Source organism: Carcharhinus amblyrhynchos, chromosome 9 (genome assembly GCF_965287045.1).
Source record: "Carcharhinus amblyrhynchos chromosome 9, sCarAmb.v2.hapA, whole genome shotgun sequence".
Lineage (NCBI taxonomy): Eukaryota > Metazoa > Chordata > Chondrichthyes > Carcharhiniformes > Carcharhinidae > Carcharhinus > Carcharhinus amblyrhynchos.
In genome coordinates, this window is record NC_137332.1 from 43625746 (window position 1) to 44202461 (window position 576716).

Here is a 576716-nt window from a genome sequence, read left to right on the forward strand (position 1 = left end):
AAAGAGGTGGATGGGGGTAAGGCAGTTGACGTGGTATATATGGACTTTAGTAAGGCGTTTGATAAGGTTCACCATGGAAGGCTTCTGCAGAAAATGCAGATGTATGGGATTGAGGGTGATTTAGGTAATTGGATCAGGAATTGGCTAGCGGATAGGAGACAGAGGGTGGTGGTTGATGGTAAGTATTCGTCATGGAGTTCAGTTACTAGCGGTGTGCCTCAAGGATCTGTTTTGGGGCCACTGCTGTTTGTAATTTTTATAAATGATCTGGATGAGGGTATAGTTGGGTGGATTAGTAAATTTGCTGATGACATCAAAGTCGGAGGTGTGGTAGATAGTGAGGAAGGGTGTCATAGTTTACAGAGAGACTTGGACAAGTTGCAGAGCTGGGCCGAGAGGTGGAGGATGGAGTTTAATGCGGAGAAGTGTGAGGTAATGCACTTTGGCAGAAATAACAGATGTGTAGAGTATAGGGCTAACGGTAGGACTCTGAATAGTGTGGATGAACAGAGGGATCTAGGTGTATGTGTACATAGATCCCTGAAAGTTGGGAATCAAGTAGATAAGGTTGTTAGGAAAGCATACAGTGTCTTGGCGTTTATTGGTAGGGGGATTGAATTTAGGAGCCGCAGCGTCATGTTGCAACTGTACAAAACTCTGGTGCGGCCGCACTTGGAGCATTGTGTGTAGTTCTGGTCCCCACATTATAGGAAGGATGTGGAGGCTTTGGAGAGGATGCAGAGGAGGTTTACGAGGATGTTGCCTGGTATGGAGGGGAGGTCCTATGAGGAGAGACTGAGGGATTTGGGGTTGTTTTCATTAGAAAGAAGGTGGCTAAGGGGGGACCTTATTGAAACATATAAGATGATTAGAGGTTTAGATAGGGTGGACAGTGATAGCCTTTTTCCTTGGATGGAGAAAGCTAGCACGAGGGGGCATAGCTTTAAATTAAGGGGTGGTAGTTATAGGACGGATGTCAGAGGTAGGTTCTTTACCCGGAGGGTGGTGAGGGATTGGAATGCCCTGCCTGCTGCAGTTGTAAATGTGCCTAGTTTGGGGGCGTTTAAGAGATCCGTGGATAGGTTTATGGATGGAAAGAACATAAGAACATAAGAAATAGGAGCAGGAGTAGGCCATCTAGCCCTTCGAGCCTGCCCCGCCATTCAATAAGATCATGGCTGATCTGTCGTGGCTCAGTTCCACTTTCCCGCCCTCTCCCCATAACCCTTAATCCCTTCTCTTATCAAAAACCCATCAACCCGCTTCTTAAAAATATTTAGCGAGGCAGCCTCCACCACTTCAACGGGCAGAGAATTCCAGAGATTCACCACCCTTTGAGTGAAGAAGTTCCTCCTCAACTCCGTTCTAAACCGCCTCCCCTTTATCTTGAGGCTGTGCCCCCTAGTCCTACTGTCTTTTTTGAGCGGGAAGAGTCTCTCCACCTCCATCCTATCCATCCCATTCATCATCTTATACGTCTCAATGAGATCTCCCCTCATTCTTCTAAACTCTAACGAGTACAAGCCTAGTTTATTCAGCCTCTCCTCATAGCTCAATCCCCTCAGCTCCGGTATCAGCCTAGTAAACCTCCTCTGCACTCCCTCCAGGGCCAAAATATCCTTGCGCAGGTGCGGCGCCCAAAACTGCACACAGTACTCCAGCTGCGGCCTCACCAATGCCCTATACAGCTGCAGCAAGACCTCCCTACTTTTATATTCAATCCCCCTCGCTATGAAGGCCAGCATGTAGATGCTTAAAGGGATTGGTTTAGGTTAGCAGGTCATTGCTTTTTAATTGGTCGGCGCAACATCGTGGGCCGAAGGGCCTGTTCTGCACTGTAATGTTCTATGTTCTACATCTATCATAACGGTCCTTTTCATAATTTTTAAGCATCTACATGACTAGTATGGAGATGTTATGGCACAGTGGGTAGCACACTGTGTACTCAATGTGACCACTACCTTTGAAAAGGACTTTGAACCTATGTGACTCACGTGATGAAGGAACCATTTTGTTTTTTTTTAAAACCACCAAGCAACTGCTTGCAGACGAAGAGTTCCACCAACAGCCATCAAATTAGCTGCAATCCATCAAGCAGCCAGGTTAATCAACAGCAGTACCTCATAAGCAGGGACACCCAAGAGAAGGACACCCCGTATCTGTTCCAACCACAGAACAGTTCAGAACCAACCTCCTAGAAATTCAATTACAAAAAACCTCACAGCCTGTTGAGAACATAAACCCTTTAAAAACCCTTCACTAATTTAAACATTGATTTTATCTAAGAAACCTCAGGGTATGCATGAAAGAAACTGAAATAATTTTAAGCTGTAACAGTATTACCTTCCTCTGTATCAAATTTTTGTTTGTACGAGGATGTGCACAAAATGTGTGAGTGAAACAGTGTGTCACTTGTGTGATAATAAATCATCTTTATTTTTAAATTCAAAAGTACTTGCTGCTAGAATTATTTGATTTGGACATGCTGAGGGTAAAAATTCATCTCTTATATTCCAACATACTGATTATGGGCAGAGAAAGGAAACATGTAAATTCTGTCTGTGACAATACCATAAAGATGTTTCTGCACATGTTACCACGGGGGTCTCAATACTTCTTAATTTTTCTTTAATGACAGTTATGTGACCCCCGACATCAGCAACTGATGAGGAAACATGCTGCCGAGAGTGGTCCCACCCTGCATGATTGCACATGGAACACATGACCCTCACACGCACTTACAATTTTCACTGTATTTGCACAACAGGTGACTCTTGATATCTAAGAGAACGTGGTGCCCACTTCTTGTCCTGCTGTTGGGATCCACAATCTTCTACATAAAGCCTGTCTGAGGTGTCCTTTGTAACAACAGATATCTAATGATGTCAATGAAAGCAATGCTGACACCTTCACAGTAATGAATATAGTGCCAGCTGGCACATGATCATGGCTGTCAGATACAAACAGGACTTTGAAGGACAATCCTTAGAGGTTTAATCTGAAATCTTTCAGAAATCCACAAAGCTTCATTTGAATAATTTTTTTCTCATCTGCCCCAATATACCAGTAATGCCTCATCCCTTTCCACCTCACATATTAAAATCTGTCTGTTGTGCTCCTTGACATTTGTATTCATGCACTTTGTCCTTCAAGAATATGAGCAACCCTCTGTCAAAACTGTGAGAATGAAAGAGATATTAACTCAAAGGGAAATGTTAACCCAAACTTGAGAAACTGGATGCAACATTGGTTTTATGTACTGATTTTAATTTTCAATGAAGTCACTTGCCATGCCAGAAACTCCAAGGTGTTTTATGACACTAGCTGAGACCTTAACTTTTTACCTTTGAATTTAATACAGGTAAGCATGAGGTGTTTCACTCCAGATATAATTCAAGTGATTCACTAGGAAGCTTTTATCAAACAAAGTTTATTGAAGAATATAATTAAAATATAATCAGAAAAATAGCATAACTTTTACCAGTTAAAAGAGAATAACCACAATATTGTGTGAATCCTAACAGCTATCTGTACTGTTTCAAATCAGACAAACCCCATAAACATCCATCCCTTTCTAGATTTGGCACATAAAGTACGAATTCTCATGTAATGCTGGATTTTGCAGCCTTTTAACACCTGCTATGAATTAGCCCTTCGGATGCTGAATTAGAATGCTGAGGCTTTCCGGTCCTGGAATGTTCAGCACACTTTAAGTGAGAGATACACTGCTTGCCTCTAGCTGCTAGCTAGCAATTCATGATAGCAGGATTTCCAACACCAGAGAGAAACGTTCTGTCTCAAGGCTTAACAGCTTCTGACAAAGGTGAAACTAAAACTCTGGACTTTATTATGGAAAAAGACTGTCCTTCAGGCATCACCTGCCCTGGCAATCATTCACCACCAGCAATTCAACAGGTCCTAAAAACTCAAGGACACTGCATTAGGCTAGATTAAACATAAACATTGCTTTAATTATCCTGCTTCAGCAAATAAAAGATACCAGCTACAGGCAAAACGGTGCCAACATAAACCCACCAGGGTCTGTTTGAAAAAAACTGCAGAGAAGCATGATTAAAATACATTTCTTGAAGGCACAGTATCATCACACAGCAAAGAGTCGTATCAGACTAGATGTAAAATCAGTGATCCATCTAATCCTGTGCGTTTTCCACTTGACAAAAAAGGTTAAAATTATTCTTCACTGCATTCCATTTTCTTATTGATATAGATGGAGGATATCTTGATAAGTGGTTTTGAAATTTGCATAGTATTTATGTGTATATGCAAGGTACAAGGGCAAAGCACATTACATCATTTATTGGGTGAAATAATGTGCATACCACCTGGACAGAAACAATATAAATGATTTAGCCTCGTTGCAGTTCCTGGTGGAGCTTTGATCTCATGCAGGAAGTGTTCAGCATGTTACATTTCTCCAATTGCTTTTAAGGGATGATTTTCCAAGTTAGCACCATAGAGGGGGACCTTGCCTGGCAGCTGCGCATGTTATAAAATCATTGGCAAAGTGTCCTGAATTTTGCAACATGCAATTCCAGCAGGCAAGGTTGCCCACTGGTGGCACAAATTCAGAAAATTCCATCTTTTGGCAAAGCATGTAGAAATGATAAAAACCCTGAAATGCTAATAAAATCTGGAGCCACAATTTCCAGTGGTTTGATATGTTTGTATTTTGCTGCAGGACATACACCATGAATTATTAAAATATTAATAAACAAAAAAAAGTCAAATCATTAATGTCATTTTAGCTCAAACATAAAACTTTCTTATTAGCTTCTCAAGCTTGCATGTACACATTTTAAAAGGCAAATCAGTTTACCTGTCTGAATTCTTTTAAAGTTTAAAGATTGAAGATTATCAGTTAATGTGTGTGTCCAGTGAGGTGCATTGAAAAAGGTAATGTGGGAAAATTATAACTGCCTTAGATGATGAAGATCCTTGAATTGCAAGTGGATAGTGAGGGGTAAGGTTATTGGTTAGTATAGTGACTGACTCTTGTGATGCCCCCAGTTAGCACCTGGAAGGAAATACAGGATAATAATGACCTTCACTGCCAATATAGCACAGGTAGCTGGTTCTCATTACAGCTCAGATTCCAGGTGATGACCTGGAATAGCATCTTGTTATAGCCATTTGCATACCTGTGTATATAAGCAAACCGGAATAAACCAATTTTGCTCAGTTATTAGAACATAAGAACATAAGAAATAGGAGCAGGAGTAGGCCATCTAGCCCTTCGAGCCTGCCCCGCCATTCAATAAGATCATGGCTGATCTGTCATGGCTCAGTTCCACATTCCCGCCCTCTCCCCATAACCCTTAATCCCCTCTCTTATCAAAAACCCATCAACCCACATCTTAAAAATATTTAGCGAGGTAGCCTCCACCACTTCAACGGGCAGAGAATTCCAGAGATTCACCACCCTTTGAGTGAAGAAGTTCCTCCTCAACTCACACCACGTGAAGATCAGATCTTTTGTCCTGTAATAATATCACAGTTTGGCGATAGGATTACAGATTCTCGAGCCAAATATATTCAGTTGCGAAGATGCCAACAAACCAGCAAAGAAACTGAGAGTGTTTTGAAAACTAAGGAATAGGTTTATAAATCCTGTTTTAGAGAAAAAAATAGTTTGAGCTTTGAAAATGGCTGCATCAATGGGTATTATTATGTGACTGGGTAGGTATAATCTGACAAAGTATTTTGGTGTGTATGCAGAGTGGCTTGAGAGGTTTTACTCTCCTAATAATAGTCAGAATTTTACTGGCTTGTCCCGTCCATTGATGGGTAGAGTGAGCTGGTAAAATCTTGACAGAGTAGAGAAATCAGGATCAAGCCCCATTTCTCGGCTCTCGTGATTTTACAAGAGACAGGTTTCTTCTGAGGCCAGCCTCTCATTGGAAATGGGTGAGTAGCTGAATAATTTATTCAGATTTATTTAAATTAAGATTAGCATCTGTTTAGCAAGTCCGGTACACAATCGTCTGGGTTCACTTGCCTCTGTGGCCTCGCCAGGAGAGATTCTCTATGGTGAGGAAAATACCTGCTCCTCAAAAAGGGGAACAGTCATGTTGGCTTTGCTAGTGGAACCAGTGGTCATCGAGGCCCCCAGGGAGGGTGACACTAAAAGGGGGTGCCCCTTGGACAGTGCCACCCTCACACCTTGACAGTATCAGCCTGGCACTTGGGTAATGCCCAGCAGGCAATGCTTGGAGGAGGCTAAAGGGGCAGGATAGGGGTGGAGCCTGAAGGAGACCGAGCCTGGAGAGGGCATAGCCCGAAGGGACGGCCCAATCAGGGAGGGGGGTGGTGGTCACTGCATACCCTTCAGAAGTAATTGCATTGAGGGAAGGGGGGGTGCTGTTGCTGCTCTGCAGATGTAAAATCTGATCCAGTGAGGGAAGGGTCTGCTGCTGCTCTGCAGATACAATTGGATCGGGGGAGGGGGGAGCAATTAGCCTGGGTACCGGGATGCAGCAAAGGCTAGATGTCCATCTGTTGTAGGGCTCCTGATCGGCTGTAGGTCCCCCCATTGTGGGGAAAGAGGTAACTGGTTAAGGCTGAGGCCTGACAGCTCTCTCTTTGTCTGTCTAACCCTTGAAACATCAGAGATTTGCACATGCACAGTAGTTCCCTTTACAGGCTGGCTGGCAAATTAAGATGTGGAGATGCCGGCATTGGACTGGGATAAACACAGTAAGAAGTCTCACAACACCAGGTTAAAGTCCAACAGGTTTATTTGACAGTAAGGCCACTACTTGTGAAGGGGCAAACCCCAAAAGCTTGTGGATTTACTATCATATAAACTGGTTGGACCTGCTGTTGTGAGACTTCTTACTGGCAAATTAAGCCCAGCTCATTGCTTTGCAGCAGCTACAAACAGTCTACGCAATTTTTTGAATGACTACATATGTTAGATTGGGCATGAAAACTTGCCAAAAATGGTTCAGGAATTCTCTCATAGCTAGACACTTAGAAGAATTCTCATAAAAATTCACTCGCTATCTTTGAAGTTCCAGCTGATATTCCACTTCCTATCAGTTAGTGGGAGAAAGAAAAAGATCAACCTTTCGATGGAGGCAGGTCCAGAAGTGTATGAAATGCTCAAGAATTCATTGACTCTTACTAAGTGAAAAGACATATTACTGTCAAATATTTTGTATAGCTTAAGTGGCGCTATAGTCCCAAACCATTGGAGATTGCTGAAAGCAATCAGTTGGAACATGGAATTACTTACCCAGTTAGGACATTGAAGAGTTTATTGTGGCTTTGAAAAGTCTGTCATTATAGTTTTGGGAATTTCAAGAGAAGGCATTGCTAGGCAGATTAGTGTGCAGTTTAAAAAGTGATCACATTCATGGTAAGTTGCTGACAATGCTGTTTCATATACTGGTGTTTTTTCAAAGCCAGCTGAATAAGCTGAAGGCCCCAACCAAGGCAGTTAGTAGTAGCAGTGGGATTAGGAAGTCCTGTTACTGGCTTAGGCCAACATTGGACACATAATTGTCCATTTCCAAAGACTGAGTGCTATAACTGCAAGAAGAAGAATCATTGAAGGCATGTTGAAAAAATATAAACAAAGAAAACTCTGACTGGATGGGATGGCAGTCACTGCATATGGTGTTAATCAACAGCAGGTCAATGTGGGGTCAATGAGAAAATCCCCATAATCTCCATGTACTGGTTCCAGTTGCACACAATTATCAATGTGTAAAATTGTCCATCATTGTCATGAAGGGTGAAAACCCAGCATAGCTAACAAGAGATACAAGTAAAACTGGAATGAGATGTTTCACATAGAAGCAAAGTTTACAATGTAGGACAATGTAATTGCCAAGTCTTGAGTGTCACCAGTAAACCTTCAAAGATGCAAAGCCAATGTACAGCTTCAAAGGAGCATTAGACCCATTTACTGCAGGCCCCATCCAGTACCTATTGCTCTAAGGTAAAAAGTAGAGGCAAGAGCTGAAAAAACTTGAGACTAAGAACACAATCTCTGAAGTAGAACAGTGTAATTGAACTACTCCCATCATAGTAGTATCAAAGCTGGATGGTAGTGTAAGATTATGCTGATATTATAAGGAATGTACTGAAACGTAATCAACCCGCTACTTTGCCAGCTGTGAAGCATCTGTTCACAATCTTGCTGGGAGGCCAAATTTGTTCAAAATTAGATCTAATAAATATTGACCTGCAACCTGAATCGGACCATGAATCTAAGTCTTATTTGACCATTAATATACACTTGGATCTGTTTCAGTTTCATAATTTAAGCTTAAGTTTATTTTTTAGTGCCAACAGTAGGCTTACATTTACACTGCAACAAAGTTACTGTGAAAATCGCCTAGTTGCCACACTCCATGTCTGTTTGGGTACATTGAGGGAAAATTTAGCATAGCTAATGCACCTAACCAGCACATCTTTCAGACTGTGCCAGGAAACTGGAGCACCTGGAGGAAATAGACTGCCATTGGTGTTTCTTCAGCCCTAAGAATTTTTCAAGGAGTAATGAAGCAGATTTTGCAAGGAATTCAGGGAGTAGTGTTCTCTTTGAAAGAAGTAATTTTTTCAGCTCTAAACAGGCAGACCCATAACAGGCTGAAAAAGGTGCTCCAATGCTTGGAAAAGCATCGAGTTTTGGCAAAAGCACAAATGATTCAAAATGCTATAGAGTATTTGGGTCACAGGGCAGACAAAGATGGATTACATTCTACCAGGACTAAGGTTCAAGCAATAAGAAAAGCACTGCACACTCAGAATATTTCTAAGCTTGGATATTTTTGGGCTTCTACAGTAAGTTTATACCAAATGTGCAATCGTATTGCATCCATTGAATGGGCTCTTGAGGGAGTTCCATGGAATTGGACAAGTGAGTGTAACAAGGCATTCCAGTTGTGTGAAACCAAATTAGTAGGTTATTCCTCTTGATAAAGATTTAACAGCCCATAACTTGTTTCTGAACTCATATTTGTAAACACATACAGAAGGAGTTCAAGATCTGAGTAATGAGATGAATGAGAAACAAAATCTCTACTGCCTTTCAACTGCTCTTGCTCACACATATACTCAAATCTACTTTTTGATAACTATTTGCTCTTACTGAGTCAAGAGACCACAGCACGTTTCCAAGGGTCCAAATCCTAATTTCGGTTGATGTTCAGATCTGCCAGTTAAGTATACAATAAAGTTGCATGTTTTTTTATATGTTCCGGGGATGTGGGCGTTACTGGCTGGGCCAGCATTTATCACCCATCACTGAGGAGATTTAAGAGTCAACTATATTGCAGTAGATCTGGAGTCACATTTAGACCAGACAAATCTCCTCCCCTTGAGGACAACTCGCTCGCCATGGCCCACTGCGATTCCATGGCAGGCAAGGTGAATATCGCAGGATATTCAGATAGGATTTACAACAATCAACAATGGATTCATGGCCATCATTAGACTTTTAATTCCAGATTTTGTTATTGAATTCAGATTTCACCATCTGCCATGGTGGGATTCAAACCTGGGTGTCCAGAGCATTGCCCTGGGTCTCTAGATTATTAGTCCAATGGTAAAACCACAATGCCACTGCCTTATTTTAGCTCTGCCAATCAAGTAGATAATTAAGATGGTACCAGGACACTGCCCAATGCATTCTTGATGCCGTCACTTCCTCTGCACACTTTTAGTGACTTTAAGGCCTCCCACTGCAGGCGATCTGGAGCCTCATTTATATCTTTCAGACTCCACTGTGATTTTAAGTGCTGATTGAGACAGTGATGACAAGTGCTGGAGCCAAATGTGAAAGTTTGCAGAGAGCAGAATTGTGATTAGAGTGATAAATTGATATGTTTTAAATTCTTTTAAGATTAATTATAGTTTAAAAGGAGTAAGAGTAATCTTTCAGGCCCCAGAAGGAAACTTTAAGAGTTCCCTGCTCATGTCTCCCAAACCGTGATTGTGCCTTTTACCATTGGTCTTAGTATCAGGATCTTTTAACTTGGGATCCCTGATAGCCTCCTGCTATCCAAAATCCCAATCCTACACCCACAGGCCTTCTCATCAGTTACTGGATACTGGTTTTTTGAATGGTTTTAAGACTTCTGAAGTTCACAATGAAGGAAACTGGACACCCACCTCAACCATTACATGTCACGCTTAAATCCCTGAATTAAAATCTAATCTGTGGAAATAAGTCTGGAGTGGAAACAGGAAATCTAGAATAATGGAAGAAATAGAAAAGTTGCCATGACCTTTCTTGTATGATGGCAGCCAAGTTTCCCCATCCCTGTTTCTCTACCTACTTCTGTTAATGTGATCAAATCGAGAAATGTGCCTTCCTTATATTGCTTAGAAGTCAGCAATGATTCTTATATTTTGACATGTAGGGCAAGATTTTACAGCCTTCCTCAAGTGAGGAGATTTCCATTGCCGAAACCTCGTCCGCTGTGATTCTATGGCAGGCCAGATGGTGGAGTTCTGGCGGTATAATTCAGCAATATCACAGGATATTCAACTCATTGGAAACATTTGCAATCAATTATGCATGTAAATGATACAATTTACTTCATGTTCAATTGTAATTTTTCATTTAATCCCTGTAAGTCAAATCAGGACTTAATTCAGGCCATAAGACAGGGCTTGAAGTGCACAAGATTATGAGAGGTATGGACAGAGTGGATAAAGATCAGCTGTTCTCCTTAATTGAAGGGTCACTTATGAGGGGTCGTAGGTTCAAGCTGAGGGACAGGAGGGTTGGAGGGTTGGAGGGTTGGAGGGTTGGGAGGGGGAGTGTGAGGAAAATCTTTTTTACCCAGAGGGAGGTGATGGTCTCGAATGCGCTGCCTGGCAGGGTGGTGGATGTGGTTTGTCTAATATCCTTTAAAAAGTACCTGGATGTGCAGTTGGCATGTTATAACATTCAAGACCGAGTGCTGGTAAATGGGATCAGGTAGGAGTTCAGATGTTTCTCACATGTTGGTGCAGAACCAATGGGTCGAAAGGCCTCTTCGGCACTGTGTGATTCACTTTCCCCCACTGTTTTCGAGCACAGCTTTATTTGTACCTTAAACTTAAGTCTGACAGCTCAATCAGCTCCCAATTCTACTGTCCAAACAACCTCCAATCCTACTTTCCAATTAGCTACAGCAGTTAAAAAAAGTTAATAAAAAATCTTCTTAAGTTTTTGATCAGACATAAAACAGCCACAAGTCACTGTCTCTGATAAACCTTCCATCCTGAGTTGACCAGATTTGAATTATGAAATTTTATAGGAGCAATCCTATCACAGAACTGTTACAACACAGAAGGGGGCCATTCAGCCCATCACTGCACTGGCTCTTACATTAATGTAATGTGTGTACCTTATCTCTGTACTGGCTCTCTCAATTGGAAATGAATGAAGAAATGCAAATAGCTGTTTACAAACGTTAGCCATTCCTTCAGCTGGTTGAAAAGGTTGGCATTGATCAAATTAAAATGGGAAAGATAAAGCTCCTCAAAATATAAATCCTGATTTCAATAACATCTAAAAAATAACTTTGTTTATGGGGAGTGGGAATGGAAAATTTTACCCTAAAATGACGAGAGAAACCGAGGATGCAGGATGAGAGAAATAGTAATGAAGAAAGCTGACCAGGCACTGCACCCCTCTCTGGCGGGAATGTTTCAGGATCTGGATGATGAATCAGATGATCACAGCCAGTCATTGCTGGGCCACTATGTGACCTCCAGGCTGAAGAGAGGAAAGATCAATTAGGGTTTGATTAATCATTGCTAATTGCTAGCCAATGACTGTGTGCGCATGCGCACGTATGTGTGTGCGCAAACACAGTAAAAAGTCTGACAACACCAGGTTTTAGTCCAACCGATTTATTTGATAATACTCACAGCTTTCGAGGGGACTGCCTCTTCGTTCACCTGACGAAGAGGCAGTCCCCTCGAAAGCTTGTGAGTATTATCAAATAAATCGGTTGTCAGACTTTTTACTGTGTTTACGCCAGTCCAACGCCGGCATTCCCACATCGTGCGCAAACATCCAGTGAGAACAGGTTGAGGTTGCACTGTCACGCACGCCTACTATGGTCAAGTAGACAAAACATACTGGCCAGGCTTATACATGAAAATTAACCATCTGGGCAACTTAGCGAAGGGTGTATTGTGAGTACACTAATCTGGGTCCCTCAATATGTCAGACGCTTAGCAGAGTTAGAAGAAAACTAGATGCTTTTTCTAAAAAAAGAGGACAATGATATTTAGAGTTGAAGTGGAACCCAGAAAGATGCTAGGGCTAAAATTGTCTCCACTGAAAAGATGGGTTAAATAAAAGGCATGCCGATTGCCACACAGTCTGTTCTCCGACCAAAGCTGAATCTTACACCCATCAGCTTAGTAAGCAGAGAATGTAGTGTGAGTGAATATTTCCAGAAGAGAAAAAAAAACACAGCAGGGAGAGTCAGGAAACAGGAATATTAAAAAGAATAATTGCAAGTTATAGTTTATGGCAGACCTGATCAATAACCTCCTGTATGGGTGACATGTTGGCACAGTGGTTAGCACTGCTGCCTCACAGCACCAGGGCCCCAGATTCACTGTCTGTGCAGAATCTGCATGTTCTCTGTGTCTGCCTGGGTTTCCTCCGGGTTCTCCAGTTTCCTCCCACAGTCTGAAAGATGCGCTGGTTGGGTGCATTGGCCATGCTAAGTTCTCCGTCAGTGTACCCAAAGTGTGTGACTAGTGGATTTTCACAGTAACTTCACTGCAGTGTTAATGTAAGCCTACTTGTGACACTAGTAAATAAACTTTTAACTTTAAACTGACTCTGCCTTGTGAGCACAAAGGAACAGCTATCTGATTAACCATGAAATTACCACACTGGCACTCATTTCATCAGGAAACCAAATGCTTGCTTATTTCAATCCATTCACTGTCGAAAATCCAACAGCACAATATCGCACAGGTTCACCGAACAAATCAGTGCATTCTACAACCTCAAAAGAATATCCAGTAAACAAGGGATGGTAGCAAAGGAAATAAAGAGCGATGGGTGGGGGGGGAACTCCAATAATTTCACGCTAAGGGGACTATATCTTTTTATATTTAATCGTAATGAAAATTAAGCCAACACAGCTGTGAGTAAATATGGCAGAGTGGCTCTGATTCCTAATAAGTTACTAGCTTTAACTGGATAATTTGTTACAGCTGGTGACCCCTGTGACCCACATGCAAAGAACAGCAGCATTTTGGAACGCATTCATGTAATAAGATGGAAACCAAGGATAAAAGACTCTATCCTGGTATCAAGTAATTAATGACGTCTACAGTGAGATGCGGCCAACAGCTGTGAAAGAGATGGAGGGGGTGGGCGAATCAATCTAGCAATTAGGAACAATAGCAAATCACTGAAACATATCATTTTTTTGAAATAGATTTCTAATAAACTTGTGTCTGATTCAGGCGCTTTAAAAACAAATGCCGATAATTATACATGCAACAGGATTATTGTCCTGCGCTTAATCGAGAATAACATTGGCGCTGGTGTTGGAAGCGGACTGCCAGGGACACAGGTGTCCTGTGGTTGTGCTCAGAATACTGGAATGTTCCTAACTTCCAGCCTATTAGCTTTACAGCACCTGCAATTCATTTGCCTTATTGTTCTGCCACCTGTATAGCATAGCATTAAATACTGCACACACTCAAGGGCAATCTCGAGCTTGTGTCAATGCTATAGGGGCAATATCAGCAAATTCACTGGACGGGAGGAGCTTTGGTTCGTAAACTTTGGACCCTTTTGGTGGAGGAGGAAAGAAATTTACACTTTGGGTGATAGTATAAATGAACTAAAATAAAAATTGTGATTTATTTATTACTATGTCCATGTCACAGGTAGGCTCACATTAACACCACAATTAAGTCACTGTGAAAATCCCCTAGTCACCACACTCCAGCGCGTGTTCGGGCACACCAAGGGAGAATTTAGCATGGCCAGTGAACTTAACCAGCATGTCCTTTGGACTGTGGGAGGAAACCCATACAGACACGGGGAGAATGTGCTGACTCCACACAGACAGTGACCCACGCCGGGAATCAAACCTGGATCCCTAGCGCTGTGCAGCAGCAGTGCTAACACTGCCACATTGTATATTGGCAACATGAGGCTATTTTCAAACACAATGCAAACGTCCATCGAATCCCTGCAGTGCAGAAGGAGGCCATCGAGGCTGCATCGACTCTCCGAAAGAGTGTCCCACCCAGACCCAGAAACGTTCATTGTACGAGTCAAAAATACTGAGTCAGTCCCACAGGCGTGGCGCGGGTGCAAAGAATGCCAGGGGTCAAACATGTCTACCCCTCTGCCCCACAACATATTGGGGCAAATGTTCCCATTCCGCCCGCCACGGGAATTGTAGTAGGCATAGAGTGGACCATGGAAAGGTCTGTTAACTCGGGCAGGATTTTCCAGTTTCGGAGCGAGAGCGGCTGGAAAATCCTGCCACTGACTTTAACACCGTCAATACTGCAAAACGTCCAAGGTGCTACACAGGATTGTTATCAAACAAAATAGGGTACTGAACCCTATAAGAAATAGCAGAACAAATGACCAATATCTTTGTAAAAGAGATAGGTTTCATGGAGCGTCTTCAAGAGGGAAAAAGAGATAGAGAGAAGGAATGGTTAAAGAGAGGGATTTCCAAAGCTAAGGGCCTAAGTAACTAAAGGGCAGTAACTAATAATGTAGCGATTAAAAGTGGGGATGCTGAAGTGCCAGAGTTGGAGGTACAGTTTTATCAGAGAGTCATTAATCTGGCAGAGAGTATAGGGAGGTGGGCGGGATGGGATCAAGGCCATGAAAGGATTTAAAATAAGGATGAATATTTTAAAAATTGAGATGTTACTGGACCAGAAGCCAATGTCAGTCAGTCAGTGAGCACAGGATAGATGACCTAGACTCGATATTCACTGCATTGGTAATTTGTTTGTTGCAGACTGTGAGCTGTCCCCTTGAGCAGCCTGAAGGGAACCTGCGATGAAAATGTTAAGGATTGTGGTGACATTCAGAGTCACTGGTGAAGCATAACCTCCTGATCCTGGGGATGCAAATCCAGCTGCAAGAGACTAGCCTAGTAAAGCATGGCCTTGTGACTCATCAACTTTTACAGATGCCTCCCACCCATTTACAGATTTCTCTAACAGAAATCTTTGTCTTTGTCTCTTCGCTAGACACGGATGAGGTCCCAGAGGATTGGAGGATAGCAAATGAGGTTCTGTAATTTAAGAAGGGTAGCAAGGATAACCTGAGTAATTATAGGCCGGTGAGCTTGACATCCGTGGTAGGGAAATTGTTGGAGAGGATTATTAGAGATAGGGATATATGCACCTTTAGAACTGAATAATCTCATTAGCAATAGACAGCATGGTTTTGTACGAGGGAAGTCATGCCTCACAAATTTGGTGGAGTTTTTTGAGGAGGTGACAAAAACGACTGACAAGGGAAGGATGGATGTCATCTATATAGATTTCTGTAAAGCAGTTGATAAGGTCCCTCATGGCAGGCTGATGCAAAAGGTTAAATCTCACGGGATAAAAGGAGAGCTCGCTAGATGGGTGGAGAACTGGCTTGGTCATAGAAGACAGACGGTAGCAGTGGAGGGGTCTTTTTCCGGCTGGAGGTCTGTGACTAGCGGTGTTCTACAGGGCTCTGTACTGGGACCTCTGTTGTTTGTGATATATATAAATGATTTGGAAGAAGATGTAAATGGTGTGATCAGTAAGTTTGCAGATGACACAAAGATGGGTGGACTTGTGGATAGTGATGAACATTGTCAGAGAATACAGCAGGATATAGATAGGTTGGAAAATTGGGCCGAGAAATGGCAGATGGAATTTAATCTAGATAAATGCGAAGTGATGCATTTTGGTAGAACTAATGTCGGGGGGAGCTATACAATAAATGGCAGAACCATCAGGAGTATAGACACACAGAGGGACCTGGGTGTGCAAGTCCACAGATCCTTAAAGGTGGCATCACAGGTGGAGAAGGTGGTGAAGAAGGCATATGGCATGCTTGCCTTTATAGGACAGGGCATAGAGTTTAAAAGTTCGCATATGATGTTTCAGCTATACAGAACGTTGGTTAGGCCACATTTGGAATACTGCATTCAGTTGCCACACTACCAGAAGGATGTGGAGGCTTTGGATAGAGTACAGAAAAGGTTTACCAGGATGTTGCCTGGTCTTAGCTATGAGGAGAGATTGGGTAAACTGGGGTTTTTCTCCCTGGAAAGGGGGATGAGGGGTGGCCTAATAGAGGTGTATAAAATTATGAAGGGCATAGATAGGGTGAACAGTGGGAAGCTTTTTCCCAGGCTGGAGGTGATGAACACAAGGGGTCACAAGTTCAAGGTTAAGGGGGCAAGGTTCAACACAGATGTCAGAGGGACGTATTTTATACAGAGGGTGGTGGGGGCCTGGAATGCACTGCCAAGCAAGGTGGCTGAGGCGGATGCACTGGGATCGTTTAAAGACTTATCTAGATAGCCACATGAACAGACTGGGAATAGAGGGATACAAACAAATGGTCCAGTTGGGCTCATGAGCGGCACAGGCTTGGAGTGCCGAAGGGCCTGTTCCTGTGCTGTATTGTACTTTGTTCACAAAGAAAACATTCTTTCTGGCAGTATCACAGGTTAGTAAGGCTCTGACCAAGGCCGCAAGGAACTACAAAGGGTCGTGAACAAAGCCCAGCCCATCACTTAAACCAGCCTCCCATCCATTGACTCTGTCTACATTTCCCGCTGTCTTAGAAAAGCAACCAGCATAATCAAGGATCCCACAGACACACCAGACACACACTCTTCCACCTTCTTCCATCAGGAAGAAGATACAAAAGTCTGAGGACACTTACCAACCAACTCAAGAACAGCTTCTTCCCTGCTGCCATCAGACTTTTGAATGGACCTACCTCGCATTAAGTTGATCTTTCACTACACCCTAGATATGACAGAAACACTGTATTCTGCACTCTCTCCTTTCCTTCTCTGTGATATAATCTAAGGCGATCCATCAAAAATGCCAAACGACAGTATCAGACCAAGCTAGAGTCCCAAGCTAGCCACACGGACCCCCACCAACTATGGCAAGGTCTGCAGCACATAACAAGCAACAAGATGAGGGCAAGTAAAATCACTGGCACCAATGCTCCCCTCCTCGATGAGCTCAGTGCATTCTATACTCATTTTGAACAACAGGTCAGCGAGAGCACGCACCCCACTCCGGAAACTTCAGATGAACCTGTATTGAGGTCACCATTCCAGATGTCAGAGCAACCTTCTCAAAAGGTCAATCCACGGAAAGTGAGTGGCCCAGATGGGCTACCCAAACGAGCACTCAGATCCTACCTGGCTCAGCTGGCAGGGATATTTGCAGGCATCTTCAACCTCTCTTTACAACAATCTGAGGTCCATCTCTGCTTCAAAACGATGACCATCATCCTGTTACCTAAGAAAAACCCAAGCAGTGTGTCTTAATAACTCTCGTGTGGTGATTCTGACATCCATCATTATGAAATGTTCTAAAGGTTAGTCATGGCACGAATCACTTATGGCCTCTCAAATTGCCTGGATCCACTACCACTGCAACAGGTCAACAGCAGATGCCATCTCCCTGGCCCTGTATTCAACTCTGGAACACATAGATTACAAAGAAACCTACATCAAATTCCTATTTATTGACTACAGCTCAGCCTTCAATATCATTATTCCTACGAAACTCATCTCCAAACTGTGTGACCTGGGGCTTGGTTCCTCCTCCTGCGACTGGATCCTGAACTTCCTAACTCACAAACTGCAATCAGTAAGGATAGGCAACAACACCTCCTCCGTGATCATCCTCAACACCACTGCCGCACAAGGCTGTGTTCTCAGCCCCGTACTATACTCCTTATAAACCTATGATTGCGCGGCCAAATTCCCCTCCAATTCAATTTTCAAGTTGGCTGATGACACCACCATTTTGGGTCAGATCTCAAACAATGACAAGATGGAGTACAGGAAAAAGTTCAAGAATCTAGTGAACTGGTGCGACAACAATAATCTCTCCCTCAATATCAACAAAACAAAGAAGATAGTCATCGATTTCAGGAAGCGTAATGGAGGACATGCTGCTGTCTACATCAATGGGGGCAAAGTAGAAATGAGGGAGCTTCAAGTTTTTAGGTGTCCAGATCACCAACAACCTGTCCTGGTCCCCCCATGCTGACACTATAGATAAGAAAGCTCATCAATGCCTCTATTTTCTTAGAAAACTAAGGAAATTTAGCATGTCCACTACAACTCTCACCAATTTTTACAGATGCACCACAGAAAGCACTCTTTCTGGTCGTATCATAGCTTGGTATGTCTCCTACTCTGCCCAAGACCACAAAGAACTACAAAGGGTTGTGAACAAAGCCTAGTCCTTCACTCAAACCAGCCTCCCACCCACTGACACATCCCGTTGCTTTGGCAAAGCAGCCATGCACTCCAGACATTCTCTCTTCCACCATTTTCCTTAGGGAAAAAGATACAAAAGTCTAAGGTCACAAACCAACCGATTCAAGACCAGCTTCTTCCCCGCTGCCGTCAGACCTTTGAATGGACCTACCTTGCACTAAGTTGATCTTTCTCTACACCTAGCTATGACTGTAGCACTCTCTCGTTTCTTTCTCTATGAATGGTATGCTTTGACTGTACAGCACGCAAAAATAATACTTTTCACTGTGTGTTAATAGATGTGACAATAATAAATCAAATCAAGTCAAAATCACTGCTTCTCAGGAATATCCAGGAAAGTGAGCCTAGGCCTATAGACCCTATGGGTTGAATAAAGCTTTTCCGTTCTTCAGCCCCTCACTAGCCATCATCCGACAAGCCCAGCTGTTGCTTGGCCTATTTCTGCAGCGTGGCCACAAAATTCCAGTCAAAATGTTTTAAATTCCAGACCAGGCAATTTTGAGAAACCCCTTTCCATTCATACATTAGAAGCACCATTTGTATGAAACCCATTTGCTAATCCTCCACTCCATGTCTCAAAACGTGACTCCAGATTTTAGTAGGAAAGTAAAATAGCTGACAGTGAGGAAGGAGTGCTGATTAACAGATCACTAACTGAGGTTGGAGGGGACAGGAAATCTGACAACTCACCGCAAAACTAAGCCCCGTGTCCAGCGTACCTCGTGTCCTTTCTCCTCCCAGAGTTTTCTAGTTTTGACTGATGCTGCTTTAAGGATAAAGACTTGTTTAGAGGTTTAAAATGGCCTCTTAGCAATGGGCACTAAACCAAAAGAAAATACGGCAGAAATCAGCAGCTAAAACAGAAAATTCTGGTAAAACTCAGCAGCTCTGGCAGCTTCTGGGGAGAGAACGAAGAGAACAAAGAATAAAGAAGAGTGCAACACAGCTACAGGCCCTTCAATCCTCCAAGCCCATACTGGTCATGATGCCCCAACTGAACTAAAAAAAAAACCTTCTGCCCTTACTCGGTCCGTATCCCTCTATTCCCTCCCTATTCATGTACCTTCTAGGCACCTCTTAAACGTTGCTAATGCGCCTACTTCCACCACCTCCTCCGGCAGCACCTTCCAGGCACCCAGTACTCTCTGCATGAAAAACAGAGAGAGAAACAGAGTGAACGTTTCCAATCCAATAAGAAGTCATATTCAGCTCAAAACATTAACTCTGTTTCTCTGTCCACAGTGGTTAGCAGAGCTGCTGAGCTTTTCCTGCATTTCCTATTTTTATCTCAGCAGCGGGCACTAGCTTTTGCTTGCACCCATTTCAGGGGGAGGCTGGGCAGCGGTTTTGAGTCCAGATGTGTTTCGTTACTTAGATCAGCACCGTGCCCTTGAATCTCTGTTGCCCAGGGTGACAGAGTTTTAAAAGGAGCCTGCCATTGAATCTGACAGAAGCATGTCCCCACTTGAGGAATCGTCACAATTCCTGTCATGATTTCCCTGAGAAGGTGGCAACAGTGCAATCAAACCCTCAGTGAGGCTGACACATTGACACCTCAAACTCTAGCATGTTAATCTTCGGTAAACTTCACCGGCTTGCTTGCCACACGGCAAATTGGAACATAATACAGGTTAGTGCAGTGAGGGTACAGTCCCCTCATATACTAACAATATCCTCGGGGTAAGCTGTCCTGCTGCAGGAGAGTCATGGCGCTCTGCCAATAGTGCAGGCTGAGATCAGTAGTAACAGCAGGTTATAAGAAGAGTTAAAGAACTGCTTACTTTATTCCCAGGACGGTGGCACAATGGTTGGCACAGCTGCCTCACAACGCCAGGGACGTGAGTTCGATTCTGGCATCGGGTCACTGTCTGCGTGGAGTTTGCATGCTCACCCTGTATCTGCATGGGTTTCTTCTGTTGCTCTGGTTTCCTCCCACAGTCCAAAGATGTGCAGTTAGGTAGATTGGCCATGCTAAATTGACCATATTGTCAGGGGGATTAGCAATGTAAATATGTGGGGTTACCAGAATAGGGCCTGGGCAGGATTGTGGTCGGTGCAGACTTGATGGGCCGAATGGCTTCGTTCTGCACTGTAGGAATTCTAAGATTTTATGATAACAATTGGCCTCAAGATTGTACCTGACAAGGGACACGTTGCATCTTTCCAACTTTCAGCTTTTCAAGCCACAGGTCAACAGAGTTCCAATGAAAGGAAATATCATAAATCATAGAATCCCTACACTGCAGAAGGAGGCCATTCAGCCCATCGAGTCTGTACTGACCACAATCCCACCCAGACCCTATCCCCACAACCCCATGCATTTACCCTAACCAGTCCCTCTGACACTAAGGGGCAGTGTAGCACGGCCAATCCATCTAACTTGCACATTTTTGTACTGTGGGAGGAAACTGGAGTACTCGGAGGAAACCCACACAGACAAGGGGAGAATGTGAAAACTACACAGACCAGGACTACCCAAAACTACCCAAGCCAGGAATCGAACTCGGGTCTCTGGCGCTGTGAGGCAGCAGTACTAACCATTGTGCCACAGTGCTGCACATGGCAGGGGGCACACTTCATCTTTCCAACCTTCAGTCTTCCCTTGCCAAATATCAACAGATGTCCAATGAAATGAAAGAGAAGCACAAAGGAGGGAGAAGTAGCAGAATGAGGATAAAGAGATACAGCAGCTCCAGGGGAATAATTACAAGAAGGTCTGGACCCACCGGGGTGAGAAAGTGGAGGAGACTGTTCCTCGCACCCCATGGGAGGGGGCAGCCCAACTGGCATAGTCCCCACCACTGCAGGAGCATCCCTCTTCCCCACTGCTGACATCACACGGGAACAACATCTGGGGAGCCAGTAAAACAGGCCGACCAGCCCTCCAACTGAGTCCAATAGCTGGGAGGACCAGGAAATACAGTGAGAGGGAGGCAAATTGTGCCTCAGTTCTCATTGAGGCAGGGTGATGGTGGGCAATTATTGAGGAGAGACCAGAGCAGGATCCATGTCTGAGAAGAAAGGTGGCGAGAAATGTAACAGGATCTGAAACGAGATCTCAAAATTAAGATCCGCACCTTGGCAATTACTTAAAAGTGACCTTTCTGCCTCCCCCACACTAAACTCTTTACCCTGAGATAACCAATTCATGGTAAAATCATGCCCTTTGTTCTGTGCTCAGATTTCCCTGAAAATTAAGTTATGCCTGAATGTTTGGTTTGAAAGGTTGATTTAATACTGGTACCAGCAGTGGAGGTGGAGTTGAGAGAATTTTCTGAACATCAGGCTGCGATATATCCCATGGCCACATGAGGGCAGCAGTGAGCAAGGATCACCAAGCGCCTCTGCGAACAGTGTATTGGTGAATGGGAAAGTCTTACAACATGCTCTAAATTACAATCAGCATAAATTGAGTGTAAAATAATAATTACTTAGGGGAAATCCGATAAAAACAAACAAGAATTTGTTTGCCTCATCTGGCCCAGTGACTAGCATTGCTGCCTCACAGCGCCCAGGCACCTGGGTTCAATTCCGGCCTCAGGTCACTGTCTGTGTGGAGTTTGCACACTCTCCCTGTGTCTGCATGAATTTCCTCTGTGTGCTTCGGTTTCCTCCCACAGTCCAAAGATATGCAGGTTAAATTGATTAGCCATGCTAAATTGACCCAAATCTCAGGAGATTAGCAGGGTAAACATATGGGATTATGGGAATAGGGCCAGGATGGGACTGTGTTCGATGCAGACTCGATGGGCTGAGTGGCCTCCTTCTGCACTGTAGGGAGTCTATGATCTGCTTCCCCACCATGGGAAACAGGCAGTCAAACGTTTGCAGTTGCTGGATCTATGATTCCCCCTCGTCTTCATCACTTTGCTCCCCCTCTCTGTCTCCCCCTGTTTCCTCTCCATATTGGTGTCAAATCTTCCTTTGTGCTTGAGGGTGGGAAAAAATATTGCCCACTGTGAATCTTTATCGGAATGGGGAGTGAGTTGTTGGCAATAATCCCATGTGAAGAATTTCTTCTCTGTTTTTAAGCACTGTTTCCTGATTTCTATAATTAGAGCTGCTGAACAAACTTAACTCCAGTTGAGGACTGAGTGATGTATGATCAGTTGTGTGGCAAAGGCAGAAGTCATTACTACATATGAATTAATCTCACCATATAGTGGAATCGAGTCATAAAGGTCTACAGCACAGAAAAGGACCTTCAGCCCATCTTGTCTGCATCAGTCAAAAACAACTACTTCATTGTTCTCATCCCATTTTCCAGCACTTGGCCCATAGCCTTGTATGCCTTGGCATCACAAATGCACACCTAAATTTTCCTGAAGCGTTATGAGAATCTCTGCCTCCACCACCTTTTTAGGCAGTGAGTTCCAGATTCTCAACACCCTGTGGGTAAAATAGTCGTTCCTCACATCCCATCTAAACCTTCTGCTCTTTACCTTAAATCTACGACCCCTGGTCACTGATCAATCCGCTAAGGGGAAAAGTTTCTCCCTGTCTACCTGTGTCCCTCATAATTTTATACACCTCAATCATGTCCCTCCTCAGTCTCCTAAGCTTTAAGAAAAGCAACACCAGTCTATCCAGTTAACTAAAACTCTCCAGCCCAGACAACATGCTGGTAAACCTCCTCTGCACCCTTTTCCAGCACTATCACATCCCACCTATAATGCACTCAATACTCTAGCTATGGTTTAGTCAATGGTTTATACAGTTCCAGTATAACTTCCCTCTAAAAGTGTATGCCTCAACTAATAAAAGCAAGTATATCATGATACCATTTCATCCACCTGTTCTGCTACATTAAAGGACCATTTTACATGCACACTAAGATCACTCTGATCCTCAGTGCTTTCCAGGGTCCTGCTGTTCATCATGTGTCCCCTTGCCTTGTTTGTCCTGCCCAAGTGCATTGAATTCCATTTGCCACTGATCAACCCATCTGACCAATCCGTCTATATCCTCCTGTAATCTAAGGCTATCCTCCTCACTATATATCACCCCACTAATTTTCTTATCATCCATCAACATCCTGATCAGCCACAAAAACACCCCTCGACCATCACCCTCTGCTTCCTGTCACTCAGATAATTCTTGATCCAATTTGTCAAATTTCCTTGGATGTCATAGGCTTTTACCTTTGCTATTAGTCTCCCACGTGGGACCTTACCAAAAGCTTTGCTGAAGTCCAGGTAGACTACGTCAAATTCATTACCCTCATCGAAACACTTGGTCACCTAGTCAAAAAATTCAATCAAGTTGGTCAGACATGATCTCCCCTTAACAAAACCATGCTGAATTGGTCTTGATTAATCCCTGCCTGTCCACACACAGCCCACCACTGAGTTTAGGCTGAATGCCTGTAGTTTTCTGTTTTACTCCTTCCTTCCTGCTTGAAGAAAGCTACCACATTGGCTGCCCTCCAGCCCTCCGACACCTCTCCAGTGGCCAGAGAGGAATTGAAAATTATTGCCAGTACCCCTGCTTTTTCTTCCCTTGCTTCACTCAATAGCCTGGGATACATTTCATCCAGCCCTGGAGATTTATCTACTTTTAAGCCTACCAGACCAATCAGAATTCCTGCTCTGTCTATGTTAATTTATTTCATTGTATCACAGTTGTTATGGTTCAGGTCAGAAATTCCAAAGTGTTTTATGGAGCCCACTTGGATCATAAGTTTTGCATCTTGAATTTGGCTGGAATAAGCATGATAGGTTTCATTTCAGGTATAATTCAAGTGACCTACTAGGGAGCTTTTATCAAACAAAGTTTGTTTAAGAATATAGTTAACATGTATAGTAAGAATATTAGCAATAACTTCTATCAGTTACAAACAACACCAAACCAACCACGATAATGTATAACCCTTAATGGATATAGGAGCTGTCCCAATCAAACCAATCCCATTGACAAAACCCTTCAAACAGGCTCAACACAGCAAAGTCTAATGCTCACTCGATACTGGAACTGAGTCCTTTGGATGAATTCTGCAGTTCTCTTGATAAACTCAGAACAGTTTGAAGTCAAGACAGTTTCCCAGAACCCCAGGGAGAGACTCTGATCAAGCCACCAACATCAGATTCTCCCCTTCAGAAGGGCAGGATCTTGTTTTCAGATAAACAACAGAATTTCCAAAACCAGGGAAACAGAAAGAGACTTTTTTTTCAGCTTGTTGTGCCTTCTAAAGCTAAACAGCGGTTCAATCTGAAAATAAAAGCGCTCCTGTCACGTGACCTGCCATCCAGTATTTCTCCTAACAATGCAGAGTCATAAACATCCCCGTAAAAAATAAACAAACCCCCGTTTAAGCAGCAATGAAAAGACTCCCCGAGACAAACCAGAGCCATTATGAGAAAACAACTGAAGCCAAAAACAGACTGCATACAACTGCAGAAAACATGGTTCAGAAAAAAACACCTCTTCAAGGTACATTAACGTCACACAGTCCTTGTCCCTGAATTCTATATCCACATCCTCCCTCTCATTAGTGAACACTGACCTACATCTTTTGGATCCATGCATAAATTACTATGTGGTCCTTAATGGACCCTACTCTTTCCCTAGTTACCCTTTTACTTTTAATGTACTTGTAAAACAATTTGGGATTTTCCTTTCCTCTACCTGTCAATGTCCTTTCATGTCCCCTTTTGCTCTCCTGATTATCTTTTTAAGTTCCCTCTTGCACATTCTGAATCCATACTCCACGAGGGCTCCTGCTATTTTGACTCCTTGACATCTGCCAAAAGCCTCCCTTTTTCTCTTTATCCAACGCTGTAAAGCTCTCGATATCCAGAGTTTACTGCTTGGCCGTGTACCTGCCCCACCCTCACAACATAACTGTCCCCCTTATCCACCCACCCCCCAGCTACCCAAACCAATCATGACCCCATGCCCACTTTCCCCCCCCACTGCTCACCCGCAGAGTGGCAGCAGTCATAGACGTTTTCAGCATGGAAACAGGCTCTTCGGCCCAACTTGTCCATGCCACCCTTTTCTTTAAACCCCTAAGCTAATCCCAATTGCCTGCATTTGGCCCATACCCCTCTGTACCCATCGTACCCATGTAACTAACTAAATGCTTTTTAAAAGACAAAATTGTACCCGCCTCTACTACTACCTCTGGCAGCTTGTTCCAGACACTCACCACCCTCTGTGAAAAAATTGCCCCTCTAGACATTTTTGTATCTCTCCCTTCTCACCTTAAACCTATGCTCTCTAGTTTTAGATTCCCCTACCTTTGGGAAAATATATTGATTATCTAGCTGATCTATACCCCTCATTATTTTATAGACCTCTATCAGATCATCCCTCAGCCTCCTATGCTTCAGAGAAAAGAGTCCCAGTCTAGGTTATAATTACTTTACCTGTTTCTCTGTCTCCATTTTCCTCTTAGTTTGCAAAGTTGTTGCGCCCGTTTCAGTTGCGGTTCCAATCACGGTTATCCAGCCTCTCCTTATAACTCAATGCATCAAGTCCCAGTAGCACCCTAGTAAATCTTTTCTGCACTCTTTCTAGTTTAGTAATATCCTTTCTATAATAGAATTGCACACAGTATTCCAAATGCGGCCTTACCAATGTCTTGTACAGCTTCAACAAGACATTCTAATTCCTGTATTCAATGTTCTGACCGATGAAACCAAGCATGCCGAATGCATTCTTCACCACTCTGTCCATTTGTGACTGCACTTTCAAGAAGCTATGAACATGCACCCTTAGATCTCTTTGTTCTGTAACTCTCCCCAACACCCTACCATTAACTGAGTAAGTTCTACCCTGGTTCAATCTACCAAAATGCATCACCTCACATTTGTCTAAATTAATCTCCATCTGCCATTCATCAGCTCAGTGATCCAATTGATCAAGATCCTGTTGCAATTGGAGATAACTTTCTTCACTGTCCATATGCCACCAATCTTAGCGTCATCTGCAGACTTACTAACCATGCCGCCTATATTCTCATCCAAATCATTAATATAAGTGACAAATAACAGTGGATCCAGCACTGATCCCTGAACAGGTACAGGAGTATGGCAGGTAGGGGATTTTCACAGTAACTTCATTGCAGTGTTAATGCAAGCCTACTTGTGACACAATGATAAGTAAACTCCTTTCAGTGCCTCTTGCCCAATAACCACCAGTTTTTAAAAATTTACCTGTGGTTTGGACAGCACCCATACCACCACTAGATGTCAGCAACAACCATACAGTCAACAGTGAAACTTGCAGATTGCAATCAAAATGTACAGCACACTTTCCAACAGCTTAATATAGTTGCCTCCTACTGAAGGAATGGGTGATATTTCCTGTTAGACTTCACCGGCAACTCTAGCACAGCACATACTGACCTACATAAGCACTGAACTAATTTGGTAGTTTCTCAGTTAATAAGGTTTTACTGTTGATTGGTACTCAAACAAGTTGTTATTCTTATTATGCAGTTATCAATTTAATACACGCATCATTTATAAGCTGAACAAAATGCGATCACAATATAGATACAGATGAGGTCATTTTGCCAACGGTGGATCTCACATTTATCTCATATATAATCCACACCTTCTGTTTTTATCACCTTATTCTCAGGATCATTCCATGTGTTGATCGTATTTTATATCTTGAACTTCCTGACACCAGCTCTAAATGTGTTTGTTGCTAATTTGAACTCTGGTCTCTTCTATCATTCTAACAGGCAAATTTAAAATAGTTTTCCAAATCTACATTTTAGATAGCATTTGGCCTCGTGTATATCTTCATGATCACATTTAAATTCACTTCTTGCAAGGCTGAAAATAAAAGTGAGTGCTCGACTTCACACCATGATTCTTACGCCCACAGGATGTCTGAAAATGCTCCATAGCCAATGAGTTACCTTGGGTAAATAGTCAGTGAGGTTTTACAGGCAAAGATCTTCCAGATATCTCCCACTTTTTTCTTGTAACTGAGGTTTTTGGGATATCAGGAGTATGATTTCAACCAAGCCCAATTTTAGTTCCCACTGATTACTTGGATAGTAAAATTAGGTTTGTTGTGGGAAAAATGACCACTTCGGAGTCAGACTAGAGGAACAGCAATACAGTTTTATTTAACGAAGCTTTGTGGAGAAAAGGCACTAGCACCCCACACTACTGGACAGCTACCTTCTCTCGCTGAAACAATAGAAGCAGTCCACCTTTATACCCTTTACACAATAGGTGGACCAGACACGATTATCACATCGTTATAGTCAAACGGGTACAACATTTCTTAGCTCATTATTATGGACAGGTACAGCTATTATCATTTCAATATCACATTGTTCCATGAATGGGTACATTTCCTCTTATCAATGACTTAATTTATTCTATTCTTGTGGTACATAGTTCCTTTGTGTTTATGCATTCCTGCTCTTAATCCCCATTATCCCAGGACTAGCTTTATCTCTTTTAAGGTGCCTGGCTTCCTGAAGCATTTGTTCCCTGTTTTAATTCAATTAACTGTCTGTCCTGTGGTTTAACTTTTAAGTGATTGTCTGTGTTTGAAAGTCAGTATAGGCTTAATGCCTTTTAACCCCTTATGTGCTGGACAGCTATTTTTATGCCAGATGCCCATCTTTATGGGGTTTTTTTTCCACCTTCAGGTTGATGTTTGTGTAATAAATCTTCAGAGGGAGAAGTCCCTTCACCAAAATCCCTTTATTTACAATTCCAACAGCAGTACACCTTCAGGAGTCCCAGAGAAACTGACATTCCTCTTTAAATACAAGGAAAAGACTGCCTGACTGGCCCATCAATTGACTCCTTGCTCAGGGAGTTCATATGCCAATAGGCCAACCTCAATGGCCTGATTGAAGTCAATACATTTGAAGTGGCTGATCCAATCACATCAGCATCTTCCAGCAGGTGGGTAAAGCTACTTCCCAGGTGTCAAAATTATGGCTCTTTCTGGTGAAGTTTCCAGATTTAAATGTCTTTCTTGTCATTTCATAGTCAAAACTGAACACAATGCTCAAGATTTTTTGCACAGTTTGCGTGTGAGCCTTCCCTTAAAGGTTTAGTTGGTAACTTGTTTTGTTTTCAGGGAGCACTGACCCGTGTTCTACTATTAAACATTCTGCATCTGACCTTCTTGCCACTACCAGTAGCTGTCTTTAACACTGTATCCACGACATCTTCACAAATCTCTAGTGAGCTTCCTCCTGCACTTCTATTCTGCTCCTTCCACAGTACAAAACCCACAACATCTTACTTCTCTTAGAGTCACAAAGACTTGAAACATTAACTCTGTGAAACAGCATCCACTGGCTACAATCGGCTCCTGAAATGAATCTGGATACAGAAGCCCATGGTTACCAGGGTGATGCTCCACCCTGCTCCCTGATTGGCTGCCCAGGTCATGTGACTGTTACTCTGCAGCTTGATAAAGGGACAATCACCACAATCTGGGGGGTGATTCACTGACCTTGTCATGCCTGGTGTTCCATACTGGCACGTGATTTGAATATTAAGTGGATTCTCCACAAATCCCAAGTTGCAGAATCATAGAATTGTTACAGCACAGAAGGAGGCTATTCGGCCCATTGTCATGCTTCACCTTTCCAAATGAATATTTCAGTGAGTGCCATTTTCCTGCTTTATCCTCATATCGCTACATATTCTTTCCTTTCAGATTAGTTTAATTCCCTTTTGATTATATGATCAAACCTGCCTGCACCACAATGCAGCCCAAACATTAATCACTTGCTGTGTGAAAATGTTTTTCTCATGAGCTGCCAGAGGTAGCAGTAGAGGCGGGTACAATTTTGTCTTTTGAAAAGCATTTAGACAGATACATGGGTAAGGTGGGATATGGGCCAAATGTGGGCAGTTTTAACAATGTACTATGTTAACAACATCTGCTAAGCAACCTGACTGGCTTTTATAGAGTGATTTATATTTGTTGAATTAGTTCTCTGTGATGATAAGAAGTTCTACATCCATGCTCAAATGAGATTGCAGCCCTTCACAGCAGTCCAGGAATTTGCCCTCTGAAAGGTTATTGAAGCACCTTCCTGGGGGTGCCCATTCCAAGGTGGTGCAGCATGAAGCCAGGTCCAAGGCCCAACACTGCAGTCACCCTACATGGTCTTCCATTAGCCATGCTTCAGTCACAGGGGTAGCACTGCCTGTGAGAACTAGTCATGATGTGGGTATGCCGGCGTTGGACTGGTGTAAACACAGTGAAAAGTCTGACAACACCAGGTTTTAGTCACCTGACGAAGGGGCTAACCCCGAAAGCTTGTGAGTATGTTATCAAATAAATAGGTTGGACTAAAACCTGGTGTTGTCAGACTTTTCACTGTGAGAACTAGAACAGGAAAAGGCACTTTGGAAATGTCTATGGTGAATATTTCATTTTTCTATGTATTGTTGAAGCATTTTTGATAAAGCTATTATGGAATTTTCTTTGCTGGTGGCTTTTATTTCAGGAGTTGAGACATGAGGATGCTTTAATAATCTTTAGCAGCTAGATTGGAAGGTGGCAAATTGTGGAATAACCATGGGATGACATCTCAGGGGAACCAGACTCCAAGTATCCACTCACGGACAGCCTGTCCAAGTTAAAGGTGTCCTGGATGCAGTATGACTGTGAGCTGGGTTTCAGAAAATGGCACAATTCAATCACTACCTTCTTAGTGAAATGCAGGAAGTGAACGTATTGCTCAGAGTAAGTAACAGTAGCTTCAATGCAGTGTTAATGTAAGCTTACTTGTGACACTAATAAATAAACTTTTAAAGAAACGAAACCTTAGATTAGATGGGCCTTATATGGAGAATTCTCATCCTTCCTCAGCTTCCCCTCTCCACTATCTCTATTCTATTTCCATATCGTGCTTCAATCCAATGGGGACTGTAATTATAGCCCCCACTCTCTTGAAGCAGGCTATCATCGCCTGCCGTCTGCAGTCTCCAGCAGTGCTGCAGCCACTGGGTTAGTAGTGCCCAGGAACACTAGCACAGGAAACAGCAAGACATGCACCAAGGGAATACCTGTTTTTCCATGCACTGTTTTCTATGTTTCTATTATTTCCCGGTCTTCTGACGCCTTGTCAAAATTCAGCACCACCCCTTTGTAAACCCAGAAGATTTGCAGAACTCCTTTGCGAACGCACTCTCTGAACACATGTTCAGCTGGGACTGCTTGAGATAGAATGTTAACTGGCCCAGCGTGATTCAAAATGGCAGATTGTTCATCAAGTTGGAATTAGAAGCTGTTTGATGTCAAGATCTGCTTACTCTACAGGCTTCCAGCGTACACATGACATGCCCTCCTGAGCACCCTTGCAATCATGGCACCACTGACATTTTGAGAGTTTTAGGTTGTTGTGGCAGCCAATGGTGCTACAGAACTAAATTCTGTACAAATGACATTACAGCTGCTACAAAAAAATGAACAACTAAAATACTTTTCCTTCTCTTCCACAAATGTATCACAAAGGTGCTTAATTTCTTCCAAAATCCTTTCTTCCATAGACTTCTGTCCAAAGTTTATTAATGCTGTTACTGCAAACTTACATTGCTCATTCCACACACATGCAGAGAACATACACCTGCGTTGAAAAAATACAGATAGTGTTTGTGATCAGCCCTTCCGGATCACGAAAGTGTAATCTGCCTGAAATTATAACATTTTAACTTTTGTGATTCAACACATGTCTAAATGATCATAATCCTGATGACACATAAATAGAAAACGCTGGAAAATCTCAGTAGGTCTGACAGCATTTGTGGAGAGAGAATAGAGTCAGTGTTTCGTATCTGGATGACACTTGTCAGAGAAGGGTCATCCATCAATGGTAACTCACTCACACTCTGTCTAAGTTTGAGATGTAGTCATTTGCACAAATGGTAGCTGGCATCCAGAGAATCATATCCTGGCAGTAGTGCGCACTCTCAGATAGCAAAGGAAAGAAAGCAATTAAAAACTGCGTAAATGTTCATTTAACACAGCTTATTTCACAAATGAAACTTTTTTTTAAAGTTTATTTATTAGTGTCATACATCAATGCTGCAATCCCCTAGTCGCCAGACTCTGGTACCTGTTCAGGTACAGTGAACAAGAATTCAGCATAGCCAATGTACGTAACCAGCACATCTTTCGGACTGTGAGAGGAAATTGGAGTACCCAGAGGAAACCCACGCAGGCACGGGGAGAACATGCAGACTCTGCACAGTGACCCAAGCTGAGAATCAAACCTGTCTTTGAACATGGTGTTGAGAGAGGAGATAAAATAGCCTGTTCGTATTACTGGATAGGTGCATTTTCCAATTTACGACTGCTGCCCATTCTTTCTGATCTCTTTCCAAAGAAGTGTCATATTGGAGTCAAAATGGCAGCACTGTTTCTCTCTGCACGGATGCTGCCAAAGCTGCTGAGTCTTTTCAACACTTTCTGTTTTTACTTTCATCAATTTCAATGACTACTCCTCAATAAATTACTATTTTTAATGTTATATTTTCTAAATGAATTTACTACTAATTCACTTTCGCACAGCTACATACATTTACACATTGCCTTGCGGAACTGAATGCGGAGCTCCTTTGTATCTGGCTGAATAATATTCCCAAGAAATGGCGAGGAAACCGAAGCAGGTGGAAAGTTCTTGGGAACGCCAGTATGGAGAGTGTTGGTCATCAACAAGAAAATGAACAGAATTGTTAGAAAAATTAGAATGCACATCCACCCTTGGTGTCTAAAAAAAGGAAAGGCTCTTTATTTTCAATTCAAGCAATCGCTCTTGTACTGTCCCTCCAACAAATGCAAATGTTCTTTGAAAAGAAGTAATTTTGGTCTGTAGAAAAGCTCTGATCAAAACTTGCCGCTGGCTCAACATCACTTACCTTTTTGGAAAACTAAACCCCAAGCTATCACATTTCACAGAGAAAGCAAACTAAATTGACAGCAGTAGAACAATGCAATAAATTAAACTATAAAACCCTGAGGTTAAGCTGGTAATAAACCTAACCCAGTAAATAGAGGTGCTTTTGTTGCAATCTTGTATGTTCTCTGACAGTTTGATGTGTGCCCAAAACTGAGAATGAGGTTGAAATGTCTTACTTCCTGATTCGGCCATTCAGCATTCTTGCAATGACTTGTCAATGACTAAATGCAGCTGGAATCCTGCCAGAAGTGCACTTCAGTTTAGTATTCCTTCGGCAATCAGTGAAAAGGCAGTGCAGGATAAAAAACATGAATTCACTACTGTTCGTATGTCTTGGTATATTTTTAATTTTGTAATATTTAAAAAAAGAAAGATAATCCTTCTTTTCATATTGGACTTGTATTGTTAATTCATTACTCTCCCCACAGATACTGCCAGACCTGTTGAGTCTTTTTTCCAGTCCATTTTTTATTTATTATTGACTGACTTACCTTTGGAGACAACAAGAGCCAGAATGACCAAACCCGAATAAAAAAAGAACTCAGGTAGTCAAATCTGGGACTGTACTATGTAATGTCTGTTTTAAGTTTGTATCAGTGTTATTGTTACATAATGTTTGTTCATATCAGTGTCATTAATGTTACATAATGATATCTGTTTTGAGACTTAGAGTGACACAGTGATTAGCACTGCTGCCTGACAGCTCCAGGAACTCGGCTTGAGTCACTGTGTGCAGTTTCCACATTCTCCCCTTGTCTGCATAAATTTCCTCCGGGTGCTCAGGTTTCTTCCTACAGAACAAAGATGTGTGGGTTAGGTTGATTGGCCATGCTAAATTACCACTTACTGTCCCAGGATGTGTAGATTAGAAGCATTAGCGGGGTAAATGTGTGGGGATGTGGGAATAGGGGCTGGGCTGGGATTGCTGTTGATGCAGACTCAGTTGGCCAAATGGCCTCATTCTTCATTGTAGGGTTTCTATGATTCTTTCTATGAATCATTATTATACAGCATTATAGTCGGCACACTAAGCATCCTCTGATTTGAATATATATACTGATATCTTGAGTAAGTGTGAACATGCACAAGTGACATTAGCAGCAGTGCAGCCTTATTGTAGTTACGAGGAACTTGGGCATGGCTGTCACTGGATTCTGTGTTCATGCTGTACTGTTTATATAATGTGTTTGTAAGTAGAGTAAGCATCAGAACGTGTTTGTGTAACTTGATCAAATTATCACATTTTTGGTGATGAGGGGAGAAGAAACGATAGAAAAGGAAAAGAACAAATTTCAGTTTCTGCATGGCGACATGCAGTTTTGCACAGTGAGTGGCTAGTTTGCCTCGTAAGTGGGGTTCAAAGGTTCTGAGTAGCATGTTCATGAGTTCACCAATGAAAGACAAATTCACAACACCGTGACTATATTCAGGACTATCAGTGTGGAAGAGAACAGGGGGTTGGACCAAACATGTGGAAAGTTTGGAACACTTTTTCTTGCAAATGGAATTGCAGATGAGGCTTAAAGAGCTCAATTCTCCTACACTACAGGCTTAGAAGCTAGTGAGGAATTTAGCAAAAGCATGGAAACTGGATGACATTCCATTTGTGGATGTAATTAAACCTGTTCAGAATCATCATGATCCTAAGCCCTCAGTGATTGTCCAGCGGTTCAAGTTCCATCGTCATTGTCATTAGGGGAGATAGTCTTTAGCTAACTTTGTTGCTGAATTAAAACAATTCTCTGAATAATGTAAGTTTGGGACGGTGTTGGAGTACGTGCTACAGGGTGGATAGGTCTGTGGCGTTAATGAGGGCAGCATACAGTATCGTCTATTGGGAGAAACCATAAGAACTTTCAAGAAGGCTTTAGAAATTTCTTACGGAATAGAAATGGCTGCCAACAATGCAAAATATATTCAAAAGGCCAATGGTGGTGCACAGGCCGGATGCAATACATCAAGTAAGAAAAGAGGCAGCAAACAAAAGGGTAAAAGCAGTGGAATGTTTCAGGTTTGTTGGGGGTTTGGGGGGGGTGGGGATGTGGGAGGAGACTGCGCAAAGTATTGCAAATTCATGGATGCTGTCACCGCTGCAACAAAAAAAAGGCATTTGGCTGAAAAGTGCAAGGCAAATCAAAGGCTGGGCAGGGAGATTTAAATTCAGTGGCACATCATCTGGAAAGCACAGAGCAGGAACAAGAATTCTCTGACAACATGTTCAGTATGAGTGAGGTGTGGGCAGAGTCTGTCTATATTACAATGGAGTCAATGAAAAAAGAGATGATGAGGGTGGACGTGGGAGCCTCTGCATCTGTAATTAGTGAGGAGACCTACAGGAAGGCACAGGGCTCTAAGGAGGTGACACTCCTAACTCAGACAGGGATTAAGCTTCAGAAATACACCAGAAAGGTTATACCATTGCTTGGGGTGTTAGAGATGGACATTGCATACAACAGCCAAGAAGCACAAACATGTCTCCTGCTGGTAAAAGGAAAAGGGCCTAGTTTACTAGGGCATGACTGGCTCAGTTTAATTCCATTGAACTAGGGTGAAATTAAGTCTCACAGGTGACAGAGGAAGTCATTCAGAAATATCCTGAGATAAGAACATAAGAACATAAGAAATAGGAGCAGGAGTAGGCCATCTAGCCCTTCGAGCCTGCCCCGCCATTCAATAATATCATGGCTGATCTGTCGTGGCTCAGGTCCACATTCCCGCCCTCTCCCCATAACCCTTAATCCCCTCTCTTATCAAGAACCCATCAACCCGCTTCTTAAAAATATTTAGCGAGGCAGCCTCCACCACTTCAACGGGCAGAGAATTCCAGAGATTCACCACCCTTTGAGTGAAGAAGTTCCTCCTCAACTCCGTTCTAAACCGCCTCCCCTTTATCTTGAGGCTGTGCCCCCTAGTCCTACTGTCTTTTTTGAGCGGGAAGAGTCTCTCCACCTCTATCCTATCCATCCCATTCATCATCTTATACGTCTCAATGAGATCTCCCCTCATTCTTCTAAACTCTAACGAGTACAAGCCTAGTTTATTCAGCCTCTCCTCATAGCTCAATCCCCTCAACTCCGGTATCAGCCTAGTAAACCTCCTCTGCACTCCCTCCAGGGCCAAAATATCTTTGCGCAGGTGCGGCGCCCAAAACTGCACACAGTACTCCAGCTGCGGCCTCACCAATGCCCTATACAGCTGCAGCAAGACCTCCCTACTTTTATATTCAATCCCCCTCGCTATGAAGGCCAGCATCCCATTCACCTTCCTGACCACCTGCTGCACCTGCAAGCTGGGTTTTTGTGACTCATGCACAAGGACCCCGAGGTCCCTCTGCACCGTCGCCTGCTGCAGTTTTTCGCCACGTAAATAATAGTCCTTCCTACCATTCTTCCTACCAAAGTGGACCACCTCACACTTGCCAACATTAAATTCCATTTGCCATTTCCTGGCCCATTCACCCAGCCTATCTAGATCCTTCTGCAGACTCTCCACACCCTCCGCACAATTTGCCTTTCCCCCAATCTTGGTGTCATCAGCAAATTTCGACACCCTGCACTTGGTTCCCTCCTCCAGATCATCTATATAAATGGTAAATAGCTGAGGCCCCAGCACCGACCCCTGGGGCACCCCACTAGTCACCAACCGCCAATCCGAATAGCACCCATTGACCCCCACTCTCTGCCTCCTATTTGACAACCAATCCTCTATCCACGCTAACACCCTACCCCCAACTCCATGTCCCCTGACCTTCTGCAATAACCTCTTGTGAGGTACCTTGTCAAACGCCTTCTGAAAATCCAGAAAGACCACATCCACCGGCTCTCCTCTATCCACTGCCCTAGACACATCCTCATAGAACTCCAGTAAATTTGTCAGACACGACTTCCCTTTAATGAAACCGTGTTGCATCTGCCCTATCAAGCAATTCCCTTCAAGATGCCTCGCAATTTCCTCCTTAATGACGGATTCTAACATTTTACCTACCACAGACGTTAAACTGGGTACATTGCTTGGCACTACAGTTAAGTTGTTCATAGATCCTCAGGCTATTCCTCACCACCCAGGGCACTGTCCTACGTCATGAAAGACAAAGTGGATGGGGAGTTGGAGCAGCTGCAGAGGTGAGGAATCATTCAGCTTATTTGGTTATCATTTTAGGCAGTTCCAATTGTTCCAGTTCTTAGCGGTGATGGTACTGTGTGCATATTCGGGGATTACAAATTTACCATTAATCAGGCCTCTAAGCTAGGTGCTTACCCATTGCTCAGGGCGGAAGATCTAATTTCAAACCTTGCAGGAGGCAAGGCGTTTTCAAAACTTGACATGAACTACACCTACTAGCAACTTTTTTTAGGGGATAACTCAAAACAGTATGTCACAGTCAACACTCACAAGGAGTTAAAGTTGGCCATCTGGTTTTTGGGCGTCCTCCAGTCTGGTGGTTTTTCAGAAGACAGAGGACAATCTATTGCAGGAGATTTCTCATGTAGCAGTTTATTTGGACAACATTCTGTCCACGGGAAACAAAGGAGGAGCACCTCAGCAATCTGGATCAAATATTGAAAAGATCTTCAGAGTCACGGCTGTGCCTGAATGCACCATCCAGGAACAGAGGGTGGAATATTTGGGTCAGAAAGTCACAGAGCATGGTTTATCCTCAGTGGAAGACAAAGTCAGAGCTATCAAGGAAGCTCCAAACCAGAAGTATGTCTGAGCTCAGGTCATTTCTGGGCATTGTAAATTACTACACGAAGTTTCTGCCAGATCTTTAAACAGTGTTGGTGCTACTGTACCTGTTGCTTCACAAAGAAACAAAATGGAAATGGGAACCGGCAAAAAAGAAAGCTTTTAAGGACATGAAAGTGCTGCTATCATCAGCCAATCTGGTGGTTCTCTTTGATCAAGATAGAGAATTTATCCCGTCATGTGATGCCTTGCCTGAGAGTGTTGGGGCAGTAATCTCTCATCTGATAGAGAACGGGTCAGAAAAACCCACTGGTTTTGCATCATGTAGGTTGACGACAGCAGAGAAGTGATATTCACAGTTGGACAAGGAAGGTCTAGTGATCATTTACGCTGTGAATTGGTTTAATCAGTACCTTTATGGTCATTTATTCATTATATATACTGATCATAAGCCATTAATTAGCCTTTATAGTGAAGCCTTGTTCATTCCTCCCATGTCCTTGGCGAGAATATAGTGCTGGGCTCTCACCTTATCAGCCTATTAGTATAATATCATGTACAAGTCAGAGAAGGACAATGCAAAGGCAAAAGCACTGAGTCATCTTCCTTTACCAGACACGCCCATCAAGACATTATATCCTTCAGAGATCATTTTCTTGCTTGAGCGACTTTCACATTCTCCAGTGAATGCTAAACATATTAAACAGTAGACGGACTTGGACCCTGTTCTATCCCAGGTGAAGAGATTCCTTATACAGCATTGGCCTACTGTTATGGGGAAAGATGAACTGAGACCACATGCAATACTGAAAGATGAGCTAAATGTGCAGATGGTTGCATTCTTTGGAGGTCTAGAGTGGTCATCCTATTCCCTGGTCCTTCACACGTCTTGGATGAAGTCCAGGAAGCTCACCTAAGTGCCTCCTGAATGAAAAGTTTAGCCAGGTCATGTGTTTAGTAGCCTAAAATGATCAGGTCATGGAAAACATGGTAAAATCCTGTTCTGTGTGTCAAATCAACCAAAAGATGATACCACTAGGGCCATTACATCCTTGGGAGTGACCTGACCATCCATGGTCCAGGCTTCATGTGGTCTTTGCACGGCTTTTATGGAATTTTCCCCAAAAAAATTCTAAAAAGTTCTGAACTGGATGGGGAGATTTTCTAGATCCATTCAGGAAGGTTTAGTTTGGCAGGGGGTGGGACCCAAAGCAGTAGGGAATCAGAAGAGAAGTTTGAGGACAGCTCGGAAGTTAAAGAGAGCACGCTAAATGGTAAAGGCAGTGTCAGTAATCCTAGTACTAGACAGGTCAGGCAACAGCAGGGCAGAGAGCAAGGGAAGTCTAAATTAAACTGCGTTTATTTCAAAGCAAGAGGCCTGATGGTCAAGGCAAATAAATCAGGGCATGGATGGGTACATGGGACTAGGATATTATAACTATTATGAAACATGGCTAAAGGAGGGACAGGACTGGCAGCTCAATGTTCCAGGTACAGATGCTATAAGAACGATAGAACAGGAGATCAGAGAGGAGGAGGAGTTGCATTTTTGATTAGGGAGAACATCACGGCAGTACTGTGAGGGAATGTATCTGAAGATTCGCCCACTGAGTCTATATGGGTAGAACTGAGAAATAAGAAGGGGGCAATCACTTTGATAGGATTGTACTTTAGGCCCCCAAATAGCCAGCAGGAAATTGAGGAGTAAATATGTAAGGAGATTACAGATAGCTCCGAGAAAAATAGGGTAGTATTAGTTGGGGACTTAAACTTTCCCAACATTGACTGGGACAACCATAGTATTAGAGGATTGGATGGAGAGAAATTTGTTGAATGTACTCAAGAGGAATTTCTCAGTATGTGAATGGCCTGTCTCGAGAGGGGGCAAAATTTGATGTCCTCTTGGGAAGTAAGGAAGAGCAGATGACGGAAGTGTTCATGAGGGATCACTTTGGGACCAATGACCATAATTCCATTAGTTTTAAGATAGTTATGGAGAATGACAGGCCTGGCCCAAAAGTTAAAATTCTACATTGGGGCAAGGTCAATTTTAATGGTATCGGGGAGGAACTCCCAAACATCGAGGTTTGGGCAGTCTTTAACAGTGTGCAGAGGACAACTAAAAAAGTAATAAGGAGGGAAAAGATGAAATATGAGTGTAAACTATCTAGTAATATAAAAGAAGACAGGAAGAGTGTTTTTCAATATATAAAAGGTAAGAGAAAGGCAAAAATAGCCATTGGACCACTGGAAAATGAGGCTGAAGAAGTAATAATAGGAAACAAAGAAATGGCAGAGGAACTGAATAGTTTCTTTGCATCGGTCTTCATGGTGGAAGACACCAGTCAAATGCCAGAGCTCCAGGAGATTCGGGAGCACGGGTGAGTGTAGTGGCCATCACTCAGGAGAAAGTTCTGGGGAAACTGAAAGGTCTGAAGTGGATAAGTCACCTGGACCGCATGGACTACACCCCAGGATTCTAAAAGAGATAGCTGAAGAAATTGAGGAGGCATTGGTGGTGATCTTTCAGGAATCACTGGGGGCAGGGAGGTTACCAGGGGACTGGAAAGTAGCAAATGTAACACCTATGTTTTAGAAGGGAGGGAGGGAGATGGGAAATTATAGGCTGATTAGCTTGACTTCGGTCATTGGCAAGATTTTAGAGTCCATCATTAAAGGTGAGATCGCAGAGTATTTGGAAGTGCATGATAAAGTAGGACTGAGTCATCACAGCTTTGTCAAGGGGGGGAAACATCATGTCTGAAAAATCTGTTAGAATTCTTTGAGGAGGTAACAAGGAAGTTAGATAAAGGAGAAGCAGTGGACTTGATTTATTTAAATTTCCAGAAAACCTTTGACAAGATCTTTGCATCATCGATGGAGACGGGAGAGGTTTTGGAGGATTGCAGATGTGGTTCCTATTTTTAAGAAAGGGAACACGGATAGCCTGGGAAATTACCAACCGGTGAGTCTGACCTCAGTGGTTGGTAAGTTGATGGAGATGATTCTGAGGGACAAGATTTATGAGCATTTGGAGAAGTTTAGAATGATCAGAAATAGTCAGCATGGCTTTGTCAAGGGCAGGTTGTGCCTTACGAGCCTAGTTGAGTTCTTTGAAAATGTGACTGAACACATTGACGAAGGAAGAGCGGTGGACATGGTTTACATGGACTTCAGCAAGGCGTTTGATAAGGTCCCCCATGCAAGACTTCTTGAGAAGTTGAGAGAGCATGAATCCAAGAGGCTTTGACCTTGTGGATCCAGAGCTGGCTTGCCTGCAGAAGGCAGAGAGTGGTTGTGGATGGGTCTTTTTCTGCGTGGAGGTTGGTCACCAGTGGAGTGCCCCAGGGATCTGTTCTAGGACTCTTGCTGTTTGTCATTTTCATAAATGACCTGGATGAGGAAGTGGAGGGATGGGTTAGTAAGTTCGCTGACGGTACGAAGGTTGGTGGTGTTGTGGATAGTCTGGAGGGATGTCAGAAGTTGCAGCGTGACATAGATAGGATGCAAGACTGGGCAGAGAAGTGGCAGATAGACTTCAACGTGGATAAATGTGTAGTGGTCCATTTTGACAGGACCAACAGGATGCAGGAGTACAATATCAAGGGTAGGAGTCTTAGCAGTGTAGAGGAGCAGAAGGATCTTGGGGTCCGGGTCCATAGGACTCTTAAATTGGCCTCGCAGGTGGAGGATGTGGTCAAGAAGGCATATGGTGTACTGGCCTTCATTAATCGAGGGATTGAGTTTAGGAGTCAGGAGGTAATGCTACAACTTTATAAGACCCTTGTCAGACCCCACTTGGAGTACTGTGTGCTGTTCTGGTCGCCTCACTACAGGAAGGATGTGGAAGCTATTGAGAGGGTGCAGAGGAGATTTACAAGGATGTTGCCTGGATTGGGAGGCATGCCTTAGGTTGAGGGAGCTAGGTCTCTTCGCCCTGGAGAGACGAAGGTTGAGAAGCGACCTGATAGAGGTTTATAAAATGTTGAGAGGAATAGATAGGGTGGATTCTCAGAGGCTATTTCCCAGGGCTGAAATGGTCGCTACGAGAGGACACAGGTTTAAGGTGCTGGGAAGCAAGTACAAAGGAGATGTTAGGGGAAAGTTTTTCACTCAGAGGGTGGTGAGTGAGTGGAATCGGCTGCCATCGGTGGTGGTAAAGGCGAACTCACTGGGGTCTTTTAAAAGACTTCTGGATGAGTATATGGGATCTAATGGCATTGGGAGTTACAGATAGTTCTATGGCTTGGTAGGTATAGATGTGATCGGCGCAACTTGTGGGCTGAAGGGCCTGTTTGTGCTGTAGTGTTTTATGTTCTATGTAAGATGCTACATAGGAGACTGTTAAATAAGTTAAGTGTCCGTGGTGTTAAGGGTAAGATCCTAGCATGGATTGGCTGACTGGCAGAAGGCAGAGAGTGGGGATAAAGGGGTCTTTCTCAGGATGGCAGCTGATGACTAGTGGTGTGCCTCAGGGGTCAGTGCTGGGATCACTACTTTTCACAATATACATTAACGATTTGGAGGAAGGAACTGAAGGCATTGTTGCTAAGTTTGCAGATGATACAAAGATATGTAGAGGGACAGGTAATATTGTGGAAGCGGGGGGCTGCAGTAGGTTTTATACAGGTTAGGAGAGTGGGCAAAGAAGTGGCAGTTGGAACACAATGTGGAAAAGTGTGAGGTTATGCACTTCGGAAGGTGAAAAGGAGATATAGACTATTTTCTAAATGGGGAAACGCTTAGGAAATCAGAAACACAAAGGGTCTTGGGAGCCATTGTTCAAGATTCTCTTAAGCTTAATGTGCAAGTTCAGTTGGCAGTTAAGAAGAAGGGCGAGAATACAAGAGCAGGGATGTACTTCTGAGGCTGTATATGGCTCTGGTCAGACCCCATTTGGAGAATTGTGAGCAGTTTTGGACCCCATATCTAAGAAAGGATACGCTGGCCTTGGAAAGGGTCCAGAGGATGTTCATGAGAATGATTCCTGGAATGAAGAGCTTGTTGTATGAGAAATGGTTGAGGACTCTGGGTCTGTACTCATTGGAGTTTAGAAGAATGAGGGGGGCTCTTATTGAAACTTACAGAATACTCTGGATAAAGTGGATGTGGAGAGAATGTTTGCACTAGTTGAAAAACTAGAACCAGAGGGTACAAACGTAGGCTAAAGGGATGATCCTTTAAAATAGAGATGAGGAGGAATTTCTTAAACCAGAGAGTGGTGAATCTATGGAACTCTTTGCCACAGAAGGATTTGGAGGCCAAGTCATGAACCTCGGGCCAGTGGTTTTAGCTGGGGGAAGGGTAATTATGAGGCTATTAGGAGAGAATTAGGAAGCATAGGTTGGACTAGGAGATTACAGGGACTGGGAACGTCCGAAATGTGGAGTTTTTTCAAGGAGCAGCTACTGCGAGTCCGTGATAGGTATGTCCCTGTCAGGCAAGGAGGAATTGGTAGGGCTAGGGAACCGTGGTGCACCAAAAAAGTTGATTCGTTGGTTAAAAGGAAAAAGGAGGCTTATGTTCGGATGAGACGTGAGGGCTCGGGTAGTGCACTAGAAAACTTTAGATTGGCTAGGAGGGAGTTGAAGAGTGAGCTAAGAAGGGCTAAAAGAGGACATGAGAAGACTTTGGCTGATAGGGTTAAGGAGAATCCTAAGGCGTTCTATAGGTATGTCAAGAACAGAAGGTTGGTTAGGGCAAGATTAGGGCCAGTTATAGACAGCAGAGGGAAGTTATGTGTGGAACCGGAGGAGATTGGAGAGGCATTGAACCAATATTTCTCTTCGGTGTTCACACAGGGGGACATGGATATAGCTGAGGAGGACACTGGGTTGCAGGGGAGTAGAATTGACAGTGTTACAGTTGATAAGGAGGATGTGCTGGATATTCTGGAGGGTCTGAAAATAGATAAGTCCCCTGGTCCAGATGGGATTTACCCCAGGATTCTCTGGGAGGCAAGAGAAGTGATTGCAGAGCCTCTGGCTCTGATCTTCAGGTCGTCGTTGGCCTCTGGTGTAGTACCGGAAGATTGGAGGTTAGCGAATGTTGTCCCATTGTTTAAGAAGGGGAACAGAGACTTCCCCGGGAATTATAGACCGGTGAGTCTCACTTCTGTTGTGGGCAAGGTTTTAGAAAAAATTATTAGGGATAGGATTTATAGTTATTTGGAGAGTAATGAATTGATTAGAGATAGTCAGCATGGTTTTGTGGCGGGTAGGTCGTGCCTTACTAACCTTATTGAGTTTTTTGAGAAAGTGACCAAAGAGGTGGATGGGGGTAAGGCAGTGGACGTGGTGTATATGGATTTTAGTAAGGCGTTTGATAAGGTTCACCATGGTAGGCTTCTGCAGAAAATGCAGATGTATGGGATTGGGGGTGATCTAGGGAATTGGATCAGGAATTGGCTAGCGGATAGGAGACAGAGGGTGGTGGTTGATGGTAAATATTCATCATGGAGTTCGGTTACGAGTGGTGTGCCTCAGGGATCTGTTTTGGGGCCACTGCTGTTTGTAATTTTTATTAATGATCTGGATGAGGGTATAGTTGGGTGGATTAGTAAATTTGCTGATGACACCAAAGTCGGAGGTGTGGTAGATAGTGAGGAAGGGTGTCATAGTTTGCAGGAAGACTTAGACAGGTTGCAGAGCTGGGCCGAGAGGTGGCGGATGGAGTTTAATGCGGAGAAGTGTGAGGTAATTCACTTTGGTAGGAATAACAGATGTGTCGAGTATAGGGCTAACGGGAGGACTTTGAATAGTGTGGATGAGCAGAGGGATCTAGGTGTATGTGTACATAGATCCCTGAAAGTTGGGAATCAAGTAGATAAGGTTGTTAAGAAGGCATACGGTGTCTTGGCGTTTATTGGTAGGGGGATTGAACTTAGGAGTCGCAGCGTTATGTTGCAACTGTACACAACTCTGGTGCGGCCGCACTTGGAGTACTGTGTGCAGTTCTGGTCCCCACATTACAGGAAGGATGTGGAGGCTTTGGAGAGGGTGCAGAGGAGGTTTACCAGGATGTTGCCTGGTATGGAGGGGAGGTCCTATGAGGAGAGGCTGAGGGATTTGGGGTTGTTTTCGCTGGAAAGAAGGCGGCTAAGAGGGGATCTTATTGAAACATATAAGATGATTAGAGGTTTAGATAGGGTGGATAGTGATAGCCTTTTTCCTCTGATGGAGAAATCTAGCACGAGGGGGCATGGCTTTAAATTAAGGGGGGGTAGTTATAGGAAGGATGTCAGGGGTAGGTTCTTTACCCAGAGGGTGGTGAGGGATTGGAATGCCCTGCCTGCTGCAGTTGTAAATGCGCCTAGTTTGGGGGTGTTTAAGAGATCCGTGGATAGGTTTATGGACGAGAAGGGATTGGTTTAGGTTAGTGGGTCATTGTTTTGTAACCGGTCGGCGCAACATCGTGGGCCGAAGGGCCTGTTCTGCGCTGTAATGTTCTATGTTCTATAAGTCATTGAATGTCTTTAAGACAGAGATAGATAGGTTCTTGATTAATAATGGGATCAAGGGTTATGTGGAAAAGGCAGGAGAATGGGGATGAGAAAAATATCAGCCATGATTGAATGGTGGAGCAGACTTGATGGGCCAAGTGGCCTAATTCTTTCTTAATTCTTATGGTCTTATGATTGAGGGAGTTTGTTGATGGGCAAAGGGACATCCAGTTTGTGGAGGGGCTTTCAAAAGTGTGTTGACCAGGATTCAGGGTAAGCACATTCCTTTTAGAGTGAAGGGCAAAGCTAGTAGAAGTAGGGAACCTTGGATGACTCGGGATATTGAAGCCCTGATCAAGAAGAAGAAGGAGACATATGACATGCATAGGTAACTAGGATCAAGCAGATCCCTTAAAGAGTATAGAAGATGTCAGAGAAAAGTTAAGAGAGAAATCAGCAGGGCAAAAAGGGGACATGAAATTGCTTTGGCAGATAAGGCAAAGGAGAATCTAAAGATCTTTTACAAATACGTGAAGGGAAAAAGAGTAACTAGAGATTGAATAGGCTCTCTTAAGGATCAAATGAATATTTCTCACTAGTATTTACTGTTGAGAAAGGCATGGATGTTAAGGAAGTTGGGGAAATAAATAGTGATGTCTTGAGGACTGTACATATTACAGAGAAGGAGTAAAGCGCATCAAGGTAGATAAATCCCCGGGACCTGATGAAGTGTATCCCAGGGCATTATGGGAGACTAGGGAGGAAATTGTGGGTGCCCTAGCAGGATATTTGAATCATTGACAGCCACAGGTGAGGTGCGTGAAGGTTGGAGGGTGGCAAATGTTGTGCCTTTGTTTAAGAGGGGCAGCAGAGAAAAGCCTGGGAACTACAGGCCAGTAAGCTTAACATCTGTAGTGGGTAAGTTGTTACAAGGTATTCTGAGTGATAGGAACTACAGGCATTTAGAGATACAAGGGTTGATTAGGGACAGTCAACATGGTTTTATGAGTGGAAAATCATGTCTCACAAATTTGACTGAGTTTTTTGAAGAGGTAACCATGAAAAGATGAGGGTAGTGCAGTTGACGTTGCTTATGTGAACTTTAGCAAGGCCTTTGACAAGGTACCTGATGGTAGGTTTTGATTTGATTTGATTTGTTATTGTCACACGTATTATAGTGAAAAGTATTGTTTCTTGCATGCTGTACAAGCAAAGAATGCTGTACATAAAGAAGGAGAGAGTGCGGAATGTAATGTGACAGTCATAACTAGGGTGCAGAGAAAGATCAACTTAATGCGAGGTAAGTCCATTCAAAAATCTGATGACAGCAGGGAAGAAGCTGTTCTTGATTGAGTTGTATGCATCCTCAGACTTTTGTTCCTTTTTACCAACAGAAGAAGGTGAAAGAGAGTATGTTCGAGGTGCATGGATCCGTGATTATGCTGGCTGCTTTTCCAAGGTAGCAGGAAGTGTAGACAGTGTCAGTGGACGGGAGGCTGGTTTGAGTGATGGACTAGGCTTTGTTGTAGTTTCTTGTGATCTTGGACAGAGCAGGAGACATACCAAGCTGTGATGCACCCAGAAAGAATGCTTTCTATAGAGCATCTGTAAAAATTGGTGAGAGTTGAAGTGGACATGCCAAATTTCCTTAGTCTTCTGAGAAAATAGAGGCATTAGTGGGCTTTCATAACTATTGTGTCAGCATGGAAGGACCAGGATAGGTTGTTCATGATTTGGACACCTATAAACTTGAAGCTCTCGACCATTTCTAATTCATCCCCATTGATGTAAACACAGGCATGTTCTCCTTTACTTTTCCTGATGTCGAAGACATTCTCCTTCATTTGTTGACATTGAGGGAGGGATTATTGTTGTTGCACCAGTTCACCAGATTCTCCTTACTGCACTTCATCTTGTCATTGTTTGAGAGCTGGCCCACTACAGTGGTGTTATCAGCAAACTTGAAAATCAAGTCAGAGCGGAATTTGGCCGCACAGTCATAGGTGTATAAGGAGTATAATAAGGGGCTGAGGACACAGCTTTGCTGGGCACCTGTGTTGAGGATGATCGTGGAGGAGGTGTGGTTGTCTGATTGCGGTCTGTTCAGGAAAGTTCAGTTGCAGATGGAGGAACTGAGCCGCAGGCCACAGAGTTTGAAGATGAGTTTTGTGGGAATAATGGTGTTGAAGGCTGAGCTGTGGTTGATAAATAGGAGTGTAACATGGGTGTCCTTATTATCTAGGTGTCCCAGGGTTGAGTGCAGGGCCAGGGAGATAGTGTCTGCTGTGGACCTGTGCAGCAGTAGGTGAACTGTAGTGGATTCAGGCAATCTGGGAGGCCGGAATCTTTTCATACCATGATTAACCTTTTGAAGTTCTTCATAATGACAGATGTCAGAGCTACTGGATGAAAACCATTAAGGCACGCTGCCTGGCTTTTCTTAGGGAGTAGGATGATGGTCATCTTCTTGAAGCAGATAGGGACCTCAGATTCTTGTAAAAAGAGGTTAAAGATGTCTGCAAATACCCCAGCCAGCTGGTTCACGCAGGAACTGAGTGTTTGTCCCCCAACTGGGCCGATTGCTTTCCATGAGATGACCTTCGAGGAGACAGCTTTGATGTCTGCAATGGTGATCTCGGATACATGTTCATCTGAGGCTTCCAGGGTGGTGTGTGCTCTCACTGACTTCTTGCTCAAAATGGGCATAGAATACATTGAGCTCATCAGGGAGAGGTGGGTTGGAGCCGACAATTTTACTTACCTTCATCTTGTAGCTTGTTATGTCTTGCAGAACTTGCCATAGTCGGCGGCGGTCTGTGTGGCCAGACGCTAGCTTGGTCTGGTACTGTCTTTTGGCACCTTTGATGGATCTCCTTAGACCGTATCTGGCTTTCTTGTATAGGTCAGGGTTGCCTGACTTGAACGCCACAGACCTGGACTTCCACAAGCAAGTGGATATCCCTGTCCATCCATGGTTTCTGGTTGGGAAACACGCAGATTTGTTTTTTTGGCACACAGTCCTCTACACACTTACTAATGAAGTCAGTTACTGTAGTGGTGTACTTGTGCAGGCTGCTTGTAGAGTTTTAAAATATTGACCAGGTTGTTGCATAAGGTTAAATCTCACAGGATCTAGGGTGAAGTAGCCAATTGGATACAAAATTGGGGCTTGATGATAGAAGGGAGAGGGTGATTGTAGAGGGTTGTTTTTCAAATTAGAGGCCTGTGACCAACAGCGTGCCTCAGGGATCGGTGTTGGGTCCACTGTTATTTGTCATTTATATTAACGATTTAGATCAGAATTTAGGAGGGATGGTTAGTAAGTTTACAGTTGACACCAAGATTGGTGGCATAGTGGATAGTGAAGAAGGTTACCTAGGACTGCAACGGCATTTTGATCAATTGGGTCAATGGGCTGATGAATGGCAGATGGAGCTTAATCTAGATAAGTGCGAGGTGATGCATTTGGTAGATCAAACCAAGGCATACTTAGTTAATGGTAGTGCGTTGGGAAGAGTTATAGAACAAAGAGATCTAGGAGTACAAGTTCATAACTCTTTGAAAATGGAGTCATAGGTGGACAGAGTGGTGAAGAAGTCATTCGGCATGCTTGGTTTCATTGGTCAGAACATTGAATACAGGAATTGGGATGTCTTGTTGAAGTTGTACAAGGCACTGGTAAGGCCACACTTGGAATACCATGTATAGTTCTGGTAACTATTATAAAAGATGTCCAAAGATGTGCAGATTACGTTGACTGGCTCTGCTAAATTGACCCTAGTTTTTGGGGGATAGCAGAGTAATTTGCAGGTAATTAGCAGGCCTTGGGACCACCCATCATTGAGTGTTCTTGATCGCTGGTCTCCGGGGTGCATCCAGGGCCAGCCCCGTTCACACCCCCTGTCCACCTTGATTCCACGCCCCCCCCCCCGCCCCCGCAAACTCGCCGCCACTGCAGCCGCAGTCCCGACTTACTCTCACAGTCTGACTCTACAGGCAGACCAACCTCCCCCCACCCAATGGCCAGCCCCAGTCAGCTCTTTCCTCTCTCTGTCACTGATTCCTCTGCAGAGTGGCAGCAGGGATTCCCCCACCCATATCTCCCTCTAAGGCATGTCCCGGTAAGCCCTGCCCCCTTTGGCTCCACCCATTGACACTGCTGGATGCCTGGTGGGACATGCCAAGATGCCTCCTGGGCAGTGCCAGAGGACCAGGCTGGCACTGCCAGTCTACCAATGCTCAGGAGGCACCTCCCCTTACCCCCGACCTCCTGGGAAGTCTCCATGGCTCCCATTCATTCCAACAGGTCAGGGCCACCTGCTCCCTGTTAATGGAGAACTGTTATAAACCCCGCTGGGAGTGAACCACTCCTGCTGGGGGAGGGTGAGGCGGGGGACGGTGGTGGTGTTGGAGAGGCTAGCTGGCCTGGAGACTTCAATCCCGGACCCTCTAATAAAATATAAATTCAAATTAAAATATTTTAATCAGCTTTGTGCCAGTGTTCAGCGCAGAGCTGACAACACTGGAATTCCAGCAGCTGGAGATGCACGGAGGCAGTGGCACCCAGTGGGCAGTCTGCTACACGACCTCTGCTTATGTCTCCCAGGCCCCTCCCGTGCTGTAGCAAAGCAGCTCAGTGGTCTGGGAAAATCACCCCACCCACCCAACCCCCTCCCTATCATAGGATCCCACAGTGCAGAAGGAGGTCATTCAGCCCATCCCACCCAAGTCCTATTCCCATAATCCCATGCATTCACCCTAGCTAATCCCCTTGACACTAGGGGCAATTTAGCATGGCCAATCAACCTAACAGACACATCTTTGGACTGTGGGAGGAAATCCACACAGACACGGGAAGAATGAGCTAACTCCATACAGTGACCCAAGCCAGGAATCGAACCTGGGTCCCTGGCACTGTGAGACAGTAGTGCTAACCACTGTAGCACCATGTCACCCATGTTTCAAGCTACTGTGGACCTGTATTCTAAGTGACTGGAAGTACGCATCATGAGCAGCATTATGATAATAAAAGCTGCATCAGGTGTTTTGAAACTCATGGTTTACTGGATTCTCTTGTTTCTGATAACAGTACAACATTTATGTGCGATTTATTCTGAGCGTTCATGCAGAGTTATGGGAATACGCTATGTGTGTAATACTCATTTTCATGCAGCTTCAAATGGTTTAGCAGAGCAAGCTGTTCAGACGTTGAAGGAAGGACTGAAGAGAGTGTTTACAAAAAATAGGGTATGTTCAAACATGGAAAAAAGAGTGGCAGTTGGGAGTTTCAACAAAATGGCTTAGTAGAGAGGTCCTTGGGGAGTTGGAAGTTACCATACAGACGCAAGATAATATGTAACTGTAATGCAGTGAATAACACATTGTCCCAGTACCTTGAAAGTCTGCCAGAAAACAGCCTCTGTTTGTAGAAGTTTGATAAACAAAAGAGTTATTGAAAATGCAGCTGTGTCTTTGCAACTTTCACACAGAAAGCTGGCACGTAAAGTAAAGACTACATGCAGAATGACCTGCGTTTTGTACCAATATGGAAATCACGGAAAACTACTGAGATCAAGTAGCAAAAGGAGACAATCAAAGAAGATGTTTTCAAACCTTATAAAGGGGGGAAAAGGTATAGAAGGAGACATTTTGTGCTTCAAGAATCAGTGAAATATGAGCATGCTGCTGCACTTTATCAGACGCTCATCCTGCTTGTAATTTGCGTTCTTTGCTGAAGGATAAAATAAAGGTATAGAATTTCTCAGAATTGAGCATTTTGCCATTACTCAAGTAAAATGAAAGCATCTAACTTTTTAACAGATCTCCATCAGGGCGAGGGCTAGCACAGCAGGAATGGTAAGCCCTTCCTTCCCTTTGATAGCAGCTTGCCTGCTCTCTTTTCACCCTTTCAACCAATGCCTGCTATGGGATCTGTTAGGCACCTGGCCAAATACCACAGGTTCCAGCACCCAGAAGTCACCAGCAAGACATCTTGTAGATGTAAGCAAGTTAGTAGATATTCTCTTTAAAAAGCCATTGTAGGTCGATACTTGTGCGAAAGATGATTTCAAGGCATTTTTTATGTTTGACATTAATCACCGTTACCACTTCAGTCTGAAATGTGGTTCAGAGTAGCTTTGAAGTCTGCATTGTCAGTATGCTATTGATATATACGTTGGCTGAATGGTTTTACATTATTCAAGCTAACTTGGATAAGTATTGCAAAAGCTGGAAATCTGAAATAGATGATCATAAGACCTAAAACATTAACATTTGTTTCTCTCTATACAAATACTGTCAAGCCTAGTGAGTATTTTCAGCATCTTCAGCTTAGTATAATTTTTCAGGAGAGTAGAATGACTCAGAGCACTACTCTATAAATGTTTCTCCTTTACTTATACCCAGTTCTTCCTCTTCTAAGATGTTCTTTCTGTTGTCTTGCCTCTTTCACATGTAATTCTCCCTATATATCCTGGTTATGTGAAATGCAGCACATATTGTAGAAAACTCTGTGATCTATCCAGTCCCCTGAATCTTTACTTCTATACCTCAGTTTCACATTTAATTCCTGGGGGGTTGGCTTTTCCAGGCCTAGAGAAATTTGGCAGCTATAGGTAGTAAAAATGTTGGGATCCATCTGTTACCTTTCCAGCATTGCTTGTGAGCAGGAATGTCCCCCAATCTAATGTACCAAGCACTTTAACTCACCTCTCCCCATCCCACCACAGTCCATCTTGGCATTTAAATTCTCCCATGTATTTTTGTTAATGATGCATTTCAGCCATAATTACTATTTCATTCTATTCCCAGCAAACCTGCTAATCACCTATCACACTTGATGTGTGACTTAACTCCCACTGATATCCAACTGCCTCCTCGATCATTGCAATATCCAAATTCTCGCCCACTCATACATACACCTCATCTCCACCCCAGTTCCAGTCTCTGCCTGCCCAACAACCAGCCTCTGGAAATCCGTTCACAAAATGTCAATATGACCCCGCTGTTAAATTTGGTAGGATCACTGGTAAACCACATATCTTGATTTCCAAGTCATTAAATCTCTTCCTCCACCCCCACAGTTAATATCAGGGCAATAACATTAAAAATGAAGACAACATACTGTTTCACATAATTGAATGAAATAAAGAATATACTGGAACACAAGTTTTATTGCACAATTATCTTCTTTGATTTCTTCAGAGGAAGTCTCTTCACAATTCGGTATACATGCATTAATCAGTTTCGCAACACTGTATTTGAATACATAAATTAAGATTGCATTAGAACAGCACAAATTATATCTTTTTCTTCTGGCATCTGAAAGATGAGAACTCACTGAAATTGAAGATGGACTTACTCAAATCACTTTTCAAACCTAGAGTGTGAGTGATGGGGCAGGAATATGATACATGTCCGTAACTTGCATCAGTCAGTCAAAAATTGTTGAAGTGGTTCATACAATTAGAAATCAAACAAAAGTAGACTGGATATAAGAAATTTGTGTTCATGTGTGCGCTCATATTATTCACATTGTTTCAGATTAGTATTTTAATAAGCTTAAGCAAAATTTGGGAAGGACCTTCCACAGCTGCATCACTTGCACTGCAAATATCATTTTAAGTCTTCTACTCAGTTAGAAACAAACAAGATAGAAAAGTTCAAAAAGTGAAGTTATGGACAACATGATTGATGTTGATCCCATCTTTCAAAGTTGATAGTTGTGACAATATATTTCAATAATGATCATGTGGAACAATGGTAATAGAGAAATTTCAGAATCCACTGAATGCAAACACAAAAGGAATCATTTTTATCTTAAAATCCTGACATCATTCCATTAAAAAAAACCTCATATATTGCGATCAACACTGGTAAAGCAAGAGTTTCAACAAAGTCTGGTTCATGCAGAAGCAATTTTTGGAAATCAAGCACAGCCTTCAACCAAAGTTGTATAATTTCATAATGACCATTTGTGAACAAAAAGGTCCAGTTTCTGAAGTGTAAGAAATAAAGTTTTTGATAAATGCATCCCTGGTTTAATAAAGGTCTAAGCAATCTAGGCACCCTATGTAATCATTCAGATTTATTAAAACCATTACAGTAACTATTGCAGTTATTTTAGAAAGAATGTAAATCCAAAGTTTTAATGTGATAATTGTATTAGTTCTTTCAGGCTAATTTAATAAAAATAAACCAATAGTGGCTCAACTTCAAAATTTATAAGCATTGAATTTAAAATTATAGTTTCATGAGTAAAGCACTTAGAAATATAGACTTCATGGAACTGTATAATAAAAGCCCTTAGGACATTTTCAAAGTTTCATTGTATAAAACAAGGTTTAGTTTAGAAATTACAATCAAGTTTTCTTCATGTAATCTAACGTAGCACATTTTACCTCCTCAATAAACAGAACCGATATTACTGTACATTGAAATTCAAGTTAAAACAAATCAAAATTGGGTTTTATTGCTGTGTTTACATGTTAGGATTTGTTCTGAAGGACATGAAGATTACAGTTGCATTTGATATTTTCCCAAATTTACAAAAGTGCTAGAATATGTGTTGTCATTACTGTAAATCCAGAAGTTAAGACAACAAAATACTACTGCAAGCAAAACATTGAATTTATTTACCACAGAGTGTGTATTTTCAAATTGATAAAATTAAAATCAGGAAATATATATAATTATATACAAATTTTAAATTTAATGCAAAAAAATTCCTAAATAATGTTTTTTTTCCATCCTTGGCCCTCACTATTCTGTACTATACAAAGCAATTTGGAGCTGTTGAAAAGGAACCCAATTAGAGTTAAAGGTAAGTTTTCCATTGAGACTAATTGAAAATAGAAATGTACTTAGTGTTATAAAATACTGATCCCAGTCATATTCCTTTCTGCTTCACCTTCTACCTTTAAAATATCTTAATATATTGCTTTTTTTCGAAAAGGGACGCCTGTACACATTGATTCCATTGGTTTTTCTATTTGGTGTCTTCTGCGTGTGTAGAAACTGTGAGAGTTTTCCGTGAACTGGTTACCTGTCGTTGCTTTGCTAAGAATGACCCATTCGCGTTTAGATCAAAACCTCCTAGTCGGGCTTCCGCGGCTATCTTCTGAAAAGCCAAGCTCTGAAAGCAGTCCACAATTACTTATCTCACATTGAAGAAAAAAAAGGCATAGAAAGCAGGTAGCAAACAAGTTACCCAAAACAGATATGAGAAATGCCTAACTTGCAGAAATGCCAACCAACACTTATAAAGCACTTCAAAAATCAGACTTTTAAAATGACACACGGAGAGGAGTTTAATCTTTATAATAACTGTGCACTATGACCAGCAGTACCAAGTTTAAAAAATAAACTTCAGCCTTTTTAATAGGTATTCTAAATGAGAAATTGGAAAAACACAATATATGACAGTCAACTCAAAAGTTGATTACCTTGAATGTAGTGCATTTGAAAGTGCACCTGGATTTTCAATAGGTATATGATAAAGTGCTACATAATTGATTTTTTAGCAAATGTAAAGCTCCTTGGAATAAAGGGACAGTATCAATATGGATAAATTGTTGCCGAGGACAGAAAGTAGAGAGTGGTGAAGGGTTATTTTTCAAACTGAAAGGAGTGTATAGTTGACCCTCAGGGCTTGGTATTTTATACTGTTGCTCCTTTTATATGTTAATCACTAAGACTTGGGTATCAATTTCGAAGTTTGGAGATGACAAAACTTAGAAATATAGCTAAACAGGGAGCAAATCTTAAGAAGACAGGCTACAATTTATACGCTAAAATAGGCAGACATATGGCAGGTGCAAATCAAAGTAGTGAATTGCATGAATGCAGAGATGCCATATAAATCACATAGCACAATTTTAAAGGGACTGAGGATAGAGAAACCTGAGAACGTATGGACACAAATCATTTAAAGGTGGCAGGTCAAAATGACAAACTGTCATAAAGATATATGTGATCCTTAGCTGTATTAGAAATGAAGAAATAATGTTAAAACTTGTTAAAAGACTAATTAAACCTCAGATGAAGAATTGCATTGTAATAGCACTGTCAAATAGGACTTAATAGTAATAGCACCTATATAGTTGTGTATCTCATAGTCAAAGTAAACTAGTTTTCTGTTTGTACTTTTAAACTCCATGTGCTGCACACTTTCTCTTTTCTGTCCTGCAAAGATATCACATGCCTCAAATTATGGGCACTGCACTTTAGGAAGGAGATCAAAGCTCTGGGGGGAAGGCAGAGTAGATTTATCAGAATGATTCTCATCTTTAGTTGTCCTGAAAGGCTAATGAAACAAGGATTATTTGATGTAGAGCAGGAAAGATACAGGAGAGATTTAATAGAGCTCTTCAAAAGCATGAGAGGTACTGATATAAGAAATAAGGAGAAATAGTTTCCGTGAATAGAATGTAGGTAGAAGATAAATAGCAAAATAACTAGAGGCACTACTTGAAAGAGCGGTGGAAACAGATAATTTTCAGATAATTAGCTGCATGCTTGAAAAGCAAACATTTGCAAGAGTTTTAGTGAAACAGCAGAAGTGACATATAAAATAGAAGCAGAATTCAGCCACCTGAGCCTGCTCTTCCGATTCAATAAGATCATGGCTGATCCTTTTGTCTTGAATTCCACATTCCTATCTACCACTGATAACCATTGATTCCCTAGCAAGAATATATCTACAGAAAATGCTGGAAAAACTCAATAGGTCTGATGGCATCTGTGGAGAGAGAATGGAGCTGATGTTTGGAGTCAGGATGACCCTTGGTCAGAGTTCTATATGTTGGCTTTATTCTCTCTCCACAGATGCCATCAGGTCTGCTGAGTTTTTCCAGCATTTTGTGTTTTCATTTTCAGATTCCAGCATCCACAGTATTTTGCCTTGATGAGAAGAATCTGTCGACCTCTGCCTTATAAACATTCAGTGACACCCCTTCTTTCTGAGGCAGAGAGTTCCAAAGTCACACAACACCCAAGAGAAAAAAATTCTCCTCATTCCTGTACTAAAAAGGCAACCCTTAAATTTTAAAATAGTGTCCTTTAGTTCTGGACTCACCCACAAGAGTTTCACATTGTCAAGACCATTCAGGATCTTATATCACCTCTCACTCTTCTAAATTTTAAAACAAGCCCAGTCTATCCAATCTATCCCCAAAACACCACACCTTCACTTCAGGTATCTATCAAGAAAACCTCTTCTGAACTTGAATGAGTATGTTCAGTGATGAGATTGGAAAATTTAGCAAGAATTCTCAAGGCAAGTTTCCTGTTGATATAAATCCAGGAATCGATTGCCCCCTCCCCAGTAAGACTCATGACATAATTTATCCAAAAAGCAGTCATGATTTATGATTGTACGATTCATAATTCTAAGATACGTTATCCATAGTTAATAATTTACCTTATTGTACCATGCTGTTACTATCAGCTCCTCTTCATATCCTCGAAGTTTTGCTTGCTCACATTCACGCTAGTATAAATACAGGGAAAGAGGACAAAAAAACTCAAGGATGATTTGTTAAAAAAACTATACATTTCCAATGCATTATAAAAAGACAGTTTTTTTTCCAAATTGAAGGTTTCTAATAAATAAACCAGAAAATGTGAACTCACTTATAATCATAACGCAAGAATACTAGCTATCTGTCTAATCTATATTTTTAAATAGTAGATACTGGCTTAATAAGATCAAGTGGGCTGTAAGAAAAAAAAGTCCCAAATGTCCTGACACGGAAATTATGCCAAAAATTAAATGATATCTGTGGTGATCTTATTGATGAGAATATCTCACCTAAAGGTTGTTCCAATCACACTTACCTAGGCCAGAATTTAAAAATTAAAATGAACACAATATAATGCCAAGCTAATGACTGGGCTACTGTCTTCTGCAATGTTGCCTTACTCTCAACACCTCTTGTTGCCACTGTGCTTCTTCTTCTGCCGTTATTATGCAGAGCTTCCCATTCAGTTGTTTAGTCTATCTGAGAGCATGCTGGAAGCAAGGGTCTGAAAAATGTTTGATGCCTCGAGGCTGACAGCACTTTAGTTAAGCGTAGAGCATTTATACTGCATAAAGCATTTACAATACTCTAGATCCTGTCGGTCTGAATCTTCACCCTCATTGTATAAAGAATGTTTACAACTACAGTGCACCATGAAACAAGTGGTTACCAGACCAGTATTCCCAGCAGGCCAGAGGATGAGGAACGAAACCCAGAATCAGGTGATCAAAAGAGGACTGAGAGTTGATCTTTATAAACCTTAGACTCCATCTGACAGGAGGCTTTCATTGCAAGATATGCCAGGTTGGAAGATTTGCCAGGTAGAGTTGTGAAGCCAGACCTCAAACTTCAGATTGCACAGCTTAATACAGCAAGGCCAGCATGGACCAAAATAGCCCACTCCTCAAAAGATAGAAAAGAACCAGGTTTTCTTGGAGGTGGAACCAACTGCAGCAGGGGCTTTTTTTTTATTCATCTGTGGGACATGAGCATCGCTGGCTTGCCAGCATTTATTGTCCATCCCTAGTTGCCTTTGGAGGGTAGTCAAGGGTCAACCTCATTGCTGTGGATCTGGAGTCACATGTAGGCCAGACCAAGTTAGGGCGGCAGATTTCCTTCCGTAAAGAACATTAGTGAACCAGATGGGTTTTTCAACAATCGGCAATGGTTTCATGGTCAATCAAGACTGAACTTTTAGCCACACTCTTTGTAAGGCAGATTTAATTAAGCTTTTGGTCAGTGGCGACCCTTATCAAGTTAATGATGGGGGAATTCACTGGTGGTAGGTAATACCATTAAATGTTAAGGGGGTATGGTTAGATTCTCTCTTGTTGGAGATGGTCACTACATGGCACTTAAGTGTCAAGTAACATTTGTGCCAGATCAGCCCAAGGCTGTATGTTGTTCAGGTCTTATTGCATGAGGGAATGGATTGCTTCAGTATTTGAGGAGATTTTTTAATTTATTTTTTATTGTATTTGTAAGTCGTACTGAATATTATGCAATCATTAGTGAACATTTCCACTTCAGATCTATGGTGGAAGGCCTGTCATTGATAGTAACGCAAAAGAAGGCTGAGCCTAGAATATAATTCTGACTCCTAAATCATTGCCCTGGGCTGAGGTGATTGGCCTCCAACTGGCAAACAATCTTCCTTTGTGCTAGGTATAACATCAGCCAGCAGAGAGGCTTCCCCCAATTCCCACTGACTTATATTTTGCGAAGTTCTTTGCTGGCTTGATCTCAAGGGCAACTCACTCTCACCTCACCTAAATTCAGTCTTTTTGTCTGTGTTGAGATCAAGGCTGCAATAAGATCTGAAGACTGGGCAGCACCCAAACTGAGCATCAGTGAGCAGGTCATTTCCCAGTAAATGCCACTTGATAGCGCTATTGACAACACCTTCCATCAGTGTGTCGATGATCGAGAGTGGACTGATGGAATGTTAATTGGTTGGATTGGATTTGTCCTGATTTTTCCGGACTGGACATACTTGGACAATTTTCCATGTAGATGCCAGTGCTGTCGTTGCACTGGGACAGCTTAGCCGAGACAGGCAAGTTAACTATAATTGAAGATGTTTGGTTAATGACAGCCTGGGGATTGATATCTCTGAATTATGGGGAAATTGGTCAATTTAGCACCTCTAGTTGTTTGAGTCATGAATCAGTGGAATATTTAATTGCCAAGCTAGTTATTATACAATAGTATATTAATTACTCAGAACATTGCAATATTATTGAGGAAAATATTTTAAACAGGATGAAGTGTAATAAGACAGTGACATACTTCCAGCATTTGTATCTTTTTGTCCTTTTCACTGATCTGGGTTTTCAGCATCTGGATTTCTGCACTTGCTGGGTTTTGTTTCGGATCCAGAGCTTTAATCACCTGTGCACATGATATAAAAATGTATTTTTTTTGTTAAGTCTCTTCATCCAAGCCTCTCCAAGATAGTATCACTTTAAGTGGGTTGGTGGATGTAGGGTGGGGGAAGAAGATAGTTAAGGAAATGGGATGAGAAGGTCAAAGTGCCTGCAGAGCTTATATTCAAATTTCTCAACTATGATTCATTGTAGGTAACTCTTCCAAGAAACACGGCATCTCTGAAGTTCTTGCCTTGACTTTGCAAACTCCATTATTGGGAAGTGAAGGAAGTGGGACCGACAAATTTGTTTTCTTGGGATTATTTTGTATGCTGAATCTATTATTTCCCTTTTTTTTGCTGAACTAAAATGGTAAAAAATAACATATATACAAGAATAGGAGGACGAATTGATGGAAGGGAATTTTGTCTGCTGGATATTGGAAAATTGCAGGAACGTTGCAACATTTTCTGAAATGTGCTGATGGCAGCTGAGGTCCCCAACTATCAAAATGTGCTCAGAAAATTACCCCTTTAAGGTTTGCACACTTTAAAAATTAATTTTCACTTGAGAGCATAAGACACATGCCTCTCCTCCCAACAAACCACATGGTTCCAGCCTCATGTATCCTTCCAGGTATTCCATTTTTTAAATCACTTCTGGCTTCAGATATTCTTCATTCTTTAATTTAAAAATTCCCATTTCAACCCTCAGACTTCCAGTATTAATATGTCACTCTGCAGAAACGCAGGAGTCAAGAGCTCTCAAGTCTTTTGTCCCATTGTGAAGGCTATTTCCAGTGTTGACCCTGATAAAGTTTGCAAGGTGTAACATCAGTTAATTCAGTAATGACAGCAGGAGCCTATGCTACAAAGTATACATTTCTAGTCTCCAATTGCTAAAGGAGGCCAGGGTTCCTGGCAAAGATTTCCAGTCCAATTAGGTTGGGTTGGTTGGGATTTGGGGGAAAAGTGGTGCTGGGTCGCACCAAACCAATCTCAACTTTGCTCACTGATTTTAATTTGATTTATTATTGTCACATGTAATTAGTATTAGGTGAAAAGTATTGTTTGTTGCGCACTATACAAACAAAACATACCATTCATAGATAAGGCATTTAGAAGAGTGATTGAAAGAGATTAAAAATGATCAAGCCATGAGGGGGCATGGTGAATAGTGGCAACATCCGACAACCTGAAAAAAATAATGAATTTCATATTCATCTTTGGATTAGTTGGCATGCCAGTCCTATTCAGCATTGTGACCCCACATAGGAAATGCTAACTTTGAAGAAGAGACCATGTAGGAATAAGGGGTTATAACAAATAAATGTTGAATAAAAAACAACCCAAAACACAGACATACTCACATTACGAGCTTTCTCCAGGTACATCTTGTATCTTTCTTCCATTGCTCTCATGTCTTCATCCTTTTTAGTCAGGGCACGTTGCAACTCCTCAATCTTTTGCACTAGGATGATAAGAATTGCACTTTAGAAATGTTTCAATTAGGAATCTAATATTTCTTCAGGTATATTTTATTAATTGCTTTTTAACTGATTATTGCAAATAAATTTGAATTGCTATTTCTATTGTATGAATGTTTTGAAATGTCATAAATATAGGCTGGAATTCTCCAATTATTCACACCCCACTACTGCTGCCAGCAAGAAAGGGGAATTTGGCACTCAGCCAAATCTCCATTCACTGCAGCGATATGTAAGCTTACAGGTGAAGTTGGAGAATCCGGCCCATAATGTCCAATTATTAACACAGGATTTGAATACTTTATGAAAATCCAATCTTAGGGTACCAGAACAGGTATGAACAGCTATTATTAGTAAAGATGTTTTCTGTTATACATTAGATTAAAATATATTTAACCACTTAACCAAACTTGGGTCAATGCTACTTGTCAAAATAGATTTCTAGAAGAAGAGTTTGCATTTATATGGCAACTTGCACCAACCACTTCAGGACAGGTAATGAAGTACTTCTGAAGTTTAAAGCCTATAATAGATTTTATTTTGTTAGTGTCACAAGTAGGTTTACATTAGCACTGCAACAAAGTTACTATGAAAATCCCCTAGTTGCCACACTCCAGCACCTATTTGGGTACATTGAGGGACAATTTAGCATAGCCAATGCACCTAAACAACAATTCTTTCAGGCTGTGGGAGGAAACCAGAGCACCCAAAGGAAACCCATGCAAACACGGGGAGAACATGCAGACTCTGTACAGTGACCCAAGGTGAGAATCGAACCTAGCTCCCTGATGCTGTGAGGCAGTAGTGCTAACCACTGTGCCACCCCAAGTTAATCCACGTAAGGGAATACTGTTGTCAGTGTCAGGATAGCAGGATCCCACAGCTATCAGATAATTTCCAGATAATCTGGATTTCATTTTGTGATTTATATCGTGTGATATATGTTGGCCAAGACGACTAAAGAATTCCTGTCCTTTGTCTAAAATACCATGAGATGGTTTACACCCACACAACAGGATAGACTAGGCCTAGGTTTAATGTCTCATTCAATAAAAGGCACCTATAACAACGAACCCTTCTCATACTGCACTGGAATGTCTACCTGCATGGATTATGTGCTCAAATATCTGGAGTGGGGCTGGAAGGACAGAAGTGTAGTGACGCTGCACCAAGACTCAATGAACAAGACAATTAAGCAAATAGTTTAGAATTCTCTATAATGCTATGAATATTCATGTATATCCCAATATTTAACAACTAAGTGCTTTATTTCAAAAGAAAGATCAGAGAATGATGTCCACAATTCCCAAAGTGAATGACACACCAGGAAACTGCAGGGCATGGAGGCCCTGCCAATCTTAATGATAGGAGCTCATTTAAATAACAATTTCAAGAGTCCTGCCTGACCCCAGACCAGATTCACTGTCTAATCTGCAGGCAGAGCAGGAATTCCCCAGCAGGAAGCCACAGCATAGGTTCTCTTGGAAGGTTCCAGTCAATCAATGGGTGCAAGGAATGTGAAGACAATTGAGAGGCGGGAATAGGTGTGGGGAATCAGTTCCACCATCTCCTGGTTCCCGATGATGGGTCACAGGCTAACCATGGGCTGTCTAATCTTTGGAGCGCCATTACAGCATTTACTGATTTAATTTCATAGTTACAGCATATGCAGTACTTTGGCCTTTCTTACAAACATTCAGATATTTGAAAGGTTGTGTTTATTGTATTTTTTGTTAAACTTACAGCTCTGTTGTATTTCAGGTTCTAAGTTTTCAATAAGTTCTCTCTTTTTCTGCAGTTCATCATTGGCCACATGAAGTTTCTCCCTAGAGATAACATGTGCAGCAAATTAAATGCAGAGAAAATTACTGTTTAACACTTACTTGACCTATTTACTTCACCACCAAGGCTCAGTTTTTAAAGTGTAAACTGTGTCTAGTTTGCCATTATGCCTGGCAATTTTAGTTTCTGTGTTGTGGTCAGCAGAAAGTTGGCAGGTAGCTGATATTACAATGCAGAGGTTGTCCCCCTTTTGAGACGTAATGCCAAGTTCCCAAAGAGGAATGCCTTGCATCATAATCGGTTAAAAGTATTTGGGAAGGTGAACTGTTCTTCAATAACATTCAATAGTTAACTAACAGAAATACCTGACACTCACTTTAAGATGAACATTTAATTTATTAACTTAACAACAGGGAACTTTAACTAAATGAGGAACATACCAAATAAAATAGGATTCTACTGAAATACTGTTCAAATAAGTACAATATCCATTCATTACCCAAACACAGTAATAATAGAATGTAGTTATTCTCAAAAAAAATACAACCAGGTTGTGTCTTTCGGAACTTTCTGGAGCTTCTTGGTTGATTTCTCTATCTGCAAATTCTTCTTGATTTGACACTTTTCACTGGTTGGATGGTGCATTTTCTTAAGACATAAATAAAACTGGTAGGATTGAGATTGAGACTGGTAGATTGGCATTTGTTCTCTCCCTCTCAAAACTTGAGAGGTGGCAGTCGCTATTCCTGTTCTCCCCCCTTGCACTCTCTTTTATACCTGTGATGACCTATCACTTTTCCTACAACAGAATTGATCTGATTTTGTCAACATCATCAAAATTCTGATCTTATAGGTTCTTGATAGCTGAGTACCTGCTTTAAATTGATTGGGCAAAATTCAAACAACAACAGGGTGTCTTTGTCAAGACTACTGCTTGACTTTTTGATACAAATGTTTCACTCAGACTTTGGATTACTTTGCATTTTAAACCTCCAAGCACTGAAATAAAACCAGCTTTTAAAGGGATCTCACAATGTCTTTTTTCCACTAGCATTTTTACAATTTTTTTACATCTTTATCAACATAACATTCCAACTTCACAAATTCAACTTCGCAACACTGACAAGGTTAGAATCGCCACCGACTAAACTGTTGGCAGAGGGAAATTTACTGTAATTATGCAAGAATTATTTTTGTTGCATTTTAAAAGGTACCACATTTTCTATACTTTTCAGAACAATTCCAAATATTAAAGATACAATTCTACCAAATCATTAATTTGCCTCTCTCAGACAATTATAAGAACCAGCATTATACAATCTTACAATACAGAGGGAGCTCATTTGACCTATCATGCCTGTGTTTGTTCTTTGGAAGAGCCTGCACATTTGCTCATCTGTATAACAAGTGGCACCTTTTTTTTAATCCTTGCAAACAAGTGCTGCCCTTTAAGAAGCTGCATCCATACAATCTATGCTCGGGTACTTACAATTTATTATAAGTAAGGAATATTACTGGATGGTTTTATTATCAGTTTAGGATCCTGCTCTATGATTCAGAAACACCTATTGGAAGAGTCTTCTGTTCCACATATAGGAGGAAACGTCACCAGGATTATATCAGTTCTTCAATTGGAGAGGAACAAATATAGATTTTTTTTTAAAAAATTCACCTTAGTATAATTTTTACTGACCAAAATGTGTAACGTATAGAAACATTACATTCAGTAATACATAAAAATGAATTATATTCTACTCAATGTATTGGCATAAGAAAAGCCTTCAATGAAGCATGAATGATCAATTCTCACAAGGTAACTCAGTTATTTTTATGATACTGTGCTTTTGATATATTTTATGTTTCTGTGGAATGTTTAAAATTCAGCTTTATTCTGTAGGTAGTCAGCGTATCTGGTAAACATTCAGCTCAGCTGCTGAGAAAGCAGGATAATTACTCATTTTAGCTATTTAGTGTTTACTAATATAAAGCTGATGGACTTTTGTTTACAAAAGAAAATGTCTCCTAAAGCTTTTTTTGATTAAAGGAATGGAATGTGGGTTTTTGATTAGGTTGATTGACAGGGTCATGTGATAATGTGGTTAATGGGAGAAGCTAAGTCTGTAGCAGAGAAATAGCTTTCAGTTTCTGGCTGGGATTGTTGAAAGACAGAATTCTGTAAGCTGCTCTGAAAATCAAAACCTCTGAAAGTTTTAAGACTGTTGACACAATTTGTCACAAGTGTGCCTGTGTTTACTAACTATATTTAAAGTGGAATTTGAGTCTAGGAGGAATGTTGCTTACTTGTAACTGGAATAGTGATAAATTGCAAGAAGCAATTGCATTGTATTTTGAGAGAAAGGGTATCAATAGAAAATGTTCTGAACTTAACATTGTTACTGAACAAACAAGTGAGTCACACTTAAATCTATTTTTTAAAAAGCATGACAGTGTGGATTTCAGAAACTTGCAAGGGGTTATATCTTTAAAAAGAAAAAAAACTAAGAAAAAATTACTCACAGGTGTGCATCTAATTTCTTCTTCAGGTCACTTGACTGCAAAATAAGACAATATATCAAAATGTTTAATACATGATATTGTAAGATTCGTATGATTCAAGCATATATTTGGTAACTAATATTGAATCAATCTGCATTGGATACTTCAGCAATATATGCTCATGAAGCAGTTAGAGTTGTTTTTATAATTACACAATCCTAAATATCCTACTGTCTGGAGCTACACTTTAAAACTACAAACATAAAGAAGAAAAAGTAGAAATGCATAAATATGACAGATGCAAATGGTGAAGGTATATTAGCTCCAGTTTGATTATGTTGACCACCTTTTTCTTGGCCTTCAGTCATAATATCAGTGGCAAAATAACTAACTACAAACATATAAGCTAATGGATGCCATAATCAAAATTAAGCACTTGCTATTTGAATAATATAAATCAAAAAAGTGTCTAGATAATCAAATATCTTCTTTTACGCCACCTTAAGAGTAATTTCTCATCTACTTTTCTATGTTTTATCCAGAAAAAAAATTGTTTCCTTCATCATGCAGTTCTGTATTTAAGAATGAACATGTCCAAAGGTACTGGAAGGTTATGGGCTATATTTTAACATTTGGAAGTGTTTGCAGCAGGTCAGGAAACTACAAGCGCATAGAAGGGTTTTTTTTCTCCCTGTAGCTCTCGAACTGAGTCACGGCATTAGTATCCTGCTTCTGGGTTTCCCGACCAATCAGAGACAGTGGGTATGATCACACCCTACACCTGACCCTTGCCAAATCTTGTTAAAAGGACTCTGGCAAGGGACAGAATGGAACCATTCTTCAACTGAAGATTCTGGTTTGCTCTTCTGGTTGGTCCTCCTGTCAAATCCCACCTCCCACAATCCCACCCACTCTGTCACCTGGCATTGATCTGGCAGGCAAGGGCATGGGAGAATTCCACCTGGCAACTTGTTCAGCAAGGCCAGGACAGCTGGGGAACGGCCCACCAGAAGTTCAAAACTTACTAGGCAATTCCTGCATTTGGTCCTCCACAGGGTCCCAATTTGTATCCTGGGTAACATGTCTCATCAGGAGATCGGAAGATCGGAGCCATTGTTTATAAGCCCCATAAAGATATGCAACCAATTACTTCTCTACTTCTTTACTTTATAAATCTAATAATAGCACCTTAAATTACTCTTAATCAATAACTTACTTCTTCCGACTTAGAGCCTTGTTCCTGCAAGGCTTTCTGGAGATCGTCAACTTGATGTTGTAGTTCTTGCACACGCTGGGTTTCAATTCTGTTTTAAAAGGTCATAAGAAATGGTTAAACCAATTATTATTTTACATTATTGTGCTATGCTGGTGGTAATTCTTCAACTGAAGACATCACTCCTAATTTTATTTCCTTGCTCTTGATCCGTATCCATTTATATTCTTTCCTTCCAAATATTTAACCACTTTTTTTTTACATTTTATGTTCTCTGCCTTAATTGTCACTCACCATGTGAAAGCATTTCCTCTAACTTTCCTCGTGATGATCTAATAATCTTTACCAATTTACCAACTAATGGAAATAATTATTCACCAATTACCTCTCTAAACCATTCTCAATTTTGAAAATCTCTTTCTTTAACTTTTTCTGTTGTCGTTAAAAAAAACTTCACTTCTTTCTTCACATCTATAGCTTCAGATTTTGAATATCAGTTTTGCAAATCTTACTTCAACCATTTCATAGAATAGAATATTTTCCTATGAGACATTCAGCACTCCATGCAATATTTCAACTGTCTTGTACAAAATTAAAGTCACTTATTTATTTTAGTATTCAATAATCCTCATACATATTAAAAACAAATGGGCCCAAATCCTCCAATCTCCAAATCATCAGATACTGGACATGACTGAAAATGTGTGTCAGGCACTTTGGAAGTTATGAAATGCAAACCTACGTGGGAACTGCTTGAGATGTTTCATTAGAAATTCTGATGGGCAATTCCCCTGCTCCCTGAGACCATCCCCAAACTCTGAGCTTTGGTTTCAAAAGACTTTGGACAGTTCTGTGATACTCACCTGGTTACCTAGATTAAAACCTAAATTAAGATCTGAGTAACTACAAAACTGACTCCCGAAATACCCTAGTGATCCCCGCATCAATTCTTACTACATAACTACCACCTGACCTAACTAACCTCCTGACCTGATTAATCCCCCCCAATCTAACTAATCCCATCGGCCTGATCCAGCCACCCTCCTGACCCAACCTGACCACTCTCACAGTCCTCCACCAACCAGCAGGGCACAAGTCAGACTAGTTCCTAGCATTTAAAAATATTTCCTCAGAAATCAGCAGCTGAAGAGCAGATGAAATCATAACCAACATATTCGTACCTATTTTCTGTCTCCAATTCATTTTTTGTCCGATTCACATCATCTAACTGCTTCTGCAGCACCAAAATACGTTCATTTTCTGATCCCTCTTGTTGCAATCTTAACATCTTGTTCTCATGTTGCAGTCGGATGAACTTCTCCCTGCGCATATGAATGAATTGCAATGTTACTCTTTGAAGTGACTGTCCCAGCATTATATCTGTATTTCGGAGTTTTGTCTGATCTGTGTGAAAGTTGGATATTATGGTGTAATAATTACCTAATCAGTTTTCAGCAATACCTATCACCACGTTTGACAAATGCAACAAACAATATAACATTTAGAAAAGTTCACTGCATGAAATTTTTTTTGTTTATTTATTTATTGGTGTTAAAGTGTTTAAAATGTACATTTATTTTAAATATCAGGATACTATATCTCCATGGGGACTACTCTGATGGAACTACTGGAAAAACACTTTAAATGGTTGGAAGTAGATTGAGGTAATCTGTGGAAATTCAGGACTAAAGATTTAGTTTTGGCATTGCCAGAAATTAAAGCTGTCTTTACATTGAAAAGACAATGTAAAAAAAAACCCGAAATTCAATGATTTTAAGGATTTCAATTTTGGAGTGTGTAGGAATGAAAGAACTATACCTATATTCCACAGGAAGAATTTCAGCTGCAAGATGGTCATGTGAATCCAGAGAAAATTTACCTGGAGAACAAAAATTTGAATTATTCACCATTTGTTGTTGGAAATTAAGCTGCTTTAATATAATTCATTCATTTACATCTCCTTGATCCAGGGCACCATTTCATACCAATACCACACCTAGTTCTCCAGATATAAACAATTTGAAAAAAAGTGTTTTGCATGAAAATCCAGAAGTGGGTATTTTCACATTTATCAATGACGTTAAACAACACTTTGAGAATTTTAATGGATTCTGTGTTCTGGCAGAGTTACAAAATTCCAATCGAGTAGGAGGAGGAAATAGTTTGAACATAACATAATAAGAACATAAGAAATAGGAGCAGGAGTAGGCCATCTAGCCCTTTGAGCCTGCCCCCCCATTCAATAAGATCATGGCTGATCTGTCGTGGCTCAGTTCCACATTCCCGCCCTCTCCCCGTAACCCTTAATCCCCTCGCTTATCAAAAACCCATCAACCCGCGTTTTAAAAATATTTAGCGAGGCAGCCTCCACCACTTCAACGGGCAGAGAATTCCAGAGATTCACCACCCTTTGAGTGAAGAAGTTCCTCTTCAACTCCGTTCTAAACTGCCCCCCTTTATCTTGAGGCTGTGCCCCCTAGTCCTACTGTCCTTTCTGAGCGGGAAGAGTCTCTCCACCTCTATCCTATCCATCCCATTCATCATCTTATACGTCTCAATGAGATCTCCCCTCATTCTTCTGAACTCTACCGAGTACAAGCCTAGTTTATTCAGCCTCTCCTCATAGCTCAACCCCCTCATCTCCGGTATCAGCCTAGTAAACCTCCTCTGCACTCCCTCCAAGGCCAAAATATCCTTGCGTAAGTGCGGTGACCAAAACTGCACACAGTACTCCAGCTGCGGCCTCACCAATGACCTATACAGCTGCAGCAAGACCTCCCTACTTTTATATTCAATCCCCCTCGCTATGAAGGCCAGGTGTCTTATTTGAAAATGAAAAACGTCTAAATAATACAATGCCAAATAATGCTGTCATGACAAAGCATGAATAAGTTTATATATATATGGATTTAAAGGCATGTTAAACACTCTGCACAATCCTACTTGTTGGAAAACTACATGAAGTAGAGAATACAGAAAATGAACAATTAAGAAAACTGAATCATACCTGATTGTAACAAGTGATCTTGCTGCACTTGTGTGCATTTGAGCTCCTCATTGGTTTCTCTGAGAGTATCACGTTCCACTATCAGTCGCTGGAGGAAAAAATACTAGTAAATAACAGCGACAAGCAACTCTTCAAAGATATTGCTCAATACCTCTCACCAAATGCAGACGAAAAATAACTCAGAGTAAGGGAAAATTGCTGAGTTCATAAATATGAAATCTCATGTGATTTACTAACCTGCCAGTTGAATAAAGAGACAAGATTATAGGCATTCACAGGAATTGTGCCACCCCACCCGCCATGGGAATTGGACCAGGTCAGGGACAGACAACGGGAAGGTCAGCTGACCTCGGGCAGGATTTTACAGTTTCAGGATGTGCGACGCTATAAAATCCTGTTCATTAATTATCTCCATTACTTGCTCTAATATGTTGTGTGAATTTTACAGAGTGACTTTTAAACTCAGCGCTGACGAAGTTTAGTTTTCCTTGTCACTAACAGGGGCTTGTAGTGTGGAAAATTATCATTGCAATCTGCTTCACGGATGCAAAATGACAACTAAGCAAGTGCCATGATGATGGGACGTTGTGACTGAGTTGTATCTACCTACAACTTCAACAGCTAACCACTGACATCTAATTTAAGGAAATACAAGAAAAGGCATTGATTAAAAATAGCTGCCACAAATCACCTGATGCCTAATATTGTAAGTTGACTACTTCTTTGCAAATTTTATACTAATTATACTGCAGACCTGTTGCATGGAATTTCAATTTGGTGGGTGTCAAGCTCCACTTTAATTAGGGACTCTCTTGAAAGAAATACATTTAAAAAAGCAATGCTGGACTTAGATCAGTATAACAATGGGAACTGCCAGCCAGTCAGATATTCATCAGGCATTCAAAAAACCCTGTGGAGAATGAAATAACCTAGTTGAATTCTATCTTGAAATGTGTCAAATGTTTTAGAGATTAAAAAGGATCAAAAATTGGGATTACTTGGGCTGCAACAATGATGGAAAGCTATGATAAATAAGTTCCTTTCTTAGAATATACAGATAGGAGTCTTAAAAACTGTTCCACCAAGTAAAATCAAGGAGGAAAAGAAGAAAACAATACAGTCATCTGCTGGAAGACAGGAATAAAGATCTATCTCTCCAATTCTCATTTTCAAACTAAGAGTATCTCACCAAATGCTGACCTGAACCAAGCCAACCCCAGAATTCTATCGGAAACTAACTAACTTCAAAAGGCTTCAAAAGGCCCCCCGGGAGAAATATCTTTAATTAATGACAGATGATTTCTTCGGTGTTGCTCTTTGAGCTTCCTCTGCAAATTCCCCTTGAATCTGTAACTCAAAATAAGTCTGAAGTTCTGAACTAGATCTCTTTTCAAGAAGAAATCATTATCCATTTACTATCTGGTTAGCATTGCAGCCTCACACCTCCATGGACCTGGGTTCAATTCCAACCTCGGGTGACACTATCTGTGTGAAGTTTGCACATTCTTCTGGTGTCTGCAAGGCTTCCTTCAGGTGCTCCAGTTTCCTCTCACATTCAAAATATGTGCAGGTTAGTTTGATTGGCCATGATAAGTTGATCCTTATGGTGAATTTTCCCATTCTGCCCACCATGGGAATCATACCGGGGGAGGGGCTGACTATGGAAAAGTCTATGGACCACCAAGTGAGGGGCAATCATGGAAAGGTGTGCAGAAGATGCTGAAAGTCTGCAGAGAGATATAGATAGTCTCACTGAGTGGGTGAGGGTCTGGCAGATGGAGTACAAGGTTGGTAAATGTGAGGTCATCCATTTTGGTAGGAATGACAGCAAAATGGACTATTATATAAATAGTAAAAAATTGCAGCATGTTGCTGTGCAGAGGGACCTGTCTGTCCTTGTGCAGGAATCTCAAGGTGTTGGTTTGCAGATGCAGCAGGTAATTAAGAAAGCAAATGGAATTTTGACCTTCATTGCTAGAGGGATGGAGTTTAAAAACGGCAAGGTTATGTTGCAACTGTATAAGGTGCTGGTGAGGCCACACCTGGAATACTGTGTACAGTTTTGGTCTCCTTACTTGGGAAAGGATATACTGGCACTGGAGGGGGTGCAGAGGAGATTCACTTGGTTGATTCCAGAGTTGAGAGGGCTGGCTTATGAGGACAGACTGAGTAGACTGGGGCCATACTCATTGGAATTCAGAAGAATGAGGGGAGATCTTATAGAAACATATAAGATTATGAAGGGAATAGATAAGATAGAAGCAGGGTAGTTGTTTCCATTGGCAGGTGAAACTAGAACTAGCAAGCATGGCCTCAAAATAAGGTAAGCAGATTAAGGACTGAGTTGAGGAGGAACTTCTTCACGCAAAGGGTTGTGAATCTGTGGAATTCCCTGCCCAGTGAAGCAGTTGAGGCTACCTTATTGAATGCTTTTAAGGCAAGGATAGATAAATTTTTGAACAGTAAAGCAATGAAGGGCTATGGTGAGCGGGCGGGTAAGTGGAACTCAGTCCATGAAAAGATCAGCCAAATATTGAATGGCGGAGCAGGCTAGAGGGGCCAGATGGCCTACTCCTGCTCCTAGTTCTTATGTTCTATTGAGCTCGGGTGGAATTTCTGGGAGTGTGTGGCTGGAAAATCCCACCCATAGATTAGCGGGGTAATTATGTGGGGTTACAGGGATAGGGTCTGGGTGGGATTGTTGTTGGTGCAGGTTCGATGGGCTGAATGGCCTCCTTCTACACTGAAGGGGTTCTATAATAGACATTTGGACAGGAAAAATTACTTAAGGCAAATATTCAGACTTATGTTCCATCACATACCTTGATGGAGCTAGGTTCTGGTCACCTGAGAATGATTATAAAATACACAATCAATCAACTTCACTGTCCTGTACTGAAGCTGCATTCTAATACAAACATGGCAAAGAATGCAAACACTTAATCACATACAGTAAAAATAAAGAAAGAGATTAGCTTATTTGAGCTTAACCAGGCTGGCATTGTCTTTACAAAATCCTCAGTGACTCATGATCACAGCATATTGTGTTTACCATTGCCTGAACACAATATAGACAAATACAGATAGCAACAATTCTAAAATGCATTTACTATAAAATATTATCTCATGCCATCTTAAAATAATGCTAACTGGACATTATTAGCCATCCATTGCTGTTCTGAGATGGTGGAAACATGAGGACATTCTTCTTGAAGAATTCCTTGTTACAACACTGCAGATCACAATCGGGTCAATCACAATTTGGGGTGGCAGTAAATCAGTTTAATTTTTATAAAATTCAACATATTTCATTCCTTTTTTCCTTGGTGCCAAAGGACAAATTACAAAATTTATTTTCAATAATTTCACCATTTGCCAGGTTGGTAGCCCGCCTCTGAGCTGCGGGTCTCGATAACTTAGCTACTTAATTCTACCATGTTGAAGCCCGACAGTTAGTAATCAAAAATTCTTGGATGATGAGTTGCCAGACTAAAGAGGTGACTGCAGATTCACAGCAATGACCAGAACTTACTGCTCCCCTATCGATGGATTTTTACCGGGGTAGCATTAAAAGGATACTATTCACTCCAGCTTCCGCATGCCCTGAACACAACATTTTTACCCTAAGGTGGGCAAGACCTTCAATGGGTAGCCCATTCTCACCCCAATTCAAGCCTTTAAGTGGATTGCCAGGCTCAATTTTCATACCCTCTCCAGGCCTTCGTTGTCCTCCCAGCTCTGGGATCCCTTGAACTTACCTGGGCCTTCGGTGCCTACTCGTATGCTTCAAATGTTCTGCATTGCTGTAGGAACTAGAGGGCTGCCAGCCAATTCTGAGTGAGGGGCAGACACTTAATACTTGCTCAAACATAAAATGGCTGTGGGGCACCTGGAGTCGGCAGGGATGTGCTCCCGACTGACTCTTTGGATGGAAGAATGTGAGGCATTGCCATCCAAAAAATTCAGGCCAGACTGTTATCTGTCCTCTGAAATGGCCAGTTCCATGCTACAGAAAAGTTAAAAACTAAAATCAGACAGACCAACCAATATCAACCTCAGCACCAGAAATGACAATGGTATACCCAACCCTGCAAAGTCCTTCTTCCTAACAATATAGCGCAGAGATCTGAATACCTTGGTAGCTGAACACCAAGGGTACTTGCCTCTTTTTCTTTCAGTAATGTTTCATGCTTTTCCTCAATCTGTTTCAATTCAAAGGCCAGTTTGTCAGCTCTTCTTACTTCCTCAGATAATGAGTTGTGAAGTTCCTGAACCTTTTAATGACAATAAAGCAATCAGTGTTACAAAAAGTCATTAGATCAAATAGCACAGTTGTAGTAACTTGTGCAGTGTGTCCCTCCCCACTGGTTCATTAAGTAAACGCACTACCCAACATTAGTCAAACAAAGATAAATTCTCAGGATCAATCCCTGATCTATTCTGAGTAAACTGCTCTCAATTAGAGCGATGATGTGGAGATGCCGGTGTTGGACTGAGGTAAACACAGTAAGAAGTCTCACAACACCAGGTTAAAGTCCAACAGGTTTATTTGGTAGCAAAAGCCACTAGCTTTCGGAGCGCTGCTCCTTCATCAGGTAAGTGGGAGTTCTGTTCACAAACAGGGCATATAAAGACACAAACTCAATTTACAAAATAATGGTTGGAATGCGAGTCTTTACAGGTAATCAAGTCTTAAAGATACAGACAATGTGAGTGGAGAGAGGGTTAAGCATATGTGAAAGAGATGTGTATTGTCTCCAGACATGACGGTTAGTGAGATTTTGCAAGTCCAGGCAAGTTGTGGGTGTTACAGATAGTCTGACATGAACCCACTTGAGGCCGTCCTCATGTTTGCAGAACTTGGCTATCAGTCTCTGCTCAGCATCTCTGTGCTGTCGTGTGTCATGAAGGCCGCCTTGGAGAATGCTTACCTTAAATTCAGAGGCCAAATGCCTGTGGCCGCTGAAGTGTTCCCCAACAGGAAGAGAACACTCTTGTCTGGTGATTGTCAAGCAGTGATCATTCATTCATTGTCATAGCCTCTCCTCAATGTACCATGCCTCAGGACATCCTTTCCTGCAGCATATCAGGTAGACAACGTTGGCCGAGTTGCAACAATATGTACTGTGTACCTGGTGGATGGTGTTCTCACATGAGATGAGGCATCCGTATCGATGATCTGGCACATCTTGCAGAGGTTGCTGTGGCAGGATTATGTGATGTTGTGGTCACTGTTCTCTTGAAGGCTGGGTAATTTGCTGCAGACAATGGTCAGTTTGAGGTTGCGTGGTTGTTTGAAGGCAAAAAGTGGGAATGTGGGGATAGCCTTGGCGAGATGTTCATCTTCATCAATGACATGTTGAAGGCTCCAGAGAAGATGTCGTAGCTTTTCTGCTCCAGGGAAGTGCTGGACAAATCGGCTGCATTCTTGGACACATGCATCTCCATCAAGGATGGTCATCTCAGCACTTCAGTGTACTGCAAGCCCACAGATAACCTCATGATGCTCCACTTCTCCAGCATCCATCCCCTACAGACAAGTCCTCCGTATACAAAGGATCTGTTCAGATGAGGAGGATCGCAACAGACACTTCCAGACGCTGAAAGCTACCCTCATAAGAAGAGGATACAGTGCTCAACTCATCGATCGACAGTTCCAACGCACCACAGTGAAAATCCGCACCAACCTCCTCAGAAGACAAACACGGGACACGGCGGTCAGAGTACCCTTTGTTGTCCAGTACTTCCCCAGACCAGAGAAGCTACGACATCTTCTCCGGAGCCTTCAACATGTCATTGATGAAGACGAACATCTCGCCAAGGCCATACCCACACCCCAACTTCTTGCTTTCAAATAACCGCACAACTTCAAACAGACCATTGTCCACAGCAGACTACCCAGCCTTCAGGAGAACAGTGACCGTGACACCACACAACTCTGCCACAACTTCTGCAAGATGTGCCGGATCATCAACACCAATGCCATCATCTCACATGAGAACTCCATCCACCAGGTACACAGTACAAACTCTTGCGACTCAGCCAATGTTGTCTACCTGCAGGAAAGGATGTCCCAAGGCAATGTACATTGGGGGGAACCTTGCAGACGCTATGACAACGGATGAATGAACACCGCTCGACAATCACCAGGAAAGCGTGTTCTCTTCCTGTTGCGGAACACTCTAGTGGTCATGGTCTTTCAGCCTCTGATCTTCGGGTAAGCGTTCTCCAAGGCGGCCTTCACGGCACACAACATTGCAGAGTCGCTGAGCAGAGACCAATAGCCAAGATCCATGAGGGAGGCCTCAACTGGGATCTTGGATTCATGTTACACTATCTGTAACCCCCACGACTTGCCTGGGCTTACAAAATCTCACTAACTGCCCCAGCTCTTTAAATGTGCTTAACGCTCTCTCCACTCACATTGTCTGTACCTTTAAGATTTGATGACCTGTAAAGACTCACATTCCAACGATTATTTTGTAAATTGAGTTTGTGTCTTTATAGGCCCTGTTTGTGAACAGAACTCCCACTTACCTGATGAAAGAGCAGCACTCCGAAAGCTAGTGGCTTTTGCTACCAAATAAACTTGTTGGACTTTAACCTGGTGTTGTGAGACTTCTTATTCAATTAGGGCAACAACAGTATGGCACAAATATCTAGTGTCATACATATGCAGTAGGCATTTCAATAAGTTAGCATAAAAAGCTTGTTTTTATCAAAAGCAAGTACAGATGGGTACCCAATGTTGACCTTGCGAGCAAACTTACATCTCAGGAATGAATAAAAGTTAAAAACTACATAATTTTAGCATTTTCATGATGGTAAGTTTAAAGTTTATTTATTAGTGTTGCAAGTAGACTTACATTAACACTGCATTGAAGTTAACGTGAAAATCCCCTAGTTGCCCCACTTTGGCGACTTTTCAGGTGCACTAAGGGAGAATGTAGCAAAGCCAATGCACCTAACCAGTACTTTTTTTAGACTGTGGGAGGAAACCGGAGCACCCAGAGGAAACCCACGCTGATACAGTGAGACTCTGCACAGACAGTGACCCAAGCTGGGAATTGAACCTGGGTTCCTAGCACTGTGAGGCAGCAGTGTTAACCACTGTGCCAGCAGGCTGGCTGGTAGTGAAATACAATAGCATATCTTCCTCCAATGACAGTATTTTTTGAAAGCTACAAGAAGATAATTAGTTTGTTAAAATTTCAAACAGTCCCAGCATTTGGAATCAAATTAAATTTTTGAGTTTTCATATCCCTAGATCAGAGATGCTGATGCATCTTACTTACTTACTCATCACAGACCATAAATCAACTGTATAATTGTCTAGCCTTTATGACCTTGTATTGCATTGAACAGTGCATTTACCGATTAAAGTGCCCAGGAAACTATTTCATTTTATGTTTAAATTATTTAAATTGTAGTACAACTAACAATCTATCATGAAACTACACACTCCACTCAGAGAAGAGGATTGCCATTGATGCTTACTTGTCTTTTGTATGTCTCTAACTGAGCACGTGCAGCATTAGCTTTTCGGAGTTCTTCCTCCAGGCTAACTGTATTCTGCACATACATCACGTTTTTATCCTCCAACAATTTCATCTGCCGCCTCAAGTCATTCAGGTCTTCGAGTTTTTTTTTGTACGTCTCCACTGAAGCCTCTAATTTGATGACTTTATCTGAATAATTCCTGTGAAAACAGTGGTCAGAATACGGAAGAGTTTTCTTGGCCTGAAAAGTGTTGCGCCCAATCTTGAAGTGCATTCAGCTTAAAAACTAGAAACCTTCTTTAAATCGCTGTTCACATTAAGTTTAACTGCACTCTGAAACAGAAAGTCTCCATCCTTGATCACGCAGTAAATGAATAATGTTGCTCTGATACACATAACACAACAAGATTCAATTAGATTTTTAAAAATCTTTGATGTTGTTAAAACCCAACTTCCTGTGAACACTTCACTCATTTGATATCTTGCTCTGTAATCAGTTGCAGCAAAGTTCAGCACACAAGGCCAACAGGAACACTGGATTCAGAAATGAACTTCAAACAAATTACTAAAAAGCCTACAAGATAAGAGTGAATAAGAGGAAAGCAGCTGCAGGCCTGAGAAAGGATGGTAATCAAAACAGCCTAATGGAACCACTGATTGAACCCCTTCCTCCTGGGATTTTCCAGAACCGCATTAATATTGGAAGAGCAGAATTGTATAGATCTGTAAATTCAATTAAAATCACAAATGATAGAACCACTGCTACATAGATAGACTGTGGGTGCTATTTTATCGGCTCGATTCGCTGGTCGATCAGCGTGGCGAGCTGGGAAGATAGTGTGCTAGGCTAAAAATCTAATTTACCCAGTTTTGCTGGTGAGAATGGTTTCGCCCTAGAATTAACCTTATTTATGTGTCGTTAATGGATTTGGCAGGGCTGGTTCCCCCATCCCAGATGTTTCTCCATTCACCAGCAAGACATAATGCCAGCGAGAAGCAGTACTGCTCTGAAATAGTGGAGACCAGACACCATGGCTGCACTAGGGGCTTTGGGCAGTGCTGAACTGGCACCCTAACTGTGCTGACCAGGCACCTTGCAGTGCCCGATTGAGCACCATAGTGCCGGGATGTGGGGGGGCGGGGGAAATGTCAGGAATCTGCCAGAGGACTCATCAGAAGGGTCCTGATACCCTGATGCTGGCTACCTGTGTTGGTGTGGGGGCAGCTAGATTCACCAGTTGATCCTGCCTAAGGAGGGATTTCCTTATGAGGAGAGATTGGGTACTTTGGGTCTGTCCTCACTGAAGTTTAGAAGAATGAGAGACGACCTTAGTGAGACATATAGGCCAGGATTTTCCCGACCCACTGCGCTGCTCGAGTATCACAGCAGGCTGGAAGATATAAGTGATGGGGGGTGGGGGCGGTGCAGGGGGGTGGGGGCGGAGGGGGGGGTGCAGGGGCGGTGCAGGGGGGGTGGGGGTGGGGGGGTGCAAGGGGGGTGGGGGTGGGGGTGGGGGGGGGTTGGGGGGTGGGGGTGCAGAGGGGGTGGGGTGTGGGCCTAGTGGGGTGGGGAGCAATTGGTGGGCGGGAAGGTGAAACGCCTGCTGTGCACTCTACAATGGGATTGGTGGGGGAGAGGATAATTGGGGCTGGCCCGGGAGCTGGGAGGAGAGGTTGGATCGGCCGGTAAATTGGGAGGCTGGCATTCGGGAAGCCGACAATGGGGGTGGTGGGGACCCCAGCGCATATGCTGAGCTGCTCATTGACAGCATAGGACAATGCTGCTGGACTCTTGGGTGGGATGAGGCACCAACCCCCCTTTTCCAGCATGAATCCCTCAGAGGCACTCTGTGAATGCACAAAGTGCCAGAGAATCATGAAACTAAGTACCTCCAAAAAAATGAGGAAAAATCTTCCGTTTTCCTGCCTGTTGGGCACTTTGGTTTTTTTGAGAGAATCCCAGCCGTAGGATTCTTAGGGGACCTGATAGTGTGGATTCTGAGAGGTTGCTTCCCCTTTGCAGGAAAGTCTAGGGCCAGAGGGCATTATCTCAAGAGTGGTCCATTTTAGACAGAGATGAGGAGGAATTTCTTCTCTCAGAGGGTAATAAATCTGTGGAATTTTTTACTGCAGAGGGCTGTGGAGACTGGATCATTGAGTGTGTTCAAGGCTGAGTGGATCATTGAGTTGAGGGTTATCATGTCAAATAAGTCATGATCTCACTGAATGGTGGAGCAGACTGATTAAGAAAAATAACCTACTTCTGTCCCCTGCGTCTTACAGTTGTATTCTTCAGTGGACAAATAAAAATACAAAACAAATCACCAAGTGCAAAAGCAAATCACTGCAGATGCATTTGCAGTATCTGATATCAAAAACAGAAAATGCTGAAATAGTCAACTGCTCAGGTGGCACCTGTGGAAAGATCTTAAAATCAGAACATCTGATTTTCATCAGAATTGTTATGAAATGCAACAGACACCAGGAGGCTGAAACTACCTGACAATAAACTACCTTTTATGGAAAGTCAGGATACAGGGCTTTAATACCAGGCTGCCCTGCACACATATGATTTAGAAGGTTTAAAATAAATGGAGTACTGTTGATGTTCAAAGAATTCTGATTGAAAAATCCTAGCTAATGTTTGGTTAGAGTGCGTATGCTAGGAACCACTGCACTTTACTGAAAGTCTACTGACAATCCTGCAGAATTCTCATTTATTTATTTATTTGAACTACACTGATAACATCCTGATAGGAGTTTTGTAACAAAAAATTCTCAATCTAGTAAACTGCACAGTGGTAAACAATTATGCCAGAATGGGCGGGGCTATAAAATTTCTACATTCATGAATTTCCAGTATATTCCTGTCAATGCCCACCTGTCTGTCATTTTTAAACTATCATCGGAATTCTACCGCCTCGCCCGCCAGGGAATCCAAGTGGGTGAGGGATGGACAACGAAAATGTCCACTGACTTCGGGTGGGAATTTCTGGTCTCAATTGAGCAAGGCTGTAAAATCTCTCGTCATATGAGAGAAGAGAAATTACCCTGTATTACTTGAGAGCTAGATAATGGAGAAGTTATTCACTGATTTCTCACAGCAGCAATGTAATCTTATGTACAAATTTCACACAGGTCACAAATGATATCAACATGGCATCATGTTATTTCTGGTATTTCAACCAGTGAACAACCTTTAACAGTACAAATTGCCATGCGACAATTCCTAATTAGTGTTTATATGTACAAATAGACAAATTCCTCTCACTATCACTATTCCTTTACCTTAGGACATCAATTTCATCTTTTAGAGCAAGATTTTCTTCAGCCAGACTGTTTAATTCATCATTTCTGTGCTGTATCTCAATCAGTTGTCGCTCTAGTTCTTCACAGTGAACACGATAGTCATCCTTTGCTGCTTCAAGTCTAGACAGAATGATAAAAATAGAATATGTTCTAAACAAAGCCTCAATCTGAGTGACCACACTTGCAGTGGACTATGTCACAACCAATAACCCTTTAGCAAGAATAGAATCAGGCACTGACTGCTGTGTCTACTGTGATACCTATAGCAACAAATTAATTGTAAAAATAATGGATATTTTGCAATTTCAAGCCATATTCTAATATTGCAATTCAAAAGGCAGCTATAAACCATTGAAATCACTTGTTTAGGAAATAATTTCAATACTTGTTTGTGCTACAAAGTTGCATTTCTCTCCTGATTCTATATTAAATTATATATTAAACATACGTAATTCAGGTCTTCAATTTTTCGTTGTGAAAGACCAAATATTATATATACAGATGAAACTCGAGAAATAGGTATAATTTGGTAGAGATATATAGAAGATTGTTCAGTGCACTGATATATCTGGCTATGTCACAGATTAATAGGACAGAACTCCCTACACACAAAGTTGATAGCCAAGAATGTGCCAAACCAAGCAGCCTCCAGATGTAGGAATGGGGAGGGGAGATTAGGGGCAGAGCTCTCTCAACTACACCCTTTGCATACTTGTGTAATGTGATTTAGGTACAATTTTTGCCAAGCTATCAAAGCAATAATTCTGCACACAAAGGCACCTTTACATAAATAGAACTTAAAAAAAAGGAAAAAGAGTACACTTTTCACTTTGTTGATCCCTAAATATATTGATGTGTAAGTCAACTTGCTATCAGGAAGAAAGCAAAATAACTGAAGTCACATATTGGGGAAGAAGATTGTAACGCAAATAAAATGACGAACTACAGAAAGGAAGAGAAGAATGCAGCAGATTCAAGTATAATGAACAAGCGGTAAGCTGTACTTACAATAAAAATATTAATAGATTAACAAAATAGAAATAAAGAGACACAAAACCAAAGAAAAATAAACACTAGTTTAAGAAAGAAAGAAGCAGAGGAAATATAGTGACAAGTAGCTTTAACTTTTCTACTGCTAACTCAAGCAGCCAAAGTGTGGATCAGAATATTAGAAGTGACAAGCGAGTGAAACACATGAAAATGATAGTGAGCAAGCGTGCAAGAACAACAAAAGGAATCTGAAAAAAGGAAAACAAGACAGATGGGAAAAATTGAGATTGAGGACAGGAAGAGTGAGAGAGTTGACAAATTATTCAGCAACATTTTAAAATCACTCATATTTTTGTCATTTAGATTGAGCATTTACTTTTAATTAACTGTACAAGAAATTGGGACTAAACTGAATGTCCCTCATTTCATTAGTGATGATGTAGTAAAGGGACTGGGGTTTCTACATGTTCTGGAGGCTATGAAGCTCCATCTAGTGATGTAAGTAAGCAGTGGCAGATGTGTGGAATGCTCAAGAGATAACTTGTATAAAATAGTCAAAAAAAAGCTGCACAACAAGCAGGAAATAAACATTTTAAAAGGCAAAGGAAACAGGAAACCCAAGAAAAGGTAAAAAGGAAGCCGAGACAACGGACTGGTAGGAAGAGATTGCAAAATCAACAACACACTGTGTATTCATATAGCATTTTTATTGCAGAGAAAGATGTCAAAGGTGCTTCCTGGGTTGAGTATAGTGCAAAATTTGATGCTGAGTCAAATAAGGAAATATTAGGAAAAGTGAAAGAAATGGGGTTTGAAAGAGTGCCTTAAAAGAGGAAAGTGATGTAGAGCAGAGGAGAGATTTCGGGAAGGAATTGCAGAGGTTAGGGCCTCAGCAGGTGAAGGCATGGTAGCCAACATTGCAGTGATTAATAAGAGATTATCTACAGCCCATTCTTGAAGGAGCACAGATATATCTCAGAGAGAAAAGCATTCAGGAAAGTTTCATTAATCTATTAAACAAAAACAGAAAAGAAAACAGCACTGAAGCAAGGGAAGGAAGACATGGCAAGTGGTTCTCCCAAGCACACTGTTGACAAGAGGAAAGTCAGGAATGTATGTAATGTCCTGTGGCTAGTCAGGCTACCTGGATGTATGTGTTGGTATTTGGATCTGAGCTTTTGGAAGAACTTATGAAGCCCCATCTCATAGCTGAGGTATGTAGTTGCAGTGATGATCTTGCAATAAGGTGTACAATACATAGAGATTCAGCTGTAAATGTTAATAACTGGAATTGAATATCATACCTGTAATTCTCTTCTTGTAACTGCTCCAATTGAAACTGCAAGTTAAAGTATTTCTTGCCGGCAAGGCTGTGTGGATCATCAAATGCATCTAATTGGTTTATCCTCTCTGTCATAAGGTCATTCTCAGCTAATAAGCTGTTTCTTTCCTCTTGGAGAGTAGAAACCTAAAAGCAGAGATGCATTTTTTTTTCTGCCACCTAATCAAGCCAAATAAAAAATATACATTCTCAAGATCTAATTCTACTTGTGGAAAAACAGTTAACAGACGCACGGACAATGGGATCTCGTGGTCAGTTATGATCATATGGAGAGATCATATGGAAGGTTTTTGGAGATGTTGTTCTCTTATTAGCTCAGAGTTTCTTTTTCACTTTTTCTACCTAGCCAGGAGATGGCTGCAGACAGTGTGGTAGGAGATGTCTCACCATGTTGCTCTGGGTATCATAGTGTGAGGTAGGTTTGATGAGTGAGCTAGTCCATCCCTGGTCACCATTTTCAAATGAAAACATAACCTTGCACTCTACTTAGGAGTTAGCTTATCTCCTCCATGCTGCTCCAAAATACATCTTTGGCCAAGGCATTGAAATTTTATGTAGTAGATATCTGACTCATCCCAAGCTGTTGCAATAGCACTATTAAACCGAAGAAGATGCAAAAATTTGTTTGACACTTTAAAATTTCTCACTTTCTCACATAATCATTAACAACGGAACATTTCTAAAGAATCACCTTCACAAAAGTGGCAGTTTCTGACATCCCCTTTAAAAGATAAGAACATAAGAACATAAGAAATAGGAGCAGGAGTAGGCCATCTAGCCCTTCGAGCCTGCCCCGCCATTCAATAAGATCATGGCTGATCTGTCGTGGCTGAGTTCCACATTCCCGCCCTCTCCCCATAACCCTTAATCCCCTCGCTTATCAAAAACCCATCAACCCGCGTCTTAAAAATATTTAGCGAGGTAGCCTCCACCACTTCAACGGGCAGAGAACTCCAGAGATTCACCATCCTTTGAGTGAAGAAGTTCCTCCTCAACTCCGTTCTAAACCGCCCCCCCTTTATCTTGAGGCTGTGCCCCCTAGTCCTACTGTCCTTTCTGAGCGGGAAGAGTCTCTCCACCTCTATCCTATCCATCCCATTCATCATCTTATATGACTCAATGAGATCTCCCCTCATTCTTCTAAACTCTACCGAGTACAAGCCTAGTTTATTCAGCCTCTCCTCATAGCTCAACCCCCTCAACTCCAGAATCAGCCTAGTAAACCTCCTCTGCACTCCCTCCAAGGCCAAAATATGCTTGCGTAAGTGCGGCGACCAAAACTGCACACAGTACTCCAGCTGCGGCCTCACCAAAGCCCTATACAGCTGCAGCAAGACCTCCCTACTTTTATATTCAATCCCCCTCGCTATGAAGGCCAGCATCCCATTCGCCTTCCTGACCACCTGCTGCACCTGCAGGCTGGGTTTTTGCGACTCATGCACAAGGACCCCAAGGTCCCTCTGCACCATCGCCTGCTGCAGTTTTTCGCCATGTAAGTAATAGTCCTTCCTACCATTCTTCCTACCAAAGTGGACCACCTCGCACTTGCCAACATTAAATTCCATTTGCCAGTTCCTGGCCCATTCGCCCAGCCTATCTAGACCCTTCTGCAGACTCTCCACACCCTCCGCGCAATTTGCCGTTCCACCAATCTTGGTGCCATCAGCAAATTTCGACACCATACACTCGATTCCCTCCTCCAGATCATCTATATAAATGGTAGATAGCTGAGGCCCCAGCACCAACCCCTGGGGTACTCCACTAGTCACCAACCGCCAATCCGAATAGCACCCATTAACCCCCACTCTCTGCCTCCTATTTGACAACCAATCCTCTATCCACGCTAACACGCTACCCCCAACTCCATGCCCCCTTACCTTCTGCATTAACCTCTTGTGAGGTACCTTGTCAAACGCCTTCTGAAAATCAAGAAAGACCACATCCACCAGCTCTCCTCTATCCACCGCCCTAGACACATCCTCATAGAACTCCAATAAATTTGTCAGACACGACTTCCCCTTAACGAAACCGTGCTGCGTCTGCTCTACCAAGCAATTCCCCTCAAGATGCCTCGCTATTTCCTCCTTGATGACGGATGATGATGAAGATGATGATGAAAAGATGATGAAGACCATTTCAGCAGTACTTTCTGTGAACTGTGTTTGAACTAATGGTATCACATAATAGCTGATCATAGCTAAATTCTAATGAAGCAGCATTAAGTCCTGGCAATTCTTCATAAGTAGTCTCTTGGAATCAAAGGACAATTTGCTCCCATTCTGCTTCAATGGGTTTTGAGATGGCTGATCAGTCCAATGCGCCATCTTCAGAATCTACCACGTACAGATCAAGTGATGATTACAGAGTCGGATAAATTAGTTGTTGGGAGGTTAGTGTATGCTCTCCAATATCACAATTTCACCTTTTTGTATTCCAAATAAGTTTCTCAGTGTGTTTGCTGCCTTCTAGAATGAACCTTCTCCATGTCAGTTTTGGTCTCAAGCCAGAGATACCCACAAGTTAGCTAGGATGTTTGACTTCTTTAGGAATGCTTTAAGGGCACCTCTGAAAGTGTTTCGCTTGTCGTAACTAAGTTCTGAGTAGAAATGTTGAATAGGAATTTGGAGTCAGAAAAGTTAAAGTTATATTTATTAGTCACAAGTAAAACTTACATTAACACTGCAATGATGTCACTGTGAAATTCCCCAAGAAATACAAACAAGCTGGTTTTGAGTGATCAGCGTCTTGCTGCTGGGCAAGTTGGTTTGGGAGAAGATGCTGCTATTGGACTGCCTTTGTTGCCAATATATTCGGAGGATCTTCCCAAAGCACACTGGTGCGATTTCATCAGGGCTTTGAGGTGTCTGCTGTAGGTTGTCCAGGGCCCTGAGGCATACCAGAGTATGAGAATCACTGCCACCAGTAAACTATGATCTTAGACTCAGGTTTGACATTCTGTTTCTCAAATTTTCCTTGCAGATGATGATAAATTTCATCAGCTATATTTGCCTTTGTCGAGAGATGATTCCCAATATTTCTGGAATCTTACCATTAATCTTAATAAACAGCTGCACCATCTCATATCCCTCATCTGGGGAAAAAAAAGAGTATATTCCAGGAGGGAGTTCAAGGACTATATTCAAGAAAGTCTGCTTGCAGTAATAACAGAAGTGTCTCCCTGCTATCTGCCACATGGAACATCATTCCAAAGATCCTCCTCAATTGCCTCCTCCCAGTGACTGGGCAGCTTCTTCCAGAGTTTCACTGTGGTTATCTGCCACTGAGAGGTACCACAGATATAACTTTTCACTACACAGCAAATGCAAGGAAAATGTAAGTAACTGCATCAGTTTAAAGTTTATTTATTAGTGTCACAAATAGGCTTACATTAATATTGCAATGAAGTTACTGTGAAAATCCCCTAGTCACCACACTCCGGTGCCTGCTCAGATACACTGAGGGAGAATTTAGCATGGCCAATGCACCTAACCAGCATGTCTTTCAGGCTGTGAGAGAAAACCCATGCAGACATGGGGAGAATGTGCAGATTCTGCACAGACAGTGATCCAACCCTGGAATCGAACCTGGATCCCTAGAGCTGTGTGGCAGGTGCACTAACCACTTTGCTGCCATGCCATTCTAACACTCAACCACTGAACATGACCTTTTTTAACCTCACAACAAGTGTGAAGGTTTATGGAGTATCCTCCTCAAATCTGGTTACGCCTAGAAATTTGTCATTCTTGTCCGTCTACTCCATGTTGACGTGCAAGCCATGGTCCTCACCAACAGAATCACCATATATCCTACTCTCATTGAAGACTGGGATCAAACAAGCATGTGTCATTGAACCAACCTTCCTCTCCATCTTTTTGCAGAAAGACTGCACCTCACCTCCAGCAAACTACCCATAAACATGGACATCATTTACAGAATAGACAGGAATCAGATCAACAAATGCTGCTTTCAGTCCCAAACTAAACTCACTTCAATTTCAATCACTGAACTGTAATATACAGATGATACTTATGTGTGCTCAATCAGAAACTGAACCCCAGATTATTGTCCACACCTGCTCAAGAGCAAATGAGAAAATGGATCTTTGTGAAACACTGAGAAAACTAAGGTCCTCTTTCAACCAAATACTTTACCATTTTAAAAATAATATATCAGAAACAAAATTTAAAAGTTAGTAGGCACTTTTCATTGTACTTAATTACGCAGACACTTATAACAGAAACAAACCGTTCTGCCCTAAGCTCCATGTAAGCAGAGGAGATAAAATCCAGCCCTTATTGTAAAAATCAGTGTTCATGAAATTATAAAAGCTGGCAAGACATTGCGGAACTCAATTCATTTTTAAATGTTTATTTATCCAGGTGCTGTTTATGAAATCATGGCAGGTCATTATCAACACAGGGAATTTAAACCAAATGAGACGTCAGAAAAATACAGCTGGAATGACAAAACAGATGATCAAAAATGATAAGCACTAGAATGAGAAAGATAAAATCTCAATTACTTCTTTCCATGTGTTGGCCTTGAGTTCAAGTATCGTTCATTTTCCTCATTCATAAAACACAGGATTATGAAAGTCAGTTTCCACAAGAAGTTCATTATAATCTCACTCTTAGAATTGGACTGTTTAGAAAAATGTTGATCAAGGGAATAAGTTTACTTTAGCAAATTGAAACGAGGTGAATATTCCATGTAATTTTCTCTTCTATTCAAAACCTTTGCATATTTCTTTGTTTAACATATGGTGTGAAATATAACTCCTTTAGTATAAGAACACAAAGGACTGAAGAATCACATCTTGGGAGTCAAGGGCATAAAGCAGCAAGGAAGGAGAGTAAGAGATTTTGGAAGAGTTTGGCATAAGGCAGCAAGGGTAGAGAGTAAGAACTTTGCCTAGCCAACGGGCAGTCAGAAACACGCTTGGAAAAAGAAATCTAAGGGTGGAATTTTACTGGCACATCCGCCTGAGGTTCGTACGATCACGCCCGAGGCCAAAGAAGAATGCCATTCTCCGAGCCTCACCCACCCCTTGATTCAGGCAGGGCCAATAAAATTCTAGCCTAAGTGTGGGTGATTGGCAGGTGACTATTTTCCCTTGTTACTGGATTATAATCCAGTGGATAAACATTCTGCAGCTGAGAGTGGAGATCTAGAAGGTTAGGTTGCCTGCCTGGTGCGAGGTTATAGAACATAGAACATAGAACATTACAGCGCAGAACAGGCCCTTCGGCCCACGATGTTGCGCCGACCAGTTACAAAACAATGACCCACTAACCTAAACCAATCCCTTTTCGTCCATAAACCTATCCACGGATCTCTTAAACGCCCCCAAACTAGGCGCATTTACAACTGCAGCAGGCAGGGCATTCCAATCCCTCACCACCCTCTGGGTAAAGAACCTACCCCTGACATCCGTCCTATAACTACCACCCCTTAATTTAATGGAACATCTACTCTGGACTGGAGACGAACCTGCGCTGGGAGGGAGAGAGGGTCCAGCTGTTAGGATCCACATAGTACCAATGACATAGATAAGACAATGAAAGAGGTTTCACAGTGGGAGCATGAGCAGTTATGGACTAAATTAAAAAGCAACATCTCAAAGGTGGTAATCTCTGGATTTCATGGTAAATAAGATTAGACAGTTGAATGCATGGTTCAAAAGTTGATGTGGGAGAAATAGATTTTAATTCATGGGCACCAGCACCAGTATTGAGGACAAAGGGATGCGTACCTGAACCATGCTGGGACCAGTATTCTGGTGTGTTGTATAACTAGGGTAGTATAGAGGGCTTTAAACTAAATAGTGGGGATGAAGGATCAAAGTCAAGCAAGATGTGATCACTTAAAGGGAGAGAACAAAATAAGAGAGCAATAAGGGAATGTTCATCAGTGTTAAATTCAAAATGGACCAGTGAAAAATAATTTGAAATTCAACAATATATCACTTAAAATCTGAGGAGCAGTTAAAAACAAAGGGGTTTTAATCTTTTCTCACTCAATCCAATCATTTGATTAGGTTAAAGCAATTTTTTTTGGCAAACTTAAAGCAGGAACCTCTTAGGAAAGTCAGTATGCTGTTCTTGCGGGATTCCATTCATCAATGGTTTGTTGCAAAACAAAACTATTTTAAGTCAAAAAGAGAATTATTTTTGCATTAAGTAATTGCATTTATTAGGTTTACTACTTCCAAAAAACAGTGGCGTGATCACAAAATCCAGATCAAAATTGTATTCTCCAAGTTCACTTTTAAAACATTTTGTTCACCACAATTAATTTTACCATAGTTAAAAGAAAACTTTATTCTGCATTAGATTTATTCCTGCAAGCTTTTCATTTTAACAAAATCACTATATTTCTATTCATGACATAATTGTAACAAATGCCATGTCAATACCCATTACAAGTTTATTTCTACTATAAATGATTTGAGGGAAACTTAAATTTAAAAAAAATGCTACAAAAACAAGGGTGGAATTCGTTTAAATGGAGTTCTCACTGTAACTTTGAATTCCTTTCTCTAAAAGCACATAGTAAAAACCCAACATCCTCTCTAATGTTCTCTGGAATTGATGGAGAGCAAGATATATGCTCACAATGCTCTTCCAACATTAGGGAGCTACAGGAATTACCTTAGAACGCCTTGAATTGATATGCCCTCAAATACCTTGACCCTCCACCCACAAACACCCTGACTCGTCATCTTCACGTGTTCCTCTACCCTCACACACCCTCAGAAGACATTTTAAAGTAAAATGTATTAGAAAAACATGTTTACAATTGTCATATCAACTCTTAGAGCCACGTTACATAAAGGATCTTCTGTTTTTGGATTCATAAAACAACTTCTTCACAACTGCAATTTCCTCTCTACCAATTTCCTCAGATACTGAAGCAGTCCAGTTTCAAATGCAGCAAGACCTAGACAAGATCCATGCTTAGATTGACATGTGACAAGTAACATTCGAGCCACACAAGTGCCAGGCAACGACCATCTCTAATAAGATGTCCAACGGCTTTACAATCATTGCAAGAACACACAATGGGCATGGACAATTACATAGCAAATAGCATTATATTAAATATGAAGATAGCATCTCCGTGAATCCTTGTGCATTTCAATCTATATGCAGAAACACATGGCACAATAGCAAATGTGATTGAATATTCTCTCAGCACACTGGAGGAAGCAAACGACCAATTGCTTATGCATTACACCATTTAATGGAAACTGAACACAAATACTCTGCTAGGCACTGGGATCATTAAACTGCAATCATGTTTGTCAAAATTGGAACATGAATCTCATTGGTAGAAAGTTCACTCTCCACATCAATCACTACATTATTAGCTATGGCAGAATTAGGTTATCGACTTCTACCCATTTATCTATGGTCAACTTCAAGACTGGGTTTCGCTCAGGTTCACACAATCAAGTTGATCACACAGAACTACAACTCCTAGTGCGTAGATCTAAGCAAAGTCACTGGAGACCTTCGTATTTCAGACTATGTCCATGCTTAGAGGCCAACTTGTTATTTTTCTCTTAGAAATGACTTGATCCATGTATGTTTGTTGTTCAGAATATTTAACTTAAGATAAGCACTTTTGTTTTTCATTGAAGAACATGTGCAATGACTCAAATATACTGGTTTATGATGAGAAGCTAGTAACTGATCTATGCTCATTCCTCTTAAATGGTTAAGCCTGGGTGTGGGCACAGAACTAAAGTAATCATCATCACAGAGTTAAGCATGGTGCAGACATCTTGTGATTCTAGAGATAAACTTTTGTAAATAAATCTGTTGCACACTTAAAAACTACAATAACTGTTTCATTGCTCTGCAACATATTAAATTACTGCAGAAGTCCCTCAGGGTAGTGTCCTAAGCCCAACAATCTTCAGCTGCTTTATCAATGACCTTCCCTCTGTCATAAGGTCTGAAGTGAGGATATTCACCAATGATTGCACAATGTTTGGCACCATTCACGACTCTTTATGTTCAAATGCAACAAGATCTGGACAATAGCCAGGCTTGGGCTGACAAGTGGCAAGTAACATTCATGCCACATAAATGCCAGGCAATGACCATCACCAATAAGAGACACTCTAACCATCACCCCTTGAAATCCAATGGTGTTACTATCACTGAATTCCCCACTGTCACATCCTTGGGGTTACCATTGACCAGAAACGCAACTGGACTTACCACATAAACACAGTGGCTTGAAGAGTAGACCAGAGGCTAGAAATAATGCGGTAACTCACATCCTGACTGCCCAAAGCCTATCCAGTATCTACAAGGCACAAGTCAGGAGTGTGATGCAGTACTCTTCACTTGCCTGGATGGGTGCAGCTCCAACAAGACTCAGGAGCTTGACACCATCCAGGACAAAGCAGGCTGCTTGTTTGATACCACATCCACAAACATCCACTTCTTTCACTACCAATGCTCAGGAGCAACAGCATGCACTGCAGCAATTCATCAAAGATCCTTAGACAGTGCCTTCCAAACCCACAACCACTTCCATGTAGAAGGACAAGCACACAGCAGATACATGGGAACACCAAGTTCCCCTCCAAGCTACTCACCATCTTGTCTTGGAAATATATCACTGTTCCTTCACAGTTGTGGGTCAAAATCCTGGAATTCCCTCCCTAACAGCATTCTGGATCAACCCACAGAACGTGAACTACAGCGATTCAAGAAGGCAGCTTACCGCCACCTTCTCAAGAGCAACTAGGGTTGGGCAATAAATGCTGGCCAGGCAGCAACACCCATGTCCCACAAATAAAAAAAAATGCAATGCTCAATAAGTCAAGAGGTAAGCTACAAAAACACATGGAGAATCCACAATAGGACCACTTCATGGTTCACAGTATAAATTTATGTAAACAGATGAGATCAGTGCCGGCAGTGTGGTTTAAAGTTGTTTTTAAACCCTTTGCCCACACATTGAGATCAACTCTGACTGAGTATGCTGACCCCTATCTTTTAAATTAAATTTTAAATGGTTCATAGGCACCTGCCAAGGGGCTGTTTCCCAAATGCAGATCAGATTGTAGGTTATGGTACACCAACCTGAATATCCAATTCTTGGCAACGTAGTGTCAGTTCCTCCTTCTCTAGCAAAGCCTCATTGAGGTCTTCCTGGGCCTTTTTAAGCTGAAATCAAAATAAATAAATTGTACATTCTTTCCAAGGCAACATAAAAGATCTCTTGTGCACTATTTAGCTTTTCTATTCACTTTGAGATTTAATGTGCAACATATGCTATTTCCTTTTTAGATAGAATAAAATATATCTGCATTTTTTTTAATGATCTGAAGACATAGGGCCATTTCATTTAAAAATTGTTGGGAAAACTCACCACTAATCTTATTAATTGTCTCAGTGCATGTTCCATCTCTTATGATCGGCCAACAATAGTGGGACTGATGCTACAACTGATCATCACTACTACTGTCTTGCCTTAATTCTACATTTTCCTTCATTCCTTGCAAATTCTTGTTCATCGCCTACCACACATAGCTCCAGTAATCTAATCTAAGAACTGAGAACTGGAAAACAGATCAGAAGAGATTGAAATTGCAGTTTGAGGTTAGCATAGTATAAAGGTCTGACATTATAAAGGGTTAATACAGGACTGAGTACAGTACTGCCCATACAGTAATATAAGAACATAAGAACATAAGAAATAGGAGCAGGAGTAGGCCATCTAGCCCTTCGAGCCTGCCCCGCCATTCAATAAGATCATGGCTGATCTAAAGTGGATCAGTTCCACTTTCCTGCTTTCTCCCCATAACCCTTAATTCCCTTGTCTGTCAAAAATCTACCTACCCGTGACTTAAATATATTTAGCGAGGCAGCCTCCACCACTTCAACGGGCAGAGAGTTTCAGAGATTCACCACCCTTTGAGTGAAGAAGTTCCTCCTCAACTCCGTTCTAAACTGCTCCCCCCTTATCTTGAGGCTGTGCCCTCTAGTCCTACTGTCCTTTCTGAGTGGGAAGTATAAGATAACACATGACATGCACCTAAGGGTCAGTGTAGTGTTGGACAGAGCCAAGCGTAGGAGCAGCAAATGGAACTCAAAACATGACAGAAACTGCCGAAGAACATTAAGATCTTGGAAAATTGAAGGAAATATTAAAGAAGCAGTCTAATCTGAGGAAAAATTCAAGAAGTGAAGGCATAGGAGGAAATCACCAGAGAAAAGTTTCAAAAACAGGCTTGGAAGCTAAAGGCAGAAATTAAGTGCCTCACTGCAGCAGAAGAGACCATTGAATCTTATGGATGTCCAGTTTCAACAATCAAGTGTGCAGAGTCAACAAATTCAGCAGCTGTGAGCTAGACATTTAACATATCTGGATAACATAGCCCTTGAAAAACTGCAGAAGTAGCCTCTTTCACAACGTTAAAATCTAAGGGCAAAATGCTGATGCATTTATTTGTGTCCAAACCTGTTGCAATCCACAGAGCTGCCTCTACCCCCTCTGATATTTACTTCACCCCAATTGCACCATAATCCTTCTCCTAATCAAGTTAGCCACCTAAAAGCTGGTTGTTCCTTCAAAATATCAAATTCAGCTCATCTAAGAACCACACCATGTGTTGCCTTGCTTCCTTCCATTCAAGCTCCTACCAGCCCACCTTCACAGCCTCTGACATATTTGTTAATATTGAAAAATTGGATTTAAAACTTAGATATTGTCCCCACCTCCTTCAATATCATTCTCCTCTAGAATAAAGGACTCCTCTTTAACTACCATACGCTTATCCCCGACATGTACCCTTTCATAGACATAGCTATGACATAGCTTTAAATTGAGGGGTGATAATTATAGGACGGATGTCAGAGGTAGTAGTAAGGGCGTGGAATGCCCTGCCTGCAGCAGTAGTGGACTTGCCAACTTTTAGGGCATTCAAATGGTCATTGGATAGTCATATGGATAATATTGGAATAGTTTAGGTTAGAGGGTCATTAGATTGGTTCCACTGGTTGGCACAACATCGAGGGCCGAAGGGCCTGTACTGCACTGTAATGTCTATGTTCTCCAAAGTCTAGGATTACAGTGGAGGAGAAATTCAGCTTGCACCATTAACAGCTGAAAATTAGGCGAAGTGGCCATTACTGCACACCCAATGACATTGGTGAAAGGTGTAAGACAATTTGATGCTTGGGCCCCATTTCAATAGAATTGATTAACTTTGCTTGACACTGTTTATTGGCAACTTGACAATTAAAGGAGATGTTAAAGTGAGTGGCCCTGTCATAATATCAAGGTAGCCTCCCTAAAAAAATGTTTTTTTTTAGACCTAATCCCTTCTTTTCAAATTCCTCCATGACCTCTTGTCACCTACTTCAATAATCTCAATCTGTATGTTCCCTGTGCAGAATACCTGTCTCTCCCACCGTGGATCATTTCTTGCTTCTTCTACTCTGCCAAGTGTGGCAATTCTTTCAGCCCTGTCCGTAGAAAGGATTTCTTAAGTTACTGCATCACTTACTTCTTAAAAAGCCTCTCAGTGTCTGATTATTCCTATTCCTTTCAAATGCTTGCATTCCCTCTTGGGTCTCTGCCTTTTACTAGTCACGTAACATACTCTAAGATATTTTCTCTTTGTTTGAGGAGTTTAGTAAGAATCTAAGTTGTCCACTTGAACTAATGCTTGTAAGGAGACTAGTATATTAAATATTAAATACCTTTTGCTCAGTTAACTACAATTCTGCACTGCAATACTCAATCTGAATATTAAGTTTAAAATACTAAAAATAAACCATGACCTCTTTAAAAAGCTTAGAAATGTAAATTGTTCTATGAACCGTACTTGTTTATACAGTGAACAGAGATTACAAATATGCTATACATTTTTATTAATGATGTACTATCCAAGTAGCGTTAAAATAAAAACAGAAATGAAGTTGAAATCAAGTTTATTCTGGATTTGAAATTCAAAAAATTAGCCAACTTAAAGAAATGCTTAATTGAGATTTTCTTCTTACTTGTTCCAAGTCTCCAGAAGCTTCGGTGCCAAATGTTCCTGCCAGTTCTTTACTCATGAGCTAAAATGTAAAATTAACCAATTAATATTTTTCCCCTCCCTTCAATTTCCTAGTTTTATTGCCTCTAACCCTATTACCGCATCAGCAATACTGAGAGTAAAAACTGGTTGTATAAAAGGGGCTTCCAAGTGTTGCCAGAATCATCAAAATGCATTGATAACTTTGGGTTTGACACAACGGTTGTTATCTCAATGGCAGCAAAGAAAGTAATAATCTCAAGATACTGGTCCAAGTTTTCTACTTCAGGGTAAAAATGTTCTAATTTCCCAATCAAATGAATTTTAACAATGTATCTTGCTTTTTTTTTATCTTCACTTCAGCCTTTTCTCTCTATAGCTGAGCTCTGCAATCCCCAATGACTTGGAAAGCTTTTCTCCATGGTCAGTGTAATAAATCGAGGGCAAATCAGTGAGGCTTCAGAACAAAAAGGCTTTACTACCAACTCAGCAATTAACTGTATATACAGATAGGGTCCGACAGAATAACTATTTGACTGTGCACAACTCTTCCCTAGCTCCAACTGATGATCCTTTCCGAGCCAGGATACATGCCCGGGCATTCGATTGGCTCAGCTTAGAATCTCTACAGTGCATAAGGAGACCATTTGGCCCATCGAGCCTGAAATGACAACAATCCCACCCAGGCTATAACCCCAAGTATTTATCCTGCTAATCCTCCTGACACTAAGGGACAATTTACCATGGCCGATCAACCTAACCCACACATCTTTGGACTGTGGAAGGAAACCAGAGCACCCAGGGGAAACCCACACAGACACAGGGAGAATGTGCAAACTCCACACAGACAGTCACCCAAGATCCAGAATTGAACCCGGGTTCCTGATTCTGTGAGGCACTAGTGCTGACCACTGCCTCAACACTCCATGGAATCTGGCCTGACATGATGTGGAGAACAGAACTCCCACTCACCTGACGAAGGAGCAGCGCTCCGAAAGCTAGTGGCTTTTGCTACCAAATAAACCTGTTGGACTTTAACCTGGTGTTATGAGACTTCTTACTGTGTCTGGCCTGACCACGTGGCTCTGAGGCAACGCCCCCTTAAAGGGCCCATGCAACCACATTTCGAAGCAGCAAAATGTTTCCTTTTGTAGATGCTAACGTATCTGATTCCTTCAGTTGCAATAAGTGTTGCAGTCCCTCAGCAGTGAACATTTCCTACCCTCCTCCCCTACATCTAGAGGCATTGGAGGCAGCTACACCACTGGCAACATGCTGAAAATATTTAAATTTCAGCTTAAAATTCCCCAGGGTTAATTCAGATCATTTCAGAAGGCAACAGGTCTGCCCTGCCAAACCCCTGCTGGTGACCACCCAAAAAGGATCGCCTAGCTCATCTTATCTTCAATAAAGCAGAAACTGAAGACAGTTTGCTATTTTTATGAAAATCCAAAGATCCTCTTAAAAATGTATGTGAACACAGGATTCAGGAACATTTTTGTCTCATAGAGTTACTCTGTTCATTTTCTTTTGTTTACCTGACCACCATTCAGTTAAAGAGCCTGCTAAGTTGCTGCTAAGAACACTTTAAACTGAAGATAGATAAAATTCAGTTCCTGTTTTTGGGTTACATCATTCATTGTTGATCTATTATTTTCAATTCATTGTAGAACACGCCTGACCACAATCTTAAAATATTCAAAGAATCATATAGATCATTGAATCCTACAGTGCCGAAGGAAGCTATTCAGTCCACCGAGTCTGCACTGACTACAATCCCACCCAGGCCCTATCCCCATAACCCCATGTATTTACCCTAGCTCGTCCCCCTGGCACACTAAGGGGCAATTTTAGCATGGCCAATCCACCTAACCCACACATTTTTTGACCGTGGGAGGGAATCAAAGAACCCAGAGGAAACTCACACAGACACGCGGAGGATATGCAGACTCCACACATACTGTGATCCAAACTGGGAATTGAACCCAGGTCCCTGGTGCTATGAGGCAGCAGTGCTAACTACTCACTTCTTTGACTTTTCTTGATGTATGTCCATCTCAAAAATAATTATCACCATTACTGTTATTCTTATTGACCACCAATGCCAAACCTAACATCCTGCCTAATACTGGCAGAAATGCACTACAAATTTTCCTCATTAACAACTTGTGGTGTGATGCCAAAGATAGTTTATAATGTTTTCTTGAACCGTATTTGTGTATACTTTTCCATGATTTTAATTACTAAGTGAAGTGCTCACTGAAACATAATGTTGAACTTTTCAGTATAAATATTTATATATAAAAGTAACAGTTGCAGTACTGCTTTTTACAAACAGTCTTGCATTTTTAATTATTATTCTCTCTCAAAGCTTGTGCACTGCTGGCAAAAGCAGCATTTATTGGCCAACCCTAGTTGCCTCAGCAACTGAGCAGCTCGTTGAGTCACTTCAGACAACAGCTCAATGTCAACCTCATTGGTGTGGGAAAGGAGTCAGATACGGGTGACAGCAAGTAAGGGATGCAGCTTCATTTCTGAAGGACATCAATGACCAGATAGGTTTTGTCATTCCATCTCTGTCCTTAGCTGTGAAAACCTACTATATTTAACAGGACATTGCCTGGACTGGAGCTGAGACACACTTAAATTTATGATTCCTTACTTCTTGAATGGCGGTCATAACATTATGTTGCACAGATTCTTCCAGCGTCATGATATTCTGAATATGCTCTGCAACACAAAAATTAAAGTTACAAAAGTCAAAGGCTTATAAATGCTTTAATCCTTCAAAGACATCAGCAACTCGTGGAACATTTTGTAACAATCCAACCCTGTTATGAATGTACATTAAACAAAAGAAAGGTCCTTCGATGGCTTACAAAATGCTATAAAGAGAAAGGATCCCAGCTTCATTGCCAGTCTGTGATGAGTTATTGGTTGTCAGCTGCTGTAACAGTAGGACTGCTATATTTTCACTCAACTCCCCAGGGCTAACGAACCTAAAAGCTGCAGTAGGCAATTTGGCCCATGGCTGATTTTGTTGTGGTCTCAACTCCACTGTCCTGTCTGCGCCCCACAGCCCTCAACGCCCTTGCCTATCAAAAATCTGTCTAATGTGGTGAGTGACAAAGAATTGGCTGTGGGGGAAGGGCACAATTGTAGCCAGGGGAAGAATTCCAATAACTCCTGTAGGAAATGTGCACGTCTCTGTGATGCTACAAACAAAGGACAGAATTGTGTTCATATGTGATACTGTTATGATGGGCTTGCCAAAGTTATCTGTCTAGGCTTGTACATGAAGATATGCCTGAAGTACAAGAGGGCTGACTACACTTTTACATGATGTGGAGATGCCGGCGTTGGACTGGGGTAAACACAGTAAGACGTCTCACAATACCAGGTTAAAGTCCAACTTGTTTATTTGATAGTAAACCCACAAGCTTTCGGAAATGCTGTTCCTTCGTCAGCTGTGTGGAAGGTTCTGATCAGAGAAGGGCATATATAGGCAGACACAGTTTACGGAATACTGATTAGAATATGAGTCTTTACAGCTAACCTGCTATTCAAGTCTTAAAGGTGCAAACAATGTGAGCGGAGATAGCACTAAAGAGATGTGTATTGTGTCCAGACAGGACAATAAATGAGATGTTGCAAGATCAGCAAGTCATGGGGGTTACAGATAGTGCGACATGAACCTAAGATCCCGGTTGAGGCTGTCCTCATGCGCGGAACTTGGCTATCAGTCTCTGCTCAGCGACTCTGCGCTGTCATGTGTTGTGAAGGCCACCTTGGAGAATGCTTACCCAAAGATCAGAGGCCGAATGCCCATGACCGTTGAAGTGTTCGCCAACAGGAAGGTAACAGTCTTGCCTGGTGATTGTTGAGCGATGTTCATTCATCCATTGTCGTAGCGATTACAAAATAATTAGTATTCTGTAAACTGTGTGTGACTTTATATGCCCTTCTCTGATCAGAACTTTCCACACACCTGACGAAGGAACAGCGTTTCCGAAAGCTTGTGCATTTGCTAACAAATAAACTGGTTGGACTTTAACCTGGTGTTGTGAGACTTCTTACTGGGTACACCCTTACACGCAGTATGAATCAGTGCCTTCAGAAAAGATAGAAGAAAATAAAGCCAAGCAATTTGGCATCAAACTCTTTCTGGCAAAGCAAGAAAGAGATAGTCAAGACTGGCTTTCATACCCGTACACAGGATATTATGATAGGGTATGATGAAATCGGGTCTGCAATTGGATGTCATCATGCCAGTCTTAGAAAGGTGAGCAGGCACTGAAATTGGAAGCCTGCCTGCCACTTTCAATTTACCAATTGACAAGCTAGTGAGCTTCTCAAGAGGTAGCTTTTTTATTACCTACTGCACATTCCAAGTGCTAGGCAGGAAAATGTTCAGGACTGCTTTAACGAAGGTATGATGACACAGAAGGGTGAAAAGAAAGGCCTGCTAATGGTAACATTTTGTGGCGATGCTGGTGTTGGACAGGGACGGGCACAGTAAGAAGTTTCACAACAGGTTTATTTGGAATCACGAGCTTTCACAGTGCTACTCCTTCATCAGTTGAGTCTCACGATCTTCTTGGAGATCCTCTCCATTTTGAACTGGCAGTTTGCGGTGTCAATGGTAGCCATGATATGGAGATGCTGATGTTGGACTGGGTTGGGCACAGTAAGAAGTCTCACAACACCTGATGACATCTGACTCATCTGATGAAGAAGCAGTATTCCGAAAGCTCGTGATTCCAAATAAACCTGTTGTTCTGAGAGTTCTTACAATGGTAACATAGCTACTTGTGGCAGTACATTCTGTTGGTGACAGTGGTGGTATGATTTTTGGCTTCATTTATTGACTTCTTTGAGCAGGCCATGAGAAATAAAGGAGTCAGGGAGGCCTTTAAATTTGTGGCTATGTTTGCGTTCCTATTTACATCATAACATCTGTACTTCATGATGTCCCAGCTTACATTCTCTTTGCACTGCTAATCAGCCCAATCTGCACTGCTAATTAACTGTCTTCCTACTGGACAGCTACAGTCCGGCCGATGTTTAATTCAATGCATTGAGACAACAGGGGCAGGAGCGAGTAGGCCTCTCACTTTCCCTTCTGCCTCCCTCACCCCATCAAAAACCATTAAATCTAACCAAAAGGATTACATAGGCCAGGCTTGTCCAACCTCCAGCCCGTGGGCCAGATGTGGCTCCCAAGACATTGCTGCAGTCAAGCACTGTAAATTTCATGGACATGGTTTTGGAAAATGATGCGAGTTTGATTATCCAATGGCAGGCTGCTTTCTCCATGCTTTAGGCTTTCTGCTGAGCCAATCAGCAGCTAGTGCAGAGGGGAACCAGCCTGTGATTGGAGAGGCCAACTACAGTCAGTTGCCAGGCAAGTTTAAATTCTTGGTTTCAGTGTGAGGAGCTCAGAGGAGCTGTCGCATGCCACTGGGGAGTTGGGTGGTGATAATTGAATGTGGCCGGCCAGACCTTGGAGGCAGCCTCCACTTTAATTTACTCTGAAGTGGATGAAGGGTTGGAAGTTGGGGACAGTTGTCCGGAGCTCAGGAGGCCTCATGTGGGCTCATGGGGGTCCTGCCCTAGTTGCAGAGAGCAGTGAGTAGGCATGTGGGAGGGGTAGGGAGCAGTGTGCGTGTGTGCATAGTCACACACACGTGAATATGTATCTTATCCTCAGCATTAGGTTTCTCATTTACTCTCATCACCCCTCACCAGCAGATTTACAGTGGATGAGGGTGAGTGAGCCAGCACCCTGAAATTGTAAGTGAGCTGGACACACACATGCAGACGCGCACACCCATGCCCACCTACACACTTTGACCTTGTCACCTGGTCATTTTTATTAATTATTCTTCATTAACTTATCAAATTAATGTTGATAAGTTAATGTAATTGCTTTACATTTCTTTAGAAATTATTTCCTTTTTAACTCCTGGGCGTTTTTTGATATTCAGTTTATTATTGTGCCAAATGTTAACTTTCGGAAATATCCTCATTGGCCACCTTGTCACCACTCCACTACCCCAATGGAAATGGTTAACAAGCCTGACAAAGGATATACAACAGAAAAACAGAGAGTCCATGCTCCATTCGAGCTTCCTTCAATCTTTCTTTATTTAAATCTATCATCATAACCCTTCTCCCCCAGTGCTTATCTAGCTACCTCTTAAATTAAGTCTATACTACTTGCTTCATCCACTACTCACTGAGTACCTAAGAACATAAGAAATAGGAGCAGGAGTAGGCCATCTAGCCCTTCGAGCCTGTCCCGCCATTCAATAAGATCACGGCTGATCTGAAGTGGATCAGTTCCACTTCCCCGCTCTCTCCCCATAACCCTTAATTCCCTTCTCACCACTCAGTGGTTAAAGAAATTTCTCCTAAAAAGTTATCAGGAGAGGAAAGATAACAAGCATTGTTTTAGGAATTGAACACTCTTAATTCATACGCTTTCATTTCAGGATTGTTAAATCATAAGTCGTTGAGAGAGGTTTTGTACGTACCCTGCTTCTTCTCACAGTTTATTGCACACCCCAAAATCAGTTGGAGCAATCGACCCAGTTCCACGATATCTACATGCTCTATAATCAGATTCAAATCTGGATGGAAAGATTCTGTGATTTGTTGGCCCAGTATCTGTAAATAGTTACCAGTTACTCATAGGATCATAGAATAGAATCAATGCAGCGCAGAAGGAGGTGACACAGCCTATTGCGCCCGCACCAACAATAAGTCCTATCATCGACAACAGGCCCTATCCCCATAACCCTGTGTATTTACCCTGCTAATCCCTCTGGCACTAAGGGACAATTTAGAATGGCCAGCCAACCCAACCTGGACATCTTTGTAATGTGAGAGGAAACCGGTTACCCAAAGGTAACCTGCGTAGTCTCAGGGAGAAAGTGCAAACTCCACACAGACAGTGACTGAGACTGGAATTGAATTGGCACTGTGAGGCAGCATTGCTAACCAATGTGCCACTGTGCCACCCTACTAACAATAAGAACATAAGAAATAGGAGCAGGAGTAGGCCATCTAGCCCTTCGAGCCTGCCCCGCCATTCAATAAGATCATGGCTGATCTGGCTATCAAAGAATAGATAGATTCTTTGACCAACTGAAGTAAATACTTTGTGCAGGTGGACACCATTATCTGAATACCAGATTTACCTCTATTGGCTGTGACCGTAAACATATTACCCATTCACTAAGTCACCCATATCTTAAAACCCCACATTTAATCTCTGTACTAAATTAGCTGATTTCAGGTAGTGTTGCAGTAGAGTGCTAAAAATGTGCTTAATTAGGATAAGCTAAATAATGATTGATTGACAACAACTGGATTTTAAAAAATAATTTACAGAATGTAGGTATCACTGGAAAGGCCAACATTTATTTCTCATCCTAACTGCCCTTGAAGACGGCAGTGACCCAGCTATGTGAATGTAGCTGAATCACTGTCAGGCTATTTCAAAGCTAGGGCAGTTAAGAATCAACGACATTGACATGGGCCTAGCGCCACATTGAGGCCAAAATCTGGGGAAGGACACTAGATTTCCTTTCATAGGAACACAGAAACCCTACAGTACTGAAAAAGACCATTCAGCCCATCGAATCTGTATGGACCACAAACCCATCCAGGTCCTACCCCCATATCCCCACATATATTTTACTCACTAATCCCTATGCATCTCAGCACACGAAGGGGCAATTTTAGGATGCCCAATCAACCTAACCCACACATCTTTGGACTGTGGGAGGAAACCAGAGGACCCGCAGGAAACCCACACAGACTTGAGGAGAATGTGCAAACTCCACGCAGACAGTGACCCAAGCCAGGAATTGAACTCAGGTCCCTGGAACTGTGAAGCAGCACTGCTGACCACTGTGCTACCATGCCGCCCCAATGCATAAAGAATATTGGTGAACCTGGCAGGTTGTCATGAACAATCGGGTAGTTTCACAGTCATTGTTACAAGATAGTAGCATTCTATTCCAGACTTATTTAATTAACTGAATTTAAATCCCCCAGCCAGACTTATTTAATTAACTGAGTTTAAATCCCCCAGCTTCTGTACCCAATCATTAATCCAAGCTGTTGTCCAGAAACATAACCACCATGATACTGTACCCTCTTCATTTATGCGCATGCATTTGGAGGACAGGATCAGGTTCAGTTGCGATGCTTCCCACAGTTGAATAAAACATGATGCTCACTATTTAACCCATAAAAAATAGTATCCTTGAAGAGATACCACATAAAGCTACATAACTTGAATGTCTTTGAAAAGAGGTGGAGGAAATAATAATACTGAATATAGGACCTATAAAAGGTGAAGGGGGTAAGGTCTGTGTGGAACCAGAAGAAATGGCAGAGGTGCTTAATGAGTACTTTGCCTCAGTATTCACGGTGGAAGCTGATCTGGGAGATTTTGCCACAGATTTGCAGCAGATGGAAAAGATTGAGTTTGTGGATATTAAGGTGGAGGATGTGTTAGAACTTTTGAATTCTATCAAGATTGATAAGTCGCCGGGACCAGATGGGATAAACCCCAGGATACTGTGGGAGGCGAGGGAAGTGATTGCCGAGCCCCTGGCGATGATCTTTGCGTCGTCAATGGAGACGGGAGAGGTTCCGGAAGATTGGAGGATTGCGGATGTAGTCCCTATTTTCAAGAAAGGGAACAGAGATAGCCTGGGAAATTACCAACCGGTGAGTCTGACCTCAGTGGTTGGTAAGCTGATGGAAAGGCTTCTGAGGGACAAGATTTACGACCATTTGGAGAGGTTTGACATGATCAGGAATAGTCAGCATGGATTTGTCAAGGGCAGGTCGTGCCTTACGAGCCTAGTTGAGTTCTTCGATAATGTGACTGAACACATTGACGAAGGAAGTGCCGTGGACGTGGTGTACATGGACTTTAGCAAGGCGTTTGATAAGGTCCCCCATGCAAGACTTCTTGAGAAGGTGAGAGGGCATGGGATCCGAGGGCCTTTGGCCTTGTGGATCAAGAACTGGCTTGCCTGCAGAAGGCAGAGAGTGGTTGTGGATGGGTCTTTTTCTGAATGGAGGTCAGTCACCAGTGGAGTGCCCCAGGGATCTGTTCTAGGACCCTTGCTGTTTGTCATTTTCATAAATGACCTGGATGAGGAAGTGGAAGGATGGGTAAGTAAGTTCGCTGATGACACGAAGGTCGGTGGTGTTGTGGATGGTCTGGAAGGATGGCAAAAGTTGCAGCAGGACATAAATAGGATGCAGGACTGGGCGGAGAAGTGGCAGATGGACTTCAACGCGGATAAATGCGTAGTCGTCCATTTTGGCAGAACCAACAGGATGAACGAGTACACTATCAAGGGCAGGAGTCTTGGTAGTGTTGAGGAGCAGAAGGATCTTGGGGTCCGGGTCCACAGGACTCTTAAATCGGCCTCGCAGGTGGAAGAGGTGGTCAAGAAGGCGTATGGTGTACTGGCCTTCATAAATCGAGGGATTGAGTTTAGGAGTCGGGAGGTAATGCTGCAACTTTATAAGACCCTTGTCAGGCCTCATTTGGAGTACTGTGCGCAGTTCTGGTCGCCTCACTATAGGAAAGACGTAGAAGCTATTGAAAGGGTACAGAGGAGATTTACAAGGATGTTGCCTGGACTGGGAGGCATGCCTTATGAAGTTAGGTTGAGGGAACTGGGTCTCTTTTCCCTGGAGAGACGTAGGTTGAGAGGCGACCTGATAGAGGTTTATAAAATGTTGAGAGGAATAGATAGGGTGGATTCTCAGAGGCTATTTCCCCGGGTTGAAATGGTCGCTACGAGAGGACACAGGTTTAAGGTGCGGGGAGGAAAGTACAGAAGTGATGTTAGGGGTAAGTTTTTCACTCAGAGGGTGGTGAGTGAATGGAATCGGCTGCCGTCAGTGGTGGTGGAGGCGAACTCGCTGGGGTCTTTTAAAAGACTTCTGGATGAGTATATGGGGTTTTATGGGATTGGGGGTTATAGATAGGTGTTGATGTGATCGGCGCAACTCGTGGGCCGAAGGGCCTGTTTGTGCTGTAGTGTTCTATGTTCTATGTTCTATGAATGTAAAAAGGTGGACTTGGCTGATGGGAGATTAGCAGAACAATGTGTTCATTCCGGCCCCAGTGTTAACTCTTTATGAACATAGCCCCATCTCACAGCGGTGTAGCTAATTCCCTTATTTAATATAGTATAGCAAAACCCAGGATGGGCAGTGACTGTTTGGATAGGGGATAAGAGTTTCAGTGGCAATGACAATGAGAATGGTTTGGAGGTGGAAAATGTGGAGCAGCGAGTAAGTCGTCTTGATGGATAGAATACAGGATTTTCAGGTCATCTTGGGTTAATCAGTTCAGGCTTAGGAGAGTACAGTAAACATTTAGAAAAAGTATTCAACTTACATTCATTAAGTTGACTGGAAAAGACAAAACTTGTTAGAAAATTAAAGGCTTTATACTCAAAAGCCCTAAATTATACTCATGCAATTATCCTGCAAATTTGCTCAGCTGAGCACTAAGTAGTCTGCTACAATACTAACTCGGAGCCCTACCTCATGATAATAATCAAGAACCTTCTGGAGAATCTTCTTCAAATTATTCATCTGTGTCGAATAAGATGAACAAAAATTTCTTAGTTCAGTCAGTACACACAACCGATTTATAAAACTCTAAAATCTACCATCAGGAGATAGCAAACAAGAAACGTTACCATCTGAGGAAATCTGTACCACAACTATCAGTCCAATTAATTACAGAAACACAAGATTTTTTCATATACTGGATGCAGTTATTTAATTGGAATTGTATTAGAACCTGCAAATATACTATTTCTTATACCACAAATAAAAGCAATCAAATATTTGTTATTTTAAATCATTTAAACTGCCCTACAGTGCACCTGTATCTTCCAATGTTGAGGAAATAATCCTGGAATTCATGGCAATTTGAATCACACCGATCACAATTTCTTACAAAATTACACTGAATATTTTTCTCTTTTGATTTCATTGTAAGCAGGTATACTGAGGAGAATTGATATTTTAAAAATCCAAGCTGAAATAAATCAGAGACACCTAAAAGCACTTGAGATATCCATATAATGGAAGTTTCTGATGAAGATAGCATCAGCTATCTTCACTACTGTACCTTCAATCTTGAATTTTCACCCACGTCGTCTTTAATGCGACTTAACCACGATTCATCAAACGAGGATGGGTCTCTACAAGGATTGCAGAAAAGAAAGAGGAACTTTACACAAAACAGAAGAACCGGATGCATTTTGTTGTCAACTTGGAGAGATTGAATTTTTCCCGGTCAACAATTTCAATTCTCCCTTAGTTTTCATAACAAAGCAATCAACAGATAGTGTGCAGGATAATCTTCCAACATGCAGTGCTGTGTTAACATTGTACCATGTGAAACAAATTGAGAACAGATTTAGCAACCTAAAAGTGGCTATTCACAAGGAGCTGTGAATCCCCAGCAGCAGCACAATTGCATAGCACCACAATCTGCAATCTACATAAGTAGTCCTTAAAGAAATCAGGAGAGATTACAAGGTAAGTGGCATATAAAAACTCCCAACCACTGTTAACACCACTTATTCTTCTTTGGATATCTCTTTTCCTCTCAGCACACCCCATCCAACACTCGCCCTCCCCAAATTACCTTAAACCCTTGGCTGGATTATTCCCTCTTGCAAGCTTACATGACTTAGATAAGGGGAGTGAAGGCATGGTAGCTAAATTTGCAGATGGCACAAAGACTATAAGATATAGCAGCAGAATTAGGCCATTTAGCCTAACAAGTCTGCTCCACCATTCAGTCATGGCTGATATGATTCTTAGCCTCATTCTCCTGCCTTCTACCTGTAATCCTTGATCCACTTATTGATCAAGAACTTATCCAGTTCTGTCTTAATGATCAGTGATCTGGCCTCCACAGCCCTCTGTGGCAATGAGTTCCACAGATTCACCACCCTCTGGCTGAAGAAATTCCTCCTCAGCTCAGTTATAAAGGAGCATCCCTTTACTCTGATGTTGTGCCCAAAGATGGGTATGTTGTGGAAAAAGCCATAAGGAGGTTGCAGACAGATATAGGTAAGTTGCACGAAAGGGCAAAAATCTGGCAGTTGGAGTATAATGTGGAAAAATGTCAATTTGTTCACATTGGTAGGCAGAATAAAAAAGATCTTTCCCTAAACAGGTAACAATTGGAAAATTCCAATGTGCAGAGGGATCTAGATGTTCTAGTATGAATCACTAAATGTTATTTTGCAGGTTCAGCCAGTAATTAAGGCAGCTAATGGAATGCTATCCTTTATTATGAGAGGAGTTGAACATAAAAGAAAGGTTGTTTTGCTTCAGTTATATAGGGCTTTGGAGAGACTGTTTCTTGAATACTGTGTCCAGTGGTAGTCTTATTTAACAAAGAATGTAAATATGTTAAAGACAATTCAGAGGAGGTTTACTAGATTGGTATGTGGAATTAATCGTTTATCTTATGAGCAAAGGTTGGATGGAGTGAGCTCATTTCCTTCAGTGTTTAGCGAAGTAAGGGTGACTCGATTGAATTAAATATGATCCTAAACAATCTTGACAAAGTGGACATTGAAAGGGTGTTTCCTCTTGCGGGTGAATCGATAACTAGGGGGCTCCAAATTTTCCACCTCCAAACCATTCTCATTGTCATTGCCACTGAAACTCTTATCCCCTATCCAAACAGCCACTGCCCATCCTGGGTTTTGCTATACTATATTAAATAAGGGAATTAGCTACACTGCTGTGAGATGGGGCTATGTTACATAAGAACATTAGAACATAAGAAATAGGAGCAGGAGTAGGCCATCTAGCCCTTCGAGCCTGCCCCGCCATTCAATAAGATCATGGCTGATCTGTCGTGGCTCAGTTCCACATTCCCGCCCTGTCCCCATAACCCTTAATCCCCTCGCTTATCAAAAACCCATCAACCCACATCTTAAAAATATTGAGCGAGGCAGCCTCCACCACTTCAACGGGCAGAGAATTCCAGAGATTCACCACCCTTTGAGTGAAGAAGTTCCTCCTCAACTCCGTTCTAAACCACCCCCCCTTTATCTTGAGGCTGTGCCCCCTAGTCCTACTGTCCTTTCTGAGCGGGAAGAGTCTCTCCACCTCTATCCTATCCATCCCTTTCATCATCTTATACGTCTCAATGAGATCTCCCCTCATTCTTCTAAACTCTTAATGAGTACAAGCCTAGTTTATTCAGCCTCTCCTCATAGCTCAACCCCCTCAACTCCGGTATCAGCCTAGTAAATCTCCTCTGCACTCCCTCCAAGGCCAAAATATCCTTGCGTAAGTGCGGCGACCAAAACTGCACACAGTACTCCAGCTGCGGCCTCACCAATGCCCTATACAGCTGCAGCAAGACCTCCCTACTTTTATATTCAATCCCCCTCGCTATGAAGGCCAGCATCCCATTAGCCTTCCTGACCACCTGCTGCACCTGCAGGCTGGGTTTTTGCGACTCATGCACAAGGACCCCGAGGTCCCTCTGCACCGTCACCTGCTGCAGTTTTTCGCCACATAAGTAATAGTCCTTCCTACCATTATTCCTACCAAAGTGGACCACCTCGCACTTGCCAACATTAAATTCCATTTGCCAGTTCCTGGCCCATTCGCCCAGCCTATCTAGATCCTTCTGCAGACTCTCCACACCCTCCGCGCAATTTGCCGTTCCACCAATCTTGGTGTCATCAGCAAATTTCGACACCATACACTCAGTTCCCTCCTCCAGATCATCTATATAAATGGTAAATAGCTGAGGCCCCAGCACCGACCCCTGGGGCACTCCACTAGTCACCAACCGCCAATCCGAATAGCACCCATTAACCCCCACTCTCTGCCTCCTATTTGACAACCAATCCTCTATCCACGCTAACACCCTACCCCCAACTCCATGCCCCCTTACCTTCTGCAATAACCTCTTGTGAGGTACCTTGTCAAACGCCTTCTGAAAATCAAGAAAGACCACATCCACCGGCTCTCCTCTATCCACCGCCCTAGACACATCCTCATAGAACTCCAATAAATTTGTCAGACACGACTTCCCCTTAACGAAACCGTGCTGCGTCTGCTCTATCAAGCAATTCCCCTCAAGATGCCTCGCTATTTCCTCCTTGATGACGGATTATAACATTTTACCTATAACAGACGTTAAACTAACCGGCCTATAATTCCCTGCCTTTTGCCTGCCACTTTATGTTCATAAAGAGTTAACACTGGGATTGTCCTTTTAGAACCAAGATGAGGAAAGATATTTTCTCTCAGAGGGTTGTGTGACTTTGAAACTCTCTGCCTCAGAAGGCAATGGAAGCCGGGTCATTGAATATTTTTAAGACAGGGGTAGATAGATTCTTGTTAGACAAGGGAATCAAAGGTTACTGTGGGTAGAAAGAAATATGGAATTTGAAACATAACTAGATCTTATTGAATGATGAAACAGATGCAATCTTATTGAATGGCCTACTTCTGCTTCTATTTTGTATATTTGTATGCAGCTGGGGCCACAACTGGCAATGGTACCATCCTAATGAGCACAATAAAAAATCTCACAACACCAGGTTAAAGTCCAACTGGCTTATTTGGAATCACAGGCTTTCGGAGCACTCACCTGATGAAAAAGCAGTGCTCTGAAAGCATGTAATTCCAAATAAACCTGTTGGACTTTAACCTGGCGCTGTGAGACATCTTACTGTGCCCACCCCAGCCCAACGCCAGCATCTCCACATCATTATCATGAGGTCAGTGGACCAATTTTCTGCGGTCCTTTTGCTGACCTCATTAGGTACTTACACAACACTGGGATCAATTTCTGTTTTGGTTGTGATCCAATTTCCAACCCAAACTATTTGGGAAATGTCAAAATTGGAAGACTTACATTTGGTGAAGCACCTGGGCCATTGCAGCTCCACTGATCAAATCCTGAACATTTTCACATGCTGAGGACACTTTGAACGTCTGCAACTATGGAGGAAACACTGACATTATACAGTGTAAACTACACAGTTTGGATCATAAACTGTATCAATACAACAAGCAGCTACACAGATTTATTACAGAGTTGGCCAACATAAAATAGCGCACAGCTTAAACACTCAATCCTATTTTCAGTACATCAGAAAAATGTAACAAATTCTTATAACAAAGTAACAGAAGGTAGTCTTTTGCTTCACATTTCATTAGCATTTATGTTACAACAAAGCTTATACTGTATCATTATTCTTTCTCACTTGAGATTTTATCATGTTGGTTGCTAAGACACTGTTAGCTATTGGTGTAAAATGCCTGTGGAACAAATCAAACTTGTGCAACAGGTGCCTAGGAGTGGATGGGCTGTTACCAGAGCTCCAAGATCATATTACATTTACTGCTTTTCTTCCTTAAGAGTCAGCTACTCCCTTCATTTGTGTTAAAAGTCTTTTCAGAAATGCCCAGGCATTTATCATCTTTTTTTTAAAAAAAGATGGGCATAACCTCATGTTGGTAAAACATACTTTACACACATCACATCTCACTGTAAAAAGTCTTATTGCTAATAATATTGAATGAATTAATACTAACAAGCTTCAGAAAAATGTGCCTTAATGTTATGCTTCATTCTTGTCTGTTTTGCCTGAATAATTTGGCACTTAAGCCACCAGCACATTGGTCTAACATTAAATCATAGAATCCGTACAGTGCAGAAGGAAGCCATTCGGCCCATCAAGCCTGCACCGACAACAAACCCACCCAGAGCCAATTCCCATAAGTGCACACATTTATCCTGCTAACCTCTCTAGTATTCAAAGGCAATTGAGGATGGCCAATCAACCTAAATAGCACATCTTTCAGACTGTGGGAGGAAACCAGAGTACCCAAAGGAAACCCATGCAGACAGGGAGAGAACGTGCAAACTCCACACAGACACGGACCCCAAGCCAGGAATTGAACTCAGGTCCCTGGCACTGTGAGGCAGCAGTATACCACAGTGTCACACAATATACTGGAAGGATTGGATCTATTGTACTGATGAGTCTTTTCCAACAGTTCAAATCAAATTGGTCAAACTAAAATTCCTTCCCTAGAAACTCGGGCATGCCCACTTTCGGGTGCTGAGTTTTTACTTTATTTGTTTTTTTTAAAAATGGGGTGTGAGCGTCACTGGTCTATCCCTCGACGGTGAGGTTGGAGTGCCCCGGAAATTGAAACTCGAGTCTCATTATAATGGAACTGATGAGGTGCGGCAGCCCATTGGCAAAGAGAGGAAAGAAAAGGCAAACTTGCACTTACATTACACTTTCCACAACCACAGGAGGTCCTCAAGCACTTCACAGCCGATGAAGTACTTTTGAGGGATAGTCGCTGCTGTAAACGCACAGCAAACTCCCTCGAACAGCAATGAGATAATGACCAGGTAATCAGCCTTTTTAAGTGAAATAAAAATAGAAATTGCTGGAAACGCTTCTGGCATCAGTCAAGATAGAAAAAGAGAACTCTGTTTTCCTATTCTCGACATTGCTGCCTGACTTGCTGAGCATTTTCTATTGTTATTTTAGATTTCTAGCATCCATGGTATTTTGATTTTGTTTTTACAGTGACAGTGATTGAAGGGTAAGTATCGGCCAAGACACGCTCTTCAAAATAGTGCCATTGGATCCTTTTATCAGAGCAGTCAGGGCCTTAGAAAGATTATGGTTTTTTTACAGCTCCATATGTATTTTTGCACATTTCACTTGATGCAGCAACAATGTTGACTTTAAGCCTGCAGGTTAAATGCTAGTTCCTTCAGTGTCAGAATTAGAAACTTAAATACAATGTCTGAACTTGCATCATTGTACATTCTAAGTGGGCTTAGGATGCTTGCTCTTCTCCTCAGAGATTCCTCAATAAAAGGTAAAGACTCCAAGGTTGAAAGCATCAAACAGAAGTTGAGTTAAAAATTAATCAGGCAACATTAAACTTGGGATTTAAAAGCTTGTAGCTTGGTGGAAGAGGAAACCGATTGATATGGAGGCAAATGTTTGAGTTCGAGTGATAAAAATTACCTTAGTTATTTTATGTTTGATATGTCAACATTACTGATTACAAGTAAATTATTAATCCTGCAGTGCTAATGCATGATTTTTTAAAAATATTTTACATTCTTTGAAGATAATTTTAACTTTAATACATTTTTGCAAGTAACTTTTTACTGCAAACACTTAAAAAAAAGCACACATACAATTGCACTAATGGATTAAGATGAAGATCTCAATCCTACAAAGTGAACATAGTTTAGCCTGATTCAGAACTCCATAATTACTTCAGGACTAAGGCTCTGTCAGATTATTTTGTGATAAATTGTTCTACTGTTTTCATTGAATAAATGGATTCATGCAATCACATCAATTACTCATTTCAGACATAAAAATAAATTCCATAATTTACTTTCCTTTTTCACTGAACAGGTTCCTTCCCATAAACTTCAGCATTTTCAACTGGCATTGTCAATTGTTAGCTAACACACTAAAAATATTTTGAAGTGATGGCTATACTTTGTAGAACAGGTTCTGAATGCAAGGAGCACTCGGCATAAAAGTTAAAAATGCAAAACTTCAGCCAAAATATTCATGTAGATGGAGAAGTTCTCCATCTTTGTGAAAATGATGACAAAGGCCCATTTCCAGAAGTCTTGTGCCCAAACCCAGCCTCTGCCATTTTCGCAGGGGAGGGAATGAGGGCAAATTCTAATGTGCACATCTGCAGTTCATGGAGGCAACTCACCTGGTAAATTGCAACTGCCTCTGTCAGATCTGATTTTGCATAGTAGTATGTCATAAATACAATTTGTGTTATTTAAATGTGGTAGGAGAGTGTCTAAAGCAGCAGGAGTTCAGTGGAGAAGCTTGTGAAAATGATCTCATTACATCTTCAGGGAAGGTCAGGTGCCCTTTGGAAGAGATCAAGAGACCTTTTGGATTGTTAAAAGTGGACAGGAATGTGCAAATAATTGCATAACTACACTGGAACCATGAAGTTCACTGGAACCATCAAGGGAACCGTCACACTATCAGGGAATTTAAATGCCTGCCCTTTAAATATTACTGTCTGCAGTGTTAAAAAAGTCAGTGCTTGCTATTTCATTCTTGTCTGTTGACCTAAGCCTTAGGAATATTATTGCAGGATTAGGGCTGCATGACTGGTTTCTGGCTAGATGGACGGCCTGCCTCAATACATTGGTGCTTTATTGAAGATATCAAAAATGAACAAAACAAAAAACAACTTTCTAGGCCTTGCCCCTCACACCCACTCACCATCACACAAATTCACCATGTCCCATCTATGCCAACTCATGCCCCATCTCATGCCCCCATGATCTCACTCCATCTATGCCAACCTATGCTGCTCTAACACCCCATGGTGCCTCATACTCTCCATGCCAACCTACGGCCCTTTAGTTCCAATGCCAATCCATCCTTACACCTGCCATGCCAATTTGTGAATGTCCACCATGGGCAGACCTCAGCTAATCTTATAGATCTTATAGATCCTGGTAAATAGATCTTTTGTTGTTCACTAATGAAGCCTCGGAAAAGTTTATTACTACATTTGGTTACAAGATTAGATTATCCTGGCACATCCTCTGACTCTGATTGTGAGTATCCTGTTTTAATCAAGGCTGAGAAAAATAAAATAATGTACCCACCAGAATGCCTCTCTTTTGGTGAATCAACCCATTTACTCCTCCATGGAGGACTGGACAGATAGTTCAAGCGCCTCAGATATTATTTCCAAGCAAACAAAATGGAGAAGGAGATGAGATTTTAATGCTGCAACTTTATAAGACCCTTGTCAGACCCCACAGAGTACTGTGTGCCGTTCTGGTCGCCTCACTACAAGAAGGATGTGGAAGCTATTGAGAGAGTGCAGAGGAGATTTACAAGGATGTTGCCAGGATTGGGAGGCATGCCTTATGAAGATAGGTTGAGGGAGCTAGGTCTCTTCTCCCTGGAGAGACGAAGATTGAGAGGCGACCTGATAGAGATTCATAAAATGTTGAGAGGTATAGATAGGGTGGATTCTTGGAGGCTTTTTCCCAGGGCTGAAATGGTCACTACGAGAGGACACAGGTTTAAGGTGCTGGGGAGCAGGTACTGAGGAGATGTCAGGGGTAAGTTTTTCACTCAGAGGGTGGTGAGTGAGTGGAATCGGCTGCCGGTGGTGGTAAAGGCGAACTCACTGGGGTCTTTTAAGAGACTTCTAGATGAGTACGTGGGATTTAATGAGATTGAGACTTATAGATAAGCCTGGCAGGTATGGATATGATCGGCGCAACTTGTGGGCTGAAGGGCCTGTTTGTGCTATAGTGTTCTCTGTTCTATGTTCTATGTTCTAAATCCAATTCCCAAATGATGTAGGAGACAGATATATAACCTATTCACAGCCTTACACCCCAATCATTTAGTGAGTCTGTGACTCAGTGAAGGCTGAATTGCAACCCCTACAATCAGTCATATCCCAGAGACTCAAATTCAATTATAAGAATCCCAGGCAAATCAACTGTGATTTACATTGCTAAACTGAAGCAATTATCAAAGCATTGTGACTTTGGAGCCACCCTTAAGATATTGTTATGGGATAGGTTAGTCTGTGGTGAGAGAATCTACGCGGTTCAATAAAGAACACTGGCTGAGTTTGACATAAATTTCAAATGAGCAACAGAGATCGTGTTGGCTATGGAAACTGCTGAAAATGGTACACAAGAGACGCAGAGTACACAAAATGGTACCATTCCACCAGTTATGATGGGAACCAGTTGCCAGCCACGGTACCAAAACTGCAGAAACAGTCATGAAGGGGGAGATGATTTCAGTCACCAACAAAACAAAAAGGTACTCTGTTGATAATGAGATAGTAATGCTTAAAATGGAATGGTAGCGATGTGGAGTTAAACACATTCTTGTTTAAGGAGTTTAAGGAGGATGAGTGTTTTTATTGTCACAAAACAGACATTTGATAAAGCAGTGCAGAACTAAGTCAAAATCATCGCGTTATCGATCAACCAAGATGTTACAAGAATACAATGTGGAAAAACCTAGCACTCATTGTTTTGGTATTCTCTTGGTTAAATTTAAAAACAGACAAGATAGACCCTATTACTGGGTAAATGGGAAGCCTTGTGAGATGGAAGCTGATACAGGAACATCAGCCACTGTGTTGGGCAAGCCTGCATTTCAGTAACTTAGAGAGTCCAACCATTGAACTTGAAGGGCATTTCTGCCAAGTTGAAAGCTTATATGGGGAAGCACCACAATGGTATCTGTAAGTTACAGTCAACTCAGCTCCTGTGATAATGATGATGGCTGATGGACCAATCCTGCTCGGCCACGATTGGTTTAAAGAAATCAAGTTGAGTTGGGCCAAGATTTTTCAAGTGCAGGAAGGGGACTGCCTGAAAATCCCAGACCATCTTCTGTGACGTGTTAGGCAAAATCCAAGGGCTACAAACTCAGATTTACATTGACCCAGAGGTGAGTCCTCAATTCTTTACAGCAAGACCAGTACCATTTGTCTTACAAGAGAAAGTGGATGCTGAGTTAAACAGGTTGAAATAACTAGGCATCATCCAGCTAGTTTAGTTCTTGGAATGGACAAGCAACTGGACAACCTGTACTGAAACTGTACTGATAAGACTACCCACATTTATGGCAATTATTACTAGCTTAACAGTTCGTCAAGCCACCAAGCAAGATAAATATGCAATCCCAAGAACTGAAGACCTGCTTGCAAAGCTGGCACGAAGTCAAGCTTACACAAAGTTGGATATGAGTGCTGCGTACCAGCAACTTGAATTGGATGATGCTTCCCGGGGTATGTCACGATAAACACAGACAAAAACCTATTCCAGTACATACGCCTGCCTTTAACTGGTTCCACAGAGGCTGAACATCTGATAAACTTGGAGGAGGTGTTAAAGAGATTTCAGGAGGTTGGGGTTTGCCTCAAGAAAGAGAAGTGCTCTTTCCAAGCCACTGAGGTGACCTACCTGGGTTTGTTGTTCACGAATGAAATCTCTAAAAGTGCATTCTTATATTGATATTTTTTAAAGTGTAATTTATATATGCTGCTAATTTATAAGGTGTGCTGCCTAATACCAAAAATATTGCTTATTTTGTGAGTTTAGGTGAGGATCTGTACATTGAAAGATGTATGCAAAATAAACTGCTGCAAAAATTTGAGTGAAGTTTGAAATAACTTAAATTCCCTAATTATTAATGCATAGCTTTCCATGTTTTAACTGGGTTAAAATCAAGTCAACCATTTATTGTACCTCATTCACAAGCATTCTCCCATTGCTCCCTATTATACCCACTCTAGACAGATGCATGAAGTTGGAAAATAGGCTGCTATGTATGGGAGGTAGAACAATCCTCGTAGGACCTTCACCTCATTTGCACAAGTGTTCCTCAGAGGAATCTAACAAAACCTTTGGACTATTTAAAGGTGGAAATCTAGCATCATAGATTTTTGCCTATTTTTCTTTAGGTTTGTTCTGAGAAACTGAATGGTGCCAAAGTGTAAAGCAGTGGAGAATCTGCTACACAGCTTTTTAAACACTGGTAATTTTAAAGTGCAGTTACATAAGAACATAAGAAATAGGAGCAGGAGTAGGCCATCTAGCCCTTCGAGCCTGCCCCGCCATTCAATAAGATCATGGCTGATCTGTCATGGCTCAGTTCCACATTCCCGCCCTCTCCCCATAACCTTTAATCCCCTCGCTTATCAAAAACCCATCAACCCGCATCTTAAAAATATTTAGCGAGGCAGCCTCCACCACTTCAACGGGCAGAGAATTCCAGAGATTCATCACCCTTTGAGTGAAGAAGTTCCTCCTCAACTCCGTTCTAAACTGGCCCCCCTTTATCTTGAGGCTGTGCCCCCTAGTCCTACTGTCCTTTCTGAGCGGGAAGAGTCTCTCCACCTCTATCCCATCCATCCCATTCATCATCTTATACGTCTCAATGAGATCTCCCCTCATTCTTCTAAACTCTAACGAGTACAAGCCTAGTTAATTCAGCCTCTCCTCATAGCTCAACCCCCTCAACTCCGGTATCAGCCTAGTAAACCTCCTCTGCACTCCCTCCAAGGCCAAAATATCCTTGCGTAAGTGCGGCGACCAAAACTGCACACAGTACTCCAGCTGCGGCCTCACCAATGCCCTATACTGCCCTATACAGTTGTGAGGGCATTTTTATTTTTTAAAAACAAAATGAAAAAATGGCAAAACATAACTGCTTTAAAACTTCCACAATTAAATATTTGGGCTGAAAATTGAGTATCTAATTTGATACTAACCCAAGTTTCTGTATGTGAATTGATGCCACAACAATATGAAAAACATATCATGCATAGTTTAAGATGTTCCAAAACTGATCTTAGATGACTTCTAGAAAGTTCAAGAAATCTACCCATCTGTTAGGATGAAGTATTGCAATAAACCACAAATGTGTAACTCGAGGAGCTCAGTTTCATTATGTGAACCCATTGACCAAATTGCTGTCTCCTGACTTACTCACAGAAACTCTATCTTATTTAAAAGAAACCTATATAATCTATTTCATTTATTTATGGTAAAAGCCACCAATGACTGTTCCCTTGACCTCAGGGACTAAAAAAAACGGTGCATTAAAATGTATTGATGTCTGAAATATCATTACCATTCACAGAGAAGGGAATTATTTCCTCCTTCCCAAATTAATAACCCATGATTATCAAAGAATCTAAAGTGCACAAGGAGGCAATTTGGGCCATTGAGCCTGCACTGACAATAATCCCACCTAGGTCCTGGGCTATGCCTATAACCTCATATTTACCCTCCTAATCCCCCAACACTAAGGGCAATTTAGCATGGCCAATCAACCTAACCTATGGGAAGAAACTGGAGCATCCAGTGGAAACCCACACAGACAGAGGGAGAATGTGCAAACTTCACACAGACAGTCACCCAAGGCAGGAATCGAACCCAGATGCCTGGTGCTGTGAGGCAGCAGTGTTAACCACTGTGCCACTCCTTTGAGCGCAGCCTTTCATACAATGAGCATGGAAGGGCACCACAAGGTGTTTCAGATCTTTGACAAACCAATTAATTATAAATCTGCTACCTGACAGTACTACCAACAAATGTCGCTAAGCACCTTTAACAGAAATTGCATGACCTTCAGCAGCAGGCTATCTCACTTCCCAAGCAAACCTGAAAAGTTATTTAAATACTTTCTCTGAACTCTTTCAGTGTTAGCAAGTAACTTTGTAGTCTTTATGCTCACAATGGACATGATTATCATTTGAACACATAAGCCAGAGTATAAGCAAGCACAGACTACACTGCTTTCTCCGAAATGTACAAGGGAAAGGATATATTCAACTTCTAAGCCTTCAGATTCTCTGATTCCAGATATCATGCAAGGCAAAAAATCATGTTAATACTTTTTGTGCTTCCTAAATGTTGGTAAATTGCAGTTGATTATCCATTGGAATGATAAAAAGGTTATCAACTCAAAGACTAGTATGGTATGTCTCCACCAGTGAATTATTTTATGCGAGAGACGAAAGACTTGAAAATTTATTGTAACAATCTGGCTGGCAGTTAATTTTTTTCTCTATTTTCTGCTAGGCTGACTGAACAGATTGGCATTAGCCTTGATGAATGTTACAAATAGTTTGATAAGAAAACACAATACTGCTCCCATGTTAACCTCAGTTTTTTAATAAGTTATTTGTCAATGTGTCCTTATAATATCTGTCCTATTTCAGCTAAGAATAGAAAACAATCTTGGGACGGCCAGTTACTTGTCATTTGCTCATCATTACCTGAAATCCTGAAAATCCAGGACCTCACTGTTTACAAAAGAAAAATAAAAGTGAACAACATTTAAAACATTCAACAGGGTGGTCAGCATCTGTGGAGAGAGAAACAGAGCTAAAAATGTTCTGACAGAAGGTCAAGCAGGATATCAAGGTGCCACATTACAGGCACAGTTAAAGTGAATGGAATAAAAGGAGCAATGACAGCATGGTTAGAAAATTAGATGAGTGACAGGAATAAAAGCACAGTGGAAGGGGAAAGGTTGTTTTTGGACTGCAGGAAGATATATTTAGTAGGGTTCCCCAAAGATCAATCCACTGCTTTTCTTGATACAAAGCACAAATGGAAAATTTGCCTATGAATAAAACTTGGAAGTATTTTGACCGGTGAGGAGGACAGTGCAATATATTTAGTTGGTGGAATGGGCAGATACATGGCAGCTGAAATAATGCAGAAAAGTGTGAAGAGATACATTTTTGGAGGAGAGGCAATATATAATAAAGAGGTGCAGGGGTAGAGAGACATTGGGGCATTAATGCTCAAACCATCAAAGGTGGCAGGACAAGTTGAGAATGTGCACCAAAGCAAGGAATTTATAAAAACACGTGTTCAGCCTCAACTGGAGTAATGCATACAATTTTTGGTACTTCAGGCAGATGAGAAGGCATTAGAAAGGGTGCAGAAAAGATTTACAAGAATTGTTCCAGAAAACAAGGGACTTCAGTTACGAGGGGAGACTGGAGAAGCTGGGGCATTCTTCTTAGAAAAGATTGAGAGGAGATTGGAGGTATTCAGAATCATAAGAGATCTGGATAGATTGGGAGAAACTATTTCCACTCCCTGAAGGGTTGAGAATCAGAGTATACCAATTTAAGGTGAATGGCAAAAAGTGACAAAGTAAACTACATTTTACATAGCTGTATGGTTAGGATCTGAAATGCATTACCAGACAATGTGATGGAGGCAGATTCAATCATGGCTTTCAAAGAGCAATTCAATAATTATCTGGAGACAAGATTTGCAGGGCTAGAGGAAAATGAGATTGAGTTTTCCTTACTGAGCGTTCCCATGGACACAATGTCCAAAATAGACTTCTCTGTGCTGGAACCATTCTATGTTTCAGTGATAAGTGATGTCTTTTTTTAATTTTGTATTTCAGTTGTATTCTGCATAAATGCAGATTTTAACTTTAAGGGCTGGATATACAACAATAACTTGCATGTATATAGATCCTTTAACAAAATAAAACATTCTATTTGCTTCACGGGAGTGTTATTAAACAAAAATTGGCACTAAGATACATATTAGGACAGATGTGTTTGAAAACAGCTGACTTAAACAATTTATACTTGTACTCGTGAGTATTTGCAATAGGATATAGCTTTAAGTAAGTTTACTTTTATGCTTCTGTATTTGAAAGGATTAATTACCTCAGTTTGGTTTAGATGCATCTATGGTAATGATGGTTTACAGCATGAACAGGACTTATAGGGAAACTAGATTTTTGCTTTACAACCAGAGACCACTCTGGGACAAAAAGCACCTTTAAGTTAGTTGTGAGCTGGATTCAGGAGCAACTGGACAGGACAAGGGAGCTTCAGAAAACAGAATTCCCAAAAAAAAAGAAAATTCAGAAACCAGGGAGTTGGGACAAAATTAAGCCTCAGTAAGACATTTAAGCTAAAGAAACAAAGAACAAGAAGTTGAACAAGATCCTGTTCAGTGAAGTTAAAATAAAAAGCAGAGAAAGGGTTGAGTTAAAGAGTCAACTGTAAGAGTCAGATTTAAAGTTGGCCAGGTGAAAAGTCAGACATCTGAGGTAAATCAAAAGTTTGCTGACACCATTGTTGGTATGGCTGGGTACCTGAGAGATTATGCGGAAGCCTGGATGCATGGTGGCAATCCAAGCAAGAGGACTACTTAAAAGGAAGATTGAAATCCTGGAGGTGAATCCTTAGTGAAAGCATCCAAGAAAAAGCATGGTTTGTGAAGGGATTTCAAGAGTGCACTTTGAGAGTGAAGTTTGGAAACACTCATTTGGAAGTCAGGGTTCCAGTGAGATTCATTGGCTCAGTGTGATGAACATCTGGGGTATTTGATGAAAAATCCACAGGAGTGTATTGGGTGGCATCTGACGCTTGGTTTCAGAGTGTGTCGTGTCTGATCACAGTTGGCTGTTGGCTTACATGGGTTGCGTATCTATAGAGAACATTAGCATATAAGATGTAATTTGTAACTCGTCTTATATTTACCAACGTGTGTACATCTATGAAGGTGTAGACAGGGTGAAAGAGCAGTGCATTATATTTAATCTTTTCTAGTTTAATAAAGACTTTATTATTTTGTTAAAAGTTAATTGTCAGTCCTGTGTCTCTGCTCATCCTAAACAAAAAAAAACTATGACCTATCAAGTTTGGGTTCCACTCTGGGACCCGACTGTCAAGGAATTGTAACAGATGACCAGAATCTTGATCAAAGAAGTAGGATTTAAGGAGCATCCTAAAGAAAGGATTAGAAGCTTAAATGACAGAACTGGTCCTTCTCGGTTGATCCTTTTTCCTACAAGTAAGCACCCACTGTCTGCATGGCTTTTTACGCTACAGTGACTGCCCAAATCAGAAACTAAGCATTATGAGATAGGAAACTAAATATTTCATTCTTCAATGTCAAAAGGCAAAATGTTGCTGCTCCAATGCAATGAACTACCCCTAGCACCAAACTAATATGTAAATTTAAAACTAAAATTACCTTAATAAAATCATTTAAAAAACTTTCAGTACAAATCACCACTTTAATTAATGAAAGTAAACAATCTAAACAACTGACATTTTGAAATATAATTATCTTTTTTTCAGTCCTAATATGAAATTCATATATTATCCTACTGGCAGTACTCATTGTGTAAACAGTAGTAGATAGAACATGTCACAATTTTGAGTGACATCGCTTGATAGTCATTCAGTAAATTGTTGGTATATAGATTATGTCACAATTTTGAGCATTGCATTGGTAATGATTCACAAAGATCTTATTAAGAATAATCAACAACAAGTAATCACTATGTGAAACATGTCATCACTGTGTTCTATCATCCTTCATCCCCCTTCTTTCCTCTCCCACAACTTCCAAACTTAAAACTACTCTCTAAAAAAGATTTGACAGGGAACAGGCCATTTAGGGCACCATACTACATTCATCTACAGTGGTTAGCATTGCTACCTCACAACACCAGGGAGGCAGGTTCAATTCCCAGCTTGGGTCACTGACTGTGCAGAATCTGCACATTCTCCCCGTCTCTGCGTGGATTTCTTCCGGGTGCATCGGTTTCCTCCCACAGTCCAAAAGATATGCTGGTTAGATGCATTGGCTGTGCTAAATTCTCCCTCAGTGTACCCAAACAGGCACTGGTGTGTGGTAACTTGGGGACTTCCACAGTGACTTCATTGCTGTGTTAATGTAAGCCTACTTGTGACATTAATAAATAAACTCCATCTTTTAAACAGGCCATATCAGATGAATGACCAAAGTTAGGTCAAAGAATAAATATTCAATGACATCAATCTAATATTACAAGCTGCATTATTAAACCCTGACTGGCATTTCACAGGTGACTAGTTTCATGTCGGTTGCAGTGTAACCATAAATACAACATTAGCACAAACATAGGCTGCCATGAAACCATGTCTACATCAATCCTCAAAACTTTCAATCACATCCACGCCAAATGTTCATCCATTGTCCCTACAAAGGAGCTCCTCAGTGTTACATTGAGTTATTTGGTACTACCAAATTTGAATATTGTTGAAAAGAGAGACATGTTGCCAAAGCTTTTCATCCTGCATTTATCAAGACAAATGCAAAAATTCCAAATTTCAAATGATCATAACAGTTTATATTAGAGGAGAAAAGGAGTGCTAATTGGTTGACTCTGTTTAGTTGGGGCATTGCTGTGAAGAAAGTAATGGGGAACTATAAGCTTCCTAAGCTCCTGGATAACTCAAAATAGGTACAAGGCTTCAGCATATTCCTTTTCTTTGCTGAGAACGAGTCCTGGCTAATGAATGCAAGTTTCTTCTAGCAAGTGAACATTAACCCCACTACGAGCTCAACCAATCATCTTAAATTGTTAGTGTCGATATGAGCACACTGAACATTGCTCAGCAAGTGTTGTCCAACTGTGGACTCACATCTAATGGCAGACATTTTGGTGCTGGTGTGATACAGGTATTTAGGGCATACATCCCAACGATTGGCTGATTGAATCAAACAGCATGTCCCTTTGGCTGCACATATTAGACAGAGTACAGGATGTAGTTAACCAGCCCAGGCTAGAAACTTAAAAGAAAACATCTACTGTTAAATATGATTCCACAATCTATTGTCCACAGATAATAATCCAGCCATTATCTGTATGGCTAGATAAATGAATCTAGCCATACAGGTTGATCTAATAATCACTGATTTACACTCTATACTGAGTATACCAATCCTAAATTAGCATGCCATTAAATCTTATAGTAATTTGTAGGGTTCAGAAGAAGTACAATATACTTTTGTAAAATTAAAATACAGGGAAAGAAAACACCATTGGGCAAAGCAGAGAATATAAAAAACTTTGCTTTCACAGTGTCTGATATTGTCTGACTGCCTGGGTACAGATGATCATGATGAATCATCTTTATTTTTAAGCAATCTTGATCTGTATCCTGTAGCCAACATAGATGGGAAAACAAAAAGAAAAAACTGCGGATGCTGGAAATCTGAACTAAAAACAGAAAATGTTGGAAATCTCAGGATAGCAAGCAGCAACAGCGGAGAGGAAAACAGAATTAGCATTTCAGATGGATGACCTTTCATTAGGATAGACAATAGGTCAATGATCTGAAATGTTTTTCTCTCCACAGGTGCTGCCAAACTTGGGTGTTTTGTATTTCATTTGTTACTTTAAAACAATTCTATACTCCAGTTACAATGAATGGATAGAATAAAATTACCTTTAAGTCCAAATTCTGCCATTTATATACTTTGGTATGATCAATTGTAGACAGACAATTCTTAAAAACAAGGGAACTTATTTTCAACAAATGGAACGAAAGAGCAAGTGAAATTGAATCCTAATCTGTAATTTGATTGGTGGAATGAGTTAGTTTTATATGGGAACTGCTTTAAAGAAAATCTTACAGATGAAACTTCTAGAGATCTAAAAAAACTCTTGATAACTGCGTGTAGTAAAATCAATATTTCATTATTGTCTTATTCATATAAACATAATTTCCCTTTGTTAGAAAAAGAAACGTACTGACAACTTTGCTATAGTATTAGGCCAAGATCTCCCAATGAGATCAGTGGAGACAGCAGCATAGTGATATTAGTAATCCAGAGATTCAGGACAACATCTGAGGACCCAGGCTCAAATCCTGCTATGGCAGATGGTGGAATTTGGAATTCAATATGAATGAAACCATTGTCATCAACATCTATCTGATTCACTTTAGGGAAGGAAATCTGGTCTGTCTGTAACTCCAGATCCACACCAATGTGGCTGATTCCCAGGTGCCTTCTGAAATGGAGGGCAGTTAGGGATGGGCAATAAATGCTGGCCCAGCTTCTCATTAATTAATTTTTAAAAATCAGTTTCACCCATCGACAGTTTAACTGTATTTCCCCAAACAACAGGGGCTTGGGGGGGAGAGGGAGTCAAAGACTGACATCAAAAAACAAGAGTTCTTACCTGACAAGGAGACCTAAAGAGAGAAAAACAAGTGTTTTGCTTAGGGGGTGGCAGTTCAATGGACCAACTATTTGGAATTGTACTCTATACAAGTGTTTCTTTTTATTTCATTTTAAGATATTCTTACAGGGTAAATTCTGCTTACATTAAGATGAAAATAACTACAGTATACATTCTCAATAAAGGCGATGGGGCAATCAGCTCAAGCTCATTTGAACATTACTTTAGGCCTGTATACCTCTCATGCATCTAGAGCTTTTAAATCATATTCCTTAAGTTTAGTTCGACAAATGCAACATGAAGTAAGTGGTAGGGAACCCTTGAGGTGTATTTAGACAAAAATAAGGCGACAACACACTAGCTGCCGTGCTTGCTCGGGGTCATAATGGCTGTTTAAAAGCCTGGCTTGACACCTGTACCGGAGGACAGCACAGGTGAGTCACTCAACCCGGGGCTGCAAAGCAAAGAGGTAAGCTGCATTTGGGCAGCACTCACTCACCCAGATGATCAAGCTATCGCACAGCTCCGACTTATTCACTTCCATCAGCCTTCAATTCATTAAAGAAGCACACACACATACAACTTATCTTAAGTAAACCTTCCCTCTCTCTTCCGTCTGACCCTGGGGGAAATTATGACACAGAGCGACAGCCCAGTGGCTGCTGAAGGTAAGGGCAGCTGGACAGGGAGGATGGAGCATTGGCTCAGCCTTGTTGATTGATGTTTGCGATGTCCATTCAGGGCTGTGCTTAAATCGCTCGGTCCGCCTCCCTCACCTGAACTGGAGCGTCTGCCGTCCTGCCAGGTAAACAGTGGCACAGCTTCAGGCTGAGCTGCTTTAAGGAGCGCACAAACATTTGGGGGGAAAAAGATGCAAATGAATAAAGAAATGAGTGCAAGCTATACAGAATTTGCACGGTCGGTTTTTAAAACGCTTCCGTGAAAGTTTAGCAGTTATTTCAAAAGCACATTTGACTGGCATCAAGTTTATTTTAAATTCAAGACAGCGATTTAACAAAACAAGGCGTATCTTTCACATCCAGATTTTGTCAATTTATCATTGATACATACATTTTTGGCGCAGCCATCACATCTGTTAATATTTTAATCTGCACTTTACAAAACATTAGCTGTTGTTGAGCTATTTTATTGGTTAGTTGGATTGTCAATCTCAGGAAGACGATTTGAGGACGTAGTTCTCTCGTTAGTAGCAGATCCTGCACTATTGCTACCCTGCTTACCTGGAGCTCTTCATTCTGCTCTGAACACTCTCTCCTATATGTCCTCAAGCAGAGGATATTTCAAATGTCCGAAGAGTACAGGCCACCATCGTTTCTGCTAGTAATTAGAAAAAACAGGAACTGCTTTAAGTGCTCGGCAGCCTGGCAGCAGCGGTGGAGAGAGAAACGTAGTCAACTGGGGAGACATTAACTCACAGGTGGCCAAGGTGATTAGGAAAGTATATGGCATACTTACCTTCATCAGCTGGGCACTGAGTACAAGAGTTGGGAAAACATATTGTAGTTATATAAAACTTTGGTTTGGCCACGTTTGGAGTTTTGCCTACAGTTCTGGTTACTACACTATCAGAAGGACATGAAAGCTTTGGAGTACAAAGAAAGTTCACCAGGATGTTGCCTGGTCTGGAGGGGGTTGGCTATGAGGAGAAGTTGAATAAACTACGATTGTTTTCACTGGAAAGACAGAGGCTGAGGGGAGACTTGATGGAGTCTACAAAATGATGAGAGGCATAGACAAGGTGGATAGTCAGAGGCTTTTTCCAAGGGTGGATGTGTCAATTACAATGGAGCACAGGTTGATGGTGGAGACGGAGTGGGGAGGGGGGAGTTTAAGGGAGATGTCCGGGGGAAGTTTTTCACACAGAAGGTGGTTGGTACCTGGAATGCACTACCAGAGTAGTGGTGGAAGCAGGCATATTAGCATCACCTAAGAAGCATCTGAATGGGTATATGAATAGGGAGGGAATAGAGGGATATGGATTGAGTAAGGGCAGAAGTTTTTTTTAGTTTAGTTAGGACATCATGGTCAGCATAGGCTTGGAAGGGCTGTACTTTTTTTATTCTTTGTTCTTGGTTCTTTATTCTTACCTACCCTCCTACATTTATTCATTCTACATCATTGCGGCTGCTATCATAGAATCTATACACACTTCCACAAGAGCATTATATCTTATTCTATTTCTTAATTGGACATAAAATCTTCACTGCCTGCTCACCTCTCATTATATCCCCTCTTGTTATTTAAATTATTTGGCGTGTATTCACAAAAGTTACTTTCCCCTTTCTTGCATTTCCTCCATCTCCCCTTCAACAGAGAGCTGAGCTGGTTCCAAAAAATCATTCTGAAAGCAATGGGTGTTTTTCTCTCCCAAATATTTCTTGGTTTCATGAAGGTGACCTCTCACACTGAGGCATGATTTCTAAGCTGCTTGACACTGCTCTAATTATTGGACCCAAGTAATTAGTCCTTTGTGGGATCCAGATGGTGAGCATTGGTCGGCTTTTCAGTTTGCACTGGGGGCTGAGCCTAATACTGTCCTCACCAAATCCTCTTATCCACCCCCCCCCCCCCCCACCACCCAAAAACACACTTGTCTGTGTGATCAATGGCTGATAATCAGGAACAATAACTTTGGCTGATGTTCCCCAGCTTTCTACATAATGCACAATGAAGCTAAAAGTGCCCCCTCAGCTGAAATCCAGGTTACGGACTACTGGGGCGGGTATGGTAGCACAGTGGTCAGCACTGCTGCTTTACAGCGTCAGGGACCCGGGTTTGATTCCCGACTTGGGTCACTGTCTGTGTGGAGTTTGCATGTTCTCCCCTTGTCTGCATGGGTTCCCTTTGACTGCTCCGGTTTCCTCCCACATTCTGAAAACATGCTGGTTAGTTGCATTGACTTGAACAGGCTCGGCCTGTGGCGACTAGGGAAATTTCACAGTAACTTTATTGCAGTGTTAATGCAAGCCTTACTTGTGACTAATAAATAAACTAACTTTAATACTCAACATAGGGTAGGAACTGAACCTGTGTTGTTTTGATCCATGTGGCTCAGCGCTGTACTATGGTAGATTTACCAACAAAACTATAAAGTATATATTTTTTATACACACAGAAGAAATCTGAAAAGAAAATGCTCAAATTCTACAAGTACACCACTCTGATAGGCTCAGACCCTTCATTAAAGCCAGGAACCAGAAGATAAGTCAAAGTTTAAAATATTTGTATTTCTGGAAAAGCCCATCTCAGAAGAAACTAAAGCAAATGAAAGATAGTGTAAAGCGCATTTGCAGTAATTAGTGCTTTTGTTACAAAATGGTTGCTAAACTCTTTTCCAGGGAGCAATACACCATATGGCGCACTTTATCAGAGCTTTTAATAATGTTGAAGCTGCTGTTCATGTTGCTCCTAATTTTTAAACACTACAGAGCAGATCAATAAAGATTAAGGCAATGAAGTTAGAATACAAAACCAGGATATGATGAAATATTCCACCACTTCATTTAAATAACATTTACAGCACAATAAATACAAAAAAAACTTTATTCCTAGAAAACCATGAAAAGCTATATGGCATTTTATGATTAATTTAACAGTTACAAAAATGTAATCTTTATTGAAGAAAATAAAGTGTTGGAAAGTTGTGAATTATATTTTAAAAACAATAAGTGCAATCGAGATCACTTGATGATTCTGGTTTACGTAAGTAGTGCAAAACATTTTTGTACCACTAGATGTCATATGATGGTAAATATTGCACTGGAAAGCATTCTTAGCAGGACAGGGGAGGACAAATCACAGCATTCAGCATGTCTCATTATGTTGTAAGAAAATATTGAACGGAGCTTTATGTAAAGGCTATTATATCTCTAGGACCTTATTTAGGTACTACTGGCCTCATTGTACTCAACTCCAGGACTTCAGCATAAAATCAATGTTGAAACCATAGTGCAGTACTGAGGGAGTACTGCATTGTTGTGAATGTTGTCCTTCAGATACAATGTTAAATAAAGGCCCTTCTCCCCTCTCTTATATAGAATCATTGAATCCTATAGTGCAGAATGAGGCCATTTGGCCAATCGAGGTGACACCGACCACAATCCCACCCAGACCCTATCCCAATAACCCCATGTAATTACCCAGCTAGCCCCTCTGACACTAAGAGGCAATTTAGCATGGCCAATCCATCTAACCCGCACATCTTTGGACTGCGGGAGGAAACCAAAGCACCTGGAGGAAACCCACACACAGGGAGAATGTGCAAACTGCAGACAGTGACCCAAGCTAGGATTCGAACCTAGGACCCGGGCATTGTGAGTGTGCAGTATTAACCATTGTATCACTGTGCCACCCTGTGGTCTGCTATTGAGACTAATAATAAACCACAAGGTCAGCGTTAGTAAACTAAGTGGAACAGTTTATTAACATGTCTTAATCCTAGCACAAGTCAGCACAAGATTGACCATGCAAACTCAACCCAGGATGGAGTTCGACTCCCAGGTCACCTGACCTGTTCTCTTAAAGGGACATGTCCCTAACATATATAACACTCTCAGGTGGATTTGAAAGATTCCATGGCACTATTTCAAAGTAAAGCAAGGGAGTTATCCCTGGTGTCCTGGCCAACCGACAACACAAAAAACAGATTATGTGATCATTATCACACTGCCGTTTACGAGAGCTAGCTGTGTGTAAATCACTTGCTGCATTTCCACACCAGTGACACTTCATCCATCTCAGTGGATGTAAAGTTCTTTTTGAGACACCCAGTGATCATAAAAGGCGCTATTAAATGAAAGTTTATTTTTTCAACATTATATGGTGCCTGGTTCGTTAGAAGGAGTTCAAAACCAAGTTATGCATGACCATCTCCAAGAGGTGATATGGTGAAGCAATGGTTGATTGAACTGAGACCTAGCAATTAGTTTGCAGTCACCACGAGCATCTGATTGCAGAACCATCAGTATGAATGCTGAGGCTGGCATTATGACAAGCATGGGACCAAAATTCAAAGATGGTCACAGCTAGTGTAAAAAAATGAACACATGCAAATTTGACATTTGGATTTCAAAACTTCAGTACATGCTGATTCTCTATGCTCATATAGTTCAATAAACATTGGCCCGAATCTTCCCAGCAATGACTTGTCGCTGAGTGGATTGTCACTGCAATCAAGGATTCTGCTGCATCTTCCATCTGGACTCTTCCCATCATGGCCATTAAAGAAATATACAGCATACCCATCTTTCAAGCATCTCTATTGGAGCAGAATTTGAGAAGACAGGACGTGGCCCCTTTTTATGACACACACTGCTGCACGGTATATTTAAATGTCTAGTATTTAAATGTGAATGAATGGATGAGTTGGTAGGTAGGAGAGAGTGGGTGAGTTGGACAGGTGGATGAGTGGCTAGTTGGGTTGGGGACTGTGAAGGTCCCCCAGTTGGTTCCACTTGAGGACTGTTAGCTGATCAGAGGGGGTGGTTGCAGTGGATGATGATTGGTCAGTTGTGGAATTACTGAGTTGCTAAATTTTAATTTGACCAACATTTCCTGGATAACTATTGTAGTAAGTACTGTGGAAATGTCAGAGGTCTGTCACCCAAGCTCAGAGACATTTGCACAAGAGTCCCAGAAAACAGGAGGATTGCCTTAGGAGGTTTAAATTTCCAGTCCAGTTCCCACATGTCAGGACTTCCACAGTCCATCTTCCGTTGGATGCCCAGTCACCAATTATCTGGACACTGCAATATTTGCCTCAATAAGTCACACCAGTGCAAAATGGGGTAACATAATTACAGCTAATTCACTGTCCACAGATGCTGCCAAAGATAGGTATTCACAGTATTTTGTTTTTATCCATACCAGCTATCATGTATCATCCAAGAAAGAAGTAATTTTGTCTCTGACAATTTTTAGAAGTTTTCCCATTACTGAAGCAACATTGACTAACTCGGAGATTTATCCCTCTCTTATTTGAACATGGATGTAATATTTGGAATCTTGCCGTCTTCTGGCATCACTTTATGTCCAAGGAGAATTGAAAATTATGGTGAGAACTTCTATTATTGTCACCAAAGCTTCTATCAGCAACCTAAAATGCATCTCATTCAGACAGGTGATTTGCCTGCCATAGAATTGGAGCAGGCAATGGGCAGAAAATGTCCATTGACCTCAGACAGGAATTTTCGGTCTCACTTGAACAAGGCCGTAAAATCCTGCCCGTTAACTTTGAATGGTCCCACATACTTGGTCGCTTTAAAATATTTTCACTCCATCCAATTTTTCTACATGCCTCCCTGACAACATTAACCTCCCTTCTTTTGTGCCAATGCAAAGGACTCATTCACAACACTAATGCCACCCACCTCCACAGATACCAAGCATTCTATATCATGTAAACTTCAAATTTGATAATCCACCTTCAAATTTGTGGTTCCACATTTACCTGCTCAAAAGTCGATGGGTTTTAACAAGAGACCTCATTGGCTGAATGGCCAAAACCATTCTGTCAAATGACTGAGACTTTGAGCTGTGTGAATTGTTTTAATCATACAGCTTTCCGGATATATACAAACAGCACTTCACGCTAGCAGCCTGCTTCTGACTGCCATGTTCCATCAAAAAAAAGCATAACTCCAGCTGTGTCCAGGTTTAAATTGCTTGGTCCTCATCTACACTGAAACATCTGAACTTCTGTACCAGTGTTAACTGCAAGGCTGATTAATTTCTACATGCTTCTCCCATTCTGGAAGTTGACGCTACTGGTAGAGTGGATTACCCCATATCAGCTCAGCCAGTTAGCCCCTCTGAAGGAATTTACCATTGGACTTTCAACTTTGGACCCTGGAATTGTGTGAAACAATTATTCTGATTTTGTCTGTGGTCTTTGCCCTATACTTTCTTTTTCTTATCCCTCTTTTATTGTGTGAATGTACCATACACATGGATGTACATATGGACACCCACTTTCCATGTTTTGACTGCATGTAAAATATACCAACCCACTGATTTTACCTTATCTCAAGTCTGTTGTGGGGTTATTAATGGAAGATTGGATCAATCCGAAACTGAGGGGTTGGGAAAAATACATCACCACTTATAAAAGGGGAAATCAAAAATCAAAAACACTCCCTTCTGTTTATGGTCAATGGTGAAAAGAGAAATCAGGGCTGTTTTAATTTAAATCCTCTCCTGTCCATAACAATGAGCATGCCCTTGGAAGAAGCCATAGGCTCTGTGTGAGGTGTCCTGGCAAGAAAGCTGTGTATTTGTTATTATACCTATCAATGGTATTGAATTTGTGCTCCTTTTACATCAATTTTTAATGTTCAGAGACAGGTAAATGAGCTAAAGAAAGTGGAGCATAAATTTCTAATAGAGCGGACAACACAGAAACCAGTGTAATTGAGTTGCAGGGAGTTCTGCTCTAATGAACTGAGATTCAAGATTCACTTACCCGTCAGGTACCAAAGGTGGTCTGCTGCTGGTTATTTCTAATATCCATAATGGTGAATGCTGAGTCAGTGCTATGCTTACTTAAAAAAGCAGTTTCAATGAAAAATAGCTAACTCTTCAGATATCTGCACTGAGTGTTGGAAAGTTCCACGTAGCATTAAAGATGAGGACAATGGTGATTGTCATTGTCAATGACGAATCATTTTCCCTACGTGTTTTTGTGTACCAGAAGTGCATGTTAGAATTTCCTTTGGATGGTTTCAGCTATTTGACATGCTGAAATAGCCAACTAGAGGTAGACATGCTTTGTTGGGAAGTAAGATCTGTGAATCTTCCAAGATCTTCTCTCCTCCACATACCTGACAATAGTCCCAATCAAGTTCAGAATGAGAAAATTCTGGTTTTTGTAACTGTTCCTCCTTTACTCAACTCTTCTTGTATCTAATGGCTCGGATACTTTAAGTTTGAACTTGTGAAAGCTACTTATTTTTCAATGAGTTGTTCCCTCACTTTCAGTTATATATGCAGCTTTTGAAAGAACTGTTGTGTAGATAGTGGATAATTAATTTGTTGCTGGTTTTCCACACATTCCAATATTCTTGATGCAAATTGTCATTGCATACAGAAAGAATTATTAGTCCAAATGTAAAGGGAACAAACAACGTCCCTGCATGAGGTCTCAATCAATCTGAGTCCACTCAATTACCAATCAGCACTTTCTCCTCATCAGTATAAATTGCTCTTCCCTTTATATTTGGCATTCTTCTGATTCTGTCCTGATGAATGCCAGACTAAAGCTTCGATAGCATGTCTCTTTTTTCAGCATTATTCACAAATTACATGTCTCTTAGACTAGTTTTGCCAATCTTAATTGATGAGAATCAAATTTTAATGTTTCTAAATGGACCCCTATTAATATGTAAAACAGGAAATGCTAGAGAAATACTCAGCAAGTCAGGCACCATCTGTTGGAGAAACAAAATGTGTGTAAATGGAAATAGCTGAATCGTTACTGATAGTTGGGCTCAGAAGAGATGACATGAAATTTAATTCAATGTTGAATCCAGAAGGCTGTAAAGTGCTTAGCTCAAAGAGGAGGTACTCTTCCAAATTTTTGTTAGGCTTTAATACGTTAGTGGAGGAGGCCTAGGATAAAAGTGGTCAGAATGAGAATAGGGCTGGGAATTAAAATAACAGGCTGCTGGAAAGACAGGATCAGGTTTATGTCCCACACAGCAGTCACCTAATTAGTATCTGGCCTCTCCTGTGTAAGGACAGCACTGTGAGCAGCAAGTACAAGATGACTCACTGGAAGGAATGATGGGGCATTAGACATCCTGAGCTTGTTTGGGAAGGTGCCATTTGAAAGGAATGAGTGAAAAATGGAGCACAAATTAGAGCGAACAGTCCCTCTGGAATGTTGAAAGGGAATGGAAGATGGTTTGATGGTGGCATCACATTGGAGGTGACAGAAATGGTAGAGGTTGATCGGTTCAATGTGGAGATTGGTCATGTGAAAGGGGAAGAAAGGGAAATCCTACCTTGATACTGGGAGGAAGGGAAAAGGATGAGAGCAAAAGTGAGTAATGAAACTGGCATTCTAAGAGACCTGTAACCATAGGAGGAATCTTTGGTTGCAGGAAAAGGACAACATATTGTATGACATTAGTGTACCTTTAAGAAAGTTTTTTTTAAAACATGATTTCTCAGCTCACAGCTTCAGTGACATCATTGTTGCCAGCTTGACTATGATGAGTCCTTTTATTGCTACTTCAGCAGTTTAAATGAGGGTGTTTGTGTTTACTCTGGGATTAGTTTTATGATCCTGCATTGTTAGGAGGATGATCATGTGTTTTTGAAAAGTTATTTTCTTTCATTTTCAGTTTGGAGCTGCAGGTTTGAGTTTTAGGAGACAGAAAGCTAAAAAAAGTGTTTTTACTCTCTTCCTGTTGTTCTGAAAATTCTGTTAATCAGCTGAAAAATTGTGTTCCTGAAGGGTGAAAATCTGCTGTTGTTGGGGCTGGATCTAGGTTGTCTTGTCTTCAAACTGTTTGGAGTGAATCTAGAGAACTGCAGACTTCAACCAAAGGACTCAATTTCCATTATCACGTGAACGGTAGACTTTGCTATATTGAACCTATTTGAAGGACTTTGTCTTTGGCAAAGGTTTTGGTTTGATTGGAATACATTCGATGTCTTTGTTAAGGGTTATATATTATAGTGGTTGTTTTGTTTCTTGCTTGTAATTGATAAAAGTTCTTGTTAATTTTCTTACTATAAATGTTGACTATATTCTTAAATAAATTTTTGATTAAAGCTTCCTAGTGGGTCTTTTGAATCACACTGAAGTAGAACATAACAAGCTTATCCTAGTCAAGTTCAATATGCAAAACTTATGATTTAGGAAGGCTTCGTAAAACCCTTTGAAGTTTCTGACCCGAACCATAACAATTGGAAGAACTGGTATGGAAAGTAATAAGAACAGAGATGACAGAGATGGAGCAACACCCCCTCCTTCAGAGTACTATACCCTAAGAGGGCATTGTCAACAATGAATTTCATTTATTGTCCATCCCTAATTGCTCTGGTGATAAGCTGCCTTCTTGAAACGCAGCTGTGGATTGATCCACAATGCCATTACAGAAGCTGGATTTTGGCCCAGTGACTGCGAAGGAACGACGATATATTTCCAAGTCAGGCTGGTGAGTGGATTGAAGGGGAACTTGCAGGTGGTGGTGTTCCCATGTATCTGCTGCCCTTGTCCTTCTAGATGGAAGTGGTTGATGATTTAGAAGGTATGTCTAAGGACCTTTGGTAAATTGCTGCAGTGCATTTTGTAGCTATTACTCACTGCTGCTACTGAGCATTGGTGTTGCGGGGAGTGGATGTTTGTGGATGTTGTGCCAATCAAGCCAGCTACTTTGTCTTGTATGGTGTCAAGCTTCTTCAGTGTTGTTGGAGCTGCACCTATCCAGTCAAATGACGAGTATTCCATCACATTCCTAACTTGTGCCTTATAGAGTGCGAAGTAGCCATTGCCTTTTGCAGTATGGCTGACCAGGAAACTCCCACCATTTACCACCTGCCATCAGAATGTGTTGAAAGGATTTACAATATTTTGTATGCACCTTCGTGGCCTTCAAGTTCTGAAGTAGGACTTGGAACTTGGAGTCACTTGCCTAGAAATAGGTATTCTACCTTTGTGCCACAAGACCTCCACATGATGGAAAAATCAGGTGAATGAATAATGTCCATTCAGGAAGTGGGGTGCAGACAACTGTATTCAAAGTAGCTGTGGAAGTTACTGAACTTGTAGGGAATATTGGTCAATAGGCTGTTCGAGAAATTGAGATATCGCCAGATGGGTCACGTAAAGGCAAGGGAAAAGTGAAAATTGGAAACAAAGGTAATAAAATGTTCCAGCTTGGGACAAGAAAACATGAATAAACAAGAAAATGATAAAAGTCCATCAATGTATGGGGAAAGAAAAAGAGGGAGGGAGCTTGTATAAGGACTGTCTGGACCTCCATTCAAGGAAGAAGCTGTGACCCCAAAGCCATCTCAGTAAGGGATAAATGTGGAGATGATTTGGGCATCCAGGTGAGGAGGAGACACCCATTCATACACTGATTTTCATTAACAAGTTATGAAGAAACAGAATACAATCTGAATGCTCATGAATTAAAGAGGTATTCTCCAGTTTTCTGTCTTGTGTATTTCAATATTTTCGGTGCTAACACATGGCAATGAATGGAAATTAACTTCACAATCTTGGGTGGGACATGCTATTGCTGTCAGAGGTGCTTTTTGTTAGCTTTGCAATAAATCACTTTTAGCAAAAACAAAAATTCAAAATGATAAATGCGTATATATTTTCTTTTCAAGTTGTTTAACAGCATGTAACTCATTTGAATCATGTAAACATTGCACATTTTACAACACTATCATTTTCTTAAAATGTACGTTTTATTTTGAAGTACAGTAGCCACTCACTACAACTTTAATATATACACAATCTTTCCTAATCCTCTAATTCAAAACTCATAAGATGCTTTCTATTTCCCCAACTATTGTCCAATTTGTACATAAAGGTCCCACCAACAGTGTTAGAGAGGGGCTACTGTATATTGGTCACATTATAAAACAACATTTCTGTAAATATTCTTATAAAGCTAGTTACACATAAATTGAATACAGTAAACAAACTAAAAACAATGATTTCCACTATTACATGTCTGATTAAAAAAAAACCCTACAAATTCCAATGATAAAATTTGTTTACATCAGGATGAGGTTTTTCGTAGTGATTCCCGCAGAAGTAATTTTACTAAGTCCAAAACTACCTTGATGTTCTGAGGACCAAATCCATGTGTGATTAAATTATAGGGATGTTCCTGCCACATAAAACTATCCATGATTGTGTCAAGATCTTCAATCACCTTTCTGGAGAAAATAAAAGAATTAGGTAAGCCAGCATGAAAACTTCATAGGATCTTTCTCCATTACTCCTTTATATACACTTCTGTAAAATAAAAGTCAGATTACAGACACCTGGAACCACTGTTCAAATGAAAATAATATCCTTTAAATGTTTCAACTAAAATAGTAATTTACCTGACATTAAAAAAATTAATACAAAACTAATGATAAAAGTCCAGCTCCACATGACAAAAGCAGATTTAATGTTAATTTTTATTTCAAGAAGACAAACCAGAACCCACTGAAAAAGACTGAAGTCATGAATTTTATTTGTTGATAATTTGGACTTCTGAGTGCAATTTTTATGATACTTAGAAAAATGTATTTGTTAGTTATCATTTGTCATCTAAAAGTCACTAAATCTATAAGAAATTTCTTAAATAGAGAAGGGAAGAGGAAGTGAGTGAACAATAAACCAAGAAATACTGGCAGTTTCACCAAATCAAATCCTGTGAAAAGTTTAGTGAGTACTTGTGTGTAATCAAACCAAGAAACAAACTGAGGTGAAAATAACAGATGAAAATAAGGTATTTTTCTGATAAACCTTTGTATGAATGTCAGTATAGGAGAATGAAATATGTGCCTTGTTTTAGTGAGCCATGAGGCAAGGAGGACATTCATCCCATTGTGCCGGTGTCAGCTCGTATAAGAAGCTATCCAAGTAGTTCCACTCCTCTGCTCTTTCCCCAGAGCCCTGGAGACATTCGCTTTTTAATTATATATTACATTTCTTTTTGAAAGTTACCACTGAATTTTTGTGAGATTAACCCTCACTGAATCTGTTTCCGCCCTTTCAAGTAAAAGAAAACCTCACTTTCCTCTCCAGTTACTGTGCCAATTATCCTCAGATTATTGGCAAGTTTCCAAATGTATTTATTAGTGTCACAAGTAGGCTTACATTAACACTGCAATGAAGTTACTGTGAAAATCCCCTAGTCACAACATTCCAGCGTCTGTTTGGGTACACAGAGAGAATAAATCATAACCAATGCACCTAACTAGCACATCTTTTGTAAATTGGTGGGAAACTGGAGTACCCAGAGGAAACCCACGCAGGCAGGAGGAGAACATGCAGACTCTGCACAGACAGTGACCCAAGTCGTGAATTAAACCTAGGGTCCCTGGTGCTGTCAATTTACTGCACCAAATTGTGAACACCTCCACTAACTTTCTTCTGGTCAGTGTCCAATCCTGAAAAACCTCTTGGATTTATTTCCTTTCCAAATCATCTCTGAACCTCCATGTTAGATTGTTGATGCAAGAGGACTACAAGTTAACTTCATCACATATTCATCTCTCAGAATTTAACTCAGGACTCCCTCTACTTAAATCTACTTGTCCTCTATTTACAAGTAGGTCATGCCTCTTCTCATCTCAACTGCCCCGTTTGGTTTCATTTGCTCCTGATATCATTTGTGCTTTAAAATATTTATTCCCTAACACTCTCCAAAAGTCAGCTCAAGTTTCCTCCATCAGCTGATGCAGAATAACTCTTCATTGTTCAAGATTTCAATTTCCATCTTAACTTGCATCCTCTCTCTCTCAATTTAACACCCCTTCTGTTCTTTCTCAAAGTCTTCCTCTGTATAAACACATTTCATTTTATGGCCTCACGCTGAACCATGCCATCTCACAAAGCCTTTCTACTTCAATTCTCTTGATCTACCACAATAACATACTCCTCTGAGACAGGAGATGTTAAGTCCCACTACAAATGGGATGGGGTTAGGACTGCTAACAGGAAATGGCTGTTTTTCAGGCAGGAGGAAAATGTATTCCACAGGGGTCAATGTTAAGACCCGTGCTTTTCCCAATACATATATTAATGCATTAGACATTGGTGTTCAGAGCACAGTTTCGTACTTTGCAGATGATATTAAACTCGAAAATGTTGTGAACTGTAAGGAAGATAGTATAGAACTATAAAAGGACATCAATAAGTCGGTGGAATGGCGTACAGGTGGCAGATGAAGTTCAATGCAGAGAAATGTGAAGTGATTCATGTTGGCAGGAACAACATGTTAAGAAAGGGTACAATTCTAAAGGGAGCGCAGGAGCAGATGGATCCGAGTGTGCATATGTGAAAATCATTCAAGATGGCTGGACAGGTTGGGATAGGAGTTAATAAAGCATAAAGTATCCTAGGCCGTATTAATACAGCCATAGAGTACAAGAGCAAGGATGTTATATTAAACTTGTATAAGACAGTAAGCATTGCATCCCATAAAGGATGTGAAGGCATGGAAGAGAATGCAGAAAAGGTTCATGAGAATGGTTCCAAGGATAAGGAATTTAAGTTATGAATATAGATTGGAGGAAGTTGTGGCTGCTTTCCTTGGAAAAACAAAACAAAGATGATTTGATGGGGGTACTCAAGATCCTGAGGGTCTGGGCAAAGTAGATAGGAAAATCTGTTCCCATTCGTGAAAGGATCGAGAGCGAGAGGACACAGATTTAAAATAATTCGCAAATAAAGCAAAAAAGATACGAGAAAAAATATTTTTACGCAGGTCTGGAATCAATGTTGTGTAGTAGCTTCAATCAAAACATTCAAAAGGAAATCAGACTGTTAAGTGAAAAGGTATGCAGGGTTACAGGGCAAAGGCAGGAGAATAGTACAAGATAAATTGCTTATTTAGAGAGCAGGTGCAGACATGGTGAGCCAAATGGTCTCCTTCTGCAAATACTATTCTGTAATGTTGTTTTGCTGGCGTGGACGACAACACCAACACAGATTGGTTGGGCTAAACATCCTGCTTCCATGTTACAATTTCTATGTTGTTCTGTTTACAACCATTTCCCACTACCACAACAGCCTTACTGTTAACCTGAATGATACCATGGATATAATGCTAAATTAGGGGTAATTTTATGACTCAGTATCCATGCAGAGCTGGACTGAGATTTAGAATCATTAATCCCAATTCTCAAGAGGACTTTTTTTATTTGTAGGACATAGAGATGAGGTCCAGTGTGCTTGCCCACCACGTCAATGCTGGTGCTTTTGAAACAAATCAGAGAAAGCATCCCAACTGAAATATTAACCAATGTCTCCTCTTTTAGTTTCAGACATAAATGCAGTACATGTCCAAAACTGCCTATTTCATTTCCAGCACGTACATATTTCATTTACTCTGAAATAGTTGGGACAGTCACTCATTCTTATGATTCTCCAATCAGCAACAGCACTGTGAAGAAATTATAGAAGCAAAGTGTTTTCCAATAACTCTAGAGGGAAGACTGGAAGATTATTCAAAGGTTACTTTCCCATGTGCCCTGGTACCTAATTTCAGACTGGCACTGGCGAATACTGATAGCAAACTACCTGCCTGCTGAACCAGCTGGGAGATACGTTTTGCTTCGGAATGGCTCCACAGAGAAAACTTCAGAAGCATTAACAGTACAACTGAGGGAGAAGAAACACAGCTCAGTCTTTCAGCCAAATCATTAACCTTTTCCAGGCTTGTGAAACGTTGAAGGCAGCCAACCACCACAATGTCACGCAAGTGTCCTGAGAACAGGCTCTGGGGTCACTATGCCTCACTGAAGTCCTAGGCCAACTGATCTGACCCTCTAAGCCCCCTTTTTTCTTTTAAATAAGAACTTAGAAGGTCCTACAAATAAAAAAGTCCCCTTGAGAAGTGAGATTCATGAATCAAAATCTCGGTCCAGCTGGGTCATAAAATTACCCCTAATTTAGCATTATATCCATGGTATCATTCAGGTTAACAGCAAGGCTGGTGTGGTAGTGGGAAATGGTTGTAAACAGAACACAGAAATTGCAACATGGAAGCAGGATGTTTGGCCCAACCAATCTGTGTTGGTGTTATCGTTCACATCTGCAGAACAAAATTACAGAAGGAAGTCATTTAACCCATCGTGAGTGCACCAGCTCTCTGAATAAGCAATTCACTTTGTACTATTCTCCTGTCTCGTAAACTTGCATACCTTTTCACTTAACAGTCTGACTTCCTTTTGAAAGCTTCGATTGAAGTTACCTACACCACACTCAACAAGCAGTGCCTAGCATTCCAGACCATAATCAGTTGCTGCATGAAAATGTTTTTTCTTTGCATATAATTTTATTTGCATAGTGGATTTTAGTTACCCCTCGCCAAAGATCAGCTCCTCCTGTGAGCAACTTAAAAGGGTGATAGCTCTCAATCTAATCTTCAGGTGTCTACATACCAGTGGAAGGAAGATTCATGTAATACCTTTCCACCAATAGAGGTCACCTTCTTATCCAGGAGGGTATGGTTCAGTATTTAATATCTAGCTAGCTATTCCACAGGTAAGTGACAGAACTGTAATTAAAAATCATGTGGCCTACCAGTGCTCACTTTCCAACTATTAGAGTAGATGGACCCATCTACTCTAATCCCATTTCCTATATTCTTTAATTTTCTCCCTTTATAAATAACTATTGTTTTAATTTATGCTGTAGTCCCTGCCACAATAGTCAACAGTAAGAAAGCAGTTTATGTCCTGTTCTTAATAATCTAATTTTGTTTCGCTAGAAACAATTCCTACCAATTTGTCCTTCAGCAAAAAATTTTATCCCGAGAAAAGATTTCAGATTTTAATAACATTTATTAAATCTTTTGCATTCTATGATCCACACTTTTAAAAAAAAGTCCCAAGTTTTTGAGCCTTTCTTCATGATAATCTCACACCCGGTTTCATTCTAAGTGTCTCTAGGTGAAACACACAGTGCATTAGCACTGCGCCAATGGAGGAACCCCGCTTCAGTGTTTGTGGGCACCAGAGCCTGATAACACTGCATTAGCAGGTAATGCAGAGTGACATCAAACTCTGAGTGGTTGAGTCCCCTTAGGGCAGGGGAATGGGATCAAAGATTATTGGGAGAAAGCAAGATTAGGCTATTGAGTTGGATGATCAGCCATGATTGTGATAAATGGTGGAGCAGGTTTCGAAGAGCTAAATGGCATCCTCCTATCTTCTGTGTTTCTAAAACAGACTGATCCAACATTGAGACGTACGTGCAAGGAACGAGAGGTGACTAGGAAAGGAGGGAGGGAGGCAGACAGCAGATCCTGTATTTAACTTTTGCGAAAAAAGATGCAGCCAGCAGTTTGTTCAATCGATCCAGGACTGAGGACAGGTCAACCAGAAACAGCAAAACGTAAGGCACTGGTGAAAGCCTCAAGCCATGGTGAGCCACCTGGTCAGCAACCATCAAGCAGCAAGGGGAGCATGTAAGGGAGGGCTCGACCCAGCCAGGGCTGAGGAGGGCAGGCAAGCCAGCAACAAGACACTGAAGGAGATGACGGGAAGGTAGGAAACTGCCTTGAAGACTCCTGGCAAGGCAAGCAAGATTAGCGAGACTATGATGGGACAGTGAGGAAGAGTGAAAGTGTGGAAACAGGGGAGGAGTGTATTGGACAGGGGGCTGAATCAGGGTTGCAGACTTGTTGGGAGAGTGTGCATGTTTGGGAGTTTGAGGAGGGAAATGAGCAGAATAGAGGGAGTGTTTTTTTGAAATCCAGAGTCACAACTTCATTGTTAAGACACACATCATAATACTAACCATCTTTACTGCCATTTTGACAAGAGGTAAGCTTGGATTTCAATCCAGCAACTTTCATATCGGCATGATTTTTCAAGTTAAAAAGCATTAAAGCATTGATTAATTGTGTATTTTTGTGGCTTGCACCTTTGCGTTCTGTAGGGCGAGGTTGTGTGGGTTCAGGAGTAATGTCGTATCATGGGGGCAGAAATGAAGATGAGATGGGGCCCCATAAATAATAAAACTTCTGTGATGTGCTTTGTCTGAAACGTTTTTTCATAGACTAACTTCCTAGCCACACACTGACACATCTAGGTTAATGTTTCAGGGCCATGATCTTTCAAAGATCACAGACTCAAAATGTTAACTCCGTTCCTCTTTACTATGCGATCAGACCTGAGCACTTGCAGCATTTTCTGTTTTTATTTCAGAGTTATGGCAGGATTTTATTTTTCTGTTGAAACATCCAACCAGTTTCATGTCATTACAAATTAATTCTAATGATGCCTTACTTTTAAGATAACCCTTTGTTCCAGAAACTGGAACCATGGATAGATACTCTATTATAGTTCTGGCTTTAGTTCTCAATTTTACAATACCATATACTATCAAGATGGGGTAAAAACAGGATCAGGAAGCTAGCATAAATTGTATAATTGAGTAGTATAATTATATGGAGAATCAGAAACAACTTCCTCATCACATATACATGACAAAAAGTTGATAATAACCCTCCACCCAGATAATGCATTAATCCTACTCATGCCGATTAAGAAATACTGAGAAATGTAAAGAAAATGAGTATCCATTTTATAGTGATCACTAACAGTGCAAGTTATAGGGGTTTAGGCCCTGTTTACATCAATGGGGAGGAAGCGGACATGGGTCGAAAGCTTCAAGTTTCTAGCTGTCCAGATCACCAAAACCTGTCCTTGTCCCTCATGCTGATGCTATAGTTAAGACAGTCCACCAATGCCTCTACTTTCTCAGGAGTCTAAGGAAATTTGGCATGTCCGCTATGACTCTCACCAACCTTCACAGATGCACAACAGAAAGCATTCTTTTCTGGTTGTATCACACTTGGCATGGATTCTGCTCTGTCCAAGACGACAAAAAACTACAAAGGGTTGTGAACGAAGCCCAATCTTTCATGCAAACCAGTCTCCCATCCACTAACTCAGTCTACACTTCCTGCCACTTCGGAAAAGCAGCCAGCATAATCAGAGATCCCACGCACCCTGGACATACTCTCTTCCACCTTCTTCTATCAGGAAAAAGATACAGAAATCTGAAGATACGTATCAACCGACTCAAGGACAGCTTCTTCCCTGGTGCCATCAGACTTTTGAATGGACCTGTCATATTAAGTTGATCTTTCTCTACACGCTAGCCATGACTGTAACATTACATTCTGCACTCCTTTCCTTCTCTACGTATGGTATGCATGGTCTGCAGAAGTGCAGTAAACAATACTTTTCACTGTATACTAATACATGTGACAATAATCAATTAAAATTTAAAAAAAAAAATCGCTTGAAATGTCCAATCTTATGACAATCAATGTTGTCAAATATTTGTCTTCCAGTTGTTCTTTTTCACTTGTTGGTTAGGTACAAGGCACATGCAGACATTATGAAGTTTTGTTCTATTATATATAAAGCAACATTATATATAATAGAACAAAACTTCATAATGTCGCTTTATATGTAGAACAAAACTTCATAAAGCACTGATGTTCTAATTTACTGTTTGTAATGTTCCTAGGGTAAACCATAATGTCACAAAAGAAAGCTCTACATAGAATATCTGCTCTCGCACAGTATCCAAGTATGAAATACATGTGAAGGGCCAACAATGTAACAGTACCTTAATAAAATCTTAATAAACCTTAATAAAACAAATTTAGAATTATATGATATTTAGTTTGTTTTATTCATTCGTGGGATGTGGGTATCACAGGCTGGGCCAGTATTTATTGCCCATCCCTGATTGCCCTGCTAGGTCATTTTAGAGGGCATTTAGGAATCAACCATATCATTTTGGGTCTGGAGTCACATGTAGGCTAGACCAGGCAAGGATGGCAGATTTTCCTTCCCCAAGGGACGTTAGTGAACCACATGGGTTTTTACAACAATTGACAACATCTTCACAGTCATCATTAGACTTTTAACTCCAGATTATTATTGAACTAAAATTTCACCATTTGCCATGGTGGGATTCAAACACAGATTCCCAAAGAATTACCTGGGATCTCTGCATTATTAGTCCAGTGAAAGTACCACTGCGCCACCACCGTAGGATAAGTAACATGTTGAACAGTTTAAAATTCCAAAATAATAAGAACAGTAAAAACCTTTGACGAAGATTGCCTTATGCAAATAATTTTGGATGATGAGGACTGATAGATCATTTAAAATATCCCCTAAATGTGACAGAGTGGTAACATACAGACCTGGAACAATGCTTACACATTGAAACTTATGAAAAATGCACTCAAACGCACATTTTACTTTGCATTTGAATTTAGTAACAGAACTGTGACGTACCTATGATGGGTAGAAACTACCTCAATGATGAAATGTTTTTGGTGATAAATATGTAATTGGTTTATAAAGAAGTTTGATTGAATCCAAATCTTTGTTAAAGTAATTCCAACATGTAAACATCTACTTAAAAAAAGTACTAAAGATCTGATGGCTGGACTTTTCAACAGGAGCAGTTCCAGGTCTGACCTTTTTGTATTCCCTTTATTCAGTAAAATTCTTACATTCTGTAAGTCATCAAAATTTCATATCAATGTATGAGAAGTAGTACTTTGTGTGTTTTGGGTGCCCACTATCAGCATTCGATAAAGATAGATAACTAAATCAAGGGTAAAATCTCTCCACTCACCTCTACCTTAGAATAACACCCCATTTGCATCAGTATGAATTTTTCAACTTCCCACACCAGCCATCCTTAAAAATTGTGAGGGCAGGACTGCAAATTGTATGATATGAGCCAGTTACAAGTTTGTCAGATATTCTCTGTGGTACTGTAATGCTGGTCACTCCTGTAAAGGCCCAAACAAAAGCTACCATTCAGACCATCTTTAGACAAATCCCATCACTGAGTAGCTGCTATTTCTCCTTCAGACAAACTATCTGACAAAATGTTTACTAAATTATAAGAAATTAAGGAGGAATGTGATTTCTCTAAAAGATTTGGTTTCCAACTCCTCTAAATCATTACAGATGAGGAAACCAATACAAATATTGGACAAATTATTTCATGTTTGACACATCCAAGTTACCAACTTGCTGGGAGGAATTATGCAGGCCAAGTTAAAGCATAAGCTTTTTCTTGCTGCATGTTTGATGGACTTTACATGGGGAAATCTCAAGAATGGAAGTTGCTATTTGTTTTCATGATACCCTAGGACCACGACTGTGAAGACTATCCAATCAAGAAGTTCAGGCCTAAGTTTGCACTGAACCAAGTTGACATGAAAACAGGTTGACAATACAAAGAATAGTACCTGATATGTATAATAAATTATACCTAAAGTAACAAATGATAACCAGTAACTTCAATATAGTTAAAAAATGATTCACATGAAATCAATTGAAATTGATAACATGGTTGCCTACATTACATCTACCATTTGAAAGGATAGAAAGGAAGGCGAATTAGATACCTCAATATATCATCCGTGTTCCAATCTATTTTGTATGAAGTATATTGATAACATTCTCTCTTCTGAAAATTGTAAATTTAACACATTAACGCATCAATATTTCTTGCATTCAAATCATCTTAACTTGTACTATATGAATTATGAAATTCACTTTAAAACAAAAACACTAGCAAGCAAATAGATAACTGAATAGCTTGAAAGGACTCTATCCTTTCTAGCATCTTCCAGATAAAATTCACCACTGTGTTTTTTAAACAAGCATTATCAAGCTGTCTCAACTTACAAGAGGTGTCAGTAGATGTTATGTGTAATTGCAATTTAGAGCCTCATCTGCCAGGAGCATTCATTTGCAAACCACAAACTCACTCCACCATGACGTTCTATTGGGTTTATAAAATTAGCCATATAGATTACTAGTTAATAACTGGCTGTTCATGCTGGTAAATTCCATAGTTGAGTTTCTTTTACCTACTGGATTAGTAATATTGAATTGTTGTGATTGCTTTTCAAAGCGAATAAGATTCAAAAATAATTCTGCATGAGTAAATGTCAGCCATTGTAGCATTTAATCATCTGTTTTTAATCATTATTAAGATGCTCCCAAACAAGATTTAAGTAATTGCTTTGACTGGTGGGGCAAGTTGATCCAGGATTTAGACATCTCCTCGCCACCAAACATTTGAGCATTTTGCCTGAATGGAAGAAGGGGAAACAAAAGACTTCTCCTTCTTCACCTACCATAAACAATTTTCTCTCTCTACTTTCCTACTAGGGAATTAGCTATATCTGATAAAACTCACCTCCTAAGTGAATAAAAAAGTCAGCCAAGCTTGGGATTCATACTCAGGTCTTCTTGTGATGGGTCCAACATTGAACTCACATTAGCTAATTACCTTGAGTTGCTCTCAATTAAATAGAGATTAGCCACTTGCCTTGCTGCATATATTTCTGAAGCTGCAGCGTGCTCTGCTATCGTGCTGGCACATTCATCGACAGGAAAGTAACCAAGGTTCAGCTGATGAAAATTTTCAGTCAGTGTTTTTGCCTCTCCTTCGCATAGTCGGGTAAATGACGTATGCAGAGTCCGGTCATAACCAGTTACAGGCAGATCTAGAAGCTGGCGAATGTCAAAGCGGTTATCCCTCCTTAGTCTCAGGTAGCTTTTGATGACTGTTTTAGACATTTTTTCAGGAGGGATAATACGTCTTCTAATCTCCCCTTTAGTTACAGGATATTTAACTTTTCTCTTCTTATCATCTGCTGAGGGGAGCAAAGCAGGTACATGGGCAACAACAATTTGTTCTGCAACAAAAACAAAACAATAATATTATGTATTTTCTGATTTCAAATGAGGGACTAGAAAATTGCAATTCAATTAAATGAGATTTTTGGTACAATTTTGTATATCCTAGACTCTCAGCATACCCAAGATGATGAATCAGTGGGTGGGACTGCGGGAAAACACACTTCTATGTACACACATCACGGTGACTTAATCTTATTAAAACGTGAATGATGCTCAAAATGACCAAAGTTCTGATGTTATAGATTTTTATCCCATATTCTAATTGTTTATATTACACACAACTGCCATTCATGCAAACATTTTCTGTTTTGTTTGATGTGGGTAGGGAAAGGTCAATGTATACAATGATTTTCCATTATACCTTGTTAGAATGTAACCAGTGACAACTTTGTATTGGATGTAGTGGGACCAACGGGGACAAGACGTAAGGGTCAGTTGACCCAGTAAAACAGAGAACCAAATAGAGTGATGTAATAGTCAGCTGACTCACAATAAATAAGGAACTATGTAGAATTGTGGGTAGCTTGGAATGGTCCAGGGTGAGATCCGAAGTTTGGAGTAATGATGTTTCTTCATTAAACACTTTCTTTGATTTATAAATTGGAGTACATTTTGGTGTATTTTCATTAGCTGCTTTTTGAAGAGTTCCTGCTGAAGAAACTTACTTTCCTACATACAGTAGAATTTTATCAGGGTCTATGTTAATAAAACAAATTTAAGCAACATTACTCTTCTACATGAATGAGATATTTGTTAATCAAGTTATATTATGTTAATAGAACTGTTAAAACGATTTAAGTTATGAATGAGCTATGTAGTCTATTGCCATAAATATCAATACAAGACTTAAATGTCGGATTACAATGTTGTGGATGCCAGTTTAAAAATTGTATAGAAGATTTGAATATTGTGAATTTAACATACAATTATGTTAAAGAACATAAATTGAGATGAATATTTTCTAACTGGGAAACTAAGATTAAGGACATTATTACTTACAACAAATATTCAACTGTATATTTTCCTTATATTACTCAGCAGTATATGGTTCCCAATATCACATTTATTGCTGCTGATAAAATCTGCAATTCTCTTTTTGAAAACTGACTTGCATACAAATGTTCCATCAACGCAATTAAAATTAAAATAAATGCACTTTATTGTCAAATATTTCAATCAACTTAAATATATTAAGAAACATTTTAAATAATTACTTTAAGGTAACTTGATACATTTATGATTTTATTTATTCACAAAAATAATTTAGTACTACCACAAACTAAAGCTATATCCTGTTAAACGTTTTAAACGATAGTACCTTCATCCATTGCTGCAGCATTGAGCATGTTACAAGATGGATAGGGATTAACGAGCATTAACTCTGGTCCTGAATCTGAAACATAAATTTTAAGAAGTCAGATAATAAGTGTTCAAATTATTTTCACATTTAAAAAAAAAATCCCAAGTAACTTAAAATCCACTAAATCTGGGTGCACAGTTCTTTTACTCATGAACACTCAAGCGCACTGAAGAAAATTACTGTAAGCAAAGCAATGCAATTTACATACGGGCTTTATACTGAATCAGATCTATTTGGCACAGTGGTTAGCACTGCTGCCTCACAGCACTAGGGACTTGGGTTCAATTCCAGCCTTGGGTGTCTTGTGTGGAGTTTGCATGTTCTCCTAGTGTCTGCATGGGTTTCCTCTGGGTGCTCAGGTTTCCTCCCACAATCCATGAATGACCTTCTTCTACACTGTAGAAATTCTACAGGCCTGAAACTATGCTATGGAATAGGCGGATATGAAACTCCTTTCTCTTTCACAATTATCAGATGTAATCTATTTGTTTTAAATGCAGTAGTTAATATTAAGTGTTCATAAATTAATATCACAAGGAATATCATGATCACAAATTTACTTCCTGATTCAACAATGAGATTTCAGTGTAAAGATGGTACAGATTGAAATAAGCACAATGACTAAAGAAGAAAGCATCCAAACTCCTTCAATTTTGTGACTGCATTATAACTTCTTCCTATACACCAAAATGTATTCAACATGACACTACCAAAAGCAAAGCAGTGTTTGCAGAAGATCTGTTTATGCTTCAAACATGGTTCAGCAGTGTATTAGCTAATACATTACCCTAGCATCAACTTTCAGGACGATTCACAAACTGTATGGTGACTTTGGTTTTGTTTTCAAAACATGGAAGTGTCACTGGCTAGGCTGCCATTTATTGTCCAGTCCAATTGCCCTCGAGAAGGTAGTGCTGAACTGCCTTTTTGAACCACTGCAATCCCTGTGGAGTAGGCATACCCACAGTGCTGTTAGGCAGGAATTCCAGGATTTTGATCCAGCGACAATCAAGGAATGGCAATATATTTCCAAATCAAGATGGTGAATAGCTTGGAGGGGAACTTCAAAATGATTCTGTTCCCACGTATCTGTTGCCCTTATCCTTCTAGATAGTAGTGGTTATGTGTTTGGAAGGTGCTGCCTAAGGAGCACTGAGGAGTTCCTGCAATGATCTTGTAGATGGTACACACTGCTGCCACTGTCGGTGGTGGAGGGAGTGAATGTTTATGGACATTATGGAATGTCAATCAAGCAGGCTGTTTTGCCTTAGATGGTGTCAAGCTTCTTGAGTGTTGTTGAAGCTGCACTCATCCAGGTAAGGGGAGAGTATTCCAACGTACTCCTGACTTGGGTCTTGTAGATTGTCAACACATTTTGGGAGTCAGGAATTACTTGCCACAAGGTCTCTAGCCTCTGACCTGCTCTTGTAGCCACAGTATTTTTATGGCTAACCCAGTTTAATTTCTAGTCAAAGGTAACCCCCAGGATGTTGATATTGTGGGATTCAGTGAAGGCAATGCCATTGAATGTCAAGGGGTGACAGATTCTCCCTTGTTGGAGATGACCAACGTCTGGAACTGGTTGTTATTGCAGTTGGACATGAATTGCTTTAGTATCTGAAGAGTTACAAATGGTGCTAAGCATTGTGCCATCATCAGCAAACATTCCCACTTCTGATTTTATGACAGAAGGAAGAAAGGTAATTGATGAAGCAGCTGAAGGTGGTTGTGTCTAGGGCACTCCCCTGAGTGATGTCCTGGAACCAAGGTGATGAACTTTCAAAAGGGCCTTCACTCCATGGGCAAGAAGTTTACATGCAACTCCACCCAATTCTGTACAGCACAAACTGTCAGCACTCTGTCCACTTGGATCAAAACTGTTTCTGAACACCTACCTTTTGTAAACACTAGAGAGTTTAACATCCCTCCTCGCCACCCAAGCCCTTGGCATCTAAACCTTGCACATCGGAGATAACAAAATACACATTAAACGTCACAGCCTGATTCATTTGATTTCTGATACCACAAAATAACTTGCTCCTCAATCAAAATACAGGGCTCTTAAAACCACAGAGAGCGGAAGAACTTGAACTTTACAGAAAAGACAATTCTGAAAGATTTTACTCCAGACCAGGATTCCTAACGACTGAATCAGATCCAAAGTGTATACCGGAGTTCCAGTAAAGCTCTATGCTTGGCCGATTCCTGCTCATTTCTACTAAGTTCAAGCTCTTGAACTAAACCCCAGCTGTTTCACTACATTTTAGAGGCAAGTATTCCCAAAGTTCTCAAAGTCAGCCATACAATCTCAATAGAATGGGAAAGACCCCTAAAACTGTGCACAGTTCCATTATTCTGCCTTAACTGACAATAAAACACTGACCAAAACATTGCCCTCTTGCTGGAAACCTTGCATCCTGGCTTAGTCCATCTGAAATAAAATAAGGACAGATCTTGGAGGATTAACACCAGGATATCACTCAGCGTAGTAAATCACAACTCCCTCCATCGTGTTCTCCCTGAATGCAAAACAAATCTTCAACCAGTTAGTTTGGAACTTCCTTTTCACTCTGTACAGATCCCAGTGAGCACCCAACATCCTGTCAACACCAATGATTCCTGCAAATTTCCCCTTTATATATGGAGCAGGCAGAGATGCTTCTGATTCTTATCTGCTCACTCTGGTTAAACAAAATACTAGCAATAACTGTAAGAATACGCTTCATAATATGCATGCCACAAAGTAAAATACACATTACACTAATGTAATTATCACTACCACCTCTCAAACTATCAATAAATTTGAACAGCCCTTGGATCGCAAAGCCAACTTTAGCAAAATGAGGAACAATCTTTGCCTAAGGTATTCACAAACAAAACTGAGAAGTTGACTTTCAATTTGACAAAGACAGATTTTGATTGCCCAATCAAAACAGTAAAAGACCAAACTATGTGGCAAGAATATTCTCCACCACCAGCAATTGCACCATGCTGAAGAGATATCCACCTCCACTGCTTGAAAGATCTAATACCAACATTAATGACCATCTTCTCTACATTCCTAGCAGCACTATGGGTGTACCATATACCATGGACTGCATCAATTCAAGGCAGCAGTTCACCACCACCTTCGAGGGTAATTAAGCATGGGCAATGAATGCTGGCCTTACCAGCAATGCCAAAAAAAATCTTCCAAATAGCACCTATCCATATTTCAGCACATCAATTCTGACATCTCAACAATTACATTTGCTAGCTCTTCTAGTCATGGAGGAGTTTAAGGATGTAATGAGAGCAGCTCCAATTTTTGTACCAGAAGTCTGGGGTGTGAGCAAAACCTCCTTAGCTATAAATATTGCTCGATGATTACGAATACTGTGTGCACTTAGTTAGAGTCTTTAATACCATCTGATGATTTTTCCCTGCACTGATTCCATTTGCTGGTATCCCTTCCTATCATATTCTGATTGTCATTAATATATCGCTACCCTACACTATTGCCTTGTCCTTTCACATTATTTCTAAATCTCCCTCTCATGATCCCCCACCCAAACTACTTAGCTTAAAGCTCTCTCTACAGCCTTAATTATACAATTCGCCAGGACACTGGCTCCATCATGGTTCAAGTGAAGGCTGACCCAACAGCACAGCTTCTTCTTTCCCCAGTACTTAGTGGCCTATGAACTAAAATCCATTTCATCCACACCAATCCTTCAGCCACGCATTTAACCCTCTGCTCTTATTGACCTGATACCAATTTACTCATGACCCAGATAGTAATCCGGAGATCGTTATCTTTGTGGTTCTGGTTTATAATATAGCCCCTAGCTGCTCCGTCTTATCTATGTCATTGGTACCAATGTGGATTATGATGACTGGATAATTCTCCTCCCACTCCAAGTTCCTCTCTAGCCTCAAGACGCCCTTAACTCTGGTACCAGGAATGCAACACAGGCTTCAGGACCCATGCTCTAGGCTGCATAGAATTGTGTATATTCCCCCTAACTTTACTGCTGTCTACACTCCATTTACTTCTCCCACTTGAATGGTCCCCTGCACCATGGTGCTATAGTCAGTGTGCTCATCCGCTCTTCAGTCCCTTCTTTATTTCACACCAGCTCCAAGAACTTCAAAACAATCAGACAAGTGCAAAGACCGAGTCTCCTTTCTGCTTCCTTCTGGATCCCCAGATATGCTTCACACAAAGTCACACCCTTCTATACCTGACTACTTTTCCAGGAAGCAATCATACTCCTCAGGTTAGGTAAACTACATTTAGTCTGTAGGCTGCCCACTGAAGTGCTCATTTGAGTCTTCCGCAGAAGAACCCATTTGACTCCACCCTCTGGCAAGCTGGAACCTGTGTTAACCTTGAACTCTGCCGTAGTATGGCACACCCAAACTGAACTGAAGTTTGGCAGGTACATCGTGTTGTGTTGTCGTACACCTTCATCAAGTTGGTTCCTCATTGTCAGGTACATCTGATAGTGCTCCTAGTATGCAGTTCTATACTCTAGACAGAGCAGAGCTGGCTTGATGGTGATGCTGTAGTGAGTGATGTGGTTACAGGCATACAATTTTGCTTCGGTTGATGGTGTACACGCTGTCTCCTCTGTCTCGGGGTGGGAGTCCAATATTAAAGTGTAAGATCTGTTCTTAATCTATGCCACTTTGCTTGCTGTTAAAGTGAGCAGCACCATGGAAGCTATCTTTAATGAAAACAGGACTTGGTCTGTGTGAAGGCTATTACGTCACTTATCAATACTATCATGGACAGATGCAATCTGTGTGAATCAGTGAGTGCAAGGTTGATTAAGAGATTTATTCCCTCATTTTGGTTCTCTTATCACAAGCCCAGCATGGCAGCTATGCCTTCACGGTTTTGCCACCTGTCTTTATAATATCCAGAATCACAGAAATCCAATAGTGCAGAAGGAGGCCATTCGACCCATCGAGTCTGCACTGACAACAATCCCACCCAGGCCCTTTTCTTGTAACCGCACATAATCTCCCTGACACTAAGGGGCAATCCCACTTGTTCCCCATAACCCCAGTATTTACCCCACTATTCCCCCTAACCTACACATCTTCAGGCACTAAGGGGCAATGTAACATGGCCAATCCACTCAACCTGCACATCTTTGGAATATTAGAGTTATCTTTCTGTGTCTAGTTTTGATCTCCTTACTTGAGAAAGGATATACTGGCACTGAAGATTCACTAGGTTGATTCCGGAGTTGAGAGGGTTGGCTTACGAGAACAGACTGAGCAGACTGGGGCCAAACTCATTGGAATTCAGAAGCATGAGGGGAGATCTTATAGAAACATATGAGATTATGAAGGGAATAGATAAGATAGAAGCAGGGAAGTTGTTTCCACTGGCGGGTGAAACTAGAACTAGGGGGCATAACCTCAAAATAAGGAGAAGCAGATTTAGGACAGAGTTGAGGAGGAACCTCTTCACACAAAGGGTTGTGAATCTGTGGAATTTCCTGCCCAATGAAGAAGTTGAGACTACTTTGTTGAATGTTTTTAACGCAAGGATAGATAAATTTTTGAACAGTAAAGGAACGAAGGGTTATGGTGAGCAGGTGGGTAAGTGGAGCGGAGTCCACAAGAAGATCAGCCATGATCTTATTGAATGGCGGAGCAGGCTCGAGGGGCCAAATGGCCTATTCTTGCTCCTAGTTCTTATGTTCTTTCACGATGAGCATTGGCGTCCTCGAAGCAGATTTTCTGTTCCCTTGCTACTGTCAGTTTCCTCAAGTTGAAGGAGGGCAGAAAACGGTAATGAACAGGAATTTTATTTGATCTAAGACAAATTATTAGACTCAAGAGTTCTGGTCTTCCTGATTTCTTATTTACTCTCCCCTAGCTGTATACTATGGTATCCCCAGCTCTTGATGTTTACTCTGCCAGCAGAATTTGGGTTGCTTGTCAGTGGGTACGATTTTCTAAGTATGACCACGTCAGATTATTGAGTTCATAGTCTATGGGATAAGCTTTCCAAACTTTAGTACCAGTCTCCAATTTGCTGTGAAGAAAACCTTGCAGCATCTAATGGGCTGGATGTACATTTGTCATGTCCCAATTCAACATCTAGACTGCAGTCAAGGAACCCGTACGGTTTATTTCTTATTTTTATTCTGAGTGTTCAGACAACTATGTAGTTTGCCAGGCTGTTTCAGAGGCCAACTAAAAATCTACATTCTTATCACAACAGGTAAAGACACAAGTTTCCATCTCTAAAGGACATAAGCGTGCCAGTTAAATTTTCACAGCAATCCTACAGCTTTACAGTCATCTTGACTATGATCAGCTCTATATATTTTTAAAAAATTCAAATTCTTGAACTGTCAAGGTGGGATTTGAGTTTTGACTCTCTGGATTATTAATCCCATAATCACTATCACCATACTTATGTCGCAACAAGGAACCAAGAACAGCAAAGGAAAGGTATAGACACATCTATGTTTGATTCTCCAATCAATACAGGAAATTATTGTTCACTACTTAAACATAAGCAAAAAAAGTATTAAGCACACATTTCAGCTTTAAAAACAAGAATTGGCATTTATATCTCCATCTCTGCAATCTCAAGACTTTTCAAGGGGCTTACAACTAACAAAGGACTTTGAGATATGGAATCTATTGCAAGGTAGGACATGCAGCAGATAAGGTGAGCACAGCAAGGTCCCACAAACAGCATTGACAGAATGGCCAGATAACGTGTTCATGACGGAGGTTATATTGGCCAGGATAGTGGGAGAACACAACTAAAATTCAACAGATCTATTTAGGAAAACAAATCTTGCAATTGAAGATGCATTTTATTTTTAAAAAATTGGCTACCTTCTGTAATTCTGTCTTCCATATCTTGATCAACTTTGCTCCTTTCCAGCGCTGCTGTTGTAAGAAACAGTGGCATTAGAAAAACTGCTATTTCTGCAAAGTTTTTATTGTAAACTTTAAAAGTTTTCCTTATATCAAGTGTGTTGCCTTTTTTTTACAATTTATTTTTAAAACCAAGCTACTCATAAGGGACTAGTGAAATTGATTTATTTTGTGATTGCATTAGAAGATATTTTGTTGGCAAAAATCATATGGAGTTCTGAAGATTGAAGGCAAAGTACAACTTAATAAGTCTGCAGTTTTTGAATTCCTTTCACAGGTTTAATTTTTCACAGGTACAATCATAACACAAAACCTCATTCAGCCAGAATGCTCAGCAGAGTTTGTCTCCACAATCTCCTGAGGCATGTGCTGATCAATTGAGATTCCACATCAGGAATATTCAGAAAATCAACCTTTCAACCAAAGGGTTTGGATCCAACAAAATTCTCACTAAGTAATACCTGTAATATGGTGTTAGAAATATATAGGATGTGTGCTAGAAAACAGGAGAATTATTCATGTAGCAACTGCTTCATTGATTGCAGTTAAAAAGGTTAAAATAGTGGGCAATGGAAGATTGAATTCACCAGGCTATTTCAGCAACAATGAGGTTTTCCCAAAAGGTATTTCCCTTTTTCATTCCCTTGGCCTCAAAAAAAAGTCAATCCCTCCTACTTTTTCTGTAAGATCTCCCTGTACTGATTTTCTTTTTCCAACAACACCTCAGAGTATCCGCTTTCTTCTTTCGCCCATTCAGTAATGAATTTCTGTTCTTTCATATTCCTTTCCCAAATATTATGATCAGAGTAAAATCCAGGGCAGAATTTTCCCAACCAGCACAGGAATCATATTGGGCAGGACATGGACCATAAAACGTCCATTGACCTTGGGTGGGATTTTCGAGCCTTGGACGAGAGCGGCCGGAAAATCCTGCCCCAACCTTCTCCAAGATGATATGCCAAGGGTTGGGAAATTGGACTTGTGTCAATGTTTTCTTGTAGGCTTAGTAATCCCATACCAGACCCAGACAGATCCACGGAATTTCAGGATGGATAGTGGAGTCAGTCAGTCTGATGACCCAATAGATAATCACAAGGACCTAGCATCCTTTCCCCAGAAGGCTTGAGAGTCACTGCATTAATAGTCCAACTTGGAAATGCTTTGTAAAGCTTAAAAATATTCTATACTGGTATACTATGAACTCGTCACAATTAGTCTCCAGCACTACTCTTATTCACCACTGGATTACCCTGGGACCGTTCCTATACCAAGATTCACTGGGTTTAGGCAAGTAGATTTGTTATTATAGAGAATGAATGCAAACTCTATATCAGGTAAGCAAAGGTAGTTTTTAGTTTAGTGAGAAAAACTCTTAAGCATGGTGATAACATACAGAAACCAAACAGCTCATCTCTCTATCTCTGACACTACCCATCGTGGAGTATCACAACACCAGGTTAAAGTCCAACAAGTTTATTTGGAATCTCGAGCTTTCGGAGTGCTGCTCCTTCATCAGGTGAGTGATTAAAACCACTCATCTGATGAAGGAGCAGCACTCCGAAAGCTTGCGATTCCAAATAAACCTGTTAGACTTTAACCTGTGTTGTGAGACTTCTTACTGTACCCTCCCCAGTCCAATACCAGGATCTCCATATCATGACTAACCAGTTAAATCTCCTAAGGGATCATGCATTCACTCTACTCTCCCACTTCACCAGGATTTCTTTGTTGCTGTATTTCTAGAATGTAAAATGGCTAATAGTTGCACCTCAAATTGTATTATGGAAGTGATTTATGAAGGAATCCCTTTACGCCACATAATATGCAATTTAGGAGTCAAAGATAAGCCAAGCAGGATTTTGTTTTGTCTGCACTTTTATGAAAGATTTGCGTTGTATACGAAACAGGGAACAATTTGAAATCATAGTAAACATGAAAGCTCACTCACTTCCCAGCACTTCAAGTGTTGCTGAAACTGCTGCCCATCCAGCAGCACTGAAATACAACCTTGCATTTGATTGGATTCCAGCATTCAGCAGCAAATCTTCTTTTCCACTAAGATTCTCTGTTAAGACTTCAACATCAGATTCATTTGCTAAACGAACATTAGAGAAGACCTCATCCACTACATCAGCTTTCAAAATAGCGTGCAAGAACTCTGGCAATACAAAAACGAGGCACTGTTAGGGCTTTTATTAAATATATTACAAACCAACGTTTTTAAAAATCTAAGCTTGGCTCTACCTAACTAATACTTAACAATTTTCAACTGTAATGCTGTCGTGTATTGCAGAATTCATCCGTTCATATTGGCTTAATTAAGGAAAAACTATGATTCTTCAAAATTACAATTTTGACCATAACTCCCCATCACTGATGTTAAATGACACAGCCGGCATATTTTGATAATCCTGAATTGCATAACCTTAACTCAGATCCTGCATTTTTTGGATTCCAAATTAAAAATTGATCTTTGGTTTTCAGCATTCACATCTAATAGATTTAGGAAAGGATTTGAATCAGGGTCAGACAAAGGTTTGATCTTAAATCAATCTGGAGCAGCCACACAATAAGCAGCCACATATCCCTCATGTAGATAGCAAACTCAATACAGATTAGGGTCTTAAAAATGCTTTCTAACCAACTGTAGATAAATCTGTTGGAAATTGTATCCACTTATCTCATTCTATTATTCTCTTCTGCTGAAATTTTAATTTTTTAAAAGGATTTTAATTTAAAATAATGATTCAGTTATTCATGAGATGCCATATTGCATTATTTAAAAATTGGGCATGAGTCTTTCCTTCCAATTACTTTACAGTATTAACAAAATATGTAATCCTGTGCCCTTACCAGACCCACTATGTTTCATCACCAAAGAACAGCTATTTAATAATCTATTCCTACTGGTAGCACAACTTTCCCAGACAAAGGTAACTCATATTGCATGTGGTTGGCTTGAAAATATATTCAACACTAAGCTGGATCATTGAACAATTTAAGGAAAATATAGAATGTTCAATGTACTTCTAAAGAAATAAAAATTGTTTCTAGCTGAAATATGGCAAACAAACTTTTTATGTCTAGATAGAAAATAAAGTAGCAAAAATCATGTTAGGTTTTGCATAAGGTTAAATCTCATGGGATCCAGGGTGAGGTAGCGAAATGGATACAAAATTGGCTTGATAACAGAAGACAGAGGGTGGTTGTAGAGGGTTGTTCTTCTAACTGGAGGCCTATGACCAGCGGTGTGCCTCAGGGATCGGTGGCCATTGTGGTGAAAAAGGCATTTGGCATCTTGACTTCATTGGTCAGAACACTGAATACAGGAGTTGAGATGTCTTGTTGAAGTTGTACAAGACATTGGTAAGACCACACTTGCAATACTGTGTGCAGTTCCAATCACCCTATTGTAGAAAGAATATTTTTAAACTAGAAAGAGTGCAGAAAGGATTTAATAAGATACTACCAGGACTTGAGTTATAAGGAAGGATAGACTGGGATGATTCTCCCTGGAGCGTAGGAGGCTGAGGGGTGATCTTATAGAGGTGTACAAAATAATGAGGAGCATAGATCTGGATATTCATTATCTTTTCACAAAGGTAGGGGAGTCTAAAACTAGAGGATATAGGTTTAAGGTGAGAGGAGAGATGCACGAAAGGGTCTAGAGGGGCACTTTTTCACACAGAGGGTGGTGAGTGTCTGGAACAAGAGTAGAAGAGGTAGGTGCAATTTTGATTTTTCAAAAGTGTTTAGACAGTTACATGGGTAAGATAGGTATAGATAGATGTGGGCCAAACACAGGCAACCAGGACTAGCTTAGTGGTTAACAAAAGGGGGTAGCATGGACAAGTTGAGCTGAAGGACCTGCTTCCATGTTGTAAATCTCTATGACTCAATACTTCTTTTACCAGAAACATCAACAATAAACATGGTAACAAATGCAACTAATGTCCTAATTAAGTCACCTCAAAAAAGTTTTGGTCCATGTTTTTGTAATAAATATGTATAACAAAATAATGTTTCACCCAACAAATGTACTTATTAGCAGTTCAACAGTTTATGTTATTCTGCATTGACAATATTTCTAACTAAAATAGTGATTTAAAAGCAATAGATAGTTGACTATTGAACATTACAGCATAAATCTTTCTTGAGGGTAGAACCATGAAACATGGATGAACATTCACACAAATATATCATGTGCTCTCTGAAAGCACATTTTTTTCAGTTAAATAGGTTGCAAAATACAGTTTATCTGCATAGGTACTAAACAGCAGTTTAAGTGACTGTGAAAACACTTGGAACACTTTCTGATTCGCTAGCAAGTTTAAAAAATGTGGTTACCTCGAACCACCTCCTGCCCAGATGGTTCTGAAGGGTCACACTGTAATTCAGGATTGCCAACGTCAGAAGTTACACGATTATGGGTTAAGGGCCTAACATATTCAGAATCTAAAAGTGGCCCTAGATTTGATCCACTCCGTTCATGATTTGCCAGCTTGGCTGACCCAATGCAGTAGTCTCCAGTTGAAACATCCAATGGCTTCATGGTATTCTCCACTAAGCTTCCAGTTAAGCAAGGTCCTCTGGACATAGGATGAGGGGAGTGGTGTAGTTCTGCAATGTGAACTTTGCCATTACTACAGCGAGACATTATTGATGAACCGGAGCACTGATCATCGGGAACTGACGATGATCGTTTTCTATAGCCATTTGATACACTGCAACTGTCAGCTGAAGATATACTGTGTCCAGCTGATTGTCCTGTAGCCAAGGAACTATTACCCAAATGAAAATTTTTCAATTCTCGATTTTGACTTCTATTTTCATCTTTCATTACACATTGATCATTGAAGTCTAATGTTTCTTCTTTTTCTGTTTTTATGTGCAGGATATCTGGTTTCTTGCCAGCTTGTGTTTCACCCAGTGTGTCACTGACCCCCAATTTCCCCCTGTCATCAGCAAACATCGTTTCTCTCCACAAATGGTGGCTAGAAGGAATTTGTGCTGATGCCCCATTTCGGACTGCTTTATTGTCAGCAAGTAGAAAAGGCTTACAAGAGCCATCAAATGAATCAGTTTCTTTAGTTAAATCACCATCATTAGTCTTAATTCTGTGCGGCTTTCTTATTTGTGCAGCTGATGCTAACACATCTTCCAACTGCTTGGATTTTGAAGGCAGCTGGGCTCTGAATTTATCCTGATCGCACGGTAATGGACACATGCCTCCAGTCCACCAATGGTACGAGTGACCGGCTTCACACTCCCATAGAATAGCCAGGATTCCATTTTGGTGTTCTTCAACAATCTCCCTCCAAGTTGGGGTAAACGTACACTGGTTACCATGACAATGGGACCAAATCACCAACAGTTCAAGGTGTTCACGCGTTAAGTGAAACACTGAATTGGAATGACTCTCTTTTGAAAATGTATAATCTGGAAAGAAAAAAGGGAAAAATATTGAGAAAATCACCAAAAGTAACGTAAATGCTCACCATGGTTTATAAAACATTTTCCAATTCAACATACCTTTAGTTTTGACTTCCATGTTTTTAACATCAAATTTTGTCTTGTATTATCTGCAACAAATAAGAATGCAAAGTTGCTGGTGTAAATTACATTTTAAGTGGAAAAGGAGCATCGTTTAACTCAGAAAAAGTAGAAAACCATTACAAAAACAGCCGAATACTAACTCCAGAATAGTTTCCATCTTGGCCAATACTAAAAAAAATAGACTGGGCACATAGGCTAAAAATAGTGGGAACAGTCTAAAATCAGAGGCAGAACTTTCAGAAGTGAAAACAGAAACACTTTTACATGATAAAGGATGACTAAAGTTTTCAATTCCCTTCACAAATGCCCCTAAATCACTTGAGTTTAATCGGAGATTGATAGAATTTTGTTGGACAAAGTTATTCAGGGATATGGGAAAAGGCGGGTGTGCAGAGTTTGAATGCTGAATGGCAGTGGAAGAGACTAAATGGACTACTCTTGCTCCTGTGTTCCAACAGCAACCCATCTCCTGCTGAAACCTTCGTTCATGTATTTTCATCTTTTAACTCAATTTTAAAAATGTATTCATTTGTGGCATGTGTAGGTCGCTGGCTAGGCCAGTATTTGTTTCCCAAACCAATTACCCTCGAGAAGGTGGTGGTGAGCTGCTTTTTTGAACCACTGCAGTCAACGAGGTGTAGGTATATAAACAGTGCTGTTGGAAAGGAAGTTCCAGGATTTTGACCCAGCATCAGGAGTAATTAGGTTCTCCTAGGTAGTAGAGATTGCTGGCTTGAAAGGTGCTGTTAAAGGAATCTCGGTGAGTTCCTACAGTGCATTTTGTAGATGGTACACACTGCTGTGACTATGCATCGGTAGTGGAGGGAATGAATGTTTGTGGATAGGGTAAACTGTAAACAAGTAAACTGCTTTGTCCTGGATGGTGTTGAACTTCTTGATTGTTTTTGAAGCTGTACTCATCCAGGCAAGTGCAAAGTATTCCATCACTTGTGACTTGTACGTAGTGGACACATTCTGGGGAATCAGGAGTCAAATTATTTTCTGCAGAATTCTGACCTGCCCTTGTAGCCAAGTATCTACGTGGCTGGTCCAGTTCAGTTTCTGGTCAATGATAACTCACATGATGTTGAAAGTGGGGGGATTCAGCAATTGTAACGTTCTTGAATGTTAAGAGATGATGGTTAGATTCCCTCGTTGGAAATGGTCATTGCTTGGCATTTGTGTGGCATGAACATTACTTGCCTGAATATTCCAGGTCTCAAAGCATATAAACACAGACTGCTTCCGTATCTGAACAGCTGTGAATTGTGCAATCATCCTCACTTCCGACATCATAATGGAGGACCTTTAATGGACGCCTGCCTAATCTTCCATTCTTCACTTGCCATAAACTACAGCTCACCTAAAATGCTGCTGCCTATAATCTATCTGGTGCCAAGTTCCACTTATGCATCACACTGATACTGGTTTAAATTGACTCCCAGTCCCCTTCCCCTCACATTAAAAATACCCAACTTGGGTTCAAATGCATTCATGGTCTCGTTATTCTCTACATCTATCCTCCTGTTCTGGTTCGATTCCCAGCTTGGGTCACTGTCAGTGCGGAGTCTACACGTTCTTCCCATGTCTGGTGGGTTTCCTTCGGGTGTTCCGGTTTCCTCTCAGTCCAAAAGTCATGCTGGTTAGGTACATTGGCCATGCTAAATTCTCCCTCAGTGTACCCGAACAGACACTGAAGCATATCGACTAGGGGATTTTCACAGTAACTTCATTGCAATGTTAATGTAAGTCTACTTGTGACACTAATAAATAAACATTAAAACTTTAAAAACCCTCCAGGCCGATTAACCTCTAAGAACGCTTGCTTTCCCCCAACTCCAGCCTCTGTGGCTTCCCAAAATCCCTTTGCCCCACCTTTGGAAGCTGCCTAGGACACCAGGGGCGGAATTTTACCAACACACCCACCCGAGGTTCTAATGATCCCGCCTGAGGCCAACGGAGAATACTGTTCTCTGAGTCTTGCCCACCCCCAGAATTGGGGTAGGCGTGCCGATAAAATTCCGGTCAAGGTTTGGAATGCTCTCACTGAACCTCTCTACATCCATCAACCTCATAACCAATCTCTCTGACTAAACTTTAGTTAGTCTTCCCAATATTTCCTTCTTTAACGTGATGCTAAATTTTATGCAACTACACTTCCATGAAATACCTTGGGACTTTTTGTTTACATTAAAGGTGCAAATTTGTTGTTATAGAATCCCTACAGTGCAGAAGGAGGCCATGTGGCCCATCGAGCCTGCACCAACAACAATCTCACCTGGGTCTTAAGCCGTTAATCCCACATATTTACCCTGCTCATTGCCCTGAGACTAAGGGAGAAATTGACATGGTCAATCACCTTAACCCAGGCATCTTTGGACTGTGGGAAGAAACTGGAGCACCCGGAGGAAACCCACGCAGACACACAAACAATGGGCAAACTCCACACAATCACCTGAGGCCAGAATTGAACCCTGTGCTGTGAGGCAGCAGTGCTAAACACTGTGCCACCCTTATTGATATGACCAATGATAAAGACTAGAATTAAATAAGGAATAAATTATTTGGCCTGTAACTGTAACATCAAACTATTCTCTGAGGTCCCATTGTTCAATCAAAAAAAACTATATAACTCTAGAAAAATTAGAGGCAGATGTGAGAGTTTCTTCACACCTCCAGGGAATATGAATGCTTTCATCTCCCCTCCCCCATAGTAATAAGAAACAGACTTGCCATTAAGGTTAGATTGTCAAAGGATCAGTCAAAAACCATTGAGAAACTACTATAAGAGATTACCTCCTCACCATACACCATTACATAATCCAAATAAAAACTTGCCATATGAATATTTGTGAATGGATTAAGGAATGATTCAAGGAAATTGGATCCTTCCATTCCACATCTGCTTCAAAGTCCAAGCTGAGTCTAAACTGCTTATTCAGCTAACTGATCTGAACCATTTTAAATCAAAAAACTTCGGGTCCAGATTCCACTTCAATACTTGCCTATGTGTTGCAGGGCCAACAAAAAGTACTAACTGCCAATGGGAAAGGGAGTTATACACTTCCAGGTTGAAACTTAGTCTCCAGAAAGTGAAGGACAACAACTTAGAAAAGTTTAAGTTTGAAATAAATTACTTCCAAGTATGCAGTCTTAGTTAGCTGTTAATTATTAAAAACAGACTTATTTTTACTATTTAGTTGACAGAAAATGTCATCCTCAATATTTCTTTTGTTAACATTTTGCTTCTATTCTGATCAGAATATTTTTATACACGTGGAATTAGCATTATTGGCTGCAGAACCTTCTGCTTGACAAAATATGTTGCTTTTGTGTTCCTTGCCAGGTTAATGTTACCAATTCCTTGTTCTTACCCGCACCATTGATTCATGCGGTCATTAAAGAACCCACAATAGCATTCAAAGAGTTCACCTAATACCCAGATAACAATCTTCTCTTAATTAACACTAGTAAAATAATGATTAACTAGACATCAGTTTCATTGCTTACTTTTGACACATATTTGGTGTGGAAATGTTGCTGTACTGCCTATATAGACTTCATTTCTTTACAGTGATGTTTGAGGAAAGGGTGTCTACTTCAGGTCTTTATTCTATTGAAGAGAGAAGACTAAGAGGGAATTTAATGTTTTTATATATATTTTCCTCGACCAATACATCAAAGAACCAACCAGAGAGCAGGGCATCCTAGACTGGGTATTATGTAATGAGGGAGGATTAATTAGTAACCTTGTGATGCGAGACCCTTTGGGGAAGAGTGGCCATTGTATGTAAGAATTTTTCATTAAGATGGGGTGTGACACAGGTAAGTCTGAGACTATGGTCCTGAACTTGAGGAAAGCTAACTTTGATGGTTTGATATGTGCATTGGCTAGGATAAACTGGCAAAGGATACTTGAGGGGTTGACAGTGGATAGGCAATGGCAGACATTTAAAGAACACATGATGATCTTCAACAGCTGTACATCTCTGTCTGGCATAAGAGGAAACTGGGGAAGGTAGCTAATGGAGGAAATCAGGGATAGTGTTAAACCTAAGAGGAGGCATATAAATTGGCCAGAAAAGGTGGCAAATCTGAGGACTGGAAGAAATTTAAGATCTGACAGAGGAGGACAAAGGATTTGATTCGGAAGGGGAAAATACAATATGAGAGTGGGCTTGCAGAAAACATAAAAACTGACTGCAAAAGCTTCTATAGATATGTGAAGAGAAAAAGACTAGTGAAGACAAATGTAGATCCCTTATGTTTGAATCAGATTAATTCATAATGAGCAAAGAGATGGAAGATTAGCTGAACAAATACTTTGGATCTGCCTTCACTAAACAGAACACAAATGCTAGGGGCAGAGAGTCTAGCATGAAGGAGGAACTGAAATAAATCCTTATTAATCAGGAAATTATATTGGAGAAATTGATGGGGTTAAAACCTGATAAGTCCCCAGGGTCTTGTACTGTGCACCCCAGAGTACTCAAGGAACTGGCCCTAGAGATAGTGGATGCATTGGTGATAATTTTCCAGCATCCCATAGACTCTGGAAGAGTTCCAGTGGATTATAGGGTAGCTAACGTAATCCCACTTTTTAAAAGCAGGAGGGAGAGAAAACCGGGAATTATAGACTGGTTAGCCTGACATCAGTGGTGGGAAAAATGCTAGAATCAATTATCAAGTATGTAATAACTGAGGATTTGGAAAGTGGTGACTGGATCGGTCCAAGTCAGCATGGATTCACTAAAGGGAAATTGTGCTTGACGAATTTTCTGAAATTTTTTGAGGATGTGACCAGTTACATGGACCAAGGGTGAACCAATAGATGTTGTGTATCTGGACTTTCAAAAGGCTTTTGACAAGGTTCCACATAAGAGATTAGGGAGCAAAATTAAAGCTCATAGTATTGAGAGTAATGTATTGATGTGGGTAGAGAACTGGTTGGCAGACAGGAAGCAGAGACTGGGAATAAATGAATCCTTTTCAGAGTGGCAGGCAGTGACTACTGGGACACAGCAGGGTTCATTGCTGGGACCCCAGCTATTCACAATATACATTAATGATTCAGACAAAGGAATTGAATGCATATCTGTAAATTTGCAGACGACACTAAGCTGGATGGCAGTGTGCGCTGTGAGGGGGATGCTAAGAGTCTGCAGGGTGACTTGGATAGGCTGGATGAGTGGGCAAATACAATATAATATAGATAAATGAGGGGCTATTCACTTTGGTGACAAAAACAGGAAGAAAGATTATTATCTGAATGGTGGCAATTTAGGAAAGGGGGAAGTGCAGTGGTGATCTGGGTGTCATAGAGGAACAATTGCTGAAGGTTGGCATGACAGCAGGTGGTGAGGAAAGCCAATGGCATCCTGGCCTTCATAACAAAAGGATTTGCATATACGAGTAGGATGTCTTGCTGCAGTCATATAAGGGCTTGGTGAGGCCATACCTTGAGTATTGTATACAATTTTGGTCTCCTCGTCTGAGGAAGGAAGTTCCTGCTATTGAGGGAGTCCAGCCAACGTTCACCAGACTAATTCCTGGAATGGCAGAACTGACATATAAAGAGAGACTGGATCGACTGGGCTTGTACTCACTGGAATTGAGAAGAATGAGAGCAGATCTCATAGAAACATTAAAAAAACCTGATGGGACTGTACAGGCTATATGCGAGAAGAACGTTCCCAATATTGGGGAAGTCCAGAACTCAGAGTCACAGTCTAAGAATAAGGAGGAAGCCGTTCAGAACTGAGATGAGGAAGAACTTAAGGTTGTGAACTTGTGGAATTCTCTACTACAGAAAACTGTTGGAGCAAGTTAATTAGATATGTTCAAGAGGGAACTGGATGCGGCCCTTGAGGCTAAAGAGATTAAGGGATATGGAGAGAAAGTGGGCATGGGATACTGAAAGTGCATGATCAGCCATAATCGTATTGAATGCTGGTGCAGGCTTGAAGGGCCAAATGGCCTACTCCCGCACCTACTTTCATTAGATTAGATCCAAGTAAGCTTTCTGCCATTTTCATTACACCAGTATAAAATGAGTCATATTTACAAATTAAAGGCAAAATGTGAAATGTAGGAGGGATATATTTGTGAAAAAGATGGCAAGTATGTGGAATAGATCATTGGCATAGAACGTTCAATAAGAAACCTTAGTGACTTTCAACAAAGAACTAGAAATGTCAACAAATAGAATTCAGGGTTATTAGGACAGGCATATTGGGGCAGGAGTAATTTAATTGTTACTAATGTACTGTCAAATTTAATGCAGGGTAAAAATGTGCATTACAACCCACTCAACTGAAGGAAGTTTAAATAGATTCAGTAGGAGAAAAGCAGAAGTATACAACCCAACAATCTCGGTGCCAATCCTCAACAAAAGTAGCAAACAGCATTACAAACTCAATGCATCTTCTACAGGTAACAGATCTAGCATGAACTGTCCTGTGTAGAAAACAGGGCAATTATCAGCACAGAATATGTGGACTATCATAATCAACAGTTGCATATGTCTAAATATATTCATTGTACATATTTATAAAATGCTAGAGAAACTCCACAGGTCTGATAGCATCTGTGGTGGCAGAAACAGCATCTGACCTTTAAGCTACCTGTTTCTACTTCCTCAGTTGGGGACTGGCCTGCTGAATACACCCAACAACACTTCCAGTTTATATTTTAAACTACTAGTATTTTGGTCTGATGAAATTAATGACAACAGATTAAAAATAAAGATGTTTACAAACGCGAACAGGGCAGCACAGTGGTTGGCAATGATGTCTCACAGCACCAGGGACCCAGGTTCTCCCCGTGTCAGCGTGGGTTTCCTCCAGGCGCTTCGGTTTTCCCCTCTCAGTCCAAAGACGTGTAGGTTGGGTTGACTGTCCCAAGATGTGTGGGTTAGGGGGATTAGTCATGGGAAATGTGTGGGGTTACAGGGATAGGAAAGGTTCTCTTTCAGAGGGTCAGCGTAGACTCGATGGGCCGAATCTCCTCCTCCTGCACTGTCGGGACTCTACGGATCTTGCACCTTGTTTGTGGGCATCAGGACTGGGATTGCTCTGACTGATGCCCATTCAAAAGTGGGCTGCCCCCCAGACAGCCCCATGCTGCAGCCATGCCCACCCCCTTCCAGCTCCAGCCCCTCTCCCAGCCCCCAGACACCCCCCCCCCAACATCCCTTCACACTACTTACCCTTCCCCACCCCCCCCCCAACATCCCTTCACACTACTTACCCTTCCCCACCCCCCCCCCCAACAAATCCAGCCCCTCTTCTAACCCCACCCCCCACCACCCACCACCCCACCCCCCCCACACACACACACACACGCCGCTGCTTCAGCCCCACTGCCAGCAGCAAAGTGCTGGGGCTGAATCTTACCTGGGGGGGGGCCGGGAGAGCAGAGGCTGAGCCTGGGGGGCCGGGGTGCTGGGACTCTGCCTGTCTGCCGGCTGGGCTCACACTGAGTGCCGGAGTGCGGCCTGGGCTAAGCGGGTTAGGGGTGAGCAGCGCGGCGGCCTCTCCTCCTGCGGGTGCAGGCAGCCAGGCAGCGGTCTCTCAGCAGCCGGACTCGGCTCTGGCTGGAAGATGGAGGCGGTGCCGGGCAGACTACAGCGTCCCCGCCCGCCCAAAACCACAGCCGGCTCACAACAAAACGCGACTTTCGAAATGTGCCTCCCACCAACCAACCTCACTCACTGTTTCAAAGTGTCAGAGGGAGGGGAAAGCATCACATTCAATCCATCAAATTGTCTTTTTTTGGAGCGGGGGGGGGGGGGGGGAAATGAAAGAAAGTAAACACAAAGACCTAGAAAGTCATCGCTGATTGTTTTTTCTCTCTCTCTCCACAGGTGCTGTCTGGATCAGCTATGCTAAATTGCCCCCTGTGGGAATTTTCCCACCCCGCCCCATCCACCATGCAGTGGCAGATTAACTACCATCCAGACCCCTAGGCTGAGCTTTAGTAAGGCCCCTAGACCTTGTCTCCACCCCACCCGCCCCACTCTTCGTTGAATAGAATAAAGTGACGTTAGATAACTTATATCGTTGTACTATGTATAATGTATTACATGTATAAATAATATAAAGTTATATGAATCAATTACAGCCCTTTTATTAATTTATTTTTCATTTTCTTTACATTTGTACTTTAAAAAGCTTCCTTTTTTTGGTTTACAAAAGTGTCAACAACAGCAGGTAAACCAACTGATGGAAGCATGTCTGACTCAATGTGCATGAGTGCCAGATGACTAAGTTTCTTATTGCTCATTGTATGAAAAAAGTATATGCAAAAGTACTGAAATATCATCCTAAATACTGATGTGTACATTCAATTAAACCATATTTTTGTGCACTCAATTAACCCTTTGAAAGGTAAAGCAACGTAAGTGTTGTTTCTTGGTAGGCTGACTTTGTCATGTCCGCAGTGATTGGTCAAACAAGATTTACCAACCGCTATTGTTCCAATCAGATGCCTTTCTTCAGCTTCGTTAGGATGTGATACACATATTATTAATGCATTATGATAATGAATTCAAACTCTTTGGCCGGTAAGCGGTGACAATGAGTCATTTGTTGTGTTGTAAACAACAATGGCAGTGTGCAAACGAAAGTCTGTTTTGACGCTTTCACAGGCAGTAAGTGCACTCAACGACAGTTTTGATGATGGATTATGCAGTGATGATAGTGGGAGTGATTTAGATGCCGAGGATTTTCATGTTGATATTGGTGAATTATCAGATAATGATCATGAATTTAATGATGTATTGATGGCACTGTAGGCAGTGGTGATAGTCATCATGCTGTGGTGTGGGACTAATGCTATGTAAGATGAATGTTGTAAAAACTATTATATGTAACTAAGTATGCACAAAAATAATATGTACACATGTTATAGCATGACAATAAACTCTTTGTTGCGTTTATTTTGTATTTATTTGCATAAAGTACAAGTGCGGGGGTGAAGCTCCTCTATTTATAGGTATTTGTTATATTAATTAACCCACGGGGTATAGTTATGAAAATTTATTCACCCTTAAAAGGGTTAAACCAATTTTTTTTTGCTCTCGGGCCCCCCTCCCTTCCAGGCCCCTAGGCTTAAGTCTACTCAGCCTAATGGTTAAAAAGCCACTGCCAATTAGGGAATCATAACGGGTGGAAGTCAGATAGGTAAAGGTCCATTGACCTCAGGCGGGATTTTCTGGTTTGGGGCCGAGCACGGCTGGAATATCTACTGTTAAGGATGATTTTATCATTGGGTTGCATCCGTTTTCAGGCATGACGTGGTGGTTAAAGTGGGTCATAAAGCGCTGAGCATGATCAGCACCAGTTCTCACGGCCGGTGCCATTTTACGAATGCCAGATATCCAGTGAGGTCAGCTTCTCGCCGGAAATGGGCAAGAGGCACATTAATATATTTAAATTAAAATGGGCATTTGCATCTGCTTAGAAAGCCCAGTGCTCAATCATCTGGGCCCACCCCCCAGGATTGCCAGGAAAGGTTCTCACCAGTGAAGAATAGACATGCTCACCATGAAAGGAGAACAGTAGACTTGGCCTCGCCAGCGGAACCAGAGACCATTGAGACCTCCCAGGGAGGCCGAGGACTAGGGGATTGGTGTGCCCCCTACATAGCGTAAGACTGGCAGTGCCACCCTGGCACCTGGGCAATGCCTACCAGGCAGAGCCAAGAGATGAGACTAATGGGGAAACTGATCTAATGGATCAGTTTCAAGTCCATCCAGCACTTAGAATAAAAATCGTCCCCCTTAGTATCCAAAGATGCGCAGGTTAGGGAGATCTGTGGGGTAAATATGTAGGATTACAGGGATAGGGCCTGGGTAAGATACTCTGTTGGAAAGTAGTTACAAACCCAATGGGCCGAATGACCTCCTTCTGCACTATAGGGATTCAATGATTTCCTGTTAAACATCTCCACAATTTGGGAAAGATGTGAAGTTGTAAGAGGAGGCAGAAAAGATTCAGGACAAGAACAGTTCCAGGGATCAGGGACTTCAATTACATGGATAGATTGGAGAAGTTGTGACTTTTTCAAAGAAGTTTGAGGGCCTGGATTTTCCTCAGACTTTCCCATAATTCACCTTGCTGTCCTGCATCCTGAATTTGACTTTGCCAGGACACATTTTGTACTAGATTTCTTCCATCTCTGCAAACTAGGGGCGCAATCTTATGAGCAAGAAAAGAGGAGAATTTCAAAGCTGTTTTTTGGGTGAGTTTGAAAATGACATCTTATGACACTGCTCCCTTTGTCTCTCCCCAGCCCCCCCCGCCCCCGCCTGTCATAGCCCCATCTCCACTAAGGCCCATACTACTTGGCACTGCCCCCGAGTTAGGGTGCCAGGTGGGCATTGCCGGGCTGGCACTTACCATGAGCACTGCCTGGCTATCCCATCGATCTCCCAGGGGCTTAATGACCTCCGATTCCTCACAGTGGGACCATCTTGTCTGGTCTCTGCTGATGGAAACCAGCTGTGATTCTCACTGGCGTGAGGCCCAACCAGCAAGGAGGTAAGTTCAAATGACCTGACATGGGATAGGAGTGATGTGGACTCGCCGGTGTTGGACTGGGGTAAACACAGTAAGAAGTCTGACAACACCAGGTTAAAGTCCATCAGGTTTATTTGATAGTAAACTCACAAGCTTCCGGGGTTTGCCCCTTCATCAGGTGAATGGAGAGTTCTGGTCTCAGACAGAGCATATAACAGCACACACAGTTTACAGATTACTGATTAGAATGCGAGTCTTTACAACTAACCTGCTATTCAAGTCTTAAAGATGCAGATAATGTAAGTGGAAAGAGCATTAGGCATAGGTTAAAGAGATGTGTATTGTCTCCAGACAGTACAGTAAGTGAGGTTTTGCAAACATAGGCAAGTCGTTGGGGTTACAGATAGTGCGACATGAACCCAAGATCCCGGTTGAGACCGTCCTCATGTGTGCGGAACTTGGCTATCAGTCTCTGTGCTGTCGTGTGTCGTGAAGGCCGCCTTGGAGAACATTTGCAGAAGGTCAGAGGCTGAATGCCCGTGACCACTGAAGTGTTCACCAACAGGAAGGGAACAGTCTTGCCTGGTAATTGTCGAGCAATGTTCATTCATCCGTTGTCGTAGCGTCTGCATGGTCTCCCCAATGTACCATGCTTCGGGACATCCTTTCCTGCAGCGTATTAGGTAGACAACGTTGGCTGAGTTGCAAGAGTATGTGCCGTGTACCTGGTGGATGGTGTTCTCACGTGTGATGATGTCATCCATGTCAATGATCTGGCATGTCTTGCAGAGGTTGCTGTGGCAAGGTTGTGTGGTGTTGTGGTCACTGCTCTCCTGAAGGCTGGGTAGTTTGCTGCGAACAATGGTCTGTTTGAGGTTGTGCGGTTGTTTGAAGGCAAGAAGTGGAGGTGTGGGGATAGCCCTGGTGAGATGTTCGTCTTCATCGATGATGTGTTGAAGACTCTGGAGAAGATGTCATAGCTTCTCCGCTCCGGGGAGGTACTGGATGACGAAGGGTACTCTGTCCACTGTGTCCCGTGTTTGTTTTCTGAGGAGGTTGGTGCTGTTTTTCGCTGTGGTGCATCGGAACTGTCGATCGATGAGTTGAGCGCCATATCCTGTTCTTATGAGGGCATCTTTCAGCGTCTGGAGGTGTCTGTCACGATCCTCCTCATCTGTGCAGATCCTGTTTATATGGAGGGCTTGTCCATAGGGGATGGCTTCTTTAACGTGTTTAGGGTGGGAAGCTGGAGAAGTGGAGCGTCGTGAGGTTATCTGTGGGCTTGCGGTACAGTGAGGTGCTGAGGTGACCGTCCTTGATGGAGATGTGTGTGTCCAAGAATGCCGCAGATTCCAGAGAATAGTCCGTGGTCAGTCTGATGGTGGGATGGAACTTGTTGATGTCATCATATAGTTGTTTCAGTGATTGTTCATCATGAGTCCAAAGGAGTCCATCACGACACACGACAGCGCAGAGTCGCTGAGCAGAGACTGATAGCCAAGTTCCGCACACATGAGGACGGTCTCAACCGGGAACTTGAGTTCATGTCACACTATCTGTAACCCCCGTGACTTGCCTGGGTTTGCAAAACCTCACTTACTGTACTGTCTGGAGACAATATACATCTCTTTAACCTATGCCTAATGCTCTTTCCACCCGCATTGTCTGCATCTTTAAGACTTGAATAGCAGGTTAGTTGTAAAGACTCACGTTCTAATCAGTAATCTGTAAACTGTGTGTGCTGTTATATGCTCTGTCTGAGGCCAGAACTTTCCATTCACCTGACGAAGGGGCAAACCCTGAAAGCTTGTGAGTTTACTATCAAATAAATTGGTTGGACTTAAACCTGGTGTTGTCAGACTTCTTACATGGGATAGGAGGCCATTGAAATCCTCTGACACTGCCAGCCTGGCAACCTGGCAGTGCCCACCATACACCCAGGCACTGCTCACCAGGGACTGGGCAGTGCCAAGGAAGCAGAATGAGAAGGGGTTGGGCCTTAAGGGGGTGGGGCTTATGCGGTGGGCCTATGATGGGGTGAGGCCATGATAGGGGGAGGTGGGGGAACTCTGTGGGGAGGGAGGGAAGCAGGTACTGTGCAGTGGGGGGGGGGGGGTGGGAATCAACATCAACCGGGAAGGCGATGAGGAGTGGGGGGATGGGGGGCGCGGGCTGGGGCAGTGGCCAGGTTGGGGAGGGGACAGTGGGAGATCAGAGCACCTTGTAATGTGCCCCTAGAGCTCAGCAGCCAGCTTCCTGATGAGAATAGGCTCTACTCCCTCCCCAACTGGCGAGAATCACATCTGGGCCCTTTTTTCTAAGTGCCATACAATTGCATCTGGAAGCTCACCCAAAAATTGACTGTGATTCTCTTGTGTTTTCACATTCTTTTGGTACATAGAATCTTTTTGATAAGATCGCCCCTGCAGTGTTTCATTCCAATCTTTTGGGCAGTCAGAAGAATCATACCAGAAGGAGGGAAGGAACTTATGCACACCGGGCAGCCAGCTGCAGGGAGCTCATACATTATTACGCAGGCACACTGATCTCCCAGTGCTATCATTGGTGACAGTGTAACAAACCCCACCTTACCCCCCGCATAGACACATGCATTGCTAACATCAGGGCATCGGGACCCTCCCGATGAGTCCCCCTTCATGACCCACTCTGCGGCCCACTCCCTGCACACCTCCCCCACTTTGCCAATCACCTGCCATGTACCCCTCCCCTTTGTAGTCACCCCATCTGCCGATCACACTCCTCTTGCATTAAGCACTGCAGAGCTTCCCCCTTTGCATACCATCCTATAGAGCACCCCCCTTTAATACCCTCCCCCGTAGAGCCTCCCCACTGCATACCCCCCCTTGCAGAGCACCCTCCCTTACACACCTCTCACGTAGAGCTCACTTCTTGCATTAACCCCCCCACTGCAGAGCTCCCCTCTTGCTCCCTCCCTTCATAGTCCCACCCCCGCTCAGGCCTCACCCTCCCCAATAATGTTCACAACAACATCAGAATTTATGCATGGCAACAGTAACATTATCATACTTAAGTTTTCCATTTCTCTTTCTTCTGATTTCCTGTCTTCAACTCAGAAAATAATGTTTCATTTTAGTCTACATTGTCTTTTACATCACTTGCAGGCATAATTTTATTTTCGAGCCAACTTTCCAAATTCACGTGTTAAATTTGCATTTCAATTTTACACAGTCAAAACGTATTTTTTTGTGCATTAACATCCCAGCCTGGCACTCTGACAGTGCCAAGGAAGTGGAGTCAGAGGGGAGGGGCCTGAAGGAGTGAGTCTATGATGGGGAGGGACCATGATAGGGGGAAGCAGTGGGAACTCTTTTCTCTTTCTTCTCTTGCAAAATCTACTTCAGCTGTTTCACAAATGTTATTAAGGTGTTTCTTATGCTCACTGAAAATGCTCCTGTTCTGTTTGTTCTTTGAACTTTTTGTGATCTCATGTTTCTCCAAGTCCCATTTCAAATGAGTTATTTTCAAGTCTGTTTGAGCCATGACAATGACTTCCTCTCTTTGAAGTTTTGTATTTTATTCTAATCCTTCAGCTTTTTTGCACAAGTACTGAACTATCTCAGTCCAGTTCTCAGTGGAGTTTGAATGGTCTTTGGTAAACTGTTCACTTATCTTTCTTCTAATCACTACATCTTGTGCAGTATCACCAACAAGCATTTTTAGATCAGTGTCTCTGGACCTTACCCATAAATATAATTTTGCGATTTCAGTGTTGACAATTTATAATTTTTCATTTTGCTGGTACTTCAGTTATTTTCTTATTGTCCATTACTGACTTTGATACATTAGTAATATTACTTGGATCAGTTCTTTGCTCAACTTGATCACTACGCAACAATAGGTTTTTATTCACAGAACTAACTTCTGAATTGTGACACTCCATAACATCTTTAAAGTTCAAAAATCTTATCATAGAATCCCTACAGTGCAGAAAAAGGCCATTTGGTGCATCAAGTCTGCACTGACCACAATCCCACCCAGGCCCTATTCCCATAACCTTGCATATGAACCCTGCTAATCCCCTGACACTAGGGGCAACTTAGCATGGCCAATCAACCTAACCCACACATCTTTGGACTGTGGGAGGACACTGGAGCACCTGGACGGAACCCATGCAGCACTAACTTAACACATTTTAAATTGAAATTCTCTTTCTCTCCTTTTCCTTGTCTTCGTTTGCTAATCTTTCCATTTCCATATCAAGTTTCTTCATTTCAATTTCCTTTCGAAGATCTTTCTTTTTCTTCTTCCTCTCTTTCTCTTCCTTTTTGATTTCTCTGCAATTCAAGTTCAATTTATTTTCATTTCTATTTCTTTTTCATTTTCTTTTTTCTGCATTTCTAATTGTTTCATTTGCAATTGAATTTGCGCCAATTCAATTTCCTCATGTTTTGAATTACTTTGTGTTAGTCTTTCTGTCAACCCTTACAATTTTAAATGTTTTGCTATACTTTCAGTAATCTCAACTTTCCTTACACTGCAGGTAATCCCAATTCCAATTTATCTACTAATTCAGTTAACAGACTCTTGATTACTTATTGTAAACCTGCCAGAGTTACGCCTTTCATCGACAGGAAAGCCGTAGCAATTTCCAGTGCCATTTTGGATTCTAACCTGTACAAAATAATTCACAGTAACTCCAATTCTTTGTCCAGTACCTCAGTACCACACTTACTGCTGCTTAAGGATTCACCATTTACCAATAAATCCCAAATGAAGTTTTACTATTCAGCATCCGGTAACTTGTTTTTCACGTTTCAAAATTTCCCAACAAATAATTACTAATCAGCATTCCTTTTCCATGTTTTGAAATCCCAGATGAGCCCCCGCTTTTGTTACATAAGAAATAGGAGCAGGAGTAGGCCATCTAGCCCTTCGAGCCTGCCCCGCCATTCAATAAGATCATGGCTGATCTGACGTGGCTCAGTTCCACTTTCCCGCCTTCTCCCCATAACCCTTAATCCCCTTGCCTATCAAAAACCTATCTACCCACGTCTTAAATATATTTAGCGAGGCAGCCTCCACCACTTCAACGGGCAGAGAATTCCAGAGATTCACCACCCTTTGAGTGAAGAATTTCCTCCTCAACTCTGTTCTAAACTGCCCCCCCCTTTATCTTGAGGCTGTGCCCCATAGTCCTACTGTCCTTTCTGAGCGGGAAGAGCCTCTCCACCTCTATCCTATCCATCCCATTCATCATCTTATATGTCTCAATGAGGTCTCCCCTCATTCTTCTAAACTCTAATGAGTACAAGCCCAGTTTATTCAGCCTCTCCTCATAGCTCAACCCCCTCAACTCCGGTATCAGTGGACCTCCGCTGCACTCCCTCCAAGGCCAAAATATCCTTGCGTAAGTGCGGCGACCAAAACTGCACACAGTACTCCAGCTGCAGCCTCACCAGTGCCCTGTACAGTTGCAGCAAGACCTCCCTACATCGCAGTTACAATCGCAGTTGACGTTATAACCAAATGGAAGGTCCCAGAATAGAACCCTGGCTCAGAAGAACGTAACTTTTACGTTTTTTATCAAACATGGAGGAACAGAATTATGGAACCAGTAGTTAGTTTTAATATCAAGAAAAAAATGATTAAGCATGAAAAAAATTGATGACAATACAATATATCTTTGTTCCCTCCATAGCTTAACAAATACATACAGGTTTTAAGATTAACACGGATGACAAAGTACATTTGAAGTTACAATGGTTTCCTTAACAGATAAAGTCATTTTTTTAAAACACACAGATGGCTGTGGTCAGATACACACTCCTCTCAGAACCAAAGTTATTGTTTATGGATTTCTCCTCAAAATCCCCACAGTTGATTGTCACATGAGAGTTTCCAACTCCAATCCAAAACATACGTTTTAAAACCTTCACTCATAGCAATGCTTTCCCTTGGTGGTCTACCTTCTGAAATCTAGAGTAGGATTTTCAAATGACACTTTTAAACAAAGCTTCTGCTCCACTTTTAAGAATGAATCCAGTCCAAGATTTACACCTCCTTTTAGGTTTGCTTTATTCTAACCACTTATACATAATTCTACAAGATCCAGATCCAGCCAATGATTCCCTCCAAGTATTTCAATTCATGTTTCACAGGATGTAGTAAAATCTCACAAATTTGAACATGACTTCAGATTTTTTTTTGTGTCTCAACCTTCCTCTGAGCTCTGCCTTTCATTCCTGAGTAGTCCTCTGTTCTCATACCTTTAATGCTTGGGAACCTCTCTTCACTGCTCTAGTTTCCTTAACTAGCTACTCTTTAGAAAAACCATTACTTCATGAGAGGAATGTTCCCTCTCTAACCTTCTAATCAACTGCTTTTAGTGGCGCTGTGAAAGCCACCTTCTCATGTTCTTCCTGTCTCCAACTGCTGTATCTTCCAGTTGAACTAAGAGCAAAGAAAGGATTCAATGTCTGGAAAGTGGGCCTTCAGTTGCTAAGCAATGCCCCTGCAACTAAATTTATTCTTCACTTCATAGATAGCTCTCAGCACAATAGAAGCACAGCTGGAACTAAACTAACCACTACACATACAGACACCTTTGTCCAGCATGAACCTAACTATATGACCCTTCCAAGCACATAATCATTAAATTGAAACCATCTAAAACTATACCTTCTTCCTAATATTTACCAACGCAAATATAAATCCCTTAAAACTACTTTTGTTTTCCTAACAGTTATTACATAAACACATTACGTCGCCACATTAGCTGACATTTTAAACATTTCATTAAAGGACTTTTTCAAAAGATGAATGTAAATAAGGATTCAACAATAAAAGCAAACAAAGTTTTAACTTTAATAGTAGTGTAACAAAACAGGGATTGAATCTAGCTAGGATCCAACTCACCTACTTAATCAATAGATCTTTAAAATTATAATGGGGTGGGGCAGGATGATTCTGGTGTGTGGGAAAGCTAGGTCAACAACAAGGTAATGGGATGGTTTTCAGTGACCCTACTCTTTTTTGTTGTCCATCCCTCAATCAAAGAGACTGTGTGCCTTTGAACGAGGGACACCTTTGACCCAGAGCCTGGTAGGAAACACACTAAGGGTTTGCCTGTTGTACTCTCTGCATGGCATGCTTCCTGCCTGCTACTGACCCCAATGGCATCAGGATGAGGTCCTTGAGTTGCATTAATGACCATTTAAGGTGGGGACTGGGCACAAAATTCTGCCCTTTGAATCATGATTAACCTTTTTGTTGTATTGCTTGAATTCACCGTGCAAGGATTAAAAATGAGGGAAAAAAAGCTGGCGTGCTATTCAATCCCATTCTAGCGTCTAAAAAAATGGCAGATTCACAGGCTTGGATCTCAGGGGTTATCTACTGCACTGAGTGCAAGAGATTAAGGTTGCAATTTTACTCCTCTCTTCTAGATGCACAGTTCATTGGTGAGGGGTTCAGTGAATCTGCCCTACTGAACAGAGTTCAGGCATAAAATGCAAACATTAATACTTAGCAGAGGAAACAGGGATGAAAAAATATTATTACACAACTGAAATGTAAATATAATCCTTGCCAACTGAAATATTTTCCAGGTCTTTTAAACCCATGCATACCATGAAGTTAAGTGCACCTCATGCCACGTGACAAGAATATTACAAGACACAGGGTAAAGCAAAATTGGATTGATATTCTATAGCGTTTCACAGAATGAGAAGCTGATCCAATTGAAACTTAAAAAGTTTTTACAGGGTGCAAAAGAGTAGATGTAGATAGGATGTTTCTCCTGAGTGATGAGTCTTGATCTCTAAAGGGACGCACTTTTAGACTCTGGAGAGACAATGATGATTGACAACACTGTAGTCCTTTACTTTCTTGGCAATTGAAGACCCTATACTTAGTTGGAAAAGGAACCCTGCAGCACTGGTCATGTACAATAGGGAAATTGCAGAGCAAGGCATATACAATGCTGCTGCAAATACCATCGTCATTAAAATAACAGTGAACAAAGGAACCAAGTGCACAAACAGATTTTTGAATTGAATAAAAAGTGTCTATTAGATTGTTTGCTAAAGTCATTACATTTCTGTTCTATCTGTAACTAACCCCTTTGTTGCAGAGAAATAAATGACAGGTTTTTAGATCATTTCTAGGTACTCGTTGGTTCCTGTTTGGTAGCTTCGGAAAAAGTCAACAATAATTGACTGGCTTTCTGGTGGTGATTGTTAGTATTTCCTATGTGTCTAGTAAATGGTAATTTAAAATATCAGCCAGGTAACAACAAAGGCACTTCCCCTTCTAAGTCAGAAGATCATGAGTTCAGGTCCTATTTCAGAACTTGAGCACCTAATCCAAGATTCCCCTCCAATGTGGTACTGAGGGAATGCTGCACTGTCGGAGTCTTTGATTAAAAGTGAAAACCAGTTATCCTCTCTGATACATATAAAAGTTTCAATGGCACTAGTCAAAGAGCAAGGTGCCCTGGAAGCATCCATTCTTTGATCTTCTCCATCAGAAAAAGATCGCATGTCTCATCATTGTTTGCAGGTCTTGGCTGTGTGCAAAAAGGTTGGAGCGTGTCCTTACCAGTCAATCCTGATTAGACTTTAGTCGTATTTCATTGTTTACGAAGTTAATCCTGAGGATGTACAAAGCATCATATAAATGCATGTTCTTTTCTTTACTGGTTTTGGATACATTTGTATTTATTCAATGAATGTTTGAGCCAATTATATTGATATTAAATCAGAACGGTCATTTTAACCTTTCATGAGTTTTATCATATTGATTTGTGATACCTTTGAGAGGTGTAATGCTATGGAATGCAGTAGGGGTGGCATGGTAGCACAGTGGTTAGCACTGCTGCATCACAGCTCCAGGGACCTGGGTTCAATTCTCAGCTCGGGTCACTGTCTGTGTGGCGTTTGCACATTCTCCTTGTGTCTGTGTGGGGTTCCTCCAGGTGCTCCGGTTTCCTCCCACAGTCCAAAGATGTGCAGATTATGTTGATTGGCCATGCTAAAATTGCCTCTGGGTGTCCTGAGATGCTTAGGTTAGAGGGATTAGTGGGTAAAATATGTAGGGATATGGGGATAGGGCCTGGGTGGGATTGTGTTCAGTGGAGACTCGATGGGCCAAAGGGCCTCTTTCTGTACTGTAGGGTTCTATGATGATTCACATGAGTTTCAATTAAATAGATAGGGTGAAAATGTTTCCAACTGTCTGGACCTTATGCTCTAAAATTCCATGATGGCACAGTGGTTAGCACTGCTACCTCACAGCGCTAGGGACCCAGTTTCAATTCCCGGTTTGGGTCGCTGTCTGTGTGATGACTGCATGTTCTCCTCGTGTCTGTGTGGGTTTCCTCAGGGTGCACTGGTTTCCTCCCACAGTCTGAGAGACGTGCTGGTTAGGTGCATTGGTCGTGCTAAGTTCTCCCATAGGGTACCCGAATAGGCACTGGAGTGTGGCGACTAAGGGATGTTCACAGTAACTTTACTGCAGTATTAATGTAAGCCTACATGTGACACTAATAGAGAAACTTAAAAAAAAACTTTTTACAAAAATTCCCCACCCCTATTCCTCTTCCTTTAAACCCAATTCTTTGATGAAGCCTTTTTGACACCTCATAATGCCTGGGAATTTTTACATCCTCCTGAGAAAACATGACATGTCTTGGGTTTCTGTCTTATCTGAAAGGTTCTCCTGCTTGCATATGAGTGCTCCCACCAGCGGGAATAGCAGAATGTTTCCCACTGGCATTTAGCAGTGCTTGTCTAGTGGGATTTACCCACCTCTAGTTTGTAAAAATATGCATGACGCAAAACACACTAGTCAACCCAGCTTCATGGAGATGCTTCTTAAAGGACAGAGTCACCAGCCCCCACACCACATAGGCATGAGGGTTACCCGACCCTCCCCCATCAACAACTGAGATACTCCAAGATGGGGTTTTCTCAGGCCCTGCCCCACAGGCCCTCACTTCAGGCCCCACCCCCTTGGCAATCCAATCTTGCACTGGCACCTTGGCAATAACACCTTGCACTGACACATTGGACTACTTTGCCCATGTGCTCCTCTGCTGCTCAAAGCAGCAGAAGGAGGGTCCCACAAGGGACCTGGGGTTAGTTGGCTTGGGCTGGGGAGATGGGATTGATGTTGGGATGCTCCCCCGGGATGCAGGTCTTGTGGCTGGACTGTCCCATCTAACTCTGAGTAAAGTGAAGCTCGCTCTTAGCATGTGATCTTAGGCAGTTTCATTCTTGTCTGTGTAATGTGAAACCTTTGAAATGACCTGGTCACTTTAACATCCATACCTCCCTGAACACCTGGAAGTCTTCAAAATCACAGCAGCAATCCATTCTGCAGAAGGAATTGCCCTTGCCCTCTTTCAGAAGGCCTAAATGTGAGAAATATGTCCTCTGACTGACAGGCGATGTCAGTTTCAATAGGGGATTTCTGTTTGTAGCCTGAATGAGCATCAGGTACATCCTGGACACTTGGATTGACAGCTCCAGTGAAGATCAGACAGTTCATTGCTGCAACAATCCAGGAAGCCTCAAGAACATTCTTATTCCACCAGATCTGCTCATTTAGCCCCATTCATTTAACACTTCCTTTTGTTAGGTCTCTGAGCCTTCCTGGAAAACTCAAATGCTACAAAAAGCTTTGTGTTCATTCAAATTCATATTCCAGTACCTTCAACTAGCCTTTGATTGACAGGTTGGATCAATTACACACCAGGCAGGAGCTTTGTTCATTTTTCTTTCCCTTTATGGTCGAAGTATTCTTGTATAATTGGAGTCACAGTTTTCTGAAAACCCCTTCATCTAAGAGTAGAACCATTATTTCATACACTCAATTCTCCTGAGCTTCATCATAATTGGGATCTTGAACATCTACTTCCTCCAAATCATACACCTCAGCAGGTGTCATCTCAAGTACTTGCTTTTTCCTTCCTAACCACAATATTTGTAAACATTCTTGTTCTGATTGATAGGTTGGATTAATTACCTGTCTGGTAATTGAGCCAACCTGCAGCAGAAGAACATTTACCTCCTTGCCACATTAAAAAATATCCTTATGTTTTTACAACACAGCTTCTGTAAGTCTTCCAAAAGATAATACAATAGAAACAGCTTTGTGTTCATCTTGAACTATTTCAGAGTGTTCAGCTTGCTTATGTCAGGAGACTGTAGGTCAATAGCCTACAATATTTGTTTAAACTACCTTTATAAATCTCAGTAACCTTCATAAAAGTTGCTCAAGTTTTTTCCATAGCACACAGTAGCTGCATGGCACTAAAGGAAATGCAATAACAGAAAATATTATGCAATCCTGCCATGTGTTGCCAATTTTTAATATAAATGTATCTGTTTTGTACTGATTTTGTATTGACTCCTAACTTGTTTTGCTAACACTGTGGAATCTCTATTTAAAATTGGGAACAACATTGTGCCTTTTGGCAATAATAAAATAATTCTGAAGAACTTCTGCCTGTGATCTTTCTCTTCAGTTTGTGATAGCACTCTCTCACTGGCAGAACAGTGGAGAAAATCATCATAAAATGGTTCAATACAAATTAACTATTTAAAAAAGTGTACACACAGTGCACAATTCTTACACATTGCCTTACTCAACAGAGAGGCAGGGTCTTTTCAGTTGAACACTTGCTTTCACTTTGATAATGCTTAGGTTATGGAATGAGAAAACTGTTCATCATTATGATTCTTTATGCTACTCTGTGCCAGGAAATTAGTAAACATTAGTAAACTACAACAGCAGAAGTCAAGTCACACATTGGGAAATTGCCTGCAGAATGTACTATGTTTATGGATGGCAGAGTGGCACAGTGGTTAGCACTGCAGCCTCACAGCATCAGGGACCCAGGTTCAATTTCCAGCTTGGGTCACTGCCTGAGCAGAGCTCGCCCCGTGTCTGCATGGGTATGCTCCGGTTTCCTCCCACGCTCCAAAAGACGTGCTGGTTAGGTGCATTGGTACATGATAATTCTCCCTCAGTGTCCCCAAACAGGCACTGGACTGTGGTGACGAGGGGATTTTCACAGTAACTTCATTACAGTGTTAATGTAAGCCTACATGTGACACTAATAAATAATAGTGAAATGACTGCAACCAAATTGATGTCTAATTTTACTTTTTATTAACTAAGTTTTGTTCCTAGATGTTATATTGACATTCAAAGCCCATAAGTTCATCAAAGTAATCTAAAGTAAACAGTGAAGATAATTTAACAGCATATATTTGCAAGGAGGTTATGTTAAACTTATATTAAACACTGCAGCCTCAACGAAAATATTGCAGCTACACTTCAGAAAAGTTGTAAAGGCATTAGCAAGAGTGCAGAAATGAATCACAAGAATGGATCTAGGGATGAGGAAGTTTAGTAACGTAAATAGATGGCGGAAGTTGGGACTGTTTTCCTTGGGTGATGTTGAGGTGAGATTTGACAGAGGTATTCAAATTCATGAAGGGTCTGGACAAACTAGATAAGAAAAAACAGCTCCACATGTAGAAGGATTGAGAATGAGAAGGCAGAGATGTAAGGTAATTGGCAAAAGAAACAATGGAGACCGGAGGAGAAACTTTTTCACAAAGCGAGTGGTTAAGATATGAAATATGCTGCCTGAGGATGGTGGAGGCAGGTTGAATTAAAGCATCCAAGTCGGAATTAGATTATTATCTGCAAAGGAAAGTTGTGCAATCTTAGAGGGAGAAGGTGAGAGAATGGCAGTGGATGAATCACTCATTCGGAAAGTTGACGCAGGCACAGAAGGTGCGGTAACAATTCTATATGATAATGTTGGCTATTGTGACAGCAAATGAATGAGAAGTGCAGGAATGGGGCATACCACGGTGTCCCTGGTTAGTTAGTCTTGATACTGCACACTTCGCCTCAAATATTTTTTTCTCACTTTGTTGCTTGAAGAGTGACCTGTTGCAAGGACATTAGGGCATTTGAGACGTTGTGTGAATAATAGAAAAAAACAAAGCTTCTCCTTAATCTCCAAAGAGATTAAAGGATTGAGAAATAAACAAAGCATTGAGAGGAAGCGAATCAAAATGGTTGAATTCACTCAGGTCCTGGAAAAGGACTAGAAAGTGAGTAAAAAAGATTGGATTAAGAAAGCGAAAAAGAGAATGGAAAAGTAAGCACAAAAAAACTTCAAATTTGATTTTTAAAATCTGCAATAAGAATTCGCAATCTGAAGAAACTCTGCACTTGCTAATTTTCTGGCCCAAAGAGGTCATTTTGAAGTCATTAGAAGAATGATAACACTGTTAGTTACTATACTTAATTTTCTCTGTTGATTTTAATGGATCATTAAATGCAGCAATGGCTGAGAAGTTTTTTTTTTGCAAAGCTAACAGCAGAGCAGTGCATATCATCCAACATATTTTGGCTATTCACAATTCATAGCTTGTTTCTTGCTTGCCACAAGTTATTTGGCATTTTGCACATTAATAATGACGTGCAGTGCTATGGTGCTGTCACGTTCTCCAAGATTCTATACAACTATGTCATGATTGTTTGGTGGTATTGCCCCTGCATAGTAATGTTTTAATTACCAAACATTATCTGCAGATTACTAGTCAGTTGTACAATTTAAAATTATTACAATTGTCTGAACTGTTCAATTCAAATACTATCTTGTGTGATGTTTTTGATGAAAAGACATTAGTACCCCTCTGAATGCTAGAGCTAATCTTTGAACAGTGGACTGACTGACATCACCTTATATGCTCTATTAGTTATTAACCACAGAAATTGAATTAAATGCACTTGCTATAGAACTAAAAATTCTTAAATGTTCCTAACTTAAAACATCTTTTTAAAAATGATACGAGTATTTTGAATGCCTTTGATGAGTTTATTAGTTTGTTGTTAGGTCTGTTAATGTTTAACTAAGATGATTTGATCCGTCATTTTCGATTTTGAAGGGTAACATGTGCATATGATCATCAGGTAATGTGTTCATTCCCCAAACAAACACCACTCCAGGATGTTACAACAGCAGTACTTCTGTCCCAGTACTAATGAATCAAGGTAAGAGCTGAAAGCAATTATTCTGAAGCAGTTTTTTAAGATGAAATGTAAAGCATATAATGACACAACTCGCTATATTTTGTGCTGGATGTCACTTACCTGTTAATTTTTTACTATACCGTCCTGATCTCCTAAAAGGAAATATTTATTCTACTAGCTTTCTTGTTCAGTGCATTTTCAATTATTTTCATTCATTTTTCTAAACTGAGTTTTCTATGTGTCGGATCTATGCTAATTGTGTGCTAGGTTTCATGCAGTGTCTTTTAAGTATATAATCTCCTTGCCATTTCCCCCTATTACTCATAAAAAAAGACTTGTATTTATACGGTACCTTTCACACCAGAATGCTTTTGATTGCAGCCTAAGAAATCTAACAGCCAAGGGTGAGTGCCTTTGTTGCAACTGTATTCCCCTTTCCCACTCCAAATAGTTTTATGAATATGTTCCATTATTTAGATTTGGATCCCGGCAAGATAAAAAGTGTAAGTGGAAGTCCATCTCCACACCTGGTCCACTTATTTTCCAGGCTCTAGACAACTTCACTTCCAATTCCAATTCCACAAAAATCAATGTGTGAAATAACTTTATAGAAGGGTGCATTAAACAAGCTATGGCAGTTAACGTTTTAAGACATCTTTTTAAAAAATATTTTATGGATCAGATCTGCTTCACACTTTGCTTGTTCAGACTAGAAACATAGAAACTAGAAGCAGGGATAGGCCATTGTGCCCTTCGAGCCTGGTCCACTATTCATTTTGATCATGGCTGAACATCAAATTCAATACCCTTATCGTGCCTCCCCCCATATCCCATGATCTCTTAAACTCCAAGAGTTATATCTTAGTTTTTCTTAAAATCACACAACTTTTTGGTCTCAACTCCTTTCTGTGGTAGTGAATTCCACAGATTCACCATTCTCTGGGTGAAGAAATTTCTTCTCCCTTCAGTCCTTAAAGGTTTACCCTTTATCCTTAAACTACGACCCTTCATTCTGGACTCCCCCACTATTGGGAACATTCTTTCTGACTCTATTCTGTTAGCATTTTATAAGGTTCTTTAAGATCCCCTCTCAGTCTTCTAAACTCCAATGAATATGATTCTAACCGACTTAGTCTCTTTGCATATAACAGACCTGCCATTCCAGGAATCAGCCTGGTAAACCTTTGCTGTACCCCCTCTATAACAAGAAAAATCCTTCCTCAGATAAGGATACCAAAACTGCACACAATACTCCAGGCGTGGCCTCACCAAGGCCCTATACAATTGCAGTAAAACATCTCTACTCCTATACTCAAATCCTCTCGCTATGAAGACCAACGCACCATTTGCCTTCTTTACTACCTGCTGTACCTGTGTGCTTACTTTCAGTAACTGACACATGAGGACACCAAAGTCTCTCAATTTACACCCATTCAAAATACTAATCTGCCTCCCTATTATTGCTACTGACGTGGATAACTTCACAGATGAGTTCTCAGTGCTGGAAATAATTTACATCACCCTGAAAAGGAGCAATAGAATTCCTCTCTGAGAATTAAAAATAATTCTGATGAAAATAATCCACAGGGAGCTATAGGTAATATATTGATTTTGTTGTGTTGCTTTCAGATTGACAACCCCTGTAACATTTTCCTGTCTTACACAGATAGCAGTTTATTTATTTTGAAATTAAACTTGTATCACTGCTCACATTGTATAAAAGTCTGTGCCAGGCTCCACTCTGAAATGTATCTATCCATCTTTCAAATAGCAGTGAACAGAAAGTATTATGGTATAAGTGCTGCCAACTGCTTTCTGACTTTTTCTAGTGTAATGACTTACAATGGCACTTCCAAATTCCATGGTAAGGATATATGCTTGTTACTAACTCGTGCTTGCTGGTTCATACCCTTTTATTCAGTTCTGACATAAAATTGCCAAACATTGGAAACCCTTGCTTCCTTCCATTTCAATCCTCTGGTTGAAAAGAAATCCCATCAAACTCCTACGAGTGTGTGTGTAATTGAACCAACAATTGCGAAGGCTATCCAAAGCTGAAATTCTTCTCTTGTGAAATGACTGTTTTGGAGAAAAGAAGGCTGAGAGGAGATTTGACAGAGGTAATCAAGATCCTTAGGAGTATGAACAGGGTAAGTAGTGAGAAACGTTTCCCTCTCAAGAGAGCATCAATAACTAGAGGGCACAGATTCAAAATAATTGGCCAAAAGGAGTAAAAGTGATGTGATTAAAATGTTTTTCACCCAGAGAATGGTTGGAGTCTGGAACTAACTTCCTGAGAGGGTGGTGGAGGCAGATTTGATCAAGGTATTCAAAAAGGTATTGGATTGCCATCTGAAAAGAAAGAACGTGCAAAGTGTTATGATGATGGAAAAAAAGCCTAGAATTATGCACAAAAATACTGGACTTTAAAAGATCTGAGTTTATATTTTAAAGTGGACACAAACCCTAAAGATACAGTTAACTACCGGCAGAAATGGCTGCAGCACCTTCTATGTTCCCAGATAAGGTATTTCTAAAAGCATCCAAAGACTGATTACCATCTCTGCTAAAAACAAGGGAACATAATGACAGTCTCATTCAAAAGATCCTGTGTGTGTGTGTGTGTGTGTGTGTGTGTGTGTGTGTGTGTGTGTGTGTGTGTGTGTGTGTGTGTGTGTGTGTGTGTGTGTGTGTGTTGACATCGAGAAGCTAGTCAAGCACTGTCAACAGTGCAAATTGCAAAAAGGTTACGTCCTATAGCTCCACTGTGCCCTTGGGAATGTCCTGGCTAGACAAGGGTACATAGGGTACGAATCCATATTGACTATGTTGGTCTGTTCCTGGTCACGATGTTTTTGCTTGTGATTTATACACACGTTAAATGGATGGATGTTTTTGAGGGATTTCGCCCAGATCAACAGCTTTTGGTGAACCTCACCTGAGACAGGTCACAACAAAAGATTATACAGATAAGGCAGGGATGTGGGACTGAGTAGAGTTCTCTTTCTGAAAGTCAGTGCAGACTCAGTGGACTGTAACGATTCTGTGACAGGGTCCACGTAACAGAGACCAGTTAACTTCAAAGGGTCCCAGGGAGGTTAGGGAAGGCCTTGGAGGGGTGGGAGGGTAGATGGAAGGGAGTGAAGAAAGTGATTGGGGTCTCAGGGAAGATGCCGAGGGGTGGGAGGGTAGATGGAAGGGAGTGAAGAAAGTGATTGGGGTCTCAGGGAAGATGCCGAGGGGTGGGAGGGTAGATGGAAGGGAGTGAAGAAAGTGATTGGGGTCTCAGGGAAGATGCCGAGGGGTGGGAGGGTAGATGGAAGGGAGTGAAGAAAGTGATTGGGGTCTCAGGGAAGATGCCGAGGGGTGGGAGGGGAGATGGAAGGGAGTGAAGAAAGTGATTGGGGTCTCAGGGAAGATGCCGAGGGGTGGGAGGGGAGATGGAAGGGAGTGAAGAAAGTGATTGGGGTCTCAGGGAAGATGCCGAGGGGTGGGAGGGGAGATGGAAGGGAGTGAAGAAAGTGATTGGGGTCTCAGGGAAGATGCCGAGGGGTGGGAGGGTAGATGGAAGGGAGTGAAGAAAGTGATTGGGGTCTCAGGGAAGGTGCCGGCAGGGCTTGGAAGATCCGGAGGTCAACCAGATCTTGGGGGATGGGGAGCGGTGCCCAATTTCAGAAGAGGGCTTCTGGTGGAGGCACACCCTACCATCCCAACTCTTCCCTCCCAAGATTTAACGCCGTCAATATTCTGGTTTCTCCAATGTAAGTTCAACCCTTCCGTCAGCCTAAAAATTGAGATTGAATGGGAAATGGCCTCAGTCCCAATTGGGTTAAGAATAAGCTTCCCACCCAAGGTTTTGCCCATTCCAACGTAAAATCACTGTGAGGTTGGGGTGGGTAGTAGTCTTGAGGGAATCCTGTCCCTTCAATTTCACACTCCAAAAACTCCCACACCTACCGCCACCCCCCCCCCCACCCCCCCCCCCCCCCAGCCCCACCCCCCCAACCCCTAGCCGAAAAACCTACCACTAGGGAAGGTAGGAGTTTTGAAATAATTAATGTACCTTAATCAGGAGCAAATTTTCTCTTTTTCCTCTTCTCTTTCTTGCCGAGCTATAGTTGGTGACTGCTGAAATCTCTGCTTACAACATAATCAAGAGGTTTCTAAATAATATGGGCTTATTTATCCAGCAGTAGTGTTAGCTTCTTCATTACTAAAGATCACACCTTGTGTGATTCTCATTCCAAGCAACTTAGTTTATAGAGTCATTGGTGACACAGTGAATGTAATTAGCTAATCCCTTAGCAGGTTGTAAACCAGCATCAACTTATGTTTTGGCTCAAATGGGTAGAGTTCCACACTAAAAGGATTCTGAGATCAAATATTTGATCTGTAATAATTGAGAGGACTCAAAGTTAATGAGTAATTTTGGACCAATTTTTAGCTACTGACCAGAAGTTTTACAAGATTGTCAACATCTTACTTGACTGTAGTATACAAACAAAAGTTACAATGTACAAAATTTGGCTAATTTGAATTTGGGCATAACACCAGATTACTAATATCTAAAGAAAAAGCAGATACTTATATACTGCCATTTACAACCTGGTGATGCCTCACAGCTAATGAAATATATTTGAAATCTAGCTAATTATTGTAATGTTGAGAAATGCAGCAGCCAGTTTGTTCCAAAGAAATTCCACAAACAGCAGTGTTTAAGCTGCAGTTTATTTATTAGTGTCACAAGTAGACTTACAGTAACACTGCAATGAAGTTACTGCGAACATCCCCGGCGCCTGTGAACAGGTTACTGTGAACACTCTGGCACCTGTTTGGGTACTCTGGGGGAGAATTTAGTGTGGGTAATGATCTAACCATCATATTTATTGGAACATGGGGGGAAACCGGAGCACCCGGAGGAAACCCATGCAGACACAAAGAGAATGTGCAAACTCTGCACAGACAGTGATCCAAACCAGGAATCAAACCCAGCTCCCCACTGCTGTGAGGCTGCAGTGCTAACCATTGTCCCACCATGTCGTAAGGGAAATAAACAAATAATCTGTGTCAGTCATAGCATGGTACAACACAAAAGGGGACTATTTGGCTCATCATGTCTGTGTAGTTCTTTGAAAGAACTACCCAATTCATTCCACTCTCCTGTTCTTTCTCCAGAGCCTTCCAATTTTTTCACCTTAATGTGGATCACCAATGCTCTTTTGTATTGAACCTGCTTCCGCACCCTATCAAGCGGTGTATCTTGGTATTGTTTTCAAGCTGTGTATTCCAGAGTCAGAATTTTGTGCTCCGATCCACCCCCACCAGCCCTACCAAGGGGGCTGTGGGGGGCCCTCCCTAACCTTGCTGTGATTTATATGGGCAAAGCCTCAGACTAGAAACCTGCCCTTGTCCCAATTAAGGTTCTTAAATGACCAATTAACAAAAAGAAAGTTAGATCTGGGGGGGAGGGGGTGTGGGAAGGGAAGCGTGAGGCCCCTCCATCATAAGCCTCCTTCTGATTTGGGGTACCCTTCCTCCAAGACCCAGTGACCTTTGGATCTTTTGTATTAATTTGAAATGTTAGATGGAGCCTCAGTTTAACATCTCATCCAAGTGATAACCCCTCCAAAGTGCTGCACTCCCTCAGTACTGCACTGAAGTAGCAGCCCCTAGATGTTGTGCTCGAGACTCTAGTGTTGGGGTTGAACTTCCAAATTGCAGATGCCTGGAATTATGTAAATACTATAGTCTGAAAATAAAACTATGTTCGAAACGTTATGAATTGTAACTCTGTACAACACTTGACTATAAGGGGAACAGTCCCAGCCTTTGGAGTACTGAGTTCAAATCCACACTTTTGGAAGAACGTCAAGGCATTGGAGAAAGTGCAGAAGAGATTTGTCAGAATGATATGAGAGATGAGAGCTTTCAGTAATGTGGAAAGACTTGAGAGGCTGCGACTACCAAAGAAACAGGCTTTAGTAAAGGATTACAAGATCCCGGTATAGATTGAGAATAAAAATGAAATAGCACAAGTCAATATTTGTAAGCATTGTCACTATCGCTTTAATGTTTGGTCACATGTTTCAAATTGTTAGGAAAAGCCACTTCCTGTGATAAGAAAGAATGTCCCTATGTACTGGAAAAATCCAGTAGGAGCCATTTCACTGAATTAACTGACATATACAAGATAAATTTTGGTAAAGGTTGAGTATGATTATTTTGAAGAAACAGAAATAGTGACTTGACCACATTGTTGCAGAGTTCTTAATTCAAATCACTTGTCAATTGTTTGCCATGTCAGCCCATCAATGTAAAGTCTCTATAAAACATGAAGAGAAAATGCTGGAAAATCTCAGGTCTGGCATCATCTGCTGGGAGCAAAAAGAGCTGATGTTTCGAGTCCAGATGACCCTTTGTTGAAGCTGAAACGTAATGTAAAATCTCTACTGGATGAAGGATGGAAGGAGAATCTGGGCTAATTGTACCTCATTTAGGACAAGTATTTGAATTTAATTGAAAGTTTTAATGTGAGAAATTTAATTTTAAGAAGTTTGCATTTTGGTTGTATTTCAATGTTTGAAATAAAACCGCGGCTTCAGGTAAGTTTTCCTCAAAGCTCTTTTGCTAATTGCATCATTGAATGTATTCCAAACAAAACTGACCTTATTTTACTTTTGTCCTTCAGATTCGACCAAATCAAGGACACCAGAAAGATAAAAGGTCTGAGCAATCAATGTGTGGGCCAGCCAAAGGACAACTTTCAACAGGATTACTCAGTGAGTGCGTTCTTATCTCCTCACATTGGGGCTTATCTGATTACAAAGCACATGGAACTCTCTTTACTTTATGGCAGTGATCACCGGTGTTTCAAGAGGAACATGATGGTCTCCAAAATTATAGGCTATTGATTGGGATTTTACGGCCTTGCTTGTCCCGAAACCGTAAAGTCCCCCCGAGGTCAATGGACCTTTCCATGGCAGTTGATTTCCCCTGGCAGATGGGACAGTAAAATTCTGGCCTATATATTTCAAGTGGTGTGGTCTGGCACAGGTACCATTATATTTTGTTAGGCCCTCACTGGGTGCCGCAGTGGAAATAGGTTGAACTGGAAAATGCCATTACCAGCCAGCAAACTGGTTTCCTGACTCCATTCCTGGCACTGGCCGTTTTTGCTGAAGCAGGTTCAGAGCCACACCCACTGTCATCATACTTGTAAAAAGTCTTGACGGGGCCAATTATGAAGGCCTGAATGTATTTTACCAGTCGGTTTCTAGTTTCCTAAACCGGGGTGGGGCAGTTTAACTGCCTGAGGGCTGAGACATCTCCTTAAATCCTCCCGCAACCCAAAAGTGTTGCTGCCAAAGGGCTAAAGCTTTGATGCAGGCCATCCATGATGACCTTGTAGATGTGGTCATAGTTACCTTTAAAAATTCATCAGTGGGCACTTCCCTCCCATTATAGATAGTGCCCAGTTGACCTAGTTGGGCAGCCAACTGCCCCCCATCACCCACGTTCCAATTGACCTCTCCAGCCTGAGAATTTGTCAACCCTGCCTAATTAGATGGGGCTCCCGGAGGTGGCTTCTTATTATCCACCTCCAGATTGATCACTCAGGCTGGCAGAACTTGGACACCATTGGAGTTGGCACCCTCAAATGTCCTAACACGTGAGAATTTTCTAAGATGATAAAATTCCATCCATTTTGCCATCATTTAAGGACAGTAACATATCTTACATTAATTAGCTTTGTTTTGTTTAATGCCGTTTAATACATTGGAAAGTAGAGTGAAGTATAGGTGGTTTCAAATGTAATCTTTGAATACCATAACAATTGTATTAATAAAAAGCCATAGTTATGAGTCAATGAAAATAAGATATAAATATTTATAAGATCATCACAGAATTGTTACAGTGCAGGTCCATCAGGTCTGCACTGGCTCTCTGCATTTGGTCCATCAGGTCTGCACTGGCTCTCTGAAAGGGCATTCTGTCTTGTCCCACTCTCTTACCTTATCCCCTTAACCTTGCATATTGTTTTCAGGTTGCAATCCAATTCCCGATTAAATACCACAATTGGACCCGCTTTCACCATCCTCTCACAAAGTTCATTCCAGGCTCCAACATGATAAAATTGATGCTGGCCGAATATATAAAATATTTCTTATGTTTTGTTCCAGGAATTGCAAACCTGTGCTAACTCTAATTTCCACAATGATCTGCACTGTCCAGTTTGTCTCCAGACCCCCACGTTTCCTGTGGAAACGAACTGCGGCCACTTGTTTTGTGGTAGGTTTGACCAAGTGAAGGTGCTTACACAGCTTTGTACTGAGATATACTTTTAAAGATTATGCCTACTTTCTATTTCTCCCTTCCCTAATTGGATCTGCCAGTGGTACACAACAACCCTAATCAAGTGAGAAGGTTTTCAACCTTGTCTCTCCCAGTGTCTTTCTAAAATTGAAATACTTAATATTTACTTGGTGCTTCTTCAAGCATGTAATCTGATGTGGATGTGAAGTCAAATCCAACAGCCCTGAACTCTTGGTTCATTGGTAGTCTGAAATGATTTGGAACAACTGATGCATTTCCTCTCCCAGTGGATAAGTTCATTATGTGCTGTACGTACAATGCCTGTCACTGGAAAATACATATGATTGCATACTGGCTGAAGGCGAGATCGGGCTAAGCTGGACTTCCACTACACATGTTCAAGCAGCATACTGACATTCACTGCCTCTGTTCATATATTAAGAATAGAAACTTGGGTACACACCACAGCATGGCTCAGTAAGTTGGAAGACGTCTTTTCTTCATTTATTTCTATTCCCAGAGAGACATTGATTATATCTCTGTGGGCACCAACAGCTCTTTGATGTCTTATTCAAGCAGCCACTCTTCAGGTGAAATTGGATGGTGATTGTCAGCAGCCTATTCAATTGGGAGCCATCAAGGTTACAATTGGGAAAAGAGCTTAAACTCATTTTCTTCGCCGTACTGCCCATACTAACTATCTGAATGAGATCTGCCAACTCCCAGGAAAACCTAGGCATGGATCCTGGAGTCTTCATTAGTCTCCATTCCTGAGTTCCACGTTGGTTGATGAGCAGCCTGTTATTTCCAAACAGCCCTTTCTTGGCTGGAAGTTTCAATACCTTGTTCTAGGTTTGAAAATACAAGTACTGAATCAACCAGAATGGGCATGTTTCATTGCAAAAAACAAAAGCTGCAGCTTAGCAAACCTGTCAGATTTAAGATTTTGCCATTTTAGTATATTGCCACATTAGGTTTTATTATAATACATTAATTACTGTTTTAAAATAACTCATGTAAGATTACTATCACAATTCTCTTCCTATATGGATGCTTTGGTCATTGCTAATTCTCAATACTATTCTCTTCTTCCTCCACAAAATGATACATTCAAAGGGAAGTTAGATAACTGCATGAGAGAGAAAGGAATGGAATATATTGATAGGGTTAGATGAGCATGATTGTGGGAGTCTTGTGTGGAGCATTGACAATGACATGGACCAGTTGACCAAATGGCTGTTTCTGTGCTGTATGTACTTTTTATTTGTTCAAGGGATATGAGCATCACTGGCGACAACAATATTTGTTGCCCATCCAGAATTGCTCTTGAGGGGGTGGTGTTGAGCCGCTTTATGGAACTCATGGAGTCCACAGTGCTGTTCGGATGGCAGTTCTATCACTTTGACCCAGTGACGATGAAGGAAGGAAAATATAACTCCTAGCCAGGATGGTGCATGGCATGGAATGGAATTAACAGTGGTGGTGTTCCCATGCATACTTGTCCGTCTAGAAATTATAGGTTTGCAAGTACCATTGAAGGAGCCTTGGCGGTTTGCTGCAGTGCATCTTGTAGGTGGCACACACTGTTGCTGCTGTGCACCATTGGTACATGGAGTGGCTGCCTAAGGTGATAGATGGGATGCTGATCAAAAGGGTTGCTTTTCCAGAATGATGCTGAATTTCTTTAGCTTTGCTGGAGCTTCACTCATCCAGGCAAGTAGAGTACATTTTACTCAAGCTCATGGCTTGTGCCTTATAAATAGTGGAATGGATATGTGGAGCCAAGAGATGAGTTACTCACCATAGAAAAGCTAGCTTCTGACTTGCTCTTGTAGCTACAGTATTTATATGGCTAATTCTGTTTTGTTTCTGATCAATGGTAACCCCCAGAATGTTGATAGTGAGGATACTCAACATTGGTAATACTACTGAACGTCAACAGTAGATGATTCAATTCTCTGTTCTTGGAAATGATCACTGCCTGGCACTTGTGTGATACAAATATTACTTGTCACTTAACAGCCCAAGCCCAAATGTTGTCCTGATCTTTCTGCATGCAAATGCAGATTGCTTCAATATCTGAGGCATTGAGAATAGTACTGAACACTGCAATCAACAGTGAACACACTTCAGACCTTATGATGGAGAGAAAGACATTGAAAAAGCTGAAGATGGTTGGGCTGAGGACACTATTATGAGGAACTGAGATAATTGGTGTCCAACAACCACAATATGGCTCCAACCAGTGGAGAGCTTTCCCCCTGATTTTCACTGGCTTTAGTTTTACTGGGGCTTTTTGATGTTGCCATTGGTAAAATTCTGTCTTGATATCAAGGGCAGTCACTTTCACCTCACTTCTGGAATTAAACTCTTTTGTTCATGTTTGTAAGGGCTGTAATTTTATCTGGAGTTCAGTGACTCTGACCAAACTGAGCATTGCTGAGCAGGGTATTGATGAGTGGGAATCATTTGATATCACATGGAGTGAATTGAATTGGCTGGAGATTGTCATCTGTGATCCTGGGGATCTTGGGAGGAGGCTGAGATGGATCATTCACTCAGCACATCTGGCTGATGGTGGCTGTAAATGCTTCAGTTTTGTCTTTTACATTGATGAGCTGGGCTCCCCCCATCATTGAGGATGGGGATATTAGTTGAGCTTTCTCCCGTGCATGGTTATTTAATTGTCCACCACTTTTCATGGCTTCAAAGCTTTGATCTAATTTGATGATTTTGGAATTGCTTTGCTTTGTTTTCATGCTGCTTCTATTGCTTTGCATGTATGTCATTCTACGTTGTAGTTTCACCAGTTTGGCATGTAAATTTTTGCCTCATTCTGGCATGCTCACCTACACTGCTTATGTAAATATAGATGATCCCTTGACCCGATGGTTATGTTAGAGTGAAGTTTATACTTGGTCGTGATACAGAATTTGATTGAATACAATTCGTTGCTGCTGATGGGCCAAAGTGCCTCACTGATGATCAGCTTTGAACTGCTGGATCTGTTCTGAATCTGTCCTGTTGAACATGATTGTAGTGCCACACAACACAAGGGAAGGAATCCTCAGTGTAAAGACAAGATTTTATTTCAAGGATTGTACAGTGATCACTCCCACTAATGTTGTCATGGACAGATGCATTTTTTTATTATTTAATAGGATGTGAGCATCGCTGGCAAGACCAATATTTGTTGCCTATTCTCAATTGCCGTTGAGAAGGTGGTGGGGTTGTGAGCCACCTTCTTGAACCATTGTGGTCCATTTAATGAAGGTCCAGAAAGGGAGTTCTGTGACAGGTTAATTAGTGAAAGTGAAATCAAATATGTTTTTCCTTCTTATTGGTTCTCTCATCCTCTTGTTGTCTCACCTGCCACACGCCCATTCAGGACTTTGCGAGCTCATTTAATAATGGTGCTACTAAGCCACTCTTGGTTATGGACATTGAAACTCTCCACCCAGAGTATATTCTGTGTTCTTTCCACCCTCATTGCATCTTCCAAATGCTATAGAGGAGCATTAGCTGGAGGACGGTAGGTTGTGATCAAGGCAGTTTCCTTGCCATGTTTGACCTCATGTCATGAAACTTCATGGGGTCCAGAGACAATGTTTAAAACTCTCAGGACCACTCCCTCTTGACTAAAACCACTATGCTGCTACCTCAGGTGGATTGAGGAGTCTGGGACATTGGCTACAAGTTATGATTTGGTGAATGTGATTGTCTGGCTGTTGCTTGTCTTATCTGTGGGACAGGTTGCCCAATTTTGGGACAGCTCTCCCAATTTCTGCCCAAGTCTCCAGATGCTAGTGAGGAGGACATAAGGGATTTTGAGTGTCAACTGGCTAAGTATACCTAGGTCGATATGGGTACTCTAATGGGTTTTATTCTTATTTGACTTTTCTGTAGCGGTTTGATGTTACCCACTGTCTCGCTTAAGAATCCACCACATTCTATGTAATTCTGTGGCTATTAGCCACTAAATCTTCATGCAGTAAAATGCCACTTTTAACTAAGCTGCCACAAGATACCCAATGGAGCTAAAATACAGTTGTGTTTTTATGCTGAAAATGATTGGCGTTTTACTATACTCTACGTCGAATGTATTGCTACATTATTCTGTAATGATGGTAATAGCTGTTCATACTTCAATTCAATGTCATTTCCACTGTGATATTAATGGTTATTTTCCTCTTATTAGAACTGTAGCATGTATTCTAAAAGGGACATGTTGGAGAATGAGCATAAAATTATAATTTATCCTTGAAGTCAAATAACATGAATAAATCACTTGGGCTTCTCTCTTTTGACTTCTGATGTCATCTGAACTCCAAGTAAATCACAGTTTTATTGCCTACTGCTACCCATCTACAGCACTCACAACATCACCCTGTGTGCCTTTCACTGGTGCAATATGGATTAATCTTCTTTGATTAAAGGCAATGAAGAGGAAGTTTATTCAAAGAAGCAAAACCTACAAATTATCTTAAAATGTTAATGATTTTTGGAGCTGTAATGTTTATCTATTCAGTGCAAAGCTTTGCAATATTTTAAAATTGCTGCGTATTCACTAATCGTAAAAGGTAAATTACTATCTACCTGAAAAAATAGCAAATAAGGTACATTTTTATATAAGCTGACAAGGGAAACACAGGCTTAAATGTGTTATGGGGAAATTTGAACAGAACTGAGAAAGAACACGTTTGCTACAATATTACTCTGCCTTTCCTAGACTGAGCTGAAGACTGGAATTTGCAAAATACTTTTAAACCAGCCATACCACTGTGGCGCTCAAATTTCTGGGGGTTTGGCTTTACACTAGAATTATTCTGTCCACCTAGTATGCAAATAAATCCAGCTGCTCCCCCTGCTGGCAAACACCATTATTTCTGACAGTGCAACAACAATAGAACAGCATCATGGACATTAATGAAATTGAGGGCTAAAGTGTCACATGGACAAAAATTAAGGGGATTGCATTTCCAAAAGAGGTGTACTTCCAAAATGATTTACATGCTATCTGGCATGTGTGACCTTGGTGACAAACACATTATTTAAAAATATCATGCAATTGCAAAGTCATACTGCAATTCTTGGCTATCTCTGATTATTTCTTTCACATTGCACAATGAAGGACACTCTCAAATGACAATAAATAATTCGTCTTGTTCTACTTTAAAGGAGATTACAGAATTCATGCTAGTGAAATTCCGCAAGAAGGATGTAGGCAACCGACAGACTGAATTAATTGTCAACCTGTCAGGGTTAATTCCCGTATTTATCGACATGTTCACGTAAATTGTTGTCTACGTTACTTTAGAACAAATGAGGCCTGACTTGGAATATTATAGAGAGACACAGTAGCCTGGTGTTTATGGTATTGGGCTGGTAATCTACTTGTCGTAAGTTTAAATCACATTATTAATTGAATTCAGTGAAGCTCAGGCAAGATGATCATGAAAGCTGCTGGATTGTCAGAAAAGCCCAACTGGTTTAGTAATGTCCTTTATAGAGAGATTCCTCCTTTGGGGAAAGAGACTTGTCACCGCTCCACAGCCTTGTCTACAGTGGATTTTAATCCACATTAAATGCAGACAGGTGCACAGTGATGTGAGGCTGCAGCTGGAGTACTGTGTGCAGTTTTGGGCGCCATACTTACGCAAGGATATTTTGGCCTTGGAGGGAGTGCAGAGGAGGTTTACTAGGCTGATGCCGGAGTTGAGGGGGTTGAGCTACGAGGAGAGGCTGAATAAATTAGGCTTGTACTCGTTAGAGTTTAGAAGAATGAGGGGAGATCTCATTGAGACGTATAAGATGATGAATGGGATGGATAGGATAGAGGTGGAGAGACTCTTCCCGCTCAGAAAGGATAGTAGGACTAGGGGGCACAGCCTCAAGATAAAGGGGGGGCGGTTTAGAACGGAGTTGAGGAAGAACTTCTTCACTCAAAGGGTGGTGAATCTCTGGAATTCTCTGCCTGTTGAAGTGGTGGAGGCTGCCTCGCTAAATATTTTTAAGATGCGGGTTGATGGGTTTTTGATAGGCGAGGGGATTAAGGGTTATGGGGAGAGGGCGGGAATGTGGAACTGAGCCACGACAGATCAGCCATGATCTTATTGAATGGCGGGGCAGGTTCGAAGGGCTAGTTGGCCTACTCCCGCTCCTATTTCTTATGTTCTTATGTTCTTAACATTAAAGGGGGGGAAAAACCATCTTGTCCAACAGACCTGAGTTATTGATTGCACCTTACACCCTGCTCAAGAAAAGACTCGTGCAGTTCAATGCCAGAGTATGTAAACTTGAATGTTCAGGAGTGTGGGTGGGATAAACACGTCTTTCTTAAATATGAGGAGTCAAAGGTAAGTTCCCAGGAGCTCCAATTGATTTCTCGGGTACTTCTAAGCTTTTATTTTGCATTAGACCATAGCGATATAATACCAGTGTAAACATGTGGCATGGAATTGCCCACTAATTGGATAGTTTATTAATTCATAGAACGTGAGCTTCGCTCGCAAGGTTAACATTTATAACTCATCCCTAATTGCCCTTGAGTAAGTGGTGGTGAACTGATGCCTTGAACTGCTGTAGTCCATGTGGTGTAGGTACATTTAGGGAAGGGTTTGAGGATGACATTGAAGGAAGGGCAATACATCTCCACTGTTACTAACAGGATCAAAGTTTGCAGGGAAAAGGTGAAAGAATGGGGTTGAGGAACTTATTAGCCATGATTGAATGGTGGAGCAGACTTGATGGGCCAAATGGCCTAATTCTGTTTCTATATCTTCTGGCCTTATGGTTTTACTACTAACTAGTAATCCAAATAATTCTCTGAGGGTATGGGTTCAAACCCCACAATGGCAATTAATAAAATCTGGAATTAAAAGGTATTCTTGGTAAAAGTGACTATGAAACCATTGTTGATTGTCATTTAAAAATCCATCCAGTTTGCTGCTCTCTTTTAGGGAAGGAAGTCTGCCCTGACTCCAGAGCCACAGCAATGTGGTTAACTCAACTGCCCTGTGAAATGGCCCAGAATGCCATTCAGTTCAAGGACAGCTAGGGATGGGCACCAAATGCTGGCCAGCCTGTGATGACCACATCTCATGAAAGAATAATTTTTTTTAAAAAAATTGCACCTTCTTCTCAGTAAAATAAGCTTCCCTTTGGTCTCTAACAATCAAATTAGCCAAGCTTACTGTCAGGTAGACTTCAGAATAGGAAATGTGACCCCCTCACCAACTCCAAACCAACCCCCCCCACTCTCCCCCACTCCCCCCCACTCCCCACCCATCTTCATTTTACACAGCCCCAAATTATATTCTTACAAACCTCATTATTGTACATCTGGCATTATGTGGTGCCGATATTCCTTGTCACTTATCATCCTAAACCTGAATGTTGCCCAGGCCTGCACTGCACTACTATTTCATTAGTATCATGTTCCAGCCTGTCTTCTGAGTTATACAGTTAATTCTGCATCATGGTGCACCAGGAACTATTTTACAACAACTAAACCTCAAAATAATTTTTGTTTTGTCTGTTCGTGTCAAATTAAGGACTGATATATTTTATGTTGTCAGCCCAAACTTCTCCGGAACTAGGTTTAGATTCATAGAATAGAAGAATCCCTATAGTGCAGAAGGAGGCCATTTGGCCTATTGAGCCTGCAATGACAACAATCCCACCCAGGCCCTATCCACATATTTATGCTGTTAGTCCCCCTGACACTAAGGGGCAATTTAACATAGCCAATCAACCTAACATGAGAGGAAACCAGAGCACCCGAAGGAAACCCACACAGGCATGGGGAGAACGTGCAAACTCCGCACTGTTACGCAAGGGCGGAATTGAATCCTGGTCCCTGGTGCTGTGAGGCAGCAGTGCTAATCCTGTGCCACCATACCATGTCTACTCATTGTCTACTCATCCCAGTGGCCTGACCTAATTTTTGTACTAGGTCATAGAATGCAAGAATAAATAGGAGTAGGAATAGATCACATGGCCCATCAAACCTGCTCCACCATGCAATTCGTTAATAGCTGATCTTGGGTTTTAACTCCAATCCCCTGCCTGCTCTCCATATCCTTTGATTTCTTAAGAGGCCAAGGTGGGAATTTCTGGCCACGCTCGCCCCAAGAGCGGAAAATCTTGCCCGTGGTCAATGGACCTGTGTCCGCTACGATTGCTGTGACAGGCGGGACCGGAAAATTCCATCCCAAAAATCTGCCTATCCCAGTCTTAAATGTCTTCAATGATGAAGCATCCACAAATCTCGAGGTTAAGCAGATCCAAAGTCATTTTTCCTCACCTCATTCCTGTACCATTCCTATATAATCAGCACCTTAACCTGAGACTGTGCTCCCGTGTTTTAGATTCCCTGACCAGCAGAATCAGGCACTTACCCTATCAAGCTCGTTCAGAATCCTACTTCAATGAGATGGTCTTTCATTCTTCTAAACTCCAGTTAATATGTGCCCACTTCTAGAAGTGAAAGTGCAGTATCCCAGCACACTGTCATTCAGTCATTTTATTTACTTGTTTTCTTTTACCAACAGGACCATGTTTGATTGCATACTGGGGACATTGTTCTTGGTTAGGAGCTGTGAGCTGTCCTCTGTGCAGACAAAAGGTATGTTGCCATTGATGTGAATGGATTTTGATGAAAATAAAATAAGAATTGATTAAATCTAATAAATACAAACTAAACAGAAATGTTGTACAAATTTGAATTGAGTGACAACATACAAATGTGCCAAACATGAGTGATCAGAATTGGGGAGGTAATCTTGTAACTTCTCTCACCCCTGGGAAATTTGATGTATAACATAACCAAGAATGTGTTCTGCAGGCAAAGAGAAGTCAAAGTGCCAATGCAATTGCTGGCTTGTCACTTATTAAATGTATGGGGATGGAAATCTAACAGCACCTGAACGTGAGAGAGTTGCTGGTATCTCTTACCTTCAGAACCAAAGAATCTAACTGATCTTAGTGTAGAAAAGTCTAATATATTTATTAAGAATGCGAGTTCTCTGTGATTCATTGGGAGGAATTTTCCCAGACAAAAGGAGATGGATTGCAGGTGTACAGGGTGTTAAATCCCCCAAAGGAGACTTTGGTGGGATTTCAATACCCACCTGCTCCGTTCCATATTCCCCTGGGCAGGATGGCAGGTGGACAGGAAAACATAAGAACATAAGAAATAGGAGCAGGAGTAGGCCAACTAGCCCTTCGAGCCTGCCCCGCCATTCAATAAGACCATGGCTGATCTGTCTTGGCTCAGTTCCACATTCCCGCCCTCTCCCCATAACCCTTAATCCCCTTTCTTATCAAAAACCCATCAACCCGCGTCTTAAAAATATTTAGCGAGGTAGCCTCCACCACTTCAACGGGCAGAGAATTCCAGAGATTCACCACCCTTTGAGTGAAGAAGTTCCTCCTCAACTCCATTCTAAACCGCCCCCCCTTTATCTTGAGGCTGTGCCCCCTAGTCCTACTATCCTTTCTGAGCGGGAAGAGTCTCTCCACCTCTATCCTATCCATCCCATTCATCATCTTATACGTCTCAATGAGATCTCCCCTCATTCTTCTAAACTCTAACGAGTACAAGCCTAATTTATTCAGCCTCTCCTCATAGCTCAACCCCCTCAACTCCGGCATCAGCCTAGTAAACCTCCTCTGCACTCCCTCCAAGGCCAAAATATCCTTGCGTAAGTACGGCGCCCAAAACTGCACACAGTACTCCAGCTGCGGCCTCACCAATGCCCTATACAGCCTCAGCAAGACCTCCCTACTTTTATATTCAATCCCCCTCGCGATGAAGGCCAGCATCCCATTCGCCTTCCTGACCACCTGCTGCACCTGCAAGCTGGGTTTTTGTGACTCATGCACAAGGACCCCGAGGTCCCTCTGCACCGTCGCCTGCTGCAGTTTTTCTCCACGTAAGTAATAATCCTTCCTACCATTATTCCTACCAAAGTGGACCACCTCGCACTTGCCAACATTAAATTCCATCTGCCATTTCCTGGCCCATTCGTCCAGCCTATCTAGATCCTTCTGTAGACTCTCACCACCCTCCGCACAATTTGCCTTTCCACCAATTTTGGTGTCATCAGCAAATTTCGACACCCTACACTCGGTTCCCTCCTCCAGATCATCTATATAAATGGTAAATAGCTGAGGCCCCAGCACCGACCCCTGGGGCACCCCACTAGTCACCATCCGCCAATCCGAATAGCACCCATTGACCCCCACTCTCTGCCTCCTATTTGACAACCAGTCCTCTATCCACTCTAACACCCTACCCCCAACTCCATGCCCCCTTACCTTCTGCAATAACCTCTTGTGAGGTACCTTGTCAAACGCCTTCTGAAAATCAAGAAAGACCACATCCACCGGCTCTCCTCTATCCACCGCCCTAGACACATCCTCATAGAACTCCAGTAAATTTGTCAGACACGACTTCCCTTTAATGAAACCGTGCTGCGTCTGCTCTATCAAGCAATTCCCCTCAAGATGCCTCGCTATTTCCTCCTTGATGACGGATTCTAACATTTTACCTACAACAGACGTTAAACTAACAGGCCTATAATTCCCCGCCTTTTGCCTGGCACCCTTCTTAAACAACGGCGTAACATTAGCCGTTTTCCAATCTTCCGGCACTTCCCCGGAATCCAGCGACGTCTGGAAAATAACCACCAAGGCATCCACTATCACCTCCGCCATTTCTTTCAGGACCCTCGGATGCATTCCATCCGGTCCTGGCGACTTGTCCACAATCAGCCTGCTGGGAAACTAGTTAAGATATTTAAAAAGCCAATTCAATGCTGTTTTAACCCCAAACTCTGGATACTTGTTTTCTGGCCTGCCATCAATGTGTCGGGATCACCGAGGCTGGGGCACAGCAGGAAGGGAACAGCAGAAAGGGTGTTCTTTGGTGAAGCTGACAAGCTGGAAAGGCTTTGATCAGTTACACTGAGGAGTTCTAGTAATGCCCAGGTGAGAGAGTGCTGGTCAAAGCACTCTCTCAGAATTGGTGATTGTCAACCTCTTGGAAGGTAGTTCCAACTATGCAGCACTTCACTTACCTCCTGAAGCACTTTCCAACTGCCAACCTTAACCAGGGCATGGGAGTAGCTTATGTTGTTCCAAGTCCATCTCTGCCGTGGGAGAGGGGTAAGAGCACCAGCACCCACAGCATAGCATCAGTTGCCTTCCTCTCAGCTGTATTCTCTTCCGTAAGGCAGAGGGAATGGACACCACTTGAGCCGAGACCGGAAAACCCCTCCCGAGGTCAATGGATACTTCCATTGTCCACACTTTGCCCTCTCTGATTCTGTGGTGAGCAGGGCGTTGAATTCCTGCATATATTTAGATAATAGGTCAAATTTTGCAGTCAGCAGTGAAGCAATGGGATCTTGATCAATTGGGCCAGTGGGTTGACAAATGGCAGATGGAGTTTAATTTAGACAAATGCGAGATGATGCATTTTGGTAGATTGAACCAGGGCAGGACTTAGTTAATGGTAGGGTGTTGTGGAAAGTTATAGAACAAAGAGATGTAGGGTACATGTTCATAGTTCCTCGAAAGTGGTCACAGGTGGACAAGAGTGGTGAAGAAGGCATTCGGCATGCTTAGTTTCATTGGTCAGAACATTGAATACAGGAGTTGGGACGTCTTGTTGAAGTTGTACAAGACATTGGTAAGGCCACACTTGGAATACTGTGTGCAATTCTGGTCACCCTATTATAGAAAGGATATTATTAAACTAAAAAGAGTGCAGAAAAGATTTACTAGGATTCTACCGGGATTTGATGGATTGAGTTATAGAGAGACTGGATAGACTGGGACTTTTTTCTCTGGAGCGTAGGAGGCTGAGGGGTGATCTTATAGAGGTTTACAAAATAATGAGGGGCACAGATCAGCTAGATAGTCAATATCCTTTCCCAAAGGTAGGGGAGTCTAAAACTAGAGGGCGTAGGTTTAAGATGAGAGGGGAGAGATACAAAAGTGTCCAGAGGGGCAATTTTTTCTCACAGAGGGTGGTGAGTGTCTGGAACAAGCTGCCAGAGGTAGTAGTAGAGGCGGGTACAATTATGTCTTTTAAAAAGCATTAAGATAGTTACATGGGTACGATGGGTATCGAGGGAAATGGGCCAAATGCGGGATTAGCTTAGGGGTTTAAAGAAAAGGGGAGGCATGGACAAGTCGGGCCGAGGGGCCTGTTTCAATTCTGTAAGTCTCTATGACTCTATGACTTTATAAGTAAAGAGACTTTGTGCTGCAGCAAAGTAAGTCTCATTGAGAGATCTAGCAATCAGTCTGGCAGGAACTTCAGCTGTATCATCACCATGTAGCAGCACTGTCCCTGATTGACCTGCTAATTGGGCACTCCCACAACAGCGATGGTATCTGTCCAAGCAGCCGATCAAATGAAATAATTTTCGCTTACCAATCCCCCCAGCCTTACACAGGAAGCTATCACTTCTCCAAAAAAACATACACGCTAAGTGGAAGCTAAAATACTCTGAAAAACCTTTTAGAAAATTATTGAAAAAGTTCAGCTTAAAAATCTCAATCATTTAACAGAACTCCTCAATTATCAATTTTTTTAAGAGTGAGTTTTCTTGTACATCAAAGTTCATTAACCATATCATCATTAAAAATCCCTTCGACAGAAGGTATAACTTTTTAAGGCGTTGATTTAGTGATTGCTGGTTCGGGAGTAGGTGGGGGAGGAGAAGTGAGGAGCCACACCCATCCTGTGACAGAACCCTGAATAACTGACCAACAACCTCTGCATTTCCACCTTGATTTGCCACGCACCCTATTTCCTGAAATTCTGGTCAGTTTTAGAAGCAATGAGAGTGATTGCTGGCAGATCGCTGTCAATTGCATCCCCCTACCCCCCAGCCCCACCCTCATAAAATCCAATATGTTCTGGTGGTGCTGATTGAGAGGTAAAAACTGGCCTGGACACTAGGAGAACTCCCCTATTCTTCTTCCAGTAACACCATGGGGGGAGTTTTCCCATCCCGCCCACCATGGGAATTGTAGTGGGCAGGTGGAACATAGAACATAGAACATTACAGCGCAGAACAGGCCCTTCGGCCCACGATGTTGCGCCGACCAGTTAAAAAACAATGACCCACTAACCTAAACCAAACCCTTTCCATCCATAAACCTATCCACGGATCTCTTAAACGCCCCCAAACTAGGCGCATTTACAACTGCAGCAGGCAGGGCATTCCAATCCCTCACCACCCTCCGGGTAAAGAAGGTTGGGGGAGGGGGGAACCATGCAAAAGTCCCTTGACCTCAGGTGAGATTTTCCAGTTTTGAGAGGGGGAGCGAACGTGGCTGGAAAATCCTGTCTCGGGTTTTTTTCCTCTGCTGGGGCCCATTTGGATATCTTATCAGTCAGCCTATCAACATCCAGTCCCGCACCTGGTCCCAATGGTACCAGCAAATTGGGAACTCCTGGTGTAATAGCTCCTTATTTTCACAATCATTCTTTTTGTGAGAGGCAGGCAGTGGTTCTGTTCCTTACACAGCTTCACAGAAATAGTGGGTACCTGGTTAAACTGCTCCTTGATGATTTGCAGTGGATTCCATTGAATTCCCACGGGAGTTATAGTGGGAAAATAGTTGAAAGTCCCAACAAAAGTCACTGGCTTTCTCAGAGGTCGAAATCTCTACATCAGTTAACAGATAAAACATATCCACTGGTAATGGGTAAGCTTACAAGCCCTTCAAAAGTTAACCAGGCGACAACCCTTGGTTCCATGACAGCAGAGAGGCCTCAGTTTCACACCTGATCTGGAAGACAGCATTTTTGACAATACAATCCACCCTCAATACTGTCTCTTAAGTGGGGCGTGGACCCATGACTGCTTAGATGCTGCTACTAAATCAAACTGACAGTGTAAAGATTTAGATGTCCCTTACAAGACTTCCTGAAGCCATTACTGGAATTTACATATCAGTTAGAAAATGGCTGTCTGACAATGCTACATACCATTCAAAGAAATGTTTAAGGTGAATAAGTGGCTAATTGTTTTGATAAGTCATGATTTCCTGAAAACAAGAACCCATTCTACATCAAGGCAGTACAGAATAAAATGGCTAAACCAGATCCCAATTTAAAAGATCCTGCTCCTAATTCCTATGTTCCTATATGGAGCGCGTGGAAAATTGTTGGACATGAAATATTGGCCCCTTAGGGAGTCAAAGTGACTATTATTTTCTTTGTATGTGTTATGTTCCATACTGGGAATGAAAAAGAGTTCCCGGAAATCAAGGTAGTAAATTACCAGAAAATGCTGAGATGACACAAAATGATTGTTATATTTGGCTATGACAACATAATTATCATCATGTTTTGTGTTAGTTAACTCAGTTAACAGAAATTGGGGTGATGCATCACCCACAAAGCAAAGCATCTTCAAGCCAGTAGTATAAGTATTGAATTCACAGCAATACAAGGTAGGCAGCTTTGCACCCACGTCCTTGATGCTTCCTAAATCAATATGTATAAAGCAGGAAAATCCAGACTGGAGAAGAGGGACCAATTGTTCAACAAAGATAAACACTTAAACTGAAAGAGTCCCTGACTCAATCAAGAAAGAAGTTTAGCTAAAAATGGACAAAAATTTGACAAACATTTTTTAGTGAAGCACTAGAGATCTGTCTTTACTGTTTGAGATTGCTTCCTTGTGTTAAATTGATATCCTCATCAATTATTCATATTCAATAGTCGATAATGCACATGCAGACCAACAAATTATGTTTGCAAACTTAATTATGCTTGTTCTTCTAAGTCCTCATTATTTGAAGTTTTTTTGAAGTATTTGAAGTATATTAAAATATTTGGATTGTCCAATAAGACAACCCTGAAGTTTATTTCCATTGTTGAGTAAATCAAACTGGGGGATGATAAACAAACAGAAACAGATTGTAATTAAGAGTTTGACTATGAACCATCATTGAAAAGAGCAAAATCACAAGGCATTCTTCTGTGTCTTCAGTCCGGTAGAGCAAACCATTGCATTTCTCTTTACAGGTGAATTTGCTTTATTGTCTATTCTGTGAGAACCAGCAGGAAAAGCAGGGTCAACAAGTTATACGGGATATTAGAGACTACAACAAGCGCTTCTCTGGACAGCCTCGACTTGTAGGTCTCATACATGTGAAACCAACTGTTTGAAATTAGATTTTATTATGAATGAGGAATGAGTGTCACAAGATTCTAATCAGATTACCGAGTGAAATCTAATTATGCAAATCAATGGTGCAACATTATCATTGGCATATGTGCAATGATCTTTAATTTTTCTAATTCTGTACACAGTCTTAAAATCATATAACAAGCTAAGAGCAAGCAATGATAAAAATACAGAGCACTTATCCAGTTTTAGAATGTATGTCACTTTATCATGTTTTGTTTTCCTTTGGTTTACCTTCTTTTGGTTGCCAATTCGCTAATGAAGGTAGCATGCATTAATTATTTCTTCCCTTGTTGAAGGTAATAGGAATACAAGTGCTTACATGAATAGCAGCCTACCAGGAGTAAATTAATATTTCTGCCTTCCTGCATTTTCAGTGTCAATCATTGGGAGCTGATGAAGGGATGGATCATAAAAATTCAGTCAGACTGTCAGCAGTGAAAGCAGTCAAGCATTTGCTTATATCAATTTTGTGTCACAAACACATCAACCACTGATGAAGACAATCTCATCATACCACAGCACAAACATAGTATCGTTCCATACGCTTCAAATATATCTTACAATTGATCAATCAGCTTTCAATCAAGAATGAGTTAATTATTCCCTTTGTAATATACTTAAAACGGAAACTAGTTCTGGTTGTTGGGGGATACATTAGCTATTTATTATGGTTTTTCAAACTTCCAATGTTATTTTTCTGTCTCCTTTAACTTATTTGAAGTATTTTTATTGGAATCAATAATACTAAGGTTTGATCATTTTTTTCCCTCTGATTCCCAGGTCAGTTACAGTCTAGGCCAGTTAGTTGCACAATAAACATTCTTATACTCTGGTTCAATTTCCTGTACCAGACAGCCATGCGATTCCCTGAATAAGGCTACTGTTTCCTTGTCAAGTTCTAGATAGTTTAATGATGCAGACTCTATTCACAAATATGAGACTGCTTAGACTAAATGTACTTCAGTCAGTAACATTTTTTTAAAAGCCCGTTATGTTGGCCTGAATTCCAAATCAGGTTTTGTGAGCTTTATGATCCATGACCTCCACACTCTCCAGTCTCTCAATGTTCTTATCAAAGCTGATTGTAACTTGTGTTCTGACTATTCTCCATCCCCCTTATTCTCTTGTCCTTTTGCTCAGTTTGCAGATTATATCTATGACACGCATCTGTTCCTCCAGATGGCTTTTAGAGGACACTTTACAATGGCCGGACTAGTATGGATCTTCTGTTTGAGGATTGCAATTTGTTCCTTTGCAGCTATCACGTGCTTCACTTACCCTCTTGATATAATTCCTGAAACATTCGATGGGATCTTGGGGACTGCTGATGGCCTAACTGTTGTAATCCTGCTGCTTCTCTGCATGATTAATATTTGCCAGTAGGTGGGACCAGAGTGCACTAGACTAACCAGCACTACTGCCCAAATTAAAGACCAGACTTCTCACAGGATGTGGGCTATGTGCTGAACATCTGGTTTGATCAAACTGTGTAGATATACATCAAAAATGTTCAAACTGATAGTTGTACATAGGATTTTAATGTTAAAATTGCTTGCAGTTTTCCATCCATGTTTGTTGCTAGGCATAAGCACATCAGAGGTGTTTTTATTTTAATAAATCTGAAACTATTTATGTTTTTGCCCAAGAATGTAAAATGTATATTCAAAGATTTGAGGGGGATGCAATTCCTTATTTGTTTTTCTCCTCTAATGTTTTAAACCCTGTGCTCTACACTATTTCTCCTCACAGTCTTTCTTAAATTATACCTTTTGGAAGTGAAAATTCAAGTGATAAAATCATGTTTTACAGTTGGCAGAGCGGAGGAGGAGTTGCCTTTGAAAGGGTGTGACTGAAAGCTTTATTTCTTCCAACAGGGAATTCAATCTGTCTCGCTGTCAAGCTCTGTTTTCCAACTTCAGTATGATGTAACTTTGCGTTTCATGGGAAAAAAACAATTTTTATAATGTTCATAATGTAGATGTTGCATTGAAAGTGGGTCCCTTCAATAAACCCTTCTTGCTGAATTCTCTCAGCTGTTAGATTATGTGCAAATCCCAACTCTTTACTTTCTTTTAACTGTTGAAAGAAATGTTAAGGACTGCTGTTTTAAACAAGCTGCAGATTGGATTCAGGAAAATACATGGCATGTGAAATTGCTGAACGGTTTATTACTCTCTGGCAATGATACAGTCACATTTAACCTTGAACCTTGGCAAAGCAGCTTTTCCACCACCCTCCTCCCCCCACCACCCCCACCCCCACCACTTCAAAATCAAGATAGGCTTGGTGTTAATTACCTTTTTCAAAGTAGAACTGAACAATAATAGGCTGCATGCAGTAATTTACTGTCCATGATGTTTACATGTTGCTCATAAACTACCCTGAATGTATGTTTGATCCTTTTTATTAGTCCAAAATGACAATTACCATAAATACTTGTGCAGGGAAATGATACCTGTGCAAATGGAACTCAATGAAGTCAGTAAATATCAGGGCAAGTTGGCTGGTAAGGGAGCTGAGTGATCAGGACTTTGAAGAGATTATTTATGGAGCAACAATTGCTTCTCACAGAGGAAGGGAGTTTGCCAATGGCTAAGATATCTCTTATGATGATAAGGGGTCATAAAGGGACAAGGTGAAAATAGGTTGGATTTGGTCTGAAGAAGGAGACAGAAGATAGTTGGACCAGAAATTTCTTTGGGACTTTTACCACTCACCTGCTGCAGCTTCAGAGTTATTATATTCTCTTCTGTCAATACTTAATCAGGTGTTTACACTGGCTGCCTGCACAAGCTTCTTGGGACCTTCCTCTTCTGGTGATTTATGCCCTGAGATTACTCACCTGCTGGCTGCATTTCCTGTTCATTTACTTTTGAAAGTGTGAGCCCACTAGAACACTGCCACATGACAGACTACATAATCCATCCTGACAATCCTTTGTTACTGAACAATGGTACCATATTGCTGCAACTGCCTCAGTACTCAAAGCCAACAACTGCCAGTTTCCAGATGCAATCTTACAACTCATCTACTTCATCCTGGACCACAATGTCTTCACCTTCAACAACCAGTTCTTCATCCAGACACACAGAACAGCCATGGGGACCAAATTTGCACCTCAATATGCCAACATCTTCATGCACAGGTTCGAACAAGACCTCTTCACCGCACAGGACCTTCAACTGATGCTATACACTAGACACATTGATGACATTTTCTTCCTTTGGACTCATGGTGATAGGGATAGGATGTATGCGCACTTGGAGCGTTGCGATCTGATTAAGGATACGCAGCATGGCTTTGTAAAGGGGAAGTCTTGCCTTACGAATCTGGTAGAATTCTTTGAGGAGGTGACAAAAACGGTTGACGAAGGACGAGCCGTTGATGTCCAACGAGGGGCATACACGCGATGGGTCGTACTGGGGCTGCTCTTGGTTGTTCGAGATTGGCCTAGTGCTTCATGTCGTTAGTGTGTGCCTAAACTGGACAAGATACTGGGCAAGACGACAGCTCAGTGACTATCGCTGATTGCTGTGCAGACACATGGATTTGGGCCGGTGTCTGTGGGAGTTTGCGCATTCTCCCCGTGCTTGCGTGGGTTTTCTCCGGGTGCTCCGGTTTCCTCCCACACCCCAAAGATGTGCTGTTAGGCTGATTGGCAGGAATAAATTGTCCCTAAATCAGTTTTCCCTCAATCTGGATGGCCATAAAACATTAGATAGGGGTCATGGGTAGAGAGGTGGTGTTGAGATGGCAGCGTGGGCTCGTTGGGCCGAAGGGCCTGTTTCCCAGGCTGATTTTGTTCTTTGTACAACTATATGATGACATCAACAAGTTCTATCCCACCATCAGACTCACCATGGACTACTCTCCAGAATCGGTTGCATTCTTGGACACATGAATCTCCATTATGGACAGTCACCTTAACACTTCACTGCACCGCAAGCTCATGGATAACCTCATGATGCTCCACTTCTCCAGCTTCCACCCTAAACATGTTAAAGAAGCCATCCCTTACTGACAAGCCCTCCATATATACAGGATCTGCTCAGATGAGGAGGATTGCAACAGACATCTCCAGACGCTGAAAGATGGCCTCATAAGAACAAGATATGGCGCTCGGCTCATCGATCGACAGTTCTGACGCACCACAGCAACAAACTGCACCAACCTCTTCAGAAGACAAACATGGGACACGGTGGACAGAGTACTCTTCATCATCCAGTACTTCCCTAGAGTGGAGAAACTACAACATCTTCTCCGGAGCCTTCAACATGTCATTGATGAAGATGAACATCTCGCCAAGGACATCCTTATACTCCCACTTCCTACCTTCAAACAATTACACAAGCTCAAACAAACCACTGTCTGCAGCAAACTACCCAGCTTTCAGGAGAACAGTGACCACGATACCACACAACCCTGCCACAGCAACCCTGCAACACATGCCGGATCATCGACACGGATGCCATCATCTCACGTGGGAACATCATCCACCAGGTACACGGTACAAACTCTTGCAACTTGGCCAACATTGTCTACCTGATACGCTACAGGAAAGGATGTCCTGAAGCATGGTACATTGGAGAGAACATGCAGACGCTATGACAACGGATGAATGAACACTGCTCGACAATTACCAGGTAAGAGTGTTCTCTTCCTGTTGGGGAACACTTCAGCGGTTGCGAGCATTCAGCTTCTGATCTATAGGTAACTGTTCTCCAAGGCGGCCTTCACGAAACACGACAGCGCAGAGTCACTGAGCAGAGACTGATAGCCAAGTTCCGCACACATGACAATGGTCTCAACCGGGATCCTGGGTCACACTATCTGTAACCCCCATAACAACTTGCCTGGGTTTGCAAAATCTCACTGACTGTCCTATCTGGAGACAATACACATCTCTTTAACCTGTGCTTAATGCTCTTTCCACTCACATTGTCTGTACCTTTAAGACTTGATTACCTGTAAAGACTCACTTTCCAATCATTATTTTGTAAATTGAGTTTATGTCTTTATATGCCCTGTTTGTGAATAGAACAGGTTCTACTCTCCTGACGAAGGGGCAGCGCTCCGAAAGCTATTGGATTTTGCTACCAAATAAACCCACTGGACTTTAACCTGGTGTTGTGAGACTTCTTACTGTGTTTACCACATTGTTCAGCAGGAATGCAGGCTAAGTGGTACCAATTATAGCTGTGATGCACATTCTCATAGCTTTCCTCAACCTGACAATATTTCTGTTCATCCCAGAAAAGATGGTCCCCAGGAATGTAGTTGTATTGTAGACAATTTAAGTGGTAGTTTTTCATCACTAGACCAAGTAGTTAGGCCTATTATGCTTGGAAATGTTTCAGGAAATCTGGATGTGCTGACTAAGGGGTACAACTTACATAAAAATATGTCCACTCACCTGGTGTAGGGGCAGTGCTCCAAAAGCTCATGGTACCAAATAAACCTGTTGGATTTTAACCTGGCATTGTGACGCTTCTTACTGTGCTCACCCCAACCCAACGCCGGCATCTCCACATCACAAGAATATAACACAAAGGAATATGAGAAAAGAACAAGGGTCAATGGTTTTCTGGTACATTTCCTATGGCAGTTCCTTGACCAAAGAAAGTCAACTTGTCTTTTTTGCAAATTAACTAATCTTGGGGTGCTGGTATATAACCATTGCTGGGTATATTGTCCATAGCAATGTGTCGTCCAATTGCCAGCCAAATAGCAACTTTATCTCATGCAGTGTAAATTGTTTCCTTTGAAGTTTGGTATTCTTGTGTCTGTCCTGTTGAGTGCAAGATGAAAAAGCTTTGTCTTTTTTTCATATTGTTATAAGTTTTCAGATAAGTAAGCTAAAAAGAATGGGGGTTAATTTCTACAGAGGTTCTCTTGCTCATCTCTCATTACATTCATGGAATAGCAATGGAACTCCTTGAAAAATGGGGTTTGATGTTTTACCAAAATTTAGAGAGAACTTCTGCCAAAAAAGTGATAGACACTGGTATACCAGGACAACTGCTGCAGAAATACATTCCCATTGCTTGAACTCATCTCTGCAGTTACCACTTCTACATACATGGCAGAGTGCCATTTAGTGCTGGCATCAGCTGAAGGACCAAAAATAATAAGTGGCTCCATTAGAAAATGTATTGATCAACATTTTTGAGTTTATTTAATTATTTTCGAAAGGTAAAGAGAATGAAATACGATGAAGCAAGTTATAACAGGAATCTATAGTCATACAATGACAATAAAGATGAAATCAGGCAAGACGATGTGAAAAAAATGATTTTGTTTAATCCTGGATGCCAACCGTAAGAAGTTGTACATCCTTTCTATTCAAGAACTGTTTGTAATGTTTTCAGGTTCCTGGAACTCCAGAATCCATTTTACATTGCAAGACAGCTTTTATAACTTAGGTCACAATGGAGAAAGAGCTGCACAATGGGGGTACATAACGCTTAAATGGCTTTGAATGTTTCCCTGGGATCTTCCGTTATATTGGGGGATACTTGGTCTGTCCAAGGCAGCATTGCAAAAACTGCACTGGTGATCTCTACAGGTGCATTGAATACATGCACATTATTGGCAGAAATGATGGCCTATGTTGTTCACACTATCAGAGATGGCGGCCCTGTTCACCACTGGTATAATTCTCGCAATGGCCACAAAATCTCTCAAGCAGCCAAAAACAAGACTTGTGCCGGTGGGATCTCAATTTGACCTCTTCCCCGCTCCCTGCCAATGACGTGATTTCCATATATTATAATAAATTTGAATATTAAAAGGGCTTTACACCATAGCGTTCGCCCATGATGTATCCTCCTCCTAGCAGCATGATATCACGCTGGTCTGAATCACTACTGGTTTTCAAAGTGAAAACCAGTCGTGATGATCACACTGGGGGCATGGAGATGCCTGGTAGTCCCAAGGATGAAGGACAAAGCTAGACATTGCATCTGGCACTCCTGCAGTGCCCCTCATAGTGCCGGGGGTGGTGTCCAGCGGGTTCTGGCAGGGTGGGTAATCCTGCTCCATGGGGGAGGAGGGTGTTCCCCTTATGTGTGGTGGGGTTGGGGGAGTGCCCCTATGCCTGCAAGAGGAAATGATAGAGGGAGAAGCCCCGATGTCTGCAAGAGGTGTGGGGGATAGGGGGTTCCCCAATGTTGGCATTCTGGTGTGGGGTGGGGGGGGTGCGTCTCGATATCCGTGAGGGGGAGGGAGGCCATAACATGTAGCCTTGAGATGAAGGGCACCCTGATCTCAGATTTCTGGCTTTGCTGATGTGCTCAGGCCCTGCTCCTCCAGCTGGCTGTGTGACCCTTGCCTGCATTTTGAAACTGCAGAGTGCTGTGATCCGGTGAGTTTCACATGACTTTTCTCGCCTTATCCAGGACTCTGTGATTTCGGGAAAATTCCGCCTGACATCTATATTCGTCATCAGAGAATGGTGACTCACTAATATTATCGCACATCCACCATTTTGCCTGCGACAGTGGCAACATATTGGAATATGCAAGAACTAACAAGCTGGTGGAGAAGGAGAAATTTCTTTGGGTTTTAAATATCTTTCGTTGAGTAGAAATTTGCACAATCCATTGTAATAACATGCACAGTATCAAGCCTTTGCAAATTGATATCAGACCAGTAATGATAATTTAGTAGTATTATGTTTACTTGTTTGTGTAGTTTTCTCTTGTGAGACAGGCTGACAACGTGAAGTTAGGCTATGATTACGGTGTGCATGGGTCTGGGTGAGCAGGAATCTCTGCTGAGGGCGCCTTGTGTCACCTTTGAACTCATTTTGATCTTTGAAATAAGATTGGAATGTTGATACAGCCAAGGGGCAGGAGAGAGCAATGGGGGCAGGAGCAGGGAATTTCTGATTGTGGGTAGCAGGGAAGGCATGTGCTGCTACTCCTCTCGGCTGATCTTACACAGATCAAAAACTGACTTTCCCTTGGCCTCTGCTATCCTCAAGCACTGCAGGTCAAGCAGTGAGTGACACTGTCACAATCAGTAGTTAAGATCACATCAGATCCGAATGACCTGGAGCATTTCTATAACGATGGGGCCTCAGGCGAGCAAAACAGGCAGAGATCTGGATGTTCAAATAGTGGCTGGCACAGAAGTGTTGGCAAAGCAGCACTGAGCACCTGACTAACATTTTAACAGCCCGCCAGCCCATCCCTTTCCCATCGTGTAAGCAGGACTCCTGTTACTTTCATTTCAACATTAGAATTGCACAATTGTAACAGACTCTAGCCCCCCAAAACATCCCCCCCCCCCACCGCTTTGTAATCCACCGTCCCAAGTAATTAATCCATGAATAACAGTAACCTCAAGGACATTTCAGTACAGATTTACATTACAAGGATAGTGTCAGCGCAAAGCAAAACTGACACTACAGTTGTAACGCATAGCATGGAACTGGAGTCTGGAATCAAGTTCCTACTCAAAGCCTGACTAAGATTTCCCAAGCATTAACATCTGACTTACAAGAAACAGGTTTCGTATTAACATAAAAGTGAAACTGTTTATAAATTCTAACCATTTTAAACTAAAATGTTTTCTGGGTAAGGCATATGACATTACCTTTCTTCAGACTTGATTATTTAGAATTCATGTTTTACAAGGGTTCTCATGCAGTACAAAGGTAATGTAGTAATTGCAATTTTATTACCAAATAACATTTTCACTCGGGAAATGGTAAAGGATTGAGTGAATTCTGGCCAATTCCTTGCTGTGGCATTCAGTTGTTTTGCATAATAGCTCTGTATTTCTTCTGGTGGTCAAGAAGCTTCAAGAAGACTTTGTATTTGTTGTCATAAAACCTACAAAAAAATGTGTTGAATCTATGTTAACGACAAACCATCAACTTCTGAGAAATAACGCTTGGATGTTTTGATCATTTGGAAGACTCTATACTGGATTTAAGTAGAACCTCAGCACAGAAATGTTCTGTTGCATTTTCAACTGGAAAACAACAGTCTTAGACAAACTTTATAGGTCCTTAAACTAAAGCCAGTTTCCCCTCAGATTTCCCCTGAGCATAGATGAGCAGACACATGGGAATGATGTATAACATGCGTGCCTGCTTATGTTTGGTCCCCAGATGTTTCCTGTGTTTTGTTTCAGTGGTGGAAGAAGCACTGCCTTATCCCAGTAGATTTTCTAGAGTCCAGTGGCTGCATAACTTTTAACTTAAATGTTTTGGTGGCGGGGGTGGGGGAAACACTAGCAGATTTTTTTTATATAAAATGAGCATAAGAGGATACAAAACTAAAACTATAAATGCAGTTATTTATCTATAAAAGCCATGAAGGATATACAAGTCATTTCATGATGAATAAATAGCCTGCAGGCAGGAAATGAATTCTACACAGCAATCTAATAAAGGGGTTCACTGTAGGTTGCAGTCTAATAGAAGGGTTCTGTTGGAACAAAAGTCAAATGATAGCTCACCCTAAGTGAATCCTGAGGTCAGATAAAAGGTTTGAAATCATTTTCTTTTCATTTGTTACACAACAGACATTTTGCTCCGTTACTGAGTGTGCAATTTACTGATTACAGCTGTGATACTTGAAATGTGGGAACTTTTCGAATAAGTGTAACAAACTTTTGACTGCTATCTTTACTTAAATATTGGGAGTGGTTTCTTTTCCTGGTTTAACTAATAATATTGCATCGGGATGCAAAAAGAAACAATCTGTGCAATTGATTATGGTTCGAAGAAAATGACACCAATGTGCAGAGTACTCCAATTTGCCAGGATGTTCAGCATTGCACTTGCGACATCTGTTCTCCATTGTGACTTGGGTATATGCTCAAAGCACAATTAAATGTGCTTGATAATCTCTACTTCAAACGAATGAGGGGTTTGATACTTAATAAAGTTAAAGACGGAGTTTGAAGAAAGGCAGGGGATTTTTGATGACCGAACAGATGAAAGGTTGTTTCACTACTTTATTTAATATACTGGCAGAGGGACTGTGGCCTTTTATCAGGGAAGAATGCTAACCTCAAAGGTGTAAAACAGAGGAAAATAGGTTGGGGACCATCGATGCCAGGAATACAACTACATTGCACCGCAAGCAAAGGTTCAGAAATTTTCCAAACGAGGGAAAGCCTGCTTGCACCTAGAACTGAAGGCAAAAGTGGGACCAAATAGTGGCGCAGAAGAAACAGAGGAGAATCTGTATTTGTATAGTTTTCAACAGTTCTAGAGCACCCCTTTGTGCGAATGTGATTTGTACTCATTATGCAATAACCAAAATAGCTCCCAAAGGATGTTTCTTTCTCTCTCTGTAATGAGCTGCCTGCAGCTCTGTGGCACAGAGAATAGCATTGCTGCCTCACAGTATCAGGGACCGGGGTACGATTCCAGTCTTGGGTAACTATGTGGAGTTTGCACGTTCTCCCTGTGCCCATGTGAGTTTCCACTGGGTACTCCAGTTTCCTCCCACACTCTGAAGATGTGCAGGTTAGGTGAATTGGCCATGCTAAATTACCCCTTGGTGTACCAAGATGCGTAGGTTAGATGGATTAACCATGGTAAATGTGTGGGTTTATGGGGCCTGGGTAAGACGCTCTAAAAGAGAGAGTCAATGAGCTGAGTGGCATCCTTCAGCACTATAGGAACTCTGTGATTTCCTGTCTCTTTAATGGAACCAGAAATAACATTGGCAACAAGCTTTTGTATCAGGGAAAGTGAATAGGTATGTTCGGATTTTAAAAATGTTGAAATGTCAACTTTACAACAGCAACAAACTGGAACTCATATGGAAAAGGCACAAGAAGCAAAGCTATTAAAGGCTATAGGATCAGAAATTTGAAAGAATGGGCTGGGAATGAAAGTGTATTTAATGGTGAAGAAACCTTGAAGAGCTGAGAAATAGTGAGTAACCACAGGTGCTTCTCCCCAAAAATAAAGGTATGCTGGAACTCGCAGCTTTAAAATGAATGTGAATGCAAATAGATATCAGCTATTGTTTGTTCTGCTGAAGTGACTTCCTGTTTTAAATGTGGATGTTTGGGAAGTTTATAGGGCCTTTCATAGCCTTGGAGAGTCCCAAAGTACTCCATGGCAAATAAAACATTTGAAATGTAGGCACTGTTGTAATGTTCAGAAACCGAAAACAGAAACAAGCCAAAACTGCAAAATGCTCCTTACTAACATCTGGGGCCAGTGTCCAATTTGGGAGAGTTGTCCCACAGACTAGTCAAGCACCAACCTGATATAGCCATACTCACGGAATCATATCTTACAGAAAATTCAGAAAATTGCCCAGGTCTGTCTTGCACACAAAGAGCAGGCAAAAATCCAAGCTGGCCAAGTACTGCTCCATCAGTATACACTCAATCAGTCGTCGACACTTAGTAATCACCTGCTCACTGATGTTCAGTCTAGGTTCTGCCAGGGCCACTGAGCTCCTGATCTCATTACAGGCTTGGTGCAAACATGGACAAAAGAGCTACACTCAAGAGGTGAGCTAAGTGTGACTGCCCTTGACATCAAGGTCACATTTGACTGAAATAAAAGCAAAACACTATGGATGCTGGAAATCTGAAAACGAAACAGAAAATGCTGGATTAACTCAGCCAGTCTGGCAGCTGTAGAGAGAGAAACAGAATTAGCATTGAGAGTTTACATAATTTCTTCAGAGCTGAAGAGAGGTAGAAATGAGATGGGTTTTATACTGTTGAAGAAGGTGGGTGGGAAAAGTGGAGCAAAATAGAAGGTCAGGTATAGGTGAGAGCTCAGAAGAGATAAATGAAGATGTCATAGACACATGGCAAAGGGAATGGAAATGATAGTGTTAAAGACCAAGGCAGGTGTTAATGCCATAAAGGTCTGGGGATGGCAGAATATGCTACTGATAGAACAAGGGTCAGCGCTCCCAGAAAGCAAAACATGAGAACAAATTATTGACTGGCCCTGTGAAAAAAGCATTATCAATAGGTTCGATAGAGTTCTTTGTCTGAAGTTGTTGAACTTAATGTTAAGTCCAGAAGACTGTAACATGGTCAGTACTGCTGCCTCACAGTGCCCAGGACCTGGGTTCGATTCCCGGCTTGAGTCACTGTCTGTGTGATGTCTGCTTGTTCTCCCCGTGTGTGTGCGTGTTTCCTCCAGGTGCTCCGGTTTCCTCCCACAGTCCGAAAAACGTGTTGGCTAGGCACATTGGCCATGCTAACTTCTCCATCAGTGTACCTGAACAGGTGCCGGAATGTGGCGACTAGTGGATTTTCACATTAGCTTCGTTGCAGTGTTAATGTAAGCCTACTTGTGACACTAATAAGTAAACTTAAAAAGTTAAACATGTCTAATCGTGATAAGCTTTATTGGAACATTACAGCAATCAAGTTGAAATGTGGGCTTTACAGCATGATGGTGAATTGAAATGGCAAGTGACAGAAAGGTCGGGGTTGTGATTGTGAACTGAGCGAAGCTGCTTCCACAAGCTGGTCACCCAGTCTGTATTTGGACTCCCAAATTTAAAGGAGACCGCATTGTGAACAGTGAATGCAGTGGACTCAATTGAAGGAAGAGAATTGATGCTTTACCTGGAAGGTATGTTTGAGGCTTGGGACAGTAAAGGGAGAAAAGATAAAGGGATAAGTATTCGCCTCCTGTGATTGCATAAATGGGGATGTGCGAAGGGTATTTGACTGTGTGGCATCAAGGAGCACTAGCACTTGATGGAAATTGGGGATAGGGGGAAATCTCCACTCAATAGAGTCATACCTCGAACAAAGAAAGATAGTTGAGTTTATTGAAAGCCAATCATCTCAGGACATCGCTGCAGGCATTCCTCAGGGTAGTGCATCTCCAGCTGCTTCATCAATGACCTTCCTTCCATCATAGCATCAGAAGTTGGTATGTTCATACATGATTGCACATTTGTGACTCTTCTTACACTGAAGTAATCGTGTTCATATGCAGCAAGACCGAGGCAATATTCAGGCTCGGCTTATAAGTGATAAACAACATTTGTTCAACACAAGTGACAGGCAATGACCATTTCCACCATGAGAGAATCTGACCTTCTCCCGTTGATATTCAATGGCTCCACTATCAACACCCGGGGTGCTACCACTGATGAGAAACTGAACTGGACTAGCAATATAAATATTGTGGTTACAAGGGCAGGTCAAAGGCTAGGAATTCTGTAGAGAGTAACTCATTTACTGGGTCCCCATCTACAAGACACAAATCAAGAGCATGGCAGAATACTCTGCACTTGCTTAGATGGGTGTAACTCCAACAACAATCAAAAAAGCTCAATACCATCCAGGACACCATCCAGGACAAAGCAGTCAGCATGACTAACACCCCATCCACCACAGTAAACTCTCTTCACACTGATGCACAGTGGCAGAAGTGTGAACCATCTAAAAGATGCCAAGGCTTCTTCAACAGCACTTCCAAATCCACCACCTCTACCACCTAGAAAGACAAGGGCAGCAAATGTATGAGAACAGCACCACTTACAAGTTCCCCTCCAAACCATGCACCATCCTGACTTGGAACTCTATCACTGTTCCTTGATTGTTGCTGAGTCCAAATCCTGGAACTCTCTTCCCAACAGCACTGTGGATTTTCCTACAGCACAAGATTACAGCACTTCAAGGCGGCAGCTCACCATCACCTTCTCAAGGGTAATTAGGGATAGGCATTAAATGTTGGTTCAGTTAGCAATGTCCACATCCCATGAATGAATATAATTTTAAAAGTATATTCTTTGACAGAATAGCAGTAAAGGAGGGAAATATAGAGTCTCTCACGGGACAGTATTTTGAAATTGCTCCCATGTTGTTTTTCATTGCTAAGAGAAACTCAGTAATCACGTTAAATGCTGCAGCGCTTCTGGTGCACAGTTCAACAGTATGGTTCAGCCTCTGACATACAAACCTCCATAATCCACTCATAAGATCAAGTGATGTAATTCATAAGATGTCTGGGCTTGTCAGTAGATAACATTTGTATTGAGTAAAATGATGTGTGGGTTAGGTTGATTGGCCATGCTAAATTTGCCCCTTAGTGTCCTGAGATGTGTAGGTTAGAGGGATTGGTGGGTATATATGTAGGGATATGGGGGAGGGGGTAGGGCCTGTGTGCGATTGTGATGGGCCAAATGTCCTCTTTCTGCACAGTAGGGTTTCTATGATTCTATGTATCAAGTGTAGTTGTAATCATAACAGATTTCCACTCTCCTTTATATGTGCAAGTTCTTCCTGAAATCACCCCTGGCTCTCACTTTGACATTCTGCCTCCTTGTTCAAACAAAGGAAATTGTTTCCCTCTAACTACCTTACTGAATCCTTTAATCATTCAAAATACTTCAATTCCATCTGCCCTTAAGCTTCCATCGTCATGGGAATACAAACTTAGTCAGTGCATTTGAAAGAAATATGCAAAATCATGAGGGGTCTGGAGTGAACAGATAGGGAGAAGAAGTTCTCACTTGTGGAAGAATTGAGAACGAGAGGGCACAGGTTAAAAGAAAATAGTAAAAGAAGCAATAGCGACACAAGGAAAAGATGTTTCACGCATTGGGTGGTTAGGGTCTGGAATGCCCTGCTTGAGAGTGTGGTGGAGACAGGTTCAACTGAAGCATTCGAAAGAGAATTAGACTAAAAAGGAGAATATACAGGGTTACAGGGAGAATGGAACTAGCTGAGTTCTTCATTTCAATGATTGGTGCAGACACAATGAGCCAAATGGCCTCCATCTGTACTGCACAATGATTCTGTAACATTGGGAAACAATATGAATCTAATACTCATGTGGTACAGTACCTTTTTTGCCCGGGATCTGGATTAATTATTTCTCCAATTTTTCCCATTTTTTCCATAGCTTCCTGTTGAATACATAGAGAAAATGTTTCCATTATACAAGTCATTAAAGCTGCTCAATTTCTAAAAACTTAATACCATGATACTGGGACAGTTATTTATTTTTGAATAGAACCATGAAAAGAGAGGAACATAAGGATATTAGAATGCAAATAACGTCAAAAGATCGTTTGACTCAACAATCCTGTTTCCTTAAGGCAAGTACAATTTGTTCTTCAAAATGAGGACCAGAAATAAAAATCAACAGGCCTTGCGCTAACCATACTGGGGGTTGGGGGAAGTGGGAAGGGAGGGTGGGGGGAGTGCAGGGACTGTCTTGCCACTACTCTCACCTCTTTTTGGCACAATTCCTACCTCAAGTCAAAATAAATGCTCAAAATTTTAATGATCAAACATTCTGTATAGTTCTTTAATTGCCAAAAGGTAGCTGGATCAATTGCTGAAGTGGGGGGGATGGCAGCTGCCGTATGCACGCAATGTGCTAAAAGCCAGAAAATTAGCATTGGATCAGGAAGTACAAAATGATCCCGCATGTGATGATGTGCCTGCATACATTACAATGTAAGGTGCTCGGCAAAGTAGGGTTTACCTGGGACTGGAGATAGGCTCCATCCACAGTGTGATGTATGCAGTCACATGGTCAAACAACTGCCTAGAACAATACTCTGTAAGCAGCTAACCTACATGGTGACAGCAACGCCATGCAAGACTATATTTGGAAATGTAAATAGTTAAAATCTACGAATAAAGTTGTACGTTTAAACACACAAGCCTCAAGATCTCATCGATGAGATACCACCACTGCAACATAAATAGCCCATATTTTCTGCTTCCCCCGGAGCTGTGTATTCCCTCTTCCTGAAGGAAAAGAAAGCAGAGAGTTGTGAGTATAAGAGATTGTGTGGCGAGGAGGGAAGAACAACAGTTGTGCAGAGTGACTGTGCGGCATAGATGCGAAATGTCACAAAGATGAGCATGGTGACCTTGTGGGCTTTTCAGATAGAATGTGAGGTGCCTGGATGGAGAGGAATGAGTGGAGCTGCAAATGGTGTCAGTCTGAGGACTGTTGCTCAAGAGAATGTTTGGAAAGTCAGGATAAGGGATATTACTCCTGGAAGCATTCTACTACTCTCCTTCCTTGCCCTTCTAAGATTCTCAAAATTTCCGGAGCATTGTCCAAGTTGGAGGGACCAGACTCCTGCTGCCGACTTCCTCACCCACTTGTATCCATGCCTGCTTGATACAAAACCAAAATAAATAGGTGCAGGGCCACTGGCTCCTTGAGCCAGTTCAGCCATTTATCAATATCATGGCAGATCTGATTTTGGCCTCAACTCTGCTTTCCTGTCTGCCCCCATAACCTTTGCATCCTTTGTAAATCAACAATCACTCGCGGTCAGTCTTAAATATATTCAGTGACCCAGCCTCCACTTCTCTCAGTGTAGAAAATTTGACAGAAGAAATTCCTCCTCATCTTTGACTTGAATGGGAGCCTGTTCCCAGCTCTCCTCTCCATTTCTTGTGGGTATGGAATCATCAGGAAGGAATGTTAAGTTCAGCTATTCGGACCTCTGCTGGGAATGCTTTAACTGGAAAACCTTCCTGTGTCAGATTAGTTTTGCCATCCCATATTCCCTCTCTGATTCCTCAGGGAGTCAGAAACAAGATGGTAATGCCATGTCTGATGAAAGAGCAATGATGTGGAGATGCAGGCGTTGGACTGGGGTAAACACAGTAAGAAGTCTCACAACACCAGGTTAAAGTCCAACAGGTTTATTTGGTAGCAAAAGCCACTAGTTTGTGGAGTGCTGCTCCTTCATCAGGTGAGTGGGATTTCAATTCACAAACAGGGCATATAAAGACAAAAACTCAATTTACAAAATAAGGTTGGAATGCGAGTCTTTACACGTAATCAAGTCTTAAAGGTACAGACAATGTGAGTGTAGAAAGGATTAAGCACAGGTTAAAAGATGTGTATTATCTGCAGCCAGGAGTTACTGAGATTTTGCAAGCCCAGGCAAGTCATGGGGGTTACAGGTAGTGTCCTGAGAGCAATGGCAAAACCCGTACTTCAATTACAAACGGATCACTCATGCACTAAACACCTGCTTGCTTGCGGGTCTGTTTTGCTAAAATTCCTTCCTATGTTTTCTAATCGAGTTCATCCTTAGGTGACATTGAGGTGATATTCATCATTGTTTTGCACATCTTCTAAGTGTTACTTTAATGCCAGGAGCATGGGAGATTGCTTGCTGTTACATGAAAAAAAATGTCTCCAAGATTGAGGTGGACCTCAGCTCCTGGTTTCTGAATCCTGAGATGGACCTACTACAAATTTACATTTTTGCTGTTGTACAGGCAGCTTTCAGCCACATAGGCAAGCAAGGGTGATCATTTTCATACACTGGTGGCTTTAGAGACTAACATTTGGGCAATGCAACTGCTACTGGCCAGTCCCCATTATGGCCAGTGCTTGACAGCAAACCTAACAGCACTAATAGGCTATAGAAGCCCACTGTTGAGAGTTTTCTGCAATCTATTGATGTTAGAAGATATAGCATGCCCAATCTACCAGCCAAATAAGCCAATAGTCTAAATAGTCTATGGGAAAAACACAAACTACTTTAGTATCTTAGTCCTGCAGATGTTTCTTGAATTGTCATGCACTCCACAGTGGACTAGAGAGTTGTGTAATATCCAAAGCACAGTAGATGTACCCAGTGGACCTTTCCAGCTACACCACAACGTTGAAGCAGTCCACTAGTGCCTGTACAAATGCTTGGAAGCCATTCTTTTTAAAAGATTCCATGGGGTTCAAATACTTGAGTTGATCAGTTGACTTGTGCTGCAAGCCAGACCTCCGGTAAGTAGGTTTCTCCTCCTGTGCTTTCCCCGCATTCTCTTGCTCATGTATGCTCTGTGGCCTCAGCTAATGTACTCCCCTCTAACTAAACTCAGGATTGTATGACCTCACTTGGATGAGATCGTAAAATGCCGCCCGAGCCAACGGAGATTTTCATTCTGTAAGCCTCATCCGCCCAATTCTGGAGTGGACGTGGCAGTAAAATTCTGGCCCAAGTCTCACAGAGTGTTTGCAGTAGTGTTGGCGTTGAGAAGCAGGGATCCATTGATGGTGTGTGCTATGAAGTGCTAACTTTTACTGGACCTTGCATTTGACATATCTTTGCAAAGAGGAAGACATATTACAAAACAGCTGATGAGTAGCCTTCTCAACATGAGGGTAAATCTGCAGATCATGTGGAGCTTTCCCAACACAACTGAAAAATTACCTTCTGGCCAAAAATTTGGGGTCAAGTTCACTCCAGTGGCTCAGCTTGCTGGGATCCAAAGCTTGGAGGGGCATTCATTGGTATAAGGCAGAATCAATCACAGTTGACTTGCGAACCAATCAGCACCCCTTTTCTCCTGTAGCTTAAATTGTTGTGATTGTTTGAAATTTGGAATTCTTGCGTTTGTCCTGGTCAATGCAAGATGAAAAGTTTCGGCAATATTCCTTGCTTTTCAGCAACATTCAAGTCCTGTAATGTGAAGCTGATGAATTAACATAACAATCATAGTTAGATCTCCCTCAAAATTCTTCACTTCCTTTTCAGTGAGCATCTCTCCCTCACATAAAGTGTTCTGAGATCTTCCTTTAAGTGAAGAACACTGTATGAACGGGAGATCATTGACTTGAAACATTAACTCTGTCTCTCTCTTCAGCTGCTGCCTGATCTCCTGAGTATTTATTTACAATGCTTTTCATTTCACATTATATTGAATGGAGTATATGTTACTGTATCATTTTAAGTTGTAAAAGTAAGATCTGTGATACTTTTGCCAAGACTATCCAGCCCTGCAGTGGCAGGTTTTCCCGTGTCTGATGTGGCAATCCATTCAAATCGCCACTGACTTCAGCAGGACCAGAAGATCCTGCTAGTGGGACGGGCCAGAAAATTCTTTCTCATATTTTGGGATAAAGTATTACCTTTACACTTCATAACGAGAAGTACAAAAAAATTCCAACAGATCCAGCATTTTCTCTTATTCAGCATTTTCTTCTGTTATTTCACATCCATAATATTTTCTAGGATGTAGACAGTTACAGGTAGCCTTTGGCCGGTTAGAGTCCAGCAGTTAAAAAAAAATGCAACAAAAAAGATGCCATAGCATTGAATTACAGTCATACTCATTGACATTTTATATTGTCTTGTGAATTACAGCATTGATTTATGATAAAAGTTTGATCAAACCATTTGCCTTAAAGATATATGTGCTATCTGAAATAAATGATAGTCTATTTCCTTTCTGGTAATTTAAGTTAATTATTATTACTAGGACACTTCTTAAAATTAATTGCTTCAAAGTACATTTTTACAGCACTCGGGAGGGAAACGGGGAGGAAGATGGTTATGTGCAAATTATTTGAGTTTGCAATTGTTCTTGTCCTGTAATTATGTCCATTTAGGTGGTAACAGCATTTATGGTAGGTCTCAGCATCTTCTTTTAAATAATTTGTGTTAAAAATCCAAACAATATTCTATTTAACAAGAAAATGTTTCCTAGATTTTCTGGAGTTGTGGGAACCTGATCAGAAAATTAAACACTTAAACAAACTTCTGCTCAAAATACAGTTCGGACAGGTCAGCGAAATTTTAATTTCCGTTCTGCACATTTCCATTCTGCCATCTTGTGCTGCTTTAACACAGGCCTTCTGATGGGCAGCCAAGGTTCCTACTAAAATCAGGTGGGAGCCTCCTAAATCTCTGCAAATCACAGTTCCGTGATGTACAGAAGATCCTGATGTAATTAAGAGAATAGACTGGGACATGGACTTTCTCACTTGGTGGTGAAGGGGAAGAGGCCCAAAGTATAGAAGGTGAGTCTAAAATTAATTTGGGCTTTGATCAGAAAATTCTACAAGAATAATGTGGCACTTGCCACCCAGAATCACTCCTCTGGGAAAGGCACCCCTGCATCTACCTTTCTGCTGTCTGGCATAGTCTGAGTCACAGTTTAAGGCTAATATGGTCTTGCAAAGGTTAGGGCTTTGAAATGGCTCTGATCTTCCGCTGGAGGGATCAAGTGAGGAGGTTTTCTAGTTTTCTAGTTTCATGATTTGGAGAGGCAATAGCCTACTAGTATTATCACCAGACGATTAATCCAGAAACTCAGCTAGTATTCTGGGGACCTGAGTTTGAATCCCACCATGGCAGAGATGGAATTTGAATTCAATGAAAAATATTTTGAATTTACTGACGATCATGAAACCGTTGTCGGTAGTCAGAAAAACTCATCTGGTTCACTAATGTCCTTTAGGGAAGGAAATCTGTCATCCTTAAGCAGTCTGGCCTACATGTGACTCCTGAGCCACAGCAAAGTGGTTGACTCTCAACCTCAGGCAACTGGTCAGCCAGTGGCATCCATATTCCATGAATGAATAAAAACAAAATGTTTCTAGTACTAGATTTTACTATTAATGTTTCTCTGAAGTTTTGAGATAGAGACGTTAATTTGTTTTTGATAATTCTTTTTGAATATATCCATTCGAATTCATATGTAGTGTTTCTGTGGAAACTAAGGTGGTCAAATTGTTTATTTCATACACTGCTTAAACTTCAAGTTTAAAATAATCACCAAATGCATTAGGTCCTGAAGAGGCAGCCAAAATAAATGGTCTGAAGTCTGAACCACATTTATTGCAAGATTGGTAAAAGAATTATAACCAGCACTTGGAATAGCCAACTGGAGACTTGTTAAATAGCTGATGGTCACTTAGAATGCTGGAGCTCATTAAATAGACTGCATGGTATTTTGATGGCTCGCACTTCAACTAACATTTACTCCTAACAGTGATCAGCTGTTTGAGAGTAAGCATGACACTTGATGTTAATTCTACATGGTAGCTAAAGAGGTAAGTCACCATTGGAGCTGTGAAAAGAACATCTCAAATGCATCGGAAGATTTTCTTGGTCACTTTGTCAGGACTTTACCACACCAGGTTAAAGTCTAACAGGTTTATTTGGTAGTATGAGCTTTCAGGTGAGTGTCTGATGAAGGAGCGTGGGGTTACAGGGATAGGGCATGAATAGGATAAAAAGATGGGTTGGTGCACACACAATGGATTGGTTGACCTCCTTCAGCATTCCAGACACTCTGTGATTCTAAAGTATTGTCACTGGATGACTCATCATGAACAACAAGAGACACACTAAGCAATACATTGGTAGGGTCAGCGTAATAAAGGTCTGAATGCTGCTCAGTAACTAGAAGCATTGCTCGCTCTTCTAAAAGACAGCAGAGATGTTGTAAAGTGCATCCATCAACTCGAAAGACCCATCATTTTCTCGGACCTCAACCTCCCACAGGTCACTCAGTGCTGCAAGGGCTTCTTCCTCCAATGAAAAGATCCAATTCCAATTCCAGATGTTTGAGGTCATGGGTTTGGAAGGTGCTGTCGAGGGACTCTTGGTGAGTTGCTGCAATGCATCTTGTAGATGGTACACACGCTATCTCTGTGCATCGGTGATGAAGGTTTAAGGTGTGTGGGGTGCCAATCAAGCAGGCTGTTTTGTCCTGGATGGTGTCAAGCTTTTTGAGCATTGTTGAACTACAATCATGAAGATAAGTGGGGAGTACTCCATCACACTCCTGATTTGTGTCTTGTAGATGGTGGATGAGCTTTGACGAATCAGGAAATGAGTTACTGCATGCAGAATCCTCAGCCTCTGACCTGCTGTTATAGCCACAGTATTTTTAAGACTGGTCCAGTTCAGCTTCTGGTCAATGATAACTCCCAGGCTGTTGATATTGGAGAATCAGCAATGGTAATGCCATTGAATGTCAAAGGGAGATGGTTGGATTCTCTCTTGTTGGAGATGGTCATTGCCTGGCACTTGTGTGGCATGAATGCGACTTGCCAGTTATCAGCCCAAGTCTGAATGTTACTTAGCTCTCACTGCAAATGGGCTTTGGTATCGGAGTCAGGAATGGTGCTGAACATTGTGCAACCAGACCGAATATCTATGTTGCACTAGGATGTCAGCCCAGATATTTGTGTCCAGGTCTCTGGTGTGGAACTTGAATCCATAGCTTTCTGATTTACAGGTGAGACTCAACCTTGGTTGTTACAGTTAGTGAACTATTTGGATTTTTTTGTGATAATTCCATGGTATTTACCAGTCAGACTCCATTTGTCAACCAATCAGCATTCTCATTTCATTTAGTATAAAGTTGTTGTTTCCCCTGATGTTGGTGTTCTTGCAATTACCCTGATGAGTGCAAGATAAAATGCTTTGGGTTTTTTTTAGCAATACTCAAATTTTCACTTCTGATATAGTGGTTCATCCACTATAACCTACAAAATAAATGGGTAGAAAGTTGTTTGGGGCAGGCACAAAAATTCCTGATATGTAGCCCAGTTGGCAAGTCTCTGTGCTGGGAGCACACATTTATAAAATTAGCTCTTTGGCCTCAAAGTCATTTTCACACAGAACCATTCTCTGGAGACCAACTGACGGCGACAAAGTGGATCAAAAGCCAGATAGCCCTTATTACCATTGAGAGTCTGACTGTGAAAAACTAACTTTGCATTCCCTGTTCAAGAACTGGAAATAGATTTTACCTATGCGGCAAAATAAGGATATATGTATATATTTTTTAATTGTATCCAAATGCATAAATACCCACTCAGATTTATCATTCATTAAAAAATAGGAAAATATTAAGAGTTTCAGTCTTATCTGTTTTAAAGCATGTTGCCCAAATTATGATGAACTGTATAGATTAACCACAGACAACAATACATTCTTTGGAGAACAAGCCTTGTTACATTTAATGGAATACTGTGCTATTTACTGGCATGTATCGTTTTTGCTTGTTTCCACTTTCCCCCAGACAGTTAGTGAGATTGCATGAGCTGAAGTAGCAGTAAATGGCATTTTGATCTTTTCAAAGCAATGGCATCTTTGTTCCAGCATTGGCATGAGCAAGGCTGCTTTGAAATCATATACAACAAAGCCACAGTCATGGTGAATGGCTTCTGTTTGTACCAGTCTCTCTTTTTGTCATTAAGTGTTTTTGAAGTCTTATTTTCTTCCCAGAGTTCAACCTTGGATTATTGCCAGTCGGTCAAACAAAATTACAGCTGAAATTTTTATGGTTTCATGCCTTTTTTCCTTTTCAGGATAAGTAACAACAGAAACTTACAAACAAAATATCGAGCTATTTTAAACCTCAGTGAGAAAAAAGGCTGTTTCACACAGTGATTGGACTGTGATGGAGACACACATTAATTTGTTCTCACACAGACTTTAACCCTTTTATTCCTAAGAATTCCAGGAATTTACTATATTTTATAGAAAAAAGCCAACAATAGAAATCATTTGGTCCATTTGATCCTAATTCCTAAGGAATGGGCTAAACATTCCTTGGGAAATATCTCTTGAGGCCCAACTCTCCTGAAGCATTATAATCCATATCTGAAAAATGCAGAATTACCCTGGGAATAACAGAAAATGTATGTGTTCTTTGATCAGGATCAGATTTTTCCTGTGTATTTTTCCTTTGAACAGATCCCATAATTTATTTGTCATTTTTGGATATTACTCCATGTACATACAGCAAGGGATTTAATTTCCTTTGATATTATACTGATTGCTCTGTTTGTGTGAAACTCTTTGCGCATTGCTTTAATGCAGCCATTAGCTTTATTTTACATGAATGCATTGGCTGACACAAGAGGAAAGTATGGAAACAATTATGTAACTTCAACTATTTTGCTTCAATTTTAAAATGTATTGAGAGGTCTCCGAGGAGATACAAGAGAAATATGTAGTACTCAGAAAATGTAAGTAATATATGAAACATATATCATCCTTTATGAAGCTGTTAGCAAGAATTTGTGAATCCTTAGTACTTTCAGAAGTTACTGTGGCCAAAAGATGAAAATGGGCCATGAATTGGTGCGATGCTAATAAGATGAGTCTGTTTGAAAATCCAGATTTAGTGCACAACTTTGGTCCTAATAGCCATTATTTGAATTTGCCTGGAGGTACCAATGTGCAGGTTCTAAGTTCAAACCCAATTTCACTGGCTGACCTGCAACAGAAAATTACAAAGTGGCTCAAGGACCATGGAAGAGGGAGCACAGATTCTCAAATGCAGCCCTGGAGTTTCTGGACAAGGAGGTCCTAAGAAGGAGAGATATCCTGTACAGACTGGGAGGTTTGGACTTATAGAGTCATAGAATCATAGAGATTTACAGCATGGAAACAGGCCCTTCAGCCCAACTTGTCCGTGCCGCCCTTTTTTTTAAAACCCCTAAGCTAATCCCAATTACTTGCTTTTGGCCCGTATCCCTCCATACCCATCGTACCCATGTAACTATCTCAATGCTTTTTAAAAGATAAAATTGTATTCACTTCTACTACTACTTCTGTCAGCTTGTTCCAGACACTCACCACCCTCTGTGTGAAAAAACTGCTCCTCTGGACACTTTTGTATCTCTCCCCTCTCGTCTTAAACCTATGCCCTCTAGACTGTGGGAGGAAACCGGAGCACCAGGAGGAAAACCCACAAACACAGGAAGGATGTCCAAACTCCACACAGATAGTCACCCAAGGCTGGAATTGAACCCGAGTCTTTGGCACTGTAAGGCTAAGCACTGTGCCATCATGCTGTGTCTGAATCCAAGATAGAGTCCATGGAGGATCATACTGAGCTTTTAGCTTTCAAGGGTGAAAGTCAATTGATACCCATATTTGACTTCTAGCTTCTTTCCTCTCAAGTTGAATGTCAGCACAGAAGCTGCCACAGGACCTTTAATACTTCTGAAACTGCAGAATCCTGCACACTTAATTGTCTACAGGAAATTAGTCTCATCAGAGATGATGATGCTGTCTTGTCACCATAACATCAGCCATTCTTCCCATTGCCCAGACTAGAGCAACCTCACATGGAGAGAAATGTGGCCTTCTTGCCATCACATACAAAAATTGTGAAATGTCATAAGGAAATCATCTCATCTTTTTCTGAAAGGCTGACAGGAATTGTGTTGCCTTTTCCTTACTTGTTTAAATTAATTGAAATCACAGATCTTCCATAGCTTCATGCAGGCAACATGGTGGCACTGTGATTAGCACTGCTGTCTCACAGCATCAGGGACCCAGGTTCAATTCTGGCCTCTGGTCATTATCTGTGTGAAGTCTGCACTTTTTCCCCATGTCTGCATGTGTTTCCTCCGGGTGCTCCAGTTTCCTCCTACGGTCGAAAGATCAGTTAGATGGATTGGCCGTGCTAAATTCAGGGGGATTAGCAGGGTTATGGGAGTAGGGCCTGGGTGGGATTGTGGTTGGTACAGACTGAATGGGCCAAATGGCCTCCTTCTGTACTTTAGGGATTCTATGAATTCTTTGATTCTTAATCTTTGATTCAGCAGTTCATGGTAAACAGTCTTTCCTGGAGCTCAAGATCATGCCTCTTCTGAAGGTCTTTCTCAGTGTGCTTTGAGGTAGCAACCAGTTCCTTAATCTCCTGAGATCTTCTCTTCTAGTCCCAGATGGCCCAAAGATCAATGTTCTTCAGTCTTCCCTCTTGTATCAAAAAGCCTTCATTGTCCTTGCAGGTCAGTCACCCTGAACACTCCACCCTGCTTTCCAGAAAAGCTGTTAAATTGCTGTCCCATTCTGATGATGTCCTCAAAGACAAAGAAAAAAATCCATGAATCTGAGACATCTTCCCATAGGGCGGGGGAATACTATGAGAGATTGAATACCCCAGCACTGTGACTTGAGGTTGGGGAAGAGTAAGAGTTTGAATCAGGGAGAACCTGCAGTTTTAAAATGGTAGTTAGAGTAATGTGAGGAGCGAGAAGCCAGTCCTGGGAAACTTGGCCCACTGTTGTTAAATTTAAATGGCTCACCAAATCTTAGGCATGGAGCCTCACTGAAATATTATAATTACTGACCTGTATCTCCAGAGCAAGCTACTTGGCTGACCCCAAATCCATCATGGTTAAACCAGAAGCAGATGTGTTAATTCCAAGGGTGGATCGAGTTTCAACTATCTTCAATTCAACCCACTTAACCTTCTCCCGCCTGTCCTGGTTGGGTAGATTATGGGTAGGAGGAGAGTTGAGGGGTTTATCAAGATTGCCCCTAAGGTATGTTAGTCTTAACAAAACAATACCATTGTCAGCAGTGAATCATCCACACAAATTATGAGTTACAGCCTAAAGGATCAATGTTTCCCTCACTCCAACCTATCAGCATTAATTATTTTGAAGTACAGGGGTGGATTTGAGCTCATTTTATGTTGTAACAATGTTTTCTCCTAAACAGCTTTCTGTTCTGTTGATGCAGTAAAATTCTGTTAAATGGAAAATTGATTTTTCAGGATATTTTATACACAATCAGCCTTCACTCAAGAGGAGTAGATATGAAGTACAAAATGTAATTGATTTGGAAAAATGCCATTGTGCATTAGCAGTAATGTGCCAGTCCAAGACTGCCTGAAGAGCTCATAGCACCATTTCTACTGACCACAGTTCACAGATGAGGAATTAAGTGTTCAGCATTTGCAACAGTATAAAAATAGACTCAAACTGACTACAACTTTAATCTGCAAACAAAATGGTTCATTGTGCCTGAAGCAGCAACTTGTAACAGCCAAGTGTTTCTTAAAATTTATTTATTAGTTTCACAAGTTTGCTTACGTTAACATTGCAATTAAGTTACTGGGAAAATCTCCTAGTTGCCACACTTTGGTGCCTGTTCAGCACTGCGTTTCACTGTCCTACACTGTGGGAGAATTTAGCACGGCCACTGTATCTGGCCAGCATGCCTTTCGGGCTGTGGGGAAGAGACCAGGGCAAAAGAATGAGATATCAACCTAGTGAAGCTACAACATAGACTACGTGGTGCAAACGGCAGAAGCAGCAAGCAAAAGATGGAGTTAAGAAATCTGAAAACCAACAAATCACATCAAAAGCTCTGCAGTCTTGCCACATCAACCTGTAAATGCTGGTAAGGATTGAAACATCTGACATGAGGAGAGGACTCCACAAATTTCCCTTCCTTATTATGGAGGAGACTAACACATTAGATCACAAAACAAAATTGAAGCATTTGCAATCAACTTCAACCAGAAGTGCCAAATGGATGAACCATCTTGGCCTCCTCCTGAGGGTCCCAATATTAATGATGGCAATCTCCAGCCAATTAAATGTGATATCAAGAAACAATTGAAGCTACAGGATACTGCAAAGGACATCGGCCCTGACAACATCTAGGCAATAGTGCTCAAAAGGTACAGTCCGTAACGGGTTGCGCACCTTCCTAAGCTGTTCTAGTACAGCTACAACACCGGCATTGACCCAGCAATGTGGAAAACTGCCCAGGGACATCCTATCCAAAAAAAGCAGTGATCTGGTCAATTACTGGCCCATCAATCATCAGAAAGCGATGGGCAGTATTCTTAACCATGCTATCAAGCCGCACTTACACATCAAGGAACTCTGGCAAAATGTAAGCAAATGAGATTCAGTGGGAAACTGTCCACTGGTTGGAGTCATACCTGGCACAAAGGAAGATGGTTGTGGTTGCTGGAGGTCAATCATTTCAGTCCCGGGACATCACTACAGGAGTTACTCAGGATAGTGTGCTGGATTCAATCATCTTTGGCTGCTTCATCAATGATCTTCCTTCCATCAAAAAGTGGAAATTTTTGCTGATGATTGCATTACGTTCAGTTATTCACAATTCCTTTGATACTGAAGAAGTCTGTGCCTGCAGCTAGCAAGTCATGGGCAATATTCAAGTTTGGGTTGAGAAGTGGCAAGTCACATTTTGCCGCACAAATGCTAGGCAACAACCATCTCCAGAAAGAAAGAAACAATCAGAGATGGAGTTTGAGATATAGCCCCAGAACCAGATTTTCTTTTGCTGCTCATTCACTGAACACGTACAAAGTGGTGGGGCCAGGAGGAGAGTTCTAACAGATTCTGACATGGGGTCTGTCTCATTTCACTGTCGCTGCAATTTCTCTCCTCCCACTGAAACCAACACCATCAATGCCTTCACTGCTCAATTCATGCCAACTGTAGTGGAGAGAGCAGGACCTGGGCACTAGCTGGATTCTCCTTGGTTGTATATTGCAGGATTGTGGTTTCTTTTGGTGTTAATAATTAGTCCATTAATTATAATTTTCCTGCATGAAACAGCTCAAAAAAGCTCTGCACTACAACTTGCTGGAAGTGCATGCCAATGGCGAAGGAGTATCTGAGACTTTAGTAATTTTGGAGGTGGGCGGTTGGGGGGGGTGGGTGTTAACAAAGAACAAAGAACAACACAGCATGGGAAACAGGCCCTTCGACCCAACGAGCCAGCGCCGCCATCTTAACAATGTGTTTTTCCTCCTCCACCCTTGACGCATGTCTATGCTTATGGTACCCCCATTGGATACCAGATTAAGGGGAGAATAATTTAGGGACAATTTGTTACACCAATCAGCCTAAGAGCACATCTTTGGGGTGTGGGAGGAAACCGGAGTACCCGGAGGAAACCCATGCAACCACAGGGAGAATGCGCAAACTCCCACAGACATTGGCCCAAATCCATGTATCTGCACAGCTAACAGTGATAGTCACTGAGCTGTTGTGGTGCCCATCTGCTGGTCCAGTTTTAAGCATACACAAACGACGTGAAGTACTAGGCTACTCTCGAAACATCCAAGAGCAGCCCACGCACGACCTCATCAGACAACAAGGTGGGCCGACGGTGTTTCTGGAGATAGGTCCATCAGGTCCATCTCGGTAACCAGTTGTGTCTCTGGATTAGAAAAGTGAGGAAAGTGAAATGAAATATTTAGTTTACGAGCTGTTCTTTACACTGACCAGAGTGAAATTAGCCTCGGCCTTAGGTTGCTAGAGGAATGGAAGCTCATTTGGAAAAAACAAACACTGGGCTGAGAGATCAAGATTCGGCCAGTGGTCAGAACATGGGCTGTTAGTGTTTTTAGCTGTTCAGCATAAGGAGATAGGGCAATAGTTGTAAAGCTATGAGTGTAAAACAGCCAATGTAAAAAGTCGGGATACAGCTGGAGAAGGAGATCAAAGAGGCTGAGTCCTGGACAGTGCTGTGAAATACCTGGAAATGTGTGCCTTTTGCTGGCAATTGAACCAATGGAACTCAGGGGTGGTAAAGATGCATTTTACGGTTTTAAATAAAGAAGAAAATTTATTCACACATTCACCCTAAAAATCTAATTCACCACTCTCAACACACAAACTTAAGGAAAATGCAGTTAAAGAGGATAGTGCACTTTCACATGTTACAAACAAAGGAATAGCTTGTTCATCATATGATTGGTTCATCTAGGTACAGACCTGGTGAAGAAAAGGTTCTTTCCCATTTGAAGGTTAGCTAGGAGAGTTTGATAACTGAAGTCACCAAAGTCATTGCAGGATTCCCATGAAGGTGTGGACCTTCAACAGGTTCCAAGTTAGTTGCTTGTTATCTTATTACTCAGAGACTGGTTTTCTGTATTGGTGGGTTATAGAAAGGAATAGGCTTGGAGATCTTACAATGTTGGCATCTCCAGTTTTAAGACATGGATGTTGCTGCCTTTGCTGATGCCATGTTGTTTGCAGACTGGTTTCCCTCTGGTTCTTGAGATAAAAAGATTTGTCATCTGTGGTCAGTTTTGGTCATGTGATGACCTGATCAACACTTCTAACATCCAGCCAAAATAATTTGAAGTTGCTATACAATGGGGGATAGATAGTGACCACTCAAAGAACAAACAATGAACAAAGAACAATAAGCACAGGAAACAGGCCTTTTGGCCCTCCAAGCCTGCGCCGTTCATGCTTCCAACTAGACTATTCATTTGTATCCCTCCATTCCCAGTCAGTTCATGTGGCTATCTAGATAAGGCTTAAACAATCCCAGCATGTCCGCCTCTACCACCTTGCTTGGCAGTGCATTCCAGGCCCCCACCACCCTCCATGTAAAATACGTCCCTCTGACATCTGTGTTAAACTTTGCCCCCCTCACCTTGAACCTGTGAGCCCTTGTGTTCATCACCTCCGACCTGGGAAAAAGCTTCCCATTGTTCACCCTATCTATACCCTTCATAATTTTATACACCTCTATTAGATTGCCCCTCATCCTCCAGCTTTCCAGGGAGAACAACCCCAATTTACCCAATCTCTCCTCATAGCTAAGACCCTCCATACCAGGCAACATCTGGTAATCCTTTTCTGTACTCTCTCCAAAGCCTCCACATCCTTCTGGTAGTGTGGCAACCAGAACTGGACACAGTATTCAAAATGTGGCCTAACCAACGTTCTACATAGCTGCAACATCATCTGCCAACTTTTAAACTCTATGCCCTGTCCTATAAAGGCAAGCATGCCATATACCTTCTTCACCACCTTCTCCACCTGTGATGCCACCTTTAAGGATCTGTGGACTTGCACACCCAGGTCCCTCTATGTGTCTATACTCCTGATGGTTCTGCCATTTATTGTATAGCTCCCCCCTACATTAGTTCTACCAAAATGCATCACTTCGCATTTATCTGGATTAAATTCCATCTGCCATTTCTCTGCCCAATTTTCCAGCCTATCTATATCCTGCTGTATTCTCTGACAATGTTCATCACTATCCACAAGTCCACCCATCTTTGTGTTGTCCGCAAACTTACTGATCACACCATTTACATCTGCTTCCAAATCATTTATATATATCACAAACAGCAGAGGTCCCAGTACAGAGCCCTGTAGAACACCGCTAGTCACAGACCTCCAGTCAGAAAAAGACCCCTCCACTGGTACCCTCTGTCTTCTATGACCAAGCCAGTTCTCCACCCATCTAGCTAGCTCTCCTTTTATCCCGTGAGATAAACCTGCCATGAGGGACTTTGTCAAACGCTTTACTAAAATCCATATAGGCGACATCCATGGCCCTTCCCTCATCAATTGTTTTTGTCACCTCCTCAAAAAACTCAACCAAATTTGCGAGGCATCACCTCCCTCTTACAAAACCATGCTGTCTATCGCTAATGAGATTATTCCGTTCTAAATGTGCATACATCCTATCTCTAAGAATCCTCCCCAACAATTTCCCTACCACGGACGTCAAGCTTACCGGCCTATAATTACCCGGGTTATCCTTGCTACCCTTCCTAAATAATAGGACCACATTTGCTATCCTCCAATTCTCTTGGACCTCACCTGTGTCCAGAAGAGACAAAGATTTCTGTCAGAGGCCCAGCAATTTCATTTCTTGTCTCCCTGAGCATCTATTTATAGTTCTACAGTTATCTTAAATTTCAAGCTTGGAGATAGAGTGTGCAGAAGTCCATAGATTTTGAGTAAGTCCACAAAAATTAGAAGGTGTTAATTCTACAAATGCTTTTGAATTTGTATGCCCATTTGAGGGTGGAATTACTCCCATGGTTATTCAATTTGGCACAGTGGTTAACACTGCTGCCTCATAGTGCCAGGGATCTGGGTTTGATTCCTGGCTTGGATCACTGTCTGTGTGGAGTCTGCATGTTCCCCCCATGTCTGTGTGGGTTTCCTCTGGGTGCTCTGGTTTCCTCCTACAGTCGGGAAGACATGCTGTTTAGGGGCATTGGCCATGCCAAATTCTCCCTCAGTATACCCAAACAGGCACCAGAGTATGGCGACTTGGGGATTTTCACAGTAACTTTATTGTAGTGTTAATGTAAGCCTACTTGTGACACTAATAAGTAAACTTTAAACTTTCAATGAGGAACTTTAAAAGACTTATGTTGTTGTGAATCTGTGCAGAAATTGCAACACTCATCTAATCTTCAGTAGCTCTCTTAATAGTCTTTCACTTCTTCCTGGCAGTGATAATGGCCAGTAGCTCACCATGCATCAACATAGGCTTGACCCAGGGAACTGAGTCAGGATTGGAAATTAATTATAGTTGGTGTAGAATTAGAGAGCATGAGGGAATTCTGCTTTATCTGAATTCTATCTGTATGCTGAGGAGGACATGTGGATGAGAATATTTCCATGTTAGCAAACCATTAGTGACATTATCCAGGGTCACAAATTAACAGGCAATGGAGAGCAGACAGAAAACTATTCAAATAGGGGCATACTCCATAAAGAGAAAGAAGGTGTGATAGATTACCTGTAAGCAAAAAGCTCTTTCAATGTTGAGTGTATTGCAGCAGGTGGCGATATTGTGTAATGAATGCGAAATTCAATTGTGGAATGAAACTGAAATTTAAACTGAAAAGGAGCATTTTGAAATATTTGTCATGGCTCGACGAATTAAAAGAAATAACTAGTCATTGTTACAGTCTTATTTTAACTAATGAGCACTGACATTCAAAGTACAAATAATTAAAAGAGGAAGGAAAATCTAGACGCTATCCATTTTGTTAAGTCTATAAAGTCGGTAAAACAGGTTTGGTATGGTGCCACTGGCAGCCACCCTTCTGAGCAGCACTGATATTGTGTATCAATATCAGTGCCTGTATTTAAATGACTTGACACAATAATGCAAAGTCAGTACATGCACTTACAGCACTCTGGCCAAGTGGCTTGTAATAGGCTCAATGCCGCCCATGAACTGAGCTGGCAGTGCCAGGTACCAGCAACCAATAAAAGGCAACAACTCTCCTCCTGGAGAAATTGGTCGTGGATGTTGCAACCTGACTGCATTCAATGGAGCAAGTACAGGTTTCATGGGGCAGCTTCATATCAGCGATGTCAGGGAGTGAGTGGCCTTTTCCCAAGTAAGTCGGGAAATCTGATCCGATATACTGTCTTGGGAATCAGGATATTAACATTTTAAATATATTATTTTTAAAAGTAAATAATGTTAAACATGTGTAAGACCTAAGGCTTCACTGTATAGCCTTGTGCACAGTGTTGTGCGCCCCATTGTAGGAAGAACATTAAACTAATGAAAAAAGCAGAGCCTAGATATTAAGGTTAATACCAGGAATAAAACAAAGTTCCTTGTTAGGAAAGGGAACTTGTTAGTTGCTTGAAAAGGAGAATTATTAAGGGGGTGGAGACTGAGCAGTAGAATGGAAAGAAAATCATTTATGGAGGTTTCTTTCTTAATGAGCAGAAGAGCAGAATTCATTAGGGTATTCAACATATATTACTATCAAGTGGCACTGTCCTTTTGTCCTGGTGACACACTAGTGTACAGCCAGGAGGCAGTAGCCTTGGCAGTCCTCAAAGTGACTCTGGACATCATGCGATATTGGGGCATCAGGTCAGACATGAGCATAGGAGTGTCCAGTTGTCATTCCGCAGCTGATGAATCAGCACTCTTCCATGTTGAACAGCACTTGGAGGAAGCACTGAGGGTAGTAAGGTCACAGAGTGCACTCTGGGTGGGGGAACTTCAATGTTCATCACAGACAGTGATACGGTAGCACCACCATTGATTGAGCTGACTGACATATCATTACTGACATATCTGCCAGAGAGGGCCTGTGACAGCTGGTGAGAAAATCAACACAAGGGAAAAACCTACTTGATCTTGTCCTCATCGATCTATATGTTGCTGCTGATGCATTTATCCATGATAGTAGTGTTAGCAGTGACCACTGCACAGTTATAATGGAGACAAGAGTCCCATCTTCACACTGAGGACATCCTTTATTGTGTTGTACGGAATTATAAGGAATAGTTTCAGGAGAGATGTAGCAGTTCTGGGCATCTGTGAGGTGCAGTGGACCATCAACAGTAGTAGTACGTACTCCACCAAAATCTGTATTCTCATGACTCAGCACTTTCCTCACTCTACCATTTCAATTGAACCAGGCAGATGATCATCCCGGTCCAATGAAGAATGTAGATTGTATTCCAGGAGTCACATCAATTGGGCCTAAAATGAAGGGTCAATCTGGTGAAGCTACAATATAGGAAATAGACGAATGCATTGGATACAGCAAAGACTATGGGTCTTTACAATATCCCAATTATAGTGCTGAACCTTATGCTCCAGAATTGGTCACACCCTTTATTAAGTTGTTCCAATACATCCACAACACTGACATCTATCTGACAAATTGCAAAATTGCCCAGTTATGGTTTGTACACAAACAGCAGGACAAATCTAATTCAGCCAGTTTTGGCCCCAGCAATGTATTCTCAATCATCAGCAAAGTAATGGAAGGTATCATTGATAGTGCTATGAAATGGCATTTAGTCACCAAAAAGCTGCTCACCAATGCCTAGTTTGGGTTCTGCCAAGGCTCCAGACCTCATTTTACCTTGGACCAAACATTGATCAATGAGATGAATTCCAGATGTGAGGTGAGAGTGACTGCCTTTGACATCAAGGAAGCATTTAACCAAGTTTGGCATCACTAGTGTGAGCCCTAGTAAAGTAGAAGTCAATGGGAATTGGAGGAAACCTCTCAACTGGCTTACACATAGTCATTGTGTATATCCTATTATAAATGATGTAATCCTATTGAATTGCAGGGCAAGTTTGGAGGGCTGAAAGGCTTATTCCTGTTCCTATTTCTAATGGTCTTATGTTGCCTGATCTGCTGTATTTTTGCAACATTTCTGGTTTTGTTTGTGGTGGTGTTTGATGATGAAACAAGATACCTGAAATTGGAAAAGTTCTATTTCCTAGTCCAAAGATCCTTCATCTTGTTGGCATACGAAAGAAAAACAGAATTACTATTTCTTTTATAGTATTATTATTGTAGCGAAGAACTTGCCTCAATCACAGAAACAGAAGATATAGATTTAAAGAGATCGGCAGAAGAACCAGATGTGATATGAGGCAAATTGTTTTTTAAGCAGGGAATGGTTACAATCTGGCATGCACTGCCTGAAAGGCTGGTGGAAGCAGATTCAATCATGGCTTTCAAAAGGGGATTACATAAGTACTTGAAGGGAAAAAAGATTGCATAGCTATGGGAAATGGATTGGGAATGATACTGGCTCAGTTGTGCTTGTAGAGAGTTAGAATGGGCTTGAATGGCCTTCTTCTGTGCTAAAACTATTCTACATACGTGTGTACAACATCTTAGGTTGGTGAGTGGGTGATGCGAGTGGCTCTTCTTCATCTCAGTGGGTCTCAGGATTGAAATCGGGCTTGTTTACTAACCATAAATAAGAATAAATACATTGAATACACGTGAAATATTTCATAATAAATTATAGCAAATGCTTCATCATTTATACATCAACAGAACTGTCATCAATTTCAAACGATAGAAACAGAGATTTACATTTTGGTCACAGAAGGAGCACACGGCTGTCACTATCAGTCAGTTAGTACCTCACCTCACACGCTTTTGCTTTGCATGCGTATCACTTTAGTCACGCTGGTAGGAAAGCAAACTATGTGGATGGAAACCACAGAATATGGCAACCCTGTCGGTGGTCAATGTTCAGCCAAATGCCTTGTGGGCCACACCCAGAACTGTAATGGGCCATATGTAGCCCATGGCCGCACATTGCCCACCATTGGTATAAAAGCTTTGTAATTCTTTTGCTGATGGAATTCCAGAAACCCAACATAAAATCTGCAAAGTACTGCCCCAGAACTTGCTTAAAAAATGTTAATATTTAAACATTAACTGGTTAAATTAATAAATGAAACTAACGTATTCAAAATGTTAACATTCTTTTCAGGAAAGTATTTTGAGTTTGAAATACCTAGAATTTCTCATTCTAGGCTTTGCATTTAACTCAACTTTCTTGGTTAATAACTGATAGAATTTGTAGGATGACAAAGCAGTCTACTGTTCAAAGATTAGCTCTGGCATTCAGATAGGCATGAAAGTATTTAATCATAAGGCATCACCCAGATAACCTTTCAGTTGAACATGGTCTAGACAATAGTGACAGATTTAAATTGTATAACTGGATAGCATTTGTATTTAAGACACTAGTGGCCGGGATTTTACAACCTTGCTTGGGCAAGGTTCGTAAAATCCCGCCCAAGGCCAACAGAGAATTCCATTCTGCGAGCCTCGCCTGCCCTGGAGTCGGGGAGGACAAGGCCTGGTAAAATTCTGACTTATTAGAGATAATTCAACTAATAATACATGGCATAACGGCCCAGAAATTTACTAAAAATTAACAGCATACTATTAGTATGAAAATCAGACAACTGTTTGTGACAATAAAGGGATACCTGGTGAATTTCAAATTGCAACAAGTTGCTGAATGATTTGCATTACTCTGCATCTCACACTAAACTTCCCAATGAGTTGCATGAAGTTGCTGCATTTTCACATTAATTACATGTTAAATGTGCCACAAAAAAGTCTAGCATTTAACAGTGTAAGTACCCTTCTAACTGCATAATTACTGTTACCAATTATTGCCAATTGAGCATCCTGGTCCAGGAAGTGAACAAATAAATGTTTGGAGTACTTTTGTAAGTTTGCTTTGTGATTTTGCAGTTTTTGTTGCAATCTCCCCTTAAGGGTCTGTTTTCTTTAATTTGTTCATTTGATATTTTGCTAATTTGACCCATGATTGGTTAATAAAGAATGAAAACGTGCAGTTTCATTCTTCAGTTTGTAAATTGTTGGACATTTTAAGAATTCTAAATTTCAAGAAAAAGCTTTCTGACTTTTCCTGTCATTTTTCTCTTTTAATCCAGTGTTTCTTTTCTTCAGTTTATTTGTCTTTCTGTACCTGATTCGAGGTTGAACTCACCCGCCTTCTCAGCCCTTCCTCTATTTATTCCTTCATCCTTGAATTTAATTGATTTGTTTTGTCATTTATCAAGGTTCCAGATGTCCTGTTGCTTTTAGAGTCATAGAGGTTTAGAGCATGGAGGAACATACAAAATAGGAGTAGAATGGGAGAGTTATGCATCCCTCAAGCCTGCTCTGCCACTCAATAATATCATGTCTGAGCTGATTGTACTTTGAGTTCTACATTCCCATTTACCCCTGACATCCTTTGAGAAAAATTCAAGTTAGAAGCCCTATCTTGAAGCGCACCTTTCATATCGAGAGTTCAACAGTGTGAATAGAGACTGAAGACAATTTTGATTTTCCCTGAGACAGACAGACAACAATCATTTTCAGCAGTGTCGATAGCAAGAATTATTGCAGCATTGTGTTTTGACACGGATTTCTATCCAGCTTTGCCGGACTTCTATACTATCACTGGACCTGGCGGCAGAGCCCTTCCCACCTGCAAGCTCAAAGCCTGCGCTACAGCAGCACAGCTCGGGGCATGGCCCCCTGTTCAGCTCTGCAGGCATTACAGCTTAACTGCAACCTTTAAAGCAAGCTTTGCTCCTCAGAGGGAGAAAAGAGTAGAAGACTTAGGCAATGGTGGCCAAGTTTCCAGAGATGGACTGGAATATCCCAGGCAAATTCAAACTGTTTAGGCAGAGGATTGAACTATGCTTCTGGGAACACGAGTTTGTGGACATAGAGAGGCAGACTAAAAATGAAGATGATCAGTGGAAACAAAGAATTAATATTTCTGGTTATCAGATATTGATCAAAAGGATCCATCAAAGCCCAGGAACAACAGTAGAAAATCAGTTTAGAATTAAAGTAAATTTCAGAGTGCAGGGTCTGGGATGTTTGTCTGCATAATATCTAAGGTACCCAAGCAAGCAAGGTGTGGGGGCTCTTCCATAAACCACATAGATGCCCCTCAAGTGCAGACATGTGCAAATCTGGAGATGGTGGTGTAGTGGTCATGTCACTCAATCAATAGTCCTAAGACCCAAACTAATGCCCTGGGTACAAGGGTTCAAATCTCACCATGGCAGATGGTGGAGTTTAAACTGAATTAATAAAATCCGGAATTAAAAGTTGGTCTCAGCAACAGTGATCATGAAACCATTGTGAAATATCGTAAAAATCCATTTACTTCCTAATGTCCTTTAGGCAAGGAAATCTGCCATTGTTACCTGGTCTGGCCTACATGTGACTCCAGATCTGCAGAATATGGTTGACTCTTAACTGCCATCTAAAAGACTCTAGCTAGCCCCTCAATTGTATCAAACCTCTACGAAGTCTAAGGAATGAAGCTGGACAGGATACCCATTCAGCATCAACCTAGACACTGGAAAAAGCAGCAGCAAACCCCCTAGCACTGTCAACCCTTCCAACAAACAATGGGGGCTTGTGCCAAAACTGGGAGAACTGTTCCACAATATTTAAGCAATATCCTGACTTTGCCTTTGACGTATGATTCTGTGACTATGGCAATGTCCCAAGCACCACTACCACTAACCCTGGGTATGGCCTACCCTACCAGCAGAACAAGCCAAGCAGAGATTGTGGTGCAGGCAGCGTTGGGAGGGAGTTTCCCTGAGATATATCAGTCAAACATAGGTAAAGAAACCTCCTGTTGATTAACACATACAGCATCAGTGCATTTCCCACTGCACCAAGTTATAAATTAGCACTCTTCCATGTTGAACACCAATTGGAGAATCCTTTGAGACTAGCAAGGGCACATAATTTACTCTGGGTGAGTAATTTCAACGTCCAATAAAAAGGTTGGTAACATCATGACTGACAGAGTGGGCTAATTTCAGAAAGAAATAGCTGCCACACTATCTCTGGCAGATGATGAGGGAACCAACAAGGAGAAAAATCATACTTAGCATCATCCTCATCAATCTATCTGTCTCAGATGCATCTATGCATGACAGTGTTGGTAGGAGTGACCATCACACAGTTCTTGTGGAGATGAACTCCAACAAGAGGGAATCTAATTTTGAGATGACAAACTCACCTGCTTTAAGTTTAAGTAAGAGAATATGACTCATCTTGCTTGCAAGTTAGTGTTCTGGCTGGAGTCAGCAAGACATTGACCAAGTAGTTTGGATATCAACAACAAATGGTGTGGTACTACAAAGGAAGCGATCTCACAATGGGGGCTCTTTGCTAGCCATGTACAAAGCAACCAATCAGCATCAACCACACATACCCATGTAACTCTTCCAAATGAACAAACAACAAGCAACACATGAACAACTGAAGAAAATCCTGCCAATTTACAACCTTCAAGGGCAGAAGACGGACAGTTCGAGTGCACATGTTATTGTCATGAAGTCTGGTCGAGTAAGCCAATGATCAGTATGTTTCCAAATGTTTCCAATACCTTGAAAAGAAATGTTCCTAATGTTCTTTTTACAGTTGAATGTTTTTAATGTGATAGTTGCAAACTTTCTTATCGTCCATACATATTAAAGTTATTATGCATGAGATTGTTACTTAAAGAAAAGGGGATGTTGTGATCGTACATTTGTTAGTATGTGAAACATAATCATTTAAATATATGATTAAAATGCTTTGTCGGTCATCATAGCAATTGACACAAAGTCACATGATTCAGTTCTCCTGTATGGTTAGTATATGTAAGCTTAAGCAACAAATCTCAATTAAAACACTTGTGTTCAACCTTTGTGCTTGCCCTTCAGCTTTGCTTGTATTAATTCAGAAAGAGAGACTACGATAGCCATGAGCCCTTGACATGAAGAGAAGACAAGTCAACACAAATGAGGAGGTGATGATCTAGTGATATTATTGCTAGACGATTAATCCAGAAACTCAGCTAATGTTCTGGGGATCAGGGTTCAAATCCTGCCATAGCAGATGGTGGAATTTGAATTCAGTAAAAAATATTTAGAATTAAGAATTTACCGATGACCGTGAAACCACTGCTGATTGTCAGGAAAACCCATCTGGTTCACTAATATCCTTTAGGGAAGAAAATCTGCCATCTTTACCTAGTCTGGCCTACATGTGACCCCAAAGCAACACCAATGTGGTTGACTCTCAACTGCCCCTGACCAACCAGGAATGGGCAATAAAGATTGGCTAGCCAGTAATGCCCATATTCCATGAATGAATAAAACAAAATATTCAACAGTAAACTCAGTCAACAGGATGACTATAAGGGAGACATCAATGTTCCCTTAGCTGAACCTCAAGGACAGATAACTAAGCAATGCAACATTTAACTGTGTTCTGCTTTCAAGCGTAATGCTGCCAACAAGCTTAACATACCAATGTACGCTCAGCACAAGAAGCATACAATCGTACTACAGAATAGCTTCTAAAAGCATAACATTTCAAAAATATTTTTTAAGGAAAGAACATATACAGGGCTTTTGTTTGAGAGACTGGAAAGAAGAATACAGGCAAAACAGAATTTTATCCAAGGCTCCAGTCATTCAAAGCTGCAAGTCATTAAATTGATCATACGCTGTATTGAAAGAAATGCAACTGCAGTTTTGATCTCAAAGTTTTAAAATCGACTTTGAGCCCTAGGAGAAGTGAGCCCAGGATTGCTGCACCAGACACAAGCAAATTACAAACTGTGTGCTACCTCCTATCACACTGTGCTACCTCCTTTGAAAGGCCAAGTTAATGGCTTGAAATGAAAGATGGAAGGAGGCTCATATTGTGGATCGAGTTCGATGAAGGGAATGGGAGGAGGTTTGTGTGGAATGTAAGCATTGGGATGAACCTTTGGGTCATATGAACTACTTCTATGCTGTAAGTACTTTCAGGTCCCAGTCAGTTCCCGAATGGAGCCCTGGGTCAATATCCCGTAACTTTCATCTTTTGTTTCAAATCATAGAATCATTACAGTGCAAAAGAAGCCATTCGACTCTTTGAGTCTGCACAGGCTCTCTGACAGAATATCTTACCCAGGCCTTCTGCGTGTAACCCCACACATTTCCCATAGCTAATCCATCTAACCTACACGTCTTGGAAACCAGAGCACCTGAAGGAAACCCACACAGACATGGAGAGGATATGCAAACTCCACACAGATAATGACTCAGGGCTGGAATTAAGCCCAGCTCCCTGGAGCTGTGAGGTAGCAGTGCCAACCACTGTGTCGCTGTGCGGTTTAGAGACATGGATGATTGGAGTCACAGGGCTGCCAATTAACTTCTACCAAAAGAATAAAACATTTATTAAACATAAAAAGATTGACTACAATACAAAACTCTGCCACCCTACTTATATCTTCACAGATGCACATAGAATTGTGAGGGTAACACATGTGCAAAATATTTCTTATAGTATAATGTTCTCAATAAGTATATTCATGTAAACCAACAGGCAAAATGTGCTCAGACACACCACACACTGAAACCAAGTGGCAGTTGCCACCTGAACCAAATTCTGCGGATTTTTCATCAGATCCCCCCAGATGCTTTTCACAATGTCAGCAAACTGGTCTCACTGGAACTCTGTCTTCCATAGGAGTGTTTCCAAACTCCACCCTTGAAAAAACATGCCTTGGAATCTTCCCCCAAACAATGCTTTCTCTCACATGTCTTCACCAAGGATCCACTTCCATGATTTCAATCTCTCCTTTCAGTACACCTCTGTGTTGGACAAAAGCTTCCGTATAATCTGTCAGGTACCTAGCCATACCAACCAAACACTACTGCTTCACAGGCTGTAATAAGGTGTAACCAACTTCAAGATTACTTCAAATGTCTGGTTTCTTGCTAGGCAGGCTTCAGCAAGTCAGCTCCTTTCAGCTCTGTCTCTAACTGGGAGCCTCTCTCCACTCCTTTCTTTAACTTTAGTGAATAGTATCTTGTTCAGATTCCAGTTTTTTGACTTCAGTCTTCCTGGAAGTTCTCTTTCATTCTCTGGTTTCTAGAACTGTCCATTGTGTAGCTTCTGGGACTTCCTTTCTGCCCTTTACTCCATTGTCCTGTCTCTCTGCTGGCAGTTTCTGTGAGAGCTGCTTTCTTCTGATTACCTGGTTCCAGCAGAACTACAAATGCTTATGCTTTATAACGTGGGCCTCTACTTGCTAAGCAACAGCTTAGATTTTTTTTTAAAAGTTGCAGTTGCTTTTATGTCGTAAACCTTTAAGTTGCACAGTTTGAAATGAAACCAAAGCTCACAGGCAGGCAGGCAACTTTGTTTAACATGAAGCCATCTTTCTTCCATGGAAACACAAAATTAAACTTACTTGAAGATATACCTTGTTTCTAAAACTACAAACATAGATGAGTTAAACACTATTCTGCTTCCTGACAGTATCTTACAGCACTTTGTAAGGTTGTAGGTTATAAATAACATCATACCACATTTTAATGAGGCCTAACTGGTCGCAATCAGAGCAATGCAACAATTCTTACCATTAGCTTCAGGTTAAGCATAGTAAAATATACTGGACTTCTGACATCTAATCATCAACCAGTGATGCACAATTTAAATGAAATTTACTTTCTTTCTGCATTATTGAGTTAAGGGGCCTTTATATACATTGGTCCAGTGGCACAGCCGAGATCAAACTCTTTGCAGTGTAGCCTGAAAGCCAATCTACTGCACTGTGGAACTCAATGGAACATAATCTCAGCAAAAATTTACAAAACACTTTTATGTGCTGACTGATAAAGCAAGCATTGCAACAAAGATATAGTCACTCCTCAGAATTTCTGGTATTTCGATTATTATGAAATTCTTCCTGCTGTTTTGGCTTGCTTCATGCTGAAAAGGTTAAACAAAATAGAAAATAAGGTTATCATGCGCTGGATTGCACCAAGAACAGTACAAGGTCAATGACTGTTTGTTTTTTGTTAAGTCTGTAATTTCTTTTTCTCAGACTAGGTTTAACTCTGTTTTGATTAAACTTCTCACAGTCTTGAGTATGTCGCAGAGCTCCACTCAAATAACAGGGTTACACTTATTAAATGGTGTTTAGTTTACACTAGGTGCCATTCTACACTAATCATAGATTTATTTGGTTGTTGATGTTACTTAACATGCTACGCTACATGTGTCAGGGTTGAAAATATCCAAAAATGTGTGACCTCGAGTTGTATTCTGTTGCGTATGGGACAAAGCAGCAATGCCAACACCCTCGTGCAGATCCACACGCACGGTACAGAGCAGCACTGTGCATTAACTTCAACGCAGGTTATTAGAAAGGATTTTGTTCTTTCTCATAACCTTTACTGTGAAATCAAACCAATCTGATACCATATTCTATTCAAAAAATATCAAAGGACAGTGTAAAAGAATAATTACTTTCGACCCCAAGCAATAGCTTGCCTCGGCAATCCTGACTATAGAAGGGAAAAGTTTGTCAGGATTCCCATTTCTGATCCCCATCCAATTATATCCTCATGGGCCCCACATAGAAACCTCTGTGTGCAAAAATGTTAGATCCAGATAAACTGGTGATTGGTTCTAATGCTCTCAATAGAATACCCGACCAACAATTATAGTCAAAGCTCTCACTCACCATTTCAATTAAGTTTTAGAGAATTGACACCAGTTGTAGAACAGTGCTCTACTGTCCTAAACTTCAGAGGAAAGGGGAGAAAATTTCTCTATATTCAATCAAGCCAGTGTTAATTACGCATGTTCAGAATTGCATAACAGTGGGAAAAAATTATGCACGATTGGACAAAGAAGGATATTGAGGAGTGAAAAGACACGAACACTCTGCATGTACATAAACACTCAAAGTGTGATGAACAAGGTTGCTGAGCTACAAACACAAATAGCTATGTGAAAATATGATGTAATGGCAATAAGGAAAAATGGCGAGGGCTGGGGATTTAATGTACAAGGATATAAAGTGTAGAGAAGAGATAGAGAAGGAAAAAGGGAGGTGGCAGAAATGATTAGAGAAAACATGATAATATCAAAAAGCGGGGATTTCCTTTTGGGAATGAGGACAGAGCCCATTCTGTAGGAGCTGAGAAGCAAGGAAGGTAAGATTGTGCTACTTAGGGTACTTGACAGACCTCCATTGTGTGAGGCACATGGACCATCAATGCTAGAGGGGTGAGGTGAGGCATGTGCACCTTAGACATAAAGAGTCATCACTGTACTCCTGTCTTCACAGGAGAAGAGGAAGCACAGTATGCAGAAGCATAACTGTACAAATGGTGAAATTCCAAATTAGGCAGTGCTGATGATGATGTTGGCAAGTCATGTTGCATCTTTATAGAACCTTAGTTAGGTCACGCTTGGAATATAGTGTTCAATTCTGGTCGCCACACTACCAGAAGGATGTGGGGGTTTTGGAGAGAGTACAGAAAAGATTTACCAGGATGTTGCCTGGTATGGTGGGCATTAGTTAAGACGAGAGGTTGCAGAAACTTGGCTTGCTCTCACTGGAATGAAAGAGGGCAACCTGATAGAAATCTACAAGATTATGAGTGACATGAACAGGGTGAATAGTCAGAAGCTTTTTCCCAGGGTGGAGTCAATTACTAGGCATAGGATTAAGGTGCAAGGGGCAAGGTTTAAAGAAGATATATGAGGCAAGTACTTTTTTTACAGAGGTGGTGGGTGTCTGGAACTTGCTGCCGGGAGAAGTAGTGGAAGCAGTTGCTTTTAAGGAGCATCTTAACAAATACTTGAATAGAATGGGAATAGATGGATATGGTCCCGAAAGGGTAGGGAGTTTTAGTTCAGTTGGGCAGCATGGTTGGTGCAGGCTTGAAGGGCCTGCTCTTGTGCTGTAAATTTCTTTGTTCTATGTTATTGATATTCTAGGTATGCAAGAAGGGGACAAGATCTGCTGGTCGAGGAGAGGTAGGGGCTTCTGAGAAGGATCAGAATAAAGAGGAGCTCCCATGAGATATGAGTTCAGGCGCAAGATCTGTAAGGTTACGGTTATCAGTTTTTGTTATCTTGTATCATAATATGGTGTGCCATGCCCCATGTGTAGGATGGGGCAACAGCTAATTTGTCTGGCTCCTTAATGCTCATTTATACTTACAGTGTTTCCAACTATCAGGTGGTTCATTTTACAGTCCATCAAAGATCCGGACTGTCTGCTATTGACCTTGGATGAGATGGAGGCTCCCTCAGATGTTGCATCATCACATCCTTGGCCTGCACCTTTCACCACCTTAGATAATTGAAGGAGTGTTGGAGACCAGGAGAATGCTAAGCTAAGGCAGATCTTGAGCCTTTAGAGTTGTCCATCAAGCGACAAATGCTGGATGTCCATCTGACGGCACTTCCAGGGTATGCATGACCTGGCCTGTACAATAGAGGAGTTCAAACAAGGCATAAGCCCTGTGGTCACCCTCTCCTCTGAACACATGGTATCCTCCAATGAAAGATTAATGAATCATAGAACCCTACAGTGCAGAAAGAGGCCCTTCGGCCCATCCAGTCTGCACCGAACACAATCCCACCCAGGCCCTACCCCCATATCCCTACATATTATACCCACTAATCCCTCTAATTTACGCATCCCTGGACACTAAGGGGCAATTTTTTAGCATGGCCAATCAACCTAACCCGCACATCTTTGGACTGTAATGAATCTCTGCCAGCTCCAGCAGTTCAATCAAGGTTTTCTAAGGTTGTGTTCAGACGTGCAAGCTGACATACTGGCAATGACTTTAGCAAGGCATTACCAGTGTGAAAGATGGATGAGGCTCCTGATATCTCTGGTAACCACTCGCCCATCTTGGTTAACAGGAGGGTGCAAGTGAACCACATCTTAATGGATGAACGGCAACTATCTGCATCTGGGGACTCCTCTAAGGGTGCTCTTGATGGTGATAGCATCTCCTCCATCCCTCTGCCAGTGACAGTATTGTCTCATGATAGAGGAGTGTCCTTTTGCTATGCAGGACATTCCCACACAGCAAGGGCCCTCAAGACCTCCAGCAACCAGAGGACGACTGCCAAGGTTATACAGGCCAACATGACATCTGAGTCAGGACCCTGTCTCCAACACAGCTAGAAGTCAAACTTAAGGAGTCGGTCCAATGCCGCCATCTCTATATCATGTCCAACACAGCTGCCAGCAATGGAGGAGCACCAAGACTAAGAACACATAAATGGTTTAAGATTGATTACATTAAGCAGAGAAGGAGCAATCATAAATGATATATTTCATTGTTTGTGCCTTGCTGTTCCTCATCATCTTATTAAATTGATATTTCTGATAACACATTCTTCTGGTATGAAGATTGGAAGTCTGCAACCCCAAAAAGTACATGATTTTATTTTTCAGATGCGTATACCCAAGAGGGTGTCAGGAAGGATTCCTGTAGTTCACAGATGACGCGACTGCAGTTTCTTAATGACATTGCATGAGGGCTTTGGCAGTCTATTGGAAATGCCTTTGAATGAGTGCTTCTTTGGTCTCTCCTGGTTCCCAGAAATTGCTGCCCTACTGATTCCTCAGCATGGCCCTGTGGCTGTTCAGGTTCATCCTCAAAGTCTGCTTTTGAATTTTCATCAAACATCTGTGACTGTCTAGCTAAGTCTGCCTCCTACATCTGATTTCTCTGAGAGGCCGACTGAGCAGGTGCACAGAATCCAGGGTACATTGAAGTGAGCCTCCAGACTTGGTTTAGGCAAAATCATGGACAGCTCAATCACCTCCTCAATATGGTCCTTGTGGGGGCATGGCTTCTATTATACCTCTCCTCAGCTTCTGATAGGTGCCTGATAGATGTCATTAGCCATCTTTGCAGAGGGTATCCTTTATTCCTCTTCAGCCAGCTATCCATTTGTGCAAAGTGGCAGAAAAGCCTTGGAACCTGGGAGGGCCAGAGAATATAAGAATCATGACAACTCCTGGGATACCTTAGACAAGCCTGGAGAATCTTTGGGAAGCCAGCAATTATTTCAGATCCTCTTGCCTACTCTGCTGGCTGTCCTCAGAGGCATCTAAATTTATAAAGGTATTCACTCTCCTGAAGAGTGCATACCTGACAGGTTTGATGGAGTGGTGTGCAGCAGACCATGACACAAAGCCCTGGACTGAACCTGATGCATAAAGATTTAAGACAATAGTCATTTTCAGTACAATAGACATAGGATGCTATCTCAAGGCCTCATGTCTCGCAAATGGAGGTTACTGTCTCCCCATAAGAGGTGGATCTCTCTTCTGCATTGCACCTCTTGCATATCCGGGTAATTAGATCTTATTTAGTATGCTCTGCCCACAGCGTAACAGCACCTTCACTGGCCCTTCTCCTCCGCAAGCTTTGTTGGTCTTTAAGGGGTGCTGCTTATTCTTGTGGACAGATGTGTTGATGCAGTCTCCAGCCAGCAGGCCTCCTCTCCCTTGTTCTCCTCTTTATCAGAGGAAGAGACATCACCCAATAGAGCAATCTTCATTTTTAAGCAATTGGATTGCTGGGGTGCAGACTGGCTGATGTTATGGCTAGTCAATTAGTGGCTCTTTAAAGCCAAGAGTCACCTTGCTGCGCAAAATCTGAACAAAACAGGTCTGAAAAACAAATTTAAGCAATAAATCTTAACTCCTACCTCCATACTCTCTATTTCTTCTGCAGCCTTCTATCATGCCCTGGATTGAGGAAGTGCTCATTGTGAGGTCCCTGCCTGCCCATGAAGCCCATATACCAAACGTAAAAGCTGCTTAAAACTGAAATGCACTGCCCCTTTAAACAGTTCAACTGCCCCTTTAATTGACGTTGGGCAACATGCCGAGTAATGTGAAGTGATAACATTGGGACCCCCTCCATCACCATCTATTTTACAGTGCACCGGGAGTATCGTGTGCCCATCCCATGTTGTTAAATTCAGGCCCGTGACTTTTTTAAGACTGTATTTATGAAGCAGAAGTAACTGAAACCTGAAAACGGACAGAATATTTCTTCAAACATTTAAAAGAAAACGTATACCAAGACCTTCAAAGACCTATACTTTTCTTTTAAAAAAGCAAAGAGCAAAGGAACAGACCAGATCACATTGCACTCTTTGTTTATGTCAGATATCATGTTTTGGTCTGTGAGTAAGCATGACACACAGTGTGGCATCTGCAGACTGTGCCAAGTCTGGCAGGCTGTAGACGTTACACTTATGATAATGATCTCTGGGATTTTATATCAATGCACTTCAGCACTATGGACATGTGTAAATGTTAAATGATACGAGCACCCACCAGAGGAGAAGGGCAACAGATGTCATTTGGTGTCAGATATCAGTAAACAGCAAAAGCACAAGGGGCTTCTGTTCTTTCTGCCTTTTGGAAAACATCACGCTATGATATTTCTTTTAACTTCTTTTAAAGAGGCAATTTTTCTTATAGCAAAAAATAACCATCAAAAATATGACATCAATGCAACACCTTCTCCTTGTAACATTTACAAGAGTCCATTTTATTTTTCCATTTTAAACAGTATAAATCATGACTTCTTTGTGACATAGTATGCCAGGCACTTGTGTTAAATATTTTGCTGTGTCACTGCCTGCTGGGTAATGCACTAGAATAACCCCAGGGCTGGATAGCCCTTCAGGCTTCCCTTTAGGGAAGCATTGCCGCTTCACTCCAGGCGCTGTTGAGATTGGAAATTCAATGTGGGTGGAACTGGAAACAAAACATATCCTACTGGTGTCTCATTTTATGGTACAGTTCACTGGAACACACTAATCCACTGGGCTGGTTATTTCTTACAACATTAATTATTGAGAACAGAGAAGAAACAATGGGGGTAAGATGTAATAAAAAACAGGATTTCTCAAAGTTTTTTTTCTCTCTGTTCATCCTGCAGTGAAAACTGATAACTTGTGAGGTGTTTTGAACATGAAATGGGCTTTATTTTAAACCATACCTGTATCGAGCTAAAGTCACCTGATGCATAACCTCCCAGAACAGCAGCGCCCACCAAAACCGATTCCTCCTCTTTGGCAAGGACAACTGGCATGCCTAAACAAGATATATTAATGTTGTGTTATATACTGTACAATATCAGAGAACTTTAAATAAGTTTTTTCTATGAATGTTTTTCAGAGTCTACATTTCAATTATCATACTATTTTATTCATATTATAATACGCATGAACTGAGCTTAAGGTCTGTGTAAGGTGCTAATTCTGGTACTGCTGTTTGCAAACAATAAGCTCAAGTGCCTGGGTAGCAGATGAGAAATCTTTAATTAGTAATTACAAATAGGAACAAAATAGTGCACATATTTCCAATCAAAGACATCAAATATAAATACGAAATTAGATACGATCTCTAAATCAAGTGAATGATGCAAGCAAATCTCAGGTTTATTTGATTTAATTCATTTATATTTGAATATTGTTGAAAAGAGAGACACGTTGTCAAAGCTTTTTGTCTTGCACTCATCAGGACAAAAACAAGAATGCTAAATTTCAAAAGATCACAATGTGTTATGCTGCAGGAATAAAATGTGCTGATTGGTTGGTAAATTGATGCTGATTGGCTGAGGCATTGCTGTGGAGAAAGCAGTAGGAACAACAGATTCCTCAAACCTCCAGGTAATTCAAAAAAGACACAAGCCTTGGACACGTTACATTTGTTTGAAGAGAACAGGTCCTTGCATATGAACTTTGATTCAAGCAAACTTAAATGAGCCATGTTATTACTACATCAGGAGTATTTCAACAAGTGCTGCCCAATTGTGGAAGCATATCTAACTGCAGACATTTTGTTTTGAGTATGGTCTGAATGCAGCTTATTATGAATAGCCGAAGGAATGCATTTGGTTCAAGTTGGCATTTTCAGGGATGCTTGAAGCTTAAAGACAACCATAGTACACATTTACATTGACACCGTTTATAGTCTTCGGCTGTTCTGTACGTGAATAGCAATATTTGTGTTTACTATTAGCCAATTGTTTGCACTGTCATGTGGGTTCTTGTTTTAGCCTCTGCAAGTTAAGTAATTTTGAGTCTATCGCATGTTAATGACAAAAACAAAAACACATGTTTTATATAGTGGATTGAATTTAATGAGCAAATGAAAAGTAGTTGGGGGAAATAGATACCAAACAGTGGAGAAATTAAGACAGTATGATAGGTGAAAAGAACGCTTAGCTAAGAAGATGGGTTTTGATCCCAAGTGAGAGAGCTTATAGAAAAGTGCAGACAGTAGGGTCAAGAAAACTTAAGATTCTGTTGGAAATGGTGAAATGAAGGGAAGGATTGTGAAAGAAGCAAAATATGTAGATTTAAAAGAGTGCAGAGAGATTATAAAATAAGGCAAAGTTGAAGAGATAGAATGGTGGGAGTCAAGGCTCTGAAGGGGCCGAACGAAGTGGATGAGAATCTTAAATTGAATACACTGGTGTCAGTGAGGATTGGGCTGTGAGTGATCAGAACATGGTCCAGATAACTGAATTCAGGGTAAGTTAGAGTTTATGAAAAGGTGGGACGACAGCAAGGTGGGCTCTGCAGTAGTCAAGTTTAGAAATGAAAAAGTTATGAATAAGGATGCCGTCAAGATGACTGGCAGAAGAAGGAGCAGAGGTTGGGTCAAGTTGCAGAGGCTAAAAAACAGCAATCCAATGGCATATGCCATGTCATTAATCCTACCTGCGTCTGACACACAACTGATTTTTCTATCTGACACAGATTTGGCTAGACCACATCAAGCACATGCTCTGCCCATAACTCTTCATCAGTTCAGATTATCCTAGAGAGCAAAGATGATCCCCGGTTCCTTTTCTCCACTTCCTACCATTGCTTTAAACTCCACCACACACATCTCCCACCAGAAGTGTGGGGTGCTTATCCATTCCATTTCTTTGTCACTAAGATTGACATTATGTTTCAACTGCATCTACTACATATATGACCAGCAGCCCCTCTCACACATGCCTTCCCTGAACTTGCATCATTATCTTGTTCTCCTTCTGTCAACCTTTAGACCCTCTCTGAGCTCATTTTGTAAATGGGATCCATTGGCCCATTTTCCATAAAACTGCCAACCATTCGATTTCTCTTTCACATTGACAAGCTTGCTGATATTATAAAAGGTTCCTTTTTTCAAGACCCCAATGGCTCAAATTAAAATTTCTCAAATGGTGTTAAATCCCTTTCTGACTTTGATCCTCTCCATCTCGGTATCCTGCTCTAACTCTACTATGTTTTCTGAACTCACTGGACGGAATCTTCTGTTCTTGCTGGTGGCAAGCTTGGAGATGGGATAGGCATTTAATTAAAAGGGACGGTGGCGCACCAAAAGCTCTATCAGGTTCCTCCTCGACCAGAATTTAGTTCTGGGTGAGAAGTTCCATGGTTTACTTTTTTGCCCCACCACCAATTGAGGCCTTTAAGTGGTCAATTAATGAATACTTAAGTAGCTCATAGAAACATAGAAGATGGGAGCAGGAGGAGGTCATTTGGCCCTTCGAGCCTGCCCTGCCATTCATCATGATCATGGCTGATCGTCCAACTCAATAGTCTAATCCTGCTTTCTCCCCATAAGCTTTAATCCCATTTGCCCCAACTGCTGTGTCTAGCCGCTTCTTGAATACATTCAATGTTCTGGCATCAACTACTTTCTACGGTAATGAATCACCATTTTTCGGGTGAAGAAATGTCTCCTCATCTCCGTTCTAAATGGACTAATGGTCTGAGTATCCTCAGCCTGTGACCCCTGGCTCTGAACACCCTCACCATCAGGAACATCCTTCCTGAATCTCTTTTGTCTAGTCCTGTTAGAATTTTATAAGTCTGTATGAGATTCCCACTCATTCGTCTGAACTCCAGCTAAGATAATCCTAACCCAGTGAATCTCTCCTCATACATCAGCCCCGCCGTCCCCAGAATCAGCCTGGTAAACTTTGCTACACTCCCTTGAGAACAAGAACATTATTCCTCAGAAAAGGAGACCAAAACTGTACACAATATTCTAAGTGTAGCTTGACTAAGGGCCTGCATAATTGCAACAACAAATCCCTGCTCTCGTACTCAAAACCTCTTATAATGAAGGCCAACATACCATTTGCCTCTTTACCACCTGCTGCACTTGCATGCTTATCTTCTCGACTAGTTAACAAGGACACCCAACAAGGACAGCCACTCATCCCCTTATTAACCCAGTGTTGGGTGAGCCTGTCGCCATGCAGCATGCACTGCTGGCTTGTCACTTCTGTGTACTCAGTGCCTGGTGGATTGAATGCCACCCTGCCCCCATCCTCCTTCCCTGCTACATGACTAACCTATGGCCTGGGATGCTCTGTGATCCTGGGACTTTGCAACAGCCACAGCACCCCCAGTGGCACAAGTGAACACAAGAGCTTCTGGTCTCTTACTGGTCGGCAGCTCTCAGTCTGTGAGACATCAGCCTGGGGCCTTGATTCGAAGGAAATACCTACAGTTAGTCTCGCCACTGCCTGATTGGCTTGCGGTTTCACAGGGCTTCCCAAAAAGAGGCGGTGTAGGTCTCTCGCTGGCTCCCTGATTGGCCCCAGCATCTCAACATGATTCTACCCTCTATTCCTGTGGCTAAGCTGTCCATCTCTATACCTCATTGTCCTCCTTAAAACTAACTTATTTTACCAAGGTTTCAGTCACTATTCCTAATATTTCCTTGCTCTGCTCAGTGTTCATTTTGTGTGATTACCTTTATGTGAAGCACCTTTGGATGTATTTCTATGTTAAAGCTGCCACATAAATACAATTCCTGATGTTGTGAGAAATGTTTTTGCATCCACGTGCCAAAAGTTCCAGTTATAGTAATCTGCTCAACCCTGTCAAACTGATCCAATTTCAAATGTTCTTGTATTTTTCCTTTGCTTTGAATGCTTCTTGTTTAAGCCATGTCCTTTCTCCAGCCAAGTAGCATTGATTGGTGACTCTTCTTTGCTACTTTTGTGAACCTTGCAATCAAGATACACAAACAGAGCAAAGAGTCACTTTCCCTCGGATTTTCTCCAGCTCCCTGGTCTCTGGCCTCTGGTCTGCACTTACTCTTCTCACAAGCTGACAGCAGATATTCGGCACTGTGGACTGTGGTTACTAATCCACCTTACACCATTAGACAGCTCAGAAAGTCGGTGGACCACTTTATACTTCCTGCTTGTGAGTGTTTTCCAAAACTTAAAATACATGAAATGGTATTGAAAGCTCTGAAATTCAAACCCTCTCAGAATGTTTACAGATTTGAAAACCAAAATAGAACAAAGGATTAAAATGATTCTATTTTATCATCAGAAACAAGTTGAACTGTTTGGAAAACTTGCTTAAACTGTGTCTGTAGAACTGAGCTTGATATTCCTTTCCTCCCTCATTTGCTAGACTTGCACAAATGTAATTAATTCTGACAATGGAATGAAATGAACTGATAATCAATAGACAGGAGATTCTCTTGGGGGCACAGGAATATTCTGACCATGGCTTATTAAATTGTGTTCTTATATGGGACTCCCAATATATTCCTACAGATTGTTATTACCTGTTGTTTGTCCGTCCAGAAAAATAAATGAAGAAAGCATTTTAATTCTAAATTGGAGTCCACAAATTCCCTTTATGCCTATGATTGCACAATTTTTGTAGTTGACAGAGGCAGAATACTTAAATGCTTTACTGTTCAAACAACTTAAATCTGGGAATGAATCCGCAGCACATGATAAATGATAGACAGGAGTCTTGTGAGAGATCCTTTTTCAAACAATCTGATAAAAACCACATGCATAGACAGGCCTAAGCCTCCCTGTAGGGCTGAGAGTGCATTTTAGGCATGCTACACAGTTTCCACTCTATCTGCCAATACCCTAGATAAAAAAGTGCATTCTGCATGAAGTTCTAAATGGCAATTATATAGATTACATGGTAGCATGATACTAATCCTGATAAAAGGGAATTCTGTCCCTGTGTAGCACGACGCAGCTGCTGTCTATTATATTTATAATATATTTGCCGTCTAAGGTTATAAAATGATCATGATGCATATTTAAATAATTAAGCACATATTAACATAATCTATAAATCCAATAGTTTGCTTAAATTCTGAGAGTGGTGCTTGTGACTGAAGCCAGAATTGTTTGAATCCAATCTACCACTATCACACAGTCTACAGTAACAACTGCTTAAAAGCATCACAGATCTGTTACTATTTGGCACATGCAACTGATGCCCCTAGTTACTAATTTGTAACAATATTTTCTTGGTGATGATCCTAAATTTATGCCCTCTAGTTACCAACATATTGATCAGTAGAATGTTTTTCTGTGTTTAAACCCCGCCCATCATTTTCAGTTCCTCTGTCATTGCTGCTGTGCATCTTATTGTTTTAGACACTCACGCAGCAGAATAGTGTTGCCAATTTTTAAGGAATCTGAGGGCCAGAATTGCCTGAGGGGGTTGGCTCCTCACTCTCCACACAGCAATGGCTGAGGTGAACTCTTGTCACAGGGCAGTTGGCTGCATCTCTGATGCCTTCAAGAACCATGCAGGTATAGAACATGGGAGGTCAAATCAGGCTATCCAAGAGCACTCTTCAGAGATACTGAAGGCCCCGAGGGGGAACAGACCTCTGAGGAATAAAAACCATTTGGCACCATCTAACACTCACTAATACCAACTCAGATACTAGCAGATCAGAGGGTAGTATACAGGCTGGATCAGTACGTGGTGAGGTCACAGGTATAGACAGGCCAGGGGAAAAGATTAACATATGTGCCAGCTGCCTGCAGGTAAAGGTTGGAAGTGAGCTTTGTTGCATGGGACTCATGAGGGCATAAATGGGACAGGAAAAGGCTGATAGGAGTTCACGCAGAGATGTTTGGTGCATTGGAAGGCCTGTAAGATATTTGTTGTCATTGTTAACAAGCACGGAGGATTCCAGCTCCAAATTTTTGGCACAGGGTTTCATGCAGAGTTTGGATTCCACCCTTTCCAGCATGGGAGTGGTGATCAACTTCATGAAAATATTTGTGGACTGAACTGTGATGTAAAGTATAATAGCTGCGGCCTTAGAAAGAACCATGCAACATTTGGGTGGAGCAGTGAAAGTTCTGGCTGGAGTTTGTAATCTCTGCTTGTTGCCAGCTTGCTATCATATAGGCTCAAATTGCTTCTAACATGGCTGCAAATACCAATGTTCAAAGATTTCTGTTGGGTCTCAGAACAGTCTAACAACCTGTCCTCCAGTATATCAGTAGAGTTGCTGAGGCATCACCCTGGGGTAGATAATGGCAATGACTCGGTGGTGCACAAACCTATTGTTCTCCCTCAGGATGATAGCATCCGTGTTCGCACCACTGCTATTCTGCCAGTGCTCAGGCTGATGGCTATCATCAATCAGTCCTGCAACTGGACTGCTGCAGCTCATGCTGGAGGTCAGCCCTCAGGACATAGAGCTACTCAAGAGTGCCCTACAAGGCCATCTGCAGTCTTTCAAATCAACAGTCTGCTGCAGCCACTGGGGGCACTAGATTCGGCAAAGGCTCCCACAAGACAGACTCTAAAGGAATTCACAAGGGTTACTGGTTGAGTATTCTATGGAATGGTTGTTTTGTTGAAGACCCTCATGCAGCTGAACACATGTTCAATTGCATGTTTAAGAGAGGACATCAACAGGCATGGTGAGATCCAAAGTGATGGGACGGGTGTTGAATCAATTGGCGGCTCACTTTGCATATTCCCAGTGCGTGCATGGCACCTTCCTAATTGGGGATCTGCCTAGGATGAGCTGGAAGTTGCCCCCACCCATCATTTTTAACTTCTTGAGAATAAATTTCTTGTCTCGGAACATTTTTTAGTGTTTGAAATTCTGTTATCCAGAGAATAGTGGAGGCTGGATCATAGAATATATTCAAGGCAGAATTGGACTGGTTTTTGATTGACAGTTAAGACAGGCAGAAAAGTTAAGGCCACAGTCAGATCAGCCATGGTTTTATTGAAATGGTGGAGTAGACTTGAGAGGCAGGGTGTTTCTTATGTTCTCCAAATAGTTCTTGCAGTGTCATATCCAAAGGTGCCTTGGAGCTGAAGTTTACAGAGCTAAATGTAAATTTTCCAGTTCTGGCCAGCTTGGAAACTGCCGCATGCAGGAAGGAAAATTTGATGGACCTTTTCAAGGTCTGTTGACCTCAAGTGGAGAATTCTGGTCTTGGGGCGGGCACGATCGGAAAATCCCATGCCTAATTTCTCTTGCATTCGCTGATTTTAGCCAGGGTGGCAGTAAGAAGCATCTCATTTCCTAACTCAATGGGCGCTATCTTATGACCTCATCCCACCTAATTGTAGTGAGGTGAGGTGGTACGATCGGGTGAGGGACAAAAAATGAAAAACATGCCTGGTTTCTCACCTCTCCGATCTTACTGGCCTTATTTTCTGGTAAAACATTAATAACATCATTTAAATACCGTTAGCGAGTCCCGGACACTATCGTCTGGGCTCACTTCAGCTTACCCGATTGCTGATCGAACTTCTCACCAGCAAGAATCTCAGCTGGTTTCCACCAGCAGGAGACCAGACATGATGGCCTTGCCGGGGGGATTGGAGACCACTGAAGTCCCCACGTAGTCGGGTACATCGTAGGGCAGTGTCCATGGCAGGGTGGGGGGAAGATATCTGTGAATTGGGTGTGTCAGGAGATCTCCCAGTTCACTGAAAAAATGGGATGCCTGCGTGATGGCACCCCAAGAGCTCAGCAGCCGTTGCCAAATCATGTTCATGATCCAATTAAATCTACAGAACAGGATTGGACCTGAATGTCAATTAACCTATCAACATACACCTTCGGGGTTTAGACAAGAACCTTTCCCCTTGCAACGGAAAGTAGCTTCAGTTGAAAAGCAAGAAAAGTAGATGCAAAATGTATGTACTCCTTACATATTGTTCAGTTTAACAGATTAGTGTAAAGTTTTTTTTATGTTGCTTGGTTGACTTTCCAACTATTTCAGAGTGGAATGATAATGCTTTCTTAGCACCATGGTGTCATAATTGCTGTTCCTCGTGTGCTGACTGCGAATCTTCAGATGTCAGTTCATTTAGATGTTGGTACAGCTTTTCTGACCCACTGAGAATGTCAATCTGACAGGAGCACGAGAAGGGCAGCGATGACATGCTAACAAAGCAGATTTCTAAATGCTGAAGCTGGCTAAATAAGTTTCAGTTTGGTGAAACACAAATGGCTGAATTTAATAGTTGGTAAAGTGCTGGAAAGCCAGGAACAATCTTGCCATGACCATTTCCAGAAGCCCTGATGTAATTGCCTGGCAATCAGGCACTTCACTGCCTGGCCTCAGGGCTCCTGTCTCTTTAAGGATGGGGTTCCCACCTCCAAAAGTTGCTGGCTGGCCTGAGCAGAACTTCCTAAATGGCCATTCCTTTTTCTGAGACTGACCCATAGCTACTTGCCATCCAGGGCTAACACTCAGCAGCTGTTGCGACACACTCTCCAGTTTCTCAGCACCATTCCTAATAAAGCCCTCCACAAATTTTGTAGACTCCAATGAGATGATCTCTCATTCTTCTATAGAAAATAAAAACCCATTCTATTTAATCTAGAATAGCCCAGAAAACAATCTAATGAACTTTTTATCTCAATGCTTTGAAGTACATCCTTCCTTAGGTCAGGATATGAAAACTGTACAGAGATGTGGTCTTAGTAAAGCCCTGTAACTTATTTGACGGTGATCTCCTTCCAGGTGCCCTGTTCCCATGTCATCAGATGTTTCAGACAGCACGTTGCCTCTGGCAGTCATTGCAATGTTACCTGTGTTGCTTGCAGATGTAAACTCATTTACTGACCCATGGTAAGGGCAAGAAATTTTCTCCACCCCTAGAAAAAGGCACAGACATTGAAGTAGCCTGCATCTCACCTCTCTCTCTCAACTGGTCATCACCTTAAAGAAGCATATGTTTTGGAAGTAAGAAACGCACACCTCACGCTCCCAAAAATAGAAAACTCGAGAACAAAATATACAGAACACAAGAACATTCTATTAGGTGAATAACATTTAGGGAACTGGTATCCAAATGTGTGTGATGGTTGGTTTGAGATAAAATTGAAAACACTGTTGTGCAGGAATGCCATTTATTCTCATGGATAAAGGCACTCATTGTTTGAATGGTTCAGATTTGAGTTAGAGTTTATTTATTCAGCATAATTAGGCCTACATTAACACTGCAATGAAGTTACTGTGAAAATCCCCTAGTCGCCACACTCCGGCACCTATTCAGGTACACTGAGGGAGAATTTAACATGACCAATCTATCTAACCTGTGCATCTTTGGAGTGTGGGAGGAAACCAGAGCACCCAGAGGAAACCCATGTAGACATAGGGAGAACTCTGCTGACAGTGACCCAAGTCGGGAATCGAACCCGGGTCCCTGGCGTTGTGAGGCAGCAGTGCTAACCACTGGGCTACCGTACCATCCTATACCCAAGGTATATGTGCACTAGTCTAAGGCAAAAGTAGCTGCACGCATTTAACTGGATATATTTTCACTTCAGATTTGCCTGAAGATTCTTGCTGAGAAAATAACTGAACTAGCTATCCAGATACTTGTTCTGTCTCTTGGTCATAGTAATTTCTGAATCTGATTACAACTTGTTTGCCTTTTCCTTTCCATGGTAACAGTCTCTGTAGTGCAAAGTTGTGTACAGTCCAATGGGCAACATTAATTGTGAACACATTGACAAAGTTTCTGTTACAGTGATCCCTCTGATCGGTCTAGGCATTTCACCCTTAGTCTTAAGGAACAGATGGTCTGCTCCACAAAGACGCGGTTAGCAACATCATTCTCAATATATCTTTGTACTTGTGTATCTCAAAGGGATAATCAGTCAGGGCTGCAACGGCTGGCCTTGGTCTCTCTGTAGCCATCCAATCTTCTGATTCTGGAAGTAGTGGTGACAGTATAGATTAGAGTAAAATGAATGGATCAAGGTAACAGATGAGGTAATGAGAATTCACAAGCAGTATTCTGCACATATCCTAAAAGACCAACTGTAGATTTTGAAGCAAAACCATTTCTGCTAATCAGGTGTCATGTATGAATTACTAACAATGCTGAGGAATCCAGCCAGATGTAAAACGTGCTGTCAAAATTATGATTGAAAAATTGATGAGCTGAACGGGCTTGTAAAACAATGCACCCAATATTTTTGGGGAGGTGGGGAGGGGGTAGGGGACATGTGTCAGTTTTTCAGAAATCTGAAAATGCCAGAAACGTGGAGGTCCTGACAAATTTAATGACAAGATCTAATTAGAGTATTTCTTTCCTCCAATTCTTGCCCAGCATCCAACCAGATTCGGAGTTGGTCAGCTGCTGGGCAGGAAAGCTAGTGCCACATGGCCGGGCACAGTTCCTGGCAATCAAGCAAATCATAGGACAAAAGTCAGGGATCTGGACATTCAGAGTGCGACAGTGAGGAAGGAGGGGGAGAGATTGTGGAGAATCCTTGAAATTGCAAAGGGGAGTGGAACATGACAGGAGGGGGGCAGATTTTGTGGGGGAGAGCTATTTCTGTACTGGATTTGTCTCCTAAGTCTGATATGTAGACAGATCTGTGGTGAGCTGTGTCAGAAACACAAGCCCAGGCTTTGAGCTTTATAACTGCATGCAGGGTACTTTATGAAATTAAGTGCATGATTTGCCTCACTATCTAGGGCACCTCCATCAAGTGCACCAACGTCACAGATGTTCATGTTCACATTATCGTATTCATTGATACTCCAAAACGTTTGAAAATATTTCACATTAGATTGGTTAACTCTCATCTCTGAATCAAAAAATCTGAGTTCAAGGCTGACTCCAGAATTTGAGCATGCATTTTAGTACCGAATTGTTGGAAGTGTCGATATTACGTCCAGACCTCATAATAATGATGAGAAAGTAAAACCTGATTATATCAACAGGAAGATTCAGATTGCTACACTCGGCCTCCAGAGTGCCCCGTGGGATGAAGCGACCTGGTGCTTTCTAAACTCCTGAGCTAAAGATGGGGTTCAACTCAACTCTGCCAGAAACGTGATGGTGACCAGATTGGGAGCAATTTTACCCAAACCCGTCAAGGCATGTTTTGGTCTTGTGAAAGTCTTCATTGTGTTCATCCTGTTTCTATTCGTGGTCACACAGATCAGCAAGAGCTTTACCTCACTACTGGAGGAGTACAACATCTTTGTCCCAGTCAACAATGATGATGATGGTTCAGCCAACGTGCATGATCAACCTTCATCCCAAAACTGACAATCTCTTGTGTGAGTAAACCAAAAACAGCATGCTGGACATGGTATCTTTCCATTTCTATTTTTTTGCATTATACCTGGCATCCCTCCCACCTTTGCCACCTGCTTGCACTCTCTAAATATCTCCCACCTTCCCAGCACACTCTTCTCCACCAGTCACAAGGGGACACTGCAATAGCTCCCCTCATTGCACGAAACATTTACTTGCTGCTACTACAGCCTGCGTTATTTAATCTGCTGGTGACTGCTAAGTATACAGTCCTGCTGTATGCAGGGTGATCTCACCTTTTAAACTAGGGCACTTTCTGAGAGTTGATCGGCTTTTTAACCTGCTTACTTCATGCTCCCAACATGCATAACGTATGAAGCTATCCAACACAGCTGCACAGTTTTTTCTAACTCTGAGGAAAGGTCTGCTTCCCTCTCCACAGATTCAGTCAAACCTGCTGGATATTTCCAGCGTTTCCTGCATTTAGTTTGCACATCTGCACCATTCCTTACAACAGCATTACACTAATCCTCTTTCCCTCACACTCTCTCTCTGCCTCTTTTTTTTTGCAGGAGATGTTAATTCACAATCACTAGGCGAGAACTAGAAATAGGAAAGGTTCAGCTTCAAACCAGAAGCAGAAGAATCATTCACAGATTCACCTAATTGTTAGGGTGCAGAAGGACAGCATTTGGCCCTTCATGTCTGCACCAGCTCTTGATCTGCATAACAGGTGAAGTTTCTCATCTCTGGAACCATGCTTGTGAACCTCTTCTGCACTTTATCCAATGTGTTCACATCCTTCCTAGAGTACAGTGCTCAGGACTCAACACAATATTCCAGCTGAGGTCTAACTAGTGTCTTGTGTAACTTCAGGATAACCACCTTGCTCTTGTGCTCTACACTCCTATTGCTATCAGCAGGACATCTGCCTTATCATATGGACCCTTGTTTTTTTCTCAAACTACCATACATTCAGAAAGCAGGACAACCTAATACAGTTAATCATTTGCGACTACCTTTCTGTGTCTTGCTGACCTTTGCTCTTCTCCTCTTTTATTAGGCCCATCTGAGGCCCCTGTAAAACATCACTGAGAAAGGGAAATTACTCTTGATTCTCTATCAAGCACCGGCACCCCAGGACTAGTTACAGCAGTCTAGACTTAGCGAATCACACTAAGGCAAAAGCTAGTGGAAAAGGACAACCCAAGAGATGGCTCATCAGAGATCAAGTTTGATTCCTGTGGACGCTGTGGTCAAGTGACCCATGACCTTCAGGATTGTTGCAGAAACATTGATTTTTTTTTCATGGGCATGGATAAAAACTCAAAACGTGGAAGTTTAAACCTAGCCGGACTCCGCAATTTGCAAACTGCAGAGTTGGAGCACACAGTTTTCATGTAGCCAGACCTTGGACTTCCTGTCGAAACTAGACAGGCCTGGAACTGTCCGGTGCTAATGGCTGTGTTGTTTCACAACAAACTGTTGCCTACACATCCAGTGAACCTGCTTTGTCAGGAGAATGCTATGCAGACTTGGTGGCACCCAGCTTAGTAGGAGGCCAGTGGCATAGCATGACAAGGATAGCACTTGACAGTCGAAGGTCCAAAACTATGTTCTATGTCTTCCAAATGTGGAAAGTAGTCACCTCATTGGATCTTCCTGCCTCTGCCCAATACTAATATTGGACACAGGCCACAGAATCTTCAAGAAGGACACAGAGGTGGGGATAAAAGAGGCAACCTGGAGCCCCAGCTCTTTCTACTTTCACAGCTTCTTCAGTGACATCTCCAGAGAGCACCTTCGACTGGGAGCTGAGCAGCACAGCATCTCCAGCTTCTTTTATCTAGGGGTGAGCATATTCAGGTGAGATGACCTGAAAACCAGAACCTAGATGAGACGGAAAGTCCCAATCAACGACTGCAGATCCTGAAACATCAGCCAACTGAATCGGTAATACCAGTCTTTTCAGACAAACTGTTCAAATATAGTGATAGGGATCCAATGGATAGAGTGTAGTTAGTCCTCAGAAGAGTGCGTCAGAAGTAGATAGCTAGTGTAGGTTTGAGATTGGTTACTTAAAGATTTAAATCTGTTTACTGTAGAGTCCTGTAGTGATTGACAGGGTTTGATAGAGCTTAATTCAAGTACAATAGTAGAATCTGAAAAATATTGCTTTTCCTTGATAAAGTTTGCTATAAAGTTGTGATGGACCTTCACCTGGCTCTTGTCCCCTTTGTCATTAACTTATGCCTGAGTTAAAAAGGGTTATTGCAAACTGGTCACCTTTCACATTACAACAACACAGATAGAAAGAAAGGGAGAAATAAATAATGAACTTGAATTTATATTGTGCCTTTCACATCCATAGGACACGCCAAAGCGCTTTATAGCTAATGAGTTACTTTTGAAGTATAGTCATTGTTGTAATATAAGAAATATGGCAGCCAACGCAAGAACCTACAAATAGTAATGTGATTATGACCAGGTCTCTGGTGTAATATCTCATCTGAAAGATGGATGCCAACTTCAGAGGCCCTGCTTTCAAAAGAAAACTGATTTATGTACATATTTAATGGTGTGAGATGTAGAAAGCTGCAAACATTTCTAAGAGTTTGGAAGAGTCATTAGAAACCTGTGGGTTGCCTGACAGTAGTTCATACTGCCATTCAAAGATTACTGTATGTGGACTGCAGGGCGCATAAATACCTTTTCTTTTTGCAATATTTAAAACAAAGATAGATTCTCATTTACATTGCCATTTTTTATTCTAAGAAATTGGGATGGGCAGCTTAAGCTGTTGTAAGGTATTGGTTCTCTGCTCTCTGCATGGAATAACACAATGCTTTCAAAATCCATTTGATACTGTCCCTTTGCATTAGTCAAAATATTGATCCAGTGTTAACCCGATCTTCAAACAATTACCTTGAAAAGAAAAGCAGTGCCTTAAATACAAATGCAATCTTGATTAAGAACATATGCTATTTAGTCCAGATTGGACTAAAATACAGTTTCCAAATGATTGCCTGTGGGGTAATAACAGTTCCTAATCTTTATTTTATCTCTACTATAGTTCCTTCTCTTTTGCACTTTGTAGTTTTTCAACACGGCATTCATTTTTATATTACCTATTTTTTCTGTATTTTTATTTTCTTCCCTTTCAATGATAAATCCTACAAACAGCAGTCAATAGTTGTGAAAGCATGGGAAGTACTTCTCAAGTATATAATATCCTCCAATGCAAAGTGATCAGCTTAAATAAATCAGCAGTATTTAGGAAGACATTTTCAAAAATAGCCGCCAGTTCCTATTCTGCCTCAAAATATCGGTGTAAATAAAGTGCAATTATATTCTGGAATTTTTGTGTGCTGGCACAGGGATTGTACATTTAAAAACTGAAAATGTATCCACATCAAAAGGAAGGCTGCTGATGTGGAGGGAAATCGAAACTCCAGTTTTGCTCTTTTCTAATCTTTTTAAAAAGGATCAATCAAGAGAGTTTCAGGATGTTGACCTTTGCTCTCAGTGATTCCAGGTTTGCTTTGTGGGGATTTCCACATCATGAAATCTGGACCTTTGTCCAAATTTTGTTTGCATAACTGGAGAGTTATCAGCATTAGCAATAGCTTCTGGCTGTAACCTAATCCCAAGGTGCTATTAATAAACATTCTTTTTTCCTTTTGATTCTAGATTCTCCTCTGGCATACAATGGAACTGCAGACCTTTTCTAAGGTTCAAGCATCAAAACACTGAAAGAAAAGTAAAAAGCATGCCAATTAGTTGCACGGAACACAGGCTGACAAAATACATTTTCCCACCCGATAGAGTTGATTTTCCACACTCTTTTCATGGCATTAGCAGGGTCTTAATACCTACCAATGGGACAGCAATACAATTGCTACCATTTTAAAACTATCTTACTTCTAGGTATCCAGAAAATACAAAGAACTTCAAACAAGGATGCAGAATATTCTTTAAGGGGAAGGGAGTAAGCCAAATGTTGCGGTACATGTCAGTACCAATGATATAGAGAAGGTAGGTCTTGAAGTCATACAGGCAAATTTTCAAAGCCAAGGAGAATCATAGAATCCCTACTGTGCAGAAGGAGGCCATTCAGCCCATCGGGCCTGCACCAACCACAGCCCCACCCAGGGCCAATGCCTGTAACCCCACATATTTACCCTGCTCATCCCCCAACACTAACAATTTAGCAATTTAGCATGGCCAATCAAACTAACCCACACATCTTTGGACAGTGGGAGGAAACCGGAGCACCTGGTGGAAATTCATGCAGACGTAGGTGAACGTGCAAACTCCACACAGATAGTGACCCAAGCTGGAAATCGAACCTGGGTCCCTGGTGTTGTGAGGCAGCAGTGCTAACCACTGTGCCACCGTGCTGCGTTTAGAAGCAGTTGAAGGTAGTAACCTTTGAATTCTTCCCTCTGTCACCACTAGCAAGAGTAGAAATAGAAAGATAGCAAGGTATGGAAACTGAGGAAGAGCTTCAGATTCTTAAGCTTTGGAACAAGTTCTGGGGCACAAGGCACCTACTCAAAAGGGACAGGATGTACCTCAACAGGACAGGGATCTTGTGGAGTGGTTCGTTAGTGTATTTTGGCAGAGTTTAAACTAAAATAGCGGGCGATTGTGAACAATCATGAAGAAATAGAAATTAGAAATAAGGTGCATAAAAGAGTGAATGGGTTGGACAGTACCAAAAAAGGAGCTAGCACCACATTAGCAGCATGGTGGCACACTGGTTAGCACTGCTGCCTCCAAGCAGTAGGGGTCTAGGTTTGATTCCCGGCTTGGGTCACTGTCTGTGTGCAGTGGGTTTCCTCCAGGTGCTCCGGTTTCCTCCCACAGTCCAAAGATGTGTGGGTTAAGTTGATTGACCATGCTAAATTGCCCCTTAATGTCCTGGGATGCTGTAGGTTAAAGGGATTAGCAAGGTAAATATGTGGGGTTATGGGGATAGGGCCTGGGTAGAATTGTTGTCGATGCAGATTTGATGGGCTGAATAGCCTCCTTCTGCACTGTAGGATTTCTACGATTAGATAACAGCAGGCTACGGAGGATAACTATAAATACAAGCATTGGTTTAGAGGGCATATAGTAAACGTGTAGTAAATACGTTTGGTGAGTTACAAGCACAAATAGTCTTGTGGCAATAACAGAAACCTGATGTGAAATGGTGAAGACTGGGGGTTTAATATTCAAGGTACAAAGTGTTGAGAAAAGAAAGAGAAGATGGAAAGGAATACTTCAGTTTTGTTGGATAAATGTGTTACGGAAAAATTGTTGGTCGTGATTTTCTGTTACAGGATCTTAGTCAAGTGATCACATAAAGGAGCCTCTCAAAAGGATGCTAAGATTTTTTGGGGGAGTAGTGGAGCAATGGTGGTGAAAGGAGGGTCCCCAGCAAAGCTAGAGCCAATGTTCTCAGATAGTCCATCTAGAGGAAGAAGTCCATATTACATTCTCTGTGCTCCCTCTTCTTCCCTTTTTCTCTGCCTACTGTGGCCTTTGAATGCCCTGCGGCAATAATACTGAGGTTGTAGAGGACATGCCAGTCCACCACAAAATTGAAGACATACTACAGCAAGAACAACCTGAGTAATTGGGTATGGCAATAACTTGCTCCCTGAGATTTCTGATGGCTGCAAGACTTTCACCATATGTCAGTGGTCCTCACATGTTGTGATTGGTATGAAACAAACAAGTCTAAAGCACCTCATCTGCAAGTTGCGTGTCAGTCTCTTTAAATAGTGGTGGTGGGAGTTCCCTCGTGCAGCTGAACAAATGTTCAGCTGGGAAAGATTAGTGCATGCATGCACGAGCTCTTCATCATCCAAGTTTCAGAAGCAAGTGTCAAATCAGGCAGAATGTCACACTCAGACTATACCTGACATTTCCGATTCACACACAGCATGCCCATGTCAGGGAGGTTCCTGTTACGTTCTTCTCTATTTGATGAAAAGGTACCAATCACACACAAGGATTGGTGAAGCAATATTGGGTTCTTTATTTGAAGGTAAGACTATAGACAGATAATGGCTGGAATTCTTTGGTCTCGCACACCCTGCTACCACTGCCAGCGAAAATGGGGAATTTGGTGCTCAGCCAAATCTCTGTTCATTGCAGTGGAACCGGAAAACCCCAGCTGTGGGCGAGGTCGGAAAATTCCGGCCAAAGTTCTTGGCGAGCTAAGTATAGAACATCTAATCTCTATGCTGCAGATCACAGACTAACAACTTATGGGACTACTGCGCATAGTATATTCTGTCGGTGTAATAATGATTGACAGTAGTCTAATTTATGTCCGTTTAAAGGTGTATGCACATAATATCACAACACTTCCACTGTTGGGCTTACACCAGGAGAGTGTTGCATGCCATTTTCTTACTTTGTCTCTATGGAGAGCAATTTTGCAGCTCAGAAATAAAAACAGAAAATATTGCAAGCACTGGCAGAACAGACATCATCTGTGGAGACAGGAGGTCATTGATTTTTTTGGTTAGAACCAGAAGATGTTCCTGAACTGCATTTGTACAAGCGAACAGAGCCAGGAAAAATGGGGTAGAGAAAAAAAACAGTAAAAATTTGTCTTGTGTCTAGTTAGACGTTAGGGGATGATTAAATGATAAAAGTGATACTGGCTTATCAAAGGGAAGCAATAATGAGAGACTTTAGAGAAATAACACCTCATCTTTCAGTTAGGCACCTCACAATTTTCTTGAATCAATATTGAGTTCAACGGTTCAGATTCTAATCTTTGTCCTACATTCTGTTTTAGTTGCATGTCTTGTTTTTCTCGCTTTGCTTTCAGATAGCAGCTTCTCAATATTCTGTCATCCATACCTTATTTGGACCCGTCTTCCGTTTCATTATTAGTCCCATTACAAATCTCCTTGGCATCCTCCCACCAACCCATGTAATTTCAGATCTCCCATCTTCCTCCCTATCTCAGACCTTTCCTTTGTTCTTTTCCCTCCCCTTGTTATTTCATTTACATAAAAGTTATTGCCTTCCGAACATTTCCCGATTCTGATGAAAAGATCACAGCCTGAAATATTGGGTCAGGTTTTTGTGGAGCAAGTGGGAAGATTGAGTTGGGAAATTTCCATATTTTCTTTCTGGGAGGCAGGAGTGCGATGGATCCAGGAACACTACCCTTGGAGGCAGTGTAGAGGTGGCCACAGGGGCAAACATGTGCCGAGGCAAGCTGCATGCTTAGAAGCACGTATGAGACTCACTTTCAGCTTACCTGTCAAAAGGTTCCCAAATCAAAACCATGATCCACGATTTCTCTAAGGAATCGTGGGCCACAAGTCCTAGAAAAGCCAGCTGGACTTCAGGAAATTTGTTGGAACACATGGGGATCTTTCTTTCCCCACAGATACCGCCTTCCCTGCTGAGAGGTTCTGCATTTTCTATTTTTAGTTTAAAAAGACTGCCCACTCCATCTTCTGAGAAAAATTCTCCAAGCACTGTTAGCATAATCCAGCAAAAGGGAGCAGATTCTGCAGGAAACAAACACAAGGGAACAACGTCCTTTTCGACAGTGATGTTCCCATGACATTTTGAACAGTCCATCAATGTCAAGACAGGTTGTCTGCCAGCAATGAGATGAGCAATTCGCTGCCCTCACACATATCTTGTTTATTCAGTGCAGCACATTTCTGCACCTTCATTTCATCATGATAGATAGCCCTCCCTTTCTTTATTTGTTAGCTAATTAGTCATAGAATCATAGAGTCATAGAGACTTATAGCATGGAAACAGCCCCTTTGGCCCAACTTGTTCATACCACCCTTTTTTTTAAAACACCTAAGATAATCCCAATTGCCTGCATTTGGCCCATATCCCTCTATACTCATACAGTAACTGTCTAAATGCTTTTTAAAAGACAAAATTGTACCCGCCTCTACTAATACCTCTGGCAGCTTGTTCCAGACACTCACCACCCTCTGTGTGAAAAAATTGCCCCTCTGGACCCTTTTGTACACCTCCCGTCTCACCTTAAACCTATGCCCTCTAGTTTTAGACTCCCCTACCTTTGGGAAAAGATATTGATTGTCTAGCTTACAGATCACTATAAGATCAGTCCTCAGTCTTCTACGCTCCAGAGAAAGAAGTCCCAGTTTGCTTATAACTCAAACAATCAAGTCCCAGTAGCATCCTAGTAAATCTTTTCTACACTCTTTCGAATTTAATAATATCCTTTCAATAATAGGGTGACCAGAACTGTACACAGTAATTAAATAGCTATTTTTTATGTTTATTAGCTAAAAGTTTAACAATAATTTGATGCACCACCTCTACTTTACATCGGTACAACCCCTGCTCACTTACCTACCTGAAATGTCTGCATGTATTTGTACAAACAGCATATTCTTGCTCAATCCACCACACATGAAGAGAGTGTTGACCTCATGCCCTGATGCCAGCATTGTTTCCAATATGTGACGGGTTCCCAGCTGAATGAAGGTAAATAAAACCATGTATTTAAGTGCAGAAGCTATTAAGCAGCTGCAAAGCTTATTGCTTACATTAAGCAAAATACCGTAGATGTCGGAAATCTGAAATAAAACAGAAAATGCTGGATAAACTCAGCAGATCTGGCAACAAAATTAATGGGTGAGATATTTCTCCCTCTCCAATGGCGTGTTTTGCTGTGCTGGGAGATGGCAATGGGAACGTAAGTTCCTGCCATTGTCAATAAGGTATCTCGTTGAATGCAACATCTCACCACCAGGAAACCCATGGCGGAGATGCACCACCAGCAGGAACGCAAGATCCCACCGTTGTGAACAACAGCAAGATTTTGGCGAATGTTTCAGATTTCAATGACCCTTCTACAGATCTGAAATGCTAAATTTGTTTCTTGTCACAGATTCTGCCAGACCTGCTGAGTTTATCCAGCATTTGCTGTTTTATTCTTGCTTGCATTCATCATTAATGGATTTTCAGAATAATTGTCCATAATACTTTTAAAAATGCAATAAAGATACAACATTCTTAATTCTCCAGTACAACTGCCACTACTCCTGTGTCTACTGAGGATCAAAAGATTATGGCCATTACATCCACAATTTCCATTCTCATTTCCCTCAGCATCCTTGGATGCATTCCATCCAGTCCTCGTGACTTATCAACTTTAAGTACAGCTAGACTTTCCAATAAACAGAATCATAGAATCCCTACAGTGCAGAAGGAGGCCAATTGGCCCATTGAGTCTGCACTGACTATAATCTCACCCAGGCTCTATTCCCGTAAACCCACGTATTTATCCTCCTAATCTTCCTGACACTTAGCATGGTCGATCAACCTAACCCCCACACCTTTGGACTGTGGGAGGAAATCGGAGCACACGCAGACATGGGGAGAATGTGCAAACTACACACAGACAGTGACCCAAGGCCAGAAATGAACCCAGATCTATGCTATGAGGCAGCAGTGCTAACCACTGTGCCACGTTGGAAGGAGATTGATAGTGATGTTCAAAATCATGACAGATCTAAACAAAGTTAAAAGAGAGAAATAAAAGCAAAACATGCTGGAAGTACTCAGCAGGTTAGACAGCATCGCTAGAGAAAGAAACAGGGTTATCATTTTGGACTTTTAGGTAATTTTGAAGGAAAGTTCCACAGGAGCTTGCTACGGTGAAATGGTTAAAGTAAGTGTTTGAAGAATAGTTACTTAATTCAATTAAGACAATTCACTGAAGTAGAAGTGCATGAGTGCTATATCATTTGAATAAATAACAAAAAAAACTCAAAAGAGATGTTAGGCAAACACTGGCAAGGCTAAGAAACAAGAAAAAGGGTAAGGGACAAGAAATACATGTTAAGGGGGAGTCATATCAGAGGAGTCAGTCTATCTCAGCATGCAGGTGCAGCAGGTCAGGGAGAAGACAAATGGTATATTGGTCTTCATAACGAGAGGATTCGAGTACAAGGGAAGGATGTGTTGATGAGGCCTGGTGAGGCCAAACCTGGAATAGTGTTCAGCTTTGGTCTCCTTATCTGAGGAAAAATGTTCTTGATCTAGAGGGAGTGCAGTGAAGGTTTACCAGACTGATTCCTGGAATGCTGGTATGAGTGGAGATTGAGTCGGTAAAGATTGTACTTGCTGGAATTCAGAAGAATGAGGAGGGATCTCATAGAATCCTATAAAATTCTAACAGGACTAGACACAGTAGATACAAGAAAGATATTCCCAATGGTGGGGGTGTCCGGGGTCACAGTCTAAGGATATAGTGTAGACTGTTGACAGAGAACGGGATGAACGAGTACACTATCAAGGGCAGGAGTCTTGGTAGTGTTGAGGAGCAGAAGGATCTTGGGGTCCGGGTCCACAGGACTCTTAAATCGGCCTCGCAGGTGGAAGAGGTGGTCAAGAAGGCGTATGGTGTACTGGCCTTCATAAATCGAGGGATTGAGTTTAGGAGTCGGGAGGTAATGCTGCAACTTTATAAGACCCTTGTCAGGCCTCATTTGGAGTACTGTGCGCAGTTCTGGTCGCCTCACTATAGGAAAGACGTAGAAGCTATTGAAAGGGTACAGAGGAGATTTACAAGGATGTTGCCTGGACTGGGAGGCATGCCTTATGAAGTTAGGTTGAGGGAACTGGGTCTCTTTTCCCTGGAGAGACGTAGGTTGAGAGGCGACCTGATAGAGGTTTATAAAATGTTGAGAGGAATAGATAGGGTGGATTCTCAGAGGCTATTTCCCCGGGTTGAAATGGTCGCTACGAGAGGACACAGGTTTAAGGTGTGGGGAGGAAAGTACAGAAGTGATGTTAGGGGTAAGTTTTTCACTCAGAGGGTGGTGAGTGAATGGAATCGGCTGCCGTCAGTGGTGGTGGAGGCGAATTCGCTGGGGTCTTTTAAAAGACTTCTGGATGAGTATATGGGGTTTTATGGGATTGGGGGTTATAGATAGGTGTTGATGTGATCGGCGCAACTCGTGGGCCGAAGGGCCTGTTTGTGCTGTAGTGTTCTATGTTCTATGAGGAAAAATTCCTTTACTCAGAGAGTGGTCAGCTTACAGAATTTGCTACCACAGTAAGTAGTGCAGGCCAAAACACTCAGGGGGCAATTTTCCCATTAGCGCAGCAGGCAAGGAGATTCTCATGTTGGCCAGTTCGCAGGATTCGCGCATGTGCTCCCCCGCTCCACCGCTCCCCCCAATAGCATTCCCTAGTGCTGGATTTCAAGCGGCACTCGCCGGAAATTGGCAGGGAGGTGTCAAGTCCATTTAAATGGTTATTATAATATAATTTAAATGCAACTAGCATCTACCTCATCCCCCAGCCAGAGTGGTTCACTCCAACAGGGAATGTTTTGGGGTCCAGCAATTGGGCCGTGGTGCCAAGTGGGAGTGGGGCGGGGGGGGGGTGGCTCAGAGGGCCTGCAACACAAGGATTGCAGGGCTGGCCAGTGATGGAGCTGTCCAACAAGTGGGAGGCGGTAGTGCGGGGCTACTGCGCACACAGCAATCTCGGTGTTGACAGATCAATGCATGCGCACTAGCCCGCTCAGCGCTATGCTGTTGGCCACAGATAGGCCCCGCCCACTTATTTTTAATAATATTCATGCTAATGATCTCTGCAATGCACAGAGTGTGGGAGATTCTTCTCTGAACTCCCATTGAAAAAAACACATGAATTATTCCAGTAGTGCCAGCCTGGGTCCCCAGCACTACCCAAAGAGCAAAGTGCCAATGCCCAGGGTGCACACTGGCACTGCCCATTGGGCCTGGGACAGTGCCAAGCGAGCAAGGCCTATGGGTATGGGGCCTAGAGGTTAGGGCCAGTTTGGGGCAGGGCCTAGAGGGCCAATCGTGGGGGTGAGGGGTCCTGCTATCACTGTGTAGGCAGGATCGATGGGGAAAGGAGGGAGGCCAGCAATCGAGGCAGGCTGGGGGGTGGGGGTTCAGCCTGCTGGAGGTGTTTGGATTGCAGGAGGGGGGTTGGGACTGTAGGAGGGGTGTTGGCACTGTTGGCGGGCTTGGGAATCACGCAGGAGTTGGGAGGCGAGAAATCAGGGCGGGCCGGAAGTGGGGCAGGGGTTCAGGGCTGGTCCGGGAATGGTCATGGGGCCAGCAATCAGACCGTGGGGCCAGTGGAGGGCTGGCAATGCGAGGGTCATGGAACAGGCCAGCGATAGTGCTGGCCAGCAATCGGGAGGTTGGCAGCTTGGGCTACTGCACATGTGCCGATCTCGGCGCTGACAGATTGGCACATGTGCAGTGGCCTGCTCAGCGCTTTGCTGCTGGCCTTCTGGGCAAGGATAGGCTGCACCCACTGATTTTTAATAATATTCATGCTAGTGACCTCAGCAGTGCACAGAGTGTGGGAGATTCTTCTCTGAACTCCCACTAGAAAAAAAAGTGTGAATTACTCCAGTTTTTATGCAAATGTGACACGAATAAATTTTTAGGGAGAATTCTGGCGTGAGTGATTTCAAGAAGCATTTAGATAGCCCTTGAGGGAAAGGGAATCAAAGGATATGGAGGGAAGGTGGGATCAGCCATGATCATAATGAATGGCGGAGCAGGCTCAAAGGGCTGAATGTCCTCCTTGTTCTTAATTTCTATGTTTCTACATACCTTCTCAGGAGCAATTAGGAATGGGCAACAAGTGCTAGCAAGCCAGCAACTTTCACATCCCATTAGAGAATAAAATAAAAGTGAGGCACCCAAACTGACTGGTGGAAAATAAGATAGGAATCCATTGCTCCAATGGAATGGGATGAGCTAAACATCCTGTTGGAGCAAAGAGGAGTGTGTTTTTTTCAGTTTCTGCAAAGTGAAATGGGAGTTGTAATTCTAAGGTTACCAATCCCCTTTGGAAGTTAGGCAGAATGTTCTGGGATGGAAATTGGGTTCACTGAATTTTTAGGGTATGTTCTACCATGCAACACTGCCTACAAAAAGTGAAGATACTGTTACTAGATCATGAGAACAATTTCATCACTAAAAGCTGTAAACCCATTTGATAAAAAACTAGAATCCTTTATATTGCTTTAATTATGATTGATTTAGAACGATTACTTACTGCCAAAGCTTGCATTGTGGCTAAGTAAAGCTTTGCAAGGTCATCAAGACTGTTGCTCAGCGTCAATCCAGTTATCTATTTGTGAAAAAAAGGGCACTTGATTTAGAACTTAAAGTCATGACCTGAAGTGCAATTGTTTTGTCTTCAAATGATTCTTGATTCTTGCATTATTAACTAAGGAGTTAATATTTAAAAGTTGCTTTTGTAGGGCCATTCTTAGAATTCTTAGAAATAATAAACATAGAACTAACTCTGAAGGGCTATCAGTGGAAAGGTTTAGGCGGAAAGGATAGTTTCTAAGGAAGTACTTTCAACAAAATAGTTTTTGCTCTATGTCACGTACAGAAAAAGTGATGAAAACTTCCAAAGGGGCTTTGGGGACTATGCAGTTATATCACCTGCCTGTAAGGCTGAGCACAAATCTCAGACAAATAATTGAGTAAATCTCAATCCTCTTTGCTGATAGACATTCAGACAAGACAGTCAAAGCAGTGTCTGTCAGGGCTTTTGGCTTTTTTAATTAGATCCTGTCAAGTATGTTATTCATCCTTTGAAAAGAATGCAGTTAAATTTTAAATGGGTATACAAATACTTAAAAGTGGGAAGACAGGTTGATAAAACTGTTCACTAAAACACATGTGGGATTCTGGATTTTATAAATATGGGGTAGAATAACCAATCTGTTGTGAGACATCTTGCTGAGTGTACCTCCAAGCAAGGTGTGAGGCTAATTATACCTACTAGCTACTGCCTACCTGAGGTCTAGTCTCAGAAAGTTGTTTGATTTGATCATCATTATCTGCATATTTAAAAGCATTGCTACATTATAAATATTGAGCAGCAATTACTGATTCTTGTGATTTAAGTACTAGGAATACATTCGCCCACATTTTACCATTCCACCCGCCAAGGGAATCACAGTGGGTGAGGAGCAGACTATGGAAAGGTCTGTGACCTTGAGCAGGATTTTGCAGTGTCAGGATAAGCGAGGCCATAAAATTCCACCCATTAAGTCATAGGCAATCAAAAGTTGCCATGCGAAAATGTAAAGACATGTGTTTATTGTAATTCTGCTGCTGAATTAAAATGGATGTAAAATAGCATATGAGATGAGATTGTAGCTGACACTGAATATAACATTTCTATATTTAAATAAAGCAGAAATCATTTACTTTCTTTTAAGTTCCTTCATTTAACTTTGTATTTTGTTCCCTGTAAGATACTTTGAAACATTCTTTTAGGGGAAAGCAATGGCCTAGTGGTATTATAGAACATAACATAAGAACATACGAACATAAGAAGTAGGAGCAGGAGTAGGCCATCTAGCCCTTCGAGCCTGCCCTGCCATTCAATAAGATCATGGCTGATCTGTCGTGGCTCAGTTCCACATTCCCGCCCTCTCCCCATAACCCTTAATCCCCTCGCTTATCAAAAACCCACCAACCCGCGTCTTAAAAATATTTAGCGAGGCAGCCTCCACCACCTCAACGGGCAGAGAATTCCAGAGATTCACCACCCTTTGAGTGAAGAAGTTCCTCCTCAACTCCGTTCTAAACCACCCCCCCCCCCCTTTATCTTGAGGCTGTGCCCCCTAGTCCTACTGTCCTTTCTGAGCGGGAAGAGTCTCTCCACCTCTATCCCATCCATCCCATTCATCATCTTATACGTCTCAATGAGATCTCCCCTCATTCTTCTCTAACGAGTACAAGCCTAGTTTATTCAGCCTCTCCTCATAGCTCAACCCCCTCAACTCCAGTATCAGCCTAGTAAACCTCCTCTGCACTCCCTCCAAGGCCAAAATATCCTTGCGTAAGTGCGGCGACCAAAACTGCACACAGTACTCCAGCTGCGGCCTCAGCAATGCCCTATACAGCCGCAGCAAGACCTCCCTACTTTTATATTCAATCCCCCTCGCTATGAAGGCCAGCATCCCATTAGCCTTCCTGACCACCTGCTGCACCTGCAGGCTGGGTTTTTGCGACTCATGCACAAGGACCCCGAGGTCCCTCTGCACCGTCGCCTGCTGCAGTTTTTCGCCACGTAAGTAATAGTCCTCCCTACCATTATTCCTACCAAAGTGGACCACCTCGCACTTGCCAACATTAAATTCCATTTGCCAGTTCCTGGCCCATTCGCCCAGCCTATCTAGATCCTTCTGCAGACTCTCCACACCCTCCGCGCAATTTGCCGTTCCACCAATCTTGGTGTCATCAGCAAATTTCGACACCATACACTCGGTTCCCTCCTCCAGATCATCTATATAAATGGTAAATAGCTGAGGCCCCAGCACCGACCCCTGGGGCACTCCACTAGTCACCAACCGCCAATCCGAATAGCACCCATTAACCCCCACTCTCTGCCTCCTATTTGACAACCAATCCTCTATCCACGCTAACACCCTACCCCCAACTCCATGCCCCCTTACCTTCTGCAATAACCTCTTGTGAGGTACCTTGTCAAACGCCTTCTGAAAATCAAGAAAGACCACATCCACCGGCTCTCCTCTATCCACCGCCCTAGACACATCCTCATAGAACTCCAATAAATTTGTCAGACACGACTTCCCCTTAACGAAACCGTGCTGCGTCTGCTCTATCAAGCAATTCCCCTCAAGATGCCTCACTATTTCCTCCTTGATATAGAACATAGAACATTACAGTGCAGTACAGGCCCTTCAGCCCTCGATGTTGCGCTGACCACTGGAACCAATCTAATGATCTTCTAATCTAAACAATTCCAATGTTATCCATATGCCTATCCACTGACCATTTGAATGCCCTTAAAGTTGGCGAGTCCACAACTGCTGCAGGCAGGGCATTACTACCCTCTGAGTAAAGAACCTACCTCTGACATCCATCTTATAATTACCACCCCTCAATTTAAAGCTACGTCCCCTTGTGTTAGCCATCACCATCCAAGGAAAAAGGCTCTCACTATCCACCCTATCTAACACTCTGATCATCTTATATGCCTCAATTAGGTTACCTCTTAACCGTCTTCTTTCTAACGAAAATAACCTCAAGTCCCTCAGCCTTTCCTCATAAGACCTTCCCACCACACCAGGCAACATCTGGTAAACCTCCTCTGCACCCTTTCCAATGCCTCCACATCTTTCTTATAATGTGGTGACCAGAACTGTACGCAATACTCCAAGTGCGGCCGCACCAGAGTTTTGTATGGTTGCAACATGACCTCACGGCCCCGAAATTCAATCCCTCTACCAATAAAAGCTAACATACCGTATGCCTTCTTAACAACCTTATCAACCTGGGTGCCAACTTTCAGGGACTTTCACTAGACTATTAATCCAAAAACTCAATTAATATTCTGAGGACCTGGGTTCAAATCCTGCCACAGCAAATGGTGGAATTTGAATTCAATTAAAAAAAATAGAACTAAGGATGTACTGATGACCATGAAACCACTGTCGATTGTCAGAAAAATCCATCTGGTTCACTAATGTCCTGTAGGGAAGAAAATCTGCCCTCCTTATGGGGTCTGGCCTACATGTGACTCCTGAACCACAGCAACGTGGCTGACTCTCAACTGCCCTCCAAGGGGAACTAGGGGATGGGCAATAAATGCTGGCCAACTATGTCCCACGAATGAATATTAAAATAATTCTTTTATATCATGTATTCTATATAAATGTAAGTTGATTTAGTTACCTGCTGTCTATCGTTTTATTTTAAATTTATGATTAGATGGCATTGGTTTAGGAAAATTCAGGGATTAGAATCAGCATGTGAGAACAGCTCCAGCTCCCCCAACAGGGACTCAAAACCAAGGGCAAATGTTCAAAGTTACAATATTAATGTTTCAGTCTATTTCTAATAGTACATATTGAATTTCTTCTTACACAGAACATTCTGTATTAGTAATGTGTTCATTTAAAGATTCTGCTCCATCAGTTAGCTTACAAACTCAAAAATCAATTATTGGAAAAAAACTAATGGACAAGTTGGAAACGTTGTACATAGTACAAAGCTCAGCCAAATAATCAAGTAAATCATGATCTCCTTCTTTTGATAGAAATTCAGGCAAGACAATCAAAACAGTTGTCTGTCCAGACTTTGACTTTTAAAAATGATTTCTTCCCAGGTGTTGTATTTTATCTGTTAAATATGTATGTTATTCAAGAATGGATTATTTGAACTGTTTGATGCTGGTGGGTGTGGCAGGATTGGCTTAAATGTCCACTCCACATGCCATTGGCATTTCATGGCTCTAGTATGTTTTCGCCATAGGTATACTTCAACAAGTTACCAAAGCTTCTTTGGCAACATTTCCCAAAGCCACAACCTCCACCACCGAGAAGGACAAGGCAAGCAAGTGCTTCTGAATACTACCAATGGACGTCGCAGTTCGGTGGAACAATGAGCTGACTAATATTTGGGCATTCATTCTGAAATCGTGCCCTTTAGTCGAACTCAAATCGAACCCACAAAATATGTTGTAAAAATGCACTAGTGTGGTTTTAAAATTGAGCAACCACAATTTTTTTGTTAAGTCAAATCCTGGACACACAATCCTTTCCCTGGTTTGATGCAAAGTTCTTTTGACACTGTTACTCCTATAGGATTTCTACATCCCTCTATCTGTTATGTGCAGGCTCCCCTGCTGCTCTTCGCTTTCCCCTCACTATTTTGTTCTGTGCCTGACTATTGTCTTTTTCTTCTCTACCTCTTCATAGACTACTTTCTCTCACGATGATGCTGCCTGACCTTTTTGCCTTACCTGCAAAATGGTGTCTGTGAGAACAAAGAAAATTAAATTTAAATTAATCTGGGGAGCTTCCAATTAGGTGTGTGCTCACTTCACCTCCCAGTGGAACATTCAATGACATTATCTTGTACAGCTGTAAAAGTGTCTCCTCTTGGGAGCCTGTGATATAACATGGCGGCAGGAATGGGGAACCTCGCCTTTCCCAACATAGCAAGCACAAAAGAGAGGGGGGGGTCATCAGGAAAATTGGAGAAATAAGCTAAACAAAATCAATAGAAAAAATCTAATCGCACCCTCTTACGTTCATTGCTCTCTGAAAACTTACATTTCTAACGACATTGAGGAAGACAATGCCAAGAGGGAAGAAGCAATTCCTGCTTCAGTTTGCTGCATCGAGATTCAAATGACATTAAAAAAATGAGGTCAGGCTTTTTGGGCCAGCAGAAAACAAATGTTTTCAATAGTTAAACAGACAGCAACCTTAAGCCAAATAATGGGAAAAAGGGGCTCTTAAAGTAAAATATGTCAGCGCACACTGACAAAAAGAAATTATTTCAACAAAATCAATCAAATTGGCAGTTAAAAATGAATAATATACATTTTTTTTAATTTTGTCATTGTTCCAAACAAAAGCTATAAAAGGTTTCTCTGTAAAACTGAAATGTACCTACCATGCCCTTTAGGGTAGGATCTGCTAAGGGAGATCTGTTACCATGGAAATCAGGCCAAACATGTAAATCAACAGTAAGCATGCCCACAGCATAACTCTTTTTAATAGACTCCAGGTGACTGTTTAAGTATATGTAGACGTTTTTCCCACTGAAAGAAAACATTCTGAAATCAACCGTTTTGTAACTAAAACATTCCTCAGTTATAAGCCAAGAATAAAAATGATCATTTAGGTGCTGTCATTTTGGAAATAAAATATTTGAAGACTGAGCTAGTGTTTTAAACCGAGAAAGAAACTTACAGGCCCTATTTTTCTTTTCAAAGCCACTGGGGCACAGTCAAGGGATGGAAACATATGCAAATAGAGAATATAGTTGGCCATACAGAACAAGAGCAAAATCTTATTTTGTGAAACATCTACCCTTCCATTCATTTTATTTCTGTCCAAAAATATTCCAAATTATCGCTTTTAAGGTAACATCCACTCAAGACAAAGATTGCCTGCGGCAATTAGGGATATATCTTCCAGATGATCACTCCTGTGAGTAGATTAATTCCTCTCTCAACATTGACAGAATTAACCTGTCCCTTAAATGTCCCATCTTCAAAACAAGTCTTCCCCTTGACCAATTTTCACAGCTTAGACCGGTTTGAGGAGGTATGGTGTTTTTCATCCAGGGGAAAACTGAACACAGATTGTAAATCAATCCATTTTGTAAGTTATATCTATAATTTACACTGTCTATATGAACTGTTTTACTCAAAAATATTAAGTAAGTCCTTTGATTTTCGTGGCATGCAGTATAAATTGAGGGTAGCAGAGGGAAACAATCTGATGGGCAAACTGAAAGTAAACTTGTGTGTAAGTTAGGAATGTTTATCTGAAATAATAATTTTAAATTTCATGAGATAAGTGTGGAGAATGTTGCAGATCTATACATTTTAAAATTTTAGTTTACAAAATTTATGTTAAAAAAAACCCCTAGAATCTGTGCCTGGGAGAAAATGATGATCTGAACTTTCAAAGCACAGAAAGCCTAATAGTCACTCAACTGATGTTACACCAGAGACCCAGAACTCAAATTAGGAATTATATCAATCTACGTTTCAATTTCTGTATGTATTCACATCCCTGTCATTTTTGCCACAAGCTGCTGTGGGGATGACCTGCGATTTGTTTTGTTTGATTTCATTCTAAAGGCCCAGAATTTCCACAAGGATCACACCAGAAGTTACAATTTCTATGCTGATTTTACTGATGGGTCACATTGCCAATACTTCCTGCCATTTGGGATAAGTCAGAAGGTTTTTAAAATTGATATAAACTGTGGCCTGAGTAAAGTGTGGAAGTTCATGTCATATTCTTCATGTAAATGTCCGTTTATGCAACAAATGCAACATGCCATCATTTACATACATTAAGCACAGCAAATGCAATTGTGGAAGCTTTGAAGTTTTTAACGTAGCTCATTCTAGGAGCTAGAAAGTTACTTCTGTTAATGAGCGGCAGAAGGAAGCTTTTCTGCATTGGTGCAGGAAATCAAGGGAACTCGGATGTACTGTCAGCATGTGGTGCAAATTTTCTTGATTTCTTTTGTACAGGAATCAGCTTTGTACACTTCTTACAGATGAAGATAATTGTGGGTCCATTGCACATGGTCAGGAGAACTTATAATGGGGAATAGAGAAATCTCAGAGAAGTTAAATCATCACTATCATGAAGATAGATACAAAAAATCTCCCAGAGTTAGATCTAACAGATTAGGGGGAACGAGGAAATGAATGAAATTAGTGTTAGCAAGAAAGTTGTAATGGAGAAATTAATGGGAAGGTTGATGAATGCCTGGGACATGATATTCTACATCCAGAGTGTTGTAAAAGGTAGTAAGGGAAATAGTGTATGCATTGGAGATCATTTTCCAAAATTCTATTGATTCTGGAATGGTTCCTGCAGATTGAAATGTCACTCCACTACAGGAAAAAGGGAATTATGGACCTGTTAGCCTTACACCAATAGTAGTAAAATGCTACAATCTATGAGAAACATTATGATAAATGGACACTTGGATAATAAAGATCTAATTGTGCATAATCAACATGGGTTTATGAATGGAATGTTTAATGACCTTTCTGGGTGTTCTTTTGAGGATATTATTAACAAAATTAATAAAGGGGAGTTGGTCAACTTAGTTGACTTGGATTTCCAGAAGGCTTTTGATAAATTCCACCATTGACAGGAGGTGGTGGCATAGTGGTATTGCCACTGGACTAATAATCCAGAGACCCAGTCTTTCTCGTTCCTTAGATTTAATGTTGGGAGATTTTCTTGTATCTTTATCAGTTGTTTGGTGAGGAATAGGTCAGGTACGTTGCGCCCTCTCGTTGATTCCTCCCCCACTTAACTGCAGACCTAATCCAGCAGTTATGTCCTTTAGGACTCAACCAGCTCAGTTAGTAGCAGCGCTGCCAAATCATAAACAGTAAGTGATAGACAGAGCTAAGTGATTCCATAATGAACGGATCAGACCTAAGCTCTGCAGCTCTGCCACACCTGGCTGTGAATGGTGGTGGACAATTGAAAACTCATTGGAGGAGGAGGCTCCACAAATATCCCCATCCTCAATAAAGGGGGGACCCAGCACATTGAGCAAAAGATAAGGCTGAAGCGTTTGCAACAATTTTCAGCCAGAACTGCCAAGTGAATGATCCTACTCGGTCTCCTCCAGAGGCCCCCAACATAATGTCAAGTCTTCAGCCAATTCGATTTACTCCATATGATATCAAGAAACAGCTGAAGGCACTGGATATTGCAAAGGTTATGGGCCTTGACAACATGCTGGCAATAGTACTGAAGATATGTGCTCCAGAACATGCTGTGCCCCTAGCTAAACTGTTGCGGTTCAGCTACAACACTGGCATCCATCCAGCAATGTGGAAAATTGCCCATATATGTCCTGTACACAAAAAGCAGGATAAATCCAACCCGACCAATTACTGTTCCACCAGTCTCCTCTCAATCATCAGTAAAGTGGTGAAATGGGTCATCAACAGCACTATAAAGCAGCGCTCATTTTAACAAAAACCTGCTCATTGACAGCCTTAGACAAACATGGTAAAAGAGTTGAACTCCAAAGGTGAAAGTGGCTGCCCTTGACATCAATATCTGACTAAGTATGGCATCAAGGAGCCCGAGTAAAACTGGAGTTGATGGGAATCTGGGGGGGAGCCCTCTGCTGGTTGGAGTCATGCCTGGCACAAAGGAAAATGACTGTGGCTGTTGGAGATCAATCACCTGAGCTCCAGGACATTATTGCAGGAGTTTCTCAGGCTAGTATCCTAGGCCTAACCATCTTCAGCTGCTTCATCCATAATGGTTCTTCCATCTCAAGTTCAGAAATGGGGATGTTTGTTGATAGTTGCACAATGTTTAGCAGCGTTCAGATATTGAAGTAGTCCAAATGCAGCAAGACCTGGACAATATCCCAGTTGGACTGACAAAGTGCCAAAAAACATTCATGCCACACATGTGCAAGGCAATGATCAACTCCAACAAAAGAGAATCTAACCATTGCGCTTTGACATTCAAAGGCATTACCGTTGCTGAATTCCCCACTATCAACATCCTGGGGTTACCACTGACCAGAAACTGAACTGGACTAGCCACATATACATTGTGGCTACAAGTGCAAGTCAAAGGCTATGAATCCTGCAGCAGGTAACTCACCTCCTGACTCTCCAAAGTCTGTCCACCAACTACAAGACATGCCCGATGGAACAATGTGATGGAATACTCTCTACCTGCTTGGATAAGTGCAGCTCCAACAACACTCAAAAAGCTGGATACCATCAAGTCAAAGCAGCCCATTTGATTGCACCCCATCACCAACATTCAATCCCTCCACCATTGATGCATAATGGCAGTCATGTGTACTATTTACAAGATGGACTGCAGGAACTCACCAAGGCTCTATAGACAGCACCTTCCAAATCCATAACTACAAGCTGGAAGGACGAGGGCAGCAGATACATTGGAACAACATCACCTGGAAGTTCTGCTCCAAGCCACCTACTATTCTGAATTGGAATTATGTGGCTGTTCACTGTTGCTTGGTCAAAATCCTGGAACTCGCTCCCTAACAGCACAGTGAGTGTATCTATGCCATATAGATTGCAACAGTTCAAGGAGGCAGCTCACCACCATCTTTTCAAGGGCAATTAGAGATAGATAGTAAATGTTGGCCTTGCCAGCAAAGCCCACATCCCTTTGATGAAAGTAAAAGGAGGTTGATTATCAAAATTAAAGTGCAAGGGATAGGAGATAAAATACCGGCATGGGTAAAGAATTAAGGAAAACAGAGAGAGTAGGAGTAAACGGATCATTCTCACAGTAACAGATTGTGACCAGGCATGTACAGCAAGGAATACTTGGGTCCCAGCTATTCTAAAGTATGTATCTATGATTTGGATGTGGATTCCAGATGTAATATTTCTGAATTCAAGATGATGCAAAGCCAATTGGGAATGTGTTCAGAGAAAAATGCAAAGCATCTTCAAGAGAATTCAGACAGATTTATTGGACAGGAGTTTTAACCCGTTCCCGCTGGTGGCATTTTCAGGCCATGCCGGTATTTTATCTCCTATCCCTTGCACTTTAATTTTGATAATCAACCTCCTTTTATTTTCATCAAAGGAATGTGGGCTTTGCTGGCAAGGCCAACATTTACTATCCATCTCTAATTGGGTTTAGGAGTCGGGAGATAATGCTGCAGCTCTATAACACCCTGGTCAGACTTCACTTGGAATACTGTGCTCAGTTCTGGTCGCCTCACTACAGGAGGATGTGGAAGCCATTGAAAGGGTGCAGAGGAGATTTACAAGGATGTTACCTGGATTGGATGGCATGCCTTATGAGGATAGGTTGAGAGAGCCTCGGTCTTTTCTCCTTAGAGAGATGAAGGATGAGAATGGACCTGATAAAAGTGTATAAGATGATGAGAGGTATTGATCAGGTGGACTCTCAGAGGCTTTTCCCTAGGGCTGAAATGGCTGCCACAAGAGGACACAGGTTTAAGGTGCTGGGGAGTGGGTACAGAGGAGATGTCAGGGGTAAGTTTTTCACTCAGAGAGTGGTGAGTGAGTGGAATCGGCTACCGTCGGTGGTGGTGGAGGGAAATTTGTTAGGGTTTTTTAAGCGACTTCTGGATGAGTATATGGGACTTAATAGGATTGAGGGTTATAGGTAAGCTTAGTAGGTAGAGATAAGATCGGTGCAACTTGTGGGCCAAAGGGCCTGTTTGTGCTGTAGTTTTTCTATGATTTTATGATTCTAAGATGTTTTCCTTGGTTGGAGAATCGAGAACCTGGGGCACCAGGGGGAAGCCACATTGGACTGAGACGAGGGAAAAACCTTTTACTCATTTACTCATTGAGTTGGAATTCTCTATCCCAGAGAACTGCGGAAGCTCAGTCAGTAGGTTTAAAGCAGAGATTGTCAGATTTCTAAATACCAATGACAAAGGGATATGGGGATAGTGCAACGAAAAAAAACATTGAATTGGATGATCAGCCATGATCCTATTGAATGGCAGAGCAGGCTTGATGAATTGAATGGCCTACTCCTGTTCTTATGTCCTGATGTCTTGTTCAGAAAATGTCAAAACTGTCAAACATCTCCAGGGAGTGTCAAAGCTGTCAAAAAACTGTCCAAGCATACTTGTGTTAGATGGACAGGGAAAGGGCAAATGTTGGTGTATGAGAGGAATGAGTTGAAATGAGTTGGCAGCAAGTTGGCACAGGAAGAATGGGGAAATTAGTGGTGGGTAGAAGGGAACTAAGTTGGCATGGGTTATGGAGGCATGGGGGTGGGTGGGGACATGGTATGGCATAGGTTGGCATTGAAGGGCCTTAGGGGATGTATGGGGAGACAAGGTTGGAGGAATTTGCACAGAGGCAGGCTTTGTGCCCAGCTTGGCTCTCTACCCGGCAGCCTGTGCTTTCATTCTGGACTCGCCCAACCTGACTCCAGTTTCAGCTCACACTTCCTTCTTCATCACCACCACCAACCAAAAAAATTCTGCAGACTGCACCGGAAAATTTCCTACTCTCTGAAACCTGATCTGGGGATGAAAATCTGGACCTGAGATTCTATCGTGCTCCTGACAAGAAGCCTCACCTAATGAGAGTGCATCTTAGAAAATAAAAATGGTGAGAAAAAGTGGGTAGTGGTCCATAATTTCCTGACATATTGCATATTCAAACAATATGTTTTTCATGATGTCTCTCAATTAATGCATACAAATTTAAGCTTATAAGTGACTGCTGGCAATATTAGTGAACAAGTGCTTAAATTGTTCAGATGATATTTTTCTGGGCACACTGAGGGATGTCAAATGAACAGATTCAGTATTTGTTCACCAATATTGCCAACAGTAATTTCTAGGCTTTGAGATGTGCCAGTGATTAACTCATTTCTTTGAACGGACCAACTCTGGATTTTGTTATGTGTGAAAGCTATAGAAAATGGAGACGGATACTGTCCCAGCTTCAGAATAATAATCTGATATAGTGATGAAAGATTTTAATTACTAAGTAGATTGTTTGCTTAAGTTAATATATTTCCTGTCTGTGCATGTCACGGTAGCACAATGGTTAGCATTGCTGCCTCACAGTGCCAGGGACCCGGGTTCGATTCCTGGCTTGGGTCACTGTTGTATGGAGTTTGCACCTTCTCCCCGTGTCTACGTGGGTTTCCTCCGGGTGCTCCGGTTTCCTCCCACAGTCCAAAGATGCGAGGTTAGGTAGATTGGCCATGCTAAATTGTCAGGGGGACTAGGTAGAGTGAATGCATGGAGTTATGGGATGGGGCCTGGGTGGGATTGTAGTTGGTGCAGACTCGATGGGCTGAATGGCCTCTTTCTGCACTGTATGGTTCTATGATTCTATGAATGTAAATATCATTTTAAAGAATAGCTCGATACATTTCAATAATGTACATTTCTCACAAAGCAAAAAAGCTTCCAATTACCTAAATCAAATTATCACTCACATTGAAAATCTTTACAAAAATCAGTCAAGTTAAGCACTGATTAAAGATTACCTCCCAACTATAAGAAACAAACAGACCTAGCTTTGGCTTTGGAGTCCAGCTCAGCGAACGCAGGATGGCTTTTAACAACATGTTCTATCTAAAACAAAGAAACAAAGTTGTGTCAAAGCATAGTTTTCAGCATAATTGAAATTTGTAAAGCTCCAACATTTGTACGGACTTTCAAAATTTCAATTTACCAACAATTTTTGTTTCAGTATAATATTATTGGACGGCACCAGAAACAGAGGGTGAAATTTGTCACTGGCGTGATTTTATGATCCCACTAAAGTTGATGGACTTTTGAATGGCTTGCTGCATTTTACAGTCCCACCCCGCCGTGTCAGGGCTGTGAAATTCCACCCAAAATCCTGGTGGTGGATGAAAATTTCTCTGAGCTATTTGTAACAATGTCTCAAACTTGCTGATGAAGAATGGGTTTTATGTTTCAATGCAAATAATTGGTCCTTTAGAAAATGAGAAAGGGGATATAATAACTGGAAATGAGAAAATAGCTGAAGCATTGAATAGGTACTTTGTGTCTGTCTGCACAGTGGAAGACACAAATAACATGCCAAAAATTGATGACAAGAAGGCTATGGCAGGAGAGAACCTAGAAACTATCATTATCATGAAAGACGTAGTGTTTGGCAAACTAATGGGGCTAAAGGTAGACAAGTCTCCTAGTCCTGATGGAATGAATCCTAGGGTACTAAAACAGATGGTGGGAGAAATAGCAAATCCACTAGTGTTAATTTACCAAAATTCGCTGGATTCTGGGGTGGTTCCCGCAGATTGTAAAACAGCAAATGTGACACCATTGTTTAAAGAACGAAGTAGACAAAAGGCGGGTAATTATAGGCTGGTTAGCTTAACTTATGTAGTAGGGAAAATGCTTGAATCTATCATTAAGGAAGAAATAGCATGACATCTGGATATAAATTGTCCCATTGGTAAGACGCTGCGTGGGTTCATGAAGGGAAGGTCATGTTTGACTAATTTGGTGGAATTCTTTGAGAACATTACACATGCAGTGGACAATGGGGAATCTGTGGATGTGGTGTATCTGAATTTCAGGAAGGCATTTGACAAGGCCCCACACCAAAGACTGTCACATAAGATAAAGGTGCATGGTGTTACAGGTAATGTATTAGCAAGGATAGAGAATTGGTTAACTAACAGAAAGCAAAGAGTGGAGGTAAGTCGGTGTTTTTCTGGTTGGCAATCAGTGCCTAGTTGTATGCCTCAGGGGTCAATATTAGGACCGCAATTGTTTACAATTTACACAGATGATTTGGAGTGGGGGACCAAGTGTAGTGTGTCAAAATTCGCAGATGACACTAAGATGGGTGGAAGAGCAAAGTGAGCAGAGGACTTTTGAAAGTCTGCAAAGGGATATACATAATCTAAGTGACTGGGCGAGGATCTGGCAGATGGAGTATAATGTTGGTAAATGTGAGGTCATCCATTTTGGTAGGAATAACAGCTAAATGGACTATTATTTAAATGGCAAAAAATTGCAGCATGCTGCTGTGCAGAGGGACATGGGTGTCCTAGCGCAAGAATCACAAGGAGTTGGTTTACAGGTGCAGCAGATAATTAAGAAGGCAAATGAAATTTTGCCTTTATGGCAAGAAGGATGGAGTTTAAAAACAGGGAGGTTATGCTGCAGTTGTATATGGTGCTGGTGAGGCAACACCTGGAGTACTGTGTACAGTTTTGGTCTCCTTACTTGAGAAAGGATATACTGGCACTGGAGGGGATGCAGAGAAGATTCATTAGGTTGATTCTGGAATTGAGAGGTTTGGCTTATGAGGAGAGACTGAGTAGACTGGACCTATACTCATTAGAATTGAGAAGAATGAGGGGAGATCTTATAGAAATATATAAGATTATGAAGGGAATAGATAAGATAGAAGCTGGGAAGTTATTTCCACTGACGGGTGAAACTAGAACTAGGGGGCATAGCCTCAAAATAAGGGGAAGCAGATTTAGGACTGAGTTGAGGAGGAACCCCTTCACACAAAGGATTGTTAATCTGTGGAACTGCCCGAGAAGCAGTTGAGGCTACTTCACTGAATATCTTTAAGGCGAGGATAGATAAATTTTTGAACAGTAAAGGAATGAAGGGTTATGGTGAGCAGGAGGGTATGTGGAGTTGAGTCCACGAAAAGATCAGCCATGATCTTATTGAATGGTAGAGCAGACTCGAGGGGCCAGATGGCCTATTCCTGCTTCTTGTTCTTATACTCTTATGTTCTTAATACGAACAGCACAAATCCAAATCTTTCTGAAAGTTAAATGGGTGAAACTTAGGACCTTTTGACAATTTAAAAGTTACATGAATATCTGAACCAGCGTTGAACTGAAAATGACGGTTATTTTCAACGTGAGTCATAAGTAAGGGTGCATGGAGTGAAACGAATATACTGGGTGTGAATTCTGAAGAATTTGCCATTCTACAATAGCCAATTTTCAAGTTTCTTTTAATATAGCAGTGACAATAATGATTCATACTGTTTCAGAGATGATAAGTAATATAGTCCCTGTTTATTAAAACCAGTGCTCAGCTGGTAGCACTCCTGCTTGTGGGTTTGTCAAAAAATGTGGTTTGTGCATTTATCCATGCTTTGAGTATGTAATTTAGCTTGACATTCTCACATGGTACTTGTGGTTTTATTTGCTGATTCAGATGAAAAAAGGGGTTCGTCCAATACCCTGCCAATACTGTTTCATCAACCAACATAAAACGTGAATTTGACTGTATGACAGTAATTTTATCTCTTGATCTGAAGGTTATAAACTCAAAGATTTAAATATATAATAGCGAATTAAACTTCAGTACAAGTTAAACTTCAGTAAGAGTTAAAGTTTATTTATTATTAGCCATACATTATCGTTGCAGTGATGTTACTGTGAAAATCCCCAAGTCGCCACACTCGGTGCCTATTTGGGTACACTGAGGGAGAATTTGGCATGGCCAATTCACCTAACCTGCACATCTTTAGACTGTGGAAGGAAACCACAGCACCCAGACGAAACGCATGCAGAAACAGGGAGAAAGTGCAAACTCCACACAGACAGTGACCCAAGCCGGGAACTGAACCCCGGACCTTGGCGGGAATTGAACCCCGGGTCTCTGGCACTGTGAGGCAGCAGTGCTAACCACTGTGCCATCATGCCGCCCCAATATTGGACTGTCGGTGCCCTCTTTTGAATGAGACATTAAACCACAGTTCTGCCCATCAATTTAGGTGGACAGATCCCATGGTATTACTTGAAAGTTGGAGAATTAACACTTCTTCTCTAACTATGGTACTAAAACAATTTACCTGGGTATTTATCTCTCCTGCTTTGTGGGCCTTTACTGGGTAGTAAAATGGTTGTCACATTTATTTTTTGACTAAGGTAAAACATCCCAATGTACTTCATAGGAGCATTATTAAATAAAAATAATTTTATTTTCACCGAGGCATATAAGGTATGAAAAATATCACCCCAAAGAATAATAAAGGTACAGAGGCAGAAACATTTTTGGAGAAGTACCAGTCCTTAAGCATGGCCACAGTGGCGGAATGGTAAAACAGTAATCATTTTCAAAAAGTGCAAACGAAAGCTCTTCTTTAGCCTTGTTTTATTCATCATAAAATGTCTAAACTCTGGTGCTTAGAAAACTATTTCTTACAATTACTTCCAAATTATTACTTTCCATCTTTCCAACTAACTGTCACGGGTGTGTAATGATAGGCAAGATTTGCATTGCAATTACGTTATAGAATAGGCAAAGAGAAAAGCGGTGATATGGAAAGACAGTGTTGTACTTGTTTTGCTGGGAGCTTTTATCAAATTAAGTGCATGTAGATGGATAAGAGTGGTACTATCTATAAAACAGAGTGCTTTCCATGCTGTGCAAATAAGTTCCAGGAGATTGAAAGGTTCACTTTTCCACTGTGTGCCCATCAATTTGAGAAGATTGCTGAATTCTCCACTTGGTGCTTCTGTCATACTCTGCATTGATTTCTTTCAAAATTGCCAGTGAAGGAAAAAGTAATGAAAAACATAAGTGATAAGAAACATGCTGTTCTGAAAGCTTTGTGTGCACAGATATTCGGATGTTGTAACTTGTGCTCTGAGTTTCCCCTCCAATCCAGCTTTCAGTGTATTCAGTTCTACAATATGATTATAACATCAATCATCCTTGCAAGATTCCCAAGATCAAAGGTATGACTCCTTCCCATTGTCTTGCTTACCAGTTTTCCTGTAGCACTCTGTCCACCTTCATTTAGCCAAAAACCAGGCACCATAGCAGAATAATAGGGTCCCCACACACCTGGCACAAATAGAGGATCTTTATTAATCTAGGGAGAAAAACAACAAAAAGTAAATTAGGGAATCAATTAGTAGGATCACATCATGAGAACCTCAAATGGTAAAACTTGTTTCTTGAATTTGCCCCAGCCAGTGATGCCCACATCCCATGAATAAATAAACAAACTGCTCTTCCAGTGTCCATATTAGGGGCTCAGTAAGCCCCACCCTAAGATGACTGCCCTGCACTCAGAGTCATAGAGTCATAAAGGTTTACAGCATGGAAACAGGCCCTTCATCCCAGCTTGTCTATGCCACCCTTTGTTTTAAACCCCTAAATTAATCCGAATTGCCCGCATTTGGCCCATCTTCCTCTGTACCCATCTTATCATGTAATTATCTAAATGTTTTTCAAAAGACAAAATTGTACCTGCCTCTACTATTAACTCTGGCAGCTTGTTCCAGACACCCTCTGTGTGAAAAAAATTGCCCCTCTGGACACTTTTGTATCTTTTCCCTCTCACCTTAAACCTATGCCCTCTAGTTTTAGTCTCATCTATCTTTGGGAAAGGATACTATCTCCCTTATCTCTGCCCCTCATTATTTTACAGACCTCTATAAGTTCACCCCTCAGTCTCCTATAAGAACATAAGAAATAGGAGCAGGAGTAGGCCATCTAGCCCTTTGAGCCTGCCCCGCCATTCAATAAGATCATGGCTGATCTGTCGTGGCTCAGTTCCACATTCCCGCCCTCTCCCCATAACCCTTAATCCCCTCGCTTATCAAAAACCCATCAACCCGCGTCTTAAAAATATTTAGCGAGGCAGCCTCCACCACCTCAACGGGCAGAGAATTCCAGAGATTCACCACCCTTTGAGTGAAGAAGTTCCTCCTCAACTCCGTTCTAAACCGCTCCCCCCCTTTATCTTGAGGCTGTGCCCCCTAGTCCTACTATCCTTTCTGAGCGGGAAGAGTCTCTCCACCTCTATCCTATCCATCCCATTCATCATCTTATACATCTCAATGAGATCTCAGGGTGTTGAGTGTCTGGAACGAGCTGCCAGAGGCAGTAATAGAGGTGGGTACAATTTTTTCTTTTAAAAAGCATTTAGACAGTTACATGTGTAAGATAGGTAGAGAGGGGTATGGGCCAAATGCGGGCCATTGGGATTAGTTTAGCGGTAAAAACTAGGCGGCACGGACATGCTGGGCCGAAGGACTATTCAAATTATAAATCCATCAAAAATGATGCACAGTTGGTTGGCATAGATGTTTGAAGCCATTATACCACAATGCTTTAATGACATGTACCACTACATGGCATTGTCCTCAAATAGTGATACGGGAAATTCAGTTTCATGCGTGGATGGGGGCTATTTTGCGCCCGCACTCTCCATCTTCAGTATGGCAGTGTGTGCTCAAAATCCAGAGAACACAATTCACGCTGGCAAGTTTCCATGTTCCAATCTTACCAGCCTCTTACCAGTGGAGTGGCGTGAAACACACTGCAGGACCACAGAAAGCTCATTAGCAAGCACTCTCTCTGGAACATTCCCCCTTCACTGGATATCCAGCTGGCTCAAACTGTTGGTGGGTAAGGTGGGTGGGGAGTAGACTCTAATGAATGGAGGGGGTAGACCTGGGCCTACTCTGATCGGGGGTGTGGGGGGGTGGGTTGGTGAGACCTCCACAGGTTTACTCAGGTTCCGATTGCAGTGCCCTTTAAAAGATGGCGTCCTGTTCTCTGTGCAGCTGAGTTTTGCTGTGTGTTAAGGCCACCGTGTATTATTTTAGGCAGAGTGTTGTAAGATCTGGAGAGAAAACCAACCGGTTTCTCTGCAGGTTAACATGCTGCTTTTCCCAGCAGAAATAACATTGCCATTTCTCACCCCATGTCTTTGAAAACGTTTATCTTAAGAAGGGATTAGCAGCTGGTGATGAGTTAGAATTGGTAGTGGGACTTGAACTGATTACATTAAGAAGTGATTTCAGATTTTTCAACAAATTATTACTGTTACTTTGTGTAAAAAATTCGATGCTATGACTTCACTTTGCTTCTATTCAGCTTTGAAAAGATGCATTCAATTCAAATTCTTGTCTCTCCTGCGCTTTTGCTTTTCCTTTTCATCATTCAGTCTGCATCTCCCTACCCCTTTCTCCTTTATGATCAAGAAAACTGTACACATTCTTTTGTGTACAGTTGCAGTCTCTTATCCCAGTTCACTTCTCTATTAAATACAGATCGACAAACAGCCAGCAAAAGGCACCAAATTTCGGACCAAGTGCTTCCCCGTACGGACTGAAGATTACAAACTGGCCCACAGCAGCAGGCAAAAGCAACAATACTGAGACCTGAGATAGTCCCTTGCCTTTTACACAACATAGGATCTTTACAAAGGGAAAGAAGGGAAAAATTTGAAGAGGAATTCTCATTGCACTTTCTTCCTCTTGAGGGGTAACAGTTTGCTGGCACAGTGTTAGCCAACTCTGGTTCTATGGTAAGAATAGTTGACCTGAATCCGTTTTCAACTGCTCACGTTTTGTGCATCTGTGCATGTTTAAAATGGAGAAAGGTGTATCCGGAGAGGACACTGGAACTGAACAAAAAAGAATAAAAATGGATAAGTGAAGTAGAAAGGAGGGGAGTGAAGCAGAGCAGAAGAGGATAAAGAAAAGCAGTGGGGATAAAACCTATAGTGAAGGAGAGGGAAGTAGATGTGTTCGAACTGAATATATCGGCCAGAACTCTACCACCTTGCCTGCTATGGAATCAGCGCAGATGAGATCTGACAACTGAAATCTCTGTTGATCTCGGGCGGGAATTTCCATTCTTGCCCAAGCGAGGCTGCAACATCCCACTGAGCTTCTCAAAACTGAAGTAATTATTGCACCCATCCCATGCTGCAGAGTTTTCATATACGAAGCTGTGATAACCAAAATAACATTAGTAATTTAATGATTTTCATATGCTGAAAGAAGAGACTATGGTTTGCAGTATTTGTATTACAAGACACTTCAAAGTCAACAATTTAGTCATGCATGCAGTCACAACAGATGGTACCATAGTGTGGTACTCGATATCGTGGTAACACTGCATCACTACCCTGGCATTCTCTTGAATTTGAAGGTGAGCAGCATTGATGAGGCACAGAATGGATTCATGCAGTGGGCTGAATCTTCTGATATGAGGAGTGACAAATGACTTGAATCAGAGACACCTCAGCACTCAGAAAAAGTCCTGTGAAAGCACATGTGCGGTACTGACATGGGAAATTTAAACTTCCAATTGCTATCCTTGCTATTCCAATTGTACGATTCTCCATGGCAGTGACATCAGATGACCAGAAGTGAGATCAGATGGCCAGAGTGGGATCAGCTGAGTCCATGAAGAGATCAGCCATGATCTTATTGAAAGGTGGAGCAGGCTTGAGGGGCCAGCTGGCCTACTCCTGCTCCTAGTTCTTATGTTCTTAGAAACACTGACACCTGGGCTGTTTGCCCTATACTTACCGTGGCTTAAAAAATTACAAAGGCCCAGATTTTCACCACAGCGGAGCCTCTCGTTATGGTAAAAATCCCAGAAATGGGTCAAGTGTCAGAGTCCAGCCCCTGAACCCAGAATTTCCAATTTTCATGGAGGTGACACTAGAATCAGACTGGGGTTTGTACATGTGAGAATTGAGGAGGAAGCTGACTCTTCAATTCACCAGCTGCCTCCACTAACCTCATATTTCTGCACGAAGCCTGGAGTGTGTAAAGTAGATCAGATAAAGTTTTCTTTGCATTTCCAATGGACAGCCAAGAACTTCTTGGAGAGATGAGGCACCCTCGTGAGGTTAGGCTTAAATTTTCATTTAATGCTGCAAAAGTGCCAGGACCTTAAGTCACACTGCCTTCTCATGATGTAAGGCAGTGGAATGGTGGGGTTACTGATCTGCAGTATGACTGGTGATGAGGAGTGAACTGGCTTTCCTTTATTCAGCCCCCTCAGTTGGCCACAATTTTAATAAAGGTTTCTTAAAATTTCTTTTCCCCATGGATGACTTTTCTAATCAGAATGTATTTTACTTTTAAATAAGGGGCCAATCAAACTGTGTTTTCTTGAGTCAAAAAAAAGAGAGCCCAGGAAGAGCTGGAGGACAGAGGCCAGATGAAGGTGAGGGCTTGTACGGGCAGGAGGTCCAGGGAGGCCCACACTGCTTCCCTTTCACATAGAAGTTGCTAGCACTGCTGCCTCACAGCGCCGGGGTTCAGGTTCAATTCCACCCTTGGGTGATTTGGTATTTGCATGAGTTTCCTGCACGTGCTCCGATTTCCTCCCACAGTCCAAAGACGTGCATTTTAAGTGGACTGGTCGTGCTAAATTAACCCTTAGTGTCAGGGGGATTAGCAGAGTAAATACATGACGTTACAGGGATAGGGCCTTGGCAGGATTGTTGTAGGTACAGGATGCATGGGACGAATGGTTTCCTTCTGCCCTGTAGTGATTCTATGATTTTATGACTAGGATCATCATGTTGTCTGACAGTTCTACAACACCCTGTGACGCTGTGACCAAGCGAGGAAGTCCACCACAAGAACATCACATCAGGGTGCTGGGACTGGGAATTCCTTGTGCCTGTTAATGCAGGGGGGCAATGGCAACTCACAGTGAAGAAAGTCCTGATGATCCTCAGCGTTTGCTTATATCCGACTCCTGAGTGTCTGCTGACTCCTGGCTCATGTGTAAGTAAGGATTGGGCCTGCATCCCTTTGTCCTGTAGCTTTAGAGGGGGATAGGCTGGAGTTCACTGAATAATGCCAGAGTCCTTCCAGGATATATGTCATTTATCAGTCTAAGTAGACCTTATCACTCCTCTTCCAATGACGGCCTGTGAGAAAAGCTGTGTCCAGATGTGGTGAGGACCAATCCCAGAGGGAGGAGGTCAAAGAATGTGAGGCCATTCGACAAGAGGTTTCAATAAGGTGAGTTGTGCTTTTGTGACAATTTATTTTGACACCCAACTAACAGTGCCTAACTTCACCTGTGCCCACTTTGTGCCCCTAAATCTCCATCTTGTGGGCCCTCCCACTATTTCCAGTTATACTCTCAGGATACTCATCAGAAGTGGAGGCAGCCTGCTGCTTTCCTCACCCTGTTGCCTGAGGTGCCCTTGATGACATTTTCTGAGGGCCTGGACCTGGAGGATCCAGCTGACTTTTGGGTTGCAAAAATGTTGACTCGTCATCCTGTTCTGCCTGCTGCCCCAGAGAAGTGCCAGTAACAGGAAGTGGTGGGGGATTCAGAAGGGCTGGTCACTTCCATGGTCTGCGACTACCCGATCCCTGGGATTTTCCTGTCTCTAACTGATGTACTCACCAGAAAGTGACCCAGAAATCTACTTGCGAAGTTTGCCCACTGAGGTGCTTGTCTCTGCCATGGTGGATGGTGTAAGTGACATTTGTGACACTTCACTGCTTGTTCTCCTGACAGAGCTCTCTGAGCTGCTGTTGCATATAGAAGCGGGGGTGCTCAGCTCATGAGTGGACAAAGCTCATCCGTCAATGTTCCTGCAAGGCCAGGGACATGGTCTTTTTCATCGAGGGTATCATCCCATTGCGACACTAACTTGTGGGGGGCACAGCAAACAACGACAATGCGTGAGATCCTCTGGGGACTGGATTGAAGGATTCCGCTGATCCTGCCAAAGCAGTGAAAGTGTATCATTGGGAGGCCAGTGCAATGCTCAATCACACACTGGGTGGCCTCATTGTAGTGGAACTCTACCTTGGTCTCAGGCCTCTGCATCAGTTGACTGGTGATAGCTTTCTTTTGTCAGTGTATTTTCTAGTGCTTTTAAAAAGCAGGTGCTCTGTAAACAGTTCAATATGTTTTTGGTTAGCTGATGAAGTTATGTGTGTGTCTCACTCAGTCACAACTTCCTGTCATTATGTTATCCGTAAGAAGTCTCACAACACCAGGTTAAAGTCCAGCAGGTTTATTTGGCAGCAAATGCCACTAGCTTTCGGGGCTTTTCCCCTTTCCCCCAGCTCCACTTTGTGCTCTCCTCCACTCGCTTTTTTTTACCTCTCAAGAAAACCTGGTTTGATTCGCTCATTATTAAAAAGTAAAATACATTCTGATTAGAAGAGGCACCTATGGGGGAAAAGCCCCAAAAGCTAGTGGTGTTTGCTACCAAATAAACCCATTGGACTTCAACCTGGTGTTGTGAGACTTCTTACTGTGTTTATCCCAGTCCAATGCCGGCATCTCTACATCATGATATCTGCCAGGGCAATTTTCCTCACTGAGTGTTGCACCTAGATGCAAAGAAGAAATGAGTGCTTTGGAATGTGCTTTAGAGGATGTGCATGGCACCCTCTCACACACCAGCAGCTAAAGCCAATCTAAGTGAGCTCAGAGGGAGAGCCACAGGTCATGAGGAAGAGGCTGCAGATTGAGCATTCAAGAATGAGGGGAAGAGGAAGGACAATCAAGTTCTACCCAATGTGGAAGGTATACAGAAGAGGACTTCACACCTCAATGTGATGAAAAACCAATGCTGAAGGCGACTCAGGTTGAACTGTGACATTGTGGCAGACATTTGCTGCATGGTTCAGCAGCAACTAGAGTCTCAGTCCATGGACCTCATGTCCTGTCAATTGCTTTGAAGAAAACTGCCACACTGAATGTCTATGTCTATGCCTCGCGCTTATTTCAGGGCTCAGCAGGAGGCTGGCTGGTGCCTCCCAGTCAGCTGCACACAGTTATACTAAGGAAATAAATAATGCTCTGTTTGCTCATGTGAAGAGTATATTAGTTTCCCCCTGGCCCATATTAGTGTAGGTTTCACTCATACCATTCATGTCTCTCACTATTACAGTATCACCATTACAATGCCTGTCTCTCTCCCTATTACAATATCATTATTACACTGCCTGTCCTTCTCTATTACAGTATCACCATTACACTGCTTGTCTCTTTTTATTAGAATATCACAATCACACTGTCTGTCTCTCTGTTATAGTCTTACCATTACACAGCCTGTCTGTCTGTGCTACAATATGACCATTACACAGCCTGTCTGTCTGTGCTACAATATGACCATTACACAGCCTGTCTGCCCATGCTACAGTATCATCATTACACAGCCTGTCTCTCTCAGTTACAGTATCACCATTACACTGCCTGTCTCTCCCTGTTCCAGTATCACCATTACATTGTCTGTCTCTTCACGTTAAAATATCATCATTACATTGCCTGTCTCTATGTTACAGTATCACCATTACACCACCTAACTCTCCCTGTTATAGCATCAAATTAGGCTGCCTGTCTCTCTGTTACAGAAACACCATTAAACTGCCTGTCTCTCCCTGTTACAGCATCACCATTACACTTCCTGTCTCTCTCTCTTACAGAATCAGCATTACAATGCCTGTCTCTCTCTCTCTCTCTCTGTTACAGTATCACCATTACACTGTTTGTCTCTCCCTCTTACACAACTCCTGTCTCTGCTGTTCAGTGTTGGGGCTGTTTTGCTTTCATTAAGGGAAGATGCTGGTTCACTCAGTAACCCAGTAAGATAGATTTGGCCCAGATAGAGGTAGACGGGGAAATGCATTGGTTGGTGTGAAACGGACTTTCAAAATGCCTTTCACCAGATGCCTCATGGGACAGTGATGGAGATGAGAGAACGTGGGGTCAATGAGAAGGTCAGTAAATTAGATTAAAAACTGGCTAGATTGGAGAAAGCAGAGTGCAGGGTTTGAAGGATATTGTCTCACATGTTTAGACACAGGTGTTCTGTGTTGCGACTGCTCGGATTAAACAGGGTGGATTCAGAATGTTCCCAATGGTGCGGGAGTCCAGAACTAGGGGTCATAGAGTGGGGATAAGGGGCAACCCTTTTAGGACTGAGGTGAGGAAAATTTCTTCACCCAGAGGGTGGTGAATGTATGGAATTCACTATCACAGAAAATAGTTGAGGCCAAAACATTGTGTGATTTCAAGAAGAAATTAGATATAGCTCTTGGGGCTAAAGGGGCCAAGGGATATGGGGGGAAGACAGGATCAGGATATTGAATTCTAAGATTAGCCATGATAAAAATGAATGGTGGAGTAGGCTCGAAGAGCTGAATGACCCACTCCTGCCTCTATTTTTTATATTTTTCTATGATGTTGGCAAGTGCGAGGTGGTCCACTTTGGTAGGAATAATGGTAGGGAGGACTATTACTTACGTGGCGAAAAACTGCAGCAGGCGACGGTGCAGAGGGACCTCGGGGTCCTTGTGCACGAGTCGCAAAAACCCAGCCTGCAGGTGCAGCAGGTGGTCGGGAAGGTGAATGGGATGCTGGCCTTCATAGCGAGGGGGATTGAATATAAAAGTAGGGAGGTCTTGCTGCGGCTGTATAGGGCATTGGTGAGGCCGCAGCTGGAGTACTGTGTGCAGTTTTGGGCGCCGCACTTACGCAAGGATATTTTGGCCTTGGAGGGAGTGCAGAGGAGGTTTACTAGGCTGATACCGGAGTTGAGGGGGTTGAACTATGAGGAGAGGCTGAATAAACTAGGCTTGTACTCGTTAGAGTTTAGAAGGATGAGGGGAGATCTCATTGAGACATATAAGATGATGAATGGGATGGATAGGATAGAGGTGGAGAGACTCTTCCCGCTCAGAAAGGACAGTAGGACTAGGGGGCACAGCCTCAAGATAAAGGGGGGGCGGTTTAGAATGGAGTTGAGGAGGAACTTCTTCACTCAAAGGGTGGTGAATCTCTGGAATTCTCTGCCCGTTGAAGTGGTGGAGGCTGCCTCGCCAAATATTTTTAAGACACGGGTTGATGGGTTTTTGATAAGCGAGGGGATTAAGGGTTATGGGGAGAGGGCGGGAACGTGGAACTGAGCCACGACAGATCAGCCATGATCTTATTGAATGGCGGGGCAGGCTCGAAGGGCTAGATGGCCTACTCCTGCTCCTATTTCTTATGTTCTTATATGTTTAAAGGGTGGGCTTCGTCACACAGAGAGTGGTGAGAGTGTGGAATGAGCTGCCAGATGAAGTGATGAATGCAGGTTCACTTTTAACATTTAAGAAAAACTTAGACAGGTACATGGATGAGAGGGATGTGGAGGGACATGGTCCAGGTGCAGGTCAGTGGGACCAGGCAGAAAAATGGTTCTGCACAGCCAAGAAGGGCCAAAAGGCCTGTTTCTGTGTTGTAATATGCTATGGTTCTATATGGTATCTTGTGCATAACGTTTAGACAACTTGTCACGACAATTCATCGAAAGAACTCGTGCCACATCCTTAATGTTCTGGGTTAAAAACTAGGCGCTGGATGCGTAAGTCATGGCTTAGATATACCTCAGCAAACCGCACAAACCACATCCTGCATCACTGGAAATGACAATGCAGCCACTGTCGTGGCAACAGCACATGGCCTACACTAGCTACATGGCTTACTATTCTGTGCTGCGTCCACCAAGGACAAAGTTCAGCGCTACAGGGCAAATGAACATTTAGCACTGAGCATTCATGCTGCAGATGCACTGAAAGAAACTGAAGGAGCATCCTAATTTCTCTTGGTGAAGACGTGTTGAAGTGCAGTTCAACACATTGCTTTCAATATACTCTGCTCAGTAAAGTGACAGTGCAAGGTCCACATTACTACCATTTGCCAAAACAATCTCAATATCTCCCTTACTCATGCTATTGGAGGTTTACTATCTGTAACATCCAGCAGCTCTGGCAGCTTCATGATGATGTGGAGATGCCAGCGTTTGACTGGAGTATACACAGTAAGAAGTCTCACAACACCAGGTTAAAGTCCAATTTTGTAGCAAATGCCACTAGCTTTCAGAGTGCTTGCTGCTCCTTCATCAGGTGAGTGGGAGTTCTATTCACAAACAAGGCGTATAAAGATACAAACTCAATTTACAAAATAATGGTTGGAATGCAAGTCTTTACAGGTGATCAAGTCTTAAAGATACAGACAATGTGAGTGGAGAGAACGTTAAGCACAGATTAAAGGAATGTGTATTGTCTCCAGCCAGGACAGTTAGTGAGATTTTGCAAACCCAGGCAAGATGGTGTGACATGAACCCAAGATCCCGTTTGAGGCCGGCCTCATGTGCGCAGAATTTGGCTATCAGTCTCCGCTCAGTGACTCCGCACTGTTGAGTGTCGTGAAGGCTGCCTTGGAGAACGCTTATCTGAAGATCAGAGGCCAAATGCCCGTGACCGCCAGCGGGTGTTTGTTGAGCGGTGTTCATTCATCCGTTGTTGTAGGGTCTGCACGGTCTCCCCAGTGTACCATGCCTCGGGACATCCTTTCCTGCAGCGTTTCAGGTAGATAACATTGGTCGAATTCCAAGAGTATGTACCACATACCTGTTGGACAGTGTTCTCACGTGAGATGATTGCATCCATGTCGATGATCCAGCACACCTTGCAGAGGTTGCTGTTGGTAGGGTTCTGTGGTGTTGTGGTCACTGTTCTCCTGAAGGTTGGGTAGTTTGCTGCAGACAACGGTCTGTTTAATATTGTGCGGTTGTTTGAAGGCAAGAGGGGGTGTGGGGATGACCTTGGCGAGATGTGCGTCTTCATCAATGACATGTTGAAGGCTCCGGAGAAGATGTTGTAATCTGTAACCCCCACGACTTGCCTGGGCTTGCAAAATCTCACTAACTGTCCTGTCTGAAGACAATACACATCTCTTTAACGTGTGCTTAATGCTCTCTCCACTCATATTGTCTGTATCCTTAAGACTTGATTAGCTGTAAAGACTCGAATTACAACTATTATTTTGTAAATTGAGTTTGTGTCTTTACATGCCCTGTTTGTGAACAGAACTCCCAATCACTGATGAAGGAGCTGTGAGCGTTCTGAAAGTTAGTGGCTTTTGCTACCAAATAAACCTGTTGGGCTTTAACCTGGTGTCATGAGACTTCTTATCTTCGTGATCTCCATGGTTATTTGCTCCATGAGGTACATGGGCCTCAAACGATTTTTCTCACCCACAGTATGGGCCATATCTCTGGCATTCTCCTTTGTTCTGCGACTACAATATGAATTTAGGTCACTCTTATATATGGTGCATGCAGAGATAATGTTCTTCAATGTGTTACACATCACATTGCATGTTCAAATCGCTTTCATCACAGCTTAATGAGCTGCTTACACAAGCCTCCGTTTCAGTGTTGAGGATTGTGTTTGCCATGTCTCACATTTTACCTGTAGCAAGTGACTCTTCCCTTTGACCTTTATGCCCATGAATCAAGCTACCTATCTTGTCAGAATGCAAAAGATCAGTTGATCTTTTGTAGCACTGATTCCATGATCTTTAGTGGCTGCCAGTGCCACTGCCACAATTTGCACCTATCCTCCTTGCTTATGGTAGGTGGCTTTTGACAACCAGTTGGGTAAATGATGTGCCTTTGCCTTTGGATTTCCTTGACCAGGATCTCCATATCCCAGTTGGAAAGATGTGGGCAGCAGGTCCCAACCCTTTAAATGCACCTGATCTATGCAACACTCTATGAGTTAATAAGTTAATTAATAAAGATGTAAGGCAAGAAAGGTCATGAGCAACACAAAATATGTTGCCATAATTCACTTATGTGAGCTTACGTGCACAAATCATCCACATCATCTCAACTATGAGTACAGTTAATGGTGTAGTTGAGAGAAGGGCTCTGCACATATGCTTGGTGCCATATATGTGTGGATGCCACTCCAAAGTACATGTTGTGCTCCAGGTTAACTAACAGTCCTACTTGCTTACTGCATCTTATACAGACAGGTACGCCATTACACTGCAAATTTGATGGACTTGCAGAGTCCACAGTGTAAGCGTATCCAGAGAGACAAATGATAATAGGCAAGTGGACGGGATTACGTGCAGAGCAATTTTCTTTCATACACCGAGTCAAGTCAGCTTACTAAATCTTATTCACACCAAGTAATGGTGACAAGAGAATGACTAGTCCACGGTCTTGGGAATACACTTAGTAGTTTAGTTTAAAAGTATCTATGACAACTCTCCCATTGGTGTGAATTAGGACAGGTCTCGCAAGGCATGTACCTGTCAAGCAGAATGTGTCAGAGGAGTTCAGGTGAGTGCATTGCTCAGGGGGGTGAGGGTCATTCCTGGCCACTGTTCCTTGGCACTGCCCTCTAGCATTTTGTCCCACCCGAGAAAGATACATTTAAGTTCTTACTTTGATATGCAAAGTCAGCATCAAGCCTGTTGATTTCAGAGCTTAACTTTTGAACAAATATACATAGTCATTATTCACTTGCGATTTCAAGGTTATTTCGGGCAGAAATTGGCTGTATGCTACTTTGGAAGACCGTGCTGTAGAAATGAAGTGGCCCACTCTATTTCAAGATAAGGAACAATACCTCCCAAAGAGCTTTGATTCCCTGTTCCCAAAAGCCAAACTGTACAGTGACAAAACAAAATGGATGCTAGGGATAGTGGGCGGAACTTTCCAGTCTCCCTCGCCCCAAAACCGGAAAATGGCATCTGAGGTCAATGGATCTTTCCATGGTCCATCCCTCGTTGGCTCTGATTCCTGTGGCGGATGGGACAGTAAAATTTGCTTCAGTATTTGCGTGCCCACGCAATGGGCTGAATTTTACTGTGGCCCCCCCGTCCTCCTGGCCAAAATGTTGGGAAAGCCATGATCCCAACAGCCTTAGAGCAATTTAGTGTTGGGGGCTGCATTAATTGCTTTAAGAAAGATTTCCACCCATCTCTTGAGATGAAGGCCTGCCTAAGAGAACTTCCAGTCAATTGAATGGTTAGCAACACTCTAGCCTTGGCCATGCCAGACAGACATGGTGGACACTACTCAGACCACTGGTGGTCACTACTCAGATCACAGGTACAAAGAACAAAGAAAATTACAGCACAGGAACAAGCCCTTTGGCCCTCCAAGCCTGCACCGATCATGTTCCCGACTTAACTAAAACCCCCTACCCTTCTGGGGACCATATCCCTCTATTCCCATCTCATTCATGTACTTATCAAGACGCCCCTAAAAGTCACTACCGTATCCGCTTCCACTACCTCCCCTGGCAACGAGTTCCAGGCACACATCACTCTCTGTGTAAAAAAAATCTGCCTCGTACATCTCCTTTAAACCTTGCCCCTTGCACCTTAAACCTATGCCCCCTAGTAATTAACTCTTCCACTCTGTCCATGCCTCTCATAATCCTATAGACTTCTATCAGATCTTCCCTCAACCTTCGTCGCTCCAGTGAGAACAAGCCAAGTTTCTCCAACCTCTCCTCATAGCTAATCCTGGTAAATCTTTTCTGTACCGTCTTCAAAGCCTCCACATTCTTCTGGCAGAGTGGCGACCAGAATTGAACACTATATTCCAAGTGCGGCCCGACTAAGGTTCTATAAAGCTGCAACATGACGTGCCAATTTTTAAATTCAATACCCCGGTCGATGAAGGCAAGCGTGTCGTATGCCTTCTTGACTACCTTTTCCACCTGTCACTTTCAGTGACCTCTGTACCTGTACACCCAGATCCCTTTGCCTATCAATTCTTCTAAGGGTTCAGCCATTTACTGTATATTTCCTATCCGTATTAAACCTTCCAAAATGCATTACCTCACACTTGCCCGGATTAAACTCCGTCTGCCACCTCCCCACCCAAGTCTCCAACTGATCTATATCCTTCTGTATCCTCTGATGGTCCTCATGCTATCTGCAAATCCACCAACCTTTGTGTCATCTGCAAACTTACTAATCAACCCAGTTACATTTTCCTCAAATGATTTATATATTACAAACAGCAAAAGTCCCTGATTCCTGAGGAACACCACTTGTTATGGCCCTCCATTCAGAAATGCACCCTTCCACTGCTATCCTCTGTTTTCTTTGATGGAGCCAGTTTTGTATCCACCTTGCCAGCTCACCTCTGATCCCATGCAACTTCACCTTCTGCACCGATCTCCCATGAGGGACCTTATCAAAGGCCTTACTGAAGTCCATGTAGACAATATCCACTGCCCTACCCTCATTAATCATTTTTGTCACTTCCTCGAAAAACTCGATCAAGTTTGTGAGACATGAACTCCCCTTCACAAAATCATGTTGCCTCTCATTAATACCTAGTCCCACCATGCCACGGATCTCAGGTAATTTTTGCAAAGAAGGCTTCCCCTCCCCATCTGCCTGCTGCACCACCCCCTGCCCCTCCCTGCCACCAGCTTGCCTACTTGCCTGACAGCAGCCAATGCAGCCAAAGCTGCCAAGCTTTCTGCAATGGCAAGGGTCTTTCCCACCCACTGCCGCAGATAAAAATACCAGCAGCAATAGAATAAGTCCCTTACAAGACCATTGATTGGCCGCTTAAGGGCCTCAATAGGCCTGAGGTTAAGAGGTTTAACCAATGCCTCCTCCACATCCCACCCCTGTAAAATGTCAGACAGGTTCAGGGTTGGTGGGTAGGTGATGCTGGATTTACAAGCCACCTTCAAAGCCACATGTGGGGAGTGTGAAATCAAGCTCATTGATTTACTCTGCATGTTAATAACATTGCAAATTTAATATTGTTAGCCAGGAGCAATTTTCCTCCAAAAGAGTAATGTTTTAAAAGTAGAAATGTCCAACTGCCAGATATATTTGTTTGGATGTTGCTTCGGATCCCTGAACATTTTCCATTGTGTAAACGGTAAAGTTTGTACACAGAGAACCAAATATTATTTTCAACTCCTTCCACTAAAAGCAGTTTCACAGCATAAATGCAAACTAAGGTTGGATTTCTGCCCCTTTTAGCTGGTGGAATCTCCTGTGCGGGCACTGGATACCCCAGCGATGGGTTCCCCAGAACCAGGACAGGCAAGGCACGCAAGACTCTGCAGATGTTGGCAGGACTGGAAGATCCCACAGGAAGACAATGGCGAACACCCTCTACCACCAGAAAACATTTCACAGAGGGCAGGAATATTCCACCTAAGTGTTACGATTCAGTAGCACAAAGCAAGCACTGCTATTTACTGTGGTCACATAATTTGCATATGATTATCATGTATGAAAAACTGAGTTTCCCCTCACGCACGTGATGAGTCATGCATATCCCTCAAATAAAAAACATCAAGATTTATTGAGTTCTGACAAGATGTGCTCAAAAATATCATTCATAAAATTCCAGCATCAGTGCTCCTCAATTATTGCTTTATTGGGCCAGATTCGCTGGCCTTGCCCGCAGCTGGGATTCTCTGGTCCTGCTGTAGCGAATGAAGATTTGGCAGAGCGCCAAATTCTCCATTCTCACTGGCAGCGATGATGGGGCATGAAGGGCCAGAGAATTCTGGCCATCATATTTTGAATCCCTGTTATTTCAGCTAGTGCAGAAATTTATTTATATTATTACACCAAGGGTAGGTTATTCAACTCAAACAGAGAATCATTCATCCCTGTAGATCATCTTACAAGGGTGTTATTGTTATTGTAAAGGTGGTGCACTGGAGCGAGGTACACCTAAAGCTGATCAAAGCAGTTTGAATATCAGCTTGATCAGACAGGTTTCTCACTGCAGGAATTAATTCCAAATATTTATCATTGCAGCCTTGGGGCACTTTGAAGCAAAACATGACCACCTTGAATTGCAGCATTTTGCAAACCTGAACATATCACACAAATAATGTCAGCTAAAATGTATAGTTCAGTCAATAATCTTTTACATTTGACAATTAATAGATTTTAATAAGAATAAATAATGGCCCACCATCTATGATTAAAATAATAGATGTCATTCATCATTACAAACTGCAAATTAAAAGGAATGCAGATGAATGGTTACACATGAAAATCTGAAAGTTGCTTTCCAAGATCTAATGATGTACCTTTACTTTTGCAAAAATGTAATCTTATTGTCTGACTCACCAGTCCAAAGCACTAATCAGTATGACATCCTATACTTGCTTGGTACTCACAAACAAGCCAAAAAAGTGATGGCTTGTCCATTTCAGTATAATTACAAGATAAATCCTAATTACAGTGATGATATTGTGCCTTTAAGAAATGTATTTTCTTAAAATGTTGAAATGCAGGCCATTGTTGTTTCCTTTGCTGCTTCAATACAGCTTTAACAATTTACGCACTGTATCACCAAACTACTTAATCATTCTAATCACATAGTTTAGTCTAAAGAACATCATTTTTATAGCTCTGGTTTTAACAATAAGTTAATTAACCTATCACTTGAGACTGTTTGTTAAACTATCTGAATGATGTAGTGCTGTATAAGCACCCTTATCCTGTTGTAGCCTTCACAACAGGTTAATCGTTAGATGTGACCAAGAGATTGAAATAATTCATAAAATTTGAACATGACGTTCCTGAGTTTGTGCCAGAATTGCTACCTGGTTGAAACACTGTTGAGAATGCTTACCGCCATGTGGCAGGAGCTTGTTCCACAGATGAGAGCAAATCTTGATGAAATTGGCATGCTCTCACAAGGCAAGTTGGAACCTTTTACATCAGCCCCAATTACACCTATGGAGGAAACAAACACCTTTCTTGAGAAACAGATAAATCATCCAAATTAATTATCCAAACCTGCTAAGCTCACTCTGGGTAACTCTTGTTATTTATTCCTTTACCAATCCTCCAGAGTTACGTACAGAAGAACTGTATGGCATTTTACCACAAACATAAGCAGTGAACGCTACTGTCAATAGTGTCAGGTAATTTGTGTCTGCACAGTGTCAACATTAAAATGGTTTCTCTTTACTGTAGGTAAGATTTTATTTGGGTATCCCAGAATAAGGAATTACACTGAACATTTTGCAACTAATTTGATTTTGAGTTTGAGCTTCTAATGCTTAGGTTCCTAATACAAACACTTTAGTGTCACTATGCAGCATTTGTAATTTTTTCTGCGTCTTGCCATGACCATCACGGTTTTATGGGGTGACAATGGCCCATCCACTGGCTGGAATGTCAGATGCAGCCTGCCTCAGCTGGTCATGGGAGCCCTGATGCAATTAATAAAAAGCAATTAAAAACAAAAATTATTATGGGATATAGTGTTGCTGACTAGACCAGAATTTATTGCCCATCCCTAGGTGCCTTTCAGAAGGTGGTGGTGAGCTGCCTTCTTGAATTGCTGGAGTCCCTGAGGTGTAGGTACACTCACAGTGCTGTTAGGGAGGAAATTACAGGATACTGACGCAGTAGCAGTAAAGGGATGGTGATATATTTCCAAGTCAGGATGCTGAGTGACTCGGTGAGGAAACTCCAGATGGTGTTGATCTCAGGTATTTGCTGCTCTTGTCCTTCTAGATGGTCATGGTCGTGGATTGGAAGATGTTGCTTTGGTAAGTTGCTGCACTGCATCATGTAGATGCTACACCTGGCTGCCACTGTTGGTGGTAGAGGGATTGAATGTTTGTGGGAGGGGAAACAATCAAGCAGGATGTTTTGTCTTGAATGGTATCAAGCTTCTTGAGAATTGTGAAGCTGCACCCATCCAGACAAGTGGAGAGAATTCTACCACACTCCTGACGCGCCTTGTAAATTGTAGACAGGGTTAGGGAGTCAGAAAGTGAGTTACTTGCAGTAGGATTTCCAGCCTTCGGCTAGCTCTGGGAAAGAGGGACAGACAGTCAGATTGGATGATCCCCTTAACTGCCCATGCCTAGATCAGTCAATAGCTACCTGGGCCAGGCCCAAGAACAGGCTCACAAGAAGGACCTCCTCCCTCCTCACCCATCTCTACACCAAAGATTAGGAGTGTGGGGCTGAAGTGCAACCAAAGATTGAGCAGCAGCCCCTTTAAAAAGCCAAAAAGGGGCTGCAACCTCTGGTAATTGATGTAGACATGGAACACAGATTGTTCAAGGCTGAAGGAAACACATGCTACCTGGGAATCTGCAACCGCCTTAACCTTCTACTGCATAGTACTGCTATGTAAAGCACATAGGATTGGGGGTAATGTACTGAGATGGATAGAAAACTGGTTGAGGCAGGAAACTAAAATTAGGAATAAACAGGCATTTTTCCAAATGGCAGCGAATGACTATTGAGGTGCCACAGGGATTAGTGCTGGAATTCCAGCTATTTACTATATACATTAATGAGTTAGATGAGGGAACTAAATGTAATTTCTCCAAATTTCCAGATGGAACAAAGCTGGTTGGGAAGATGAGCTGTGAGGAGGATCCAGAGATTATTCAGTGTGATTTGGACAAGTTGAATGGGTTGATAAATGCATGGGAGATGCAGTATAATTTGGATAAATGTGAGGCTATCAACTTAGCATAAACTGGAAGGGAGGTTACTATCTGAATGGTCATAAATTAGGAGAGGGGAATGTGGAATGAGACCTGGGTATCCTCACACACCAGTCACTGAAGGTAAGCATGCAGGTCCAATAGGCAGTAAAAAAGGTAAATGGTATGTTGGCCTGCATAGGAAGAGGATTCACATACAGAAACTTGATAAAGTTGTGTTGGGCTTTGGTGAGGCCACAACTGGAATAATGTGTGCAGTTTGGCCTCCTTATCTGAGGAAGGATTTTCTTGCTCTAGGGGGAGTGCAGAGAAGGTTTAGCAGACTGATTCTTGGGGTGGCAGGACTGACATACGAGGAGAGATTGAATCAGTTAGGATTGCATTCACTGAAGAATGAGGAGAGATATCATAGAAGCATAAACAAGTCTAACAGGACTGACAGTGTAGATGCAAGAAAGATGTTCCTGATGGTGGGAGTGTCCAAAATCAAGGGGTGACAGTCTGACTGTTTAGGGCAGAGATGAGGAGAAATCTCTTCACACACAGAATGGTCAGCCTGTGGAATTCATTACCACAGAAAGTAGTTGAGGCTAAAACATTGTGGGCGCGGTCTTATAAAAAAAATTCTCAGTGTTGAATGAGCAAAAAATGGGAGAGTTTTGGACCTGTTTATTGGGCAAGTTTGAAAATGCAGTCTTATGGTACTTAGCGCAAAAAAAGTGCCAGGATGCCATTTGTGCCAGCAGCGGTGGGGGATTGCAGCCTGAGCTCGCCAGTGAAACCGGCAGCTGAGCTCTAAGAGCACCACTGCACAGGTGTCCCAATCTCCCAGTGTACTGGAAGATCTTCTGTCACCACCCCCCATAGACATGCTAACCTGTCCCACGGACATCAGGCCAGCCACCTCACCCCGATTACCCCCTGTGCTCTACCTGGCCCCGCCCCAACAGACTGACGGTATAGACTCTGCCCAAGATCTGGAGGGAAAACTGGGCTATTCAGGTGGGCAGCTTCACATTGGTTTTCAGTCTGAACCTGTCGCTTAGAAAAAATGTGATAAGACTCTAAATCTACATAGGCTGTCATCTTTGTCCAAACATCTCAGCAAGGGCAATTCCTAATGGAAAACCCATTGGTCTCAGTAATGCAGTTGGACACATTTTTAAATAGATATAATTGACACTAAAGCTCCCAAGTCTCCATCAGGAGTGTGAAAAATGTCAAAGTAAAATGAAGGAAAATGATTGCTAAAACAAGTTATTAGAATTCACATGCTGTATTGGCATCCTTTCTATAACCTCTGATCAATCCCTAGCAATCCTGAATGTGGATTTCAAATGGGTATTTTTTATTTCTGATACATTGCAGGTTAGAACAGTGGATAATGGTAAATGGTAGCTAAATTCCCACAAATTAATAATTAAATGAAACCTCCAGCCATTTGAGACGTTGTTCAAACTCAGGAAAATGTATCAGAATACAAGATAGGAACATAGAAAATAGGAGTAGTAGGCCATTTGGCCCTTCGAGCCTGGTCCGCCATTCATTCTAATCGTAGCTGATCATCAAATTCAATATCCTGATCTGGCCTTCCCCCATATCCCTTGATCCCTTTAGCCCCAACAGCCATAGAAACATGTTTTCAGCATGTTTTCTTACCATTGTCCATTTCCTGTTCTCGGTTACCTAATTTACTCTAATAATAGGCAGTTAGAGCCAGAAAATTCTGGTCTGTGTTTCACTAAGTTGTAAAATGTTACCGAGGCTACTACATTCTGCGTCCCTCGGATGGTGAAAGGTACCATTCCATAGGCTGAAAGAAACATTCTTCCTGCTATCAAACTATCAATGCAGTGTTATATTCTTTCTTTCAATTATTCCAATGTCAATGAGATATTTGGTGTATTCTGTTTATTTGTAATTTTGCAGAATTCCCTAAGTCCAAAAAAAAATCAATAGTCAGGTAGTTCCCAGTTAAATCAACTAAGAACAGCGATGGGCAATCTGTGGCCCATTTGGGTTCTGAATGTGGTCCATGAAACAGCCTGCTGACCATTGTCCAAACGCAGGGGTGCCACAGTCTGCTCATTTTCATCCGCGTGGCTTTTTTTTTTCCTACCAATATGACTGAAGTAATACGTACGGAAAGCAAGGGTAAATGAACTGAGGTGCACGCTGATTGCACATATCTTTGACTGTGAGGGACATTCACTCTCTCAGCGTCCAATGCTTAAATATTTCTTTTGTTTTTTGCCATTTGAAATTGATGACAGTTCTATTAATATATGAATGATTAAGCATTTTCTATAATTTGTTATGAAGTATTCGGCATGTGTTAAATGTATTCAATCTTATTCATTGGGTCAGGGTGAGTGAAAAAGCCTGATTTCAATCTTGCAGTCCACTGAGATGAAAGAGGGCCATTCATTGACTCAGAACCTGCTTGTGGGCAGGCAGTGTAATGAGGTATGCAGTATTACTGGCAGTGCAATTTCATATATGGCAGATGTGGGAGGATTATCTGTCTTTATGACAAATGGCAGAAGCACAGATGCATGACACACATGGACTCCCCACGATGGGATCGCTAGCTGCCAACCCACTTCTACCATTCCACAGCAAGCGGACCCATCCAATAGAAGCCTCACTGGAAAACCAACTATGCACAAATATATTCTAGCTAAACAAAAACATTACAGCCCAGACCTTTCGCTTGGTTATACTGCTGCCAGATGTGAAATATGGCAGAGCTTACATCGGCCATAGGGTATGTCCTAATTCCAATCATTTGTTTAGAATGTCAGTTACTTAATGTTGATGAGCTTATTGGCCACAAATGGAAAGTCAGGCTGGACGGGGTGCAGAGACCAGCTTCTCAGACTGCTGTAGTGTGCTGGGGTAGGTTGGAAACTTTTTTAAATGGAGTCTAACTCTATGCAATTAATCACTGCTCTGTATTTCTGTCATTCAAGTAGTATTTCAACATGTCAATCCCATGTCGCCATATTGTATGATCACTGCACTCTGTCTCCATTACTTTTCTCCTACTTGACGATTAACTGGCCACAGTTATCTTCCTGCACTTTGCCTAGGTGGTATATGCATAATGCTCGACAATGACACATATATACGTCCTCAGGGAACACTCAATTAATCAAGAATAAGACCCTTCGTGAATTCCTTGCCTTCCTAATCCTACCATGCAAATTCCAAGTTGTGGCATCCCTACTGCCAGCCAGTTTAATATTGTTCAATTTATCCCAGTTAGCAGATTAACCCTGTGACCTTCCTAATGGGTACAACCCTGTAATTACTGGGTAAACTCAATAAGCCATCAGTGCAATATTGCTACATTTTAATTAACAAAAACCGGGAAGTTATTTTACAGTTAGCCATTACTAATGTTAGTAAATATAGTGTTGGATATTTGAACACACCAGATTTTAATTGGCTTTATATCTATTTTTGAACACAAGGGAAAAGAACACTTCCAGACACTATGATATGGGAGCTTGTTAATGCTCCAATGTGTCTTACTATAAAGAAACAAGATAGGCCAGCCCATTCAGCCTATCTCAGAAACATTCCCTCTCTGAATCACCATGAGAGAATAGCACTTAAACACAGGCCCACAATGGCAAATGAAAACTCTAGGTGTTCAAATTGCAGGTGTCATTTTGACTTCTGTTCCCTGCATAGCCTTTACTGCCTTGAAGCAACAGTGGTGCTGGCAGGACAGCAAAAGGCGCACGAAGTTTAAGTTTATTTATTCGAGTCACAAGTAGGCTTACACTAACACTGTAACAAAGTTACTGTGAGAATCCCCTAGTTACCACACTCCTGTTTGGGCACACTGAGGCAGAATTTAGCATAGCAAATGCACCTAAGCAGGATGTCTGTGGGAGGAAACTGGAGCAGCCGGAGGAAACCCACACAGACAAGGGGAGAATGTGCAGAGTCCACACAGTGACCCAAACCAGGAATCAAAACCATGTCCCTTGCACTGTGAGACAGCAGTGCTAATCACTGTGCCATTATGCCACTAGAAGTAAGGGAAATAATTTTCAAGTATATAAAAAGAAATCTGTTGCACTTTTCTTGCATGGTAAACTATTATTAATTCTTCCATTTGCTAATTATTTTTATGGCCTTAAGGATGAATTTGATACACTATAGTCACAGTAATATATAGTTTAAAAAGAAGAATGCGTCTGAAGGCGTAGGGAAAGAAATGGTGGTCATTATTTGAAACATGATGCATGTAAATTAAGCTGATGTTTTTTTTCAGAGAAAGTCCCCTGAAAGAATGTTCTATTCTTTGCAATCCCAGATGGTACTACCAGTCCCGGCAAGCAGTTATCTGTGGTGGTATTCTGTGCTTCTGCATCCTGTCTGAGACATGCACATGGGAAAGGGAGCTCTGTTCCTCAGTTGCACACAGACAGAGGGAGAGTCCCTCAAACAAGTAACACTCTGTGAGTCATGTGTCTCAGGGTGAATCACTCTGGGACTGAAACCAAACCTTAGGCAGTAACCTTGATAATAGGACTTAGGAACAGAAAGAGCAATACAATCCCAAGTGCAGTGGATGGACTTTGTTTCAGATAACATTTTGTCACATCATTTTTAACATTTCATAATTTAAAGTGTTATTTTATGGAACAAAACACAAATGGGAATGAGCTGCAGAATGACAAACACTTCTGCTTCTATAATGAGCTTAGACAGCAACACTCAGATTTCTCAGCATACTGTAAATTAGCAAGTGTTCTGCACCCATAATGCCCTGCTTAATTATTCTATTTAATAAATATTGTATTTTTTGTATTATTGGGATTGTGTGCTGCAACAAGTGAATTTTCTGGATATTGCTCAAGGCTTAAGAGTTATTGATTTAACTGATCAGTAACAGGAAGAGAATATTTTAATGACTAAGATACATTTGTTCATAAGAACACATATAGCAGAAATAGGGAAGTTACAGAGAAATAAAACAATTCCTTTCACTGGGAGATGATAAATGAGAGATAAATAAACCTTGTCTTCTTTAATTAAAGCAAATTACTGCAGATGCTGGAATCTGAAACCAAAACAGAAAATGCTGGAAAATCGCAGCAGATCTGGCAGCATCTGTAAGGAGAGAAAAGCTTTGACAAAGGATCATCTAGACTCAAAACGTCAATGCTTTTCTCTTTTGGTTTCTCTTGTCTTCTTTAACGCCATCAACCGATCTCCAAAATTCTGTATGGTTTGTGCTAAACTTGAACAAGTAGACACTTCCTTTGATATAAAATTCCCATTTTCTTATTTTCTATGTCAAAATCAGCTGAGATGCAGCTTAACAAAAAATACATTATTTGACAAGACACTACTAAAGTTTACTTATTAGTTACAAGCAGGCTTACATTAACATTGCAATGAAGTTACTGTGAAAATCCCTGAGTCGCCACACTCGGGCACCTGTTTGAGTACACTGAGGGAGAATTTACCATGGCCAATGCACCTAACCAGCACATCTTCGTGACTGTGGAAGAAACCAGAGCACCCAGGGGAAACCCATGCAGACAGGGGGAGAACATATAGACTCCACACAGACAGCGACACAAGCTAGGAATCAAACACGGGTGTCAGGCACTGTGAGGCAACAGTGCTAGCCACTGTGCCACCCCACCACTAGCCATGTTTGTGTCACTGTGTCTTCTATTTTCAAACTACTGGCATATGAAGTCTGGGATCAAATGCCTATCTCCATTGCATTATGCAGCTGGGGAAGGTAGTACCTCATGTCTCATGAATGAACTTCTGGAGTCATTTACTAGGGAAAGTAGCTAAGCTGGTATTTTATTGCATTCCTCAATTTTTATCTTCTCCAAATAAGGGAAAATGACATTTTATGACTTGTGGTGGGGGGAGTTACCTGTACCTCAGAGACGGCAGTGAGTGGTGTTGTATACAGTGGGTCTCAAATCCAATCCTTCAGACTAATCGGCAGGAACACTATCCCTGAGCCAGTAGTCACACTATCTGGGGGCAAATACCTTGCTGTTATATAGACCATATTCCGATTTCCATTTACCTGGCTGAATGGAGTTCAAATCCTTTACTGTCTGACTCAGGAGACAAGAAAGCTAATATTGAGCTCAAGGCTTAGTCTGGGAGCAGACACATCAAGGCTCATTTTTTTCCTCATTGCACCTCTTGGGTTACATAAATGATGAGATTAGACTCTGCTCTGTTTGCACTTCTTGCCCAGAACTGACTTCTCCGGGCCTGCTAGCATGTCCCACCCTGCTAGAGTGTTTCACTCCAGTGGGTATTACAGTAGCTCCCTACTTTCAGGGAGCTAGCAGCTGGATCCTGCTGGTGTGTGTGTGTGTGTGTGTGTGTGTGTGTGTGTGTGTGTGTGTGTGTGTGTGTGTGTGTGTGTGTGTGTGTGGTGGATAGGTGGTGGTGGTGGAGGCTATCGGAGCCCCCAGGGGGTTGGAAAGTGGGGAGTGGGGGGGGGGTGCTGCCTGGGCATGGGCACCCTGGCAATGCCAACCTGTGACCACTGGCACTGCCCAAGGGGCAAAGTGCCCATATCCAGGGGCACCCTGGCATTGCCTACCAGGCATGGGGCAGTGCCAAGGGGATACAGCCTATTGGGGGCATGGCCTCGGAACTGGGGGGAGGGTCAGTTAGCCACTGTCAGGGGGCAGAAGGGGATGGGCTGGAGATTGGGGCAGGCCTGGACAAGGTGTGGGTGGGGGCAGGAGTGGTTGGGGAGTTCAGGGTTGGCATGGGGAGGGGGGTTGTTGCTGGCCAGCAATTGAGCTGGCCAACAAACCAGAGGCTGGCACATCGGTGCCACTGCAAATGTGCAGAGGCCTGCTGATTTTAGCCTCTCCAGTGTGAATAGGCCCTGTACCCTGAAATTTAATGATATTCACACTGGTGGCCCCTGCAGTGCACAGAGTGTGGGAGATTCTAGTGTGAACTCCCACTGGAAAAAAACCAGTGTGAATTATTCCAGTTTTCCCATGAATTCAACACTTAGAATTTTTCTTGGGAGAATCGCCCCCTAGCAGTGCACCAAATCTAATGCAACAATTCAAAATGGAAAAAAAAGGAGTGGCTCAATCAGAAATCTGCAACACACATTCAGAAATATTACTGAGGAAGCATATTTTGTTAGTGCGCTATTTTACAATGATTACGTTGCTAAATCATCAAAAAATATCCGGGACAGTGCCATGCCCTCACTTATATAATCTTTTCATCCTAAGAAGGCTTTAAGAGACTCCACAGACACCAATCCAAAATGAAGGAAAGGGCAGAGTACCTCTGGTTACCTTTTGCAGTAAAACAGATTGTGCAATAACTGCAACTTTTGATTTGCCAAGAACATGCCTATACTTTAATAGTAAGTTTCTTTGATGATTGTTCTATAGTAGATACCAAGGGTGGAATCTTGTGCTGCAGGAATGGGAAGGAAAGCAGGCCAGGGGAACTGAATTCAACAAATGCCAATAATCAGCTTCCGTGGAATGAACTTTTGCAGTTAAGTTCAGGGAAATTTGAAGGCGTGTTGAGTTTCCCAATGGCAAGTATTGGGAAGCACTTTTGCATGCACCTGCATGTTTATTAAAAGGCCAGCTTGCCAGAATTAAACTCCCCTTCTTAATTAAGGCCAGCAAGCAATACTTGCTATCAGATTTACAAAGGAACCAACTTGCTGCAGGCGGAGTGAGTAGCCACTAACTGTTTTCCCTTTGGGAACACTGTTCTATGATGCAATGATTTGATGGTGGCTGTCTAAGAGGCATGGGGCAGGGATAGACTCCTGGGCAGGGATGGGCCAGGGAGGGAAGGCAAGGATAAGAAATGCGGGTGGAGGGCCTTGCATATTGGATTTATGGGGCCCTGTGAATGAGTGTGGATGGTGGTAGTGGTGGTTTCAGGACTGAGATGGTGGGAGATAGATGGTATTGAAAGATGGATCAGTGCTGTCTACGATGGGGTCTTGGGGGCTGAGTTAAGTGTACTGAGCAGCAGAAGGAACAATCACAGTTAGAAGAGGTAGTGGAATATGATAGAGTGGCAAGTCCAGGGTCATGATTGGGTATGGGATGTCTCATGAGTGGGAGGGGTTCACATAAATGTACAACACGGTGGCCCGAATAATGGGAGGAGTCAGGGTCAGGTTGGGCATGGGGTTATGGCTGAACTTATTCATTTTATAGGAAATTAGAGAACAACAATCTCCCTAATCAATGGAAGAGCATGAGCCAAATATTGTGAGAACATCCGAAACGTAGGCATCACCTTACAGCAGTCTGTCCACTCTCCAGATTGCACAGTAGGGAATGATTTTTAGGAGAGGAATGAAATCAGATTTTACCTTCATCATAGATATCCAATCGATACTGTGATGAACCAACTGGCCATCTTGTTCAGATATCAGCACTCTGGACAGTTTAAAAAAAGGAACCAATAAGCAGCATATTTTTGTGTGGCCACATTTTTACCCAACGCTTGTCCCCTCAATATTAGGGAAGTACTTAAGAATGGCTACTGAGTTGTCAGATGTGGCACTTAGAGCATATTGACTGTTTAAATGGCACTAAGTACGGTGATGAAAGAATTGGAGCGGTTCCTCTCCCACAATAGTCTGAACAGCAGAGTTTTTGCAGCAGTATAACTGTGGTGTGCTAACAATGGACATCATTGTATCTGCAGTTTGCTACAGCATGTGGGGGTGGGGGGATGGTTTTCAACTGGGGTCATGAACTAAGCCTACAAATGGTCTGCCAATGGCCATCTGGTTATTCTCTCAAAAATGTCAAATAATGCAGACATCATGGATTACTACAGAATGAAAGCATCATGGCTACTCCCCAGATAACAGATTGATGTATACAAATATTTTCTGTGGTTTTAGATGCCCTGTGCATTTAACAGACTGGATCTCCTTCCTGGGTTTAAAATATAGAGCTTTGACAGCCACATGGGTTCCATCTACAACACCCTGAATTAAGATTTGGGAAGCCTGCCAGATGACGAATGTTCCCTCTGCAGTTAGTTTCTTCTTTTCTGAGGAAATTAAGGTGTTTCCTTTAAAAAAAGGCATCATTCACTTGTTTTATAAAGGAACAAACAGCAGTCTGGATTATCGGGTTACTTGTGGTGACCTGGAAGAGCCCTTTTACCTGGAAACTTTTTGCTGTAGAGGTTCTCACAGTTTCGGAAAAAAGTTGTCCAAGTCTTTGTAGTTGTCAAGCTGCTGCAGATGTCACTTCCTTGGCACTGCATGAGCCACTAGGGGAACTCTCTTTCGGAATACAAGGAAGCTACGCAGTGCTCCATGAACATAAGATTGCTGGATATTGGTGCAGCAATCATGCATCCTGAGATATTTTTGACTGAAACATGTTCGGGTATACATTTATCTTGGGTGACAGTACAAAATGGATTATCATAATTTAGAAGCCCACTCCATATTCTCTGCAATTTTCCATTTTTTTTACTTTTACACATTTGAATAAGTGTAAGAAACAAAATAAATGAGACAACAACAGAGTGGAATCATCAGCAAAGGAGTAGATAGAGTTTCAAGCTAACTGGCACAGGCCAGTAGCAGGAACAGAGTGGGGACAGTACAGAACCATAAAGAACTTCCCAATTATTGGAAAAAAAACTGTCATCAGATCAGCTACCTGATAAAGGTTATACATGAAGCGGTTTAAGAAGAAATTGGACTGCATTATTATAGCTTGGTGGGAAATCACATGATGATAACTGGTTTATGTGCATGTGCCATATGAATGCCATACGAGTCTTATGAATGTCAAAAATGAAAAAAAGAGTTCAGCGTTCAAGGTCCCGAGGTGTGGAACATACACAAATGCACAAATCCACAAATGTGCATACCCATTCACAAAATGAGGAAGATTTTACCTCCTATTCTTGCTGCTTCATCCAGTAAGAACCTACAGTTCCTCCCATCCCTTCATCAGGGCAATTCTTCATTGATATTAAAAGCAGAACTTTGCAGTTTGCATCCTAAGTGCTTCAATGGGGGTACAAAATGGCAAGTTTCTTGACGGCCCTGCGATGGAAGATTTTTGAGCTGAATCATCTGTTGCCGAGTTCATTAAATATTAATTCCTTAATTCAAAGGAACACGCAGGAATGCTGAAAGGCAGCCTCCGATTTGCCTGCCATGCCATAAACCTCAGCGCTGCCTTGTCCCAGGTGCCATATTTAAACTGCAATTTTGCACACCAGGACTGCAGTACAGCAAGGAAATTGCCCCCAAACCAAAGAATGATGCTTCCTAGTTCAGTGACTCCTCACTGAACCACTTATCGGGTGAAGTTGATGTCTACAGTCACGTCCTCTACTCCTGCTTCGGCCATAGGTCCACGAACATTACCACTCCGGCTTGGGAGGCGGTGGTAATACCTATCAGTGCCAACTCTGCACACAGAATGTCCATCACCCAATGCAGGAAGAGGGCGAATGATCTCAGTTGTGCCATTAGGGTAAGTCCATCATGTCATTACTCATACCTCGTCGACTCACCAGCACATCACACATTCACATTGATCTCACACACTACCAACTCATCACTGCTGGCTCTCACATACATTTTCACATCTCCATCAGCCTCACATCCTTTCAAATTTGCATCCTCATCCTGTACATTGCTCCATGCCTGGCATCCTTATCGTCTGCCTCAGCGTGTGTCTTGCCCACACTCTCTCCATTTGTTGTTATGCAGAACAAGCTTGACCACAGCATTGACCACTCTAGATAGCTTTCATCGATTGGCCCAAGGCTTTCGATTCAGTCAATCGGGAAGCGCAATGGCGAAGTGCTATGGAAGACTCTGTCAAAGGCCAGCTGTCCAGAGAACTACAACATCCACCAACTCCTGCATTGTAATACTGCATTGTATTTTTAAGGGTTCACTTTAGAAATCCTCAATGTTCCTTTAATTTTAAACTTGGCATGAAGTAATATGAATAGAAGTGGAAAAAGTAATAATCCATTATTGACAGGATGGATGGAAAATATTTTGACCTCAACCAGCTGAAACCCAAGAAGAAAATGACACTGACATTGCTTGTGGGAGTTCAATAGATGGATGACATCACTATCTCCGCACTCTCAGAAGAAAATCTCCAAGCCATGCTTGACACCTTCGCTGAAGCATACCTAAGAATCAGTCTCAGCTCAATCTCAAGAAGACTCAAATCCTTTACCAACTCGTCATGGGGCAGGATCTGGTCTCTCCCTCCATCAGGATCAATGGAGAAATCCTCCCACACATGGAACATCCGCACAGAACCCATGATTGGTGACACAGATTTCTTAGGTAGACAATCACACTTGTTAGCGAGTCATTGCCAAAGAGGAATGAATACAAGGTAACTGGTTATTTCCATTTATTGATATTAAGCTCGCATGAGTGTCCTTCATTTGTACCTTTCCTGATTTCCTGAATAAAAGGTTCATAGTCTGCCTGAGCTGACCACCCCCCAACCCCACCCCCCCCCCCCACCCCACCCCGTGCAGTGCATGAATCATCCAAGAGGCCTCAGGGAACTCACCAGCTGAGTTTGTTTGCTGCCCACTCACTTCATATTGCAAGATGGCAGTGCTGAGGTCTCAATGTCAACTTGTTTGTCCCGTTCCTGTACCAGTATGCAAATCCCTCCCAAAGGAGCAGGATGTTGCAGTTTCCCTCACTCCATGAGCTTTCAATCCTTGCACTGAAAACTTCAAACCCACTGTGACCCAGCTGGACCTTGACCCTCTCCAGCTTGAAGCATCTGATACAATGTGATGTAGCAAACCCCACCCTGCACCATCCCCACAGCTCCCTTTCATGTAAGAATCTTCCCTTTCCCCCAGTACAAGCCTCACCCTGTAGCCCCTTGTACTGCTGCAGCCTGAATCTTGAATGCCCAGTCCCTGAGCTGACTCAAAGCCACCCATTCCCCCCACTCTGGCACGACCCCCTTGCCCACCACCGCACCAAAGCCCATTCCCTAAGTTAGGGCCTTGTCCTGCAACTTACTCAAAACCACCCCCCCGAACCCCCCGTCTGCCTTTAATACTGCTGCACCACCTCCGGAGGGTGAAGTACTGTTAGCAGCTAAGCCTAATGAAGAATCCTCAGTGTTGGGAGCACTACGTGAATGAGGTGAATGAATCTCGAGTCCTGAGGGCAGGACGGTATGGTTCATCAGGTTCAGGGCGCTCGTGTAGTATTGTGTAAGATGTCAGTGAGGGTGGGGCGAGGATCCCCATGAGGAACCCTTTTAATGAGTTTTAATGATATTCAAAATATGCTAAGTACACTCCTGGCATTGTGCAGTGGGAAACATGGCTCAGCATTGGATGCTGTACACCTCTATAGCAAACTGCTAAACCCACCCGCATGCCCACCCCTAATCACTGGCCTCTCTCCTCCTTTCACTGAGCCCGAGTGCAAAGTGGCAGAGGGACCCCCCAAAGCCCCACCAATTCCCCCATCAAGCCCTGTCCAATGCCCGAAGGGCACTGCCACTTTGCCCCTTGGGCAGTGCTGGGGCACAGGCTGATACTGCCAAGTTAACGATGCCCAGTGGGCACCACCCCCTTACCCCTGACCCTCTGGGAGGCCTCGATGGCCCTCCTTCACTCCAGTGGGACTGAGCCACCAGCTCTCCATTAGTGGCGAGTTATTGTAAACCCCGCTGGAGTGAACCACTCCAGGCCCAGGTGGGAATCTCTAGCAGATGCAGAGATTTCTGTCCTGGCCCCGACTGACGCCCGAGAATGAAGTGCTCATTACAAGTATATGTAAATGCTGTTTGGCAGAAATTTATACAGCTCCGCACCAGAGCTCGGCATAAAGCTGATGGCGCTGGAAATCCGATTGAGACTCACAGGGGCCATGGCATTCAGCAGGGAACTCGCAAAACGGCCTCTGCCTGGGAGAATCGCCCCCTCCCCGTGACTTTAAAAAGTGCAAAGATATTTGGTACCAGTTGTAAAAATAAGAGCAACTTTGCTTCTTAGAACTGGAATGAACACGAGCAGAGCTACTGCCTCACAGCACCAGGGACCTGAGTTCGATTCCAGCCTGTGCAGAGTCTGCACGTTGTCACTGTGTCTGCATGAATTTCCTCCGGATGCTCTGGTTTCCTCCCAAAGGTGCGCAAGTTAGGCGGATTAGCCATGCTAAATTGTCCCTTAGTGTCCCAAAAGTAGGTTAGGTGGGTAAATACATGGGGTTACAGGTATAGGGCCTGGGCAAGATGCTCCCTTGAAGCGTTGGCACAGGCTCAATGGGCCAAATGGCCTCTTTCTGCACTGCAGGGAGTCTGCGAACTTTCTGAGACAGAGAGATGAGAAAAAAAAGAGATTGAATTGTCTCTCCTTTCTCCTCCACTAGCCTATGCTGATGTACAGAAGCATATATTTTGGTTTCCCTTCATTACTTTATCACCGATCCTATTGTGTGAGACTAAACAGTGTGTGCCTGCATGCTATCCAACCATAGATGGTATACCAGCTAAGAAGAATACTGTCTTCAGAAATATGCACTCACAATGCATTTCCAACACTAGCCAATAGATATTAAGCAGGGGCACGGGTAAATGTTTCCAGTGCAGATCCTTCTGCAACCCTTCATTTCTGATAAATCTCAGAAACCAATCCTATTTTATCTAGATGTTAAAGGGCTGTTGTGTAGCCCCAGCATTTTCTGATATTATGTCAAAAGTCCTTCATTTGCAGCTTATTTCTTTCTACATTCTGACATTAAATTGGCTCATATAGTTAAAAAGGAACAAATAAAAATAATTTGAAAAGACATCCTCCTAAGATTCGAAAAAACATGCCAAGGAAATGATCAAAGAAAAATCCATTTATATAAAATAATTGGTTGTTTTGCTCCCATTCCCTTTTCCCCACAGTACCTAAACCTCCGGCATGGGCATCAATCAGAGATGCTGCCACGGCAACGCCAATAGGTAGTCCCAGCGCTTGAGCCGCGACTGTCGTCAAGCCTTTTCCCACACGGCTGCCAGGAGACAACGCATCGTTCCCTGGATCAGACAGTAAGAGAAAACATTTAGCCAGCAGAACAAGCACCGCATTCATGTAGACCTGAGACAGGTTGCTTTAGACAAGGCACTGAAACTCGCAGACATTAACTATCTCGGAAAAAAATAATAGAAACTAATGTCTGCTTAGCCCTCGCAAAAAAGCAGTCTTAACCTGTGAAATTCTGGGGTGATTTCAAATTCAGCTACATTCCCTGCAGGCATTATTACTCCTCTCTTGCGGTGTATTCATTTTTAGTAAAGAACCTGAATATTTTATGAATATATCATGTCCATAATGGTGAAATGTATGATTCAGCACATCTGGCACACAGAATAAAATTATTGAGTGGAAAGTTGCGTGGGTTGTGATTGTGAGCCCCGTCAACTAAATTCATGATAATGTGCACCCATCACTTAAAGCTCTGCCGTGGAAGGACTAAATCGTGAAACAACCCTAGCTTTAGATTTTTGTTTGAATTTTTCCCTCATTACATTAAAAGTTTAAAGTTGAAGTTTATTTATTGGTGTCACAAGTAGCTTACATTAACACTGCAGTGAAGTTACTGTGAAAATCTCCCAGTTGCCACACTCACACCTGTTTGGGTACACTAAGGGAGAATTTAGCATGGCCAATGCACCTCATCAGTACGTCTTTCAGATTGTATGAGGAACACTTGGAGGAAACCCACATAGACACGGGAGACACAGGGAGAATATGCAGACACCACACAGTCAGTGACTGAAGCTGGGAATTGAACTTAGGTCCCTGGCACTATGAGCAACAGTGCTAACCACTTTGCCAACGTGCCACCCCAGTGCTTCATATTGGGGCACAACTTGGTGATACTAATGGCCCTTTGGATCCTTCGCACTAAGTAGCATCGTTCGTATATGAGCTTAGACAATGATTGTCTGAGCATCATAGCCACACTTAGTTCTGTCCTCGTCAAAAATACACCCAAGCACACTTCTCACCATGAGTCATAGATAGCTAGCTGTTAGGTGCAGAAAGTCTAGATGAAAACCCATGAGTTCGCGCAGGTCCTTTAGGGAAGAAAACCCATCATCATTGCCCAGTCTGGCCTACAGTGACTCCAGTTCCACACCACTGTGGTTAACTTATAAGTAGCCTGACAAGCCACTCAACTGTTTCAGACCACTACATGGCCTACAGTGATTTAAGAAGAAGGTTTGGCACCGTTTTCTCAGGGAAACTAGGGGTGAGGAATAAATGCTGACCTTGCCAGAGACACCCACATTCCAAGAATGAATTAAAATGTTCCTCGTGGCTATATATTCTTGGCAATCAGCAATGTTTTGTGGTTTAGGCTACTAATCATAGTACATCTTGGTGGACTTTCATGTCACCCTGTATATTTGTTTAGGTAACTGGAAAAGCACTTGGTATGTCTGGTTGGATGAAATGAATTCAGCCTGGAAATCATAATATTTTTTGTAAAGTGATCAAAGGAAATTTTGTTGCTATTTAAATAGAGCTGTCAGCTTTGCGGGATTTTGTTTGAACACTTCCCGTGTTTTTTTCCTCTCTACATTACGCACGCCTTTTGCATTTTTTTCACTCCCTCTGATGGGAGAAGAGAAGGGTACTTGTTGAATCTGAAATTAACTTTGTTCATGTCTCAATCAATCAATGACCCAAAACTGGTGCAACCCAGTGGTATTTCAGTGTGCAATGTTAGCTCTGCATCCTTTCTACTATAGAATGTGAATTAGAATCTCACACGTTGGGATGAAAATTTCCGTTCTCTGATTCCATAATCACCATAAATGAAATGAGCTTGCTAAATTACGGTTTGTAAGTCAGCAGTATGATTGGCCACAAATGCATCCAAGTCAAAGGACTGAACCAAATGAGCCACCCACAGAAAAACTGGTGAATGGATCTGTAAATTAGGGAACCATGCTATTGGTACAGTGCCCACCACCTGCCCACCATTCATTACTGCATTTTTAATGACAGTGGGGGGAGGCATTGTTTGGGTTGCCTACTCTTTGACCAATTGGGATCCTTAAGTGGGTAACTGATGCCCAGTTAAGGGCCTCAAATCATCGTTACCTGGATTAAACTGGCGGCAGGAGAAGTTGACTCCAAGTGGCCAGCCTATCTGGTTTCCCTACATGGCATGGTATTGAGTGGAAGGGATCTTCCTTTAGTTGACCACCCCACTCCAGGCCCGGTGGAGGGTCACCCCTGAAGTATTGCCCACATGTAGATCACATTTTTCCTGAATGCAGCCTTGCAAAAGTGGCCAAAACAGGCATTGGGCCCCTATTTGCACAGGAGAATCTATGCTGCTTATATCAGACAAAGGCTGTGGTGCCTCTTTCTTTTTGGCCAAACCATCCCTTGTGCGTAATTCACAAGAATGCCCCAGTCACCACGTTGGATACTTAGTTGCCCACTTTACATCTAAAAGATAGCTCACAAGCATCAAATTTTTTGGCCAAAATTCATTAATTCCAGAGATGTACATAAGTAAAGGTAAAGTCGTTTTAGTCCCAGATGACCATTGGCTCCCCTTTGAAGGAGAGAGCTGACTGTTGGTGATTTAACCTGAGGATCACCACACCTCAGGTGAGGGGCAAGATTGAGAAGGCGGGCCTTCATTAATAACCTCAGTCAGTATGGGAATTGAACCCGTGCTGTTGGCTTTGTTCTCATCACAAACCAGCCATCCAGCCAACTGAGCTAACCGACCCCCTTATGGTATAATCAAATAACCAAATATATAATGCTCAAATGATCATTATATATTTTAAAAATCTGGTTGTTAAAATGTCCTTCCATTATTTAAAAATCCTTGATCTGCCCAGTACAATAGCAATGTAGGGAAATTTTTCTCCTTGTCAGAGAAAATCAGCTGTGTTATATTGGCAGCACTCCAGTTTAAGGTGCTTTACCTACTGCCCACCCCAGCTCCAACAGTTGTGTGATTTTTCTATGGCAACAGGAATATTTATCCACCGCAAACAACGGGAAATAATAAAATATCATCAAACTGGTTTTGGAAGCAGAACAGACTGGAAATAGGGAGTGTTTAATGTTCAACAGTTACAATGTTAGACACTGAGTTACGACCAATTGAAAGAGTCTGTGCCTCTTGATTAAGTGATGTTAGCAACAAAACCTCTTCACTGACATATTATTGTGGTAACAAGGCCCCTTGTGATAGAAGGTGTTCCCTAAGGGTCATGTGGTCGAGCCAGATCCTGTGAAGTATCAATATGGGAAGCTGAACAAATCGAGTGCAAGAGTCCATATCTGGTTGGGGGAGGATGTGCAGTTGGAGCCAGGATATAGTCACAAATTTATTCTGTCTGACCCTGTTGTAAATACAATTATTTGTTCGTTAGCAGTAAAGCCTTTTGTTCTTTAGCCTCATCAAATCACCCTCGACTTATTACAATTAAGCATACTCCTCCAGGGGCTTAAGGTCTCTCCTAGGCTTCCTGAAGATATGTTGAGTGGAGACGTTTAAAAGTAGGAGGTTTTCTGAATTCATGCTTCTACAGCAGAGATTTGTGAGTATCAGAATTTAGGATGAGCATTAGTACAATTTTCTGTTATTGGAAAAATCCACTGGCTCTGGATGTTCTTGCAAAAGTTTCTAAGATGAGCTTCCAGCGTATGAAGTTCCATAGTGGGATTATAAACAAGGGGTCATCTTGCCATCTAATTCTAGAATTCAGTTTAAACATAACATCTAGCTACAGCCTGTCTTCGCATTGGGGATTGACTGGGGAAGAGGTGGACAGAGACACTGGGTCTGAGGGTTTGCTGCACTTTTAGTCTGACTGAAGAGGTACCCAGATAATTTCTGCTTCAGGACATGAAGATCAAGGCTCAGCTGAAATATATTAGGAATATTCAAATACCAACTGAAGAATTTGGGCACCTTAACTCATGCTGCACATTTTTGTGAGAAACCAACCATTGTGGCTTGGAGCCAAACGTTGATTGTCTTTAAATGACCATTTGTCCCTCACATAGGAATGAGCAAAGGTCACAAGAATCCAATGATAAAAGAGCAATGGCTATACTGCATATCCAAAAAGCCCCAACGGCCTCTACACATGGCTGCTAACAGAGTGAGGCAGAGTATACGCCTCAATGATTACAGTCATTACATTAGTGCAAAGTTACACTTTAGTCTAATCCAGTGGAGTCAGCCTGACTGTGCGCTGACTGAGGTTGCTAGCGCCTGGCATCACTCATCCAGCTCCTCCCTATTTGGTGAAACTGCTGTCATGCCTGAGATGGGGCAGAGGTACTTTCAGTGATCCTTAAGACTTTGCAACAGCTGCAAGGGAGGCTCTGTGGATGAAATGAGTGCTATCCAAAGGCTTCACACTGACTTCCTTGGCAATGGAAGATGATCATTGCAGGGTTCTATTCAAGTATGGGCTCCAGGAGATATGAGCTGATGAAGTATCAGCATTGTGGATGTTTCCCAGTCTGCTACTCCACAAGAAATGGCACACTGCACCTTTATATATATATAATGAGTTAAAAAGCAGATGATCTGGTGCAAAGGGCTACCACACTGTCTGCATGTGTGTGAATGTGGGAGTTGAGGACAGATTTGGGGTTGATGTTACCCTGTATGATTAAATACACAACTGGCTAGAAAATGTCCTGAAGAAAAGCCATTTGGACATGGCACAGCAGGGAAGAAAGCACTCAGAAACAGATCTCAATAATCAGCATTAGTTAACACTTGCAGGATAAAGCGAAGAGAGTTTCAAAAATGCATCTGCAAATTCTGCCGAACAGCTCCACAATTAGCAGGAAAACTCTCTGCTGGTTGGAGTCATACCTAGCATAAAGGAAGTCGATTGTGGTGGTTGGAGGTCAATCATCTGCAGTAATGTTTTGGAACTGAGATGATTGACCTCCAACCACCACAATCGACCTAAGAGGAGTAGTGTTCTATTCCCAATCATCTTTAGCTGCTTCATCAATGACCTTCCTTCCATCAGAAGGTCAGAAGTGGGGATCTATGCAGATGACTGCACAATGTTCGTGCCATTCACATCTCAGATACTGAAACAGTTCATGTCCAAATGCACCAAGTCCTGGACAATATCCAGGCTTGTGACAAGTGGCAAGCAGTATTCATGGTACAGAAGTGCCAGGCAAAAAGAGAGGATCTAAACATCGCCCATAGACATTCCTGGCATTTCAAACACTGAACCCCTACTATTAACAACTGGGGGGGTCAGCAGAAACTGAACTGGACTTGTCATACAAATACTGTGGTTACCAAAGTAGGTCAAAGGCCAGAAATCCTACAGCATGTAACTCATCTCCAGGCCCCTGAAAACCTGTCCACCGTTTACAAAGTACATCAGGAATGTGATGGAATACTCTTCATTTTCCTGGATAAGTGCAGCTCCAACAAAACACTAGAAGCTCGACACCATCCAGGACAAAGCAGCCTGTTTGATTGCTACCCCTTCCATAAATATTCAATTCCTCCGCCACCGATGAACAGTGGCACAAGATGGACTGCAGGAACTCACCAAGATTTCTTAGGCAGCATCTTCCAAACCCATGACTACTATCATCTAAAAGAACCAGGGCAGCAGATATCTGGCAACACCACCACCTGAATATTCCTAACCCAAGCCACTCACCATCCTGACTTGGAAACATTTTGCTGTTCCTTCACTTTCGCTGAGTCAAAACCCTGGAATTCCCTCAAAAAGCCTTGTGGGTATACCTCAGGGATTGCAGGGGTTCAAGAAAGCAACTGTGCATCACCTTCTGAAAGGCAATTAGGAATGGGCAATATGCTGACCTGGCCAGTGACAACCATATCCTGTACACAAATAAAAAAAATGAACAGAATTAGCGTTCTTGTGCACGAAGATAAATGCTGCCATAAAGATAGCAGAGAGAGTGATGAATTTCAGAGAAGTGTATTGATGGGTGTTTACTAGCACAGCGGTGTAATTTCAGAACCTATATTTTTATGAGTCTGTTTATGTTTATCAAGAGAAGCATAAGGGATTTGAATATAGGGCTGTAACCTTAATTGACCATTTCTTGCAAGGAGTGCCCAATTTAGGAATCAGACAGAGCATTGCTTAAAAAACACGTGAGAGGATCGCTAATGCAAAAATCAGGCATGTTGTGATTCTAGTTCAATGGAAAGCAACCTTTTTTAACCTCTCTACTAAACTGTGTGAATGTACTCTCAGAAGAGCAGCTCCCACTGCACATGTCCTGGCTTTCCCCATTTCCCATACTGTCTCGCTAAATCAGTGTCAACTGCACAGAATTGGAAAGCAGGTTGTGCTGTGGATTCAGATGCTCTAGCCCGGTTTCAGACTGCACAAACAAATGTCACTTGGGGCTTCAACAGCTGTCTGAAAGAGTTTCACCCCATCTGCCTGGGTTGGATGGAATCCCAAAAGTAAATGAAGCAACTCCGTTCTCTGAAAAATATACTTCTATAGGATGCAGTTCATGAATATTTCAGTGGTTACAGTGCTTTGCACAGCCTAGCGTTTAATAAGTAGACATAGCGACTAGTCCAGGATATTCACGTTCTGGTAACTGATTGGCCTTTGATTGAGCGCAACATAAAAACAGAATTGTTTTGTTTCAAAGAACTAAAGCAAGTGGCTAAAAACAAGTTAGTTCCTTTTAAAGGACTCATGCAGTATTTGGAAAATGAATAAACCACCATGCCTCAATAGTTTCTGCCTCTACGCTCAAAATAATACAACAAATGATAACACAATAAAATCTCAATGTGCTTACAAAGTTTCATTCTGAATTTAACCTGTTTATTATGACTGTGAAATAAATTTTTAGCTCCAGCTACTCAGTCTTAGAAGGAAAGTATTAGCAAAAAGATTGTTTTAAAAAATTGCTAAAAATGTGTAGGCCCTCAGATGTGATCTTTATGTGAAAATGTTTGTGGAGGCCAATCATTTAATTCCTTCATGGGATGTGGGCGTCGCTGGCTAGAGCAGCATTTGTTGCTGTTAAGATCATGTCAAGTTTTTGACATTAAGAGACCTTGTTGAATAACATGTTTTTCAGATCCATCCCCTTGTCCAGTACTCAGTGTTGATCCCAACATTGAAACATGCCTTAAAGATTCAGGACATATTGTATACAGGACCAGAAAACGTGGTGATAAGGGAAGAACACCAAAAAATTGCATTTAACTCAATCTTGACTTATGGGATGGATTACCATCAAGTGCAGGAAGTGCTGATATAGGCAATTCTGGCTAGGCCAGCATTTATTGCCCACTCCTAATTGCCCCTGAGAATGTGTTGATGAGCTGTCTTCTTGAATTGCGGGAATTCCTGTGGTATAGGTGTACCCAGTATGCTGAAAGGGAGGGGGTTCCAGGATTGCGACCTAACGGTGATATATTTCCAAATCAGGATGGTGAGTGGCTTAGAGGGGAACTTTCAGGTGGTGGTGTCCCCATGCATCATCTGCCCTTGTCTTTTTGGATGGTAGCGGTCATGGGCTTGGAAAGCATTGTCCAAGTAGTATTTCAAAAGGAAATCAATTCTTGAATAGAAAGCCATGAGTTTTGAAAAAGAAAAATGTGAAAAATGATCGAGAACAGGTAGCCGAACAAGAGTAAATGACCTTTATGTGTCATTCTTACATTATTTTCATCTCCTTCCTTAGTAAATATCTAATTGATTCTCACCTGCAATTCATTGCTCGCTATTATATAAACTAAGGTTGATAGTTTAACCTTAATGCAATGGTATTGCAATTGTTTCTCCAAACCTGTGCTACTTCAACAAAGGTGGCTGAGCTGGCCAGTTAACGTAAGATTACTGATTTAGATTTCAACATCATGCTCGCAACATACAGTAAATGACCCACTTTGAACACATAAAGGTAAGGAGATGGAATACTTCCTGAGCGCCTATTGAAGAGTGTTGCCTATTCTTACAGCTGTCTTGCGACATATCAAATGCTTCCTTTCACTTATCCCAATGCCCCAAATTCCCACTTCCACAATGCAGCCAAGGCAGGATGGAGGGAATTAGAGGTCAGTAGATTAAAATACTGTATGGGCTTCCAGATGGGTGCAACAGGGTCCAAGCAAAGTAGCGGCAAATCTTCCATCCACCGATTACTCAAACATACCCTTTTTTCTGGCTGCTTGGGGCAGGTAGAGAGCAGACATGGACCTGTCATGATATTGGTGCCTATCAGTAATTATGATGCCCTCTCATCATCTCTGCAAGCTCTGGTGTGTGCAGAAATTGCAGCATGACTGGATTGCAGCTCACCAAATTTCAGAGTTACTGATGAATGGAATGAAGAGGAAGCCACAAGAGGAAAGAAATAGGCAAGAACAGAAAGAAAAATCGCTAATGCCACCAATTTGAACAACAGCAAATTGTGCTAAAGATTGTGAAAGACCAAAGGAGAATTTCAGCAGCAGACACACAACCGATCAGTTCAGTGCAGAAAAGCATGGAATAATGCAACTGTGAGTGAGAACAGACTAAGGCTGGAATTTTAACACCACGCCCACCCTAGGATTTTACGAGCCTCACCAGAGCTAAGCCATAAAATCCTGGCCTAAGTCTATATTTATGTAAGATTAAATTTTTCATTAAATTATTGGAGCACAGGGATCTTAGTGTGAAAATGCAGATCATTGGAGATGACTATGAAAATAATTAAGACCATAATAAGGACAAACAGAAATTTTCCCACTCGCCCTGTGGAAATCAGGTTGGTGAGCAATTGAAATACTCGAGATTTTTACCTGTTGATGAATCATAATGATTCTGATGTTAATTTTTTTTAAATAGATAGTAAAGGTAGGAGCAGCCCATTTTTAGATGTGTAGATTGGGTCTAATAACATCATCGGGTTCTGAAATTTAAACTCAGGTCTGTGCAGGGCAGCTTTTTTATAGACAATTCATCATACTGAGAAGTGGAAATCTGGCCCAATTGCTAATCCACCAAAAGAATATCAAGCCCATGTATTATAACAAGGTCCAAGAAGCAGGACACTCATGGATCTTAATACGACAAGTATTGAGGGTACATTATCAAAAGCCAGCACAATGTGCAGCACAAACCACGATTCACCAACTCCACACCAATTGTCACAGACATGCACCAATATATTCTCCCAAAGAGCATTAGTTCTGTCACTTATTTAGGGTTACCACTTCACTCTTACGATATTCTTTTTTAGAGATTGGGGCGAGTCTCTCCAAAACAAATTGTAAAGGTTGAATTCACGTAAAAACCGGAGTAAATTACGCTGGTTTTGCAGCAGATTCAAAATGAATCTCCCACACTCTTGTGCAGTGCAGCATGCACCAGCATGAATCCCATTGAAAATCAGGGAGTGTGGTCTATTCCTGCTGGAGGCCGGCAGCACAACGCTGCGCATGTGCCAATCTGTCAATGCTGAGATCAGCACATGCGCAGTAGCCCCAAGCTGCCAGCCTCCCAAATGCGGGCCAGTCCTGTGACCCCTGCATCACTGACCATGTGACACTCCCCCCACGGTCTGATCGCTGACATCCCCAGATGTGTCCGGGGCAGCTTTTCCCTGCCTCCAGCCCGCCTCGATCTTCTCCTCCCCCACTCCTGATTTCCCAATCCTCCCCACCCACAGCCACAACCACCCACCCCGCAACTCCGATGCACCCTCTAGCAAGCTGAACACCCCCACCCCCACCACCCCAATGCCCAGCCCAATTGTTGGCCTCCCTCCCTCTGCCACTCAACCCGAATGCAGAATGATAGTGGGATCCACACACCCACCGATCTCCCTCCAAAGGCTTTGCCCCTTTACGCTCCGCCCCCTTTAGACTCCACCCCCTTGGCACTACCCAACGCCCAGTGAACAGTGCCAAGGTTTCCCCTGTGCATTAGCACTTTGCCCCTTGGGCAATGCCAGTGGGCTCAGGCTGGTGCTCCCTGGCTGGCAATTCCCAGGGGTCACCACCCTGGCGCCTGACCCTCAGGGGGGCCTCGATTGCCCTCTCCCATCTTTCCAGCAGGGTCAGACCACCAGCTCTCTGCAAGTGGGGAGCTACAGTAAATGCCGCTGGAATGAACCACTCCTGGCGGGGGAGAGGGAGAGATGCTAGCAGGCTGGGGATTTCACTCGCCGGCCTGTTAATGATATTTAAATGCACATTTGCATAAATTGTGCAGCTCCCCACCAATTTCTGGCGGGGAGCTGATGGTGCTGGAAATCTGGCTGCCGGAGACTTGTGGAAGACGTGGCGCCCAGCAGGGAGCCCACAAAATGGCCCCCGGACCGCTGCGTTACAAAAGCAGCGCAAGTAGCCCGGGAGAATTGCCCCATTTATACATCCATCAGGCTGGCTGACAATAGCTTAGTTTAGCATCTAATGAGAGGATTGGACTTAGAATCTAGCACAGGAGATCATTCCAGGGACTGATGCGAGGCTTGACTTTTTGAAAGGCCTGATCAATTCCACACGCTAGTTTTCTACCCAGAACCCTGGAAATTAATTTTGCCATAATGTTTCACAATATAGGGTTGATGTTGCAGAAGGTCATGCTACCTGCGCAGATGTGCGAGTTACCATATGCTCACCTTTTGTCTATTCTTCGCCCATTTCTTTTCAGTGCATTATCATGTGGTCTGACAGGATATGTGGTACTGAGTGTATGTATATATTCAAAATACTGGATTCACTATGCCCACCTTCCAAATTACATAAATGGATTGATGAATTCAATGCATCTCAAATGCTCTGAAATTACCTACTGGACGTTGGCTAGTAAGTCATGCAGACATTTTGGAACTTACTTGATAAGCATTGGAATTGCTGCAAAGTGATATATCAAGTTGTCATTTATATGCCTTATTTTTGGTATGAGCAGTAATACTTTCTTAAAGCTGTATAGTCTCCTAACAATAGCACTTTGTCTAAAACTTCTATAGCAGCCAGGGACTTCCATCTGAGCATATAAATCCACCTTCTGGATTTGGACAAGACACATATTTATATTATAGGCATTCACGATGTATTCACCAGCTGGCCACCAGCCACAGTAATGCGGGCCAGGAGAATCATGCTTAAAAGTGTCCAAGAAGGACACATGGAGATTGCAAGTCATGAGGGAGGCTTTGTAAAACTACACATGATCCTGGAGTAAGACCTTAAAACCTGAATATTTTTGAAACCGGTTCTTTCCACACAACATTAGGAGTATCAGCCGCACCTCTGAGCCAACAATGCATTGCTGCCGGCCTCCAGTACAGATCAGGTATAGTATTTACCTGTCACAGGGACTTAATATCTTGATTCAAAGAAAGCAGTCAGCAGCACAGCTTTGTGATGTAAATGCCATCATGTAGATGAGAGCCAGATTCAGTGTTGAAGGAGGACATAGACCAGGAGTCAGGGGGGACAGATGCCAAGCTCAGAAACTTTGTGAGAGGGATTCCAATGGATGACATATTAACATAAATGCACTTAGGTAGCTGCTGTACAGCCTGGCAAATCCTAGTCAAATTGAATGAAGGGAGTAATGTTCTGTAGACCCTTGCCCTGGATTCCTGCCCTATGTGTGCTGCAAATTTTAATGTTGAAAGGCCATGGGTAGATGGAAGACTCGGAGTGGCTCGTCAATATTTGACATACTGGGGGAGGACAAGGTTATCTGCTCCTAGATGTTTAATCACATGATATCCTGCGCATAAGAGATCAGATCACATGACAAAGGAAGCAAATGACTTGTGTGAACATTATCAGATTGGCTGCGTTTCCTGCAAAGAGTGAACTTCCCGCAAGTGCAGTGTCAGTGCATGTGACCCTGGGAGGAAGCGAAGTGTTGCAATGGGCAGTGGGGAGGAAGCAGCAGGAAGGAGCAGCGAAGAGAATAGGAGGTTTTGGAAAGAAGATGGCAGGAGGCAGGTGCACAGCAGTGACATCAGAAGGGGGAGAAACCATGCAGGTGTTAATCCTAGACTGGGAGCCGAGTTCCTGTTCCAGTGTAGACAGTGTGTTGAATTTATCTTTTAAAGGTTGGATTCCCTATATTTGAAGTGTGTGTGGCTTCATATTAACAGCAATTACGAGAAGATCCAAGAACCAGTAAGCCACAAGCAGGCAAAGTGAGGAAAAAATTGGAAACATAGAATCATAGGAAACAGAAGCAGGTGTAAGCCATTTGGCCCTTTTTGCCTGCTCTATCACTCATTATGATCATGCTAATCATCCAACTCAATAGCCTGATTCCACCTTCCCTCTGCACTCTTTGATCTCCTTCACTTCAAGTGCGATATGTTTTGAAAACAGAATGTTTTGGCCTTAAATGCTTTCTGCGGTAGCAAATTCCATAGGCTTACCACTCTTTGGCTAAGAAATTTCTCCTCATCTCAGTCCTAATGGTTTACCCATAACCTTAGACTATGATCCTTGGCTCTGGAAATCCCCATCATGAGGAACATCCTTCCTGTATCTACACTGTCTAGTTCTGTTAGAATTTTATAGGTTCCCATGAGATTTACCCCCACCCCCAATTCTTTTAAATCTCCGGCACTCCAGCAAATAATGAAACCGTTCTCTCCATGTCTCTGCCTGATCTCAACTTATGCCTTTTTCCTCTCGCCAACTTGAGCTGCTTTAGCTTCATCTGCCAAGTGATTTCAGACTTTCGCGCTTACACAATTAGATTTCGCTCCCACACAAGCTCAAGCTAGCTAAAAATTAAAACATTTATTAAGAAGAAATAAAACTTAAGCACTAAAATTACACAGTTCAAACAGTCTTACAGAACAAGCCACAAAAAACCCTGCTTGGTCAAAAGCATGATGTAGAGATGCCGGCAAACCTGGTGTTGTGAGACTTCCTACTGTGGTCAAAAGCATACCACCTTCTTAGCAGTAAGCCCCTTGTAGATTTTTAACCATAAAAATCCAGTAATATTACTCAGGTCAAGGAATTGTTGCATACCACACAACTTGTCAAACACTTCCACTCTGATTTGGAATTCCAAAAGGAGGTTGAGAAACAAACTGTTCTTTGAAAACAAAGAGTCCTCTGGTTTAACACTCAGTGGCTCCCTCCAATTCAAAACTTTACACAATGGAGCTTCCCAGAAGAAGCACAAAGGGGATGGTCTTCAGAGCTTTATTCCAACAGGCACACCAACCCAGCGAAACACACTTCCTTAAATATATTTTCCCCCTTTCCTCCCGGGTTCCACTGTCTTCAAACACCTCTTTGAACTCAACTTCTTCAAATATAAAACACTTTACGTTTCCCATTTTGGATCAATCTATCTTTGGGTCAGTACCTTCCCGTTTACTCATGGAAGTCGCCATTCCTTCGCAGTTGCTGGGTCAACATCCTGGAACTGCTCCCCCAGTGACATTGGGGTATCAACCCACAGAACATGGACTGCAGTGATTCAAGATGCCCATGTCCCACAAATGAATTTAAAAAAACTCCTGTAAGATGCAAATATTCCTTGTTATCTCTGAACTCCCTTTTGAAATTAAACAGCTGAAAACCCAAGTTTCCCATTTCTCTCACAATGCAAATTTCAGATCCAACTTATTCACTTATAACTCAAGCCACCGTAGCCTCCCACAAATGTGTCAACCTGACAGTTTTAATCTATCATCTCTTAGATAGGCAACTGCTTTCTAATAATCTTCCCCCCCTTTTAATTAACACTGAGCATGCATGGATACATATGTATGCATACATGCACACACACTCACGCACACACACACACACACACACACACACACACACACACACACACACACACACAAAATAGTAGCACAATGAACTGCTGCAAAATGAAGACATCATGGCTGCTGTTAGGATAACACACATAAATTTATATTATTCTGTTCCTGTGGTCTCATATTAACTGTATAATATTGATTAAAGTGTAAAAGTGATCAAAGTGTTTTCTGTAGCAAACATGGTTTTGATATACTGAAGATTGTCACACATGGAAAAATCTAATCAAATGAAAATGTAATGTGCTGGTAAACAGTCTCCATGATCGATCCAGTTTGGAGGTTTCAAGCATAACTATTTGCCAGCCTCTCTTCTGAACTGTGCAGACAGTGCAGACAAGTTCTCTCAGATATACCAAGACAGCATTAATTAGATTGAAGAATTGTTTCTTGATACAAGGCCGAATGGTCACTAGACAGTGGAACAGGAATTATATGCACCTTTGTTCCCTCTGCACAAACCCCTCCTGTTCCAAATGCTTCATTGGGATACCCAGTGGAACTCCCTTACTGAACCCTCTGCTTGCTGCAAATGAAGGAGCTGCTGTCAGCAACAATGTAATGGGAAAAGGAGTCTCTGTGAAAGAAATTTCACAATACAAAATATAGGAGCAAATAGCAAACAATAGCAGAAAGTAATTTGCTGAAGGTTGTGCACCAAAGATGGTGTGGAAACAGCAAAGCAATAAGCAATACAAAAGGAAAACTTGAAATGCTATAATTAACAATCACACCCTCAGATCTCAATTGAGTCCATATTACTCGGATGAGCTGAGCTCTAAGAGCTGAAAAAGGATTTCCAGATTTCAGAATGGAAGCAGTTTACACTGTGATGAATACAAACAAAGGATATAGCAAGGGTCCTGTATTCTCTGCATCAAGTCTTCAAAAAGTAGTTTCGGTCAGCAAAACTGGCATTTCATAAATTGAATGTGCAGGTCAGATTCTGCAAGGTAGGCTTCTGAAACATGTTGATAGCACACCACTCAAAATTGGTCTTATTATTCTACTACTTATGAAGGATATAAAATGATTTAAAATTTTATACCAACTTTCCAAAAGGTGTTGGGTGGGATTGTAAGAAAGAATTACTAGGCAAAAATGATAGGAAGAGGAAGGACAAGGCATGAAATGGGGTTAGTGGACAACTGAGCCCTCATCTGATGGCCAGCAAAACAGACATATAGCTGCTGAGATAGGATCAAGGGGATGTCCTGCTTGTTACTTCAGGGTACTCTCTCCAGAGGACAGCACAGCACTGAGTCCGTCTGGACATGCAAATTTCAAAGGTCTTAATTGTCTTACTACTCTCTGTACTCTGGGAAACACTGACATCTGTGCAACATCCTGTGTCCTGCCAGATTTATACCTCCTACCGTTAGGTCTGAGACCAGAACCCCAAGGTTTTCTATTTTGGCCTAAATATGAAGAGAGGATGCTTCACTCCAGGCATAATTGCACTGACAAATTAGAGATCTTCTACAAAAGAACAAACTTTATTTAATAATACAATTGAACTATAAATCTAACAAATGAAGCAGCTTAATGATGAACAGTTGAATAATATATAAAATTGAAAGGAAACAACTTTAACTTTTAACTACACACTGTTTCAGTTCCAAATAAGCAATATTCCTTTTACAGACTTACAATGCCACTTTATATACAGCGAGCACCCGTAAATGTATTTGATATAATTAATGCAAACAGTCTTGAAGCTTTTAGAGAGAGAACATGAGTCTCAGAGCAGCTTGTAGAACTCTGGCTTCAAACAAACCCCTGCCTGAACTGATAAGCTATTTTTCCTCCTACAGACCTAGCTCTTCCCAGTAACCTCATTATCACATGACCCTATCAATTAATCTAATCAAAACTCCAGAGGAAATCTTCATCCATAACAAAACTCCATTAGCTCTATCCTAAGTACACACTACATGGCTAAAATCCTAGTTTCCCAGCATCTGACCTAAACGTTTTCCAGAAACGTTAATAGATTATGGCCAGTGTAAACAATTGTCTCTCATGAATTGCTGGCAACATAAATGATAAAATGTTGCAAATTCATTGTCTCCTTCTCGAGAGTTGAATACTTATTTTGACAAATATTTAATTTTCTGGAAAATAACCAATAGGTCTTTCTACCTCTTCATCATTTTCTTGTAACAGTACAGCATCAACGACTATATTGCTCACACCAATAGCCACTTTGAATTGATTTCCACAATTTGGTGTCACCAAAACTGATGAGGTGGTTAACACAGTTTTCAGATTGTCAAATGCCTGACATTGACATCCATTGAAATTTCATGTGGTTTTTCAGCAGGTCAGTCAGTGGAGCAACAATACTTCTAAAATGTACCATGCATTTCCTGTAGAAACCACTCATGCATAGGAATCTCGGCACTTCCCTTTTTGTTGACGATATTGGGAACTCCCCATTAACTTCCATTTTCACATTCCATGATGCCACCTGACTATGTCCAATTGCATAGCCTAAGAACATGAATTGGGCTTTTGTGAATTCACTTTTAGCGAAGCCTGCCTCCTGTAGTGAAACAAACAATTCCTTTAAATGTTCCAAAATGCTCCTTCCAGTCTGACTGAAAACCATCAGATCACCTATGTATACTGTACAATTATTTGTCTAGAAATGACCTTGTTGGTTATTCTTTGGTATGTTGTTGGTGCATTCTTCATTCCAAATGCCATTACAGACCATTTGGTCTCACAAGAGACAAAACTTCCTTCACCCTTTCTGATAAAGGCCCTTGCAAGTATGTTTTAGGTAAATCAAGTTTGGTAATGAACTTTGCTTGCTCCACCTTCTCAATATAATTTTCCAGTCAGGGAATAGGATATGAATCTGACTTCATAAGTGCATTGTCTTTTTTACTGTCCACATATAATTGCCAATTCATTGTCAACTACTTTATCAAATACCTGATTATTTGAAATTGCGCAATACGTCAACAACAAATGTTACACACACTCTGAACAGTATTTTCAGTTTAGTTGGTGTGTCTAGAGAGATCATTGCGGATAATTGTCCATTATTTATTAGTAAGCCATTCAGGGATATCTGTGAGAAGTGAAATATCAATCACACTGCTTCTTTTCATTACCTTAGAGCTAATGACCTAGTGAATGAATGATTCTCACAGTCAAATCCATAATTCTCAAATGTAGACAGACCAAGCAAGATGTATATATTGCAACATTACATTTTTAAGTGCAACTCTTCCATCACCAATAGAGCTCATGTTTGGCAGACCAATTTGTATCAATTTACCCACTCTTACCTATTCTATTCTCTCAGAAACCAGAGAGCAACTTTTAAAACAGTAAGAGAATAAATATTACCAATGTGCATGGTAAAAATTCAGGTACAGAATTTACCAAGTATAGAGTTGGGGCAATAGGTTTGCACCCAGGATCCAACAGAAGGTATATGGCAACCAGCCAAGTTGACAAGGATTTGTTCAGTAGCAAGATCAGATTACACATAAAAGTGCAAAGGTGAGGTGTAACCAATCAGATCCATTCCAACTCTGCCACAATCATGCAGTTCTACTGTATCTAGGACAAGATACCAAATGCAACAGAAACAACAATCAAGAATGGCAACCCCCACAGATCACTGTGAGCGATTAAAGGTACTCCAGGCAAGCTGCCTATTACAAGATCTCAGTATACCAGCAGATTTTAGAGACTCATAGATTCATCAGCTCTATAAACTCAAGTAATGGTAACTAAATATGAACATGTATTTTCAATACTTATATTTCCTTTGAAGGGAGAAAGTATCTTTAAAAAGTAGGGGAAAGTTGTAATACATTTTTAAAGGATAGCAGCATGACATCACTAACATTGAAGTTGGTCATGCAATCCAGTCTTAGTTTCGCACTTGCTTTTGAGCAGAGCAGATGCACAGCTTTGCTGCTAATGCCTTCAAGCTTTTTGCCTATGAATAAATGTTCTCATGCGTCTATTGAAAAAAAAATGAACCTACAACATGTTAACAGGATCCCTTATGAATGATTGGTGCTTATATCAGTACAACAACACGACAGCCTCAACTCCACATTCCCATCTACCCAATAACCTTTGACTCTCTTGTCAATCTCCACTGCCTCTGGGAAAGAGAGTTCCAAAGATTCATGACCCTCTATCACTATTATTACTTTTCCAACTTTTCTTCTCGCTTTCTGTACAGCTGAGTCACAGATCCTAACTTAAGACTTGGATCTGGAAGGGTGGGCCCTTCCCCCCACCTCCCACCACACGAACCAGCACGTTCATTAGTGTTCAAAACTAAATTTTGGTTCGAGAGTGAGGCCTGGTGCTCCTGATCTGTCCGACAGTTATTCATTCATTCCTTCTTTGCCTGCACATTCTTAAGCTATGGGTTGACCATTTCTAGAAATGTGCTATCCATGTAGTTTCCAGCCTCATGGATACACCAGATGGAATTTTCTGACCTCGCCTGCAGCTAGGATTCTCTGGTCCTACTGCTGTGAATGGAGATTTAGCTGTCAAACTCTCTGCTTTCACTAGCAGCCTTAGTGGGGCGAGCAATTCCAGAGAATTCCAGCCACTGTAAAGGTGTCAAAACTGCTGGTCAACTTTTAAACTCTTCTAACTGATGACAGTTCCTGTATGTATAGTTGGCCAAGACAAAAGGAACATCCACAGGGCACAGGATGTACATTAATGGAACCGAAATGCCCTGCCATGTCTCTATTAACTAGACTACTACCTAAATTTACAATAAATAAACTTGTAGGAATAAATGACAACTAAGTTGACAATGCCAATGGTTGATGCAGATTTGTCATCACATATTCTTTTCCATCTAGGGTCAGAGCAGCTATGTGTCACATGTATCATTCACAGCATAAGGCAATACAGTTGAAAACTTGCAACATAAAAAAACATGCTTAAGACCACTAAGATTAGAGGCTTACTTCATGCAAGCATGGTTTGTTAAATGGGACAACAATGACCAACAAATTGAATCACAAATTTTCAATTTTAAGCTGTAAATGTAAAATACAAGTTAAAAATGTTGTTGACAACGAGTCTCAAGATTTTTGAACCGTTGAGGTTTTTAGTTGCCACAGAAAGATAGCTTTCAGTATGCAAGACCACAGTACTCAATTCTAAAAATTTCTGTGGTGCAATGAATCATATTCGGGGTACTCAGAATGCACTTTGTAATTAACGGTAGCTGCTTTGTTCAATAGGTCTACTTCATATACCGAAAACATCAGTATGCTCAGTTCAACTTGAGAGAAAACAAACATCTGGTTCATCAAAACAGCATGGACTCTGTAGTGGTCTCCTCTATATTGAGGAGTTCTACAGAGTTCTATATTGAGGAGACCAATGCAGACAGTGTGAGCACTTTGTGGAACACCTTCGCTCAGTCTGCAAGAATGACCCTGACCTTCTGGTCATCTGTCATTTCAACTCACCATCTTGCTCTCATGCTCAAATTTGGCTCACATTGTGTTCAACAACTTCAGACCATGAACTCTGTCCTTCATTTTGGATTCCCCCCCAACCCCCAACATACACACACACACAAAGCACCAGTCTAGATCTGTTCTCATGTTTTTGCTTTCAGATGATGCTGATCTTTATTCTGCTGTTAACACCTACTCTTGACCAATGCTTCATGTCTTTAATATTATCATCACCACTCCTTTTGCCTGGTGTCCCATGACATTTTTGTCATTCAACCTTGGCAGCACGGTGGCACAGTGGTTAGCATTGCTGCCTCTCACTGCCAGGTACCTGGATTTGATTCCAGCCTCGGGTGACTGCGCAAAGTTTGCACATTCTCCTCGTGTCTGCATGGGTTTCATCTGGGTGCTCCAGTTTCCTCCCACAGTCCAAAGATGTACAGGTTAGATGGATAGGCCATGGAAAGTTGTCCCTTAGTGTCCTAAGACATGTAGATTAGGGATATTAGCAGGATATATACGTCGGGTTATGGTTTGGGACCTGGATAAGAGAGTTGATGCAGATGCGATGGGCCAAATGACTTCCTGCACTGTAGGGATTCTATAACCTCCCTGTCCTCTAACCTGTCCCTGGTCTTTTTTTCTCTGGCTGCCCCTTGCCCATTTTTAGAAATAAGAACATAAGAAATAGGAGCAGGAGTAGGCCATCTAGCCCTTCATAAACATAAAATCCATCACATTTCTTCCTCTTCACTTTCGAATAAGGGTCATATTGGACTTGAAATGTCAACTCTATCTCCACAGATGCTACTGAGCTTTTTCAGAAATTTCTGTATTTATTTTGAATCTCCAGGATCTGTATTTTGCTTTTAAACACTTCAGATGCTGGAAAAAACCTCAAATCTGAGGTCTAACTCTGCACTCACCTTTTATTTCTTTACTTGTCTCATTACTACTTTGTTTAACCCTTCCCTTCAAATCTTTTGTGATTTAATGTCTTCCACATTCTGCCCTATCACAGACCTTCCCTTGTTCTTTTCCCACTCTCTCCTCTCTTTTATTCATTTATGGAATATGGGCACTGCTGGCTAGGCCAGCATTTATTGCCCATCCCTAGTTGTCCTTCAGAAGATGTTGGTGAGCCAGCTTCTTGAACCACTGTAGTCCAGAAGAGTAGGCCTGTGTCTGTCTCTGTGGAGTTTGCACATTCTCCCCGTGTCTGCGTGGGTTTCCTCCGGGTGCCCTAGTTTCTGCCCACAGTCCAAAGATGTGAGTTAGGTTGATTGGCCGTGCTAAATCGCCCTTTTCTGTCAAGGTAAATTGCCCCTAGCTAGGGTAAATACATGAGGTCATGGGGATAGGGGCTAGGTTAGATTGTGATGAGAGCAGACTCAATGGGCCAAATGGCCTTCTTCTGCACTGTAGGATTCTATGATTCTATAAAGGTACACTCACAGTGCTGTTAAGGAGGAAATTCCAGGATTTTGACCTAGCAACATTGAAAGAACGGCATCTTATTTCAAGTCAGGATGGTGAATGACTTGAAGGGGAACCTGGTGGTTTTCTCAGGTATCAGCTGCTCTTGTCCTTCTAAATAATAGTGATCATGGGTTTGGAAGGTGCTGAGAAGGAACTTTGGCGAGTTCCTGCAGTGCATCTTGTGAATGGCATACACTTCTGCCACTGTTCAGCCATTGTGAACAGATTGAATCTTTGTGGAAGGGGTAGCAGTCAAGCAAACTGCTTTGGCCTGGATAGTGTCACGATTCTTGAGTGTTTTTGGAGCTGCACTCATCCAGGCAACTGAGTGTATTCCATTCCATTCCCAGGATATTTTTTGATATTAAAGGTGCTGTAAAGTGCTCGCTGCTGAATGTGCATGTGTAAAAATGCCTTGCCTTGTAAACATGATGTGGAGGTGCCAACATTGGACTGGGGGAAACACAGTAAGAAGTCTCACAACACCAGGTTGGGATTTCAGTTCACAGACAGGGCATATAAAGCCACAAACTCAATTTACAAAATAATGGTTATAATGCGAGTCTTAACAGGTAATCAAGTTTTAAAGGTACAGACAATGTGAGTGGATGGCACATACACTTGCAACTTGGCCAACGTTGTCTACCTGATACGCTGCAGGAAAGGACGTCCCGAGGCATGGTACATTGGAGAGACCATGCATACGCTACGACAATGATGAATGAACACCACTTGACAATCACCAGGCAACAGTATTCTCTTCCTGTTGGCAAACACTTCAGCGGTCACGGGCATTCGGCCTCTGATCTTCAGGTAAGTGTTCTTCAAGGCGGCCTTCACGACATACGACAACGCAGAATTGCTGAGCAGAAACTGATAAGCAAGTTCCGCACACATGAAGATGGCCTCAACCAGGATCTTGGATTCATGTCACACTATCTGAAACCCCCACGACTTGCCTGGGCTTTCAAAATCTCAGTAACTGTTGTGGCTGAAGACAATATGCATCTCTTCAACCTGTGCTTAACCCTCTTTTCACTCACATTGTCTGTACCTTTAAGACTTGATTACCTGTAAAGACTTGCAATACAACCATTATTTTGTAAATTGAGTTTGTGTCATTATATGCCCTGTTTGTGAACTGAAATCCCACTCACCTGATGAAGGAGCAGTGCTCCGAAAGCTAATGGCTTGTGCTACCAAATAAACCCGCTGGACTTTAACCTGGTGTTGTGAGACTTCTTACTGTGTTTGCCTTGTAAAGGAAGCAAAGGTTAACTGATTATTGAAGCTCATTAGATACTCAAAAGGTTTTTACTCTTTTTGGTGGACTGTTGATCTGTGATGGTCAAGAATTCACTGCAGAGCATCTGTGGAGAAAGGAAAAGGAGAATTTTTTCCTGAGGATTTTTTTTGTCCGGATTCCAAAATCTCCGTAGAATTATGAGCTCATCCACTGAATTTTACATGTTAAACCAGTGTGAATATATTCTATCTATTTTACAGGATAGCATTTAGAATGGGAGTGGAGAAGTATTCGTTTTTTTATAAGAACAGAATCACATCTGCCTGCATCTATTCCTGAAAATTAATCTTAGTAGATTTAATGTGCACATAATTCACAACTAAATAAGTGGGAATGGTAGAGTAAGTAAACTATCAATAGAGTAAGTACTAACTGCATAAATATTATCATATAGGTCTAAGTCACACCCCATTTGCCTTTGCTACAGCTTCCATTTTGTCTCCCTCAAAAATTATGGTCATCTGCATTACTAAACTAAGAACAATCTTGGCTTCTTCAATTTTTCCAAGAGTACATTAGTTTGGAATCATTGTTTTTCTACTGCCAAGTAAGAAAGTAAGGTCCATGAAGAGTTCGGTCTGCTCCACGTACTCCCTCATCTTGAAAATTTATATTAGCAGCCAATATTTTTCTGAGCTAATGGAGAATCAGTGACAGTAAAAGGTCACTTGCATCTCAGAGCTGTTCCAATCAAGTTAATGGTTTGGGAGAGGGGTGGTACAATTTAGGACTTGCTCACCGCCTGGTGTAGAGAAGCACCCGGAGCTCCAATTTCTGCAGCTGGGAGCACTTCTTGCAAATGTGGTCATCTGGGACACTGGTAGTGTCCAAGACTCCCCGCATGTAACAATCATGGGGCTTGAAAAATTAACAATATTTCCCTCTTTACTGATGCTGCCAGATCTGCTGAGTTTTTTCAGCATTTTCTCTTCGTATTTCAGATTTCCAGCATCTGCAGTATTTTGCGTTTATTTCAGGTTTCGTGGATACTGAACTGGAGATTGATCTGAGAAGGGTAGGCACTTTTGTAAATGCATGTCAAATCCCTCATAAATCAACATTGCAGTATCCCTGTAAGGACATGTAGCTAAGTTTAGAAACGATTACTTACCAGCAATATCACTAAATCTGCCAATTCTATGGATGTATGATTGTTGCAGTAATTGGCACTACCTTACACCTTAGTGTCTGATGACCCAATAAAGACAATTCCCCATAGTTGTTGCAGGTTGGCACAACAGATTTTGAGATAGTATTGGGATATGTGGCCAATGAGCATACAAAGAGTTCTGATTCCCGGGAATACCTTTTTTCCATTCAGTGCCACTGAAGGCATGACCTGTTGTGATTAGACGTCCAATATTATGGACAATGAGGCATTCATATATTTTAATGATGCCTTTGGGTCTAGTCCCAGTCTGCTTTGGGAAGACAAGTCTTCATGTTTGCCAATCGTTTTCTAAAGTAAAACTTGTTGCTCTAAGTCTGTAAATAAGGGTGTGTCAGTACCATGCAATCAAACTTGGTTCGCCTCTTTCCATCTTAATTCTTTCAAATGCCTCCGATGGAATATTTATTTTTGGAAACTTGATCGGTAACGGGAACAAAAAATACTTCAGAGCAATTAGCACAAAGGTCATGAGAGCTTAAATGCCTGAAAAGCAAAATTAACACAAACAAGAAATGACTGGGCTGAATGCATTAAGCTTTGCAATATTATGTATGTTTCAAACAGCACTTAGTATGCCTATTTACACCAAACAACTCTGAATGTCCATTTCACAAACACGTGAGATAGTGCTAGATGCTATGTGCTGCCACCAAACAAACAAAATTAATTTCCTTCCATTTGATATCAGCACTCCTTAAAGCTTCATCCCTGACCCAATTAGGATATGATGTGGGTAAGCATTCTCCAAGGTGGCCTTCACGACACACGACAGCGCAGAGTCGCTGAGCAGAGACTGATAGCCAAGTTCCACACACACGAGGACGGTCTCAACAGGGATCTTGGGTTCATGTCACACTATCTGTAACCCCCGTGGCTTGCCTGGGTTTGCAAAACCTCACTCACTGTGCTGTCTGGAGACAATACACATCTCTTTAACCTGTGATCAGTGCTCCTTCCACACACATTGTCAGCCACCTTAGGACTTGAACAGCAGGCTAGGTGTAAAGATTCGCATCCTAATCAGTAACCTCTAAACTGTCTGTGCTTTATATGCTCTGTCCGAGGCCAGAACTCTCCATTCACCTGACGAAGAGGGAGTCCCCTCAAAAGCTTGTGAGTTTACTATCAAATAAATCGGTTGGACTAAAACCTGGTGTTGTCAGACTTTTTACCCAATTAGGATAACCAGAATTACTGACAAATAGCACGATTCCAAAAAGAAAATCTAGATTTTTTTTTAAACAATTTTGTTTGGAAAATTTGAGGAATACATTTCTGACAGTCCTCCTCTCAACTTTCCACTCCCTTTAAAAAATGAATGAATGATTTGTGCACTTCTCTGATTTTATTTGATAATGTTCACCAGCTCCAACACACCCCTCCCTCATGAGCTCAATGCATTCTACGCCCGTTTTGAGCAAGGGGTCAGTGACAGCACGCCCTCCACCCTGGAAGTCTTGGATGAACCTGTATGAGGCTACCATTGCAGATATCAGAGCAGCTTTCTCAAAGGTCAACTCACAGAAAGTGACTGGTCCGGAAGGGGTACCCAGACAAGCACTCGGATCCTGCGCAGATCAGCTGGCAGGGGTATTCGCAGACATCTCCAACCTCTCTTTACAACAATCTGAGATCCCTATCTGCTTCAAAAAGACGACCATCATCCCAGTACTAAAGAAAAGCCAGGCAGCGTGCCTTAATGACTATCGTCCAGTGGCTCTGACATCCATCATTATGAAGTGCTTTGAAAGGTTAGTCATGGCACGAATTAATTCCAGTCTCCCGGACTGCCTGGATCCACCACAGTTCAACCACCACCAAAACAGGTCCACAGCTGACGCCAACTCCCTGGCCCTGCACCAACCCTCGAACACCTAGATAACAAAGACACCTGAGTCAAATTTCTATTTATTGATGACAGCTCAGCCTTCACACCATTAGTCCCATGAAAAACATCTCCAAACTCCGTGGCCTGGGCCTTGGCTCCTCCCTCTGCGACTGGATCCTGAACTTCCTAACTCACAGACCACAATCAGTAAGGATAGGCAACAACACCTCCTCCGTGATCATCCTCAACACTGGTACCCCACAAGGCTGTGTTCTCAGCCCCCTACCATACTCCTTATATACCTATGATTGTGTGACCAAATTCCCCTCCAACTCGACTTTCAAGTTTGTTGACAACACACTGTAGTGGGTCAAACCTCAAACAATGACGAGACAGAGTACAGAAATGAGATAGAGAATCCGGTGAACTGGTGCGACGACAATAATCTCTCCCTCAATGTCAACAAAATGAAGGAGATCGTCATCAACCTCAGGAAGCGTAAAGGAGAACATGCCCTTATCTACATCAACGGGGATGAAGTAGAAATGGTGGAAAGTTTCAAGTTTTTAGGTGTCTAGATCATCAACAACCTGTTCTGGTCCCCTCATGCTGACACTATAGTTAAGAAAGCCCACCAATGCTGCAACTTTCTCAGAACACTAAGGAAATTTGACATGCCAGCTATGACTCTCAGCAACTTTTACAGATGCACAATAGAAAGCATTCTTTCTGGTTGTATCACTCGTATGGCTCGTGCTCTGCCTAAGACCGCAAGGAACTACAAAAGGTCATGAATGTAGCCTAATCCATCACACAAACCAGCCTCCCATCCATTGAGTCTGCTGCCTTGGCAAAGCAGCCAGCATAATTAAGGACCCCACGCACCCTGGACATTTTCTCTGCCACCCTCGTCCGCCAGGAAAAAGATACAAAAGTCTGAGATCATGTACCAACCAACTCAAAAACAGTTTCTTCCCTCCTGCTATCAGACTTTTGAATGGACCTACCTCGCTTTAAGATGATCTTTCTCTACACCCTAGCTATGATTGTAACACTACATTCCACACTCTCTCATTTCCTTGGCTATGTATGGTATACTCTGTCTATATAGCACGCAAGAAACAATATTTTCCACTGTATACTAATACATGTGACAACAATAAATCAAATCAAATCATTCAACAATACTGCATGAAGTAAACTCTTTGTGGATTATGAACTCCATCGGTATCTTTAAAAATATGGAACAAAACTTATTTCAGTGCACATTGGATTAATTCAACTTGCGTACATAACTGAGTGTGGATTTTATTGTTCCAAAAACTTTAATTTTGGATAATTGCGCCACATGATAACTAGAGATAACGGGCAGATTTTCCAGTCTTGCTTGTCCCGAGACTGGAAAATCCTGCTCGAGGTCAATGGACCTTTCCATGGTCTGCCCCTCGCCTTCTCCGCTTCCCATGGCAGGTGGAACAGTAAAATTCACCCCAACAAGTCTGTTACTGCAGGTCTGCTATAAAAAGTTAATGAACAAGCGAGTAACAATCTACAATTGCCCAGTAGACGATTCTTCCAGAATGTGCTACATTGACTGCTAAAGGCCGCAAGTGCCAAAGCACTCTCAATGTAATACGCTCCCAATTAGAGAATAATATTTGGGATAGTCAGTATAGTTTCCCAGGCAACCACATCTCCAAACACAGCCACTCAGACACAATTAACTTCTGAAATCAATTTTCCAGGCAGAAATATAAATTTGGAAATTTGGTAGAATTCTTTTCAACTATTCTAAAATCAGATGCATGATACCTCTTGTCCAGTTTTCAGAGCAAGATGACAAGAGCCAATTACTAAAATGCCAACTGTGATTTGTTGTACGAAAATTTGGATACAATCTGATATTCAATTTTCTCAACTTTGATTAGTGAGAACATTAACTAGCCAACGTGCCATCTGCTTGATAAAAAAACAGAAGACACCAGGGAGTGTTACAACATTCAAATACACAAGCAAAGACAATGATTGAATGACCTATGTAGTGAATAAAACTTTGCTATCGAACAGCACACTTACTCCCTAACCTTAAAATAGGGCAATTCCATCCCTTAGGAGTTTTTTCACTCTCTCAACTCCTTAATGAACCTTCAAATGAAATTGTCACTGTAGTCACCACTTGTTTGGAATTGTGGGCCGTGCAGCCACTTCTACTCAGAAATAGGGAGATATGCAGGGAAACTCCATTTCAGGTAAGATCATCTCTCCAACCAATTAAAAAAAACTTCCATTCTGTCACAATGGACTGGAATCAAATTAGTGTCAAAGAAGTGAAAGGGTGGCGTTCTCACTCAGTGTTATCACAATTACAAAATATAGAACAAATAGTTTTATTCTAAGGGCAGGATATTCCAGGTCACTACCTCCGGACCATGTTTTCTGGAAGCAGCGCGCCATTTGTCGCCAGTGGGATCTTTTGGTCCTGCCAATGTCTACAGTGTTTTACATGGCTTGCTTGTCCCGCCATTGGGGAATGCGCTGCAGATGGCTGCCCTCAACAGCCCGCTGCCAGGAAGGGCCAGAACCCCTCCCTCAACACACCCCTCCTAAGTGTTCTCATTTTGAGTATTGCTTTGCATCAGGTGGCAGCATTGCAAATATTTCTGTTTTAGTCACAAAGAGGATCTGCAACTTTTAACACTTTTCCACGAACCTGACAGGAACCAGTGGGATATATGTTGAAGCTCATCCTCCGTTTTCAAGCTGGAACACGGAGGAGAAAAAGACCAACTTTAGGAGCCCATATCCCATGCCCCAAAGATTCATGAAGTGTACCAAGCTTTATAATGGATGGGTTTTACAACCTCGCTTGAGCGAGATCGCAAACTCCCACTCAACGTCAATGGACTTTTCCGTTATCCGCCCCTCACCTACTTCAATTCCATGGCGAATGGGGTGGTGGAATTCAACTTTGAGGCAGGCAATTTTTCAGATCCATTGTATATGCAAATGAGAAGCTTAATATCTGCTTTAGAATTGTACTTTTGAAATCTTGCTGTCCTGAACAGAATAGGCCTGCCTGCTCAGATTTAACAGCAATGCCTGTCACTTTAAAAGCAAACACCTACAAAAGATGAGTTTAAAAAAAAATCCAGATTGAACTCTTCTGAGGAACTGTTGCTGGCCCATGATAGTCCCCTCCCTGTTCAGCTTCCGTCACAGACACTCACCCAAAGACTACTGCCAGTTGGGCAGAGATTCACATGGGTCAGTGTCCCCTGGAAGTGCCAGAGGTGCCAATTGTTCATTCAAACGAGATCCAAGGTCCATATTTGATGCAGCTTTAGTCTATCGTTTGGGAATTGGCCCCTGTGGCCAGTTCGTGCTGGCTTACGAACAAGTAACCAAATAAATTTCTATCACAGCATATTTTCCACTGAAAAACATCTCACATGAAATGAATGGAGGCATTTTACTCTAAGATAACATACAATTATTTACTGGGATAATTACTTATCATTGCAGACTGCACAGAGGCTAGTAGATTAGTTGTGCCTGTGGATTATAATTGAGTTATCCAATTAAGGGTTCGGATGACATCCAAAAATGTGTTAGACCACAGCTGATATTATTGCGAAGCCAGCCAGATCCCAGAGTGAAATGTGTCTCGCTGATTGTAAACCATTTTTTAATTGTGAAGATGAGGAGGAAGCGCTGATGATCTCAGAATTCCAGTAATGCTTTTACAATTTAAAAAATTAACTTACTTATTGAAAAGTGAAAAAAAATTAAGCACACAAGATAAACATTACACAGTTAAAGCGTCTTACGGAACAACCCTCCCAAAAACTTGCGTGGTCAAAAGTATGCAATTAAGCTATCTTTTTGGCAACAACTCCTTCCAAATTTTAATCATAAAAATTCAGTAAATATTATCCAAGGAATTGTGTCACTCTAATAAAGGCACTCCTCTCAATTTCTGAAACGCTTCTACTCTGATATGAAATTCCAGAAGAAAGTTCAGAAGCAAACTGTTTCCAAAAACAAAGGCAGGAATTTTCTGGCATTCACGCCAGTGTGATCTTCTGGTCACTCTGAGGGCACACCCTGCCGCATGTTTCCCCGCAGCAAGGAATGAATTCAATGAGAAACCCCGTTGACAACAGCGAGACCAGGCGATCTAGCCATTGGCCAATGGCAGACTTCCTACTCTGTCGCAAAATATATGGCACATTGTGCAGGAAATCCCACACAAAGATCTGCTGGCTTAACACTGTTGGTTGCCTCCAATTCAAAAGTTACACAGCATCCTACACAAAGTGGTCAGGGCTTTGCCCTGCAGCTGCACCAACTCCATTGAATATGCCTTTCCTTAAATGTCTTTTCCCTTTTTTTATCTCAGATTTCAAAACCTCAAAACCTCTTTGAACTCAACTTTTCCAAATATAAAAATATTTTGATTATGTTTTCTATTTTGCCTCTACTTTCAGTGATGTAAAATTTAATATACTTTTTTCTGTTTACTCATGGACTCCTGTTAGGTGCAAGTGTTTCCTTTCACCTATGAACTCCCTTTTGAATTTCAATAGCTGAAAAATCAATTTCTCCACTTATCTCATGATGCAAATTTCAGATCCAATCTATCTATTTGTAACTCAAACTCACCATAACCTCTCATTTCAAATGTCCAAACCTAACTATTCTTAACCTTCCATTTCTTAGACCTCGTAACATGTGTCGAGTAATCTTCCCCTGGTTTCATTAACCCTAAAGACAGACAAACTCACACACACATAAAGTTGTAACTACACAGAAAACATAATCACAAAAATACAAAACATACATCTCTCATCACAAATGTGAAAGCTAAATTTCAGAATCTATTCATCAAAAAAACTGCAAATAATTCCTTGTAATTTTCTGACAGGAGTTTGATGTCATTTTTATAGCTCCATATGAAGAATAGATTTTCTTATGGCAAATGCTTTTATTAATAATGTATATCATTGCCACAATGCAGGGCAATATAAAGTAAGAGAGCATTAAAATAAGAGGGCACAGATTTGCTAAAGAAGCAAATGTGATGTGAGAAAAGACTTTTTCACACAAGTCGCTCGGGTTTGGAATGTGCTGTCTGGAAGTTGTGGTGGAGGCAGACTCAATCAAGACATTCAAGAGGGCATTTGGTGATCATTTGAATAGAATCAATGTGTAGGGGATTCGTAAAAAGGTAGGGGAATGGCACCAAGTCATCATGCTGGTTTGGAGAGCTAGTGCAGACATAATGAGCCAAATGGCCGGGTTCTGCACTCTAACAATTTTGTGATTAGTGAAGAAAACTTGATTAAAATCTCTGATAGGACTACTTCTCCAATTTCTTCTGAAGAATTCCACTAGATACAATATGAATGCAAGAATGACTGGGAGCAGGAACCTTGGAACAATATTGTGAGTTGAAAAAAATTCCATCCTCATCATGCAGTACACTTCTATTGCCAGAACAACTGCATTAGTTAGGAACTGAAAGTGGCTAAGGGGTCAGAAAGTGAAGTGAAATTATTCTTATGTTGACTACACAGTTTTCACAGAATGGTACACCACCCATAAATTTCCTAGTAGCCCTAGCCATGAAGAAAAATCAAATGTTAAGGTGCTGGATGAGTTAAACTGTGTGAGATCACATTACCAACATATTATTCCGATTGGTACACCAGAATGTTTTCAGATTAGATTCTAATTTGTTAATCTAGATTCTAATTGGTTGAGGTAGACCTACTGCACTTATCATAGCTTTATCACAAATTTCAGCCAATGGGAGTGCTAACATCCTAACATTCACTTGCAGGATGGCATTTTGGTTTGTTTTGCTGGTAGGTGACCCTTGCATTATTGAACCATTAATAGATCCAAAATACTTTGAACCGGCGTCCTCCCAAACGATAGCAAAATATTCACTAGGTCAGCCAGCTGGAGGGAGCCTGAAACAACCTCACACAAGCATGTCAGAGAACCTCCTGTACTCGAGGCGTAAAGCCAAGAATTTTGTTTGATTACTGGAACTATATATAGCTGCAGCACCAAGCCACAAATCCGCATTATATGATAAACAGCTCGCAAGTACAAAATACCCCAATTTAAAATATTCAAACAGATATATGGTAACAGCTATTATTGCATACCTATTTTGGAGTGGTTGTTGTCTGTTAAATCTCCAAGCCCGATCCGTTTCCAGAAGCAGTCGCTCCAGCCTGCTTCTGCAGAGTAGGTCCACTTACAAACCAACGAACATAGTGATCTGGGATAAAAAGCAAAGAAAACGGTAATTGCCTATATCTCACTTGATTCATTCATACAGTTTGAATATATTGCTCTCCAATTTATAGCTTTCATTGATAAAATATAAGATGAAAGAGAATATTTTGCATTAATTTAGAAATGATTTGATCTATTGTTGATTCAATGAGTGCATGATCATCTGCAGCATTTTCCTATATGTCACCCCATCAAAATCCTCATCTGAGCTCCCTGCAGAAGAATTTGTCTGTGACCTTGTCCTCCAGGAGCTGGCACATGTGCTACTCATTCCTCTAGACATGGCTGTTACCAATTGATGTCCGGTCACTGCCCATCAGCTGGTCCCAATTCTGTGCTACCTTTTAAGGATCTCACAGTGCCAGTATCAGAGCTGTTATGGTTATGAGGCTAAGTGACGGTGCATCCTCACCACTCTCCTGGCTAGATCTCCCAGCTTCAGCTGAGGCTGTCCAAGTGGTAGTTCTTATGTATCATGCAAGTAGGCACATAAGCAGAATGGGAGGATTGAGTCGTAGGAAAGGGGATGATAAAGCAAGAATTCCAAAATCACATTATCTTCAGCTTTCATTGATTCCATAGCTCAGGATATTCAAGAGTGAGGAGGGTGCTGGAAAGGGGCACAAGGCTACTACTTGTTTCCGAAGAAGAGTCATTTGAAGCTAAACGTTAACTCTGTTTTCCTTTCTCCACAGATGCTGCCAGACCTGTTGAGTTTTTCCAGCACTTTGTTTTCTGCTAGGTTGGATCCTAGGCGAAATATAACTACCCTTCTTCTCTCCGCCTGAATTCTTCTTCTGCCTTCAGGTCTCTAAGTCATTGGAAGAATATGGAAAGCCCCTACTAAGCACTGTGGTCACTACTGAAAGAAACAGCAGCTGGTATCAACAATGCTATGGAAAAAACAACCTGCAGGATAAGTTTTGCATAGCCTAAAGGCAGCAGTGGGAAACTATTCTGTCTAGAATAATGCATGATGTGGAGATGCTGGTGTTGGACCGGGGTGGGCACAGTGAGAAGTCTCACAACATCAGGTTAAAGTCCAACAGGTTTATTTGGTATCACGAGCATTCAGGGCGCTACTCCTTCTCCACTCATCTGATGAAGAAGCAGCGCTCCGAAAACTTGTGATACCAAATAGATCTGTTGGACTTTAATCTGGTGTGAGACTTCTTACGGTAGAAAATTGCAGTATGGGACAACATAAACAAAAGAAATCAAACTCGCCAAGGACTTTTCAAATGATCCAAATTTTTCAGGCCAGCAAACTATCGTGTCTATGTTATATACACGAGCTTGTGTATAGGAATGGAGAGGCCAGAAACATCTTGCAATTCAATATGAGACATACGAAAGTAAGAATGAGGCCTGTGTCCAATTAGTGCAACTGATCAGGGCAGCACGATGGCACAGTGGTTAGCATTGCTGCCTCACAGTGCCAGGGACCTGGGTTCAATTCCAGCCTTGGGTGATTTTGTAGAGTTTACAAGTTCTCACTGTGTCTGCGTTGGTTTCCTCCGAGTGCATCGGTTACCACCCACAGTCCAAAGATGTTTAGGATAGGTGGGTTAACCATGGCAAATGTGTGAGGTTATGGGGATAGGGTCTGTCAGACAGTCAGTGCAGACTTGATGTGCCAAAAGGTCACATTCTGCACTGCAGGGATCCTATTCTACTCTATCACAAAATTGGTTTGTACGGATTCTTCCTCATGTTAAACTAAGAATGGTTGGTTGTGGAAATTTTGAAACATTTCTGCAGGGAAGCGCAGTTCAATGTAACTGCAGGTGACTCTTGCAAGGTGGGAATCCTCTTTCAATGTCTTTTCTTCAGCAATACCAAGATGGTGAGGAGTACCTTATACTGAAAATGCTTCCCACCACACATTCTTCCTTCTTTCATTTGAAACCTCCTATGAACTAATGGTTTCACAATGGATTATAGTGTACATTTTAAAATAGTCACACGGTAAATGCTGGCTGGCACTTTCAACAATGCTTTTTGATTATTTTAACACTGCATGGTGTGCATTTTAAGGTGTGCCTTATGACAAAGTCAAGAAAAAAGAGCTCCAGACAACTTCTGCTATAATCACTGCTACAATTTACCTTTGCCTTTAGTGTGCCTACAGAAGGCCATGTAAGTACCAGAACAAAGCTCCACAATTTTCCAATCTGTATCAGTGGGACTTTTTACTGTGTTACCATTCTGATATCAGTTAAGCAGCTCTCTGCTGATTGTGGAGATCTGAAGCATATTGCAGGGAAGAAAAGATGTTCCAGCAGTTCACTGCACAGTTTGTAGGATTGTTGGGAACCGAATGGATATTTTTCTTGATTTAATTTCTTTATTTAGTTCTTATTGATTTTGAAAAATCAGCCTTGGGGCAAATTCAATCATGAAAGATTGATTTCATTTTTTAATAGGAGGCACTTGATTTGTGTCCTGGCTTGGTTTGCTTGGCCGTGCATTGAAGTTGGTCAGTCACAAAATTAGATTCCTCTCACTGTATAGTGCCCAAGAGGTAAGAACTATAAATTTTTCGCACATCTGAATTCTGAACTGCACAGCATTCTTTTTCTCTGAAACATGACAAAAAGCAAAGCAACCTAATTGATTTAATGAACACAGTGGCCTGATTTTTCAGGACGGTGAGTGTTTCGCAGCCGACATCCAGAGAGTTGATGCAACCCTGCTGAGTGTTGATTGGCGGCAGATGGGACTTCCGTCCTCACTTGGACCAAAGTCCTACGTTGGAGAGCCAACAATTCTCTAACCCATTCAGCCACAGTGCTGCAGTGGCCGGAAAAGGTACTACAGTGCCATGCCTGAACCGAAATCCCTGGAAATGCAATGCTGGCAAGTACCAGGGATCCCAGGGAGGGGAGGATAGGGGACAAACTGGGGGTGTCGCGACGATGCAGGGGTGGGGGGGAGCGATCTCACAGTCGGGGATACGCCGGTGGGGGGTGGAGGACCAGAGGCCTTATTTGTGGCATGGATGGACCTTATCTGCCCCATCGTAAAATTGCCTTTGGGTTGTAGCGGGTGGGATCCTGGAGGGAATCCTGTCCATGCTATAAAATGCCCAGCCTTGCCTCAGAACCCGCTAGGAGGAGAGCATAAAATTCTGGCCAGTGTTTTGTTTAAGTTGTAAAATGTGAGTTTAAAATATTTGTTTGCCTCCTCTCCATCTCCTTCCTGTCCCAGGCTCGGTGTTCTTTTTAGCAAGACTCTCTCATTGACCAGTGCCCAGGGAAGAGACCACCCTATTAGCTTTCCTTTCTGCCCACACATTGGCATGAATATGTCAGCAACAAACTGTCTGCTTCAGATTTTCGTAACTGTTACAAAGTAAATGATTTATTTATGAGAACTGCATGTTTACCACATGTTTGATCTCAGAACACGTTCCTAAAGGCTTATCTCAGAGAGAAGGCTCCCAGTTGCTTGTGCAATGTGAGCGTTCCCCCAGCAGATAAGTAAAGGATGCAGCAATAAATAAAGATACAGTGCTCCATTATAAAGATTAAAGTAATCCACCCACGTTCCTCTGTATTCAGCATGATAAATAAAGCTGGAATCTTGGGTGACATTGATTTGTGATAGTTTATCTTTACTCAGTGTAATATAATTTTAAATCTACAATAGTGCAATAAAGGGTATGGAACACAATTGTTCTATTTTGACATAATTCATTTTGATTGGTTAAGTTATGATTTATGGTAACACAGTAAAAAGTCCCACTGGTGCAGATTGGAAAATTGTGGAGCTTTGTTCTGGTACTTACATGGCCTTCTGCAGACACATTAAAGGCAAAGGTAAATTGTAGCAGTGATTACAGCAGAAGTTGTCTGGAGCTCCCAACCAAAGATTAGTGGCCTTGCCACTCCAAAGGTGGCAAGGTGACCCAGCAAGGGCCTAAAGAAATGCCTGGTGGTCCAGCTTTTGATCCTAGCTAGAGATTGTCAGGCCAGAAGAGGTAATACAGGTTGAGGACATAAAGTAACTTAACACAAGTGGGATATGTTTAAATTTAAGGACAGAAGCTCTGGAAATTAGAAGGCCCATGTTTAGGATAATGGAAGTGAATTCTCAGCTTTTGGAAGCTCTGATGTGCAAAGTTGCATCAGTGGAATAAATGCGATGCAGATTGAGAAACTGGGAGAAAGAAATGGATTCCTGACTAGAACGGAACATCAAGTGGTTGTTGTGGGAAGTAGTACATTTGCAGAGGATCTCAGTAGAAAATCTCTCCTCAGATAGAACAATAGAAGTCCAGGAAGAAAAAAACGAAGAGCAGGCGATAAGTCCAAGGCATGTGAAATGTCCTCAATCTGCAAGAGTAGGAAGCAGCATCGAGGCAAAAAGGAGTAGTAGTTGAATAAGTGTTCAACAACCCCAATGAAACGACAAACCCGAGTAAATATGGATAAAATGAGTGTACTTAAAGAGATAGCTGTTCAAGATGTAAGAAAATTTAGTCAGGTGGAAAAGGAGGGCGATGGATAAGGGTGGTTGGGCCACTATTTAAGGAAGAAGCAGAAATCCCACAAGCCAGCTATATAAATATGGTATCAAATGTCTGTAGAACCACAATAAAGAGAGACAGTCGGGGCCTGAAAACCAGAATTGATTAAAAGTGGCAGAGAACGTCTAACAAAGAGTCACAGATGTTGACATGAAGAGCAAAGAGGGAGTGGAAAGAAGGATCAGGATAAGAGAAAAAAGTAAGAAATGCTACAGAAGGCTAAAATGTGAAACAGTAAACAGTATCTAGACTTAGCTCTACCATGGTCACAAAATAAACAACACTCATCAACAAACAGATTCTTACAGCTTGAAATGAAAACCTGTGATTTTCATGGATTTTTATGCCAGTAGGAACAGGAAATCAAACTGCAGCTCTGCTTGCAATGGAAAATTATCACATTCCAACACCATTTTTTGCATAGCGTCAGTTTTTCTATCACCAAGTTAGCAGCTCCCAAAATAAACCAGAAATGCACAGTGGAATGCCAAATAATTGCAGTAATTTGTTTCCTAATTTTAGACAGACGGAGGTGCTGTATGTTGCACCTGCAAAGTAAGATGTTATTCTTTAAAAGAATGTGTGCTTCAGACAAGTCAACACATGCTTAAAAAGGGATTTAAGAGGTTCTGCTGTAATAAGCACAATTTATTGCTAAAAAAATGCATTGCTTTGCTTTGTTTTCTCGCATGTTTTAGTAAAGTACAAATTGCAGTTTCTTAACTCACAATATGTTGTAGTTGAAAGCTGGCAAAGTTTATCTTTGGCATAAAGTTTAAGGAGAAGCTTACAGCCTCGATAGTCTTTCGGCTGAATACAATCACTGCAGTCATCCCCTGCCCATCCTGACAGTAGCAGCCCTGACAGAGCGGCACCAGCATCAATCTAATGCCAACAAAGTTTGGAAAAAATTATTTTTTCATATTCCAGGATGTCATCCAGCCCCCAAACCATCAGAGTATTTGCTCCTAATAATTTTCCACTAAGTTAAGGAACTGTACAGACATAGCAACTATCTGGGGACAATCTATATGAAGCAGCAATGGCAAAGGCAAATTACTGATCTGCACGTGCCGATTGAGACATTGCAAACCCTAAAACGTTGTTCCAGTGCTTGGCCTCAATAACCGCTATCCCACCCCACTCTGGCCTATAATAGACAGGGGGGAGATGCAGTGAGCTGAAGACCTGAAAGCTGACTAGAGCACATTACCTTTAAACAAATGTGAACTGGGTGCCACAAGATTCATGCACATCCTTGACTGTATCATAAAGGTAGGACATTATTAAAACTAGTTTGATGCTAATGAGTGTTCAAGGAATACAAATGTATTAAAAGTGGGATACTGCATAGGGTAGCATGAGGCCCAATATTCCACCATCAGGCCACTTTAATCTTTATATCTCAACACACCTTTCAGGAATAGTAATTTCCACGCCAGCCTAATTCAGTCACCCTGCAAAACCATGTTTCCCACTCTTGCAGGATTCATACAATCTACACCCGCATGGCTGATCCTGCTGGCTCTAAAATTAAGTACTTATTTCTGCACTTCCTATGTGCAAGCTGGAAGATCTGCCCACCCCTCAAGGAGGTCATCAGAGCCCACAGCTCCAATTACTAGATTCCCATTCCCCTAACCCCCAGTCTGCCCTCATCTCTTCCGCTCCCAATTGTCAGGGCCCATCTCTAAATGCTACCAGTTGAGGTGCCCTGCTGCTGATAATCTCTCCTAAACAAGTTGCCCATTTGATCAACAACCAGATAGAGAATGGATCTAAGCAATGCTGATGAGATCCTGCCACTAATTTCAGCAGGACCTTTCTTTCCTCAGCCTTGGTGGACTGGCTATTTTATCACCTCAGCCATACCCATCACCCTGTAAATAGTGGGATCTTTATGTTTGCCTCTGCAGAAAGTTTCAATTGGAAATACTGGGTGAAACACACAACTCCAGAATGTTGTTGCTTTGTCTGACTGCAGCATTGTTTGGGTGTTTTTGTTGTGGGCTTGCTTCCAGTGGTGCACTTTCTGGAGGCAAACCTGTAATATAAAAGGGACATAAGTACATGTTATTTTTGTCATTGTTGGTAAGATAGCTTCAATACCAACTGTACCAATTACACAGAATTACATAGAATTTACAGCACAGAAACAGGACATTCAGCCCAACCTATTTATTCTGGTTGTTACACACCACATGAGCCTCCTCCCACTCTGTTGACATCATCCCACCAAATCAACATCCTCTTCTACTGCTTTGTCTCCCATGCACTTATCCAGCTTCCCCTTAAATCTGCCTATGTTATTCATCTCAATCATTCTGTGTGACAGCATATTCCACATTCCCACCGCTCTGTGTAAAGAATTCCCCTCAATGGATTTATTAGTGATTATCTTGCACTTATGGTCTCTAGTTTTGGACTTCCCCAGAGTGGAAAAAAACAGGCTGAATTTTCTCATCATTCTCAGGACTACAACATCAAGACCATTTCTAGGGCTCAACCCTACAGGCATCAGAGGCCTGTTGTCCATTGGAATCTTCCAGAAGGCATTCAGCTAAGAGGCTACCTCCACGAATTAGTGGACAGATTCCTGAGGCAATAAATAGGCGGAGTACAACAGCCCACAGCAATGCACTGGTAGCAGCCTCAACAACACAGGGGGGCTGTAAAGCAGGGACAGCAGGGTGAGTGGAGGCATCCTCAGAAGCTTTATTAATATGCTAAAATGTGGAGGACTGACAACCCGAGGACTTTCTTTGTTGAGGAGAAACCCTATCCTTGCAAGGGTTATGACCGAACGGGTGGCCTTCATACTTGCTTTTTCATGTAGAAATGAGTCCCAGTGCTTCACTTGCAGTTTTTTTTAACAGACTATATTAAGCCGCATTGCTGCTTCCATGACATATGAATCTGTATCCCTAGCTCCCTTTGGTCCTCTACCTTATTTAGAATCCATTTTTCCAAAGATTTGGTTGCTTTCTTATTTCTGCTACTAAAATGACACTTAAATAAACTGAAATTAATTTTCCATTTACACACCCATTCTGCAAGTTTGCTCATTTTTCCTTGTCTTTTGTTGTAGGGTGCAAATTTTGATGGCGTACTTCTGATCCCTGAGTCCATATCTTTTACATAAATTGAGTAAAAGCAGTTCCAGCACTAATTCCTCTGGGTCACCACTTCCCACTTTCTCCCAATCTTAGTTTGTTATAGAAATAAAAACCCTACAGTACAGAAGGAGGCCATTCGGCCCATCGAGTCTGCACCAACAATAATCCCACCCAGGCTCTATCCCCATCACCCCAGATATATATCCAGCCAATCCCTCTAACCTATGCATCCCAGGAAACTAAGGGGCAACTTAGTATAGCCAACCAACCTAACCCGCACATCTTTGGAGTGTGGAAGGAAACTGGAGCACCCACAGGAAACCCACACAGACACGGGGAGAATGTGCAAACTCTGCACAGATAGTGACCCAAGATTGGAATTGAACCTAGGTCCCTGAGGCAGCAGTGCTAACCGCTTTGCCACCACCTAGTTTGTATCCAGTTTGCTTGCCTACGACAGACATTAAGAGTGAGAGAGTCTCCTGGTCAATCAGAACCTGCAGAAGGCAATGGCAAACCAATGCAGCACTTTGTCAACATGGCCTAACACAAAGAAGTCCATTGTTGTCAATGCCCTCTTTGGACATGATAACTGAAGAGGGAGAGAGAGAGGGAAAGAAAGAGATAGTTTGCTATCCATTCTGCTGCCTGTCTATAAACTCCATATGCTCTGGCTCGGGAATACACTCATGAATCAACAAACGTTACCTTACTGAATGCCTTTTGAAAGAACATTATACAGTTGCATTATCACTGTAAGTTGATTAATTATCTTAGAATTTTGTAACATTGCTATAGTTTTGTTTCAGAACATTTTGTCTCATTTTATGTTCTGTTTTAGATCATTCACTAAATCACTTAGAAGAGACTGGGCTACTGGGGACCGTCTTGCAATAAGGGGGAGAAGCAGTTGGAGTAGGTATATCACATTGAATAAGCTCTCAGCCCCAATCTCGTTAAACAGTGTATTAAATTCCACACAGCTGTGAAATTTAATTTACAGCACAAAGCTAACCAGAAAATACTTTGTCTTTAAATTTGCGTGCAATTTATGTCAATGAAGCAATTAAAATACCTGGGGCTTTTTGGCAAACAGGGTGCACACATTAAAGTCTAGAGTTAGTTGGTTTAATTACTGACCATTTCAAACTGTCTAGAAATAGGAAAGGAAATACTGTCTTTTGGCTCCATGCCAAAGACAGCTCTGTTTTCAAAGAATCTGTCACTATTCTCCATTGAAGAGCCATTTTATTAAATTTGGCCTCATAAATAATTAATACACAACGCACTTTTCATATAAACCCTCTGGTTAATCAGCCGAATGCTGTTGTCCATTTTTAAGCCATCATACAACTTATTTTGTGACAAGGAGAAAAGCAGTGACTAATAGTGGACTGACATATAGTTGGCATGGTGACTGAATGGTGTAAATACAATCTTAAAGTGGAAGTTTATATTGATACCTTTATAGTATGATAAGGTTGTATACCAGGATAGAAACATAACTCTATTTATAAGAATGTAATAGCAGAGGTAGGCCATATGGCTTTACAAGCCTGCTCCACCATGCAATAAGATTATGTCTGATCTTCCACATTAAATTCACTTTCCAACCCTATCTCCATATTCCATGACTCCCTTCATGCCCAAAATGTATTGATCTAAGTCTTGAATATACTCATCAACTGAGGTATCCACTGGAATAGAGAATTTCAAAGATTCACAATCCTCTGAGCCTTTTAACCAGACACATTGACCTCTTATCCAAACACAACGAACCCCAGTTCTGCACTTTCTGGTCAATGAAAACAACCTCAACCTTGTCTAGCTCTCTCTCTTAGAATTTTATTCTTTTAAACTCCAGAGAATGTAAGACCATTATAATCAAGAGATTATCAAAAATCTAAAAGAACAAATACTTGAATACTATGTAACGGATTTCCATGAAATAAGATTTGCATTCAGGCAGCAGATAATCAGCCATGCTGTGTTTGAACTTATTGATCGTACATTTTAGAGATAAGGGAATATAAATCTCACAAGTACTCTCCGTGCAATTCAGGTGAGGTTTGTTGAGCCAGTACAAAATACCAGGGAATTTTTCAAAAATAAATTACATCCAGTGTAAATTGGGTATCTTGTGATCCTTAATGCTGGTTTAAAAACCCTTTCACCTGAAGCCAGCACCACCCACAAAACTGCCCACATCCCTTGATCAAAATAATGACAATGAGTTTCTATCTTTTTTTTATTCATTTGTGCAACATGGGATTCACTGGCTGGCCAGCATTTATTGCCCATCCCTTGTTGCCCTTGAGAAGGTGGTGGTGAGCTGCATTCTTGAATTCAGTATAGATTTTTGAAATTAGTTTCGTGATTTGATATCAGGACGCTCACAGGTGACTGAGATACTTGCTAACAAAGCACAAAAAACAATAGCAGGATCTGCAGATCTTCCACTAAGCTGCAGTAAGTAGTCTACTTACCTAAAGATGATTTATGCTTTTTCCCTGGTGTAATGTGCAGATGTTTGAATGACTTCAGCCTGGGAGTTACAGTTACTGCCAGATAAAGACATCTTCAATCCTTCTAGCAAACCTGGCAGCAATGAACTGCCACGAGAAAACAAAATAAAGCAATTGGGAATTAGAACTACAGATAGAGGAGAGATCAGTTACAGGATGGCCTTGTCTTAATTAAAAAATAGGTTATTTTCCATTTGGACATGGCTGGAAGTCTAGTCTTGATATCATTTGATTCCAACTATATTCGTAAGCGATATTTGTAGGTAGAAGTGAAGGGTGACAGATGAATATGTTACTTGTTATGATCCAAGAGGATGAGGGGTTTATGGCTGAGGTGGGGAGACATTTTTTCAACCCAGAGGGTGGTGAATGTGTGAAATTCACTACCACAGAAAGTGGTTGAGGCCAAAAGTTGTCTGATTTCAAGAAGAAATTAGATATAACTTTTGGCACTAATGGGAACAAGAGATATGGGGGAGAAGGGGAAGGGGGTTGAGGATATTGAATTTGAGAATCAACCATAATAAATGGCGGAGCAGGTTCAAGTGGCTGGGTGGCCTACTTCTGCTTCTAGTTTCTATCCAATACAACTTGGCAAACTTGTGTCTTCTCTTTATTGCTGCCAAAGGATGCAAAAGTTTCCCAATTATCAGTAAAGCACCACTGAGTCAAATTACAAATATTTGCACTATTGATGGTTAGCTGAAGAGATAAATAACCCAAATATTAGGTAGGCCAATTTATCATTGACACTGTTTTTACTAATTAAGATTTAACACAAGACCATGTTTTTTGCCACAGTCACAGTAACTCCAACACCTCTCACTGTCAATGTAGAACAGAAAGTTCCTGCACTTTTGCAGTATCAGATTAAATGTTGATATTTAATTGGGTAGATGCTAAGACCCTGATTATTAATACAGCAGAGCTGGTATTAGTTACCATTTCACAACAAGAGGGCTCTGATAACTGATCGCACTTTGACTCTCCCTCACTGACAGCAGATAAGGGTCATGTTTATAAATGTTGACAAGGAAAGAAACCCACAAGTTTCTGTTTTGATTATATTTTGCTGTTGTCTTGGAGGTTAACCCGAAATTGGATTCTCAGAATTTATGCAATACAAACCAGAGACAAGTAGATTGTTTTTCGCCTAGCTTGTCCAAGCAGGCAGGTTAGTCCACAGGAGAATTCCATTCATTTACCAGAGACAAGCAGGCAATAGTTATTGTATATCACTGTTAGATACCTAACATTTGTGCTGAGATCTTAAAGGTAAGTAATGTGCCACTTGACTTTTATAATTTATTTACATATTTGTATCCCATTTCGTTTTTTGCCGCCTGAATGAAAAACCTGAGGTCATCCGAGCTGTTGTCATATGCCTCTTGCTGTTACAAAATGACATTGCCAGATGCCTCAGGTAGCAAGTGGATAATCATTTAATGGCTGGAATTTCATGTCTTCTTATGACCTGGTAGGGGCCCCTCATCGGGCAAATGAGGACCTTGCTACCTTCCTGATCTGGGGTGGAAAGGCTCATGGATAGTCTTTAAAATCCCTCACCCCCTCCCCATCACCTTGCCAATCAAGGCCCTTAAGTGGGTACTTTAATGCTTCTAAGATGAGTCCCTCATTCACAGTCACCCAGTGCCTGATTGAGGGATCGAGCATTATGGAGCGAGTACCGCTGAGGGGGGGCAAACTTTCCCCTCAATCCTTGATCCTAGGGAAGGCCTCCATTGCCCAGACTGGCAGACCTTCCTAAGAGTAGGTGAGGCATGGCTCCTACTGGCTAATCAGCCAGCAGGCGAGTTCCCCACCTCCTACATTAAACATTTTCTGCCATTGTGATGAAAGCCACGAGAGGAGCCAAAAATTACAAAATGAAATCTATTTCTGTCAAGCATCAAGGATTTTGGTTTTACAAAAATCAAACCTTTCCTTTAAAATCCTCAAATACAGAATGGCTACTTGGTCAGGCTTAATTCTCCTACACCCAGTTGTTAAAGTGTCCACCAATAAATCTATATGTGTGCACATGTTGTCATATGTTGATGTTAGAAACTCTAGCAACGTAACGCCTAACTAGATTCATCATGCAAAATAAAATGGTGTGTGGATAAACATAAATTAACACTGTATACCAGATTCGCTTCCTAGTTCTTTTTTCATGCTTGCAACCAGAAGAGAAATTGAATTCTAAATGAATAAATGAAAACCAATGCCAAATGTTTAAAAATGAATCAATGTGAAACTTGATCAGGAAAGCTGATTTTTCTTTACCCCTTCCTCACTGAGTGTTAGACTGGCACACCCACCTAAAAGAAATGTAGCATGTGAAATCCTTCATCTGGTTCTTTTTTTGTTGAACTGAGTTGTTAGGAAGCCTGATGTACCTAACACAAGCCACCTCCTGGTGGGGTCTTGTACCATAAATCAGGGATAGAAACTATTAGCCAGCACCCCTGCCAGCACTGTATTTTAATTGAGGGCTGTACCCCACGGCCCTAGAATTGGCAGTGGGCCATGCTGATAATGAAAGAGAGTACCTGGGAAGGCACTCCAAAATTCCCACTAAGTTCATTTTAAATATGTGGGTTGACAAGCCTGTACTGACAATCAGAATGGGAGAGCGGCTCAGTAGAAATTGCCACACCTCCCTGGCCCATGGAACAGCTCTTAAGGTGGAACCACCCCACCCTTGCCAAGGGACCCACTGGGAGGCTGCCAATCATTTCGCAGCAGTCAGTCTCTCCCATGCATTGCTTCACCAGACATGGTGAAAAATGCTTGGAAATTGCAGAAAGTGGCCCTTAATTGCCAATCAAATACTTCAATAGGCTGCTGCCACAAAATTCACCATAGCGCTGGACAAATTACATTTCAAAAAGAATTGTTTGGCTATAATAAACTTCCAAGAAATGAAAAACGTGAGGATTTGAAAGACACAATGGCTGGGATATTTCACTCCCATTTATGTGAGGAATGGTGTTCGGTGGTGAGAGCAGAAATTATAGCGAGAAGGCCAAAGTCACATTTCACATCAATGTTAAAGCAGGAAGTGGCCAATCCTCCCCCACTTCAGCGGCAGGCCATGGTTCCTGACATTCAATGTCAGGGATCTCACCGTAATACATTTGCACATTATTATTGGGCCCATACACCGGAATCATACACTCACCTCAAATAATGCGTCAAAAGCAACGTGATGTTAGAACAATGTGATGTACAACTGGTCTCAGAAAGTGTGTACCTGGCAAGTCGCCAGGCTCAGGCATGGTCTCAAAATAATGGGAAGCAGATTTAGTACTGAGTTGAAGAGGAACTTCTTCACACAAAGGGTTGTGAATCTGTGGAATCTCCTGCCCAGTGAAGCAGTTAAGGCTACCTCATTGAATGTTTTTAAGGCAAGGGTAGATAAATTTTTGAACATTAAGGGAATTAAGGGTTCTGGTGAATAGGCACGTGAGTGGAGCTGAGTCCACAAAAAGATCAGCCATGAACTTACTGAATGGTGGAGCAAGCTCGAGGGGCCAGATGGCCTACTCCTGCTCCTAGTTCTTATGTTCTCAGGGGAAGGGGTGGTGACAGGGATTGCCAAGGTGATTCCAGAGTGATGTTAGAGTGATTTCAGGGTGATGCCAGTGTGGAAGGAGCAACTGGGGGGTGGGGGGTGGGGTCAGTTGAGGTTGGTGATATCAGGGTGATGCCAGGGCAAATGGTGCCAGGGTGATATCCAGGGCGTGGAGATGGATGAGAAAAAATGGTACTCGGATCATCAAAGTGCTGAGGTGATGGTGAGGTGGGTGAATCAGAGGCTGTCCGCCAGTGATACAACATGGAACTTCTGCCTGCCTTCTTTTGGCACTAAGTCTGCACTAAATAGTATAAAAAGCCGCAATTGCCATTGGCAGTCTCCATGCCGCTTTTCCCACCTGATATTGGACTTTTGGTGATATTAGAGAAAATTATGTAAATGTAAGTTTTCTTTTATTTTCTATGATCAGATCAGTTTTGAATTAGAAAATGAAAATTAATAATATTGTTGCATATCAGTAACTCAGTTTCTAAAATAAACCTGAAGCATGATAAAGCTCATTTGTCCCATTTGGATTAGCCTGAACTCCTAACACTCAAAGCCATGCATCCATTTTCAGTTTGTACTTTCTTCATGCAAACAGTGCCACTAACCAACCTGGATTATTCTGAACAGTTAATTTTAAGCAGGTGTTTTTTTTATTCTTAAAAAAAACACCTGCTTAAAATTTACTTCTCAATGTCTTTTATATTAATGCTGTAGTCCTACTAGATTGATGTATGCTGAAGTAACTCACTGGGTTTGCATCATCTACACCATTAATATTCCATAAACCTCAATGAAGCCATTCTGAGCTGCATAACACAAGCGTAACTTTTTTTTACACTTGGCATCATTCTTCCTGTTCATTTTCTCCAATATATTCATCTCCTTTTCGAACATGGCCAAAACCGAACACGCTACTAGTTCAGTCTAATATGACTGGTGAATTATAGTAACCTCAGTAGGCTTATATTCCGCTGTTCAAACTCTGCTCCTACATTTTATTAGCCTTATTAATTAATGCATCACAATGCCTAGACATTGAAAGAACATGAGTCTGCAGTTCCTTTCATCCTGACCTTTGCTAATTCAATTTGCTTCATTGAATGCTTGTACATTCTTCACTGAGTATGGAATTCAGTACTTTATATTTAACTGTATGAAAATTAATTTACTTTTGTTGCTTAATAAATGATCCAAGTTGCCTTTTCAATGTTAATGTATTATCTCAGCTTACTCCTCTCCCTGTTTCACTGTTAGCTCCAAGCTTTTCCTTAAATGCCAAATAATTTTTCCACGTTTTTTTCCTGTTCTCCTTTGAAATTCCAATTTTTCAGGAAAATACGAAGGACAGCTTAAAAACAAGTGAAACAAGCGAAATTATTATTGACAATAATTTGTCAAAAGAAGATTAAAAATTCTCGAGCCGGTTTTGCACTCCCATGCTCCCATTAAGAAAAGTACACTTTCAGGGAGTATGAGTCACACCAGGCTGTGCTATTGCCTTCTGAAGCTCTGCCTCATACTCCTAATGAATGTCCAGCTGTTGTGGTCCACGTAGGTACCAATTACACAGGTAGGACTAAAGCAGAACCACAATGATAATGATCTGTAGATCACTATCTGAGCCTCAAGCATATCAGGTAAATAAAACCAGAAAGTTGAGTGTGAGGCAGGACTATTGGTATGAGGGAAAAGAATTTTGAGGTACCCTAGGGTCTTAAAGAAGTGTCTGCAGAATAGTGGATACATTGGTTGTAATCTTCCAAAATTTCCAAGATTCTGGATAAATCCAAGCAGATTGAAAACCAGCAAATGTTACACCTTTTCTTTAAGAAAGGAGGAAGACAAAGGCAGGAAACCATAAGTCAGTTAGCCTAACATCTGTGATGTTGGAAAATGCTAAATTCCATTACTCAGGAGGAAGTAGCAGGACAATTAACAAATCAAAAATACAATTAGGCAGAGTCGACATAGTTTTGAGAAATGGAAATCATGTTCAACACATATATTAGAGCCCTTTGAAGATATAACAAGCAGGGTAGATAATGGAAGTACTGGATCCTCAACTATCTGTGATCTACATGAATGAATTGGATGAAGGGACTGAGTCAAGCCAAATTTGCCAATAATACAAAGATAAAAGATTTTGAGGAAGATACCAAGTATTTGCAAAGGGATTTTGGTATCATAAATGGTGGTGTACAAGTCAACCAGTGTACAAGATCAGCCGCAAAAATCATGTTTTTTGCATATACTCATTGTCTATGTTGACCTCACATTTCAACCACAGCATGCAATATTTGTATTCGTCATTAGGATCAATTTTCCACCCCACAAATACATGTTTTACTTACTGGTACCTTATAACCGGACACAAGGAATCATGCAGGTGATATGGGCTGTGTTGCAAAGATATGCAGGAGTACATGACACACCCATTCTTTGGGTCGGATGACACTCACATTTCAACAGGTGACCAACTACACCCACAATGGTCGTTCACTTTCACACTCTGCATATAAGTCAACCCCTGTGTTTGGAGGGATATTTTGAGGTTTCAATGGCCAACTTACCCAACAACATCTATAGTGAGTTAAGTGTTGCTGCCTGTAGCAACTGCTGCCAGGAGATCTGCTGTCATGGTATGTCACATTTGTGTGTTTTTCACCATTCTTATTCATTCTAGCTCATCTGCAACCAATCTGTGATGTCTGCCATCCAACCACACCTAGGTGGAGCTCCTTTCTGCTCCAACCTAGCCCTCCTGCAAAGATCTTAGTGGCTTTTCAACTGTGATCAATAGCAAAAACATTGCTATTTTCTTTTCTGGATATCACTTCTTAGATTTCGTTTTGTTCTTACACTTCTTTGTCTTATGATCTGTATGTGGAATTTTTACTATAGGTCTTAATATCCATATTTCCACAACCTCTATTTTCTTTCAGTTATTTATTTATTATCTCAGTTATTTATTTACTGTCTGGATTTCTGAAGCAGACAAGAAAGTTGATAGAATGTAGTATCTTAAAAGTTTTCCTCTTGTTAAAGGCTCAAGTGTTCTTGGCATTAGCTCATCCTTCATCTTCACAAAATTACTCTATCCTTCTTCTAATTTTGACATTGCATCTATAGTCTTCTGTTATTATTTGTCCTAAACAGACAAATGGTTCCAGTGTGATGCCATTTACGTCAAGCTTCATATGTATTCCGTATTTCTTCTAACCATCATAACTTGTGACTTTTTGGTGTTCATGTTCAATCCGTATCATTTATCAAAGATTAGTCTTCCTGTTTCACTCACGTTCACTCTCTTCCTCCCTCTCACAGAGAGACACACACACTCATTCTTTCCCTCTCTCCCACACACACTCACCTTTCTCCCACTCTCTCAAACTCACCCACACTCTCCTTGCTCATACACACATATACACTCTTGCCACACACACACACACTTTTTCCCTCGCTCACAAACATGCATTCTCTCCCTCTCTCTCATATACATACACACATTCACATTCTCCCTTACGTACACACATGTTCACTTTCCTTCTCTCACACACTCACACTCATTTCCTTTCTCTCTTTGTTTTCTCTCTCCCTCACACACACCCATGTCTCCCTCATTCTCACCCACTCTGGTACTGAGTCTCCTCATGGCTTTACCCCTCCCATGCACCCGTACCAAGGCTGTGGCCTCTGTCCCCCACCCCACCATCTCACTTGCCTCTCTCTCTCTCCATATGTCCTGCACCTTCTCTCCCCAGCCCTTACGGCCCTCTTTAAGACTTGGTTAAATATTCCCTTCTCTCATTGTTGTTCCAGGTCTAAATCCAGATTGTTTCACCAAATTCAGCTTCAAATACGTTGGCCAGGATTATCCCAAAACAAAACTAAGTGCCCATGGGCAGGAAAATGGGAGAATTTTCTGCCAGTTTTTTGGGCGCACTTACCTGGGCAAATTTCCGACACTCTGTGCAATGCAGAGTGCCTTAGAGAGGTTCATGCTGGAAACTGTGGGGTGTGGGGTTTGGGGGGTTTGGGGGGGTTGGGGGGATTTGGGGGGAGGGGTGCCTCATCCCGCTGGAGAGGCTGGCAGCAAAGCATTGAGCGAGCCACTGCACGTGCGCCAATCTGTCAGTGGGGATATTGCCACATGTGGACTGGCTTCCCCATCGCCAGTCTTCCGATCGCTGGCCTCCTGTTTATCCATGAATCCCCTCCCCAATTGCTGGCCTCCTAGACCCTCCACTGGCCAGCTCCAATCTGCCCCACATGGCTAGGCCTGATCCCTGCCCCAGCCACAATCAACCACCCCACCCCCCCATGTCCAGCCACGACCCTCCCCAGCAATGGTCAGCTCCCAGCAGCCCCCCCCGATGGCCAGTCCTGACACAGCACCCCCAGATGGCTAGCCCTGATCACCCCCGCACTCCATCCTCCACTGGTCCCAATTGCAGAATGGCAACGGATTCCCCCTATTGATCAACCCTTCTATCAGCCCCACTCCACTGTATGGTGTCCTCCTCTGCCCTGCCTCTTTGGTACTGCCTGGTGAGCAGTGCCAGGTTGCCCTTGGGCAATACCAGGGTGCCAGACTGGCATTGCCAGGTAGACACTGCCAAAAGGGCACCCTCGCCTTGCCCCTGACCTCCGGGGGGGGGGGGGCATTGGTGGTGGTTCTCAATGGCCTCTTGTCTCCATCAGCAGGGTGAGGACGCCTGTTTCCAGTTAGTAGGGAGCAGTTGTAAACCCTGCTGGTGAAACCACTCCTGGCGGGGTGAGGGGAGATGCTAGTGGGCCCGGAGACTATCATCCTGGACTTGCTAATCATTTCCATTTGACAATCAGCTCCATGCCAGAGATCAGAATAAAGGGCCTTGGAGACTCATGATTGGCCGGATGTAAATCTTGCAAAACATCTTCTGCTGATGTCTCCCGGTTTGCTGCACTACTCGAGCAGCGCAGCGTGCTGGGAGAAGCCCAGCCATTACTTCTTTCTATTCTGATTTCATGAGATGACTTGTTAAGTTTATAGATCTAAGTTGGTTGCACCCCATTGCTTTAGACTTCTTCAGTAACTTCATGACTACCGAATGTCTCAAATCACTTGAAATGTATCCTTTGGCGTACATTTGACCACAAATTTCTGTTATCACTCTGAGGACTTTTAGAGTTTCTGTTTTTACTTAACCGCCTGGAGTCTTCCGTGTACTTAACAATTTCAAAGCATTCTTTACCACTGACATCATGTTTTGTCCTTCATTTGCCTCTATATCTTGAGAACTTCCTCAATTTGAATCATTCACATATATTCTGTTTTGCTCCTGCACCCTTTCAACTATTTTACCATCTTTGTCTTTTATGCACCCACTATGTTGTTATTTTTTTCCTATCGATCAAAGGTTTGTCCTTCTGGTGCATTTTGTGATTTTATGTAGCTCTAACACTTCATCACATATCTCAAGTTCCAATGCAACTTTAACACGTTGACATGTATTCTTTATTTCCTTTGCAACGTCCTCACTTGATTGACCTGAATTCACTAGCCTCTTCCTCTCACCAAGATTGTTTCACTCCAGTGGGTTTTACAACTGGTCCCCACTTACAGAGAGGTGGTGGCAAGCAATTGTTGGTCATACTGCAAGAGAGATACAGTATAAAAGTAGGCAAAAAGTAACAACTCCTTTGGTGCGACAACATCTGGAGTACTGTGTATAGTTTGGTCTCCTTATTTAAGCAGGGAGATACATGCAATGGAAGTAGTTCATGGAAGGTTCACTAGGCTGATTCCTAGAATGAAGGGGTTGAACAGATTGCTTCTATACTGTTTGGATTTTAAAAGAATAAGAGGTGTCCTGAGAGTTGATGTTGAAAGGATGTTTTTCCTCATGGGGAATCTAGAGCTAGAGGACACAATTTAAAAATAAAGTGTCTCATATACGAGACCAAAACGTGGAACAAGCTCTTCTCGGAGTCATTAATGTCGACAGTTCTATTTTTTCTTATTCATTCATGGGAATTGGGCATCACTGGCTGGCCAGCATTTATTCTCTAGTTGCCCTTGGAGGGCAGTTGAGAGTCACCCATATTGCTGTGGCTCTAGAGTCACATGTAGGTCTGACCAGGTAATGGCAGCGGATTTCCTTCCCTAGAGGGCATCAGTGAACAGGTAGGTTTTTCCAACAATTGACAATGGCTTCATGGTAGATTCTTAATTCCAAATATTTTTTATTGAATTCACATTCCACCATCTGCCATAGTGGGATTTGAGCCCGGTTCCCCAGAACATTAGCAGAGTTTCTGGATTAATCGTTTAGTGATAATACCACTCGATCATTGCCTTCCCTGGATAGAACACTGTTCTATCCATGTCAAATGTGTTTTCTCTTGCTAAAATTAAGAACCACTCTTGATAAAGCACATTCAGCTGTGGTCCTGAAAGTTCTGCAGCAATAACTTTTTGTGGTAATGGGTTATGATATTTGCAGGTGAATGAGTAGCCAACTATCTGAAAACAAACTGTCAGAGCTCTTTAATTCCACCCACAATCTTTCCATGATGTCTGTTGTTCACCATGTCGGGTCGATTGTACCGTGTATAGAAAACAGAATTGCTCTCTCACCGCCCACCATGCCCACACAACATGGCTTCACTGAGCATCATGACTCCCTGGAAGCTTAGTGGAATTTCTCCAGCCCACAACTGAAAAGATTTTTCTACCACCTCCTCAAGACCACAAATGTGGAAAATGGATTATTTCTACCAAATTGACAAACACTGCAATTCAGAGGATCTTAAAATAAACCAGATATATGAAATGAAATTGTATAATCAAAATATTTTAGTTAAACTACACATTATCTAATAATGATAAAACAGCTGCACATCTGTTTTGGTGCATCGCTTCTCCATGTGTGCTTTATTAACAACTTTGGTTTCTGTTTTTTGGCAATCAATATTGTATGCGCATGCAGGTATTTTAATACTTAGCGTTTGTGAAAGCTTGCATTATACAGTATGCAGTCACTGTAGTTTGCAAATAACACACAAATGTAGAAGATCTGAAAATATATTTGTGGCTTTTATAACGACATAGAATCATACAGCACAGAAAGAGGCCACTTGGCCCACCATGTCTATACTGACTATCAAATACCAAACCATACTAATCCCATTTACCAGCACTTGGTCCATAGATTACTATGTCTTGGTGATTTAAGTGCTCATCCAAATGCTTATTAAATGTTGTGACAGAACCTGCTTCTACCACTCTTTTAGGCAGCACATTCCATACTTTCACCTTCTGTACGAAGAAAGCTTTTTCCCAGATCACCTCTAAATCACTTACTCCTCACCTTAAACTTACGCCCTCTGGTCTTAGGCATCTTTGCCACGGGGAGAAGATTCTTTTGATCCACCCTACTCTTTTCCTCATCATTATAGCAAGTTTTGGCTGATTAGACAAATTTCAAAATCTTAGCTATAGAACAAGTTTCGATTTTGATATTATAAAAGCAAAATATCACACAGAAGCTGAAAATCTAGAATAAAAAGTGTGCTGGAAAAAGCAGCAGATCTGGTAGTGTCTGTGGATATAGAAACAGGGTTAATGTTTATATATAACTTGGGGCAACACGGTGATGCAGTGGTTAGCACTGTTGCCTCACAGCACTAGGGACTCGGGTTTGATTCCGGCCTTGGGTGGTTGTCTGTGTGGAGTTTGTATGTTCTCCCAGTGTCTACATGGGTTTCTGCTGGGAGCTCTGGTTTCCTCCCACAGTCCAAAGTTAGGGTTAGGTTGATTAGCCAGGCTAAATTGACCCTTAAGAGTTAGAAGGATTGGTCGGGTAACTCTTCTTCGGAAATGAAGAGAGGTTGAAATGTGATGGACTTAGGCTGTTGATAAAGCAGGGGATGTACACATAGAACAAAAGGAATGGTCAGGTATAGGTTAGAGGGCAGAGAAAATTAAATGAAGATGTTATTGAAGAAAAAACAAAGGGAATAGTCATGGCGATAATAAAGAAACAAATCATTGACCCAGAGTAATGTTAATGGCAGAATAAGATTAATGCTGTCCAAAATCAAAATCATGAAAACAAGAAATAGACTGACTCTTGGCAAAAGAAAATCAAAATGGAGGGCTGAGCTCATGGTCTGAAATTGTTCAACTCAATGTTGAGTCCAGAAGACCGTAAAATATTCCATTGGAAGATCAGGTGCTGTTCCTCAAGCTTGTGTGGGGACTCACTAGGACATTGCAGCAGGCTCATGCTTGTGGGCTAAGTGGAGATGTTCACAAAGTAGTCACCCCCAGTCTGCTTTTGGTCTCCCTAGTGTAGAGGAGACCACATTGTGAGCAGCAAATACAGGATCCTAAATTGGAACAAGTACAAGTAAAGTGCTTCTTCATCTGGAAGAAATGTTTGGGTCCTTGAACAGTGAGGAAGAGGTCGCAGTATTGAAAGTAACAGAGGAGTGGGTAGGATGTCACAGATGGAATGGTCCCTTTGGAATGCTGACAGAATGTCTCCAGGCTTGTACTCGTTAGAGTTTAGAAGAATGAGGGGACATCTCATTGAGACGTATAAGATGATGAATGGGATGGATAGGATAGAGGTGGAGAGACTCTTCCCGCTCAGAAAGGATAGTAGGACTAGGGGGCACAGCCTCAAGATAAAGGGGAGGCAGTTTAGAATGGAGTTGAGGAGGAACTTCTTCACTCAAAGGGTGGTGAATCTCTGGAATTCTCTGCCCGTTGAGGTGGTGGAGGCTGCCTCGCTAAATATTTTTAAGACGCGGGTTGATGGGTTTTTGATAAGAGAGGGGATTAAGGGTTATGGGGAGAGGGCGGGAATGTGGAACTGAGCCACGACAGATCAGCCATGATCTTACTGAATGGCGGGGCAGGCTCAAAGGGCTAGATGGCCTACTCCTGCTCCTATTTCTTATGTTCTTATGTTCAATGGGCCAGTCAATCACAAAGTGATGTGGTAACTTTCAGTCCAATTTCTTCTGTTCAATTTGTTGCACACAGTTTTACACAGGATTATCAAATGAGATCTATTTAATGCAATACAGTGTACTGGTTGAAGACAGGTTGCTTCCTTATTGAGGAATGATTTTGCTGGTGGCAGCATGCTGGAGGTGGCACAGATGGCAGGGGATAATCCTTTGAATGCAGAAGTTGATGGGTTTGGAGATAGTTAGGACAGGAGACTGGACAACGTAGTAATAATGTACAGTGTCAGAACAGGCACAACGGGAAGAGACTGAGCAAGAGGAGAAAAAAGGAGTCAAGACAGGAAGAGGTAAATTCAGGAACACGCTGAAACAAAGGGCCCGATTTTACAAAAATTACGGTAAATTTGGGCGCGGGCCTTTAATGTGATCTGCACCCGAATCCGAGCAGATCGCGACTTTACCGAGACCCGATACGGGCGCGGATCCGGTCTGTGCCCCAATCGGGTGGCCCGAGGATTTAAATGCATTAATCGACTTAATGAACCACGCACCCAACTCGACCGCCAAATCCCACTTGACCATCTTCAGGTCCGTTCTGAATCCGTGCTGTAAGCAACCTGCAAAATAAAAATCTGAAGCCGATTTTTATTCTGCAGGGGAACCTCCAAAGCCCATCCTCCTCGACCATCCTTCGCAGACTCCCCACTAACCACCCCGGCAGACCACCTACCTACACCCTGGGATTGGACCCCTCTGGGAGGCAGGCCCCCCTCGGCAGAACCCCTCCCCCCCCTCAGATCAGGCCTCCCCGGGGAGGCAGGACCCCCAGCAGACCCCCTGGGGAGGTAGCCCGCCCCCCTCGGCACGGCACACCTCAACCTACCTCGATTGCTGGTCTCCCTCCTCCATCCTTCTCGGCCATCTTCAGTCCTTCAAGAGCCTGCAGCATCCTCGTGGCCACAGACTCGGAACCACGGCTAAAGTGACGGCGTCCGCCGGAGGAGGAGGGGGCTCAGATGGATCTCTGGTTTTGAGGGAGGAGGGGACTCAGATGGATCTCTGATTGGGGGATTGGGGCGGGAGGTCCGCTGCCACTCCACGGGCGATCCCTCCTCCTGGAGTGGACGTGCAGCCATGCCATCCCACCAAATCTTCAGGATCAAGCAACTTCTCACTAAGAAGATGAAGCAAAACTGGCCCATTCCACAGTGGATCCGCATGAAAACCGGCAACAAGATTAGGAACAACTCCAAGGGAAGACAATGGACAAGGCCCAAGCTGTGTCTGTAAAGGGACAGACCATCACTGGGGCACTACCAGCCACAGCTATCTCTCCCGCTCTCTTGCCCCTGCAGGGAAGAGTAATCTGCAGCTGGTAGTGTACCAGTGATGGTGTACCTCTTTACAGACCCAGCTTGGTCCTTCGCCAGAGTCTCCTCTTGGAGTTGTCCCTGATCTTGTTGTCGGTTTTCATGCGGATCCACTATGGAATCGGCCAGTTCTGCTTCATCTTCTTAGCGAGGAATTGCTTTATCCTGAAGATTTGGTGGGATGGCATGGCCACACGTCCACTCCAGGAGGAGGGATTCGCTCCTCCGGTGGGGAGGAGGGATTGCCCAGGGAGTGGCAGTGGACCTCCCTGCCACCGCCCCCCCTACCAGAGATCCATCTGCACCTCCTCGTACTCCCGCAATCAGAGATCCATCTGCAGCCTCTCGTTCCCGCGCACCCCCCCAACACACACACACACACACACACACACACACACACACACACACACACACACACACACAGGATGATCTGCGTCACAGAGCCGCTCTCTCCGCTTTCTGCTTTTTTTTTCCCTGCAACTGGTTTTAATGATACATCACACAAACAACTAAATATATGTAAGTCAAATCCACACAAGTGTAGTCAGGAACAGGAGACATAGAATTAATGTGAATGGATATTCTCTAATTAACATTCAAAGCATTTTCTCCTTCTATTTAAGCCATGTGATAATAGAAATAAAAACAGGAATCTGTTTTTTCATTCCCTGTATCCTTCCTGTAGAAACACATTTTAATAAAATAAATGGAGTCGATCATAAATAAAAAACACAACTTATGCATGACATCACAATAATATGTGCATTTGTCAAAGTTCCACTGATGTCAACACCAGTCAAGCAGTTCACTGATGGTTGTTTCTAAAATCCAAAATTTTGAAGACTACTTCTTTGTCCAGAATTTGCTATAATTGTCAACTTTAAATTCATTTTCAAATTGCTCCTCTTTCGCTCTAGCTCTTTTGGGAACACGTTTGCACAATCTTGCTTCCCTTTCAGCTTCTGGCAGAAGGGAAACATCGACTGGCATCATATTAATTTTTTTAAGCTCTTGTATTGGATATTGATAGTGGACCCATCAGGATGAACCACCAAAACAGGATACAGCCTGGCATAGAACTGTCTTATATTGAAATTGTTCCACCTGGGCACGCTGGACACAGGGTACACGGCAGGAAGCAATCTTTCAGAAGGCACAAACTGCCCAGCCCAAGCATGCTGCCTCCGATTTTTTTTTAACTGCGCATGCGCAGTTCAGAGATCCGAATGGTCCGGTGGCGCTAACAGCCCACAGCGTGGATCAGATCGGAGCCGGCAAAAAGCATAGAGGCGCGCCGAGGGCTCGGATCCATATTACGCCCAGATCTGGCCTTTTGGCTCCCATTGGTAAAATCATGCCCAAAGTGTGCCTGGATGTCAGAAATGAGTTAACCAACCTTCCAATAAAGTCCTAATTTGATGTCAATTATTCAGTAGAAGTCACTGATCCATAAAGGGCCTACAGGTGGCACTGAGTATTGGGGAGAATTATGAATAACTTCATGAATAACTTCGGCTGGTATGGGAATTAAACCTCAGTTGTTAGCATCACTTCACATCATAAACCAGCTGTCCAGCCAACTGAGCTAACCGATTCCCAGTACTTTACTGAAATGCTTTAGAAGTGTAATCACTGTAATGTAGGAAATGCAGCCCCTAATCTATGCACAACAAACTCCCACAAACAGCAATATCATCACGACCAGATAATCTGTTTCTGTAATATCAAATCAGGGATAAATATTGGCCAGAACACCCAGCGATAACTCCCCTTGTTCCTTCTTTAAAATAGTGCTGTTAAACCAAGGCAGATGATGCCTTCGCTTAATCTCTCAGCTGAAAAAACGGCACCTCTGGCAGTGCAGCACTCACTTAGTAAAGGACTGGAGTGTCAGCCTAGGATTTTGTGTTGAATTTCTGAAGTGGAATCTGAAGCCAAAACTGTCTGAGTTAGAGGTGAGTATGCTACCAACTAAGCCACAGCTGGCTCTTAACCTAGAGATGATTTCATGAAGCCATAATCAAAATCAATGGGTACCAAGACAAGGGAAGAGACAGGAGGCAGGGGTGAAAGTGTTATAAAGGATCAGCCTAAAACCACAAGAGGATAATGAAGACATGATAGGGTTTAAGATGGGAAGTCCAGATCAAGCACCAAGGCAGCTGCGGTTTAGCCTAAAATAACTGGATAGGGAATGAAAGTTCATGAATCAGGAAGTTAGGAATTAAAGCATTGGAGGATGCTCCAGATTCTTCGGCAGCACATATACTAAAATTGGAATGATATAGAGATGATTAGCATGGCCCCTGTGCAAGGATGATATGCAAATTTGTGAAGCGTTCCAGGTATTAGAAAAGGAAAGGGCATGAAGACAGTAACTTATAAACTCAGCCAATGTAGGTTGAAATAAAATGGAATGAGGGCAGGGATAGTGAGCAGGTAGGGCAGTTTGAGGCCGGATACAGGAGCTGAAATTTACAGAGGATTGAGGGTGGCACAAATGGTAAGGTCAGCATTGAAGTAATTAAGTATAAAGGTGAAAAAAAGCATGAATTAGAGTTTCAGCAGCAGATGGACCAAAGTAAGAATGAAGGTGGCAGATATTACTGAGGTAAAATAGGTAGTCTTTATAGTGGAGAAGATATGTGTTTGAAATTTAGCTTGGGGTCAAATAGGCAGCTACATTAGAAATAAACTGCGATGGTGACTAAGGAGGGGGCTGGAGCTGGTGATAAGACTGCAAAACCCTCCACAGGCATCCAGGGCACATGTCAGAACTATTCAGCTACAAGTAATTTTACAGCAGTCTCATGGGGACAGTTGGGAGGAAGTTTTAAATATACTGTTTCCCTGAGTAAGCCTGACCCCTCCCTGTGGAGCCTTTTGTCTTTTACCTTCTCACCTGGCCTTTGGTTACACACAATACTGCCATTAAAAGCCTTACCCCTATGATGTTGGTCCTCTTACTAGGAATCATGTACAACACTCCAGTAGAGCCAAAGAATATTGTGCAAGACCAGCTGATGTGGATCCAAGCATGGCCAGTGTTCAATTTACAGTATTCCTGGCACTGCTGTTTTATTTGCCCCATTCAGTTTTCTTTTCTGATTTGAAATGTGATAGATCTCCCTAAGAGAGCTTAAGCAGACCTGAAAGGAAATTTCTTGCTTCATGCATGTTAACAGCCTCTGCTTTATGAAGACAGGCACCATTTTCAGGGCTGTCTCCAATTATTCACATTGGTGGATAAATTTTAATATGTGTGGCTCCTCCCATTCAGTGCCAGTTTGTTACTTCATGCAGTGCTGTTTCTGGCTCCTCTCCTCAGTGACACACCCGACTTTTTCCATCAATTACTGTTTCAAGAGATTGAACCAGACGTGGTGTGGAGAGGATGAGAGATTAGAAGAGCGTGCAACTGTAAACACGGGAGCAAGGGCAATGCCAGTGTAAACACGGGAGCAAGGGCAGTGCCGGTGTAAACACGGGAGCAAGGGTGGTGCCGGTGTAAACATGGGAACAAGAGCAGTGCCAGTGTAAACGTGGGAACAAGAGTAGCGCCAGTGTAAACACAGGATCAAGGGGAGTGCCAGTGTAAACGCGGGAACAAGAAGAGTGCCAGCATGAACTGGATGGAAGTGTGGGAAAGTAAAGGATGGCAACATGAACAGAGGAAGGAGAAAGTAAGAGAGAGTCTATATCAAGAGATAAATGAACTTAGTGAGAAGAATTGGGCCTGGAGACTGTAGTCTGCCTCTGTGTCATTGTGACAACTGTATACATCATTTGAGAGCAAGTTCAGCAGATGAAACAATAGTGTGCACCAGTACATATCCACAATGGTCTGGAATTTTTCCATAGCAAATAACAGAAAGTCTTATCAATTTTGCCATGAACATCTGCTGCTCATTTGACAGAATATTGCACACATATCTGCAGCTTAAAATGATGGGATTTGGATCCTGCAACCTGCTAATTCATCACAGGCTGGGGATCAACTCTGGGATCCTCTAATCTGTATGGTTGAATAGATGTGACTTAAGCAAATGGCTAACACAGCAGATTTTAGTGGAATGCAACATTTAACTTCTGCTGCTTTGATTCATAGATAACCATTAATGCCTCAATAGCTTTAAATCTGCACCATGAACAGTAACACAAAACTTCGATGTGAGGGCGACGATCATCAGTAGCAGAGGAAGTGAGAAGCATGGGAGAAAAACAAACATGATGGGTAGGATTTTACAGCCTCGCTCAGGCGAGACCAGAAGTTCCCCACCCGTGGTCAAGAGATTTCTGTTGTCGGACCCTCGCCTGCTCTGATTCCACGGTGGGCGAGATGGTAGAGTTCTGGGTATCACAGCGTAAGGAGGGCTAGCGCAGTTTAGATTGCGGGTAAATAATTATCCATAATTTAAACTTGATCTGGTAACTCGTTTTTAAAAAAACTAAAGAAGTTAAACAAGGTTGAATAAGGATGACAGTACAGAGGCCACGTCACGATTACACGGGAGTTTGAGGAGAGCATCATGAATCTAGACTATCACATCTGCATCTAGAGGAACATCAGCTCCGTGTTAAGCTAAAGTGTGGGATGCAGAAAGGCCAATGGAATCATGGAAGGTTTGCAACATAGAAGAGTCTATTCATTCAGCCCATCATGTTTATGCCGCCTCTCCGTGAGAACTTCTTAGCTAGTCCCATTCCCCTGCTTTTGTCCCACAGTCCATTCAGATAATAATTCTATTCCCTTTTGAAAGCCACATCAAGTTTGAGGGGAGAGGAGATTTATCTAGACACATAGATCCAAGGAGATGGTGGCACAGTGGTAATGTCACTGGAGTAGTAATCCAGGGACCCAGGCTAACATTCTGTACTGATGACCATAAAATTATCAATTGTCATAAAAGTTACACCAGTGCCCCTTAAGGAAGGAAATCTGCCATCCTTTGCTGGTCTGGCCTACACGCTACATCAGACCCACAAAATATGGTTGACTCTGAACTGCCCTCCGAAATGGTCTGAAGAAGCTCAGTTCAATTAGGAATGGACAACAAATGCCCACACCCCATGAAAGAATAAAGAAAGAAATAGGGATTAATCACACACCATAGTTTAGGTAGTGCAGATCAGGTTAGCGGTCAGAGACAGGAGGGAATGACTGAGAGTCACGTAGGTAAGGGGACAGCAAGTGCTGGAGAAAACTCAACATTTAGCCTCACCCAATAGGTATCAGTCTCTTGCTGTCTTTTGTGGGTGAGGGCAAAGTTGCAGTGATAGACAGGGGTATAGATAGAAACTGTTCACTGCAGTTACAACCAGGTGTTCAGAATGTTACACTGCCTGCCAGTACCAGAGTCAAGAACATCTTGCAGTTCATGAAAAACTTGGGGTGGAATTTTATGGCCCTGTTATAGCGGGGATGGGGCGAGAGGGTGGAAATTGTGGCAAGCTGTGCAAAAGCCCATTGACTTCAGCAGGAGCAGAAAATCCTGCTGGCAGGAGGAGCCATAAAATTCCACCCCAAGGGTGGAAGGGAGAGGATCCAGTTGTCAGGGTGCATGTAGGAAACAATATCATAGATGGAATTAAAAATGAGGTTCTGCCGAGGGAGCTCAAGGAGCAAGGAAGAATTTAAAACACAGAACCTTATGGGTAATAACCGCTGGGTTTTTATCCAAGTCATGTGCAAATTGGCATCGGGTTAAGCACGTTAGAAAGTTAAACGTATCACTGACAAAGTGATGTGCATGAGGCAAGTGTTTTGAATCATGGTGCACTTGTCCATACTGGGGAAAGTAGGAGCTGTGCTGTTGGGATGAACTCTATAAGAACTAGGCTGGGGACAATGCCCTGGTGAGCAGAATAACTAGGATGATAGGTAAGGCTTCAAATGAATGAAGGTGGCAGGGGGGCTACTGGAGGGAGTGAGAAAAGGGTAAATTTAAAGCTAATAAGAGAAATGTTGAATTTGAACATCAGAGTTGGGCAAAAGTAAACAGGTAGGTAGGTAGAGGATGAGGGTTAACAAAATTAATGAGATATTAACAAAATTAATGGGGTATTAACAAAATTAATAGGGTATTAGTGATCAGATGCTATCAAGAGAATATAGAAAAAACTAAAGCTAAAGTAGATTGATTAATGGCAGAGATGGATTTGTTTGAACAGTCATTATGGAGATCTGGTTGTACAGTGACCAATGCTGGGAACTAAATATTCTTTCAGAAGGGATAGGCAAAATGAAAAAGAGCCATCATTTGGCAGGGTGGGGTGTTGCTCTGATAATGAAGAATGAGGTTGAAAATCAATATGTGTAGCCAGTTTGGCTGGAGCTCAGGTAAACCAAGGAAACAATACTGGAAGTAATGTACAGGCCCTCTACAAGTTGCAGTGTCAGGAGAGTACTAATCTGGAAATTAGAGGTCTCTGGTGAGAACGTCTATACATATATGCAGTTGTAATTTCCTTGTCTAAGGAATGACATACCTCCCTTAGTCTGAGTATAATCAGGTTCACCACACCAATTCCTGAGATGAGGGGATTGTCCTTTGAAGGAGATTGAGTAAGTTAGGCCTATAAAGTTCAGAATAAAGAAGATCTCAATGAAGCACAGAAAATTCTAAAGGGGTTTTACAGGGTTGGTGCTGGGAAGATGTTTGCTGTGGGTGAGGCATCTAGAACTAGGGATTGCCGTCTCATAAGAGCCCAGTCATTTAGAGCTGAGAGGAACAACATTTCTTCAATAACTGTGGATGCCTAGTTATTGAATAGGGAAATCGATAGATTTTTGAGTGCTAATGGATCAGGGATATCTGGCAAGTGCAGGACACTGAGGGTGAGATACAAGACTAGCCAAAAGACCTGCTTCTGTTTCTTTCAGTTCTTGTGGAGCTACTACACAGAGCCTTCTTTTGTTCATTTTCACATCAATGGAACAAAAACCGCTAAAGTAGTAAAAAGCAGAGCAAAGGCACTCAAATTCACTTCTCCACCTAGGTAAGGGTGCTATATCCCAAAATGAAGCAAATGGTCTTTTCTCTTTAACTGTGGTAGGTTTTTTACTGGCATTTCACCTTTTTAAAACTGCGGTGATTTGAATATAAGAAATAAACATACAATTCACAAGGTGGTACATAAGAAAAATACAGCTGTAATAGCAGCTGCTTCTCAATATATTTTCCACTCAACAAGAACTGACTCAGATACTGTCAACCAGCTTATACATAATGTTACAAATTATTCCCTTTATAGGTGGAAATAAAATGACTTTACACTGGGGTAGAGTTTTTGATTTTGATCAATTAACTCTGTGTTACAAATATCCAAGGAAATATTGCACCTAGATTCTATTTACGAAAACTAAATTTGGGAAATATTATTTCGAAGAAAATTGTCATTTGTATAAAATGGAAGAAATAGTACTTGCTTTGCCTTTTAATAAATGACCATCTTCCGGGACAACAAACAAGGAATGAGGATGGATATGAGAGGAGGATTTAGGGTGCGGATGCAATGAAATTTAATTTAATGCAGATTTCAATAAGACACAAAGTAATGTGGCATATGTTCCACATAACATTTTAGAACATCTGTAATCTTTATTAAATACTTTAAGCCTAAACATATTTCATGGTCTAAAATACTGCCAACTTTTATGAGTTACTCCACTGGAACTAGTATTTTTAAGTTTGGAAGTATGTATCTAACTGTGTTTATGAAGTCTCACAAATATAATTTCCAGGTTTTATTGTGTACAAGTGCTTTTGGGGAGGTGGAGAAGTTAATGCAGAATACATTTGGACAAAGATTTGAGTGCTACAAATTCCTTTTAGTAACAAGCTGGCTGTAGTCAAGTATAGCTTGAGTCTGATGCAAGTTAAAGCTAATTATGGCCCCTTGAAATGTAAAAAGTGCAAATGTTTTCATGTAGCTGTTGTGACCTAAGTTTTGCACTGTGCAAGAGAGTTTCTCAGCATTGCTGTTAATCTCCTCCAGATTCAAGTTTCAAACAGGCAACTCATTTCACTACTGCATGAATAAAACAGCATGCATGTCCTTAAAGGTTAAAGTTAAAGTTTATTTATTAGTGTCAAAAATAGGCTTAGATTAACATTGCAATGAAGTTACTGTGAAAATTCCCTGGTTGCCAAACTCCAGTGCCTGTACGGGTACACTGAGGGAAAATTTAGCATGGACAATGCATCTAATCTGCACATCTTTGGGACTGTGGGAGGAAACTTGAGCACCCGGAGGAAATCCATGCAGTAACGAGGAGAACGTGCAGACTCGACACAGACAGTGACCCAAGCTGGGAATACCTGGGGCACTGCGAGGCAGTAGTGCTATCCACTGTGTCACCATGCCACACTGTTATGATAAATACTCTTTAAAAAAAATTGCCACAAATTCTGAGGCCGAGCCACTGACCTCATTCATTCTGCTAACTCTCTAAAGCAAAGGCAGACAGTTTACAACCTTGGCATTATATATTGGATACCATGACAAGCATCCAAACTCATAAATTGCTTCATTAGTAAGACCGCTTAGTTCTACCTCCATAACATCACCCAACTTCATTCATGCATTCTTACTTCTAAATTTTAATATTCCAATGCAGTACTAGCCAGCTTCTCACATTCTACCCTCTGTAAACATGACGTCATTCACAATTTCAATTCCTGTGCTCTAAATTGCACCCAATTCCCATTCACCCATTCCTGTGCTTGATAACCTGGTTCTCACATAAACTACGCTTCAGTTTTATAGTTCTGATCTTGGTTTTTGATTCCCTCCGTGACCTCTAAGCTATCTGTAGCTCTCTAAGTTAGGCCTCTTGAGCATCTCCAGTTTTAAATAGCTCCAGTAATGGTGGCCAAGCCCTTACATGCAAAGGCCCCGAGCTCTGGAATTGCCTCTTTAAACTCTTGACATCTTTACTTCTCTTTTTCCTTTAAGATATTCCTGAAAATATATTTATTTGGCCAAGCTTTTGGTCATCTGCGCTAAAATCTTGTTATGTGGCTGAATGTCAAGTTTTGATTTATGACATACTGATGAAGCATACTGTGATGATTTACAATTTTAAATGTGTTGTACAAGTACAAGATTTTGTTGCCAAGAGATCTACAGCAAACATGTGAATTGGAAGGGATGCCAATCTGTAGCACATATGGATGCAAACAATACATTCCGTCAAGGTTGAGCGGGGTATTGACCACCAGAATAGACTAGTGTAGATGACCACAAGATATAGTGGCGGCTGCCTTGATCATTTTGTATTGTGGCAGTGCACAGTGGCAGATGGCTACTTCTTGGAAATCTATTGTTTCTACCGTGTCATGAAGTCACTTTGCCACTATTGGCAATGCCTGGAAGATATTGTTGGCTATATGCTTCATTCATCAATTTGCCTCTTCTGCATTTCCCTCAGAGAGGCCGGTTTGGAGTATTCAAGTCAACAAAGTGTACCGCATAGCAATTTCTATTAACACACTCATATTTGTTATCTACCTTTGTTTTCTTATTTCTCAGTTCATGCACACAACTGTGCATACATAGATTACAGACCACAGGGACAAAACCACTTGCAGCACTTCTGACCTGTTTAAGTATCAGATTAATTCTGTGTTAGCCCCCATCTCGAACATCATGGGCTTAAGTACCACTGTGGGACTTGAACACATAACAGGTCCAGATACTTCAGTAGTACCGAGGAGATCCTGTATTGTCAGGAGTGCCATCTTGGAGGAAATATTGGGACAAATTTTCAGGTCTCTGACTTAAAGTTTATTTATTAGTGTCACAAGTAGGCTTACTTTAACATTGCAATGAAGTTACTGTGAAAATTCACTGTCACCACACTCCAGTGCCTGTTCGGGTTCACCAGGGGTGAATTTAACATAGACAATGCACCTAACCAGCACGTCTTTTGGACTGTGGGTGAAAACCGGAGCACCTGAAGGAAACCCATGCAGACACGCAATCTCTGCACAGATAGTGATCCAAGTCAGGAATCGAAGCCTGGTCCCTTGCCCTGTGTGGCAGCAGTGTTAACCACTGAACCACACTGGACAAAATGCAATACTCGTCATTGCAGTGCTCTCAGGATAGGTGCTCCAGTTCCACACACAGTATAGTTGTCATCAAACAATGCAAACACATTGCATGCTCTGTTAAAGGAACCAGTTCTTCTCCAATTTCATGAGGCCACTCATTTTTTAGATCTTACTTTCTCGAGTACACTGTCAGTAACTGATTCTGCTTTCAACCCCTCCCACACATGAAGATTTGTGGTCGCATGTGAAATCACCATGATCACATTCAATATTGCAGGTCACTTTACTATTACTAATGCTATCTGCGATTGCAAAAGCATGTCAGCAACTCTGTTGCATGGACCAATCAGATACTCAACCTCAAAATTGTATTGATGAAGGTGATCTAAGGTGTGTAGAGGTTGATGACCAGGTCCTGATGTAGTTGACACTGTAGTAAATGTTTGGTGATCAGTGTAGCTAGGGAACTTTCTACCATAGAAATTTATGTGCTAATGTTCACAACTGGAAATGTAAGCTATTGCTTCCCACTCTACAGTAAAGTCTTTGTGTTTAGTTTCCAACAATCAGCATGATGAGTTGGTGCGAGGTTATTCACTCCCTTCAATGTATGAGGGTACAGTCAATTACATTTGCCGACACGTCTGTTGTGTTCAACCCACATGTGGGTTGAAATGTGCAGAAACTGGCATAGGTGCTATCTTTGCCTTTGATGTGTCAAATGTTGTTTACTGTGCGACTGTCCAGCCCACTGTGCATTTTTGCACAGTAGCTTCCAAAGAGGCTCTGCAATCTGTCTATACCTAGGAATAGACTTATGATAAAAGTGAGCAGTGCCAGCGGATGATGCCAACTCTTTCAGGTTAGATGGGGTCGGAAGCAGGGGTCATGTGTGGGTCTTATTCCAGCTGTTGTCATACTGTACCCTAGAGAAGACTGTGTGACAGCAGCTGGAAAAAGGCCCACACAATCTTGAGGGCCATCTTTGTGCGCTGGTCAATGCAATTGGTGCAACCAGTTTGCCTTGGTGGAACAGTCCTAGTAATGGCTCGTGATCCACGATGATGGTAAAGTAGTGGCTAGAAATATATTGACAGAATATTTTGACGGCATATATGACTGCCAAACTCTCTTTATAAATCTGTGAACACTTCCTTTTGGCATTTGACAAGGTCCTGGAAGCAAAAGCAACAGGCTGCTCCATGCCATCTTGCATGGGACAGCACAATCCCTCTGCCTTTGGAGTGCACATATTACAGACAAGGAGGTGCTGGAAGTCTTAAAGCACATCAAGGTAGATAAATCCCCAGGACATGATGAAGTGTATCCCAGGACATTGTGGGAGGCTAGGGAGGAAATTGCAGGTCCCCTAGCTGAGATATTTGGATCACTGATAGTCACGGGTGAGATGCTTGAAGATTGGAGAGTGGCAAATGTGCCTTTGTTTAAAAAGGGCTGCAGGGAAAAGCTTGGGAACTACAGGCCAGCGAGCCTCACATCTATGGTGGGTAAATTATTGGAAGCTATTTTGAGAGACAGAATCTACACGCATTTAGGGAAACAAGTACTGATTAGGAACAGAGACCATGGCTTTGTGAGTGGAAAATCATGTCTCACAGCACGGTAGCACAGTGGTTAGCACTGCTGCTTCACAGCTCCAGGGACCTAGGTTCAATTCCCGGCTTCGTCACTGTCTGTGAGGAGTTTGCACATTCTCCCCGTATCTGTGAGGGTTTCCTCTGGGTGCTCCAGTTTCCTCCCACAGTCCAAAGATTGCGGATTTGGTTGATTGGCCAAGCTAAATTGACCACAGATGCATAGGTTAGAGAGGATTAGTGGGTAAAATATGTACGGATTGGGGCTAGGGCCTGGATGGGATTGTGGTCAGTGCAGACTCAATGGGCTGAAGTGCCTCTTTCTGTACTGTAGAGTTTCTATGAAACTTGATTGAGTTTTTTGAAGGGGTAACCGAGAAGATAGATGTGGGCAGTGCAGTTGATGTTGTTTACATGGACTTTAGCAAGGCTTTTGACAAGGTACCGCATGGTAGATTGTTGCATAAGGTTAAATGTAGTGGGATCCAGGGTGAGGTGTCTAAATGGATATAAAATTGGCTTCTTGACAGAAGACCTGTGCCTCAGGGTCCACTGTTATTTATCATTCATATTAATGATTTGGATGAGAATACAGGAGGCATGGTTATTAAGTTTGCAGATGACACCAAGGTTGGTGGCATAGTGGACAATGAAGAATGTTATCTCCAATTGCAACGGGATCTTGATCAGTTGGGCCAGTGGACTGACGAACGTCCCAACTCCTCTACTCAATATTCTGACCAATGAAACCAAGCACGCTGAATGCTTTCTTCACCAGTCTGTCCACCTGTGACTCCACTTTCAAGGAGCTACAGACATTACCCCTAGATCTCTTTGTTCTACAACTCTTCCCAAAGCCCTACCATTAACTGAGTAAGTCCTGCCTTGGCTTGATCTACCAAAATGCATCACCTCACATTTATTTAAACTAAACTCCATCTGCCATTCATCAGCCCACTGGCCATTTGATCAAGATCCCATTGCAATTGGAGATAACTTTCTTCACTGTTCACTATTCCACCAATCTTGGTGTCATCTGCAAACTTATTAATCATGCCTCCTATTTTCTCATCCAAATCATTAATACAAATGACAAATAAAAGTGGACCCAGCATTGATCTCTGAGGCACACTGCTGGTCACAGGCCTCCAGTTTGAAAAACAACTCTCTACAACCATCCTCTAGCTTCTGTCAAGAAGCCAATTTTGTAACAATTTAAATACCTCACCCTGGATCCTGTGAGATTTAACCTTATACAACAACCTACCATGCAGTACCTTGTCAAAGGCCTTGCTAAAGTCCATGTAGACAACATCAACTGCACTGCCCTCATCTATCTTCTTGGTTAACCCTTCAAAAAACTCAATCAAATTTGTGAGACATGATTTTCCTCTCACAAAGCCACGCTGACTATCCCTAATCAGTCCTTGCATCTCTAAATGCCGGTAGATCCTGTCTCTCAAAATACCTTGCAACAACTTACCCACCACAGATGTGAGGCTCACTGGCCTGTAATTCCCAGGCTTTTCCCTGCAGCCCTTTTTTAAACAAAGGCACAACACTTGCCACTCTCCAATCTTCAGGCACCTCACCCATGACTATCAATGATTCAAATATCTCTGCCAGGGGACCTGCAATTTCTTCCCTAGCCTCCCATAATGTCCTGGGGTACACTTCAGTACATCCCGGGGATTTATCTACCTTGATATGCTTTAACACTTCCAGCACTTCTTTCTCTGTAATATGAACACTCCTCAAGACATCACTATTTATTTCCCCAAGTTCCCTAACATCTATGCTTTTCCCAACAGTAAATACTGATAAGAAATATTCATTTAGGATCTCACCCATCCCTTATGGATCTGCACATAGATGACCTTGTTGATCATTAAGAGGCCCTTCCTGGGTTGCTTGTGTGGGTTGAAATGGACAAGTAAGGTAGATAATTGTAGGGCCTGTCTTACTTGGTCAAAAGCTTGTCTTGGGCAATCTTCCTATTGCCCAGTGAGAAGTCTCATGACACCAGGTTAAAGTCCAACAGATTTATTTGGAATCACGAGCTTTCGGAGTACTGCTTCTTCCTCACCTGAGGAAGAAGCAACACTCCGAAAGCAATTGATTCCAAATAAATTTGTTGGACTCTAACCTGATGTTGTATGACTTCTGACTGTGCCCACCCCAGTCTAACGCCGGCACCTCCACATCATGAGTTCCCACTGCCAGCATCGATGCTTCTTCAAAGATCAGACTTCAACTCAGTTACATTCTTTAGTGTGGATACCCCTTTTATCGACATTACTTTGTCTTCTTGTGGGTGAACGCCACTTTTATCAACTCTGAATTCTAAATATGTGATCGCACCGGTTTGAAAAGTACATTTTTCTCTTTTCAGGCATATACGTGCATCTTTGAATCTCCTAAGGACATTCCCCTTATGTTCTTTGGGTGACACCCCCATTACTAAGGCATTGTTATAACACGTGACAACTCCTGGGATCCCTTGTAGAAGGATTTTCATGGTTTGCTGAAAGATAGCACATGCAGATGAAATACTAAAATGTAACTTTGTATATTGGAATAAGCATTTGTGTGTAATAATGGTGATATATTTCCTCAGGTCTTCCTCCAGCTCAAGCTGGTACCTGGGACTTAAGTCCAATTTTGTGTATTTGAGGCCTCTTGTCAATTTTGCACTAGGGTTAGGATATCTATCTAAGCAGTTCTGTTCACTTGTAATCAACTTGCCTATTGCTACATGGAAAAGGAAAATTGTTTTATCTGTGATCATCACAAAATAATCTTTCATCTTGTTATTGCTAGAAAGAGCTTGCGGGTTTAATGCTCAACACTTTGTTTAACAAATTGCTGAAAAATACTACCAGTCAACGTGATAGTGATATTATTATATTTAGATAGCAACAGCTTTAACATAGAAAAACGCCAAATAGATGCCGACCAAAAGTTTGATTAGAGTTGGGGTTTGAAGTGGTCAGGTTATCACCCAGCAATGTATCATGTGGATCGCAGATGTCAGGTGGCATACATGGCATATCTTTTTGTCGCACTGCACATGCAGCTCACTGATATCACATATCGATATATAGTTTTGATGGAAGATATGCCTAAGATGGCATTGGCAAACCTGTACCAGCTCCTTGAGGAAGACCTCCACACAACATTGTACTGCCGTGTCAATGGCCAAATTCACTGTGACTGTCAGATATTATTTATTGGGCTCCTTTCGGACTATAGCACTGGGGATATCAGCAATGTCAGTTTGCTGACATTGTCAAGGAGGTGAAAGATTAATTATTCAGAAGGGTAATAGCTTGAACCATTAGCTACTGTGCAAGACAACACAATTCTACAAAACATCTGGTACTCAGGTCATCCGCTGCAGCAATATAACCGTTCAAGTCCTTGGTCACAATGCTGTGGTATATATTAAGTAAAATGGAAGGTTTTTAATGCCTCAATATAGGCATTGTGCATGACCATCAGCGAAGAACCAGGCAGGACAACACCTACTTCTCCAGAATCCCTCTTACACCTTCAATTTAAAGCAATTATTTATGCACTGAATTGGGAGATTGGAAGAATGCCATCAAAACTGATCTAGTCAGGGCATTTTATATTTATGACCAATGATAAATAGAAGCAATATGTGAACTGAAATTTTGAACTTGCTTTTATATAGCACCTTTCATGTCCTAAATGTCTTCAAACTGTTTAAAAAAGTTTTAAAAGTGCAGACACTTTAATTTTGCCTGCAAATGCAGCATCCAATTTGCACACATCAATATCCCACAATATCAATGACCAGTTAATCTGTTTTTTTTGGAGGTATTCATCAAGAAACAAGTAGCTTTGTATATGTACTACGACTATTACAGTAAAATTCCACTGTTTTTGATACAGGCAATTAGTGTTGTTTCTTTATCATTTGTTGATGCACCGAATGGGAGAGGAAAGCTACATTTTATCCAACAGACTGCAAACAGTATTATCTTAAGTAAACAAACAGAAATCATCACCAACCAGCTCCCCCTCCCCACGTCCCCAGAAGATTTTAGTAACCCACAGTTAATACACGAACAGCACACTAATAGTATTTTTTGGCCTTTACTTAAAATCAATACCTAACTACAATACAACAAGTAAATGTTTAATTCTTTTGGAGGACTCCTGCTGTTCTTGGAATCTGGAAAATACTTTCATTTAATGGCTGATGTCACTCTGATATAATTCCACATCAGAATGTCAAAACAGTTTCTCTAAAATTGCAATTCCACATGATTCAATAGATAGCCAGAGAATTTGAAGGCAGTCCCTTTGCAATGGTGGTTCGCAATACAATGTGATACAGGACCATTCTCAACAGTACTTAATGGGTGGGAAACGCGAGGATTAGACTTAGGTTTCAGGTCAATAAACTACATTATTTTATTGTTTGGACATTCATTTTTTGTTGTTTTGAATATACGTGGATTTTCCCTCATTCCAAAGGTAAGTGTAACTTCCGCATTAACCACACAATGTCAAACAAACACATGTTAATGGAGCAGTCAGCAGCGAGAATGAAGCAATTCCTGGATAGATTAGATGTCAATACTGGAACTTGTTGCAGCAGACATGCTAACTTCGTAAGTAGAAAACTAAGAGTTTTTACGAAGTTATAATCTCAAGGGGCACACACAGCATCATAACTATAAGAGTGAAACTTGAGCGCTTTCTACTGTGATCTGAAAAGTGAAATGAGATTAACGTACTGTTTATTGTTAATCACTTCATGTTCCTTTTTTTGTAATAGATTTCCTACTTCTTTCTCTTTTTGTATTAAGTGGTAGGAATATGATCAGCACCACCAGAGATTTCTGTGTCAGTGATTATAATGCTTATTTCTAGGAAATAAAAAGACCATTACATATAATACAATAATGCCTCCAGTATATATGGACATCATTTTATGTGTTCTGTATATCTCCATGCAATGGCTCCAATACCAGCCTTAGCACATCCTAGATTTTAAGAACATAAGAACATAAGAAATAGGAGCAGCAGTAGGCCATCTAGCCCTTCGAGCCTGCCCCGCCATTCAATAAGATCATGGCTGATCTGTTGTGGCTCAGTTCCACTTTCCCGCCCTCTCCCCATAACCCTTAATCCCCTCTCTTATCAAGAACCCATCAACCCGCTTCTTAAAAATATTTAGCGAGGCAGCCTCCACCACTTCAACGGGCAGAGAATTCCAGAGATTCACCACCCTTTGAGTGAAGAAGTTCCTCCTCAACTCCGTTCTAAACCGCCTCCCCTTTATCTTGAGGCTGTGCCCCCTAGTCCTACTGTCTTTTTTGAGCGGGAAGAGTCTCTCCACCTCTATCCTATCCATCCCATTCATCATCTTATACGTCTCAATGAGATCTCCCCTCATTCTTCTAAACTCTAACGAGTACAAGCCTAGTTTATTCAGCCTCTCCTCATAGCTCAATCCCCTCAACTCCGGTATCAGCCTAGTAAACCTCCTCTGCACTCCCTCCAGGGCCAAAATATCCTTGCGCAGGTGCGGCGCCCAAAACTGCACACAGTACTCCAGCTGCGGCCTCACCAATGCCCTATACAGCTGCAGCAAGACCTCCCTACTTTTATATTCAATCCCCCTCGCTATGAAGGCCAGCATCCCATTCGCCTTCCTGACCACCTGCTGCACCTGCAAGCTGGGTTTTTGCGACTCATGCACAAGGACCCCGAGGTCCCTCTGCACCGTCGCCTGCTGCAGTTTTTCGCCACGTAAGTAATAGTCCTTCCTACCATTCTTCCTACCAAAGTGGACCACCTCACACTTGCCAACATTAAATTCCATTTGCCATTTCCTGGCCCATTCGCCCAGCCTATCTAGATTCTTCTGCAGACTCTCCACACCCTCCGCACAATTTGCCTTTCCCCCAATCTTGGTGTCATCAGCAAATTTCGACACCCTGCACTCGGTTCCCTCCTCCAGATCATCTATATAAATGGTAAATAGCTGAGGCCCCAGCACCGACCCCTGGGGCACCCCACTAGTCACCAACCGCCAATCCGAATAGCACCCATTGACCCCCACTCTCTGCCTCCTATTTGACAACCAATCCTCTATCCACGCTAACACCCTACCCCCAACTCCATGTCCCCTGACCTTCTGCAATAACCTCTTGTGAGGTACCTTGTCAAACGCCTTCTGAAAATCCAGAAAGACCACATCCACCGGCTCTCCTCTATCCACTGCCCTAGACACATCCTCATAGAACTCCAGTAAATTTGTCAGACACGACTTCCCTTTAATGAAACCGTGTTGCGTCCGCCCTATCAAGCAATTCCCTTCAAGATGCCTCGCAATTTCCTCCAAGATGCCTCGCAATTTCCTCCTTAATGACGGATTCTAACATTTTACCTACCACAGACGTTAAACTAACCGGCCTATAATTCCCCGCCTTTTGCCTGGCACCCTTCTTAAACAACGGCGTAACATTAGCCGTTTTCCAATCTTCCGGCACTTCCCCGGAATCCAGCGACGTCTGGAAAATAACCACCAAGGCATCCACTATAACCTCCGCCATTTCTTTCAGAACCCTCGGATGCATTCCATCCGGTCCTGGGGACTTGTCCACAATCAGCCCCTCCAGTCTGTCGAGCACCACCTCTCTAGTAACAGTAATGTCATTAAGACCCTCCATTCCTACCACCTTTCCATCGCTAACACCCGGCAAATTATTCACGTCCTCCTCCGTGAAGACAGAAACAAAAAAGTTATTCAAGACCTTAGCCATATCCCCATCCCCTACCACTAGCTCCCCTTTCTCATCCTCTAAAGGACCAACGTTCACCCTAGCCAGCCTCTTCCTTTTTATATATTTATAAAAACTCTTGCTATCCTTTTTTATATTAAGTGCTAGCCCAGCCTCATAGCTTCTCCTACCCTCCTTTATCAACTTCTTTGTCAATCTTTGTTGACATTTAAACCTTTCCCAATCCTCTTCTCGCCCACTGCTCTTAGCTACTCTAAATTCCTCCGCTTTTAATTTAAAACTTTCCTTCACCTCCTTCGTTATCCACGGCTTATTACCTCTCTTCCTACTGTCCTTTTTAACCATCGGAATAAATTTCTGCTGAGCACCAAGAAAGATCTCCTAAAAGATCCTCCACTGCTCCTCAGCAGACCTACCTTCCAACGCACTCCCCCAGTCCACATTTGCCAATTCTTCTCTCATCCTACCATACTCCCCTCTATTCAAACAAAGGACGCGTGTCCGGGAACCCACTTTCTCCTCCTCCATCTGCACCAGAAACTCCACCATACAATGATCACTCTCTCCAAGAGGATCCTTCACCGCAAGGTCCCTAATTCTACCCGCCTCATTACATAGCACCAGATCCAAGATAGCTCGCTCCCTCGTCGGCTCCAACACACACTGTTCAAGGAAATTATCCCGGCAGCATTCCAAGAACTCCTCCTCGAGCCCACCTCGTCCAACATGGGTCGACCAATCAATATGCAGATTGAAATCTCCCATAACTACTGCCGTCCCATTCCTGCACGCCGCACTTATTTGCGTGTTAACAGCCCGCCCCACCTCCAGATCATTATTCGGGGGCCTATAGACGACACCCACCAGCGTCTTCCTCCCTTTGCTGTTCCTAATCTCCACCCACAACGATTCCACGTTCTGCTCTTTGGCTCCGATATCATCCCTTGCTACCACCTTGATACTATCCTTAATCAGCAGAGCTACGCCACCCCCTCTTTCCTCCTGCCTATCCTTCCTAAACACTTGATAGCCCTGTACATTCATCTCCCAGTCCCTGTCACCTTGCAGCCACGTCTCTGTAATGGCCACCAGATCGTATCCATTTGTGTCGATCTGCGCCACCAGCTCATCCACTTTATTCCGAATGCTTCGTGCATTCAGATAAAGCGCTTTCATCCCAGCCTTCACCTGGACATCAGTTGTTAAGGCTCTATCTTTGGATTTCCCTCCCAAACCTCTCCACATCTCTACCTCGCTTTCCTCTTTTTTAAAACTTTATTTATTAGTGTCACAAGTAGGCTTACATTAACACTGCAATGAAGTTACTGTGAAAATCCCCTAGTCGCCACATTCCAGCACCTGTTCGGGTAGACTGGGGCAGAATTTAGCATGGACGATGCACCTAACCAGCATATCTTTGGAACTGTGGGAGGAAACCGGAGCACCCTGAGGAAACACACATAGGCACGGGGAGAACATGCAGACTCTGCACAGACACTGACCCAAGCCAGAATTTGAACCCGGGTCCCTGGCTCTATGAGGCAGCAGTGCTAACCACTATGCCACCATGGTCTTTTAGCACACTCCTTCAAAACTTCTTCTGTGACTAACCCAAATATCTCCTTATGAGATTCTGTGTGAAAGTATGTTTGATAAATCACCTGTGAAACACCTTGGATGCTTAGCTATGTTAGAGTTCTGATATAAATGCAAGTTGTTACTCGAGAGAAAAAGGACTTGCATTTATATGGTTCATTCCATAATTTCAGGGTGTTCTCCAGTACTTTATTGCCAATTCTTTCAAACAATATATAGAACTTGTGTGGAAAAACTGAAACCGCAATATTCTGGTTGCGTTACGCCTGCTACAGATCGTGCTAATCTGGGAAATTCGCGTGTGGGCTCAAAGACAGGTTTTGCACCTGGTGCCAAATGGTGTGCAATCTTCCCAGCCCCTGTCTTAATGTCAATCTCATTAGCGTGTTTGGCACACAATCATCCCCCCTCCCGGAATGTTCCCATTGATAACGATTGGATGTTTGAAAGGTGGTGGACAGGACACTGTACTCTGACTGGAAGCATTTATGATGAGGAGTGCCGGAGGAATTTAAGGACGGTGCTGAGGGTTCTGGAAGGTGGCGGGGTTACAGGGAGTGGATTTATGTGGACAGATGGGACTGCTGCCAGGGTGTGTCAGATGGACACTCACCTTGCAGGTTGAACAAAATTATTCACTTTTCTGCAGCAATGAACAGGAGTCCCCAGTGTCAGGCCACTGGCACTGACTGCCACAGCCACCACATCCCAGGCCGCATTTCCTACCCTGCTTTTGGGCTGTCTACCCACTCGGGGGTACATGGTGGCCTAGCTCTCCTCCACTGCATCCAGAAGCTTTCCCAGATCAGCCTCCATGAAGTGTGGTGCTGCTCTCTGTGCTGCCATTCTCCTGGCTTGACTGGCTGTGAGTGCAGAGGGAGCGTTTAAATGCATCTCCCCCTTGTTCACAGTGTACAGCTGTGAGCAGTTTCGGCGGGTCACGCCTGGGGATTCTATAGCGGCGTGTTCATGAGGGGGCTGTTTCAGTGCACTAAGCGTGGGACCATTGTCATAAGATTCAATGGTATCACACTGGTTTCACTTAGAGTGTTTTCTACTAGATTGCCCCCTAAGTGTCGAACGACTGAGAAAATGCATATGTTTCAAGCCTAATATTTGGGTGAGTTTGAGTAGGGGACGGTTCCTAAGCTCATCGATGAAGCCGAATGCAGACTATTTGGGGCACCTTTGCGTAGGCACAGTGAACTGGGAGACTTCCTGCCACTCCCCCCTGCAAATCATCAGCAGCAATGTTACCCTCCCCTCCACCTTGGCAATATACATCACCAGCATTGGGGAACTGGGACCCTCCTGATAAGTCCCCCATCACAACAACTCAGTGGCCCACACCCTCCACAGCCCACTCTTGTAAACACCCAACATCTGTAAGCTTCCTTCCCTCTGCTGATCACGCCCCCTGCCGACCAACCCCATTGCCTGCCCTCTAAAGAGCCCTCCCACTGCAGAGCTGTCCCCATCATAGCCTCATCCCCACTCGGGTCCTACTCCCTTGGTATTGCCCCGGTACAGTTATAGTGGCTGTTGGGCAGTGCCATGACACCTGGTGGGTGATGCCAGGCTGGCACTGGCTGGCCATCATGCCTTCCAACCACTTCAATGGTCTCTGATCCCACCCCTCCCAACCATGGCTATGATGTCTGGTCCCTGTTGGTGGGGACCAGCTGTGATTCTCACCAGTGTGAGATGTGACAGCATGTTTCAGCAAGGCTGTAAGTGGTCATGCCAAATACGATAATATCATGCTTTTGACATTAATGTGCTAACCGGCTTCGAAGCCCATCCCACGGGCAAAACAGTGTCAGTCACATTGCATGTGGTGTGAAAATGGGCATGAACCCGATTTTCCAGTTTACATGTAACCTTACCACTTCGCCCCACCAATCAACTGGTGGAAAGAAGTCATAAGGTTGTACACTTAGCCATTTTTGTATCCTGTATATCTAAAAATCACTTATTCCACTTTTGTTCAAACTAACAATAGTCTTTTGTGCCAGTTACTATTTAGTTTTCTCAGAAGGTAACAACACATATGATAACAACCATTGCTTGCACTCATCTTCCCATCAATAAACCGCTTCATCGTGGGTCTGTGCACAAAGCTAACAGAAACATGTTCGCTCCTTGAGATCATTTTCTTGAAATAGAAAACTGCATGTGCCTCTCATATTTCACATTAAACCACTATTTTACTTAGAGTGCAGACATACTGAGTCACGCCAGGCAGTGGAAACAGGGAGTTAACAAATGTCAGCCAAGAGAACAGCAACTCTCTTTCATATGATGTGTCCAACTCACAACATCACCTGCAAACTCTGCCCCTACCCCTCACCCCATGAGAGAATTTATGAAGACTGTCTCATCAAACAGTCTTTGTCAAATTTAGGCACATTGTTCAGGATTAGTGTATCCTCTTAAACTTCAAGATGATCTCATCTTTTGGCTCAATATCAGAAAGTCCAAATGGAAGTTTGCCAAAACTGCATCTACAACCCCCCTCCCCCCATAATCACCCACCGCCTAGCCCACCCCCTCCCCCTATCCCCACAAGCATTTTGACATGGTTTACTTCTCCCAGTGACTCCCACTGCAGTAATGAACAGTCCTTATTGCAGCAATACCAGACTTTATGTAAATAAATACCTTGTAGTTGCACCTGTGGCTTTCCAAGACAGAAAATCACAGAGATCAAAGAAATGGGCAGCTTTTTCCCAGCAAATGCTTGGCAGTTTCTGGCAAATTCAAATAAACACAATTAAGAATTCCAAAAACAAGCAAATATCCCTTTCATGTGGTATTTACAATATATTTTGTTCCTTTGGTTGAAGTGTCACTGTAATTTAAACTTAATTGTAAATTGTCATGCTGCAAAACATTGAAAACATATATATCACAGTTTTTTAAAATTACTTCTCAGGAATCTTCCTTTAAAGCTGTGGTTATCTGCTCACACAATACTTCACAAATAAACAGCTAAAATGTGAAGCTAATACATCACAATTCATATCTTAAAAAAAGTGTTCATTTTCAAAAGATGGCATGGTTTAAAAAAGAGAATTTAATGATAATGTTAAAAGTGAACAACGTTTCTGAATGTTTATCTCAAGGTTCTCATTTTCCTGGTGTTATTCCAGACGCATAAGCAACCAAGTGTGTGAAAATCACGATGGGGACATGATCAATCCTGAGTGGAAACAACTCAACAGTAGAATTGTCTTTTGTCTTAATCATTTGTGGGAGGTGGACATCAATAGCTAGGGCAACCCTAATTGCCCACTCTCTGCTAGAGTGTCCCAGTGTCATGCATAATTCCCGGGTTAAGACAATTGCGGACCTATTTTCAACCTCTATCAATACTACCCCATCCATACACTGCAGCTGACACAGTCATAAAAGAAAATTCAATGATTAACAACCAACCTGCCTCCGACCCAGTACTTTGGAGATGAAAATGCACAACATGATACATTTTCCCACAGTTTAGCATTCAGTGACGTGACACAATGCCCCAACAACATAATGTGAAATAATATAAACAACATAAACATCTCTTCATCAGAAACTAAAATTAAAAAGAGTAACTAGGCAGAGAATAGGGCCTCTTAAGAATCAACGAGGTCATCTATGTGCAATCCACAAGAGATGGATGAGATCCTAAATGAATATTTCTCATCAGTATTTACCGTTGAGAAAAACATGGATGTTAGGGAACTTGGGGAAATAAATAGTGATGTCTTGAGGACTGTACATATTACAGAGAAAGAGGTGCTGGAAGTCTTAAAGCGCATCAAAGTAGATAATACCCCAGGACCTGATGAAGTGTATCCCAGGATGTTGTGGGAGGCTAGGGAAGAAATTGCAGGTCCCCAGCAGAGAGACTTGAATCATCAACAGCCACAGGTGAGGTGCCTGAAGATTGGACGGTGGCAAATGTTGTGTCTTTGTTTAAGGAAGGCTGCAGGGAAAAGCCTGGGAACTACAAGCCAGTAAGCATCACATCTGTAATGGATAAGTTGTTACAAGCTATTCTGAGGAACAGGATCTACAGGTATTTAGAGAGGCAAGGACTGATTAGGGACAGTCAGGTTTTGTGAGTGGAAAATCATGTCTCACGAATTTGATTGGGTTTTTGAAGGGGTAACCAAGACAGTTGATGTTGTCTATATGGACTTAGCAAGGCCATTGACAAGGTCACATGGTAGGTTGCTGCATCAGGTTAAACTTCGTGGGATCCAGGGTGAGGTAGCCAATTGGATACAAAATTGGCTTCATGACAGAAGATAGAGAGTGGTTGTCGAGGACTGTTTTTCAAACTGAAGGCCTGTGACCAGCGGTGTGCCTCAGGGATCAGTGCTGGGTCCGCTGTTGTTTATCATTTAAGTTAATTATTTGGATGAAAATTTAGGAGGCATGGTTAGTAAGTTTGCAGATGACGCCAAGATTGATGGCATAGTGGACAGTGAAAAAGGTTATCTAGGATTGCAACAGGATCTTGATCAATTGGGTCAGTGGGCTGATGAATTACAGATGGAGTTTAATTTAGATAAATGCGAAGTGATGCATTTTGGTAGATCAAACCAAGCCAGGACTTACTCAGTTAATGGTAGGGCACTGGGGAGAATTATAGAACAAAGAGATATAGGGGTACAGGTCAATGCTCCTTGAAAGTGGAATCACAGGTGGACAGAATGGTAAAGAAGGCATTCGGCATGCTTGGTTTCATTGGTCAGAATACTGAATACAGGAGTTGGGATATCTTGTTGAAGTTGTACAATACATTAGTAGAGCCATACTTGGAGTTCTGTGTATAGTTCTGGTCAGCCTATTACAGAAAGGATATTATTAAACTAGAAAGAATGCAGAAAAAATTCACTAGGATGCCACCAGGACTTGATGGTTTGAGTTATAAGGAGAGGCTGGATAGACTGGGACTTTTTTCGCTGGAACATAGGAGGCTTAGGGGTGATCTTATACTGAGGGCATAGATCAGCGAGATAGTCAACATCTTTTCCCAAAGATAGGGGAATCTAAAACTAGAGGGTATAGGTTTAAGATGAGAGGGGAGAAATACAAAAAGGTCCAGATAATTTTTCACACAGAGGGTGGTGAGTGTTTGGAACAAGCTACCAGAGATAGTAGTAGAAGTGGGTACAATTTTGTCTTTTAAAAAGCATTTAAACAGTTACTTGGGTAAGATGTGTATGGAGGGATAATGGGCCAAACATGGGCAATTGGGACTGCCTTAATTGTTAAAAAAAAGTGTGGCATGGACAAGTTGGACCAAAGGATCTGTTTCCATGCTGCAAACCTCTATGATTCTATGAATCCAATGATGAGAATGGTTTCTGAGTTCCATTTTTAATATTTCAATGTCCAAAAGTGTAACATTCCAGTTATCACTTCACAATCAGCAAGTGAGAGCTTCAACTTTTTTTACCTGCAATGCAATGGTGGTGTCATTGTTTTGCACATCTAAGAGGAAATGATAGAATCTTACACTGCAGAAGAAGGTCATTCAGCCCATCATGTCTGCACCAACCATAATCCCACCCAGGTCCTGTCCCTATAAAGCCAAGGATTTATCATAGCTGAGTTGATTTATTGTCATTTATATTAGTATTCAGTGAAAAGTATTGTTTTTTGCGAGATATACAGATAAAGCATACTATACATAGAGAAGGAAAGGAGAGAGTGCAGAATGTAGTGTTACAGCCAGAGCTAAAGTGTAGAGAAAGATCAACTTAATATATAGTAGATTTATTCAAAAGTCTGGTGGCAGCATGGAAGAAGCTGATTTTAAGTTGGTTGGCACATGACCCCAGGCTTTTGTATCTTTTTCCCGATGGAGGAAGATGGAACAGCGTGTCCAGGATGTCCAGGGGATTCTTGATAATGCTGGCTGCTTTTCCAGGGCAATGGGAAGTATGGACCAAATCGATGGATGGGAGGCTAGTTTGCATGATGGTCTGGATTCATTCCCAACCCTTTGTAGATTCTTGCGGTCTTAGACAGAGCAGGAGACATACCAAGCTGTGATTCAACCAGAAAGCACGCTTTCTATGGTGCAACTGTAAAGGTTGGTAAGAGTTGTAATGGACAAACCATATTTCCTGAGCCTCCTGAGGAAGTAGAAGCTTTGGTGGCTTTCTTAACTATAGCATTGGCTTGGAGGGACCAGGACAGGTTGTTGGTGACATGTACACCTCAAAACGTTAAGTTCTTGACCATTTCCACTTTATCCGTTTATGTAGGCAGATGCATGTCCTCCTCTATGCTTCCTGAAGTCAATGACAATCTCCTTCATTTTGTTGACATTGAGGGAGAAATTATTGTCGTCGCATCAGTTCACCAGATTAGCAAGTCCCCCTGACACAAAGGGGCAATTTAACATGGCCAGTCAACCTAACCTTCACATCTTTTGGACTATGGGAGGAAACCAGAGTACCCATTAAAAACACACACATAGACACGAGGAGAATGTGCAAACTCCACACAAGCAGTCACCCAAGACCAGAATTGAACTTGGTCCTTGATGCTATATGGCAGCAACTAGCCACTAGACACCATGCTGCCCTGAAAAAAAATGGTTGAAAGTGAAAAAAAGATTTCACCAAGAAGAAACTTGAAATCTAATTACTTAAAAACAAAATGTAATTTTAATAAATGCATTGACAGAAGTATTATTTAAAGAGATTACTGGCTGCTTTCAGGTTAGTTTCTGATTAATATCTAGTTGCTGTTGCAGTAATCATGTAAGTATTCTATGGTTTCCAGATTTGCTGAAGTGCACAGGGAATGATATAGCACATGCTGACTTCAATAATTCTGTACAGTCCATTTACTTCCAGTCATGATTAAAATACTTCATATCAACCCTGGCCTATGATGTGACAGGCAGAAATGAGTGGAGAGTACACAGAGCAGAATAAACTACGAAGTGGAGGGAGAATGTTGAAGGGTTGAAAGGGAAAAGGAGAAGGCCATATCTGTCCTGACCGTTCAGGGAGTAGAGTGCCTATTTGAACATCAGCAAGTGTGTCAGACATCTCCAGTTCAACAAGGAGGTCATAACTGAAATCCATCAGATGCTACAGCCATATCTGCAGTCACAAAGCAGGATGAGGACACCATTGCCAGTGAATACGCATCTGACTTCTTCCAGGAGATATTTTCATACATTTCTAGTTTATCTTTGATTGCTGCATAAGGAAGGTCACTAAGGCCCTGAGATCCAACAGAGATGAATTTCATTCTCTTTTGTCGGAGAGGGACAAATTTACAGCTTTGAAAGGGATCAGAGGGGCTTCACAAATATTGCTTTGCATGTCACCCCTGAGGCATACTGCAACAAAAGAGGTTCCATCTCTCAACGTCAATTTGGTGTGTGACTACATGTAGTGTTCCATGAGGTTAGATTTCATTACCCTTACAGCAGCTACGATGCCTTCATTCTGCAACCGTCTGCTGTACCATCTGTATTTGAACCACCATGCTAAACCAGGGGGTGGTTAATAGGAGACAAGGGATTTCTTTTGATGACAGGATTTCTGGTTTCGGTGCACAATCCACACACACATGGGCAACATTCAAATGACAAAGACCCATAAGCTGCCATATGAAATGTGATAGAGCAGATCAGTTGGGTGATTAAACAATACTTCCCACTTCCTGGATCATTCTGGAGAAGCATTATTTCCACTCGATGTTTTGTTCATAATCTCTTTCTGATTCCTTCACCTTGACTTTAAGAAGGCTGCCTTCACGAAATGCAGGATAGCTTTAAGTGGTGTTTGCTTGCATTAACGTGGGTCCCCTGCTGAGGCATGCATTGGGTTACACGCCAATATCATTGTAATTGGTAGGGAGTATGAAGTTTACATGCTACCTACTTTGAATAGGTGTAAATTAATCACACGTTGCCATCACCACGCCCATTTGATTTTTTGGGTGGGAAGTGGCAGTCACACTTTTAGCTTCATCCTTTTGATGTTAGGAGAAAAATGAAAAGCCCGTGTTCTAATTTACATTACTGTATCTTCCAGCTCATCTTTCCTGCTGAAAAATCACATTAATTCATTTGGCGGTCACATTAGGGTTGGGCAGACAAGTTTCCGTTAATGTCCAATGCACCTACCACAGGCTAAAATGAATAAAAACAAAGGATATGATGCCAATGATACAGTGACATTTCAGGGGAATGGCTGGCTAGAACTAGCTGAAGGTGAATGTCAAGTTGTTAAAACCTATACGAGGTTCCTTTAGCTGAATGTGTCACGTTAGCAAAGATGATTACTGCATAAACTGGCAGGATTATTACAGTAAAGGTTAGAGATTAAAATCATTTTAAAAACAGTCCTAAAGATGCAAAAACATAGATAATAATTGCAAACTTGAGTGGCCATCAAATGTGACCATTAAAGTCTTAAGTGATTTAAATCATTTTGCTGACAAATGCTACAATGCCTTTATCGTGCGTCCATGGAAATTAAGTTATAGCAAAACACTGCATGCTTTTCCTTTTTAAGCTGGTGCTTTCAATAGTTACAGGCTTACCTGTTGATAGATTGCTTTCTAAAGAGTGGCACAGTAATGGAATGATCCATCTTGGGAGGGCCAGGATTTGGCAGGAGCAGTTATAAACTGCAGAACCACACTCTCAATCAGTTGATTATATGGAACAATATTAACAAAAACTGTAGAAAGTTGCACAATCCAGAATTTATTTTTCATCCTTCTTTGGGATGTGGGCATCTCAGGCAATTATTGCCCATCCATTGAGAAGGGGATGTGCTAAAGGTATTCCTACAATGTTGTTAGGTTGGGATTTTCAGGCTTTTGATCCAGTAATAATGGAGAACAGCAATATATGGAGAACAGCAATATATATCCAACTGAGAATGATACATGACTCGGAGCTGAATTTAAAAGTGGTGGCATATCCACGCACCTGCTGCCTAAATGCTTCTTGGTGGTGGAAGTAAAGTTTAATTATTAGTCACAAGTAAGGCTCACATCAACAATGCAATGAAGTTACTGTGAAATTTGTGAAATTTCCCTAATCGCCACATTCCAGCGCTTGTTTGGGCCAATGCACCTAACCAGCACATCTTTCAGATTCTGAGGAAACTGGAGCACCTGGAAGAAACCCAAGCAGACACAGGGAGAACGTGCAAACTCCACATAGACAGTCACCCAAGCTGGGAATCGAACCCAGGTCCCTGATGCTGTGAGGCAGCAGTGCTAACATGAACAGACTGGGAATAGAGGGATACGAACAAATGGTCTAGTTGGGCTCATGAGCAGTGAAGTCTTGGAGGGCTGAAGGGCCTGTACTGTGCTGTATTGTTCTTTGTTCTAACCACTGTGCCACCATGCTGCCCAAGATTGCAAGTTGGGGGAATACTATGGAAAAAGCTTCACTGTACTCATGGTACACCAGCAAAAGAAGGAATGAATCCAATAGCCTGCTCTTCCTGGATGGTATTTGGCTGCTTGAGCATTGTTTCAGCTGCATCTATCCAAATAAGTGAAGGATATTCCTTTACAGTCCTGAACTGCACAATGTGGCTGATGGAGAAGATCAGTGGGAGTGGGGAGGCAGTGATGATCAGGGAGTGAGCTACTTGCTGCAGATAAACCAGCTTCTGACCTGCTATAGCAGCTATGACATTTATGTAGCTAATTTGATTGAATCGTTGAGTTTCTGTTCAATGGTGTCCTCCCCCCAACCCCCCATGAAACTTAGTGATAGTAATGCCACTGAGTGACAAGGGGAGGTGATTAGATTCGTTCATGATCGTGATAGAATTTGCCTGGCACTTGTTGATGCAAAGGTTGCTTGTCACTTATAAATGCAAGCCTGGATTCAATGAAAACAAACCATATATGCAAATCCTGTTCTCTTTCTGAATCCCATATCTTATTAAATCCTTTCTTTTGAGTAGTCATCAAATTCCTTTTTGAAAGTAATTATAGGTTCTGCTTCAATAACAGCTTGAGACTGAGAATTCCACATCTTAACTACCCCCTTAAAAATATATTTCATTCTTCACTCTTCTTGCACTAATCTTAAAATTTGTGACCACACACTACCATTAAATCAGCCAATGGAAATGTTGATATATATTTTGTAAAATCATAATTCTCAAGACTCTATCACTTGGCCCCTTGTGCCCAATGAAATAATGCACCAATTTCTCACCTTTTTTCATAACTTAAACCATTCATCTCTGGTCGCATCCTAATAAACTTTGGTGGCATTCAAGTGAATCTATGCTGCAACTTAGTCATTTCTATAATTGTGGTCACCCCAAAATTGTAAACAATACTCTTAACAGTAACCAAAATACTATTCAATGCACACTTAAAATTTTTCTCCAAACTTTTGTTACGTCTGCCTCCAGGCATAATATCAAGGGTTCATTCTTTTTGCAGGCTTGTAAGTTAACTGTACTACTACCTTTAATTTTGTTTCTAAATTTTATTGCTACATCAAAACAAATTTCCATTTTCCTTTCCTTTCTCACATTTGTTCTCCCTTCATGGTAAGAATGGCTTTAAAAGAACAAATGTTCAGCTTAAAAAATCTCAGTTATTTGCCTCTCCCAATGTGTGTACTTGAATGGTATCACTGATTTTAAACTCAGAATAGCCATTATGTAGATACAGTAGGAAGCCCTGGGGCATAGTAGCCCAGGAAAAGCTGTGGGCATCAAGGAAATAGAGGCTGGCAGCTTATTTTCCTTTTATTTGTAACCCTTCAGTCACATCAGCAAAGGCTCAGCAAACTTCACAACTTCAAAAAGCATTCTCATAGCTGCTAATGCCCACTATCTCAATACCAATCTAAACTTTATTTTATTTCTAGAACTTCCTTAGCCCTTGCATCCTGTTGAAGAAGACAGTTAAGAGGAACACAGTCCTCCTGAGGGTGCACCATCATGTGATCTGTTCCCATCAAGCAGCAACACAGGCTTTGGCCCTCTATGCAGTGGTGAAATACGCAGCACAAGTAAGACAAGAAAAGCCCATCATCAGGACAACACAATGTTGAGGACTTCAGGGACCCAGCCAATGAAAAGAAAGCTGCCTGCCTTTCACAAGCAGTTACGTCAAGTATTGAAAAGTCTTCCAAGGAATTGTAGTATTATTTCTGAAGGAATAGGAGTCCAATTCAAACATGGGTGGTGTCATCTCAAATGTGTGGTCATGAAATCAGCTGGAACAACTGCCCTGACAGTAGCCAGGGTGTAACCGTCTACAGTAAGGCATACACAGGCTCAAATATCTAAAAGTTGTCAGCCATAAGCATTTCAAGAGCCCTAACATAAGCAACAAAAATCTTCTGCCAGCTTTGCTGAAGTCACTCAGGGAAACATTTCTTAGCGTGGTCAAATTAGGAAATTTTTCTGTATGAAAGGTAGCATGGGCTGATTCTAATTGAGAAATGAATTGAAGGAAAGTCTTGTGTTAGGAATTCATCATTTTGATTGCATTTGGCAATGTGGTCTGCAGTGTGGTTTTATAGCAGCTTCTTAGTCTACATGTGTCATTGAAGTAGAAGTTCACTAAATGGTTTAAATGTTCTCTAATGTAGGATTCGGGAGGGGTAAGGATGTAACAAAAAGTATCAATGCACCAATCTCGCACCTTTTTCATAACTTAAACCATTCATCTCTGGTCGCATCCTAATAAACTTTGGTGGCATTCAAGTGAATCTATGCTGCAACTTAGCCATTTCTATAATTGTGGTCACCCCAAAATTGTAAACAATACTCTTAACAGTAACCAAAATACTATCCAATGCACACTTAAAATTTTTCTCCAAATTTTTGTTACATCTGCCTCCAGACATATGTATTTTTATAAGTTTTCCGAACAGGTGAATCAAAAGGTCATCCCAACTGCTCTGCAATTAACCCATTTCTTTCATCTCTTGCTGCATGGTATTAAGGTGGCCATTATCTTCTATTGCTGCCTCACCTTCACCCTGGATTTCATCATCTGAAGAGAATTGCTTCTGCTCATGTGCCTTCTCCAAATGCAAATCTCTCTTAATGACAATATGAATTGTCATAAAGAGAAATAAATTGAGTAGGGATAGTCAACACGGCTTTGTGAAGGGTAGGTCGTGCCTCACAAACCTTATCGAGTTTTTTGAAAAGGTGACCAAAGAGGTGGATAAGGGTAAGGCAGTTGGCGTGGTGTATATGGACTTTAGCAAAGCATTTGATAAGGTTCCCCGTGGTAGGCTACTGCAGAAAATGCAGATGCATGGGATTGAGGCTGATTTAGCAGTTTGGGTCAGGAATTGGCTAGTTGATAGAAGACAGAGGGGTGGTGGTTGATGGGAAAAATTCAACCTGGAGTTCAGTTACAAGTGGTGTACCTCAAGGATCTGTTTTGGGGCCACTGCTGTTTGTCATTTTTATAAATGACCTAGATGAGGGTGTAGAAGGATGGGTCAGTAAATTTGCTGACGACGCCAAAGTCGGAGGAGTTGTAGACAGTGAGGATGGATGTTACAGTTTGCAGAGGGACATAGATAAGCTGCAGGGCTGGGCTGAGAGATGACAAATGGAGTTTAATGCGGAAAAGTGTGAGGCAATTCACTTTGGTAAGACTAACAGGAGTACAGAATGAAGGGCTAATGGAAGAACTCTTGGTAGTGTCGACGAGCAGAGAGATCTCGGGGTACATGTGCATAGCTCCCTGAAAGTTGGCACCCAGATTGATAAGGTTGTTAAGAAGGCACACAGTGTGTTAGCTTTTATTGGTAAAGGGATTGAATTTCGGAGCCGTGAGGTCATGTTGCAACTGTACAAAACTCTGGTGCGGCCACACTTGGAGTACTGCGTACAGTTCTGGTCGCTGCATTATAAGAAGGATGTAGAGGCATCGGAAAGCATGCTGAGGAGGTTTACCAGTATGTTGCCAGATATGGTGGGAAGGTCTTATGAGGAAAGGCTGACGGACGAGGTTATTTTCGTTAGAGAGAAGGTTAAGAGGTGACCTAATTGAGGCATACAAGATGATCAGAGGGTTAGATAGGATGGATAGTGAGAGCCTTTTTCCTCGGATGGTGATGGCTAACATCAGGGGACATAGCTTTAAATTAAGGGGTGGTAATTATAGGACAGATATCAGAGGTAGGTTCTTTACTCAGAGGGTAGTAAGGGTGTGGAATGCCCTGCCTGCAGCAGTTGTGGACTCGCCAACTTTAAGGGCGTTCAAATGGTCAGTGGATAGACATATGGATAACATTGGAATAGTTTAGGTTAGAGGGTCATTAGATTGGTTCCACTGGTCGGCGCAACATCGAGGGCCAAAGGGCCTGTACTGCGCAATAATGTTCTATGTTCTATGAATCCGCAGGAAATACTGCAAAGAGCTTCCACCGAAACAGATGTGGCAGGGTCTTGTAGGAATGTGCATAAGGCATCCCTTGTCCCTTAGCAGACATTTTGTCACATTCCTAAAAGGTTTGAATCTCAGGGGAATAAATGAATTTTCAGGATAAAACCTTCCTGGGCACCTTGCATAAATTGAGATGATCTGCTTCTCTGGTTGGAGACTAATGGATATTAATGAAATGAGTGGTTCTCCTACTCAGAAATGTTGCTGGCTGGTGTTCTGGTGCTCAAATCACAACCTTGTTTCATCAGTTATGCCCTGGAAATGAGAGAAATAAACATTGCTGCAGATCCCTAACTTGTCGACTGTTGAATATTGAGGTCAACGTGCTAAGTGATGTCCTGGTTGGCTCTGGTAAACAGGTGTTCTGGAAGATGTGGGTGATGTTCTCTGCATCGGATTTTAGCCACTTTCTCCAACTAAACTTATAATGAAAAGGTCTGAGAATCTGGTTGCAGCAACAGGAATACAAAAGTTGGATTCTATCTGATCTTACAATGACGCATAATAAACATGAAAATCCCGTGCAATCATACAACTTCCACCAAGTCGATTCTATGAAACCAGCTAACTGAATGGAACTTGGGCATCTTGAGATTGTGTCCCAGGTCCAAGCTGCTTGTACTTTGTACTTCTGCCCAAATGCTTGTATCACAGAATATGTACCCATAGCACCAAGTACATTGTTTGAAAAATGGTGGAAGCTGGCTTTGCAGGTCTGTCAGACACTCAGACTGTACTTCAAGGTTGTTCTGTTTCCTCCATTCTCCCTCTGTATTCATGGTAATCTCACTTAACTATTTTTCGTTGTGTATCTTCCTAAAGTCATACAATTCTCTAAGAGTCTATTATTTATAGGAATATAGTTAAATTCTACACTAATGCTCTTATCTCGCTTAGAGTGATGATTTTGCAAAGAAATTTATCTATTTTTTCATGGAATGTGAGCATCACTGGGAAGGCCAATATTTGCTGCCCATCCCTCATTGCCCTTGAACTGACTGGCTTCCTAGGACATTTCAGAGGGCAGTTAAGAGTCAACCACTGGCTCTGGAGTCATATGTGGGCCAGGCCAAGTAAGGATGGCAGATTTACTTCCCTAAAGGATATTAGTGAACTAGATGGATTTTCATAACAATTGATAATAGCTTCAAAGAACACAGAACAAAGAACAATGAAAATTACAGCACAGGAACAGGCCCTTCGGCCCACCAAGCCTGCACCGACCATGCTGCCTGACTTAACTAAAACCCCCTATGCTCGTGGGGAACATATCCCTTTATTCCCATCTCATTCACGTACTTGTCAAGGCGCCCCTTAAAAATCACTATCGTATTTGCTTCCACTACCTCCCCCGGCAACGAGTTCCAAGCACCCACCATCTCTGTATCTCTGTTTAAAAAGTCTGCCTCATACATCTCTTTTAAAACTTGCGCCTCGCACCTTAAACCTATGCCCCCCAGTAATTGACTCTTCCACCCTGGGAAAAAACATCTGACTATCCACTCTGTCCATGCCTCTCATAATCTTGTAGACGTCTATCAGGCTGCCCCTCAACCTTGTCACTCCAGTGAAAACAAACAAAGTTTCTCCAGTCTCTCCTCATAACTAATGCCCTCCATACCAGGCAACATCCTGGTAAATCTTTTCTGTAGTCTCTCCAAAGCCTCCACATCCTTTTGTAGTGTACCAACGAGCATTGAACACTATATTCTATAAAGCGTCAACGTGATTTGCCAATTTTTAATGCTCATGGTCATCATTACTAAGACTAGCTTTCAATTCCAGATATTTTATTAACTGAATTTAAATTCCACCTGCTGGTGTGATTTGAACTTGTGTTCTCTGCACCACTAATAAGTGACATGACCGCATCACCATCTCTCCCTGTTGTAAGAAAATATGCACTGAATATGTTGCACGTTTCTTACTGAGCACATGATGCTTTCTACCAACATCCGGTTATCCCACCAAGGTAATTTTTTTAAATTACCTCTAAAACTGTATCAGACAGTTTTAGCAAAGAAGCAAAGAAGTTATGGACTTTGGTTCATAATCATTATGAAAGTATGTTCCCCTGGTGCTGTCGGGCAGGGTTGGTTAAAGGAAGGAATAATGAAGCCAACAGGAGTATCTCCATTACAAAGACAAATTACTGCGGATGCTGGAATCTGAAACACAAACAGAAGATGCTGGAAAATTTCAGCTGCCATTCTGAGTCACAATGCCCCTACATTATTGTCTTTGTCTGCTCCAACAAAGGGTCATCCTGACTCGAAACATTGGCTCTAATCTTTCTCCTCCTCCTCAGGGCTGACACCAGCACAGATTGGAAAACAAACCTGGAACATTCCTGGCCTGCATGACTCAGTACCATACTGGGAAATACATTTACCCGCGCACAACTGGCATTGGCCATTTCTCCCGTGCTTTAATTCCTTAGCTATGTCAACCTTCCACTGCCTCAACTTCATTACTGTAGCTTTTTCTTTACAGTTATAAGGTTAGAAGGCTCCAGCTGCTCAAAGCAGACGGAAAACAATTCACATTTGGCATTCATTAGCACAGCAGCTGGCATTATTAGGACCAGATGAAGAAACCAAAACTTATTCTGGATAAGACAGAAAGAAGAAAAAAAACAAATTCTGACTTGCAGCTGACAAACATTTACAAGCAATATGTCAACTTGAAAGGCATGATATATTTTTCTAGTATGGTACCAATTAACTCCAAAGTTTAAACATAAACATGTTATTATAGTTTTTAATTATTATATTTTGTTAATTCCCATAAACAGTATTTTTCCAGTCAAGCAAGATATTTAACAAAATTAATAGTTTTCATTACATTTGTGAATACAATTTGAACAAGGTGTTTCTGTAGGCTATATTTATCTGAATAAATTGTGGGAACTAAAGTAAAATATGACATGTCTCACATGAAGCTTGCAAGTGAAAATGAATTTCAAAAGGAGTAACAGTTACTTCCTGGGTCTGCTTTTGCAAAATGACTTGTAATACCTTGTCGAGTAATATTATTAGAAGCAATAGACCTAGTTAGTTGTGTGGTGGAACACACAGTCGATAAAGCATTGCATTATTGAACTTCGCAAGAATGTACGAATCAGAGAAACAAATAGCAAAACTTGTTTCCACTTGAGTAATGTTTCTGAATATACTACTCTCACTATATATCTTGCTGGCAGGTACCTCCAGTGTTGTAGTGTTTATACAGAAATTAAAATAAATGTAATGACATGTCTTTTTAAATGATTCAACCAGTTATCAATAATTAATTAACATGCTTCACTGATCTGACTAATTTTGAGCATTTCTTACTTTAAACAGAAATCGGAGATTTAATTGGAGGGAATGTTAAGGGCACAATCGAGAACCCAACAATGTGAGGAAGCTGAACTAACATGCATAGGCAAGGCTCTTCTATCACCTTTTTATCCCTCTTCTTCTCCCTTCCTTTCCTATTCTTTCCCATTTCACTTTTCTGGAGCATTGATTGTAGCAGTATTTATGCCAATGTGATGGCAGAAAATTATTACATTCAGTCACTCCTCTAGGCCAAGATCCTTGATCATAGCATCAACTTTGACAACTTAAACAAAAAGAACAATCTTGGTTATATATTAACTGAAAGCACAGTTAAAGTATTGCAGCAGCAAAAATTACTCAAAGAACTCAATGCTGCATGCAGCACGATGGCACTGTGGTTAGCAATGCTACTTCACAGAGTCAAAGACCCTGGTTTGATTCTGGCCTGGGTGACTGTGTGGAGTTTGCATGTTCTCTCCATATCAGCATGGGTTTTCTTCACAGTCCAAAGGTTGAGTGGATTGGCCATGTTAAATTGCCCCTTAAGTGTCCAGGGATGTTGATTAGCCGTGGTAAATGCATGGGGTTATGGGGATGGAGTGGGAGTTGGGCCTGGGTAGGACATTTTTTCAGAGAGTCGGTGCATGCTCAGTGGCCAAGTGGCCTCCTTCTGCACTGTAAGGATCCTACGATGGAGGTTAGTTAAGAATATTGAATAAACTGAATATCTTTATGACAGTCTGCCTGACAATGCATGAAACATCAACTGTCCAAATCCTTTAGGAAGCGTTACTAAGATTACTGAGCCAATGGAACAACCAGCCACAACAATGGAGGAAAGAGTGTCTCTTTGAAACCCTCTCCTCAACTACAGAAAATGTAATAATTTGAATCCGAGCTGAGTTCATGAAAATCATTTTAGTCACTAGAGCTCTTAAACTGCCCTGTTTGAAATCCCTTCTTGCAGGATTTGTGGAGGCAATGTTGCTGACATCACTTTAGGGATTTGAGGTGTCTGCTGTATATTGTCTATGTTTCTGACACCTACAGGACAGCAGTGACCACAGCCGCACTGTAGACCATAAGTTTAGTGCTGGGTTTCAGGTCTCGGTCTTTGAATACTCTGTACCTCAGGTGTCTGCAGATTGCACTGGCACCGAGGTTGGATTTCACTGTCAATGTCTGCCCTTACCAAGGGGAGACTCTCGAGGTATGGGAAATAATATTGTGAAGGGACTCACCCTGGTTCTTGATGATCAGTTTTGTGTGGCAGGAGTGGGCTGGTAGAGAACCTTTGTTTTGCGGATGTTTAGTCTGAGGCCAATTCTCTCTATGCCTTGGTGAATGCATCGATGTTGGTTTGTAGCTCAGCCTCTAAGTGTGCACACACACAGGTGTTGTCTGCGTACTGCAACTCAATGACATAAGTTGGATGGTTTGGTTCTGATCTGGAGATGTTGGAGCTTAAACAGTTTCTCACTTATCCAGTAAGTTAGCTCCTCTCCAGCAATGAATTTCTGGGTGATGGGGAGGAGTGTTGCTGAAAGGATGATAGAGAAGAGTGTTGGTGCCATGACGCAGCCCTGTTTAACCGCAGATTTCACTTGTGTTGGGTCTGTGGTGGTTCTCTTGGTGAGGTTTACTGCTTACTTGTCATCATGGAGCAGGTGAAGAATGGTGACAAATTTCAATGGGAGGCCAAATTTGAGGAGGATGTTCCATAATTCCTCACAGTTGACAAGCATCAAAGGCCTTTTGAGAAATTTGATGCTGTTCCCTGCACTTTTCCTGAATTTGTTGTGCACTGAGGATCATGTCCATTGTGCCTCTTGATGGGTGGTAGCCACTTGGAGACTCAGGGAAGAGTTCTTCAACTATTGCGACAAGGCAGTTGAGGAGGATTTTCACGATACGCTTTCCCATGGCAGAGAGTAGGGAATACACTAATGCAACATCATTAAATGTATTATGTTGCAACTATATTTTCTGGTTGTCACATTTTAAACCATGGTTATCCTCTTTGCCTTCTTTGTGTGTGCCCAGTCTAGTGGGAGAGTGGTATGGCAGATCAGTGGTTACAGTTGCTGCCTTACAACTCCAAGGACCCAGGTTGTCTGTGTGAAGTTTGCGCAATCTCCTGGTGTTGGCATTATTTTTAATGAATCCTCTGGTTTCCTCACATAGTCCCAAGATCCATGTGAGTGCGTTCTGGAAGATCCTGCAGCCAAACAGCTGCCAAATCTCATGCTTTGGACCCCACCAGTAAGGCCGGGAGAGGGGTTCTGATGCTTGAGCAACTCGAAAGCCCCATATCCCGTCCAGGCATGTGCCATGGAGAGATCATACCAGTGGCCCATCAGCAAACACCCATTGTCTCTCAAGACAGGGAGGCCAAGGAGGAGAAGGAAGTGTGTCAGATATATTGGATGCTGTGAGAACCTGAAATATCACTCACTCCTATCCTTGCAAATATCACAATGGACAGTCTGCAGATTCTGGCTTGAATTGCCTCATCCTCCCAGATGAAGAAAGCCAATTACCCAATCTTCCAAGCGGGACAAAATCTCAGAGATAAAATCCCAGGCCAGACAGACCAACCTGTCCTTTAAGCTGGAGTATTCTCCATGGAGGTTGGATGGTACCAGCTAGGGAAAAAAGTCAACTTCATGGCAGTGAACTGTCATTTGGAAAATGAACTTTATGAAAAGGAAAGGAATCTCTCCATAATGATTTGTGAATGATATGCTGAATAGGAACCGTGTTCACAACTTTATTTTTAAACATAGCGCTCAGTTTCATCTTACATCGAAAACATAAAACTGTACAAATGTTTAAATTGTAATTTGTCAAATTAAATGAGATGGAGGTTACGAACATATGAAGGATAATTAAATTGTTTTCTGGAGGGGAGTGCTGGACTTGAATAACTATCTCAGTTCCATACTCTCCTGGGCTCTCCTTTCTCTTTAATAACTTTTGTAAAGAAAAAAAAGTTTTAAAAATACATTTGGAAGATTGTTTTTCTTAGAATTGCTTTTCAATACATCTAATTTGTAGAGCATTCATAGTAAAGATAAAAGGTTTGACAGTAAAATACTTACTTCTTTTAACCACAGAAGTTTGGGTGGCTGCATTTCTGGGGACATCATTCCACCCACATACTTCAGCACATGGTGTTTCGTTTGATTTATTCGGTCGACTTGATCAACTGCTCTGTGATCCATCCACATGATAATATTCCTGTTGTTTATCCCTGAATCATGTAAAGCAGAAAATCATCAAACCATGCATCTTTTAATTACACAATTCCCACAACATGTCGAGAAACAGAAACTGAACACTCTGAATATCATGGAATTCCAAAGTGCAGAAGGAGGCCATTCGGCCCATCTGGCCTGCACCAACAGCAATCCCATCTAAGCAACAACCCCATAACCCCACATAAGCCTATCCCTGTAACCCCACTTATTTAACCTGCTAATCAGTCTAACCTACACATCCCAGGACACTAAGGGGCAATTTAACATGGCCAATGCACCTAACCTGCACATTTTTGGACCCCAGGAGGAAACCGGACCATGCAGAGGAAATCCACTCAGACACAAGGAGAATGTGCAAACTCCACACAGACAGTGACCCAAGCTGGAATTGAACCCAGATCCTGGAGCTGTGAGTGAGCAGTGCTAACCACTTTGCCACCATGCTGCCCGAAATATCACAATACCAATATACAAAACATTGTTGATTAGTAATCATTTTTTGACAATGAAGCTAATTTTCCAATAATTCATTCCTTGCCTTAGAAAAGAAAATCTAACACCATCCTTGGAACAACTTAGGTGAACACAATTAAATCTATATCTAGCAAATCAAAGCCGGGAAATCCTGCACTTTGATCTTTTTGTGTTTTGTTGGGCAAAATTTGCTTTAGTAGACATTTAACAAGATAAATCTATTTATAACAAAAACGGAAAATGCTGGAAAATCTCAGCAGGTCTGACGAAGGGTCATCCAGACTCGAAACAGTGGCTCTATTCTCTCTCCACAGATTCTGTCAGACCTGCTGAGATTTTCCAGCATTTTCTGTTTTAGAGAATCTGCTGAACTGGCATGATGACAATAATCTCTCCCTCAATGTCAACAAAATGATGGAGATTGTCATCAACTTCAGGAAGCATAGTGGAGAACATGCCCTTGTCAACATCAACAGGGAAGAAGTAGAAAGGGTCAAGAGCTTCATGTTTTTAGGTGTCTAGATCACCAACAATCTGTTCTGATCCCCCCATGCCGACACTATAGTTAAGAAGGCCCACCATTGCCTCTACTTTCTCAGAAGACTAAAGAAATCCAGCATGTCAGCTACAATTCTCACCAACTTCTACAGTTCCACCATAGAAAGCATTCTTTCTGCTTGTACCACAGCTTGGTATGGCTCCTGCTCCACCCAAGACTGTAAGAAAGGTTGTGAATGTAGCCCAATCCACCACATTAACCATCCATTGACTCCGTCTATACTTCCCACTGCTTCAGCAAAGCAACCAGCATAATTAAGGACCCCATGCACCCCAGTTATTCTCCTTTCCACCACTTTCTATCAAGGAAAAGATATAAAAGTCTGAGGTCACATACCAACCGACTCAAGAACAGCTTCTTCCCTGCTGCCATCAGACTTCTGAATGGACCTTGCATTAAGCTAATCTTTCTCTACACCCTAGCTATGACTGTAACACTACATTCTGCACTTTCTCATTTCCTTCTCTATGAACGTTATGCTTTGTCTGTATTGTGCGCAAGAAACAATACTTTCCACTGTATGTTAATACATGTGACAATAACAAATCAAGTCAAAATCAAAATCCAGGCAGCATGTGGAGACCTTAGTGAGATCACCCAACTTGTGCCATTATTATATCTTATATTTGACAGTGCAAGTTAAGTGCAATAGTCAGACACTTTGCAGCCATAGCTGGATTCCCACACATACAAGGGACTAACCTTGCACCCATGTAGCCATCAAAGCAGCACTGGGACAGTCGGGGGCATTCATTATTAGAAAAGGATACCACTCCATACATGTTAGATTGTGTGTATGTTCATAATCAAAGAAGTAATGCAGGTTTGTGCATGTCACCCGAGAGGTAGCCAAGAATGTTTACTGGCTCAGAATTGTTGGATGGCTGGCTGCTCAGAGCCATTTAAAAATTTGGCTGATGACTCTATAAAGTAACCCACAGATGAAGCCTGTTGCATAAGTTTAATGAGTCATTCATCAACTAGGGCTGACATTAGATGTCTGGACAGTTAAGGTGACGCTTTCCAATATGCACCTGTAAGAGTCTTACTTATGGTCACCATTTGCTGCACGTTGTACAATCTGCCCTACAGAAAAAGGAAGCCCTGTCAGAGGATGAACTGATGGTGATAGGCAGTTCCTCTGATGAAAAGTCTGATTAAAAAGAGGTAGCAGAAACAAATATAGAAAAACAATAAACTGACAGGACCGTGACCGTATCACATTGATCACACAGCACATTGCTATATGCAGCAAAACCTGGACAACTCACAGTTAACAAGAAAATTGGTCCAATAACTTCCATCTAGTGTGGCTACGACACATCCTTGGCATCACATGGAAAGACGTTACCAATGAAGCAGTTCTTTATAGCGCACACATGTCAAGAATGCTAGCCTGGCATGTGCACAGGCTCGAAGATGGCTGCATCCCCCAAAGGTATGTTATATGGGGAGGTAGCCTGAACCAACAGACCAACAGGGCACCCTAAGCTGCATTTCATGGATGCTGTCAAAAGAGACATGAAAGCACTCAACGCCAACCGCCACAAGTGGGAACCTCGAGCTGTGAACTGATGTGAATGGTGCCAGCAACTGTGATCAGGACTTCGCGACCAATGATGACATGCAGGTTCAGAAATTCCAAAGCACATGCCAAACAAGGCATCAGCAGAGATCATCCCAGGCCATCAACAAGGGACAACTGCACATGTGGCAGTTGTGGCAGACTTTGCCGTCCCAGAATTTGCTTGTTCAGCCATTAATACAAATGTAAAAGAGAAACTCATGTGACCTGAACAAGTTCTGAGGCTGCACTCCCAACATCTCTCACAGATGAAAGGATGTCAACAGTGCCAAAGGGAGAGAGACAGAAAGCAAGAAAATAAAGGCCAGTTAACTCAGCATCTGTCATAAGGGAAATGTTAGAAGCCTTTATTAAAGATGTTATGACAGGGCACTTTTGATCTGTAGTTGGTCTTGTAATTGTACAAAATACCTTTTTGAATACCCTTCACTATGAGTGAAGAAAGTCAGGAGGTTTTCATGTATCTTGAAATGGTTGAGCAGATTCTGGTGGGTTGTCTTGAATCTTTTAATCCTTGCAAGGAATGTGGTGCTGATCCGTGCAATCTCTTCAATGAATTGAGTAGTAATAACATGTTTCCTCAGTAATCCTTAATGGCATTTTTCCCAGGTGTTTATTGCACTGGTTTCTTTCAATTGCATCAAGTTTGGGTATTCTTCAGCCTCCATTCTGAAGTCAAAAATTTTGTACTTCTTCAGTTTTTTTTAAATGGTTCAAAAGGTGGGTTACCAACTTGTGATTTAGGTGGTCATGTTATATGATATTACATCACAAGGCATTGTCATGTATGATTATGTCATGTAACATTATGCCAACTAATGTTGCAATGCTTTAAAAATGCTTCGGTCGTGAAGTGGTTGAACACATGACAGATAGGTATATATATTTTTTATATTGATAGGAAGCAGTGGGAAACTTACCTTCTTCATTAACAGCTACAGGCTCAAACTTCTCATCAAGCACAACAAGAGAACAGGTAGCATCAAAGCCAATTCCACGGAGATAGCACAGATTAGCTATCTGAGCTATTCTCTGCAAGATAATGCAATAATAAAATTAGTTATTAATTTGGAGCAGATCATTACAACCTGCATTCTTCTGTATCCACTGAGCAATTGCTTCCTCTTATTCCTGCCTACCTCCTATTCGAACTTTCAGCTCAGTCTGTGCTGATGCCTAAATCAAGCTTGGGGTGAGACTAGTCACAATGTAAGTCTGCTTCATTTATAATCCTTTCTCCCCTTTCCTTCATAGTTTCTGCACCTCACGTCCTATGCACTCTTAAGAAAGCAAGTCAGAAACCACTGTATAGGCCACTTCCAATATCATTCTGATACCAGCAACAGGGGGATATGCAAGAAGGTGTAGGAATTACGACACATCCCAATGGAAAACCACCTGATTTCTGCTTGTCACTTGCCTACAATAGTACAAGAAAGATCATGGAATCAGTGTAGGAGACCATTCAGCCCATCGACTCTGCACCGACCACAATCCTATTGAGGCCCTATTTCTGGAATCCCACATATTTACCCTGCTAATTCCCCTGACTATAGGGTCAATTTAGCATGACAAATCAACTTCACCCACACTTCTTTGGACTGTGGGAGGAAACCCATGTGGACACAGGGAGAATGGGCAAACTCCACACAGGCAGTGACCCGAGGCTGGAATTGAACTCGGGTCCCTGGGGCTGTGAGGCAGCATTGCTAACCACCGTACCGCTGTGCTGTCCCAAAAATGCCATTCAATTTTCAGGTTTTTGCGCTTGATGGTCTCTCCAGTTCAGTGGCACAGTCACTTCTAAAGGCAAAATGTGGGTTTTTGATAATCCAGAGGGCAGCTTTTTGCCCAATATCTGTACAGAACAATAGCATGACTCCAGAATAATAATAGAGAACTTGTACTTCATATGGAAACCACTGAGATATGTCACATGTCACCATATGATTATGGACTGCAGTGGCTGCTATACTATTGGGCCTCCTTCTTCAGAATAAACAGCTTATTCTTGGTCACGGAGTCTATTTCAGGCAGTTGAAAAACAGTTAAATACAATGTACAAGTGCAGCACAGGAAAAACATGAGGCAGTTGCAGAAATTTTTTCAACTAAATGACTGAGTCTGCTACAATTGGCACTTCCTTTTCCAACCATAACAGTGCTATTTGCCAGTGGCTCATCATCTAGTCCATTTAGAACAAATATCATAATGGCTCAGCATCTAGTGCCAGGAAATTTTGGTTTTTATGGAGGGAACTGTTTGCCAATTATTCACTAAGAGCACGATAGAAATGCTGCTTTAGTAATCACAATCTTTATGCCAAATGGCATAAGGACTATGGTTATTGTTGCAACGTTTTCATTAATCTTTATAAATGCAATGAGAATTGACAGAAAACTCTGCTACGTTTCAGTGGCTTAAACTGTAGTTCTTTGTATTTGACAGAAATGCCAGTAGCAGACAAGGTACAGGATCCCCATGTTACAGAAATGCAGGCTGGCCTGTGAATAGTTGTTCTGTTCAATATTGTTACGCAAATCTTCTTATAATTATACCTTTGAAACAGTACAGCATGCTGCCCAGATATCAGCAGAAGACTGCTCATAGTAGTCAGGCTTTGGTTTCCAAATTTGGATCGGTTGTTCAGCCTGCACTAGCACTTTGCCATGATGGTCGACAAGTGCTGCGCGTACACTTGCAGTTCCCACGTCAATCCCCATATAGTACTTCATGTTGGGTCAGTCTGTGAATTAAACAAAGGACATTCAATTGGGAACTGTGCAATATGGTCTTCCACAAGTAAGCAACATTGAATCGTTTACTAAGTCACAAATAACCAAGATCTGACAGCTCATCTGTAAGAGCACTCATCATCTTTGTTACTTCTGACTTTACGGAAATTCATTCCAACGTTCCACACAGCATACTTCATTTGTATGACCAAAACAATCACATAAGCATAATTTCAATGTTTAACGTGAATTATTCATGATGTTCTTTCTATTAATAAAAACACTTAAATGACTGAAAGTGTCAGATCACTTGACCCACATCTTACCTCTGTAAGGAAGTTAGAGAAGATGAAACATTAATTTTGTGGGCTATTTTGATCAAAATCCAAGGTTATTACAGCAGTCCATACAAAACAAATATGCTTTTCATGTGCACGATATAAAATCAAGACCAAAAACTATAAAAATTGCTCATATGAAAACACAATTTTTATGCAGTCCACAAACACCAATTTAAATAAGTAACTTGCACTACCGATTTCTTTCATATAGGTTAAGCCTGATTTCTATTATTTTAATTCATTGCTTCCAGAGACTCTTCACTCGATGAAGTGCAAGAATATGTGCTCATCTGTTGCAAGGTCGATTTAGGATCGGCAACTTGGTTCTCTGAAAATGTTCAGTGATTCTGTAGCTGTCACCAATGAGATTTGGAGTGCACTTTGAGGGTCTTTTATTATAATTAAAAATAAACTTTATTTGATAATGGCATATTTAGAGTCAAGGTACAACGCTTGGTGTCCTGCCCAAAAAAGAGTATGGTGAACTGAGGAAAGTTCACAATATAACAAAGATCTTCCTCAGACCTAAAACCCTAAGGCAGCAAAGTTCAGCTCTACAGCACAACTCATTTTTACACTATGGGAGCCAGGAAGCAAAAAAAAAGCAGAGGTCAAAGCTGCACACATATGTGGCCATCCAGGTCCACAGCAGACACCATTTTCCTGGCCCTGCACTCAACCCTGGAACCCTAAATAACAAGGACACCTATGTCAGGTTCTTATTTATTGATTACAGCTCAGCCTTCAACACTATTATTCCCTTGAAACTCATCTCCAAGCTCTATAGCCTGGGCCTCGGCATCTCCCTCTGCGACTGGATCCTGAACTTCCTAGCGCACAGACCACAATCAGTAAGGATAGGCAACAACACCTCCTCCACGATAATCCTCAACACCGGTGCCCTGAAGGGCTGTGTTCTCAGCCCCCCACAATGCTCCTGTACACCTATGACTATGCGGCCAAATTCTCCTCGTCTGATTTTCAAGTTTGCTGAAGACACCACCGTAGTGGGTTGGACCTCAAACAATGACAAGACAGAGTACAGGAATGAGTTAGAAAATCTGGTGAACTGGTGTGGCAACAATAATCTCTCTCTCAGTGTCAACAAAATGAAGGAGATTGTCATTGACTTCAGGCAGCGTAAAGGAGAACATGGCCCTGTCTACATCAATGGGGACAAAATAGGAAGGGTCGAGAGTTTCAAGTTTTTAGGTGTCCAGATCACCAACAGCCTGTTCTGGTCCCCCCATGCCGATACTATAGTTAAGAAAGCCCACCAATGCCTCTATTTTCTCAGAAGACATAAGAAATTTGGTATGTCAGCTATGACTCTCACCAACTTTTACAGATGCCCCATAGAAAGCATTCTTTCTGGTTGTGTCACAGCTTGGTATGGCTCCTGCTCTGCCCAAGACTGCACGAAATTACAAAAGGTCATGAATGTAGCCCAATCCATCACACAAACCAGCCTCCCGTCCATTGACTCTGTCTACACTTTCCACTGCCTTGGCAAAGCAGCCAGCATAATTGAGGACCCCACGCACCCCGGGGTCTCTTCCACTTTCTTCCTTCGGGAAAAAGATACAAAAGTCTGAGGTCATGTACCAACCGACTCAAGAACAGCTTCTTCCCTGCTGCTATCAGATTTTTGAATGGACTTACCCTGCATTAAGTTGATCTTTCTCTACACCCTAGCTATGACTGTAACACTACATTCTGCACTCTCTCGTTTCCTTCTCTATGAACGGTATGTTTTGTCTGTATAGCGTGCAAGAAACAATACTTTTCACTGTTTGTTAATACATGTGACAATATTAAATCAAATCAAATTATACTGGAAACAAATATACCTCGCACAAGCAATGCTCCCTTTAAACTGCATGCATTCATGGGGCCCTGTGTAAATCTTAAAGGGACCAAGCAATGCAATAAGCTGGCTGTACACAGCAAGCAGAGGTTAAAGGGAACACTGGTCCCATGCAAGCACCAGAAGCACGCGAGGCAATCATGATGTTAGTCAGCATGTGATGCTGAATTGAACACACAAATTTTGGAGCCTGTGGATCCTGTAAATGCGCTTTCTTATACATGCACAGCTGAATATCTGTTCAGCTGCATGAGGGCCTCCCCAAAAAAACTGCTGCTATTTAAAGGCATTACCATTCAACTTTCAGGTGAGATGGTTTTAATTTTCTTTTGCTGCTGCATGATTAGTAGAAATAGTGTAAACTGTGGATTCTGGAGGAATTAACAGGCAAAGTTGCAGACCTTCTTGGGCAGCCATGTGAAATGCAAATATAACAGAGGCAAAAGAGTTGCTGATGAGTTGCTGCAGGGTATTCTGCAGATAGTACACACTAATGCCACTGTGCACTTTTGTTGGAGGGGGTGGATGGGTGCCAATTGTCCTGACTCTCCACTTCCTGCACCTATAGCTTTCCTTTGTGTTTGCAGTTCTCCTTTGTGCCTGGCCAAACAGCGTCCGTATTTTAATTTCCTTTCTGTTTGTACTGCTTCCAGGTCAAGGATCATCAGGTCATGCATGGACCAGTATTTCTTGCCATCCAAGCAATGTATAATTGATCCCTGTCATTGATGTAAGCTCTTAGAAATCCTAACAATTATGGATTCCACGGGCCTTTGAAAGAAATTACACTTTTTCCTTACTGTACTATTTCCATGTCAAACATTGTCCTGCTCCCCCACCCAGTTCACCCTGGACAAAAGAATAAATTTATTGTTTTCCTGACAACTAATTTTTCTAAATACTACAAGTTCTTATCATGAACACTTCAATAACTAGCATATTATATGCCATACATGTGACAAATGATAACACTGTGTTCATAAACCAAGCTTCATTGCAAACACACAGTGTTATTTTATAATTTTATAAAATCCAATATGTTCATCTCAGTTTAGGACAGAGTTTCTGCCTTTTCTTTAAACTCTCAGCATCTGCAGTAATGTTGTATCAGCCTGTAAATTGTTGCAGCATTAAACCCCACCAAAACAGCCTTTGGTTCTTGGTTATAAGATTGTAGCTTGGTTTTGCATTCTTCATATTGCTGTTTTAAAAATCTGTACTTGATTCGGTGCAGTCTGGATAGTGTTCGGGTTGAGCCCAAAAATATTTCAATTTGTTTGGCCTGGTTAACTTTGTCAAGAGCAAAGGTATTGATTTCTGGCAAGCCATTTGACTTCTGGGTACTGGTGGCAGTGAACTGGAATCCAAGAAGAAACGTTTTGCCATAGAATTTCTTACCCTTGGGATTCAGCAAGTTCCTATTTTCTTCTTTAAAAAAGCAAGACATTAAACTGTCATCAGAGTTTTCTTTTTCTAAAATTGACTCTGAACCATTATTTTCAGGTTTTAATTCCTGATCTCCATTTCTTTTTGTCTGTGCCTTTACTTTTAAATGTCCAAGTCTTGGGAAAAGATTTCAACCAACCGAACATCTAAATTCTTCTTCATGACAACTGAACTCACCTCATCATGTTTAAATTCAAGATCATTTTTAACTTATAAGTTCGTCACCATCATTTAACTCTTCAATTTTCTTTTCCAGCAAATGCAGGTTTAACATTGCCTCCCTTTGTGTAAGCATTATATTCCTCCATCAAGTAAAAACCTTTTTGGCTGTTTTAAGAACTTTGTTCAAGTTATGTCAACGTTCAGCCAAGAAAGCTCAATATTCTTTTTCATTTAGTTCATAAACTTGCTTAATTTATTTTTGCTTCTCATCCTCCCACTGTATTTAAGCTTTGTCTAATTCCTATCTAGCAAGAACAACTGCCTCTCTGTTGTGAGGTTTTAATTTACACTCAAGAACACATATCATTCCATACAGCTCTATAGTGTCAGTAGTGGACTCAGCTTTTCCATTCACTTTCACCCCAAAACACATTTTCCCCTGTTTCTTTGTTAGCTTTGAGTAAAGTTGCTTTGCTTCATCGTGCTGATATTTTTCCTGTATTTTAAGTTTAGGCTCTTTTTAAAGTTTTTCTAATTGCCAGTAACTTTTTCTTTTCTGCCTGAAGCTCCAATGTCCCTTTAAAATTACCAAGCTGTGTTTCTGACTCTCTGGACACATGTTTAGTTGAAACATTAATTCTTGCAGCAGGTTTACAGAATTTTCTGATGTGAGGGGGATAAACCTCACCTTGTATTCTTTTTGCAAAATACGTATAGATATCCTCATGGCTATTTCTAAAATTTAAAAAAAAGACAAATATCTTTTAAAATGGTTGAATGGTCCATGATTGTTGAACAAACAAAGCCCTTGGCAGTATTGAGGAGACATGCACCTTGTTATCTCTGAAGAGACACTCTGTGGGCTCACAGATCAAATTCAAATAGAACTATACAAAGGTCATCTGCATTTCATAACCCAGGCTGGCCAACCAGAGCCCGCTCATCTGCTAGAATAAAGGACCCCACAACATTTCTTCCAACTCTTAATGTTTGCGACATTTAACACTTTCGGGGATCCCAAAAAGGGGCACTCATCCCTTATCAAAGACAATGTGGAGAGGTGGAGTCATGTGACATGGATCGCTAGATTATATAACCAGTAATATTGCCTTGCTATACTGCAGAAATCTCATTCTGCTGTTTACCATCCGACACACAGCCTCTCCAAAAAGGAGCTCTCTGACCGGGTTTGGGCATCTGGCCTCAATCTACAGCACTTCCACTGGAAATACTGTACCATTGCCTGTAAGACTGATTCATCTCTACATGCCTATCTCATTGTGTGAAGTCAACACCACGAGATAAGTCAATTAACCAGCATTAGTTTTCAGCTCAAACACGTCCGTGATGGAAGGCCTCTTTGGATTTTGCTTCTGGACTCTGGAACCTATGTGAAATAAACATTCTTTTCTTGGTGGTCTTTGTCCTGTAAACATTTATTTTCCCTCTCACTGATTTACTGTACAAGTACAGGGAAGGCAATATTGCAGCCCTCCTCCCATTTCCTTATGCAAATAAACTAATTTTTTATGTTGATCCAATCTCAAATTTGCTGTGGGGTTTTTAATAGAAGTTGGATCACACCAAAACTGAGTTGGGGAAATGCTGCTTATAAGGAGACAGCAATACCTTGTTCTCAACCTTCTTCCTAACAAGAAATCAACACCTTCAATAGATTACGCCTACAATCACACAAGTAGTGCTTAAATTTTAAATTAAGCCCGTACAAAAGAACTGGTAAACAATATCCATCACTACCCCAATCAAAAGCTTTTTATTCTGCCAACGTTCATGTCACCTGCCAACATCAATGACTTTGCTGATCCTGTACCTGAAGGATAATATCAATTTGTCTGCCTCAACAGCTGAACATGATGAACCTTACCTTTGAGCAAAATTTTTTTATATCTTTGCATCACTGATTTATTCTCTCAGTGAATTTTGAAGGGATTCCCTGATTGTCATGAATATGACCATCAGACCAATATGATCTGAAGGAACACACCTTGACTTGCCTTTTAACATCCAGCACATGTCTTTTCTCATGACAGAAGTAGCGTGTTTGTCACTTTCAATTAAACCTGCCCTCTGAATCTTCACTTCTACCATTCCAAGAAGGACGTAGGTGTTTACTGTAATAAGTCCTCGGAGACGGAAGTCCCTTCACCAAAATGCCTTTATTTATAAGATCCAACAACACTATACAGAGTGCTCTCAGTATGCAGTCTACATTCCGAGTCCAGAGGAACTGACACTCCTGTTTAAATACCGAGCATGGGGCTCCCTGATTGCACCATTAATTTAGCCCACTCTTTATTGATTAAACAGTTTACAATACAAAAATACATTACACTTTCAAAATATCATCTCACAAAGGTAGTTATAAAGATAACACCTGATATAACACAGCATCAGCAATAAACATGCTACTTTTAATACAACAGCACAAACAACACGGCACACTAACAGTTAGTGTGCATTGCGAGTTATCCACAAATGGCCTTCCAAGGTTGCAAACATCTCACAATAACTATAAACCAGCAAACTATAACATAAACAATATCGACAGCTAATGCCGTTCTTTAATCAATAACAAACAACTCCCTTACAATAAGGAAGAATTTGTTGTAATTTACTACTTTCCAGGGCTTTGTCCTCTGTATTTATCCCTTCCAAGGATTTCACCTCTGGGCTTCTGCTCTTGGGACTACACTTTTTGGGGTTGACTCTCCGGGGGCTCTGTCACAATAAAATGACCGTTCTGAGTCAGCAGCAACCCTCCAGGGTTTCTCCCCCAGATTTTCTCACCTTCTGGATTTTCACCTGCCAGACTAGCATCAATTGGCCCTTAATCAGGGACATCTTTTTGTGGGCCCTTAATCAGAAAATTCATATTCAAGCAGGCCAACTTCAATTGCCTCATTGAAATTGTCACATTTACCTTCTCCCTCTTTCTCAGCAGAATCTTCTTTCTCCTCATCATCAACCTTCCTCTCATTCCAATTTCTCCAGAAGGTTCCAGTCACTAATCATTTATAGAACATAGAACATTACAGCGCAGAACAGGCCCTTCGGCCCACGATGTTGCGCCGACCAGTTAAAAAACAATGACCCTCTAACCTAAACCAATCCCTTTTCATCCATAAACCTATCCACGGATCTCTTAAACGCCCCCAAACTAGGCGCATTTACAACTGCAGCAGGCAGGGCATTCCAATCCCTCACCACCCTCTGGGTAAAGAACTTACCCCTGACATTTATGAGTTAATTCATTGTTGTCTGCCATTACTGAGGCTTGCCTTACTGTACAAACTTTGTGGGCCTGCAGTGAGACTTTAACCCCAAAAGCAGTCTACTTTTGAATTCTCCATCAACATCATTTCCCCAAGATTATCAAAGTTTTATTCCACCTTCATCAATCTATTCTATCTTTTGAATGTCCTTTCCTTTCCCTTTGCAAATTTTACATGGGTCTGGATCGTTTGCTTTCTCAATTTCTGCCTGTGGGCTTCTGGTACCAATTCTTAAGCACTGAATAAAGCCAGCTTCTTCATTATCAAATGAGTGCTCTGCTCAAAGAGATGAGCATGTCACCAAAGACCTCACCACCAAAACACTTTGTAGGAGCATAGTTCACTGTTCTTTGGCCAATTCAGATTAATGGCAATTTTCTAAAAGGTCGCAAAGTACGGCCAGAATTTTACCACCTTGTCCTCCCCGAGGCTCGCAGAATGACAGTCAGTCTTCCGTTGGCCTTGGGCGGGATCTTACGAGCCTGGGGCGGGCAAGGTGGTAAAATTCCAGCATACTTCTCCACTCCCTCCTCACTCAGCAAAAAGTCTTTGCTAAACTCTCTTAGCTCCTGACCTTCTGTTAATCCCCATGTGCTCTGTTACAGTCTGCAAAATGTCTTTTTCCAATTATTCCGAGTCTCTGGAAGTCAGATCCTCTTTCTGATCCTCAAAAGGTACCCATGTGAATTTCCAAATAAAATATAGCAAAAGCAATGTGAAGTCTTGTTTGTTTAAATGCTGGACGATTTCTCCAGTGAACTAGTTTTATGGTCTCTGGCCTCGAGTCCCAGTTTTGATTCATTCCCCGTGGGGAAACTGTAGACCAAAATAACCAAATTTATTAAAGCAGCCCGCAAATGAAGAAATTTCCAGCAATATTTTACTTTATGTAATTTGCAATTTTACATGAATCATGAACCCAAGTTGAACATGAATTAACAGACAAATGACACTTCAAATAAAAAGGTACATTTAACTTTAAACAGTTGATATAAAAACACAGACGTGTTATACAACTATGAACATGCATGGCATTACATAGCTACACAGTTGCTATGCGTTATTGCTGTTCGTTATTCACACAGAGTAGATCAGGAGCCCGATCCAACAGCAGTTTTTGCCTCCATGATTCAAGGGGACAATTATCATCAGAAAGGCAAATTTCTTTGCCAACCTATGCCCTTCTACCACTCCCATGGCCATTTATAGCCCCTACCTAATGCCAACTCATCGCAACCCATGGTTCCCATATAGCCCATCATTTGTCCTTACAGCCTCCATGCCAACTCAGGCAGTATTCACCATGAATATACTTCAGTACCCCATTAAGATAAAATGAATTTCTACATGTCTATCGCAGATTTTAAAAATCCATAATTCATAAAAACCCTTTCACTATGTGTACATTCCTTCAGCTGCATAATCCCTTATACAAAATTTCATTCAAGTACTCAATCCATTGGAATTCATAGTCCCACTTCAATCAGTCTGTAACCATTTATAGCTGCCAAATTCTGAAACAACAGGTGCCCCATTATGCCAGTGGAAGGTAGTGAAATCATTTATGTAGTAATCATCTAGTAATGATAAGCCTCAGGCTTGTGTCAACAGAAAAAGTGAAATAGCAAACATTGTTTGTATTTTAACAATCCGTGCAGTTACTTCAAAGATTTAAAGGGCATGTGTTTTAAATATCTTGGTAGGTTGACAATTCTTTTGACTGTCCTCCTTTAGACAGTTGCTTTTGATACTTTTAACAGTTGTCTTTGAAAGCTCTCTGGACAGTTGCAACAAGTGTATGCATTTTTTATGGACATATGTTTCCACTTTTAACAACCCAGAAGGGCACCTTACCTCTCCCAAACGGCACTTGATCTCTTCAAACCCTGTCGTTGGACAATACTCAAAGGGGTACCCTATTTCTCCAAAATCGGATCTCCAAAGGATGTCAGAACATTTAGTCCTGTTCCTAACAAGTCTAATCTGCGCACAGTGTCTTTCCTATTCCTGCCAAATGAAAGTCAGACATGAATGGAGGCAGCTTCAATTTTACTTAGGCAGCTGCTTCTGCAAAATCCGCGTGCACTTCCACTGACCCAGCCCCATTACTGTACCATAAAAATGCTAGGTGCCATGTTTGGTGATAGATTTCTGAATATCAGCCTCCTCTGCCATTGTTGCAATGATAGAGAGGCTCTCCATCATTACAAAAATTTAGGCCTTCCGTCTTTGCATCTGTGCACTGATGGCATTCACCCCCCAGGTGCTCTGCTTATAACTCTCAATTACGTCTGTAGATCTATTTTATTTTTGGCCACGTTAAGTACATCTTTCCTCGAGGTGGTCCATATCCCTCTATTCCCGGCCTATTCATGTATCTATTGAGACCCTCTTGAACGTTGTTGTAAAATCCGCTTCCACCACCTCCTCTGGCAGCACATTCTAGGCATTCACCACCTTCTATGTGAAAAACTCACCCTTTTACATCTCCTTTAAACTTTCCCCCTCTCGCTCTCAACCTATGCTCTGGGTAACTGAGCTTTCAACCCTTGGAAAAAGACTCTGACCAAGCACTCTGTCCAAGCCTATCATAATCCTGTAAACCTCTATCATGTCCCCTGCCCACCACACCCCCAACCTGCAAACCAGGCAACATCCTGGTAAATCTCTTCTGCATCCTTTCCAATGCATCAACTTCCTGATAGTGTGGTGACCAGAAGTCTTATACAGTCTAAACTAAGTCTTATACAGCTGCAACATGATTTTACAATTTCTATTATCAATGCCCCAACCAATGAAGGCTAGCATGCCATATGCCTTCCTGACTACCTTGTCCACCTGAGTTGCCATACTCCATACTCAAACCTTCCTTTATAGGTTGTGTAAAAAAAGTGGTCCTGAAAAGTGGTTCAGCTGAGTTGCCGCCTTCAGAGAATTGTGGATCTGCACACCTAGATCCCTCTGTATGCTAATATTTCTGAGGGCTCTACCATTTACTGTATACTTTTCTTCTACAGTAGACCTTTCAAATCACATCACCTCACATTTATCCAGATTAAACTGCATCAATGAAAACATTCTTAAAAACAATTACAGTTTCTGCAGCCATTTTAAAGAAATGACATATCTTCGTTACTGCCCTGCTTCCAAGTCATAAGTCACCACAAGTCTGCAGGCTTTCTCACAGAGTTGGCCACCATTTCCATGCTGTAAAGTAAGGGCTTCTAATTCTGCACAAAGCTGTGTACCAAGTTGGCATCTGACTCCTCCATGCTGCTTGACAGTGAATCCGGCTCCATACCAAGCCTACCAGGTAATCGTTCCTGTTTACTGCTGCATTAGCTCTCTCATCTGAGTTCTTTGCATTAGAACTCAGCTGTGACCTCACCCTTTGAAGGGCTATGCGCTCTTCTTTCCCTGGTCTTACTGCAACCCTGGTGACTAGTGAATGCCGATTGTGCCTCTATACTACCCGCAAAGATAGGTACACCAATAATGTATATGTATAAAAAGGCAAATAAATCATAGTAGTGGAACAAACAAACACAAAATTAATGATAATGAAAAGTGTCCCACAGCCAAGTTGTGAAAATGAGTATATATTTGGGAAGATTGCTTTCTCCCACTCGAAAAAAATCTTTTATCTGGCATGAAAGTTTTTTTTTAACTTGAGTGCTATGAGTTAAATTATATCACATTTAAAAAAATAATGATTTTACTATAAGGGAGAGTGTTGCTATGATTTAAACCATATAATAGTCTGTTGGAAAGAACATGATCGCTGAAGTGAAAGGCCTTTTCTGTTCTTTAGCTCATGTGAAAAGATGGCAATGAATTTCAGGCGTGAATTTTGTTGGCAGCCGATGTAAAAACTATCCTAAATTCTGTACTCCACAATCATAAACAACAAGAATTTATTGTGTGGTTTGCTGGTCACACATGTGGTGTACAGAAGATATGTTGGTGCAGCTGCCCAAAAGCCGTCGGTGCTCCTTTTCACGTCGGCAGATTCGGTTCCAATGACATAATTATGGGTAAACAGCAATTTTTATGCAGACGCCTGGGCAAGAAACCTCAGTAACTTGCCCACCGGGTGAAGACTGGGGCAGGAGGATCAGGACCATATGGGTATGTTTCTTTCATTTTCTTTGTGGGATGAGACAGTGCAGGAGTGCTCTTCTAAGTCCCACAAGGAAATTGTGGACCTCCCTTGATACAGACTTTCCCAACAGCAGGATCTCCACAAGATAGTCCTGGCAGCTGACCTCACCATCTACCAAGTGCCGTGATGTGGTGATGCTGGCGTTGGACTCAACTGATGAAGGAGCAGCGTTTTGAAAGCTCATGATTCCAAATAAACCTGTTGGACCTCAACCTGGTGTTGTGAGACTTCTTAATCTACCAAATGTCGGTAGACACTCTGAGGGCCACAGGATTTCCCTACTTCCTCCCAATTTTCCACGTACTGGGTGGGATGCAAAGGAGGCCCAGGAACTAAACTAAAGTGGGCCTCATTTCCGGAGAGGTGGGTGAGTTTCTGACATTGATGCCAGGTGCTGAAAAAGGAGCCATCACATTCGGAACACATTATTCCAAAGGTGAGAAGATTCCATTCACGCACAAACATTCAAAATCGACTGGCAGGAAAAGACCAGCTGGTCTATCAAGCCTGCTCCACACTCACGAATGCTGCAGCATCATGACGAGACTCATCCAAAACCCCCTCAGCCACATAAAACATATCCCTGCTTGATAGTTGTGTTGAATGTATATGTTGTGATTCATTCATCTGTACTTGTCAACATTTATAAAGCGCAGAATTATAAAAAGATTGAATAAAAAAGCAGACGGTTTGCAGCTAAATAAATAAACCGTCACAAGCTAATATATAATTACGCTTCAAACTTATTATTTGAGCACATACTGCCAGCAGGTAGTCTTGCCTGTTGCAGGGTAAATATAACAAAATAACAGAAACAAAGTCAGTCATTTTTTGTTCCATTGTGGACTGTGCAGCCAAATTGTCTACATACAAGCAGTTAGCAGGCTAAGCTTCACCGCAGTAGAGGCATCTCACTAAATTAACCCCATATAAGTTTATAAGTTTTAATTCTCATGATGGCACAGTGGTTAACACTGCTGCCTCACAGTGTCAGGGAGCTGGGTTCAATTCCAGCCTTGGATCACAGTCTGTGTGGAGTTTGCACATTCTCATTGTGTCTGCATGGGTTTCCTCTGGGTGTTCTGGTTTCCTCCCACAGTCCAAAGATGTGCTGATCAGGATGATTAACCATGACCCTAGTGTTCAGGGATTAGAGGGTAAATATGTGGAGTTATAGGAATAGGGCCTAGTCGGTACAGACTCAATGGGCCAAATGGCCTCCTGCACTGTAGGGATTCTGATGTTCTCAGTGGAATGAAGAAATATTCACTTCTTGCCTGCCCATTGGAGAATTGTTTTGTCTGCTAATCCTGCAAATTCAGAAGAAAATCACAGCCACTTTAGAATTCTGATCCAGGAAGTAATTCCTGATTTCCACAGCTTGTGATATTTCAAATGTGGTACAAATAAAGAAACCAGTATCTGAGGATTTACAGCAGCCTTTGCTCTCACCAAATCTCCCACTATTATTGCCCCAAAGTGGATCAGTTTGGCAGTGCCATGCTCTCATGTGGATCTCACCATTCGTCCCTTACTTGTGTAATAATCCCGAGAGCTGGGTGGGCTGTGTGAAGATTAGGTTGTGACTCTTCCCACCTCTGGGGAGGAGGAGGAGAAAATGTGACAAAGCTCTAAACAGTTCTGTGAGAGGAAAAGAGAGTGAGGTTGGTAGAGAGAAGATAAAATGCCGTTGCAGTAGCAGAGTTGTATTTTTGTTATTATTTTATCACATGTTTTCATTGAATCATAAAACCCTACAGTGCAGAAAGAGGCTCTTCGGCCCATCGAGTCTGCACCGAACACAATCCCACCCAGGCCGTACCCCCATATCCCTACATATTGTACCCACTAATCCCTCTAACCTACGCATCCCTGGACACTAAGGGGCAATTTCTTAGCACGGCCAATCAACCTAACCCGCACATCTTTGGACTGTGGGAGGAAACCGGAGTACCCAGAGGAAACCCATGCAGACACAAGGAGAATGTGCAAACTCCACACAGACAGTGACCCGAGCCAGGAATCAAACCCAGGACCCTGGAGCTGTTAAGCAGCAGTGCTAACCACTGTGCTACCATGCCACCCAAATATAAAGAATTTTATTTTTAATGACACCTACTATCATGTGCTTGATAGTATTTGGAGCTTTATCTAGAAGAAACTAAAGAGCTAGCTATCCAGTGTTTACATGAAAGTAGAGGACATCCAAGCAAATACAAGTTGATACAGCTCAAATTAACAAAAGCATCCTAACTCTTTCATCACTAATGATATTTATTCTTAAGTCAATTCCCCAAGATTTCAAAGACTGGAGTGTACATTGCAATGTACACCCCATGCACTGGGATGTACTCAATGAGTGGTATGTTTTTGCAATTACAGACTGAGCTGTATTATCAGTTCTCTCTATAAATAATTATTCAGCAACACCATAACAGTATTGAGAATAGTGCCACAGCTTGAAAATCAATAAGAGCAAGACATGTGCCAGATCATAATGAGGCTATGGCTTCTTCTGCTATTAGCAAGAGCTTAGAAATGCTGGTGGCATGAATTAACATAACCTGTGTTGACAGCCCAGGTATCCCAACATTACTAGTCATGTACTTGACTGGAAATCAACATATATGATAAAAGTGGTCAAAAGCAAACGGCTTTGGACTGAGTAGAGAAAGGTACAGTTTCCACTGATGGAAGGGTCAAGAACCAGAGAACATTGATGTAAGGTGATTTGGCCAAGGAATAATCGGTGTTACGACCAGTCCCTGGCTGAGGTTTGTTACCCTTTGTCCCCTCTGCAGGAACTATCTAGGCAGGAGTCCCAATCAGATAAATTCGAGGTAGCATCCCTCCAAATTGTTATGCCCCTGGGTGAGGAGGAATGAACTGGCTCCCTTTACTCATTCAATCTCCTTGGTTGGTTGTAACAAGATTATTTCAAAAAATGATCCTGTTTCTTGTGCATACCTTTCCCTGGTCCAATATATTTCTGTTTTAAAAGGAGCCAACTTAACTACGCTTTCTTGAGTTAAAGAGAGTGAGTTTATTAGCTACTAAACATGATATAATAAAAAACTTTAGTTTTTACACAATGAATGGTTACGATCTGGAATGTACTGCCGAAGAGTTCAGTGGAGCCAAGCACAAGTGGGGTTTTCAAAAGGGAACTGGATAAGCACCAAAAGAGAAAACAATTGCTGGGCTACTGGAAAGGGCAGTGTGAAACTAGCTGAGTTGCTATTTCAGAGTACCAGAGACATAATGGGTTGAATGGTCTCTTTCTGAGTTGTAACCGTTCAATCATTTTATGATTCTAGAATCTCTAAAGATTCCAAGGCCCAATTTATGTGAAGTAAACTTTTAGTAAGTAATTTTGAGCAAAACAAGAAAGTTACATACTTGTCAATAATCAGCTTTTCATCCCAGTTCGACACTTGTTACCATTTCACAAGAAAGATTAGCTTTTTTGACCGTGACTGGAGGTTGTTAAGACATACCAATCAAATCAATCTAAAGGCACAAATGGAGGCTGTCAGAGCTTATCAGATCAGTTGGAGGACAAGCCCTTGGCATTAATTTGTATAGCCACTATTAGTTGCACAAGCAAAGTTTTGAGATGAGCAAAAGTTTTTTGCTAGTCAAGTATGTTTTTATTCAGTGTTATGAGGCTACTAAAATAACAATATGTAATTTTCCTCAAGACAATTAATGAGGGCATTCTGTGAATTTTCAATGGAGGTTTATTTCTTCCCATATGAGCTGCAGCCACTTCTTTAAATTGCAGAGGATGTTTACCCGTATGAATACAATAACCATTTACTGAGCGTTCATGTCACACCACTGGTGGGATTAAAGGGTTAAAATATCAACAGCAACGAACTTTCCATAATTTAAGTTAATTAAGCTTAACTTCCCATATTTGGAATTTTGCTACAGCATGCTGTAATGCTATGCAGAGTAAGGTTTCATTGTTTGCATTGTAAGTAACAGTTCCTGGTTATATTCCATAACCTAGCAGTTTGTTTATGGACACGCTGTAATGTTCTCTTTATTATCACCTACATTAAGGCTGTAGACGTCCAAGGGAAAATATGAGGAATGATCAACTATAAAATAACAGCTTGCTATCCAGACTGCAGCCAAGCATAAAATTCAGCTCCCCATAACTCTTCCAAGAAAATTTATGGGGTGAATTTTCTCTTCGAAGGTGAAGTGCTGCCACCGGGGCTGAAAATGGGAGCCAACCCATTTCAGGATGCAATAGAACCATTGATGGCTTATTGCTGGCAACAGCCAATTAAAAGGCCATCCAATGAAATGGGAGTGGAATCAGGCAACCAGCAGTTCAGCAGCATCAGCAGCTCTACTGATGCAGCGCCAGGGAGAGGGAATCTCAGTGGCAGGGTATTATTGAAAACAGCTGAATTGGGTTGGAGGTTGTTGGGACCGGGCCTCGTTCATTGAGATGGGGGTGGGCAACTGCATTGCCACTGCCACTGCCACTGCAGACCCATGGAATCTGGAGTGCCGAGATTCATGTCCCAGGATGCCGCTGGAAATCTCCAGGTTTCACCTGGTGGTCTCCCCACAAGGTAGCAACTATGCCAACATGGGCAGAATTCCTGAGGAGGCGTGAATTGGCTCTTAACTGGACACGTAAGTGGCTCAACTGGTTTCGCAGTTAGCAACAATGGCGCCAACATTACTACCAATAGCAATATGGCTCAGTAGCAAGAAAACCTTGAGTTTCCTTTCGGACACATCCGCCACCATTTTGCCAGCCCTCCCATCTCCTAATCTGTTCCCCACGACCAGGAAAATTCAGCACCATGTTTCTGCACTTAATTTGATTTGATTCTTTATTGTCATATGTATCAGCACATAGTGAAAAATATTGTTTCTTGCGTGCTATAGAAAGTAACCATTCATAGAGAAGGAAACGAGAGAGTGCAGAATATAGTGTTACAGTCATAGCTAGGGTGGAGAGAAAGATCAACTTAATGTAAGGTAGGTCCATTCAAAAGTCAGATGGCAGTAAGGGAGAAGCTGTTCTTGAGCCGGTTGGTATGTGACCTCAGACTTTTGTATCTTTTTCCTGACAGAAGAGGTGGAAGAGAAAATGTCCAGGGTGCATGGGGTCCTTAATTATGCTGACTGCTTTGCCAAGGCAGCGGGAAATGTATACAGTGTCAATAGATGGGAGGCTGGTTTGCATGATGGATTGGGCTACATTCACAACCTTTTGTAGACATTGTTAGGCTTTTTTTATTCTTTCAAAGGAAGTGGAATCACTGGCTAGGCCAGTATCATCATTACACATCTTAATTGCTATTAAGAAGTTGGTGATGAGCTGCTTTCTTGACCCACTGCAATTCTTGTGGCGTAGGTGCACCCAGGTTAGGAAAGAAGTTCCAGGATTTTGACTCAGTGCCAGCAAACAAACAGTGACGTAGTTCCAAGTCAGGATGGTATGTGGCCTGGAGAGGAACTTCCCAATTTTCCCGTGAGTCTGCTGCCCTGGCCTTTCTAGGTGGTAGAGGTTGTGAATTTGGAAGGTGCTGTCAAAAAAACCTCATTCAATTGCTCCAGTATGTCTTATAGATGGTAAGTATCTGTGGTGGATGGAGTGGATGTTGATGGTGGATTGATTTGTCCTGGATGGTGCTAAACCTCTTGAATGTTGTTGGAGCTGCATTCATTCAGATGAGTGAAAAGTATTCCATCACTCTCCTGCTTTATGCCTTGTAGATGGTGGACAGGCTTTGGGGTGTCAACAGTTGAGTTTCTCTCTGCAGAATTCCCAGTCTCTACTCTACTCTTATAGCCACAGTATTTATATGGCTGGTCAATGGAAATCCCCAGGATATTGATAGTAGATTCAGTGATGACAATACCATTGAATATCAAAGGGAGTCAGTTGGATTCTCTTTTGTTGGAGATCATCATTACTTGGCATTTGTGTGAATAGTACTTGCCACTTATCAGTTCAAGTCTGAATGTTGTCCAAGTCTTGTTGCACCTGGGCAGAGACTGCTTCAGTATCTGAGGAATTGCGAATATTGTTCAATCATCAGCAAACACCCCACTTCTGACCTCATGATGGAAGAAGTCATCATCGTTATAAAGTGTAATGGTTTTTCTGTTCCGTAAAAGAAAATAAACCCCAACATGGGCCAGAAATTACAGCTGCAGTTAATAGGAGTTGAATGTTTGACATGTTTGTTGGAATGACCATCTTCAATGCATTATATTAAAATGAAGATTTAACCTAAATAATTTAACTTACCTAGACAGTTGTATTGCAGTCAATACGGGTAATTTTATGTTGACACTTTAAATATTTCTAGTGTTACCAGGAGAAAATAGCTTTGGTTTGAATGGCAGAACTAAAAGCAGAACTATATTGGCTCCAAAACGCATAAAACAAAGGGCAGAATTTTCCCACCCCACCTGCCACGGGAGCCAGATATGGACCATGCAAAGGCCCATTGACCTCAGGTGGGATTTTCTGGCCTTAGGGCGAGCGCAGCCAGAAATTCCCACCCAAAGTGTCAAGATCCAAATCTTCTGGCACCAGGGCTACCCATATCCCCAGGACAGAAACTTTACACCATCAGCACTCAGGTACTTTTATCTAATTTTCATATTTACATTGCTGTTCTTAAGTACATCAGGATTCTCCCACTAGAATAAAATATTGTACAGCCTTACAGTTCATGTTATGACTGCCCATGTCCCACTGCATTCATTTTGGGCCTCAGATCACATTCCAACTTGGAGCCAGAGCCTGCCAGCACAGAGCTGCCCTCAGGTTAGTGGGTCAAAGGATTTGGTTTCAAAGGAGTTGGGAGTGATTGGAAAGGTACTCCTAGACAGGATTGGGGTAAGCAGTCCAGTCCCTTCTGGCGCAACAAGCAGGTATTATTTACCTATGTTGTTACAGGACTTCCATAGGGTGGTATCCCTAATCGCAGTGATCACTACCCCCAGGGAAAACAATGTTGGAGCATGGTTCTCAATGAGGAAACCGGCCCAATATTTGCACGTGGAACAGGCCTTCACCTACCTTAAATGTGAGTAACTGACATCTCTTGTTCATCTTTACACAGAATAGCATCTGGTGTATTTCTGCATGCAGTTTCTACCTATCACTGGGGACTGTGAAATTATGCCTCAAATGTCCCAATTTCTGGGGCAATAACTTTCTCCATTTTAGTTTTCATCTTAATAAATTTGACACTTATTAGAAACCATCATTTAATTAACAAAATAAATTGATGTGCTTAATTAATGGCAATAATATTTTCCTTACCTAAGGAGTTAAGTTTAAATGATGTAAAGTAATTAGCATGTTATTTAGGCTGATAATTACATTTCTCTTCTATCTCATTCGGGAAGATTTTCAGCTCCCATTTTTGTCAGCCGGGATCAATGACGGCAGTGGAAAATCTGGCGGGAGGCCAAAATCACGCTTCATGTTGATTGACCTGCCAGTGACGTAAGGGGAATCCCAACATTGGAAAATCCATAAAATAAATTTGTATCGTATTATCAGATTTCTATACGTGAATTACAACTGCTCTCCCAAAGGTGTGCATCTGGTGAGCAGAATTCACCAAAAGAGTTCAGGTGAGAGCATTGTTCAGTGAGGAGTAGGTCATGCCCAAGCACTTGCCCTGAAACTGGGGATTTAGGGGATGATCTGTTGGGTGGGGTGGTGCTGTTAGGGGGGTGGGTGGGGGAACAGGTGTTTAGAAGCGGGAGGACAGGGGTGGTGGATGTTCTATTCGTAATGTTTTGTACCATGGCCGTGCCCCGATCTTTTAAAAAAATGGCGGGGCAGGCATCCTTTCAATTTTTTTTTGACTATCAGCCAAAGGAGACGGCAGAGAAAACCCACCATTGGGGCCGATGGTTTCCACACTGTTTTTCCCGCCTACTGCACTACTTTGCTGGAAATTTGGAAACATCATCCATTGTCTCATTCTGTTCCTGCTTAGTTATGTTCAATCTGCTCTTTTATCACACTTCAGTTCTCCCTCAATATTTGAATTTTCTTTTTCATTTAGTTGTTAACTTCTATCATGATGGCCCTTTGGTTACTATTAATCTCAATGAATTTCTTCATTATTAATTTTACACATGCCTTTTTTTCCATCTTCTTACCAATATTTCCCAGCTCTCTGTTTCCCTGCTGAAAGTGCTGACTTTTTAACTGATACTCCTGCAGATGCTGGGGAAATATCAGTCGCTTGCCCAAATGACCATTTCCCATGCATGAGGACCTTAACAAGAAATTCACGCTTAGGTATATTACAACGGTATCAGACCTTATCCTTACCTAATGACCATAAATGCCACAATTTCCACTGAGCAGTCTTCAACAGTAGGAAGCCTGGTTGTGTTTTTCCTCCCTCACCTAGTGATACTGAGGTCAATTTTAACATACAGCCCACACACTATCCTGGCGAAGATTGACACAGGCTGGAGAACAAATCTTGGGATGCTTCTGGTCAGTATGACTCAGCTAGACATTGGATAAATTCATGAACCATCATGTAGCTATCTGCTTACTTTCTGTGTTTTTTATCACTGAATACCTTTCACCCAAAATGTTCTGGTTTCCTTTCTTTCTGTCAGCTGGTTTTAATCTTTCCACTGTCAGTCCACCCGATCTCCACTGTGTATCTGTAACCGTTCAAATAAACTGCCGCTTACTCACCATTTAGTATCCTTTGCCCTAAATTCTAGAATGTAGCAAATTCAATTGCCAATATTCCAATTTGTGAGGTGCCTAGCTTTTGAAGGGACTGATTTTTTTGTTCGTTATAGTGCCTGAGCAAAATGTTACACAAAATTGAAATTCTGAAAGCTTAACTTGTTTTTTACAAAAAAATAACATTTTCCACCCAAACAAAGACCAACTATTTGTATTTTCCTGTCTCAAGCCACTCACTCGACATCAGCCATCATCCTTGGGCAAAGTTAGAGATTTCAAAAACTATTTTATTTCTCATAGGTCAGTGGATATGTAGAATTGTCTCCCAGAAAAGTTACTCAGCTTGACGACAATAGAACCTGCCAGTCAAAAAGACGAATTAATATTAGTTGAGATGGAGAATTTAGGATTGTAGATACTAACAACACTGCTTGATTTGTTTTTTGAAAAGGAAGGTTGATTGCAGTGACTCAATCAAGTTTTCTTCTACACCACCACTCTTTTCCATAACCTCTCTACACTGAAACTTTCAGGATTGGAAATGTGTGGGAATTTTCTCCAATTTCTCATCTAAATAACATATTCCCATCTCAATTTGGACATAAATCACCATTCCCTCATGTCGTGCAGTCAATATCTGAGAAATCTCTATATAATACCATTGTGGAAGCTCCATCGCCAAAGACTGCAGTTGTTTAAGAATGTCAACCACCAAGTCCTCGGGGCAACTAAGAATGGGCAGGAAATGCAGCTTTGCCAGCATCACCTGTGTCCCATGAACAAAAATATATACAGGGCGAGAAGGTGGAATAACAGCAAATTCCGTGATGAAACAATCATGTGAAGCTGGCCTGATGAGCTAAATGGCCTTTTTTCACTCAGGATTTATTTGATGCTCTTATAAATAGCGACACTTCTCAATCAATCATTCATCACCGTCACCACAGCCTGCGTGAGGCCTTGTCTTCCTTTCTAGCATCATCTTGTTCCTCCACTGGCTTTCTTCAAGTCTCCTTCAGTCTCAAGTTACGCCTTCCAATTTTCCTTCTTCCTCTTCAGTTTTTTACCCGCAATTTCTCCTTCAATTTTGGCAGGACAAGCTTGTCAGGTCTTTGTTACTCCAATCTCTATATTTGGCTGTCCTTCTCTAACTGTACTTGGCAACACTTTTGATTCCAGACTGTTACAAATGTGTACCTATGATATTATGGATTTTTAAAGGGCAACTGTTGCAAAACACATGCTTTCTAAAAAAAATTTAAAAACCTTTGTTCAGGAAAGAATATATGGATAACTTGACACTTTCGGTGTTGGTTCCCAAACCTTATCAAATTACTTATCAAAAGAAGGACCACAAAATACATTATTTAATGAATGTTCCACATTGAGTATAAGTGAGATCCTTCTGCTTGCTGATCTTCTTTCAGAACAAAGACAGTTAACTGATGAAGGGCCTGAATGAAAAACTGCAAACGAACCCCAGCTGAAAGGATGTTTTAGTGGCCATTACCTAATTTGGAAGCATGAGTGGGAGCAGCCACTTATGGGTTTCATATATATATATAGATAATATATGTCTCCCCTTGACATTCAAAAGCATCACCATTTTTGAATATCCCTCTATCAACATCCTGAGGTTAACCAGAAGCTGAAATGGACCAGAGGCTGGGAATTCTGCAGAGAGTAATGCACCTCTGTAGCTGCCTAAAGAGAGAACCATCTTGAACATCATCAAAGAGCACCTTGAAACAGAAACTGCTTTTCAACAGAAAGAGAAGGAAAGTTTTTGGAAACACCCATGCTCAGTCTGGGTTCTGCCAGACCATTCAGTTCCTGATCTTATTGGTACAAACTTGGACAAAAGGGTTGAACGCGAGATGAGATGAGAGTGACTGCCCATGATCTCAAGACAGTATTTGACCGATTGTGGCATCGAGGGGCTCTAGCAAAACTGAAGTCAATGGGAATCAAGGGGAAAATTTGCCTCTAACTGAAGTCATACTGAGCACAAACATCAACCATTTCAGTCCAGGGTTATCTCTGCAGGAGTTCCTCAGAGTACTGTCCTAGGCTCAACTATATTCAGCAGTTTCATCCATAACTTTCTCTCCAACATAAGATCTGAAGTGGGGATGTTTTCAGCTGATCACACAATATTCAGCACCATTTGTGACTTTTCAAATGTTGAAACAGTGTGTGCCCATATGCAGCAAGATCTTAAGAATATTCAGGCTGGGACTGAAAGCCAGCAAATAATATTCGCTTCACACAAGTGTCAAGCATTGGCCATCTCCATCCCAACCTCCCTTGACATTCAATGGCATTACCATTGTTGAATCTCCCTCTATCAGCATCCTAGAGTTAACCAGAAACGGAAATGGAACAGAGGGTAGGAATTCTGCAGAGTAACACACCTCTTGACTCCCCAAAGTCTGTCCACCACTGTAAGGCACAAGTCAGCAGTGTGATCTGTGCAGCTCCAACAATACTTAAGAAGCTCAACACTATCTGGGACATAGTAATCCACTAGATTAGCATCCTATCCACCAATTTCAGTATTCACTCCCTCTATTTCCAATGCAGTGGCAGTAGTGTGTAGCATCTAAAAATGCACTGTAGCAACTCACCAAGGGTTCTTTGACAGCACCTTCCAAACCTGCCACCTCTATCACCTTAAAAGACAAAGGCAGCAGATGCTGGGTCAAAAGCAGGGGACCCCCTCCTAATAACACCTGGGTGTTCTTACAACACATGCACTGCAGTTGAATGCAGCACACCACCACCATCTCAAGGGCAATTAAAGATGGGCAACAAATGCTGGCCCACAAGTGAACAAATAAAAGAAATGAATTAATACTAGTGTATTAAATCAGGCTACTAAGTGTCATGACCTGAATACTGTAAGAGTAAAAAGAGGAGTTTGTGTCCATTGTGAGGGCCTGTTCTGCTTGTTGAGCCTACCAAAAAAGCCAAACTCCAACTCTTCAACTACATTTTGACATATTGATAGGATGCAAGACTGGGCGGAGAAGTGGCAGATGAACTTCAACCCAGATAAGTGTGTGGTGATTTATTGTGGCAGGTCAAATATGATGACAGATTATAATATTAAGGGTAAGACTCTTCGCAGTGCGGAAGGTCAGAAGGATCTTAGGGTTCAGGTTCATTGGATGCTCAAATCAGCTTCGCAGGTAGAGGCTGTGGTTAAGAAGGCGTATGGTGTACTGGCCTTCATCAATCGTGGAATTGAGTTTAGGAGTCGGGAGATAATGCTGCAGCTGTATAAGACCCTGGTCAGACCCCACTTGGAGTACTGTGCTCAGCCCTAGTCACCTCATTACAGAAAGGATGTGGAAGCCATAGAAAAGATGCAGAGGAGATTTACAAGGATGTTGCCTGGATTGGGTGGCATGCCTTATGAGGATAGGTTGAGAGAACTCGGTCTTTTCTCGTTGGAGAGACGAAGGATGAGGGGTGACCTGATAGAGATGTATAAGATGATAGGAGGTATTGATCCAGTGGATTCTCAGAGGCTTTTTCCCAGGGCTGAAACGGCTGCCACAAGAGGACACAGGTTGAGGGTGCTGGGGATTTGGCACAGAGGAGATGTCAGGGTAAGTTTTTCACTCAGAGAGTGGTGGGTGTGTGGAATCAGCTGTCGGCGGTGGTGGTGGAGGTGGATTCGATAGGGTCTTTTAAGAGACTTTTGGATAAGTATATGGAACTTAGTAAGATGGAGGGTTATAGGTATGCCTAGTAGGTAGGGACATGTTCGGCGCATATCACAGCTGTTACGCGGATTGGCCAGGCTAAGCTGCCCCTTAGTGTACCAAGACGAGTAATGCATGGAGCTACAGGGACAGGGGCCTGGGTAAGATGCTCTGTCAGAGAGTTGGTGCTGACTCGATGGACTGAATGGTCTCTTTCCACACTGTAGGAATTCTATGATAAACTGAACCTCAAGTTTCAACTACTTCATTTCAGAAGGAAGGAATTCAACAACAGGCCTGCAATGATATCTCACAGAGACTGCTCTGAAATCTCATCATTATGTATTTATTTTTCTTTATCTGCATTTTAACCTTTGTATCTGTAGTTCAGCCAACAACTTTATCACTTTTAAGTAATTTCCAATAGTAATTCTGTAATAAAATAACCTTTATCTTGTTTAAGAGTAAAGAGTGTCTGCTATTTTTTTGAATTGAATCACACAAAGTCAAAAGGCGGGGGGGGCAGTGCTACATACACAGACAAATTTTTTTTTCATTAATTCTCACAAACTGCTTTCAAGAATACCTTGTACAAGGTTACGACACTGATCCTCAACTCTTCAACTCTTTTCACTTTCTGTCCATCTATCTGATTCTGAGCATCCTCCATCATATCCACATAGCAAAAGCTGTTATCTACCTCCCATCCTCTTTTATTAGACTCCAACTCTCACATCCATAGATTGCAACACTCCATACTAGTGTCTGCATGAGATATTTTTACCGTTTCATGCTGATGGTTTTGTTCTTCCAGACGCTTCTTAAGTTAATGTTCATGCCTATTGCAATGGTTAATCTAAACTGGATTTCATTCTTGGATATAATCTTGTTATCACTGAGCCAAGGTATCTGAATTTCTTTCCTTTTGAATTTAATTTGAACTTAAATTTTAATTTGTCCACTGCCTGTATCTTCATGCTTCCGATCATGACTTTTCAATTGCCACTTAGAACCAAACCATTGATCTTTGCCTCATTTATGTTCAGTCCAAGAGATGTCTGTGTCTTTTGACTAGGCCGGTTAAAGTCTCAAGCTCTTCCTTTGTTCTGACTATAAGTGTCGTGTTATCTGTATACTTGAGATTCCAAATGCTGTGACTTTTATGATACAACTACATCTCTTTGTAACACTTTCTACATCATCCTCATTATCATCATGAGATTTCTGAGATCCAATATCAATAGCAACAGCTAATATATACACACATCCATAATAGAGCAGCATACTCTATTATGTCTGGTAACAACTTCACATTAATCTAAAGCTTTCATGGATTGATCAATGATTAACCCTAAATCCTTCTTTTTGCTGAAAGGTTCCCTTTTATTGCCCACACTTAAGCCTCAGTTTATTACTGGTGGAAAGGAGTGGGACGGGTGCCTGATAGAATCCAACATAACTAGCAAGGGAAGGGACACAAAGGCCACGTTGATCTTAACAGTAGCGTCCCATTTCAATAAAAATTGGGAGCCTTCTTCCCGATGCACTCCGAAATTAACTATGTGGCGGATGGCAATGGAAAGCTGAAGGCAAGCGACCACAGGCAGGATCTGTGGGAACATCCATGAGACTCCAAGTGCATAACCGGTTTTGGGTGGGGGGAGGGGCGCGATGTTCTTGCCACCTACTCAACAGAGTGGGTTCAAATTTTGAATGGTAGGATCCTACCTACTTACCAATGGGTAATTTTCAACAATCTTGCCAATCCACCAGTTTCCACCAGGGTTTTTCTTGAGAAAAATGTCACAAGAATCTCCTCAACATGGGAGCAGTGCAACAGACGTTGATTTTATGGTCAGTTAAATTAAGGGTTATCTTTAACTGGTGCTTCTCTCTTCAAAGAGCATTTGATATGAAAGAAATAAACACCTTCTTGGAGACTACTTTAATAACAGGAGACGAGGGAATTCTGTTTGTAGACATGTGCTTAAAAAGTTAGTAAATGTTGATCAACAATTTAAAAAAATACTGACACAGCTCCCAAAAAGTTGTTGACTCAAGAATAGTCCTAGCATGCAAAAACATGTAGTTACATGGGCTTTGTACCTTAAGCAATAAGTACACAAAATATTCATTCACTTCAGCTGACATAGAAAACATCAGTATCTGAAGCCCAAAGGAGAAATTTCAAATGTTGAAGGCATCAAATTTGAATGTTTTGACATTATAAAGTCATTTCTGTTTCAGCATTTTTATACTTTGCTATGAACAGATTTTTAATCTAAAAAGGGAAAAGTAATAATTGACTTTTGAACAGATCAGCTCACTCTAATCACTCCAGTGGAGAGGTAGTGGTGTGGTGGTATCATCATTAGACTAGTAATCCAAAACTGCAGGGCAACACACTAGGGACCCTGGTTTGAATCCCACCAAGGCAGATGGTGAAGTTTTAATATAAATTTGAATTAAAAGTCTAATGATGACCATGAAATCATTGTCGGTCATCGTAAAAACCCATCTGGTTCATTAGCGTCCTTTTTGGAAAAGAAATCTGCTGTCTTTACTTGGTCTACATGTGACTCCACATCCACAGTAAAGTGGTTGACTCTTAAATGCCCTTGAAATGAGCTCAGTTCATGGGCGATTAGGAATGGGCAATAAATGCTGGCCCAGCCAGTAATGCCCACATTCCAGGAATTATTTTTTTAAAAATCTTCACAGAGACATTTAACTCTGCCCTAACTGTACCCCATGTAATTCATTATCTGTGATGTGCATGTGCCGGCGTTGGACTGGAGTAAACACAGTAAAAAGTCTGACAACACCAGGTTTAAGTCCAACCAATTTATTTGTAATAAATTGGTTGGACTTAAACCTGGTGTTGTCAGACTTAAGAACATAAGAAATAGGAGCAGGAGTAGGCCATCTAGCCCCTCGAGCCTGCCCCGCCATTCAATAAGGTCATGGCTGATCTGTCGTGTCTCAGTTCCACATTCCCGCCCTCTCCCCATAACCCTTAATCCCCTTGCCTATCAAAAACCTATCAACCCGCGTTTTGAATATATTTAGCGAGGCAGCCTCCACCACTTCAACGGGCAGAGAATTCCAGAGATTCACCACCCTTTGAGTGAAGAAGTTCCTCCTCAACTCTGTTCTAAACCGCCCCCCCCCCCCCTTTATCTTGAGGCTGTGCCCTCTAGTCCTACTGTCCTTTCTGAGTGGGAAGAGCCTCTCCACCTCTATCCTATCCATCCATGAGTTTTTGCGACTCATGCACAAGGACCCCCAGGTTTACATCACCAAAATGCCAGATGATGACCATCTCCAATGAAAGAGAGTCCGGCCACATCTGCTTGATATTCAATGACATCACCATTGATTAGATGTCCCACCATCGACATCCTGGAAGTCAAAATTGACCAGAAACTTAACTGAGTCAGCCACATTAATACTGTGCCTTAAAATGCAAGACAGAGGTTGAGTATTCCGTGATGAATGACTTGGTACCTGAATCCCCAAAGCCTCTCTACAAGGCACATGTCAGGAGAATGATGAACTGCAGAAACTCACCACGATTTCTTCAGCAACGTCTCACAAAACTATAACCTGTGCTATCTAGAAGGGCAAGGGAAGCAAGCAAATGGGATCACCAACATCTGCAAGCACCCCGCCAAGTCTCACTCCATAATCCAGAAGCCCAAGCTAATGTTCTAGGGGCAAAGATCCAAATCTCACCACTGCACCTGATGGAATTTAAGTTCAATTAATCTGGACTTGAAAAGCTAGTCTCAGCAATAGTGACAATGAAACCATTGCCAATTATTGTTTTATTCATTCATGGGATGTGGGCATCAATGGCATGGCAGCACCTATTGTCCATCCTTAATTGCCCTTGAAAAGGTGGTATGGTGGTCATGCGCTGCCTCCTTGAACCACTGCCGTCCATATATTGTAGAAGCATCTACTGTGCTGATTTGAAGGAAGTTCCAGGATTTCTGATTGTTGTAAGATCCATGTCCTGTAGAGAAAGGAAACCTGCAGTTCTTATCTAGTATATCCTATGTGTGACTCCAGATCCACAGCAATGTGGTTGACTCTTAACTGCCCACTGAAATGGGCTAGCAAGCTATTCCATTGAAGTTTAATTAGGGATGGACAACAATGCTGGCTTTGGCAATGATGTCCACATCCCGTAAAATAATAAACAAGAAATATATTTTATCATTCCTTCATCATTGCTGGGTCAAAATTCTGAAACTGCTTCCCCTTACCCACCCCACAGCCTCCCTTACCTGTGGGTGTACTTATACCACCTGGACTGCAGTGCTTCAAGAAAGCAGTTCACCACCAACTTGTCAAGGGCGAGTATGGATGACCTTGCCAGTGCTGAAGACATATCATGAATGGATAAAAATATTGCTCCATATCTTTGTCCTTTAAACTCTGTAGCCTCTTCTAGCCTGACCACCCTCCAAAATCCCTGCCCTCCTCTAATTCTGGTCTCTTACGCATTCCCAGCTCTCTCTGCTCCACCACAGACTCTGACGTCTTTCAGCTGCCCTGACACAAGAATTCCCCCCAAAACCTCCCAGCCTCTACATTTCACTCCTTAAAATCCACATTTTTGACCAAGCTTTTCATCACCTGTCCTAGTATGTGGCTTGGTGTCAAATCTGATTTGAAGCACTCGAGATGGATCTGTATATTAAAGGTGTTATAAAAATACATGTTGTTATTTTGGATGTTTCCAATGTTAAAAGAACTACATGAAGGCTAATTGTTAGTCCCATCCACTTCTATGTTTTCATTCTTTCACACATGTGGGCATTGCTGACAGGGTTAATATTACCTTTGAGGTGGTAGTGAGCCACCTTCTTTAACTGCTGCAATCCATGTGTTATAGGAAGACTCAGTGCTGTTAGGAACGTAGTTCCACAATTTTGACTCAGCAAGAGAGGACAATATAGTTCCATATCAGGATATGCTGTAGGAACAGAGCTTTCTGGTTGTGATGTTCCCATGCATCTTCTGCCCTTGTCCTTCTAGATGGCAGCAATTGTGGATTTTGCAGGTGCAGTCTAAGGTGCCTTGGTGAGTTGCTGCAGTGTGTCTTGTTAGAAGTACACACTGCTGTCACTTTGCTTCAGTGGTGGAGGTAGTGAATGCTTAAGTTGGTGGATGAGATGCAGGTTATGTTGTTCTGGATGTCAAATTTCTTCAGTGTTGTTGGAGCCACATCCAGACAAGTTGAAACTATTTCATCCTACTCTTGACTTATACCTTATAGATGGAGGACAGGCTTTGGAAAGTCAGGGGGTCAGTTACACGCCACAACAAGTTGAAACTATTTCATCCTACTCTTGACTTACTCCTTATAGATGGAGGGCAGGCTTTGGGAAGTCAGGGGATGAGTTACACACCACAACATTCCAAGCCTGACATGCTCTTGTAGCCACAATATTTATATACCTAGTCCAGCTCAGTTTCCAATCAGTGAGGACCTCCAGGATGTTGAGGGAGAGAGAGAGATGTAGCAATGACAATGCCACTAAATTTCAGGGAGAAGCAAATATGGAGAAATCTGGAAATACTCACATTTGGTGGCATCTATAAAGAAAAATATTCTATCTTGTTAGAGGTGGATCTTGTCTGGCACTTGTGACACAAGTTATGTGTCACTTATCCACCAAGCATCAATGTTATCCTGGTCTTTTTGCAAATGCATCCAAACTGCTTCAATAACTGAGGAGTTGCTGAACATTGTGTAGCCATCAGCAACCTTCCCACTTCTGTCTCTACGAGGAAGGAAAGTCATTGAGGAAGCTGAAGGTGGCTGGGCCTAGGACACAAACCTGAGGAATTCCAGCAACGATGAATGGCCTCCAACAACCACAAACATCTACCAGTGTGCTAGCTATGAGTGCAACCCATGGAATGTTTTCCCCAATTTCCACTGACTTCAATTTTGCTAGGCCTCCTTGATGTCACTTGGTCAAATACTGCCTCAATGTCCAGGTCAGTTAATCTCAGCTCACTTTGAATTCAGCTTTTTTGTCCATATTTAGACCAAGGCTATAAAAGAGCTCTTCTGTAGAAGGGTCATTTAGACCCAAAGTGCTAACTCCACAGATGTGGCCAGGCCTGCTCCAGCATTTTCTGCTTTTATTTCAAGCGCTGCCAGAACCCAAACTGAGCAGTGACAAGGTGATTTGATGTGAGAATGCCACTTGACAATGGACAGGACATAACTGGGTAGTTTCCCACATTGTCAGGTTTTGTCTATTCTATTTGTTCCAACCCTCTGCCACATTGCCTCCTCTCATTCTGTTTCTACCTACCCTAGCAGCTAATATACCAGACTAGGTCATTCTCCCACTCCACTGCTAGCATTAATGTGTGGATTGCAACTCACTTGGGGCAGGAACTCCTGATCTTGAAAACTGCCACTTCCACTACTGAGGTCCCAGTTACCTGAACCTTTTGCAACAACATTGGGAGTGTGCAGTGAATGACTCTGTCTGGGATATCATAAAATACTTAAAATTCTCAGCAGGTTAGGCAGTATCAATGGATTTGTGGACTCTCCACATATGCTGCCAGAGCTGTTGAATATTTCCGGCAGGTCCAGTTTATATTTCATACGTTCAGCGCCCACAGTGCTGTTCCTGGAACAGATTAGCAGTCAGGCTGACAAGAGTGGGTACTGAGACTGATTCATATCAGACACTATGACCACACGCACTAGCCTCCAAACCCCAACCCCGGCATGCCCAGCTGACTGATCACTGATGGGTTTACATAAAGTACGCAAAACACAAACGTAAGTGGTAAATTAAACAAGAGCTGCAATTAATGGCATTTCTGGTGATGGTGGTGCTGCTGGATATTCTGTTCCATATTAGATAGTGAGTGGGAACCTCTGGAGTGACAGTGCAGCTGGATTTGTTATTCTGTACTGGCGAGTGAGTGGGAGACAGTGGACAGACTCTGCAATGACTGTTGCAAGATTATTTATTGTGTATTTGGCAGGGACAGTGCTGCTGGATTAATTATTCTGCATTTCGCAGTGAGTGACGGACTCTGCAATGTCTGTGCTGCTGGATTAGTTAACTGTTGGGCAGTGAGTGGCAGATTCTGCAGTGTCAGTGCTGCTGGATTAGTTACTGTTGGGCAGTCAGTGGCACACTCTGCAGTGTCTGTGCTGCTGGATTAGTTATTGTTGGGCAGTGAGTGGCAGACTCTGCAGTGTCTGTGCTGCTGGATTAGCTATTGATGGGCAGTGAGTGTCAGACCCTGCAGTGTCTGTGCTGCTGGATTAGTTATTGTTGAATATTGAGTGACATACTCTGCAGTGTCTGTGCTGCTGGATTAGTTACTGTTGGGCAGTGAGTGTCAGACCCTGCAGTGTCTGTGCTGCTGGATTAGTTATTGTTGGGCAGTGAGTGGTAGACACTGCAGTGTCTGTGCTGCTGGATTAGTTATTGTTGGGCAGTGAGTGGTAGACACTGCAGTGTCTGTGCTGCTGGATTAGTTATTGTTGGGCAGTGAGTGGTAGACACTGCAGTGTCTGTGCTGCTGGATTAGTTACTGTTGGGCAGAGTGGCAGACTCTGCAGTGTCTGTGCTGCTGGATTAGTTACTGTTGGGCAGTGAGTGGCAGACTCTGCAGTGTCTGTGCTGCTGGATAAATTACTGTTGGGCAGTGAGTGGTAGACACTGTAGTGTCTGTGCTGCTGGATTAGTTACTGTTGGGCAGTGAGTGGTAGACACTGTAGTGTTTGTGCTGCTGGATTAGTTACTGTTGGGCAGTGAGTGGCAGACTCTGCAGTGTCTGTGCTGCTGGATTAGTTACTGTTGGGCAGTGAGTGGTAGACTCTGCACTGTGTGCTGCTGGAGGTGGCCTTAATTTGGACTCCTGTCCCAGGATGCACGGTGGCTCCGAGCCGTCGCCATGGATACGGAGAAAAATGGCGGTTGCGGGCAGCCCAGGGGTCGGGTGGACGATAGTTAAACCCGGGGATAAATGGCGCAGCCAGTTCTACGAATACAGCCAGCTGATCAGTGCGATGCCAGAGGGAACAGGCAGTGTTTAGTATCAGGAAGAGTTTGAACCGATATGACGGTGTAATGACTGTCACATACCCGCTGGCCGTGCTCTTCGTCTGCTGACTCTGACACCAGCCCAGCCTGCTGCAGCTACGGAAAGCGGATAGAGCCAAGTGGACTGTGTTCTGGAATCATCCCACTGTAACTTGTCCACCAGCCTAACAGCAAGGCTGTGGGTATGAACCATCAAGGGCGCCTTTTTAACATCTCTAATTTCTCTTTCCAGCCCCAGAATGTGGCCTAATTTGATTTGATTTATTATTGTCACATGTATTGGGATATAGTGAAAAGTATTGTTTTATGCTGGCTATACGGACAAAACATACAGTACATAGAGTACACAGGGGGAAAAGGAAATGATAAGGTGCAGAATGTACTGCTACAGTCACGGTGTAGAAAAAGATCAGCTTAATGTATGGTAGATTCATTCAGAAGTTGGATGGCAGCAGGGAAGAAGCTTTTCTTAAGTCAGTTGGCACATATTCTCAGAATTTTCTATCTTTTTCCCAACAGAAGAAGGTGGAAGAGAGTATGTTTAATTTTAGGGTCATTGTGTCATAGAGGTTTATAGCATGGAAACAGGCCCTTCAGCCCAACTTGTCTGTGCGCCTTTTTTTTAAACCCCTCAACTCGTCCCAATTGCCTGCATTTGGCCCATTTCCCTCTACACCTATCTTACTCACGTAACAGTCTAAATGCTTTTTAAAAGACAAAATTGTACCTGCCTGTACTACTACCTCTGGCAGCTTGTTCCAGACACTCATCACTCTCTGTGAAAAAAGTCCCCTCCCTGAACCCTTTTGTACCTCTCCCCACTCACTCTGTCCTTCATTTTAGAATCCCCTACCTTTGGGAAAAGATATTGACTATCTAGCTGATCTATACGCCTTATTATTTTGTAGACCTCTGTAAGGTCACCCCTCAGCCTCTTACATTCCAGAGAAAAAAAGACCCAGTTACGGCAAATTGTGCGGAGGGTGTGGAGAGTCTGCAGAAGGATCTAGATAGGCTGGGCGAATGGGCCAAGAACTGGCAAATGGAAAATGTTGGCAAGTGCGAGGTGGTCCACTTTGGTAGGAATAATGGTGGAAAGGACTATTACTTACATGGCGAAAAACTGCAGCAGGCGACGGTGCAGAGGGACCTCGGGGTCCTTGTGCGTGAGTCGCAAAAACCCAGCCTGCAGGTACAGCAGGTGGTCAGGAAGGCTAATGGGATGCTGGCCTTCATAGCGAGGGGGATTGAATATAAAAGTAGGGAGGTCTTGCTGCGACTGTATAGGGCATTGGTGAGGCCGCAGCTGGAGTACTGTGTACAGTTTTGGTCGCCGCACTTACGCAAGGATATTTTGGCCTTGGAGGGAGTGCAGAGGAGGTTTACTAGGCTGATACTGGAGTTGAAGGGGTTGAGCTATGAGGAGAGGCTGAATAAACTAGGCTTGTACTCGTTAGAGTTTAGAAGAATGAGGGGAGATCTCATTGAGACGTATAAGATGATGAATGGGATGGATAGGATAGAGGTGGAGAGACTCTTCCCGCTCAGAAAGGACAGTAGGACTAGGGGGCACAGCCTCAAGATAAAGGGGGGAGCGGTTTAGAACGGAGTTGAGGAGGAACTTGTTCACTCAAAGGGTGGTGAATCTCTGGAATTCTCTGCCCGTGGAGATGGTGGAGGCTGCCTCGCTAAATATTTTTAAACGCGGGTTGATGGGTTTTTGATAAGAGAGGGGATTAAGGGTTATGGGGAGAGAGCAGGAATGTGGAACTGAGCCACGACAGATCAGCCATGATCTTATTGAATGGCGGGGCAGGCTCGAAGGGCTAGATGGCCTACTGCTCCTATTTCTTATGTTCTTATCCAATCTCTCCTTATAACTTGAATCTTCAAGTCCCAGTAGCATCCTAGTAAATCTTTTCTGCACTCTTTCTAGTTTAATAATATCCTTTCTATAATAGGGTGACCAGAACTGTACACAGTATTCCAAGTGTGCCCTTACAATGTCTTGTACAACTTCAACAAGACGTCCTAAATACAGGAGTTCTGACCAATGAAACTAAGCAATGTTCCAAATTGTTGAAGGATTTTTTTTTCTGTAAAGGCCTTAGCCTCTTCTCAGTGTGCCCTTTCCATCATAGCTCAATTCGAGTCAGAGCCAAGATTCAAACTGAGGACTTTCCTGATTTCAGTAGATTAGCATGTACCATGTGGTGCTTTCACTAATTCAATCAGGATAACACAATGTCTAAACAATATGAATAATTTATACTTGGGAAAATAAATAGCAGGGATTTTTAAATGTATTTATGTATGAGATTTGGTGTCACTAGAAAATTTGAGGGACGGCCTGCCAGGGTGATCCATTAGAAAATCTGATTGGCGTGCTCTGCTGAGAGTGCAGAAACAGGAGGAAAGTGACTGTGCTTGCAGCCTGGACTTTAAATGGGATTGCCGTGTATTAATAAAGACCAATCTATCTTGCCCATTATCTGATGGCCCTTGAGTAGATAGTGGTGAACTATCCTTGCCAACAGTGTTGTTCGGTATGGAGTTTAATAACTTTGACTCAATAGCAATAAAGGAATGCAAATATTTCCAAGTAAGGATGGCGTATGATGCTTGAGACTTACTTGGAGCTTGTGACATTCCAAGGCACTTGTTATCCTTGTCCTCAGTGATAAGTAAAGATCACAGGTTTGGAAGCTGCCGTTGAAGAAAACGTGGTGATTTAATGGATAGTACACGTCGTGCTGGTACTGAAGCAATGAACATTTAAGTTGGCAGATAGAGTGGACTGCTATGTTGACATCGTGTTAAGCTCAAGTGTTGGGGTCGCCCTCATCCAGGAAGTCGCGAATGGTATTAAGTAATTTGTAATTATCAGCAAATAGTTCTGGCTTTATGATGGAGAAAATGTTATTAATGAAGCAGCTAAACTTGACTGCAGCAAGGAGATTGCCCTGATTAACTCCTGCAGAAATGTCCTGGGAATGACATCTTCGGATTCCAGTAGCCACAATTATCTTCCTTTATTGCTAGGCATGATTTCAACCGGTGGAGAGTTTACCCTATAAAGCCTATTGACTTCCATTTTGCTATGGTTCCTTTGTACCACATGGTTCCTGCACAAGATAAAGGCAGGTATCTCCATCTTGGACCTCCTCTGAGTGCTGTGTGCAACTTTCCCAGCACACTGATGGTGCACATCAGTCATGCCTGCATCTCAAGGGGACTCATTGCTATCAGAATGTCCTGGACTGGTATCACAGATTTCCACCATTTTCCCTGCATGCTCTTCGACCTTTGTGGTGTGATGGACCCCCATTTCATCACGCATCTATATCTGGTGATTCTATGGTTCTGAAGAGCTCAACTCATGAGGAGTGCCATAAAATCAGAAGGTAAAATTTCCCCACTTCTTTTCCATGATATGACCCTGTTCAGTGAGCCCAAGCTTGCTGCCATCAGCCAAACAGGAGTCAGACATTCACATATGTTCTGTGAGATCTATTGAATGCCCCCACTTCATGTTATCACATCTTCCTGGAATGTAGGGACTAGGGGCATTTGTTGTGTATTCATGACAGGAGGCTTATTACAAGGTATGTGCATTGTCACCAGGCAGAAACAAGTTAAACATTCACAGATGCAACGTGAAGATATATGGAGTGTCTGCACGTCACCATCATCCTCTATGAATGTAGTAGCTGTGGACATGCCTACCTTGTCTGGATTTCGCAATGGCCTCATGGCCATCATTCTCATCTTTGAGAACCTCATCACTCTCATTCCCATTGATGTCCTCATTGGAGATGTGCAGCTCCTCCATCTTCTCCTCATTGCAGTACCAGGTTGTGTGAAGTACATCAAGCAAGGATATGCATAACACCCTCCGTGGACTGTATTGCAGGGCTCCATCAGACTGGTACCGACACAGGAACCCCAGTTTCAGTATTCCAAAGGTTTGCTCCACCAATGTATGAGTTGCAGCATGAGCCTTGTTGTACCTTCTATCTCGTGCTCCACATGGGCACCATCAGCCATGTCATCAGTGGGTAGCTCTTGTCCCCGAGGAGCCAACCTTGCAGCCTCTGTGACCCATGGAAGATGTCAGGGATTTGAGAATGTAGGAGTCGTGGTCACTTCACTGGCAGTGGATGCTGTCCTGGTCCCTGTGATGCCAAATCCTGCAGCAGATTGCATATGTGACTAACCAGTTTGCTAGACATGCACAGTCTTCAGCAACACTAGTTCTCCATTATTTGCAGGAATGACAAGTGCCATCTATAGACTCCGGGAGGTGGCTCTCAAGGGTCCATGCCCTCTGTGCAGAGAATTCCTACCGCCCCTTGCTCTTGAGGGTTCTGCTCCTGTTTTTCGCAAATTTAAATACCACCACGACATTCTTCTATCCTGCCCATAAGCAATGAGGCAGACCTCCATCTACTTGATGTCTCCTCACTGCAGTATCAGAGAGAGATATGCAACGGCCACCATTTGTCAGCTAAGGACCACCTTTTCAAGCCATGACCTACTGCTTCCCCTTCATGCATGTCACCATACAGGTACTGAATGTTTAGTGCACTTGATGGACTGAAAACCTCCCCAGTACCATACTACACCACACCATTTGACGAAGCAGTAACATTTCCGGCCCCTCGACTATATTTGGAGCTCTCATCACAGGCCTTGGCCTTGCGCTTTGCTGGGACCATGAGGGACATTTGTCAGTGTGAACTATAAAGCAAGCGATTAGACGGAAAACCTCAATCAGCATTCTGTGGTCATCTTTCTAAGGGATCCTCAAGCTTGTCCAGTCACCCAGTGGTTCTGCTAAACAACAGCACTTACTGGATTTGGAAGTTTGCGTGTGAGGGGTTATGAAGAGGGCAGCAATCACTGGTTCTTTCAGAAATAAATGTTGCTTGAGTGGGCACAATTGCTTTCCTAGCCTGATTCTTAAGCTCAAGCTAAACAATCTGAACTGCAAAAGAGTCTGCAATATTTAACATGTTTTACATTTGCCTGTTTTCTCCACTCTCTCTCCCTTCGCCTCCCTTCCTTTGTGCTCTTGCCCAGCCCAGGATTCCTTCAACCCCCCCACCATACTGTTGCCCATGCCACAATGCCCCAAAGCAGCCATGGAAAAACTGTGGCGAATTGCCTGCGACTGTCTATGCACCGTCCACTGAGCGCTGTGCTGGGATGTGTATACTCACTTCCAGGCTCCCCTCAGAGTTCAGATGGCCAAGTGGATGCCTTTTAAAATTTTTTTTACAAATCACACTGTAATGAAATCATGCTAACGTGGGGTTCAAATTTGAGGTGCAGGAATGGTTCTGGTTTGTGGCCACTATAATGAGATGGAAGTTTATTATAATTTACATTCTCAACATTTGATGGTAGGAAACGTGGCCTACCATTGACGGGGGAGGGGAAGATCATGTCTTCGATTTACACTGCCAAGAAACATGTCATGGGCCTTTTCGCAGTATTTTCCAGTCATGCCATCAAACATGCCCATCCCAATCAGACACAGAAAATCCAGCCATTGTTCTCCGTTGGTTTGAAATTTATACTGTTACAGTAAGGGGAGAAATGTGGGATGGTTCCCCCTTTTTTCCACCTGTTTCCTAGCCAGAGCCAGATATGTTTTAGTGAGAAAAGGGTGTTTTGACTCCTTCAGTGTTGTAACTTACATTAACAGACAAAAGAGAGGCTTCACAGTATCATAGAATCCCTACAGTGTAGGAGGAGGCCATTTCCCATTGAGCCTGTACTGGCAACAATCCCATCCAGGCCCTATCCCATAACCCTACATGTTTATCCTGCTACTCCCCCTGATACTAAGGGGCAACTTATCATGGCCAATCAATCTAACCTGTACGTCTTTGGACCTTGGGAGGAAACTGGAGGAAACGCACGCACACATGGGGAGAACTTGCAAGCTGTACAGAGGCAGTGACCCGAAACCAAAATTGAACCTGGGTGCTTGGCATTATGAGGCAGCAGTGGTTCTGAACACCCAAATGTATGCTCAAAACCACCCATTCACACATGCACAGATACATGAAAAGGTGATTACAAAAGAGGTGGCATGCATTTAAGCCTAAAAAATCCACTATCATGCATGATTCTCTCAAGATAGCGGCTTGAAATTGCACAGGTCCAATGATTTCCTTTTGTTTAATTAAAGAAATTGAGGTTGGAAGTTTCTATGACAGATTTGCTGTGCTTACTGCGTGCTGTAGCAGGTTTCCCTGGCTTTGCAGCTGGTGAGGTGCAATTAAACCCTGTAGTGAAGATCTGGTTTTGTTCTTCAACTTAGTAAGTAAAAGCTAGCTTGTATTTTCTGCTTGCTGGTGGATTTTAGGAATGGTCCTTTTCTGATCTGGATCTGTTCCCTCTGGACCTCCTTGTCCCTGGCTGTTCTCATAGTGTTTCTTAATAAATAAGCTTTATTAAAACCTTGTTTCTGTCAGGTGACCATAGTTTCTGATTTCAGTTGTCTTCACAAATAGTCTCTGATGACTTGGGCATTGACACACTGGTTGACTTTGGAATTTCATGCGTTTTTATCTTTCCCATTCTTTACAATTCCGTTCCTTAGCCAATATGTCTATGACATTTAAATATAATAACTAAACACACCGTTTTTATCTAAAATTACCGCTTCTTACCAAAATATACCCACATTCCCCGAACTCATTGAGACACCCCATTTCCCAAATGACATTCAATTTAGTAACTTGAATCCAATCCAGTTAATAGTTACTGCACAATACAGTTAGATGACCAAGTCTAGGAAAATGCCTTTTTCTGGTTCAACAAAGGCACAAAATTGCATTTTTTGGAGGAGAATATTTGCGATCTGCGATTGCTCTGGCCTTTGATCTTAAATGGAACTGGCTTCTGTTTGTTGGATAGAAAACTAAAAACTCTTTCCCCCAATTAACAGTTATATTGTTCAGTCCTTTTGATATCCCACCCTGTGGATTCTCTCAATTCCTTGCCTTTAGAAATTATAATTTGAATAGCCCCACCGATGTCTGGTAAACAATGTTTCTGATATGGCAATTCACACCTCAATTTCTTTCAATGCCTCCTAATCTGGTTAATGGGCAAATCACATCTGAAATTCCTCTAAATGCCTATTAATCTTGTTACTTGTCTGTCGTTTTGTTTTCATCTCAATGTTTTAACTGTTAACCTTTTTAATTTCCCAAATTCCTAACAAACCTGATTCTAGAAATCTACAAAAACAAAATATGAATTAAATAAGCATTATACATTGAAGCTGAAACAATGGACTGTGATAGATAACATGTGATTACATTGTTATTACAGTAACTGCCCAATAATGGGCTACAACTTCATTGGAATAGTAATCAGCATCGGATTGCTGCTCCGTGTTCACTCACCTATGTAGATTGTCTTCCTGTCTTAACTTCCATCTCTGGTGGTTGAGGGCTGTTGGAGGGGAGGTGGGTGTGGTTGAACCTTGAAAAGAGGTGGTGGGAGTCGGCCCTCACTGGATGGGGGTTGGGAGTTGTGAACTTGGTTGAGGGATGGGTTTAATCGAAAGGGAGTTGTCCTGTGGGGGCTGGGGATTGGAATGAGGGAGGGTATGGAGATTGGCCCTGCCACAGAGCAGTTCTGGTTGTGTTGGCCCTGCAATGGTGGTGGGAGTGGGAGATCTGGTCGTGGGAGTCCCATGGAGTTCGTTGCGGGGGGTGGGGGACACGGGAATACCAAGGGACCTGGTTAGTAGGGGTCAGTTCCAGGAAGGGGATGGGGGCAGATTAGTCTGGGTCTTTACAACTATTGCCTGGAAGTTAGAAGAGGTTTTAATTCTTCTAACTTTTTCTGGGTAATAAATTTGTGCTAACTATCTGACGTTTGCAATTGAAAGCGCATTTTCAGATGGTTCCAATCACAGGGCAATCGCCCAAAGGAACTTGTTAAACCTTGCCCAGAGTAAAACACTAGAACTGTGTATCCACAGCATTGGCAACAAACATAGCCTCTCTTAAATCCCTTAACTAGAATTTCCTATTCTTGGTCACAACTTGGCAAATCTACTTTATATTCTCTGTGACTTTAATGCTGTTTCTATATTGGGATGCACAATATTCCATATAGTTCTCTCTAGCTTCACTAATAGCGTAGTAAAAATTTATCAACTTAAAAATGCATTCTTTTTTTAAGGCTTTATCTACTTATTCACTCGTGTTCAAGTCTTTTCATACATCCACACCTTTTTGTTTTAAATTGAGCAAAATCTCATATTCTTTCATTTTATTCCCAAATTTAAAATAATTTTGTATTTATCTACATATGAATTGCATATGCCTTTCTGTTCATTTCACCAATCTGTGTTTTCCTATCTGAAGTCTTCCACTGTATGCCCAATGACTTGCTAATTAATCGTCAGCAAATTTCAAGACTGCACTCCCAATCCTAAGACTAAATGATCTATATTTACTGGGAATAAAAATGGGCTCAGCACTGATCCCTGATCTACACCACAAGCTTTCTATGAGACATCAAATGCCTTTTCAATGTCCACATATACTACATCTATTTTTATTCATTGGATGTGACTTCTGTGGGGTGGCAATCAGAGTTGGATAGCCACACCACTTCAACCTTAACTTTTATCTTGAATCTCTTTCAATCCAAACACACCCAATGTTCTGACTCCAGCCTGGCGAGATCCAGGCTATGCAGCATGTTCCCAAGGCCTAGTGTCAAGAGCAGCTCAGTCAGATTTAAGGAGACGATGCTCCTTTTTTATGGCACAAATTGGTAAGTTAAAGGTCCAGCTCGGATTCAAGGTCCTTGACAGGCCAGGGAGAAGAAAACCATATACGTATATAATTTTGAGAGTGGGGAGGTGGTCAGGTCGAGGGGAATGGTTGGGGATGCTTCTTGGGTGGGGATAATGAAAGTTGGTAGTTGGACCATGGGGGTCAGTGAGTCCTATGAGGGGAACGTATCCCATGGTGGGGGATTCTGTCAGGGTTGGGCGGTATGGGTGGGGATTAAACCACTGGGGGTGAGGAATCTTAATGGGGTGGGATGTAGTTGGGTGTGGAGAGATTTGTGAGGGCCGGTGTGTGTCTGTACTATAGTTAGCCCAAAGTTGGAAGTTGTTTTAATCCTTCTAACATTTTCTGGGTAACTATTGATTTAGAACCATCCAAAGTTAGTGATTTAAAATTTTAAATTCCCAGTGCATTCCAGCTGCCCAAGGGAAGTTTGCATTTCCCAGACAATTGCTGTACAAACCCTACTGGGGGACTTCCAGGGGTTTCCCCAGTGCATCAATGGGGTAACCCCCATTCACACTGCCCTGGAACTCAGAAGTTATGGCCCATTCACATTAGGTTTTCAAAAAAAACTATAATGTTCAAACATGTCTTTAACAAATCTCTACTCACTGTCCTTAGTTAATTCATGCATTTCTAAGTGTCAATTTTCTTTTACTTTGGTTATGGATCTATGAATTTAACCATAGCTGACATTAGACTAACTAGTCTATATACATCCAATTATCCTTTTAAATAAAGATGACATACCAGTTCTACTCAGTCCTGTTGCACAATATGCAAATTTGAGGAGTGAACAAATGTTACATTTCTGCTACCTTCTCTGCTTCCTCTCAACAAGTTTGATGCTTCAAGTTACAGCTGTGAATTGTTTTCAGAACCAATTCCTTCCACTGTCATCTCAAACAAGTTGTATAATACTTAGTGCACTTATATCACTTCCACAATATTTGTAAAAATCTCATGGAAAATATACATTGCTATCTCTGCCATAATTTATTTCTCCACAAATGGATTTTCCCCTTTCCACCTCAGGTGCAACTAACCTTTCCTATAATTCATGCTGTTATCAGGAAAGAAAATAGGAAACATTCTACCAAGTCCGGTTTTTTTATATATGCAGTTTGTAAATGATTGGCCTGTAAAATGTCTGGCACACTTTAATCCCTATGTGGGCTAGGAAGAAGTGAAATACATGCAGATATGAATTGCATCACAGTCTGAGGATTCAGGGTAGACATTTTAGGATGGAGATGAGGAGACATTTCTTCATCCAAAGAGTGATGAGCCTGTCGAATTCATTACCACAGGAAATAGTTGATGCCAAAATATTGAATGTATTCAAGAGGCGGCTGGATATAGCACTTGGGGCAAATGGGATCAAAGGTTATGAGGAAAAAGCAGGATTAGGCTATTTAGTTGGATAATCAGCCATGATTGTAATGAATGGTGGAGCAGGCTCCAAGAACCAAATGGCCTCTTCCTGCTCCTATCTTCTATGTTTCTATGTATTTGTGAAAGAGATAATAGCTTCAATCTTTCCAGCTTTAATGTATAACTAATAGAGAACTTTAAAATTATGAAAGATTTTGACAGAGGATGCCATCTAAAAAAGCAACTCCATTCATATTAATCAATTTTTAGAGTTTGAAAATGGAAAAAACTGCAGGAATTGATTAGCTCTTTTACTTTTATGAAGATATTAAATAACTTGTTATTCCATTCCTCATCATGCCCTATTACCATGGATGTGTATCAAACATCGGTCATGGTGCTCAAGATCTGACACAAATGCTCTTTGCAATGTTTTCTAATTACTTTCTTAGTAAATTATAATGTGCCTATGTGAGATGATCAAGGGACATAGCGTAAATTATGGCATTCACCACTATTGTAAATACAGCGAATTCTAAACCGTTGTTTTCCCTTAGTTGTGAATCTATGCATCTTGACTACTTCTACGCCATCTTGTCAGCTTCTGGTTTTACCTCCTTTGACAACAACATGATCCTCCTTACTGATCTTCCAACCTGCTCACTCCACATTTTCAAAGTCATCTTCCAGTATTTCTGCACTTGCACTTGTAACTCTCATTATTGAGCACATCTTGTCTTCCCTTCTCTGTTCTCCAGAGGGATTTTTCCCTTGAGAATACCCAACTCATTCTTCTGTCATCTTGACTCCTGGCTGCCCTTCCCCTGGAAATATCTCATGCAACTGTAGCAGCTGTAACACCTGTTCCGATCCCTATACCAAGCTTACTTTGATACATGTTATTAGGTCAGTTCAAACTGGGTTTTGAAGTGTATGCTTGCGGAAAGGAACCAAACCAACTTTGTGCAAACACAGATGGTATAATTTGTTCTGTTAAGTGCGTGGCAGCCAATTATTTTCAATCCAAGAGTCATGAAAAATCTAAACAACTCCAGCAACCAATGGAAAGATACTTAAATGGCTGAATACTTTCATTGAACTGAGTTTCCAAAAGGTAATCAAATCGGTTGAAAACTTTACATGAAAAAATAAATAGTTCATAGAGAGCAACGCTTCAAAAACTTTTAGGTTCAAAAATAAAGGTTCTAGATTAACAAATTGCTTAATATTAGATTAGGATTCTTACTATGTCTATAAAGGAGTTATATAAAAGCCTCATGCTGCATTGTATCGATGTTTGTTCATCAGTTAGAAAATCTAAGGATGATGTCTGATGTGATGTTGTAATTTTGAAAGCATGCATAAGATTATATGGAGACATTATAGTCCAATGCCTAAAAGCATTTACTAAATGGGTTAATTTCTATTGCTGCATTGCCAACAGTTTTCCAAAGCAAGTATAAACGCGTGAAAAGTTGACCATTACAAATCAGAATGATCTAAAATATGAGAACTGAAACAATCTAGAATAGAAATTATTTTAAAAAGGCCTCAGTATTTAGTATGCAAATTTGGTTACCATGTTGTTTAAGATTTTCACCTGTACAATCTGATCTCCCTTATATCTTAGTAGGTCTTTGTTGATTCCCACTCTTCCTCCTTTGGAATCAGCACCATTACTAATAAACTCAGTACAAACTTTCTGGCCACTTTGAGGTCCAATGGTGTGAAATGACATTGCAATTCAGATCCTAGCTATTTTCATGGACCTTTTCAGGCCCATTTCTCCTGTTCATTTCATTCTCCCAATTCCCTATTTTTGTTTTTTTTTGTATGTATCTTCCCACGTCCGTTAATGGCCTTACTTGGTTTTTTGCAGTAATATCAAAAGGAAACAAGTGGAGCTCTTTGGACATCATACTGTGCAAAAGAGGTGTCTAGTCAGTATTGATTATTAACAGAAGAAGATCAAGAGGCTTACAGCGAAAGAAGTAGCTACTAGCATTCAGGATTAGCTTAAGCAGAACTCCAACAATGAGGTCTTCTACAGATGCTCTGGTCAGAATGGAAGACCATGGTTGCTATTACCACTTGGTATGGCACTTAGACAATGACAACTTATTGATACACTTTTGTCTTTGAATTCCTCTTCATTGCTTCACTAAGATTACATGAATACATCTTCAACTTCTTTCTAGTTATAGTAGACTTAGTTTAGGCCTTGAAACTCACTAACCAAAAGGATGCATTCTTAACCATTGCAGCAATTACTGAAACATTGCCCTGTTGAGTATCATGGGAAATGTTTTTGTCCATGTCGCCCTTGTCAGACTGCAGATTTTAGCTGAACGTAACTTTCCCAAACCCCACAGTATAGTTTCAGAACTGGAAGATCTACAATTGACATAATTTTCTCAATCCAGAAATTCTGTGATCAAAGGAAAGCCATTCTATGTTACCTTCATTAATCTCACCAAAGCATTCTATCCATGTGAGGCATTCTATTTAAACTGCTGGAGAAAATTAGATAGCCACTGAAGCTGCTCGATGTGATCTGTCTCCATGATAACATGATGGGTCAGATCAGCCATGGTGGGTAACATTGGAACCCTTTGAAATCCGTAGTGGAAACAAGAACATAAGAAATAGGAGCAGGAGTAGGCCATCTAGCCTTTTGAGCCTGCCCCGTCATTCAATAAGGTCATGGCTGATCTGAAGTGAATCAGTTCCACTTTCCCGCTTTCTCCCCATAACCCTTAATTCCATTGTCTATCAGAAATCTATCTACCCATGACTTAAATATATTCAACGAGGTAGCCTCCACCACTTCAATGGGCAGAGAATTCCAGAGATTCACCACCCTTTGAGTGAAGAAGTTCCTCCTCAACTCCGTTCTAAACTGTGCCCCCCCCCCCCCCTTATTTTGAGGCTGTGCCCTCTAGTTCTGCTATCCTTTCTAAGCGGGAAGAATCTCTCTACCTCTACCCTATCTAGCCCCTTCATTATCTTGTAAGTCGATATAAGATCCCCCCTCAGCCCTCTAAAGTCTAACAGGCCTATTCAATCTCTCTTCATAAGCTAACCCCCACTTCTCCGGTATCAGCTTGGTGAACCTTCTCTGTACTCCCTCCAAGGCCAATATATCCTTTCGCAAATACGGGGAACAAAACAGCACACAGTACTCCAGTTGCGGCCTCACCAGTGCCTTGTACAATTGCAGCAAGATCTCATAAGAACATAAGAAATAGGAGCAGGAGTAGGCCATCTAGCCCTTCGAGCCTGCCCCGCCATTCAATAAGATCATGGCTGATCTGTCGTGGCTCAGTTCCACTTTCCCGCCCTCTCCCCATAACCCTTAATCCCCTCTCTTATCAAGAACCCATCAACCCGCTTCTTAAAAATATTTAGCGAGGCAGCCTCCACCACTTCAACGGGCAGAGAATTCCAGAGATTCACCACCCTTTGAGTGAAGAAGTTCCTCCTCAACTCTGTTCTAAACCGCCTCCCCTTTATCTTGAGGCTGTGCCCCCTAGTCCTACTGTCTTTTTTGAGCGGGAAGAGTCTCTCCACCTCTATCCTATCCATCCCATTCATCATCTTATACGTCTCAATGAGATCTCCCCTCATTCTTCTAAACTCTAACGAGTACAAGCCTAGTTTATTCAGCCTCTCCTCATAGCTCAATCCCCTCAACTCCGGTATCAGCCTAGTAAACCTCCTCTGCACTCCCTCCAGGGCCAAAATATCCTTGCGCAGGTGTGGCGCCCAAAACTGCACACAGTACTCCAGCTGCGGCCTCACCAATGCCCTATACAGCTGCAGCAAGACCTCCCTACTTTTATATTCAATCCCCCTCGCTATGAAGGCCAGCATCCCATTCACCTTCCTGACCACCTGCTGCACCTGCAAGCTGGGTTTTTGCGACTCATGCACAAGGACCCCGAGGTCCCTCTGCACCGTCGCCTGCTGCAGTTTTTCGCCTCGTAAGTAATAGTCCTTCCTACCATTTTTCCTACCAAAGTGGACCACCTCACACTTGCCAACATTAAATTCCATTTGCCATTTCCTGGCCCATTCGCCCAGCCTATCTAGATCCTTCTGCAGACTCTCCACACCCTCCGCACAATTTGCCGTTCCCCCAATCTTGGTGTCATCAGCAAATTTCGACACCCTGCACTCGGTTCCCTCCTCCAGATCATCTATATAAATGGTAAATAGCTGAGGCCCCAGCACCGACCCCTGGGGCACCCCACTAGTCACCAACCGCCAATCCGAATAGCACCCATTGACCCCCACTCTCTGCCTCCTATTTGACAACCAACCCTCTATCCACGCTAACACCCTACCCCCAACTCCATGTCCCCTGACCTTCTGCAATAACCTCTTGTGAGGTACCTTGTCAAACGCCTTCTGAAAATCCAGAAAGACCACATCCACCGGCTCTCCTCTATCCACTGCCCTAGACACATCCTCATAGAACTCCAGTAAATTTGTCAGACACGACTTCCCTTTAATGAAACCGTGTTGCGTCTGCCCTATCAAGCAACTCCCTTCAAGATGCCTCGCAATTTCCTCCTTAATGACGGATTCTAACATTTTACCTACCACAGACGTTAAACTAACCGGCCTATAATTCCCCGCCTTTTGCCTGGCACCCTTCTTAAACAACGGCGTAACATTAGCCGTTTTCCAATCTTCCGGCACTTCCCCGGAATCCAGCGACGTCTGGAAAATAACCACCAAGGCATCCACTATAACCTCCGCCATTTCTTTCAGAACCCTCGGATGCATTCCATCCGGTCCTGGCGACTTGTCCACAATCAGCCCCTCCAGTCTGTCGAGCACCACCTCTCTAGTAACAGTAATGTCATTAAGACCCTCCAGTCCTACCACCTTTCCATCGCTAACACCCGGCAAATTATTCACGTCCTCCTCCGTGAAGACAGAAACAAAAAAGTTATTCAAGACCTTAGCCATTTCCCCATCCCCTACCACTAGGTCCCCTTTCTCATCCTCCCTGCTTTTTATATTCTATTCCCCTCACGATAAAGGCCAACATTCCATTTGCCTTCTTGATCACCTGCTGCACTGCAGACTGGGTTTTTGCAATTCGTGCACAAGGACCCCCAGGTCCCTCTGCACTGTAGCATGCTGCAGCCTTTCACCCTTTAAATAATAATCCCTCCTACTATTAGTTCTACTAAAGTGAATAACCTCACATTTGCTAACGTTATACTCCATCTGCCAGGTCCTCGCCCACTCAGCCTATCCAGATCTCTCTGCAGACTTTCCGCGCCTTCCATGCAATTTGCTTTTCCACTCATCTTCGTGACATCAGCAAATTTTGTTACCCTACACTCAGCCCCCTCCTCCAGATTGTCTATGTAAATGGTAAACAGTTGAGGGCCCAACACCGATCCCTGCTACACTCCACGAGTCACCAACTTCCAACCAGAATAGCACCCATTGATTCCAACTCTCTGCTTCCTGTTAGATAACCAATCCTCAGTCCATGCTAACACCTTACCCCCAACTCCGTGCACCCTAACCTTTGGCAGCAACCTTTTGTGAGGCACCTTATCAAACGCCTTCTAGAAATCTAAAAACACCACATCCACCGATTCCCCTCTGTCTACCGCACTAGTCACATCCTCATAGATATCCAATAAATTCGTTAAACACGACTTCCCCTTCAGAGTTTTCATTTTAAAAACCAGGTTTAAAGGTTTTAAAAAACAGGGTTGTGTTCTGGTATCGATGCACTGGCATATTCTTCTCTTTGTTGCTGTCACATGCCTTCACATTATCTAAAAACGGTGTCTACTTACATACCAGAACTGACAGAAAGCTCTTTATTCTTGCTTGCCTGAGATCCGAGGCAAATGTTCACCAAGACTTCATCAGAGAGTTGATCTATGCTGACGATGCCGCACTAACATCTCATACTGAGGACAACCTTCAGCAGCAAATGAACAGACTCCCCACTTCCAGTTTTCACATATAACCCACAATTTTACTTTTCTAAAATCTTTGCCTTTGTTATATTTGGACTCTATTGTGTAAGATGTATTTGTACAACAGTCAGATCTGGAGTTTGCAGCCTTGGACTTAGACTGTGATCCCAAAATTTCAGGTATGCATCTTTAAATCCCAAGTAGGAACTGATCTTTTATTCTCCATTACATCCTGACCATTGTCAAAATCTCTGTCTTCACCATCTTTTCCTTTTCTAATTCACAAGCTTTATTTCATTACCAAGTAGCTGTGCTATGGCTCCCATCTATATCAAGTCAGTACAATCTGACAAATATCAGCCACTTACTGCCGCAATATTTGTTTTATACCTCAAGCTTGTGTATATATGTCTGCCTCAATACTGAATATACATCTCTTTAACCTATGCTTAATTCAATCTCCACTCACATTATCTGCTCCTTTAAGACTTAATTAGCTGTAAAGACTCATATTCTAGTCAGTATTCTGTAAACTGAGTGTGTACCTTTATATGTCCTGTTTGTGATCAGAACTCCCCACTCACCTGGTGAAGGGCGGAGCCCCGAAAGCTATTGGTGTTTGCTATCAACTAAACTGTTGGATTTTAACCTGGTGTTGTGAGACTCCTTACTGTGTCTACCCCAGTCCAACGCAGGCATCTCCACATCATCAATACTGACTCACTCAGACTTTCAAGCCCCATTTCTGTCTCCAGTATAAAGGATAACTTTATATTGCTATGGCTATTCTCACCATGGCTCTTCACTCTTTTTAACCTGTCTCTGCCTCCAACTCTGAGTTAGCTCTTAACTCTCGCCTCATTTACACTTGTTCCCTTCATTTGTTTCCTTCAGTTATGCTGACTTTTCTCATATCTGTCTGAGAAGGAAGCAGGAGTGACTCAACCCCCAGGCTGGTCCATCACGCAAACCAGCCTCCCACCCATTGACACTGTCTACACTTCCTGCTGCCTTGGAAAAGCAGCTAGCATAATCAAGGACCCCACGCACCCTGCACGTACTTACTCTCTTCCTTCTTCCATGGGGGAAAAGATACAAAAGTCTAAGATCACGCACCAACTATCTCAGGAACAGCTTCTTCCCTGCTGCAATCAGACTTTTGAATGGACCTACCTTGCATTAAGTTGACCTTTCTCTACACCCTAGCTATGACTGTAACATTACATTCTGCACTCTCTCCTTTCCTTCCCTATGTACGGTATGCTTTGTCTGTATAGTGCGCAAGAAACAATACTTTTCACTCTAATAATACCTGTGACAATAATAAGTCAAATCAAATTAATTCCAGATAACATAATTCATATCAAATAATAGGACTTGAATGTTCATTTTGATTTTATGGCATGCTTTAAAGATCTGAATTCATAGCTTTCTTGCATATGTTTCATTTTAAAAACCAGCACCAATTTTTCAAAGGGACTAGAAATGCACATTTTCACTCTGTCCAAAAAATACCTTTGTTAAAAGTAAGTTTCTGAGCATGCTGTAGTTCACTGAATTAACAGGAATAGCCACCCAATTTCTATTCATTTGAGGAAACCAATTTCAACTTAGGGATCTAAGAAAGACTAATCTATAAGTATTGGAAGGAGAATAGTCTCATAAAAGCTGGAAACTATTCTGCAGCTAGCATTTAGAAGTGAATAGAATTGAGAACTGTAATGTAACTTTTAAATCCAAAAGACACAATAAAGGAGAACAATAGCCCCCAGATTCCTCCACCCAAAATGCTCCTGCAATCTGGGTGAGCAAAACCCTGCATTCTATTGTCCCCACCCTTTTATTTCGTATTGGAAAATTTTATGGAATTGAAGTCACATGCTTCTGACATCCACTCTTTTAGCATTGGCATCATAGAAAGATGCTGAACTGGCAGGGTGATTGATTTTCCTGGAATTTCTTCCAGTTCCCCTCACTGTTATACAGCTGGTGTGCTAGGGTGCCAGGATCTGATCCTGCAGTGAGTAGACCCTAACTGCAGTTTCTCAACAATAATAAATTACAGGAAAAGGTACAATTTTGCAATCAAAAGCTTTTATTTAATTTGTTAAGATTCCTTTTTAAGTTATGTTTTAGTTTTGGTCAGTCAGGATCTGTCAATCTCTTTTATTGGTTTATTCTGTTGATCATCGGTTACAAAAAGAGCATTTCAAAAGGGGATAGCGGGGGGGACACTGGGTTACGTGAGAACACTGGGTTGTTCCTGAATAATCCAGTCAGTCACTCTGCATTTTCTGTCTCTCTCTCTTTCTCTCATACTCTATGGAAAGAGAGGAACAGAAGGCTCTGGCCAGAATCTTACCATTGTTCATGCCAGCAGGATTTTCCCAACCCTAGCAGTAAATAGAGGTGACCTCACTGCAACAGGAATGTGGTGTGAACGGCAGGTAAGATCACACTCTCTGTCTGATGAGAAGTTTTCAGTGGGATGGGCAGGGTTGCTGCTCCATTACTATGATATAGTTATCCAATGGGAATTGCTGATTAAACACAACATGTAACTAAGGTGGCGCCATTTTAGGCATATGGGCCTTTAAGTAAAAATTCCTTGCAGATACTCAAATAATGTAAATATATTGAGCATGTATTTACTTAAAACATAAAACACGCTCAATAACCAATAAAATAAAACATTTTCAATTATCAAAAAGTACTCTCATATTTTCATTACGTTTAAGTTTATTTATTAATGTTACAAGTAGGCTTATATTAACACTGCAATGAAGTTACTGTGAAAATCCCCTAGCCGCCACATGCCTGCCTGAGGGAGAATTTAGCATGGCCAATGCACCCAACTATTTTCGTCTTATCACTTTATTAAAAAAACACACAAAAAAGTTAGAATGCACATGCAAGCACCATGTGAATAAGGGCATTTTGAACATATACCCTACAATAGCATCTATTACACATTTATTTCCAAATCAGAAATGCATTATCCATATTACCTGTGGCAGCCGTATCTCAGTTGGTGTCACTTTGATCTTCCAGTTGGGAGGGTGTCAAGTTGAGCTCCAGGTGCTGAGCACAAAAATCAAGGCTGATATTCCAATGCCATACAGAGGGACCGCTGCAATGCTAGAGGTGCTGTCTTTTGGGTGAGTTGTTAATCTGAGGCTATATCTGCCTTCTCAGGTGGAACTAAAATTCCATGATATTATGTTTCTTAAAATCAGGGAAGCTCTTCCCGCATTCCTGGCCAATATGTATCCATCCATGTCAACAGCACACGAAAGCTGATTGTAAGATCATTATAACAGTGCTGCTTGTGGGAGTTTGCCGTGTGCAAATTGGCTGCCGTGTTTTTCACATTGGAACGGTGACTACATCGAGGATGTTATTGCCTGTGAACCACATTGGGATATCTTGTGATCATGATAAGTGTTTATAACTGCAAGTCCTTTTTCAAAAAACCTGGATTGCTAGTTAACACCAACCATCCCCTAGAAGACTGCCACAAACAATATGCAGCAAATGTTCCAAAATTGATAAATACATATTTTCACTTCAAAGTTGGCAAATTCCACACACACATGTACAAATATTGAAACAAATGTTATTGCACTCAACGAATGCTGTTACTCTCTACAATAAATATCCAGCTAATAATTGTCACTATCTATCGATGCTGTGAGACAAGATTAATATTTTCTCTGTCCCTGTGTTATAAAAAGATTAATTATCAACATCATTTATCATGTTATTTTCCTGGAAGAGGGAGAGAGAGGACGAAAGATATATTTTTGTTCAAAAAGAATGAACATTACACATAGCCTTCAACTGCAACTGTAAGAGCAGATATCCAGTTATATATATTTATTTATATATTTTAAATGATTCAACAGGACTTGAACAAAGATAGTAACAACTTGGTAATTAATGATTGAAGATGTGACCTGGTTTAGTCTTGGATTTTCTGTAAAATGATGAAAGAATAGTGTCACAAATTTAGAGGGAAATCATGTTCTGAACTTTCATTTTACTTTTATTACAGTTTACTTTTATTACCAGAGTGATTAATAGTGGTCTGGGAAATAATGCAGATTTTCTCAGAATTGATAAAACACCCTACATTATTATTTAAGTATTCTGCACATACTCTTGAACTTTGCCCAGACTGAATTATTTCACGCTGCCATTCCTTCAGGCTGGACACATGTGTTTTATGTTTTTTGTCACCTCCTTAAATGCTTTTAAAATGCAGGAGTCTTAATCTTGTTATATTTTTCATTTTGTTGCAGAAATACTACTTCAATCTACAAAAGGTTAATATGATGAATAAAGATTTTCCTCCCCTCAAAAGACAGTAATGCAGACTTTGTCAGTTTTATTGCAGTCTTCTAAAATCCCAAATGCATCACATTATACTAATGTTATTCCAGGCTGGTTGAATACACAGATAAGTGAACTTTTGAAAGTGTGGAGGTGAAGGACTCTCACTAGCACTACATCACATCAGATTGATATGTTTCATTCCATGCAATGCATATAACCTTTGGCCCTGATTTTGTGAGACTGCTAAATTGGTGCTGTGCTTGTCCAGGATGGCACATTTGCACCTGCAATGAGAAAGTCTGGGTTTGAAAATTTTGTAAGATAAGATAGGTCTGTATGCTCACTGAACATGGAAAAACTGCAGAGGGACGCATTTGTCGGAGATTCTAAAATTGAATTTCACAAGTGATGTGCGTGCTTGACAAGTGGAAATGGAAGCTGCCGTGTTTTTCCGCCCTTGATCATTTAGGCAGTGGGATATTATAGAACATAGAACATTACAGCGCAGTACAGGCCTTTCGGCCCTCGATGTTGCGCCGACCAGTGAAACAAATCTAATGACCCTCTAACCTAAATTAATCCAATGTTATCCATATGCCTATCCACTGACCATTTGAATGCCCTTAAAGTTGGCGAGTTGACAACTGCTGCAGGCAGGACATTCCACGCTTTTACTACCTTCTGAGTAAAGAACCTACCTCTGACATCCATCCTATAATTACCACCCTTCAATTTAAAGCTATGTGCCCTCATGTTAGCCATCACCATCCGAGGAAAAAGGCTCTCACTATCCACCCTATCTAACCCCCTGCTCATCTTGTATGCCTCAATTAGGTCACCTCTTAACCTTCTCACTAACGAAAATAACGTCAAGTCCCTCAGCCTTTCCTCATAAGACCTTCCCACCATACCAGGCAACATCCTGGTAAACCTCCTCTGCACCCTTTCCAATACTTCCACATCTCTCTTATAATGCGGCGACCAGAACTATACGCAATACTCCAAGTGCGGCTGCACCAGAGTTTTGTATAGTTACAACATGATCTCACGGCTCCGAAATTCAATCCCTCTACCAATAAAAGCTAACACACCGTACGCCTTCTTAACAACCTTATCAACCTGAGTGCCAGCTTTCAGGGATCTATGCATATGCACACCGAGATCTCTCTGCTCGTCGACACTACCAGGAGTCCTTCCATTAGACCTGTATTCTGTACTCCTGTTACTCTTACCAAAGTGACTCACCTCATGCTTTTCTGCATTATGCTGGCTGGTCACTTAAGTGGCAGCCAGGATGAATAGCGGCTGTATTGGGTGAGCAGGATTATCAGGGAATGGCATGCAGCGGGCTCTGTGTTGAATGGGTTATGTGGATTGGCCATGCTAAATTGATCCTTAGTGTTAGGTGGACTAGAAGGGTAGATATGTGGATTATCAGAGTAAATACATGGGGTTATGAGGATGGGGCCTGGCTGGGATTGTTGTCGGTGCAAGCTTGTTGGGCTGAATGGCCTCCTCCTGCACTGTAAAGATTCTATGATTCTATGAATGACAGCTGTAATGATTCAGGAAGCCTGACTGGAAAGGAACATAAGCTTATTACAGAAAGTAAAGTAAAACCACTATCATGGTGTGCACACCAAGTCCCTGCCTGGGACTATAGTTCAACAGGCCCAGTCTTGGGGCCTACCTGATAAAAGGCTCAGGCTATAAGTTCCAGCTGGGAAGGTCACTCACTGCCTGTTACCAAGAGAACTCCTACTCAATGAGCCCCACAGGGAGATCAATCAGTGATTCCTCACAGACCTCATGAGGATTATTATAGCAGCCCACCATGAAGTTTAAAGGCAGTGCTCTGAGGCCATTGAAGAAACTGGAGGATGCAGAATGATTGCTGGAAGACACACCAGGTGAAAGAGAGTTCCAGTGGGCATAAAGTCCCTCATTTCTCCACCGACCGTTTGCCAGCCCTGATGGAGGTAATGGCAGTCAGGAGGCTCATCCGAATGCCCAAGGTTGGAAGGAGGAAGCCGTGCCACCTCACCAAGAAGGCCTGGACAGAGGTGGCAGTTGAGGTCAGTAGGCATCACCTGGTCAGGTGCTCCTGGATCCATTGCTGGAAAAGGTTCAGTAACCTTCAGCACTCAAAATGGTGAGTTCTGAGTGGGCATTGTCCTGTGTGGGGGACTGTGGAAGAGTGCTTTTCCATAGTTGCAATTAAACCTATGGTTTTCAGGGAATCTCAGAGATCACCTCTGCCCCTATACCTTGAGGCTGAAGAGAAGAATCTGAAGCCGTGAATCCAACAAAGAGTCAGATGTCCAAATGGGTTGTCTCTTGGTGTTGGGGGAGGGGTACGGTGCGAAAGGTATGGTACGAAGGAGGTGGAGGGTTGAGTATTCAATGGACCTCTGCACTTACTTGCAATAGCCGCAACAACAAAGCAACAGCAGCCACTGGTTGTGGGGTGCCAAACTTGATGATTCTCACCAAGAGCTGGGAGCCCTGGAGCTCGCATGCAAACAGGAAGGCGGGTCATCAGGTTGTGGAGAAGCTGGCATCTCAGAGGAAGGTAAGAGCCCAGTGGGCAATTCATGGCTGGATGTGGGTGAAAATGATGTATGGCCATCTCATCCCTCAGTACAACTCCAGTGATAAGCCACCATTCACTGAGACACTTCAGTGTTGCTGAGATCAATCACTGTGGGCAGCATGTTTTGGTTATTGACTCTGTGTGAAACGAGTGATGTTTCTACCTGCTTGTTTTCATCCCTCAGATGAGCCATCCACCACACCAGCCAGGAGGCCAACAACCCTCCATTGACACTGGAGCAGGAAATCTCATGAGATAGACTTGCTGCACACCCTCTCACAGCACTGAGAACCAGCACAGGCACTGGCATATCAGTGGGCATTAGCGCATCAGATGAGTTGATAGTGCACATAGCACGCCATGCTTGCTGGTGCAAATGGTGGAGGCAGGGAGTGCCCAGAGCGCCAGCAGTTGGAGGACTGCTGGAGACAGGGACCATGCTGAGACTGAGGAGGATGATGAGTCTTTGGAGTCATCAATAGGTTGGCAAATGCTGGATGTTGAGCAGGAGAGAGACTTTGTTTAGATTCCTAAGGGTCTGCATCCAATGGTCACTGTCATGGAGGAGTCCTTGTGGAGCATGAGCCCTGTGTGGATATGTAGAAGAATGAAGCATCTAATCTCTCCAATGGGTGCCCATTCTTCATTGGAGAGCAGGGAGGTGAGGGCTCACCTCACAATGGCAAACAAGCTGGTTGTTTTCTCTGGGGCCTCGTCTCACAGTGCCCTGAACAAGGGCAACTTCCCCTCTGCCTCACTGCCAGTTCCCATGCCTTCTTCTGAGTCCACATCAACTGATGAGTGCCCAGCCATGTCACTGAGTGGACTCTTCTAGGCAGAGCCTGCTTAGGCCCCATCGTCCAGACGAGCAATGTCAAAGCCATCTGCACAAGCAACCTGTCTCTCCTGCCACTGACACTGACAGAATATCTCCCAAGCATAGCATCTGCAAACATAAACAAAACTGACCATGACCAGGAGTTTGCATAGGGTGCTTTTGTATTCTTTCCCTATCCCTTTTTCTTGGATACTATTTGTCACCAATCAACCACCCATTGAGGTGAGCCAGGACAGTGAAGAGTCTTGGCACTTGTAAGTAGCACTATATGTAGGCACTGCAGAAACACTCCAGGTACCATGCTAAATCTGGAACTTGTGGTCACATACTAGCTGAACGTTAATGAACTGAAAACTCTCCCTGTTGAAATAGGCATCCGATTAGCCAGCTTGATGGCCACATTGGAGCCATCAATGGCTCCCTGAATGTGGGGGAACAATGCCTGGGGGACTCCACAAAGATCACTCGCTGCACGCGGGAAAGATCTAGAGGCATAAAACTGTCATGCCACCGTGACCGTGAGAGCCATGGGCATTGGGTGTCCATCCACACAATTGGAGGTTAACCAATCACCTGGCAGACGGTTGTTACAGCTTCTCTTGAAAGCCATAGCTTCCAGCAGCACTGAACCTCTGTCATGTGCAGGTTGTTTGATTGCTGCCTATACACCTGGATAGCTGGGTAGTGGTGCCTTCTGTGGGAATAGTCTCTTTGCCCTCCATACTGGTCTGTTTAACTTGTGCCTGTGCCAAGGGTAATACCTATGACAACCAGGCCTCCTCTCTCTTTGTCCCTGTCCTTCTTCTCAGAGGAGGTACCCCTTACTAAGTATATCATATCCATCTGCAGGTATGCACATGGTACTGACCTGTGCGTAGAGGTGACAGGTTGAATCTCTGGTGTCACAGGACAGCAAAGTGCTGTAAGCTTCACACTATGATGAACCCGACAGTGAAAAGATGCCCTCAATACTTACAAACAATCCCTCACCTAATGCCGAAAAACTCTTAAGTCCTCAGCCTGCTTTTGCCCCAGCCTCCTTTTCTGTTGCATTTGATTGAGAAGAATGAAAAAATGGTTTGTCTGCTTGCCTGTGTTGCCCATATGAGAAGCTTAAAATTGCATGGGCAACATAACATACCAGTAAATTGGGAGGATAATTCACTCAAGTGTCTGCATATTAGTCAACTGATGCGCTGCCAATCCTCACCTGCCAGCAAGATATTACACAAATGCATGACAACACCAGGATGTGCAGCCATCATCATGATGCACTTCTGGGTTAGGCTGCACCTGCCTGGTACACATAAAATTCTGCCTTATGTATCACTGTTATGAAGCTAAATGGAGGTATGCTTGTTTAGGTAGGCAACTGCATTGGAATGGCCATGAGAAACCATACTTAATGCTGTTTCTTTTTGAGATTTTGCTTCAGATCAACCAAGGACAGTAGCATTTTGGGTGCTGATGGATATCATAAAGTTAGCAGATTGAGTCACCCTGGTGACAAATGTTTAGTTCATTGTACATGTTAATATTTTGAGGTATTTTTTTAACTCCAGGAAGATGTAGTTTCTAAAAAATTGGATAAATGCAACCAAAGCAGCTTGGAATCTATCACACTCAAAAGGCTGGGATCATGTTGACTTAAAGCATTAAAGAAAGATAAGTCAGAAATCAGCAAGTGGACTTACTTAGCTGGAAAGCAGGAAACCTGTTGGCTACACTGCTTGCAAAGAAGTGTAGTCCAGAGCCTTCTTTTTGTAAGTTAGAACTAAATTAGAGTGAAAGTATTCAGTGAACTCTGAAAGGCTACATTTTCATGGAGCTGGGTGGAGCTTAAGAATGTTCTCTAGTTTCATTCCCTACACTACAGCAGGACAAGAGGTTAGATACAAAATGGGTACTGCTGTTTTCTGGCTCAAAGCATTGTCAGAGAATTCCTGGGGAACTGAGAAAATGGAGAAAGATCACTGCTTTCACACTGGGAGGGTTAGGGCTTGTTGTAGGGCAATATCAGGGGTTGTGTCTTTTATATTTTAATTTATATGTCCGTTCATACTTTATCTGATTTCAATATAATAAATGCAGAACTACATAGAGCAATCCCAAAGAGCCAGGCCTCTTCCCAGACGGAAGGAAAAGATTAACGCAGATAGTAGAGGCCTGCTCTGCCAAAGATAACGATTAACGCATGCTATCAACTTCTAATATACAGGAGATCGTTCCAAATTATCACGACAATGGGAGAACTTGCATTAAGACAGCCAGGCTCCATATAGTCTAGGGAGGGCATAGTCTTCAGTAAAACATGAACACCTAGCAGAGGTGGTGGTGGGCGGAAACGATTAACACATTGTTGTAAATCAGTTGGGCAAATACAACACTTTGACATTATAATCGGGTAAACGGAACAGTCCAGAGAACTGATTTACGGAATTGTACTGAACAATGCAGTTTGCATAGTGAGAATAGAAGAACCATTTTGTACCCAACTTGAGGAATTAATATGCTAATGTAAACCTTTATGACTCAAAAAAAAATAATCTGTATGAATCTACAGTGGTCAGAGAGAACTCGCAGGCAACCTGAGATTTCAGGCCGGAATCCATCTTTTCTTGAAGTTCGACAGGGTCTCCTAGGGCTCAACTCATTTTATTTCCCTCCCACAGGGTTCAACAAAAGCCCTGAGAGTTATTTGTAGCTCAGTACATCTGAGATACTGGAGTTGAGAAAAACCCAGAGCAGTGCCAATTTGGTGAAAGTGGCATCCTGCAATGGAATTGGGAGGGTGCTGTTAATTACAGGTGGGAATGAATCCTGTGGAACTCAGTATCAGGAGAGATAGAACTCTCTGGAGATGAGCGATCATTGAAGCTGCCTAAGTCGGAGCAGCTTTTGAAATAATTCAAAGGCTTGAGCTTCAACAGTGAAGTGCTAAAATCCACCCTGAAGCAGGCAGAATTTTAACAAGATATTGGCTGAAAACCTTGGACCTCACCCTGGCTGGGATTTTTTAGTCCCACTGCAGTGAAAGGAGTTATGGCTGAGTGCCAAATTCTACATTCTCGCTGGCAGTGGTGACAGGGTGAATGAGATCTGAGCATTCCAGCCATTGTGTCTCACAGTGATATCTGGGTGTGTTGCTGAGAAATCAGCGATATCCATTTTGGTCGTGCTTACCATTTAATGTGCAGCATGGCATGTTTGATCAAAGTTTGTCGGTTATTTCATAATTATGAATGTCAATTCTGAATATTGACGCTATTGTTTTACTTTTCTGACTCAGTATAGTAAACTTTGTTTCGTTTGGAATCTTGAGGCTTTATTCTTCTAGTGGGTAACTGGGATTTTAAACTTTGTCTACTTTAAACAAACGTTACTGGTCCCTAACCAAATTGTAACATGTGAATCTAAGGTCTGTGGTACCTTGGAAGCAAACGTACAAGAGGTTGAGTTGCATCAGGAGAATTATTAAGTAAATGTAATTCATTTTTTGAATTATATCCAATGCAAATGTTTCTTTTCCCAGAACCACCAGAGAGGTGGCATGCAGACCAGAATTGCCCTTTTATTTGCAAGAACACTTCTGAATTTAAACATAATTGCAGTAGACCATATTAAAACCTTGTGCATAGCAATTCAAAGTTTAGTTTGTAAAGAGTACTGCCAATATAAAAGATAACTTGCAAAGTCCTGGCATTGCAAAGTAGGTGGTCTGAGCATGTGTTATTAATATATCAAATATATTTAAATTCAAGGATAAGGAAGTGCACATTCAAGTAGAGTATACCAGAAAAGATTGAGCCTGACTAGGCTTAAAATGTTCTCATCTTGTTCAGCCATAATGCTCAAGAAGATTTTGCCATGTTTGGAGAGTTAGTGGCACCATCCAGCAAACGTTTTTTCATTTTTTATTACCCTTCCTACACAGACTCAATGAGTCTCACAGCAAAGACCACACTGCTGAGAAGATGCAAAATAGGCCAAGTATCTCATGATCTTGCATCTTTTTCAAGGTATTGTTGCTGGATGTGTTGCAAATTTCACTTTTTCCTTCTCCACATTATTCCCGAGATGAAGAGGCCAGAGCAAATGGCACCACCGACACTGGCGGTTCATGTTCCATTGCATCAAGCACTTACTTTCAGCAGTTGTTAGAACACCAGACAATGTAGATAGTCAGTTTGTGGATGCTCCATAATGCACAAAGATGAGAAGGTAGCAATGACTGGAGTTGAAGAGGAAACATTTGGCAGGTTCAAGCTCATAATGTTTGTCTACTGTATGGACAAGGAATTGGTATACTACTGAGCCTGTCGTTTCTTTGGAGTCAGAAACAGACGCATTTTCTATCAGTAACAAACAGCAGTTGGAGGTTAATGTGACATTCCTGCATGAGAAATATCGATTGTGGCAGGGACCATTGTGCTTTTATCTCTGGTGTTGCTCATTGATTTCTCATCTACATACTTCAGTGGCTTTATCCAATCATTAGTTTTTACTTGTATACTGCAACACACAGCTCTACTCCAATTAAATATTGGGAAGACTGAAGTCTTCATTTTTGGTCCCTGTTCCAAACTCCATTCTCTAACTACCAACTGCAATCCTCAACCTTGCAGCAGTCTGAGACTTAAACTGTTCTCAACCTTGGTGTCATATTTGACCCCAAAATGAGTTTTTGAACACATATTCACTATGACTACCTATTTTCACATTTGTAACATTGCCCAACTTCATCCCTTACTCATCTCATCTGCTCATTCACACCTATTACTTCTAAACTTGACCAGTCTATTGCAGTCCTGGCTGATCTCTTACGTTTTACCCTTCATAAACTCGAGGTCATCCAACACTCTGCTGCACATGTCCTACGTGTACCAAGTCCTGTTCATCTTTTGCCCCTATGCTCGCTGACCTACAGTGGCTTCTAGTCAAGCAACATCTTGATTTAGAAATCCTTATCCTTATACTCAAATCCCTCTGTGGCCTTGCCTCTCCCTATTTCTGTAATCCTCACCAGCCCTACAACCCTTTGAGATACCTGCACTCATCTAATTCTGGTCTCTTGAGTATCTATTATTTTTAATCACTCTCTCATTATGCCTTCAGTGGCCTAGGCTCCAAGCTCTGCAATTCTCTCCGTACACCTTGCTGCCTCTCTGCCTCACATTCCTCTTAAAATCTACCTATTTGACTGACCAAGATTTTTGACATCTGGCTAAATATATCCATATGTGGGCTTGGTGTCTTTATTTGTTTGATAAAGCTCCTGTGAACACCTTGGGATGTTTTATTATGTTGGACACAGAATATAAGCAGTTACTGTTGAGATCTTGGACACCCATTTCCGGAAATCCTATCTACCGGGTGTGACAAATTGGATGATTGCTTGAAAGCAAGAGTGACAATAACATTTACTGACTTTGGACGTAATCCAAAGACTGTTCTTGTGCGACTCAGTGATCACACATTGGAAGAACCCAGCACTGGTGCCATTGAAGAATTCAATAAGAAAGCATATTCCCATTACAATCACAACCCTTAAAGGATTGAAGGAAAGTTAGAGTGCAATTAGGTGCCAGAAGCACCACATTTTAGGCATTGCTCCATCTATGACCCTACACCCAGATGTTCAAGACTGCAATATCTCAGTAGGGCTACACCACCAACAGAAAACTGCTGCCACGCACCAGTAGTACAGCACTCAAAACAGTCCTAGATGATATAATGGGGCATACACACTTTATAGATTTGGCAACGGAAAGCCCACTTACAGCAATATTTATCATATAAATAGCACAAAATAAATATTGATCTTTTTATTTCTTTTTAATTTGGACAGTATTACCTGGCAGGGTAATGTTATGATAATGGCTAATGTTTTTTATTCAGTAGCAAATAAATGGCATTCAACTTTTATTCTGCATAGAGCTACCCACAGATACTTTTTCTGTGTTTTTGTATAGCAATTTATGGTCATTGGAAATCATTTCAATCACCAACAATAATAAAATTTGAAGGAGTAAAACCCCACAGTGGTAAAAACAAATTTCCAAAACCAGAGGTGTTTGGTGCCAATTAAAACTTATCTCACCATTAAAAAAACACTTAACCCTAATATTTTGGAGTGATTTAGTGGGTACTCAGTGGGCAAATGCTGTAAATTCACACCCTGCATGCAGTTGAATGTTGAACCTTTCAGCGAGGTACTAGTGTAGCCAAGTTAGTGGAGGAGCCGGGCAAATTGATCATTAACTTCTGCATTTCTACATTTAACTACACATACATACTAAATGGCTGTCCAATTTACTCTAAGAATTGTGGGCACTGACAGCCTGACCATTATTCCTACTCCAAAATCCAAGCCACGGTGCACAAAGAAGGCTGCAAAAAGTTCAGCTTGATGGCATATCCTCGGGGAGAATAATGTCTGTATTTTCACAGCGGAAACATTGGTCAGTGGCAGGATATGTAAATTACGGGAAGTTACTTTTGATCACAGGATAATGAATCACTCTCTGCAGAACAGAGATGGAACTTTCTATCCACTTTGACATAATGATGAGGCAGTCTGAGTACCCTGTCTGGGTATCTGCTCCTGAATCCACCTATATTTTCATGGTCAGGCTGTTTTGTTCTGTAAGGCTATTGTTGTATTACTGTAAAGTTATTATAAGGCTATGCAGTGCTTCACTATTGAAGTTTCATGCTCTTCATCCTGGCCTGTTTCATATGCAGCTTTATGGGGAATCGTTTGGGGTGAGACAGATAATTCACAGACCATTTAAAGGTCTTAAAAGTTTATTTATTTATTAATCACAAGTAAGGCTTACATTCACACCACAATGAAGTTACTGTGAAATTCTTCTAGTTGCCGCATTCCAGCACCTGTTCGGGCCAATGCACCTAACCAGCATGTCTTTCAGACTATGGGAGGAAACCGTATTACCTAGAGGAAACCCACGCAGACACAGGGAGAACGTGCAAACTCCAAACAGACAGTGACCCAATCTGGGAATTGAACCTGGGTTCCTGGCTCTATGAGGCAGCAGTGCTAACCACTGGTTGACCTCGGGGGGATTTTCTGGTCTTGGGGCATGCGTGGCCGGAAAATCCCGCCCTATGTAAATACATCATTTGTCAGAACAGGCATGGGTACAAAGGTAAAATAGTCTCCTGTGTTGTACAAGTCAGGTTCTAAATGTAGATTTGGGCTTGAGCATTGCCTCCTTTCTGCTCCTGAATTGTGCCTTGCAAAAATGGATGCTTCATGAATTGTGCATGTGAGTTAAAGTTGTGAACTGAGAGATTATGGCACTTGTTAAATGTTTGGGTGCTTATGTTGGCAAGCAGCAATTTTAAAACAATTTTTTTTGCATAGAATTTTAGAGGGTTTGGTTAAATGAAATACAAAAAACAAGAACAGACTATCTTTGTAATTAACCTTCATGTTACTTCCCAGTTTCTTTGTTTTAGCAAAAATACCCATTGGGAAACAAAATATCAGTCCTGTTAGGTTGGTGCTTTGGGTTCAAATGGTATTTCCAGAAGATGGATCTTAATTGCCTCACCTTGGCTACTGGACAGCTTTTATATAATCTTTCCAGACATTTACACATTATCTTCATCTTGCGGTAAGCAGGTGTGTGCAACTGCTGGTAATGCAGTTCTGGCAAAGCTCATTTATTTCATAGCTCTCAGTCAGTCCTTTGGGAGCTTGAGCACTCTGCTTCCACCCTATGCTATTACTGCACAGCAGCAACAGTTCTTTTGAAATGATAAATTAGGGAGAGAATTTTTGACTTGTGTACTTAGCATTGTCTTCTTTCCCCCTAAACCATCAGCCTGACACACATGGTTTAAAAGCTGACTACAAAAATGGTCTAATCACAGGCTTTTTCCTTTATAGCTGTTTTATTACATGCTTTTTGCCATCACTAAATTATTCTGTAGAAAGGAATAAACTACATTATTATATTGGATTCACTCTGGCGCTAGAGTTTCTTTGGTCGAATCCTCTAGAACTGTGACATGACTTTCAATGAAAAACAAACACAGGATGGGATTTTACAGCCTCGCCCATCCCAAAACCGTAAAATCCTGCCGAGGTCAACGGACCTCCCCGTGGACCACCCCTCACCAGCTCCGATTCCCATGGTGGCCAAAGCAGTAAAATTCTGCCTAGAGTCATAGAGTGCAGAAAACATCCTTCAGCCACCGAGTTTGCACCATCAATATCTACCACTAAAGGTACGCTTGTCCCATTTTCCTGCACTTGTCCCATATCCTTGAATATTGTGATATTTCAAGTGCTCAACCAAATATTTTTTAACGATTGTAAGGTTCCTGGCCTTGACTACCTTGATGTGGATGTGCCAGCGTTGGACTGGGGTAAACCCAGTAAAAAGTCTGACAACACCAGGTTTTAGCCCAACCGATTTATTTGATAGTAAACTCACAAGCTTTCGGGTTAGTCCCTTCGTCAGGTGGATGGAGAGTTCTGGCCTCAGACAGAGCATATAAAGCACAGACAGTTTAGAGATTACTGATTAGAATGCGAATCTTTACACCTAACCTGCTGTTCAAGTCCTGAAGTGGCTGACAATGTGTGTTGAAGGAGCACTGATCACAGGTTAAAGAGATGTGTATTGTCTCCAGACAGTACAGTAAGTGAGGTTTTGCAAACCCAGGCAAGTCACGGGGGTTACAGATAGTGCGACATGAACCCAGAATCCCTGTTGAGACCGTCCTCATGTGTGCGGAACTTGGCTATCAGTCTCTCTTCAGCGACTCTGCGCTGTCGTGTGTCGTGAAGGCCGCCTTGGAGAATGCTTACCCGAAGGTCAGAGGCTGAATGCCCGTGACCACAAGTGTTCGCCAACAGGAAGGGAACAGTCTTGCCTGGTGATTGTCGAGCGATGTTCATTCATCCGTTGTTGTAGTGTCTGCATGGTCTCCCCAATGTACCATGCTTCGGGACATCCTTTCTTGCAACGTGACTTGCCTGGGTTGCAAAACCTCACTCACTGTACTGTCTGGAGACAATACACATCTCTTTAACCTGTGATCAGTGCTCCTTCAACACACATTGTCAGCCACTTCAGGACTTGAACAGCAGGTTAGGTGTAAGGATTCGCATTCTAATCAGTAATCTCTAAACTGTCTGTGCTTTATATGCTCTGTCTGAGGCCAGAACTCTCCATTCACCTGACGAAGGGGCTAACCCAAAAGCTTGTGAGTTTACTATCAAATAAATCGGTTGGACTAAAACCTGGTGTTGTCAGACTTTTTACCTTGACTACCTTCCCAGGCAGTGCATTCTAGATTCCCACTGAGTGAAAATATTTTTTCTCCAGATCTCTCTGAATCTCCTGCTCCTTACCCTAAAACTATATCCCCTCATGAATAATACTTTTTTAAAATACATGTAAGAGAGTGGATGTCAATATTGGTGGAATTATTTTTTCTTCATGTTTGGAATCCTGTTTGCATCAATCATCTCCAGTTGCTGAGTACAAATCCTGATTCCACTTGCGATGGAAAGGTGGTAGGACTGGAGGGTCTTAATGACATTACTGTTACTAGAGAGGCGGTGCTCGACAGACTGGAGGGGCTGATTGTGGACAAGTCCCCAGGACCGGATGGAATGCATCCGAGGGTTCTGAAAGAAATGGCGGAGGTGATAGTGGATGCCTTGGTGGTTATTTTCCAGACGTCGCTGGATTCCGGGGAAGTGCCGGATGATTGGAAAACGGCTAATGTTACGCCGTTGTTTAAGAAGGGTGCCAGGCAAAAGGCGGGGAATTATAGGCCGGTTAGTTTAACGTCTGTGGTAGGTAAAATGTTAGAATCTGTCATTAAGGAGGAAATTGCGAGGCATCTTGAAGGGAATTGCTTGATAGAGCAGACGCAGCACGGTTTCACTAAAGGAAAGTCGTGTCTGACAAATTTACTGGAGTTCTATGAGGATGTGTCTAGGGCGGTGGATAGAGGAGAGCCGGTGGATGTGGTCTTTCTAGATTTTCAGAAGGCGTTTGACAAAGTACCTCACAAGAGGTTATTGCAGAAGGTCAAGGGACATGGAGTTGGGGGTAGGGTGTTAGCGTGGATAGAGGATTGGTTGTCAAATAGGAGGCAGAGAGTGGGGGTCAACGGGTGCTATTCGGATTGGCGGATGGTGACTAGTGGAGTGCCCCAGGGGTCGGTGCTGGGGCCTCAGCTTTTTACCATTTATATAGATGATCTGGAGGAGGGAACCGAGTGCAGGGTGTCGAAATTTGCTGATGACACCAAGATTGGGGGAACGGCAAATTGTGCGGAGGGTGTGGAGAGTCTGCAGAAGGATCTAGATAGGCTGGGCGAATGGGCCAGGAAATGGCAAATGGAATTTAATGTTGGCAAGTGTGAGGTGGTCCACTTTGGTAGGAAGAATGGTAGGAAGGACTGTTACTTACGGGGCGAAAAGCTGCAGCAGGCGACGGTGCAGAGGGACCTCAGGGTCCTTGTGCATGAGTCGCAAAAACCCAGCTTGCACGTGCAGCAGGTGGTCAGGAAGGCGAATGGGATGCTGGCCTTCATCGCGAGGGGGATTGAATATAAAAGTAGGGAGGTCTTGCTGCAGCTGTATAGGGCATTGGTGAGGCCGCAGCTGGAGTACTGTGTGCAGTTTTGGGCGCCGCACCTGCGCAAAGATATTTTGGCCTTGGAGGGAGTGCAGAGGAGGTTTACTAGGCTGATACCGGAGTTGAGGGGGTTGAGCTATGAGGAAAGGCTGAATAAACTGGGCTTGTACTCGTTAGAGTTTAGAAGAATGAGGGGAGATCTCATTGAGACATATAAGATGATGAATGGGATGGATAGGATAGAGGTGGAGAGACTCTTCCCGCTCAAAAAAGACAGTAGGACTAGGGGGCACAGCCTCAAGATAAAAGGGGGGCGGTTTAGAACAGAGTTGAGGAGGAACTTCTTCACTCAAAGGGTGGTGAATCTCTGGAATTCTCTGCCCGTTGAAGTGGTGGAGGCTGCCTCGCTAAATATTTTTAAGACGCGGGTTGAGGGGTTTTTGATAAGAGAGGGGACTAAGGGTTATGGGGAGAGGGCGGGAAAGTGGAACTGAGCAGCGACAGATCAGCCATGATCTTATTGAATGGCGGGGCAGGCTCGAAGGGCTAGATGGCCTACTCCTGCTCCTATTTCTTATGTTCTTATGTTCTTATGTTGTCCCTGTATCAAACTAAGATATTCACTTTCTGATCAATCTAATTACCTCTGAGTGAGATTATCAAATGTTGGGTATGCTGGATTCCTGGTCCTTCTGTAATTGGATTCATAAGAACATAAGAACATAAGAAATAGGAGCAGGAGTAGGCCATCCAGCCCTTCGAGCCTGCCCCGCCATTCAATAAGATCATGGCTGATCTGTCGTGTCTCAGCTCCACATTCCCGCCCTCTCCCCATAACCCTTAACCCCTCGCTTATCAAAAACCCATCAACCCGCGTCTTAAAAATATTTAGCGAGGCAGCCTCCACCACTTCAACGGGCAGAGAATTCCAGAGATTCACCACCCTTTGAGTGAAGAAGTTCCTCCTCAACTCCGTTCTAAACCGCCCCCCCCTTTATCTTGAGGCTGTGCCCCCTAGTCCTACTGTCCTTTCTGAGCGGGAAGAGTCTCTCCACCTCTATCCTATCCATCCCATTCATCATCTTATACGCCTCAATGAGATCTCCCCTCATTCTTCTAAACTCTAACGAGTACAAGCCTCAGGCTGCCAATACCATTTGACTTGGAATCCTTACAGCCAGATGAATTTCATCCCATCAGTTAGAATTCGTTCAGTGTCAATTCTCAGGGTTCAAGGGGAAATTAAGTCACCCTGTGATCAGTGTACTTTCAAAAAAGTGCAAAAATAGTTGGCACAAATTTGGGGATATGGCCTCTGGAATTAGAGTTTTATAAGGGACATTTTGTTTCCACAGACATTTTATCTCCACTATTAAGTTCCTAAGGAGTGAGTCCCAACTTTCTGTCCCATACACTCATACCATGAGCAGCGAAAGATGATCTCTGTTCTTTTATTCAGCTGTTTGCTTACTCAGCTTGACATTGACATCAACTGGAATCATTGGCTCCATCAACTCAAAGTCCGTGGGCTCCATGGAGATTCAGTGCAGAACTGAAAGGTAAACATTTCCTCCAAAGGAGTGGAACAGTTGAAACGTTGGAAAGACAAAAGTTTCTGGAATACTTTGGAAAAGATAGCAATGTGTTGCAGTATGGACTTGTTCCTATATAAATTAATTTTCTTTAAACTGATTTATATGTTTTATGATAGGAGTGCGAGCTGTTCCAGCTACATTTTAACATTCAGTACTTAACAAAGCTTAGAAGGTAAAGCTTTTAGTGGATAAACTCCACTCTAACTGGAACTCTGTCCCTTGAATGTTGGAGTTCAAATGCAATAAGTGCTGGAGCAGGATGTTGAAGGATGTATTATGGACTTGAGGTGTTCCCAGGACTGTCTGGGTTAAGTTGAGCCTGAGAATTGTTATTAGTATAAAGTACTATGCTGGCAACAATTCAGCGTGGAGGGGAGTGGAGAATGTCAAATCTCCTTCAATTCAACTCACTGCCTCATGTCTGCCAGTCAGGAAATATTAGCTGTTGGTTCTTGGTAGGGTAGATATGGTGGATGTTTGCTAATTTCCAGGTTATTGCTTGTAAAGAGGAAGCCAGTAAGATTTTGAATCCCCACATTATTTTGATAGTGGTCTTAGCCCTCTCAGCTGAAACAGAAGGAAGACGCTGCAGTTTTCACAGTTAATGCAGGCAGAAAGCTCATTCTGATGCAGGTTGCTTTAAGTGCTTCATGTTACTTGACTTCAAACAAACAAAAGCTGGCAAGATGTCAGATGGTACCAAAAACCTGACACCTCTGTGAAGCACAACAGGACTTATTTTTATGTTGAGGGCGTTATATAAATGGAAACTATTATTTAGAGGTATCTCAAAGCAAAGAAGCTGACAGCACGAAGATGGAGGAAGCGATCTTAAAATATTAACCCTTGTCAAGGGCGACAAACTTTGTAAGGATCATTCGCCTCAGAGACAGTCACTGATTGAAGCACCGAACATCAGTGAGGAGGGACAAGTTGATGTGACAAAAATGAGCTGCGACAGGAGGATGGAAGAGTTAAGGCCAAAGGGAAGCCACAGTGAGTACCACAGATTCATACCTTAGAGGATTGCTTACCAAGATGAACTTATTAATCAGCAGAAGCACTGCATGCGATCCTTTGAGAATCTTCAAAGCTCTCTGGAAAGCCACATGCACATAGCAGTGCTGTCACAACATTGTGTGGGCACACCAGAGGCTTTTGGGAACCACCAACTGAGAGAAATTCCAAATCATCCTGCAGGAAGCTCTCAGTGGAGAACTCGAGGACTGACATTTTTCATCTGCAACTGCTGTTTTTGGGCCCTTGGACTTCGGCTTACAATTCTTAATAGTAGCTAAGTGTATCAACTTGAGAATGTTTTCTTCGTACTTAGTATTGGTGACCGAGTTCTGTCCCCTCACATCCCTGGTTTCCTACAAGGGAAAGCCAGCAGTTTACGGAAGAAATAAAATAAAGTTACTGATGAGGACCTATCTTTCCCACTAAATTGGCTCCTCAGAGGACTGCTGACAAGGAAGTTAGGAAACAGCAGGGCTAAGCAGTGCTGACATCTAGACAAAAGTAGATATGGTAAGACCATGCAAGGACCTAGCAGAAACAGTACATTCATCATTATTGAGTTGATGCCCATTAATATACTAGTACACTTATCCTTCCCCCTTTAGTTACACAGCAAATTAGACAAGACAAATTTTAAGGCCGGTATTTTGATCATTTGCTGGTGATTTTACAGTGTATAGCATTAGTAGCTTAGATACTGAAGCAGCCTGTACCTACGTGCAGCAAAACCTGGTCAACATTTTGGCCTGGGTTGATGGACAACAAGTACTATTTGCACCATCTCCAGCAAAAGAATCTAATCATCTCTCCTTGACATTCAACAACATTACCATCGCTCAATCCCTACCACCAACCTCCTGTTGGTTACCATGGGTCAAAAACGTAATAGGAGCAGCGATATAAATACTGTGAGAACTCAAACAAGTCAGAGGTTGGGATTCTGAGGCAAGTAACTCATCATCCAATTCCCTAAAACCTGCCCATTATCCATCTACAAGGTTGAATTCAGGAATGAGTTGGAATATTCCCCACTTGCCTGGAAGAGTACATCTCCAAAAACACTTGACACATCCAAGACAAAGCAACCCATTTGATCAGCACCTCAACCACCACCTTAAATTGTCACTCCCTCCACCACTCATGCAGCAATGTATTCTGTATGCAAGATACATTGCAGAAATCTGTCAAGCCTCCTGTTACCTGACTTTCCAAACCCACAAAGTCTAGAAGGTCAAGCGAAGCAGATGCATGGAAACATCACCATTTGCAAGTTTTCCTCCAAGCCGTATATCATTCTGACTTGAAACTATATTGCCTGTCATTGGGTCAAAATCCTGGAATTCTTTTCCTAACAGCACCGAGATTGGATCAGCACCACTTGCACTGCATGGGCTCAAGAAGGTGGCTCACTATTATACTCCCAAGGGCAATTAGGGATGTGCAACAAATGCTGGCTTTGTCAGTGACACCCACATTCTTTGACAGAATTAAAAAAATTAACACCCCCTGCCCACTCCCATAGTAGCAGGAGGAGATTGGGGTGGGTGAGGATTAAACTCACAAAAAATAGAAAACCTACAAATGGTGTGGCATTACATTAAATAATTCAATCAAATTCTCTGGATGAAACTGCATCCCAGATCTAAATGTAACTGTTGCCACATGGACATCCCAAGGCTTGGGAATCTAGCAGCAAAGTGGAGGTGGGAGCTGCTGACTCAATATAGTGAGAACCTTTTATTAGAACCTTTTGGGCCAGGGGTAGCAAGAGTGACCCACCAAACCCAGAAAGTGGCCTTGGCTTCTCTCTGCCAACAAGCGTTGACAAATCCTCTTCCTTTGCACCACCAAACACCAGTTTCTAATCTACCATCTCCCGATTGCTGAGGAACATCCTTAAGAATTCCAAACAGCTGCTGCCGGTTTTCCAAGCTGGCCATTTGGGTGTTGGCTGGGTCGGAGAAGAAGTAAATAAATGATAATTAAGCCCAGCTGTTAAATACAACCAAACTTCAACATCTCCAGCTTTGCTGGGTTCTCCAGTTGCTCTCAGCCCTCCTACGCCCTCCCCATTTTCCTGCAAAAATAACATAGCCAGTATTTTATTTGCTTCACAGAGCAATAATATTGCATCATTAAATTTATCATCTCTGCTTCTTACACTGAATCCTAACCTTTGACAATTAATTAAAGTTGAGCATTGTCAATGAAAATTTGTGATGTTCTTTTCCTGCTTTCCCAGTCAAAAACATCTATTCCTGTTCAAAATCATTTTTCAAAACTCTGCACAATTGCCCAGCTGTTCACAGATTTCCAACGAATAGTGACCTTTTCAAATGTGAGGTGAATTTTTATACCCTATTTGAAGTCCAGACTGAATGTAAATTAGAAGGAGCAGTGGGACTAGTTGTGATCCATGTAGTACATTATTAGTCATGTCATTTCATCTTTCTGCCTGCTCTTCTTTTAATTATCTATCAGTTTTCCCACTATCCCTAATGCGACACGCGCTTATGTTTCAGTTAATATATTATGGACCTTGGCAGATGCCTTCTAAATATCTAAAAAAAAACTAGTGCCAAGTGCACATCTTTTATCCATGGCAGCTCCTCAAATCTTTCAGAAATACCGTTTGGTTAATTTAGTGTCATCTAACTTTCCTCTACCCACATTAACTCACCAAATTACCTCCCCGTTCCTCAGATGCTTTTTAATTGATCATCCAATGTTGAAATCAGGATAAGAGGGCAAATGATTTCCGGGAAAAAATTAACATGCTGGAAATAGGTAGCAGGTCGCACTGAATCAGAAGGAGGAACTGCTTTTAATGAAGTCCTACTCTTCAAGATAGAGTCAGTGACACACGCAACTGTTTGCTTTGCGCATATGTGTCAATGTGATTGTCCGTGTTGAACGCTGTAATACAAGGGGACAATGTGTGGAAAGGTAGGCATTTGGGTGCAGGGAGTCGTGAAAAATGGAAGAAAGAGGGTGATGTTTGGTTGCAGGGAAGCATGGAGGAGGGAAGGAAAGGAAGACAGAGGATGGTGTTCGAGTGTCTCAAGCTGCGGAGGAGCTCAAGAAAGGGAGGACAGAGGATGGTGTTTGTGTGTGAGGCAATGCAGAGGAGGAAAGGGCCTATTCTGGGCATGATGGCCTTCTAAAGGGGTTGAGGAAGTGATGGTGCCAGGCATGAGTGATAGGGGATCGAAATGGTGGGCACCTGTGCGTTCAATTAAGGGTTCTGTGTGGCAGAATTCACAATCACAGTGGAGGAAGTTGGATATGGTAGGGGAGCAGGTTTCATGTCAGGTATTCCAAGGTCTTAGGGTGGAGCATGGAGTAGACAAAACCATTGAGGAAGATAACAGGATAACAGGAGGGAGGGTTCAGTGTTAGAGTGAGCAATTGGATGGTCATGGGTGTAGTCATAGAGGGGAAAGATAGAATGTAAAGGGAAACAGTGATAGGGTCCAAGGAAACAGGCAGAATGTTCAAAGGATACAGAAGGAAAGTGAAATTTTATTTTGGATTGACCAAGGGTCATTGGGATAAGCATGAAGGTGAGAGGAGAGGGTGAAAGGTACAGGTGTGCACTTACACCATATTGAGGCTGCTGGGAAATGTTGCTTGGCAATACAGAATGTACATCAAAGGAGGACCATCATTGGGTGGGTGGAGTTCAAGGTGTGCACAATTAGCTGATTAAAGGGTCTTAATGGTCAGTAGTGCTACAGATGAGAACCATAGAAATTTATACCCTCATCACTATATCCAGCTTCTTTACACATTGCAATTTCAGCAATAACCATGGGATATTCCTGCAAACCCACTAATGAAGGAGAGCTTTTGTTGTCTTGTTTTGGCTGCAATGCCAATAGAACCACAAAGGAAGGCTGGTCTAGATGCACCCATCCAGGGAAGGCATCAGTGATGACAGGAACTGACACATCAACACATCTAGAGGACAAGAACAGACTACCTTCAGATGTCAGACAGATGATGCTAGACAAATCTGAGGATGTCCCACAAAATGGCCACCAAGATACATCAAGTTGTTTATTAAGCTGTACAGCCAAATGGATTTGGTGGCAACCTTGTGGTAGTGTCCCTCAAGGTTAAAGTGGCATGCAATTTCTACACCAGCAATGATTTCCATGGCGTGGAGGTTGACAATGTGGCATCTCACAAGCTGCCACACATAGGTGTGCAGTTGTGACCAATAGTGATCAATTCTATTATGCCAATGACTTTAATAACTTCACAACCAATGAAGACAGTGGGATGGCCATGTCAGCTGCATTCGGCGCCATTGCCCAGTTTCCTTAAAGGGAGTCATCGACTGCACTTGTGTAACCATTAGAGTTCCCTCAGAGATTTTTGTGAATCTTAAAAGCTGTCACTCTGAAAATTCATCAGGTGAGAGATCACAGGGGAAAAATCATGTAGGTTTGTGGTCATTTCCCACGGAGCTGTGACTACACCTATATTCTGTGCAACTAACAGCTCACAGAGCTTTTTGAAGCCCCATTCCAGATTAATATGTGGATCCTCGATGACAAGGGCCTTGCGTACACGGCTGATGACTCTAATGAGACTTCCCAAGAGCAAGGCAGGGTTGTACAATCAAGCATCTGCCTTCACTACAGCCACCATAGAGCACTTGCTTTAAATGCACTTCTGCTGCCTTAACTGGTTTGGACGGTCACACCAGAGAGTATCATGAGTACCAGTGGATTGTGCATTGCACAACATGGCTCTGCTACATGGACTCGATATTGCAACAGGAAGAGTGCAAGGAACTTCTCAGATGACAAAGATTTGTCAGAGCAGAGCATGAAGAGGGCACTTCACATGGAGGCTCAGGCCATGGAGAGACATACAAGAGTTGCCAGAGAAAACCCGATCTATATGAAATGTTCATAACAATGAGACATCTGCATCATGACTGTTCCATTGTAAGATCTCCTTCACATTGCCTTGTGTGGGCAGGAGGGAATGCTACCATTTGCAGGTTACTGCACCTCTCATCTTTCCCTGATAAATTGGAGGAGAACATGAAGAAAGACAATGCTGAGTCATGGAGCTGGTTGTAGTAATGCTGTAACATCATGGATTAATGGTATGGATTGATTGTGGATCCAACAGTAAGCCATAGAATAGTGGTGGGGGGAATGGGAGGGGTGGTAGCTGGGGGAGTTTGAAGAAGGGCTGAATATAAGGATAGGTTTTTCCTATTGAATTGTGAGGAAAGGTTTCACCAATTCTTCCTCCAGGCAGCAACGCAGAACCTCTGTGTTCAAACAGGAGACGTTTTTTAGCCCACTAATGGCTGCAGCACTGTCAGCTAAAGGCAGGTTTCACCACTGAAAAGCTCCTCTGCTGCAGAATCACATGCCAGCAGCACTTTCAATTTTAAATCAAATTCATTGGAAAATGGGAAAAGCAAGAGAGCGGGACTGGTATGTGCTTTTGGTCCACCATTGGGAGCAGGGAACACTGACACAATTCCAGCTCTGTTTTTTTCATCATTATTGATTTGCTGTGTATTCCCAGCACAATTATATTTCAAACATCAAGCATTTTGCAGTCTTTTCCCCTTTTATACATATACTTTCAAGAATTTTGCCATTTGTTGTTGTGAATTAGATACATTAGCTATTCAATTTTTTCCTTTTGTGAACAGTAGAACGTCTAAATATTCTGATCAGAGTTGTCTCAGCCTCTTGTTTTATTTTATTTTGAATAAGGTTAGTAAAAGTTCTAAGTATCCCAGGGAATTCTTCTGTCATTTCCAAGCACAATGAGACCATCAAAATCTGTCATCTCAGGTTCCATTAAACGATGTGTCGTGTTTATAATAGAAAGTGGTGCACAATAATGACACTTTAAGACCAAGTTGTCAATTCAAGAACCAAGCTTTTCCTGGTAAATCTCTAAGCTGGCATTGCCTGTTTAACTTGTACAATTTCAGGCAACTATGCAATGAAGTGGATTGCTTTATCTATGTAAATTACAGAATTAGATCATGACAAGTGTCATAAGCTCCTTAGCTGTGCTAACAGGCTCAAAAATAAATAATGGCAATGAAATGCTAACAGTACAAAAAATAAGGCAATTGGAAAAGGAAGCGTGCTCTGGGTTTACATCTGCAAGCTGACAGAAAGATAACAGAACATAATCATTAAGTCATATTAAACTCAAAAAGCTACTACAAGTGCTCATATTGCTCGCATTAAGGATATTAATTAAATAAGAATTATTTTAATTAAATAAAAACTATTTTATTTCATAATTTAGAAAGTAAAACAAATATAACTAAAATTCCTAAGTGCTCAATGAAAACATGACTTGGGACAGTGATTTACTATACGGTAATGGCACAGTTAACAGAACTGTAATATAAACATCAAAGAAAAAGAAAAATTCTGATTGTCCATACATATTTAATTAAGTATGGTTCAGTGAGTAATCAGGGCTATAATTTACTCAAGGGGCTCAGATGATATCATAAATCAAGGGCAAGAAGCCCTACTGGATTATGGATGTCATCTGAGCACTACGGTGAAATTACATCCTTTCAGCCAGTGCCATTTTTTAAATAATACATACTGTAGACTCAATAGAATGAAAACAATGCTAATGACCGTTAAAAGTGGAGCTGAGATTAAATTGATTATAGGCCATGAGAGGCTAGTGTGTGATATATAATACCGCAAGATTCACATTGGAGTACAGTAAAGGATTGGTTTGTGACTTTAGCTTAGAGCTATAAGCAAATTATGTACGTAATGTATCTTGAAGTGAAATATCAGTACAACAGCTATGAAATAGGGAAGAGTTTTACGAATCTGCTATTTTGGAAATGGTGAATAATTATCAGAAGGTAATTATGGAAATTAAAAATATTGCTAAGTGTTATAGAGAAATACAGCAGCCAAACCATGCACATCAGTGAGATAAATGAGTAGGTTCTCTATGTTAGTGATACCTTTTGAAAGATAAATGTGTTCATTTGTTTGTTAAGCAATGCCATAGGATCTGAGTTTAAAATCTCACCTTGAAGACAACAACAACAACAAGTACTTGCATCTTTCTATCAGTTTCAACATGGTAAAACATCTCGAGGTGTTTCACAGTAACACCATTTGACACCAAATAAGAAGAAATTAGGGACCAAAAGCTTGGTCAGAAAGATAGATTTTCATGAGCAACCTCAAGAAAGCAATGAAGATGAACAAGGTCAAAGGGACAAGTGAAAATGTCATTGGAGAGAAGAGCAGAACCTCCTCAAGGTTGGCATTACTGGAAGAGAAGTGGCAGAATTAAACAGGAATATAAAAGCAAAATATTGTGGATGCTGATAATCTGACATAGAAAACAATAAATGCTGGAGATATTGCATTTTACTGGGATGTAGAAGTGCCCCCACCGCTAACACCGAAAATATGAGGTGAAACTACTTCACCTTGGGATGGCACCTGCGAAGCATTTTGCCAGTGGCAGTCAATTAAGTGGCAGATTAATGGGGTAGACAGTGACATAGCGGTATTATCACTGTGCTAGTTATTAGAAACCCAGGGTAATGCTCTGAGGACCATGGGAATTCAACTTTAAAAATCTGGAATTAAAGCCTACTGATTACCGTGAAACTATTGCCGACTGTCTGGTTCATTAATCTCCTTTAGTGAAGGAAATTTGCTATCCTTACCTAGTCTGGTCTACTCATACTCCAGATCAACAACAATGTGGTTGTCTCGTAAATGCCCTCTGGCTGCCACTCAGTTCAAGGGCAATTTGGGGTGGGCAATAACTGCTGGTCAGCCAGCAATGTCCACATCTCATGAATGATTTTTTAAGAAAGCTGCCTGAGCCACAATCCATTGAAGGAGAGCAGCATTCCCCCAGGCGCTCAGCAGTCTCAGTAGTGATTACACTAGTGATGGCCATTGTTGAGGCAGTTGCTGCCAGGGGACGGTGCCTCAGTGGACGTGCCCCCTTGAAGTAAGTGTAAGTATGGTTGGGAATGCCAGAGGCTGCCTGGAGTACAATTTATGCTGCACTGGTTATTTCATTGCTATGGGGACAGCTTTTAATGGCAGGCTGTAGCCTGGGCCATGGTAAGAAGTCTCACAACACCAGGTTAAAGTCCAACCAGTTTATTTGATAGTAATCTCACAAGCTTTCGGAAACGGTGTTCCTTCGTTAGGTGTGTGGAAGGTCTCTGATCAGCGAAGGGCATATAAAGTCACAGTTTACAAAATACTGATTAGAATGCAAGTCTTTACAGCTAACCTGCTATTCAAGTCTTAGAGATGCAGACAATGTGAGTGGAGATGGCATTAGCATAGGTCAAAGAGATATGTATTGTCTGCAGACAGGACAGTAAGTGAGATTTTACGAGCTCAGGCAAGTCATGGGGGTTGCATATAGTGCGACATGAGCCCAAGATCTCGGTTGAGGCCGTGCTCATGTGTGCAGAACTTGGATATCAGTCTCTGCTCAGCAACTCTGAGCTGTCATGTGTTGTGAAGGCCGCCTTGGAGAACGCTTACCCGAAAATCAGAGACCTAATGCCCGTGACCTGGGCCATGGAGCAGCCTTCCTCTTTTCCCATTTTGGGGGTCATCAGTTTCACTGAACAGTTTCACCACATGGCAGCAGGCAAAATATCCATGGAGGAAGAAACTGACCCTTAATTCAAGTGGATAATTAGCCTTCTGGTTAAAGGTCAATCTGCCAACTTCCCACCGCTAACAAAATGGATTGATGGCAAGAAGATGCGAGGCTCTCCCCTGATACCTTCCTGTGTCAATTTACCAACCTTCCCACTTCCCAGAGGATCCAGAAAATTCCAGCCTCTGTTTCTCCATAGCTGCTGCCAGATCAGTGCACTATTTCCAACAGTTTCTGTTTTAATTTCAGATTTCCAGCACCCGCAGTATATTGTTTTTCAATCTTACCTGACTGGGATGGAGTCAAGCACCTGTCCATATAGAATACAACTGATTTTCCTGAGTTTTATTCCCCCAGTGATGTTAAGGAAATGATACTCAGATGGGTTCTATAATGGATAGGTTATCCTCATTGTCAGATTATCAGCCAGGTGGCAAAGTTGAAATTTACTGCCATTATGTTTTGAATTTGACTTTTCATTTCTGGGATTAAATCTAGTTAAAGGAAATGGCATGGGATTCTGAAATCTTAATGAGAGTAATTTGTGGGAAGCTCAGTAAGGTTCTGGAATACCAAGTGTTGCTGCTGCCAGTTTGGGAAATAACAATGGAGATAGGTTTTAGTGTAAATGCAAGTCATATATGAAACAATATTTTTCTTTTGGAAACTTCCACGAACTTAGTGATTTCCTTAAATTAAAAATTAATCCAGGTAAAAGTATCTTACTGTGCTGGACTGGCTTTGCTCCCAGCTTCTGCTTGTCCTTGAAACCTGTGTGGAATAATAAATGACCAGTTAAAGCACATTGCTGAACACTTTACAAGTACTGCTCTCGCTTCCCTTTGTTCCCAAAGCTAATTAACAACGTTTTCAAACTCATCAAGAAATGAGGCCCCAAATAGTTGCCAGAATGCTTGCAGCAATTTAGTGACAATGACCTGAACCTTCTGTGGAGTGCAATAACTGTCAGATTCCCACTCTGCTTAAATTTCCTACTTTGGACTGGAACTCCACATTTCTCGCCTGGACTTTCGCCCCAGGTTTGCTGAGAAACGTGGAGGTCTTCAGTAAGATCGTCGAGGGAAACAAAGACGCATCCTCTTTCTAAAGCATTAGCTGGCCAGATTAAATGTCCCAGCCACTTTGACAAGCTAGGAGAGAAGGTAAGTGTGTAAGGTAAGTGGGTGAGTGGTTAAAGTGGGCCAAGTAGGATGGGTTGGGTGGGTGGTCAGAGGGATTCTGGAGCAGGAGGTGTTGTCAAGGGTTCAGGAGGATAGTTGGGGGAGTGGGTGGGTAGTCAGGAGTTGGGGGTGTAGTCAGGAGTACTGGGGGTCTGGGATGGGGGGTATTTAGGGGTAGGAGATTGTCAGGGGTGGGTTGGATAGTCAGGGAGTGTGGTGGAACTTGCTGCGATATGTTGTTATCACCCTGTCTGCGTGAGAAGGGCGAGGAAAGAGCACTTTCTTTTCTAGATAAATAAGCAGGAGTAGAATAACAATCCTATTCCGATTGTCTCTCCACAGAGGTTACAGGACATTGAAATGTTATCATAAACTTTCAGAGTTTTTAAATCAAGTTCTGAAAGATGTATATTGGTCTGACATTTTGTGACATGATGTTGTCATCTGGCTTCCTCCAACACAGAAAACAAACCCAACACCATATAGATTTTAAAACTTAATCCATATTGCCATTTTTAATTAATAAACTTTGGTGTTTCCTCCAAAAGAAAAGAATTCTCTTAGTTTCTGGAATGCCTAGTGAACTATTAATAGACTAACTGGGACTGTTCAGAAGAATTTCAATGGGAGCTGCAGGAATGTCATTTGCATTTGATACACCAACCTTGCTAGCTGATTTAGAGGGTTTACTGAGACAATGGGTGGAGGTTATGGCCTCGCTTGACCCAAAATCATAAAAACCTATCAAAGGTCCACGGACCTTCCCATTGCCTGCCCCTTGCCCACTCCGATTACCGTAGTGAATGGGGGCGATAAAATTCCAGCCAATGACTTTCCAAACACTAGACCTACAATATATATGGTATCTCTTTCAATCCTAAATGGCTGAGACCTTATTGCAAACAAACCAAATTCCAGATGCTAGATAAACAGCCTTTGTTGAAGTCATTGTAGAGTTATAAAAGGAGGAAGGACTAATTAGGGACCTAAAATAAAATGGAGGCTGGGGGCAAGACTGAGGATGGGTAGTCAGGAGTTGGGGGTGTAGTCAGGGGTGGTGGGGGTCCGGCGTGGGGGTGTTTAGGGGTAGGAGTTTGGCAGGGTGGGTTGGGTTGTCAGGGAATGTGGTGGAACCTGCTGGAGTTGTGCTAGCTACTGCCTTTCAGTTCAAGACTGAGGCAAGAGATAATAAATGAATACTTTGCATCTGCCTTTATCAAGGAGGTAGGTGCTACCCAGGGGGTATGATGACAGATGAGGAAACTGTTTCTAGAAGGGTTCAAACTTGTTAAAATAAGTTATAACGCATAACAGAATTAAGAAAAGAGAGAAAAGTTATAGCTCATGGAATAAAAAGGACTGTAGCAACCTGGATGTAAAATTAGGTTAACAGTAGGATGCAGAGAGTAATATACTTTTTGGGCTGGAAGAAGGTTTGTAGTTGTGTTCTCCAAAGTTTGATATTGGGTCCCTCGCTTTTCCTGATATATATTAATGATCTAGATCTTGGATAGTTTAACAGTTTGCGGATGACACAAAACTTGGAAGTATTGTAAAGGATGAAGTATAGAACTTCAAAATGTCACAGGCAAGTTGGTGGAATGGACAAGTAGATGGCAGATGAAATTCAATGCGGAGAAGCGTGAAATGATGCATTTTGGTTGAAGAACATGGAGAGATCAAATAAAATAAGGGAAAAAATTCTTAAGAGGGTGCAAGCTGGGTATATATGTGTGTAGATTATTGAGGGATGACAGGGAAGTTGGAGAGAGCAGCTAATAACACATATAGTATTCTGGGCTTTATTAATGGGGGCATTGAGTACAAGGTAAGTAGAAAGAAACTTAAGCAAGAAGAAAGGAGGGCTAAAAGGGGTCACGAGAAAACATTGGTCAGCAGGATTAAGGAAAATCCCAAGGCTTTTTATACATATATAAAGAGCAAGAGGGTAGCCAGGAAGATAGTTGGTCCACTCAAGGACAAAGGAAGGAGTCTATGCGTGGAGCCAGACGAAATGAGTACTTTGCATCAGTATTCAGCAAAGAGAAGTACTTGGTGGAAGATGAGTCTGGGAAAGGATGTATAGATAGTTTGAGTCATGTTGAGATCAAAAAGGAGGAGATATTGGTGTTCTTGAGAAATATTAAGGTTGACAGGACCCAGGGCCTGATGGGATATACCCCAGAATACTGAGAGAGGCAAGGGGGGAAATTGCTGGGGCCTTGAGAGAAATCTTTGTATCCTCACTGGCTACAGGGGAGGTCCCAGAGGGTTGGGGAATAGCCAGTGTTGTTCCTTTGCTTAAGAAGGGTAGCAAGAATCATCCATGTAATTACAGGCCTGTGAGCCTTACATCAGTGGTAGGGAAATTATTGGAGGGGATTCTTCGAGACAGGATTTATTCCCACTTGGAAATAAGTGGACATATTAGTGAGAGGCAATATGGTTCTGTGAAGGGGAGGTCATGTCTCACTAATTTGATGGAGTTTTTTGAGGAAGCGACGAAGATGATTGATGAGGGTAGGACAGTGGATGTTGTTTACATGGACCTCAGTAAGGTCTTTGACAAGGTCCCTCATGGCAGACTGGTGCAGAAGGTGAAGTCGCATGGGATCAGAGGTAAGCTGGTAAGGTGGATACAAAACTGGCTCGGTCAAAGAAGACAGAGGGTAGCAGTGGAAGGGTGTTTCTGAATGGAGGGCTGTGACAAATAGCACTCCTCAGGGATCAGTGCTGGGACCTTTGCTCTTTGTAATATATATGAATGATTTGGAGGAAAATGTAACTGGTTTGATTAGTAAGTTTGCGGATGACACAAAAGTTGGTGGATTTGTGGAAAGCGATGAGGACATCAAAGGATACAACAGGATATTGATTGGTTGGAGACTTGGACAGAGATATGGCAGATGGAATTTAATCCCGACAAATATGAGGTAATGCATTTTGGAAGGTTTAATAAGGGTAGGAAATATACAGTAAATGGCAGGACATTTAACAGTATTGATAGGCAAAGGGATCTGGGTGTACAGGTACATAGGTCACTGAAAGTGGCAATGCAGGTGAAGAAGGTAGTCAAAAACACATATGGCAAGCTTGCCTTCATTGGCCGGGGTATCGAGTTTAAAAATTGGCAAGTCTTGTTGCAACTTGAAAGAACCTTAGTTAAGCCACACTTGGAATATAGTGTTCAATTCTGGTTGCCACACTACCAGACAGATGTGGAGGCTTTGGAGAGGGTACAGAAAAGATTTACCAGGATGTTGCCTGGTATGGAGGGCATTAGCTATGAAGAGAGGTTGGAGAAACTTGGTTTATTCTCACTGGAACAACAGAGGTTGAGGGGCAGCCTGATAGGAAGTCTACAAGATTATGAGAGGCATGGACAGAAAGGATAGTCAGAAGCTTTTTCCCTGGGTGGAAGAGTCAATTACTAGGGGGTACAGGATTAAGGTGCTAGGGGCAAGGTTTAAAGGAGATGTACAAGGCAGGTTTTGTACACAGGGGCTGGTTGGTGCCTGGAACTTGTTGCCGGGGAGGTAGTGGAAGTGGATACGGTAGTGACTTTTAAGGGGCATCTTGGCAAATACATGAATAGGATGGGAATGGAGGGGTATGGTCCCCGGGAGGGTAGGGGGTTTCAGTTAAGTCGGGGAGCATGGTCAGTGCAGGTTTGGAGTGCCAATGGGCCTGTTCCTGTGCTGTAATTTTCTTTCTTCTTTGTTATACTGAACTTTGCAAGATACTGGTGCGACCGCAGCTGGAGTATTGTGTACAGTTCTGGTTGCCACACTTTCAGAGGATGTGAGCACATTGGAGCATGTCTTGAAGAAATGATAAGGCATTATATAAAGTCCAAGAATGGTTTGTCAGTTTCAGGCACCTAATATCAAATTCAAGGTTTACCACAATAGGATATTGGGCTGGATTGCACACTCCATCACTGATATTTCTTTAAAACTGAAATGCTGGTGCTTAATGGAATGTACTCCTCAGGTCACACCATGTCTTACAGACTAATAAAGAGCTCAAAAACTCTGACTATCGTGCAGTAAACATGATTACTAATAAATGCACATGAATATATAATTCCTAAATCCTATCAGAATAATATGTCAATGTGACTTCCCTCGTTTTAAAAAGAAAATGCCTTTATATATCAATATAACTATTTTATTTTTATTTATTATTGTCAGAAGTAGGCTTACATTAACACTTCAGTGAAGTTATTATGAAAATCCCCTAGTTGCCATACTCCATCGCCTGTTCGGCTACACTGAGGGAGAATTTAGCATGGCCAATGCACGGGTCCAACACATCTTTTGGACGGTGGGAGGAAACCAGAGCAACTGGAGAAAACCCACACAGTCACAGGGAGAATGTGTAAAATCTGCACAAAGTTCGGGTCCCTGGCACTGTGAAGCAGCAGTGCTAACCACTGTGCACAAATCACAAAAACCCAGTCTGCAGGTGCAGCAGGTGATCAAGAAGGCGAATGGAATGTTGGTTTTTATTGCGAGGGGGATAGAATATAAAAGCAGGGAGGTCTTGTTGCAACTGTACAGGGCACTGGTGAGGCCGCAACTGGAGTACTGCGTGCAATTTTGGTCCCCTTATTTGAGAAAGGATATATTGGCCTTGGAAGGAGGACATAGAAGGTTCATCAGGTTGATACCAGAGGTGAGGGGATTAGTTTATGAGGAGAGATTGAGTAGATTGGGCCTGTACTCGTTGAAGTTTAGAAAGCTGCGGGGGGTCTTATAGAGACATATAAGATAGTGAAGGGGCTAGATAGGGGAGCAGTAGAGAGATTCTTTCCACTCAGAAAGGAAACCAGTACTAGAGGGCACAGCCTCAAAATAAGGTGGGGGGAGGGGCGGGCAGTTTAGAACAGAGTTGAGGAGGAAACTTCTTCTCTCAGAGGGTAGTGAATCTCTGGAATTCTCTGCCCATTGAAGTGGTGGAGGTTACCTCATTGAATATGTTTAAGTCACAGGTAGATAGATTTCTGATAGACAAGGGAATTAAGGGTTATGGGGAGCAGGCAGGTAAGTGGAACTGATCCACTTCAGATCAGCCATGATCTTATTGAATGGCGGGGCAGGCACGAAGGGCTAGATGGCCTACTCCTGCTCCTATTTCTTATATCCTTATGAGCCACCCTGTTCCAATCATTAGCTTTTCTTTACTGGCTGGAATTTTCCGGCTGTGTTCACGCTGGTAGGAATCTCTGGTCCTGCTGCAGTGGACAGAGATTTGGCTGGGTGCTTAATTCTCTATCCTCACTAGTAGTGGCAGCAGGGAATGTAAGGCCATTATATCAAATCTAACAAAGATCAACAATTGACTTTCATTATTCAACTGAACACCTAAACATACATCCATAGAAAATATAAGCAGGAGTAGGCCATTTGGCCCTTCAAGCCTGTTTTGCCATTCATTATGATCATGGCTGATCATCAATTCAATATCTTGATCCACCTCCCCCCATATCCAAATAGCCCCAAGCTATTTCTTCTTGCAATCAGTCTTTTACAAGTCCCTTTTGTTTTCTTTTCTCAAAAAAACCTTATTCATGGTATTGCTAAGGTGGTAGGATGTTGCTTCTCCATTTTGTGGTAGTCATTGTTCTCAGTGTGGAGTTGGCATGCTGCAGAGACACTGTTGTGCATGATGCTCCTGATGGAGTTGTGCTGGCTATTGCTTTTCAGTCCAAGCACAACATGTCCACCTCTGAACCTCACTGCACGACCAGCAGCAGACTCCTTTCTGACTGGCCAGCAGCTTTCTGAGGTGGGACTTCCTGTTGCTGAGGGGCAGAAGTCCCATTTCATTAGTACCCATTCGATTTTTTTTAGCTGGGAATAGGATGAGGGCCACAGTGCCCTATTAATTTCAGCCCTTGGAGTAAAACTCCACATGCAGGATTTTCCCCGTGGGTTTCGGGGCTCCCAGGATGTAACAAAGAGAAATTTGCCAGCAGCGTGACTGGTACAGTGATGTTTCAGAAGCATCTTCCTAATTGATGCCTGCAACCTTGCCGTCCTATTAAGGACTGCGGGTAGGTCCAATGCTGATGGCTCAATTGTGGGTCTGGTAGCTCTAGAGCCTTGGTGGGAGAGATGGCTATCTCTGAGACAGGGTGGAGACCTCCATCTGCACCCTTGGTGATGAAAATGGTAAATAATTAATGTAGAGAGTGGAAGGTAGCAGGCCTCTACAATTGCAGGTTAAGCCCTCCATTTGGATCGTTGAGCCTGTCAAGCCAGCCTTTGATACTCACAGCCACTTCTTTGGGAGATGAAGCCTTTGACTCCAAAAGTCCTTTGGACTTCCACAGGAAGGCCATCGCTGTTATGCTGGCTGTGGCAGCTCCATCATCAGCAAAATGCCAATGTAGTCAGAAATTTGCCCCCATTTGGTGCTTAGATAATATAAATTTGCCCTCTGCTTCTGTGATATAAGCAAGCATCTGCATTCTTCCTGTCCCAAGTAAATGTCTGTGGCAGTGGGAATCTATTGAGGAGTTGTACCAATGCAGCTCCCCACCTACTTTCCAAATTCCCCCCCTCACCTCCCCAAGCCCGTAAGCTCAGGGTTGGGAAAATTCAGCCCCTGTTTCTGTCCTAAAATATATGGTCAATTTCAAAATATCAGCTCATGTTAAAACCGCTGTATGGTGGCCTCTCTAAATCAAATTAACAAGTCTGTAAAAACCAAAGGTAGTTTTGTGCTGTGGAAGATGCTTAATAGGATTTGGATTAAGAAATTTGAAACACATTTAATGTAAGGTACTTATAGTTAACATACAGAGGAGACCGTTAGACATAGGTCTCAAGTGGCTACAAATTTACGTTTTGATGTGAACCGATGGTCTGTGATTTAGTTCGCATTCCACGTCCTTTAGTTAGGATTAATCTGAAATAAATTTAAACTTATTCTAAATTTGTAGAAATACTTACAAAACATTGCATTGGGTGGCACAGAAAGGGGCTTCAATATCTTAAACTATAGAACAGAATAGAAAGGTTGAATGTGGTCAAATGTGATTAGCACAGGGTGACTTCCAAATCTCTTTTTCATGTGAGAGAAACCTGTACACTTCCTCATAGGGAGGAAGACATAATCAGCAATCATATCAGTTGCACCCTCCTTTTACAAAGAATCAGGAGCTACCCTGGCTGGGAACTAAGATAAAACTATTTGTCCTCTCAGTCTCACACTGCTGTGTAATTCAGGGGAGCTAAAGTGGAGAGGTAGATTCCCAAAATAAGACAATGATAAGATAAACCATTTGGCATGTTTTTATGTTAACAGAAAAGCAAATAGCTCACTATCTTATTGTAAAAAAATAATTGCAAGAATTTTCTATCATAATGTGGTTAATAATGTACTTATTTACGTTGTGAGATGCTAATATCACAAGATCACAAGGCAAATGTGCACCAATATATCAGTAGAAAATTCAGAGTGCCCTGAATACAAATGAAAGTCGTGTTATTAAAGTAAGTATCAGATAGGAGGATGTAATTTTTGTGACTTACAAAGCCATCTGAAATCCTTGATTATTGTTTTCTTGTACAAGAGCCTTTCTCTGCTAAAGTATGACAAGTATTTTAATTGCTTCTGCCAATTTGGATTGCACCGTAGGTGTTAATACACTGTCATTAATCTATCTGTCACAGATAAGTATATTGATGTATCAACATAGCTAAGCTAGCGAGGTACAAACATTTTACTTCTATCTGTAATTTGTCTCATGTAACAATGTGCAATCAACACAAACACTTGTTCCCTTGTTTGGAAGGGCTGATGACACTGAAAAGCAGTATTTTGAGAGGAATTGGAAATATGTATTTTTATTGCTTTTGCTAGAACAGTACACCAAGGCAATCACATTATTAAGAGTAAAAAAATGTCAAACATTACAGCAGGTGGATTACCCAAGATAAAAGAATATGATTGTATAACTGAAGTTATAAATGGCAACCAAGACATTCTTTTAAAAAAAAGCATCATTTAATTTGTGATGAGTCATAAAGCGATTTGGGATAATTTATGATCTGTTGTTTGCTGTGATGGGACTAAGTGGTTCTATTGCAATTATGAAGGATCTCTTATAAAAGCTTAACCCAAATGGAAAAAACAGAGATATCTAACCTGGATTTCTTTTATAGAAAAAAAAACTTGGGTGAAGGTCTGAGGACATGACACCATCAGCAACTTGGTTTTTCTGTTCATTGTATACTTTCACTTGACAACAGAGCAAGTTCAAAGCCTAAAGATTAGCATCAAATTGTTCTGGGTAAAATATGTAGGTGGCATGATGGCATGGTGGTTAGCACTGCTGCCTCACAGCGCCAGGGACCTGGGTTCAATTCCAGCCTTGGGTCAGTGTCTGTGCAGAGTTTGCATGTTCTCCCCATGTCTGCATGTGTTTCTTCTGGGTGCTCTGTGTTCCTCCCACAGTCCAAAGATGTGCAGGTTAGGTTGATTGACCATGTTAAATTGACTTAAGTGTTAGGCTGATTAGCAGGGTAAGTGTGTGGGATTGTGTTCAGTGCATTCGACGAGCCGAATGGACTCCTTCTTCACTGTAGGGATTCTATGATAATATAATGTAGATGATAAGGGTAAACTGGAGAGCTGGCAAGAATCCCATGTCACCTACTCTCAGAAAGACCTGCTGAATTAAGTGCTAAAGGACACTGGGGAAGAGATTCCACCCCCCATATCTATTGATCAATCATAGAGAAGCCTGCAGCTGCGCATTGTTCGGCAGCACTATACGGTGAAAGATTGGATTGGGGGGGAGGGTTTCGCAGGGTGGGGGTCTGCCGGCAGCCAAGTGGGTCAGCAGCAAAGGCAGGGAGGTAGTTCTTACGGGGCCTTTCCTTCCCAATACTGGGTTTCTCAATCAAGCACCAAGTGCTTGACGATGTGACACCTCCCTGGGTACCCACAAGCAAACCTGACAGTGTTTGCTTTTCAGGCTTCCTGCATGTTGAATGCCCTGCCCACCCATTGCTGGGTGAATATCAGCAAGTGTAGGGTGAAACCATTAAGTGGGCATATCAGCTTCAAATGGCGGCAGGATGGAAAGGCTATCTATAAGCTTTTCCACGCAAGATTTGGCAAAGCAGAGCTGGGAAGGTGACAGGTCCCCACACACGATCATCCCACATGATAAAATACTCTCTGCTTTCAGACCTGCTAAAGGCGATGGTATTGAATATCATCCTCTGAGTACGTACCTCACCAAAGTTTCATGAAAATGAAAAATTGAGATAAATCATAAAATTGTGACAAAATGATTCCACGTTTGGGCATTAATAGTTTAAACAAAGCAGGATAAAGTAAATAGAAACACAGTATCGCTGCAGTGCAGGAAGAGGCTATCCGCCCTCTTTATTTGCACTGACTGTCCAAAACAGCATCCCATCCAGGCCCACCCCAAGTGTGGCTTGGATTTTAGTGGGTAGAGAGAAAATGTTCTATTTTGAATAGAAGGCTACATGGAGTCTTAATTTAATATGGTGAAGATGTAGTGAGAGAAAAGACATGCAGGTTGGAGAGAACAAAACAAAAAACTTAAAGGAGCATTGACTATAAAAGTATATTAATAAAATAAAGATAAATAAGGTTGACAAACGTTTTTTCTTGTATCCCATTCAAGACAGAGAGATGTCAGAAGAAGCTGCATGGTTCTGGGAAAGAGATGGCTTTATGAAAAAATTAAATTGCTTGCTCTAGAAGTTTCTTTAAAAAGGAGAGGTGAGATTTCCTTTCAAATTGAAAAAGATGGTGAGACCAAGGCAGAATAAGAACCGAAGGTGACATCATCAAGGGTAAGATTTGGTAACTGTTACTTTGATTTGTGTGGTATATTTGTGTGGCAACCTGTGGTATTCTTGCAATTAGAGGCAATCCAGGTAAGTAAAAAATGCATCATGTCACTAGAGATTGCATTGTGCACTAGAGATTGCACTGTACACTAAAGACTTATAGAAGAGTAAGCTTTTACCATGCTACCACCATCTTTGACATGGATGGCACATGTCCATCAATGGAAAAAATAATAACTATATAAACTATTTAGTCAACCATCCATTATTTTTACCCAAGGAAGAAAAATGTACAAATATTTAGGAAAGTGGGATCAGTAGGAGCTAATTCCACCCCCTCAAGCCTGCTATTTAACTGGATCATGGCTAATCTTCTACCTCAATGCCATCTTCTCTCAATCTCCCTATATCCCTGAATTTCACTGGTATTTCAAAATGTATTGACCTCTGCTTTGATCATACTTAATGATGGAGTCTTCACAGTCCTTTGAGGCAGTGAATTTCAAAAAACTGATCACCCTCTGGCTGAAGAAATTCCTCCTCATCATGGTCCTAGATAACCAGCTACTTATTCTGAGACTGTGCTCTCTGGTTCTAGTCCTCTCCAGACACGGGAAACATTCTTCCTGCAGCCATACGGTCGAGCCCTGCCAGAATTTTGTACACTTTAATGAAGTCACTTCTCATTCTCTTAAACTCCAGAGAATACAAGTCTAATCTCCTCAATCTTTCTATGTGGGACAATTCTGCCACCCCAGAGTTACATTTTGCCTGTGGCCAGTATATCCTTCCTTATGAAAGAAGAGCAAGGCATAGTGATATTGTCATTGGACTAGTAATCCAGAGACCCAGGGCAATGCTCTGGAGACTTAGACTCGAATCCTACCATGGCAAATGGTGAATATTGAATTCAATTTTAAAAAATCTAAGAACATAAGAGCATAAGAAATAGAAGCAGGAGTAGGCCATCTAGCCCTTCGAGCCTGCCCCGCCATTCAATAAGATCATGGCTGATCTGAAGTGGCTCAGTTCCACTTTCCTGCTTTCTCCCCATAACTCTTAATTCCCTTGCCTACCAAAAATCTATCCACCCGTGTCTTAAATATATTTAGCGAGGTAGCCTCCACCACTTCAACGGGCAGAGAATTCCAGAGATTCACCACCCTTTGAGTGAAGAAGTTCCTCCTCAACTCCGTTCTAAACTGTCCTCCCCTTATCTTGAGGCTGTGCCCTCGAGTCCTGCTGTCCTTTCTGAGCGGGAAGAATCTCTCTACCTCTACCCTATCCATCCCATTCATTATCTTATACATCTCTATAAGATCCCCCCTCAACCTTCTAAATTCCAACGAATACAAACCCAGTCTATTCAGCCTCTCTTCATAGTTCAACCGCCTCATCTCCAGTATCAGCCTAGTGAACCTCCTCTGCACTCCCTCCAAGGCCAAAAAATCCTTGCACAAGTACGGCGACCAAAACTGCGCACAGTACTCCAGTTGCGGCCTTACCAGTGCCCTGTACAGTTGCAGCAAGACCTCCCTGCTTTTATATTCAAACCCCCTCACTATAAAGGCCAGCATCCCATTTGCCTTCCTGATCACCTGCTGCACCTGCAGGCTGGGTTTTTGTGACTCATGCACAAGGACCCCCAGGTCCCTCTGCACCGTAGCATGCTGCAGCTTTTCTCCCTTTAAATAGTAGTCCATCCTACTATTATTCCTGCCAAAGTGGATAACCTCACACTTGCTAACATTGTACTCCACCTGACAGATCCTCGCCCACTCGCTCAGCCTATCTAGATCCCTCTGCAGACTTTCCACACCCTCCGCACAATTTGCTTTTCCACTTATCTTTGTGTCATCAGCAAATTTCGACACCCTACACTCAGCCCCCTCCTCCAAATCATCTATATAAATGGTAAATAGCTGAGGCCCCAGCACCGATCCCTGGGGCACTCCACTAGTCACTGACTAGTGGAACTGGCAGTCTAACGATGACCATGAAACTATTGTCAATTGCCATAAAAACTCATCTGGTTCACTAATGTCCTTTAGGGAAGGAAATCTGTTACCTACATGTGACGCCAGATCCACAGCAATCTGGTTGACTCTTAAATGCCCTCAGAGAAAGTCAGTAAGTGCTGGCCCAACTAATGACATCCACATCTCATAGACTCTGACAATGCAGAAGGAGGTCATTCGACCCATCGAGTCTGCACTGACACAATTCCATCCAGGCCCTATCCTCATAACCCATTTACTCTAACCAGTTCCCCTGACACTAAGGGACAATTTAGCATGGCCGATCCATCTAACCTGCACATCTTTGGACTCGTGTGAGGAAACCAGAACGCTTTGAGGAAACTCACGCAGACATGGGGAGAATGTGCAAACTCCACCCAGACAGTGACCCAAGCCGGGAATCGAACCTGACCCCTGGTGCTGTGAAGCAGCAGTGCTAACTAATGTGCCACTGAGCTTTCTCCATGAATGAATGAAAAAACACCACACAATAATCCAGGAGCTATCTCACAAAGGGTCATTACTGCAGTAAGACTTCCTTCCTTGGGTGGCATGGTAGCACAGTGGTTAGCACTGCTGCTTCATAGCTCCAGGGACCTGGGGTTGATTCCCAGCTCGGGTCACTGTCTGTGTGGAGTTTGCACATTCTCCCTGTGTCTGCATGGGTTTCCTCCCACAGTCCGAAGATGTGCAGGTTAGGTGGATTGGCCATGCTAAAATTGCCCCTTAGTATCCTGGGATGTGTAAATTAGAGGGATTAGCAGGTAAAATGTGTAGGGATATGGGGATAGGGCCTGGGTGGGATTGTGGTCGGTGCAGACTCAATGGGCCAAAGGGCCTGTTTCTGCACTGCAGGGTTCTATTTTCTATGTTCTCTTATACTCAAACTCCCTTGCAACATAGGCTAACACACCATTTACCTTCCTAATTTCTTGTTGTACCTTTCTGTGACGCATGAACAAGGACACCCAGGTCCCTTTGAATATCAACATTTCCCAATCTCTCCCCATTCAAGAAATACTCTATTTCTGTTTTTCCTAGCAAAGTGCATAACCTCACATTTTTCCTAATTTAATTCCATCTGCCATGCTCCAGTACAGCTGAACACATCTTTGTAAATTATAATGGTCAAGATGCCTTTGGGAGGCAGCCATGATGTAGCTTCAACTGATCTTCTGCACTGAGCAGCCATTCTCTGGTTCTTGTCTAATTTTGGGGCAATACAGTAGCATAGTGGTTAGCACTGCCACCTCACAGCACCAGGGATCCAGGTTCAATTCCAGGATTGTGTCACTGTCTGTGTGGAGTTTGCACATTCTCTCCGTGTCTGCATGGGTTTCCTTCAGGTGCTCTGGTTTCCTCCCACATTCTGAAATGCTGATTAGATGCATTGACTTGAACAGGTGCCAGAGTATTGTGACTAGGGGAATTTCACAGTAACTTCATTGTACTGTTAATGTAAGCCTTACTTATGACTAATAAATAAACTTTAATTTTGCTTTGTAAAATATATGATCAGCTTAATTACCTTGCAGCTTTTTTATTTGGGGGAAAATCAAGTTTTCATGAAAAAGCTACAACATGTAAAACCTAACTTGCTATTTCCCTAGAATCTATTGTTTTCTCATTTCCAGTTTTCAGCTTTACCACTTCTCCTCAGTTAATATTTTATTCATTTAAGGGACATAGGCATTGCTGGCTGGGCCAGCATTTGTTGTTCGTTTCAGAGGGCATTTGAGAGTCAACTACATTGCTGTGGGTCTGGAGTCACATGTAGGCCAGACCAGGTAAGGGCAGCAGGTTTCCTTCTCTAAAGGACTTGAGTGAACCAGATGCGTTTTGACAACAGTAGACAGTAGTTTCATCGTGATCATTACACTTTCACCATCTTCTGTGGTGGCATTCAAACCCGGGACCCCAAAGCATTACCCTGGGTATCTGGGTTATTAGTCCAGTGAGAATATCACTGCACCACTGCCTCCCAAGATACAGATACTATTAGACATAGATAGAGGCTGCTATTTATTGTATTAAATTAATATTATTAAATTATCCAAATCAATAATCACTTGGGAGCATGAAACAAATTTAGACCTTTGAGACAATACAACATAACAATTCTAATTAATATCGTTTAGGACAGAATTGAGTGAAAAGAGTTTATTACTTAAACAATATTGCTGGTAAATTGAAAACAGATATTACTGGAAACACACAGCTGGTCAGGTACTATCTGTGGAAAGCAAAAGGGAGGGTTGATGCTTCAGGTCTTATTTTTTGCCAGAATTGAATATTGATGGTAAAATGTTTGTACAAAACTGAGTGGCATGATTCAGTTCTCTTCAATAAACAGTGACTCAGTGGAAGAAATGGCCTAATTTAATTGTGTATCACATTCAGAATTCATGAGATATTTCAGCATTACGAAACTGATGTCTTCCGATAAGGCTCAGACTGAAAAATTTACTGCAAGGTGTCATTAGCATTACGCATTTGACGATTCCCGATAGATCAAATACATCACCCACAGTGAACCTGTAGGTAGGAAGCAGAGGGAAGAATGAAGTGTTACTCACAACTTAATAATATGTCTTAGTAAATTATTACTTCCCAATCTACAATAAGCTTCTGGTAATGGTTTGATTTATAGGTCCTTTTTTAAAAAAAATTCTGGGTGCTTTTATAAGGTCAGTTAAAAAATGAAAGGCTCACTTTTTTTTAATATTCATTGATGGGACTTGGACGTCGCTGGCTGACCAGCATTTATTGCCCATCCCTAGTCACCTGACGGCAGTTGAGAATCAATCACTTTGCTGTGGCTTTGGTGTCACATCTAGGCCAGACCAGGTAAGAACAGCAGATTTCTCGCCTTAAAGAACATAAGTGAACCAAATGTTTTTCTCCAACAATCAACACTGGTTTCATGGTCATCAGTAGATTTTGAGTTTTGGATATTTTCTATTGAATTCAAATTCCACCATCTCACATGGCAGGATTCAAACCCAGGTCCACAGAACATGAGGTGAATTTCCACATTAATAGTCTAGCATGAGGCTATGACCTCCCCTAATACGTGGAACTTTTCATAGCCAAGGGATGTCTTAAAGAGCTTTTCAGCCAATTATGTACTTTGGAGCCACAATCAAAGATGTAACGTAAAAAACAATATGGGAACAATAAACTGCACAGACAGAACATGACAATGACCACGTAACCTGCTTTTGATTGAGGGATCATTATTGGCCAGGATACTGGGCTAACTTCCCTTCTCTTCTTTGAAATGGTAGCATGTGATCTTTCACAACTGTCCGGGCATCGGTTTAAGATCTTATCCAAAAGACGGCACCAGTGCAGTATTCGCTCAGTACTGCACTCAATAATTCACAAATCAATGGCCCAAAACTTCCCATCAAAGTCAGAACCCCTGCGCCTAAGCCTAATCAAATATTGTGGTAATGCGGCTCCTTTAAGGGGTGATCTTTTGAGGGCCACATGATCGGGCCAGCCCATATGGAGTGGTGGCACAGGAAACCAGGCCAACCAGGAGCGAGGGTATGCATCCTGGAATGGTGAGGACCTTCAACTGGAGCCAGGGAGGGGAAGAGAGCAGACCTGTGCATATGTCCTGTCAGACCTTTCCCTTGTATATGTATATTAGTTAATAAAACTTTTCTTGTTGAAGCCATATCAAGTCACCTCCAAATTTATGATAGATTGGAAACTACCCACTAAATTGCACATGTTTAAAAGGCTTCAATTTCCATTGGAGGATCCTGCAGAACTATCTCAGTGCAGGAGCGATTACAGAGAGCAGTAAAATGAATCAGCACAGAAGCCATGCTCCCTTTTTATGGGACTAGCTGCCATATTCTGATAAGTGTTTGAATGTACCTAAGTTTCACAATGAATGAATGAATGTGTGAGTGAAGGTGTACATGTGTGCAAGTGGGTAGGTGGGTGAGATAAGTGCATAGAGTGCCAGCTGGGTACAATGGCAGCTGGGCAGGGTGAATATGGTGGCAACTGGCTTGTCAGATCAGGGATTAGTAGGATCTGGTTGGTAGGGGCAATTGGGGAAGTTCAGGACATTTGTCAGGATGGGGCTTGTCAAGTCATGGGTTGGAGGAGTCAGGGGGTTTGGGGAGAAGGAACTTGGAAGTGTCAGTTATTTAGTTGCCTTGGGATATGATTAAAATTTTTCTGTTTAATTTCCTGGATAACTCTCCAGGTAAGTAAGTCTTAATTGTCTAAAGTCTCTAATTCTGATTCAGAAACTTTCTCAGAGGGTCACAGGGAGGTTATTGGAAGTCCAAAAGGAAGTCAAATGACACCTTGATCAAAGCGGTTTTTAGCACACATTTAATGACTGCCAGCACCATGTAGAGCAGACAGATAACGACATTAATCAGTGAGCAATGCTGATTTGATGACAGCACTGCCATTCCCAAACTCTACATTTCAATCTATGCCATCGTAACCTTGTAGAGCTGGACATGCATCAAGTGAAATGAAGGAGATCCATTCTGTGCTATTAAAATGGGCCATCAATTACTTGCAGGTTTTATTCTGGCTGCTGGTGGAATTGTACGCATTTTTGGAGTTTTATTACACTTGGCTAAAGCCTGAGCATTCTGCTAGAAGCAACCTGCTGGTAACGAAGTACTTTTTTTGGTTATTTAAAGGTTTGTTCTGAAACGGATCGCTTCCAGGCATGGATGACATAACAGAGCTTTTTCTGGAAATTGAGCATAATTGAGAGAATTTAAAGAGGTCATGTAGAGCAGAGTCAGATGCTGGAAGAGAGAGGAGGCAGACGAGTAGGCCTATCCTCTGAGGGTCTTTAAGCAGCAATTCTTTTGCCTCAACTTCAGTGAAGACTAACGCTTGAAACGTCTTCAGTTCACAGAGAGGGTCATGACTGAAATCTGTTAACTGTCGAAGCTACAATTTTAAGATTAAAGCAGGATAAAAGTAACAAGGCCTGTGGCTGTCAAGGTGTTCATGATTGGCACTTTGCAAAATCCAAAATGAAACGGCTGCTCTTGGATGCGATTTCTCGATTGGGCAACACTTGCTGAACATCCTGAATTTGCCAATAGTTACACCAACAATCGATTCAAGATAGTCAGTTAAGCTGACAAAATGGCTCATTTACACTTGTTAGAAGTGATGTAAATTCATATGTAGGGACCCATTTTCTGTAAACAAAAGGAATAAGTGCAAGCTTTGCATCTTTCTCTATTTCCAGGGAGCTTGGGGAATCTTTCTTCGCATCCTACGTGCCTCAATGCCTTAGCCAATCAAAGTTGACTTGTCAACCAATCAGCACCCTTTTCTCCTGCAGTATAAATTATTGAAATGGTTTGAAATTTGGCACTTTTGGCATTTGTTTTGTTGAGAGGAAGACAGAAAGGTTTGCTATGTGTTTCTTTTCAACAATGAACATTAGAGAGTACATTCAGGTATAAGTTCAGTTTAAAAAATCAAACATAAATCTGGTTCCATTCATCAGTGCCACATTTTTCAGAGATCCCTTAACATATTAATTATTTACATTCCTAGTGTTTCTACCTTTATATTCATGTTATCCAATAGTTAATACTTTGACTAAATTTTCCTCAATTTGTTTATGCATCTACCATCAATCAGGTTGTATATCCATCAAACTTCATCTCCAGATTCCACATCACCCTGTGTAAGGCTATTCAGAGAATGCTACACTGCAGAAGGAGATCATTCAGCCTATCAAATCTACGCTGACTACAATCCCACACAGACCCTATCCCCATAACCCCATGCATTTACCCTAGCTGGTCCCCCGACACTAGCGGGCAATTTAGCATGGCCAATCCACCTAACCCGCACATCTTCGGACTGTGGGAAGAAACCAGAGCACACTGGAGGAAACCCATGCAGAGACTAGGAGAATGTGCAAACTCCACACTGACAGTGAGCCAAGCTGGAAATTGAGCCCAAGTCCCTGGCGCTGTGAGGCAGCACTGCTAACCACTATGCCACCATGCCACATTATTTGGCTTTTAGTCCAAGGGTCAATGAATGCAGTAAGAAACATAGGTCACGACTCTCCCATTGCGACCCACAACTTTTCTGGCAGGTTGCGGTGGGAATTGCACATTGCCAGCCTTGTACCGGGATTTGCACATGCGCTGGGAATACATGTGCATCTCCCAGAGCTGGTGAACAGTCACCGGTCAGACCTCGCTGGAAATTGACGGGAAGGCAGGTAAGTAATTAGAATCTTTTCAAAATGTATTTCAAATATGTTTTAAATGTGATTATCGGGAATTTTCAAGCCCCAATTGAATTTCCCACCTTGCCAGGAGTACCTAATTCTGGCAGGGTTTAGACAAGTTCCCCATGTTCAGGGAACTAGCAGGAGACCCCACCTGAATGAAGGGGGGCAATTGGGGGCCCCCCAAGGGGGTCAGGTCATGGGGGGATGGTGCCCCTTGGGCAAGGGCAACCTGGCAATGCCAGCCTGTGCCCACTGGCATTGCCCAAGGGACAAAGTGTCTATGCCCAGGGGGCCCCTTGGCACTGTCCATCAGACATCAGGCAGTGCCACGGGGCCGGGACCTATTGTGGAAGGGGCCTAGGGGTGATCATTGGATGGGTAGGGTCCCTCTCTGCATAGTGATCAGTCTGGGATAGAGGGAGACCAGTGATTGGGACGAACTGGGTGGGTGGTCTGCCGAGGTGTCTGCTGGGGCGAGGGGATCACTGCTGCTGGGGGGAGTGGGCTGTGTGCCAGGATGGTTCAGCAGGTCAGGGCTGGCCCAGGGATTGTTGTGGGGACTGCGATTGGGCTGTGGAGAGGGGGAGGCTGAAGGGGCAGCATTGCGGGGGTCCTGGGCTGGCCATCAAATGGGGAGTCTGACAGATCAGAACCACTGCGCGTGCGCAGAGTTCCAGAAGTTCAGGCTTTGGTGTGAATAGGCCCCACCCTCTCTAGGTTTTTAATGACATTCATGATTGGGACCTCTGCAGTGCACAGAGTGCGGAGATTTGAGTGAGAAGCTGAACTGATAAAACAGTTAGGATCTAGAACAGTTTTCCTGCCAATTCAGCACTTTGGGGAGAATCACGGCCATAATTCCTGAATAAAAAAACACTTTTATTTCAGTAGTCTAGCAAGAAAGGGAAAAATGGAAATGTAGACCAAACACCAGATGGCCAACATGGAAAATTGAATCTTGGGGAAGCACTTTACTAATAATTATTACTGATTAATTAATCAAAACACAATCACAGCTAAGTTTAGATAAATATACACAGCATATGATTCAATGCAATATAACTTTAAATATTCAATCTAGGCGTCAAATCTAGAACAAAACAGAGACAAAAATGCAAAATTGTAAAAATTAGTGGCTGCATGCCTTGGGCCTACAGCGTGAAGTTAAGCACTGAATGTTGCTAGACGATTTATCATAGTGGGCTGAACAAATTCTATTCTCACCTTATGTCCACATGGAGTTTTTTTAAAAAAGGTTGCAATCCATTGAAACATGAGTGTTCTGGACAGTCGACATAACACGTTTTGACACCTGTAATATCGTGCTGCCTTTGGAAGATTGTCGATTCAAAGACTCCTGATGCAATGAGAATAGGATGTCAGGCATTTGCATCCTCTCTCAGATAAAGGTTAAAGAAGACGTTAATAAAACATTTTGCTTTATGTCCATTTCATTAATGAATCACATGAATGTGAAGGTACAGTAATGCACTGAATACTAAATGCTTATTTTCAATGATTAATTGCATTGCTGTTTATAATTTTATGATCTTTGAACCAGTGACCTTCTTAGCATTTGGCAACATCAAAACAGAAAGAACTCTTTCTGATTCAACATTTGATTTAAAATTTCAGCTATTTGATTAAGCGCAATATGACACCAGCAAATTTAAGGTTAATAACTGGATTTGAATGTCTACGAGCATATATCAATCAGTGAAATCAGCAAATCTTTCTCTAATTGAACAAATGCAGTACAGTGGCATAGTGGTTAGCAGTTCTGCCTCATGATGCCCAGGATCTGGCTTCGATTCCTGGCTTGGGTCACTGTCTGTGTGGAGTCTGCATGTTCTCCACATGTCTGCATGGATTTCCTCGAGGTTCTCCAGTTTCCTTCCACAGTCCCAAAAACGTGCTGGTTAGGTGCATTGACCATGCTAAATTCTCCCTCAGTGTAATAATAATAATAATTTAACAATAACTTATTTGCAGTGTTAATATAAACCTAATTGTGACATAAATAAAATGAGCTAACAACATGCAAATAGTTTTGAAATTAATTACATGTTCATTGTGCTCCTAAAGTACGTCACACAGTGTAAAGTTAGGAATACCTAGTCATGTGAACGCTACTTAATTAATCCAGTCAGAAGTCTCACAACACCAGGTTCAAGTCCAGCAGGTTTATTTGGTAGCACAAGATTTTGGAGCAGTTTCTTCATCAGGCGAGAGCTTTCTTACTGTGCCTACCCCAATCCAGCGCCAGCATCTCCACATCTTGATTAATCCAAACTGGGAACAATGGCAAATTGTTCAAATAATTCCACCCCCCCACCCCCCCCTACCCCGCTGCCGCGCCACCCTCTCCTGCATCATCACCCCCCCAACCTTTGCTTTATTTTTTCAAACTATCCTCTTCACAGGTTTTCTTAGACTTCACTTTTGTAATTTTTAACAATGTGTTCCCTCAAACTACATGATAATAACTTCAGACATCATCTAAAACGTGCTGCTGCTCTATTTACTAGATTTCAGTCGGCATTGATGGAAACTTTAATTCAACTGGTGCATCATTTAAGATCCTATTTTGGTGAGCATTTTATATTTGGCACAGAACAGGTTATTGCATCAAAAACCCAATTTAACAGAGATGTCTTGGATTGCCTTTTGCCTTAATGACAGAAATGTTGTCCATGTTCAGGATTTATCTGCTGTCTTCTGTGTTTCTCCTTAATTTGATGCTTTAGGCATTGTCAATGGAATGATAAGTCTTTGGAGCAGACTGTTCCTGAAGTCTTCTCTGAAACATTTGTATTTTGAAATGTTGTGGTCAGGGCAAGTTCAGGCCGTTGGAGCTGATTTTGCATGACAACATCTGCAGAGCGTGACAGTTTCAAAATTGATTTTGAGTGCTCTACAGATTTATAGTGCTAGACATAATCCATGATATTGTTAAACATATTTTAAATCTCACTCTCTGTTGAATGATTCTTGGTTTACAGATTCCCCTTTAACTGCTAATGAAATTAAAGGTGCAGTATTCTCTTGTCTTAAGGGATTGCAGTTCCAGCAGTCTAGGTACATCAAAACGGGAACTCTGGACTTCTGATCTTAACCCTTCCAGGCTACTTGAGTTCCATGTGTCATTAGTTCACTTCCACAGCACTGGTGTGGGCTCATTCCAATGCGGATACATTTTACGTACCTAGAGGAAGGGGCAGGAAAGTTCCTGCCAAGCTCCATAGCACGGTGGCACTGTGGTTAGCAATGTTGCCTCACAGCACCAGGGATCCAGGTTCAATCCCGGCCCTCTGTTACTGTTTGTGTGAAGTTTGCACATTCTCCCCGTGTCTGTGTGGGTTTCCTCCGGGTGCTCCGGTTTCCTCCCACAGTCCAAAGTTGTGCGGGTTAGGTTGACTGGCCGTGCTGAATTGACCCTGGTGTCAGGGGGCTTAGCAGGGTAAATATGTGAGGTTACGGGAGTAGGGCCTGGGTGGGATTATGGTTGGGATGCACACTCGATAGGCTGAATGGCCTCCTTCTGCAATGTAGAAATTCTATGATTCTAAGCTATTCTGGAGGCTAACGAAGTAAAGATTTTTGTAATGTCATCAAATAGGCTGATGTTATATCCCAGTATTCTACCACAGGGTGAAGGCCAAGAATTTGACAATGGAGTTCCAACTGCCGAGGTGACAATAGAAAATTTCTATCCTCTGTGCAGAGATGTGGGCAGAACTTTGACTCCAAAAGGGAAATGGGGTTGGGTGCATGTAGGAATTCAATCCCCAAAAGAGTGACTTTGGGTAGCGGAAATTGAATTTAGGAGAGGGCCAAGGATAGATCCTTACAGGATACCAGGGTAACTGTGCAAGAGTGGAAAGGGAATCTCTTGCAGGTGATTCTCTAGCCATGAATTTATAAATAAGAACAGAACCAGGCAAATGCAGCCCCATGCAGCTCAGTGATGGTGAAGGGACACTGGAGGTGAAGATGTGGTCAAACATGCCTAAGGCTGCAGCCAGATCAATAAGGACGAACTAGTGGGATAGTTTACCTTTGTCACAGTCACGTAGGATGTAATTTAAAACTTTGACAAGAGCAAATTCGGCACTGTGGTATGAAGGAAACCTATGTTGAGGGATTCAAACATGACACTTTGTGAAAGATGGGAACAGATTTGTGAGGAGACTACACATTCAAGGACTTTGTACAGGAGATGGATATTAGAGATGATGCTAATCTACTTTGCAAGGATGTAGGGGTCAAGGGGAGTTTTTTGAAGAGAGGAATAATGTTGGAAAATTTGAAGGAGAATACAAATTGCACAGGTTTGGCCATTTAATGAATTAATGCAAGCTCTCAAGGTCAGTTGAGTTTTTTTGTTGGTCAAACCTCCTGTCCAGTCTTAGAGACAGTGACCAGAATTCTCCGGCTGTTCTCACCCGCAGGACTTTTCGGTTCCACTGGCAGCACACTCCTGCCCACGGATTTCCCACTGGCATGGGGTGACATCAGTTGGAATTCCCATTGACAGTGAATCCTGCCACTAGCAAACAACAATCCACCACCTGCTGGTGGGAGGCATGTGGCTGGGAGACCGAAGGATCTCGCCCAATATTCCAAAAAGATCACCTTGATTTCCAACTCCAAATTTGTTGTGACATCTGTCGGAATGAAGGCAAACCTACTGGACACTGCCGGGAACACAGGAGAAAAATCATGGAGGCATTAAAAAAAATGTTTCGTTTTGTTCACTGCCTTTGAACACTTCTATTTATTAATTATAAAAGTAATGGCAAATGGGAAAAAAAGGCTGTGGGGCTTAGTCGGGTGGTTGGAGGAAGAAAACTCATCCTATTAGAGTTGGCAAGTCAATTACTTGATTAATCACCAGTGTAAATACTGTCCAAATACAAAGAGCGATTTTAATAAGAGGTATCATATTAATGTTTAAAATGGTAGTTCTATCATCCAACATCTGGTAAAGATCAGAAACATTTATTTACCTTTTCGTTTGCAGATTGCTGATCAGTTCCTATGTAATTCCAGAACTTCCTGTTTCATTCCACCACTGTTGTTTCAGGATTGGTGCAACTTGATATTCAAAGTAAATTACAGGAAGCATCCTGACAATTCCTTCTAACCTGGAAATATTGGTGTTAATGAGAATGCAATTTTTGAAATGACTGATGAACACACATCATATGTTTAACGGTCTAAAGCCTTTCCTAGTTTGCTTGCTGGCTGAACTTAATAACAAATATTCCATAGCTAGAATGATTTATTGGCCAATTCTTTTGCTGGTTCAAAGTCCTCTAGCCCAGCAACAAACTTTATGGACTTTGTGTTCCAGCTCCCTGTGGATAGTTCATGATGTAACACATTTACTTTTATTCTATTTGAAAAGCAAATTGTTCCATGTAAATTAATAGGGATCTTACTTTTTTTTATGTGCTAGCAATTATGAATTGAGTGGAACCCGGCAAGTGCAGCCTCATGCAGCTGAATGATGATGAAGAGGCATCGGAGATGAATATGGTATGGTCTACCATGCTTTATCTTATAGAATCATAGGATCATGGAACATAGAACAGAATTCTCATATAGTGCAGAAAGAGGCTAATCAGCCTTTCGAGTCTGCATTGACTATCTGGCAGAGCATGTTACTCATGCACTTTCACCAACTCCATCCCATAACCCCACACATTTGCCATGGCTAATTTATCTAACCTACACATTATGAATGTGATACTTCTGTTTATTATCTTATAACTTAGGGTTAAATCTTGACCTGCGACCTTTTAACATGGAAGAGTGATTATTGTTCTTCTCATCAGGTATCTTCTATTTTGTTCAGCCAAGTGACAGTCATCAATATTTCCATTTGTTTGCGCTGGGACTAAATAATGGCAACTGGTTTAATCATCTTGAAGTTCCCAACTCCTGTATATGTCACAATATATTAAGTAGATAATAGTTGTTATTAGAGAATATAGATAAGCATCAATATTTCTTAGAGAATGATCTGTGTATTACTTTGTGTCCACAATAATCATCATTAGCATGAATGAACATTACCATAAAAAGATAAATCATTCTTACTGCGAGGTCTGTTCAAGGATATAGCAGCAGAAAATCAGTAGTTATTCTAAAGCAAATTTAGCACTGTGAGGTTTGCTCAAGGGTATAGCAGCAGAAGATCAGTACGTGTTCTAAGAAGGAATTTAACACAATACAGAAGAGAAGGAAGGCACAGAAAATTGAAAATATGCCTAGACCTATAGATGTCTCTTAGCTAAGGTCATATCTGAGTATGATTAAATATTATCGAAAATATGTACTGGATCTAGCATTCAAAATTGCGCCAATGACTTCACTCCGAGAAAAGGCTTGGAAGTAGTAATGGCAACAAGAAGCAGATGATGCATTTCTATGATTAAACCGATTACTGAGAGAGGATTTTAGACACATTTTAATTCAGAATTGTCGATAACAATGGATGCTGATGCAAGTCCTATTGTAGTAGGATCAGCTCTTTCACATATTTCCTAATGGAGGTGAAAAGCTAATAGAGCTTGCATCAACGGTGGCACGGTGGTTCACATTGCTGCCTCACAGCGCCCAGGACCAAGGTTTGATTCCCGGCTTGGATCACTATCTGCGAAGAGTTTGCACATTCTCTGTGTGTTGGTGTGGGTTTCCTCTGGGTGCTCTGGTTTCCTCCCACAATTCAAAGACGTGCTGGTCAGATGCATTGGCCATGCTAAATTGCCCCTCAGTGTCAGAGGTACAAGCCAGGGTAAATGCATGGGGTTATGGGTATAGGGCTTAGGTGGGATAGTGGTTGGTACAGACTTGATGGGCCAAATGGCCTCCTTCTGCACTGTAGGATTCTATGACTCTAAGAGCATTTTCAAAGACTGAGTGTAAATATTCTCAGATAGAACGTGAAGCTTTGGCCTTTGTATTTGTATTGAAAAGTCTTTACATGCATGCAAACAAAAAGCAAGTTCACACTCATTACAAGTAATAATCCATTAACTGCTTTGCTAGGTCAACACAAGGAGTGACCACTAGTTCTGGCTGAGCGAATACAAAGATGGACAATGTGCCCTGCATGATTTGAAGGTATCATTAAGTACCGGATTTCAAAAGAAAACTCCAACCGGGCTTGCTTGTCAGAGCTGCCCAATATGTACGCAGATCCGGTAATGTGTGAATCAAATATGTTGATGTTTTACTGCTCATTAGGGAAGAAATTCACAATCAAATGCACAAAGATACTTTCCAAATTCATCAGGTGTACCTTGAAAGGATGGCCAAATGAGCTCTTAGAAGAAGGGAATTTGAAACCCTTCCACAGTTGAACACGGAATCCTTCTGTGTGGTGCTGCTTTAACTGAGCTACATGAAGATCATCTGTGAATCGTAAAGATGAAATCCATCTCAAGATCTTTTAATGCAATACATTATTGGAGAAAATGTCTCCACATGAGAGGAAGGATGGGAAAACATTGTCAGAAGTATATTGAGATGACTACAAAATTACCAACCCTGTCCATGGCTCTTACCAAAATCGAGACGAAGCTTCCGGCCCTTTAACAGATGTGTCTATACGTTTGAAAAATAAAAATCCCAAATATATTTTAAAAAAGCAATAACTGATCTAATTGATAGTAGACATCTAACTAGTATATCCTTGTAATTCATAAAGCATTGCAGCACAGGCTGTAATGTTGCATCAGACTGAGGAGAGACGTGCAGTGGCTTTAAACTGGAAGCAGCTCATTGCATAGGAAGTCTTGTGACTGCAGGGAAATTATCCATCCATTGCTGACACCATTTCCAACATTCTCCAATCCCTTTCCGGTAAATTCAATATCAGGGAAACAAAAAATGGTTGTAAAACAGTGTCAGTCTGAAACACCATTTATTCTACATTCATGCTTAACTCTCAGATAACTGAAATCTATAGCAGCCTGCAGCAAGTATAAAGTTTGCTGTCAGACATCACCTCTGTGAATGCATATGAGAGAGAGACACACACACTGTAACAATGTCCTTCAGTGGTATTAGGTAATTAAATAATCTCCTCAGAACAAAGCTCAAACGATGTATGTGGTCATGCTCGGGTGATGTGAAGTATAAACACAGCAAGAAGGATTGTGAAAGAAAAGAAGGGATGACTCCTGCATTCGGGAAATGGAAAATGACACATTGGCATCTACAGGATATTCTCCTGAGACAATACAGAGATTTCTTATTCTACCTCTAACTGTGCAATACATGACCAAGAGATGCTTGATGCAAACATTCAGAGCATGAGTTGGAAAATATTTAATTCTTCAGGCTCTGCTACAACCTACAAAACATTCAAAATTTTTCTTCCTTTGGTAATAACGGAATAACATGATTAAATCTTTTTTTTTAGTCAGAATCATGGCAGCAAGATAATATCAGTGGACTCATTACATTAAAGAACGATATACATCTGGAAACTGTACATAAACAATATATTGGACATTTACTGGAAAATACAATGCATTGTATTTTCTTTACAGGAAGTGGTGTTTGGCTATAAACTATTGCAACTTAGAACTGAGTTCTAATACACAAATATATTTCGTGTTAGATGAATATTAGGCATTGGTCATTATATAAAGAAAATAACAAGGGATGAGGAAATTTCCACAGAATATGTGCCACCTTTATTGATAACAATATTGCTTGACTTGTTTCTGAGCAAAACATATCAGTAAAGTACCAGGTTTCAACCCTGATCAATCCTGAACTTTCTGTATGACCTCTCACCCTCATCATGACCCAGTGAGTCCAGGTCATGTGTGTTAGGGTGAAGACAGAATCAGACTCAATGATGATGCAATATATTGTTGAATCCTCTCGAGGCAAATATGATGCAAGACCATAAGATTATAAGACATAGGAGCAGAATTAGGCCACTTGGCCTATCGCGTCTGTTCCATCATTCAATCATGGCTGATATTTTTCTCATCCTCATTCTCCTGCCTTTTCCCCATAACCTCTGATCCCCTTATTAATCAAAAACCTATCTATCTTACACTCAATGACCAGGCCTCCATTGCCTTCTGCATCAAAGCTCACCACTTTCTGGCTGAAGAAATTCCTCCTCATCTCTGTTCTAAAGGATCACCCCTTTAGTCTGAGTTTGTGTCCTCTGGTTTTAGTTTTTCCTACTAGTGGAAAACTCCCCTCCACGTCCACTCTATCCAGGCCTTTCAGTATCCTATAAGTTTCAATAAGATCCCCCCTCATTCTTCTAAACTCCAACGAGTACAGACCTAGAGTCCTCAACCACTCCTCATACGACAAGTTCTTCATTCCAGGGATCATTCATGTGAACCTCCTCTGGACCTTTTCCAAGGCCAGCACATCCTTCCTTAGATATGGGGCCCAAAACTGCTCACAACACTCCAAATGGGGTCTGACCAGAGCCTTATACAGCCTCTGAAGTACATCCCTACTCATGTATTCCAGGCCCAAGCACAAAAAATTGAGTCATGTAACCACTGATTATGGAAGTAATCTCAAAATGGCTGAATTGCAAAGAGGTAAGAGAATTGGAGGAAGAAGGTGATAGCCACAAGTGCAGTTCTGTAACACTGTTGGTTTTGGTGAGTTGGCAGAAAAAAGAATGGCAGATGATCTGTTCTTGACGAGTTATGGCATGAACCATGCCAATCGCCATAGTATGGGCATCCTGTGGGTATGTAAAAGCATGCAGAATGGATAGATCACAATGTGATGAGAATGAAGATGGAACAATTGACATCAGAGAGTATGTGATTGCCTTGTCTGTAGTGTCAAGACCATCTAAAACTCACGAAACTATTAAGTTGGCATTTACGGTGAGTATCATTGTGCAGTGCATGATTTTGGACTTGCAATCAAAAATGATTGTCTGCAGCATCATTTTATGAAGCTGATTGAAATGATCAGTTTTTGGCCCTTGTACCAATGTACCTTCTTTTCAGAAGGCGTTTGACAAGGTACCTCACAAGAGGTTATTGCAGAAGGTAAGGGGGCATGGAGTTGGGGGTAGGGTGTTAGCATGGATAGAGGAATGGTTGTCAAATAGGCGGCAGAGAGTGGGGGTTAATGGGTGCTATTCGGATTGGCGGTTGGTGACTAGTGGAGTGCCCCAGGGGTCGGTGCTGGGGCCTCAGCTATTTACCATTTATATAGATGATCTGGAGGAGGGAACCGAGTGTATTGTGTCGAAATTTGCTGATGACACCAAGATAGGTGGAACGGCAAATTGCGCGGAGGGTGTGGAGAGTCTGCAGAAGGATCTAGATAGGCTGGGCGAATGGGCCAGGAACTGACAAATGGAATTTAATGTTGGCAAGTGCGAGGTGGTCCACTTTGGTAGGAATAATGGTAGGAAGGACTATTACTTACGTGGCAAAAAACTGCAGCAGGCGACGGTGCAGAGGGACCTCGGGGTCCTTGTGCATGAGTCGCAAAAACCCAGCCTGCAGGTGCAGCAAGTGGTCAGGAAGGCGAATGGGATGCTGGCCTTCATAGCGAGGGGGATTGAATACAAAAGTAGGGAGGTCTTGCTGCAGCTGTATAGGGCATTGGTGAGGCCGCAGCTGGATACTGTGTGCAGTTTTGGTCGCTGCACTTACGCAAGGATATTTTGGCCTTGGAGGGAGTGCAGAGGAGGTTTACTAGGCTGATTCCGGAGTTGAGGGGGTTGAGCTATGAGGAGAGGTTGAATAAACTAGGCTTGTACTCGTTAGAGTTTAGAAGAATGAGGGGAGATCTCATTGAGACATATAAGATGATGAATGGGATGGATAGGATAGAGGTGGAGAGACTCTTCCCGCTCAGAAAGGACAGTAGGACTAGGGGGCACAGCCTCAAGATAAAGGGGGGCAGTTTAGAACGGAGTTGAGGAGGAACTTCTTCACTCAAAGGGTGGTGAATCTCTGGAATTCTCTGCCCGTTGAGGTGGTGGAGGCTGCCTCGCTAAATATTTTTAAGACGCGGGTTGATGGGTTTTTGATAAGCGAGGGGATTAAGGGTTATGGGGAGAGGGCGGGAATGTGGAACTGAGCCACGACAGATCAGCCATGATCTTATCGAATGGCGGGGCAGGCTCGAAGGGCTAGATGGCCTACTCCTGCTCTTATTTCTTATGTTCTTATGTTCTTATGTCAGTCAGCATCTGATGCTGCTTTGATATCAGATGTGCCATTTTCACTTTGCAGGTCCAGTTATAGCCCTGTCTGAAATACACACTGTTGACCATCAGCAATACACACAGTTGACCTTCTTTCCATCAGCATTATTCAAATACATTTCACATTTCAGATGGTGTGCTAGCCACTCTCTTACGCTGCTACAGAATTCGTGGAAATTCTGCTATTTTGATGGAGTTGACAGGAGTTTTTCTCATGACAAGGAATTAAGTCCTGGACCTTTGAGATGTGGATTTGAAAAGTGTCTGAGCAAAACATTTGCTTCCAGTCATGGAGGGGAGTGTATAGTTGCACTTATTCTTTGGCTGCAAAATGACATGCAAAAGCAGCAGGGAGGGAGAAGCTTTTCACAGAGGATGCTTCTCAACGTGAGGCCTTATCCTTCAGAGATCACTTCATCTACCTAAACCTCAGGCAGAATCAGTGTCTTGAGGCAACTTCACTTCACCATGGCTCAAACCAAACCTGTAGCTCCAGAGCAGGGTGAGGGCAGTTCTATAGGTAGCCATTGAGGTCAATGTGGCCCCAATTTCTGGGTTTTTTGGTGTCAGGAAATCATGATAACATGAATAAAAAAAAATCCAGGTATTGGCAATGTGTTCTGGAGATAGTATCTTTTTAAAAAACTACTTAAAATGGAAACTGTGTAGTGGTAGAGACAACTTGGCTAGGTTGGTGGAACTAGTGCTTTTGATATGTTGATAAGCTTAGCAACACTGTTTACCTCAGGCAAGTTGGTAACAATGGAGAATAGAATGTCAAGGGTTTGAGTAAATATGTTAGAGGTTCAAAGGAGGAGGTAAGGTGTGGTCTTTACAAATACATTCTAAAAGGTGGTCTCATGAGATTACGGTAATTAAGAGTGATTCTGAGGAGATTAGTTCAGATAAGGGAAGACCAAAAGAGAATATGGTATATCAGGAGCAATTTCAATCTACGCAAGTTCACTGTTTCAGCTGTTTTGAGAACTCAACCTGCAGCTGAAAAAGCTGTGTGAACTCCCAGTTAGCGATGTCCATAGAAAAGCCTGTTTGGAAAACCATTTGTTCTGCCCTACATCAGAAGCAATCCAAACATATAGGACCCGATTCTCCCATCGCGACATGCTAATTTTTGGGGGCATCGGGTTGGGAGATGCATGTGTTGGCCATTTAGTGGGATTTGCGCCTCAGCAAGTAGCTAATGCCAAAACTACATACAGTATTCAGCATGCAGCTGGATATAGCACTTGGAGTGAATGGATCGGAGGTTTTGGGGAAAAAGCAGAATTAGGCTATTGAGTTGCATGATCAGCCATGGTGGTAATGAAAGGTGGAGCAGGCTCAAAGGGCTAAATGACTTCCTCCTGCTCCTATCTTCTTTGTTTCTATGTAAATTCCACCCACTGAGTACAGCCATTGAGTTAGTTCAATAAATTCCCAGTTGGATTTCTTGTTCAGAATTTTATTATTTAATAAACCTTTATTTTATCTAAAATCATCACAAAGACACCTGGGACATCCTTTTCTGGTTTTCACATCTTTCCTTACACTATACCGAATTGCAGAATACAGTTGAAAACAGGTGCTTCAAGCTTCCCTTCAGGGATTTAGTGTTTAATGTCAGTTGTGCTCTTCACACTGGGCTGAAGCCAATGATATCACTGACGGCTCACAGTTCATACTGTGCAATGCAGCAGCTTTTAATGCAATGCAATCTTGCAACTGCAGGAAATCAAAATTGTATTCCCAAGAAATAAAAATCTGGTCATTGGTTTCAGATTGCCTTTGACGGGACCCGAAAAGATTTTCCATTGTCACTCGCTGCAAAACCAGAAAATCCTGCCTGAGGATCAACGGATTTTTGTGTGGTCTGCACCTCCCCCCCCCACCCCCCCCACCGCTGCCCGCAATGATTCCTCTGGTAGGTGGGATGGGAAAATTACCCCCATAGTGAATTTGAAAAACAACCATCCAAAAACAATATATATTTATCTAGAACCTTTAACATATGGGGAGGCAAGAGTGTAATTGTATTGTCACTGGACTAGTAATCCAGAGAACCAGAATTCTGGGACTCTGGGTTCAAATCTTTGACAGAAATTTGAATTCAATAACAATCTGGAATTCAATGTTGAATGATGATGCTAATTTTTTCTGGCTTAAGTGAGAGTAGTCACATGTTAATTCAGTGATTCAGGGCGACGTAGTAGCACACTGGTTAGCAGTGCTGCCTCACAGTGCCAGGGACCCGGGTTTGATTCCGGCCTTGGGTGACTGTCTGTGTGGAGTTTGTACATTCTCCCCGTGTCTGTGTTGGTTTCCTCTGACTGCTCTGGTTTCCTCCCATAGTCCAAAGATGTGCAGGTTATGTTGATTGGCAATCCTAAATTGCCCCTTAGTATCAGGGGAAATGCTGGATTAAATACATGAGGTAATGGGGATAGAGCCTGGGTGGGATTGCTGTTGGTGCAGGCTTGATGGGCCGAATGGCCTTCTTCTGCTAAAGCCAAGCAAACTATATAATCACCCAGGGTCCATACACGTGCACTTGTCATCAAGATAGTGATCAAGACCAAGACCCTTGATTGAACCTTCAAATCACTGATGTCCATAGTAGGGCCTGGTCCAGATGTTGCCCTGGAGGTCAGCAAACTCAAAACAGACCAGAATCGAGCCTAAGTAAAAGCCATCATTTTGATTAATTTTTAATTTAATCTCTTACTAATTACACCATTGCCTCCCCAAATGTTAAAGTTACCAGATAAAAAACATTTTCTGTTTTTGTTACGGGTTTACAGATAGTCTACTACTGTTAAAAAAGCACTAAGAATGGTATATTTCAAACCTAGTTTAAATAAGTATTATTGCATTTACAGTAATACAGCAGTTTAAAGAACTCAGAAGTATGCAGTTATACTAATTATATTCTGGCACAGTCCGGTCAGGTATAAACAACTTAATAAGGGACCACAAAAGTAACTTTATAAATCTACGTACCACATATTAAAAATCTTACACATACAAACATTTCCTCTTCTCAACTACTTGACTTCTTGATGCCAAATTATAATGTCAAATTTTTCCCTGTACATTTTATGTCCATATGAAATATTGAACTTATCTATGTAAATCTGTCATAATGTACTTACTTATATGATCTGGTCACTGACTATGCAAATTTATAAACTTTTCCAAAAATCTCCATTCATATTTTAGATTGAGTAATTTTCACACTCAGACAAGTTAATATTTAACTTTATTAAAAACTTTAAATTTCTTTATGTGGAAGTTAAAGTCACTGTAGGGTTTCCTCTCCCATGCCCACATTACTTCCCCCTTTAAACCACCAGAGTGAATATTTTCCATTTTCCAATGGCATTCTGACCTGCTCATTTCCCTATCCCTGGCTCTGAGCCGTACTTATCTATGTTCCAGCATTCTCCCTGGTGCCCCTTGCATATTGGACAGGCTGCAGAGAAATGGCTGCCAAAGTGCTCACCTCTGATATCCCCGTCAGGGGTGTTGGCACCCGCTTAATGCTTATGTTGTTGAGCTGCTGTGAGTGGAATATTCATTGTGGACTCAATATGCAGAGTGAGTGTTCATTAATAAGATGCTAATGTTTAAGACTACGTTCCCAAGATTCTGCAGCTTGTTCCGCATCACTCCGTCTGTGGCCTTGGTCTAAAATTGCAAAACTCCATCTTGCTGGAGAGAATCATGTTATTCAGAACCCCCTGGATTTTGAGCGCAATCCTGTGTATGGACTGTCTGGGCACAAGATCCCAACTTGCGGGCAGTAGGAGGGGAAATTTCTGCCCTGTGTGTCTGAATTGGAAAATTGTTTCATTTTTCTAATATATTAGATTTAAGTAAGCACCAAATTACAATGCAAATAACTGAGTCTTACTCTGTCCAAAACTGGATATTAAAGGCTGCAACAACTATAGGAATAGTGAGGAGATCTGGGGAGGCTTTTCCTTGGGGCTCCCATTCTTAATTGGAGGTCTAGCTCATGAAAGTTAGAATCATCAATGAGGTGAGATATCCTAAAGTCAGGATGATGAAGACAACTTTTTCAACCAAGCAGGCATGGATGAAATGGATAGTTGAAGGTTATGATCTGGAGGAGGGAACCGAGTGTAGGGTGTCGAAATTTGCTGATGACACCAAGATTGGGGGAACGGCAAATTGTGCGGAGGGTGTGGAGAGTCTGCAGAAGGATCTAGATAGGCTGGGCGAATGGGCCAGGAAATGGCAAATGGAATTTAATGTTGGCAAGTGTGAGGTGGTCCACTTTGGTAGGAAGAATGGTAGGAAGGACTATTACTTACGGGGCGAAAAACTGCAGCAGGCGACGGTGCAGAGGGACCTCAGGGTCCTTGTGCATGAGTCGCAAAAACCCAGCTTGCAGGTGCAGCAGGTGGTCAGGAAGGCGAATGGGATGCTGGCCTTCATAGCGAGGGGGATTGAATATAAAAGTAGGGAGGTCTTGCTGCAGCTGTATAGGGCATTGGTGAGGCCGCAGCTGGAGTACTGTGTGCAGTTTTGGGCGCCGCACCTGCGCAAAGATATTTTGGCCTTGGAGGGAGTGCAGAGGAGGTTTACTAGGCTGATACCAGAGTTGAGGGGGTTGAGCTATGAGGAGAGGCTGAATAAACTGGGCTTGTACTCGTTAGAGTTTAGAAGAATGAGGGGAGATCTCATTGAGACGTATAAGATGATGAATGGGATGGATAGGATAGAGGTGGAGAGACTCTTCCCGCTCAAAAAAGACAGTAGGACTAGGGGGCACAGCCTCAAGATAAAAGGGGGGCGGTTTAGAACGGAGTTGAGGAGGAACTTCTTCACTCAAAGGGTGGTGAATCTCTGGAATTCTCTGCCCGTTGAAGTGGTGGAGGCTGCCTCGCTAAATATTTTTAAGACGCGGGTTGATGGGTTTTTGATAAGAGAGGGGATTAAGGGTTATGGGGAGAAAGCGGGAAAGTGGAACTGAGCAGCGACAGATCAGCCATGATCTTATTGAATGGCAGGGCAGGCTCGAAGGGCTAGATGGCCTACTCCTGCTCCTATTTCTTATGTTCTTATGTTCTTATGCAGCGTGACCTATCTACCTTGAGGACCATGGAGCAAAAGGATTAAGGTCTTCAAGAGGGCATGACGTGTGAGTGGCATAACGCTGATAAGTGCCAATCCCCTTCCTCAGATTTGACCAATATTTTCCTGCACAGCACTTCTTAGACCAACACACTTACAGCTCCACTCATTCATCTTCCTGCAGGAACCTCACACCCCTACCTGAGCTGCCAACACGCACTCATTCTCAGTTTATTGTCCTCTCACAACTATACCTTACAGTCACCTTCATTCCTCTGAATGCAAGCCACTCCTAATACTTCCATCCCTCTGGGTGGCAAGGTGAAACAGTGGTTAGCACTGTTGCCTCACAGCCAGGGACCTGGGTTCGATTCCCGGCTTGGGTCACTGACTGTGTGGAGTTTGCATATTCTCTCCATATTTACCTGGGTTTCCTCCAGGTACTCTGGTTTCCTCCCACAGTTCAAAGATGTGCGGGTAGGTGGATTCACCATGCAAAGTTGGCCCTTCGTATCAAGGGGAACAAGCTGGAGTAAATGCATGGAGATAAGCCTGGGTAGGATTGTGGTCAGTGCAGACTCAATGGGCCACCTTCTGCACTGTAGGGATAGTATGATTCTATGCCTCCTCTCCGCACAGGAGAAGAGAGCAAACAACTTGGCAAGAATTAGAGAGGCAGGGTTATGGGAAACAGGAGCGATGGGCTCTCATGTCGGATATTTTGTTGAACACTGGCAATGCGTGGCCACATATCCCATTTGGAAGGTGGTCTGGCACAATGGGGCTGCAGACGTCAACAGCAGGTTGCTATCAGACCATGAGCCTCAAGTTCTTGCAAATGTTGAGAGAGCTGGTCCATTGCTTTCAGACCCTCTCGTAGGATTTATTTTTACCTTATTTCACCTGACTCTCAGTGTCCATTCCCTCTGCCTTTGGCAGCTGCTGCTTCCTTTGGTGTTAGTGAAGCCCCTAAGATTGGGGGAACGGCAAATTGTGCGGAGGGTGTGGAGAGTCTGCAGAAGGATCTAGATAGGCTGGGTGAATGGGCCAGGAAATGGCAAATGGAATTTAATGTTGGCAAGTGTGAGGTGGTCCACTTTGGTAGGAAGAATGGTAGGAAGGACTATTACTTACGGGGCGAAAAACTGCAGCAGGCGACGGTGCAGAGGGACCTCGGGGTCCTTGTGCATGAGTCGCAAAAACCCAGCTTGCAGGTGCAGCAGGTGGTCAGGAAGGCGAATGGGATGCTGGCCTTCATAGCGAGGGGGATTGAATATAAAAGTAGGGAGGTCTTGCTGCGGCTGTATAGGGCATTGGTGAGGCCGCAGCTGGAGTACTGTGTGCAGTTTTGGGCGCCGCACCTGCGCAAAGATATTTTGGCCTTGGAGGGAGTGCAGAGGAAGTTTACTAGGCTGATACCGGAGTTGAGGGGGTTGAGCTATGAGGAGAGGCTGAATAAACTAGGCTTGTACTCGTTAGAGTTTAGAAGAATGAGGGGAGATCTCATTGAGACGTATAAGATGATGAATGGGATGGATAGGATAGAGGTGGAGAGACTCTTCCCGCTCAAAAAAGACAGTAGGACTAGGGGGCACAGCCTCAAGATAAAGGGGGGGCGGTTTAGAACGGAGTTGAGGAGGAACTTCTTCACTCAAAGGGTGGTGAATTTCTGGAATTCTCTGCCCGTTGAAGTGGTGGAGGCTACCTCGCTAAATATTTTTAAGACGCAGGTTGATGTGTTTTTGATAAGAGAGGGGATTAAGGGTTATGGGGAGAGGGCGGGAATGTGGAACTGAGCCACGACAGATCAGCCATGATCTTATTGAATGGCGGGGCAGGCTCGAAGGGCTAGATGGCCTGCTCCTGCTCCTATTTCTTATGTTCTTATGTTCTTATTATATACAGTCCCTCAGCAGAGGATCTCGATGGTGTCACAGAAGTAGCTACTCGTGTCACTCTGACTCTGCCTTTCTTTGTAATGACCGGCTGGCACCAGGGAAATGCAGCTGAGGGTGGGTGAAGTGCTAGTCAAGTGACCAGTTCCCGGCAGTTGGCATTTACCTGCCAAGCATCAGTAGCATTCTCTGGCAGAATCAGTGTTGGGCAAGGCAATTCTGTAGCTGATCAATGCAACTCATTAAAGCTTCCAAAGCTTGTTAGCTTTACTGAGACAGGCCCTCCTGCTGTGCTCTCACCTTACTCTCACTATGAGAACACAGCATGGGACTGATTGGCTACCAGGAAAGCAGGATTTCACTGGGAAAATCCCACTTAATCAGCTTCTTTACAGGTTCAACTGTCACCTTGTTGCTGACATCAGCACATTCAGCCTCTCCCAACCCCAGCCCAGCACAAGTGAGGTTGACAAAAGCTGGGTCACGTCAGGTTACCTGCCTACTGGTGTTTTTAAAATTTTCTTCCCCATCCCCCAGCCTCCATAAGGACTGGGACAACTATCCCCACTGAGTCTGGATGAGCTAACTCTAAAGAATGGAATGAGTTGAGAAGGGAAGAAAAATATCTGAAAAGTATTCCATTCCTCTGAAAACAAATCTGGTCAAAATGTCAATCTTAAAAAGTTATATTGTAAATCTTGTTCGGAGAAAGGAATTAAAAAATGCTTGTAATTAATTAGACTGTGAAGAAATAACATACTAAAGAAAATAAGAACATAATTACTAAGAGCAGGGATAGGCCATAAGTTCATGGCTGATCTTTTCATGGACTTAGCTCCACTTTCCCACCCGCTCACCATAACCCTTAATTCCTTTACTGTTCAAAAATCTAGCTATCTCTGCCTTAAAAACATTCAATGAGGTAGCCTCAACTGCTTCACTGGACAGGGAATTCCATAGATTCACAACCCTTTGGATGAAGAAGTTCGTCCTCAACTCAGTCCAAATCTGCTCCCCCTTCTTTTGAGGCTATGCCCTTCAGTTCTGTCATTTATATATTTCGGTGAATTTCAGCAGAGGTTTTGTTGCAGGCGCAGAGTAGATTTGTAAAACTTAGATGGTGACTTAATTTGACAGTCTGTTGACACTTGGCCTACAGCCTTTCAGTCCTGACTTGCAGGCTTTTCTCACACAAACACTTGAAATATAGATGGTGCATCTAAGTTAATTATCATAAAATGACAAAATATATATTCACCGACAGTTTTGGGTATGGTGTAGAATCTGGTGCCTTGTTGTTTTAAGAGCTAATTAAAATAAGACTGCTTTACAATTAGGTACCTTAATTGCCAGTAGAGATTTTCTTTTTGCCTTTCAGAGGCATTACAACCACTGTCCTCTCTTTAAATTGGTTATGAACATGCTCCAGTAGCTTAATAGGCAAAAGTATTGCGCCAGAATACGCTGTAGCAGGGCATCTAATGCTCCCCTGCACCTCCTGCCCACAAACTTAATGAAAGTGCAAACTGATAAGAGTACAGTGAGGGAAGCAGACAGGGGAAACATGCTGGCACTATTGTTAGCACTGCTGCCTCACAATTCCAGGGACCCAGGTTCAATTCTCAGCTTGGGTCATTGTCAGTGCAGAGTCTGCGTGTTTTCCCGTGTCTGCGTGGGTTTCCTCCAGGTGCTCCAGTTTCCCCCCACAATCTGAAAGATGTGCTGGCTAGGTACATTGGCCATGCTAAATTGTCCCTTATTCTACCTGAACAGGCAGCAGAGTGTGGTGACTAGGAGATTTTCACAGTAACTTTATTGCAGTGCTAATATAAGCCTTACTTCTGGCACTAATAAATAAGCTTTAAAAGGCGACGATTCTCTCATCCCGTCGCAGTACCTTTTTAGCATGGTGGGCCAGGAGAATCATTTGTATGCTGATTCACGGAATTCCTGCATGCATTCCTGCTGCGCCCACATCTTCCAGCAACAGATATCTGGCGCTGTGCTGGAAACCAGCGGGAACATTAGGTCAGTGATTTAAATCTAGTTTTGGTGTAATTTAAATCTGATGAGCATCTCCCACCCTGTCAAGAGCATTTCACTCCAGCAGGGTTCTGACTAGCTCCCCACTTTCGGGGAACTACCAGGACGACCCCACTGGAGTGAAGGTGGGAATTGGGGCCCTGCAGGGGGTTGGCGGTGGGAAGGTGGTGCCCTCTTTGATTGGACACTGAGGGTTGTGCCTAAGGGCCGATCACTGGGGGCAGGAGAAGGCCGGCGATTGGGGTGGGCTGGAAGGTGGTGGTCGGGGGGGGGGTCTGCCTCCTGGGGGGACGGGGTGGTGGCTCTGCCTCCAGAAGAGGGTTCTGTCGGGGGTTTGGGGGGATCATCACTGCTAGGGGGAGGTTGGTGATCATGCGGTCTGAGACAGGATGGGGAGGGGTTTCGGGGATGGCCTGTGAATTGAAGGGACACTGTGATTAGGCTGTCGGCGGGGGAGTGAAGGGGCAGCACTGACAGAATCCCGGGCTGGGCAGCAAACTGCAGTCTGACAGATCAGGGCCACCGCGTATGTGCAGAGTTCCAGAACTGTCAGACCCTGGCGTGAATAAGCCCTGTTCCCCCTGAGCTTTTAATGATATTCATGATTGTGACCTCTGCATTGCACATTGTGTGAGAGATTCTTGTCTGAAGTCGCACTGAAAAAAAACGTGGTTTACTCCAGTTTTCCTGCCAATTCGACGCTTGGATCTTATTTGGGAGAATCACTGCCCTGGGATCTGAGTCAAAAGGGTTGCAAAGATAACAGGATATCTGCTTAGCCAATGAAATTTAAGGGTTAGGAAATAAACAAAGGAGAATGAAGAGGTGATTCAATGTCAAGAAAGTAAAAAGGAGAAAAAGATTGGATGCAAAAAGAGAGAAAGAAAGACAAAACAACAGAAAGAAAATGTAAGATTTTTAAAATTTAAAGCAAAAAAAATTGAACTTTCAGGCTGATTTCTGTTTTTTTGAAAGCCAGTCTGCCCAGATTAGTGCACTCAATGCTGCATTGCTGCTGGGGAGGTTGGGGGTTTTGTAGCAGTTTGGGACTTAGGGAGAGGGCTGGGGTTAGTGGAGGGAAGAGTGAGAAAGAGAGTGGTAGCAGTGATGCACTAATATTTCTCAGTTAAAAAGCAATGTTTTATACAATCTGGGGACTCAAATGATTAATACATTGGAAAAGAATGCCATATTCCATATGATCAACACCTTTTCTTAGAGCTCAGGCACCTCAAAATTTGGCACTACATCCCTGGTCTTCAGGAATCAACAATACAATGTTTAAAACTATTTTCTCAGAAAGGAGATAAAAATAAGTTGTATTCATGATTCCACAATATCCAAAGTGCTTTACTGTGGATTAGATACTTTTGAAATGCAGGATTATGTGGCAACCAATACATCCAAACTCATCTCACGTACCGCAATAAGATGAATGACTAGATGATTCACCCATTTTTGACTGTGTTGGTCCTCAGAGTATGGATTAACTAAACAAAGGCTTTTGAAACCCAAAAAATACAAAGACATTTATCCATGAGTTTTTCTGATGGTTGCACGAACAGCAGACATCCCATCTGTGTAATTCGTCCCTTAAGGCAACATATTGTTGGTTGACAAGGAGTCCCTTGGCAGTCTTGTGGTTGATATAAAAATGTGAGTAACTGTAGCCAAGGATTGGATTCCCTTTGATGACCAACACGAACTGACCTGCATTCATGTGATAGCTTGCTAAACATGTTACCCCTCCCACTGGCAAATCTTCAAACATAGTTTTGCTGGTAAGACCATTAAATATATAAAACATAGTTACGTACTTTCCACTGGCAGGCAAGTTGAAAAGCTGATTTAAAGATTGACAAATAACAGGAAATCAGCATAAAAAGATAAATGTATTACAACAGCAGAGGGACATAAAAAGTGTTTTTTCATCCTTTCTTTGGTCACTTTGCAATACCTACAATTCTTGCCTGGAACATCAGGTTGATATTTTGTTGGGCCCTTGACAAGGAGTTAATTCAGTTTTTCGTTAATTTAGCTGAATATCTAGAGATCTTTCACACTGATTTTGTCTCCAATCTTTTGCAGGGTCAAGAAATAATAATGGAATGGAAGGCATTCAGAGAAGAGACAGTTCACTATAAACTAGGCATATGCCCTGGATGATAAAGGAAGTAGAAATTAAAATAAGAGTGGGGAGAGAGGGGGCTTCCGATAAATGTTGGGAGGAAGATGCAGTTAATAAGCAGGAAGATATTGGAAAATACATGGGAGAATTGACAAAAAATTGATTGTGGGAGGCAAAGAAAGCTTACAAGAAGAGACTAGTCAGTGATATTAAATCCAACTCCAAAACATTACACAAACGTATCAAGTATAAACGATTAGCTGGGGAAAAAGTTGGACCCGTTAGCAGTCGTCACTGTGGCTCAGCTGGTCACTGACTTACCTACGATCTCTGGTTCAAGTCCCACTCTAGAGCTTGAGCACAAAATCTGGACACAGAGGCTATGCCTAAAGGTATTAGAATCATAGAATACCTACGTGCCGAAGGAGGCCATTCAGCCCATCGTGTCTGCACCAACCACAATCCCACCCAGACCTTATTCCTGTAAGCCCACATATTTATCCTGCTAATTCCTGAGACTAGGGTCAATGTAGCATGGCCACCAACCTAATGCATACATCTTTGGACTATGGGAGGAAACTGGAGCACCCAAAGGAAATCCATGAGGACATGGGGGAGGAGGTGCAAACTCCGCACAGATAGTGACCCGAGACCGGAATTGAACCTGGGTCCCTGGCGCTGTGAGGCAGCAGTGCTAATCACTGTGCCACTGTGTTGCCCCAGTGTGAGGCAGCAGTGCTAACCACTGTGCCACCCCTGTGTTAAATGAGAACTTTGCATCAAGGAGGTGGCAGATACTATACAGGTAATTATAATAGGTGAAATGGAAGTTAAGGACATGAAAATAATAATAAGTCATATCATCCAGGAAGTCAGGGATGTGGACGCCCTGCCAATCTAAATGATAGGATCTTATTCAAATAAATCTGGCTGGCATTAAAGCGTGCAGCCAGATTCATGACCTGAAGAATTAGCATGAATATAAATTTAGGGTCAGGGTCAAGTCACTGATTGGTGGGAATGATCCCTGCTTTCAGTGGAAGCAGAGGTTGAAAGTGATAGGTGGTGGGTGTGTAGAGGAGAGTTTCATGGTGATCAGGTGTGTGGTATAGGGGATTCCATTGTGATTGGGTGGTGGGGGTATAGGGGAATGTTTCACAGTAAGGTGGGTGGGGGTAGTGAGAGAGGGCTGCACATGTGTTAACCATCCTGATAACTTTTCAAAGAAAGGAATCCCCATGAAACCAACAGAAAGAAATCTGATGGACAAGATCTCTCGGATGGGATTCTCCCTAAAAAAATTGTGTAAGAACTGGGGTAAATCCTGCTGCTTTTTTAAGTGGGATTTTCAAAATGAATCTCCCACACTCTGTGCATCACAGAATGCCCGAGCATGAATTATGTTGAAAAGTGGTGGTTGGGGCCTGCTCCCGCTGGAGAGGCTGGCAATATAGTGCTGAGTGGGCCACTGCACATGCACTGATCTGTCAACACAGAAATCAGCACATGCACAGTAGCCCCGCACTGCTGGCTCCCAATCGCTAGCCAATTCTCAATATGTTCTGAACTAGCAAACGGAAAGGACAGATTGCCCAAATCCACTGCAATTAGCCACATATTTACCATTTGCTCCTTGGTTGTTCATTTCCAGAGCAATCTCAGGTAACATAGGCATTTCTTGTAAACCCATGATGTCATAATCAGGAAACCAATGAACTCCTTTTCAGAATACTCCCCAGACCTTTGGACTTAAAGGGACATTACCAAAAAAAAGAAAGTACAGGCTTTCCGTAGCATATGAGTAATCATAGATGGGCTAGGGGTTGGGGGGTGGGGGGGGAGCTGTTCTACAATAATGAGGGGAATGGTACAGATGTGGGTTCCACTGTGATTGGGGTGGATGGTGGAGTTTCCACGATTGTAGGGGAAAGGTTTCATGGTGATTGGTGGTTGTTTGGGGGGGTGGTGGGCGGTGGGGGGGGGGAGGGTGCATGGTGCTTGGGGGATGGTTTTGTGGGGGATTGGAGGAAACTAGGGCATGGGAGGGGGAATTTCTATTCCTCTTGACTCTTTAGGTATTTTAGAAAGGAATCATTTTTAAAGATTTAATTTGGCCTCGTGACCAGGCTGTTCTTCTAGTGGTGGCTTTGCTAATGGGCAGGAGACAGGGTGAGGATCCCATTAGGCCAAAACTTTGAACATTCAGTAAGTCTCACCCTCTTTTAATGAGATCCGTTACAATTACAGTGACTGGGAATGCCATTGGAAGTGGGAGCTAGAGTTTTCAAATGGTAGGACGTACAACATTTTCACTGATGAGAGGGGTTAACATTTGATTCGAGCTAAAACACAATCTTATGACAGCCTGGCACATCAGCTGTCTTCTTTGAATGTCCTGACATAGCCTCCCTCAAAATATAATAACAGCTTCAGTTTTTTTTAATATAGCATAGTCTCTCTGTCCCCATCCTCCCCTTTGGAGATCGCACAGCCCCAAACATAGAAACTTGACAATGTGCTGACAGATTCCATAAAAAAAATCAAGCAAATCTGGTTTCAGGCATCAATACTGCCAACATGATATTTCATGCATTGGCCCAATGCCCCATTTTCACAGTAAAGTGCCTGAGGTTTGCATTCTCAAACTGCTCTGTCGAGAACACTGGAACACCATTATTCTAATTGTATTACTTGATCACAGTGGAAACTCCACTGTATCTAATGAAAAATTCTCAATCCTGATTTCATGAATCTCTGATAAGAAATAAATTAATTTGTTGGTGTAATGATTCAGGAACCCCATCTGGAAAAGAACATTGTTTATTACAGAATGCAAAATAAAACCACTACCATGGTATACACACACTAATCCCTGCCTGGGACTACAGTTCAGCAAGCTCAGTCCTGGGTCTGTCTTATAAAAGGCTCAGGTAATGAGTTCCAGCTGGACAGGTCAATACCAGGGGAGCTCATTCTCAATGAGATCCTAAGGGAGACCAGTCAATGATACCTTATGGATCTTGTGGTCCACAGCTCATCACAGCTGGTTTGTTGTGACTTCCATCTTATCATTGTTTCTGATGAACTAATCTGCAACCAGAATTTTTTTTTGCAGTGTCCACTTTTGGTAAAGGCATTCAACATTAAACCAAATCCTCCATTATGGAAGTAAAGGGAAGGGTTAACTACATATGATTAATATCTTGCACATTGTGTGATTGCCTGCTCGACAGGATGCCTATTTAGCCCTACGATCCTTACATCTTCCTCAAATTAGTTTCAAAGTCCTGTTCCCCTTCACAACATTAATTTGTTTAATCCATGTTCTCTGAACTGACAAGTTCTACCTGAGGTTAATTTTAACTGTTGGCTGCTGGAGACTTTGCATTCCTGGCCCAAAAATACCTCAAATTTTAAAATTCACATTGTGTTTGAATTTCTCAATAGCCTTGCTTCTTCAAGCCCCTGTAACCTCCTCTAGCCCTAAAACTCACCAAGATCTCCACACTCCTGCAATTCTGACTTCTTCCCATCTCTTTTGCTTTCAAGCTGCCATCAGTGCTCTGTCTTCAATCCCTAAAAGTTTAAGCTCTGGAATTCATTCCCTAAAATTTTCTTCTTTCCACCTCTCAAGAAGCTCCTTAAGTCTAACAGCTTGACCAAAGATTTGTTCACTTTTCCCGATAGCTCCTCAAGGGTGTCACATTTTGTGTGGTACTGCTGCCTTGAAGCATCTTGGAAAGTGTGGCTATGTTAAAACTGTTTTGCAAATGTAGTTGTTGTTGCAGGTTAGGTGCTTGGATGTAACCTGTACAAAGAAACAACTGGCCATCAAGGCTCAAAGGATATCAAGAGATGACTACTGGTAGCAAGGTTAGCATGGGAGGTATGCTAATAGCAAGCAGAGACTTGGGCATCCCTTGTTGGATCAGGAGAAACACTCTTGCTGCTTGAGATGGTAACTGAGAAAAGTTTTTTTGCCTTTCAAGGCTTCTAAACAGCTTCGCTTAACTGGGTGCAGTATTTAGAGTTGTTTTAAAATTTTGTCAGAGTTCCAAGTATGTCTTGGAACACCAATTTACATTTTTTAATGAGGGTACTACTGGAGTCAGTGACGATCTTCATCGGCTGCTGAAACCAATGACGTTAATAGATGACAGGAACAGAGCACAAAATGGAGCCAGTCCATTTTAACTACTTCATCTATTCCTTTCCTGCTGAACAGCGTGATCCAACAGTTACAGAAGGTGGTCACAGTTCTGGGAAGCCAAGCATTTAAGAGGAAAACATTGTGAACTTCGCTTTGAAGGAAACGTTGATAACTCTTTCAGTGGTTGGATGTTGGCAAAACTTGGTCAAGCATAGTAGATAGATTGAAGTGAAAGGTAGCCTTGAGACTTAATATTCCAGCTTTCTAGTTGCCAATGCACTAGATTCAAAAATGATAGAGTATTGGACAATCGTTGTGGTCTGGCTCCTGAGAACTAACAGAATGTGTTGCAGAAAAACCTGAAAACCGACTGATTTGGCAGTCTACTGATGGTTTAGTTGGGTAAATGTATTGGACAGTATAACAATGAGCTATCCAACCACAGAAGCCTGAGATTCAATCTTCACTGGTCTCATCTGAGGCGCCACGTTGGGTGTCAGGGGGTGGGGGAGAAGTAACCAGACTTACTTTTCCTTATGGCCTCTGCTGGAAAGTAGGTGTATGTGGTTTTTGGATGAAGTTCAGCCTAAGCTGTGAACTTACTGCCTCACTCACTCCCTCCCATCACCACTACCTGCTGTCACTGTCTGTCTGGTTACAAACATGAAGACTAGTCAGCCAGATGAAGTGCCAGACAGCTGTTAACAACTTTGGAACTCTATCCGAACATGACTCAGTGTCTTCATGAGGGGTGAGGAGAAAGAGAATAAATAGAAATGATAAAACACCTTTTGAATAATCTTAAATAATAAGGAGCACTCTCTTCAGTTTGAACGGAACGTAGCCAATAATAGCAGAACCTAACCTTTAATAGACCCATTAAAATTTCTGTTTTAGACTTCAATTGAATGCCACATAAAAACTTGGATCCATATGGCCATGCCCATGCCATCAGCAAACAAGGATTTTTTTTGTTGAATTCTGTTTTCAGGACCAAATCTTTGGGTTTGATATTTATTCAAAGAATAAAATAATTTAATGTGTGGAACCTGTTTCTTAGATTAGTTTCTCTTACCAGCTTAGTACAAGACTGGAGGCACATATTGCCGACTGCCACTTCAGTGCCTTGACAGAAAGAGATAGGGTGGTAGTGTTAATGTCTCATGGCATCAGGTCAAATGTGGTAGGGGAACTACCTGCTGCTGACCACTTCATGCCCACCCATCCCTTCCTCAGTTGATGAATCATTATTGCTCCTTGTTGAACACCAGTTGGAAGAAGCACTGAGGTTGGCATTAGCACAGAATGTACTCTGGGTGAGAGACTTAAGTGTCCATCACCATGAGTAAGTTGAAGTATCACCAATGACCAAGATAGCTGAGTCCGGAAGGAAGTATCTGATGATTTCTCTTGCACAGGCCATCAATGAATGGGTCCCCAGCTGCAGTATGCAGGACTCTGATGTTCAGATTTTCACGTATGTCTCAAAGTTCCTCATTCGCAGATTTCCCACCATATTTTGTCAGATATTTGGCTGGTGTCCTTTATTCTGTTCTCACTCATTTCTATAACTTCATTCACAATGGTCTGTTTGTCCTTACCTTCTATGTGCTGTAGTGTTCTATTACAGTGGATACGCTAAATCTGGTCACCATATCTGTAAAGTGCAGTGGAAAAATGACCCTATCTTTGTCCCATACTTAAGTCCTTTGGCATAGCATCATTAAATTGCCTGGCTACTGGTAACCTCAGAACAGGACTTGGTGGTTTCTTCTGATATTATGTATAAATTTCATACTAAGCTATGATTTACTCAAAAAGGTCAGCTCATTCTTTATCAAGAGACCCAGCATCTCACAGTAAAGCCTTCAGTTTTGTGACCCCAATGTGCAGTCTATGCAGCTTCCAAATGATCTACTTTTTGTCTACCAAATTCTAATTCACAGAGATTAACAAGACTTCATGAATTCTTTGAGAAATCTCTGCCTTCCTTAATGGCAGGCAGTAATGGGCCAACCTAATAAATGTAAATCCACATTCTTCTCGAACACAATCGTCCTGAGGTCTATGGATTAGTAGGTGTTGATGTGATCGGCGCAACTTGTGGGTCGAAGGGCCTGTTTGTGCTGTAGTGTTCTATGTTCTATGTTCTGTCATTTTTCATATCTAGTGTCATCTGTACTTTCTTCATTGAAGACCTACTGATCAGATCGAAAAGCTGATACCAGTTATCCTGCAAGGGAGCACTTGTCTTTTAGGAGATGTTACTTTGTTGTCATCTCCAAACATGAAGCATGTAGAACTTTCATACTCCTTGACCTTCTGCTGCTCTGCTTCATCAAGAAACTCCAGATAGCAATTAAGCCAGTCTCCTCAAACACTGTGGAAGTACAATCATTATCTAGAACTGCACAGTTGAATGACTTAGCCATCAAAATATTCATCGCTGTATTCAAACTCTCAGTGACCAACACAATTCATTCATGGCAATCCCCATAATTTTCAGCCTCTGTATTCTCTGCTTCATGCATTATTTCAAAAACTTGATTGTTTCGCTGTAGGCAACACATTGCATAGTGATACTTGGAAACATACCAATAACATTCCCTGTATATTTCTCAGGTTTAAGCAGACCTCCTTTTTGTCTCAACTCTCAAACTAATGGAAATATGGCAATCTTTAGACTTTCTATGAATAATCCCATCTTTGTACTGGAATCTGCATCTAAGATTTTGTCACTCTCAAATCTTGGCCACCACTGAACCTTCCATCTTTTGCTTTATCATAAATGTGCCTGTATCCAATAAGAAAATAGCTGAATGACTATCTTCCCAGAACATTTTTGGGACAACAGCCATTTGGTCTAAAAGAAAGTCTTTACTTTGAAACTGAACCCCGCCCCCCCAATTCAATACTAAAATCTATTGCCATGAGAAATGTGTGCATAGTCAAGTAATCGAAATGTGTATACAGATTTCGGGATGTCAAGCTCAAATTTCTTCAGTCTCTTTTCCATTTCTCAAAGCCCATGATATATTCATCCAAATATTTGTTTTCTTAAATCTGACCAAGCTTCATATGCTTCCAATAAATCATCCTTTTTGCTGAATTTATTCAAAAACTGTAACAGGAGGTCCAGTCCATCTTCACAATCTAAATCATTCACATTTCACTTTGCAAACATTTTACTCTCTGCGGTTTGATTTCATTGCTAGAGGGATGGAGTTTAAAAACAGCGAGATTATGTTGCAACTGTATGAGGTGCTGGTGAGGTCACACCTGGAGTACTGTGTACAGTTTTGGTCTCCTTGCTTGGGAAAGGATATACAGGCACTGGAGGGGGTGCAGAGGAGATTCACTAGGTTGATTCCGCAGTTGAGAGGATTGGCTGATGAGGAGAGACTCAGTAGACTGGGACAATACTCATCAGAATTCAGAAGGATGAGAGGAGATCTTATAGAAACACAAGGTTATGAATGGAATAGATAAGATAGAAGCAGAGAGGTTGTTTCCACTGGCAGGTGAAACTAAAACTAGAGGACATGGACTCAAAATAAGGGGGAAGCAGATTTAGGACTGAGTTGAGGAGGAACTTCTTCACGCAAAAGGGTTGTGATTCTGTGGAATTCCCTGTTCATTGATGCAGTTGGGGCTACCTCATTGAATGTTTAAGGCAAGGCTAGATAAATTTTTGAACAGTAAATGAGTAAAGGTTATGGTCAGCAGGTGAACCGAGTCCACAAAAAAGATTAGCCATGATCTTATTGAATGACAGAGCAGGCTCAAGGGACCAGATGGCTCCTAGTTCTTATGTTCAATGAAGTCAATGCTATGCTTTGCTTCTTTCTGGGTAATGAAGTAACCCATTTCCATATCTCAACTTCAGCTTCCCATTGCTCAAGGCTCAACTTATAATCATACCCACTCCCAAACACACAGCCTTGTACTGAGCTCCATTGAAGTGGTGCATTGGGCCAACTCTTCATTGTTAACATCAGAACCTAGGTTAATTTTCCAAGAGTGAATTTGGATAATCAAAGTTTGACATTTTACGTCTTCCTTTTGCCACCCTGGAACTCACATTTATCACTGCAATTTACTTTGTTTCCTTTAGAGAGTGAAGACAAACAGTATTTTTCACAGTAACCAATCACCAAGGCTTAATGTTCATCCTGTGCTACCATGTTAAATTGAATACTAGCCAATGATGAAAAAAACATCTTTATCTTCAACAAGTTTTTTTTTCCTAATATAGCTCAATAGCAATACAAACTCCTTTAACTTCCCCATACCAACTGTTCTCACTCGTCCATTTATACTCCTTTGGAACTGAGCCACTAATCATCACCTGCCTTTACTAAGACAATTAGTTTAACAATGTAATTGCCAAAGTATGCACTTGCTGATACGTTGACAGTGGATAATTAAACAATTAACAGGAGGAAGGGCTGCACAAATATTCCCAACATCAATGATAGGGAAGTTCATGCAGCAAGTCAGTGCAAAAAATAAGGCCCAAGCATTTACAACTGTTGTCAGCCAGAAGTGCCGAGTGATGATCCATCTTGACTTCCTCCTGACGTCCCCAGCATCACAGGTGCCAGTCTTCAGCCTATTGGATTCACTCCATTGATATGAAGTAACAGCTGCAAAGGCTATGGGCCCTGAAAATATTCCGGCATTAGTATTGAAAAATTATGTTCCAGAATTAGCCAGGCTCCTAGCCAAGCTTTTCCAGTACACACTGGCAGCTATCCGACAACATAGATAGTTTCCCAGACATATCCACTCCACAAAAGGTAAGGCAAATCCAATCCAGCCCATACTGCATCATCAGCCTCATCTTAATCATCAGCAAAGTGCTGTTGACTGTGCTTTTAAGTGGCACTTACTCAGCAATAATCTGCTTACTGACACTCAGTTTGGATTCCACTAGGGCCACTTGGTTCCTGACCTTATTGGTTCAAACATGTTCAAAGAGTGAACTTAAAACATAAGGTGAAAGGGACTGTCCTTAACATCAAGGCAGCATTTGACTGAGTATGGGAGCAAAGGACTCTGGAAAAAATAAAGTTAATGGGAATTCGATGGAGAGTTCTCTACCCTGTGGAGTCGGATCTAGACAATGAGATATGGATGTGGTTGTTGGAGGCAAATCATTTCAGTGCCAGGACATTGTTGCAGGAATTCCTCAGTATCCTAGGGCCAACCATCTTCTTCATCAATGACCTCCGCTGGAACATAAGGTGGGAATGTTCATTGATGGTTGCACAGTCTTCAGCATTATTTGTGACTCCTCAGATATTGAAGCAGTCCATGTCCAAGTGCTGCATTACCTGGACAATATCCAGACCTGGGCTGACAAGTGATATTAATATTCAAACCACACAGGTACCAGGCAATGACCATTCCAAACAATGTCCCAGTCCAATGCCGACATCGCCACATCTCAAGCAAGACAGAATCTAACCATCATGCCTTGACATTCAATGGCATTACCATCTCTGAACCTACAACATCTTGGAGGTTACCATTGACCAGAAATTGAACTGGACTAACCATATGAACACTATAGTTACAACAGCAGGCCAGAGGCTAGGGGTTCTTTGGTGAGTAATTCATTACCTGACTCCCCAAAAGTTTGTCCACTATCTGCAAAGCACAAGTCAGGAGTATGATGGAATACTCTTCACTTGCCTAGACGAGTACGGTTCCAACAACACTCAAGAAACTTGACACCATCCCGGACAAAGCAACCCACTTGAGTAGCATCCCATCCACAACATTCACTCCTTCCCCTTCAATGCAGAGTAGCAGCAATGTTTACCATCTACAAGATGCTCTGCAGGAACTCACAGAGTCTCCTTAGACAGCACATTCCAAACCCATGACCACTACTAAGTAAAAGGACAAGCGCAGTGGACCATCACCTGGAAGTTCCTCTCCAAATCACTCACTGTTCCTTTATTGTCACTTGATCAAAATCCTGTAACTCCCTCCTTAAAAGCACTGTGGATGTGCCTACACCACATGAATTGCAATGGTTCAATCAGGCAGCTCACCGCCATTTGGTCAATGACAATTGGATATTATGGTTCAGGTCAGAAACTCCAAAGTGTTTTATGGAGCCTGTCTGGATCATAAGTTTCGCATCTGAATTTGGCTAAGGTATGTTTTGCCTCAGATATGATTCAAATGAGCCATTAGGGAGCTTTTATCAAACAAACTTTATTTAAGAATATAATTAACATGTATGGTAAGAATATTAGCAATAGCAACCAATTACAAACAAAACAACCACAATAATGTATAACCCTTAACAAATATAGCTAAGATGTTCCAATCAAACCGAACCCATAACAAAACCCTTCCTCATGTTTAACACAGTAAAGGCTGATGCTCATGAAATACTGGGACTGAGTCCTTTGGATGAATGCTACAGTTCTCTTGATGCACTCAGAACAGTTTGAAGTCAGAACAGCTTCTCAGGACACTAGGGAGGGACTCTGGTCAAGCCACCAACAGCAGACTTCCTACTGCAGGAAAGCAACAGATTTTGGTTTTAGCTAACCAGCAGAACGTCTAAAACCCAGGGAGAGAGAGAGAGAGAGAGAGAGACTGCTTTCAGTCTGATGTCCACTCCTTTCTAAACTAAACACCACCACCAACCAAAAACAGAAAAAAAACCTTGAATTTCCTCAGAAGGAAAAAGATGTGACCAGTGGGTGGGGAGCGGAGGAAGGAGGGTGGAGAGCGGATGCCTCAGCCTCTCAATCTGCATAACAGGTTTGAGGTTCTTGCTTCCAGTCTGGACGAGAACGAGGGAGGTGAGGTTGGTGAGCAAACTGCACATAGTACAGTGATGCAGACACAGGACTTAGGCAAAGAGAAGGTGAAAAGGAACATAGTAGTAATTGGGGATAGTGGGGTTAAGGGTATTGACACTGTCCTTTGTCACAATGACAAAGTGCACAGAAGAGTGTGTTGTCTGCCTGGTGCTCGGGTCCGGGATGTCACATCTGGGCTGCAGAGGAACCTGGAGTGGGAGGGTGAGAAACCGGTCGTTGTGGTACATGTGGGTGCCAACGACGTAGGCAAAATGCGAACTGAGGATCTGGGGAGGGAGTTTGAAAAGCTGGGAATGGAATTAAAAAGTAGAACTGACAAGGTGGTTATCTCTGGGCTACTGCCTGAACCGAGTGCAGACGGGCGTAGGGTTGATAAGATTAAGGAAGTGAATGGGTGGCTCAGGGATTGGTGTGGGAGGAATGGGTTTGAATTTATGGGGCATTGGCATCAGTATTGGGGTAGGTGGGACCTGTTCAGGTGGGATGGGGTTGGTCTGAACCATGCTGGGACCAGAGTCCTGGTGAATCGTGTATATAGGACTGTAGACAGGGCTTTAAACTAATTGGGGGGGGAGGGTGCGAGGGTAGGTGACATTACGGGGTCTAAAGTTAAGGAGAGGGTACAGGTAAGGGAAGAGGCCGAGGATGTCCCAATAATAAAGGGAGTAGGGGGCGTGAGTATGGTTGGTGGCGTTCTGGCAAATAGGGTCCAGGTGAAGGCTGGGATGAAGGCACTTTATCTGAATGCACGAAGCATTCGGAATAAAGTGGATGAGCTGGTGGCGCAGATCAGCACAAATGGATATGATCTGGTGGCCATTACAGAGACGTGGCTGCAAGGTGACAGGGACTGGGAGCTGAATGTCCAGGGGTATCAAGTGTTTAGGAAGGATAGGCGGGAGGAAAAAGGGGGGGGGGCTTGGCTCTGCTGATTAAGGATAGCATCAGGGTGGTAGCAAGGGATGATATAGGAACCAAAGAGCAGAAAGTGGAATCGTTGTGGGTGGAGATTAGGAACAGCAAAGGGAGGAAGACGCTAGTGGGTGTCATCTATAGGTCCCCGAATAATGATCTGGAGATGGGGCGGGCTGTTAACGTGCAAATAAGTGCGGCATGCAGGAATGGAACGGCGATAATTATGGGGGATTTCAATCTACATATTGATTGGTCAACCCATGTTGGATGCGGTGGGCTCGAGGAGGAGTTCTTGGAATGCTGCTGGGATAGTTTCCTTGAACAGTGTGTGTTGGAGCCGACGAGGGAGCGAGCTATCTTGGATCTGGTGTTATGTAATGAGGCGGGTAGAATTAGGGACCTTGTGGTGAAGGATCCTCTTGGGGAGAGTGATCATTGTATGGTGGAGTTTCTGGTGCAGATGGAGGAGGAGAAAGTGGGTTCCCGGACATGCGTCCTTTGTTTGAATAGAGGGGAGTACGGTAGGATGAGGGAAGAATTGGTGAATGTGGACTGGGGGAGCGCGTTGGAGGGAGGGTCTGCTGAGGAGCAGTGGAGGATCTTTAAGGAGATCTTTCTTGGTGCTCAGCAGAAATTTATTCCGATGGTTAAAAAGGACAGTAGGAAGAGAGGTAATAAGCCGTGGATAACGAAGGAGGTGAAGGAAAGTGTTAAATTAAAAGCGGAGGCGTTTAGAGTAGCTAAGAGTAGTGGGTGAGAAGAGGATTGGGAGAAGTTTAAATGTCAACAAAGATTGACAAAGAAGTTGATAAAGAAGGGTAGGAGAAACTATGAAGCTGGGCTAGTGCTTAATATAAAAAAGGATAGCAAGAGTTTTTATAAATATATAAAAAGGAAGAGGCTGGCTAGGGTGAACGTTGGACCCTTAGAGGATGAGAAGGGGGACTTAGTGGTAAGGGATGGGGATATGGCTGAGGTCTTGAATAACTTCTTTGTTTCTGTCTTCACGGAGGAGGACGTGAATAATTTGCCGGGTGTTAGAGATGGAAAGGTGGTAGGACTGGAGGGTCTCAATGACATTATTGTTACTAGAGAGGCGGTGCTCGACAGACTGGAGGGACTGATTGTGGACAAGTCCCCAGGACCGGATGGAATGCATCTGAGGGTTCTGAAAGAAATGGCGGAGGTGATAGTGGATGCCTTGGTGGTTATTTTCCAAACGTCGCTGGATTCCGGGGAAGTGCCGGAAGATTGGAAAACGGGTAATGTTACGTTGTTGTTTAAGAAGGGTGCCAGGCAAAAGGCAGGGAATTATAGGCCGGTTAGTTTAACGTCTGTTGTAGGTAAAATGTTAGAATCCGTCATCAAGGAGGAAATAGCGAGGCATCTTGAGGGGAATTGCTTGATAGAGCAGACGCAGCACGGTTTCGTTAAGGGGAAGTCGTGTCTGACAAATTTATTGGAGTTCTATGAGGATGTGTCTAGGGCGGTGGATAGAGGAGAGCCGGTGGATGTGGTCTTTCTTAATTTTCAGAAGGCGTTTGACAAGGTACCTTACAAGAGGTTATTGCATAAGGTCAGGGGGCATGGAGTTGGGGGTAGGGTGTTAGCGTGGATAGAGGATTGGTTGTCAAATAGGAGGCAGAAAGTGGGGGTTAATGGGAGCTATTCGGATTGGCGGTTGGTGACTAGTGGAGTGCCCCAGGGGTCGGTGCTGGGGCCTCAGCTATTTACCATTTATATAGATGATCTGGAGGAGGGAACTGAGTGTATGGTGTTGAAATTTGCTGATGACACCAAGATTGGTGGAACGGCAAATTGCACGGAGGGTGTGGAGAGTCTGCAGAAGGATCTAGATAGGCTGGGCAAATGGGCCAGGAAATGGCAAATGGAATTTAATGTTGGCAAGTGCGAGGTGGTCCACTTTGGTAGGAATAATGGTAGGAAGGACTATTACTTACGCGGCAAAAAACTGCAGCAGGCGACGGTGCAGAGGGACCTCGGAGTCCTTGTGCATGAGTCGCAAAAACCCAGCCTGCAGGTGCAGCAGGCGGTCAGGAAGGCTAATGGGATGCTGGCCTTCATAGCGAGGGGAATTGAATATAAAAGTAGGGAGGTCTTGCTGCAACTGTACAGGGCACTGGTGAGGCCGCAGCTGGAGTACTGTGTGCAGTTTTTGTCGCCGCACTTACGCAAGGATATTTTGGCCTTGGAGGGAGTGCAGAGGAGGTTTACTAGGCTGATACCAGATTTGAGGGGGTTGAGCTATGAGGAGAGGCTGAATAAACGAGGCTTGTCCTCGTTGGAGTTTAGAAGAATGAGGGGAGATCTCATTGAGACATATAAGATGATGAATGGGATGGATAGGATAGAGGTGGAGAGGCTCTTCCCGCTCAGAAAGGACAGTAGGACTAGGGGGCACAGCCTCAAGGTAAAGGGGGGGCAGTTTAGAACGGAGTTGAGGAGGAACTTCTTCACTCAAAGGGTAGTGAATCTCTGGAATTCTCTGCCTGTTGAAGTGGTGGAGGCTGCCTCGCTGAATATTTTTAAGACGCGGGTTGGTGGGTTTTTGATAAGCGAGGGGATTAAGGGTTATGGGGAGAGGGTGGGAAAGTGGAACTGAGCCACGACAGATCAGCCATGATCTTATTGAATGGCGGGGCAGGCTTTAAGGGCTAGATGGCCTACTCCTGCTCCTATTTCTTATGTTCTTATGTTCTTAGAACACATGATCCTCTTCGTAACAATGCAGGGCTATGAAACAACACAGTAAAAATAGACAAACCCCACTTAAACCACTGAAGGAGCAATAAAAGGACTCCTACAGACCGCCTGGTAAGAATGAAAGCTAAATGCTACAGAGAACATGATTTTTTAAAAAAACTCTTAAAGGTACACTAACATTACAGTGGAATGGGCAAAAAAATGCTGGTTTGCCAGCGATGCCCACAACCCATGAATGATTAAAAAAAAACCTCATTGTTGACAACATTCTTGGGGTTAACATTGACCAGAAAATGAACTGGACCAGCCTTACACTTACTGTGGTGGCAAAAGGCTAGGAATTTGGAGATAAGTAACTCATCTGTTGACTCCCCAAAGCTATCCGCAACAGTAAGGCACACATCAGGAGTGTAATGGAATGCTTTCACATTCCAGAATGGTGTGGCTCCAGCAACTCGCAAGAGACTCGACACCATCCAGGGGAATGGAGCTTGCTTGATTGGCAGCCCATCCAACAATTTGAACATCCATTGTTTCCACCACTACTGCGCACTAGCAGCAGTATGTGTTATATGCACTTCAGTAACAGCACTTTCCAAACTGTGACAAGTTCCCTCCAAGTTGCAAACAATCCTCACCTGTTATGTATATATAAATATATATATCGGCATTTCTTTACTTTTGGGGATAAAAATGTATATTCCCTGTAAATGACTTTTCCAATTCAAATGTATTTATTTGTTATTATGGAGCCAATCAAACCAGGTTTTCTTGAGTCAAAGAAGGACTAAGTTTATTTGTTACTAAAGAAAATATAATAAAATCAAGACTTCTCAGGCACATCAGAAGTAAGAAAGTTAGAGTCCAGTAAAAAATTGAAAAGAATATACAATTATGTCCTTTGTTGGTCTTTGAGATGTAGATTGCTGAACATTACAGCCATTTGAAGTTAGTTGGTTTCCTGTACAATTCTGGCATTGACTTTATTCAGGTCTGCACTTTGTTGACGACAACATTTTTAGACTCCAGAGGGAGAGAAAGAAATCTTTTCTGCTCTTGTACAACTGCTTTTAAATGGCTGCCATGTTTCTTTTCCTCCTGCTTTTCTTTCTCTAATTCTGCTTGGCAGAAATAGTTTTTAAAACTGCTGTCTGTATTTTTCAGAAGGGAATTTGATTAGAATCATGGAATCATAGAATTCTTACAGTGCAGAAGGAGGCCATTCAGTCCATTGAACCTGCACCGACAATAATCCACCCAGGCTCTATCCCCATAACCCCACGTATTTACACTGCTAATCATGCTGACACAATGGGGTAATTTAGCTTGGCCAATCCACTTAACCTGCACATCTTTGGAGTGTGGGAGGAAACCAGAGCACCTGGAGGAAACCCACCCAGGTTCAATTCTGGCCTAGGGTGACTATGGAGTTTGCACATTCTCCCTGTGTCTGTGTGGGTTTCCTCCGAGTGCTCCAGCTTCCCCCCACAGTCCAAAGACATGCAGGTTAGATGGATTAGCCATGGTAAATGTGTGAGATTATAGGGATAGGGTGGGAGAAAGGGTCAGACAGTTGGTGCTGTCTCGATGGGCCAAATGGCCTTCTTCTACATGGTAGGGATTCTATTCAATGATTTTATCCTCCACAGGTGTTTTGAATAACTGATCAGTATCTGATCAACTTCTAGAATTTTTGCATTTTAACGTCTTCCTTGTAACTGTTTGAAACGGACCTTGTCACCCATTCAAACCAAAATGTGAAATTCTATGTAACAGGCTCATAGTGCAAATTGTATAACCTTTCCAGGGAACTGGTCAACTTTACAGTATTAGCCATCAGGTGACATGTGACAGCCATTGTTGATCAGTTTTTTTTAGTTGTCCTTCTTTGACCAGTTTAATATGTATGTGGTTAGCTGCTGAAATTGCTCTCACTCAGTTATAGTTTCCTGATCTCATAATAGCATTAATTTTTTTCAGAGACCGGGGTGGGGGGGTGGTATTTTCTTTTCAAAATCTGAAGAGCAGATAGTTGCAGCATGATAGATCCACAAATCCTGTCCACTATTTACACACATTATGTTTATTCTTACTCATAAGTCAGCCATTGTGGGAGAGGGACCTTGCTCTAACTAAAATGGGGCTGCCTGAACTCAGCACTGAGTTCAAATGGTCTTGCTGGGTTTGGATCTTCTTCATATGTGGCTCCTGTCCCACTCCCATTCCCCTCCATCACCTGGCAAAAATAGGATTTATGGAAATGAGAGCCGGGGTCCCGGTGTCATTTTTGATAATGTGCAGAGTCTTCATGATTCTGTGAAAGTTCAAGCCTTGGTGTCCATACTCCATGAAAAGTATTCTTGCATTGTGGCAGGAACTAAACTGGTTCGTGGGATAAGAGGGTTTTCCTACAATGACAAGCAGAATAAATTGGACCTATATTCTTGGGAGTTTAGAAGAATGAGAGGTGATCTAATTGAAACATGGCCCTGAAAGGATTTGACAGAGTCAACACTGAGAGGAAGAACATAAGAACATAAGAAATAGGAGCAGGAGTAGGCCATCTAGCCCCTCGAGCCTGCCCCGCCACTCAACAAGATCATGGTCGATCTGTCGTGGCTCAGTTCCACTTTCCTGCCCTCTTCCCATAACCCTTAATCCCCTTGCCTATCAAAAACCTATCAACCCGCGTCTTAAATATATTTAGCGAGGCAGCCTCCACCACTTCAGTGGGCAGAGAATTCCAGAGATTCACCACCCTTTGAGTGAAGAAGTTCCTCCTCAACTCCATTCTAAACCACTCCCCCTTTATCTTCAGGCTGTGCCCTCTAGTCCTACTGTCCTTTCTGAGCGGGAAGAGCCTCTCCACCTCTATCCTATCCATCCCATTCATCATCTTATATGTCTCAATGAGATCTCCCCTCATTCTTCTAAACTCTAACAAGTACAAGCCTAGTTTATTCAGCCTCTCCTCATAGTTCAACCCCCTCAACTCCAGTATCAGCCTAGTAAACCTCCTCTGCACTCCCTCCAAGGCCAAAATATCCTTGCGTAAGTGCGGCGACAAAAACTGCACACAGTACTCCAGCTGCGGCCTCACCAGTGCCCTGTGCAGTTGCAGCAAGACCTCCCTACTTTTATATTCAATCCCCCTCACTATGAAGGCCAGCATCCCATTTGCCATCCTGACCACCTGCTGCACCTGCAGGCTGGGTTTTTGCGACTCATGAACAAGGACCCCCAGGTCCCTCTGCACCATCGCATGCTGCAGTTTTTCGCCAAGTAAGTAATAGTCCTTCCTACCATTATTCCTACCAAAGTGGACAACTTCACACTTGCCAACATTAAATTCCATTTGCCAGTTCCTGGCCCATTCGCCCAGCCTATCTAGATCCTTCTGCAGACTTTCCACACCCTCCGCACAATTTGCCGTTCCACCAATCTTGGTGTCATCAGCAAATTTCAACACCATACACTCGGTTCCCTCCTCCAGATCATCTATATAAATGGTAAATAGCTGAGGCCCCAGCACCGACCCCTGGGGCACTCCACTAGTCACCAACCGCCAATTGGAATAGCACCCATTAACCCCCACTCTCTGCCTCCTATTTGACAACCAATCCCCTATCCACGCTAAAATTTTCCCCAGCTGAGCAACCTACAACACAGAAATACTGCCTCAGGATAAAGGACTGATCAGTTTGATGAGGAGAAATGAGGAGAAGTTTCTTCACTGAAAGGGTTGTGAATCTTATAAGTTCTCCAGCTTTGATGGTCTGTGTATTTCATTGTTGAATATATCTAAGGCTGAGATGGACAGATTTTTGGTCTCTCAGGGAGGCAAGGGATATGGGTAGTAGGTTGGAAGGTGGAATTAGGCAGAAGATCAACCACGTTCATATTGAACAGTGGGTCAAACTCAATGAGCTCTGTGGTCTACTCCTATTTCTTATGTTGTTATGTAATATAGGAAACACAGCAGCCAATTTGCACACAACAAGCTTCTACATTCAGCAATGTGATAATGACCAGATGGTCTAGTTTAGTGATTTATCTTTGAGGGATGTACATTGGACATGATATTGAGGGAAAACTCTTCTGCTCATAGTGTTGGGATCCTTCACATATACCTTTAGAGGGCAGATAGCAACTTCAATTTAACATCACATCTGAAAGATGGCACGTCTGCACCATACTGCAGTTGTAGTTTAAATTTTGTGCTGTAGTCTCTGGAGTAAGACTTGAACCCACAGCATTCTGACTCAGAGGCGAGAATGCTACCAACGGGGCTCTGGCTGACACCTCGTCATCTTGAATTAGCAACTAAGAATGTTGTGGTGGAGAAACAAGCTGAAGGATTGGATAGGGTTGACCTTTGTGTGTTTTTCTCTCTCTCTCTGGGTAACTGCACCATTGCCTATTTTCTGAATAATCCATGGCGAATGGTAACGTTTTGTTCTGTGACTCCATGACTCCCTTGAACTTTTAACCATTTCCCACATTCACAGTTAATAATCACATTTTACTTAACACACCGATTTAAAAATTGGACAATGGATGACCATTGAATTTTGAGTTTGAAATATTCACCCGTATTTAACACTTTTTGGTACGAAGTGGTGAGTTTTTCTTCTCATCTGAAAGTCTGACTGTTGCTGGGATACGGCTCCACATACGCTTGTGTGACAGGAAATGTGTTCAAGCTTTAATAAATCGGCTGGTCGTGCAGACTTCCTGTCAAATTGCCAGCCTTCTGGTACCTCTTTCAAATAGCTGTTTGTCGTATGTGAGCTAAGAGAGTGAGAGTAATATTAATCTAAAACCCCCCACTACCCCTCCAGCCTAACTTCAATACAGAGTTAAATTGGTTGGGCTTCAAACAGTCAAATTCCTTCAGTGACCTGTGACACGTGTTAGGACATAATTACCCCCAGTGGCTATTCAACCAAGTGTGCATCACATCCAAACCTAATTCTGCTCCCTACCATGGTTCACATTTTCCCGTCAGTCAGAGAGAGGATTGCCTTCAAGAGCACAAAATCCTCCTGCAGGTTCCTGTCTTAAACAATGAAAGTACTTCAGCACAGACATTTGACCGTTTAAAAATGACGCCTCTAAATCTTCACCTATTGTATTAAGTTACATTTTCTGCCTTGCAAGTATATTTACTGACTGAATAATACATAGAAGAAAACAGAAAATAGAAGCGAAATACATCTCTGCTTGCCTTAAAGTATTTTGTTTTCCAGCCGTGTGCAATTCAGACACTCCCAAACCTTCCTTGGCACAAAATGTCCCGGTAATTTTGTTAATAGCATGACACACGTTTATTGCATTTTATAGCTCAGTAAAACATGGAAACTGGATTTAGGCAATGAAATTGGAGTTATATTAAATATTTAGTGCAATTATTTAGCATCTTAACACAGTATGATTCATGACAAGAAGCCAGCATATTTTGCATGCTGTCCATCTTAATGTGGTGCTTCCATTTGTGAAATCAATTCCCGGTTACAAAGAAATCGGATTTGGTTTTCTATGGCATGTTGACAGTACACTCCACATTGGGGTAACATACTGCTTTTGAGTCTCACAAGGATACTGGAGAATCAGCAATGCTTATTTAAAAAGTTTGAATCAGCAAATTACATCAGAACTGGAAAAGTGATGCCCTGGAATTTGCCATTGGGTAACTGATAGCAGAACACATTTGTTCCACCATAACTACATTCCTCTTCATTGCACATTTTACTCAAGAATATCCAATGTCCTCATCACATCCCATTCAACAATCTAGGATTCTAAACTGAGTGTAATTTCATCAAATTGGGACATTGTATTTGCCACTCACTATGTGGTCTCCTTCTCACTGTGTCAAAAGAACACAGATTCAGTCTGCTATCCACCTTCTCCCTGCAGATAATAGAATCATAGAATCCCTACAGTGCAGAATGAGGCCATTTGGCTCATTGAGCCTGCACCAACAGCAATCCCACCCAGGTCCTATCCCGATAACCCTATGCATTCACGCACTAATCCTCTGACACAAAGGGGCAATTTTACGATGGCCAAACCACCTAGCCCACACATTTATGGAGCGTGGGAGGAAACCAGATCACCCGGAAGAAATCCATGCAGACATAGGGAGAATGTACAAACTTTGCACAGTCAACTGAGGTCAGAATTGAACCCGGGTCCCTGGCGCTGTGAGGCTGCAGTGCTAACTGCTGTGCCAACTATGCTGTCCAAATGTTTCCTGTCACTCATCATTTCCAGTACTCCTATATTGACCACTGTGTCTTTGGTTTGTTTCTCTTTCAATGAACCTTAATGAAAACTTAAGGAACAGTGTCTCATCTTTCTAACAAAACACTTTGCAGTGCTTCCTGAATCTGAGTATTGACTTTAACAACTTCTGGCCTTAACTGTAGGTCCTGTATTCTGTTTAACATTGGTTGCAATTTAGGTGGGCTGGTATTTCTGGGAATGTAGGAGAGGAGTGGATTGGTGCTTTGGATGTGGTGACCCAGTTGGAAAACTGTTGTTGGGATGGTTTATGCTCTTAGTGCGATCTTCCTCTCTCCAGCCAGATTTCTGGGCTATTGCAACCTGATCCATTTTGTCAGCTTTTCATATTTTCCATTCTACTTACTTTTTCTCTTTTAGCTATTCATACATTCTCCGAGTGGAAATTAAACTTCTGCGATAGCACAAAAGGGGCAGATTTATAGTGGCTATCTGTTTTATGTCACACAGATATTCAGCTCCATTAACCTCAATTGAACTGAATATCTGGTGGGTTGCAGGACACCCAATGCAATACCATTCATTTTGCCCTCTCATTAAAATAAATTTCTGCCTCTCTGTTTTGTGCCATTATGCTTTTTTCAATTTCTTATCATGAGATTTCCTTCTGTCAAATGTGCGGGCATTGTTGATTGGGCCAACATTTATAGCCCTGACCTTGAGGGCATTTAAGAGTCAACCATATTGCTGTGGAGTCAGATATAGGCCAGACTAGGTAAGGACAACAGATCTCCTTCCCTAAAGGAAATTAATAACCAGATAGGTTTTTACAGCAATTGACAATGGTTTCACAATCATCATTAGACTTTTAATTCTGGATTTTTTTTTTAATTCAAATTTCATCATCTGCAGTGGTGGGATTTGAATACGGTCCCCAGAGCATTACTCTAGGTCTCTGAATTACTAGTCCAGTGGCAATACTATTATGCTACTGCCTCCCCCCAACCTTCTGCCTTTTTACTATTTCTTGTTTAGAGGTCAGTTTATTTCTTATCCTGCACACTGCTATTTTGTTAATTTCCTCTTTTCTTTTGATAAATGCTGATCATCAGTAATATTTTTGAGTTCTGTGAACAAATTCAACAGCCATAATGTTAACTGTGTTCTCTTGACAAATGCAGCTGACCTACAAGTGTTCCCAGCATTTCAGATTTCCAGCACCGTAATATTTTACTTTTTGTTGAATTCAATGAAAAAAAATCTGGAATTAAAAGTCTAATGAAACCATTCTTGATTGTTGTAAAAACCATCTGCTTCACTGAGGGCAGTACGGTGGCACAATGATTAGCACTGCTGCCTCGCAGCTCCAGGGAGCTGGGTTCGATTCCTGATGTGGGTCACTGTTGTGTGGAGTTTGCACATTTTCCTTGTGTCTGCGTGGGTTTCCTCCAGGTGCTCCAGTTTCCTCCCACAGTCCAAAGATGCGTGGGTTAGGTTGATTGGACATGATAAATTAGCCCCTCGTGTCCCAGGATGTGATAGTTTAGAGGGATTAGCAGGGTAACTAAACTATAGGGTCTGGTGGAATTATTGTCAGTGCAGACTTGACGGGCTGAATGGCCTCCTTCTGTGCTGTCAGGTTTCTATGGTTTGTGTGTCACTACAGTCAGATATGTATGCTTTTAAGGCCATGTGAGGAGGGGTAAAAATCCCACCACTCTGAGTCTGACCAAAGCAAGGTTTTTGTGAATTTAGCAGTGATGGAGGTATTTACCTTTGCACTTAATCACTTACACGCTGAATATAAACAAACTAGTCTGACTGACTTTCATCAGTTTAACACAAAATGGGGATCATTTTTATTGAGTTCCAGAACCACCCAGATAAAGATATGAAAATATTCAAAAAGATAAACCAATGTCTCGACCTGCACAACCCACCTACTCATACAGATGAGCGTGCAAAATCCACAAGTTATGCTCTTGGTAGTTACATTCTCAGCCAAATTAAAGTCCAGTGCCGAAAAATAAAAAACATTGAGTGTTCACTGATTATGAAACTGCAGTGAATTTTTCTCCACAGTGGTCTTGAGGTTTCAGGAGACAAAGCCCATGTCAGGATGTACGTCATCCTGAACCATGCAATTGCCAGGGACAATTTCTTTTTTAAAAAAAATTAATCCATATTTTCAAGAAATCAATGAATTTTGCTGCTGAGATTCCTTTTAATGGAAATTCATTTTTACTGCGCTGGATTTTTAACTACAAAAGAAAAAGGGCCTTAACTTGGAAGAGCTGTGAAGGGAGTTTATTTCTTTTCCTGATTATTATTTAGCAGCTCACATGCTGTAGTGAGATCTCTAAAATGTGGTTATTCCAGATCTCTCTCCCCATAGTGGTTTCAGGAGATTTGGAAAGACTGTGGCTTTTGTTTCATAGTTGAGGTGATTAGATTCGGTAAAATTCCAGCCATTAACTCCTCAATATCCATGATCCATCTTACCTTTCCATGTAGCTATTGTCTTAGAAGACTTTCTGGCTCTGCTGAATGGTAACTTTATAGAAATGCAAATATGATGTCCGGAGCAATTTCCAGTAAATCCTTTGAAGTAGTTCTCAACATCAATAGATACGAAAGTCCATGAGGATGTCTTGGCATGGTTGAATTGTAATTCACTTTGGAATTTTCCAGAAATTTGCCAACTTGCACTACCAGATGTCAAGTGACTTTTGGCAGACATCTTAAGTGTTTTTTCTTGCTATTAAAAAGTCTTTTTGGAACAGTGTAGTATATGTTTGATCAACCGATGAAATTACAAATTGATATCATTCATGCAAAATGTATGTCATCCTGACCATGCTTACATTGAAATTAAAAATATAGAAGACCTTGAATGAGGAAAGACCTTTACGTTCATCTAGCTCAGTCCTTCTCTATGTAATTATGCATTCTACTTCATCATGAGATTTACCCAAACCATTTTCAATAGAGAGCAAGTTTAGCATCAGTATCTCCTGGCATCGAGTGAAATTCCAAACTATTTATGCTTCAATCTTTCCATTTTTCAGCTTCTGCCTCCTGGACCCTGGATGCAATTCTTCCCCCCTGTTATAGCCCTAACATCAATGAACCCATTGGTGAAGTATTTGATCATCTCCATCTATACACATTCCAATGTCTAATGTTCCCAACCAAACATCATCCAATTATTTTTGAAGGATGAATCCAAGATTGCAATCAGCTTTGGTGGGACTCTGCTCTACCTATGAAAAACTGTGGGAATAATTGGTAAGGGAACTGTACATCATCACAAATCACCATTGTTAGGGTAGGGGAAAAAAGTGGAAAACAATAGAAAAATGTTATATTTATTATTGTACATATTCACTTCATGGTTGGTCTTTTACAATTTGTGACTGCATTTTGTGTTAACAGCAGCTGAACATATGCACTCTACTGCACCACTTTGCTGCATGATGATTTTGACCACGATAGGTTAATAGTTGTATTTTTTTTTACATATATTGAGAAATAATACAAGTTGATTACCAGGTCTTACTATAACTCTCAGAGATTTTAATTGATTTTAATTGAAGAGTTGTAGCACCAGTCTCGCACACTTTGATTGCTGCTGCCAACGAGAATGGAGAATTCGCCGCTCAGCCAAATCTCCATTTACTGCAGCGGGACAGGAGAATCCCAGCTGCAGGCGAGGTCAAAGGATTCAGGCCATAGTTAATTAAAAATGCGCCTCTCCAAACATTATCTATTGATGTAAGTTGCCATTTGTGTGGTCCTGCAATTGATTGCTAGTTTTTGATACAATGTTAGTATATTGGGCAGTAGATATCCAGAAATGCATTGTGTATATGTGAACACAAGATAAAAACACGTCAAATGCTTTGGGATTCCAGCAAATCATGATTGAAAATCTGGTAATTTGTCTAACAATGACACCTCTAAATATAACATCTACATTGTAAGATTGGTAAATCTGCCTTCATAAAGTTGACTCCAGCCTATATTTAACCCATAAATAACGCACTGCAGCCTGTATTTATCCTGTATCTGATGCATTCCACATTGAATGTTACCCTGTGATACATTCTGCCAGTTTTCTAATATGTTTATGTGCTTACAACTGATATTAAATGGGCAAAGTAGATATTCTGGCATCAGGTAGAAATCTGAATCACAGGGGAGATTAATAAATATGAAAATAAGCTGCAAATTTATGCATAGCCACCCTGTCACCTCGGTAGAAAATAATACATAATTTCAACTGAAATAATAAGCTGTAATTCAAACTGCAAAACACCCTTGTGTATGTATTCTAACTAAAGTACTGCTGCATTTGCTTTATTAAATAAATAATTTAGTTTATTCACTTATTGATATATTTTTCTCATTGTATCCAATGTAATCAGGGAAAGAGTTTGACAACCTTTTTTTATCAGACACCAAGATGCCAGCCACAGAAAGTGCATGGGAGTAGCTTCAAGGTGACTGCAACAAGCACCCCCAACACCCCCCCCCCCTTCACCACCAGCCCTATACTGTTCATAACAGCACATCTGAAATCAGTAACTCAACCAGAATTGTATGTGTGGACACAGATCAGCATTGCATGGCAATGTATTCATTATGAGCAATCCTGGTGATCCCAGCTAAACAGCTTGATGTACTGAATGTTACCTCAGAAATCAACGACAGTAACTTTAGACTATCCGTTTCATTCTGGCACACACGCACACACACACAAATTTCTGTTGAAGAGGATGTTACACTTTTACATGTTCCATGCAAAGGAATGGTTGGTAAGTCACAAGACTGGTTGTTCTCAGTGCAGCCTGGTGAAGAAGAGATTCCTTTCCATCTCTGAAGCATAGCAGCACAATATTTTAGCACTGCTGCTTCACAGCGCCAGGGATCTGGGTTTAATTCCCAGCTTGGGTAACTATATGTGTGGAATTTTTCGTTCTCCCCGTACATGGCTTTCCTCTGGGTGCCCCGGTTTCCTCCCACAGTCTGAATGACTGGCTGGTTTGGTGCATTGGCAATGCTAAATTCTCCCTCAATGTACCCAAACAGAAGCCAGAATGTGGCGACTAGGGGATTTTCATAATTACTTCAACGCGGTGTTAATGTAAACCGACTTGTGACAATAATAAATAAACTAAACTAGCGAGGTGAGTTGGATAACAGGAGTCATATATTAAAGTTGTTTGATAAGATTGATTATCTGAAGTCAGTTTTCACCAGGTGATCTCATGATCAATACTTGAGAATGATTTGAAGTTAGATGTGACTGCTATACAGTACAGAATGCATTGTGGCTGTTCATACCAACTGATGGTGAGCTGGCTTCTCTAAAGCTCTCCTTGCTACATTTGAAGCTCATAGACATGAAATGTAAAAGTTTTGCAGAAGTTCACAAATAATACAAGGGATGGGCATTAAGTGCTGGCCAGCCAGCAACACCCATGTCCCATGCATGAATAAAGAAAATTCTTGTTGGTTCAAAGGCTCTACATCTGGTTTCTTGATTAATTGTTTGAAAGGCTTTATCTTACAGTAATCATTCTGAGAGGTCACATTCACCACTTTAGAGCAGACTTTCACCACTGCTTAGAGACAGCGACTACCCACTTATAAAGTGACTGATGACACCCATGAGGAACCCAAGCAATGAGGTTGAAAATTCTACAGTGAAAGCCATGTGACCAGCAGATGTGTCATTGCAAGCATTTGATATGCTGAAGCTGAGTTTCAGGTGACCTGAGAGATCTGGAGGTACACATCAGCTAAGCAGCTGGGGTCATGAGAATGGTATGCACAACATTACACCACTGTGAGGAGAAAGGCATGGAGCACCTTCCCTTTTCAGAGTAAATGGAGGAGGAAGGTGATCTGGTCAATGCAACAGCAATGGCACACATTGATGCCCAGTATGCTCTCATAATGGCAAGGTTAATTTAGGTTTCAACGTTTCTCCCACGTGGCAGACACACGTTAAACCCACCCAACATTCACTTTCTCCCAACACAGAGCAGTTCTGCAATTAAGCAAATCCCTTTTAAAGTCACCCATTGCTCGGTGTTAAGCCTTGTTTTACCGTTCATCACAAAGAATAGGTCACTTGCCAGGCAACCACCAAAAATGGACAAGGTGGAAAAATGAT

At 42.0% G+C, this 576716-nt stretch overlaps 4 protein-coding genes and 1 non-coding gene across 7 annotated transcripts; 2 read left to right on the forward strand and 3 right to left on the reverse strand.

Annotated features, from left to right (window-relative positions):
* Positions 1–51680: 51680 nt before the first annotated feature.
* On the reverse strand, positions 51681–123843 carry hook1 (hook microtubule-tethering protein 1). The gene is made up of 22 exons (XM_080195537.1): positions 123703–123843; positions 108530–108615; positions 104756–104828; positions 104161–104211; positions 100107–100239; positions 96233–96300; positions 93554–93613; positions 90629–90712; positions 81490–81653; positions 79175–79315; positions 75885–76086; positions 72551–72661; positions 68388–68475; positions 67199–67259; positions 66562–66702; positions 65384–65471; positions 64189–64223; positions 61633–61715; positions 59773–59873; positions 58327–58428; positions 55938–56006; positions 51681–53651 (listed from the first exon to the last, which is right to left on the reverse strand). The coding sequence occupies exons 1-22, from the start codon at positions 123745–123747 to the stop codon at positions 53505–53507; spliced, it is 2133 nt and encodes a 710-aa protein (XP_080051663.1). The 5' UTR covers positions 123748–123843; the 3' UTR covers positions 51681–53504.
* Positions 123844–134530: 10687 nt separating this feature from the next.
* On the reverse strand, positions 134531–167063 carry LOC145347751 (uncharacterized). Of its 2 annotated transcripts, none has more exons than XM_080195536.1 (8): positions 166875–167063; positions 159457–159506; positions 158272–159363; positions 155873–156082; positions 153883–153933; positions 146989–147063; positions 145297–145666; positions 134531–135125 (listed from the first exon to the last, which is right to left on the reverse strand). In XM_080195536.1, the coding sequence occupies exons 2-8, from the start codon at positions 159473–159475 to the stop codon at positions 134966–134968; spliced, it is 1977 nt and encodes a 658-aa protein (XP_080051662.1). In that variant the 5' UTR covers positions 159476–159506; positions 166875–167063; the 3' UTR covers positions 134531–134965. The 2 variants fall into 2 exon arrangements, with proteins under 2 accessions (XP_080051662.1, XP_080051661.1); XM_080195535.1 differs by having other exon boundaries at positions 153883–153936.
* Positions 167064–168085: 1022 nt separating this feature from the next.
* LOC145348270 (E3 ubiquitin-protein ligase RNF170-like) lies at positions 168086–208957 on the forward strand. The gene is made up of 7 exons (XM_080196468.1): positions 168086–168270; positions 168769–168867; positions 190729–190819; positions 192221–192329; positions 200906–200979; positions 207409–207519; positions 208715–208957. Exons 1-7 carry the CDS (start codon positions 168086–168088, stop codon positions 208955–208957), a joined length of 912 nt encoding a protein of 303 aa, XP_080052594.1.
* Positions 208958–215873: 6916 nt separating this feature from the next.
* On the reverse strand, positions 215874–463139 carry fggy (FGGY carbohydrate kinase domain containing). 2 transcript variants are annotated; one of them, XM_080195539.1, is made up of 16 exons: positions 462158–463139; positions 430140–430327; positions 428502–428613; positions 424805–424956; positions 407608–407696; positions 360691–360806; positions 329360–329488; positions 313565–313668; positions 297116–297223; positions 292904–292965; positions 285784–285946; positions 280388–280462; positions 275685–275805; positions 255991–256085; positions 222380–222441; positions 215874–216411 (listed from the first exon to the last, which is right to left on the reverse strand). In XM_080195539.1, the coding sequence occupies exons 2-16, from the start codon at positions 430314–430316 to the stop codon at positions 216330–216332; spliced, it is 1647 nt and encodes a 548-aa protein (XP_080051665.1). In that variant the 5' UTR covers positions 430317–430327; positions 462158–463139; the 3' UTR covers positions 215874–216329. The 2 variants fall into 2 exon arrangements, with proteins under 2 accessions (XP_080051665.1, XP_080051666.1); XM_080195540.1 differs by having other exon boundaries at positions 285784–285931; positions 462158–463138.
* On the forward strand, positions 387155–387266 carry LOC145348743 (U6 spliceosomal RNA). The gene has a single exon (XR_013887985.1). It is a non-coding gene; the product is annotated as a U6 spliceosomal RNA (small nuclear RNA).
* Positions 463140–576716: the final 113577 nt, after the last annotated feature.

What these genes read in the sequence shown, in the direction of transcription:
- fggy (XM_080195539.1), bottom strand. Translation starts at nt 430,316, where the DNA reads ATGAAGTACTATATGGGGATTGACGTGGGAACTGCAAGTGTACGCGCA. An exon ending in AGAGTGCTACAGGAAAACTG is followed by an intron (nt 292,966 to 297,115) that starts GTAAGCAAGACA and finishes TCTTTGTTTTAG; the next exon opens with ATAGAACATGTTGTTAAAAG. An exon ending in CCAGATCCCGGGCAAAAAAG is followed by an intron (nt 216,412 to 222,379) that starts GTACTGTACCAC and finishes ATTTTTTTGTAG; the next exon opens with GTTTTATGACAACAAATACA.
- LOC145348270 (XM_080196468.1), top strand. Translation starts at nt 168,086, where the DNA reads ATGGCAGTGTGCAAACGAAAGTCTGTTTTGACGCTTTCACAGGCAGTA. An exon ending in AATGCCAGATATCCAGTGAG is followed by an intron (nt 168,868 to 190,728) that starts GTCAGCTTCTCG and finishes TTTGTCCTTCAG; the next exon opens with ATTCGACCAAATCAAGGACA. An exon ending in CTGCGGCCACTTGTTTTGTG is followed by an intron (nt 192,330 to 200,905) that starts GTAGGTTTGACC and finishes TTTTACCAACAG; the next exon opens with GACCATGTTTGATTGCATAC.
- LOC145347751 (XM_080195535.1), bottom strand. An exon ending in TGGGCAGGAGGTGGTTCGAG is followed by an intron (nt 156,083 to 158,271) that starts GTAACCACATTT and finishes TTGTATTGCCAG; the next exon opens with AGTTCTTGCACGCTATTTTG. An exon ending in AACACTTGAAGTGCTGGGAA is followed by an intron (nt 153,937 to 155,872) that starts GTGAGTGAGCTT and finishes TTCTTACAACAG; the next exon opens with CAGCGCTGGAAAGGAGCAAA.
- hook1 (XM_080195537.1), bottom strand. Translation starts at nt 123,747, where the DNA reads ATGGAAGTGAATAAGTCGGAGCTGTGCGATAGCTTGATCATCTGG. An exon ending in TTATGACCGCCATTCAAGAA is followed by an intron (nt 93,614 to 96,232) that starts GTAAGGAATCAT and finishes TTTACATTTTAG; the next exon opens with CTCATGAGTAAAGAACTGGC. An exon ending in AAGAAATTAGATGCACACCT is followed by an intron (nt 61,716 to 64,188) that starts GTGAGTAATTTT and finishes TGTTATCTCTAG; the next exon opens with GGAGAAACTTCATGTGGCCA.